This window comes from Canis lupus, chromosome 4 (genome assembly GCF_003254725.2).
Source record: "Canis lupus dingo isolate Sandy chromosome 4, ASM325472v2, whole genome shotgun sequence".
Taxonomy (NCBI): Eukaryota; Metazoa; Chordata; class Mammalia; order Carnivora; family Canidae; genus Canis; species Canis lupus.
The window spans coordinates 60,608,197-61,184,912 of NC_064246.1; the positions used below are offsets into that span (position 1 = coordinate 60,608,197).

At 39.8% G+C, this 576,716-nt stretch overlaps 9 protein-coding genes, 3 long non-coding RNA genes and 1 pseudogene across 25 annotated transcripts; 5 read left to right on the forward strand and 8 right to left on the reverse strand.

Moving 5' to 3' along the window:
- The first annotated feature begins 24,139 nt into the window (after positions 1–24,139).
- Positions 24,140–202,584, forward strand: HTR4 (5-hydroxytryptamine receptor 4). Of its 5 annotated transcripts, none has more exons than XM_035715626.2 (8): positions 24,140–24,205; positions 41,599–41,671; positions 114,518–114,643; positions 115,898–116,098; positions 134,493–134,646; positions 135,536–135,577; positions 138,260–138,828; positions 168,160–171,561. In XM_035715626.2, exons 2-8 carry the CDS (start codon positions 41,646–41,648, stop codon positions 168,248–168,250), a joined length of 1,209 nt encoding a protein of 402 aa, XP_035571519.1. In that variant the 5' UTR covers positions 24,140–24,205; positions 41,599–41,645; the 3' UTR covers positions 168,251–171,561. The 5 variants fall into 5 exon arrangements, with proteins under 5 accessions (XP_035571519.1, XP_048965219.1, XP_035571520.1 ...); XM_049109262.1 differs by lacking the exons at positions 24,140–24,205; positions 168,160–171,561 and adding exons at positions 24,295–24,414; positions 195,769–202,584; XM_035715627.2 differs by lacking the exon at positions 24,140–24,205 and adding an exon at positions 24,295–24,414.
- On the reverse strand, positions 29,926–46,376 carry LOC112651696 (uncharacterized). The gene is made up of 3 exons (XR_003130968.3): positions 46,192–46,376; positions 33,880–33,959; positions 29,926–30,183 (listed from the first exon to the last, which is right to left on the reverse strand). It is a non-coding gene; the product is annotated as an uncharacterized LOC112651696 (long non-coding RNA).
- A 1,808-nt stretch (positions 202,585–204,392) lies between the features above and the next one.
- FBXO38 (F-box protein 38) lies at positions 204,393–260,574 on the reverse strand. 9 transcript variants are annotated; one of them, XM_025434618.3, is made up of 23 exons: positions 260,449–260,554; positions 259,555–259,669; positions 251,390–251,580; positions 247,373–247,506; positions 244,343–244,506; positions 243,974–244,139; positions 241,172–241,309; positions 239,739–239,876; positions 237,591–237,684; positions 235,790–235,920; positions 232,326–232,496; positions 230,530–230,672; positions 229,442–229,652; positions 222,030–222,149; positions 220,556–220,735; positions 218,292–219,029; positions 213,114–213,214; positions 212,795–212,897; positions 209,568–209,734; positions 208,039–208,184; positions 207,292–207,395; positions 206,662–206,775; positions 204,393–204,994 (listed from the first exon to the last, which is right to left on the reverse strand). In XM_025434618.3, exons 3-23 carry the CDS (start codon positions 251,515–251,517, stop codon positions 204,816–204,818), a joined length of 3,570 nt encoding a protein of 1,189 aa, XP_025290403.1. In that variant the 5' UTR covers positions 251,518–251,580; positions 259,555–259,669; positions 260,449–260,554; the 3' UTR covers positions 204,393–204,815. The 9 variants fall into 9 exon arrangements, with proteins under 9 accessions (XP_025290403.1, XP_035571524.1, XP_048965218.1 ...); XM_035715631.2 differs by lacking the exon at positions 260,449–260,554 and adding an exon at positions 260,389–260,409; XM_049109261.1 differs by lacking the exon at positions 259,555–259,669 and having other exon boundaries at positions 218,517–219,026; positions 260,449–260,574.
- A 135-nt stretch (positions 260,575–260,709) lies between these two features.
- LOC112651396 (sperm-associated acrosin inhibitor-like) lies at positions 260,710–385,167 on the forward strand. The gene is made up of 6 exons (XM_049109264.1): positions 260,710–260,793; positions 264,458–264,543; positions 368,456–368,532; positions 369,490–369,527; positions 370,835–370,950; positions 384,970–385,167. The coding sequence occupies exons 3-6, from the start codon at positions 368,466–368,468 to the stop codon at positions 385,022–385,024; spliced, it is 276 nt and encodes a 91-aa protein (XP_048965221.1). The 5' UTR covers positions 260,710–260,793; positions 264,458–264,543; positions 368,456–368,465; the 3' UTR covers positions 385,025–385,167.
- On the reverse strand, positions 298,726–304,024 carry SPINK9 (serine peptidase inhibitor Kazal type 9). The gene is made up of 4 exons (XM_025434963.2): positions 303,891–304,024; positions 302,949–302,977; positions 300,640–300,767; positions 298,726–298,902 (listed from the first exon to the last, which is right to left on the reverse strand). Exons 1-4 carry the CDS (start codon positions 303,943–303,945, stop codon positions 298,857–298,859), a joined length of 258 nt encoding a protein of 85 aa, XP_025290748.1. The 5' UTR covers positions 303,946–304,024; the 3' UTR covers positions 298,726–298,856.
- On the reverse strand, positions 313,479–317,092 carry SPINK7 (serine peptidase inhibitor Kazal type 7). The gene is made up of 4 exons (XM_025434629.3): positions 316,905–317,092; positions 315,966–315,991; positions 315,110–315,234; positions 313,479–313,752 (listed from the first exon to the last, which is right to left on the reverse strand). Exons 1-4 carry the CDS (start codon positions 317,041–317,043, stop codon positions 313,707–313,709), a joined length of 336 nt encoding a protein of 111 aa, XP_025290414.1. The 5' UTR covers positions 317,044–317,092; the 3' UTR covers positions 313,479–313,706.
- On the reverse strand, positions 325,095–336,853 carry SPINK13 (serine peptidase inhibitor Kazal type 13). Its single transcript, XM_025434630.3, has 5 exons — positions 336,711–336,853; positions 335,463–335,565; positions 333,347–333,384; positions 332,529–332,656; positions 325,095–325,331 (listed from the first exon to the last, which is right to left on the reverse strand). The coding sequence occupies exons 2-5, from the start codon at positions 335,530–335,532 to the stop codon at positions 325,283–325,285; spliced, it is 285 nt and encodes a 94-aa protein (XP_025290415.1). The 5' UTR covers positions 335,533–335,565; positions 336,711–336,853; the 3' UTR covers positions 325,095–325,282.
- On the reverse strand, positions 343,821–368,202 carry LOC125754990 (uncharacterized). Its single transcript, XR_007410331.1, has 5 exons — positions 368,049–368,202; positions 363,336–363,447; positions 349,142–349,220; positions 347,194–347,332; positions 343,821–344,749 (listed from the first exon to the last, which is right to left on the reverse strand). It is a non-coding gene; the product is annotated as an uncharacterized LOC125754990 (long non-coding RNA).
- Positions 385,168–403,244: 18,077 nt separating the features above from the next.
- Positions 403,245–413,244, reverse strand: GZMK (granzyme K). The gene is made up of 5 exons (XM_025434625.3): positions 413,029–413,244; positions 412,548–412,695; positions 406,333–406,483; positions 405,302–405,571; positions 403,245–403,632 (listed from the first exon to the last, which is right to left on the reverse strand). The coding sequence occupies exons 1-5, from the start codon at positions 413,090–413,092 to the stop codon at positions 403,459–403,461; spliced, it is 807 nt and encodes a 268-aa protein (XP_025290410.1). The 5' UTR covers positions 413,093–413,244; the 3' UTR covers positions 403,245–403,458.
- A 23,131-nt stretch (positions 413,245–436,375) lies between these two features.
- On the forward strand, positions 436,376–445,899 carry ESM1 (endothelial cell specific molecule 1). The gene is made up of 3 exons (XM_025434626.3): positions 436,376–437,115; positions 440,656–440,808; positions 444,364–445,899. Exons 1-3 carry the CDS (start codon positions 436,812–436,814, stop codon positions 444,459–444,461), a joined length of 555 nt encoding a protein of 184 aa, XP_025290411.1. The 5' UTR covers positions 436,376–436,811; the 3' UTR covers positions 444,462–445,899.
- Positions 445,900–467,358: 21,459 nt separating this feature from the next.
- LOC112651719 (ATP synthase-coupling factor 6, mitochondrial-like) lies at positions 467,359–467,808 on the forward strand (annotated as a pseudogene).
- Positions 467,809–501,665: 33,857 nt separating this feature from the next.
- On the reverse strand, positions 501,666–519,983 carry LOC125754991 (uncharacterized). Its single transcript, XR_007410332.1, has 6 exons — positions 519,844–519,983; positions 518,267–519,304; positions 512,718–513,098; positions 507,501–507,688; positions 504,686–504,925; positions 501,666–503,752 (listed from the first exon to the last, which is right to left on the reverse strand). It is a non-coding gene; the product is annotated as an uncharacterized LOC125754991 (long non-coding RNA).
- LOC112651218 (chondroitin sulfate proteoglycan 4-like) lies at positions 505,639–573,602 on the forward strand. Of its 2 annotated transcripts, XM_025434203.3 has the most exons (10): positions 505,639–505,771; positions 516,790–516,953; positions 517,295–520,864; positions 522,303–522,773; positions 527,085–527,261; positions 534,715–534,913; positions 538,630–538,761; positions 545,655–545,827; positions 559,816–559,999; positions 560,882–573,602. In XM_025434203.3, the coding sequence occupies exons 1-10, from the start codon at positions 505,693–505,695 to the stop codon at positions 562,927–562,929; spliced, it is 7,197 nt and encodes a 2,398-aa protein (XP_025289988.3). In that variant the 5' UTR covers positions 505,639–505,692; the 3' UTR covers positions 562,930–573,602. The 2 variants fall into 2 exon arrangements, with proteins under 2 accessions (XP_025289988.3, XP_025289989.3); XM_025434204.3 differs by lacking the exon at positions 538,630–538,761.
- Positions 573,603–576,716: the final 3,114 nt, after the last annotated feature.

The following is a 576,716-nucleotide window of genomic DNA, read 5'->3' on the forward strand; positions in this document are numbered from 1 at the left end:
GCTCTTGAGTCTACAAATTAGTATTCGGTTGAAGTCAACTCTGGATTAGTGCAAGGTGCCCGTGACCAAAAAGGAAGTTTGCACTGATTTTCGATCAATCCCTGTGGCTGAGATGTTAGCATGAGTGAGGGAGGTGTCAGTGTCTTGGGTTCTCTCACAACCTGAGGCTCCCTTTTCTCTGTCCCCGTGTGGAATGAGATCTGACTGCAGCTGTGTGTGAGGAACCCCCTGCCAGTGATGGAAGGAAATCTGAAGGGCACAGGACTGCAGGTCAGAAACCTTGCTTTCATCTTAGCTGAGCCACAAACCCACTATATAGCCTTAGGCAAATTACTTTTCTCCCTTGGACCTTAATTTCCTATAAGAAAAAGAAAAGATGACAAATTGGGTAATGATACTTTAAGGTCAGCCTTACAATCTCACTTTCTACCCATCACTGTATGTCTATAGTTGAAAAGCCCCCACAATTCTAAGATCCATGGTTTTTAGTTTAATAACCATCCAATTTTGTTAAACTTAATTTTTCAATGTTTCCAAAAAAACCCAAATTCAACCCTTTCTCAGGTGCCTGACTGAAAACAGATGAAGATTAATAGGATTTAAGGTGTGAATTTTTTCAGCAAGGGGAAGGCTTCCCTTGGTTTTGAGGATCTTTTTGGGGGGAATCCTCTTGGAGGAGCCCCAATATGACAACAGGCAGAGGGAAAGGACTTTGATAGTTCAGAAGAGTTAACATTTATTGAGCATCTGTTAGATACCAGGCACTGTCCTAATTGCTTTGCACGGATTACCCCATTTAATCCTCTCTGCAACGGTATGTCATTCAAACAGAAAATTAAAAGAGTTCTCTTCCAACAGGCCAGCAAGGAGCAGGATGTTCAGCATCAGGATGAAAGTGTTAAGGGAGCAATTAAGAATGCATTTTTATGAGTGCATGGCTCTGCAAGGAAATGCTGGTGTTTATTTTATTCACCAAAGGTTTTTCTAAGCAGTCTTCCTGGTCCATAAGAAAGCCACTAGCTATTCCATGTCACTGCAACTTAAATCCCATGGTTAGTTATAAAAGCTAATGAAGAAGAACGAAGTGGACCCTGTGAAAGAGAAGAAAGCTTGAACAAGTAGGTAAAAGGGATGTGTGTTTGGTGTAGATTTATTAGCCCAGGGGATGGTTCATATCGTTATAAATGTGTGAGTCGCTTGGAAGAATGAGTTCAGGAAAATCAATGGAAGGGTTTTAATTCTACGATAAAGTCACTGTTTTTGTTTGCAGGAGACTCAGAAGCCAGATTATGAGCAGCTGAAACTGACAACTCTAAGCAAATGCAGGAAGTGCTGGAGACCACAAAGGGGAAGAGATAAGAGGTAGGGCTGAGGAGGGAGGTGTGCAGGAAGGGAACAGGTGGTAGAGGGAGGAGGGGAGAGAGAGAGGGAGATGGAAGAAACATCCATCTAAGAGCAGCACTCTCTTAGCTGTTCGGCCAGGTCTTTCATAGTTTCCTCAAGATCAATATTTTTCATCCTCTCAAAAAAAAAAAGTTCAATCTCATTTTATTCTAAATGCTGACTTTATCATAGAATAAAATGGACTTGAGAATTTCCATGATAATTCTATCATAGAATTGAAACAATTTCCCTCTCAGTTTTCTTCTACCCTATTAAAAAGCAGAACCCAATTGTTCACAGGTGTCTATCCTTGATTCCCTGCCATTCTAGTGTAGGGAGTCAGATAATGAACAAAATAAAAAACAAAATGACACAAATGCTAGAAGGTGGAAAGTATCAAAAAGAATAAGGCAGGACGGGTTATAAGGATTGTATGAGGTAGTGGGGACATGCCATTTTACAGAATATGGTCCCGGAGGTCTTTGTTGAGATATAATTAAGCAAAGATAGGAAGAGCTGAGGGGGTGAACTGTGAGGATGTCCAAACACCCTGGGAAGAATTGTTTCAGGCAGAAGGAACAGAAGAGCAAGAGCATGGCTTGTATTTTCCAGGAACAGCAAAGAGGTTGGTGTGGTTGGAACAGAGTGGATGAGTAGATGAGAGTAGAACTGTGAGGGAAGGGGCTGATTCTGTAAGATGTTTGGCTGACACTCTGAGTGATGAGAAGAGCCATCAAAAGGTTTTGAGCAGGGCACCTGGGTGGCTCAGTCAGTTAAAAAACTGTCTTGGGCTCAGGTCATGATCTCAGGATCCTGGGATGGAGCTGCCCTGCTCAGCTGGGGGTCTGCTTTTCCCTCTCTCTGCCTCTCCCCTGCTCATGCTCACTCTCATTCTCAAATAAATAGATAAAATATTTTTTTAAAAAGATTTTGAGCAGAGAAATGACACAAGAAGTCCTGACATGCCTATTTGGAAAATATTTGTCAAGCATATCCACATCTCTCTGTCTTACTACCATCATCCTTGTCTAAGGAGCTACCATTTCTTGTTGAACTTCCTGAAAACCTCATACCTGGCTTCCACATTCTGTTACCCTCTCAAAACTGTTCTGAAGGCAGCAACCACAACGATCCCTGAAGTGTATTATCAGCACACCCCTGCTTATAATGCTTCCATGACTTCCCACTGCACTTTGAACAAAACCTAAATTCCTTCCTATCTCAGAGTCAAATTTCCTCTGCTACAGCTACTCGAGCTTTCTCTCCATTTCTCAAACCCCCAACTCTCTCTGCCTTGGGTGCTTTGTCCCTGCCCATCCTAACTATCCCTCCATTACTCTCCATCACAGCACCTTGCTCATTCTGACGTGCCACCTGTGCAGTTACTCTGGTTGTATCTATTCATTTTCTCACTTTTTAAGCCATATGTTTCTCCTGCTAGCCTGTGAACTCCACCGGGGACAGACTCCTCTGGGTCTCTTGCTCATGGCTGTCTGGCACATTGCCATTGATGCTCCAGCAAAAAAATGACTGAATGAATAAAAGAGAGGGTCATGGACAGATATGGATTGTGGAGTGACATGTATACATGTCTGTCTTAGTCAGTCTGAGCCACTGTTACTGAATACTTTAGACCAGAGGAGTTAAACAACAAACACCTTTTTCTCACCATTCTGGAGGCTGGGGAGGCCAAGGTCAAGGTGCTGGCAGACCTGGTATCTGGTGAGAGTCTTTCCTAGTTTGCAGACTACCATCTTCTCATTGATCCTCACGTGGCTGAGAAAACAATCCTTTCTCATGTCTGTTCTTCTAAAGGACACAAATACCCTTATGATAGCTTCACCCTCACCTTTCCCTAACTACATCCCAAAGGTCCCATCTCTTAGTACCATCACATTGGAGCTGAGGATTTCCACATACAAATTTTAGGGGACCATAAACATTCGGCCCGTAATAGTATTCACATGAATGGTATTATTAGGATAGAGGAAGAAAGCTTTGTAAGTAACAAAGAACCATCATTTTATATACAGTCTTAAACATTCCCCTAAAAGAAAGAAAGGGCAACAGGTGCAATGTGAATACTTGAAAAAGTGACATTCTTTTACTTTGGAAAATGATATTTTTAGTGTATTCATTTCGCCTCTAATTGTTGCAGTATTTATTTCAGTTTCCATGGGAACCCAGAGAGGGACTGCCCTACTGTCTCCACCCCTTTGGGCTTCAGCAAAGGAAAATGGACCATAAGGGAGTTTTCAAGAGCTGCTTCAAAATTCACTGTTCATCAGGTGGTTGAGGACAGCAAACACTTGTTGGGACTTGCTCGGTACCAGATGCTATGATAGGCTTTGAGGAAAAGGAGATGAAGGAGATCTAGTGCTTACCAGGGAGGAGAGGGGGCCTTTGAATACAGCGTGACAAGTGATGTGACAGTCTTTGTGCAAGGTATTACATGTTTAAAGAGAAAGAGGCCAAGGAAGCTTCTGGAGAGACAATGCCTAAATTGTGTTTGAAAATTGTCCTGGCTTTAGCCCAAAAAGGGATGAGAGGAAAGAGCAGGAAAAAAATCTCTCATCAATTGCCAATTATTTTCCTATTTCAATTCAAAAGCATTAAAAATGATTAGAATACACAAGAAAGAAATAAGAAAGAAATTAAAACCTTAGAAAAGTAAAAAATACAATCTGCCCATTGCTTATGTCCATGTATAAAGGATGGATGTAAGTCTAAGAAAATTCTGAACTACGTAAAAAGGAAATTCCTAAACATTTGTGATATTAGGTTTTCTTGGATATAAGGGATCAAAACGCCACCTTTGGGATATATTCAATAATCTTGTATGAGAGAGCATCTTGGAGTATGTATGGAGTTGGAGCAAGTGTATCAATCTGAAAAGGAGTAAACCTGAACACATGACAGACCCTCTGTAACCAATAGGAGGAATGCTGAGAATGCTACTGCCCACCTGGTTGGTCTAGGACTGGTGTTTCATCAAAACATGACCAGCTATCTATAATCATTTAAAAATAAACCAAATCCCACATGAAAAAAATGCTCAGGGATGCCTGGGTGGCTCAGCGGTTGAGCATCTGCCTTTGGCTCAGGGTGTGATCTTGGAGTGCCCAGATCAAGTTCTGCATCCAGCTCCCTGCATGGAGCCTGCTCCTCCCTCTGCCTGTGTCTCTGCCTCTCTCTCTGTCTCTCTCATGATAAATAAATAAAATCTTAAAAAAAAAAGGAAAAAATGCTCAACATTACTTGTTATTAGGGAAATACAAATTAAAACCACAATGAGATGCCACCTTATACCAGTGAGAATGGCTAAAATTAATAAGACAGAAAACAACAAATGACAAGGATGTGGAAAAAAGGGAACCCTCTTACACTGTTGGTGGGAATGCAAGCTGGTGCAACTACTCTAGAAAACAGTATGGAGATTCCTCAAGAAGTTAAAAATAGAGCTACCCTACAACCCAACAATTGCATTACTAGATATTTACTCCAAAGATACAAATGTAGTGATCTGAAGGGGTACCTGCACCCCAATGTCCATAGCAGCAATGTCCACAATAGCCAAACCATGGAAGGAGCCAAGATGTCCATCGAGAGATGAATGGATAAAGAAGATGTGGTATAAAGATACAATGGGAGCGGCCCGGGTGGCTCAGGGGTTTAGCGCCACCTTCAGCCCAGGGCCTGATACTGGGGACCCGGGATCCTGTCCCACGTCAGGCTCCCTGCATGGAGCCTGCTTCTCCCTCTGCCTGTGTCTCTGCCTCTCTCTCTTTCTGCGTCTTTCAAGAATAAATAAATAAATAAAATATTTTTTTTAAAGATACAATGGAATATTGCTCAGCCATCAGAAAGGTTGAATACTTACCACTTACATTTACATGGTTGGAACTGGAGGGTATTATGCTAAGTAAAATAAGTCAATCAGAGAAAGATAATTATCATATGGTTTCACTCATATGTGGAATATAAGAAAAAGTGGAGAAGAATCACTTCCCAAAAGTGGAGGGAAAACTGGAATGGGAAGAAATTAGAGAGAGAGACAAACCATAAGAGACTCAACTCTGGGAAACAAATTGAGGGTCGCTGGAGGGGAGGAGGTTAGGGGATGGGGTAACTGGGTGACAGGCATGAAGGAGGGGACTTGATGTGATGAGCACTGGGTATTATATGCTATTGATAAATTATTGAACACAAAACAAAGCAAAACAAAACCCCCAAATCCTTTGTAGATAGTGTCTCAACAACATGAATGAGAGGCTTAGTCCCTAGGGACCTTCAATCCCCTTTTCTTGCTTTCTCCCTGCCACTTTTCAAACTGCAGGTGCTCCCTGCCCTCTCTTTCCCTAAATCCTGTGTCCTTTCTGTTACCCTTATCCATGTTATTTCCTCTTGATCTTGCACATCCCAAGAATGATAGGGCTGATCTCCCTTCCAGGGGGAGGATCCTCAAAAGCTAATTATTTTCATTTTGTCACACGGTTAATAGGATCTGCAAAACTCAATTCTACTACAGACACAGAATCTTAAATGTGAGAAGGAAATTGGGGATCTTAGCACAATGCTCTTGCTCTACAGATAGATGAGAAATCTGAGGTACCTAGAGGAAAGGCTGGAAGAGCTTCTCAGGGCCAGGAACCATCTGACAGTAGAGGCCATATGTTCATATTTTAAAAGCTAAACTCTCTTGAATGAGGCTCAAAACCTAATTTCCTTCCACTGAATTTCTGTCCCCAGAAGATTCTATTGTGTCTCAGTGGCATGACAATGCTGCCTTAAGGATTCTCCTCATGGAGCCAGAATGCATTTTTTCATTTCTATTTTTTATGTTTGAAAATGGTAACAACATTTTTAAGAATTGCCTTCCTTGTTGGCATTTTTATTAATTCTTTCCCCCAACTACCCAAAGTAATTAAATGCATAATAGAGAACAAAATGTATAGAATCATCCAAAAGCCTATTCTTGGTTATGATCTGCCAAATTAAAAACTTGCCTTTAGCAAAGTAACATCTGCAGGGAGAGAGCTTAGAACAAACAATAATAATAACAAGATGCCTGACAGCGAGACTAGAGGTTTGCGTGTCTCTACTCACTCAAGCCTGCAATGCTCCTGTGAATGAAGTACCTCAGTATTTTTATTTCACAGATAAGCAAAGGTTTGGAGGGGTTTGGCTCCAGGTCCGATGGTAGAGCCAGCATCAAAGCTCAGGTATGGTCTAATTAAAGTCTGAGCTCTTTATCTTTCCATTTTGCTCATTGAAAGACTAAATAAATTGATTCGAAGGTGGAATCATTTTATATCCTCATTCTCACTCTCTAGATGTCATAGATGGATGCAACAAGAAAAGGAAGTTTCGACTGTGTGTAGAGCTTGAAAAGGACTTAATTTCAGTGGACTCTTTCCTATGGGCTGTGACAAGGCTCATTAGAGAGGCTGGCTGGGGTAGATCAACCAAAGTGCCACAGGAAACAGTTTCAATATTTTAACAATTCCTGCCCTGCAATTCTATCTGCTGTTTCTCCCTTTCCTCGAGCATGTGTCTGCTCAGAATATTTTTGGATTCTTCAACCAATAGCTAAGTCAATCCTTCCTTAGCATGTCTTGTGGACTCACTGGTCAGACACAAACTGACACACACTCACAGAGGCACATTATGATTTGCTTCTTTTGATTCATAATTCATTGTCAGTGTCTTTCTGGTTCAATTACTAACATAAAACTATCCCTACATACATTTCATTGTTATTACAATTCTGCTTCTCCATTAACTTTTAATTATTGTTATGATAAATAAAACAACAGTCTCTGTGAAGTCATTGGGCTTTAATGAGGATCCTAAGCATAATATAATTTCTCTTATTCTCTCATAAACCCATAGAGAAATCCATATAGTATTAGCAATCACTTATTCAAGGGAATATGTTTTTCTGTAACTTCTTTGTGGACATACTGGCTTACTCCAATGGAGGGTCCTCTAGGAAAGACTGCAGGCTTGGTGGTGGCCATCCATGGTCATGGTGTTAATGATGCAAATAGCTCTTTCATTACCATTTCCAATTTCTCATCCAAGGTCTCAGTAATTTACTTTTAGGTGCCTTGGAGACATTGCTTTTTAGATGGCTTTCAGCTAAAGCAAATTAAGTTTAAAACTAAACTCATTGTTATTCTAGGACTATGTTCAATTTGGCGGTCAACAGCCACACTGAGTACATGAGATACACATAGTCTGAACTGAGATGTACTGTGAGTATAACACTTCAGCTTCAAAGACTGACTATTAAAAGGCAAAAATAGCTCATTGATAATTTTTATATTAATTACATGCTGAAATGATAATATTTTGTAGTCAATAATTAAACACATGATTAAAATGCATTTCACCTGTTTTTAATCTTTAAAATATGGCTATTAGAAAATGTAAAGTTTTGTATGTGATTTGGATATTTCTATTGGACAGTTTTGGGCTAAAAGATCGAATCTAGGGGGTACTATCTAATCCCATTCCTTTTTTTTAATGAGTGAAGAGTGATAATAATAGCTCATTATTGAATCAGTTTTGCACAACTGATATATGGCCTGGCACTTACATGCACAATCTCCTCTAGTCTTTAGTGCAATCCTATGTGGTAGGTACCTTGGTTATGCCCATTTTTGAGCTGAAGTCTATGGAGAGGACACAGCTTGTCTAGTGTCATTTAACTTATGACTTGGATGCTCTGCAGAGCTTTAATTTCTGTGAATGATAGAGTACATAGCACTTCCACGATATTGCCATAAGGATATCTCCATGGCTGTCTCTCACTCAGCCCACCTTTCTCTGATAGCCACTGTACTATGGACTTCTCCCCAACTGACTTTGCCCCCAATTTCTGGTCTCATTTTCACTTTAAAAAGAACATATAGTCAATTTAAAAGAAAAAGTCAGGGCAGCCTGGGTGGCTCAGCGGTTTGGTGCCGCCTTCAGCCCAGGTTGTGATTCTGGAAACCCGGGATCGAGTCCCACGTCAGGCTTACTGCATGGAGCCTGCTTCTCCCTCTGTCTGTGTCTCTGCCTCTCTCTCTCTCTCTCTCATAAATAAATAAAATCTTTAAAAAAGTAAATAAAAATAAAAGAAAATGTCATTCCCTGAGCAGGGACCTCTACAATTACTACATAATCTAACAAAGGGAAATGGCAAAACGGAAAGCTCTGTGATGGAAGGTGAGTTTCCATTGTGCTTAAAGCTACATCCTGTCATGGCAACACATATATGCACACATGGGCACACACATTGCAGATCCTTCTGGATCCTTCTGTGCACAATCTGTTGATATATGTTTTTATTTTATATGTCATTTGCAAATACCTTCTCCCATTCTGTAGGTTGCCTTTTAGTTTTGTTGATTGTTTCCTTTGCTGTACAGAGGCTTTTTATTTTGATGTAGTCTCAATAGTTTACATTTGTCTCCCTTGCCTCAGGTGACCCATCTAGAAAGAATTTGCTATGGCCAGGATCAAAGAAATTACTGTCTTTGTTCTCCTCTAGGATTTTTATTGTTTAGGTCTCACATTTAGCCTTTAATCCATTTTGAATTTATCTTTGTGTGTGGTGTAAGAAAGTGGTCCAGTTTCATTCTTTTGCAGGGTGCTGTCCAGTTTTCCCAGCACCATTTGTTGAAGAGACTGTCTTTAATTCCATTGGATTTTCATTCTTTGCCAAAGATTAATTGACTCTACAACTGTGGATTTATTTCTTGGTTTTCTATTCTGTTTTATTGATCCATGTGTCTATTTTTGTGTCAGCACCATACTATTTTGATCACTACAGCTTTGTGATATAACTTGAAGTCTGGTATTGTGATGCCTCCAGCTTTGGTTTTCTTTTTCAAGATTGCTTTGGCTATTCGGGGTCTTTTGTGGTTCTATGTACAAATGTATTGTTTGGAAATCTGTTGATATTTGCTGTGCAGTTACATCTTAGACTTGGTCTCCAAGTTAGTTTAAAGGAGAAAATAACATATGGGCAAGCATTACAGTGTCAATAAATTTCCTTATAAAGGACAACATTGGAAGGCAGTGTGTCATCTCAGAACAAACCCAACTGAGCTGATTTCTTTTCCAGGTTAGAATGGATTGTTGATTCTGTAGTTGAATGTCAGATGGTGTTGCTTGTTTGTATTTTGACAACGTGTTATACAAAAAGCATGTCACTTTAGACACTAGAACCACACATAGCACAGTGAGATGTTCATTTCAGAAGAGGTCCATGAAAAGTGAGAACAAATGAGAGAAATAAAATTCACGCCACTGTCTCTTGTTACCTCTAGGACATACAGTCATTTTAGGGAATGCAGGGTAGAATTGCTCTTCTGTATTTATTTATTTTTTTAAAGATTTTATTTATTTATTCATGAGAGGCACACAGAGAGAGGGAGGCAGAGACACAGGCAGAGGGAGAAGCAGGCTCCCTGCAGGGAGCCAGACATGGGACTTAATCCCGGGTCTCCAGGATTACGCCCTGGGCCGAAGGCATGCACCAAACCCCTGAGCCACCCAGGAATATCCTCTCTTCTGTATTTAAATCATTGTTTTTCTATTTTTTGACAAGTATATGAAATTGATTTTGCACAAGTTAAGTAAACATGCATATTACCTCTCAGCCTCTCTGGTAAGTAAAATTGGCCTCTTATGGGTCCATCATGAAAGAAGGTCCTCAGTGAGGAGATTTTTGGGATAGCAGGATGTGAAGTGTTTCTCTTTAGTGGGCTAGAAGAATTCACGGGTTCATTCACTATGCTTGGTGGAATGATGGAGCGTCCTCTCTGTGCCAGATGCTGTCCCAGGTGCTGAGGAGTCAGAGATGAATTAAGAGCCCATCCTGCTCTTACCTGCTTAGAAATTTCAAAGGGTTTATTTTTTTTTTAATGCCCAAGAGCATTATGGGTATTGTTGCTAACCTGTCAGATGAATTGTTTATCTTATCGTCATTATCATCATTGCCATTATCATTAGAAAAAGGAGGTAGAGCCAAGGAGAACAAGGAGTGCTGGAAAAAGTTTCTAGCATCCGATGGGTCCTAGTGTAGAGGGCAGAGTGGCAAAGTGGAAAGCTGTTTGAGCTTTGGGGAACGTGTGACACAGATATTGTGAAAACCTGAGTGAAAAAAAAACTTAGACTGCAAATTGCAGCTCTTTACCTTTTAAAGCATTTCTGTTTTAAACTCTGTTGAACAAATGTAGATAGGAGAACTAATCTGTTAATGAGCTAGTGTTGATCTCATACTGGAATCCCACTCTGTTGGTAATTTTACTGTGTAACTTTCCAAAGTTTGAAAACATTGACCTTGTACAGTTATCTCATTTTTTTAGGTTATAAAATAAAGCTTAGAGAAGGTTCATTGAATTTCCAGGTTATTCACTAAGTATTTACCTTTAAAAAAAAAAAAAAAACCCTTTGCTTCATTTTTTTTTCCCCTAAGATCATGATAGTTTTGCTTTGTTTTAAAGAGCTAATCAGCTAAGGCACTTCAAAGGTGCCTCTTTGACTTTGTGCTCTTAATCTAGAGTTTATGATATTTCTTGGTGCCAAGATGAGAGACTACCTATAACAACTTTGTACCTTCTTCTGTTTTCTCTCCTCCAGGTACTTTATGACCCAGACTGCCTTTTGGATCAGAAAGATATTGGAAGCTATAAAACGCACAAAGCCAGGCTGTGTTATCACCTGAGTGTTCAGAAGGACACCAGCCCTGAGTGTGTGCCACCTGGTGCCCATCACATTCTCCTCTGATCTCTGACTCTACTTCCCCAGTCCATCTCTGGGTAGAAGATAGAGGAAGCCAGATTCAAATCTGACTGCTTGGGGCTAGATGTCCATCCTCAGCAGTGAGTTAACTGTGTCCTGCAGGTATATCTGTTAGAAAGTGTGGGGAGCGGCCTCTCTGCTTTAGCAAGCTTGTCTCAGGCCACACCTACCACTCTGAGCGCTGAGAGTGTAACCCTCTCATGACTGTGAGGACAGTCCATTTGGCCTCTGGAGCCAGGCTGCTTCATTTCCCATGGCTCTGAGCCCACTTGTGATCATATCCCTGCTCTAGTCTCCCTCAGCACAGCAGATGCCAGCTGGTGTTCCCAAAGAGCTATGGTATCAGTGCCCAGCGCTCTTTTCAATTAAAAAATATTTTTAAAACATTTGAAAGGAAGTATATTGTTTTTTTCCCCCTGATTATCAAGGAAGCATACTGCATGCAGAAAACTTGGCAAATACTAAAAGGTATAACTCAAAAAAGCAATGAACCATGATTCTGCTATCCAGAAACAACCACTGCTGTTTTATGAAATTCTTCATAGAGGTTTAATCCTGGATCACAGGCCATTCTGCAACCAGAATACCATTAAACATGCTGTTAGGCATTCTGGTTTTCTTTTCTTAACAATATTTTGTGAATATTTCCTCATATCATTTAATGGTCCATGAGATCATGTTCAGATATGTGTGTGTGTACACAAATAAACATAATGCTTTCTAGTAATTTCTTTCATAATTTAAAACATCCCTTAGATAGAGAACCATCCAAGATTCCTGTATAACATCAATCCTCTCTCATTTTGATGTTTTACTCCTTATTCTGGGCTTTTCCGGGCCTAATTGCATTGTCTTCGTGTTTTATTTTTTATGTCAAAGCTTTAAAAAGTGAAATAATGAAGTGTTGATAGGAAAAATGATAGTCATCCTTCTATATCTCTTTACGACCAAAGAATTGGTTGTCTCCAGAGAAGATAATTTTTTTGTTCAAGTTCATTTATCAGGACTGTTTAAATTTGCACATTACAGAAAAACCAGCTGTATTGGTTAGGAATAAGTTTACTAAATATAATGGAAAATACAGCTGTGTGAAAATGTTGATAGTTTTTGATAAGGATTGCATTGAATGTGTAGATTGCTCTGGGTAGCATAGGCATTTTAACAGTATTCATTCTTCCAAGCCATGAGCATGGAATATTTTTTCACTTCTTTGTGTCTTCCTCAATTTCTTTCATAAGTGTTTTACAGTTTTTAGAGTACAGATCCTTTACCTCTTTGGTTAGGTTTATTCCTAGGTATCTATCTTATGGTTTTTGGTGTAGTTGTAAATGGGATCGGTTCCTTAATTTCTCTTTCTTCTCTCTCATTGTATGCATAGAAATACAACTGATTTCTGTTCATTGATCTTATATCCAGCCACATTGCTGAATCCCTGTATGAGTTCTAGTAATTTTGGAGTGTAATTTTTTGGGTGTTCCACAGAAAGTATCATGTCATCTGCAAAGAGTGATAGCCTGACTTCTTTGCTAATTTGAATGCCTTTTATTTCTTTTTGATGTCTGATTGCTGAGGCTACGACTTCTAGTACTATGTTAAACAACAGTGGTGAGGATGGGCATCCCAGTCATGTTCCTGACCTTAAGGGAAAAGCTCTCAGTTATTACTCATCCATCAGAAAGGCTGAATACTTACCATATTACTCCATAAATATTTGCATTGGTGTGGATGGAACTGGAGGGTATCATGCTAAGTGAAATAAGTCAATTGGAGAAAGACAATTATCATATGGCTTCACTTATATGTGGAATATAGGAAACAGCACAAAGGATCGTAGAGGAAGGGAGGGAAAACTGAATGGGAAGTCATCAGAGAAGGAGAAAAACCATGAGAGATTCTCAACTATAGGAAACAAACTGAGGGTTCCTGGAGGAGAGGCAGGTGGGGGGATGGGGTAATTGGGTGATGAACATTAAGGAGGATATGTGATCTGATGAGCACTGGGTATTATATGCAATTGATAAATTGTTGAACACTACATCTGAGACTAATGATGTATACTATATGTTGGTTAATCGAATTTAAATAATAAAAAATATAATGGAAAATACAAATTAATAGTAACTCAGACATGTTATCATTTATTTTCTCAGGTAAAAGAAGCCTGAAGAAACACAGTCTTTGCTATGTAAACTCCACGTTCATTAGGAACCCAGATTTTGTCAGTTTTCTGCTTCCTCTTGGCTTTTATCTTCACAGTTTCAAAATGCCTGCTGCTATTCCTCCTTCCACGGGAAGGAGTAAGGAGCAAAAGAAATATGGAATGGGAATCCCTGGGTGGCTCAGCAGTTTAGTGCCTGCTTCAGCCCAGCGCATGATCCTGGATTCCCAGGATCAAGTCCCATGTCAGGCTCCCTGCATGGAGCCTGGTTCTCCCTCTGCCTGTGTCTCTGCCTCTCTCTCTCATAAATAAATAAATAAATAAATAAATAAATAAATAAATAAATAAAATCTTTAAAATCAAACAGACAAAAAAAGAAATATGGAATGTCTCAGGCATATCGAGAGGCTTGAAGGAGTTTTCCTGAAAGTTCCATATAGCACGTCTCTTTATTTTTTTTCTTTTCTTTTTTTTTTTTTTTTATTGGTGTTCAATTTACTAACATACAGAATAACACCCAGTGCCCGTCACCCATTCACTCCCACCCCCCGCCCTCCTCCCCTTCTACCACCCCTAGTTCGTTTCCCAGAGTTAGCAGTCTTTACGTTCTGTCTCCCTTTGAAAGAATTAATAGCACGTCTCTTTAAATTTCATTGACCAGAGCTCATCTATGTGCTGGGAGGCTGGGAATATAGTCATTCATTTGGAATCAGTGCACCGTTGAATAAGATTAGGGTTTTGCTATTCATAGAAGTAGATGAAGAATATTGGGCAGGCAATAAAAAAATATTGCTTTACATAACTGAAGAGTTCAAAGGTTATCTATGGCTTCAGGTATAGTTAGATGATAATATCATCTGGACTTCAGATTAATTTCTCAGAGATTCTTACTCATCCTTCTCATGCACTGTTTTACCCCCACACTGGGTCTCCCTACAATGGTAAAGATGGCTATAGCTCTTCATGTGATTGTATCCTTATAACTCATTGTTCAGGGAGGGAAGGAAATGTGCCTTTCTGAGACTTCTCAAGGAAAGCAAAAACGGTTACTTCCCAGACTTCTAGCAAAGTCTTTGTATCATTGGCCCAGAGTGGGGCACTTGTTCACACCTGGATCAATCATTACAAAAACAACACTTAAATCATTAGGAGGTTATAAATATGTCCCTGGGCAGCCCTGGTGGCTCAGCGGTTTAGCACCGCCTTCAGCCCAGGGCGTGATCCTAGAGATCTGGGATGGAGTCCCACATCGGGCTCCCTGCATGGAGCCTGCTTCTCCCTCTGCCTGTGTCTCTGCCTTTCTCTCTCTATCTCTGTGTCTCTGAATAAAATAAATAAATAAATAAAATCTTAAAAAAATAAATATTGTCCCTGAAGACCCAAATTATATGCTTTGTTGCACTTCCTTCCCAGGTGGTTAAAGAAACAAGTGCATGTCCCTCTAGTTCAAGTCTTTCTTTTTTAAAACACCATCAAACACCTTTACAATTTCTCTAAATTTCCTAAGATCTTATTTAAACTAATTTGCCTCTTTTTGTTTCTTTGTGTAGAGATGTCTCTTCTATGGTCAGCCAGGCCAAATTAGAACAAGTGCTCCCAAGACCAACCATTTTACCTCCAAAAGGTAGATCTGGAGCTCAGAAAAGAACTCTGGGCTGACGTGCAAAACGTAGGACTTGTTAGCTTACAAATGATACTTAAAGCACGCATTGTGGATGAAATAGATTCAGGGCCTGTAGAGAGTGAAAGAAGAGGAAGGGCTTTGACATTTAAGTGTTAGCCAGAGAAGGAGCTGGGAAAAGAGACTGAGCTTTCAAATCTCAGCATCAGAGAATTGATGAATTGGGAGAATAGCAGAGGTGATGTTGAACTTTGCATCTGGAGCAGGGGCTCTTGCTTTAGCGTTCCTGGCAGATGGCACTCAGCCTGTGTTTTAGTACCTCCAGTGCTAGATGGCACCAAATGTTGAGACAGTCTTACACTAGGCTGGATTGTTTCTCTCTAATATCCTGGCCCCTCTTCTGCTTTCTCGTGCATCGGAAATCTTGCCTGCTTAATTGTTTCCCTCTGCACAATTGCTCTTGATATTTCAAGCTATGAGATAGTGAAGCACCCAATATGTATAATGTCATCAACCATTAAGGTTGTTTATACCTTATTGTTGTTATTGCTATGATTTTTATTTCATGACTGCTCACAGCAAAGCCTTAAAAGTCAAAGAGCTTGAATTCTAATCTTGGCTCTGGCACTTTTTAACCATGTAATTTCATATCAATACCAAGTTCCTGAACTTTTCTTAGCACACAGTGACTAGCAAATAGTATACAATCCATAAATATTTGTTATGTAATAACCAAATCATGACAACAACAATAATAAATGCCATGAGCTCCATTTGCCATGTATGACTGATTAACCTGCACAATATATTGAAATTATCTCTGTGTAGCCCTATTCCCTCTAGCTGGCTCTGAGGGCTTTAAAAAGAGGGATCTATCCTTCTTATTTTTCATAGCCCCCATGGTAGAGCACAGGGCCTGCCACATAGAAAACTAGTAAATCTTTTGCGGGACAGACGTTCATCAACCCCTATCTGCCCAGATGGCCTTTTTTAAACATGAAATGATAGTTCAAATCATCCACTGACTATCCTATTGTAAGTGGCCCCTTTTTCTCTGTAGGAGACCCCAAAGGAATACCACACCTACACCTCCACCTTGAACATGTCAGCCATACTTACCTTGTCCCTGTCTGCTCTGACCTCCTGCATCGCCCACAATGCTGCCACTACCATCATGAGACCATCAGTGCCTATGGGGTGGTAGAGCTCCTGAATGACTGGCCTCTCCAGGTGCAAAGACATAGCCTCCTCCCCTGGTCTGAGCCCTACCTTATTAGTTGGGCCCTTGGCACAGATGTTTCACTTGTGCTCAGCCTGCCATGAATCCTTTCCAAATACCCCTATTGGTTTTGTTTTGTTTTGTTTTGCTTCTGACTCTTTGTCTACAGCTCAAACCAGTCCCAGGAATCTGGTGGGGGTGAGAGGTCATTCCAAATCTGCCCACCTTCCTTCTTGCTGAAGCTTCTACCCTCTTTAGAGCTTCATCTTCTGGTAATAGGACAACGGTGTCCAGGTTTATGCATGGGACAAACTGATAGAGGGCAGGGGAAGATGGGCAGTGGGGAGGAGGACAAGACATATTCATATTAGCATATCTGGTAAAACATGTCCCATTAAATATAATATTTAAAATTTACCCTAAAATACCTCATTTATGTTAAAGCTCAGTTTTGCCATATCCTCAATGTGCTGGTAGTCACATAATTCCATAAATTTGCCCAAATCTGTAGAACTCCACGCCACAACAAAGAAAATAAAAGCCAATTTTACTACATATACATTTAGAAATAATTTGTAAAATTTCGGTCGTGCCAGAGTTTTGCTTGGTAGGTCACACTCACGCTGCCTGTCTCCTGAGCCAGCTGTTCTTGGACACTTTATTTTCTAGTTTTCCTTCCCAATAGACTAAATATTCATTTACTTGATTTTTATTGATAATAAAACATGACTTCATTAGTGGCCTTTTCAAATGTAAATAGATTAAACCCAACAATATCAGGAAGACTAGAGGACAAAGAACAGCTAAACACAAAAAAGGGCCAGAGCCTCTTATCTTGGATGCGATAACTCTGCTCGGTCACTCTATATCAGCTTCTATTCTCTGCTGCTTCAGGCAGTTGGCTTTTCAGTGTTCAAACAGCTGGTTCATAAAGACTTTGCCACATAGCAAGTTACTAAGAACACCCTATCTTGGATTTATGTGGTCTCATATTCTCTTGCCTAATCCTGTTAATTCCCTTTACACTAGACTGACTTCCGGGCACCTCTTTCCTAGTGGGAGGCAGCCTGAGGCTTTCTTCCTCCTCCTGTAGCTCTTCACCCACTGTTTGGTTGCAGACAGATGAAGTCAGTGCATCTGAACCACCTGTTCTGTTTCCCAACGCCTCCTTTCTCCTGAAGCCACATCCTCCCGTAGAAGTAAGGGATCATTCTTTCATGCAGGGGTGGGGAGGATGTAGGTTCCTTGGTTCCCAGGCAGTTCTCACCTCTTGGAAAACATACAAGCCCTGAATGCAAATCCAATTGTCTGGGTCATAGTTCCATCTGTTCAGCTCTTACCAAGGGAGCATCCACGCTAAGTCAGGTACTTTCTCCAGTGCAGAATCTCTTGCAGCTTATGGTTTACAGGGGAGGCAGAAAGTAAGCAGGTAAATAAATACTTCAATGAATTAGTTACAGAGGGAGATAAGGGCTGGCAGCTACATAGACAGTGCTAGGACAGAAAATCATGGGATAAGGATAAGCGGTCAAGAGGAAACCACTCTATAAATGGAATATTTGGGCAGAGCCAGAAGAGAAGCACTTCAGGTCTACGAAACAGTAAGTGCAAGTCCTGGGCCAGACAAGGGATGCCTGTGACTAGAACCCTGAAGCGCAGTGTGGCTGGAGCACAGCAGGAGAGAGCGCTGTGAGCTGGGGCCTGGGGCAGGAGAGGGGGCAGGTCCAGGATGACAGGAGCTGAGCTGCAAGACCCCCTCATAGGTCTGACCTGGATTTGGGGAGTGGGAGATAATCCTGCACTCCAGGATGTGGTAAAAAATAAGAATAAATATAGCCCTCTCAGGGAGATTTGATTCTTACAAACACCAAATCACAGAAGGTTCTCCATTCACAACTTCATTTAAAGGAAGTTTTGTTAGAAGTTGTTTACCGACACAGAATGGGTTGTCTATAAAATAAACTGAGGACTCCTATGAATGACCCATGTGCCTGTGGATGCCACAGTGTCTTGTGCTAAGGTCTCACTTTTTCTGTGCAGTTTGTTAAAATGAAGCCAGTGAGGATGCCTCGGTTGCTCAGTCGGGTAAGTATCTGCCTTCAGCTCAGGTGATGATCTCAGGGTCCTGGGATTGAGCCCCACATTAGGCTCCCTACTCCGTGGGGAGTATGCTTCTCCATCTCCCTCTGCCTGCCACTCCACCTGCTTGTGCTTTCTCTCTCTGTCAAATAAAGTCTTTAAAAAAAAAAAAAACTGAAGCCAGACACCCTGGCTTCATTATAGGAAAGGTATTCACAGTTTGGTTTCCATGTCTTTGCAGCTATGTTAAAACTCTTTGTTCAACTGTTTAAATTTTTAGCAGCAATTAAGTGGATGGAAGGTATGCAGGCTTCAAGTTTGTGAGTGCAAGGGGACTACTGATTTATTTCAGCAATTTGGATTGCAATTTGGATTTGGAATTTAATTTCCATTTTCTCCGAACAAAGAAGATTTTTCTGTCTTCCTCTCTCTCTCTCTCTCTCTCCCCCCCCCCACAGTTTCATTTTGTAACGATGACATCCAAAATGAAACAAGTTTAAAACAAGCTTTGAGACTTTTAAGATAACCCCCATAGTGTGGTGCTGATAAGGTATTCACTCCATGGCAGGCTGTTGGGCAATAAGTACATAATAGGACATTTGTACCACAAAAGTAAGGAGAAAAATAGTATGTTATTTGTTTCTGCAGACTAGCAGAAATATGCAAAAGAAAACCTCAACATGTTTCAAGTTTATAAATGTAATAATGGAACCAAATCGAAGACTTCTTCATCTCCTCTGAGTTGGGCCTGGTAGCTCATCTGAACTATTCATACTGGAGGGTTCCTAGCAGACAAATCAGACCTGGAAACTGGAACAGCCCAATACCTGGCATAGTGCAGGGGTTTGTAGGGGCCATTTATTATTTTCATGCTGTCAGCTTCCATTTTACCTTTCTAACAGCTCCTCAAATTTACTGGGGAAATAAAATTTCCCCCATGGTATGCAGTCTTGATGGAGGAACCAGATGCTTTCCCTCCTTAATTTCTGATTCAGTGAGTGAAAGAGGAGACACAAAGTTAGGCTTGGCCAGTCTGGGGTATATTCCAAGTGACTCTGACCTTGGGTGAGTGGCCCAATGATGGAGAACTGATGGAGGCAGTTCACCGTGTCAGGAGGGATGGTACATCATCCTGATGGAGTTTCTCTGTGAACCAGTTGCTGTACTTTCTGCTTTTTTGGTTTTCTGGAGCTCTCTGGGTAACTGCTTCTCCAAGCCTAGTTCCTAGCATCTCAGGAATTCTGTGAGTCTTTGAATAGTGTTCCAATAATTTCCCTTTTGCTCGGGTTAGCTAGAGTCCTTTTCTGTTGCTTGCTACCAAAGGCCTTAATTGAGATGGTACAATAAACATTTCTAGAGCTAATGAATGAATAGAAGGAAGACAGGCCCAGATTGTATTTCAAGATTTTGTGACTTTTCTTTTGTTGGAATCAGAGAATTGAAGCTCATCTGTGAATAGGTTTTCTTGGAACTTGGGAAGATACTAAAGTTTTATATAACTTTCCTTTTGAAGGCAAAGCAGGTTTTAAAATAATTGAACCTAACTTCTAAATATATGCTTATTGTCTGGTAGTTAGAAAGTACAGATAAGCATAATAAAGAATGTAAAAATATTCATACAAATCTTTCTATATAATAAATATCAATTGACAAAATCATGTTTAATACCCGAATGGTATATCTCATGGTAAAGATGATATATTTAGTGAATCCCCTGTTGTTAGATATTTGGGCTATTTCCAATTATTTACTCTTATAAAAGATCCTGCCGCAGTGAACACCCTTTTAGGTAAGTCATTGTGTACATAGACTTATTACTCTTAGGACACATTTTAAGAATTGGGATTGTTGGGCCAAAGACTTTGCATGTTTATAACGATTTTACTTGAAATAATAGCCCTTTTTAAATAGGGCTGCTTAAAAAAAAAAAAAGGAAGAAGAACTCTTTTATTGTGAGACTCTTCTTCAGCAAAGGCAAAAAGACCGCATAAACAAACATAAAATAAAACAATGAAAAATATATGGTTCAAGCTAGGCATCAGCATCTCCTATTTAAAACTTCATTACATTAACTGAGGTGTGTTTTTTTTTTTGTTTTTAAAGATTTTATTTATTTATTCATGAGAGACATAGAGAGAGAGAGGCAGAGACCCAGGCAGAGGGAGAAGCAGGCTCCATGCAGGGCGCCCGATGTGGGACTGGATCCCAGGTCTCCAGGATCAGGCCCTGGGCTGAAGGTGGTGCTAAACCACTGAGCTACCTAGGCTGCCCAACTGAGGGATTTTTATTGATCACTCCAACTAAATAGAGACCGATGGTACAAGAAATATTTATTAATAGTCTGTCTGCTCAACATAATTGGACACTGCACTTATTTTTTCCACCCATTCATTCAGAAAGCACTTATCAAGTCCCTACTGTGTGCCTGCCATGGTGCTAGGGGCTGGGACACAGAGAGGGAGGGAAGATCTGGTCTCTGCCTTGGAGGCACTCACCATCCAGTGTGCCATGCAGACTCACAAATAAGTTGCAAACAGCACAGTGTGGTGGTAGCTGCTACAGAAGAGAGATGAACACACTGTCGTGGGAGCAGAGAGCCAGGAGCAATTTCAACCTGTGCACTTGGAGTCCTGTCCTCAGTCTGGTTCCCTTCTCTCCCATTAGAAAAAGCACCCTTGGATATACCTAGAAAAAATACGAAGTTCTGGAGAATCAAAGAAGGGAGATATCAGATACGGTGCTATAGAACCCATACACGCTGAAAAGTATTAGGGCTGGCCAGTCTGGCGCACGTGGGTACAGATGACAGAAGAAAAGAAGGTGTACAGGGAACAGACCCCTGGAAATCCAAGGTTTTGGATAGGGCAAGGTGGCTGAAAGTAGGATTGCTGTTAATAGCAAGAGAAGGCACTGGCGTGTACCTTCATGAATAAAAGAGGTGCATTGCAATTAATTAGCTGTTGCGAAGGCAACAAGTTACTTAGTGGATTAAAACAACACAAATTTATTGTCACACTATACCTCTCTAGCTCAGAAGTCTGACACGAATCTCATTGCACTAAAACCAAGGTGTCTGCAGGGCTGCCTTCCTTTCTGGAGACTTTAAGGGAGCATCTGTTTCCTTGCCTTCCCCAGCATCTAGTGGCCATCTGCATTCCTTGTCTTGGGCTGCTTTCTTCCACCTTCAAGGCCGGTAACAGCTGGTCAAGTCCTTTGCACAGCACATCACTCTGACCTCCTCTTGTCCCTTGCTTCTACTTTTGTGGACACTTGAAGGATCTGCCTGTACAATCAGGGATAATCTCTCATCTCAAGTCCGTAACTTAATCCTATCTGCCAAGTCCCTTTTGCCCCGTGAGGTAATCTATGTACAGGTTCTGGGGATTAGGGCACGGTTATCTTTGGGAAGTGGATTTCTGCCTTCCACAGGCATTAGGTTTTAGCGCTCCAGAGTGACAGCACTGGGATCTGCCTGAGGAGAAGCATGCTGGCTGATATCAGGAAGGAGGACAGGCTGGAGGGCAGAGGGCAGGTGGAAGGCCCTTCTTATGATTCCAGAAAAAAGTATGACTCAGTCCAGTGGGAATAGGAAGGAAAGGACAGATGCCCGTGGCAGAATGGGGATAGACTCTCTGGGAACTGGCAAGTGGTTGAGTGGAGAGTGAGGAGAAAAGGAACAGAGGTAGAGTCGTTCAAGATGACTCAGGCTGTACGCTCCCCTGAGTGTGAGGATAATGGTGTCATTTATCAAGAATGTTTGGTTTAGGGATGTGGCATAGTGATAAATTTAAGTTTGGATCTTCTTATCATTAGAGAAATAACTTAACAGCTCTTCCACTATTCGATTGCTAATGGGGGACAGAAGATGAATAAAGATTCAAGAGCTATACATGCAAGGGGGGAGAAGTAATGGGTGGGAAAGGTTGGGAGCGAGAGGTGTCGAGGGGGGGACAGGGCACAAAGAAGGTAAAGAAGAGATGTACAGACCGACATGGAAAAAGGGAGAAAGAAGAGAGAAAAAGTGTACGAGTTAAGATGGGGAAGAAATAGAGACCATGAGGAAGAGAGACAGGGCCTGGCAAAAGAAGGGAGGAATGAGAGGGCTATGGACAGAGAGATAAGCTGAGAAAGGGACCCGTTCCGGATTTCTGGCAATGAATAGGTTGGTAAATTTAAATTTTGAGTTCAATCAGGTTGTGCTCACAATTGTAAGTTAACAATTTTTAAGATAGTCTTGAGAGATTGCTTTGCTTTCAGAAGTTAATTGCTGTCACATCTTCTGTGTTTTGTCAGGTGTCCAGGCAGCCTCAGTAGGCCTTGTGGGGGTGAATTGTGCCCTCTGGAAGACCCCCTCACCTGTCTCACCCAAGGCAGACCCTCATTGCGCCTTCCCAGTGTGGCCTGTTTAACTCTTTTTGTTTGTTTGTTTGTTTGTTTGTTTTCATTTTTTGTATTTTTTGTATATCTTTTGTATTGGAGTTTGATTTGCCAACACATAGCATAACACCCAGAGCTCATCCCGTCAAGTGCCCCCCTCAGTGACCATCACCCAGTCACCCCATCTTCCTCCCACCTCCCCTTCTGCTAACCCTTGTTCGTTTCCCAGAGTTAGGAGTCTCTCATGCTCTATCACCCTCTCTGATTTTTCCCACTCATTTTTCTCCTTTCCCCTTTAAAGCTTCTGCACAGCAAAAGAAGCAGTCAACAAAACTCAAAGACAACCTACAGAATGGGAGAAGATATTTGCAAATGACATCTCAGATAAAGGGCTAGTATCCAAGATCTATAAAGAACTTCTTAAACTCAACACCCGAGAAACAAACAATCCAATCATGAAATGGGCAGAAGACATGAGCAGAAATTTCACTAAGAAGACATGCACGTGGCCAACAAGCACATGAGAAAATGCTCCGCACCACTGGCCATGGGGGAAATACACTTCAAAACCACAATGAGATACCACCTCACACCAGTGAGTATGGGGAAAATGAACAAGATGGGGAAACAACACATGTTGGAGAGGATGTGGAGAAAGGGGAACCCTCCTGCACTGTTGGTGGGAATGCGAACTGGTGCAGCCATTCTGGAAAACTGTGCGGAGGTTCCTCAAATAGATCTGCCCTAGGACCCAGCAATGGCCTGTTCAACTCTTGAATTGTTTTGTCCCTGGGACTTGAGACCTTTGTCAGATACGTTGAGGAAAAAGGTTCTGCTTTCCACCGCGGTTCCTCGCAGCTAACAATGCCCTAAGTGACAGCCAGGAACTCGGGAAGGCTCAACACAGCCTGTGCCTTTCTCGTCCCCATTGTACAGATGGGAGCGCAGAGGCTGGCCCCGGGTCTAACCCGGCGCTCGAGGTCCCCGGTGGGCGGAGCTGGGAGACCAAGGAACCTGCAGCCCAGGAAGCCAGAGCGGGCTAACCGGGACCCGCAGGACCCCAGGATGTCAGGCCCGCCGAGCGCTGCCTCTGGAAACCTTGGGCGCCGCCCGTCCCAGGGAGCAGGGAGCTGGCCCCGAACCCCGCTCCCACGCGGGCCGGCCCCGGGCAGAGCCAGAGGCCCGAGGAGGAAGTGAGCTCTGCAGGGGTGGGACCTCCCGGCTCGGCCACCACCAGAGCCTCCGGCTCCTGGATTTGCGGTCTTCCCGGAGGGGACGCGGGGCGCTCCGAGAGGTTGCCCAACTTGCCCAAGGTCACCCAGGAGCCGGCGCGGGCCGGGGCAGCGCTCGCGCAGGGGAGGCGGCCGCGGCCAGCCCCGAGGGCGAGGGCGAGGGCGAGGGCGAGGGCGAGGGCGAGGGCGAGGGCGAGGGCGAGGTCCCGGCAGCGCCGCCGCCGCGCCCGGGCCGCCCTCCGGGGCACCCTCGGGGGCACCCGCCGGGGCAGGGGGCGTGGAGCGCGCGCAGCCCGGCCCCGCCGGCCCGGGAGGAGGACGATGCGCGGCGCGCGCAGGTGAGCGGGGGCCGGGGTCCCGCCGCCGCAGCCCCGCGCCCGCCGCCCATCCGCCGGCCTCCCGCGCGGGGGCTGGAGCCGGCACCCGAGGGGGCGGCGGGGCGGGCGCAGGCAGCGCTGGGAGCGCGGCGGCGGCACTAGCGCGGCTCCGCGGCTGGGGGTGGCCGCTCCGCCGTGCCGGGCGCCTGGCTCCCTCGCCTCGGGCGGCGGTAGGTGCGGGGGCGCGCGGGGCCGGACCCGGGAGCCCGCGGGCCGGGGGGCGGGGGGCTGCGGCGGCCGCGCGGGGCCGGAGGGGTGCGCGGCGGGGCGGCGGCCCCGGGGGCGGGGGTAGCCCCCGGGGGCGAGGGGGGCGGCCCCGGGGGCCGGGAGGTGACCGCCGGGGGCGGGGGGGGGGGCGGCCCCGGGGGCGGGGAGGTGACCCCCGGGGGCGGGGGGGGCGGCGGTGCAGGACGCGTCTCTGGCGTGGGACCCCCCCTTGGGTCGGGGCTGCTGCCCTGCGCTTGGGTGCGTGGGGACTTGTGAGACTGCCTGTTTGTCCACTGACTGTGTGTGTGTGTGTGTGTGTGTGTGTGTGTGTGTGTTAGGGAGAGAGGGGGCGGGTAACATGGCCAGTGCATCCATAACCGTGTGTGTAACTGGATACATGAGTGTGGAGTCTAAGCCTGGTCCTGGATGTGTGACCGCGAGCGTAACTCCCTCCCACTGTGTGTGGCAGGACGCGGATGCTCCTAGTTGTATACCTGGGCTGTGCCTGTGCGTGCGTGTGAGTGACCGCGGGCGTGTGGGCACGCTGTGCTGCAGGAAGCTTTCACGGTCACTGCCTGCAGTTTGTCTTTCACAGGATCCCCGATACCCATTTCAGGTGCCTTTCCCCTCCGCGGGCTACCCAGTGTGTGGCACTGTGCTGTCAGTTGCTTCTGGGAGAAGTGGCTGTTGAGACAGGAGAGGCGGTGGCCAGCAGAGGTGGAGAGGTCATGGCCACCAGCTTGTCTTCCCAGAGTGCAAGGTTAAGCGAAAATGTTGGCTTGATTTCCCATGAACAAGAAAATGTTTCTTAGGTGGAGTTTGATGGAAGGACACAGAGAGGAGCTTACCCTTCTTGCCTAGATATTGTTGACATGGGCTCCCTGGGTTTATAAGGCTGCAGGTGACCAGGCGTGCGGAAGGAGGGGTGTGTGTGTGTGTGTGTGTGTGTGTGTGTGGTGGGCAATGGGGCCCCCAGTGTTTGCCTGGTGCCTGTGTGGAACTTCGGCATCCCTGGTGAAGGAGGAGGAGCTGCTGTGTGCTGCCGGTGAGCACAGGTGGTGAAGGGAAAGGACACTGTGACAGATGCTGTGCCCTAGAAAGAAGGAAAAAGTCAGGACAAGGGGACGAGACTCGTTCAGTTGTGAGGAGTGGCTTTCACCCAGGAAATGATGAGGTGGAGAAAATTAGTAACAAGTAAAGAGAGCGTTCAGTATTCTCAAGTCATTTTTTAAGTCTATTTTTCCCATCTACTCTTACCCTAAACTCTCTCTTGTGTTTGCATCACTTCCCCCCATGGGAAATTACTATTGCACAATTGAGCATAATTATTATTGCACAGTTGAGCAGGTCGCCATTTAAGCTCCAGGAGAATTGGAGCAATCCTGAGCTAGTGGGAGTGCCAGGGAACGTTCACTTCAGGGCCATGTTGAGTGCGCTGAGGGCCCAGAGGACTGTGGTACTCTTGGTTTCTCTGAGTTATCTGGATTTCATTCCTGAAGCTGGTCCTCCCAGGGGCCACAGTGGCCCCACAACCAACACACTGAATGTGTTTCTTTCTACTCAACTTCTCCTGGGCCTCACTGACACGGTTCATCCCCTCACACCCTTGTCTGAAGTTCGCAGATGAAAGAACTGCATTTGAAACCCAGCAGAAGTGACCTGCTGACCTCCTGACCCTCACCCCCCATCACCCCCCATCTGTTATTGGGCCACCACTGTCCCCCAAGTCATTCTGGCCAGGAACTAAAGTTACCTCGTTAGATTTTGTCCTCATCAGTTGGCAGCCACAGCTTGATCAGAGGGCAGGGCTTATCTCTTTCCCCTTAGGACTTCTTCAGTCTAATTTTCTTTGTTTGTTCTTTATCACCACTGCTACCACCTTATCAGGTGAACCCCGTATTCAGGGATTTCCAGAGATAGGAACAGTTGAAGACTGTCATCGCTGAAAAAACGCAAAACACATATTCTGAGGGGACCCTTGCTATTATCACTATCCGATTAGCAGGTTAAGTAAGTTCTTTGGAAGGATCTGGATCTTCCGAGGATGGTAGCATTCTGTGACCTAGATTGAGTCTCTTGGCCTTTCTAAATTTCAGTTTCTTCACCTGTGAAATGTGATAGAAGATTTCAATTGGAATCTTGTTGCTAAGGTCAATTTCTAAGGCTTTACAATTCTCTGATAGTCATTGGTGTTCTCTCAGTGAGAAACATTGCCCCTGATGACTTAGGGTTGTCTGCCAATACCTAACCATCTTTTAAAGAAGTTCAGTATGTCTTTAGGGAAAGGAACCAGGCAAAGGGAGAAGGGGTGGAAATACATTATTGACTTAAATTTGTGGTTGAGGGTCAACTGTCCACATTAAGCCTTGGGCTTGAAGGAGTCTTACAGGTCATCTGTTCTCACTTCTTCCATACCGTTGCCTTTTTGAAAATTGAAAAAGTGTTAAGTCTTATTAAGATAACTTCACACAATGTTGTAATTCAAGGTTTCTCAAATCTTTGTACTATTGACATCTTGGGCTAGATAATTTTTTTGTTGTGAGGTACTGTCCTATGCATCATTGGCTGGTCAGCAGCATCTCTGGCTCCCATTAAATGCCAGGAGCAACCACCCGTTGTGACGACCAAAGTGTGTCCTTGGGGAAGAAAATCCTTTCCCATCCCCAGTCCTTATTGAGAATCACTGTTGCAGTTCAAACACAAGTCTTGTGGCCTTGTACAGAAATATCTTCTGAGTAAGTAATTTAATAAGTAGTTGAACTTGTGTGTTGCTAGCTGCTTTTCCACCCCCCCTTCCAACTGAACCACCCTCACACATTTACCTTTATCCCTCCTGGTTTCTCACTGTCTTGTTGCTATGCCTGGAAATGCTCAAGATGTTGCTGAAGGCTGAGAAGCATTTTGGAGACATTATCATAATAATCCTAATAGCTCACATTAATCCAGCTCTTATTTTGTGCCAGGCACAGTTCTAAATGCTTTACGTGGATGATCTCATTTAATCTTCATTAAGAATCCCGTGAGAGAGATCCTTTTATTGCTACCCTTTGCAGCGATGAGGTGACTCAAACTCAGGTGGGATAACATGCTCAGGGTTCTCCGATCTGTGAAACGGTGGAGCTGGGTCTGACTCGAGAGTATGTTCTGAGCCCCCACACTACACTCACTGTCTTCCATGAATGGGATCTTGACGTTACAGGTGGAAATGAATTTAAACCACTTCTAGTTCAGTTGTAGAACCAAGTCTGCTTCTAGGAAGGCTAGAAACTGAAGTTGGCAGTTGTGTTCAGTTGAAACGATGTGATTTCTGTCTTTGTCTTCTCCTCTCTCTTTATCATGAAGCTTATTCAGAAATAGCTCCAAGGTGTAAGCAGAGGGAGAGGGATAGGGGCAGAGTACACTGGGGGCAGGATGGGGGGCTCAGAGAAAAGGAAGGATGGAAAAAAGGAGCAAACAGTGGATGAGGCATTTCATTTTCCAGTAAGTCCTCTCATCTTGGAAACTGTAGATATCGCTCTAGTCATTAAAAATGAAGTTGCCATATTTTTATCAACTCCCTCCTTCTGTATTCTTAGCTTGCTCTCACTCTAACATGAATGCTGTTTTCTAACATAAATGCTGTTTTCATGCTACTGAGGCAGTAGAAGGTGGTACACATTGGGACAGAGGGACACGAAGTGTAATGTAAATGGCTGGCAAGTAGGCTTATTGATAGGGTAATGATGACCTTACCCATTACTGTTAAGCTTGACAGTCCAAGGCAAGCCCTAAGAAGGCCGACTGCTTCTTCTAAGACCCTGTATTAACAAAGCCACAGGTCTGGTAGCTGCCAGCGAATAAATCATAGAGCCTTGGTTTTGCAAGCTTCATAGATTGGTTAAGACAGCAGCTCTCAAACTTTGGTGAGCTCCAGAATCATGTATTGGATGTGCTGACACACAGATTGCAGGTCCCCATCTCCAGAGTTTCTGATTCAGTCTTTCTGGTTTGGGATCTGAGGATCGGTACTTTTGACTACGATCCCCCGTGTTGCTGATGATATTGGTCCAGAAACCAGTCTGAGGACCACAGGATTAAGACTGAGATACCTGAATAAAGTTTACAACCCACCTTCCTGAAATGTCTGAACCACAAAAAAAGTTATTTTGAAGGTAGCTAAGCATTTAGATTAATGAGAGCCAATGGTTAGAGCAAAGATTGAAAGAACAGTCACTGCTCAGGACTAGTTCGCATTTCCCTTGAAGCTTCTAAACTTTACCTCTCATTCTGAACTTCAGAAAAGCCTCTGCTTTTTTTCTGAGCTTTGGTACTTCTAGGTTAGATTAATTCTGATCTTAGATCTTTTCCTGCTCCCTACCTCCTCACACCGGCCCATGGCTACTTCATTTGCAATGATAAAAATCCCTCATTACTCACAGGATAATCCAAATGAAAAGTTCTTAAACATCCAATCTGCTGCCAGATACCTTCTGACCAGTTCCTCCGGGATTGAGAATGGTTTGTTATCTGTCCATTCAGCTTTTGTTTCCTTGTAGTTCCTTTGCATTTTTTCTGCATTCAAATCAACATTAGTACCATGAAGAAACCCAACAGAAATCCAAGTCGGAACGTTTCCATATCGCTGATTAAATTTTTAAAATCTCAATCAGAAAAAGTTTCTTTTCAAACCAGATTTCAAGCTCCATCAACCCCTTCCTTCTCAACTCAGCCTCTGCCTCTTTTTGCACAGCCATGCATCCTTCACCTGAACAAGGTGACTCCAAGTACTTGCTCAGAAAGATCTAGCTGTTTGGAAGCTCAGAAACCTGTTATTTAAATAATGTTTCTTGAATATTTACCAGGTGTTGTGGAATTGTAGACACCTGGCCTTCTTTGATTTTTATATCAAAACCCTGACAGAAGATGTGTTTCTCTCATTTACAGATGGAAGAACCAAGGCCTGGAAACTTGAAGCAAACTCTTATCTGTTAGTCTAATTGTATTAGTAAATATATGTTTTTGTTGATACATAATAGGAGTCAATATTGGCTTGCTTAAGCAAAAATTGGAAATTATTGGAAGGATAATGAGGCTTTTCTCATGTATTCATGGAACTAGATCCCAGGAAGAATGAGGACCAGAACATCACCAGAGAACACAGCTCCAGGAATTCCCAGTCCTTTCTCCATTGCTCTGCCAATATTGTGACGCATTCCCAAGAGTGTGTCTCTCAGCAGAGAGAATCTGATTGGCCCAGTCATTTATCACCAAGTGATCAGAGCAGAAGCATGGTTGCCATGGGGCTCACTGTTGGTAATGGTATATATTCCCAGTACAAGTGGTCTGATGGACACATGAATGAATGTCTCCTGTGTCACACAACCAGTGTGGCAGAGACAAGATTTGATCTCAGGTTTGACTTAATATCTAGTGCTTTTCTCCTACCAAAGGGATGTCTGATAGTGAAGCACATTAATTTGTCATGTATTAAAGATGACCTGTTTTTATTTTCAAGGTCCCCTCATATTAGGCCTTCCCAGCATGGGGTTCTGCTGCTTCCATTTGTGCGTACTTTTTGGTTTCTGATATGTCTGTAGCTGAATCTTGGCTCCTCTCTGTCCATCTGGTTTCTATGCCATGTGGCCTGGCTTCTCATTCTGCTCATGCGTGTCATGGTTCTGGCTCACCTAGCACCACTTTGACTCACAGATCGTCAAATCTGAGGGGATCCATCATCTTGTCTTCTCTTTTATCTGTACAGTAAATAATATTGATAATATAGGACAAGCACTTATTGTGACACTGCTGAAAGCTCTGTATCTCATCCAACTCTTCTAACAAACTTGTTGATGTCTTTTTTATTTCCCAACATTGTATTGTAAAAAAAAAAATTAAGAGAAAAATTGAGAGAATTATATGGTGAACCCTCATATACTCACCACATAGCTTCATAGTTAACATTTTACTGACTTGCTTTACTAACTTAACTTTGCTTTAATATGCTTTGTCATATATTTCTATCTATTCATCTCCCTATCCATTCACCAAGTCCATTATTTGGATGATTTTAAAGTAAGTTTCTGTTTCTTGCTCTCATTTTTATGACTGGGAAACTGAGACCAAAACAGTTGACATGACTTGCCCAAGGTCACCACCTCTTGTGGAGGGATGATGCTGAGATTTAACACTGGCAGTCTAACTCCCAGCACTTTCTCTAGCATCAAACAGCATTATATCTCCTGGAAAATGGGAGGGAAACACTCACTCAAGGTCAATTAGTGGCAGGGAAATGACCAGCACCCAGGTCATCTGATTCTTAAGCTTCTGAAATTTCCATTACATTGACCCACAATAAATAGTTCACTTTGGGAGTAAAGGTAGTGATTTCTTTGCTCTGCAAAGATCTGCAGGGTTGGTACTTTATAACCTAACCCACATTTCTGTAAAATTTGATTTTTGCCATTGGTGATTTTACAAAACTAATACACTCCCAACATTTTAGAATAATTTGTAGCAATGACAAGCTAGAGAATTACTTTTTAGATAACTTTTCACCCTGTTCAGAGGACTTTTACATATGTCATCTTATCTGAACTTTATGAGTAGTAGCAGATCTGCAAGACAGGTGGGCTGGATATCTTAACCATACCGAATAGCTGGAAACCTAGGGATTATAGAAGCAAAATGAGGAACTCAGAGTCACAAGGTGCTGAGAACAAATTTGGGCCTTGGTGAAAACAGCCTCTTTACATCTAGATTTTGAGGAGCTACATAAATATCTAGTTAATAAAATTGAACTTGGAAAGTTGAGATGGGGAGTTATGGAGATCCCTTATGGGGTAACTTAGTGGTCGAAGGTCTGTGTTCTAAAGCCACTGCCTGGTGTGGCCCTGGACAATGTCTCCTTTCTATGCCTCGGTTTCTTCATCTGTGAAATGGGTATAATTACAATACTCCTTCAGAGTGTGGTGTGAAGATGCAATGAAAAAACACATGTGAAGGGATTAGTACTTAGTGTGTGCTCAACAAATACCAGTTATAGAAATATAGGATTCTTCTCTTCTGCATTAAATGGGCCCTTCTAAAATCAATGGGTCTAGATAAATCTTTTTCCTGAGGGGTTTGTTTAGGAACTGTTAGAGGGAGAATATGCTTAGCAGCTTTTGGGGAGGTGACTCCTTATTAGTCCAGGAAAGATTCAGATTCTGCTCAAGAATTTCCATCCAAGCTGTAAATAGCCCATGTCCTTTGAGATTGCACTAGGATGCTTAATTTGATATGATAGTCAGCACATGATATCTGAAGTGGAGAGTTCTGTATAAACTATTTGCTAGCCCAGGAGGTTCAGAAGGAATAGAAAAGAGGGAGGAAAGAAGAAGTAAATAGGCTGGCCCAGACCTTTTCTTGGCATGCATGTAGCAAATACTATAATCCCAGTCTTTCTGCCAAGAAGACATTTAAATAGAGAGGGAAAGCTCTTAAAAGGGATTTCAGAGGGATGTGCTCACCTGAGTGGATTGTACTCCATCCTTGCAGAGTTGCCCAAAGTGCTCTCCATGAATCATCTGCACCAAAATCACTGGGACATTTATTAAAATGCAGATTCCTGACCTACTGATTCAGAGATCCTTTGAACCAAGCACCCAAATCTGCAGTTTTGCAAGTGATTTTAGCTACTCTAATGTTAGAGAACCACTGTTGTCAGCAGCGTAATTCTGCAAAGTTCAAAATACTAATTTTGAAAACTTTATTTAGATGGAATGCAAATTTTAACTTGACCTCCTCTCAATTCCAGGCCTCTAAGGGGTGGGTACCAGATGCTCCTGGCATTCTGACACTCAGCTTTTAGGGGCCTATCCTGTGGAGAAGAGGAATAATTTCTATAACCATGTCCCAAAGTAGAGGAGATCAGTCCCCAGGTCCATAGCTGCCTTCATGGAGAAGCAGAGTAGGAAACATCCAGCCTCCGATGACTGGGGCACTGCCAAGCTGGAGACCACCTTGTCACAATAGCTGGCTAAAATTATATTGAGAACTCACTGGGCACTTGCTTTGTAAGTATTCATTTTCATTTATTTTGCAACAATCTTGTGAGGTTGGTATTGTGCTTATCCTTGTTATATACAGATGGGGGCACTGAGGCTAAATTTTCTTTCTTTTTTTAAAAAATATTTTATTTATTTATTCATGAGAGACACACAGAGAGGGGCAGAGACACAGGCAGAGTGAGAACCAGGCTCCTCGCAGGGAGCCCGATGTGGGACTCAAACCCTGGATCCCGGGATCATGACCTGAGCCAAAGGCAGCCACTCAGCTGGTGAGCCTCCCAGGCATCCTGAGGCTAGGTTTTCTAAGTGATTCCTCCAAGAGTATAACTGGTAATCAATAGAACTAGGACAGATTGCAAGGCCATACTTTGAATCGGGTGGCAAACTACCTGACTGGCTGCCTGTTTTTGTATGGCCTGTGAGCAGAGAACGGAATTTACATTTTTTTTTTAATTGTTGAAAACGAAAAGAATACTCTTTTGTGACAAATGAAAATTATATGAAATTCAAATTCGGTGTCCATAAATACTTTTTTTTTATTGGAAAACAGCTGCACATATTCATTTACGTACTGTTTATGGCAGTTTTGTGCTATAGCATGTTAGTTAGGTGGTTGTGATAATGACTCTGTGCTCCAAAAAGCCTAAAATATTTGGTAAATGGCCCTCTACAGAAAAAAAAAAGAAAAAGAAAAAAATGCCAACCTCTGATTTAAACCACTATGCCGGGGTCTCCCAAGCTTCAATCATTTGAGTACTACCTTTGTGATTCTTGCCACCTTCTCATGCCATCTGGAGCATTATCTGTGTAGCACTTTTCTTTAGTTCAATTAGTTTTCCTTAAATAAATTTATTTTATAAAGAAACAAAAATGTAAGTGAAACCAGCGCCAACTGCAAGCAATAGAAGGTAGCTGTCAAAGCAAATGCAACACACACAAAGCAATATATCGGATTTTAGCTAGATAGTTGTAACAGATATCGCTGTCTCTCTTGTTTTCCTGCAGACCCCTCACCATTTCTCTGTACACCATCCTGATTCCCAGTGATGAATCTACATCATCTTTGGAGGGCTGCCCTTGGTCTGCTATAATTGACTGTGCTTACAAGCACAAAGCTCTGAAAGTTCCTGGGATACCATGGCCCCCTGTGGATGGCCGTTAACCATGATAAACCATGGTTGTGGGAATATTAATACCCCAGTGACCTCCCTGAGTGTCCATGATAATTCTGAGGCATGTTTACATCATTTTCCAGAGCTTCCACGTGAGATTAAGCTTCCGTGGCTTCAGAACACATTCCTCCTTGGCTGCCTTTCACCCCCCTCCCTTCTCTGTCTCATTAGTCCTCTGTTACTCTACTTGCACCTGACAAAGAACAATGTGCATTTATTTGATCCTCACCTCAAGATCTGCTTCTCGGAGGACCTCAGGAAGATAATGTGTTTCTAGCAAAAGATAGTGAGCTTGGGACCTCTTCTTTTCTTATAAGAGAGAGATTACCAAATGTCAGGAGGGTTTTGAAGATAAACTAACACTTATTTGAGTTTCTTTCTTCAACGTAAATAACAGTGATTAAAATAGAAAATGAAAGAACACATTTTTAACCATATGATCTAACAGTACTTAATGCTCTATCCACCTACTGCCTAATATCTTGTGCTGTTTCCAGTGGCATGAGAACCATACTTGGGGAATTGATGTTTTACCTTCAAGAGTGGTCCCCAGGCCAACAGTATCTGCAGTACTTGGTAGAGATGCAAATTTTCCACTCTAACCCTACTGAATCAGAAACTTGAAAGTGCCCCCCCCATTGTTTTAACAAGACTGCGGGTGATTCTTATGCATGCTTAAACTTGAGAACCTCTGCTCTCCAGTAAACAGCCTCTTTAGTTCTGCTCTCATTGCATTCCTGGATTTCATCAGAATTCAGAATCATCTCAGACTTGCTTCCTCCCTTCCACCGTGACTGATTGACTGGTTTTCTGGCCTCTGTGGGAGCCTCCCAACGAGATGGATCTTGTTGCTTGCCAAGGCACACGGGTCAGTAACTGGACAGCTCTGAGGTTGGCTGACCTACCTCAGAGTGAGTCTCAAACTTGAGATTCCATCTCTCCTTTGGAGACCCAAAGACAGGACTACTTCCTTCTCTAGTTATCAAGCAGAACTTTCATATCCTGTTATGCCATTCATTTGACAGACAAATGAGGTTGTGTTCAAATTAGGGGTAAGTCATTAATCAAGTGATCAGAAATGTAAATAAATTGTATATATTTAAAGGAAATCCTCTATATAATAACTATTTAGAGGAAATCTCTGCTTTTAAAAATATCTGATTTCTAGAAGTACTCTAGATGTACTCTGTGCAGTTACATCAAATGGAAGTCCGTGTTTCTTCTTTACTTTTCCTATAGTCCATTCTTTCCCCCCAAAGGTGGATTGAGTATGCTTCCTAAGTATTCTTTTATTGTTAAACGCTATTTTCAATATCAGTTTTCTGACAGAGGGGCTACAATTTCCAGCTGAGAAATGTGTATTTATCCAAAAGGAATACTTTCTTAGTCAATTTGAAAAAAAGTTAAAAGCCATTTTGCATCCGAATTGTACATATTTGCCTGGTGGTCCCTTCAGGATAACTGAATTGGCATCTATATGGGTTTCCAGTTATTGGAATGAAACAGCTGGAAGCTTTTTATTTAGGACTAGATCTTCCCAGATGACTTAGTACCAATGGCATTTGACTGCCATCCCTAGAAAGACACTTGCTAATGTATGCTCAACTCCTAGAATATAGGCCCCCTCTCTTTTTTAATGGCTTACACACCACCATTTAGATGTCTAGATAACAAGTAAGATGATGTTTTCAATACTGATTTGTAAAGAGAAATTTTTTTTTAAAGAGTTAGTGTATCAACTGAGGTTTAAAAAAAGTGCTGAAACAGCATTCTACAAATTTCTAATATTTTCCAAAACAAAGTCCCTGTAAATAGCTGTGGAGAAGAATTGTTTTTCTTCTATGGAATGAGAATTTGCACAGTTACAATCTTTTGCACGATCTAAGAATATTTTTCATAGTAATGGTTACTAGGCCATCATGATCACCATGGGATATTTCTATATCCTGTGAGGATGGCTGTGTTTGGAACCTGGTGATATTGTATTTGACACAAATGGCCATTAGTGGGTTAGGGCATGTGCTGGTGAGGCCAAGAAGAAGCTTTTGTCAGCTAACTCTTATCAGATATCTGGCCTTATTTGATTACACTTTACACTGCTTTTCTTTTTGTCCTACCTGCTCAGAGATGTCTGTGCTCATGCTCAATAGTAGGTGAAGCATATTTGAGACAGTATATGTGAATTGAGCATGCATTGTTTTTTAAAATTGGGAAGTGATTCAAAACACTTGATCTTTTTCTGGGGATATGAAAGGCAAAAGTATTATTATAGACTGTCCCAGTCCTATAATTGTACTGGATGAAACCCTATCAGTCACTGAAATTATAGTTCTCATTTATATATCCTTACACACATGTTGCTTGGATGCCTCCAATGACAAGTGACTCACATTTTCAAAATTTCTTTTAGCTTCTGAGAAGCTGTAATTACTTGAAATTTCTCCCTTTGCTCCCCCTGCCTAGGACCCACTGGCCCAGTCCGTTCTACTCTTGGGGGAACTGAGAGTCTGATTGGTGAACAGACTTGCTTAATGATAAAAACAGTGAGTTAATAGCAGGGTCAGGCTGATAACCCAGGCCCAGGGACTCCTGGTCCAGTGCTTGCTGCTTCCATTATGTCAAGCTCCCACCCTCAATTTGGCTATTAAGATAAATAATGTTTTACTTATTGCTGACACTTGTCCAAAATAAAGGTATTGGAATATGCCCTTTGATGTAGGAATTTAACCCGTGTAAGCATACTCTATGAAGAAACGTGGTCAATCCATGCACAGTTATGCATGAATATCCGCCCATGAAATCAAAACCAGAAGGAAAAAAACCAAAGTGCAGGAAAGTAAATTGAGGTTATGACATAGCTCTCCTGGTTGGCAGATGTTGGCATTGTACCAAACTACGTCGATATTTCACTCCAATAGATGGGGACTATTTACAGGTGAGCCTTGTTCTCACACTTCTCATAATAGAGATGCAACTACACACCTTCTGTTAACCATTAACAACTGTTCCACCGCAGTCTTTCAGGATATTCTGAGTAAAAGAACAAGGGTAAAGATGGGGTGTACTTACCTTTTGGATTTGCCCTTTAGTTATTTAAAGTTTGTAACCCAGAAAACCAACGGTTGGAATCAGCAATGGGTGGACTTAAGTAGGAAGACCTCTTCCTCTTCCTTTTTTTTTTTTTTTTTAAGATTTTATTTATTTACTCATGAGAGACACAGAGAAGCAGAGACATAGGCAGAGGGAGAAGCAGGCTCCCTGTGGGGAGCATGATGTGGGACTCGATCCCAGGACCCCGGGATCACAACCACTGAGCCACCCAGATGTCCCATTCCTCTTCCCTTTATTTTTTCCTCTTCCCTTTTAAAGAAAGATCAATCTCAGTGTATCCAACAAGGAAAAGAAGCTCCAAATAATCTAATAGAGTTGCGTGTTGCTGAAGCTTCACTTTTGTGACGGATAAAGCATTTTGAATAATTCTGGTTGCTTGAGCTTATCCTTGCCCTGAGAGAATACTGAGACTTTCCTTCGGACTTCATACGGTAGAAGATTTCGTTTGCCTTTCCCAAGACTTGCCATGCTCTTTATCTGGTTACAAGAATCCAGGACTGTTTCCCTGAAGGAGACCAGCACAAGGGATACTCATTGTCCCTTAGATAAGGATACAGTATGACTGTCATTAAAATGCACACACACATGCAGTCTAATTGAATTTCAGATTGGCAGAACCTGTAAAAGTGACATAGCTTATACCCAGGCACCGGAGATGCTCTCAGTGGATTGTGTCTTTAATTGCTCAGGTAGCTAAGGAGCCAGAAATGTGAGTATGCAAGATAAAAACACTGGTTTCTTGTACACCCCTCTCACTGTATGCAATCTTCCTGATGAGAGGTATCTCTGTAATCACGCTTCTGATTAGTTAGCCCTGGTGAGCTTGGCAGAAAGTAGTGGACTGTGATGGATTAATCAAATCAGGATAGATACGAATCACAAATTTATGTTTTGTTACTGTTCCTCTCTCTCTGACAAAATGCAGGCTATCTCACTGGCTTGTTAAATGGCAATCATTTTAAATTTGCTCATTGGGTTTCTGATGAGCAAGACATAACAATGTATGTTGCTATGAATATAGAAGGTTTTGCCGGTGTTGTAACATTTTCAAATGCAGTTCCAATGAGATGAACTTTAGCTGGCTTTTAACTGGTTTCCTTAGTTCCAGTTTCTCTTCCTTCTAATCTGTATATAAATACAGTTGATTTTTTGATCTATTACTCAGGATTCTTTTGGTTACAAGTAATGGTCAGAACCCAGCTCAAACTGGCTTAAGAAGGAAAAAAAAGGAGTTTGTTGGCTCATATAGTTAGGAATTTCAGGTGTAAACTATCTTAAGACACTGTTGGATCTTAAACCCCAAGCTTTCTATGTTCCAACTCTGCTTTCACAGTGGTCAGCTTCATTCTCAGACAGGCTCTCTCCACAGAGTGGCATCGATGGTCACCAATAGCTTCAAACCGAAAGTCTTAACAGTCTACCAACACTAGGGAAAACAGAGAGACTCTTTCTAGCAAAAATCCCTGGGTTAGCTTGACTAGGCTACCGGTCAGATAATGAATGTGGCCAGGGAGTGAACTGTTCTGATTGGCTAGTGACCACCCATCTTTTGCTCATCACTAGACCTAGGGATGGAGGCAGGGGAGGCGTGGTTCTCTGAAGGAAATTCAAAGCACTACTTTCAGTCAAAGAAGGATTCCTTCTCTTCCAGTGGAAGGAAGAATGATATGATGACAAGAGCTCTACAAAATAAAACTTGAGTTTTGGAATTCACAGACTTGGATTCTGTTCCTGGTTTGGTCAAGTGCCAGCTGTGTGACTTTGGCAAGTCAGTTAACCCCTCTGGCTTATAGTATCTTCATCTAACAGTAGCTTGGAAGAAGAGGAAAAAGACAGTGTTTGGCACTTGCTAATACTTAGTAAAAGATAAATGGGTAAAAATGGTAAAGATGGGATGGTTTTTTGCTGCTCTTAAAAATTACAGTATTGTACCCTGGGTGGTCCATAGATTACCTCTCAGCGAATCACAAACCCTCAAACCTCAGCTTCTTCACTTGCAAAACTAATTAGCTATTTATCTGACTCAACAAATATCTAGGAAGACAATGTAATATACCAGGTATTTTTCTGGGCACTAAGGGTATAATAGTGATCAGATATCTAACTATGCCCTTTTGCAACTATTGTAGTAAGGAAGATCAATAAAGACAATAGAATATATATAATGCATGTGCTAGTACAAGAAAATAGAGTATATAAAGAGGATAGAAACTTCTAGAGAATGAGGTCTGAAATTTTACTCAGGTGATCAGAGAAGATTTCAATGAGAAAGTGACAGTTGAGAGGAGGCAACAGATGAAAAGGGCCTGAGGTGAAAACCTACTTTTATGGCCAAGGAAGGTAGCAAAACCAGTGAGGTCAAGAACACTGAGGGGGTGGAGCATGTTGAGATTGATGGGGAGCTAGGTGAGGCCAGATCTAGTAGAGTATGATTGGCCATGATAAGAAGTTTGGATTTAATTATAAGTGTGACTAGAAGCCACTAGAATTTTATGCAGGCGAGACATGATCTGGCTTATATGTTTAAAATACCATTCTGGCTACTGTGGGGGCAAAAGATGATGATAGTGGAGCAAGCAGAAGAGCAATTATGGAAAGTGTGGTGGTATCTGAAGAAAAGAGATGGTAGTGTGGACCAGAGTGCTGGTTCTGGAGAGATTTGAGAAAAACTCAGATTAATTAATCATTTTCAAAATAGAGAGGATCAATTTGCTGACAGTTTGATTGGAGGGGTGAGAAAAAGAGGTTGTTTGTTTAACTGGGTAAATGATGGTGCCATTTGCTGAAATGGAAAACACTAAGTGAAGATTAAGTTTTTGTGTTGGGAGTGGGAAATGTAGAGTTTGGTTTGAGTTGCTTTTTATTTTATTTTTAATTTTTTTAAAAAAGGTTTTATTTATTTATTCATGAGAGACACACAGAGAGAGAGGCAGAGACATAGGCAGAGGGAGAAGCAGGCTCCCTGCAAGGGGTGATGTGGGACTCCCATTCCGGACCCCCAGGATCATGCCCTGAGCCAAAGGCAGATGCTTAGCCAACTGAGCCACCCAGGATCCCCTATTTTTTAAATTTTTAAAAATGATCTCCACACCCAACGCGGGGCTCGAACTTACAGCCCCAAGATCAAGAGTCGCATGCTCCACCGACTGAGCTAGCTAAGCATCCCTTAAATGTTTTTTATTTTAAGCTATAGGAATGGATGTGTGATCACTTCAAGAAAGATTTTAGATAGAGGAGGAAGGAGGATGGCGCCAGTCACTTCAATAGTTAAAGCTTTGTACTTAAGTATTTCAAACAAAAGATTACTCCAGGTTCAAAAATGTAAAAGAGATTGAAGTGGACAGAGCTACTTTGCTTGAGGTCAGAGTAGGGAGTTCAGAGTCCTGGAGGCTAAGCCTTCATCATACTTGGCCCGAAACTCAGAAATGTCCACAGGAGTCCTTATTAATCTTTGAGGTTCTAAAGAACAAACACTGGAAAACATGGATAAATCTACATCCTTTCCAGCTCTGATGGTCTGCTAGTCTCTTCCTAGCAGCCAGGTGAATGTGATTGGTCCACCCTGACCAAAGCATCCAAGGGTCCAGGCTTTTGCTGATTCTGTTGTCTACATAAACAGATTTAAAGTTTCTTCTTGGTAAGATTTGATTAGAAAACCAGCAGATGGAATTATGGAATGTGAGAGCTGGAAGTGAACCCAGAGGTCATCTCCTCCAATCCCTCTGCTTACTGAGAAGTGGATGGTAAAGCTTAGAAGGAAAAAGGGACTAGCTTAGGGTCACCTCCAAAGAGGCAGACCGAGATCTTCACCCCCCTCCATTCTCCAAGTGGCTATGACGTGCAAAAAATGTGATGCAGAACATAGGAATTCTTCTAAAAAATAAAACCTATAGTCAGTTAAGAGGGCCAGCTTGGAGATCAGTGAATACCTGCCTAGTAAAGTGTGTAAGGTCTTCTAAGGATCCATGCCAGAGGAACTTTTGGTAGTTTGAAAGTCCACTCCCCTTGAATTCGGAGTTCTTAGCCTGGGATTCATGAATGAGCTTTGAGGAATCATGGACCCCTCTGGAAGTATATATGTATGTGCATGACCATCGATTCTTTTGAGCAGAGAGTTCTCAAGAGTGTACTAGATTTTCAAATGGATATGTGATTACCTAGCTTCAAAAAGAGTTTTAAAAAGAAAAACCAACCTTGAAGATCTTCATAGAAAACAAGGTGCCTGACCATTTTAGGCAATATACCATTTTAATCATAACGATGTAGCAACTTATTTTCACAAGCTAGTGTCCTAATGCAGATCATATAAATAAACTATATTTCTGAGAAGAACAAAAAGTATTAAGTAAACTGATTAACATGGAGTAAAAAGCAGTACCAGTGTGTTTTAATTTCCAGGAGACTAGTAAAACGGTAAAGAAACTGCAGTACTCAGCTGTGTCATACTTCAGTACTTCAGTACAGTAATAGCTTTTTGCTATAGTATGGTTTATTAAATACTTTCTGATACTCTACAAAACAAGTCTTTTTTTTTTTTTTTTTTTTTTTAAGATTTAAATAAGCACAAGCAGAGGAGGGGAGGGGCAGAGGGAGAGGAAGAAGCAAAGCAGACTCTGCTGAGCAGGGAGCCCAACATGCAGCTCCATCCCAGGACCCTGGGATCATGACCTGAGCCTAAGGCAGACGCTTAACTGACGGGGCCACCTACGTGCCCCAGAACAAAAGTCTTAATAAATAGGAAGCCGTGATTATCTGGCATTTTTTTCCTTTAGCAAGGACTTGCATTTTCCTAAATCAAATCATTGTCTAACCTTTTTTTTTTTTTTCTCACATATAGGACCCTGTGGGCACTGAAATCCAACTCACCCATGCCTATTTCCTGTAATGGATGAACTTGATGCTAATGTGAGGTATATTATATTTCTGTATATACTGTAATTATGCTACTGTAAGTTATAGCCATTTGAACTATGAAACCTCTGAAAAATCTGTTGTGGTAGAGTTACAAATCCAGCAGATGTGGATTTTCTTCAGTGTTTCACATGTAATCATGAATGTGATGTTTGATTATTAGAGGGTTTTTTTTTTTCATTTCTGCTTAAGTGATAAATATAATATGGCTGGAAATATTTCCAGATGCTTATATTAAAAGTCTGCATTATGAGAGGCGGTATAACATGAAGATAGATATTCATCTGTATAATAGGAAGAAAGAAGATGTATTTAAATGGGGGTAAAAATAGCTTAAGAACATCTCTCTGTACATCTAAACTTTAGATATACATTCAGATAGCTTTGTATAACAGGTTCTAGCCTGCCCACTTCTTTTTTCAACCAGGTTATTAGATTACATGACATGATGGCTGCATGGTATAGTTACATAAAGCTAAATGGTTTGGTTTTGTTTTCCTGTCATTTCCTGCAACCCTTGGAGATCAGATAATAGGATGGCTCCTAAGGAAGATTTTCTCTGAAGGTTTGCTGCATTTTATTTGGCACAATCAAATAGTGTGAAGAAAATTGTATTCAATAAAGCTTAAATGTTATGAGTTGGCATTTGGGGCTGAGCTTCAGTCGTCCATATCAATAAATATCTGGAAGACATTCTGAAAAAAATACATTCCTGACACAATCATGGGAGCAGTACTTTTTGCACTTGAGACCTATCAGAAAGCTTCTTTCTTTCTTTCTTTCTTTCTTTCTTTCTTTCTTTCTTTCTTTCTTTCTTTCTTTCTTCTTTCTTTCTTTCTTTCTTTCTTTCTTTCTTTCTTTCTTTCTTTCTTTCTTTCTTCTTTTCTTTCTTTTTTTAAGATTTTATTTATTTATTCATGAGAGACACAGAGAGAAAGAGGGGGGTGGGGCAGAGACACAGGCAGAGGAAGGAGCAGGCTCCATGCAGGGAGCCCAACGTGGGACTCAGTCTGGGGTCTCCAGGATCAGGCCCTGGGCTGAAGGCAGTGCTAAACCGCTGAGCCACTGGGCTGCCCGGAAAGCACATTTCAGATATAGATCAGGGGCACTGTGTTTCTGTGTTTGATGTCGTAGAATTCTGTGATAAAAGGGAGTTGTCAAATATCTTGACAGAAACTATAATGTAATGTGACTCAAACTGCAGAGATGTACTATCAACCCAGACCCCGGTATTCCTTAAGGGCAGAAGGTGTCTCTTGCCTAATTCTTGACATATGGTGATATTTAATAAAGAATTGCTGATCACCCAGTCATTGTTGATATATTACATACATTTCCAATAGGGCTGTGTTCTAGTATACCTAGATATTCACAGAGGCTCTGTTTTAGCAATAAAACATTTTATACTTGCAATAGCAGCATCCTGGACTTGGTCGCTTACCCAATACTCTAACTTGGTACAAAGTCTTAGAACTTTAAGATAGTTTTTTAGGCTAGTGCCATGTGCTTGATTTTCTTCCAAAAGTTTGTGACATTATTTGTACAGGGAAAGCAGAGTGGAATCTGGAGAATCTCAATTTAATTTTTGTTAGAAGGCCGAAGTGGGCGATATCTATGATGTTATGGCATTGTTTTAAGTTTCAGACACTGTATCAGGTTGAATCTGTTGGTAAAATGAACTTCTTTTTGGATAGTTCAGATTTTATGATTCCCTAACATTTCCAGCTTTTCAACATTTATTTACAGCAGCATTGGATTCTAATAGCAGAATATAGTTCAATTAAATGAACATTAGCCATTCTCCTGGGTGCTATGGAACAGTCCTGTAGTATACAAGATGACATCACTCCCCAGAATCATCTCTGAACCATTCTCTTTGTCAGATTTCTAACCTGATCCCATCAACATATGTTCATCCTCCTTCACTCCCCCTCTCTACCCACACTATTAGTAACATGCAAATGCACAGACTCTCCACTCATACTCTCTTCAGTCCAGCCTTTGGGTGTTCATAAAAAGGGTGGCATTTTGGGCTCACATTTACCTAATTGTGATGCATGGATCACTAGTAATACATAATGATTTTAGGTGGTATGTGAATATCTTTTAAAATTTTTTATGTAATCATTTATTTTAAGGTAATTTTATCATGGTGAATAATACTATTTTGACACTTATAATAGTGAAATACAATTTCCTTTTAAACTATATTCTTTTAAAATGTAAAGATGAGTTTGTTTAAAAAATGAAAATAAGTTTGTATAAAGAAAAATATTATGTTATTTAAAAATATTCATTAGTAAAAGGATGTGAAACAATTTATAAGGGTAATATGCCAATGAGTAGGGGCTAGAAACCAATGTTCTAGGTATAATTAGATAGAATAAATTTTATTATTTTAAGAGCAGGGACCAGAATTTGTGTGTGTGTGTGTGTATGTGTGTGGTAAGGAAATACCTTTAGTTTATGAAAATGAGAGCCAAAGGATTAGGGACCAACCACCAAGCATAGGAGAGGAATTTTTCTGCTTGCTCTGAAGACAGAAAAATGAGTCAACAGAGGAGAGAGAAGGTTGGAGAAGAGAAAAGATTCAGAGAAGAGAAGACTGAACATTGCTTGGAAAACTGTGAACCATCCAGTGGCATAAGGCCTGTAAGGGACTCTGAGAGAAGTTAGGTTGCAGATCTTTATTTGTTGGTTTAACTGTGTATGGTGTGTGTGATGACCTCTCCCAGCCTCTCATCCTTTAGTAAGATTTTCTAGCTTGGCTAGGAATTGAAAGTTGAATGTTGATGACATATAAGCTATGAATTTAATGTGTATCATCCATTTAATTTTTTAAAAGATTTTACTTATTTATTCATGAGGGACACACACAGAGAGAGAGAGAGAGAGAGAGAGAGACAGAGAGAGAGGCAGAGACACAGGCAGAAGGAGAAGCAGGCTCCACGCAGGGAGCCCAATTCAGGACTTGATCCTGGGCCTCCAGGATCAGGCCCTGGGCCGAAGGGGGCGCTAAACCACTGAGCCACCTGGGCTGCCCCATCCATTTAATTTTTAGGCAGTCTTGTGAGGCACAAGCCATTATTATGCCCACTTTACAGTGTGTGGTCACAAAGGCACAGAGGATGAAGTAACCTGCTTGAGGTCACGTAACTGCACTGCCTCTACTAGACTACACATATTTTATGTGGATATGTATGTGTGCATGAGTGTGTGTTAGTAACATGGCTGACATTCCTGTCTGGGTAAGTGTTTGGAAGGGAGAATGCATATATGAGAATGAACACTTAAAAGGCACAGGATGGCAGAAGAGTATACATGCCTGGAAAAACTTCAGAAATCAGAGTGAAAGTTTTGAAAGCTCTATGGGCTGTAAAATTAAGAGACTCTGACTAATTTTCCCCAGATATCAGGGGACAGAGAGGTCCTAGTTGACCTTTAGGGCTAAATAAAATGTCTAACATTTAAGTATTTTTTCAGGCCATGCTGGCCACTTCATTTTTTGTTTCTTTGTTTTCAATTAATTGGATTTGCTAGTTAAGCTTGATCCTGTGTTTTTGGCTGCAAGCATCAGAAACTAACTTGCTAACATTTTTAAAGGTAATCTTGGGGAAGCCACAATGTGCATGGTCAAATAATTAAGGTAAAAATGCTGTGGAGGACCAGACTTGCAAATCAACAAGAATTTTGGGAGTTTTCATAGAGCTAGGAAGTGGAACAATTGCCAACCACAGGAAGAAGTGGTCAGCACATTTCTGCATCATGGATATCATCCAACCGTTTCCTTTTTCCGTATGTTACTCAAGAGTCAGAGTCCTGGGAGATGACATCTGATTGGCCGAGCGAAGTCATGGGATCACTTGTTATCCAGCTTTTATAATAGGTACCCCTCAAGAAGATGACATACAATGGAGAAGAGTTAAGTTCTCCAAAGAAGTTGGTGCACTTTAGGAAGAGGGGATGGAGACCGGGTACCTAAAATATGACCACCATCTAATCCCATTTGTCTTGTACCAGTTGGAATTATATAAAGTATTTAAATAATATTCCTCTGTGTGTAAATACAAGTAAGTGAGGGTTCTTTCATTTGTTTTATGTGCATTGATCAAGCACCTAAACCATGTACTGGGAAGAGTTAACAAAAATGCCTGTTCTGAAGGATCTCGTGACCTCGCTAGAAGACAATCACATAAATAGAATTTCATACAGTGACAAAAGAACCCTAATAGTGAGATATATAATGAACTATATTCACTGTGAACTATAAAGTTGGACTAAAAAAAGAAATACTAGGTGTTGATTTTAGAAATATGAAAAGCACTGCAAATATCTTTCCCTTAAGGGTATCCATTGCAGAGAGCAGTCGATGTAGGATGGATTGACTCATGATGAAAAGCCAGCCGTGAATCAGGCCCTGGATAGAGGCAAGTGCCTGACAGTCCTCTCCTTTGGTAAATAGTGTCTCTCAAACTTAGCAATCAAGCCAGCGGCTCTTTACAGATAATCTGACACCCACCTGATGTTGTTTTTTGCTCTGTTTGCTTCTTGTTGGGGCCCTGGAGGAGACAGCTTTTATTATTCTTGGAGGATTGAAGAACAGAGGATTGGAAACAATGGCTTTGATGATTTTGCAGCAGATACTTTTTGTAGAACATCATTGGCCTGCATTTGGGCGATGAGCCTGGTGGGGCCTGACCCCAGTGCTATCTCAAAACTCATGATATTACTTAATAATGCCCTGAAACACTTACTGAGTGACCTCAGAGATAGCCGGCACTTTTTGCTTTGTTTTGTTTTGCTACCAGATTCTTCTTTTTTTTTTTTAAGATTTTTATTTATTTACTCATGAGAGACACAGAGAGAGAGAGAGAGAGAGAGGGAGAGAGAGAGGCAGACACACAGGCAGAGGGAGAAGGAGGCTCTCTGCCAGGAGCCTGATGTGGGATCCGATCCTGGATCCTGGGATCACGCCCTCAGCGGAAGGCAGTCACTCAAACGCTGAGCCACCCAGGAGTCCCTAACTACCAGATTCTTGACATGCGGTTTTCCTCAGCTCTGGTATGATCCCTAAAGGCCATCCATGTCACCCTCCTTCCTGCTGTTTGTTACAGTTAAAAAGTTTCTGGGGATCCCTGGGTGGCTCAGCGGTCAGCGCCTGCCTTTGGCCCAGGGCGTGATCCTGGAGTCCCGGGATCGAGTCCCACGTCGTGCTCCTGGCATGGGGCCTGCTTCTCCCTCTGCCTGTGTCTCCGCCTCTCTCTCTCTCTCTCTCTCTTTCTATGTCTATCATGAGTGAATAAATAAAATCTTTAAAAAAAATAAATAAAAAGTTTCTGCTTTCTACGAATTTTTCTATCAATTTCTAGGTCCAGAAAGTACAAGGTTCAGACAGGAGACAAGTGGAATAAAGTCCAAATATATACAAATTTGCTTTTTGAAGGTTTCTCAAGATAAAGACCCCAGACTTTCGGTAGTGAAAGAATTTATCTCTTAATTCTTTTTAGCTGTGGCCTCCACCTACCCTTGACTTACCTCCTGGCCCTACGGGCTGTCTATACGTACCTGCTGTTTTAAGATTCTGTTCTCTACAGAATAACCATTGTGCTTTCTTATTAATGTGTTTCATTAGCAAACCAAAAGGCATCTTATAGGCATGCTGAATCTCATAAATGGTAACATTTTCCTCCTTTTGCTAGGGTTTCTAGGAAACTCAGAGCTAAGTTTATAATTACCACTGGCAAGTACAGAAGCTCTCCAGGCACTTACTATGGCTCTAACATGCCTTTATTTTATTTTTCCAGCTTTTACTGGAAAGATGTCACTTCATCTTGTTTCTTTTGCTTCCCGAAAAATATCTTACATTGTTTATTTTGGTAGCCACTTTAGGAAAGGAAGGACAGAAGGGAGAAAGAAAGGGAGAAAGGAATCCGAATAAAAACTGGTTTTCAGGCAGCCTGGGTGGCTCAGTGGTTTAGTGCTGCTTTCGGCCCAGGACCTGATCCTGGAGACCTGGGATTGAGTCCCACGTCAGGCTCATTCCATGGAGCCTGCTTCTCCCTCTGCCTGTGTCTCTGCCTCTGTGTGTGTGTGTGTCATAAATAAATAAATAAATAAATAAATAAATAAATAAATAAATAAAATTAAAACAAAACAAAAACCCCCAAACAAACTGGTTTTTCAGGTGGGAGGGAGAATCTTTCTTTCCTTTGTCTTAGGTAGGGTTTGACATCTGGTGCTGGAGAGCCACTAAACATTTTTGAACAGAAGACCAAAATGGCAGGCTTTTGTACAAAATACAGAAAATGTGAATAAATACCAAAAGCTGAATATTTTAAAATATAAAATACATACTCTTGATGTAAATGCAGTCACCTGCTGTACACATGTGACATTAATTAAAAACCATGACAAAGATGAGTAGCTAGTCTGAATTAATTACCCAGTTGCTCTAATTCATGGCACTAAGTTGCAATTGATTTCTTCCAATGAAGAAATTAAATTAATTGGAAATCAATGTGACTACAAGAATTCATTGAAGTGATCTGATTTTAGCAAAGAGAAAGAGCAATTTTTAAAATATGGGAGTTGATTTTGGGTTTGACTATGAATACTGGTGACAATACATATGTTTCACTGAAGTCTGAGGATGAAGTGGGAATTTCTAATGCTAAATATTCTCAAGCCTTGAAATACTTCACAGCATTTGAAATCCCTGTGTATAAGTTGTCTGCCCTAACGACTTATCAATATGTAATTGATTTGGAACCAGAGTTAATTCATGTTTGTATCCTGGCAATTGGAGCTGTGAATATGTGAAACTTTAAGGCAGTGAAATGTTTTGCAGAAATCTCTCTTCAGGCTTTGAAATTATGGCATGCATTAGCATATAAGGAGAAAGTGAGTGGGTAACCATTTCAAAGGGGTTATTTTTATGTTGCTTTAGAAATGTAAATGGGAATAATACTCAACTTTATTGCCTGACTGATAAAATGGGGATAATTCAGTTGGTCTTTTGATTAGATCAGGAGCACAGCAAATATTAACTGGAACTCACCCTGTGGTGGAAATCCTTGAGCCTCATGAAGTCACAGGGGACATCTCGCTAGAGATTGTGGCAAGTATGTAGGGAGGATGACACATTTACATTTCTAAAGCACTGGTCTCTTGCAGTGTATGAATTTTGCTAATGTGGAGCTCAGCTAGCAAATGTCTTCCTGCATGTTATACTCTACAGCTTCCAAAGTACATCCACTAGGATGATTTTGGGGAGCAGCACTACAGGATGCCAGAAGAGTGGCATTTTGGGAAAGAGAATGATGTGGGTTCAAGTCTAGACTTCCCTAGTTACTGGCTGTATGACCTTGAACTGACTATTTAATATCTCTGAGCCTTTTGTTTGGGTATCTGAAAATGGAGTTTTTGTGAGGATCCGAAGTAGAATTGGTGAGGCTCCCAACATAGTATCTTGTGCATAATCCCCTTTGAGCAATTGCTAAATGTCTTCAGTCCTCAGTGATCATGAGATGTGGGCTTTTATTATCCCTAGGATTGCTAATCAAGTACCACAGTCTAAAAGTTTCTTGATTGCTGAAATTCAATATCCATTTAATTGGCCAACCATTAAGTTTTTGAATTATTTGTCCCTGATTCCGCCCATTCTCTGGTGAGGAAACTGGGCTTTCCAAAGGTGATGGGAGATCCTCAATATTGAGGCTGGTTGCTGGCCTAATTGGGATGAGCACACTGTCCACTATATATACCCTGTCCAGCACTGTCATCCCTTTACTCTGCAGCTTCTGTGAATTAGGCACATTCCTGTCGGAGAATTGGAGGATCTAGGATTTAGTCTTGTATCTTTTTGACAATTAGTCTTGTGCTCTATTCAATATAGTCAGCTTTCCTTTATATGCAATTAATCCTTTGGTTGATGATCTCTGTTTAGAGGAAAACACCCTTGATTTTTTCTTTCTGCTTCTATATCTGTTAATGACCAGTCCAGAGAATGGAGACTGCTGTATCTATTTCAAACAAAGGGAAGTTTAATGGCAGGGGATTGATCATAAAGCTCCCTGGAAGGTTAGGAGGCCAGGGCTGTTCACCAGGGGTCAGGAAGCTCTATGAGCCGCACTACTGCCACGCATCTTCAGGAAGTGCTGTACTATCACATTTGTTGCTTAAGGAACCATGTGCTACGGCTCTCACTGTTGAAGGCACATCCAGATCCTGGATAGAAATGGTTCTTTTTCCCTCTTGCACTCTACTTTCCCATTTTGAGTCTTCCATTTGGAAAACATCCCCTGGCTACACAGAGAGGAAGTATGGCAAATGTAGTTTTCAGACTTCTACCCTCTGGTTGAGATGAGTGCCTGAAAGTGGCCAATAACAGGTATAGATTCTTCCCTGTAACATTAGTTTCTTCTGGAACTTAGAGCTGTGCTACCTGATACACTGGGCTTCACATCCTGTGATCTCACATGTAATGACATGAACATAAACATTTAGAGTTCAGTGTTTCAGAGTCTCCATCTGCTTGACTCCAGGAAGCCGTTTTTTGCCCTGTTCACATTGTCCAAGTGTTTCGGGATATTTGGTAATTACCGAAAGTGAGTGCAGTAAGTGTCCTTGAACTTGTTCTGCTTCTCAAGCTGAGCTTTGGTGGCCTCCAGCTGTAGTGTGTTCCACAAGGCACTAATCTGAATCATATCCTGCCAAGTGACTAGCCCCTTGGACTCAAATTCTACACCTTGACATTGGTAAAACTCAAATTCTACACCTTGAGCCTCTTGAAACTGAAAGTCAACATTATTACACATGTAAAGTGAGAAGAATATGCATTCTATGTATTATTTAATCGAAGTAAGTCCTGTACTAGAATTACTTGAGGCAGAAGTATTTCAGAAAATAGCAGTACAGCATTTCCACTTCTCAGGACTAATCTTCCAGGGGAGCACAGAAAGGTTGGGTCCTGAGGAATGTCTGTATCAACTGTTCCACGTTCTGAGAACTGGCACTCACCTGCATCATTCTGAGTTTCTTGCCCAGGTAACCCTGGTGTATCTGGTTCCTTCTCATGAGACACCTTGGGGATCCTTCACTGTAGCTTGGTTCTTTTGGAGTCCTCCCAGCCATCACCCATCTTTATTTAAACAGAAAATTTCAATAAGATTTTTCTAGATAGTTTTTCAGAACCTGTGTAAATCAGTGGATGCAAATAGCTAGGCAGAGATTGAGGTATTGCATAATTTTTAAAAATATTTATTCATTTATTTGAGAGACAGCAAGAGAGAAAAAAGAGAGTATGCACAAGTGGAGGGAGGGACAGAGGAAGAGAATCCCAAGTAGACTCTGAACTGAGTGTGGAACCCACAGGGCTCAATCCCGTGACCCATGAAATCATGACCTGAGGTTAAAAACAAGAGACAGATGCTTAACCAACTAATTCACCCAGACTTCCAGAGGTATTGTCTAATTTTACAAAAAAAAAAAAAAAAAAAAAAAGTAATATCTATTTGATTCATAGCTCCAGTCCAATCAGAAAATCCTCAGTGTTTAATAGGATTGGAGCATGGTCCATAGTGAAAGGTCACCTGGATCCTGTTTTTGCCAAATGGAACCTTTTTGTCCTTTTTAATGAGAATTAGCCATTAGGAGATTCAAGAAGCATATGACTGACACTGAGAATTATTTGCAATTTCTTCTGAGCTCCTTTCCATTATCTGGAGCCTTGCCTGGGGCTTGTAGCTCTAGAAGTGTCACAAAGCACAGTACACAAAAGAAACACAAAGGGTTTCGGAGAGATTAAGTGATTTTTCCTAAACCCACACAGCTAAAAAGTGGTCAACCTGAGACTAAAACCCAAGTCTTTACAAAATCACTGCTTTTTTCAAATTATTTTTTGACTATCCAAAGACAGAAAACTCTTCTAAAAGGTATATAATTTAGCTTAAAATGTTACTTAAGTAAATATATCTCTAGATCTGAGAAATGGGTTTAGAGGATACTGGGAAAATATTAAAATTGTTATTTGCTGCCTTGATTATTTGACAAGAATGGTTGGCTACGGTTAGGGTGCTTATATATAACTTATATGATCTCATTTAATCCTAATAACTCTGTGAGTACCTTACTGTTATGGACTAAATATTTGTGTCCCCCTGAAATCCATTTAGGGCAGTCCTAACCCCTAATGTGAGGGTGTTAGGAGGTGGGGCCTTTGGGAGACAGTTAGGGCATGAGGGTGGAGACCTTGTGAATGGAATTAGTGCTTTATAAAAGAGTCCCCAGAGAGCTCTCTACTCTCCACCATGTGAGGATCCAGTGAGAAAATGGCCAGCTGCACTCTAGGAAGTGGGTTCTCACCAGACACTGTATTTGCTGACACCTTGATCTTGATCTTCCCAAACTCCAGAACTATGAGACATAAATGTTTGTTGTTCAAGCTACACAGCCTATGCTAATCTATTTCAGCAGTCCAAACTAAGACATTTCCTAATAGTGTCCCTTTTGTTACATGAGGTCACTGAAGCAGAGATGGATCATTATTTTGTCCAAAGTCATGTTTCTAGAAAGAGGTGAAGCCAACATTTTCACCCAAGTTTGCCTAATGTCAGAGATCTTTACAGTTTGCTTGTGCAAAGATTTCTGTGTTGTAGTGGGTCTGTCATTAGACATTTTTAGACTTGGGTTCTCAAGTTGAAGGCCAGGGAGATATATTTGTTTGGCTTTTCCAGGTTTTTAAAAATTGACTTACATGCCTTTCCAAAGGCTGGGTACTCTCCCATTTACTAAAGTAGCCTTGATTCCTGTTGTCTGAAAAGAGGCCATTTTGAGCTGTTATGTCAGCTTCCCAAGTCACAGAGTCCAGTGGTCAGGGAATTCTATCTACCTGCGAGGCCCTTGAAGACTTTTTGTTTTATCATTTTAATTTCAAAAACCCTGGTAAGAATTATCTCCAATTTTAGAGACAGTATTATGACATTTAGGACCTGCTATCTTCTCCCTGGAAATTTGTTTTATTACCATTTAGCAAATAGCGTTGTGTTGAATTTAAGAACTTTTTTCAATTAAGGAATTGGAACAGGTTTCTAAATAAATACCCGTTACGTGATTTAACATTTTATCAGTCAGGTAATGATGTTCAGGCAATGTTCTTATTTGCATTTCTAAAGAACTGTAAGAATAATCTTTTTTCCCCCCTTCTCTTCTGCCCACGCACTTGCTCCTTAACTTATAATGGCTTTATTAATTTCAGTGCTTGCAAAAGGTTTTGTACAAAGTACTCCTCTTGGAATGTCCAATACTATCATGCCTTGATGCATATCGGATATAGATACATATTGGTAATAAGGTCTCACTATCAACACTATAACTGACACTTTTAACCTCTCCTTATCTCAGATGTCACCATTGATCATTATTTATAATTATTGCAGTCTAAACCCTCAAAAACTGAATTCCAAAGAGACTGTATATGTAGATACTTGAAACTAGAAAGTCATTTTTAAAAAAAATATGAAAAAAAGAGAACTTCTCAGCATTTGAAAAGTAATTGATAAGAGTACAGAAAGCTAGCTAGGAACGTGGTCAGCCGGCACAGAAGAGGGAAGGGTCATGGCAGGTATTTTTGGCAGGATGCTTCTGGCCGAGTGCAGCCTGAGTTACAGTGGATGACAGGGTTTAGGGCCTCAGGGACTCAGCAGACTCTTACACTTACTTGTCCAGGGGACAGAGGAAGAAGGGCCAGAACTAACATAGAGGGGACAGTCATAGGGAAAGAGAATACAGATTCTAGAGGAAGGTAGGAAGTTAGGAAGAAGAATTCATCGTAGAAATCTCATCATATTGCACGAGAAGGAAGAAGAAGAGATTTTGAAGGTGATCCGTGAAGAAGGAGTAGGATGCAGGGAGAAATAAGCTTGGTCTCGAGCTGGTTGAGGTGGAGAAAATGGTGAGACATTCTGGTGATAACTATCTAATACATGGTTGGATTAATTTGTGTAGAACTCAGCAGGGAAATGTTTTGGGAAAGATTCTGATCCAAACTGCTGTGTGGTGAGTAGGCTAGAATAGAAATGGATTCCCCAAGGCTCTAATGATCTAGACAAGGGAGAGATAAAGGTAGCTGTCCAAATATTAATATCTGTGAGACTTCCGTATATGAAGCTTCCTCCTTCTTGAGACTTTAGGGATCATCTCATTCTCTAACTCACAAGTATCAGGGACGTTTAGTACAATTAGTGTACAAATTAGAACTATGCCCCTTCTGATCTCCCACATAACAGAAAGCTAATGGGAACAAGCACCTGTTGTGCCTCTTTAGGGTAGTGTGAAGTACTGAATTATTACTTTGGTACTTCCATTTCTAGTTAGTGTGATTGTGAGAGTCAAGTTCAGTCTTTTTCATAGTAAATAAATTCTTTATGACTCACAAGGTTTATCATGTAAGAAATGTACATGTATTTGGAAAATAGTGTATTGACTTAGTGTGAATTTTAGATAAGCTGTGCTAATGAAAGGTTTCAATTAATTTAATACCTTAGCAATGGTTTGATGGCTTGTCCTGGGATTGAACTGAATTTTATCATTGTGCCACTGACGAAGTTTTGAAAAGCAAATTGAGTCACCCCAGAGGATCCTGAGAATCAGGAAAATGGTGGCTGATTGCTGTCTGTAACTTCAAACATATCATTTTTTATGGTTGTGTTATTGATGGGCAAGCATCACCTGGTTTGATACCCCTAATGGGTGAGGAGAAAGGCCAGCCAATCAGTCTCTGTGTTGAGAGATTTTATAGCTTTCTCAGATCAGTTCTCTGGGCAATCAGCCTGAGGTCAGGGTTATGACTTCCTATACAAGCAAAAGAGGAATTGGCTTTCTTGTAATCTAGGAAGCACATTTGTGGGAACAAAATCAGGAGAGAGAAAGGTCTCATCCATTTCAGAAAGAAAATTTTTACTTTTAATAACCTCACTTTAATTGTTTGCAGGAACAGTGATGTTGCTAATTAAGATCAGGGAATTTGAAAGGTATTTAAAATGTCTCATCTAGTCAAAAAAAAAAAAACCTAAGCAGTTAGTCATATTTTAAAAAAAATCTGTAATTCATATTTGATTAATTGTGACATGCTTCTATCCAATTATGTTGAACTGATGGGGTTTTACTCTGTGGAAAAAAGAAAAGTAGTAACCTTTTTACACCAACTTAATTTTAGCACTGTTTTATTTAGAATTATGTAACCTTGACTCTGCAGTGCTCTCCTACCCTCTGTCACTGCTGTCATCAGACTTCACCGTCTCTTTTCTGAGTGATTGGCATCATCACCAAACTCCTTTCTTGACTGGGTTGTCCCGCCTTCGGTTCATTTAGCTGCCAGATGACTGGCCATCATTCTATAGATAAAGCCTGATCATGCCCATCTCCTGTCTTTTCACAACTTCCTACTCATACTTTAAATCCAAACTCAGTTATCTCCCATAGACTCCCAAGCCTTCCCTTCCTACCCTCTACACTCCCAGAGCTCTGTGTACAAATTGCTGTTATCAATTGTTTGTAATTATCAGAGCTATTTGTGATTATTTATCTCATGTGTCTACCTCCTCTGTTGGATGCCTCTATGCCCATTATTTAGCACATTGTCTGGGATATCACAGTGTCAGAGAAATTTAACTAAAATTGAGAAAGCCTTATATTTCAGTTGTAACTCTTTAGGAGATCTCATCATTACTGAGGGCATGTCTTAGACAGGTTTGTGCCCAACAAATATTGACAGGCACCACCCCTGCTTTCTTCTTTTGTTCACACACATGGAATTTCACTTATAATGATGGATTCTAAAACCATGGGATTTAGAGAGGAGATGGGAGGAACACCAGTTCTGTATTTGAAGTTCAAAGGCTACTCCTGTGGGTCTGATGCAAATTTTATGGTATAATTTTACCTTTATTTTTTTATTTTTTATTATTATTATTTTTGGCATGGGACCTTTAGTGACAGGATTGACGCTTCCTGTATTTTATATTCTGTACCTGGGATAGATCCCTCTGCAATCCTGCCACCACCACCACCACAATTCTGGCTATTTCTAGCTAACATATTGGACACCAGTGTAGGAGTTGTGTTAAACCCATTATAAGTATTTTCTCACTCACTCCATATAACAATCCTAGCCAGGGTTTGCTCAATTTATAGGTAGTGACATTGAGACATAGATTAGTTAACTTGATAAAATTCATATAACTCATACATGGTGGGGCCAAGGATCCAAGCGTAGAAGGTCTGTGTCCTGAGCTCCAGTCCCTGGCTGCTGTAGAGCAGTTGTCTCTGTCTCACTCTATTGCTGTGGTATATTACAGACACTGCTATATTACAGCAAGTCCCAAGACCACCATCACTCATCTGCCCTTTCTACTCTTATGCCAACTATTACTATTAACTCTGTTATTTCTACTGTCTCTGCTTTCACAACTATGAGTTCCTGATACTTTCTTCATTTATTCTAAGTACTATACTGAGAGCTTTATAAGCGATGCCTTGTGTCACTGGGGCAGCATTACAGATAGCCCACTCTGTGTCATCCCAGAGACGGGTTCCTGTGTGCTCTGTGATCAGGGCCCCTCAGAGATCAGGTCTCTCTCAATGGACTTTATCTCTCTCTTTGACAGCCTCATTCTCTAGGAATTCACCCTTGTCTCCAATCAGAAATCCATTAGCTGCATTACCTCCATCCTCTTTCCATGTTCAGAGATGACTGGGATCAGCTGGTGATCTCGAATGTTAGCACAGGAATGGTCCTTACGAGGCTATAGGAGAGGTGAAGCCTCTCCCACATACCAGAATTCCCATTGTGGTATCCTAGAAAGTAGCCACCAGCTTCTGCTTGAAAATTCTAGTCTTTTTAAGTATGTCCAGGTAATTGATTAAATTCAATCCAATTCAGTGGAGAAAAGCAACCACGGCATGATTGTGTCAAATTAGGCAACATGTCAATAGTTACCTCTGGCAGATGGTTTTATTTTATGGACTGTTAAGTTCTCCCTCTGCTCCTTTACTCTTTCTCTCATTTTCTATGCTATTGTTCAACATCTGAGTTTTTCTTTTTTCTGATTGCTGTCCCCATCTCCTCCCATGGAGTAGGCACCGTCTGCATCTGCTCCATCACCTGTCCCTGACTCCGTGCTGGGCTGTACTGCTCACCTTCGGATGGCTTCCAATGACCGATTCTCTCCTACCTACCTAGAAGTCCCTGGGCAGCAAGGAGCTCATTTCCCTCTCAATCCCTGGATGTTCCCAGCATATAGTTCTGGTTTAAGAATGACCAATGCCTCTTCTGCTTTATCACTTTTTCCTATTCCCCACTATCTTTCTTTTCCTCTCCTCCTCTTCCTCTCCTCTGCTGTGTTATTGACATGTCTTACATCCCCTGCCCCCTGCTTCCCCTGGTTCTCTTTTCTCTCTTGTCTTTCCACTCGCCAGCACTTCCACTATCATTCACAACCCAAGAGCTTTATTACCTCTTCTTTTTTTCTCCACATCTTTATCTTTCCTAACCTAACCCCTCTCCTGGTTCACTGGAAGACATTTTTCTTTTTTTAGAAATGGCTTTGCTGGAGGGGAGGTAGGTGGGGTGATGGGGTAACTGGGTGATGGGCATTAAGGAGGCACTGGATGTAACAAACACTGGGTGTCATAAGCAACTGATGAATCACTAAATTCTACCCCTGAAACTAATAATGCATTTATAGGTTAACTAAATTGAATTTAAGTAAATAATAATTTTTAAAAAAGAAGTGGAGCTTTAGGAGTATATATTTGTGAATCTACAAGTGTTCACCAATTATTTACAATATGTATGTCTGTTTGTGGTTAAGAAGGTGTATGAGATAACAGTTCTGTCTGATTATAAGGCTTCATATTAATAATAATTCATTTACATGATATTTCAGAGGGTGCAATGTGCTCTCCCTTGCATTGTTATCTAATTCCCATGGCATCCAATGAATTAGGGCAAGTTTTATCAACTTAGCTTACAGATAAAGGAAATGAAACTTTGAAAGATTATAAAAAGGATTTTGTGTGTGTGTGTGTGTGTGTGTGCTGAAAGTCACACTAGTGGTGTACGATGGAGCCAAGATTAGAATCCAGATGTTTGGTGTTCTTTTTTTAAAGAATCCAGATGTTTTGGGTCTAAGTGCAGGCTTTTCCCACTATACACATGGCAGTAAGCCAACCGAGGGGAAGGCAAAGTACGTCAGCATGATAACATCGATGTCATAAGATGCTAAAATGTAAGTAGAGAGGCATGATAGTTTTATAGTATTTGGCCTGGATTGGGATATTTGGAAAGGTTAACTGAAGTTTGATGAGAAATATATGAAGACAAATTTCTCCCTCACAATAAGGTTGATTTTGGGAGAACATAAAAGGTACATAATGGAAAGATTAATGTAGTCCATAAGGTGATGTTATATTAAGCAGCTCACATCAGGCAAATCCAGCAAATGGTAATATTCAGACCACAGCAATGGCAAATTTGGAAGTTGAGTGTTTTAAACCATATAGAGTACTGTTCTTAGAGAAGTTTCTCAAAATATACTATGGACTCATCTACAGTTTCTGAAGTGGGAAGAATGGTGAGATTAGATGCCAAAGTAACTGAGGCTTAAAAAACAAACAAACAAACAAACAAACAAAAAAAAACCAACAAACAAACAAAAAAAAACAAAGTAACTGAGGCTTGGGGCAAATCATCACAAGAGGCAGTCAGAAACATAGGGATGTATTTGGATACCAGTTAAAGCTGGAATGCAAATCAGGATCCATACAAAAACCCAGAGTCCAGAGCTGGGATATAATCCAAATGAGCAGCAAGGATGACTTGATGTTGAATATTGTTAGTAACTCAGCATGAAATAGTAAAGTGACCTTTGAATTCCCTTGAATCTGGGTAGACCAGATCTCCAAGGTGAGCTATAATAATGATAATAAGCCCTACAGCCTATTTGTTGAAAAGGACAAAATAAAAGGAAAATTCAGGAATGCTTACATCAGTGGGGAAGATTTCATAAGAAGCTGCCCCTTGATGTATAGGAAAAATAGAGATAACCACATAGTGGACTAAATATTTGAAGAGTGACATTAGTCAGGATTCTCTCAGTTTAGGCAAATTCAGAGTAGTATAACCAAGAATTTGTTAACTCTCCAAACTGAAAAGTTCAGGAATGCAACTTCCTGGACCAGGGCCTCAAACAATATCCTTGGAATTGGTCTTTCTATTCTGCCATTCTCTTAAATTGGGCCTTTTAAAAAAATATTTTATTTATTCTTGAGAGACAAAGAGAGAGAGAGGCAGAGACACAGGCAGAGGGAGAAGCAGGCTCCATGCAGGGAGCCCAATGTGGGACTCTATCCCGGGACTCCAGGATCACACCCTGGGCTGAAGGCGGCGCTAAACCACTGAGCCACCCGGGCTGCCCTAAATGGGGCCTTTTTGTGTAGTATTTCCTTGAAGTTCCAAGCTTACATTCTATCTGCTTCAAGTGTAGATAAAACAGGGGTCATTCTTCCCATTAATTGCAACAAAGTCTCAGAATTAAAGACCCCTGGACCAGTTTTCATTCACAGACCACCTCTGAATCATTGTGGTTTGCATTACATTTCTTCTTTTTTTTTTTTTTTTGCATTACATTTCCATTGGAATTTCCAGGGAAATTAGATATGTTAATCAGCAGGCCTAGGTTATGTGCTGTCCCTGGAGATGAGCTGTGAAGAATAAGCTCAGTGCCAGCCAAACCACATGGACCAGAGTAGGAATAAGTTGGTTCCCTCAAAGAAAATGGAGCTCTTCTACCAAATGAAGGGAGAACAAATGCTTTATAGCCTAAAAGTGCAGATGTCTGATAAAGGGGCCAAAATTCTTGCATAAAGGAGACTGTCCTCAAAGTTGGAGTTCTTTGAAGTTCAACCATGAAGGAAATTCTTCGTTCCTTTCAGTAAGATCTGAATTGTATCATTATGCAAAATTATTGTGTCACCATAGACTGACCAAACAGAATTTGAACCAGGAGTTTGATGCAATTAGCAGATACTGAGAATAGGTGTGCCGGGTAGTATCTTCCAGTGGAAGTGGCAAGGCTGGAAGGATCCTGTGGTTCCCAGGGTTTGGAGAGAGCACACAGTCCAGAGAACCAATTGTGCTGATTGGTAAATCACTCTAGAAGTTTTCAGACCTAGGCAAGAGCTTGGGTTTTCCTCTGTGTTATGTTGGAGAAGCACTAGAACTCTTGATTACAGGCAGAAGACTAGAAGCACCTCTTACTGAACTAGTTTCTTATTGGGAAGTAGGAGACAAGAAGTTCTAACACTTTCAAATTTCAAAAAGCCTCTTCTTATTTACAAGCACCAATCACTCTCCCTACTTCAAACGAAGATTACAGTTGACAGTAGAAATGTGAATCTCACTGTAACTAATGATTCAGCTAATATTCCTTCCCTATTTATGGATATTATTCTGACATGTACAAATATGGTTGTGTACGTATATGGTAAGTGGGTATACATGTGAGGAGGCGGTGGTGACGGTTCTTCTAAGTAAGTGTATATTCCCTGGTGGGTGTGAATTGTGGGGATACAGCAGCTGTTGGGTGTCAGTGTGATTTTCTTTCACTTAGTCTGAGACTAGACTCTGCTTGAGATGGGAAAGACAGTAAGAACTAAGGTCTTCCCAAATAGCGTAAGATCACAGAAGCCTGGAGACAAGGAAAGGGACTTTACACAATAGCTCTGACCAGTAGAAATATAATGCTAACAACAAATGTGAGCCACACAAGTGATTTTAAATTTACTAGTAACTGTATTAAAAATAAGTAAAAGAGACAAGTGAAATTAATCTTAATTATTTTATTTTATTAAACATATTTAAAATATAATTTCTGTATATAATCAATATAAAATTATTAATGTGATAACTTACATTTTTTTTGTATTTAGTCTTCAAAATCTGGTGTATATTTTCCACTTATAGCACATCTGAATTTGGACTAGCCACATTTCAAATGTTCAGTAACTACACGCATCTAGTGGCTACTACAATGGGAGGTGAAATTCTAGAACACATGTTCCAAGGGCAGCAAATTATTTGAATGGGCCACCACTCCCCATTCCTACCCATCACCCCAACTGCAAACGTTACTGCTCTATCACTCTTTCTTCCCATGTCCTGATTCACCTTCCCTTTTAACAGTTTTTGAGACATCCATTACCAACTGATCGTTTCCTTGGCAGGTGACTTAAAACCATTTGCCAATGCAGATAATACAACCTCTGACTTTTCCTCCATACTCTCTACCTTCTTATTTGAGGCACCTGAGCTCTCACTGGGTCGTGATGCAGATGTTCTGTCCTTGACTTAAGTTGCCCTGAGTAAACCTCAAGCCCTCAGGAACAAAGTCTCTCCCTGTCTTTCCCCTAATACACTAATAAGCTTCATTTCCTATACTTGGTTTGTCTGTTGCTGATTCTTGTACCTGACTATTTATAATGGATACTTTTAGCATGAAATACCTCAAAGCTTAAATTTGTTATCCTTTTTAATATTACCAATTGCCTCATCTCTGAATAAATAGGCTATATTTTCCAAGCTCCTTCTTTGGACCTGATATATCTCATGCCTTTCTGTTTTCTTTTGTGACTCTGTCAAGTTACAGCTCATTTCCCGCTTTGGCCTTTTTTTTGATCTTCCTCCCACAGCTTCTACAATCTTGGTTGGACCAGGGAATTACACAAAATGTGGGGACTCCCCCCTCTGTGGATTTTCTGCCATATTTCTAATCTTGCATTGCATTTATGGCCAGGCTGTGTGGGCTCCTGCTGGCTTCATTAGTGCTTTTCTTGGGCTTCACTGCAGATCCCTATTGATAGGCCCACATTGTACATAAAATTTGGTCTGCACAAACACCATTTTATTTTGAATTGAGGTTGGAGCCTTAGGTTTCTATTCCATTATTAACTTAAATGATTGTTTTGTTTTCAAAAAGAATTTGTTTTCTTGGTCAGGAGAAACATTTATATCCACCTTAGTGAAATAGCTTTATTTTCTTTGAACAGGCAGTGTTTGTAAGTGCATTTGCTTTGCAAGCATCATTAAATGTAGTTTATTAGAACTTAATAGATTATTAAAACTGGAAGAGACCTTAAAAATATTCTGGTCCAATCTCAGTGTTTGACAGGTCAGGATAATGACTGTCAATGTCCCAAGGCCACCTACTATGAGTAGGCAAAGCTAGACTGAGTTTCCAGGTTTCCTAACTCCAAGGTCAGAACTCCTGATCCCTATGATTTTATTTTCCATCCATCCTCTCCCTCCCTTCCTTCCTTCTCCTTTCAATTCCTACCAGGGAAGCTGGCTCAATTGCATTTAAGTATAATCTTCATGGGGTTTATTTCAGATTTGCCCTACCAGACCAACCAAATATGAAAGTAGTTGGAATCACTAGTAGGTGTTACAATCTTCAGTGTACTTCTGTGGTCACCAGAGCCTAGTAATGGTTAACTGGTAATTTAAATTGAATTGACAGTAGCCCTTTGCCTTGAACTTCCAATGTTTACACCTATTTCTTGAATGAGGACTTTAGAGGTTAAACAGGTTTGTGGTTGGTGTGTAGGAGCACTGAAAGGCTGAGCAACCTGTTAACAGGCTGTACCTGTCAAGGGGTACAGATGGGGGTGGGGTAAAGGTGTGTGCAGGATTAAAATAACAACAGATGGTGGGCACCCTGGAGCTCCCAAGTAGTGAGCTGTCACCACCGCTATGCCTAAGAGGAGAGGATGATTACCAGAACCCAAAGAGGTCTGTAGCTGGTTGTAGACATTCACCCAACTGGTCTTCAGTATAGGAACACAGCTAACTTATGACTCAGCAAGGAGGGAGATAGAGAAATTCTCTGACCTCACTCTTCTGCTGATGCTTCCTGTTGACTAAACCTAAATGGGAGCCAGAAGGAAGGACTTGATTGATATGGTGCCTACACAGAGTCCAGGTGGAGAAGGGTGACACGTGGATCTGAAAGAGTAAATGGAGCATAGAGGCAAACGGTAGTGAATGGTTATTGTTTCTGACTGCCTTGTATTTATTCCTCCCCCCGCCCCCACCATCCATAACAGCTCCCTGGTTTTTGCTTTAGTGAATGGCCCTCCCTGATTCTTGGGTTCTTGTGTCTTGGGTAGGATGGAGTGTGTCCCCAGGCTCCAGAATGGGCATGTACTCTAGGCCTTGCTCCACTCAGAATGCTTGACCCCTGACCATAGTGATTGGTTCAGGTGGGTACAGTCAGTGGCTCTCAGGATGAAATCAGAGAATGCTTTTTTCCCCTGGAGTTCCTGAGAACACAGAGGGCTAGAGATGCTGATAGCTGTCTGGTCATCTTTGAGGAGAACCTGCCCAAGAATGAAGCTATTACCAAAGAGGGAATTTCAGGAATGCGGAGGCTGTGAGGCCAAGTCCCACTGACCTTAGTTGAGTTCCTGGATCCCACTATACATTCAGCCAGCCCCAGCACTGAAACTTTCAGCCAGGCAGTGATACTTAGACTTTTGCTTAAATTACTTTGGGTTGGGATTTCTGACATTTAAAACCAAGATTTCTAAGTAATTCATCACTGCAAGTGGCCATCACTGCAAGCAGCCAGGTAAGAGACTTGAAACAGAGTAATATTAGTAGAAATGAAAAGAAAATAGTGGGGGGAATTAATAAAGCTAGCTATGGTTAGGTCAGGGGAGAAGCAGGAAGACACAATAAGATTAGTAAAGTTGTCTTATAATTGGTCATTTATTCTCCTAATTATTCCAAATTTCATGGAAATGTTTAAATGATTATGGAACAGTGTAGAAACCATTAAAAATTATGTTGGCTGTTGTTGAATTTATAGGGCAATTTGTAATTTCATGTATACAGGCAATACAGTTCTGTAAGAAAAAAAATCTGTTTACGTATGCACAGAAAATCATCTAGAATGCTATGCACCAAGATATTTACATTACTTGTCTCTCACGAACAGGATAACGGATGTTAATGTTCATTTGTGTGTCTGTATTCTGTTTTTTTTTTCTTGTTAATGATCATGCATTGCTTTGTAATAAGAACAAAATAAAACAGTCTTAATTATAGTCAATAATTATATTTTTTGCTGCAACTGAAGAGGGTAAATGCTGATTGTAGGGGATGGGAGTTGCTGACTAGGAGATAGAAAATACCCTTGTAATTAATCAGCTAGTTGAGCTGAACTGGAGGAGGAAGGGAGAAAACATGCCCACATCAGGCTGAAGACTGATAGAAATAGCCCAAGCTATAGCCCTGAACTAGGAAAACACAGCTAGAAGCCATTTTTACCTCCTTTCCCCTCTTGAGCTCGTGATCATGTCAATTTTCCAATGGAGAAGAATTTCCAACACATTTTGGACCAGAGCATACCTGAAAGATTTAAAGTAAGGGTGCCTTTTCCCTACTCGGCAAATCCAGGAGCATGTGTGTCAAAAAAAAGTCCTAATCTCTATGGTTATCAAGACAGTTCACTCACTGGCTCCTTCAATTTCTTTTTCATGCAGATGCTCAGAATTCATTTATCGAGCTCATACATGGTCCTTGTTGCCTAGCAACATTAGTGGAATTGCTATGTGTGCTTCTTAATCAGTGTTAAGTCTTGTCCTTTATTTTATACCAAAAAATAGAAAAGGCTGAAGGAGAACAAGACTATGGAAAGTGAGGTGAAAAAGAAAATGTCCAGACTGTACCTTCAAGCTGGAGATTGAATTATAGCATCTGAGTAATTCAGGCAGGGGAACACTTTTCAGAAATATGTTGGGCCCACCTGAGGAATTGATTGACAGATGAAAGTCCTGAGTCAGCATTTGACCTGAGCAGTCTGTATGAAAGGAGGTCCTGGGAATGTAATGGTTCCGTATTTTTCCATCTACAAGGACATGAGGTCTTATGCCATGAGGCCCCCACCTGCTCTTTCTCTTGGGTAGTTGTGGTAAACCATGTTTTATTGGAAGGACAATATCATATTAGGGTTGTTCTGAAATCCCTTTAATTTCCTTTATTGTCTCCCTGGAATTTATAAAATTTGTATTTTTAGGTTTTATGACTTTTGGTATAGTGAATTCCATTAATTTACTTTTCCTGGAGTCAAATCATACTCAACAGTTTCTACACCACTACCTGAGGTATATTTTCATGCAGTAAAAAATCACCCTTAAAAATTCCTTGAACTGAGGGCACCTGGACGGCTCAGTTTGTTAAACATCTGCCTTCAGCTCAGTCATGATCTCAGGATCCTGGGATGGAGCCCCATGTTGGGGGGGGGGTGTCTCTGCTCAGTGGGAAGTCTGCTTCTTCCTCTTCCTCTGCCCCTACCCCCTGTTCATGTTCTGTCTTGCCATCTTTTCTGTCTCTCAAATAAATAAATAAAATGTTTAAAAAAACTTTCTTAAACTGTATACATATAGTACAGTGTACAAAAGTGGGGACTAATATGTGCTCTTTCAATAAACTCACATCACGGGACGCCTGAGTGGCTCAGCAGTTGAGCGTCTGCCTTTGGCTCAGGGTGTGATCCTGGAGTCCTGGGATCGAGTCCCATATCGGGCTTCCTGCATGGAGCCTGCTTCTCCCTCTGCCTGTGTCTCTGCCTCTCTCTCTCCCTCTCTCTCTCTCTCTGTCTCTCATGAATAAATAAATAGAATCTTTAAAAAAATAAACTCAGATCACCATTTTTCTAGTGCTAGAACAGATCACTTTTCTTCTCTTGAGAATTGAATGAAGTGGTTGGCTTATATTTTGGGGAAGCATGATGTCCGAGAATTCAAAAATGCTTATCTTTGATCACCAGAATCACAAGCAGAGTGGCAAGATTTGTACCCGGTGAGAGACAGAGGGAACCGAGCCAACTGAAGGGACAGCAGATAACTAGTTCCCTTCTCATGCTTACTGGGGGCCACATGATCATTCAGGGGAGCAGTGAGCAGAATTTTCTGCAATATTCAATTGGTCCCTCTTTCTTTCTCAGAGCAGGTGAAACTCTATTATAAGTAGTGCCTTATTTTTATGGCCAATATCTTGGCAACAAGGGATCTCTACTTCTATTAGTCAATAAATCAGTAAATAAATATTCAGTCTTACTTTCTGTCTTCAGTACAGAACTAAAGTACTGCAAACTGGAAAGGGATCCTGAGTGATAAAAACCAGTCCCCTACCTGACATAAAAATCCCTTCTGTATTAACATCCTTAATAGAATATATCATCTTGATTAGCCGGCCACCTGGGAGTTGATGTTTGAATCTCAGGCAAGCTCAAGAACCAATAAAGTATTATTAAGGAGGCTTCTGCCTCTTTAATCCCTCTAAAATCCTTTTATATCTTTCTGACAATGTCTTGGTTCAGAACACTGTCATCTGTCACCTGGGTGATTGCAACAGCCTTTTTACTGGTCACACTGAGGGGCAGAGGGAAACATTCTCCCTTCTTGAGTCCCTCAGTCCATTCTGCATGCTACATCTGGAGTGATGTTTCTAAAATGTGAATCCACTTCCTGAAGCCTTTAACAGGTTCCCATTGTTCTTGGATTAAAATCCAAACTTCTTAGCAGGGCCACTAAGGATTTCTTCAGGGCCCCTGGTCTGTCTCTGCCACACCATTCCACTCTGTACTTTGTTGCTTGTACTTCAGTCCTGGTGTGGCTCTTGTCTTTTTCTATTATAAATTGCATTTTCCTTGTTACTGAGAGCATTCGTCTCCATGTTTTCACCTGCTTGGTTATCTCACATCCTCCAAGTGTCTGCTTAGGTATCTTTCTCCAGGAAGCTTTGATGGACCACTGAAGCCTGGATTAGATGCCCCTGTAAAGTGTCCCCATAATATTTCATTATAGCATTTATTATATAGTTGTATAGTTTTGTTTTTTTCTACAAGGCCTCAAGATATATGAAGACAGACGCTGGCTTAATCCAATTTTTAGCACAGCGTATGCTCAATAAATTTGAATGCCAGAGTAAGCCAGGTTTACACTTTGGGCTCGAACACAGCCTTATTTGCCTCTTGATAAGATAGCTCTTCATCCATATAAGACTCTATAGATTACCTTTTTGGATGGACTGCGGATCTCGAGGTATGGTCTAGACTACATAACTTTTTGGTTGCAGTTAGCAGTCCAGAGTAATTGTCTGGGATTCTGGACCATTTCTCATCTCAGCTTTCACCCTCCAGTATTCTGACTGGAATCTACTAAAGATCAAGGACTTCACAAGATAAGACTTTGCCAAGTTAACTTCAAAAGTCTAAATAAAGAATTTCCATGGTGTCATCTCCATTTAACTCTCCTAAAAACTCTAGTCATTGTGTAAAGTGTAGGGCTTAATCCATGGGACTTGAATTATGTTTTCTTTTTTAAAATTTTTATTTAAATTCAGTTAATTAACATATAATGTATTATTGGTTTCAGAGATAGAGGTACATGATTCTAACTTGAAACCCAGCAAGGAAGAGAGAAAACAGAATCTTTTCTTGGTACCTCCTACACAGGTATCCTTACTCTGACTGGACCATCTTGGATGAATCAGTCACTGTATCCAGAGAAATTTGGTTCTGATTGCCAGATCTATGCCACATGCTCACAGAAGCAGAGACCCAAGAGAACACATGGGGAGAGCATCCTAGCTGTATTAGATTCCCTGGGTCCACTTGGCCTTGATACCCAGCTGAACCAGTACCCTTTATTATAATTATGTGAGAAATTTATTTCAGTTTCTATATTGTCTGAGCTATAAAATGGAATCAGTATAGTGAAACTTTATTTTACATATGGTTTAGAGTTTATAAAATGCTTTCTTTCCATGATCTCATTTAATACCTTCGGTAACCAGCCATCTTCTACCCTATGTTCCTACCCAACTGCCCCAGGACAGTGGTGGAAGAAACATTATTTTTGGAACAAGTGTGCCTGTGATACCACTGTTTTTACAATAGTTGCAGCTATATGAGTCATGAAGTACTTTGTATGTGTGGCCTTCTATATTGTGTAAGTGGCCTTATCATCTTGTTAAAATGTCAGCTTTGGTAAAGGTGTTTTGGTAACCCGCTCAAGAGAAAATTGTATTATAAAGTCAGAGAAAACATCAGGAGGACTAAGCAGTGACATATTAGAGAAAAAAAATTGGAGGAAGAGCCTAATGAGAAAAACAAATGTGGTTAATCATTTTTAAGGAAATTTTTTATTGAAGAATAAAATATACTGAGAAATTTGCCCAGATAGAAATAAACCTTGATGAAGTTCCCCAAACTGAGACTTAGGTAACTCATACCCAGATCAAGAAATAAAATGCTACTAACACCCTGAATGCCTAGTCACCATCTCTCTCCAGCAAAGGGAACAATTATCCCAACACCTGACATCATAGATTAGTTTTGAATTTCATATAATTGGCAATTTTGATATTCTTTCCTAAGTATTTTTTTTTAATTTTTATTTATTTATGATAGTCACAGAGAGAGAGAGAGAGGCAGAGACATAGGCAGAGGGAGAAGCAGGCTCCATGCACCGGGAGCCTGACGTGGGATTCAATTCCGAGTCTCCAGGATCGCGCCCTGAGCCAAAGGCAGGCGCTAAACCGCTGCGCCACCCAGGGATCCCTGATATTCTTTCCTAATGAAGTTTTTGTTCAAGTCTTTTGCCCATTTTACTATTTAATTGACTGCCTTTTCTTATTGATTGTTAGAGTCTCTTTCTACATTCTGGATTAAAGTTCTTTTGGGGGGCTCCTGGGTGGCTCAGCAGTTGAATATCTGCGTTCAGCTCAGGGTGTGATCCCGGAATTCTGAGATCAAGTCCTGCATGGAGCCTGCTTATCCCTCTGCCTCTGTCTCTGCCTCTCTCTCTGTGTGTCTCTCATAAATAAATAAATAAATAAATAAATAAATAAATAAATAAATAAATAAATAAAATCTTTAAAATAAACAAATAGTCTTCCCCCCCCCCAATATATTGTTGTGAATATCTTCTGCCCCTCTTTTAAAGGTGACTTTTGAAGAATAGAAGCTCTTCAAAATGTAATAATGTAATCTAATTTATCAGTGGCTTCTTTTATATTTAGTACTTTCTTTATATCCTATTTAAGAAATCTTTGGTTACTTCAAGATCAAAAAGATATACTCCTAAATTTTCTCCTAGAAAATTTATTACTTTATAGTTCATATTTAGACTTATAATCCATTTGGAATTGAGTTTTTATATAGCATGTGGTAAAGGTTAGGATGATTTTTTTTTCCAATATAGATATCTAATAGACCCAACATCATTCATTGAAGAAGCCACTTTCTCCCATTGTATTCAATATCTAAATCAGTGATGATTCTGTGGGGGATCTGTTTCTAGATCCTATTCTGATCCTTTGGTTTGTTAGTCTACTTTTATACTGACACCACAGTATCTTAATGTACTTCAAGGTATATGATGTTATGTAGAAATAGAACTGATTCTTTTGTAAAGATTTAACTTATTTATTCATGAGAGACATAGAGAGAGAGAGGCAGAGACACAGGCAGAGGGAGAAGCAGGCTCCATGCAGGGAGCCTGGTGCGGGACTCGATCCTGGGACTCCAGGACCATGCCCTGAGCCAAAGGCAGGCGCTAAACCGCTGAGCCACCCAGGGATCTCCTAGAACTGATTTTTAAAATGACTTTGTATCCAGCAAATTTGCTAAATTCTTTGTTTAATTCAAGCAATTTGTTTTCAGATTATTTTGTATTTCCTATGTGTACAACCAGGTTTCTTTGCAATTAGTGGCAGATTTGCTTCTTTCATTCTAATTTTTGTGCTTTATCTTCTTGCTTTAGCGTACTGGCTGGGACCTCCAATGCACTGTTGAATAGAACGTGGACATCCTTGCCTTCTTCTTGGTCTTATTGAAAACCTTTCACTGTTTTTCTATTCAGCATAATGGTGTGCAATATCTTTATAAGATGTTCTCTTAGACAAGAAAGTTCCCCCTCTATCCCTGTTTTGCTAAGAGTTGTTATTTTTTAATCCTGAATGGATGTCACATTTTTAAAAATGCTTTTTTTTCTGAGATGATAATATGAGTATTCTCCTTTATATGTGGAGAATTACATTGATTTATGTTTCAGTGTTGAACTAACCATACATTGCTAGAGAAATAGATATGAAGAGCATACATGTGCATGTAGAAGAATCATAACTCATTTATTGTTTTAGATATTGTTACATTTGTTAATATGTTGTTTAGGATTTTCAAATCTATATTTATGAGATAAACTGGTCTATAATCATCCTTCTTGTAATATCCTTTCAGATTTTGCTACCAAGGGCATTCTGGCTTTTGCTCTCTAAAAGCTTTTGTCTATGATTAGTGTTATTCATTTCTTAAATGTTGGGAAAATTCACCAGTGAAGTTATCCAACTGGGCCTGGAGGTTTTGTGGAAAACTTCTTGATTATAGATTATATTTTCTTGGATAGACATGGACTATTTAGATTTATTAAATTTCTTATTGAGTGAATTTGGTAAATTATGATTTTCTAGGCATTTGTCTATTTGATCTAAATTTTAAATGTATTAGAGTTAAGGTATTCATACTATCCTTTTATTACTTTGGTGGTGTTTATATACTTTATGGTATGTTCCTCTGTTGTTCCTGGTGCTAGCCTTATCTCTCTCTTAAAAAATTTTTTAATAGCAAGTCTGAGTGGGGTCAATTTTATTAGTCTTTTCAAGGAAAGAAGTTTTGGTTTGTTAATTATCTGTACTGTTTGTTTTAAATTAATTAACTTTTCCTTTAGCCTTTCCTATTTTCTTCATTCTTTCTTTGTGATTAACTTGCTCTTATTTTTCTAACTTTTTAGATGGATATTTAGATAATTAAAAAAGCTTTTATCTGTTATCAACATACTTTTTTATAATGTATGCATTTAAGGTTATGAACTTCCCTTTTTTTTTTTTTAATTTTTATTTATTTTTGATAGTCACAGAGAGAGAGAGAGAGGCAGAGACACAGGCAGAGGGAGAAGCAGGCTCCATGCACCGGGAGCCTGATGTGGGATTCGATCCCGGGTCTCCAGGATCGCGCCCTGGGCCAAAGGTAGGCGCCAAACCGCTGCGCCACCCAGGGATCCCATGAACTTCCCTTTAAACACTGTTTTGTTTGCATTGCACAAGGATTAATACTTCATATTTTAATTATTATTCAGTTCAGAATACTTTCAATTCTCATGTAGGTTCCTTTTGTGAGTCATGGTTTATTTAGAGGTCTGTAGCTTACTTTCTAAATATTTAAAAATTTCCTAATTATTTTATTATTGATTTCTAGCTTAATTCCACCATGGTCAGTGAATTACTCTGAATGATTTCATTTTTTAAAAATTTTCTTGACATATCCTTTTGGCCACCATATGGCCAAGTGTGGTAAAATTCCATGTGTACTCGGAAAGAAAAATATTCCATGATGTTCTGTGCATCAGTTAGGCCACATCTGTTAATCCAGATTCTCTACCCTTACTGATTTTTTTGTCTGATTTTTCTATCAGTTCCTGAGCATGTGTGTTATTCTTTCCCACTCTGACTGTGGATATTTCTATTTTGTCTTTTAGTTTTGTCATTTTTTCTTTATGTTTTGACGATATGTTATTAAATATATAAAAATTTGTAATGAGTATATCTTCCTGATGAGTTAACACTTTTGCCTTTTTGAAATATCCCTTTTTACTGCCGGCACACTAGTTCTGGTCCTACGTGTACCTGGGTATATGTTACAATGATGACATCAGCTTTCTTTTAGTTAGCATTCATATTATCTATAAATACATTCATATTTTACTTGCATCCTTGTATTTAAAATATCTTTATATAAGCAACTTATATTTTTTTAATCTGGTCTGACAATTTTCCCCTTTTTTATTGGTGTATTTAAACAATATTCTAATTTATTTGGGTTTATGTCTGTTATATACTAATTTTAACTTTCCATTTGTCCCATCTGTTTTATGATTATTTTGTATACTTTCTTGCCTTACTTTGGACTAGTAATTTATTTTTTATTCTTGTATTTTCTCCTTAATTAGCTTGTTAGATATTTATTCTTTCAATGGGTTGCCTTAGAGATTAAAATATGCATCCATGTGTTATTAGAGTTTAATATAAATTTGTACTTTTACCATTTCTGACAACCTAAAATCCCTGAGCACTATCTTTATTTATCTTCTTTTCTTTTGTGTTTTGCTTATTAACCCTACATATAACTTCAACACCACCAGACATTATATACTGTTTATACAGTGTAATTTAGCTTTACTCATGGATTCACCCTTCCCCTTGCCCCTCATTCCTATCTGCATCCTTGTGTTGTACTCTGGGCTCATTTTCCCTCACAAAAAGAACTCTCTTTAACATCACCTTTAGTACAGGATGGGTGATAATAAATTCTCTGGAATTTTTCTGGAAGTATTTTATTTCATTTGAAGGATATTTTTACTGGATGTGAAATTTCTAGGTTGACAGTTTTGTTTCCTCTCAGCACTGCAAAAATATAATTTCATTGTTTTTTGGCTTCCATAAGTACTGTTGGGAAGGCAGGTAGAAGTCTTCTTGCTCCTGTGAAGGAATGTGTCTGTTTTCTCTGGTTGCTTTAAAATTTTTCTGTTTGTATTTGAGTTTTAAGAAGTTTGTATTAATTATTCTGTGTGTAGGTGTGCTTCTACTTTTTATTTATCTTGGTTGGATTAATTGTATTTCTTGAATCTTGGGTTTGATGTATCTCACTAGTTTTAGAAATTTCTTTAAATACCACCTTTGCAGGATGCCTACATGGCTCAGTGGTTGAACATCTACCTTTAGCTCAGGTCATGATCCCGGGGTCCTGGGATCAAGTCCCATATCATGCTCCCCACAGGGAGCCTGCTTCTCCCTCTGCCTATATCTTTGCCTCTCTCTGCATCTCTCATGATAAATAAATAAAATCTTAAAAAAAGACCACCTTTGCCTCTTTCTTCCTTAACCTTTCTCGGATATTGATTGCATTTATGTTAGACCTTTTCAGTGTGTCCTATCTATCTACTACGCTAATTTTGTGTGTATTCCATTCTGGTTTTATCTCTGTGATTGAGTCAATATGCATTAATTCTTCTTACCTATCTCCCTGTTTTTTTTTTAATGTTCTTTGTCCATATTCCACCTGCTATTAAATCCTTTTATTAAATTCATAATTTCAAAAATTATATTTTGATGCTTTAGAATTTTCATTTTAGTTCTTAAAGTATTTTAAAGTTTTCTTGTGAAATTCTGTCCATCTTGTCATCTATTTTCTTGAACATGTTAATTATAGTCATTTTAAAGCCTGGGTCTTATAATAAATGCAGTGTCTGAATCACCCACCAGTGATCCATTCTACCGTTCAACATGGATTTTGTTGCCAGAAGGAAGACTACTAGGCAGGCAATCCTAAAGATGTCTGCCACACTCCTGAAGAGAGGTTTATTTTAAGTAGAAAAAGATGTGGTTAGAATCTGTTTAACAATGTTTCTGTAGTACCTAATGTACCAAGGTACATTTTTAAATGCTAAACTACATGGCCTGATGGTCTTACCAACTACTTGCTTTCACTGATTTCACTTACTTTGATCTCAACTCCTGGCTTTCTGCACATTACTTTCCTGTCTCATTTCTGTACCCCACTCCACCCACCCCAACCTATTTTTCTTTCATTTTTTCTTCATTCTTTCTGACTGATCGATCCCACTTACTCTTTTCTTGGTCCTACTACTTCCTCTTAATCTTAGAATCTTCCTTCCAAGTGCGCTGGACTTGGCCTGATGGATACTCCCATATGAATCTTCCTCTGCCTCCAGTGACATTAGAATGCTTCAGATGCCTGGGTGAGAGCTAGACTTGGAACACTATGCAATGAAAACCAATCAAGGGTTGAAATTGGGAAGGGATTGAATTTGAGGTTTGCTTCAGGAAGATGAGTCAGGATTACTTATTAATGAGTTAAGGTTATTAATGGTTATGGTTATTACCATTTTAATAAAAAAAAAAAAGGGAAGATTTCCTGGGACACATTCGGAGACTAGTAGTCTGTTTTTATCACATTCTAAGGCTTTTCCCACATGTTGTGCTTATCACTTAAAATGGGCATCAGGTAGCTACAATGTATACATTGCATTGTTAGACTGCTGATTAACATTTGCTTCACTACTACATCCTCAGTTGCTGCTCCAGGTTTTAATAGAGGCACAAATACCATATGTTGTGATTGATTTGCAGCCACAGACTTTGATAGGAAGTCTGTGGGCTGCTGATTGGTGTCTGAGGCAACTGATCTTCTGTACTATATTTTTAACTAAAGTGGAGAGATAAAAACACAATGTTGCAATGATTATTAGTCATGGCAGTAAATTAGTGTGTCACTATTCTGACTCCTCATGCAGCCCACAGTTTTATGGATTTTCATCCTTATAAATAGGTTGCGTCATTTTTAGAATTTTTATCATTTAAATTGGAAAATATTTGTAAAACAATTTTTTTGAAGATGCTGGAAGGTGGAGAGGGGTCACGGAAAATCTAGAAATTATCTCTCACATCTCACATAAAGGAACAGGAAAGGACAAATTAAATCATTCATTACATTGAGAATTAATAGTAATTGCTTTCAGCCAGTTAATTCATACAGAATGGTCATGTGTCACTCTTGTCAGACCCATAATTAACATAATGATATCATTACCAATTAAAGCAAAAAAAAAAAAATACAGGTGTGCCTTGCTTTTTTTAAAAAAAAGTGTTATATATCATTATATATCAGTTTGGTGTTATATATCACTTTACTTTTACAAAAGACCTACATTAGTTTTCACTAACCAAAAGAAATTCAAACAGGATTTTGGTTTAAAAAAAAAAAAAAAAAAAAAAAAAGCAAAAACAGTGTTCAGTGTCGGTTTTGCAGCAAGTCCTATAGAGGCAGTAGGAGCGGCACCACCAAAACCATTTGAACTAATGGAAGTTTTCATAAGAGCACTCTACTTTTGGATAGTGAGGAAAACCTGTATATGGAGAGTTAAAAATAAATATATTTATATTACTTGTATTGTAGGATCTTTGAACATCTTTCTTGTGTTTGGGGCATTTTTTGCTGCTTGTGGGTAGCACAAGATTTGTTCTGTGTCCTGGAAGCTATTCAGGTTTGTGTCAGTGAAGTGTTTGAAAGAGAGGAATGTGAGGGTGCAGATGCCATGGGAAATACATTTTCTGGTGTTGGGAGGCAGTAGAATATCTGGATTTGGAGGACAGTAGAGGTGATATTGACTCTGATGCCTATCCCAGAATCCAGTATGGGCTGTGGCATCTGTGCCCAGTGGTGGTGGTGGTGGTGATGGAGTTCTCTCTGGAGCAATCCCCTAATTTTTTAGTGTTTTTCCGGTTGGGTTGACTCCAATCTTGACTCTTTCATCTTTTTAGAGATTTTAGACCTTCCTAATGTCCTTTAATAAATGTCTTTTCCACCCAAAATTAATTAAAGAGGATTTTTGCTATTGCAACTAGAAATATTGATTAATACCCCCTGTATGAGTCCATTGGTTTAAAGAAATTGTTTGCACAGAAGAAAAAAAAAACACATAATGGTTATTTCTACTGGGTGAGATTTCTGGAGATTTCAGTCTTTTTTGTGTTTGCTTTTCTTTAGTTTTGTAATTTCCTACACTGAGCAACTGTTTTTTATATTACAGCTTCTGGGGGAACATCCATGGGAAAAGTTGTTACTTTATGGCATTAGTCCATTTGTGGAACATGAGAAATGAGAGATTCTATTGGTTTTCTGAGATTGGGTTGAAAGTATTTTAGAAAATAAGGTCACTAGCCATAACACTCCATTGAGACTTAGAAGATCAGGGTCCATGCCAGCTTTGCCTACAACTGATTATGTGACCTTGAGTATGTCATTGCCTTTTTCCATTCTTTCATTTGCACAGTGACTCAGTTGGGGTAGATCAATGACTTTTAAGTTTGCCTCTGTGTAGCCTTTTTGTTCCAGGTGAAGGAGAGAAGGATTACATGAACCTAAGGCTGCATGGTCCTACACCTTCAAATAAGCCAAAGGAGATTCACATGTATCTGTCTTCCATATTGGATTTCAAAATTTTCTTTGAAAATGTTTTCTGACTAGTAACAAGTTTGAGAATCTTTGGAGCTGAATTATCTTTAAGGTTCCTTTCAGCTCTAATATTCTATGATTTAATTAGTTTTCCCACTGAATTGCCCCTACTGTTGTACCAGGTAGTTTCTCTCCCTCTCTCTCTCTCTCTCTCTCCCTCCCTCTCTCTCTCTCTCACACACACACACATGTACACCCCATAGAGTTACAGAAATTTGAACTGAAAAAGACATTTTTATTTTTTTAATTTTTTTGAAAAAGACATTTTTAACCTCAGTTTATTACTCATAATTTCCAATTATATTGTCTAAGAAGCTTGCTCTTCTTTAAGAGTTTACTTGCCTTAAAACAAGCATGTATCTGTTTGTGAGGATTCTATTGTTATATTGGTCATTGACAGTATGTTTTAGGATATAAAATATATTATTGTTAGGAGTATACATTATGTTGTGACTGGAATGTAAAGAAATGAAAATAATTTCACTAATACTTAAAAAGTAAACCATTGTTGCTATTACTTAATATGCTTTAACCACCAATCATAATGAAGAAAAACAGTCTCATCATCAGGAAGGGTGTGATAATAATTCATGATGAGAAGTTTGCACCTGAACTTTGTAGCTCAGCTTATTATTTTTCTAGCATATTCAAAATATATTCTGGGGAATTATAGTAGATTGAACATTTAGTTTGACTGAGGCATTGGTCATCTGGAGGTATTGAGGGGAAATTGGTAAGAGATAAAGCCTAAAACAGATCAGATTATCAATGGCTTTGAATTTCATCTTAGACTTTGGGTTTTATTTTGAAAATGCCAGTGGAGGGGGCCTTAAAGGTTTTTAAGCAGAAGAGTGACATGATTAGATTTGAATTTTAGAAAGACCAGATAAGCTGCACTATAGATAATGAATTAGAGGAGGTTAAGCCTTATGACAGAGGGAGTAACTAGAAGGCTTATTTCATGTATGTGATTAAAAAACTAAGTTAGTTTCATTAGAGATGGACAAAAATCTATGTTTTCCAGAAAAAGTAAAGATATATAAGCTTTAGAATTGGACCAATTTCATAGAAACTATGAAATAATTGTTTAAAATCAAGAAGGCTTTAAAATAGGAATCAAAACCATAAGAAAATTGTGAGACAACATAATAAAGAGTAAGCCAAAATAGGTAACAGCCTTCTCTCAAGAAACAAGAAAAATCTCAAACAATCTAATCTCTCACCTAAAGGAACAAGGAAAAGAACAAACAAAGCTCAAAGTTTGTATAAGGAAGGAAATAATAAAGATCAGAGTAGAAATAAATGGAGACTAAAAAAGGTAGAAAAGCTCAATGGAACTAAGAGCTGGTTCTTTGAGAAAGAAACAAAATTGATTAACCTTTAATGAGACTCATCAAGAAAAAAAAGAAAGAGGATTCCAAAATCAGACATGAAAGAGAAGTTACAACTGACATCACAGAAATAGAAATAATTATAAAATATATTAAGAAAAATTATATGCAAACAGATTGAACAATGTAGAAGAAATGAATAAATTCCCAGAAATATATACTCTTCCAAGACTGAATCAGGAGGTAATAGAAAAAAATATGAATAGACCAATTGTCAGTAACAAAATTGAATCAGTAATCAAAAAATCCCAACAAACAGAAATCCAGGGCCAGATGGCTTCACAGGTGAATTCAACCAAAATTTAAGGAAGAGTTAATACCTAGCATTCTCAAATTATTTCAAAAATACAAGAGGAAGGAGTGCTTCTAAATTTATTCTGAGGCCAGAATTACCCTGATATCAAAATGAGGCAAACACACTATAAAAAAAAGAGAGTTACAGACTAATATCTCTGATAAACATAGATATGAAAATCCTCAACAAAATATTAGCCAGCTGAATTCAATAATACATTAAAAAGATCATTGACCACAGTCAAGTGGGATTTATTCTAGGGATGCGAAGATGATTCAATATTTGCAAATCAATCAACATGATACACCATATTAAGGAAAGGAAGGGTGGGGTGCCTGGCTGGCTCAATTGGTTAAGCATCCAACTCTTGATTTCAGCTCAGGTCATAATCTCAGAGTCGTGAGGCATAAACCCTGTGTGGGAGTTCTGCACTTAGCAGGGAGTCTGCTTGGATTCTCTCTCCTTCTCCCTCTATCTCTCTCCTTGTACTCTTTCTTTCTCAATAAATAAATAAATACATACATACATAAATAAATAAATACATAAATAAATAAATTAAATAAATACTTTTAAAAATCCAAAATGATAGAAAGGGTAAAATTATATGATCATCTCAGTAGACGCAGAAAAAGCATTTGACAAAATTGAACCACCATTTATGATAAAATCTCTCAGCAAAGTGGGTGTGAAAGGAACGTATTTCAAAATAATATAGGCCATAAATGAGAAACCCGCAGCTAAGGTCATATTCACTGGGGAAAAGCTGAAAGCTTTCCCTCTAAGATTGGGAGCAAGATAAGGATGCCCACTCTCACCACTTGCATTCAGTATATTATTGAAAATCCTAATTAAAGTAGTCACACAAGAAAAAGAAATAAAGGGCATCCAAACCTATTTATAGATGATGTGATACTCTATATAGAAAACCCTAAAGACTCCACCAAAAAACTATTAGAATAAATGAATTCAGTAAAGTTGCAGAACAAAACATTAATACCCAAAAATCTGTTTTGTATACATTAGTAATGAAATAACAGAAAGAGAAATTAAGAAAATAATCGCATTTATAATTGGACCAAAAAGACTAAAATATCTAGGAATAAATTTAACCAAGAACATGAAAGACTTGTACTCTGAAAACCGTAGGACATTGATGAAAGATATCGAAGAAACTAGAAATAAATGGAAAGACACACTATAACCATGGATTAAAAGAATTAATATTGTTAAAATGTCATATTACCCAAAGCAATTTATAGATTCAACACAATCCCTATCAAAATACAAATAGTATTTTTCACAGAACTAGAACAAATTATCCAAAATTTTGTGTGAAACCACAAAAGACCCCAAATAGCCAAAAGAGTCTTAAGAAAGACGAACAAAGCTAGAAGTATCACAATCCCAGATTTCAAGATGTACTTCAATACTACAGTAGTCAAAATAGGATAGCACTGGCATGAAAATAGATACATAAATCAATGGAACAGAAGAAAGGATCCATAAATAAACCCATCTAATAGGATCAACTAATCTACAACAAAAGATGAAAGACTGTGCAATGGGAAAAGACAGTCTCTTCAGTAAATGGTTTTGGGAAACCTGGACAGGTACATTCAAAGAATGAAACTGAACCATTTTCATATACCATACATAAAAATAAACTTAAAATGAGTTAACAACCTAGATGTACAACCTGAAACTATAAAACTCCTAAAAGAAACCATAGGCAGTAATCTCTGGGACGGACATTGGTCTTAGCAATATTTTTCTGGATTTGCCTCTCTAGGCAATGGAAACAAAAGCAAAAAGAAGCAATCAGGACTACACCAAACTAAAAAGATTTTGCACAATGGAGGAAACCCATCTATAAAATAAAAAGACAATCTACTGAGTGGGAGAAGATACTTGCGAACAGTATATCCAACAAGGGGTTAAATATGCAAAATATATAAAGAATTCATACAACTTAACACACACACACAAAAAAACCCCCGGTTAATCTGATAAAAAAAAAAATGGGCAGAGGACTTGAATAGACATTTTTCCAGAGAAGATATGCAGATAGCAAACAGATGGTTGAAAAGATACTAAACATCACTAATCATCAGGGAAATACAAATCAAATCCGCAGTGAGATATCCCTTCATATCAGTCAGAATGGCTAGTGTCAAAAGACAAGACAGAGCAATTGTTGGTGAGAATGTGGAGAAAAGGGAACCTTTTTGTACTTTTGATAGGAATGTAAATTGGTGCAGCCACTATGGAAAACAGTATGGAGGTTCCTCAAAAAACTAAAAATAGAAATTCCATACAATCCAGTAATTCTACTTCTGGGTGTTTACCCAAAGCAAATGAAAATACTAACTCAAAAAGATATATGCACCCCTATGTTTATTGTAGTGTTATTCCAAGATATGGAAGCAGCCTATGTGTCCACTGATAGATGAATAAAGGGGATGTGGTATATAACCATGATAGAATATTATTCAGCCATGAAAAAGGATGAGATCTTGCCATTTGCAACAACATGGATGGAGCTAGAAAGTATTATGCCAAGTGAAATGTCAGAAAGAGAAAAATAAATACCGTATGTTCACTTACATGTGGAATATAAAAAACAAAACAAAACAATCAGAAATAGACTCATAAATATGGAGAACAAACTGTGATTGCCAGAGAGGAGGGGGGGGATGGGCAAAATAGGTGAAGGGGATTAAGAGATACAAACTTCCAGTTGTAAAATTAATAAGGCATAATGGGATGCCTGGGTGGCTCAGTGGTTGAGTGTCTGCCTTTAGCTCAAGGCATGATCCTGGGGTCTGGGGATTGAGTCCCACATCGGGCTCCTTACTAGGATCCTGGTTCTCCCTCTGTCTATGTCTCTGGCTCTCATGAATAAATAAATAAGATCTTTAAGAAAATAAGTAAGGCACAATGGAAAGTACAGCATAGAAAATATAGTCAATAATATTGCAATAACTTTATATAGTAACAGATGGGAACACACTTACCATGATGAGCATTTCATAATTGTTGAATCATTATGTTGTATACTGGAGACTAATATAATATTGTATATCAGCTATACTTAAATTTTAAAAAATCAAATTGATTTCCAAAGTAGTTGTACTAATTTACATTTGCACTGGAGTTTCTATTTTTAAAAGAGAATATATTTTTTAAAAGTTTTTAATTAAATGCCAGTCAGTTAACATATGGTGTAATTCTAGTTTCAGGTGTACAATTTAGTGATTCAACACTTCCGTACAACATCTGGTGCTCATCGTATCAAGTACACTCCTTAATCCTCATCACCTGTTTACCCATCCCCAACCCGCCTCCCCTCTGGTAACCATCACTTTGTTCTCTATAGTTAATTAAGAGTCTGTTTCTTAGAGTCTGTTTCTTGGTTTGGCCTCATTCTCTTTTTTCCCCCCTTTGCTGATTTGTTTCGTTTTTTATATTCCACATGTAAGTGAAATCATATAGTATGTCTTTCTTTGACTGACTTATTTTGCTTAGCATAATACTCTGTAGCTCCATCCATGTTGTTGCAAATAGCAATATTTCATTCTTTTTTATGGCTAAGTAATATTCCACTATACTTGTGTGTGTGTGTGTGTGTGTGTGTGTGTGTGTATACATATACCCACCACATCTTTTTAACTATTCATTAGTCAATGGACACTTGACACAAAATATGGCCATTGCCATATTTTGGCTATTGTAGATAATGCTGCTATAAACATTGGGGTGCATGTTTCCCTTTGAATTAGTATTTTTGTATTCTTTGAGTAAATACCTAGTAGTATAATTGCTGGATCATAGGGTAGTTTTATTTTAAGCTTTTTGAGGAACCTCTGTACTGTTTTCCAGAGTGGCTGCACCAGGTTGCATTCCCATTAACAGTGCAAGAGAGTTCTTTTTCCACCCACTCCTTTCTCCACATGGTCACCAATACCTGCTGTTTCTTGTATTATTGATTTTAGCATCCTGACAGGTGTGAAATGATAAGTCATTGTAGTTTTGATTTGCAGTTCCCTGATGAGTGAACATCTTTTTATGTCTGTTGGCCATCTCTATATATCTTCTTTGGAAAAATATCTATTCATGTCTTCTGCCCATTTTTTACCTGGATCATTCATTTTTAGGGTGTTGAGTTTTATAAGTTCTTTATATATTTTTTATACTAACCCTTCACTTGATAGGTCATTTGCAAGTATCTTCTCCCTTTCAGTATGTTTCCTTTTAGTTTTGTTGATTGTTTCCTTTGCTGTGCAAGCCAAAATAACAAAAAGAAAAAATACAATAAATCAAATTAAAAATCCTCAAGGGAAGAATAAATGTAAGATAAATTATAGCTGAAGAGAGAATTAATGAACTGAAAGTGAAGAAATTAGCACAGTTGCAGCACAGCAACAGAGAATATCTGAAAATTTAAAAAGCATGGAGAAAAGAAGAAATAATTAATGTACTTTTAGGATGAGACACAAAAACAAATAGGCCGAAAGAGGGAAACACAATATTCAAAGAAATTATGGCTGAAATTTTTCTAGAATTGATGAAAGAGAGATGAATATTAATGTATAGGAATCATAAAATCATAAGTAGAAAAAATTTAAGTAAATCTATCTATAAACATATTTCAGTGAAGCCGTATTATACCAAAGACATATAGAAGAGTAAAAGTTATCAGGAGGAAGACTAAGTATAAGCAGAGCAGCAGCAAATTCTCAGCAAGAAGACACAGGACTATTATCTTCAAAGAGCTGAGAGAAAATAAATATTAATTTGGACATCTGTATCCAGTTAAAAATATCTCAGTATCATTTTTGAAATAAACACTTTCAGATAAGGTTAAAAGCTGTTATAGAGCAGTCCGTTACTTTAGTATTAAAGGTGAAATTTAGGAAGAAGGAAACTGAGCCAGAAAGTACAAATATGAAAAGTAGTATTAAGCAAATAATTTGATGAATATATGGATAATGGTAAATAAATATTTGTTCTGCTCTTCTATAAAAATAAAATAAGAGTAATATTAATGATTTTGAGTAATAAAAACAAGGTAGGACTAAAGTCCTGAGAAAATAGCATTTTAAATTGGAAGGGTATTACAAAGACCTAGTCTGGTATTAGGATAGAAAAAAATATCTTTAATGAAACACAAAAATCATAATTCAAAAATAAAAGATTGTTACATTTGACTACATAAAAATTAAAGCATCTATATGGTAAACATGCCAAAAACAAAGTGAAAAAAAAAAAAAGCCAAACAAGAGAAGTTATGTGTAAACCATATAGCTAACAAAGTATTAGTACCCAGAATATAAACAATCTCTACAAAACAATGAGAGAAAAACAAAAACCTGAGCAGAAAATGAGAAACAAGGCAATTATTTGAAGAAAACTGAATGACCAATGAATAAACAGAAAACTACATGATCTCACAAGAAAGCAGGGAAATGCTATCACACATGGAGATATCATTTGATACCCATCGTATTGGCAAAAAAAAAAAAAAAAAAAAGAATCAAAGGCACTAAGTGTTGGCAGAAATGTAGAGAAATGGGAAGTTTATTTATGGGAAGATGAAGTGGTATAATTATTTTGAAGAGCCATCTGGCAAAATTTTCATCCATGTGCTTTGGAAAACTTCGGTATGACTATTTTGGGAAGCAGGAGAATGAAGGACCACACACCCAATAACTTAGAAACTCTCCTTCTAGATTTCTGTCCTAGAGAAACTTTTGAACTTGTGCACCAGGCAGCTTAGAGCAGCTTGCTTATGAAAGCAACACAGTAGAAACAAATGATCTGCCCAGCACAAGAGAATGGATAAATTGTGACTTATTCATGTTGGAGTACCAGTTAAGATGAATTAACTCAATCTGTGTGAATTATTCAGGTAAACCTCCAAACATGAGGCACTGAATAAAAGAAGGCACGATAAACATGATACCATCACATATATAAACATAAAAAACACATAAAGTGTACAAAAATGTAAAAAATCGTATATTTTGTTTTTGTCTATATATGTATATAATAAAAGGACTAGCACATCCATGTGAATGATGTATACTAACTTTTAGTGTACAGGTAGCTTCTGGGGAGGGAGGGTAAGAAAGAAACTGAACCTGGTTTTTTTCCCATCGTCAAAGTCCAACATTGTTCTAGAGTTTAACCTTTAGGCAGCTTTGCTAGAACCCTGTCCTCAAACTTACTCCTGGAACCGAACCGAGAGCTTTCCCCCCATTAACATTGCTCAGTCCTGGACATCTGTCATTCCACCCTTGTTTGCTCAGGTCAATGTATTATTTTCTCTATTTTTGAGAATGTTTGAAATGTTTCATAATTAGAATTTTTAAAATTTTTTTAAAGATTCATTTATTTATTCATGATAGAGAGAGAGAGAGAGAGAGAGAGAGAGAGAGAGAGGCAGAGACACAGGAGGAGGGAGAAGCAGGCTGCACGCCAGGAGCCCGACATGGGACTTGCTCCCAGGACTCCAGGATCGCGCCCTGGGCCAAAGGCAGGTGCTAAACTGCTGAGCCACCCAGGGATCCCCCTTATTTTTTTTTTTTTTTCAATTTTAAAGAAGAGCTTTCTCAACAATGCTAAGTAGTGCAGCGGTTACATCAGACAAATGCTGAGAAGTCTGTTGGTCTTACAATCCCAGAGCTAATTGATGGTTTAGCAGGGGAGATCCAGAGCTGGTTGGTGGCAGTAGAAGAGCTAGCTCCAAGTCTCAAGAGTTTGGGTTTTTAAATTTCTTCCATCTGATCATACTGCTTCCCCCACGCTGTTGAAATTATTCCAGACATCCTTAAATCTAGTCAGAAAGGTAACAGAGAGAGGCTGATAGTGAAGGCAGTGACGTAGCAAAGCCCAGAGCGGTCATCCCCATGCAGAGGTGGGTGTGATCAGCAGAGGAGGTGTAGGGGTGAGGGGCTGCTTGCCAAGCACAGCTTTGGTATCTGCTGAGAGAGGCTGAGGCTGAGTTACTGACACTCCCTCTTGATAGGACTTTGCTGGAGCCCAGGTAGGAGGCTGGACAAGAAAAGAGAAGACAGCTCTGCAGCCTGAGTCTCCCTCTGTTCCAGACTGTCTTGTTTCTTCAAAGGCTTCATGAAAGGAACATCATTCTCTCCTACAGTTTGGATCCCCACATAACCTGCTTGGGAAGAGTAAACAGTAATTAGTAATATAGTTATATAAAGTATATATATATATATAAAGTATATATATATAATTAGTAATTAGTTATATAAAGTGACAGAAAAGATACAGATACAAATTAGTGAAGGAGGATGAAGGCACAAATGTGTCATTATGCCAGAGGAACGAGCATCCCACCTTTCCAAGCTCTGCTGAGAGGAAAAGCCTAGAAAAGGTGGGCTCAGTCCAGGCAGAATGTTGATGATGTTCTGAGAACCCACACCCACCACCCAACGCTCTCCCACCCCCAGCACCTCAGAGCATCCCGGCCCAGTACTGGGCCTGTTTGGTGTGACACAACCAAGTTCCGTTTCCCATCCCAGATCTACCACTGCCTTGCTCTGTGAACTTACCCCAGTCATTTGTCTTTTCGAACTTTCAGTTTTTCCTCATTCTCAAGTGAAAGTTGAACCAGACCATTTCCAAATTTCTTCTACCTCTGATACCCTACACAACTATTAATGTCTTTAAGATATTGCACTCCATGCCACAAAATTAACTCTGGATTACACAGTCAAGTGTAATCTACTGCTGACAGCTGGGGAAATTATATTTGAGCCATAATACAAAGCTGGCAAACTCAGATATCTCCAGGGACTAGGGAGGTTGCATAAATTTCTGAAGCAGGCAGGTGTAACATAATTGAGAACAGTGTGGGTGTCGGGGAACTGGAGAGTGTCTGCTTACCCAAAGGCATTCACGTGCAAATGTTTCATAAACACTGTGCTGAACAAACAGAAATCTTAGGGGGCTGGACTTGGGCCAGGAGTCACTAGTGTGCAGCCCCTGAGAAAAGAGAGAGAAAATTGGTGATGGAATTTCAAGCATCAATCGCAGGAGGTTTAAGAGGATTGGGGGCAGCAGCCAGTGAAGTGAGAGAGGTAAGAGCATATTACAGTCGATCGTCATTTGCTACCTCATCCCGCATTCATCTAACTTTTTAGAGAGGTGGCCTGTGATAAATATCACCTCCAATTTCACCCCCGGCATATATCGATTGAATTCAGTCAATTGGATATTGAGGCAAATCCTGACTTCATTCTTCCTGTTTCCCGTGAAAGAGCTGGAGTACCTTTGTTCCAAAATCTCATCTGCATTTTATATTCTATGCAGCTAACTATGATATGGCTTCAGGATTCATTCTTTCATTCATTTAACGTAAGTTGCCAAGCATAACTCACAGTTGAAGCTTGTCTCAAGAGGCTACAACTCTAGAGTTTAAGGTGTTATTTAATGTTTGGCAAATATTTCTCGAGTGCCAGTTCTGATTCCAGGCATTGTTCTGGATCTCTGGAATGCAGCAGTGAGCAAAACAGACCAGGTATCTATTCTTATGCAGACCGAGCATGTGAGGGAAAAAAAAAAAAAAAATGTAAGATAATTTCAAAATGGTAGTGTAAGAGGGATATCTTTTAAGGGACGGCCAACAAAGTGGCTTTCAGACTGAGACCTAAATAAGGAAAGCATGCTATCCAAATAAAACTAGGGAGAAAAAGCAGCGAGACAGAGGGGATGGCTAGTATAAAAGTCCAAAAACAGGAACATACTTGGCAAGCTTGAGGAATTCCAACCAAGAGCACAGTTAATAGAACATAGAATGAGAGGGGGTGTAGGAATTGAAAGGAACACAGGGATCAAATTCTGTTTGTCAGTCATCATGATAGGCACCAAGGCATGACTTACAGTGGTATGTAACTGTTTAGATATGGGAGGATCCTGATAAAGACAAAAGATCAGTGTAGGAGTCAGCAGGATGGAGTTCTACTCTGACATCTGCCAATAACCTGTGTGATTAGGTAATTCTGCAAGTCACTTCATCTCTTCTCTGCAAAATGGCCTGGTCATAGCAGGTACACTTGGGAAGGAAAACCCTCACTAGAGTGTAAGCACTCTGAGAACAGGGATTTTACTTCACTTACTTACTGGGATATCTATAGTGACTAGGATGGTGCTGGACATATATTTGGCATTCAATAAATATTTGCTGGATAAACACTGAACAATCTCTGGATTTAGCATTCTAGGGTTTTGAGGCACTCTTTGACAAATATTCATTAGTCTTGTTTTTGGTAATTGAGCCTTCCACAGCAATCTAAGATATAAAGTTGTGGGTGTGATACATACCTTTTGCTGACCAATTAGATTGGTTCTGCATATATGTCCTGGATATAAACTAAATATATACAATACATATACAAATACATATCCTAAATATATATAATACATATACAAATACAATATATACAATAAAAAATAATTTTGGAATAGATTCCTGGATTTAAGGAATCAGGCTACCCTATACTGAAGGCTTGCAATATGCCTGGTACCATTATAAACACTTTATATGCATTATTTTATTTAATCTTAAAACAATCCTGTGAGTTGGAAAGACTGACACTCAGGAAAGTCAGGTAATTTCCTCAATATCAGGACTCAAACCTAGATCTGTCTCAGGCCGTGTCTTTAGGTACAATCACATATTGCTTTCTGAATTGTTTCTTGTCCTGAGTAAAAATACAAGTAGTTCAGGGCAGGTGAAGGAGGTCAGTAATATCAAGTATCTGTGTTCCTTCCAGCTTTCCATTTTGTTTTCCCTTATGTGTGGCTGCTGTTGCTGCAGACATCATATTCAAGGGGAAGAGAGGCAAATGGATGAAGCCAGCAATGTCTATCTTTTTGCTCAGGAAAGCAAAAGCCGTCTTCCCCAACCCTCAGCTGACTTCTGCTTATTGGTCAAAGTAGTATCCTGTCACCCCTGGCAGTAGGGGAGGCTGGAAAAGATAGTACTTCGTGGAACAGGGCATATTGGTGCCCCCAAAGAAAATGTAGCCTTGCCATCCAGGAAGGAGGGGATGGCTACAGGGAAGCTAGTTGTCCAAGTCTGCAGTACCACTGAGTTATGACAGAGGATCTTTGCTTACTCACTAGTACTTGTAAGCTATGATGAGCTATTTTCACTTTGCAATGATTTATTTAGGTTTTCACACACACACACACACACATACACACACACACACACACACAAATGAAGAAGCCAATCACTGAGCAGTGCTTTGGAGACTATAAACCAAATACCCGGTGGAGTCATATCATTAGAAAGGGTGTGGCCCTGGATGAGTGGACTCCTGATGCCCATCCAGTCCTGATTCTGCCACTATTTCATGACCTCAAGAAAGTCTTTGGGGTGCCTGAGTAGCTCAGTTGGTTATGCATCTGACTCCTGATTTTGGTGCAGGTCATGGTCTCAGGGTCATGAGATCGAACCCCACATAGGACTCTGTGCTGGGCATGGGGCCTGCTTGGGATTTTCTCTGTCCCTCTCCCTCTGCTCCCACCTCAAAAAAAAAAAAAAAAAAAAAAGAAAAAGAAAAAGAAAAAAGAAAAAGAAAAGAAAAAAAAGAAAAGAAAAGAAAAGAAAAGAAAAGAAAAGAAAATCTTTTCCTCAGTTTTTTCATTGGTAGAATGAAGAATTTGAACCAGATGAAATCTAAAGCCTCTCTGAGTACTTTACAGTCTGCTGACCTTATTTATGTTGATTATGGATTGACATTTGAAAAGAATGAAGGGTATTTAATAGGCACAAAATGTTTTATATGCTTTTATAAGTTTGAGAGAGCTTTCAAATACTACTTGTCTCCACTGAAAGTTAGGTAAGTTGCAGTGAAAAGCTTTAAAATAAATAACGGGTAAAATTAGATAAAGGGAGTTCTATAACCAGAAAACAAAGATCAAATGCAAATGTTAGAAGGGATGCATTTTATTCCAGGGAATGCAAATTCCACCACCAACCTGGTGTTAAGAGACTGGAAGGTTATTGATTCTGGTGTAGTCAGTCTTAGGACTAGAGCTTCAATAGCAGCTCTCCCTGAGATATCACAGAGGCAGCCAAAAAAAAAAAAAAAAAAAAAAATGGCCAAGCATCTTCCCAGGGAATAGTGGCTCCTCAGACATGCCTTGCAAGGTGTTCAACATCTCCATGGTCTTTGTATGGCTTGCATGAAGAGTGGAGGTGTGACTGGTGCTATGGTAGGCTTCTGGGTTCTCCTTTCTAATATAAAAGCGATGGTGGTGGCATCTAGTATTTATGAGCACTCAGCATGTGCCAGACCTGTGATAACTGCTTTATCGATGTCATCGCTAAGCTTGAGTTTCTTCATCTATCAAATGTGGTAATAGTAGTCTTTGCCTTATTCTTTCATGTAATGAGTAGTTATTGGGAGTCCAAGTAGTAGCAGTCACCCAAAGAGTGTACTAGGCTCACTCATTTCAAAATGCTGCTCCAAAGATGAAGTAGTGAAAACAGGGAGCCAAATCCTCAGCATAGTCAGTACTTGGAAATTTTATCATTGTTTCTTTGTATCCAACTGACCTTTCTTACCTAGTGAGCACCTTATCTAGTGTCCCCTCATATGCCTGAAGCACATGGAGACGACCAGGCCTCCTGTGAGTAGCAGAATTCTAAGATACCTTGCTTTTTGGAGTATTTCCTGCTTTCTGGAATATACACTCCTCCTGTGCATTCAATGGAACACTAATCTAGGTACTTCTGTGAAGGCTTTTGCAGATGTGATTAGAGTTCCCAAACAGCTGAACTTCTGGAAATTATCCAGGGGGGCCAGATCCAATCGCATGAGCCCTTTAAATCTTGGTCTAGTGGTAAAAGGCAGGGAAATTGGGGATTTGAAATGTGAGAGGATTTTGATGTGAGGGAAAAATCACTGCTGGCTTTGAGGATAGGTGTGGCATGGAATGTGGGCAATCTAGGAGCTGGGAGTGGCCCTAGCTGGTAGCTTCAGGGAATGGGGGCCTCAGTCCTTGTATCTACAAGGAAGGATCTTAGTTCTGCCAACAATCACGGGAGCTTGAAAAAGACCCCTGAGTTCCCAAAGAGACAAGCAATAAGTTCTGCCTGCATCTTGTTCTCAGCTTGTGAGATCCTGAGTGGAGAACTCAGGCACACTATGCCTTGATTTTTGACGTAGAAAACTATGAGCTGAAGAGTAAGTGTGGTTTTTAGCCATTAAGTGTGAAGTGGTTTGTTTTGTAGTTATAGAAAACTGACACCCTTCCCTTGGGGTGTGTGACCAGCCTGTGGCAGAGCTAGGATTCAAACTCCAGCCTGGCTGACTTTATAGCTTTTGTTCTGAATCTCCCTTATACTGGGGAATTATGCAAATTCCTATATTTTATATTGGGTAAGAGGTAGATATTTTAAATTGTTAAGTGCAAGTATACAATGCACATAAATGATGTGGTGAATTTGGAGCAAATTGCTAAGAACTACGAGAAAATAAATTGCTTGCAAGTTACATATGCATACTCTGAAGCATAAAGTATTATGAGAATGAATATGAGAAAGAAATGACCATGACCATGACCATGCCTCTAGGTTTAAAGAACGAAAGGTGATATGTAAGTCATTAAGTGTATTTCTCTAATTTCCAGGTTAACTTGGCAGGAAATGAGAACTATGAGTGAGATAAAGAAATTCTTCTATAAGAGGGGCATTTGGGTTGCTTAGTTGTTAAATGTCCAACTCTTGGTTTTGGCTCAGGTTGTATTCTCAGGGTTGGGAGATTGATCACCATGTCCGGCTCTATGCTCAGCATGGAGTCTGCTGAGATTGTCTTTCTCCCTCTGCTCCTCCCACTTGTGCTCTCTCTGTCTGAAATCAATCAATCAATCAATCTTTAAAAAAAAAATTCTTCTATAAGAGATGAGTGCCTGGAATCTGGACAAATAGAAATTGGCGTGCAAGAACCAGAAGACTGGATATTGCCATGGGTCCTACAGTGTTTTGAAGGGCAACTGATTTCCAGAGGTTAACACAAGTAGCAGGGGGAGGTGAGGAACATCATGATTCCTCTAGAGAGGGGCCATGAACTGAACCTGGGGTACAGATGCCATCCTAAAGACCCTTCCTCATAAGGCATAGACAGTAGCTACAAAATAATCGTAATGGTAATAGTATTTATGAAGAGTCAACTGTGTGCCAGAAACTTTTCTAAGTGCTCTGCACAAATTTCTTTTTTTTTAAATTTCTTTATCTAATCCTCGAACAGTCCTAAGAAGCTGATATTTACCATCATCTCTTTTCTAATAATGAGAACCCTGAAACACAGAAAACTGGAATACCCTGGCCTAAGTAAATATTAAGTGTTAACTGGAACTCAGGCATATCTCCAAAGGCTATTTTCTTAATTATTATACCCTTCACCCTGGGAAAATAATGATAGTTTTCTAGGGAAATGTATTTTTGTTAATGAGGGACAAGACATAATGTTAAATAAAAGTATATGTGTTGTATCATCACTTATGTAAAAACGAAAGACCCACTTGTTCAAACAATGCTATATATATTGAGCAGAAAGGAACTAATAATAATAGTAGAGAACCTCTGGAGTGTGTTGGGAATTAGGTGTTGAGTAATAGTCAAAGTGAATTTTAGGTTTATTTGAAATGTTTGATTTTTTTTTTTTTTTTAGAGTACTTAGAATTTATTTTGAAGTAGGTCAAACTAACCAACTAGCATGTAGTATAATGGGACAAATTCCCATGTACCGTCATCCAGCTTAGTAAATAAAGCATGACAAATAAGTTGACTCCTCCACATTTATCCCCACAGAAATAATTGCCTCCCTGGATTTGGAGTCTGTTGTTCCCATGCATTTCTTTATACTTTTCAGTTATATAAGCTTGAATTCCCAAATAATATCAAAACTTATGTTAATAATATAATGTGTTTCATGTTTTTAATTTTACATAAATAACATACTGTGTGTATTATTTTACAACTAGCTTTTAAAAAAATCAGCATTATATGTGCAAAATATATCAATAGTGACATGTTTAGTTTAATTTTTTCATTTCTGCATAGGTGGCTACTCTATGACTATATAAATTTTTTTTATGGTTTTCCTGTTGTTGAACACTTAATTTCTAGTGTTTTGCAGTTACAGAAAACTATCCCATAAATAATGGTGTCACCTTGGATATCTGTGTGAATTTCTTTAGGCTCTGTACCTAGGAGTGATTTGTAGGGTGTAAACACCTTGACTTTACTAGGTTGTGCCAAAATCCTCTTCAATGTGGCTATGCTCCTTCCAGCAGTTCATAAGAAGCCCCATTGTTTCTGATCTCTATCAACACATGACCATGTCAGACATTAATTATTACTAATCCAGTTTTGTTAACTGAAGAATGTATTCATGTTTTCCCCATGTAATTAAAAAGAAAGAGAGGTAAGTGGGAGGAAAGAGACAGAGAGATGGGGAGAAAGAGAGAGGGAGACAGAAGAAAGAAATCAGACATCAGACACAGGAAAAGAAAGGAATGCAGTTGCTGAACTAGTGCAACTTTGGTGTTTGGATAGAGCCAAACTGGAGTTATATGCAGGCTGAATTGAGGTTTAGATCTCTATGTAATTGACCAAGGGTTACTTACCCCTCCTTTCATCAACGGCAATACTAACCCCAGAATTGAAGGTTTAGAGGAACCTATATAGGCTCCCAGGTGGTGAGAAGGGACAGAAGCAGGAAGACAGAGAGGAGATGCACCCAGAAGCCTTTCTCTTGACCAGACCAGTGAGCCACAAATTCATCAGCTTGTCAGCCTTTGTATCTACAGATGATCTGGCTCATTTTCTAAGATGCCTGGTAATTAACTCTCATGTGGGCAAACTCATTTAGTTGTCCTATAATGCCTGCTTTCTCTTGGGATGTTATAATCAGCTCCACCATAGGGTTATTTTCTCTAAAACCCAGAGAAAATAATTTTATATCACTTGGTGATTTATGAAAAATAAAATGAATTCTGTGGTGGGTGGAAATGTGACTTAATGTAGAATGTCAAAGATAAATAATTTCCCTGAGAACACAAGAAGTTACATAAATTGCAGGACTCATGGTCCCTCAAGCCCAACATTCCATCATCAGCTCTGGCAATGGGGAAACGTTGGTGGGGTGTTGAGGTGGTTCCTTCCCCATTATGTCAACTTTGACAGATTAGAAAGTCAGTTTTGGGCACATCCCCATTCAGGTGCCTTCCTGGGTACCACATACAGAGACCTCCTTAGATAAGAGTGAGCGAATGAAATTACTCTTTTTGAATCTGAGTTTCCTTATCTGAAAGTATTGATTATAATAATAATCCTGATCTCTCTGAATTGTATGGATTAAGCAAGAATAATAATCCTGATCTTTTGGAATTATGTGGATGAAACTAGCTTTTGCTAACTGAAGGCTAAATTCAGATGTTAATTTTTAAAATTTATCGTGTGTGTGTGTGTGTGTGAGAGAGATAGAGAGAGCCAGAGAGAGAGAGAGAGAGAGAGAACCAGAGAAGCTTTAATGCATACTTGCCTTTTCTCAGATGTTTTATCTATCACTGATTAGTCTGTTGCTAATAGGCTGGGGTGAATAGCAAATCATTTTCTCTCCTAACCATTTGCTGTTCTGTCTGTAGTGGAACAGGTGCTGCTAGTCAGGTTCTGGTTTTTATAAAGAAATCTTGGTAGCACTATATATCTTGCTATCGGGGTTTCTTCCAGTGGAAATCCTTTGCTTCACTTTCTGTTTGATTGATCTGATCGTTGTCTGTCCTTAGGAAGGGAGATAATGTAATTGACATTTTTTTGTGTGTGTGTGGAAAAAAAAACGCAGTGATGGAACAGTAACAGCCCATATTTTGGTCTGCTTTAGTTGAATAAAATTCAGCTCAGTGCTGAGCCATTTAACTGGTTTGAAAACTAATTCTTTCTCTTTAAAGAACTAGCTGCACTTAGTGAAGGGTTCCACAGTCCCAAATTCTGTGTATTTCAGTGTGATAAGGAATTCATGTAGATACTTAGAATTGTGGCTTTCTTATCATTTCTCTAGTCTATTAGATAAAGGAGTAGCCTCTATGATGTCATTGACCTGTAGTCCTCTAACCTTTTCTATTTTTTTAATGAAAAAATAGGACCTTTATTGAATGTTCTTACATTTAATGCTACCTTTTAGTGGGATTTTTTTTCTGACACACAATGTTACATTAGTTGCAAGTGTAGTGATTTGACAAGCCTTCTAACCTTTCCTTGTACCCCTTGTACATACACACACACACACACACACACACTCCTTGTAGTCAGTTAGGGAACTGACTACATTTTGAGCCTTTGCAGGGCAGCTCTGGAGATTAGGACAGGAATGAAAAGTACCATACTTAAATGTCAAAACGTCTTAGCAGGATCCATGAGGAATGCCACTGATTACTGTTCTGCATGTGGTGCTCATCATGTTGCACACTGTAGGTTTGAATATCCTACCTCCCTTATGGCCAGATGGGGCCATGTGACTAATTCTGGCCAATGAGTTGTTTAATGAAAGTGATGTGAATCACATCCAGGCAGGAGCATTTCATTCCCAGTTTGTGACACACACATGCACCCTCCCACTCTCTGAGTTCTCTTTCCCTCTGGCATGGCAACTGGCAACTTGTAAAATGGTGGCTACTCAATCAGTTGGTTTCATGAGTGAATGTGATGAGCATAGCTTCCCTGACTAGCCACAATGGATTTGTATAGTGAGAATAAACTTTTATTCTTCTAAACTACTGAAGATGGGAAGTTGTTTGTTATCAGAGTATAATCTAGCTCATTCTGACTGACACAAAGATGATTGAAAACCCATTTTCAGAAACCTTCTCAACACAGCATTTCAGCTATACAAGTGGAGTGAATTTAAAAAATGAGAAGAAAAGTATTTGCTATTTTCTCTTTGTTCAAGTTGAACTCTACTTACCAATGTTTCTTCCTCACTGGACCCAGTCACTCTCTTTAGAGCTACCTTCTGGTGTTTCAGAGATTGGAGTGAGCTACCCTGGCACCTTTGGGCCTCTTGGATTCTAGGTTGAAATCTACATTTCCTCAACACCTCTACTTGTGATTCAGGGACTAATTCAAAAGCCTTTTTTATTCTGGTTAACCTTGTCTAGATATTTTTGAGTATCTATTGTTAATCGTTATCTGGGACAATTCTTAGGGTATCCTCAGGCTTCTTGAAACTTTAGTATCCATATCTTTAAGATCCCATAACCTAGTTAGGGTGTGCCATGTTCAAAGGAAGATAGGATGAGGGGTAATGAAAAAGGTTTGGTTTGAATCAATGGATTGAATACCCAGAGGGAGTGAAAACATTACTGGAGTCAGAGTGGGAATGGGATGAGTTCAAAGATAGGAAATCGTTGGAAAGTGAGATATTTGAAAGCACAGTTGTTGGGGGTTATAGTTATTGGTAATGAAAAATTCAAGGTTTAAACATTGGAGAGTAACTGAGGAAGTAAGGAACCAAGCTCACTTGAGGAGAGCAGGTTTAGGAACTTAGAGTTCTCAAAGGAATTATCAGAACATTTTTTTAAAAGGTAAGCATTTACATTCATTTATATTCCAGATTACCTCTTTTAACTTTTAGATTATCTTCAGACGTTATGCCACTGGTTATTAATTTTCTTTAACATTTTAGAACACTCATCTTAGTACATCTTGGGTTCTGGAGTGAGGGATACTTTGGTTTAAATCCTGAACCTACAACTAGTTAGGTGACTTTAGGAACATCAGTTCAAATGTTAGACTTTCAGTTTCTTCATCTGAAAATTGGATGCAGTAGTAACATCTATCTCCATAGGTTTGTTGTGACAATTGAATGAGTTAATGTTTCAAAAACAGCATTCTTCCTGGCACATGGCGGCACTCAGATAATGATAACTATTCTTTACTCCATTATTATTAAAGCAGAGAGGCCAAAGAGGCCTGAAGGATTGGAAAGCTGCCAACGTCAGCCCTAAGGAGTTACCCTAATTACATTATATCACATTACGTTATATTACATTACCTTATATATTGCAGCCTAGCATTTATTTTCAAGCTACCACAAAATTAATTTTTCTTTCTTAGCAGTTTCTGGTGCATAGAAGCATTTCTACCCCATAAATTATTCTGAGAAAGAATAATGCACACACACATACACACACATAAGCAGAATTCTACAAACTTGATTTGCAAATATTGTCAAATTAGATATTCATAAGATAATGAAATACAGCTTTTCAGGGAAGATGTGTATTATAGCTGTTAAAATCCTTCTGGGCTGTGAATGAGAAAAGCTTGAAGCTAGAGCAGATTTTTCTAATTTTCTTGATAGAGTAATAGTATGCTGCCTCTACCTCTGCTCTGTCATTTCCAACCTTTGACATTCACTGATATGTAACTGTGTATGTCTAGGATTGAAAATCAGGAACACTACAGCACATTCATCTGAGACAAGACATCTGAAGTTCAAGAAGAGAAAACAATCAAGCTCGTGAAAGCTACTACACTTTTTTAGACCAGTGGTTCTCAATCATATCATATTAACCACTGCCCTGCCCTTTTAAAATTTTAATTTTATTTATTTTTTAAAATATGTATTTATTTAATTTAGACAGAGAGAGAGAATCTCAAGCAGACTCCCCACTGAGCACAGAGCCCAATGTGGGGCTTGATCCTAGGACCCTGAGATCATTACTGGAGCTGAAGCTGAAATCGCAAGTCAGCAGCCTAACCAACTTGAGCCACCCAGGCACCCTTACCCTGCCCTTTTTTTAAAGAACTATTTTGCAATACCCATTGACTATGCTGAAACAAAATACATGATTAATATAATCTAGACAAGATTTTACAAATATCTACATAATGCATTAATTGGAATACAAAAGAAAAGCAATAAAACAAAAGTGATTTGTGATAAAAGAATGTGTATTTCACTATATAAATGCTCAGGCTTGTTTACAGTAGAAGATGTAATAACGCAGTCAGACACTAGCACTTGTGTGTTAAGTCACCATGAATGCAACAACTACCAACAAAAGTCCAGGACAGGTGTGTTGTGCTGGCAACTCTAGTACCATGAGTGGCATTGCTGTTGGTAACATATAGACAATACTTGTTCTGAACAAAAGAAAAGCATAATCTTCCCTTCATTTAGTGTATATAAATTAATGTGCCAAAAATTATTTGTGTTTATATGTAAAAGGAGCTACCTTCTAGTTTAGGATTTTATTTTTTTTTTTTAGATTAGGTGATTATAAACAAAGTTTTCACTTACTCAAATGGCTGGTAGGACATTCTAAAATCATGGAAAATATGGAAGGACTTTTTTTAATGAGAGACTGTCTCTCATATTGCAGTGTAACCCATCCTTCCCCTATAGTGCTCCTTGATCATAACCACAACCTAATGCCCTGTAAATCTCTCAAGCATCCTCTATGGGGTGGCACCTCTTTTACTAAGAAACACATTCTAGATAAGTTGCCTTATGTACCTGGAAGGAAAAGTCTTTTAAATTACTACAGCCAAAGGCCATCCTCCAAAACAAATAACAAAAAAGCCCCCAAGACTAAAGTTGTCCTTCTATACTTCAGACATGTCAACTCTGATCAGGTCACCCACAGTGTCAACCTTCTAAAAGCAGTTTGTGACTCTCTACTGAAGTCATGATGAAGACCTAAATACTTAGCCCAGTGTCCAGTCTCCTCCCAGCCTGATCCTACCAGGGTCATGTGATGGTGTCTCTCTGGCTCCCTTTATTCCATTTATGTTGGTCCTTCCTTAGCTATTGAGGGAAACCATGTCATTCTCACTGCTACACATCCAACCCAGGGCCCTGACATTCCCTGCCTTTTTTTTCAACTTCTGTTCTTTCTTCAAATTAAGGCTTAAGAAAGTATTTTCTGATCTCTCACCAGGGTCAACACCACCGTGTGTACCTCTTCTCACAGCTTCCACAATAGCTGTAATTTTACATATATACACTTACTGGATTCATGTCTGTCTACTCCAGTAGCTTCTGAGCTCCCTAAGGGAAGGATCCATGCCTCCTTCCTCTTCTTAGTGATTGAAGTAGAGGAGATCCTCAAATATTCTGCTCAGATCAAATACAAGTGCCTGAGTAGATAGAGGTATGGTTGAATGAACAAGTGAACAAACATAAGCCTATAGCTAAGCTGACATTCCTTGGCGAGGCATCGACGAGTCAGTGAGTTTATTTGTTTTCTAGTTAGAACAGAGTTCACACCCAACTACTTAGAGAAATTAACACTCTCATGGATGACCTGTTTGACAGGAACAGTACTTTAACCTTCTAGTGTGAAGTGACAAAGTCGTGAGTTCGCCAGAAGTGTAAGAGAAGATGGGATTCACAGAAGAGGGAGTAGTACTTCTTTATTCTTCAGTTGAACAAGTAATACATAAACGTATGCTTGTAGTTTAAAATTCCAATAAGGCCCCAAAGAGAAAAGTCTCCCAATACCCTCCATTTCCCTGCCCAGAATACTAGAATACTTATTTTTTGTTTTTTTAATTTATTTTATGCAGGAGGGAGAGGGTCAGAGGGATAGAGAGAATCCTAAGCAGGTTCCACCCCCAGTGCAGAGCCCAATGCAGGGCTCAATCCCATAACCCTGAGATCAGGACCCAAGCTGAAATCAAGAGTTGGATGCTTCACCAACTGAGCCACCCACGCCCCCAAAATATTTATGATTAATAATTGGTTGTAGAATCTAATGGCCATAACCTCTGAATTTACATATATGCATGCATATGTCTTCTTCTCTTCCTGTTTTCATTTTCCTTCAGACTTATGGTATCATGTGTATAGGTCTATGATTTTTTCATTTAACCATATGTCTTACAGATATTATTTTATTAATATTTTATTTATGACTTCATTGTTTATATATGAAATATGAGTGTATACATTTTTTCATTTAAAAAATAAAATATCTCAAATATAGCAAAAGCTACTGAAAAAAAATGAAAGAATACCTGTGTGCCTGTGACCCAGCTTAAGGTATAAAATACAATCAAAATCTCCAGATAAAATAGCCACTTCTTCTTGCCCCCACCCCACAGTCACTGCCCTGGTTCCATTGCATGTCTTAATATGTTAAATTACATACATGTGGATTCCTTCACATTCTTTTTAACATCTACATAATATTTAAAGGTATCAAAGTGCTGTGATTGATTTAATCATTCTTGGAATGGTGGACATTTATACTATTTTCAAGTGTTTGGGTTTTTTTAAAGATTGATTTATTTTAAAAAGAGAGAGAGCATGAGTGGGAGGGGGCAGAAGGAGAGAGAATCTTAAGCAGGCTCTGCACTCAGTGCAGAGCTGAGTGCAAGGCTTGATTCCACAACCCTGAAATCACAGCCTGAGTTGAAAACAAGAATCTGACGCTTAACCAGCTGAGCCAACCAGGCACCCCAAGTGTTCATTCTTAACAAATGCAGTGAACATGTCTTTCTACACCTAAGCAAGTGTTCCAGCATTTCCCTAGATATGTGGAAAATGTGCATTCAGAAGTTTCAAAGATTTTGCCAAAGTAACATGTCCAAAACTTTACCAGTGTCTGTTCCTACCACTAGTCCTGTGAGTGCCGTTTCGGCACATCCTTATTAACTCAAATGATTGCAAACTTAGTGTTCTCCCAATGTGATGGGGGAAAATTATCTCTGAAATTTTTAAATGGTATTTTCCTAACAACTCATATTTGTTGAGTATAGTATTCCTCCCTTATCCATGGGGGATGCATTCAAGGACCCCCAGTGGACGTCTGAAATCCCGGATAGTACCAAACCCCATATATGCTACGTTTTCCTTACACATATGTATGCATGATAAAGTTTAATTTTACATTACAGACAGTAAGAGATTAGCAACAATAACTAAAAATCAAATAGAACAATTACAACAATCTTCTGTAATAAAAGTTATGTGAATGTGGTCTCTCTCTCAGAATATCTTACTATACTGCATTCACCCTTCTTGTGATGCTGTGAGATGACAAAATGCCTTCATGATGAGATGAAGTCAGATTAATGATGTAGGCATTGTGGTGTAGCACTAGCTATTATTGACCTATGACCATATGTTGGAAAGAGGATCATCTCTTTCTAGTGCAGTTGCCTGCAGGTATCTAAAACCACAGAAAGTGAAGCCATGAATAAGGGGACTGCTGCACCTACTATGTGCCAAGAAAACAGAAAAAAATCTCTGCTTTCATGGTGCTTACAATTTGTTGATGGGGAAGCAGTCAATAGACACCCCAAAACAAAGAAACATACAATATGTTAGGTAAATGCCATGAAGGAAGATAAGGCAGTGGAAGGAATCTGAGATGCCATTGTGTTCCATCAGTTAGGATGGTCAGGAAAGCCCTCCTTGTTGAAGGTGCTTTGAATAAAGACCTAATTGAAGGCAAGGAGGAAACCCAGTGAATATCTGGGAGTGAGTTTCTGGGAAAAACCACAACTGATGCAAAGGTCAGAGTGCACTTGACATATTGAAAAAATAGTGAGAAGGCTCTTATGAGGTGGTGACGGTAGAAACGTCAGGCATTCTTCATGAGCTGGAAGCCACTGATAAACTTTGGGCAGGGAGCACACAATGTGTGCTTAAGTTTTAGAGCTATAACTCTGGCTTGTATGTTAGAAAATAGGCCATATGGGTTGGAGATCAAAGACAAGAGTTTTTTGCAAGCAACTAAGTGGGAGATGATAATGGCTTAGACTCATATTAGTAGTGCCACTGATGGGAAGTGGTCAGATTCAGGAGGAAGTTGGACATGCCCAAACATCCACAAGGAGTGGAGGAATATTTGTAAAGAAGCATTAAAGTTATTCTTTACAGCAGCTTCAGGTGGATGGGCAAACACTGAGAAAGAATTGATTCCTTTAAGTAAGCTCCACAACTTACAACTACATTTGTAATTAATAATTCTTTTTAAATTCAGCAAAACAATTAGTAAGTTTAATAATTGGCTGGAGAAACAATACTTGCAGAGTCAATATACTAATCAAGGCAATTTTATGAGCAGTGCTAGATATAGGCACTGTGTTTTGAAAAAAATAACTTGTGCATTAGGGACATAATTATACATTTGATATGGAAAACTCAAAGTGACAGAAAAGTATAAAGAAGTAATTCAAGTTTTTCTAGAGTGTCATCGTCTAAAGATAACCACTATATATTTATATAATTTCAATATATGGGATATATGTAATATAATATATGGATTATTATATGTATAAATGTTAGATAGTGTATATGGATCACTTACCTGTACATATGTGTGTATATAAGTGTATATTATGTGTTTGTATTTCACATATACTTACCAGGCTTGCATTTGGATTTTACTCTACAAAATTCGGGTGTAAGAAATGCCATATTTCTTTTAATCTCTAAATTTAATGAGCCCTTCCAGATGGATCTTGAGGGGAAATTCGGTGTCAGTGTGTACCTCTTCTTCTCTCTGGCCCAAGCTGGGCCTTTTGCATTCCACTGTGGTCAACATTACCAGAATAGCTGTCCACTTCCACCAGGTCCCTGCAAGGGACCTGCTGCTTCTATGTCAACCTTGACTGTAGGGTCTCTGATCCTAGTGTTGGTGGCTATGAATCCTAAGAGGGACTTCTGTGTTCCTTCTTGCTGTTTTTGGAATCTGCAAACTTCTGGCTTCTCCATCTCTTAGCTCTTGAAACTTCTGTCCTGTTTCTGACTTTTGGTTGGGTGATTCAGATCCGGTGCCAGAAGCTTCTGCCTTCAGCCCTACAACTTGAAAAACTCATAACCAACATTACTGATAAAACACAAATTTTAGTCATCTTATTGGGATAAAGGAAGTAGATAACCACTCATTCCTTCTAGTCTTTTTTTGTGATTTTAAGAAAAGAGTCACAAGTTAATCTCTCAATAGTTATTTTTCTGGACCCATATGTAAAACATTTTTACAGAAAATTGAACTTGTGCTTTACTGTTTCATACCTGGTTTTAGCACTGAACAATATTTATGACAACTTTTTGTTCTTTTTCTAAGATTATATTTATTTATTCATGAGAGGCACAGAGAAAGAGAGAGAGGCAGAGACACAGGCAGAGGGAGAAGCAGGCTCCAAGCAGGGAGCCCAACATGGGACTCAATCCTGAGGCTCCAGGATCACGCCCTGGGCGGAAGGTGGCGCTAAACTGTTGAGCCATCCGGGCTGCCCAACTTTCTCCTATTGTTAAATATTCTTTTCAAACCCGGATTATATATAATAGCTGTGTAAATATTAAATAAATAAGAAATTGTTTATGCAACTGATACCCAAATTTAGACATGTAGGTTGTTTCCAGTGTTCCTAATTATAAGCAATATGATTGTAAATCGTAATACACCTAAGTCTTTTTTTTATTTCATTTATTTATTTAAGAGAGAGAGAGAGGAGAGAGGAGAGAGATGGGAGGAGGGGCAGAGGGAGAGGGAGACGCAGAGGATCTCCAGCAGACTCCATGCTGAGCATGGAGCCTGACACCTAACTTGATCTCACAACCCTGAGATCATGACCTGAGCCAAAACCAAGAGTCAGATGCTTAACTGACTGAGCCACCCAGGTGCCTCCATAATATATCTACGTCTTTAAGAACAGCTCTAATAATATATTTTTTTTAGAATGAATTTTTACAAGTGGAAATATTGGAGCATGAATTTTTTAAGGCTCTTTCTACATTGATCATAAGCATAGTCTGGACATGCATTTATGAACTGTAGTACAATTCTTAGGTTTGCCAGGTTGGAATGCCAAGTGGTGATCTTTAAGTGAGCTTACTTTATAGGATTCTATTCTAGGGATACCTACAACCATCCAGGTAGAGAATCCAGGTGACCCTGCAGTTACTCTCTGGGTGCCTTCTCCTCTTCCCATCACTCCCAGAGTGCTCTTACGGATTGTGTACATGACAGGGCATGTGGGTGTGCACATGCTGGTAAACTTGAATGCAGAGTCTTTCCCTTAAAAACTCTGTGCTGCATCAGGATATTAGATACCCTTCACTCCTCTTAGGCTTGTTACAGCTTGGTTGATATGCCCCCAAATTTTTACATTTACACACCACCTTCCAAACTCTATCCATACTCCTGTAAACTTTCAGTATGTTTTCTTCATCCTCAGCTCTGTCGCATTTGCTTTTCCCCTAACTATGTCTGGGAAAATTTCAGTCTATTCTTATTCATTATCTCTTTTCTCTGGAATATATTTTTAGTTGTTATTTCAACAGCCTCCAGCCAACTTACAACATGCTGTCATAATGATCAGTCATCGACTAGGTTGCATTGTCTGTCTATGCTATGAGTTAGAGGACTAGGACACATGCGAATGTCATGTGTGTATATTTGAAATAAACAGGAAAGATGAATAATAATAGCATTTATTGAGCATGTAGTATATGCCAGTTACTATCCTGAGTGTTTTACATATATTTCCTTAATTAATCCTCACAGCAACTCCATTGCCCAGGAGATGATAAGAAAATATATTTAAAAGCATTGTCATCCTTCAGAGTATATGGGAAAGGCTTCTAATATCCTCCAGGGAAACTAGCTAACTATTAGTAGTACGCATATGGCATCAACAATTATATAAGTTGTAACTCAAAGAGATGATTGGTGGCCCTAATACACCTGACTCAGAGAGTGGTTTAGATACAGCTTTAGTAGAACTACTGAGTTGAAGAAAGAAAAACAAAATAAAACACACCTTTATATTGATTGCTAGGGCTTCAGCATCTTTCAGGCAAGGGTTAACTTATACATTTTAAAAATTTGTCTAATATATATTTGTTGTGCTAGGCACTATAGAAACCAAAGTGAATTAAGACAGTATAGTTGAGATGACACATATATTTAAGTGAATAATTAAAATATAGTGTGCCAAAAGCTATGATATGTAATTATAGGTGCTGTAAAACATATAGGAAAAGGAAGTTCTTGGAGCTTCCCAGAGACTAAGATGTTTAACTCAGCCCCAAAGGACATGCAAGGGCTTGCCAGGTAAAGAAGAGAGAGAGAGGGGATCCCTGGGTGGCTCAGTGGTTTCGCGCCTGCCTTTGGCCCACGACACGATCCTGGAGTCCCGGGATCAAGTCCTGCATCGGGCTACTGGCATGGAGCCTGCTTCTCCCTCTGCCTGTCTCTCTCTCTCTCTCTCTATCATAAATAAAAATAAATCTTTAAAAAAAAAGAAGACAGAGAGAGAAAAAGGGGCATAGCAAGTGTGTCCTACCTCCTTGAGTGGGGATTACCTCTTCTCTGTGGTAGAGTCGGTTGTGGAATAGTGTCATACATAGAAATGGAGAACTAGGTAGAGCCCAGGTTACATTAGGGCAAATTGGTATTTTTCCAACATTGCATTGGGGGAGGACACTACAGGATTTTGGACAGGTAGGGGGAGATGAGTTAGTTCCTTCTGGAAAAAACAAAGTGACACATTTTAACTTCAGTGCTGCTAATGGTTGGGAAGAGGAAAAGTCAAGGCAGATGTCCAAGTAAAAGGTGACTCATTCATCCATTTATTCATCCAATTTTTCATTTATTCCTTCACCTTTTTGAGTTACTTGTGTATGCCAGGCACTGTTTTAGGTGCTAGAAAATACATCAGTGAACATAACAGACCAAGTTCTTGCTTTCAGTGGGATTACATTCCAGACATTCTGGTGTGTAGGAAGGGATACTAGCAAACAGCTATGAAGATCAATCAGGCAAGAGAAGGGAATGGAGAGTGAGAGAAGAGATTCTATCTTAAACCTGGTGGTCAGGGAATCCATCTCTTCAAAGGTGAATCTGAGCAGATACTTGAATGAAGAAGTGAGTAGTTTTGATTCCTCGGGATAGAGATATCCAGATGGAGGCAGTGCCAAATGAGAGACCCTGAGGTGGGAGCCCACTTGGCTCCTTCTGGGAATAATGAGGAAGCCTTTATAGCTGGAGCAGCATGGGAAAAGGAGAATGTGGTAAAGGTGGAAATGATAGAACATCCAAGAGCTAGTTTTGTGAAGCAACTTAGGCCATGGTAAGGGTCTGGGTATTCCATGAGTGCCATGAAAGCCATCTCAAGGGTGGTGACTAGGAAAGTGACATATTTGAACCTAAACAGTTTACAAAGCTCATTCTATTAGGTGAAGAGTGGATTGTGTATAGAAAACAGTGGAAGCAGGAACACCAGTTGGGAGGACTTTGCCATCACCCAGGTGAGTTTTAAACTAGGGTAGTAATAGTCTAAAGAGCGAAGAAAGTGTCAGAAGCAAAAAACATTTTTGAGGTAGAGCTACCAGGGTTTGCTGATGTGTGTGAGGTATGTGAAAAAGAGACTTACTGAGAATTACTGTAAGCCCCAAGCAATGGGAAAATAGGCTGCTTATTGAAATGGGAGGCAAGGTTGAAGTGAGGAACACAAAAAATTCAATTAGACCTGCCCTACTGGAGACACAGTAGTCAGTGGAACATGAGTGGCTATAGTAATCTCTGCATATATAACAGAAGGACTTCATTAGGGTATTGACGGTGGACTGGAGAGGAGTGAAGAGTTTGGAAAGCTACTCAAAGTAGGTAGTGGCTTAGGTAAAGGGGGAGAATGGAGTCAGATGCCTGGTGTCTGGCGTGGTCAAGTGGAATAATGTTTCTTTCCACTTAGTGAACAGATCCAGAGGAATGAATGACTCCCAGTGAAATAGATTTCTTTTAGTAGGTTCTCATAGATCCTAATATCTCCACAGCATATTCTTCTTTAGACCAAACTCATTTTAGTTTCAGTCATCAAACTCATTTCAGAGAGGATCAGAATAAATAATTTCAGCTTCTATGTATCCACACAGACTCCATCATAATTCCTCAGCTCTGTCTTTGTCATGGAAAGCAGCCATAGAAGATGCATAAGTGATTAAGTGTGACCTTGTTCCAATGAAATTTTGTTTACAAATACAGGCAGTGGGCTGGATTTGGCTCATTGGCCATTGTTTGGCTGTCCCTGTAGTAAAGCAACACCAGGCAGTTTCTTCTTTCATGTGAGTAGAGAAGTTCTACACTCTCAGAGCAGAGGTGAGGTGAGAAATCCTAATACTGAGCAACGGCAAGCCTGGACCCTGGCAAAATATGCAAAGCTGCCTCCATTAGCAACTGGGCCCAATGACAGGGGACCAACTATAGCAGACGGATGGGGAGCAGGTTGTTATCAGAGTATGGGAAATTCCGCTTTTCCTTGAGCCCTTATCCTTGGGGTAAATGATTGACTACAGGGGAGAGGCCTTATATGCCCACATTTTTTTCCCCTGGGCTGGATTTCTTGTAACCACAAGGGTAATTTCGAGGGAATGATCAGCCAAATATTGAAAACATGCCCCTTGTCTTACTCCAAAGGAACACATTTCTGTACCTGATGGGCATTAGGTACCCTCTGTGGGCAAAGACGTGTTTGCAAAACAGACCAGAGACCCTACCCTGAATTTGTGTATAGATAAAAAATATATATATATACTGTATAGAAAAAAATTGTCTCTTAAGGTGTTTGCTCAGTTCCAATCTTGGAAGAATGGACTTTCTTAAAGTGAGACACACCTCTAGGGTATAATTAACTGACACTGTCATTTAGCATTTTATTTCCAAAACGAATGGAAACCCCAGTAGTTAACATGTTGTGCAGCAGCGACAATCTTCCCAACTGTAGGTCTCACCTTGTCACCTCAGTCCTGGCTTGGCTTTGCATTCAGGCATGGCCTCGGAAAACAGTGTCTTTGATCCTGATATACTTTGTGTTCTTGCAGCTTTGAACTCCCATTATAGTCTATACAGACAGAGACTCTAAGGGCTTTGAAGTTTTTCTCATGCCCTGTATGTGTGATCTTTGAGGAACTCGAAGAGCCTATTAAAAGCTTGCCACTAGAATTTTCCTCCACAAGTTTGCATTTGAAAAATACCTGACCTTCATCAGCTGTGCATCAACCACCCACCACTCTCCCACCCTCCTCTGTAGGGTCTTCAAAACAATCAAAAAGAGGTGTTTTTTTTTTCTTTTTTTTTTAGACTTGCATAGAAACTCCATTCTGCATAATCTTCTTCCCATAAAGATTTTTTTTATCTCTACCGTTTTCTATAGCTAGTGTATTTTCACAAGGCATATTAGCGGTCATCATCAACATGTTGTTTATTATGTCTGTAGACAAAAAGTAAAACTTTAGCAGTTTTTTTAAAGGAATTTTATTCAATTTCAAATGAGCTTGTTTAAAATCTGGTGGGAAAAGTACTGGGCTTGCAATCAGAGTACATAGGTTTAAATCCCAGGTACGCCACTTGATAGCTGTAGGGTCTTATTTCCCGACCATGCTGAGCACCAGTGTCTTTGGACAAAGGACATCATGATACTAGATTACACTGTAATTGTGAGGATGAAATGAGGCAGCATCGAAAACTTCCCTAGTGCATTGTTTGCCATGTAGTAAGTGCTTGATAAATCAATGTCGGAATTTCCCCACTTCCAAGCAGGAAGTTCCACAAGTAGGAGCAAAAAAAAAGTTAACTTGCAGTGGAGAAATGAGTGTGGGGTAAAGGGCATTCTGTAACAGTGCTCTAGCTCAGCAGTTTCCAAAGTGTGGCCCCAAGGCCCACTGCCACATCACCCAGGGACTTGTTAGAAATGCAGATTTAGGGCCCCACTCCAGATGTACTGAATTAGAAATTGTGTAGGTGGACTCAGCAATCTGTGTTTTAACCAAACTTTGATACTCCGTGGTGATTTTGGAGCACACTGCTCTGATGCTCTTACAATGGAACAGTTTTATATGAATGATCATATTTAGTCCTTCCTTAAAAAAAAAATCTTTTAAGGAAAAAAAATACTAAAAGAAAAAAAGCTAACTGGAAGATCTGAAAACTTACCATTTAGATCCCAAAGTAACATAAAGCATATATTAATAAATACTCCCCCAGAGTATTTGAAAATAATAGGATTCCAAGTCAGTGGAACATGCCTAGAATATATCCAGAATGTGGGAGTAAGTGAGGACCATGTGAATGAGAACAGGGGCATTCCACAGAGACTATACCAATGGGGTTGGGGGCCAGTCATCATCACTTGCGGTTCGCAAAGACACAGAGTCAGACATGAGACTGCAAATGCTTATAAAGAAAACACCAGGGACAGCCCAGGTGGCTCAGTGGTTTAGCCCTGCCTTCAGCCCAGGGTGTGGTCCTGGAGACCTGGGATCGAGTCCCACGTCAGGCTCCCTGCACGAAATGGAGCCTGCTTCTCCCTCTGCCTGTGTCTCTGCTCCCCCCCCCCCTCTCTCTGTGTGTGTGTGTCTCATGAATAAATAAATTAAATCTTAAAAAAGAAAAGAAAACACCAGGGCTTTAGCTGTTCTCTGATTGGAGGTTGTTGACACAGGAAGGCAAGAGGTAAGCTAACAAGAAGGGGACCCTCTCATGTCATTGGTTTGGGGGGCATATTTGTCTTTCTTTCTGTGGTTGGGCTTGAGTTGGAAGCCGGTAGGAAGGAAAAAATACAGAGGTTGGCAGTCATTGGATAAGTTCTGACCTTTCTGGGCTGATTGTGGCAGGCATTGCCAGTTGGGAGTTTTATTGTTATATAGAGTCTGGCCATTGTTTGTGCATTAGGCTCTCAAGACACCCAGAAAACAAGCGCCTATATTTAAAGGAAATGACATATGCTTTAGAAAGGTTACAGTTACAATATTTCTGAAGTTATTGGTATAGAGGAAAACAGGATACCCATGGACTCTGCTATTTTACTTTACCTAAAAAGGCTTTTAAAAATTAATTTGCATAAGAAATATTACCTACACAAATATTGTCTGAGCTTAAGCCTCCTAGATGTACTGTGACTGTCATGGGTTTTATTCATGGCAACTAATAAAAGTGATGAAGACTGTACACAAATGACATAATTGTTGTGAAAGTGATGTATACTGTCAAAGCAAAAATTGCACTGGACAAAATTAAACAGATAAGGACAACTTTTTCAAGGCTGTTGCTATTGGGGAGAGAAACCAGAATGCAGTCTGAACTCAGTTTCACTGAAACAAAGGACAGGAGAGGTTTTCAGGAATGGAGTGGGGGTGGGCCTCATAGGCCATCTGTGTTTGCTATCTGGCCTTACCCAAAAGAAACAGAAGGTAGTTTTATAATTTGGGGCAATGTGTCCATGGAAATTAGGCTCCTACCCTCCCATAGAAACTGGGAAGCAGGGGCTCTGTCTTCCCTAATGATAACATTTCAAAGGAACGACTGCTAGGTCTGTGAGAAAGACAGTCCTGGCTTGTAAAACTGGAAAGAAGCTTTTAAAAATATTTATATCCCAAAGGGCCATAGAAAGAATTTACAATTACAAGTTTTCTAAAGTAAATGCTCTAAGATCACACCTGTCAGAGTGGCTAGCATCAAAAAGACAAGAAATAACAAGTGCTGGTGAGCATGTAGAGAAAAAGGAGCCCTTGTGCACTGCTGGCAGGAATGTAAATTGGTGCAGCCACCACGCAAAACAGTATGGAAGATCCTCAAGAAATTACAAATAGAAATAACATACAATCCATAATTTCACTTCTGGGTATTTACCCAAAGAAAATGAACACATTATTTTGCAAAGATACATGTACCTCTATGTTTACTGCAACATTATTTACACGAGCCAAGATATGGAAGCAGCCTAAGTGTCCGTGGATAGGGAAGGGACAAAGATGTGACCTTGAAACCAATTGTTCTGGATAATGTAACAAACTTAAAACTTCTTTAGCTGTTGTCACTATATGGGCTTCTGATGTTAATAACAATGATTATTTTATTATATTTTATCATTTATAATTTATTTTTATGTACTAACCTATGTGGAAATTTATCCAGAATTATCTTTATATATTTCCTCCTATTAAGAGCAGAGAAAATGCTACACAGAGCCAACAAGTCTGTGGTGTTTCTTTATTAATAGATCAAGAGATCACTGAAAAAGTAAAGACGAGAAAGGAGGGGCACCTGGGTGGCACGGTTGGTTAAGTGTCTGATTCTTGGTTTCAGCTCAGGTCATGATCTCAGGGTTGTGAAATCGCACCCCACATTGGGCTCCATGCTCAGCACAGTCTACTCTTCCTCTCCTTTCCCCCCTCGAAAATAAAAATACATATATTTTTTTTAAAAAGAAGAGAAAGGAAAATTTTTCATAAGAATAATTGTCAAAGAACCAGTGGAGTGGAGTGGACAGCTCTTTGGCCAGATGAGGACTGCTTAGTAGTGGTTGACAGGGAGTGGTTGGATGATGTCAAAGGTAACCCAAGGATCTAACACAGATTTTGCTGAAATGGTTCCTGATTTATTTTAGTTATCATTACTAGACTTACATTTAGTTCAGTGGGCAGTTCTGTTTAATTAGAAAAGCTTCTGTGACTAAATTTTGCTTGTCACTTACAGTTTAAAGTTTAGCTATTTCTAGCTTCTAATTGGCATGCCACAAATGAACCTTTATACAGAACTTGGGATTCTCTGATCCTACATATCCTTTGGATTTGAAATATAAATTCTCTGGTACCAGAGGTGTTCACTACATACCCTGAATCTGTTTTTTTTTTTTTTCCTCCTACAAAAGGAAAGGCAGTACAGGGGAAATGGTTCTAATGATGAAGATGTGGTTGATGGAGAATCCATGTTCCAAGAATAATATTATTCAGCTTATTGTCCATAGACAAGAAAGCAACCTAAAATCAGCCAGTCCAACCTGCCTCCCACATAGGAGCCCTATACAGTATCCTGATATGTGGTCATCCATGTAACCTTTTTTCATTGTGATAAAATATACATAACATAAAATTTACCATTAATATGTACAATAACCATTTTAAATGTGTAATTCAGTGATAGTAAGTACATTCATGAAAGTCTTCAACCATCATCACTATCTATTTCCAGAATTTTTCCTCTTCCTAACATAAACTCTGTACTCACTAAATAACTTCTCATTCCCTGCTCACCCAAATCCCTGGTCTCCATTATTTTGTTCTCTGTCTCTGTGAATTTGCATATTGTAGTCTCTTCATATAAGCAGAATCATGCATATCTGTCATTTTGTCTGCATTATTTCATTTCACTAAACATAATGTTTTTAAGGTTTATCCAAATTATAGCTTGTATCAGAACTTCATTTCTTTTTTTGGCTGAATAATATTCCATAATATGTATATATCCCATTTTGTTCATCCATTTGTCTGTTGATGGACACTTGGGTTGTTTCCACCTTTTGGCTGTGGTGAATAATGTTACTATAAACACAGGTATACAAATATTCATTTATGCCCCTGCTTTCAATTCTTTAGGGTATATACCTAGGACTGAAATTACTGGATCATCTTGTCATTCCATGATTAGTCTTTTAAGACACTTTTGAGAAAGTATCTTCTGAGAAATGGTTTTCCACAGTGACTGCACCATTTTACATTTCTATCAGAGTGCAAAGGGTTCTACTTTCCCCACATGGTTATCAACACTTGTTATTTTTCAGTTTTATTTTATTTTTATAATAGCCATCTTAAGGGCTGCTAAGTGGTGGCTTATTGACATCTAGGTATTCTTAAACATTTCCTAAGCCTGGGAGTTCAAAACAACTCCAGGAAGCTATTGCAGACCATCGTCAGTTGTTAGAAAGTCCTTATTATCCATTACTAAATCTTACCTTTCTCTAGCAGTGATTCTCTCTCTTTTTTTTAAAGATTTCATTTATTCATTCATTCATGAGAAACACACAGAGAGAGGCAGAGACATAGGCAGAGGGAGAAGCAGACTCCCCATGGAAAGCCCGATGGGACTCAATCCCAGGACCTGGGATCATGCCTTGAGCCAGAGGCAGATGCTCAACTGCTAAGCCACCCAGGCCTCCCTCTAGCAGTGATTCTCAGCCTTGGCTGCACATAAGAATCACTTGAGAGCTTTTAAAAATTCCAACATTTAGGCTGCAAAATCCAGACCAATTAAATCAGTGTTTTTGAGATTGGAGCTCATATACCAGCATTTGTGAAGGCTCCTTAGGTGATTTTTTTTTAAAGTGTTTTAAAAAAAATAAAAAATAAAAAATAAAGTGTTTTTAACATAAATTCAATTTAACTAACATATAGTGTAATATTAGTTTCAGGGGTAGAATTTAGTGATTCATCCTTGCATATAACACCCAGTGCTCATTGCATCATGTACAGTCCTTAGTGCCTGTCACCCAGTTACCCTATCCCTCCACCCATCTCCCCTCCAGCAACCCTCACTTTCCTAGAGTTAAGAATCTGTTATGGATTGCCTCCCTCTCTGTTTTTATCTCATTTTATTTTCCTTTTCCTTTCCCTTCCCCTATGTTTTGTTTCTTAAATTCCATATATGAGTTAAATCATATGGTATTTGTCTTAATATGTAGTAAGTTGAGAAACACTGCTTACAACCTGATCACTGGTTCCACTTAGTTGTGCAGCCTTCAGGGCATCAATTGTGACAATCCTATCACAGTGCCTTCTCTGACAACCATTAAATAGCTAACCCTTCATCCCCCTCTGGCAGTCCCGTCCTCCTGTCCTTCCTAGATTTTTTTACCACAGTGTATATGACTGGCTGATATTTTACATATTTTCTCATTTATCTATTCATTGTCTATTCTCTGTTTCACTTATTTCTGCTTCCATAAGACATGCAACAGTGCCTACTGCAGAGTAGGTGTTCAGAAAATGTTGTTGAATGAACGAATGCATAAATCTACTCTTATTTCAACTGACAGGGCTTCAGGTAGTTAAAAATAGCTTTTGTGTCTTATCTGTGTGTCTTCTCTTCTCTAGGTAAAATCTCCTTTGTACCTTCAAAGACCAGTCTTCAAAGACATTGAAGAATAAACCTCACCATTATGAATACAATATGTCTTTCTTTCACTTTTTTTTTCTTTCTTTCACTTAATTAGAAAATAATTGAGTACTTCCCATGTACTACACATACCTGTACACATACATTGCAGATTAGACACTGTGCTAGGATCTGGGAATTGCTGTGAAAAAGAGAACCGAAGTCATTCTGTGGGGGTGGGACACAGACAATAATCAACAGCAGAAGTCATTTCAGATAACAAGTGCTATAAAGAAAAGCAAAATGTTTGTTGACTGTGGCACATGCAAGGGGGATTAACTTTAATCTGAGACCTGAATGATGAGAAGAAGCCAGCCACTAAAGAAGCAGTCCAAGAGGAAGGCACAGCAAGCATAGAGACTTTGGGAGGACATGTTTCAGAAGGACTCTCAGTCAGAGCCTCTGAGAAGGACAAGGAGAAAAACCACTGTCACCTGCTTTGTTAGACATTATACATGCATTAACATAACCTAAGATCAAATTAATTTGAGATAGCCATATCATCCTACTGAAGCATTTTTCCTCTCGAATTAAATCTTCCTTATCTAATATTTGTAACATGTTGGTAGTTGGAGTTTAGGTGTGAAAGAGTGATTTGGATGAACATATGTTGAATTTCTTTTCATGAAACCTTAACCATAATAACTGCAATCAATTAATCAAAACACTTATTAGCAGAGTGGAGGAACTTGCTGGTTCTCCAACCACTGTAATAACCTTGTCTTCCATGCCAGGCATACTGGAAAAAATTTTGGATGAGGCCAGAGCTAGGACTTGGTGGGCTGCTGCCATTTGGGGCCAACAGCCATCTTGGTTTTCCGTTGAAGTAGCTCAGTAAAGATAGTTGTTTCTTGCTTCTTGGGACCCTATGTTTCCAGGGGTGGGCTCACAGGACAAGCAGCTTCTCCCAGACCAGACACTAATATACTTTGACAATTCAGTTCTCCTCTCTGGACCTGTTTCTCCATATTATAATGTAGGGTTTGTGTCTGAGCATTTTGAGGTTCTTTGAAACTTCATTTAAAAAGAACATTTTATTACTACTCTATTAAAAATAAAACTTTCTCACAGCTTCTTGACAGCCTGCAGATTTTATGCTTTCATTGATGGGGACACTTGCTTCCAAGTCAATAAAACAAAATGCTGAGTTTGCACTAGGAGGGCAGGGTTTAGAGAACCAAATTGGATGCTGAAATTGACAAGAACACAGTCTTGGGCTGGGATGTTGGGCACCAGAAGAAATAGGATTCAGGGCAGTGAAAGGAGCACCTGAACATATTGATTGGCTGCTGTCTTTGCAATGGACTTCACAGAATCTGATCAGTTTATTCAGATCAACTTTGTTAGAACCTTCAAGCCATGATCTCTCCCTTGGACAGCCCACCTGTACATAGCAGCTTCCGCATGGACAGGGATGGGGTTCAGGAGACAAGGTGGCCTTTGTATTCACACAGACCCTGGTTCAAGTTACTGTCATTCATTCATCCAATGCCATCTTTCCTTCATCTGAAAAATGAGTGATGCATTGAAATTGAGTTGATCAGCGGATAAAACAGACAAGGCCTCTGCTTCGTGGAGTTTGCATTTGACTGGGGAAGGCACAAAACAGGAGTCAACCAAACACATTTCTGAATGTGAGCTGAGGTCAGTGCTCTGAAGGAAGGTCACAAGTTCTCTGATTGCAGAATAATTGTGTGATCTTAAGATAGTAAATTCACCTCTCTTAGCCTTCTCCTTGCTATATAGGAGTTAACTAGGACAGCATGTAAAGTGACAGGTATAGACAGCGGCATACACTGGGTGCACAATAAATGTGTATTACAGCTGCTAATGGTAAAGTTACCTTCCTGAAGATAAGTGAGGAAAAAATTAATATTCTTTCCTGTATCTCAGAGTTTCCTTTAATTCTGTCTGTGTGTGTGTGTGTGTGTGTGTGTGTGTGTGTGTGTGTGCATGTGTTTCTTCCAGTTCCAAGGAGGGTTTTGGTTCAGTGGAGAAAGTCGTGCTGCTCACGTTTCTCTCAGCGGTTATCCTGATGGCCATCTTGGGGAACCTGCTGGTGATGGTGGCTGTGTGCAGGGACAGGCAGCTCAGGTGAGTAGCAGGAGGAGACCTCAGGAGGAAACAAGGGTGGAGTTCTAGGCTCTCCCCGGAGAGCTGGGGTCCAAACTATGAGTTCCATTACAATTTATAATTATAAAAGGGAAACGATGTTGTAAAATAGAGCAGGCAAAAGATGACACATAATTCCCCTTTACTGACGTAGCCAATGTAAGCACTTAACATGCATCTCTGTCCCGTCTTTTTTCCTGTGTTCAACTTTGGGGGTTTTGGTAATAGGTGTGATCACTGTATATATACATATAACTGTTAAGGGCATATTTAATCTAACCTCCCCACTTTATCAATGGTTCAGAAAAGGGGTGACTACCCAGTGACTGATCTAGGATTTAAACTCATGTCTTCTGCTCTTTCTACTTCATGAGTCTCAACTTAGCTGCAATTAAAATCACCTGAAGACCTTTTGAAAATTGCTAATGTGTAGTATAAGTATGTCTTATGTAGTGTTTGAAACATACTTATACTAAATGGTTATTCATTGTTTGAAATTGCAACTTAACTAGGAGTCCTATATTTTATCTGAAACCCTGGGAGCCTAGGAGTGGCTAGGCGGGTTAATCACCCAAAGTCTCTGAACTAATTGATCTGGGGAGAGACATGGGCCTCAATATTTATAAAAATTCACCAAGTGATTCTAGTGTTCAGCCTGGATCGAGAGCCACCAGGCCATAAAGGGGCATAAAAAATGCAGTCCTGCCTTGTCTGTAGCCTCCTTCCCCAAGCAAGGCAGGCCCTAATCCAGGGATGATGCAAAGAAAGTGTAAAAGCACAATTCTGACCAGTGTCACAAATGTGAGGCACACAGTAGTCAATCAAAGAGTGGAAAACAGTGGAATTTAACACCATTTGTGAGGAGGGAGCCTAGTGGGGGGGGGTTCCCTGAGAATAACCAAACCACAGCCTGAAGGGAAGGGCAGGTAGGGAGAGAAAGCAGACTGTGTAGAGGCCCTTGGAGGGAGTCCACTCATGGGGCCTCAGGGAAGAGGATGGGAGGGATTTGGGTGGCAAGGGGTCTGGAGAAGGCAGGGGTGGCTGGACCTTGCATACCGTGAGACAGAATGGAAAAGAGAATCTCACAGAACATATTGTGCTTGACTCCTCTTTCCTTTGTCTCTCTCCCTTCTTTCTTTGTTTCCCTCTCCTCCTTTTTCCTCTCTTGCTCCTTTCTCTCTCCCTTTCCTTTCCTCCCTTCCCCCTGCCTTCTCCCTTCTACTTTTTCACTCACAGGAAGATAAAAACCAATTATTTCATTGTATCTCTCGCCTTTGTGGATCTGCTAGTTTCTGTGCTGGTGATGCCCTTTGGTGCCATTGAGCTGGTTCAAGACATCTGGATTTATGGGGAGATGTTTTGCCTTGTCCGGACATCGCTAGATGTCCTGCTCACGACAGCATCGATTTTTCACCTGTGCTGCATTTCCCTGGACAGGTAAGAGCAGAGCATGTGCCCAGCAGAGCTTCATGTTGGGGCAAGGACCTGATGGCTATTGGACCATGCCTTTCTTTCTTCCCTAATTCCTTAGAAGTGATGAATCTCAGAGAGATAGATCTGGTTATTCCCTGATTCCCCTACTTTCCAGTCTGTGCAAAGGGCTCCTTTTTAGTTGAGCCCTCTCCGAGGTCTTGCAGACACAGAGGTTTGTAAGGCTTAGAACCTGCCTGCGGGGAGTTCACAATCTAGATAGTGACAGGTACTGGTAATCAGGTCTACTGTAGAGCTCTACATTTTATACTCATGGTGTGAACAAAACTCGGAGGGAGCAAGAATTAATGCACCTGCCCCTAGTCAGTAGGGCTGGTTCAGAATAAGAGTCTGATGTTTAAACATGACCTCCTCTGGAAAAAGGTGTCTGTATCATAATTTTATGTGTTTATCTAGGTATGCACATGCAACTTGGAGGATCTTTTCCCGAAAGTTAATTATAAAATCCCTATTAATTGCTTGTGTGTGTGTGTGGGGGGGGGATGCGAAGCTAGCATTTAATTTTTTTGTATAGTTTTGTTCTTTTTCTTCACATTTGACTTCAGGAGGCCTAATGATTTCCATCTTTGTCTTATTTGTTTGAGATGTACACTTATCAGCTGTCTTAGGACTTGTTTTCCAATTCCTACACATTTGTATTCCGCAATAAGAGCAGAATATAATTTAAAGATTACAGGATCATAGGCCACCATCTCGGTGTTCGTTTCTTAGGGGTATAGTCCCAAAAGCAAGTGTGGTGTGCAAGTCATATGTTATCAGAATTACCAGTGACAAACTTTTCCTGTCTCTAAAAGAGTCCAACAGGCCCAATTTTTCCTCCGGTCTAGGGTTAGGTTACTGTTTCTTTAATTGTGGGATGGGAAAAGCAGTTGACTAAAATTAGAGATTGTCATGCATCCAAAGTATGTGTCTTTAAACATGAAAATCAGAGTCTGTCCAGAGAATTACTCACACTGGGGAAGGTCCTAAGGGCCTGAACCCAGCTGCAGGAATAGCAGATTCATCTCCTATCCCATGGGACAGGTGCTTATTGATTGGAATGGCAAGTATAATGGCGAGCTCTACTTAAAGTGTGCGACTTCTTTCTCTTGCTCTACAAAGAACATGTAGGTGAATGTGCTGAAGTTAAATGCACATGTAATGAGACTCTATAGCTACAGATAGTGTCATTGGTAAAACTGAACTGTTGGTTGGCAGCCAGACCCATAGCATGTCATAGTTTGAAGTCTGTGTTTATTAACTTGTTTACAACAATCTGATTTCAGTACATGAAAGTCTCTAAGACAGTCACTACACAGCGTATGAAAGTTCACATGAGAAGAAATAAAATGTAAGGCACAAGGAAATCTTACAGGGTTGCCTGTATGTGATCATTGCCAAAATGAGTGCCGAGACTGAAAGTGTTACAGGAACGTGGAGAAGGCAAAGCAGAGGTGATCATGGCAAGTGGAGGTAACCTTCAGTTTTGGGCAAAAGCAAGGGGAAGAGAATGAGCTGAGTAGGGAGTAAAGAATAGGGGGACATGTAGAATCATCTTCCTGATATGGAAATTTTACTCTGAGCAGCCCTAAGGGGACTGAAGTTTCCCTACAGGGAGATTTGGCTTCAGAGTTCCAGATGAACTATCGGGTTCTTTTGAATTCATGAAATTCTCCCCTAGTAGTCGGGAGGGAGTTGTCATGAAGCAGTATGAGTTGATCATTAACAACCATCTGCTTTAGAACTGAAGAGATTTGGGTTCGAATCCCAGCTCTGCCTATGTTTAGCTCTGAGAACGGTGACAAGTTATTAAGCTCTTCTGAGTCTCAGTTTTCTCATCTCTATCCTGGGGGCAATAGCATCTATTTTATAGGATTGCAGTTAGGATTAAGTTAGAGAGTCCACCAGAGGCATAGCCTCGGCCTGGCTAGGCACGGATACAATGCCAGTGGATGTTAATTCAGTTTCCCACAACTATCCACGCGCCTTCTGATCTTTCTTACGGAATGTGGACCTCCTCAGTGAATAGCTGCTCCAGCAGATGCATTATCCAGAAATTGGGTATTATTAATGTGATCTTTCCTTATCCTCTGCATTTAAACAATAAGTCCTACTGATTGTCCTTCCTAAACAGATCCAACTCTATTTCTGTTTCTTTTCATCATTTTCATCCTAGTCCAAACTAATGTCATCTCTTGCATAGGCACTTCAGCAACCTTCTAGTTCTCTCCACATCTCTTTTTTCCTCCTCCAGTCTGCTCCCCTCTTACAAGCTCTCACACTGCGCAACTCTGATCTAGTGCTTCTTTCCCTGAGACCCTTTCATGGCTGTCATCGCACTGGGGCTCAAGACCAGACACCTTGGCCTGTAGGGTTTTGTGCCATCTGTCTTGTCCGTGTCCCCAGCCTTATGTGATGCCCTTTGCCAGCCTCACTCCCTGGGCTGCAAGCTGTCCTGGCCTTCTTTCTCTCCAGCGCTCTGTGCTCAGCCATCCCAGGACCTTAGCTCCCCACTCTGCCTGGAAAACTCCTTTACCCCCCTCCCCTGCCTATCTTTCAGATTTTAGCTCAGTTCTTTCCTTTTTCCAGAAGCTGTCTCTGATCCCATCAAACCAATTCTTCTTTGTAAAATTCAGTGCAATTGTGATTAAAATCAGTTCTCTAACATTTTTTGCATTTATACTTTTTATTGGAGTATTATTAACTTGCCGTGTTATATTACTTTTAAGTGTACACACAATACTTCAATAATTCTATATATTACTTAATGCTCACCACGGTAAGTGTAGCCACCATCTGTCACTGTACAATGTTATTACAATTTTATTGACTATATTCCCTATGCCATACTTTTCATCTCTATGATTTATTCATTTTGTAACTGGAAGTTTGTAGCTCTTAATCTTTTTTACCTATTTCACCCATCCTCTCCTGTTGCCCTTCTGTCAACCGCCATTTGTTCTCTGTATTTAAGAGTCTGGGGAGTTTTTTGCCTCTTTAGTTTGTTTGTTTGTTCATTTGTTTTGTTTCTTATATTCCACTCATATGTGGAATATCTCCCCCAATGGGAGAAAGTGTGACTATATGAATAAGGCAGGGTCCCACCCTCATGGAACCTACCTTTTTAATGGGGAAATTAACAATTAACCAGTAATTACACAAATACTGATTTAGGTATTTGGTAAACACTGTTCAACAAATGGAGTGTTCGGTACACTCTCTTTTTGAGGGAATTCTCTCAAAAAGTCTCTTTTTGTGCCACCATTAGTTCTATTTCCTTCTCTAAAAGTGGACGTCAAAAACTCCGATATCATAAATAAGATGGAGTCAAATGATTTCATTTGGCTTGTTTTCCTCAGGGGGCCTGGGACATTTGCCAATTGTTTCTAGCATCTCCTGTCCCTGCAGTGATATTCTCATTGGGATGGAAGGCCCTCTCTGAACATGACAACATAACATCTTAGCCTGGAAGAGTATGCTTTTATTTATCATCTAGCTTCTGTTGTTGCTGTGAACCTCCCAGCCTGACAGTTGGGCTGGGCTGGAGTGGGCTGGGCCAGAGCACAGAGTGAGCGTGTCAGGGAGCTATGCTGCCATTGTTCATCATATAATTCCTGGCAAGATGTTTTGTCTTCTGTGAAACTACAATGAGTCTGTGGGGATAACTGATCTAGGGTAGTGCTTCCCAAGCAAGAATGCTCACTGTGATTCTTAATTCCACCAGGATGGCAGACCCATGGATCAAAGCAAGATCTAGGACTCCATTAATACTATAAAATGCTTTTTCCCAACTACACTGCTCCATCCACTGTGCTTCCTTAGTGCTTTGAGAATTGAACCCTATTAATGAAAATTTTATTGCCTTGTTAAAAATAATTTCCAAAGCATAATTAAACTACATGCATCACATAGTATGAGTCATGGGAGACTAGAAAACTGCATTAAAAGCATTATAGTACGGTTGATTATTTTGAATCTAAGGTTCTGTAGTGAATGAAAACCAACCAAATATCTGTAATAGAGGACTGTTTTTAATCCAGCCACTAAAAATCATGAGAAATAGTTATGTGTTTGTCCTAGAAAGATACCGCTGGTGTATTATTTTTGGGGAAAAAAGCAAGTGTCAAATTTTAATGTTTAGAATAATTCTGCTTTTATAAAATAAATAAAGAGATGTTTGTATGTGGGTTTACATAAGTGAATGTGACACACACACAGAGAGAGAGAGAGAGAGAGAGAGAGAGAGATTATGAATGAAATTGCACCAAACCATTAACAACAATTATATGGGGGCGCAGCTGGGAGTGGTGCTGGTGAGACTGGGTGATCAGTTGGAGTGGAGTCAGGAGACATCTCTGTTGCTAACTTCTTAAATATATGTCTCAAACTTCAGTTTTCTCTTTGCTGGAAGTTGACACTTCTTGAATGTAGCAGTATCCATGATAGCCTTTGGCTGAAAGTGCTCCTAGACCAGCACATTCTCTAGTCACTGAAAACATTCTTGACTTTAGTGTTAGGAATTCCCTCTGAGGCCTGGGCAAGGCAGAGAGCACAGATCTCTTTCTGGTCAATATGTCCCCTCTGCTTTCTCACAGGATCCCTGGATTCACCCCCTGTGGGAGCCCTCACCATCTCCTAGGATCAGCACACTCTTCCTCCTGCTCAGCCTCACATCCATCTTCCTTGGTCCCACCCTAGTTCATGACCTCCTACCTGATCCACTGAAGTAGCTTCTTTTCTAATCATCATAGTTTTTATCAGGCATGACCATAAGGCCTGAGCATTATATAAAAAAAAATGCCAAAAATGCCATCAGTTTACAAGGAGAACATAAAAAGGTTTCCATTCTCCTTTTGCACCTCCACAGCAGTAAACCCTTGAGGTGACCACCATAAATAGTAGCTCCCTGCAAATTCCACTCATTTTATATGCAAGAAACAGACTTTAGGGAATATATTTTTAGTTTACTCAAATGGATTTATGTTTTAAATAAGCCATTGAAAAGGGCTTTCCCGGGCAGCCCCGGTGGCCCAGTGGTTTAGCGCTGCCTTTAGCCTGGGGCTTCCAGGATGAGTCCCACATTCTGCTCCCTGCGTGAAGCCTGCTTCTCCCTCTGCTGTGTCTGCCTCTCTGTGTGTGTGTCTCTTATAAATAAATAAAAAGAAAAGAAAAAGAAAAAGAAAAAGAAAAAGAAAAAGAAAAAGAAAAAGAAAAAGGCTTTCCTTGTAAATATTCCAAAGAATTTCCTGGCTGTAGTATTTTGACCAACTTGCTTCTCAGATGATATACTAGTAAGATCTTTTTCAGCAGCATGTGACAAAAAAGAAATTGATTGGTTCCATTAGCTAACAAGTCTGGCTTCAGACAAGGCCATCTTCAGGGCTTCAACAATGCCATCTAGGCTCATTCTCTCCCTTCATCTCTGTCTCCTCCTTATCTCTGCCTTTCCTTCTCTGTCTCTTCCTCCTCTTTCTGTCTATCTCCTCTCTGTCTCTGTACATTTCTCTGTGTTCTTCTCTTGATAGCTGTGTTCTTTGTCCCTACGCTGTGTTCTTACTGTATTTATTCTTAGGTTAGGATTAGAAAAATGACTCTTAGACCTTCCTTAACTTGTGAGCAAGAGAAGAAACCCTTTCTCACAGGAGAACTTTGGCTGGCTTTGCTGTGTCACTCTCATCTTGGCCAATCACCGTGCTGGGATGACACATTGTGGTTGCTGGGCAGAGGTGAGGCACCATGACTGCCAGCTTCACCAGAAGCATATGGCGTGGGAGAAAGGCAGTTCCCTCTGGAAGAAGGATGTGGGGTAGACAAGAACAGCAAACATCCGCTTCTTTTAGGCTGGCTGGAGGACGTGCAGATATCTTTATGGAGCCTCCACAAGATAAAAGTTTGCTGCCATTCCCATCTCTTCATACATTAGGCCAAACATCCCTAAATCCTTCCACTGGTTTCATATGCCAAACTTTTTAGACCGTTTTAGACCTTTAACCATCTTGACCCTATTTCCCTAATCAATGCTGTACTTTGTCCTATATTCGGCATCAAAAGCAATCCCCTTTAAAATGTTTCACTTCACTTAGTATACCATTCTCTCTCTCTCTCTTTTTTAGTATACCATTCTCTGTGGCATTGAAAGATTTCCTCGTTGATAGCAAATTGCCACCCTTTCTCTTGATAGCCCAAGAACTTGATGTGTTTTATCAGCAAAACTCTTCCAACAATTTCTCAGTCACAGATTTTCTTTTAAAACAGAATTACTTGTTAAACATATGATTCTGACTCAAAGGTTGCATATTCCATCCTGTGCTAGAGATACGCGTGTCTGCACTTCTTAATGATCTCCCTGCAGCACGACTCAATTTTGTAATGTATACATGAAAAGTATCTGTCATTGTGACCTTGTGGCACACAGTTACATTTGTTTTCCCAATGGGATTTAATTGTGTTTCTTCAAGGAAAGAGTATTACGTTTCCTCTTCTCACATACTCTTCGAGGTTTGGTTCATGCTTTGTATGTAATAATAATATTTGTTGAGTGAATCTCATGCCAGAGGATATGAACTCTTATTTTTATATTCATTGCATCAAGTATGTATTGAGCATTTACTGATTGCTAGGAGCTGAGCAGAGCTGTAGAAGTGCAGTGCCGAACAACTAGAAAAATCTATGAATCATAGAGCTTTTGGTCTAGTGGGGAATACAGGTAGGTAAGTAGGTAATCATGGTGAAACTGGTGTCCATTGAAATCAGGGAACATGTGGCCTCCAAAGCAAAGGAAGCTTTGGGAGGAAGTAATGGTGAGGCTGAAATCTGTGGAACATGCAGATGCCAGTAGGTAAAAGGGGAAGAAAAGGAGGCATGGGGAAGGCGGGTTCCAGAAAACAGCAAGTGCAAAGTCCCCTTATCGACTATAGGCTAAATTCTTACCTTGTCTTTCAGTGCTTTTCCCAATGGGTCCTCAGTCTGTTTTTCCTACATCAGCTCTCACCCATGAGTGATCCGTTATCATATCCTGAGTACGACATGTGTCTTCATAGCCCTGTGTTGCTACCTGTGTTTTGCATTTCTTTTCTTTTCCTGATGTACACTCACCTTTCAATATTCATACAATATGTGTCACCTTCTCCACCAGCTAGCCAGGCTTCATTCCTAAAGCTGAGCACTCATAGAATGTTAAATATTAGTTATCACTCATCTTATTCATTGGTTTCTGTCCCTCTCATCCTAGACTAGAAGCTCCTGGAGAGTCAGCCTTCAACCCACCTGTCCTTGTGCTCTTCTGATCAGTCCACAGTAGCTGCTCCAGGCATAGTTAGCAGATGTTCTGAGATGTGACTTGTGGTTGCCTGGGCAGACTTTGGTGTTCATTTTTCTACTCTTCTAGAATGAGCCATGTAGCAAGTAGTTAAGAATGAGGTCTGGGGTGCTAGACTGCCTGGACTCAATCCTGATTTGACCAGTTATCAATTATGTAATCTTGAGAAGTTACTTAAATTTTGAGTCTTATCAACTCAGCTGTAACATTGTGTTAATAACATTGTGTAACATAACCTTCTCTTTGGAGTCTATGAAGAATAAGTAACTGAGTGCATGCAAATAACTCCAATCAGTGCATGTATATAGTAAGCATTCAATGAATGTTAGTCACGTTATTGTTCCATTTTTTCCTTTCCATTTCTACTGGTTGACATGGGTGCCTTCACAGATACTGGTAGCTGCCTTTTTCTTTCTGTTGAATGAATGAATGTCTTCAAGATTAGATCCACAGCCTGCCAGCACTAGGCGTCTCCCCTCTTTCCTTTGGAGAGCTCACCCATTTAGCGGCTTCACTTGCACCTCTGCTCTCATCTCTCCTGCAGTCTTGTCCCATGCTGGACTCTCCATCCGTCTCCAACTGCCTGTTCAGCTCCTGCCTTAAGCTTCTGTCTGTTTTCTTAAATCCAGTGTGGAATTTCCAAAGTGGAAATTTCCATTATAAACTAATATCCTCTTCTACTTTGTACATCAAAGGTGCATTACTATTAGTCATCTTTTAGTCATTTAAATGCAATTCTTTGGGGTCATCTTGACCTGTCTACCATCACCAGCTGGATGCGAAATCATAGATTGATTGTCATAAATATCTTTCAAATCTGTCTTCCTCCTCTTCACTCCTTTTCCTCACCCCATCTCTTGATTGCTGCAGTAGATGTTTAGTTATTATTCCTGTATATTATTTTATTTATCAGCTGTATATTTAAATGTATTTAAATATATTCAATTTTTTTTCCACATGTCTACAGCTCAGAAAGCTTATGGGGCACTGCATATTCTCCTTCCTCTTCCTAAATAGAGTTGCTTTGGTCTAAACTTATCCATTTATTTACCAGCATTACTAGAGCACGAACTTTGGCAGATATGGGTTTAAGTCCCAGTTTTACTGTATCCAGGCCCTATGATGTTAGATAAGTGGATTAAACTCTCTGGGGTTCAATTTCCTCATATTTAAAATGTGGATAATGAGAGGTGCCTGGTTGGCTCGTGATTTTGGCTCAGGTCATGATCTCAGGGTCATGATATTGAGCCTTGCAGCAGGCTCAGTGCTGAGTATGAAGCCTGCTTAAGATTCTCTCTCTCCCTCTCCCTCTGCCCCTCCCCCACTAAAAAAAGAAAAGGAAAGGAAAAAAATTTGGGTAATGAGAGCTCCCTTGTAGAGTCAACTGTTAGAATTAGATACAATAGAATATACCTCCTGCCACATAGTGTGCCCTCTGTAAATGGATGGCAAGTATAGTAGGAGGAGGAGGAGTTGAAGCAGAGAGAAGAAACATACAATTATGATACAATTGGAGAGATGCCATGTCACAGACATATACAAAGTACTGTGAAAAACCAGGGCAGGGATGGGGAACCAATCCAGATCTCTGACAGAAAAAATTCTCTCCTAGTATTTTTTTGGGGGGCACAAGGAACTTTCAAGGTGATATAACCCTTCAGCTGAGTCTGGAAGGGTAGGTGGGACAGTCATTCAGTCCACTGGCAGATTGGCCAACTCATACATGTAGTAAAGTATACATACCTTGGAAATCTGTGTGTGTGTCCAGTAAGTCCTGGCAGGATGTTTTCAGTTGACATTTTTGGCAGATAACCTGTTTTTCTTTAGTCTATAATAACTCAAGAAGACCCTTTCCTAGATAGCTGATATGCCCTTTCTTTCAAGTTTTTTTTTTATCCTGAAGGTACAGAAGAATATTTAACAGAGAGGAGCACAGTAAGCATTAAATCTGCAGATTGCACATGGGATTATGACTCCTGCAAAGACCTAGTGTAATGTCTTTCAGATCTTTGATGGAGAAGAGTCTCTCCATATCCTCCCACCCCCATATTTTTTTCTTCCTGGAACCTGAAGTTCTCCCTCTTTTCTTGGCTACATTCTCAGCCCCCCTTCATGTCCTTGGCTCCTGATGAATATCCCTGCTGTGGCCTTCTTCACTAATCCTCTAGGTGACTGGCCACTTGCCAAGCCCCTAGGGGAGCAAAGGAAAGCCCTTTAGCTTTTTCTTGAAGCTGCTGCTGCTTCTTCACCTCTTCAAAGGGGAACCAGAGCAACTGAAATACTGTAAAACCAATTACTACAAGCAGAAACATATATCTCTTTATCCAGAGCTCTGCCACAAAATGTGGCTAGATCCCCCTACTGGAGGGAGTACTGCTATCCAGCCAATGAACCTCACAATCACACCAGACTGTATATTACTTGTTTACTTATTGCGCTCATCTAGAACATCTACCCCAAAACTTAATGGCTTAAACAACAATGCATTATTATATAGATCTCACAATTCTGTGCATCGGGAATTTGGGCGTGGCCAAAGTTTAGCTGAAGACTAGACTAGCCTGGAGGGTTCAAGGCAATTTATCACATGCATGGCACCTTGATGGGGTCACTTGTAAAGCTGGGCTAAGCTGGGCTCCTCTCCCTCTTCCCTCTGAGAAACCAAGAGCCCTCTTAAAAATTAGTCTTGGGACTGGCGTACAATACTTCTAATGTATCTCCGTCACAGCAGTCACAAGGCAGCCTACATCCAAGGGAAGGGACAGACTCTCCATCTGTGTATGGGAAGTGTCAAAGAATTTATGGCCGTCTTTATTCCAACACAATTACAACTCTAAAAAAACCAAAACAAAACTGAGATGTAATTAATCCCCTTTTACACATAAGAAAACAGATGCAAAGACACCAAGTGATTTGTCAAATGTTGGAAGGAATACCTATAAGAGAGTTGGGACTAGAACCGATTTTCTTGCTAAAGGCAAAATGCCCCTTGTAACTAATAAACTTACTGATTCAGTGGAGCTCTTTATTCTCTTAGTCCAAAGTCCTGAAGACCATTAGCTTGTGCTTTATGAATTAGGAACTGTAGGGAGAAAAAAAAAATCTGTTGTAAAAGGTTTGTTTTCCTGATCCCGTTTCAATACTTGGTCTTAGCAGCCAGCTGCTACTTCATTTCTTTTTCTCCTGCAGTTGACATTTCTTTCTTTAGTTGATCTTGAGTAGACATTTGATCTCAGTGACCATATAGGATGTTGTCTTCAATCATCTCAGGTAGGAGAGCTGGGCCTGGATTAAGTCCATAAGGGGATACTAGACATAATCAGCTTCATTGTTGGCAACCAGCATGGTCTCAATACTTCCATACACCTTTAGGGTCAAACTCATTCACCATTTTGTTTCTTATAATTGACTACTAGGAGCCATGTTCAACCAGGTGACTTTCATTTTATATGTTAAATAATTTAAAGCCCCTGATTCCAAAATGTATTTGAATCTATTGGAATTTATATATATATATATATATATATATATATATATATATATATGTGTATATATATATACCGTCTCTGATCTTTTACTTATATATATACATATATATATACTTATTTATATATACTTCTATATACTTCTATATATAAGTAAAAGATCAGAAGGAGAAATAATAACTACTATTAAGCCTTATGTGCCAGGGACTTTCTGTTTTAAACATTATTTCATCAGTTCTCATCGTCAATCAGTGAGGTAGACATAATGATTCCCACATTACACACGCGGAAACTGAAAAGTTGAGACGTAACATAACTGATCCTGAGACCACAGAGATAAAAAATGATTAAGGCCGGGAGACATGATACTCAGATAAAGACATAAAGCTGACTGCTAAAATCTCCTCTAATTCTGAGAATCCAAGGTTCCAAGTTATTCTCCTTGCTCCTGCTTTCCCTGTGGTTGGATGGCAGGAAGTGAGGAGGAAAGAATTTTCCTTAATTGCAGGACGAGTGGGGAGGAGATTAGCATGGAGCTTAAAATACATGACTGTCTTCTAAGAGTTGTCAAAGTAAATTGTGTCCCCAGAGGCATTTAAAAGCAATTTGATCCCACGTTTACACACGGCTGCAGTTGGGGAAACTGGTGGCTGGTCTATCAAAGGGGATTTTAATGGAGTTTTATAAGCAATAGTTTGAAATGTTTTTGCATAAAACATTTCTTTGAAAAAAGCCATGCCACATCTTAGTTAATCCTGGCCATCTGGAACCTCACTAGTCACTTGAACATTCTTTTAACCACTTTGTAAAAGTTTTCTGATTAAAGAGGAATGGGACTTGTTCAGTGGAAGTCTAGAGGACAGACCTTGCAGATAAATGTATTCTGGAGATGAGACCAAACTGCTTTCCCTGATGAACACTATCCACCTAGCTTGTGAAAAAACAATCCTTTTTCTTGAATTTGTTGTAATTCAGCTCCTTTAAGTAAGGCATGCAGTGGTGTTGATTGCAATGGACATTTTCCAGTTCAAAAAAGCTTTGGTGACTCATCCTGGCAGAGCATTCGAAAACTTCTGAGACATTGGTTCTGAGTCCCCAAACCACCAGCAGCAGTGTCACCCAAGAACATATCAGAAATCTAAATTCTTGGGCCCCATTCCAGATCTTCCACAACCTGTGTTTCAGCAAACCCTCCAGGTGATTCTGTTGCATGCTATAGTTTGAGAACCACTGCCCTTCAGCCAGCCTTTTTGGATGTATTTTTCTACTTCCTTAAAACACTCTGTGGTCCAGCTAATTTGTACTCTTTTTATGTTTATATGGCTATGTGGATACATGGATATAGATTTATGGATTTATTATATTTATATAGTTTCTGTCTCCTGGCCTTTGTCCATACTGTTTATAGTACATGGATTACACTTTGTCCTCTACCATCCTTACCCAGTCTGTGGTGTCCACCTTAAAAGACACTTGTTGGAGAAAACTCTCTCATCTCTCTACTAAATATTACCATTAGATCTCCAAAACGGTCTCATGTTGTAATGGAATTTACTTTAAATGGTAGTGACTAAGGGTTTATTATTTATTCAACCCATTCTGTGAGCATCTACTCTGCTTAGCATTGTACAAGGCATTGGGGATATATTGGTAAATAAGGCAAACATTTCTGGAACTTATAAATCAGATGAGGCAAACTTTTCTCACATCCTATTGTAAATAACAGTTCTTTGGAGGCAGTGTAATTGTCTTGTACTTCTGGGTGTCCCCCAGGCTGTATTAGTTATGGTGAGCAGGGTGGATGACAATGTACTAGTCTTCTCTGGTCTGTATAGAATGCCCTAGAGTACTGTGCTATCATTGTGACATCCACACTTAAGAGGTAGTTGCACACTACAACATATGCAGAGGACAGGGAGCCCCTACTGTAAGTGCACATCACCTCTCCTAAACCAGGGTTTCTCAACCTTACCACTGGGGATGCTGTAAATTAGAGGATTCTTTGTTAGGGAGTGGGGTCTGTCTTGTCTGTTGTAAAACATTTAGCATCTCTGACCTCAACTCACTGGTTGCCAATAGCATCACTCTTCCCAGCTGTCACAACAACAAATGTCTCCAGATATTGCCAAATACCTCTTGTTGAGCAAAATCAACCGGGGTTGAATACAACTAGGTATATTTTTCCTATAGAAAGTAAGACTTCAGAAAAATGTGAAAGCTCTCTTCAGATGTCTGTAGGACCATTGTGCAGAAAAAGAATTAGAGATAGAAATTTCTAATTGAGCCAGAGGGTAAAACTGGAGGTACAGATAATCAATTGTGGAAGAAACTTTCTTAACTTCAGGATATTCTCAAATTTAGAAAGTAGTGCAGTGGGGTTTGGTGAATATCTAGTCCCTCGTACATTCAGACAGGCTTGGATACATTTTCTTTTAGAAAGGATTTGGGGATTTCGGGATTCTGAGGGTTCTACAAGTTCTGAGATTCAGTGTTTTTGATTACTTCTAATATGGCTTTTAAAGAATTAGACTAACCCTAATCCCTTGCAGACTTAGGGAAGGTAGCAGAGTGAAGTGATAGTGTGAAGTTGATGTTCTGGCCCTTGAGTCAAACTGCCTGGACTAGATCCCAGCTCAGCTCTTACCTTGGGCACATCCTGACACATCTGTGTGTTTGTTTCCTCATCTATGAAACGGGTGCCCTTATAGTTCCTGTCTCAGGAGGAGTTGTGAAGACTAAGTAGATAATACAGGGAGAGCCCTTGGTCAGTATATGTGAAGTAACTATTAACTCAGCCAGTGCACTTTGCCTGATATCCAAAGAGCTTGCAAATTTAGCTTCTTCTGCTTCGTGGTATCATATGTGTTTGGGGGGCAGTTCATTATAGGGTAAATGTTTTTGTTATTTGCAAGGGTATTACAATCCAAATATAGGAATTAAAAAGCAACCATGACAGGTAGCAATCAAGTTATCAGATTTCTGTCTGGTCCCTGATCCATAGACAGAGGTTAGAATTTTAAAGGAAACTCCTTTAGTCAATTAATACATGGACTCAATTTTCATTAATCATTTTATTCAGTGATATTTATTCTCACCTACTTAATTTAGATTCTTGAAAGCAGGCTTCAAAAGGATATTTATTTTGCTCGATTCATTGCTAGAAAGCAAAGATTAAAAGCTAATCAGGAAAGATAGAAGCATATGAGGTGGCTTATTCAGGTCAGCTGCCTCAAGAGTGCCAAAGCCTTGGTAAGAATCTTGAACCCGTCGGTAAAATGGTTGCTATAATCTGATCTCCATATGAAAACCTTATATTTCTACTCCATGGCACTTAAAAATCAAATTATGTCTACATAAGACAGTATCAGGCTGAAAATGATGTATAGAAGATTCAAGTCAAATGGATATCTAGACACAATTTGGTATTTTTCTCATTCATCCATACCTATCATTTGAAACTTAGTCAATCCCATTTAAATAAAATAAAAAAATTTTTTTTTCCTTTTACTGATTGGTGATTTTTAAAGTAGGAGATAAAGGACTTTTCTCAGGCTTACCCAACCACCCCACATCATGTAAGAGCCATTTTCTACAACTGTGTGTGTAAGAAACCATGGATGCATCCCACCTGAGCCCCTGTGGAATGAGTTGTCCAAGCAACTTTCTTTCAGGCATCCATTGTCTTGCATACTGACTGTGTAGGTCAAACAGGGAAAAGATTGGTAAAATGCGTATGACATCCACAGTATCCCCCTTGAAGTTGAACTTTAGAAGGAAATCTGCCACCATTATTTACTTCTCTGTGGCAGGAGCTCCTAGTAACCTAGGAATTATAGGAAGTGAGAACATTGGATAGCAGACCATGAAAAGATCATTTAAAAACAATTAAATTTAATTAACTTTTTTATTCTAGTATAGTTGATATACAGTATTATATTACTCTCAGATGTACAACATAGTGATTTGGCACTTACATACATGATGCAACGATCACCACAGTAAGTCTAGTTGCCATTGGTCGGCATACATGGTTATTGCAATATTATTGACCATATTCCCTATGTTGTACTTTCCTTCCTATGACTCAATTCTTTTATAATTGGAAGTTTGTATTCCTTAATCTTTTTCACCTATTTTGCCCATCTTCCCCCTCACTTTGAACATGAAGAGATCTTATTGTGCACAGAATATTCATCATGCCATGGGAATCAGGCAATCACCCTGGCCTAGCAAGACTTAGAAAGAAAGACTTTCACAAAAAAGTTTTGAGCATCGTATAACCACATATTCTAAAGTCTTCTTCTGTAAATTCTGTTCTCTTCTCAACATAACCTTCTCAATATCTGTATCCATATATGGAAGTTAAAGACTCTTTGCAGCTAAAATGTCCTGCTTCCTTAAACTTACCTTTTGTCCCACAAGATATTTAATTTTGCCTTGAACTTTTAAATTTCTGTGACATTGGAGATCCAACCAAAATTCCTGAAATTGTGTACTTAACATCTGTTCTAAGCCTCAAAAATCATAAATTATACAGCAAAGATGGGGTAACATCTGTTCTTCCCTTAGCCCTCAATTGCTTTCTTTGGGATGGTAGATGAAGGGATGTTATGACTTTGAACTATGATCTGAAAGTATATTGAATCAAATAAAGATATTAGAACAAAGTACCTATGAAGGACATGTCTGACATTCAAAACCATTTCACTGAGGCAGGAAACTTTGCTGGCAAGATATTGACTTTAGCTAACTTTGTTAGTTTGCTGGAGCTGTCATAATGAGTACCACAAACAGGGTACTTAGAACAGGAAATGTATTGTCTCACAGTTCTGAAGGCTAAAAGTCTGAAGTCAAGGTGTCAACAGAGCCACACTCTCTCTGAAACCTGTAGGGAAGGATTTTTCCTTGGCTTTTCTTAGCTCCAAGTGATTTGATGGCAGTCTTTGATCTGATAAGCTTTCCTTGTCCTGTAGAGGCTTTATCCCAATCCTCCATCTCTGAGCATATCTGAATCTGTGTCCAAATTTCCCTTTTTATGAGGACATCAGCCATATTGGATCAAGGCCCACACTAATGGCCTTACTTTTATTTCATTATTTCTGTGAAGACTCTATACCTAAATAAGGCCATCTTCCAAGGTACTGAGGTTTAGGACTTCAACATCTCTTTTAGGAAAGGGAGAGGGGACCCAACTCAATCAGTAACACCAGCTTACATAACAAAAGGAATTTATTGGAAAGAAATGTGGTGGCTTACTTAATTGAAGGAAGAACTAAAGCGAGAAGACCTGAAAAGGCAAGAGCATGGTTGCCCAAAGATCCAAGGAGTAGGACCTACTACCAGCCCCACGAGGAGGCTGCTGCGGTATCAATGGACCTCCACTAACTTCCCCATCTTTCCATCATTCCACATGGCATTCAGAGTCCCAGGAGAAGGTCTGATTGGATGACTACCTGGCCAGGAAAGTTGGGAGCAACATCATTTGCTCCCAACAATCTGAAAGCAACAGAGAAGAGATAATTCCCAAAAGCTTTGGGATGCTATTACCAAAAGAAAGGAGAAAGGATGCTAAATGGATAAAACCAAGGGTCTAATCTAAACCCTCTAGCCGGAAATGAAGAAGGGAGCATAGTTTGGGGAAAATTTTTTCACATACTCCAAATTCAGGGTTAACTCTATGTTCATAATAAATCTCTGATGATTATTAATACAGCCATTCAGAAAAAAAATTGTCATTTTGATATGATTTGCCTTTCTTATAAGTCAAGATCGTGGAGGGAATTCTAGATAATCATGATTCTTTCCCTTACTGCATTATCTTTAGTTATATTCTGCTACCATGTGAGTTTTATAGATAGAGAAAATGAGTTCCCAGGTGAGCCTTTCTCCCATTCTTCGGTCTGTTGTTCCTTGTACTCTGGTCCAGGTCAGGACACTCACCGTGCTGCTGGCCATAGGAAGCCTCCTGGCATGTCGTGGTCAACTGCTCCCTAATGCCTTGGAGGGAAGGGTATAATTCTCCCCTCTCAGCTCCTGAGGCACCCACTTCTTATGTTCCGACACTGAGCAGGCTTTCCTTCTTATTCCACCCTCTTTCTCAACTCATCCTACCACCACCTCACCACCTCTTCAAAGAATATAGCCATTGTTATGTTAGTTATGCTTTGAATTAAGAAAAGAAAAGAAGAGGTGGGAAAAATTAAAGCGAATTGCATAAAATGAGGGACATAAGGGGGTGTCTCATCATTAAATGGTATAAAATCTTAATGAATAGACTTATCCCCCAGGCTTTATGTTTGCACTTATTCTTTGACATTTCCAAAGACAAGTAGCTGATAGACCTATTGGAGTATTTTGCCTCTTGTCAAATTCCCTGAACTGCCTGGGCATAGAAGTGATGATCTCTAAGACTGGAATAACACGTAAGAAGTAGTCTTGGAGTTAGAGGCCAGATCACAGAATGGACCAGGTTGCGTCTCTATCTGGAACAAAGAAGAAAGCTAGCACATTGACAAAACATGGACTCAAAAACTGGTAAGCAGTGAGTCACATGAGGGAGAGTAGACCCCAATAAATGAGGATGAGGTGGTCTCTACCAGAAGGTAGGACATGATGGAGCAGGAAATGTTTGAAATTTTACATTCTGGCATCAGAGAAACAATTAAATGGTCTAGTCCAGAAGTAATGCATGTCAAGTCTGTTCACAACTTCTTGACCAGACCAATCACTAGGCCCCATCCAACCACAAGGAGGCCAGGGAGCACATGTGCCCAGAAGGGGGAGCTGGACATATTTAGCAACAGCAGCAATGACTTCCACTTGTCAAAATGCAAACTCCCTCACCAACAGACTCTGATTCAAGAGATCCTTGGAATCTGCATTTTAACTGGATCTCCTTAGAGGAGTCTGATGCAGGGGAGAAGAGTGGAATCTCTGGAATACTGACTTAGAATCTCACCTCAGGATAGCTAGGTGATTAAGAGGATGGGGGCAAATCTGAGATCTCGTTCTTGGCACCTTGTTATCAAAGGGGGCTATGGGTGCCTGGACTCTGCGGTTGAAAGGGCTGGACAGAAGCTCCTGAAGTGTCCAGGCGTGAAGGTAAGTGTTGGAACCATGCGTGAGACAGAGCAGACTCTCAGGTGTGTATCAAGCTTCTCAGAGACAGTGAGAGGAAGAGGGATGTGGAGCCAGCTCCAGCAGTGACTCTCAGACATGATCTAAGGTTGATATTTATGTCCACAGAAACCCATGGACCAATATCACATCTCATTATGTAATTGCTTGTTTCTTCCCTCTGTCCTTCTCTGGCTTCATCTTCCCCTACTCTACTACGTGGCTCTCCCTGCCTTCCCCCACATTATTTTTTCTTTTCTTCCTTCTTTATGTTTATTCTCTGCTTCCCCTCTCATTTTCCTCTTTCCCAATATTTCCTTTTCTTACATCCTTTCTCCCTTCTACTCCTTCCCCACTCTTCTTTCTCCTCAATCATTCTTCCCTCCTTCTCCCTCTCACTCCTCCTTTCCTGTGGCACCCACACCTTCTGTTCTCTCTCCAGGTATTATGCCATCTGCTGCCAGCCTCTGGTCTATAGGAACAAGATGACCCCTCTGCGCATCGCGTTAATGCTGGGAGGCTGCTGGATCATCCCCATGTTTATCTCTTTTCTCCCTATAATGCAAGGCTGGAATAATATTGGCATAATTGATTTGGTGAGTACCTGTGCAGACCCCACTAGCTTACTCGCTGATGAACTTTATTTGCTTGGGATTCTAAATACAAACCATGTCAGGTTGGGTGGATATTCTAAGACAGATTCTGATAGTGGTCTAAGTGAGAACAATAACAACAACAACAAAAAAGCAAGTTAACATTTTGGAATGTTTGCTGTATTCCAGAAAGTATGCTCAGACTTTACATAGAATCCTGACAACATCCTTCTCTCATCTCATCCAGATGAGAAAAGTCAGGCTCAAAAAGGTGACGTAACATGCCCAGTAAATAGCAGAACAGGTATTCAATGCTTAGCATTCAGACTATAGAGCCTGAAGTATGTGAGGTGCCCCCAAGAGGCCTTCATCCCATTTCCTGGCTTCCCGTGACCAGCAGAAAACACATCATGTGGATGGAGGCTTCCAGAGAATGAAGACAATCCTGGACTGGGGGTCAAGAGACTTGGACCCTGAGTCCAGCTCTGTCCCTGACCTTGAAGGAGTGCAATGAGAAGCTGCATTGGTCTTCAGTAGAGGAGTGTATCCTCCAGGGGTGTAGGAGAGCAGGATGTGGCACATGTGCTGGGCATTTGCCAGCCCCTGTCCAGACGATTTTCAGGAGTCTTCCAGCTCTGACACACTATGTTTATAGTACCAAACTTGCAATGAAGATCAGAAGTTATGGTGGGAGTTAACTGGCAGTGATATATATTCCCGAAGGAAGTTGTAGGCAGTCACTTTGAAATGGGGAATGTGTTGAGGTAGGAAGGGGGCTGGAGATGAGAGATCGAGAGCAGGCTCCAGCCCACCAAGACCGTTAGAGTAGGAGCTGCCTGTTCTTCTCTCCACCACATTCCCAGCCCCTAATCTTGCCTTGTTCTTTGTCCAGGAAAGGATATCCAAGCCAAGGCTGGGCCAGGATTTGCATGTGGTATGTCAGAACAAGAGTTCCTTGGGCTTCTGAAAGAAATGCTGGGGACAAAGGAGTCGAGAAGTAAAAGGGGATTCATACAAGGGGGACTGTATGGATATTTTCTTGAATCCTATCCTTCTTCTTTCAAACTTCCAGTTTTGCCATTCGCAAGGGAAATGAAATTCAAGTTTCCAGTGACCAGTAGAGTAATAATTATGGCCAACAAATGTTGAACATTTACTATTTGATGAGTCCATGTTCACTTAATCATCATTTCTGTGACCTCGCTCAAGCCTTACAACAATGCCATGAGGTTGATCTTACTATTGCCCTCAGGAAACTGAGCAAGAGAGGTTAAGTTATTAGTTATAGTCAGATTAGCAGGGAGTGGTGGTGACTATAGCTATGCCCAGGCTTACTGCAGTCCAGAGTCTATGCTCTTAATTTCTGTACTAAACTTAATCCCTAATGGAGAAGACATTTGGAAACATAAGCTTTTGTGCATTAGAACTTTTAAAAAAAAGAGTGCAGCACTCTTACCTTTGGATATAGAATTTCTAAGGAAAATAATCTAGAGAATTGTCCATTTTGAGAGTGAGAGAGAGGCATCCCCTATTTACTTCATGCAACTGAGGAATGGAGTATCTGCGTGGTGTGAAGATGCCTAATATGTGCTCCATGATGCTGTGATTGCCCTGCATATCCTTCCACTCACCTGCACATTGAATTGACCTAGACAGAAGCTAGCACAACCCACGTGTTCACAATGCATGTACAGTTGATTCTCACTATTTGCAGTAAGTAGGTTCTATAAAGCTACACAAGCGCTGAATTAGCACATACTGAATCTTTGCTCCTAGGAGAAATACAGAGTTAGGTTCCTGCAAGTTCTAGTCACAGTATTTTCATCAACTAATCAATACACAATTATGCTGCTTGTGACAGAGCCCATGAAATATAAGGTGATAGTAAGTTTGATATATAAAATAATGGAAAATATAATATTCAAGCACTAATCAAAAGAAAGCTGGGATAGGTATACTATTATCAGTGATAAAATAAATTTAAGGCAAGTCATACTACTTGAGGTGAAGAGAAATATTTCATTATTATTAGAAAAGTGTGAATTCAATAGGAAGGTATATAATATGCCTTGAGACAAGACACTAAATAAGACACAAATAAAATAACATGTGTGTGTCATATATATTATTCATACATTTGTTTGTATGTCCATTCACACTGGATGCAGGCTGACCTCAGACAGAGAGGTGTCGTTGGATTATACAGCTCTCTTCAGCCACGGGCTGTTCCTAGATAAGGCTGATAACTCAGAGCTGTCAGCAGACAGAGTTTATAGTAGGGAGAAAAGCCCTTCAATCTTTAAAAGAGATCCAGTGTATTACAGTATCTAATACTGGTGAGGCTTATTCCAGGAATGTAACACCATGACTGTAATTCACCATATTAATAAAAGAAAGAGGGAAAACCCACATGATCATTCTTTACTGCCAAAAATTCATTTACAAAATTCAGTATCGATGATTTTTAAAATAAATCTCATCAAAGTAAAAATAGAAGAGAGCATCCATAAAAATCTTCCAGCAAATATCATACTTAATAGTAAAATATTGAAACTCCCCTCCTAAAACTGAGACTGTAAAATGGTATCCACTATTACCACTTCTATTCAGGGTTGCACTGGAGATCTTATCAAGTTCAATAATGCAAGAAAAATGGCTTTAAGATTGGAAAGGAAGAAGTGAAATTTTTATTATTTGCAGATCACATGGGTACTTATGGAGAAAATTTGTAAGAATCTAGAGATGAAATATTAATAACGGATTTAAAGGAGTTGCTGGATACGTCACCATACAGAAAAATTTCACTGAATTCCACATAACGACAGCAAATAACTAGGATTAGTTGGTACCATTTGCAATAGAATAACAAGTCAAATACATAGGAACAAACCTGACAAAAAATATGCGAGACATTTACAGCAAAAAACTGTAAAACATTTTAAAGGATTTAAGTAAAGGAAAGAATTACCATATTTGTGAATTGGATGGCTTACCTTGGGAAAGAAGTCCATTTTCCTCAATCATTCTATTGTAATTCCAATCAAAATCCCCAAAGACCAGTATGGAAATTGATAAGCTAATTCTAAATTTTATATAGGAAATGCTAATGTATAAGAATAGTCTTGAAGAAGACGAGCCACAGTTCCAAGACTTTTACTACCACATATATTGTGTGCAGGCAGACGGGAAGGGAGGAGACACTAACTCTGTGCTCAGTTGGGTAGAGAGAATGAAGGATGATTTTGTTCTTATCCTATTTCTACTCTTTCCTGGGACCTTCAGCCTCTTGTGCAGTGGCAGTCCCTCTGCGTCCCAGTGCAATCATATCCCTTTCTACCTTCGCAGTTCTATGTGCTATAGGCTCATTAGGAAAAGAAAACTTGGCTGATAAACCTTCTTCTCTCTTTCCTCCTCTTTTTCCTCTTATGTTTTCCCCTACCTTCCCTGCTCTTCTTTGTTCCCCTCCTTTTCTATCTCCTTTCCAATCCTTCCTTGGCTTTTTCATCTTTTTTCTTTTCTCACAATTTTCATCACTCCCCTCTTGCTTCTTTCTCTTCACTTTTTCCTTCCTATCCTCCCTTCTTTCCCTCATTTTTTCTCTCCCTCCAACTCTCAGATAGAAAAAAGGAAGTTCAACCAAAACTCCAACTCTACGTACTGTATCTTCATGGTCAACAAGCCCTACGCCATCACCTGCTCTGTGGTGGCCTTCTACATCCCATTTCTCCTCATGGTGCTGGCCTATTATCGCATCTACGTCACAGCAAAAGAGCATGCCCACCAAATCCAGATGTTACAACGGGCAGGAGCCCCCTCTGAAGGCAGGCCCCAGCCAGCTGACCAGCACAGCACTCATCGCATGAGGACCGAGACCAAAGCAGCCAAGACCCTGTGCATCATCATGGGTTGCTTCTGCCTCTGCTGGGCTCCATTCTTCGTCACTAATATTGTGGATCCATTCATAGACTACACTGTTCCTGGGCAGGTGTGGACCGCTTTCCTCTGGCTTGGCTACATCAACTCTGGGTTGAACCCCTTTCTGTACGCCTTCTTGAATAAGTCTTTTAGACGTGCCTTCCTCATCATCCTCTGCTGTGATGATGAGCGCTACCGAAGACCCTCCATTCTGGGCCAGACTGTCCCCTGTTCAACCACAACCATTAATGGATCCACACATGTGCTAAGGTGAGTGCTTAGGGGCTTGATAGATTTTGTGTATTTGCGTGATCGGAACGGGTACCTCTCCAGTTTTGTTTCCAGACGGGTTGTTCTTGAGAACCTGTGCAGTGTTTACAAAAATTAAAGAAAATTCTATTTGGTCATGAAGTAGAGTAGTGGGTAAGGCCTCAGGCCCTGGAGGAGACTGGCTTATATTCAAATCCAGTATCCACAGTTCTGTGACCTTGGGCAAGTCATTTAACCACTCTGGACTTCAATTTCATTTTTTTTTTTTAACTTGAGATCACAGTCACAATATCTACATCACAGAGTTTTTGTGAGGATCAAATTAGCTAATGTGCATAGAGCACATAGTACAGATCCTGACACCTAGTAAGCCTTTAGTAAATATTATCTACTAATACTTATAGGTAGTGTTTTGCAGTAGTGGTTAACAGCATGGGCTTTAAGGTAAAAAGAGACTTTATTTTGACTCTTAGTGCCACTACTAACCATTTATATAATCTCTCCTGGCTTTATTTTACTCAATTGTAAAAAAAAAAAAAAAAAAAAAAAAAAAAAAAAAAAAAAGTAACATCCATCTCATAGGACTTTTGATAACTAGAGATAATGGATTCATTTAGGGCTTGACACATAGTAAGCGCTCATAATACTACTAACAGTATTATTAATATTATTAGTAGGAGCACTAGTAATAACATATGGCCTGATACCTTAGATGGCCACAAAATAATGTGATAAATGAAATAAATAGAAGGGTAAACGTGCAACAGTAATACCACGTGATAAATGATGTAATGGAGGTATGGATCAGGGGAATGGGAATTTGAGGAGGAAAGAAGCTGATCTTGGCTTAAGAAAATAAGGAAAGAATTTGAGACTTGGAGGAGAAATCAAGGAAGCCATTCTAGCAAATAGAACAGCATGAGGAAAGCAATGGAATGGGAAAGAGCATGGAAAGGTCAAGTGGTTTACCCAAGGTCACCTGGGTTGATGGAGATGGGAGTAACTTTGAAGCTGGATGTTCAGTGACCAGTCATGATGCCTTTCTCTAAACCTTGAGAATTTTCTGGCCGCCTGGGCTAGAGTCATTCTCAGCCATGAAAAACCATGTGTTAAATAAGTGCATTCATCCTGTAGCAAAACAAATTGTCAACCGCATTTTTTTCTTTGCCTTGAGATGCACAGGAATTTCTAAAAAGCAGTTCCTTCCCTGACACAAGCATTTAATTTTTCTGATGACTGTAGTCAGCTATCTTGGCAGCTGAAAATTGGGGAGTTTTCATTTGCATGTGTAAGAAAAGAAGAAGAGAAAATAGGGTTTGCGGTGTAATATCAACACTTTGCCTCAGAGACTGCTTGGAAGCCTGAATTCAATTTATGGCTACTAGTGTTAGTTAAAGCCTAGTCGGGCGTTGAGATTATACCTGGTGGAAGAGCCTCCAAGACTACCCCTGGAGGCCGGTGTTCTCTCCCGATTATGAGGCCTTGAGCAAGGGTCTTGGGAAGAATCCAACCCTAAAGTGTGTGTGCAAGAACTTCTGTTCTGGGGGGCGAGGGGGGTTTAAAAGCTATTTCAGTTAGCATTTGCCTGTGTAATAGCTCACAGAGTCTGCTCCAGCAGTGCATTTGCTAAGTCAGTTGTTTAGAACCGGGGAGTGGGGGGTGCTTTTCCCATAGAAACAGCCACAGAAAGTGTTTGGGAGTTTCAAGGGCAGCCCAAGAGACCTATTTTACTGACATGGTATCTTATCCCTGCTGCATTTGGAAATCTCAGTGGGTGGTAAAGCAGAGATGGTAGTTTCGAGGTGGCTTGTGGATGTAGTCTCTATACTCTAGTTTTTGTATTTCTGCACGAGGTAATGGAAAGTATAGGAAGTTGGTCTGAGATACTTTCCTGGGGGAGGTGGGGAATCTTTTAAAAGCAGGGCAGCTGACACAGAGAAGACTGAAGCCTGAATCCACCACACCGTAAGCTTTGCCAGGACAGGAATACTGTCTGTTTTGTTCAGTGCTTCATACCAAATACCTGGTAGGTTGCCCAATGTAAAATAGGAACTTAAACTCTTGATGAATAAATAAATCATATAGTTAATTCTTTAGATCAATTGTATTAGCACAAATTAAGAAAAATGTATGTGTTTCTTAAAAATCCTGTAGGACATCAACAGATTCAGAAGGATTCAAGAAATATAAAACCTAAATAATCAAAAGTAAAAATCCCCTTTTATCCTGCTGATCCTACCCTTCACCTCAGAGACAATTGAAACTAGTCTAGTGATATTTTTTAATTTATTTATGATAGGCACACAGTGAGAGAGAGAGGCAGAGACATAGGCAGAGGGAGAAGCAGGCTCCATGCACCGGGAGCCCGACATGGGATTCGATCCCGGGTCTCCAGGATCGCTCCCTGGGCCAAAGGCAGGCGCTAAACCGCTGCACCACCCAGGGATCCCAGTCTAGTGATTTTTTAAATGCATTTTCAAACATCATAAAAACATACAAATTCATAGATTTTTCTCCCTTTATTTTATTTTATTATTTATTTATTTGCTCATCATAATCACACTCCTTCACCCTCATCCCCTAGATCTCCCATCCCCCACCCCCACCTTCCCTCTGGTGACTATCAGTTTGTTCTCTGGAGTTAAAAGTCTGTTTCTTGGTTTATCTCTCTCTCTCTCTCTCTCTCTCTTTTTCCCCCTTCGCTCATTTGTTTTGTTTCTCGAATTCCAAGACATGGGCTTGGAATTTGTCTTTCTCTGAGTAACTTATTTTGCTTAGCATTATAACTCTCTAGCTCCATCCATGTTGTTATAAATGGCAAGATTTCATCCTTCTTAGTGGCTGAATAATACACTACTTCTTCTTTATCCATTCATCTATCAGTGGATATTTGGACTGCTTCCAGAGTTTGGCTATTGTAAATAATAACGTAGGAATTTCTTTATAGATCTTGGGTTCTAACCCTTTATTGGATATGTCATTTGCAAATATCCTCTCCCATTCAGTAGGTTGCCTTATCGTTCTGTTGATTATTTACTTCACAGTGCAGAAGATTTTATTTTGATGTAGTCCTAATAATTTACTTTTGCTTTTGTTTCCCTTGCCTCCGGAGACATATCTAGAAAAATGTTGCTACAGCCCATGTCAGAGAAATTACTGCTTGTGCTCTCCTGAAGGATTTTTATGGTTTTAGGTCTCACATGTAGATCTTTCCTCCATTTTGAGTTTATTTATCTTTGACAAAGGAAGAATGACTGTACAATGGGAAGAAGACAAGGTCCTCAATAAATGGTGCTAGGAAAATTGGACAGCCGCATGCAAAAGTATTAAACTAGACCACTTTCTTATTCCCTTTATTTTATATAAGTGGTGTCATGTTATTTTTTAAAATATTTTATTTATTTATTCATGAGAGACACAGAGAGAAAGAGAGAGAGAGAGAGAGAGAGAGGCAGAGACACAGGCAGAGGGAGAAGCAGGCTCAATGCAGGGAGCCTGACCTGGGACTTGATCCCTGGTCTCCAGGATCATGCCCTGGGCTGAAGGTGGCGCTAAACCGCTGAGTCACCCGGGCTGCCCTAAATGGTGTCGTTTATATGTACTTTTTTGCACCCTGCTTTTCATTCCTTAAGAATGTATTTTAGACATCATTGCACCTCAGAACATTTAGATCTAACTCATTCTTTTTAACTGTTCCATAATCTTCTGTACTAAAAATGCATGTTAAAATTTATTAATTTCCCATCAGCGGCTATGTAGGTGTTACCGATCTTTTGCTATATCTAACTGTATTCTTTTCAATGCCCTTGAACACATTTCCTTGTGTATGAATATTTCTTTTAGATAGCTACCCAAAGTGAAATTGCTCTATTGATATATATATGTGCTATTAAAAATATTAGGTTTAGCATCAGATCAGAGTACTGTAGCGATTGGCATTCTCATCAGCAAGTGTGAGAGCAGCATCTACTCCTTCCCTTTACCAACGCTATACGTTATTCATCTTTTACCATTTTGCTAATTACAGAAATGCTCTGTCACTTAATTTGCATTTTCCAGATGATTTGGTAGGTTGAGCCTCTTTTAAGTTAGTTATGGACTAGTTTAAAAGTTGTTGACATATATTTAGCCTTGAATGAACTGCATCTTCACATATTTGGTGCTTTGTGTGATAACTTTGTTGCATGTTTGTTATTAATTTCTGAATATTCTTTATTATATTCTATTATTCATTCTTTGTTATGTAATTTGCAAATATATTTCTTTCTCTTCTGCTTGCTTTTGAACTTTGGTTAACTTTTTTCATAAAAAAAGTTTTCAAATTTTGAAAACACTATTGATTTGACCTCTTACAGGTAACCTGTCTTCCTTCTTGAAATATTTTTCACATTAATTTTCCTAAACAGTATACTTTCCTGGTTTGCCTCCTGACTCACCAGAAACTCTTTCTTATCTTTTATAGGCTCTTCCTTCTCTGTCTGGCCTCTAAATGTTAGAGTTCTTCAGAGCTTGGTTCTTCATACTCTTCTCAAATGACATTTTCACTTAATGTGATTTGACCATCGATAGCTTTAAATGCTGTCTTTGTGCCATCAATCTCTTTAATTAATGCCTCTAGATCATAGCTTTTCTTTAAGGTCCAGACCACAAAATCCAATTTGCTTCCTTGACAGTCTCACATAGGTGCCTCTTAGGAATCTCACATTTAATGTATCTTAAACAGAATTCTCTTATAAACCCCTCCCACCCACCTACTCCAAACTTCCAAGTCTTTTCTATCTCCATAAGTGGAACTGTCATCTACCATGTTACTAAATCTGGACACTTTCTGTGATTCTCAGGGAGAACTGCCATATAGGACTGAAAACTTAAAGCTTTAAAAAAGAAGAATCAATCAGCTGATACTGACAATATGGATTCAAGCTAAATAAATGGGAAATCCAACCACAGGCACAAAATGCAAATCACAGAAGTGTCAGATGATGCCTGAACATCCTGCTGCATGTTTAAAATGTGGAATTTGAGGGGTACCTGGCTGGCTCAGTCAGTAGAGTATGTTACACTTGATCTCGAGATTGTGAATTTGAGCCCCATTTTGGAGTTAGAGATTACTTAAAAACTAAATTAAATTAAATTTGGAATTTGATAAGTGAAACTTCATTTTCCTTATGCTAAGCATTCATTGACAAATTTATGTCATTTTATGTTATTATAATAATAATTATGATACCTAGCGTAATTCCAGAAAAATATGTATTTAAGAACTTTGAATGGATTATCGCGTTTAATTTTTACAGCAAAAATAGGTTGCTATTATAATTATCATGATTTTAATGATGACAAAACCAAGGTTTAAAGAGAATATTTAACTGGCCCAAGGTCAACAGTCTTCATGATTGTCTTCAGGTTAAATGAAAGATTAAAACACTCAAAACTGAAAATTATCTTGCCTTTAAAAAAAAAATCTTCCCTGGGAATCTATAATGTATAGACGACTTAGTCTGCTACCCAAGAATCACACTGGGGAGAGTCAGTTCATGACAACACTCTGAAACTACAGGGCCTTTTTCTTTTAAAGTCTTTGTGAGATAATAGAATTTTACTTTTCCAGGTTGAACTAAAAACAAGCCAGTCTGCCTTTGGAATAGTATGCCTTCCAGTCATGGTCCTATTCTTATACTCCTTTGACTTTTGCAACATTTTATTTTGTTTGGGTTTATTTATTTATTTATTTATGAGAGAGAGTGTGTGTAGGTATAGGAGCGGGGGAAGGGCAGAGGCAGGGGGAGAGAGGAATCTACAAGTTGACTCCCCTCTGAGCTTGGAGCCGGACACAGGGCTCGATCCCAAGACCATGAGATCATGACCTGAACCAAAACCGAAAGTTTGCCGCTTAACTGACTGAGCTTCCCAGGTGCCTCCCCCACCCTTTTTATTTTTATTTTTTTAAGATATTATTTATTTATTCATGAGAGACACAGAAAGAGAGAGAGAGGCAGAGACACAGGCAGAGGGAGAAGCAGGCTCCATGCAGGGAGCCTGACCTGGGACTTGATCCCTGGTCTCCAGGATCATGCCCTGGGCTGAAGGTGGCGCTAAACCGCTGAGTCACCCGGGCTGCCCTAAATGGTGTCGTTTATATGTACTTTTTTGCACCCTGCTTTTCATTCCTTAAGAATGTATTTTAGACATCATTGCACCTCAGAACATTTAGATCTAACTCATTCTTTTTAACTGTTCCATAATCTTCTGTACTAAAAATGCATGTTAAAATTTATTAATTTCCCATCAGCGGCTATGTAGGTGTTACCGATCTTTTGCTATATCTAACTGTATTCTTTTCAATGCCCTTGAACACATTTCCTTGTGTATGAATATTTCTTTTAGATAGCTACCCAAAGTGAAATTGCTCTATTGATATATATATGTGCTATTAAAAATATTAGGTTTAGCATCAGATCAGAGTACTGTAGCGATTGGCATTCTCATCAGCAAGTGTGAGAGCAGCATCTACTCCTTCCCTTTACCAACGCTATACGTTATTCATCTTTTACCATTTTGCTAATTACAGAAATGCTCTGTCACTTAATTTGCATTTTCCAGATGATTTGGTAGGTTGAGCCTCTTTTAAGTTAGTTATGGACTAGTTTAAAAGTTGTTGACATATATTTAGCCTTGAATGAACTGCATCTTCACATATTTGGTGCTTTGTGTGATAACTTTGTTGCATGTTTGTTATTAATTTCTGAATATTCTTTATTATATTCTATTATTCATTCTTTGTTATGTAATTTGCAAATATATTTCTTTCTCTTCTGCTTGCTTTTGAACTTTGGTTAACTTTTTTCATAAAAAAAGTTTTCAAATTTTGAAAACACTATTGATTTGACCTCTTACAGGTAACCTGTCTTCCTTCTTGAAATATTTTTCACATTAATTTTCCTAAACAGTATACTTTCCTGGTTTGCCTCCTGACTCACCAGAAACTCTTTCTTATCTTTTATAGGCTCTTCCTTCTCTGTCTGGCCTCTAAATGTTAGAGTTCTTCAGAGCTTGGTTCTTCATACTCTTCTCAAATGACATTTTCACTTAATGTGATTTGACCATCGATAGCTTTAAATGCTGTCTTTGTGCCATCAATCTCTTTAATTAATGCCTCTAGATCATAGCTTTTCTTTAAGGTCCAGACCACAAAATCCAATTTGCTTCCTTGACAGTCTCACATAGGTGCCTCTTAGGAATCTCACATTTAATGTATCTTAAACAGAATTCTCTTATAAACCCCTCCCACCCACCTACTCCAAACTTCCAAGTCTTTTCTATCTCCATAAGTGGAACTGTCATCTACCATGTTACTAAATCTGGACACTTTCTGTGATTCTCAGGGAGAACTGCCATATAGGACTGAAAACTTAAAGCTTTAAAAAAGAAGAATCAATCAGCTGATACTGACAATATGGATTCAAGCTAAATAAATGGGAAATCCAACCACAGGCACAAAATGCAAATCACAGAAGTGTCAGATGATGCCTGAACATCCTGCTGCATGTTTAAAATGTGGAATTTGAGGGGTACCTGGCTGGCTCAGTCAGTAGAGTATGTTACACTTGATCTCGAGATTGTGAATTTGAGCCCCATTTTGGAGTTAGAGATTACTTAAAAACTAAATTAAATTAAATTTGGAATTTGATAAGTGAAACTTCATTTTCCTTATGCTAAGCATTCATTGACAAATTTATGTCATTTTATGTTATTATAATAATAATTATGATACCTAGCGTAATTCCAGAAAAATATGTATTTAAGAACTTTGAATGGATTATCGCGTTTAATTTTTACAGCAAAAATAGGTTGCTATTATAATTATCATGATTTTAATGATGACAAAACCAAGGTTTAAAGAGAATATTTAACTGGCCCAAGGTCAACAGTCTTCATGATTGTCTTCAGGTTAAATGAAAGATTAAAACACTCAAAACTGAAAATTATCTTGCCTTTAAAAAAAAAATCTTCCCTGGGAATCTATAATGTATAGACGACTTAGTCTGCTACCCAAGAATCACACTGGGGAGAGTCAGTTCATGACAACACTCTGAAACTACAGGGCCTTTTTCTTTTAAAGTCTTTGTGAGATAATAGAATTTTACTTTTCCAGGTTGAACTAAAAACAAGCCAGTCTGCCTTTGGAATAGTATGCCTTCCAGTCATGGTCCTATTCTTATACTCCTTTGACTTTTGCAACATTTTATTTTGTTTGGGTTTATTTATTTATTTATTTATGAGAGAGAGTGTGTGTAGGTATAGGAGCGGGGGAAGGGCAGAGGCAGGGGGAGAGAGGAATCTACAAGTTGACTCCCCTCTGAGCTTGGAGCCGGACACAGGGCTCGATCCCAAGACCATGAGATCATGACCTGAACCAAAACCGAAAGTTTGCCGCTTAACTGACTGAGCTTCCCAGGTGCCTCCCCCACCCTTTTTATTTTTATTTTTTTAAGATATTATTTATTTATTCATGAGAGACACAGAAAGAGAGAGAGAGGCAGAGACACAGGCAGAGGGAGAAGCAGGCTCCATGCAGGGAGCCTGACCTGGGACTTGATCCCTGGTCTCCAGGATCATGCCCTGGGCTGAAGGTGGCGCTAAACCGCTGAGTCACCCGGGCTGCCCTAAATGGTGTCGTTTATATGTACTTTTTTGCACCCTGCTTTTCATTCCTTAAGAATGTATTTTAGACATCATTGCACCTCAGAACATTTAGATCTAACTCATTCTTTTTAACTGTTCCATAATCTTCTGTACTAAAAATGCATGTTAAAATTTATTAATTTCCCATCAGCGGCTATGTAGGTGTTACCGATCTTTTGCTATATCTAACTGTATTCTTTTCAATGCCCTTGAACACATTTCCTTGTGTATGAATATTTCTTTTAGATAGCTACCCAAAGTGAAATTGCTCTATTGATATATATATGTGCTATTAAAAATATTAGGTTTAGCATCAGATCAGAGTACTGTAGCGATTGGCATTCTCATCAGCAAGTGTGAGAGCAGCATCTACTCCTTCCCTTTACCAACGCTATACGTTATTCATCTTTTACCATTTTGCTAATTACAGAAATGCTCTGTCACTTAATTTGCATTTTCCAGATGATTTGGTAGGTTGAGCCTCTTTTAAGTTAGTTATGGACTAGTTTAAAAGTTGTTGACATATATTTAGCCTTGAATGAACTGCATCTTCACATATTTGGTGCTTTGTGTGATAACTTTGTTGCATGTTTGTTATTAATTTCTGAATATTCTTTATTATATTCTATTATTCATTCTTTGTTATGTAATTTGCAAATATATTTCTTTCTCTTCTGCTTGCTTTTGAACTTTGGTTAACTTTTTTCATAAAAAAAGTTTTCAAATTTTGAAAACACTATTGATTTGACCTCTTACAGGTAACCTGTCTTCCTTCTTGAAATATTTTTCACATTAATTTTCCTAAACAGTATACTTTCCTGGTTTGCCTCCTGACTCACCAGAAACTCTTTCTTATCTTTTATAGGCTCTTCCTTCTCTGTCTGGCCTCTAAATGTTAGAGTTCTTCAGAGCTTGGTTCTTCATACTCTTCTCAAATGACATTTTCACTTAATGTGATTTGACCATCGATAGCTTTAAATGCTGTCTTTGTGCCATCAATCTCTTTAATTAATGCCTCTAGATCATAGCTTTTCTTTAAGGTCCAGACCACAAAATCCAATTTGCTTCCTTGACAGTCTCACATAGGTGCCTCTTAGGAATCTCACATTTAATGTATCTTAAACAGAATTCTCTTATAAACCCCTCCCACCCACCTACTCCAAACTTCCAAGTCTTTTCTATCTCCATAAGTGGAACTGTCATCTACCATGTTACTAAATCTGGACACTTTCTGTGATTCTCAGGGAGAACTGCCATATAGGACTGAAAACTTAAAGCTTTAAAAAAGAAGAATCAATCAGCTGATACTGACAATATGGATTCAAGCTAAATAAATGGGAAATCCAACCACAGGCACAAAATGCAAATCACAGAAGTGTCAGATGATGCCTGAACATCCTGCTGCATGTTTAAAATGTGGAATTTGAGGGGTACCTGGCTGGCTCAGTCAGTAGAGTATGTTACACTTGATCTCGAGATTGTGAATTTGAGCCCCATTTTGGAGTTAGAGATTACTTAAAAACTAAATTAAATTAAATTTGGAATTTGATAAGTGAAACTTCATTTTCCTTATGCTAAGCATTCATTGACAAATTTATGTCATTTTATGTTATTATAATAATAATTATGATACCTAGCGTAATTCCAGAAAAATATGTATTTAAGAACTTTGAATGGATTATCGCGTTTAATTTTTACAGCAAAAATAGGTTGCTATTATAATTATCATGATTTTAATGATGACAAAACCAAGGTTTAAAGAGAATATTTAACTGGCCCAAGGTCAACAGTCTTCATGATTGTCTTCAGGTTAAATGAAAGATTAAAACACTCAAAACTGAAAATTATCTTGCCTTTAAAAAAAAAATCTTCCCTGGGAATCTATAATGTATAGACGACTTAGTCTGCTACCCAAGAATCACACTGGGGAGAGTCAGTTCATGACAACACTCTGAAACTACAGGGCCTTTTTCTTTTAAAGTCTTTGTGAGATAATAGAATTTTACTTTTCCAGGTTGAACTAAAAACAAGCCAGTCTGCCTTTGGAATAGTATGCCTTCCAGTCATGGTCCTATTCTTATACTCCTTTGACTTTTGCAACATTTTATTTTGTTTGGGTTTATTTATTTATTTATTTATGAGAGAGAGTGTGTGTAGGTATAGGAGCGGGGGAAGGGCAGAGGCAGGGGGAGAGAGGAATCTACAAGTTGACTCCCCTCTGAGCTTGGAGCCGGACACAGGGCTCGATCCCAAGACCATGAGATCATGACCTGAACCAAAACCGAAAGTTTGCCGCTTAACTGACTGAGCTTCCCAGGTGCCTCCCCCACCCTTTTTATTTTTATTTTTTTAAGATATTATTTATTTATTCATGAGAGACACAGAAAGAGAGAGAGAGGCAGAGACACAGGCAGAGGGAGAAGCAGGCTCCATGCAGGGAGCCTGACATGGGACTCAATCCCGGGACTCCAGGATCACACCCTGGGCCGAAGGCAGGTGCTAAACCGCTGAGCCACCCAGGGATCCCCCACCCCCACCCTTTTTAAAGATTTATTTGCAACATCTTATTACTGAACACACATATGGGCAGCCGAAGAAGTAAAATATCCTTTTGCCAGGCAGTCTTAGTAGACTTTGGCCACCCAGATTGAACAAACTATTGTAGATATAGCAGAGATGTCTGCAGTCATGTTTGGTTGTCTGTGAGATAAGCATCTTCTTTGGAATATCCAGCTCTTGATCAAAATAGAAATGAACATACCATTTGGTGGGCTGATGAAGTAGTTTGTCTAGATATATAAGTTACATAGCCTTTTAAAAATAGTTTCCAGGGACGCCTGGATGGCTTACCGGTTGAGCATCTGCCTTCTGCTCAGGGCATGTTCCTAGAATCTGGGATCGAGCCCTGCATCAGGCTCCTTGTGAGGAGCCTGCTTCTCCCTCTGCCTATGTCTCTGCCTCTCTCTCTCTCTCTCTCTCTCATAAATAAATAAAATCTTTAAAAAAAATAAATAATAAAAATAGCTTCCAAATATGGATTATTGTCATATATATGTTTCTTGGGGCAGTTTTAATTTGTATACACACATATATTAGAAGGAGGCATAATGCCAGCATGTGGGCAATGGATTCTAAGAGGTTCGTCCTGGGTGTGAACTGATTCTTAGCGGATTTGGAGCTAGCTTCTCTCTCCTTGTCACATCTTTTACCTGGCTCTGTAGTTATCTTCCCCATCCACTAATCTATTAGTCTTATAGAAGTCACCTTTCCCACTCTAGGAAACTCCCATCAGACATATTGGTGGAGAGGGCAAGAAATAAGCTAGTGAGAAGACAGTGGCTGCATTCCCACTCAAGTCAGGAACAAGATAAGGTTGCCTTGTCACCTGGGCTGTCCCACATTGCATACATAATCCAAATGACAGAGAGGAGAAACATGATGAAGTATAAAAATTAGGGGAAAAAAGAGCAAAACTGAGACTATTTATAAACAATATGATTTTTTAAACCAGGAAAATCCACGATAAACCATGAAAACTAAGACATTTCACAAGGGTGTCCAGATATCTAATAACTAACCCAACATTCAGTGACTCCTACATACTAGAAATTACCAGTTAGAATGTGGATTATGAAAAATACCATTATCCACAGAAGCAGCAACTAAAGTTACTATAAAAAAGTACAAAATGAAAATATAAGACCCATATTGAAGGGAACTTTAAAACTTTCCTGAAGGAGAAATCAGAGATATTGCTAGGGGTTCACTGTGGATAGCAGAAGAGAGGGCTAAAAAAATTCAAATTTTTCTTTGGAAGTTAAAATGAGTGAAAATATCAGTGAGGGTGACAAAACATGAGAGACACCTAACTCTGGGAAATGAACAAGGGGTAGTGGAAAGGGAGGTGGGCGGGGGGTTGGGGTGACTGGGTGATGGGCACTGAGGGGGGCACTTGGTAGGATGACCTGGGTGTTATGCTAAATGTTGGCAAATTGAACTCCAACAAAAAAATTTTTTTAAAGAAATAAAATCTTAATTAAAAAAAAAAAAAGAAGTTCAGGTTTGCAGACTCTGGAACTTGATTTATTAGCTTCTGAGATCTGAGTCACAATAACTGTGTAGCACCTAATGTACCAGGCACTGTGTATGAGGTAGTATGTAGAAAGATAAATGACAGTAGGAATCTCATGGAGCTCACAGCCTGAGGAAAGAGACCCATAAGCAAATAATTACAGCACATTAGACATTGCTGGGGTTATGTACAAGGTTTAATGGGAACTGATGGGATTGCTACCTAACCAACAGTTTCCTGATCATCACTGATGAGGGTCATCCAATCTGCTTGAATTCCTGCAATGAGAGAATCATACTACTTGAGGAGACTGCTCAATGGTTGGGCAATTCTAGAGTTTAGAAGGTCTTCCTCATATTGAGTTGAAACTTTCATCCCTATGACTTCTGCCTTCTGACCCTAGTTCTGCTTTGAGCAGGAGACAACCAAGCTATATCTTTCTGTATGCTTTAATTTTATGTCCCCTTGAGGCTTTTCTTCATTCTTCCATTACTCTCCATGCAATATTGTTAAAGGTTTGGAGAACACGATCATGTCCCCTTATTTATAACCTTTATTATTAGTTTTTTAAATTACTTTTTCTCTAAAATATGGTCAGTAGACCACTCAGTTAAGAGTCCCCTGGGAGCTTATTAAAAACACAGATTTCTGGACCCCATTCATGGAATTGGTGTGAGTTAGAGAAAAATGGCATTTTTGCCAGGATGATTCTTATGTGAGTTACATTTGTGAACCACAGATTCTGAGTCCAGTGGATCAGAATGGTCCAGTGTGTGCTGGCATTGATTGTGCTTCTGAATTACGACACTCTTATCACTCTAAAAAGAGTCTCTTAAAGGGTAATAGTTTTATGTGATTTAACTAGTAAAATTCCTTTGGAAGTTGCCTCAGCTCAGCCATTTTTCAAGCCAAGTGACTCTGGCCACTTGGGAGGTGAAGTGTGATAACAGAGGCTGTGACCACATAGTGTGACAGGAGATAGGGACAAGCTGTACTGATGGGATTTGGATTTCACTGGGGATTTGATTCTGGAGTTCTTTGTCCATTATTCTTGGAGAAATGTCAAAGATCTTGCCAGTGCTCTTCTCTGCTGAGTCTTTAGAGCCTAGGAAAGTGCCTGGCGCATTGTGAGACCTGACAAGTAGTAAAAGAACGCTTCCGTTCCTCTTCCCTTGGTCTGGCTTCTCCTCTGTTTAACTGTCTTTATGAAGATTAGCCCCAATGATCCAAGGCAGAGCAAGGATTTGAGGCACTGACAGTAACCTTAGAACAGATTTTTCTCTACATGAAATCCGCTGAGGATTCCAGTTTTGGCGTCTTGGGTAAATAATCCCTGCCCTGCCTGTCTCACTATCTCATTGTGAAAATCAAACGAAGTAATGGAGGTGAAATTGCTTTGCTAACTGCAAATCTCCATCCTCTGGGGGGAGATAATTACGTTATGAGAAAAGACTATTTATAAGTTAGGTAAATAGCTAAGATTGCATGCTTAGCAATGCAGAGATGGCACGCAGAGTTTAGCTTTGGGGATGGATTTCTCTGCTCTCAGGCCAGGCTTAGGTATAGAAAACCTGGTTCTCCAAGTTTAGACTTTGCCCAAACCTAGGACACTCACCCAGTTCCTCAGAAGGCTGAGAACTTCTGCAACCACTTCCCAAAGAACTTCCTGTCTGTCTAACTTGGCTCTTGGCTATTAGCCTCCATTACCCATCCTCAATCCCCCTGATAAACAGTTTTTTGTTACTTAAGGATCTCTAGAGCTGTGCTGTCCAATAGGGTAACCCTTAACCGTATACCAGGTATTCAGTAGCCACACATTAGAAGTAGAATATTTTCATTATTGTAAAAAGTTTCATTGGACAAAACAGCTCTAGAGCCTTCTCTCTGGAATGAGGTAGTATATGTTTTCTCTCAGACTTACTGTTATCAACCAAAGCTCAATAATACATAAGTCAATTCTAATGGATGTGCTATAGAAGTCTTTGACATTTCCACGCATAAGATTAGTATGTTCTGATTTAAATTTGGAATCAATAGAGAAAGAAAATATGAGGATAGAGAAAAATTGAAAGTGAGAAGGAGGCAAAGAGAAAGAGGGTCCCACAAAAATAGTAGGAGAAAAAATTCTTCTAGGCTATTGCTTTAGAAATAACAATTATAAGAATTTCTCATTGTATTTATTTTTTGTTGACTTGTTTATTGTCTATCTCTTCATGCAGACTGTCAATACACAAAAGCAGGTAACATGTCTATCTTATTCCCAAAAGTTCCTTCAGGGTAGAGAACATGGTTCAATTCATAGAGTTACTAGTTAAGTGGATGGACGGCTTATCAGACTCTATTGCTCACCTGGAATGTGTATACTCAAATAAGTTTTCAGCACTTTAAAAAATATTTATTAATTCCATAAACTGAACCATTTTTTTTTTTCACTGTGACATCACTTGCCAATTTTCAATGTCAACATACCAGAATTTCCCTTTTCAACATAGATTTTTCACACCATGGGTTGGAAGACTACCTGTGGATGAGACAATAATTTAAGTTTGATTTTACTTTGGATGCTTAGAGGTTTCTGCTAATGTTGGAAAGTTGTTTGACATTTGAAAGCTATTTTGTGGCCTTTACCTTGAACTTTGGAGGTTACAATTGGATTCAACATTTACCTCATGGTTTTGAGCCGATGCAAGACTTAATTAATCTGGGTGAATCAAAGATGGATGAGGATGACCTTGCCTTATGTCCCTCAGCCTCCTTCTGGGCTGGTGACATAATTTGCAGGCCCAACACAGAAAGCAAATGCAGGGCCCCTTGGTTAAAGGACAGGTAAAAACTTCCATCAGAAGTGTTAACTTATAAAGCCTTTTTCTTTCATCTGCAGTTTTTCTCTCAACTTGTCGTGGTGTATATTCTTTGCTATCCTCCAGGAGAAAAATAAAACATAATTTTAATTATTAGCAGAAACTTACCATTCATCTTTATATTTTGCAATGCCAGTGTTCAATGCAAATGAGAGCATTCTGCTAATATGGGATTACCGAAGTGACACAAATCACACAAATCGTATTTTGCAATTCAAGCATGCTTTTGTATTTTGTTTTTACCAGTGTACAAAACCAATGCAACTATTTTTACTTCACCTCTTGATAACACACACGTTCTAGTAACACTGCTTCCTTCTGCTTGCTGATTAGTGAGGAAGTGCTGAAAGGGAAAGGAGCCATGGTTGGCCATATCTTATCCTTCTTTCTGTGTTGGTGTTTTCAGCAGAAATGGTTGGCTAATAATCCAGGGGAGCAACCTGAGTGAGAAAAGACATGATAGGGTTGGGTCTTTTTTTTCTTTTTTGAGATTTTATTTATTTATTCATTAAGGACACACAGAGAGAGAAGCAGAGACACAGGCAGAGGGAGAAGCAGGCTCCCTGCAGGGAGCCCAATGCAGGACTCGATCCCAGGATCCTGGGGCCACGACCTGAGTTGAAGGCAGATGCTCAACCACTGAGCCAACCAGGTGTCCAATAATAGGGGTTTTTGGTTGTTCCTTCTTCTTAGCACAGCAGTGTCTTTGTTCTGCTTTTGACAAGTTTGGGTCCAGTAGAAACCATGGCCTCTGAGGGCTGTCTTCATTCCCAATGACTCAGTCATAGATGTGTTGATAAGCATGAGCACAGGATTCTGGTGGACCCACAATCTGTGAGAATTCAATAAGGCTCAGTGGTAAACACATTGTAGAAGTTGCTGAGAGACCATGGAAAAAGGGAAAATGCTTTCTATATATGTGCTCACCTTGTATTTGCTTGGAGTGTTACTAAAGAGATGCCCGGGTGGCTCAGCAGTTGAGCATCTGCCTTCAGCTCAGGGTGTGATCCTCAGGGTCCTGGAATCAAGTCCTGCACTAGGCTCCCAGTGGGGAGCCTCCTTCTCTCTCTGCCTATGTCTCTGCCTTTCTCTGTGTGTCTCTCAGGAATAAATAAATAAAATCTTAAAAACAAAAAAAGAATTTCAAGATGGTGATGAGCATTGAACCAAGATCTGGGTTTCTGTCTGCACTGGTCACAGGACCACGAAGCTGGCCTATCCCCAGTCCTTCCCAGTTACCACCTAAAGCAGCCTCTCAGGAAACATCGTTCTTGCTGAGATCACACCAGCAACTCGGGCAGAATAATAATCTCAGAAGAGCTTCCGTTGCCTTAAGTCTAGTAATCAAGTGGCGTAAGCTGCCCCCGGGATGCCCCCTCCTGGGTCAAAGTGCTGAGACAAAGCATAATTCCCTCCACTGAAACATTTTTCAAGGCAGAGTTCCCACCTGTGACTCAGAGGAAGGTGAACTTTGGTACAGAACCAAAAGCATAAGGGCTGAAGTGCTGCCATTTGACACACCTGGCTTGTAGTCCTGAGACTTGTCGTTTACTGTTGATAGAACCTTTCACATGTAACCCAGATATTTCTGGGTCCTAGTTCCTCGTCTGTAAAGTGGGAATACTATTAGAACCCATACCCTAGGGCTTTTGTTAAGGTGAAATATGATAATATACGTGCAGAGCTCAGTCCAGCTCTTGTTACATAGAAGGCGTTCAATGAACAGAAGCTGGTACGATTGCTGTTATTATAATTGTATATATAACATCATTCATATCTTGGTTAAACAAACTTCTCCAGTTATTTTCTCAGCTTCCTGATAAGCATTTCTTGAGAAATGAGTCAATAGAAATCTCTGTGTTCTAAACACTGCCCTCGAATAAGGAATGCAGAGCTCCCTCTGCGAGAAGAAAAACCAGAGATGAATTAAATTAAATTAATCACGCTGTTTATAAATAATTGTCCAAGCAACATGAGACAAGATTTGTTTCCTGGGTACATTGTGCCCTGTGCTGAACAGTTGGGGCTGTTATTTTGAATATGCCTCCTGGCTTTCGAATTACCTGTAGACATTTCTTTGACCCAAACTAAAACCATGTCCAACAAGTTGGGTACATTCTGTGTGTATTTGTTTTGCCTCCTTTGTTCTGCATGTGCACTTGTTGCTAGGGTGTTAGGGTTCTGTGTACCAGCCCTCTGGTATTGGTGCCCACAACAAAGGGAGCATGCATGCCACTCTGCAGGCCAGACAGACTCCCAAACCACACCCAGCTCCAGAGGTGCCTCAGGTGGTCCGGGGTCGTGATGGGAGGCAGTGTGTGTGCTGTTCTGACCCTTGACCCTGTATCACACTAGAGTCACTTCTGAGCTTTTGCCAGCGGAGCCTAGGTTCCACTTGTAGATTTTTTTTTTTTAAAGATTTTATTTATTTATTCATGAGAGACACACACACAGAGAGAGAGAGAGAGAGAGAGAGAGAGAGGCAGAGACACAGGCAGAGGGAGAAGCAGGCTCCATGCAGGGAGCCGGATGCAGGACAGTCCCGGGACTCCAGAATCATACACTGAGCCAAAGCAGACACTCAACTGCTGAGCCACCCAGGCGTCCCTCACTTGTAGAGATTCTATTTAATGGGGCCAGATGAAGACCAGAAAGGCATGTTTTAGGGGCTTTGATGTACAGCAGTATTGAGAATGGTTAGTATAGTGGAAAGAGCAGGAAGCCTATGTTGATCACTGAGCAGTCAACATTTTTCAGCATCAATAAAACAGGGAAGTTGTGGATAAGTGTGGGTGTGGGTGTAGCCCATTAGTTCTCAACGAGGCACAGTTTTATATACCAGGGGGATATTTGGCAATGTCTGAAAGCATTTTTGGTTCTACAATTGGTGAGTGCTACAGTCATCCAGTAGATATAGGCCAGGGTTGCTTCTAAGCATCCAACAATGCATGGGCAGCCCCCATCCCCCACCCCAACAAAGAATTGTCTGGCCCCAAATTTCAAAATAGTGCTAAGGTAGAGAAACCCTGCTTTAAGCGAATCCTCTGGGCTTTGCAACATAGAATCTCCTTACCACTGTCAGGGGACAGCAAGAGGAGTCTTTTTTCGGTGCCAGGAGGTATGGGTGTGCTTTTACCTGCCCACTTCAGCACAACCCCTGCACCATGTGGGTCCTCTTAATTCACATCCATTACCAAGACAAGACAGGTTAAAAAAAAAAGAAAAAGCCCATTGTTTTGTTTATAGAGGACGATTGATGTTATTTCTGGGAAGAAGGGCCCTGAATTTCTGAGGTTAGCGTGTGGCAGTCACCTTGCAGCTAAGCCCTTTCCAGCAGACAGGCTCTATGAGCTTGTTCTCTTACAACATGTACTTGGCAGGGACACAGCCCTCCCGATTTAGTCAGAGCAGCTGTTCAGGAAGGAATCGCCTCCAGAGCACACGAGATCCACCAGAAAACCATACTCCTTGTCAACGTGTGTTTGGGCCTTAGTGTAAGGCTGCAGGTCCCTGGACCACAGAGGTGATAAAACTCCATCTTATACTAGATGTCGACAAACCAGTGTGTCCAGAAGAGGGCAAAACCCATGACTTTCCTTGCAGAACTAATGACCTGCGAGGGACAATGTCAGGAACAAGGGTTGCTAAGCTAAGAGCATAAAGATTCAGGTCATAAGCGTTGCTTTTATTTATCTAAGGACTGTCCCAGGAAAAAGAGATTTGGCGTGTTCTGCAAGGTCCCAGGGGAAAGCAGTAGGGATGAAAGATTGAAGTTTTAAGAGTATGCATTTAAGCACGAAATGGAATGGACTGCCTTACTAGGATATTCCTAATACAGAGAATAAGTAGAATAAAATAGAAGGAGAAAATTGGATGACCTCCCAGTGACGAAGCGGTGATGGATATTGGTCACTGAAAGCATTGGCTGAATTAGCATGGCTGAGCAAGCCGTGGGATGTCTAAGGAGGCACCCTCAGACCCCTCCTTTGTAGTTGTGTGAGTTACAGAATCACAAGGAGTCCTCCCGCAGTGCAGTTAAACTCAAGAATGAGCAAAACCTACTTCAACCAGCATAATATCTCATTTGGTTGAAGCTGGAGACCTTCTGGAAAGATTGCCAATGGGTAGAAATGTGCCAGAGGTAATATTGTTAATTTCAGGGGCTGTTTTGTTTTGGTTTATGATTCCTCTGGCTGTCTCTGGATGGTAGGAAATTTAGACGTAACTAAGGAAGGAAATTCATCCCCAGGCTCTCTAGATGCTCAGTGCTTACTTACATAGCTGATTTGATGCCTGAGATTCCATTTGAGGAAAATACTGTCGTATCTACCCATCAGGATAATTTTCTATTGTTTGAGCCTTTAATATGAACACAATTACTATTTAAATATGTTCATAGAGAAGGGCCCCGAGGTTGGGTTTCAAGAGACATCCCCCTCAATCTGATCTTTATATTCTTCCTTTTTTACATAGAGATGTCAGGACCAGGACTTTAGGCTCTGGAAATAACAAGGCAGGATCCCAAGCTAGCAGGAACCAGCGTACCAGTAGAGCAGTTTAGTGTTATGGCTAAAAGCATAGGACCTGGTATTTGATGGACCTCAGTTTGACTTCAGGTCCTGCCACCTTGAAGCTGTGTGACCCTGGGCAAGTTGCTTGACCTCTCTATGCTTCAGTTTCTTCCTGTGCAAAATGGTTCTTGCCTCATAAGACTGTTATGAGGTTTGTGTAAGATCCTGTACACATGGATCCTGGAATACATAAATTATTGATAAACTGTGTTCTCAATATCATAATCATCTTTCCAGGCAAAAAGTCAGGAAGACAGGTTCATAGAAGGCTCCTACTGCTGGAAGACTTGTTCACTGTCATAATGGGTGGTGAAGGGAAATGGTTTGGTGCCCAAGTCACCATAATATCCTCCTGATAAGGGGCAGGATAGTTGCTGAGCAATAGGTTCAGAAGTACTTTGCCTGCAAGGACAGGGGAACTGTGGAGAAAGGAGGCATGCAGAAAGTTCTAGCTGCTGCTCTACTAGAAATGTGATGAAATTGTCTTCAAGCCCTGAGTGAGGAAACCCAGCGAAAGGCTTCTGGTTATAGAAACAAACAATTGTGTGCACTCTGGGTTATATTCAAGCAAAGAGCCAGGAACCTACTTTTCTCAAAAAGATTTCTGAATGTCTTTTCTTGTTTCTGTGCATATTTCAGGTTATTTTTAACAAGATTCTTAGAAACATTTCGCAGTTAGAATTGTTCTTGGAGAGCCTTTTATTCTCTAAGAAATTAGTGAATCTATATTTTGATAAACCTGACAAACAAATATATTTGGTGTCTGTTCCTGTTCCTTTACTCTTTCTAGACTTTTATTTCCTTTGCTGGCTGGTGTAGTGTAATTTGTTCCTCTCTTTGTGAATTAGCATTGCCTGCTTTAAGTTTCTGGCTTTGGGGAAAGGAGTATACATGTGTGTGTATCCATGTATATGTGTGCATATGTGGATACATATATATGGTAGCCATGTATAATAATTAGATGCTTCAGGAATAATTTGGTTTCCTGGTCCAGACATTCCCCCCTCCCCCATTCCTCCTCCTTCTTTCCCCTCCCTTCTTCTCCTCCTTCTATATCATCATCATTGTAACACCTACCATTTACTGACCACTGCTTTATATGCAGGGTATTGAACTAAGTGTATTACATGTGCCATCTTATTGAATCTTTAATATACTCTATGGAGCAGGTATTATTATTATTCTCATTTTACTGATGAAGAAACTGAGACTCAGAGAGATTAATTTGGCCAGTTCTTACAGCTGGTGAGGGTTAGGACCAGGGTTCTCACACATGTTCATCTGATTTCAAAGTCTTTGCTGTAAACCACTAAGCTATTAACTGCTAGTTAACTGCAAACTCTGAAAAAATATAGAACTTTTGGGTCTTAGACACGAGGAAGGCTTCAGAAGTGATCTGGTTACATATTCCAGCCAGGGCAGTGATCTCTCCTATAACTTTTCTGATAGCTGTCTATCTCCCCTCCTGAGGAGAGGCAGCTCATTATTATCCAAAGCAAGACATTCTATTGTTTGAACAGTCCTAATTGTTGCAGATTTTGGTCAAATTTTACTTGTCTATATCATAGCATTGTAAAAACTTAGAGTTTTATAGCTGGAAGTGATAACAGAGCTTGAGTATTCCAGCAGTTTTGAAACACATTTTTTTTTCAGGTGTGGAAATCTTTTGTTCAAATGGAATCTTAAAAATCTTAAAAATGAAATTTTATCACTGCTTTGATCAAGACAGATGCTCATATGGGCATGTGCATGTAAATGGCCTACAACCCCCTTCCTCCAGGGTCTCCTATGGCTACTCCATGGGGTTGTATGTTAGTCTTAGGAAGAGAATAACCTGAAGTAGACTGATGAACCCAGTATTTTACAGATAAGAAAATTGAGGTTCAAAGACTTAAGATGTTTGCTTAAGAGAAAGCTGCTATATCTGGAGAACTAAGATCTGAATCTGAGTCTCAGACCTCTTAGCCCATTCTCACTTATTCATACACATAGTGCCTTATTATTTTTTTTTTTTTTACATTTCTAATGTGGACCAGGCACTGTTTTTTCCATATTCTATGGGAGAGGCCTAGACAGGCAAGATCTTTGCCATTAAGGAGCTCACAGTCGAGATTTTGCCATTCCATTTCTTTTTTGATGGCTTGAGCCCTTGGAAACCACACACACGCACATGCACACACACACACATGCACACGCACACACACACACACACAATCTGACCATCCTGGGCAATGTCCCCTGCATTCAGTCCAGTTTGCCAATAACTTTCCAAAAGAATGGGCTCTAGAATTCAACTCAAAGCTATGCACACATTTGATAATTTTAGGGTGACCTTTTCTTGACAGTATTGCATATTATAATTTATTTTTTCTTTCTTTGATTTTCTTTTGAGACTATGTGTAAACTATAAACATGGAGAGATGATCTATTTCATGTGCATCATTCAAGAGAATGGAAAGGCCATTCAGGCAAGTAGGATTTTAAACTATGAATGTCAGCCAGTTTGAGTTGTAATAGAACAACTTTGAGCCACATAGTGGGATTGGCAGTGGACGAGGAGTGACGGGCATATAAAGCTTTTCTTGCCTGATCAAGTCTGTTGTCCAGCTCATTTCCCTCAATTCTTTCCCGACCTAACTCTCTGTGCAATGTGCATGCAGGACTGATCAGTCTTCCCCCAAATAAATAGTGAGTTCTCCTAGTCTGGATTGTTTCTACTGCCCTAAATGCTCTTTCTCGATTTCCTGCCTGGCATAAGTCTACTCATCCTTTAAGGCAGGGTTCCAACATGAGTTCTCTGAACTTCCCTGATCTCTGGGCCCTCAGTCTCTGAGCAATAACCAATCACTTCCCCCTCTGGGCTCCCTTACCACCTGCCTCTCCTTTTCTTGGAAGCTTAGTTCATCACAAAGGATCTTAGGTACTCTAATGCACCTGAGCATCTCTCCTCCCTTGGGCAGCTTGCCAAGAGTGGATCATTTTCTTACCTGCAGTGGCTGGGAGCAAGGGTCCCTGTCCAGTGAATATGCACTGGAGGTGCGTGCTGGTGTAGTGAGACACTCATTGGATTGCCCGATTGGGATCCTGGCTCTACTTGGAACACATGTTTGACTTAGAACAAGTTACTAGGACTTCATGCCACTCAACCAGAACCTGCAAATAATAAGACCTAGGTCAAAGGATTGTTGTGAAAATTATATCAGGTGATTCTATCATTTGTTTAGCACAATAAATGGCACATAATAAGTATTGGCTATTTTTCTTATGGGTCTGTACTTTTAAGGCATTTTCTTCTAGATATTTTTAGATCCAGTCATATTGAAACAGTTGAGCTGAAAAAGCAGGTGATCAGCCTCATTCCCCAAAGACTCAAAGTTCCAATCCTTTTATTTGTCATTGAGAAATGTGGTAGGCAATGGGGAAAAAAAAATCTCACCAGGAGAATGGTTTGACCTTAGTTATATGTGTATATTGAGAAGTAGCGTAAGAAGTGCATTAGGATTGGAACAAGCCATGCCCACTGAGTTGATCTTGAACTTTGGCATATTGAAACATGGACATATCTGAAGTTGGTGACAGAATTAAAACTGCTTTGGGAATACATTTGTCCAGGGGCCAAAAGGTAGGCATTTCAAACTGTGCAAACTCAGCTGGTTGGGTCTTTTCTACAAGTAGCACAAAATAGCAAGAAGAGTGCTGGCCTGTGATTTTAGAGCTTCCACCCTGTGGGTGTATTGCATTATGCCTTTGCTAAGACTCTGTGTTCTCTGCAATTCAGTTTTCTCATCTGTCTGATAGGAACTTTTGTCACTTGCCTACCACGTTCACAACTCCTAACATATCAGCATTCTACCCATACTATTATTTATTTAGTATTTACCTTTATTCATTTTTTTTACTATTTACCTTTAAATCCATTTTAATATTTACTATTTACCTTTAAATACATTTTTTTAAATGCTGCATTTTTTTTTCAGTAGACAGGATAGGGAAAGCAAGGCTTTAATTTTTTTTTTATTTATTTTTTAAGGCAGGAAAGGGCAAGGTGAGGAGGGGAGAGAGAATCTTAAGCAGGCTCCACACCCAGTGTGAAGCCCAATGTGGGGCTTCATCTCACTACCCCAAGACTGGACCTGAACTGAAATCAAGAGTCAGACACTTATTCGACCAAACCACCCAGGTGCCCCTAATACATTTTTAATCTAAATAAGTGTATTTGTAAAAACTAACAAACATATCATAACCTTGAACGCAAAATCATATAGAGTAGATTACTTTAAATATAAATGCAATGAAAACACATTATTATTTGTATATATTATTATTACTAAAATTTAACTTGATCCCATTGCTTGCCAAAGGCTCTGATTCTAAGGCCTGCTCTCCATTTGTTAGGTATTAGAAACTTGCTAATGCCAGGGTGGGGGCAACTAAGTCTTTTCTTTAAAATAAGCAGAATGAAAAAAAATAAGCAGAATGAGTGGAAGAAGTATCAGATACCCTTATTGTGATTCAAATTATTTAATGCTGTGCCCTTTGTTTGACGTATCACCTGTGGAACACATCCTATATTTGGGAAATACTGGATCTTCCAGAGTCCATATTCTATTCTGGTAGATAGTGAATGTAAAAACAAAGGAAGAAATTGACCTAGGGCATTGCCTTTTGAGTGATTGAACTTACTCGTAACTTAATACAAGTCTACATGCTCACTGTTTATAGACAATTCCATTAATTTTTGTCAGCGAATTACAGCCAAGCATTCTATGTTTTCATCACATAAAGAACACCTACAAAAATTGCTTTGTGTATCTCTTTACATTTTTAAATCCTCATATTTATGATTCATCATTACATCTTATTTCATCTTCAGTGTCACAAAAACCTATAACCATTCCCTCGTTCACTCTGCTAAAATACACTGTGTGCATTTCGGTGCTTCTACTCTGATTCCTTGTGGAGCATCATTGAGTGCTTCATCTTGTAGCTCTGGCTCTTCCCACCCACCTGTACTTCCTCTTTGCAGCCCTGTTAAGTCTCTGGCCTAAAGTGCTGCCTCAGGTGTGAGTATAATAACTGGATATACACTTGCTAGAAGAATCTTATACTCCTATAAGCACAGGAGTTACCTGAGAGCATTTTTTAAAAATGCAAGTGTCAAGGCACCTGGGTGGCTCAGTCGGTTGAACGTCTATCTGCCTTTGGTTCAGGTCATGATCCCAGGTCCTGGGATTCAGCCCCACATTGAGGGTGTCTGTTCAGCAGGGAGCCTGCTTGTCCCTCTCCCTCTACCCCTTCCCCCCACTCATGCTATTGCTCTCTCTCAAATACATAAATAAAATATCTTTTAAAAAATGCAGATGTATGCTGCCCCACCTGACCCCTGCCCTCTTACTCCTACTGACAGAGAGGTCAGGTGTGGATCCTGGGAATCTGAATTTATTGTTAAGTTCCCAAGATAATTCTGGCACACATAACCTCTAGACCACTTTGTGAATGATGACTTAGCTAGTGATTTTTCTCCTTTTGCCCTGTTCCTACTCTTTCCCTCTTCCTTCTCCTCACCCTTCTTCTTCTGGAACATAGGTAATTATAAGTCTATTTCATGAAGTGTTAATATTACACTTCACCACAAAACTCTTCCCTGGGACTTCCCTGGGACTCTTCCCTATGTTCCCCAGTGGACAGCATTCCTGGTTTGGGAGGCAGAGTGCCTGATTCATCGCAAAGGCCCCACCATCCGCATCAACCAATCTATGCCCCTACATTGACCTTCTTCCTCTTCTGAAATTGAAATAATATTCTTCCTTATGGAGGAATCTTAATCCTTAAAATCTTAATCTTTAAGATTGAACATGGAAAAAGATACAAAAATGTTTTGTAAATTGTAGAAGATTCTACTAAAACCATTAAAACAAGAAACTGTACTTGAAAAAGTCATGTGTTGAAATGTCGGAGGTTCTTTCTCAATGATGTTTTGCATCAGGGATTTTGAGCGGCTCTGCCAATGTTTCTGCTCAAGCATATGTTTGAGGAGAGACAGTTGTGGTCTCACTGCATTTTAAGTGGTGGCATCTCAGCTACCCTATCCTATCCTACCCAGATCCCTTTAACAGCTTTGCAATGTAATTTCACAGATTCAGAAATTGAGGTCTTTCAGATTCTTTAATACAAATCCAAAAATTACCCTCTCTGTGTTTGCAGCAAAACCTCTTCCCTCCCTACAGAATATAAAGTATCAGATACTAACAATAGAATATTAAAAGCCAAATTCAAGCAATTACCCACAGCTTTGGAGAACAGTCCCACACACAGCTGGTGCCCAATCAGAAGGTCTGTATCTGTCACCCACCATCTCTGCTACTCCTAGAATCAGAATGTCAGGGCTGCAGAGGATCTTCTAGATAATCCTCCTCCTCCCCATTTAGCAAGTGGGGAAAGTGAGGCACAAGGAAGAGAGTGAGTCATCAGAGGTTCCTGTGGATGAAAGCCAATATGGTGTTCTTTGCCGGGTCTCTGTGTTCTGGTTGCTATACCCTGCATGTTCACAGAGCCTGAATAGGAGTGGCGCAGACCTCCAACGGTGATTCTGTGGTCACCTCTATCTTTATTTGACACTCTGGCAGCATTGTATGAGAGAGCCAATGTAGCCTTTGGAAACACTCCTCAAAGAGCCTCCTTCACTCTCCCCACCTGCTCTGGAGCCTTTGCGTACCCCACTCTGTGGCTCTCACCAGCCCTCACCATCCTGCCTTGTTGCCCATCTTCTGTCTTCATTCTTTACTGTGTTTATTCACCCAACCTCTCTCTTTGACTATGTCCTCGGACTTTTCTCCTGCCTCTTTGCGGGGCTTTTTTCCTTTCCATCTTCATCTCCCCAGTTTCACATCACAGAAAATATATGTGCCACTTGGCAAATATTTTCTTTTAGTGAGTTTGGGAGGGAGGAGGGGTTCGCACCTTCATGAATATCCCAGTCACATTGTGCTTCAGTAAAAGGAGGAGCCGCATCACCCTGCAGGCTTCCCACAGGTGGAATAGACGTGAACCTCGGCACATACCTCTTTTACCTTGGAATGTGTCGCAGTGGGACAAGGAAATGCTAGAGACCTAGCCCCACCTGAACACAGGGCTTAGCTGTGGCAGTTCTCAAGACAATGAGTGACGATATATCAGGACAGTTAAAAGCACAGACTTTAGTATCAAAATTGACCTAAATGTAAGATCTGATCCTACTATTTTTCAACTGACTAAATCTGGGTAAATTATTTAACCTTTCTGAAATTCGGTTTCCTTGTCTGTTAAATGGTTGTAAAAGTCACAGTTAAGGCATATAACATAGCTTCATGTGTGGCCTGTTTTTATTATTGCTAATAATGGTAATAATAAGTATAATAATAAAGGGAATTTGGCCAATGGGAAATTAGAACCCCTTCCTTCCTTCCTATTCATTATTTTTTTCTTTTAATAGATATTTTCAATGAATGAGACATAAAAAATGGAGGGACGTATGTAAAGACTTGAGGCTGTGTCTTGAGTTATCTAGAGAGCTTATACTTGAAAATAGCATGGAAGAAGGAATCTATAGCCAAAGATGAATCAAAAGCTATGGTCAGAGCAAGTAGCAAACTCAGAAATAGTTAGATCTCGATATTTAGGTAAGAAATCTTGCATATTCTATTGCAATAAGAATAGTCTTCCAACCGGAAAGATGAGACTATTATAGGGAGAAGGTTGCTGTCCAAGATTCATGAAAAGCATTTAACTGTCTCTGAGCCAAGGTGTATTACCTCTCAGAGGATTAAAGGAACTGGTTGATAAGATCTCTGGCACTCTTTTGAGGGCAGGGGAAGTGAGGGCAGGCTGGAGACCAGTAAATATTACCCCAGTTCTTAAAAAAGACTAAAGCTGGATTCCAGAAACTGTAGACTCCTAGCTTGAAATAGGCCTTACCAAAATTCTAAGACAGCTATTACACAAATGATTTGTGAGCAAGAGTCAATATTGTTTCATTAAAAAACAATTCATGCCAACTAATTTCATTATCAGGATAGATTTATTGCATGGCAGAAACATTTCAGCAAAGCACTGGATAAAGCCTTCCACGGGTGGGTTTATTCTCAGGCACACTGAATGGTAGCTGTTTGCTGGGAAGGCAGTCTGCTTTAGCTCTGTCCTAATCTCTGTTGATTAGGTTTTGTTGTGGTTGTTGTTATTGTTTGTTTTGCTTGTTTTTATCTTGACCAAAAATTGAGAACCTAGCAGGCAGATGACACTAAGTCGAAAGATCTAGGTAGCAGTAAATTATCTGATCTGTGTGCTTATGAAACCCTTGAAGTCTAGTTTGAATGGGTGCTAAATGATCATATCTGGGATGTAGCAGTTGTTACGATTTAGAATGATCTCAATTAACTAAAATGATACCAAACCTATAAAATGAAATTTCTGTGAGACTAATGTAATGGCTTGTATTTTGGCATAAGTAAATAAAATAAAATAGGCTGCACCAATGTAATAAAGAGCCACAGGAATCGACAGCTGTTTGTGTCAAAGATACAAATTGGCAACAAACAAACTCCTGTAAGCCAATATTGCCATTGTCAGGAATGAATTTAGTGTTGACCATATTCATAGAAGTAAACCAAATTGATGATGAAATGTGCATGATACATACAAGTCAGGCTCATCGGGTAGATTTGTGCTCTTTCCAGGCTGTGTTACAAGAGATAATCACAATAAGATTGTTTTCAGAGGACAGTGATCATTATGGGCAATAATCCGGAAACCATGATATATAATGAACTAGTAAAGAAAATGGGAACTTGTAGCCTGGAGAAGAGAAAACTTGGAGGTTATAATTAGCAGAGAGAAGAATTTTGAGTGGGCCCAGAGGGCACAGTCGTTCCACTGGGTTGAAATGATAGGAAGGTGGATTTGGGCTGAACGTTAATAAGTTCTTTTTCTAACTGAAGTTGCTCAAAAATAATAAAGGCCTGGCGGGTCACTGGAGACTCCCAAGTAGGGTCTAAAGGACCACCCGGCTGCATGGCACGAGGGGCTCGTGTGCACTGGGTGGGCCCTTTGCAGAGATCTTCGAGGCCATCCATTCCAATGCTAAGGTGCTATGATCTCCCCTCTCTAGGGATGCGGTGGAGTGTGGTGGCCAATGGGAGAGTCACTGCCACCCTCCAGCAACTTCTTCCTTGGTGGCTGCTCACCCCAGTGACCCTTAGGCCCTGGGGCAGTGACTCCGAAGACAGCCATCCCTCCGAAAGAGGGCAGATTGTAAGCTGCCGCTTGAGTGGGACTGCTCCTGCCCTTCCCTCCATCCCGCCTCGCACCTGGCAGCCCGCGCCCCCCACCCCCGGGGAGTGTCTCGGGCTCCGGCAGGTGGCGCTGGAGGGCATCAGGGGACTGGCCACCTCCTGGTTCCCTGGGGTTCCTCCTGCAATCCCTTCCCCTGCGCAGGGATAGTTTTCCAACCCCACCCCCCACCCCTGCACTCCCCTCCTGGCATCTCGCCCTTGTCTCACACTCTCTGTTGTCCCCAATACGTCCCCTTACTGTTCCTGGTCTGTCTGTCTCATGTTCCAAACACGATCGCTCGCTGTGTCCTATCTCAGTCCTAGATGTCTCCAAATACGCCTCCTTCGCTGTGTCTGCTCACAGACGTTGTCAAATACATCCTCGGGGCGCCTGTCGTGGTCAGAGCCGTGTTCCAGAAGCTCGCATTTCTTGCTTGTTCATGGCTGTCACAGTCCTGTCCAGACCGCTCACTGTCTCGTCTCTGTCCTGTTCTGAGCCAGACGCTAACGCGCTTGCTCCCCGGGGTCTGGGTCCAAACCTGTGTCCCTGTGTCAGGTGCACACCTCCACTCGCTCTTCCTTAAAGGCCGGTGTCAGCCCTCTTCAGGTGTGCCCCATTTCTTTACCTTGGAAGACACGGGAGCAGAGATCCAGCAGAGGGGGACAGTCTCCGCGGCACCCCCGGAGCGCGGCCCAGACAGCTGCTCCCGAGCCTGTGCCCGGGCCCTGCTGCTCTGAGATGCTGGCTTCCCTCTTGGACTAGAACCTGGCGTCTTCCTTTCTAGAGCCTTGGGCAGGGCCAACAGTATCGTCGTGCTTATTAAAGACTCTGCAGTCTTGCCCTGGAGCTGGTGGAGCAGCCCGTGGTAGCAGCTTAAAAGCCTTGAGTCTGACCTTGTTGCTCCCAAAGGAGAGAAGTGCTGGCAGCTCCCGCGGCAGAGACGTGACCCACCTGCAGCCCACCTGCAGCCGGCAGGTGGAGGAGGGCGGAGCTGAGCAGTGCTGGGGCGCTTGACTTGAAGTCAGGGACCCCAACTGCAGCCCCGGCTCTGCTCCTAACATGCCGTGAGGTGTTGGCCCATGCCCTTCCTTTCCTGGACCTCACTTTCTACGTCCATGAACTGACGTTTAGACTCAGGGATCTCCAAGATCCCTCTCCATTTCTAGGACCACAGGATGCTGCTACATCCCTCAGCTACCTCGAAAAGCCGTGGCTTGCCTGCCTTTTGACTTTGTTTCCAAGGAACTACCCTCCTCATTTGGGCCTTCTGGACTCTTGATCTTGCCAACATGGCCCTCCAGATGAACCCGGATGTCTTTTCTTCAAAGCTGAGTCTTTGGCTCTTACCAACTGCCCCAGAGTAAAGGTCGCAGGGAAGTAAACACTGCCGTGTCCCAGAGCCAGGGGAGGTGTTAACAGTGATCTTGGCTGTGATTTGATAGCATCTCAGGACTTTATCATTCTCAGTATTCCTGCTGCTTAAGAGATGTCAGTTATCATTTCCACTGACATTGACTTTAGTTCTGGAAGTGAACCGGACAGGAAAGAGACTGGAATAAAGAAGAAAAGATTGCCCCCAAACCATCTAAATGCCAAAAAAAAAAAAAAATCTCTGCCCTTTGAAGGCTTAATCTCTTATTGGGGAGAAAGTCATGCCTTAGGGAAGGGAAAAAACCTCTAAAGAGAAATGTTACTTAGTACTCCTGAATGCTGTTGAGAAATATTGTACCACACAGAATGTTCCGTGTCTAGGCTGGAACTCTCGGTGATCAGTGGAGATCACGTTGAACTGGGGATTTAGTCTCATCCAGGATGAAGACAGTTTATGTAAGTCCTAACTGGCACCTTGACTCTGGCTGGGACAATCTCCTTTGCTTTTTCAAGTCCCTGTTCTCTGCCCACCACATTCCTGCTTAGGGGGCAACCACCATCTTGAGGATGGTCCTTAATACAAAGGGGGCAGCAGCAAGGTTCTGAGTCCCAAGGCCCTGAACCTGGCGATGACACCCAAAGTCTCTGCTCTGCGTTACATGCTGCCCATTGCCCCTGTGAGCACGAGGGCACGATGGATGTGGTAGAGAAGCACCGTGGGCAGTGATTCATTGCTGACTGACTGTGTGACCCTCAACCTCCCTGGCCTCTGAAAGAATCCCTCTTGCCAACTTCGCAAAGTTGTTGTGGAGATAAAGAAGATAATTTTTGTGAAAACATTCTGTAAATCATAAAATGCCATTTTCTATGCTTATTATTACTTTGGATACTCAGGCTCCCAATGACTGGGAATTTCTTCATCAAGAGCTGAATCAATTTAGAGAATAAGCTTCCCGAGTTGAAAAATGATACCAAGGGAGCATCTTTCGGGGATTCTTTCTTCCAAATCCATCCCTCCTCATTTGGTTACTGCACACACCCATGCTGCAAATTTATGTATCAGAAACATTCTCATTTGAAGGGATATTGTTGTTCTTAAAGGAATCAGTAGAAGAAGATGGTGACCACAGGCTAATTTGGGTAAGAATGAGCCTCACTTTCGTGTAACTTCAAAGTCACATGACATAAATTCAAATGCCTTTTTGCCATGAAAACATTTATTTGGAGAAAAAGACCTGGGTCATCGAAATTATCTCCACTCTGTAAATGTTATATACATATATAAATATGTATATATATATATATATATATAAATTCTGTGAAAATAAAAAATTCAAACATGGACTAATTATGAATGAGCAGCTGACAAGACTGTTACATAAAGAATCTATTGAGCTACTGAAACAGATACTTTTAAGATTTTTGTCTAATATGATAGGCAGTGTACATTTTTGTTAATTATGGTGTAATGCTATTTAGCCACCACCTAAATTTTGTTTACATTTTCAAAAAAGTAGAATCAGAGTGGGACCACTCAATACAGTTTATAAAACACTGAGTGGCCTGTGTAATCAATATGCAATGTACATGTGTGCCTGGTATATAGAACATGGAATTTAATTATATAATTTCAAAGGATTGCAAATTTTAATGATGGTTGTATCTTTGGTTTTATGAAATTATTAGCTATACCTTTGATTTATTTGAAGCTAAAGCTTTGAAGGTACTGAGATCCCTCATTCTAATTTGCCTCTGTGGAAAGCACTCTTGGCTTTATGATGATCTGTTTTTTGATGCAGTTCCCAGGAATGCATTCTGGGAAAAACAGGAACCTACATAGACTTGTTTTTGTAATAGAAAAATTCTAATTATTTTTTTTTTTTTTTTTTTTTTTTTTTTTTTAAATTTTTTATTTATTTATGATAGTCACAGAGAGAGAGAGAGAGAGAGGCAGAGACACAGGCAGAGGGAGAAGCAGGCTCCATGCACCGGGAGCCCGATGTGGGATTCGATCCTGGGTCTCCAGGATCGCGCCCTAGGCCAAAGGCAGGCGCCAAACCGCTGCGCCACCTAGGGATCCCAGAAAAATTCTAATTATTGATAAATATTGATAAATCACACATGTTTATATTTATGCATTCTGTACATGTTTATATAAATTATATATCGAGGAAATCTTAAGTCTCAAAAGGAATAACTGAATTTTGAATCCACAATAAAATGCCAAAGTCAATCCCATGCCTCAGTTTTGTGGAGCTTCTTTGTAACTTTGGTAGCCCAGCCCATCTCTTAGAAGCTTTGGTGTTTGAAGCTGGAGAATTTTCTGTTTCCAAGCATCAGATTCCCCTAAAGGTAAAGCCAGAAGCCCAAGACTCTTAGATAATGTGCTTCTACCTGTCTGCCTGTCTGCCACCTTTGTTAGGGCCTCATGCACTAGGACAGATCCCTCTGCCTCGGTCAACCCTAGAGCAGAGGACGGGGAAGGATCCAGCCCAGCCACTCTCAGGGCACACACCGCAGGAGCCATTCAAGGCAACGTGACAGCTGTATAGCTAGAGGTCTTGGATTGAGATTAGTAAGCATGGGCTTCCTGACTGAGATCTTTTTTGGTGTCATGAATCATCCAAGAGTCTGGAGTCCAGCCCCTTTACCCTGGAGCCCCTGAGATGTTAGGCCTAGAGCAGGTGTTTATGAAATACAGGCTCAATCTCTTCTGAGTATGGGGCAATGGAAAAATGCCGTCAGTATTCAGGACAGGTACTCATCGCAACTGTTCTGTTGAATCCTTGGAGCCTCCATCATCTCACATATAAAATACAGGAGGTAGACAAGAATTAGGTTTTCAAATCAAAATCCTTTCTTCGTACACAAATTTACTGGGAGCCCCATTGCACATAGGTCAGCGTAAGCTAGGGAACAGATAGATTTGGATCCCCCATCTCTGCTCATTACTATTATAATATAATCATTATAGCATATAAAATTATAATGTAATATATTATGCATTCTAATATAATAATTATATCCCTAGAAGGAGCCTTCTTTGTGACCTCAGTAGCTGGGCTGGGCTTTTTCTTTTTTAAAGATTTTATTTGTTTATTTGAGAGAAAGCTCACATGTAAGCACAAGGTGAGAGAGGGGTAGTGGGAAAGGGAGAAGCAGATTCCCTGCAGACCAGAGAGCTGGGTACAGGGCTCCATCCCAGGACCCTAAGATCACAACCTGAACTGAAGGCAGATGCTTAACCAACTGAGCCACCCAGGTGCCCCTGGGCCAGGCTTCTTCTTCTAAAATCTAAGACTTTGCTTGGTTTTACCCCGTCCTTACTTTTTTTTTTTTCCCGTCCTTACTTTTTATAAAGCATTCGTAAGACTCCTGTGAATTGTTTCTCCAGATGATTTGCCTCAGAATCACGCCTGTCTACTTCTTTTCTTTTCTTTTTTTAATTTTCTTTATTTATTCATGAGAGATACAAAGAGGCAGAGACACAGGCAGAGGGAGAAGCAGGCTTCCTGCAGGCAACCCGATGCGGGACTCGATCCCAGGACCCTGGGATCATAGCCTGAGCCAAAGGCAGACGCTCAACTACTGAGCCACCCAGGCGCCCCAAGTCCACTTATTTTCAAAACCTGTTCCCCTGTACAGAAAATGCCCCATTGCCAGAGACTTCTATCCCAAAAAGAAAATTTGAAACGCCGCCCTCTGTGAAGCATCCATTGTGTTCAGGAAAAGAACAAACCTCAGAAACCCGGCTGACTTAGCCTTGGACCCCTGTCCCCTTCCTTGCTTTCCTTCCAGATTGTCTTTCTTCTCTTTGGAGCCAGCCATTCTTTGGACCCATGCAAGGAAGAGGAACTGACTTACTAAGTTCTCACTGTGTTTGACGTGGTTTCTATGTATCCTGCAGGTAAATTCTGCCAACAGTCTTTAGAGAAACATAAAATTCTTAAAAACCTACTATGTGCCACGGGTCCATTGCCAGAAGCCCAATAATAAATGACACTGACAATGTGTCTGCTCTCTCATTGGGATGAGCAAGGGGACCTCAGTACACAAATTAGACAAGTTTAGATACTCACCAGTGCCATAAAGAACATAAAAAACAGAGATGGGACAGGGGTATGTACGTTTTCTAGAGGAGTCAGGGGAAGCCTCACGGAGGTCAGCCCTGGGATGTGGGACGAGAATGCCAGAAAGGAGTCGGTCATGTGTCGATTTGGGGGAATATGATGTCAGGCGAAGGGAAGTGCGCATGCGAAGCGTCAGACAGAAATGAGCTTGATGCGTGTGGCTGGTGCTCAGTGAATGTGGGGAACCTGGTAGGAGGTGGGGGCAGAGGAGAAGGCCAAAGCTGAGAGTAATTCAGCATTTTAGGTACTATTTGTCAGTTACTTACTCTGTACCGGCGTAGTGGGAAGCATTTTATAGGAGACCCTGCAGGGTATCATTTTCCCACTGCACAGATGAGGAAACGGAGCTGAGAAGTTGACCCGAAATTTTCCAAAGGACACAGAGATTACCAGGACGTGGAGCTAGGACCCAGACCTTGCCAAGCCTAGCTTTGCTCCCCCAAATCACTTGCTGAGGGAGCCTGACTCACCCAAGGCCTGGTCTCTTGAGCAGCAAGAACCATCCTGGAAACAGATGAATCCTTCTCTTGTACATCTTTTCCCTTTTGCCTCCCTTCTCTCTCCAAGGAGTGTTTGCTGTCCAAACAAACAAAGGTACATTTATACAGTGGTTCTTCACTGATTTTAAATAAGCTAATTCCAAATACCATCTAATTAGAAGGAAAACCAATTCTTGGCCAGCCAGAAAGTGGTTTCTTAAGAAAACTATTCATTGTATCAGAAATAAGAGGAAATTCGATCTGGTTATATAATCAGATTTTTTCTTCTCATGCATTTCCTTATCTCCATTCTTCCTGACATCATCCTTCTACAATATCCTTCTACAACTGATGTTATCTTCATCTGGACCGGGCGTTCGGCTCTGAAACACAATCTGGAGCATGCTGTTTCCCTGGTTAGAACCCTGCAAGGATACTCCCTCGCCTACCAGATTCTGGGCCCTGCATCGTTTTCCTCAACCTGCTGTTTAGTTTTACCTCCAGTTATCCCTCTGTATTCCTGTGAAGCAGGCAGTATGTTCTGGGTTCCCCTTACTTTCGCTTGCATCTCACTGTCAGGCATCGGTCCTGATGCTCTTTCCTCTGGGCACACATCCCCCAAACTCCTTTACGTGGTCCCTCACAGAGGGCACCTTCAACTTGAAGTCTTTTCCAGCCCCCAGAACAGCATGAGGTTTTTGACCTATTCCAACCCCCAGGGCACTTTATTTGTTTCTTCTTCCATGCTTTTGCTGTCTGGTTCATTAATTATGTGCATTCTGAGCTTCGCTACCAGATTTTGAGTTCCTTAAGGACAGTGGCCAATTCTTATGGGTCATTTTGTTGTTGTTGTTCTTGTGCCCAACACAGGTTTTTATGCCCCGGAGCTGCCCAATAAATTCATGAATTTGCTCATTTGGAAGAATTTGGAGCTTTTCATTGTTTGCAGAGGCCGCACTGCGCCATCCAAATCTTGCTGCTGCTATGTCATGTAATGCTCCACCCACTGTAAGAGCTGCAGCCTTCTGATAAGGGGAAAATGTTTGTGACAGTTTTGAATAAAATCAAGATGTTTATCATATTTCTTGCAAGGAGTAAAAGGATTAGGGTTTAAAAATACCATTATTTCCCTCATTTATGGCAGGGTTTTCTTTTTCTTTATTGGCTCACGGCTGTCTATTGAAAAAGAAGTTAAGCTTAAAGTTTTGTATTTATAGAATGCAGTGGGGAATCAGCTGAAGTTGCTTGAGCTGTTTGACGTCCTAGAGAACACTGGGCACCATTTCACCAGTAGTGACATTAGTTGAGACAGCACAGAGTGAATGATGTGTGGACTGGACTGTGGATGTGCAGTGGGAACAGTGAGCTTGCTCAGGCTAGGGTGTGGTATGGCATGCTCAAATGATGGCAGATAATGTGTCCTCTTTCTTCAGTCTCATAACTAACTTGCTATATGGCTGGCTCAGCACGTGTTCCTGCCCATTTCTGGCTTAAATTTTCCCATCTATAAATTGAGAGGTGTTGCTGTTCTTTGTCATTAGGTAGACATGGGTTTAGATTCAGGCTCTACCAGTTGCTGACTGTGTGTGACTTTGGGAAAGTTCCTGATTATCTGAGCCTCTCTTTCTTCCTCTCACAGAGATAATGATGGCACATCCCCCAGAGTGTTGTCATGAGCCTCGGGTGGGTACAAGCTCATAAATAGTGGAGGATATGCATGCAGGAAGTGCTCACTGAGGTGGAGGTGTTACTAGTATTACTCTGGATCCCATGAAATTTGAAATCCCAAAGCCACATGGAGAGTCCTCTGGAAAGGGTGTTGAGAAACCAGGGGCAGGGCAGTGGTGTGAGTGGTGGGCACTGGTTTTATCTATGTTCGTCATGTGACCCAGAAAGGGGCAGGCTGTGACCACTATGCAGGAGAAGATGTGGATGACGCAGGAGTTGGTTGCAGAGTTGGAGAACACACAATGTGATGATCAGGGACAGGAAGCTGAGTTGCCTTATTACTGAACACCTGAATGTCTCTTTATCTGCTCCAGTTCATGACTTTCCTAAGCAAGAGTCACACTTTACCTGAAAAGAGGTAAAGGGACTCAACTTTGTTGAGCGTCTAAGATAGGGCTATATTTCTTTGGCTCTTTACATTTCTTATTTAACCTTCAAAACATATTGGCTGGGTTGAATCTTCCCAACTTGCCAGCTTGTTTAGGCGAATTAATTAACCTCTTGAAGCTTGAGTTTCTTCATGAGTAAAACAGAGGTGTTGATATTGCCTAACTTATGAGGTTGTATAATTTAAATCAAACTGTGCATATGCTAGCAAATAAAAAACCCCCAAGCAGATAATTGGTAGTTTTTATAATTATGTTCATGGTTATTTTATATGATGACCCCTATTTTATGGATAAGTAAGATGAGGCTCAAGAACACTGAGTTCCTGAACCGAGGAACATAGAAATAATAATGAGCCGAGCCAGGACACAACCGAGATTTGCCTCTCTTAAGGATTGGTTCTCTGTTTTCCTGCCTGTGTAGAAAGTAAGAGACGGAAGCAAGGCCATCAAATTTGAAGAGACATTCCCTTCAAAATTAGAAGATGTTTTATAACATGTGTGAGTAACCTGTAGCCTGGATGGATAGTTGTCTAAATCAGTCTGGAGTCTTGGATGAAAGGTCAGACATTATCTGTGTTTTTAAAAAACTTGGTTGAGACCAGATAATTTAATTTCAATTGAGTCCTTTTCAGTATTGAATGACATTAGAGGGTTACATCATTTCATTCCAGCCTTGGTCCCTTGAATTAGCATGGTAATTATTAGTATACAGTTTTCTCCACAGGGTCCAAATGGGGGTCCATATGCCAGCACTTAATGATGAAGTTCTTGCCCAGAATACAGACTGCCCCCCTCTTCACCTCACTTTCTTCCTCTAAAGCCTATAGCAATGTCTCTTTATCATCCTCAGGAACTTGCCATGGAGGAGCCTGTGAGTCATCCATTACTAAGGCTCTGTGAAAGAGAGGCTGAGCCAGGGCTTTATCATTTCAAGTGAAAAGCCCCTGGCTGGATGAGCCAAGGCAGCATTTCTGGTGGGACCTCTTGTCCCAGCCAGGCACAGAGTGGGCAGTTGGTCAGGGGGATGTGAGTCAATGGAAGGAACTAGGAAAGAGTAGCCTTATCAGGGCACCCTTATTACTGCATCTCCTCTTCTCAACACAGAGCCTTCCGGAAACATTGAGCTTATAAAAGTAAAAGGCCAAAGTCATTCCAAAATTCTGTCTCATCTAATAGTAACCCTCTCAGTGGAGAGCAGTCTCTATTTATTTTCTAATTTCCTGGCATTTATTTGCTATTCAAACCTTCCTATTGCAGCTGAGGTTTTCACTTGTGGTGGAAAGGCTGTGTGATGGAAAAAAAACATGGATTCTGATTCCACCTCGAATTGGGCCACCAGCTGAATGGCTTCTGGCAAGCCACTTACCCCTCTGAGCCTCAGATTTCTTGTGAAACTAGTGCCCCATCCCATTTCACAGATAGCAAATATTTTTATTCATTTGTCAAGGGTTTTTGTGCTTCCAGAGGAGAGAGAAATCAATTTTGTTCACTGGCCTTTGATGGCTTCCATGTTAATAGGTGGGAAAAGCTATGGCCCCCAAAACTTAGAAAGCCAGGTATCTCAGCATAAAACCACCACCAACAACAAATGGTACAAAGTAAAAACACCCTCTAATTGACAAAGACCTACCAGTGCATATAGACAATGTACTTGAGATAGTTACTCAAGAGATATAAAATGAAATAAATAAATAAATAAATAAATAAATAAATAAATAAATAAATAAATAAAAAATAAATAAATAAAATGAAACAACCTTATTAATCATCCTAGGAATGTAAGAAGTAATTACTATAAATTTCGTTACTATCCTGAACTTCATTCAGATAGACTTTTATAAAACACCTGCTGTTTACTAAAATTCTGCTAGGCACTAGTAATGGGGGAAAAAGCCTCGGGACTTATTATGGCAGTCTCTGTGGGCCCCATCTTGGGACTGAATAGAAAGTGGAAGAGACAGGGTCTGCTTTGTCTTGCTGGCTTTCCTGAGTGCTGCTCCCTGTGGCCAGCCTGGACTGGTGATTAACCCGCCAGCTGGATGTGCAGACCCAGACACCAGCACCAGTGGCAAACTGGTGAGTTGCTTAGGGTAGAACCCTAAGTGATTATCTTGAGAGTTTAATGAAGCACCATAGTGACAAGGGCATCTGCAAAACCTAATACTGCTCACTACACACCAGAACGTTTCATCTTTCCCTTCTCATCACATGTAAACCACACTGCAAAAATTGATTGTAGTTCTAACATTAGGGCATAATAAGACTCTTTGAGAGCCCGATAAAAATCTATGGCCTTTCCCCTAAAGATCTGGGTGTATGCACAGATTGTCAGATACAGTTCCAAGAAGCTCATTTGTTCTCTGAGGTCGAAACCCAAGGTCAAAACGAAAATCCCTGCTTAATGTGAGTCTGTAGGTGTGGATACAACAATATTGGCTTGTGGCATCACAGAATCTTTTCTCCTGTCCCACCTCCAATTGGTCAGGTATTTATTTCAAAGCCGTACATACAGCATCCAGTGCGACCGTCGTCTGTAGAGTGATTTGGCATAAAGATCATATTTCTTCTCGTAACATCTTTCTTTTCCCCAAATAGCTCTCTGGCAATTATCTCATAAACTGCTACAGGCTCCCCTTGATCCAGATAAAGGAATGTCGTTGCCTTCATTTACAGACTCCAAGGCAAGGTCCAGAAGAGTCTGAGCAAATGGCTGAGCCCTTGGTGAGTCCCTGAAACCACTTTGAAGTCAGAATTATTTCACTCAGCGGATATTTGTGTGTCAGGCACTGTACTCCGTTCTGGGCCTGCCAAACCTCAGACTGCTAACCGATTCCCAAGTCTATTCCAAGAGGAAAAAGCCTGTTCTCTTTGGAAATTGACTGGGATGAGTATAGCATCCCTAACTCAATGAGAATACCTTATATTTCAGTAGCACCCTTGGAAACTTTTGACAGTCTCCAGAAGCAGACAAATTGGATTAGAATCCTAACTTCACTAACTTAAACACTTGAGCTTTATTTTTTTTATTTGTAGAAGCAAAATTATTTCTAACGCAAGCATCAACAAACTACTATGGGCCACATCTAGCTGTTGGCCTATTTCTTGGGACCCTTGAGTTAAGAATGGTTTTTAGATTTGCCAAGGGTATAAAAGCAAGCAAAAATCAACAACATACAACTAAACAGACAGAAGAGGAACAAAAAAGAAGGAGAAGAAGCATAAGCAACAGAGACTGTATGAGGATGATATGATCTTCCTGCCTGAGGAAGTCAGCCCTGTAATACTAAGAGGACCTAAAATACTTACATCTAGCCCCATACAGGAAGAGTTTACGATTCCTGTCTAGAATTAGGATGCTTGTTGTTCCTTGTGGCCTCTTACCAGCAGCACAATCTTGAGCGGATTAGCTAGCTTCTGTCTCTAGCTTTCCTCACGTGTCAAGAAGGGGTGATAATAGCACTTATTGCCCACGAGGCTAGGATGACAGACGAAACTGGAGACTGGAGACTGGCCTATGGTAACACTGAAGAAATGTCAGCCATTGCTATTAAAATCATTATTACCATCATCACCAATTCTTCAAAAGGTGTTTGCAAGTATTAAAGGAGACAGCATCTCTTGAGCACCCAGCATGGTGCCCTTCTCACGGAAGGCACTCAATACATGTCCACTCCTCTCGTTACTATCATCCCCATCACCATTATAATTTTCAAAGCTCTTTTACATACATCTTCTTACTAGAAGCTCCCAACAACCCAGCGATTGGTGTTACGATCCCCCTCTAATAAATAAGAAACTGAAGCTCAGACAAGTGAAGGGATAGATGCTGAGCCAGAAAGAGGCAGAATAAGGACTAGTGTAGATTTTGCATTCTGGACCAGCCTGTCCTCTCTCCACACCATGTTACCTCTCCCATAAAACATCTGAGGATCTGTTGTTTGTTAGTTTTCTCCAAACGATATACTTTGAGTCCTGGGAGCCTGACAAGACAGGCAAACATTACTGTGTTCTTCCCTGGCAGGGCTTTGCAGACAGGAAGCTGGGATAATTGGATTCCAGCCATTTGATCTTAGGACTGCATATGTAACCAGCCAACTGCTGATGACCAAGCCTAATGGAAAAAGCCCTGACCAAACAAACACAACCCCCGTGCAGGACCTCGTTGTTTATGCTGCCGAGAGTGAAATTCATCAACAGCAGCCAACACCCTCCTAATAGTTCCATTCAGGACAGAGATGGCTTCAGAATGTGCCAGACTTCAGTCTGCCACTAGGGACAAGCCGAGGTACCTGCGGTGGGGAAGCATGGGAAGAGGAGCCAGGACATTTTTGACAACGGAGCTGGTGTGGTCAGATGAATACTGTATTGTCTTTGGTTTTGGCCAAAAGCCAATACACATTTGAGCAAAGTGCGCACTCAGAATGATGTTTAAAGTGGGTTGTTAAGATCGTAATGGTATATAGCATTAGAGTGAGTTCATGACTATAAAAATAAGTAACATTTAAGAGTTAGCTCATGAGAAGAGTCTCTGTCATTTCCAATCAACGTTAGCTGTAAATCAGCTTTAGCTCAAGTTCTTTTTTTTAAGGTAGCAGATTCAAATAAACTCTGTTGTTGGACAGTGTGGAGAGTTGTACTTCCTGATAACTGTTGCTGCAAAAGTCACAAAAATCACCCTTCAGAAGCTTCAGCATTGCCCCTGATGCATAGGGCAGAGTAATTGGAAGAGCACATTGTAGAAAGGGAGTTGCCACTGAGCTAGGGAAAGCTGATGATCTGCCCCAGATTGTGGCAGTCAGCTTGCTGTAGGAACGGCTGGGCGATGTGCTCCCCGCGTGTTGTCCAGAAGACATTGCACCGTCAGTCTGAGGAAGAGGACGAGATGACCTCCCTGCCCTGTGGGTCGCTACGTTGGGCCACATGTAGTCTTCTCCTACGAGCCTATGGCAAGGATGTTAGGGTATCAACTCAGTATTTGTGAATAAGAACCTTGTAAGTAGCAAATTCTTCTAAAAGTAACAGGAGTGGAGCTAATCAGAGAAGCCAGGATCCTTAGAATGTCAGAGCAGGTTGCAGGAGCTCTCCAGCTGTTTTGAAGCACTCTGAGCCATGATTTCAGGATCCCAGCTTCCGGCCAGGCCTCTTCTCTCTGTCTGCCACCAAGCCTTATCTGCTTGGCTTTGAGTTTCTTAACACCTGCTGCAAGGCAGTTGGCTAACCACCAACCAATCCCTGGCCTGTCACATCACCATCCAAACAACAGCCAAGGCAGCTCTCATTGTGCTTCTTCCTGGGTCTGTCCCAGGCTGCCAGGCTAAGGCTCTGTCTGCACTGAACATGTTTGAACTTAAGAGAGATAAGCCTGACCAATTCGCATGGTCTGGTGTGATCACTTAAAGTCTCCTCCACTGTCTGGGCAGAGGACAGAGATGGGACTTATTTTTCATTCAAATCTTCACACTGCCTCATGGGTTTGTGGTGAGTAAAAAAAACAAAATAATGACCAAAAGGCTTTTGTAAGATCACGATCTGCAGTACAAATATAAGGAATAGAAAAACAGAGCTTCAACTGGATGCGGTTTTATGTGATCACTTCAGACAGTGAAAGTGCAAATAGCGAGAGGTCACAGGAAGACTACTGTTAATTCAGCAAGGTTGACATGGACAGGGGACGGTCGATTAGGTCTTTAATACAAATGACAATATTTCTGAAAATCTAAATTTTTATTTCATATTAATATTTTAAATTTCATCTTAACATGTTTTTCAACATGTAAAATAAACTACATCTCCCATTTTTAAATATAAGGCAGCACAAAAAAAGTGTAAGAATTATATTCTATTCTAAGATTTTTCACAAGAAAAGCGGTTTATTTTTTTGTTTGGTTGTTTGGTTTTTGGCCAGCATCTGCTATGTTCAGACATGTCTATAAACTCACCAACACATTGTACTCTCAAAAGTTCACTTATTGGACTCGCTAAGGGTGATATCCAAGAAAAACAGTATTTTTACTTGCATTTAAAAGGAAAAATTATAAATAAGTATGTAAGAGTGGTTAAATTTTTAATTAAATGAGGAGATACACACACACACACACACACACACACACACACACACTCCCCCAACTAAGTATTAGTTATTTGTAATAGTTTACTGTTATATGATCCTGTAAGAAATCTCCACCCTACACCAGTACTTGAAAGCATAAAATTGTGGGTGGAAGACCCAGAATGGAAGAATGGTTTCAGCTCCTCTTGCATAAAATGCACCATGGCTTCTAGTGTTTGAACAACTGGGTTCTGATAATCAGAATTTCCAAGGACCAACAGATACTCGGATGTTTAAGTCTTCAACTGATTATTTATGGCCTAATGAAAGTTTCTGAGTCTCTTCAATTTTCATGCCAGCATTGGATTATTGAAATTGAAGAATTTCACAGAATATTCCAAATGTTCTGATGGTAACCCTTTGAGGGCTTTGTTAGCAAATACAGAGGTGTGTCATTGCTCTAATGAAGGGCTAGTGAGAACCAATTGAAGGAAGAAAAAGTTGGGAGTCCAAGTTACCATTTAATCACGTCATTAACTCAGTTTGCCTAGGATAGCACCCGCTGATATTAGATGAGCGCCGTGGCTTGGTCGGTGTGGTGCTGCAGTTACTTCTGTGTTCTAGATGAGGAACTGAGGCATAGGGCGGTCTATGGTTGAGGGACCACTAGGTAGTGGAGCTAAGATCAGACGTCTGGACTCTCAATCAGCATTGCTGAGCTAATAATGGTCAGTAAAATACCTGACTGTCAGGGCACCTGGGTGGCTCAGTGGTTGAGCATCTGCCTTTGGCTCAGGTTGTGATCCCAGAGTCCTGGGATCGAGTCCCGCATCCGGTTCCCCACAGGGAGCCTGTTTCTCCCTCTGTCTATGTCTCTGCCTCTCTCCCTGTGTCTCTCATGAATAAATAAATAAATCTAAAAAAAAAAAAAACCTGACTGTCCTAGATGAATAGGCTATGGTTCCTCTCCCCAAGAGGCTGGTAATTTATCTGGAAACGCACCATGTAAATACATACACAGGTTGCACCTAATAAGTTACCTCAAGGGCTGTCACAAGGCAGCTTGTATTGTCAAATAAATTGTAGGAGCAGGAAGTGCTATGTTTACTTACCAGAAGGAAAGGGATTATCATACTGAGATGGTCAGAGATAGCTGTAGGAGGAAGTGGCCATATATACCCAGCTGTATTTTCAAAGAGTCTTCGACGTAGATGTATCATAGGAGATGAGCTAAAGAAGAGAGAAGAGAGCTGAAGATGGTATGTTTTGTGTTTTTAAACTTACGGTAAATTATTTTAATCAGATTGCCCTTAAAAATCCTGACTGCAGCTTCCTGGCTTTCTGCTTGGCCTTGTGTCTCATCTGAAGTGGAACTTGATGTTTGCTAAGGGAAGACATGGGCAGAGCTAAGAGAGCCTTTCGGAACCTAGAGCCCTGAAGGGGATAGATATTTGGGTGGGATTTCCTAGTACAGGGGTTTACAGGGGTTTGGGATGTCCCAGAGAAACAGAAGTGTCCTGGGACGGCTCTTCCTTCTTGGAATGGGACCCAGAGCTCAATAAAAAAAAATCAAATAAAAAAATAAATTAAAAAAATAAAAAAGAGAGAGAGCCTGATTGCTCTCTGGGGCCAGGATCTGATGGGGGTGGGGACTCAGAAGTCCAGGATTTTAGAAATGAGGCTGAGAGACTCAGTGAGGCTTGCAACTGAAAGGTATGCTCTTCTGAGTCAGAGGGCCTTGGGATCCAGTCGTGTTTTTCCTCCTGCTGCCCAGATTATCTTGGTCCCATGGCATTCAAGCGTCAGTTCCTCATCAGAAAAAGGGGCAATGCTCCCTGCCTCACGGGTTGTGGGGGGTTATTACGTGGGATCGCTCCTCATTCACGTAAGGGGCGCAGGATGGGACCTGGCCCACCGAAGTCCTCAGTAAACAGCAGCCAGTGACCCAGAGGAGGGCGCGGAGGAGGGAGGGTGACTTTCTTGTGCATCACCGCCGGGTGCCCTTGGACGGGTGCCTTAGCTCTCTGTGCCTGTGTCCTTACCGGTAAGTTCAGGTGGTCCCCTGCACCCTCCCGGCTGCTGCAACACCCGACACCCACGTGAGCTGCCCGCCCTGAAAGTGCTTTGTAGACGGACGTGTGACACAACCACCTGGTGCAATAATGCTGCTCCCCTCTTTGTCCTCCCCTAACGGCAGGTGGAGGCTCCTGGGATACCCCCGTAGGCTGAGATCTCCTGTCCACTAACTTCTGTGTTCTCCTTCTTTTTTCTTTCTCAACTTCTGCTTGGCTCTCCCTCATCTGGGGCTGTTCTCTGTTTCAACTCACAGTGGCTGTTCCTCTGTCTCTGGCTTCCTCCTGCTCTTCTGCAATAGACCAGCTCCTGTCTGACTCTGAACGTGCTCTGTAAGTCTGTCACTGGCTGTCAGCGTCTGTCTGGGTCTGTCTGTTCACCTCCGCCTGCAGGATGTCCTCGGTCTCTGCTTGTTCTCGTGGCCTCGCTGGACCAGCTTGCACAAGGGACGCGTCGCCCGACGCCGGGACATCGCAGCTGCCCCCAGACGTGCCCACGCCCAGGTCCTCCTGGGCCTTGATCGCTGTTGATCTGCACGCCAGAGACACATACAGTTCGGGAGCCTCATTTCATTTTATGTTCTTTAACTTTTAGATTCGGTTTGGGGCTCCTTCCCTGCTCTGGGAGCACAGCCTTCCCAAGGCCTCTGGGAGCTGAGCGCCCGCCCAGCTGGATTCAGCCCATGAAATCACGGTCCTCAGAGGCTCTGTCATCTGGCTCATCCCGGGCGCCATTCATCCTGTCTCTCCTTGCCTACACGTGGCAAACGCCTTCATCATTTTATTTCTCAAAAATTTACCTATTTATTCGAGAGAGAGGGAGAGAGAGAGGGAGAGAGAGAAAGGGTGAGCACAAGGAGGGAGAAGGGCAGAGGGAAGGAGAATCCCAGACTCTGCACTGAGCCGTGAGCCTGACACCGGGCTCGATCCCAAAACCCTGAGATCAAGACTTGCATCGAGGGCACCTGGGTGGCTCAGTGGCTGAGCATCTGCCTTTGGCTCAGGTCGTGGTCCCGGGATGCTGCGATCGAGTCCCTCATCGGGTTCCCCACAGGGAGCCTGCTTCTCCCTCTACCTGTCTATCTCTCTCTCTCTCTCTCTCTCTCTCTCTCTCAGTAAATAAATAAAATCTTAAAAAAAAAAAAAAAACAAACCTACACTGAAATCAAGAGTCAGCAGCTTAGCTGATGATGCCACCCAGGTGCCCCAATCTTCATCTTTCTTAAGCAAGTGGTTGTGATGAAATCAGGATGAGGGGAGTTTTTTTGTCAGTATTTTATTAATGTTGTATTTGGAAACACGCATCTGTAGAAGAACAGTCAGAGAGTACAAAATGTTACCATTTACCTTTCACACAGCTTATTTCCTTAATGCTAACATTTATTTTACACAACCATGGATCATTCATCAAAGCTGGAAAATGAGCATTTTCCCAATACTATCAATGGAACTACAGACTTTATTTGGATTCCCCCAGTATCAAGTCAGATTCTGAGCCACCTGGTTCAGAGTTGTGATTTTGACTTTCCTGTATCAAGCCATCCTAGTACAGTAATGGCCTAGAGAGAGGATTGAAACATTTTCCTCTGTGCTCAGTGACCCCTGTTGGTTTTACTGTGTCAGTATCTGTCAACTTTCTTATGTGTCTTTTCTCTTTGCACACAAAGCTGTTGCTTTGTCCTGCAGCCAGGCTGTCCACCAGCATTATGTATCCACCCCCTCCCAAGCCCTGTGTGGAAGCAGAACCAAGCTTTTTAGAGTTATACACAAACTAAGTTTGAATATTTTCTGCGTGAAAAACCAGGGAAGGCTAAGAAAAGTCGACACGTTTGTGAGATCTACTCTGGTGATTCAGAGTCCTTAAAAAGAACAAACAAAAATCCCTCAATCAGGTGTCTGAATAGTTAAGGTCACTGGATGCCTGAACTCTAGATAAATGGAACGTTGTTAGTAAGAGTCACAGAAGCACTCACTAACTCAAACTCCTCTGGTAATAGTTCATTTTCTCTGGATGCTTCCGGTTTTCCTGAATTAATCCCTTCAAGACAAAAGGTCGTATAACTCTCCAATGTATCCTGTTATTTCCTGCTCCCTCCCATACACAGTCTTTCTTTAGCTCCTTGAGATCTGTATTAGTCGGCTTGGACTGCTGTAACAAAATATCAGATTGGTTGGCTTAAACAACATTTATTCCTCACAGTTTTGGGGGTTGGGAAGTCAGCAGATTCCTTTCCCAGTGAGAATCCTCTTCCTGTTTTGCAGACAGATACTTTCTTACTGAGTCCTCACATGGCAGAGAGAAACAGAGGGAGAAAGAGAGAGAGAGTGCCCTGGTCTCTCTTCCTTTTCTTCTATAAGGGCACTAATCCCATCACAGTGGCCCCACTCTCATGACCTCACCTAATTATCTCCCAAAGGCCCCACCTCCAAATACCATCATAGTGGGGGTTACGGACATATTTGGGGTGGCACACTTTTAATCCATGATACCTTCAATCCTCTACCAGCTGGAAAATATCCCTTTCTTCATCTTCAGACTCCCAACTTGTCTGCCAAGGCGTTACCATGGGAACAACCCCAGTGTCCATGATGTGATTTTTGTGCTAAGGTGGCTTTCTCAGTCTCCTTCCTGTGGAGAGATTGAGAACCAGAAATGCCCACAAGCAACACCCTCCCCGCCCCCAGAAGCTATGGCATTGAACATAAAAGAATGGAAAGCACATCACAGATGCAGAGATTGTCTGAGCAGTGCAACACACAGAGCTGTGTAAGGATCAGGGACAGAAGAATTGCCATCGTCCTTTGTGATCAATACAAATGTCAGGCAATGTCGGGGAGGATTGTCTCATTCTGTAATCCATTCTATTCCATTCCATTTCTATAGATTCCATGATATTTTGCACTCTCTGAAGTGTTGTGAGCTCTATAGCAAGTATTAAAAAGGAATAAGGTTGGAAAGTACTAATAGCAAAATGGCTCTGGATTCTAACACATGTGGATTTGAATCCTGGCTTGGCCCATTGCTGGCTGAGTGACCTCTGGTAAATCTAAAGCTCTTTGAGTTTCCTCGTCTGTGAAATGGAGATATAAAAAATGATAGCACTGACATCATAGAGTCTTTGTAAGCACTAAATGCAATATTTCCAAAGCACTTAGCAAAGGATCCGATATAAGAAGGCTGAAAGATTGTTACCTTTTATCATAAGATATGGACCTTGCCTTTCAAGAGTGTTAGGAGGCCGGAAATATGTCCAGTCAGACACCTGACATTAACAGAAATTTTGTATTTCTACAGACAGTAAATGCTGATAGACAGTGTAGAAGACTTCTGGAAGGCCTCCTGGTGGGCATTGAATTGGTCTCTAACGATGAGTAGGATTTGGGTGCGGCAGTGTGGGAAATGACTGAAGACGTGGAAGACAGGGAGCACGGACATTACATCATTTTGAACACTTTGGCCTACAAGGACATTCTAGAATGCCTAACTAAAATGAACTTAAACAAGGAGATCATTTATACAAGACAGAAAGTCCAGAGTTGGGTAGTTTCAGGGTTGGTTAATCCAACCTGGATGGACGATCCCGATGTTTTTTATCTTTCCACTCTGGCATTCTTAACCTATTAGTTTTCATCCTGGGGTGATGCCCTCATGGTCACAAAATAGCCGCAACAGCTCCAAACACTGCATCCTCCTCACAAAACCATAGCCATAACCAAATGCAAGAAGATAAGGCAGGCTCTGCTTGCACTTGTCTTTTATTCAGGAGGAAAATATTTTTCAGCAGAGTCCCTTAGCAGGCCTTCAGGCCCCACTCACCGGGAGAAGATCACTGGCCAAGCCCTTGGCTGCAATGCATCTAGCATGTTTGCCTCTAAAGAGACATGCTCTGTCAGAAAGAAAGGAGAGAGTATGGGCACAGGCTTTAACGGATGTAATTCATAGTGTCTACCACAGGCTGTAAATCTCTTGCTTCCTGAAGAAAAATAGAAGAGAGCTCTATTGGAAGGATATAGAATATCTCGTGGATCTCCAGAGCAGGAGGTTTACTGGCCTTCACTGGGGCTAAAATAAGGAATGGGATGTTTTCAGGGATTAGCATTCCTCTTTCCATCTCTCTGAGGCCATAATCTCTGGCCTGCTTTGTACTGTACATCAACTTCATTCTTTTCTCTTTCTCAACCACTTTTCCTGCTTCTAGGAGCCCATAGGCCAAACCTGGCTCCTCCAGGCAGCCCCACGCATTCTCAGTTGGAGCAGTAAGAGTCTGATAGTGTCTTGACGTTTTCAGTCACATCTCCTCCAGAGATGGAGCAGGAGTGTTCTAGCTTTGACCTCCACTGTGACCAGGGAGAGAGAGCCTGCTGCAGGGGTGGGATCATTCCCCCGATTGTGCGACACCGGGGCTGGTGCCACAGCTGCATCCTAGGGTGAAGAAGCACATTTAGGAGACTGTGGACCCCTGAAGGTGTGGGGTAGGGTGGGATGTGTGCGTGAGGGGAACACACTTAAAGGAAGCACTCCCTGTTTTGGAATAGTTAGAAATGCCTGTGTAAAAATGAACACCTGGACCATAAATGTGGATTCTGGTCCTGACTCCACTGATAACCAAGGGGAGGGCCTGAGACCAAGGTCCCTTAGGCACCTGCAGTATCTGTTTTCAAGTGACACAGATAAGCCAGTCCAGAGAGGAACTACTGAGGAGCTGAGGAGAGTAGAAACCCTGATCTGTGAGGACTGTTGAGAAACCGGAAGTGGCCCTATGGGAGAAGAGAAGGCTCAGGGTGGTTGGTGCACCCTCTTTAATGGCATCCACTTAGTTGCCCAGTCTAAACTCGGGCTCACTGCGCCACCCTTCTCAGTGGATCTGCACATGCAATCCAGATGGCGTCCTTCCCATCACGCTCTGTGAGGTCCTCTCACTCCCTCCACTGCTACTAGCCTTGCTCATGACCTCATCTTTCCCAGAGGAAGGAGCCTCCATGCTGGTCTCATTCCCCTGATCATCCCTCCCACTTCCCAAGTGCAGACTGTGTTCATCCCAGTCTCCATCACCTAAAGATTCAGCCCAACCTCTTCAGCCCAGCTCTTAAGACCCCCCAACAATGCCACCTCACCCTCCTTTAAGCATCATCACTTCCCTGCACCCCCCACCTCACCATGTAGGGTATATTCTTAGAACATCTTCCCTTCCTCAAACAAAGCATACCACTCTGGGCTCTGTCTGCCTCCACACCTTTGCCTCCCCCATGCCATACCTCAAATGCCCCCATTGCCCTCACGTCTGATGCATCAGCAGATCCTTCAAGATATATCCTGAATCTGGCTTCTTCTCAACACCCCCACTGGTGTCATCCGATGTCTCTGAGTCACCTCTGGACACCTTAGAAATCATCTGTGGTGTATAAAATAATGGCTGTCCCAAGAGGAACACATCCTAACCCCCAAGTCCTCAGAATATTACCTTACATGGCAAAGGGGACCTTGTCGATGTGATTGAGCTGTGTGTCTTGAGATGGGGAGATTATCCTGGGTCATCCTCCAGTGGGCTCACTCGCAAGCACCCTGACACAGAGAGGCAGGAGGGTCAGTCAGGGAAGAGGTGTGATGATGCAAGCAGAGCGCAGAGCAACGAGGCATGCAGGCAGCCTGCGCAAGAGGCAAGGGGTGGGATTCTCCTCTAGAGCCTCCAGAAAGAATGCAGCTCAACTTCATCCTTGGACTTTACCCCAGTAAGACCCATTTTGGACTACTGATCACCAGAACTGTAAGGGAATTAGTTTATGTTCTTTTAAGTCAGGGAGTTTGTGGTAATCTGTACAGAAGGAGGCCAATATGCCTCTTAATTTACTTCAGGATTTCCACTCCAGCCAAATTCCAGTCCATTCTATACACCACAGCTAGAATGTTCTTCCAAACACAAAGTCCTCATGCACCTGCTCTACTTACGGCCGTGGCCAGCTTTCCCGTGTGTTTGGCTGGGCGAGCCATCCGTGGTGTGCTGAGCCTCACTGAGACTTCGTGCTCCTCTTAGACTGTTCTACTCCCGAAGCACCCACCTGCCTCTGTGGCAGTGGTCCTCATGCAGCCTCCGCCTCCCCTTGCCTGCAAAGCCCCTACCCAGCCCTCCGTTCTCACCTCCAGCGCTTCCTGGACCGCAGGGTCCTGACGCACAGGGCAACATGGTCCTGCGTGCTCCTTGACATGCTCTCATGCTAAGGCCAGCTGCCTCCCATCCCAACACCTCTTGTGACTTTGTGTCTGACTGTGGGTCTCCTGCACCACACTGTGGGCTCCGGGGGGACAGAGAATGTGCAGTCTGTCCTCATCACCCTCAGGTGTCCAGGGCTTCGCACAGTGCCTGGTGGACGCTGGAAAAATATATATATTTATTTATTTAAATTATTTATTTATTTATTCATGAGAGACTCAGAAAGAGGCAGAGATACTGGCAGAGGGAGAAGCAGGCTCCATGCAAGGGAGGCGCTCAACCGCTGAGCCACCCGGGCGTCCCTATATTTTTAAAGAACTGGGCAGCCCAGATGGCTCAGTGGTTTAGCGCCGCCTTCAGCCCAGGGCGTGATCCTGGAGTCCTGGGGTCGAGTCCCACATCAGGCTCCCTGCATGGAGCCTGCTTCTCCCTCTGCCTGTGTCTCTGTCTCTGTCTCTGTCTCTGTCTGTCTCTGTCTCTCATGGATAAATAAATAAAATCTAAAAAAAAAAAAAAGAACTAAGTGGCTGGATGAATCAATGCCTTGGGACTCGAAAATCTCATTCCTCCCAACATCAAGGAAATACCCAATATGAGGTCTTTGTTCCCAGGTGACGGGGCTCTAGCTTCGGGAACCTCTGCGTTAGAGTTGAATCCCTTCAAACCCATGTACCTTATATTTTAATAATTAAAGCACCTTGCATGCACCGCATGTGAGCACCGCCACGCAGGGGAAGGCTGGGGTGATGCGTGATAAGCTCTAACCATTTCCTTAGAATGCCGGGCTGGGCAGGCACAAGGGCTGTTATTATGCGACTAATTATTGCATCCAAGCTGCTCTAAGTGCAATGCTAATTGCTCAGTGAATGAATTGTAGACTCAGGTAATTACCAAACCTAATGTGGCTCCCGTCATGTTTGAGTAAATTAATGCTAAGGGGGGAAGCAGCCCAGCTTGAAGGGAGCGGCCTCCTGCCTTGCCGCCGTTGCTTGGGAAACAGCAGCGAAGTTCTGCATCCGGGCTTGAACCGGCCCAGGTCCACCCGCACATCTGGGCCTGCGTTCCACCAGGACAGCTGCAGAATGACAAGTAACCGGGACAACCAGACAACGGGGAGACTTTAGCCACTCTCGCAGATGACAGGCAGTCTCTGGGGCTCGCTCTTTATCCCTAAAGCCTCACGAAGGTTTCTTTCAGCTCTGTGATCGATGCTAAGTGAACAAAGATCTGATCAATTACTAAAGAATGGATTTCTGCACCGAATCAGTGATCGGGTACTGGCTTGATTTTTTTTTCTTTTTTACAAGTTTTTACATCCAATGTCAAGTAGCACAGTACTAATAACATTTATGGAGTGCTTACTACTTGACCGTCACTATCCTTTTTTTTTTTAAGATTTTATTTTTTTTATTCATGAGACACACACAGAGAGAGAGAGAGGGAGAGAGAGAGGGAGATTGAGGCAGAGACACAGGCAGAGGGAGAAGCAGGCTCCCTGCAGGGAGCCTGATACAGGACTTGATCTCAGATCTCCAGGATCAGGACCTGGGCTGAAGGTGGCGCTAAACCGCTGAGCCACCCGGGCCACCCTGACGGCCACTATTCTAATAAGAGTTTTGTGTGCATTATCTCTGTGTCTATTGCTCGAAACAATCCAGAACGTTTGTAGTAATTCACAGTTAGTGACTGTCCGAGCCAGGATTTACCCAGACATTAAGAGTCTGTGTTCTTAACCATTCCCTGTGTAACTACTTCTCGGACCGTGGGAAAGTCACACTTTCTGATCCTTGGTTTCCTTAAGAGCGAAGATACCAGTATCTACTGTGTCCAGCTCTTTGCTAAGCCCTTTATAGATGCTGATTTTATCATCACAAAGAAGCTGTGAAGTAGGTGGAACTGATCTACTTGACCAGGTCCCACCACTTGCTAATGCTGTTGGTAATGCTGTTCTATTTGTCTACAGTATCGCGTGCTTTCTTTTCCCCACTATTCCTCAGATTGAGGATGTGTACATCCCCATGACTATGCCTATAGACGGCTGGAGGTTCATGTATCTTACTTCGAGAAACACTGCATAAAGTTGGCCACTGTCACTGTGACATCATGGTGAACCCGATGCAAATGTGTGACCTGAATTCACAAGGCAATGTGAGTTTATAAGGTGGCCATCCAGATGCCCCTGGATCTGCTTAAATACCTGTTATATACTATGAAAGTGAAAACACCAAGTGAAAGATTTCTCTGTCATGGAGACTTGGGAATGCATACCCAAGCCCAGGGAGTACCTCTGCAGGCCAGACTCCACTGGAGACTCTGCCTCTCCTAGAGTTCTGCCACTGAAATGTCAGACCAGTTCCTCCATCCTGTGTATACCACCCACCAGATCATGGTGAGGACCTCACCACCACCACCACCACCATGTGTTGTAACTAGAAAACGTGCCCTTCTGCCTACACCTATTTCTGAAAAAGCTGCTGCTCTTCAACTGTGCTCTGGGTAAAGGGAACCTCCACTTAGAATGTCCACTCCAGTTCCATACTTCTCTAGTCATTCCTGAACAATTTGCTCCTTGGCCCATGGGAGACAGACACTTAGTAGAGATACATGAAAGGCTGCTGTAGAGGTGTGCCTGCATGCCACGAAAGTGCATTTTCTAACAGGATTGGATGTATCCATTTGGCTTTTCAACCAGGACACTGTCTTCATGTGAACTTGGTGTAGGAGAAGGTGCCATTGATTGCCTGTGAAAGTAACGCATTGGCCATGAACAGGGTAAAGGGTCAGGAGTGTTAAGAGTCGTGAGGTTAAGAGTGTGGGCATCATGGACATTGTGGCCTTTTATCAATTGCTTAACTTCTCTGAGTCTCGGTTTTCTCATCTATAAAATCAGTTGAAGTCTAGTAGGTACTGCTTAGAGTTGTGAAGAGTACATGATATAAACGAAACAATGTATGTGATTATAGAAAACGGTGCTTGCAGCACATCTTACTTCCCCAGCAAGGTGAGCTGTGTCTGAAGCAACTACTCACTACCTCTCGGGCTGAGAGCACAAGGCAAGAAACAATGAAACAAAAAAATAAAAAACCCAGAAACTTAGAGGAGGGACCCTACAGAACAGAGACATAGACCTATAAAGAGGAGGCGCTGGCCAGCTGGAGCTGATGTCTCCGAGGGGCTACTGTGAAGCTGGTTATGCAAGAGTTGGAAAGTGGACTGGGCTGCTGCTGCAGGAAGGCTCTTGCCTCTGTGGGGCTGCAGAAGCCTCACTAAGATGATGCCCGCAGGAGGAGCAAGGCCCTTTCCCTTCTTCTGGGCTCCTGCCCTCCTGCAGTAACCCCTGTTGGAGAAGCCTGACTGCAGCCAGCATCCAAAGCTGATAGTCTACAGCATCCTTCCAAAGCCAAGTATAGAAGAGTAGGTTTGAGGCTGAGCATCAGTGACTCAGTAGCTGGAGCACTAACTTCCCTAAGGTCTTTAGTCATCTCCCCCAGACACCTTCCTTGGTCACTCTCATTAAAAATATATAATCCTCCTTTCTGTAGCCATTTCCACTTTATTCTTCTCAAGGCTTATCTGGCAGGTACTTGTGGTTTTGCAAGTCCTCTCCCCTCCACTGGCCTCGAGCCCAGCAGCAGCTGCAGTGGACAGTTCTCTAAGAGCTCAGACTCATGCCCTTCACCTTGTCTCTGTTCCTCAGCTAACACCTGCTTTTATCCAGCAAAGAAGACTTTTTATTCTAGGTCAGGGTTTCTCAATTTTGGCATTATTGACATTTGGGGCCAGGAACTCTCTGTGTGGGGGACAGTGTACTGTGTATTACACAGTGTTTAGCAACACCCTTGGTCTCTACCCACTGCATGTCCCTGCCATGACAACCAAAAGTGTCTCCAAATTGTCCCTGTTGAGACCCACTATTCTAAGTTCATACCTGGCCCTGGAGTTGTGTGTGACCATGGGTATTGGCAGCAGATAGGTAGAGTTTGATTGACTTCATCTTCACGAATTTCCTTTATTCCCTTGGGCAAGTCCCTGAAGCTCTGGTCATTTTGCTCAATGGCAAAATGAATATAATACTATCTTTTGTTGTGAAGATTAAATAAGGTAACACATGTAAAGGGTTTAGTACGGTACCTGGTAAATACCAATCAATCAATAAAAGTCAGCAATTTATTATAATTCCGGGCAAAGCATTAATGTAATTCATGAGAAACTTGGTCATCAGCATGTGATGCCAAATAACTGGCATGGGTTTATTTGTTCTACTGAATGGGCTTGACATTGGCCCCAGGGAAGCGAGTGGTGGTAGTGCTCCTAAACTCTGTAGAAATTTCATAAGAATAACAGCCAGGTGCTGGAATCCGGGTTACTGATGATAAGATCCACTTGCAATCGAGATTGATTCAAAGGCAATTAACATAGGAGTGCAACCGTGTGATACCGCAAATAATAAACACTTGTCAAGTAGTAAATTTCACAGTGATGCTTAGAATCAACTTGCTGCTTGATTCATCTAATTGATTTACTCTTCCAAATGTCACCAAAAGGAATGAGAGAAACAAATATGGTTATAGTGTCGTTCAGACTCTGAGAGCTTTACTCATCTCAGCACTTTGATATTACTGAATCCAGAACCCTCCCTAGGAGAGGGAATTCACATATTCAGGTACTGCTTGAGGTAGTGGAGTAGAGTACATTCACATTTTGATGAATGTAAGAGCCTTAGGCTTTGCTGGGAGAAAAGAAGAAATCTAGGTTCTAGTCCAAACTCTGCCACTAACTCTTTGTATAATTCTGGGCCTGTCATTTCCTCCAGGTCTTCAGTTTCCCTACTTTTAAAATGAGCAATTTGGATGGAGTTCTTTGGTCTTCCCTCTCAATGTACCCCCACACCCAGCCCCACCTCACCATGCTCTCAGAAGCATGTCATAGGAAGGAAGCCAACAGTGATGGGAATACTCTCTTTGGTACATTCGAAGGATGTCCGTTGAATTCTCATGCTTTCTTTCCTTCCTCCCTAGGTACACAGTTCTGCACAGTGGACATCACCAGGAACTTGAGAAACTGCCCATACACAATGACCCAGAATCCTTGGAATCATGCTTCTGATTGAGAACGTGGCTCATGATTAAGCCATTCATTCCCATTCATGTCTGCATGAACAGGCTACCCTGGCATCTCTCCTGACCCTCATCACCACCAGCGAGTCATGAGGCAGTGGGGACAAGGGCCCAGGTACGGGACATGGGGCACAGTGCTGGACAGGACCCAAGGCCAGAGTGTGGAAGATCTCAGAGTTGAGAAGGGACTTCAGGCGTCCTCAGATCCAGCCTCCCATCGAATGCTGGAGTAGCATCTTCCATAATATCCTTGGACGTTGGGCGTCTCTGCTTGCACACCTCCAGGGATAGGAGCTCACTACCTCCCAATGCAGTTCCTTCTATTGTAGGGAAGCTTTAATTATAAGAAAGTTTTTCCCTTTGTTGGAACGAAGTCGTGTTTCTGCTCCATCTTCCATTGGGAGCCATGCAGTTAGCTCCCTGTTCCCCTTGAGAGCCCTTAGATGTTGGAAGACACTGATCTGCTGTCCACCCACCCTTTTAAGTCTTTGAACAGCTCCAGTTTCCTCTCCACTGTGGCCATCTTCTGGACATACTTTGGTGTGTGAATTAATCAAGGCTCTTGTAATGAAGTCAAGTTGATATCAATGCCAAGATGTCTGTCCAGAAGCATGAAAGAGCTGACAAGTGAAACATCAATATTTTCTGGGTGGTAGTTATGAACATTTCTCTTTTCCTTTTTCTTGCGGATAGATCTGAAAACTGCTCATTTTTTTTTTTTTTTTAAATTTTGGATCCATTACCCAAAGGCATCTTTACTGTTAGTCTAAATTGTGTGTGTGTTTAAGGATGACATTTGTCTCACTGGCATACTCACTTTGAGGTCATGTGGAATGAATCTTGATTCATTTTCCTTCCATGACAATGGAAAAAGGAACTGTACCTTTACTGAGGATGCTGATTAAGGATGATCTTGCAACTCAGATTTGGCGAGGAAATGAAGTTGCTCCAATAAGACACCTTTTAGGGGATTCCAGGGCCCTGTGCTGAGCCAGTGCTTGGTCTTGGGCCGGGCACTTGGCTCGTCGGGGCTAAGACATAATCACAAACCAACTTCCTTCCTTGGGGAAATTCACTGCCCCCCCCTGCCTGTGAAGCTGCTGGGGTTCCATTTTTCTCCATTTTTTTCAGCATCTCACTTCTTCCAAGCTCCTTAGGAGATGCTCCCCTGATGTCAAAGCTACCAGCGAATCATTTTATCTTGGGGTGAATTATCCCCCGTGGTTAAAATTTTTGAGGGCACATTTTTTCCCGGTTATCTTTCTTTTGACTGATGATAAAAATTCTATCCTGAGGATGGATTGCTGGCCTGTAGGGACCCAGCCCAGGGAACAGGCAATGTGGGTGGGCAGGTAGTGCTGGTGGGGGGCAGGGGAGGTTACAAAATAAAGATGTGCCCAAAGTTTCTAGCCTCACCAGGTCCCCCTGCCCTTGTGCTTGGTCTGTTGACCCCAATTTCCTTCCTAAGTGATCCCAGAAGCCACAATTGCCTCCTTATCACCTATTTTAAAGCAGAACCCACAGGATCTCCCCTTTCTCTCCATCCCCAAAAATGGTGGGAAGGACGATCAGACACCTTGATTTTTGCACTGCAAGTCGCACATCCCAGGAAACCCCTCAGTCCCAGGCAAAGTAGGCTGGCTGGTCACCCCACTTATGGGAGCCTCCCAGAGAGGATTAACCAGCCTCCTCATGTTTGCAGTTTCTTCCTACACTTTCTCATGGGAAAGGCAGAGCTGAGTGAATGTGGGGTCTGGAGTTCTTCCCATGCCGTCTGGATGAGGTCTCTGATCTCAAAGCACAAAGAACTTCTTAGGGAAAGACTAAGAGATCATGAGAACCAGATCATCATGAGGAAGCAATAGGTTTAGAGCTTTGAGGCAGCTGGTAAGCTTTGATGTCCCCAAAGTCGACATTATCTCCTGTGGAATGCATATATGCACACACACGTGCATCCATCCAGTAGGATTTGTTCCCTGTGAGATGCTTCTTTTCCCAGGAGCTTAGTAAGCTAGTGTGAAATATTATTTCTCAGTGGCAGGCCTACCATATTCGCCGATACCGTTCAACAGGGATCCACAGATTACAGCATGCGTGGGAAAATGAGACCTTACCATTAGCTGCTGGACTCTCGGGACACACTTCTGTGGGCCTGATTGGTGTCTGCAGAGGTCACGAGCACCCTGGTCCAGTGAAACAACAGCGATTGAGAAAATAGAAGCCCTTACCATTGTCAAAAAGACGGTGTCCTTTGCAGAGAAGGTCTCATAAGCAAACTTTGCTGTCTCTTTGGACCAGGGCTGGGATGATGTGGGTGATGCGCCCAACAGCCACAGGACAGGGTGAGAGGTGCTCTGTCTAGACAGCTGCTGGCCTGGCATTACCAAGAAGCCTGGCTTCCGAGAGTCCAGGTAATAGAGCAGGTGTATGGAAGACTGAGAAGGAGACGTGGAGCTTGTCCAAGGAAGGAGGAGACTTACTGGGCTGTCTTCCCTGAGAAGACCACCCTCTTCCAGGGAGCTTGAAGTGTCAAGAAGAGATGCTTTCTGGGAGGCAGCATATTTCTTCTGGCCACATGTGCCTGGACAGTCGCCGGGGTGACAGGCGCTGCAACCAGACTACCCCATGCCTGGGATCCAGGGGCTTCACCTGTGCTTCTTCTCAATGAGAACCTCCAGCTCACAGGACTGTCCAGGGGGAGGCCCCGAACTCCCCGTCCTGCTCATGGTCCGCAGCTGGCGAGTGAAAGAGATCGAAACGAACTTCTACTGCCCCCCGAGTATGTGTTTGTAGACGAACTCGTTCTTCCTGGATTTCACCTCTCACATCATGCTGCTCACTCGCTCTGCCCTGGGGCAGATTGCTGTCCGCCTGGACGTGGAGGGTGGGCTTGGGGAGGCCGGGGGAGGGGGTCCCGGGAGGGGCTGGGGGCGGCTATAATTGAACTGCCTTCAATATCATCTTCAAGCAAGAACAAAGTACTGTTTCCTTGGTGCTGTGCTGTCTGCCCGTTTTTCTCTTTGGTGGTGTTATTTCCCTCCAGGGAGAGCCCGGCGTGGCTTTTGTCTTGCTGTCATTTCTGCTCTTCTCTGGTCAACGTCCTTCCCTGTAACAGTTGGTCTGGGGGGGGTGGGTGGCGGCGGGGAGACTAATGCATTTACCTTTCCTGGCTAGAATCTGCAGTCTCTTTCCCATTCAGTCTAGAGAACTGAGGCCGAATGTTTGGCTTAAACTTAAACAGATCAGGGATGGCTTCGAAGGCCTGGTGGGGTGACGTGCTGCTTGGGACCTTAACCAGCTCTGGCCTGGCTCATCGCGCCCACAAAATGGAGAAACTCTCTGGGCCAGGAGGATTGTTGGAACACTTCAACAATGTGTTGAACCCCTCACATTCAACAGGGGTTGAATTGCTGTGCAGCCAAGGGCAACTGTGAGGATTTTCCCCATAAAATATGTGCCCTGCCTGTACCGCGATTAATATGTTCATGTAAGTAATTCAGGTTTTCACTTACTTATTTTAGAAAGAAATGTTTTATCAATCCCAGAATAGAAAATCAGTATTACTTGCCATAAATAGAAAGCAGCCATAGAGATAAATGAAAACAAAACAAGGTTTTTAAGTTCTAATGTAAGCCCAGTGCTCGTGTATTTAAAAGGGAGCTGAATGAGGGCTGGAAGCTGGGGGAGCCTGGGCCCTGTCCCATGTGGGGCTCCTGAAGCTAGGTAGGGCTGCAAGAGAGGTCACCAGGGGAGATCTCTCAAACTTTCTGAAGGAATGTGATTAATCCCTAGTGGAATTTGATACCCTTTGGCACCACAGAGAGAAGGAAAGTGTAACAGGTGATAGTTTAATTACTATTATATTTGATTCATATTGTTTCTCCTTTCCCTTCCTTTCCTTTTTTTAGCTCACTCCAGAACATATCTTAATAATAATAATAATAATGATAATAATAATAATAGTAATGTAGCAATAATAAGAGAAGCTACCATTTAAGGAGCTCCTTTCTGCTAGGCACTGTGATGAGTGCTTTACGTAGATTCTCTCATTTAATCCTCATAAAATCCTTACACCGTAAGTACCCAGATTTCTCCCACTCTGTAGCAGAGCAGACCTCAGCCTAGAGGTCTGGCCACTAGCCTAGACACCCAGGCACCCAGGCCGAGGCCCCAGGCCCCAGGAACCCAGGCCCCAGGCCCCGGGCTGGGAAGGGTGCATTTGGAGTGCAGACGGCGCAGGCGGTGTGGTTGTCAAGCCCGCAGTCCTCACCATGGGCACACAGTCCTTAACGGATGAGCTTCCTCCACTTGCACATGTAGGGCACGATGCTGGGAGTGAGGAGTGAGCAAGCGGAGGAGGCCCCTGCCCTCCTGTTGCCTAGGCAGTTCCTCCCGCCTCAGCCTGGGGCCTGGAGAGGAAGACAGGGCCTGCCTATTCCAGTGTGCAGCCCTCCCTGCACTTGCTCTACTGTGTCTTGACCTCCCTTCCACTCTCTGAGCCTGACTTTCGGTCTTTAAACAAAAGAAGAATTCAGTACACGATTGGGTGGGAGGAAAGGCCCTCCCGCACCGACTCTTTCCAGTATTCAGCTGCTGGGCCACCGAGTAACCAGCAGCACAGCCTGAGACAGGTGTGTGAGCCCCAGGGAGCATGGTCTGTATCTCAGGCCCTCCCTGGGGTGTGCGGATGAGGAGTGGCTCCGGCGGAAGGCAACTTGACTTTGCTGCATTTCCTAGTGGGAACATGGAATACTATCTGGATATGCTCCTCTGTCCCAGGAGCTTATCACCTCAGACACTTTACAGTTTGTATTTTCCCAGGGAGGTCCCTGAGCCTCTCACAGCAACCTGCAGGGAGGGATTACGGAGAGCATATTATAGAAAAAGAAACTGACTTTGTCAGGGAAGGTGATTTGCCCAAGGACACAGGAATCAGAGCTGAAACACTTCAGGTCACTCCTTTCTAACAGTCCTTTCCTCTTCCTCTCATTTCTAAATATACAAGTTACGTATTTTTAGACAACTTAAGTGATGGGTTGCACAGATAACGTATTAATGCAGTCCACTCCTATGAAAAAGAGTTCTAACTATAGAGCAAAACCCCCCTTGACTACAGCTTCATCCCACTCCCCTCAAGAAGTATCTGTGCTTTAGCTGGCTTATGTAACCCCAGAATGTGTCCTGTGTTTCTACATATGTATAAATGTACATATAAAACTAGATGATCTTGTTCTGTTCTTATATATAATGCTGTGTATTGTGATTTGCAATTTGCCTTTTCCAACGGTACTCCATACATGTCATTTTGTAAGACGTGATTCTTCGTCATTCTTTTCAGTTGTTGTGTGTCCATGCCCTACAACAGATGCCGTCCAGTGTGCGGTGTTGTCTCTTTTAGGGTCTGGCTGGTATCCTGTGGCTGAGTGGGGCATGTGAAGCCTGCCTCAGAAAATCAGCAGCGTGTTTTCCTGTCCTGTGCTAACCATAGGAAGGTCAGCTGGCAGGGGCTCAAATGTCAGAGGCAGCTTCCCCGTGGACAAGGAAGGCCTGGCCCTTCATGGGCCCCAGCCGGCCTCCCTCCAGGGCCTGAGACCCCCTGCCCGAGTAGCACAGGCTTCAGGGGGGAAGACTGACATCATCGTGCTTTCACTGCTCCTGGAGACGTCCCTTTGACCAGATCCTTAACCTGCTATACCTTAATTTCCCCAATAGTAAAACAGGGGGCAGAACGATCAGACACTTTCTAGTATGAGGGTATGCGCAGAGCACTTGGTAAAACATTTTCAAAAAAGATTTATTTGAGAGTGCACACGTTGGGGGCGGGGCGGGGCGGGGCGAGGCAGAGGGAATTCTAAGAAGGCTCTGCGCTGAGTGTGGAGCCTGACATGGGGCTCGATCTCACAACCCTGAGATCTCAACCTGAGCCAAAATCCAGAACTGGACACTTAACTGTGCCACTCCGGTGCCCTGGGAAACACTTTAAAACCTGCTTACGTGGTATCATTATTTCCTCTTAATGGCCTTACTAGTTCTGCTTCCTACCATCCTGGAATATGGTCAAAGGACAGGAGGTTATGAAAAGATTAGTAAAAACCCCTTCATAATTAAGGGAATAATAGTGGGAGCAGTCCACTTGTGCCCTTTTCCCGTTTATGAAGGCTCTCATGGCACTTTCACAACTGCCCTATGGGGTGGGCCTATTGTTCATTGTTATCATTTATAGATGACGAAATGGAGCCTCCAGGGTAAAGGCTGTGACCACCTCCAGGTCAGCTGGAAGTCATTTGAGGAAGTCAGAATCTGAATCTAGGTCCCGATTCCCATGGTGAGGTGCCTGTAAGAGCTATGTGTCAGCTGTGCTTTACAGATTGGGCTCACGGCTGACAGGACCCCAAGAGACACCATTATCTCTACCACTGAGATAATTTAATCATCTGTCTGTCAAACAGTGAAGGCCTTTTAAAAACGTGCCAGACACTGCACCACAAGTGGATGACATGTAATGGCATGGACTGAACAGGACAACTCGATTCTCTATGACAGGTGAGGGCAAGCAAACTACCTACCATGTGGGGGCCGTGTCCTCCAGTCTGTAAGAACGTTTTTTTACTTTTTAAAGTGGTTGGAAAACAAATTAAAAGATATTCTGTGACATGTGAAAGTTACACCAAATTCAAATTTGTGTCCATAAATAAAGTTTTATAGTCCTGCCCGTTTGTTGATGTATCTTCTGTGGCTGCATTCACACTCCAACAGCTGAGTAATCACCACGGTGGAGCTTCAGCTCATTACTGTCTGGCCCCATACAGGAAGTGTGCCGGCCCCTGCTGTCGGGCAATCACTGCAGCCACCCGTCCCACAGACACTGACCAGATGCCTACTGTAGTAGTCTTCTTCCAAGTTTGCTGTTTTGTTTTTTAGCTGCTCCAGTCTGGAGGTCTTTGCAATGATTCTAGCACTTCCTGCTGTACTTGTCCTAGCAGTGGGTTGGAGGAGCCCGAAAGAAACCAACATGTTAGAAAGCAGCGGCCTCTAGCGGCCCATCTAAGCATTGGTTAGATGATTGGGTTATTCCGGTTACACTGAAAAAACAGGTTTACATGGAGTCTAAGGGTTGGGGGGAGAGGGTTGTATTATTTCGAAAGATCTAGAATGTTTTAGAATTTGTTTCCTGCTTTTACTTAAATATAGTTTGTTTTGAATTTGTTTCCTGCCCTTTTTAAGTTTTTCTTTTTCTTTTTTCTTTTCTTTTTTTTTTTTTGAGATTTTATTTATTTATGATAGACACATAGGCAGAGAGAGGCAGAGACAGAAGCAGGCTCCACGCAGGGAACCTGATGTGGGACTTGATCCTGGGACTCCAGGATCACGCCCTGGGCCCAAGGCAGGTGCTTAACCGCTGAGCCACCCAGGGATCTCATGTTTCCTGCCTTTTCTAACCTGGAGAGTACAACACACTTAGTTAAAAAGGAAGACTGGTGGAATTAAAAATAAGGGAATAAAAAGATGACCGAATGTGGTTCCTGACCTTCTTCCCAATGTGACAGAAATAATTTTGTCTTGAAAAAGAGAGAACTTTGATGGAAGATACGACCATTCACATGATTTTAGTGTTAGGAATACTTGCAGGTACCCTTGCATGTCTGTGGACATGAACAATACGGAGGCAGCCCAGTGGGAGTCAGGCACTTGAAGGCCTGTCCTTCCTGGCCTTGTCTGGTTCTTGACTCTAAGTGAGAAATTTTCCCTTTCTGAGCTTCAGTTAATCCCCTGTAAATGAAAAGGTTGGAGCAGGCAGTCTCTACACCTCAGAGAGACCATTTGGAAAGGGTTGACAAATTTTCCCACAGACCTTCAGTTCAAGCAATTCGTCAAGGTCACTCAACTATCAAGTGGACAAGCTAGCCCTCAAATGCACATGTTGCTCTAAAAGCCTTTTTTGCTCGTGACCCCTGGCCCTATGTGGCACCGATCACTGCCACATTAGGGTGATTTGTCTCTTGAGAAAGGAGAAAGGCCATTCCCTGGTGACCACGTGTTTTGGGAAATTCTGCTCTCCCCCATGATCTGTCACATAAGAGCTCTACGAGTTGAACACCTTGCAGCTACAGGATTTTAGAAAGAAAAAAAAAGAGATGAGAAACTGGATTACACTGGAATCTTACTTAGACACAACTCTATACGTTCCTTTTCTGTGCAGTATTTGTTATTTTTCTTTAAAAACAGGGATTCAGGTCCAAGGCAAGAAAAAAGTTTTTAAATAAACTTTTATTTTTATATTCAAGATAAAGCATATACACAATTGAACGTGGAAATAAATAACTAGAAATGCTTTGGAAACTTCCATTTTCCCCTCTCAAACTCATTTTTTTAAACTCATGAACCTTTTTATTTGATTTTAAGAAATATGGCCACTATAATACCAAGAGAAAAAGAACCATCATTTTGTACACAAACATAAAGCTGCCTCCTATAGGGTTTAGTTGGTTTTAATAAGAACACAAAAAAAGCACACAAGACACAAAGACTCTTCAACAGATTTACTCAAACAGCTTTGCTCGAGAAGAAAAAGGCACAGATTTAAGGGGATGACAATGATTATTAAGAATATAGTAAATGGGGGCTCAGCCAAAAAGTGACACTTTGTGAACTAAGTCAGGAAAAACAAACAAAATGAACTCTTTCCAATTATCTGCCTTCATTAAAATGAATTCTTAAATTAAATTGTATAAACATATGATATAAAGATGGTACTCGGGAATTGTCTCTGTATATTTCCTCTATGTACAAATCTTTGTATACAACTTCAACGTTCCTTATATATTTCCTATATACCAAAATGTGCCCGGGCCTCCAAACTGCATGCCCTGAATCCCTGTGGCACTGGCTGGCAGCTGGGCGACCCCAGGGGCTTTCTGCCAGAATACCTGGGAAGTAGGAGGGATCAGTCAAATGTAGTCATCTTCAACTGGCTCCCCATTGACATCACAGTAGTGGATGAAAATGGCCACTACCCGCTGAAACACACCCTTCTTCATTTGACGCATCTCGGAGATTTCTTCTCCTATTGTTTCCATACAGATGTCTGCAGACAGCTGTCCTTTCCTTCGAGGAGCATAGATGGTACCTTGAAAATGAGAAAGTAAAGGAGAAACATGCAGGATTATCAAAATCATCTGGAGGTCACTGGTTAAGCTGGACCATGAGAAAAGCCTATCTGCTGTAATGCAATGCCACTGAATTAGGTATAGCTCCTGGAATGGGCCCCCAAAGTTCCACATACCACACTATTGCCCATGTTTGGTGCCTTAGACAGCACACAGGAGTAAAGGCCCAACATGGCAACAGACCAGACAGGTAAGTCATATATACATGTAGTTCTCCGAATTGATTTCTTCATAAAGTAGGTTTTAAAAACTTCCTACAAATGGATGTTCAAGCATGCTAACATTTTTTGAAGTGTTTGAATATAGGAAAAACTATATTCAAAAGATCTTCAAGTGTCTCCCCAAAATCTATACCTGAATCATAAGAAGTGGTTCATAAGAAGAATAATCATTAATGTAAATGGAACAATTTTGAAACAATATAGCTAACAAACTCTTAATAAAGGGTAAGAAAATTATAAATATTTAGGTAATAAAAACATCTAGGTAGAAAAATTTGTCTCAAGTACCTCTGCTCACCAACCTTTATATATCCCTAATAAGTTCACTGATTATAGTACAAATTGAGAGCTGCTGTTTGTAGGTGGAGAACCACATAATAAAAAAATAAAAAACAAAAATATTTATATCGGCATCTGGGCTCTTTTCATAATTTGGCTATTGTGGACACTGCTGCTACAAACAGTGGGGTGCAGGTACCCCTTCAGATCACTGTTTGTATCTTTTGGATAAATACCTAGTAGTGCAACTGCTGGGTCATAGGGTAGCTCTAATTTGGGAGAGGTAGATGAATGGATAAAGAAGATATGGTGTGTGTGTGTGTGTACACACACACACACACACACACACACACACACACAAACGGAGTACTACTCAGTCATCAAAAAAATGAAATACTACCATCCGCAACTACATGATGGAACTAGAGGGTATTATGCTAAGTGAATAAGTCAATCAGAGAAAGACAATTACCATATGATTTCAGTCATATGTGAAATTTTTTTTTTAAAGATTTTATTTATTCATGACAGAGAGAGAGAGAGAGAGAGAGAGGGAGGGAGGGAGGGAGGGAGGGAGAGAGAGAGAGGGAGAAGCCGGCTCCATTCAGGGAGCCTGATGCAGGACTCAATCCTGGGACTGCTCCCTGAGTCAAAGGCAGATGCTCAACCACTGAGCCACCCAGGCGACCCTCATATGTGGAATTTAAGAAACAAAGCAGAGGACGATAGGGGAAGGGAAAGAACAATAAAATAAGATGAAATTAGACAGGGAGATAAACTGTAAGACTCTTAACCACAGGAAACAAGCTGAGGGTCGCTAGAGGGAGGGTGGTGGGGGCATGGGGTAACTGTATGATGAGCATTAAGGAGGGCACGTGATGTGATGAGCATTGTGTGTTACATGCAACTGATGAATCACTGAACTCTACCACTGAAACTAATGATATACTATATGTTAACTAACTGAATTTAAATAAAATATGAAAAATTAAAAATATCCCTCCCCACATTTATTTGGGAAGCAATTTAAAGGCTACACTGCCTTTAACCCAAACAAAATATGAAGTATCAAACACAGTAAGATATACTCAAACTAAAGAATATGAATCAAGTCAGGCCATAATTACTTTCTTCATCATCTTCAAAATCATATCTGGCGAAGCTGTTGGGTTCTGCAGCCCGCAATGATCTCAACCAAGGGAAGTCAGAGATCATGGAATATGGCGCTCCATCCACAACCCCTAAAATAAGAAGACACATTAACAGTGCTGCTGGTGTGAAAGTCAAGAACAGGGCCAAACACTAGTATTTTGTAAGCAGGATGTAAAATGTGCTTTTATCCATCACAGGTAGAAAAAAAGCACTGGACCAGGAGAGGTGGACTCTAATTGTAACTCTGCCGCTATTAGGTCATGTGATCTCGGTCACCCTTTGATTTTAGTATGCCTCAGTTTCTCCTTCTCTCTAAATAAAATAAAGAGGCTGAGACAGGTGCCCTAAAGTCATTTCAACTCCTAAACTGTAGCAGGTTTCAATTTTCTTCTACTTTTTGTGTTTCAACACTGCTTCTGATTATTTGGGCATGGTAAAGATTTGAAGAGGGAGAGCAATATTTATGTGGTTGCTGCTACCTGCAGATACTCAAAACAGCCATTACCCCAAGAACTGGAGGCTCCCGTTCCTACCCTCCCTATGGCCTTCTCTCCATCTAGTTAGTGAGCAACTATGTAACTGCCCAAACACTGGTAAATGCTCACCTTCTAAAGTATAGATTTCTCTACCCCAGGGGTACTTGGGGTATTTCTTTAAATCATCTTCACTTCGCGTGGCTTCAGGGAAGAATTCATACTTAATGAGTTCTCTGGAGGCAATAAGAAAAATTAAATAAAAATTACAAAACTGAAAATAATATTGGGGTGTGGGGTAGAAAGGATGCATCGAAGCTGTATCAGGCCCAGAGTCTAGTGAACATTTCAGAATATTAAAGAGCCAACAGAAGTAGAAAAAGCTGGAGGATACATATCTAGTCAGGTTTCAATTACTTTCCTCACTATCTTCAAAATCCTATCGAGGAAAGAAAGAAAGCCACTCTCTAATCAAATGTCTTGTGTTTAAGATGCTAAATAAAACATTTATATAACTGATGTATAAAAAAGCCCAACTTTCTGATGATGTAAAAACATTAACAGTAGTAAGGTCTTTAAATTTCCTATCTTTTCCATGCACTGGGGCAAAAGGAATGGAATGGAGTCAAATGTACATGTACGGTCAGTTCCTGCAGTTTTTCTCGAAGTTTAGTAATAAAGTTACAAATGTATACAATGCTCTTTAGTTTTAAGTACTCATTCCCCTCAGTCTTTACATGTTATATGTCAAATGTTTCAGTGCCTGACAAGCTCAGGCGGAATCATTTCAAATATGGTAAGAATAACTAGGATTTGTTTCTAGGACCCCTTGCTATGGGAAATGATGGAGAAGAGCCTCAGGGGCCATGGATTACTTACTGATTGATGTTTGCTATAGTATCCATCCAACTGCGGATGCGCACCTTGTTCCGGACATTGGGAGGGTTACTGAATTCATGGATAATACAGATGTGATAGGGGTAGGGGCCGCTAAATAGCTTCTGCTCCAGAGTCAGTGTGTCCACCTGGAGAAGACATCATAGACAGGGCTTTGGACCAAGGAAGAGATTATCTTGGAAATTTATATCCTTAGAATATGAACAATCTTTCTTTAGGACCTCAATTTTAAAATCTTTGGGATATCTGAAAATCAAATAGTCACATCCAGTTCCGAACATAGCTTGCCAGGCCAGGATTGGGTCTTGTATAATTCTTCTGTCTAGCAAGCTCACTGATTCACATGTCATTGCTACATAAACACCCACTAAAAAAGCAGGGAATCCTGATGCAGGTAACTGACCCCAGGGATCCACTCCTGAGTATGTCCTTCATAGGTTTAAGTACTGGCTGCATTACAGAGCTGCGAATGTGTAGCATTCTCTATGCTCGATTCAAACTGGCCTACAGCCAATCCTAGAGACAGAACGCATTCTCTTGCTCCCTTGTAGCCTTTGTTCACTTGCCTTCTTCTCATGGTCCCCTCTTCCCCATCTCTACTTAGGCGATCCTGCCTTGCCATCTTAGCGGCATACGTGTCCACCTCCTACTGGAATGGCAAGCTCCTCAAGAGAAGGATGATGCCCTATGTATGTATTCTTCAACTCCAGAAAATTATAGACAACTAATGATTTGTTTGTTGAAATGAATCTTTTGGGGCCAGGCTTACACACTGACTGCAATGATCATTTACTATTTCCTTTAAACTTTATTTTGGCACCAAGCACAGAGTATTACATATTTGCTCCTTCCCCTTCTGCCCCATCTTGCTCCCATTTTACTGAAAAGTAACTGACATACATCACTGTGTAAGTTTAACACATACAACATGAATAATCTGATTTATACAGATTGTGAAATGATAACCGTTAACACCTTTAGCCAATATTCATCTTTTTATGTATGTATGATAAAAAGTTTCTTCTCAGTAATGATAATAATAGCAGCTACCAAAGGACTACTTACTACATACCAGCAATTGTTCTGGTACTTCACATATATTAATTTAACTATCATGATAAATGTAGGTTTTTATTCTAATTTTACATATGATTTTTTATTTCTATAAGACAAAAAAAATCTGCTCTCGGTCAGTGAATGAGAATTTGAAATCAGGCAGCCTGAAACCAGAGTCTGTGCTCTTGACCACAGGCAACTTTTAATAAGTAAAATAACTTGAGTAACAATTACCTGCATCATATAGCTTGCTAAAAACCCACAAAAATCAAGCAGAGAAGCATTAAGGAAGAAGACTGGCAAGATAGTCCAGCTTGGTTAAAAGAACTGTGTAGAATCTAAAGATTACTACAGGTTGAGCAAATGAATAAATTCCAAGTCCAAAAAGAAAAAAGACTTAAAAAAAAAAAATTAACTGCAATATTCCTCAGAAAGGAGCAGAGAGAGCTCGTTACCTGCTGCATTGGGCGTAGATATATGATGCGGTTTCTCTCAGGAGGCATCCTTAGTATCTGATCTAGGACTTGATCCATATTCAGTTTCTTGCACTGTGCGTAGTCAAATCGATTTACAATTGGTGCATTTTCTACTTTTAAATGTTTCAGTACCCTGCACCTGGTAGCTATAAAATTAAAACAATCGTAAGCTCTACAAATATTCTATACAAAATAATACAGCAGTGTATAGACCATCTTGAATCATCTTTGGAGGAGAATACTACAGACATGAACATCTCTTAACATTAAGTATTGTCATAAAGTACAGCTAACAGTTATCAAAATGATTTGAAAATGTCATGGGGCGCCTGCATGGCTCAGGCAGTTAAGTGTCTGATTCTTGGCTTTAGCTCTGGTCATGATCTCAGGGTCAGGAGACTGAGCCCCACATGAGGCTCTCCACCCAGTGTGGAGTCTGCTTGGGATTTTCTCTTTCTCTTCCCCTGTCCCTCCTGCCCATGCTCATGTGCATGCTTTCTAAGAAAATATTTAAAAAAAAAAAAAAAAGTCATTCTGTCCTGTTCAAAAGAAGGTGGTCACTATCATGTTGAAGGGATGTCAAAGAACTTTTTCCTACCTAAGATTTTACTGGAAAGGAGTCCATATTCCAGAGAGTAACTTGCCTAAACATAGCAACCGTTTTAAAAATATTTATTTAAAAGAATGAATGATGGTAACTATCACATTATACAATTTTATGGGTAATGTTCAAATAAACCTAGAATAATTTACATATATTATCATACATTCACCCACAGGAAATGAGCAGAGTTGATTTTAATTTCTATTGTAAGTTTAAAAGCAAAACCTTAAGAGACCCAAAGTATTTGGATACTTTAGTCTAAGGCTGTATAATCCAGTGTGGTAGCCACTAGCCACCTGAGCTTTTTAAATTTCTATTAACTATAATGTATTAATATTAACAATTTAGTTTCTTAGTTATCAGCCACAGTTCAAGTGTTTAATAGTCACAGGTGGTTACTGTATTAAGCAGTGCAGATACAGAGCATTTCCAACACTGTAGAGGAGTTCTATTGAAAATGCTGGCCTGAAACATGATTAAATATGCTCCTGCCAAACATGCAAATATCCAGTTATATATAAAGAAAAATAGTTGCTATATAATAAATGCATTTAACTGTAAGAGTACTCTAACTTCAGAAAAATCTCCCTTTCCTTTTCTATTAACCTCAAAGTTCCCTCTGATCCAATTTTTAACTATAGATTTCAACCTCATCCAACTCAAGAGAGAATAAGATGGAAGATATGATAAAACCACAGAGCTGATATGCTTCATCTCTTTAACATTTCAGAAAGACATCTTCTATAACATCCTTGACACAATGTCATCACCTTCCTGAGCAGTCGAGCCCTGTAACTAACTTGATGTTGGAGGGCTAATCAAGTCTCTGCCTTTCTGACTCATTTTCTTCTTCTGTGACCTGGCAGGAGGAAGGGGAAGCAGGGTAGGTGACAGGAAAGGAGGAAAAGAGAGAGGATCAGATAATGATAGAGGTTCAATGGCTCTGCCCTGTAAAACCAGACAAGGTTAAGGTCAGTTCAGACCTCAACTAGCCATCTCGCCCACCATTAACTCTGTTTGGTGGGTGTCTAGGGACAGAACTGCTTATCTAGGATCCCTGATCCCATGATAAGCTGAGGTAAACAATTTGGTTTAAGAGCAAACAAAAGGCAGGGCCTGAGGCCACGTGATCTATCACTAGGTATAGAGAAGATATGGAGAGAATGAATCCTCTGAGTTAAGTGCAGAAGTGAAAACCAATCAGATTCTCTAAGAGATGAATGAAGAAAAGAATGAGAAGTCAAAGCAGCTCAAAGATTGTGAGGCAGATACTCAAACCTCACAGAGGAGAGTGATGAGAGTGCTGCCTTAAGCCAGGCTGGGCTCCCCTGCTGTTATGACCTCTAAGCTTCTGAAGGGCCCTGATTCTGTTTTAGGAGGAAACACCAAAAGGAGATGTTCATTTAAGTAGGTATTTTAAGACTTCATTGACTGGAATGGAGTAAAGTATCACCTCTTACGGGTGAACATAGGGTCTAGAGTTTTCTAGAATTCTGGAGAGAGGTAGTGTTTATATATTAGTTTAGCTCTTCTTTCTGGGATTCTCCTAATATACGACAAATTGGTAAGGATTTCCTTGTTTTGCTCACTAATAGTAACACAGAAAACAATCAAAAACAACTAGTAAGTAGCACAGAAGTGCAAAGAAAAGAAAGCCCCGAATACTGCAGTACTCATACAATACAAAATATTAGGCAAGCTTTTACTTAGAGGTAAGACCTATGTTTAAGTGTACATATATATACACACACACATACACACATGTATCATTGTATTTAAATCTTCACAGATGTTTATAGGGTAAGCATAATTATGCACACTTTACAAACTGAAAAAAGATGAACCCAGAGAATATGTAACTTGTCCAAAGCAAAAAACATGTCATATCTTCATAATTCTACATGGATAGGTACCAAAATGTGATTTTGACTGAAAATGGAGAAATGGACATATCAAACACCTGAAATTTTAAAAAAGCTCACACAAAATAATACCCTACTCCTATTTGTTCAGAGGTAAATATATATATAAGTAGAAACAGACTGGAAGGACACGCATTAAAGGCATCAGTAGAGATGGCAGGGGCTTATGGGATTGGCAACACAGGACAATGGGACTAAGGGGAAAAGTGGGAGTCTGGACTGAGGATAATGTGCCAGGAACTGAGGTTATGACTGACAATGTCCTTCAAATTTAGAGCCAATAAGCACATAAGGCGCAGTTACCACTCCATGACAACAGGGACACAAAACACTACCAACATCATATAGCTTGGCAAATGGTAGAGACAGAATTCAAGCAGACATTTACTTGGCTCCAAAGCCCATACATGTTGTTTATCTACTCTGTAGATTAAGGAGCAATTACCATTTAGAGGAAAGCAGAAGAGAGGTTGTTTTAAAAGATGAAGTCTCTGCACTTGCTCCTTCACAACAAATAGGGAGCAACTGCCTGACAACTACAGAACGGGGACAGAATTAGAAATAATCCAACATAAGGATTCCTTTGAAAAAATAAAGAAATGTTATTGTAGTATGTATGAGTCCTTAATTCTTTAAGCTCATTCGTGATGCTTTTGTGTGACAGAGGCCTAAATACATACCGTGGATGAACATCATCTTGGGACAGTCCTTTAACACGAGATCTGTGATTCCACAGTTGGTCATAGTGACTCCAACAAGATTTTTGGATTTTAATACAAGGACCTACAAGGAAAAAAATTTTAAAAGATGTATCTTTCGGCAGACTTTTTTTTTTAAACCTTAAATGTTTTCACTGGCACAAGTTAAGAAGCAGCTGTTATCAATTTCTTCTTTTAGGGCAAAAAAAAAAATGTATATATATATAAAAAGATGGAAACTTTAGTCATTATTCAGGAACTTGGCTGAAACTGAAAGCTAACTGGTGGCTTTTTTCTTCACCTGCACATGGTCATCCTCAATCACAGGATCACTGGTACTGGTGGATTTGTCTGCTGTCCTCTTCCGTTTCATGGCATGACGTGGCTTTGTTTTGGCAACCTCTAGAAAAAGGCAAGAGGAAAATCCAAACTTTAGCTTTTAGCTTTTTCCTTCAAGAGAATACAACTGCATATTGTATGAACTCTCTCAAGGCAACTCTCAAATCTATGACTTGGTTCCCAACAGAATATCATTGGATAATAACCCAATAGAACATAACCTCTATTTCCATATGACTATTCCAAAACAAGATCACTCTGCATTATCTCAAACCAATCGACATCAAATAGGATTTCCCTTCTCATACCTTGCCATTATCAACAATCTAACAACTTCTATCTCCAGTTACCAACCCATCCTAAATACTGTTGGTGGATTAAACTCACCATTTTCCTGTTGAACAACTTTAAATTACTAACTACTGCTTAGTAAATATGTTTCAAGGCCTGATACTTATTCTCAATTTTATTCCATACTGTGTCCTAGTCATCTGCCACTGCCAGAGCATTTGAAGTCAAAATCATTCTAGCTCCTTCTGCCCAGAACATCCTTTCCTGACTTCATTCTACCCATTCCTGAGCTCAAATATCCCCTCCTCTAACAAATCACCTCGGCCCCCAAGCCCTCTAAGTGGTTCTGTAAATCCCTGTATACTTGTTTCTCCACTTAAAGGTTTCTTGAAGACAACACTTTCAAACCTTTGTGTCAATGTCAGCCACTAGCATCTAAAATGAACATTTACTGAACAAATTGGCACTCAATATTCACTGAACGAGTGCATTAGATACATAAATGGAATAACAATAGTAGCAAGTATTTACGAGCGCTTACTGTGTGTCAGGCACTTTTCTACGGATTTTACTTGCATTAACTAATTTAATCCTTAAAACAGACCTCTGAGATTACTCTCTGTTTTACAAATAAGGAAACAGTGACATAGGACAGTACAAGGGCTTGCCACAGCCTAAGTGGAGGAATCAGGAGGCAAGACCAGGCAATCTGGCACCAATCACTATGAAAACCTGTAGTCTTTTATCTGTCAGATCCTGGTTAGCAAGACCCTAACACATTTACTAGTGTTGTTCTAAAACATGACAGTGTAATTATAAAAGCAAATATTATGTTGATTTTATTTAAATGCAAGGTCTAAATTCATCTCTAAAACTTTAACAAGCACATATACATTCTAAGACAAAACACTGAGAAATCACTGTCCTCATTTTTTGACAAACATTCTGTAGGAGAGCATTTATTAAATGCAGTAAGGCTGATCTTAATGAATTAAATCTCACCACACTGCTTTTGGATACCACTAGTATATTATAGACATCCTACCTGGTAATTCTGTAACTTCAAAGGTCGAAGATTAGAAAGAAAGATAGGGAAAACAAGGCGCAGATATTGCAAATTCCCAAAGGCTTGGGTTAGATTGGAAATCTAGGGATCTAATTCAAGTGTTTTTTGTTTGTTTGTTTGTTTGTTTTGTTTTGTTTTTAAGACACTGGAACATTCTCTACCACTTGAAACCTTTGTGAAACCTCACTATGCAAACCAACTGAAAGCAGCTGCTCTGGTTGAAAGCTATAAAAGAGAGCCTAATAGTTCTGCCCACCGAACATCCTCTGAGGACCCTGAACTCAAACAAAATCCTGGGGTTCTGGAAAAGATGAGAACTAGTAATCTAGCCAACCCACAGAAGGCCTTCTTCCATAGTATTCCTGAAGGGACTTCATGCAAAATCTATTTATCTTTATTGACAAGGAGTCTGCTAAAGGCAGCACATTTTACATGACAGATAAAATTCACACACCTGTTATGACCAATAATAGGAACTGATTTGTCTCCCAGTACTCGAAAAATGAAAACAAACAAAAACCAGGTCTGTTTCCATTCCTTTATGACAGTGTTGAAATCAGAATCTTCTGTTAGCATTCTCTTTTTATGATCTGATTTCCAAACTTTTCACCTTCCTGGAATGTTCTCTTCCTTAACTAATCAGAACATGGGGTTCAAAAAGTTAAATTTCCTGCTCTCCAGAGTGCCCAGATTGGCAGTTCATATTTTCTATGAGAAGTTATAAATCTGTGTCACACTTTATAAGCATTAAAAACAAAGGCCTCCCAATGTAAAAGAAAAAAAAATTAATCTTATTTTTTTCTCATGCCTCCCTCTTTGTTTAGGGACAATTTTTAGTGATGATTTCATACATCTACCAGCATCAACATACCTCATATGTTGGTTCCTACCACTTATTAAGTTCACAATTATTCACTGAGCCCCACATCATGTAACACATTGTGCTAGAAGCTGGGAATTAAATGGCAAACAACCAGACACTGTCCCTGCCCTCACGGAGCTCAGTCTATTGGAAAGACAGACAGCAAAACACAGAATTACAACACAGTATAGTTAACATTGGCATAGAAGATGCTACAGAAACACAGAAAACAAACCAATTCGGTCTTGGGGTATCAGGGAAAGAGGTTAGTATTTATGAGAACCATATCATATTAATCTTAAATGCTATTCTTTGACAATCCAGTTAGTTGTTTTTGTCATATTTATTTTATAAAGTATACAATGAGGATACAAACAACTTACAAGTATTTATTCCCAAAATAAGAATTCATAAAATAACTATGTCAGCTTCTAACAGGGTTTTAACACTACATAAGGCCATAAACTGAAAACCAAATTAAAAACTCATTTTGTTTGCTGATTTTTTAAAACTCCATTAACACTCAATCAAGTTTCTTCCTTTACTGATTTTTCTCCGTAAAACTTTGAAGAGCAGAATGGCCAATAGATATAAAAAACATGCTAGATCGAAAATAGCAAGTTGAAGGCCACTCAAATAATTTCTTCTTTCCAAAAGAGATCCAGAAACTAAAATCAGCACTTTGACATTTCTCCAGGAAACTTGTTTCTGAAAGTAAAACTTGTACTGTTGAAAAAATATGAGGTAATAATTTATCTACTGTACAATTAGCTACATACACATTAGAAATCTTCTCAACTTGAAAAAAATCACAAGATAACAGATATAATTTACCTAAAAAAGTAGAAATGAGTTATTTTTTATTTCTAGATAATTATTTCACCTAAGCAAGGTTCTAGTCCTGAAACAATTCAGAAAGAAATGGTAAAGACGAGAGCAGAACATGAGACAACAAATATGTCAAAGCCCTGTATGGCTAATACGATATATTTATATAAAAAACAAAACCAAAACAACCTCCACCCCCTGCAAAAACAGTAACAACTGAAACATTTACAAAAGAGAAGAAACAAAAGACAAAATCAGAGACAAAACAATCCCTAAATAGGAAGACTCCATGCTACAAAAATGACAATTATCTTTTTAGTGCGTTAATGTAATGGAAGTCCGAAAAAACACCGAGATTTGTTTTTGGAGCTTGACAAAATTGTTTTAAAAAAAATGACTATAAAAATAAGTAAGAAATGCATGACTAGCTGAGGAAATTTTGAAGAATAAAGAAAGAGGATAGAACACTGGAACAGAACAGAATGCTCAGAGACAAAACTAAGTTTATCTAACATATATGATAAAAAAGCATTTCAAAATAATGACATGAGAATGGAAGCCAATAACTAGCACTGAAACAACTCAGTGACAATGACAATTTGGAATAAAAAAAAAAATGAAGTTCATTCCCACAGATTAAAATAAAGAGCTCAGATAGGCAAATGAATAAAAGAATGGGAAGATGAGAACAATTATCTGAACCATACTTAAGGAAGGTCTTCCACAGCAGAAAACAGAGAAATCATAAAGGTAAACAAGTAGATCCAACTTGACAAACATGAAAAACCATGCAACAAAAGGCATCATCACAAGGAGTTTCTATGTAATGGGCACAGAGATCTTCTGCTTGGGAGGATGAAAATGTTCAGATGGATGGTGGTAATGTTTGCACAATACTTACAAGTATTTATTCTCAAAATAAGAATTCACAAAATAACTATGTTAGCTTCTAACAGGGTTTTAACACTATATAAGGCCATAAATTGAAAACCAAATTAAAAACTCAATGAATGCACTTAATGTCAATGAAATGTACACTTCAAAATGGTTAAAATGGTGAATTCTTTATGCATCTTAAAAAAAGAGATGATAAAACATTTAAAATTCAAGCTGGGAAATGTATTTTTCGTCATATGGCAGCACTAGTGTTTGCAAAGCATAAGGAAATATTTAAATAAAACTCATTTTATTGTTAGTTAATGCTACTATGATTAGCATGTAAATAAGGTCTCAAATTTATCTCCTGAAAGCTTATTTTTGTTAGTTTAGTTCCATGTGATTTGATCAGCTCTATTTAGTATATAAAGAAAACATTAACTCTATATTCTGGAGCTGATTTTAAGATTTTCAAATTAAGGGAGACCTGGAGAAAATGAAAATATATTATTATTCATTGATAGCTATTCATGACTTAATAAAAGGAGGAGATATAACTGAAAAACCAGGTCAGAAATAAAAACAGAACCATGCTTGAGAAATGTGCTTACCCCACCCAATCCAAAGCCTTGACATAAATCATGTTATCAATGAAATTATATACATATCTATGTTTTGGGTGTATCTTCAAAAATAATTCTCAGCTAAACTACCTACTTACCTGCTTTATCTCCTGGCAAACCTATCCGGAAGCAAAACTAGATTTCAGAAAGAATTACTAACTACTGCACAGGCAGACGGAGGGGTATACCCTATACGATATGTTCCCCAGCCCCCAGCAACCTCAGGTCTTTACCTTCTGGCTAAGGTTTAAAGCTTCCCTAAGAGTTACAACCTCCCTAAGTAATGGGATGGGAGCAGAGTTACATTGCGACTTAGACATCAGAATGAGTATTGTATTAGGGTCAACATACACAGTTATATTTCTCGTAGAGGCTTAACGGTTTGACTTTTCCTGGGTTGGATATTTTACAAGATCTTTTACATGTCTTCTCCCCACCCCTGCTGAACATTAGTTCAAACTTTGTATGATCACAGAACCCCAACATAGAATTCAATTTGCCAAACTGGCTTTATATAAGAAAACTCATGGAACGATCTCATGCCCCTGTCAAGGCCTACCCTGCGGTTGCTAAATCCTGGCAGCATTGTCATACCTGACTCAGATACCAGCGGTACATGGGAGAGTCTGCTCCTGGCCCTCGTTAGGGGCCTCCGAGGGTAGTCTTCATTAGACTGCACGTCATAGCTCTCAGGCTGGAAGCTCCCCCTCCTGTCCTCACCTGTAGCCCCAGAGCCACTCCCATTAGTCCTCTCATCATGTGCTGGGCCTGAAGACCCCCCTTGTGGCAGAGTCCTAAAGGAAAAGGCGGATCTCGTACCATCCGGGCCATTCACAACACAGGCTCGGCTGGTTGAAGGACGTTCCTCATCAGAACACCTGCTAGTTCTCCTTTGGGATTCTTGGGGCCTGTGACAGCAGCATCTGGGGCAGACAGAACTCTCTGCATCTCCCTCCTCCATGGCCTCAGAGTCCTCTGACCCACCGGGGGAGCAGACACACTGCCTGGACACATCCACTTCTGAAGGGCTAGGCTCGGAAGAGCCGCCGCTGTTCACCGTCCTTACAAAGTCGGGGCTTTGAGAAGCAGTGCTGTGTGAGCTGGAGGTTCCCACTGTGCTGGCGGTGGCGCTGCTGCAGCTGGGATAAACATCCTTGTTTTTTTTCTTTTCAGGAATATCCCTAGCTGCTTTCATATCGGCTTTGATCTGCTCACTGGTGACCTGACAGCCTTTCTCACAGCTGCTTTCCTCGAGGGGAAACTGCTTCGACTGGCCCATCTGATGGGAGTTGTACCTCTTTCGAAGTGGAGTCTTGCCTTTTCCACTTACTGCTTATAGAAAAAGAAGAATGGCCCGAGGAAAAGAAAAGATTTCAGTACAAATTCTGGACAAAAGGCAAGAGTAAATTTGGAACAGGAAACAATGTACACTAATTTTCCTAACGTATAATGATGACAGTATCACTCAGCTGCTTAACAATTCTCTATGGTCTCTAGTGCCTACCTGGTTTACTCTCCTCAGCTCAGCCTCCATGGCCCACTACGATCTAGTTCCAAACTAGCTTTCTGTTCGTGGCCCATCTGATATACATACTACACGCTAGCCCAAACTTTTCTCTGAACATACCCTTGCCATTCTACTGCTGGGCCTTTGTTCTCACCAATTCTTCGGCCTCGTGCATCTGTTCAATCTCTTCTGCACCCCCCCACCCCAAAGCCCCTGTAGGATATGCCCTGTAGTATCATTATACTAGATTTCTGACCTGACTCTTCAACCAGATTGGAGGTTCCTTAGAGAGAGGGATCATGACTTATTCATGTCTGTACCCCTCACCTCACCTAACACAGTACCTGGGGCACAGTAAGGCTCAATGAATAGATAAAGGAATACTTAAATAAGATTTTGTCTGGCTGACAGAAGATCTAGTTTCTAAATTCAGAATCTGAACTTTCTCGGAAACATTAGGTTATTAGTCAGCTGGTCACATTCCTTTTCCTAAATTTTAGTTTCCATAAAAGCTCCTTTCAACCAGTGTGAAGATACCAGAATTTCTTAAAAGAAATAAAATAAGAATAGAGTAATCAGTCATTGGTTAGTAAGTGATTCCAAGTCTAAAGAACTAAGCTTTCCACACAGAAGTGATTATGTATTTCAGGGCCAGTGTTAAGGGTATACTGAATATTCAGACATATTAAGGAGTAGAGTACCCAAGGGAAATTAGTGGACAATTTTTAAAAACCTCACCCTTTGCCCAAAGTGGTATGCGTGTAGTTCTGAGAAACAGCAGGGAGGGAAAGACAAGGAAGATGAATGACCTGAAGGTTATGAGAATGAAAGCTTCTTGGTGAGGCAAATGGTAGAAGGCTGCTGACTAGATGGAAGAGGAGGCTGGGATTGTAAGAAGACACTGCAGGACCCCCTCAAGCACCAAATCAGCCACCAACATTCACTAAGCACAACTGGACAGATTATCAGCTGGCCGGGTGGTTGTTTTCTCATTGCTCTGGACGCCTTAGGAGTCACCCCCCATGTGAAGCCCAGGCCTCTAGCTAATCCTTCATTCCCTGATGCCACAGGGTCCTAAAGCCTCCACTGTGGAAGTCACAATCCTCACGTCTTCTCTTCCCTGAGCCCCGATTCCATAATATTTCTGTTGTGCTACACTTGCCCTTGAGAGCGCCACCCAAATTCTCCTCTCCCTTGGGCTATGGCCCTTCTCGCCTCCTGTCACATTCCATAAGGATATGTTAACTGCACCACAGATTGTGGTAGGGACACAGTATATAAAGGTCACATGTGTCCATCAGTTCTCACAATGACTCCCACCAACTGGTCCCAGCAAAATATTATCTCTCACCTGACAATTCCCTGGACTGCACTGACTCTCCGGATTTTTCTTCACGCTCAGAGTAACGTCGAGCACCATTCTTAGGAATCCAGACTTCTTGGAGCTCTAGACTGTCTTCCTCATCATCACTCTCTGAATCATGAACAGTAATTGGAGTTGGTTTTACTACACGCTGAAGACCACTGGGTCCTAAAACAGAAAGCACAGGCCTAACAGTTACTTTTTGCCAAGAAAGGCTCTCACTTCAAGTAATATTTCTAGGGATCTGGGCTCACAGAGATGCTTTGGTTCTATGTAGCCTTCTTTATCACTCATGTTAATGGAATATATACGTTTCTAAAAGCAGATCAAAATAGAAGATCATATGGCATCCCCCTTTAGGACTTTCACTATTTGAAAAAGTCACATAAATCATCCTAAAAATAATCAAAGTAAGTCATAATAATCATTTTAAAAATAGCCTACTTTCCCAATTTTGCAAATGTATGAAGACAAAGCAAGTGAAGATGAACTTCAGAAACCTATAGGACTGGTGAGCACTCTTCATTCTTTGAGTGGTCTTTCTCATTAGATGTAGCAAGATACATTCTTGAAATGCTAGATACATGTTACAGTTTGGTTATTTGAGCGTTTATATTTATGTAAAAAATGTTTTCTCTGCTTGGCAGTACACCTCTCTGACAAATGACTGAAGTTCACTCCACCGATAAAATGTAAGCTCCAAAGAACCTTGCCTGTCTTGTTCCTGTCACACTGTACAATGCCTGGCACAGAGTAATACTCAATAAATACTTGTTGAATAAGTGACTGCATCTGTAAGACACTTAAAACAAGGACAGTTAAAGATATTTTCAATTCAAAGACAAGGTAGCATTCCAACAGACCAGGAGTAAGAAAACTTGGGTTCTAATCTCCGTGCTGTCCCTTTAAGACTGGCCAAGTGGTCTTAAGCACATTATTTAAACTTATTCTGAAAGACTACTGGTTTCCCCATCTGTAAAACAAGGTGTTGTATCAGATAATCTTTAAGGGCCTTGTGACTCTACAGCCTGCCTGCCATAAGTCACCCACTGGCAAACAGATGAGATCTTGGTCTGTTAACTAAACCAAATCAACCTCCCATTCCTGTTCCTCCCACCAAAATGAAGGGAGAGGACAAGCAAACTATAATCAGGTCATTTACTTTTTCCATCAAAAATATGAGTGCTTTCTTTCTACACACACACAAACACCCATATGTGAACACCAATACAGGAAGAGGAGTTGTTGCCACAGTTATAAAAAATAACAAACTTTAATAAGATACACACACACACACACACACAGAGCAAGGAGAACATCAATATAATACAGCTGTCAATAAGAAATAGCATATAACACATCTTTATCTGTAATGTTAACAAAATAATCACTCTCAGTGTTTTACTTTCTTCATTTGAGTCAGGCCCGAGTTACAACCACAATGTGGGAGTCACATGATTACCTGCTTGTTCCTCGTCAACATCCACAGGGATAACTGGCTGACTGCGAGCTGCTGTCTCCTGTCCGCTTGCGGCTACCACCTCTCCATCCTCTGGCACCATGTCTTCCATCTCATTTAATGCTTTAAACAAAAATAAACACAAAGTGAAACCCACAGAGGTCTAAAAAAATCACAATGGCAGGCAAATCTGGAGCACCCCTGAGAAACCAAGAGCCCTGTGATAATTAGGCCCATGCTGGAAGGATCACCTAAAACAGTGCTTCATTATACAGACATGAACAAGAAGAGCCCAATTATTCTATGGGAGAGGCAATTATAATGGGAAAGAAGCACTTGGTGGAGCAAGCCCACCACTGTAAGATGAAAGCAGGGAGAGCCACGCACAGCTGGGAGAAGAAAGTACCATGTTCCTTCCTGAAAATGTCACCAGGAATGGCTGTAGGAGGCCACTGTGGGCCTCCCTCTAGGCCATTTACTGGACAGTAGTGAGGGCCAGCTACCAGAAGACCGCATGGTCATTTTAGAAACAATGAGTCTTGGAGTATGTGCCAGCTACACCAGGATGTACTGGGCAGGCAAGCTCTAACCATACATTTCTTCTCCTACCCTCTGGCAGCTATGTTCCAATTTTAGCTAAGACCGGACAAAGATTACGAACAAATATACTAAGTGCATTTTTAACATTTTACTATCATTCAAATGTTCTGCATCAAAGAATTTATGACAGTTATTAGTGCCTATCAGTGAATGGGAATGTGTGATTTTATTTATATTTTTCCAGAAGATGAGCACAGTGAGCAACTTCAGACCAATAAGCTTCAGTTAGCTTACTCTTCTTAAGAAAAAATGGTCACTTTTCCAAGAGGACCTAAATAAAATAATTCCCAGCTTTGCCAGCTTTTCACAAGAATAAACTCAAATCCCCCAAGTCAGTGGCAGATAAACTAGTGCCCTCTTACAACCTAAGCTTGTGCTGGACCTCAGTTTGAGTCAGAGCAATAACCATATTATCTTTCCATTTACAGCTCAGCCACAACCCTGCTTATCACTATATCCTCAATGCTTAGGGATGCTCAAGGACTACTCTGGGAAGTAAACCAACCAACCATTTGGATGAAATGAATAGACCAACAAAAGCGAAAACAAGATTCTGTTCCTGAAAGAACTACAGAATCTACTTAAATAGACAAGACAAATTCAGTTAACAAATAAGGCAAAAGAGGATTACGACAGAAAGATACCATTCAGTGGGGTTTGCTTTGGTCTTTAATATACACCAAAGCACAATCCCCCTTATGTTCAGTCTCCCATCTCAAATTCTTGCCCAGCTCTAGCCCTCAATTTTCTACATTTCATTTAGTACCCAAAGGAGGCCTGACTCTGTCTAGAAATCTTTCATGATAAAAGCCAATCTATTTTCTTCTTTCATTCAATTCTTATCATTATGAACAGCAGTAATTAACATGTATACACTCTATGCCAGGCTCTATGCTAAATGCTTTCCTATTCATTACCTTATTTCTTATGGCAAACTCACAAGGACATTACTACTAGCCTCATTTATGCAGCTGAGGGAAGTAAGGCTTAAAAGAGTTAATAATTTGTGAGGATGTGAACAAAGATCTGTTTCCTGAGCCTGCAACAGTACAGGGACAATGAGCTGATGGGAAATTTATAGTCCCTGCTCTCAAAGAGAATGCACACGTTCTAACAGATGTCAGATACACAGAATTAGGACTTGCTAAATGCCAGAACAGTCCAAGTGCAAAGGGAATATAGACAAAAAAGGAGCAACTAATTTTCCTGTTGGGCAGGAAAGTTTTCACTTATATGAGGTAACATTTCCTATAAACCAGGAAGCATATTAAATTTTCCAGAAAAGTAAGTATTCCAGTGATAAAAAGAACAAGTGTTTGTATTGAGATGATGGCATAAATGAGAACAAGGCTAAAAAGGCAGCTTGGGCCCTAGACTGTGAAAAGCTTATAAAGTCTTGCTAAAAAGCTTAGAATTATTTTTCACAGGCAGAGCTTTTTTACAAATATATTAACTGGTGGTCTCTTTTATACAAAGCCTGATTAGAAATTAATATCCTTTATTAAATGTAAAATAAAAGAAAAATAAATGTAAAATAGAGGAGAACTAATGAGTTTTTTACAAAAATGATTTATATGCAACCATTTCTAGTATCAGAAATATTATTTAGTGGTTGACAATTATCTGCCCAAAATATAAAGTAAAATGCATTTACCATGTTTTTTTTTTTTCACAATGTAGTTCACCCTTGAACTTTACATATAAGGATTTTCCAGAAATCAATGGTTCTCAAACTGTGGTCCCAGATTAGCAGCATTAGCATCACTTGGGAACTTGTTAGAAATGAAAATTATCTGGCCCCACCAAGACCTACTAACTCAGATCCTCTGAGAGCTAAGCCGAGTAACCTGTGTTTTGAGCAACTAATATTCGATAAAGGAGGAAAGACTATCCATTGGAAGAAAGACAGTCTCTTCAATAAATGGTGCTGGGAAAATTGGACATCCACATGCAGAAGAATGAAACTAGACCACTCTCTTTCACCATACACAAAGATAAACTCAAAATGGATGAAAGATCTAAATGTGAGACAAGATTCCATCAAAATCCTAGAGAAGAACACAGGCAACACCCTTTTTGAACTCGGCCATAGTAACTTCTTGCAAGATACATCCACGAAGGCAAAAGAAACAAAAGCAAAAATGAACTATTGGGACTTCATCAAGATAAGAAGCTTTTGCACAGCAAAGGATACAGTCAACAAAACTAAAAGACAACCTACAGAATGGGAGAAGATATTTGCAAATGACGTATCAGATAAAGGGCTAGTTTCCAAGATCTATAAAGAACTTATCAAACTCAACACCAAAGAAACAAACAATCCAATCATGAAATGGGCAAAAGACATGAACAGAAATCTCACAGAGGAAGACATAGACATGGCCAACATGCACATGAGAAAATGCTCTGCATCACTTGCCATCAGGGAAATACAAATCAAAACCACAATGAGATACCACCTCACACCAGTGAGAATGGGGAAAATTAACAAGGCAGGAAACAACAAATGTTGGAGAGGATGCGGAGAAAAGGGAACCCTCATACACTGTTGGGAATGTGAACTGGTGCAGCCACTCTGGAAAACTGTGTGGAGGTTCCTCAAACAGTTAAAAATAGACCTGCCCTACGACCCAGCAATTGCACTGTTGGGGATTTACCCCAAAGATACAAATGCAATGAAACGCCGGGACACCTGCACCCCGATGTTTATAGCAGCAATGGCCACGATAGCCAAACTGTGGAAGGAGCCTCGGTGTCCAACGAAAGATGAATGGATAAAGAAGATGTGGTTTATGTATACAATGGAATATTACTCAGCTATTAGAAATGACAAATACCCACCATTTGCTTCAACGTGGATGGAACTGGAGGGTATTATGCTGAGTGAAGTAAGTCAGTCGGAGAAGGACAAACATTATATGTTCTCATTCATTTGGGGAATATAAATAATAGTGAAAGGGAATATAAGGGAAGGGGGAAGAAATGTGTGGGAAATATCAGAAAGGGAGACAGAACGTAAAGACTGCTAACTCTGGGAAACGAACTAGGGGTGGTGGAAGGGGAGGAGGGCGGGGGGTGGGAGTGAATGGGTGACGGGCACTGGGGGTTATTCTGTATGTTAGTAAATTGAACACCAATAAAAAATAAATTAAAAAAACAAAAACAAAAACAAAAAAAACCCTGTGTTTTGACAAGTCTTTCAGGTAATTCTGATACAGTCAAGTTTGAGAACCACTGCCAAAAATAAAGGCTGCAGAGCACTTTCACTTAGGTCAACTTAGATTAATGGACGGCAGAGGACAGTGGTGAGGGGAGAGGGCCATACCATGTTTAAAAGTAGTAAGCACCTGGGATTTATGTGTTAAATCAAGATAGAACCTCAGTAAAATGATGCAGACACAAAACCATGCTTTGTGATTATAATTACTTCAAAAGTAATTATATTAAAATAATTTGGCAAAAGCTTTAGCAATTACAGAAGCATGATTTTGACACATGGTAATTTTATGTCAGGAAAATGTGAATTGTTGGAAAACATGAACATTTATTCCTGTGTTTAAGAGTGCTGTAAAATGCAGGTAATGAACTTAAATTTTCAATTAACATAACTGGCCCATGATAAAGTACTCTAAATACTGAAAATTTTGGAAATGCAAATCTAAGAATGATAATATCTTTAACAAATTATAATGTTCTGATAAATCAATACTCTGTAGAGCAATAAAATCATATTTATGAAATCACATATTACCTTAATGATAATGTTTGCTGGAAAACACCCACTGATTTTTTTAAGATTTATTTATTTATTCATGAGAGACACAGAGAGAGAGGCAGAGACACAGGCAGAGGGAGAAGCAGGCTCCTCGCAGGGAGCCTGATGCGGGACTCGATCCCGGATCCTGGAATTAGCCCCTGAGTTGAAGGCAAACACTCAATAGCTGAGCCACCCAGGCATCCCCACCCACTGATTTCTTATAGTAGTTGATAAAGCCATTTACCTTATAGAAATTAAATTTTAATTTTAAAATTATACAATGCCCTTCTTTTAAACTCTGCTACTTCATGCAAGATGATGAAGTTAAATACAATATGGCAGTAAAGAGTAGGGGCCTCTGCTTCATTTTGGGTTTGTTCCAAAACCAAGTAGAGGCCCATGCATAAAAAGTTTTAAAATTCTAAATTAAGCAAAGTCAACATGTCAATACCACTTTCAAACTAATTTTTAAATTATTAAGATCACACCTAAAGAGTAGAAGCATCTATGTCAGTCATTCAATAAACACCAAGTCCCACTGATCCCTTTTAGTTTGAAATCTGTCCCACTATTTAAAAAAAATTTTTTTTGCTTCTCCTTTATATTTGAATTCTTTCTACTCCTGTTTTTTTTTTTTTTTTTTTAAGATTTTATTTATGTATTCATGAGAGACACAGAGACAGAGAGAGAGAGATGTAGAAACACAGGCAGAGGGAGAAGCAGGCTTCATGCACAGAGCCCAACGCGGGACTTGATCCGGGGTCTCCAGGATCAGGCCCTGGGCTGAAGGCGGCGCTAAACCGCTGAGCCACCTGGGTTGCCCTCTACTCCTGATTTTGATCAAAAGTCACATAGCCTTTCTCCAGCTCCTTATTTTTTATTTAAAAGAACTGACCTGGTATGGAATATAATAATAAATACAAAAACACTGCCAACTCTGAGAGATCTGTGGAACCAAAGTTTTATGACAATCTGCAGTTCTCTACTTAGCCTTCCTCTGGTTGAAGCTGTTTAATTCTTCAATCTTGGCATTTACGTAGTTCCTTTGTTTCTCAGTCTTTAGCAGCATTTGAAGATAGTGTACTTGACAATAATATTCCTCAAAATGTGGTCTGTATGCAAGTCTCTCATCTCCTAAAACCCTAGTTTCAAACGTTAGTAGATTTAAGTTCCGATGTTCTCTCATAAATCAAATACAGTATTGGGATGCCTGGGTGGCTCAGCGGTTGAACGTCTGTCTTGATCTCAGGGCATGATCCCGGAGTTCCAGGATCGAGTCCCACATCGGTCTCCCTGTGAGGAGCCTGCTTCTCCCTCTGCTTGTGTCTCTGCCTCTTTCTCTGTCTCTCATGAATAAATAAATAAAATCTTAAAAAAAAAAAAAATCAAATACAGTGTTCTTGCACACATTTTGGTCTCTGCTGCACCAATATGCGATTTCACAAAGTAATGCATTCTCCATTCTGTACTGAGAAGCCTATGGTCAACTAACTTCCAGTGGAGACTATCACTTGTCCAGTACATCCACTCCAGCCACAACTGGGTCCCAAGGATTTGGGTAGGTCTGCACTGCAGCTGCTGTAACAATTTCCCATGGGTGGTCTGTGTCCTCTGGAGTCCAGATCCTTATGGCACCAGTGACAAGTATAATGGCACTCAAGGACTAAGGCAAAGAGACAATACTTGACCCTACTCTCTCTCCTTCAGTCCTAGCACATGCTAGCTCTGTACTTCTCTTTTTGTATTTTAGGGGGAAGATGTCAGGGAAGAGATTTAACCATAAGTTTGAAATGCCTAAAAATACTTGTGTGGAAATAAACTATGGAATTGTATATAACCATATTTACTTCAAAAAGTTGGAAGACCAAAGCTACAAACAAAGGTTTGGAATTTATTAGGATATAGCTGGTACTGAAGCCATGAGACTGAAGGAGCTTATGTAGAGAAAAATGTACAGAGAGCAACAGGAAGATCAAGGACCAAGCAGAATAGAGGAGGTGCTGTAAGCAAAGGAAACTGAGCAGGCATGTCCAGTGAGACACAAGGAAAACAGTTTCAGAGAAGAAATTATCGGGAAGCTAGAAGCGGGCAACAATGACAAGTCCTGCTCCGATGCCAAACGAAAGTGGAGACATGTCCACTAACGTTCTTAAAAGAGTCACTGTTGACTTTGCCAAGAGCCAAAATGGAGAGTTTTACAGCAAACATGTGAGGTGAAACAGTGAAGACAATTCTTAGGTCAGGCCCCATATACTCAGTGTAGTCCTAAAGGAAAGTATGCTCTATACACAGTATGCTTTCATGATGAAAGCAGGTATGTAGCGTCAGGGCACTCCATTTCTCAGTAATCACGGTGTTGAAGACAATGAGTGAAGGGGCAACAAAAACAAGGTGGCTTCAAGAGGTTCCTTTCCCAGTTCTTGAGGACCAACTGGGAAACTAGAAAACTTGGTAAGAAAACAACTTTTCTCCATCCTCACTCCCCAAAAGAGGGGCATATGAAGCCTAAGAACACACAGGCTGGATATAGTAGGTATTCAGTCAATACTGAAGAACTGCATGGGTAATTACATAAGCGAAATCGAAATTTGGCGGGTGTCTGTGAAGACTTAATGATGAAAGCTATGTGAAAGGTTCTAGCACATGACTACTATTCATTTTTTTCAGTTCTAGGTCCCCCAATGACGTTCTATCTACCAATCTATTGGTCAGGGAGATATAAAGAGTTGTGCCTGTGCTCAAATCCTAAAAGTTAAAACTCAGGCCAGGCCTCTAAGGCTTACTGTACCCTAATGCCACAGCATCAATGAGTCCTTCCCATGCTGTAAGCACCCTTACAGAGCCTAGGGACAAGAGGCATCATAAAGATAACTTTGAAACAAGCCAGCAGAGAGGCACATTTCATCCCCCACCCCCTACCATTTGCTTTACCAACCAGGTCTCCCATGTGTAAAGTCACAAACTGCAACAGGGGGAGAAGGGAACAGGACAGGGTCAGAGAAATGCAATCCAAAGTAAAAATCACTTCTGTTTGGAGCTCACAAAAGATCTGGGTTACCGTCGGCTGCAAACTGCTGCTCTCCCGGCTGCAGGTCTTGCCGAAAGTCGTTCTCCTCATCTGAATCGTCTGGGTGATGGTGATTGTTATCATGGATGTTGGCATTATTCTGGGCATTGTTATCATTGTCGTTGTTGGAGTTCTGGTTGCTAACAAGGGCTGAGGAAACCCCAATTCCTGTGCCTGCACTCAGACCAACTCGAGCACAGCCCTAAAAGCAAGACAAAAGCACATGCGTATTTACTCAGGTTAGTATGCAACATTTCATTTTTAATATTCCTCCATTTCATCTTGGTCTAAAAACATTTACATGGCACTACTTTCACATACGTATAAAGCACCCTATTAGAGGCTCACAACACCTCCAGCAAGTCGAAGTGCTATGGATCTGGATTTACAGATGATGAAATGCAATGGGAAGAAGTTTGTGTAAGAAACCAGTAGGAGCTACAGCTGGGACTTGAAACCCAATATTCTGACCTCCAATCCCAAGCCTTCCTCCTCTATACTGTGCTACTTGAACAGTGGTATGTAACCATTAAGAACTGAGAGAAAAGATAATTAGCTGAAGCATTAAGTTTTTATTACAGTGACAGTGAAAAATTTTGTCAAGCAATTTTTTTTTTGTCAAGCAATTTTAAAATAACATTTCGTACAACTAGACTATTTCCAGGATTCCAACTGCATAGAAGAGAGAACAGCAAAATAAAACATTTCCAAACTAAATCCCTAATTCTTATTTATATCTGAGGTTCCCAATTAGAGATTTAATCTCCCAACTAACTACTCTGAGTAATAAATATTGACCTAGCTCAAATTTCCACCTTTGCGCTTGCTTACAGAACTGATGTAGACAGCTTTCTATTTACTTTTCCCTTTCCTTTCTCTGGAGACCCCTTACCAGAACAAGAGGCTATGCAAATTATAACCTTTATGCCTTCACTGAAGGCATGTAAAAAGTCCAATTATAACAATGTAAAGGCATATTATTAGAAAGAAAAAAAATCACATAGGTTTCATTTTATTCCTTAAGTAGTAAATTAAGTATTTAATTAAGCAAAGCCTAATTCCCTCAAAATGTGACTTACTTTGGGTGGTTCACGAAACATCTGGTCCAGTGAAATAAACTCCAGACTGGGCAATAATTCAATAAACTGGCCAAAGGAGTCCAGCTTCAAAGCATGGCATCGCACTAAGTTGATATCGACCAATCGCGTCCATCTTGAGTGGTCTGTTCAGAGAAATGACAAGGCCAGAGAGTTGAACTAATACTTTCTCCATCACGGATTCATCTCGTTAAAGGTCACAAAGACTTTCAAATCCTTTTCCTTTAAATAACTTTGATTTTATCTCATGATCTCAGAAACTTGATGACTAAATTATGTCTCCTTACCTAATTTCATTGTGAAAACTATGGGAGTTATACGGGCTTGGGAATTATTAACTTGAAACCAAGTCAGACTTAATCTAAATGTGATCCATTCAACAACCTACATGTCTATTCAACAACAGGACACTAGTTAAATGCTGGTGCATTCATTTAACAAAACATTATGCAGCTGTTAGAAACAATGAAGGAGAATTGAGTATGCTTGCTATTACAAAGCTTTCCCAAATACTCTTAGTGTAAAAACCAAGCTATAGGAGAGGGTATGCTAATGTCCTTTTGTATATATAAATCATTTTTAAATGCTATACATGTATAGGATGCAACATGTACAAAATAATCTGTCCAGAGAATATATAAGAAACTGTTGATGGTGGTTACCTTTGAGAAGAGGAGACTTTTCATTTTGTACCTTTCTGTACTGTTTGGTATTGTTTATCAAGTGCATGTATTACTTTTAGTTTTTAAGTGTTAACAGGAGTTCTGAGTGATGGGATTATAGGCCATTTTTTGTTTTCTTCTTTATACTCTTCTGTATTTAAGAAAACAAACAAACCAAAAATCCAATAAATGTTATTTTTAAAAAAGTGATCCTATGCCTGCTACAACCTAAAGTTTGTATTTCCCAATAACTTCTTGGTGCAACTGGGCCAAAGACAGAATTTCTCACTTTTGGTAGGGGAGACATGGCCATTTTAATGAGTAATCTTAGTAGATGCCCCTGAGCCCTAAAAGATGCCAGAGATGAGTTCTGTAAGGAGCTATAGGGGCCCTGTGAGGCAACTCAGACAGGAGAGGAGGCTGTTCTGCAGGTGTCAGTGAGGGGGCTTGGCTTGGTTAAAGAGGATGTCACGATGAAAATTCTCTAGCTCTGAATTTATTTAAAGGTTATGAATTTTAAGTATTTAAGAAGGGCCTTAAAAGAAACAAACAGTATTATTCTCTCAGGGAGGAAAATGAACTCCTCATATAAGGAAACGCATCAAGTACAGTCACACTTTTAGACACAAGGCATCAGGTAGGAAGGGGAGAGCTGACATAACCTAAGATTTTAAAGCAAATGAAAATTTCATTAAAAGTTAATGCTAAATCTGTCACCTAAGTTTTTTTTAAATACATACCCACTTTGTCCTTTCAGATGTTGTGCAATGTGATGGTAATTCAGAGGTAACAAATGTAGTATCCCAAGCAACAATTCCTAACCTTAATTTCATAATAATAATAATAACTTTATTATTTCTTTGTGCCTAGCAAAGCACAACTGCCTTGGCAGTTGAATCCATAACCTAGTCAAGTGCCAGTTTCTAGGCAGAGAATTTTACAGGTTCAAAGAGGCACTGATACACTTCCAACACAGTTATCAAAAGTTCCCAGCACTTGTATGATCATACAAAGTATTTACATTTTATGTTAGGAATACAATTCATCACATACAGAAACAAAAATATATATTCTTTCCTTATCAGGCAGACATAACTGTTGTGAAACCTACAGTACCTGAGATCCAATTGTATGGGTTATGGAGATGGGGGCAATTATAAATTGCCAGATATTTGATACAGGAAAAAACTTCATTGACTGCCTTCATCCCTATATCGGTGATGATACCAGGATTTTCTACCACATCAGCCAAACCATACTTTACCAGATCTGCATTCGCCATTCTGCCTAGAAAAAGAAACCAATTAAAAAAAAAAAAAAAAAAAAAAAAAAAAGATTCTTAAATTGTCATAGGATGTTGCCGACTCGTTATCTTAACATCCAGCATAACACTCTTCTATGATCGTTCTGTGTCATCAATCCATCATCAGCTTTAGGTTTGAGTACAATGTTAGATTAGGTATTCTCTGCAAATACCATTTACTTTGCAAAATAAAAATTTGTATTAAAAGTCAAGGGTTAGCTAGTAGAAACAAAGTGTTTTCCATTGTTTAGAAAAGGAAAAAAAGAAAGCAAAAATTCTTAAAACTGAGGGATATATTGTATTGGCTCACACTTATGGCAAAGTTTTAGCTTTAGTTTTATAAAGAAAAGTAAGATCTTAAATATGTGACTCTCTCTCACGGTATTAGGATGTTTTTGGAGTTAGGTGTGACCATGTATAAAGAAGAGAGTAAACTGGGAATTCAGACTCATTCTGAGAGCCATAGTATTGGTTAGTAAAGATGTGCCCGTCCCCAGAAAGTGAACTTCTAATTCAAATATACCCACTCCTTCTGCCACTGGGCTTTAGTGCCTCCCGCACGGGGATTGGGGGAAGGGAATGTATCAGTAAAAGACGATCCTCCATTCTAGACTACGGCACTGAAAACATGTCTCATTCCCTATCTCCTGTCCTCATTTCTTCCAGCTGCCTGTCCTTACTCTCCAGGACGGTTCACTTAACTATAAGCAATCTGAAGGAAAAAGGGACCATGCCTAGTTAGTTGACAGTCACATTTTCAATGTCCAGCAGAGTGCTGGTGAGACAGGAACTCAACAAATGTCTCTCAGTTCCTTCCACCACCTACCACCAGGTACACAGAAAACACTATTGCTCTGGTGAAGCTGCCCCACATATTACAGGGATTTACACCTTTAGCTTGGAGCATGTTTAAAACAACTATTTACTCCAAACTCTTCCAATTTTATTCTCACACGGTTCACAGTCTCTCTCCTGTAGTCCCCATTTTTGGTATTTACTGGCATTTCTTGCTGATTTTACCTTAATCTAACTCTTACAATTCGACTGAGCAATTTTCTTTAGCCTGCTGTAAAAATGTTTTTCTTGCCCTTTGGGCTTAAAACTTTTCTAATGAATGGGTAAATTTTGAACTCACCCTGTTCTCTGCCTGCATGAATGCTGCAACCTGACATGACAAATCTACCATACATTCATTCCTTTGAGACCACCACCTTTTTCTGGCTCTTGGGGTCTCCTGATTGTCACACTCTCTCAAGAACTCTGATGACATCACCCAGAACATATTTTTGTTTCTTTTTTCTTTAGCCCATAAGTCAACTAAAAGTAAAAACTACCACTTACTACATGCTTTCTAAGGGTCAGAGATTATAATGATAAAATTGGGTTTATTACTGATTCCTCCAAACTATTCGAGGAAAAAATGGCAAGTGGTCTTATCTCCACTTAACAAAAGGGGAACTACGGACTTAAGAAGTAACTTGCCCTTGCAAGGTTCCATCATCTATAAGAGGTGGGTCTCAATTCCATCTGTCTCCTTCTCTCCAAAGCCCCAGCACTAAAGACTACACTATTCTGGTTTTTAATGAGTTTGACATCCCTATCACCTTCAAGTAAAACTCTGCTATCATAAGTCTATGAAAGCAAAAAAACTCCAAGGTATTCATCTTTGGAACACTTTTCTTTTATTCTTAACGCACAGCATCTGCTTTTCAGCATATCCACCTCTTCAATCTGGCACTATCATATCTACTGTAAATGTACAGGGCACAATGGTGATGTTTCTATTTTGCCAAGTCTTTGTAACAAAATGGTGATACAGGTTTTACTAGAGGTGATGCCACCCCCACCCTCCTGGAGAGGTGCCTCAAAATCTAAATTACTGAGAAGAGTGAGATTAAGTGACAAAATATGAGCAGTGACCACTTATTTCTTCCAAGGCGGGCTATTAGAGGCACCTGGCACCTACTGTGATACAGACATCCTGAGTCATCTTTGGAGGAACGGGGGCAAGTACATATATGGAGAAATGGATAAACTGCAGCAAATATAAAGACAAGAAATGCTTATGAAAAGATCAAGACAGAGATTTCAGTATGAAAGAGACTATGAAACATGTTGAAAAGCATAAAATAATGGTACTCAAAAGGTAAAGTGTTTTTCTATTGAACGTGTGTTATGGGGAAAGAGACACTAGGGAAATAGCTGGTTATAAAGATAACTCTCAAAGACAATCCTTCAGTGGACCTAAATATGGCCATCTTGAAAATACAGAGCTATGTTGGTCAAAAGCCAATCTTTTTCAAAGTTATACAGATTAAAAGTAATTCCCATTAAACTAGCAAGAAGATAATGACTGGATTTCTTAATCAGTCAAATGTAATAATGAACACTACAACAAAGAAAAAGTAAACAATACTGTCACATCTATTAAAAATGAAAAAGGACAACAGTCATATTGTTTGACCTAGACTGTCCTGATCAGGAGTTAAACCTTATGTTCTTCCACAATGTAAACTAGATCCTAAGAAAAAATGCCATTCTCGTATGACAGTGAGTTTAAGAAAGACTTGTTATAAATTACATGGGGAAGAAACAATTCTTGCAAAAATAAAAACATGCTAACGGTGGAAATGCTCTTGCATGTCTGATTAATGTCATGTGGGAAAAAAAGCTTGAATAATGAATTGACATGCATTCAAACCCAAAGGAATGAGTTCCCAATTGTAAATACATTCCAGAAAATGCTGTCAACAAGCCTTCCAACAGCAATCATCATCAAATGAATACTGACCATTATGTGCTCACACTATCTGGGAAATCCAGAACCCCCAGCGGGCTTATTATGGAAATGAAGAGCATGGACAGGGAATGGGACCTCATCTGAGAGGACCATCAAAAGCTTCAAGAAGTGTGGCAGATCAAATTCAACAAATGGAACCAAGGATGACATTCTGTGAAAAAAATGAAGCAGAATGGGAAAGAAACTTGGGCAGTAAAATGGAGACAATATCAAATGAGGTAGGATTTTTTTTCTTTTTTGTATATTATTAATCATTATATTTTCTATAATATGCTAAGTCAGAGGCAATATGGGAAAAAAAAAATCACTGACACTTCAAGTTTAGATTAAAAGTTCCTTTTTCAAGAAGGCAGAGCCCCTGAGATTTTAAGCTGTCTTATATTCAAGAAAATATGGCACATCTCAATTCAAGTTTCAGTCTGTCAAGTAAGTTCCCTACAGTAATTCTAGGGAATAAAATGGTTGATTAAGTCTTACTCTGCAGCAAAAACTCATCTACATAGCCCAGATGAAGTGTTTCAAACTGGGGGAACTCCAGCTCTGCCATCTTTAGGGCAGAAAAGACGCCATCTTTGGTTAGGGAAGGCTGGATCCGAACTTCATGTAACCTATGAAGAAAAAGATAAACATCAGAGTAAAATAAAAGCCATCAGAGACATAGGTTCTTCCTAGCATAAGGCTCTGAAAGAAGTTCATCTTACTGAAGTGTCACAGGCAAACAACTTCCCACTCCCCTAGTAAAAAACATTAGAAATGTTTCCTTTTTAAAGGAGCATTTTGCAAAGTGTGGGCACATCTTAGGTAGTACACTGAAGTTACATTAATTAACAATAAATTATACACTAAGAATCTTATATTCTTGCTGATGCTTGCTTAAATCTGATTAAGTCAAAGTCAGAACCTGCATCTGGTACTGATTGTTCAACATCCTTTTTTATGCTAGCTGTTAAAAGTGCCATTTTATAACATCTTTAAAACAAAGATTATAGTTCTATTCCAGATAATAATACCTAAACAGTTTTATGTATATGTATATATATATATATACACACACACACATTATATATATTTTTGTGTATATTTGTATATATACATATATACACATATATATTTTTTTAAAGTATTTTATTTATTTATTCGTGAGAGTCACACAGAGAGAGAGGCAGAGATATAGGCAGAGAGAGAAGCAGGTTCCATGCAGGGAGCCCGATGCCCACATCGATCTTGGGACTCCAGGATCACACCCTGGGCTGAAGGCAGGTGCTCAACCACTGAGTCATCCAGGGGTCCCTTGTTTTATTTATATTATTAAAATTATTTTAATGGAAAGGGTTTTATTTTTGAATAAATCAAAAAAAAGGTTAATTGAATTTAAATAAAATATAAAAGTAGAGATAGACTTCTGATCTGTAGGATCAAAAGAGTAAATGAGGCATAAACTGATAAAAAGATCTGTTAAAAATATAATGGTGTTACAATGTCAAGACTCAAAAAGCTGATTTATTTATTTTCTATTTTTTTTTATTTTCCATTTATTCTGCAAATATTTATTAAACAAGTTAGTCAGGGTTTGATCATGAAAACAGACACGGCTTAGAATTCCAAGTATGAGGTTTTGTGTGTGTGTGTGTGTGTGTGTGTGTGTTTTTAGTAGGCTCCATGCTTAGTATGGAACCCAACACAGGGTTGTTGTTTTTTTTTAAATAATAAATTAATTTTTTTTGGTGTTCAATTTGCCAACATACAGAATAACACCCAGTGCTCATCCGTCAAGTGCCCCCCTCAGTGCCCGTCATCCATTCACCCCCACCCCCCACCCTCCTCCCCTTCTACCACCCCTAGTTCGTTTCCCAGAGTTGGGAGTCTTTATGTTCTGTCTCCCTTTCTGATATTTCCTACTGATTTCTGAATAGCAAATACCGTCACAAACTAAAATAATTCCAAAAATCAGAGAAAGTTGAAAGAATGGTTCCCAAAAGTGCTGCAGACACTGGGTGCATCAGTGCTGATCTGTTGGACTTCCAGAGCGCTGACTGCTTTTCTCTGATGAGACCATACCCTTTCAGAACTTGCTGGGTCTGGAGTGCAGCTTAGCTGGTTATCAATTATAACATAAGATTACCACTACTAAGTGATGTCCTAATGCTATTTACACAATTCCTTTGTATTTTATATCTGGCAAGGCATAATCAAACTTCATATACACATTCCCCTAATTTTTGTAAAACAGGAAAACATATAACTCTAAGACAAAAGACAACATGAAGAGGAAACATACCTACGAGCAGCAGTGATGATGAGGTAACCAAGATCTACTTCAAGAGCATTTTTGCATGCTCCCAAAACAATAGTGTGCAAATTTCTAAAACCACCTAGTTAAGGGAGAAAAGGAACAAAAACAGTAAGCATTTCTTTTGACCACAACACTTTCAGTCAAGTATTTATATGCATTTTAATGAAAATTATCTGGTTAAAAGTAAATCTAAGTTTGTTTTTCCATTCAAATTAACATTTCAAGATGAATTATAACTATTAGTCATTTCCTAAAAAGACATGAAAGCAGATACTGTCCTTCTGAAAAGACATTCTGATGGTGTCAGAAAATTACTCCAAATTTTTGAGACTTTTAAGAAAGAATTTTCAGAAAGCTAGAAGTTCATAAGGGAACTGTAAAGAGGGATCCTGGCATTTTTAAGCCAAAGTTTGAAGCTACAATCTACCATGGGGAAAAAGACCACAACTCCTTTAACTTCAACTATTTTTGTTTGTGAAACTTGTAAATACACAGCAAAAACAGTATGCAAATTATTAATGTATATAGCTCAAAGAATTTTCACAAGATTGACTTTAAACTTTCATGAATAAAATTACTGTCTTTCTTTTACTAAAAGTTTTGTTTAGGAGATTCATCCAGATTGTTGCATATAATGGTAGTTAATTCATCCTCATTGCTGTGTAATATTCCCTTGCATTTTTGTCACATTTAAATTATCCATGCTGTTGTTGATAGGCATCTGGGTTGTTCCCATTTGGAGGCTATTATGAACAGTGCTACTATGAACAATTTGGGGTATGTCTCCTGCTGAACATACGTATACATTTCTGTTGGGTTTAAAGCCAGGAAGGCAACTAGTGATATGCATAAAGTCAACTTCAGCAGATACTACCAAACAATATTTCAAGTGATTATATCAACTTAGACTTACTCCCAGCAGTGTATGGAAGCCCCATTGCTCTACATCCTGGCCAATACTTTGTCTCTTTCCTATTGGTCATGCTTAGGTATAGTTATCTTAGTGCTTGCGTATCACACTGTGGTTTTTATTTTGCATTCCCCTAAAGACTAATGACATCTATCATTTCTTCATGTTTATTGGCCATTTGGTTATCCCCTTTTGTGAAGTCTTTTCTATTTAGGTTGTATCCTTGTTTTTTCTTTCTATTGGGTTGTCTGCTTTTTCTCATTAATTTTAGAAATATTTCATATACTCTAGATATAAGTTCTTCATCTGATTATCTGTATTGCAAATAGTCTCCCACTCCAAAACCTGGCTTTTCACTTTTAATCATACCTTTTGATGAATGGAAAAATCTTTTAATATAATAGTTTATCAATTTTTTCTTTATAGTAAGTGCTTTTTGGTATCCTGTTTAATAAATCTTTGCCTAACCAAGGTCAGAAAGACGTTCTTCTATGTTTTTTTTTTTTTTACAAACTTTTTGTTTTTCACAAAATTTGGGTCTCTGACTCATCTGGAATTAACTTCTGTGTACAGTATGCTGACTCCTTAAGTAAAATGTAAGGCAGAATCATTCTTAATTAAATGCTTATTTAATCTTGTGGTATTTTTGTTGCAACAAAATGTTTAACATGGAACACATTGTCACATATCATTATTTAAAATATAATTAAAGGACCTAGAGAGTAAAATATATTTTCCTTTCGAAAGCCATCTCTGAGATGGATCTAACTCGAGTGATAAATATGAAAGCACTTGATATACCTTAAAGAATCAGACAAATGTTAGACATTATCATTACTAATGCCCGAGTTCTTTTGTAGGCCCAAGATGTCCAAGTCAAAAAACATCTCTTATCACCAATGGACATTAGAAATCCCTGCTAATATTTCTTAGAAAAATTCCAAGTATAATAGATGCATGATTAACTAAGTAATAAGGATTAACAATCCAGAAAACATGCTTTAACACTCTATTTATTTTGAGAAGGTTTAGCATTGCATAAAAGAAAATGAACACTAGTCCATGCTCATGGTTATTTATTCTCTATCAAAGGCACCAGGGAGAAAGGGCAATTACTAATATGCATTTTCTTTTAAAAAGACTCACAAGAGAAGCTAAATAAAAGTGTAATAACTTTAAAAACTGATTTAAAAAGTATTCAGTAACTAAAGAAAAATGAATACCTGATCTCCAACTGTCTTCAACTACGTGCTGGATAAGACCTCCAAGGAAAGGAACTCGAACCATTTCCAAATGTTCCAAGTTTCGGGCAGAGGCTAATCCTGTTACTAAAGGGACATACTTCAAGGAGTTTGTAGGTCCTGAGGGGGTAAAAATACTTTAATGGAACAATGAAAATTGCTTTAAAGATGAATTTTCAAACCAGCATCTGAAATGAATTAACTTATAAATTCTGTGTAAAATTGACAGCCAAGTAGTTGACTCTCTATAATTTACACTTCTTAGAAATGAAAATATTAGCTTGTTAACCATGTATTTATTCAGCATAAGGATTTTTCAGTTTACACTGGAGAGATACTTAGTATTTTCTGTAAATCCTTTGAAGTCTCAATAGTTTTGAGCTCAAAATAACTAAGGGGAGAAAACTTAGTTAAAACTTTGTCCCTTCAGGACGCCTGGGTGGCTCAGTGGTTGGGCGTCTGCCTTCAGCTCAGGGCGTGATCCCGGACTCTCGGGATCGAATCCCACATTGGGCTCTTTGCATGAAGCCTGCTTCTCCTGCCTGTGTTTCTGCCTCTCTCTCTCTCTCTCTCTCTCTGTCATGAATAAATAAAATCTTTTTTTAAAAAATGTCTCTTCACTTCAATAAATAGCAGGATCATAAATACCTCTCTACAAGCAGTGTTTTATGAGGTATTGTGGAAGATCACAACATAGTAGTCTTATCATAGACCTTGCAAATGACATGGAGATAAAACTGTAATTCTAAGAATACAAAGGCATAACATACCAACTACAAAAACAGGGTCTGTTTGTAACATATAAAAAAGAAAAAAAAGAAGAGGAAGGAAGGAAGTGTGTACCTCAGGACAAGAAAACAATAATATAGTGTAAAGACAAACACTGAGGTGAAGGCTGGTAGAGCTGGAGAGGGGGCCTCACAATATAAGAAGGTACATATTGCTAAAGAGTCAGAAATAAAGACATCGACAGGGGCCCCAGCTATTCAGAACTTTAAACAGAATAGTTCCCATCTGACAATCTAGGGCAACAGACACTGAAAGTTTCTGAACAGAAAAGCAATACCATAAAAGCAGCGCTTTTTGCTTTATGAGATTACGTCTCCCTACTATTTACATGCAGGATTAGAAGACCAGAGACAAAGAAATCAGAGATCTAGTGTAACAATCCTGCAGAAAGTAAAAACTGTCTATAAAATATATGTAGAGATACTGTGATGCTTTTTCCCCCCACTAATCCCATGTCTATGGACTTTAAAACAAAAGTACATTTATTTCCACAAGGTGAATAAATTACCAAACATAAATAATAATAACGTAACATAATTCCATTTATAAGCATAGCTATTAAAGTTTGCTTTTGGATATTTTTAGAACAGCATATGTATAATTCCACCATAACTATGTACCATTACCTGCACAGTTCCTCATGACGAAAGTTCGTAAACTGATGCATAGAAAGTCTTTGAACGGCTGTGGTTTAGTAAGTCTTACCCACTTCATATAAAGATGCCTTAGCATTGGTATACAAGGAATTTCAGGAACATTCACCCCTAAAAACATATACCAAAAAACAAAAATCACGAAAAACTCTGTATTCTGCATAAGTGCAACAGTCTACTTTTCAGGTTGACAATTTACCCTTCATGGATATTTTCACCAGAACAAATTATCTAATTAAGGTCTTTCAAGTTTGGCTTATCTGAAACAGGCTTATAAAGAACAATTTAAGCAAACCATAAACACTCTACTTTGTTGTTTCTTTAGAAAAGGCATATAGAGGTGGGATTTTAAAAGTATTCCTGCATTTTACACACATGAATCTTTCTCATAACTCTACAACTCTTCCAAGATAACATACACCAAGGAGATATAAAATAAAACAGGTTACTGAAAACAAAATTATATGGAAAGAATACACAAAAGTACTATTTAACTACCAATGCCCACTGTCCCATAAGTGAGAAAGCTAAATTTCTCAGGACAAAAGCAAGCTAGCTGGCTTCCAGAGACAGAGATTAAAGTTGTTTCTACAAATGAGTGAACCTTAAGGATTTATAAACATGCGGTAGAAGCCCGTCAGCATGACTCCAAGAAAGTAAGAACCCATCATTTATTTTAGTATTTCAAAGTGATGATAGTATTTTATCCTTCCAATCTGTAAGTGACTTAACTTTAGGAGAGACCCTGTCTGGGAGAAAGGGGATGTATAGTGGAAGGAAAAACCAGGAGACACAGGAGAAAAAATAAGATAGGTAACCTATAAGTTCTAAATGGAAGGAAGCAGATCAGGGAACTTGGCCAACAGTTAAATACCACAGCTTCATGAAAAGCCAAGGAAGTGACACAAATTGAGAGAAATCCCAAGGACCCAGTGTGATGACATTTAACAAGAAGTAGTTGGCAAAATCAGTTTAATATAACTTCAAATTGAAGTTGGTAGAAGCCCTGCCAGCAAGGGCAACTAGAGAGAGCAAAGCTGGAGTACCTTCAAGACTGGTTCTTTATAAGCTGAATTCTGCAGGATGCTCCCACTATAAGGATCACTCCTTAACCCGCTCCTTCCCAAAAAGCAGTTACCATTAGCCTTGAACTACACATACACCCTGTATGGCAGCAGATGGGAAGTAAAATTGGTAAGACCAAAGGAAGAAAAGGCAGAGGCAATGAGTATAGACTAAGATTCAAGATGCAGAATTCACAAAGGTACATTTAGCATCTACCATAATGGTGGTAATTCTGATTAGGAAACTCAGAGTATCAAGAGTGAGACAGATCCACCAGACAACACAGCTCTATCCTATAGCCAATCCACATTTTGCCTCAAATCAATTCTATGAACAAAGGACACAATGATCAGTGTTCCCAGCATGTGCACTAATTTGCTATCCACGTTTATAACACCATCACAGTGTTAAACTATTGAATTAATCAAATGAATTAATGTATTTCCACAAACTTTACCAACTACTTGTATCCGCAATGAACAATGACATGAATCATGGGAAATATAAAGATAGAAAAACACTGACTTTATAGAGCTCGTGTTATAAACATCAGATATTACAGAATTCCTTTATTATCTAAAAACCCATTCTCAAACTAGATATCCAAATGCCTAATCAGAATCAATCCTTGATCTTGTAAATAAAAGGCTACTAGAGAGCGTTCGTCTTCAGCCAGAATTGTGCATATACACCCTATTTCAGACCTACTCCTTACCGTCCCTGCTGTACTCCCCACCACCAGACCTGGTTTCAGAAATTTCTGATTCTTAAGACCATCACCAGTGCCCAGAATAATGCTTACAACAGAGCAGATACTCAACAGGTATACTTTAAGTAAAATATTAATAAATAAATATTAAAAATCAGATGACAGTAAAAGGATTCCTCCTGAAAACCTTTCAATAATGTGAGCCAAAGGTGGCAAATGAAATTTGAGAAAATATCTGCCCTTATTATTTACTTAGGTGGAAATTACTGGGATATAATTTCATAGACTATTTCGATGGAGAATGTACACCGCAATCACTGCAAATAAAGTGCCTCTGCAAAAAGAGCACCCCCATTTCACATTTCTCAGGGAAAAAGAGAAGTAGTAGAAGTTTTTCATTGGCTTTGGGTGGGACATAGAGGAATTTTCTGTTGGAGAAGATACCAAGTAAACTAAGCTATCTGAGTTTTTCTTCCTCGATATTCTAGAGCTGAGCTGTGTAATCAAGTAGCCACTAGCTGCATGTGGCTGCTGGATAAATGAACCTAAGATAAAAATTCAGTTCCTCTATTTCACCAGCTGCTGTGGGAGCCATATGGGATAGTACAAACACATGATGTTTCCATCATCACAGAAAGCTGCATTGGAGAACTCTCTTCTGAAGGGTAGAACCAGGACCAAAAGGGCAGAGAAGGGCAAGAGTCTGGCTCACTGAAACAGAACAAAACAAAACAATCCCAAAACCTAACAACTTTCAAAACTACCCAAACAGTCTTCAAACGGAACAGACTAGTTGTGAGGCAGTATTTCTCTAACCCCCCTATCCCCATCTAGGACTCCTTAATGGGAAATCGAAATTTGTATACATGTCTCACAAGCACTTCTTTGGCCATCATCAATTGCAACAGTCATTTATAAAATTCTCATTATTTCCTTTCAGTGAATATTCAGTCATATGATATTTCAAGGAGTCACAAGTGACCCAAGAAACATGTACTCACCAACTAAATGTAAAGTTTGAATTTTGGCTCCTATAGGAATTTTCAGTTTATTTTCAGGAGGAATTGGAAATGCTCCGTTACGATTACGAAATTTCCCCAAAATATGAACATGTGGCATATATGTCCAAATAGATTCTACTAATTCCAAGTGAGAAGTTTCCACACCCTAGAAAATAATGCCAAGCAAGCATAAGAAAAGCTATTAATTTAGCATCCAAAGCTTCTATTTCTGTATCATAAGATGCTAAATACGCAGTGGAACTTAAAAATTTGTTATGAATGAAACCTGCATGTTAAGTGAGCATGTTCTTTCATTCTTTATTATTTCATCAACCAGTTGATATCAAATGTTCAACCAGGTACACTCACCACTAAGTTTGGGCATGCCTGCAAAGCTTCCAGAACGCCTGGAATGCTAAAAGCCTCATGGCCCCGTACCCTTCGCCTCTCAAGGTATCTAGGGTGAAGGCCATAGAGTTGTTCAACATCTGGCATCTTCTTCAATAGTGTTAGAAAACTGGAATCTGTGAAGCCTGAGAAATTCAGAAGCATTTAGAGGCAAGTTCACCTTTGTGTGCATGAAAATTTACTAGGCACTTGTAATTTTTTAAAAGTTTAACAACAACAAAAGGTTTTCTTTTTCAAGTTTTATAAGACTAACACTATGGCTGAACAAATGGCGAAACAGAAAATATACTCCTTTAGTAAAAGAGGAAACATTTCAGAAACCCCATTTATTCTGAATTAATATTTTATAGAGCTGAGGCTTTTAATTTATGATGGCTTTTTTGTTGCTGCTTTTAAGGTACAGAAATCTTTGACTAAGGGAGCACACGTCTAACCAGGTAACTTGCACCTATTACTGTATTGGTGGGTTAGGAAGGACCACCTACTTGATCAGCACCAGTCTCTTCTGAACCTCTAGGGCTCTGCAGAGCACACAACTAAACAAGGAGGGAGATGTGATCCTCACCTTCAGGAAGCTCACAGTTCTAATATAAACCCCATCGCAAACTAGGTTCTCTTAGTCTGTTTCCTAATAATTACCCTATCCTGTGTTTAACTATCACTCCCTGGACATTTCAGAGAGTTCATTCTTCTGAAAAAGACAGATGCAAGTTAGCGAAGAGAACATAAATGAGCCAAACTGAAAAGATGCTGAGCTGACAGAAAGCTATTTATCTGGGAGGCCAACTGCGTTCCATCCACCAGACAGAAATAGACAGGCAGTTACTTTCATAGCAGGGGATCTGGTGAGGTTAAGCAGGGAGACAAGTTTCATATAGTTGATACTTTATTATCTGGGTATTTTGTCTTTAATGGAGGCTATGAGAAATCCAATTGTCTGCTAACGACAAATAAAAAAATATTAACTCTCAAGAATGTAAATGAAGCCCCACATCACTATCTTACATACTAAAAGTTGTTCTATTTACACAGGGCCAGTCCAGATGATTGTGTTAACTTTAGAATCACAAAACTAAAAAGTAAGAAGAGACCTCAAAAATCACTTGGTCTAAAAAATAAAAATAAAAAAAAAATCACTTGGTCTGATTATATGAAGAGTTCTTATTATCATCTTGTAGAGTAATCTTCACTACTGAGTCATTCAATGGGATAACAATTCTGTTTTCTCATCTATTCTTACAACCCAATGAAAAAGGTAATTACCCCACTTATGAACCTAAAAAATGAACTTGAAAGAATTTAAAAGCTATGGAGTGGGAGAGCCAGAGTTCAAAACCAAGTGTGACCACTGCCAATGTTCACTTCTTTTGTCATATGCTACATGTTGCCTCTCATCAAAAAATGGATAAAGTTCAAAAAATGGATAAAGTTTCACCTTCTCTACTGAGACTGTGTGAGAATCCAAAGAGATCACATATGTAAACCATAAAGTACTACATAAAAACTTTAGTTATCATTATTACATAGAGAATCTGGTTTTAAACTCCAGGTTTAAACTACTGCCAGAGTGGCATTAGTAATCACAGTTAATGAGATCTTATTCTAGGTTAGAGACTATTTGCTTCAATCCTCTTTTATATTCACTGTAGGGATGAGAAGCTTTGGGCTCATAGGTATTTATCACCATCTGAGAGAAGTCAGCAATGTGCAGACAGATTCTTCTCTAATTTGATAAGGGGCAGATGTGTTAAGGCTATGACTGCATCACATGGGAGCTCTGCAATTCTGCCTCTTTATACAGTGCATTAATCCCAACACCAGAATTCCTGCTGGTCTAACCTCTGTTAAGGCAAATCTCAAAAAAAAAAAAAAAAAAAAAAAAAAAAGGCAAATCTCATCTGTGGAATGATGGTCATTTTCACACTGCCCTCATTCTTTTTTCTTTCTTGCTATATATGATCATTCTCTGGAATAAAAGGAGCCCTTTTCCCTTAGGATGTTTTCTTTGAAGTATTTGAAGACAACTGAGTTTGCCTCTCACCAAGCTGAGCTTTAGCCTCAGGTCTCTGCAATGTTCTTCACAAAAAAGTATATATACTGATAACTAATTCTGGCCAACTGGTAAGAGTTACCAGTTGACTGATGACCCTTTCAAAAGGATATAGCACCCCAAACTGTAAAATATTCCCGTATTGCAGACAGACTATCCTGTTCCACTTCACTTCTGTCAAGGCTCCCTCATCCCAACCTCATCACATTTTCAAAATATCAGGATCTGGATAACGCTGATAAAAAGTGGTTAAACAAGACATTCAAAATTGCTACATGACAGTAACTAAAAGGCACTAGTTAATAGACTGGTATTAACTGAAAAGAAGCCTTGATTGGTCCTTAATTCTAATTCTTTTCTTTCAGGTGTGCTCTCCTTAATGAAAGTCACGAACTTTCTTTTCTGGTCTCTTTACCTAAGGTCCATTTGTGTGGTTAGGCCACTAACTCTGAATTCTTCACCTAAGGCCAATGTCTTATTTAAGAATCTCTAAGACCTTGTATCGGCCTTCCAAAAGTGCTAAAGAAACGAAAGCTCAAGAAGTGCAATTTCTGTGGGCTGCTAGAGCAGCTTTACAGAAATTGATTAATATTTGTTTAACCAGAAGATGCCATTAAAGGGTACAGGGAAACTATGAAAACCTGCATCATAGAACAAAGGACACTTTGTCAAATATAATAGATATATATAGAGTTCTCCAATCATACATTTGTGGAACAGGCTGACATATGACATAGTTCCTTAAGGAAATAAGCCAGTAAAGCCTCAGGCAAAACATATTTTATCAACCCAAACCAATCAAGTAATTTAGATAAAATTCTGCCTCCCTACCAACGAAGTGACTTAGATTGCCTATCTTAAGACAAGTGATGTTTGATGGGAATATTAATTATTAGGTTCCAATAGGGCTCCAGGGTACCTTACAGGCTAGATCCACTTACCACTTGGCATGTATTCCCACCACCGCCCTGCACAGAGATCCACAACCCTCACCACTCTCAGATATAGGGTCACTGCTTCTTTTAGCTTCCTGGAAAGACATTCCATACACATGATATCCTGCAGAGGGAGGTACCTTTGTGAGAGAAAGAAACTCATATTTATCAAGTGGGTAAGTACTTCCTCTCACCAACAGGTTTTTTTTTTCTTCTTCCATGCTCCTACCCTGTCAATGAAATAAGACCTTAGCAATATTTGCAGGGTTTTAAGATTAACATACACGTAAAGCTTTCATTAAAAACCGATGAGTCAGCAATACTCAAGCATCCAAATAAACTACTGAGCTCCCTTCATAGAGTGGTTTGCAAAAACCTGCCTACTCCTTTTAAGTTTTTACAAAGAAAATCTCAAAGGGGAAAAAAAAAAAAGAAAAGAAAAAGATCTCAGTGCGTATCATACCCTGATGTTAAGGTAATATGAAAAAGTTCAGAGAGAATTAGTTTGAACACGGCCAATATAATTTTATAGCTTTTACAGAATTCATCTCCTGTAGTAGCTAAAAAAATTCCTCTCTTCACTCAACACCCAGAATCTATTTTCTCCATCAACAAACATCTATACCAAGTTTATAGCATGCATTTTTTTCCTAGATCTTTTTATCTTTCAGATCACATACAAGTATTGTATAAGCATTAAGTGAGAACACCTCGTCCAAGTACAATTTCCTCTTTTCCAACTTCCCTGTTATCTCTTCCTTCCTGAAACTTTTCAACTAACCTCTACTTTTGTTGTTTCCAATAATAGCAATATATATTTTGAAAGATCAGAAAATCTCATCTCTCTTCCTGAACACCCCCTCCATGCATTCTTAGATTATTTTTTTAAAAAGGCAAAAACTGCCCTTTTTTGAGCTCACATTGTGTTACAGACACTGTACTGTAGTCACTGTTTCACAACTATACCAAGTAGGTTGTTCTTTATTTGCCCTCCCCAATCCTTTTTCTTTCTTTCTCTGTGTTCCCTACCCATCTATCAGTTGATTTTGGCCAACACATACCACAAGCTAAGGCTTTCTGTTATTCCTGTTATTCCTAGTCTCAAAGCTGAACTCTTTGGCACTTCTTATTGGCTCCCTTAACCCTATTTAAACCTCTCTAAATAGTCTTTCATTAAATGATCTTCAAATTCCAGCCAAGTATATGTATCTTGTTTCCTACTAGAACCCTCACTGATATAGCAGGTGCTATTTTACAAGTAGTGAAATCAGCTCAAAAAAGTTAACCTGCAAAAAGTCAACAGCTAGGAAAGATGAAGGAAGAGTAGGGAATGTCAACAGTTGGGTCTGACTCTAATTCCTAAAAATTAGGCTAATTCTAAAAGAAAAGTCCAAGTATGCCTGCTGAGCATTTCTCTGCTCCATTTCTGTCAACCTCTGGACCCTGTCTCTTCCCCTTCAAACTATTTAAAGAGATAAAATCAAATATAATTTTCCACAAAAAAAAGCATTATTGCTAACTTAATTTGCACTTTACTTAACTCAGATATAAATAGGATAATTTTCAGAAATTATGACTACACATTTTATAAACAATGGGAAATACTGAATTTGTTTTCTGAATCAAGTTATACACTAAAGTATTTTTTCCATATGCCTGAGTAAATTTTATACCCTTTTAAAGTACAAATAGATCAGTAATCACATGATTATCATACATATTTGCCCTCAGAAAAAGAATTGTATTTTTTCTTCATAGATACATAATTGAAGAGCAGGAGGCATTTCAAGTACATTTTTAAAAAGATGTTAACACTTGATGCCACTCCTTCCATTTGAATATTGAACTGCAAAATGTTATCATATCCACTCTCAACTTAAAATATGGTCCAATTTGTTCATAATATGTCCTCCCATTATTCAACAAATATCTAACACACATCCCTAGAAACAATTTTACCTATGCTTTCTTCCAGGGCTTTTTTTTTAAGATTTTATTTATTTATTCATAAGAGACAGAGAGAGAGGCAGAGACACAGGCAGAGGGAGAAGCAGGCTCCTAATGCAGGACTTGATCCCAGGATTCCAGAATCCTGCCCTGAGCCACAGGCAGATGCTATTCCAGGATTTTTTAACTGCTTTACGGGTTTAACAAAGTGATGCATTTAGGATTTTACCTATGCTTCCAGAATTTTTTTTTTTAAGGATTTTATTTATTTATTCAAGAGAGACAGAGAGAGAGGCAGAGACATAGGCAGAGGGAGAAGCAGGCTCCAATGCAGGACTTGATCCCAGGATTCCAGAATCTTGCCCTGAGCCAAAGGCAGATGCTCAACCACTGAGCCACCCAGGCGTCCCTCTTTCAAGATTTTAACAGCTTTAAGGGTTTAACTCATTGATGCATTTAGAATTTGGTATCAGATAATGACAGATAAGAACATGCTTTTATTCCTTTCTCCAAATGGTTCTTGGGTTATGACATCATCACTGAGTAATTCACTCAGCTTTTCCTCACTGATGTGAATACCAAGTTTATCATAAGCTAGATCCCGACATACATTTGAATCCCCATATAGAGCCGACATATAACAACTGTTTTACCCAACTATCTGCTTAATTTTCCCAGGACCAAATCCTCATTTATTGTGTATTTTAGAATGTATTTGAACATCTGGTAGGATTAAGACTCTTTTTCTGAAAAAACTTTCTGAAAGATTTTGAGACTTTTTTCTGCCAAATGAACTTCAGTACCACTTTATGTTAAAAAAAATTCTGTTATTTTGGGTTTCCTATTGCCAGACAGAACTGAACTGACAAAACTATGCTGTGTCATACAACAACAAACTGTAGAAGGACTACTCCAAACTTATGTTGGAAAAGAAAAATAAAGTGCCCATGGTTCCCTAAAGTAGCTCTGCTATCTCTATTTTAAAACTTCTTTATCTGCAAATATGTAATAATTTAAAAAAATGCAAAACATTTCTAAGAACTTCATATATGGAAATTTCCCCTAGGTAAATAAAATAACAGAAAATCCAAATGCTTGGAAAAGTTCATTGCAATTGTTTAAGACAAAAACTGACGACAATCCCGATGTAAGACAAGGGCAAAGTTAATTATCGTGTCTTGGTCTAGTGGTCTAGTCATTTTAGTGACTAAAATGGTAATTATGAAGATCACGGAGCAATATGAAAAATCCTAACCACTAAGGCTCACCAAGCATTTATGCTATGCAGTGTGTTGAGTGCTTTAAAACCATTATTTCATCGAATCCTTACAATACCATCGTTATCAATCACTGTCCAAGGCAAGTAAATGAGACTCATGATTTCCAAGTCAGGTCTCTAACTCCAGAGACAAAGTGTGTTAGGGCTGTTTATTTGAATGGATAATGACTGAAAGAAGAAAGCAGGGGAAACTGGAAGTGGCAGGGTTTTGTTGTTCTTTGTTTTGGTTTTTCTCTGACTGTTGTTTATAATGTAGTCTGGGCAAAAATATAATTTAAAAAAAGACTCTGAGAGGAGCTTTACCACAGAACAACTTTAATGTGTGTGTTGCATATAGTAACAATGGGTATGGTATTATTTCACGAAACTTTGATTGCAATCACTTACATATATGTGCATATGAAGAAAATGTTTCCCACTGTGGGTTGTAGTCAAAAAAGTCAGAAACACTGCCTTATGTTGTACACACATGGTACTGTAATAACAAAAGTCAACAAATCAGTCAATAAGAGTTCCAAGAAGCCTGGAATGTTAATGCAGTCTAGAGAATGAATATCCAATAGTGCTTACTGCAACGAAAGTAGTATTCTCTATCTTCACTGTTTGTGCTGTCCTACACAGTAGCCACAGGTCATATAAGCTTGTGTAATTGGGGAACTGGATTCTCACTTTCATTTCACTTGAATTTAAATGCCACAGGTAGCTAGTGACTACCATACTAGACAGTGCAGCTCTAGCATTTGCTCCTACTTATTACACATTCTAGGGGGGTAAAAGTCAACCACACAAAATCTTACCTAAAAATATGGCAGAGCACTTCATGTGAAAGTTGATTCATATAGTCCTTTGTTTCATCGGATATTGTTTCCTCAGCAATTTCATTATTCATGAGACACGTTTTAACACTTTTCTTTCGTGGACCCATTGCTGTGTTATCTCCAGTATCAAAGAGCAAATCTTCCCTCTTGATTACTTGAATTCAAAGCCGCTGAAAACAAGCAGAGACTAGAGTAGACTAAAGCACATCAACTTAAGACTCAGAAGTTATTCCCAGAAAACCTAGTTTCGTAAACAATGTTTATTTTATAAGAAAAGTACAAACCACCTTCAAATTAATAAAAACGTTACCAAGAATGCACAGAATATCTTTTTCTGAAGAGCAGTAGAGAATATAAAAATGCATTACTTAGAATGAGAAAAAAAACAAAAACAAAAACAACCCAAGAAATCAGGAGTTTTGTATTCTATTTTATATTCTGTTTCTTCCTAGCTAATTCACCCAATTTCCCCAAGCACCAATCTCTTAACCTGTAAGGTAAGAGATGGTTAAACTAGGTTAACAAAACCCCTTCCAGTTCTGGAACTCTTGATTCTAGGTCTGCCCCTCACACAAAGGCAGAAGAGGAACGTTGAATTCCAGTCCTGTATCTGCCAAACTACTTCTATGAACTTGAGTCACCCTTTAAATTCTTTATTTTCCTACCTTTAAAGTGAGGGGATTAGACCCTACCCAGACCCCTTTATAAATCTGATAAAAATTAGACTTCCCACTCAAAAACTAAATACTATTTATATACAATTTCAGATAGAGAATAAAACCACCCTTTTCCCTCTCCCGTAAACATTAAGTAGCAAAGGTTACTTCACTTTTGTGTCAAATGTATGTTTTGTCTGTTTTTTTTTTGTTTTGTTTTGTTTTTTGTTTTTTGTTTTGTCTGTTTTTAAAATAAGCTTTGGTGATGAAGGAAGAGAGGGGAGGAGGGAGAAAAAGGAAGGGAAGGAGGGCAGAAGGAGAATTAAAAGTCAGATGAGCAAACACCCAGAGGGTTTTGTTTTATTTTGTTGATCAGGTTAAGAGGGAATCCTGTAAAAACACTGTCCGTTAAATAACATTATCAACTATCACTGGTAAAATTCTCAAAAATGAGCTGGACTCAAACGCAGAGAACTCTTGATCAGAGCTTAAATTTCATAATTCTGCAGTGATGCACAGGAGTGCAGTTCCAAATCAGTACATCTCTAGAATAGTATTTGCTCCATTTCATGTACCATCTTTTCCTTTTTCCTAATTACAAGCCTTTACTATAAAAACTTTGTAAAGTGGAGTACATGCTTCTATTTTCCTACAAAGTGGACTCAATAAAAGCTTAACCTTTTCTTCATGACCTCAGGTTATCAGTATGAATATCCATTATATTCTGTGATACCTCTCCTCAGGGACTACGGAAGTCTGTGGAGTTCTTGGGGATCCTCTGCTTTATCCATAAAGGGAAGCAAACTACATGTCTAAGTGAATCGTCAGATTTCCTGTGCCTGTATGTGTTCTGGTCTCTTCTCTCTCTTCCCTCACTTGTAACCTCTCTTAGTAAGTAATTTGCTGAATAACTGTTTACCATACCATACTGCACACTGAAACCAGAAAAATCTTTTTAAACCAGCCCTTTGATTGTATATTAAGTGAAAAAAGCAAGATGTAAATTGTCAAAGGCATTACCTCATTTGCATAAGGGAAAAAGGACAAATATGCAGGTAGCAGGATGCCTGCTTCTCCCTGCATTACCCACACACACATACATACATACATACATACACACACACACACACACACACACACACCCCTCTACACCTACCTCTAATCCCCCATCTAATTTGTTATCTCTTCAGCTATGGCCTAGGAAACCAAAGAAATACCTTTCTACAATTGTATGTTGATTAGTTATCAACAGGCACCTAGTACAGACCTAAGGGATTCAGCAAAGAGTAACTAACTGCATGAGCTACCTTGTACCAAATTTGTGACATCTCTTTTACCTTCTTAAAAGCTTATATGTATGCTGTCCATCCCATTTTGGTTAACAGACCTTGGGAGAAATAAAAATTTGTACTAAGAACTTCCCACAAAAAGTTATAAATATACTCATCTGTTTCTATCACTGCCTACCTTTCCCTATTCACTGCGTTCTCCCAGGAAAATGAATCTTTCCATCTTATAAGCTCCCGCAACTGCTCTATGGTTATTCTAACCTCCTCATCATGAAATCCAGTAGGCTCTCTTCAATGCTTCCCCATTTGACCCATCTGTAGTATGGGTACTGCTAAACCACTCTTTGTTTGAAACCTCACAACATGAGACCCCAAAGTGATATTCTCTTGGTCCTCTTCATTCCTCTAGGACCACTCCTCAGTCTCCTTTGCCAATTCACCCTAGAATCCTCTTCTGCCTGGGGCAACTCAGTCTATGGGCTTCCACTACTGCTACTACAAATACACTTTAAAAAAAGAAATCCACTTCTAGCTCCTATCTCTCCTGAGTTCTGACCTTTGCTTCCTCTGCCTCTCAGAAACCTTCATCAGAGTATCTTGAACTTCCTTCAAAAATATTATGTCCAAAATGAACTCTCTCCACAACCACAACTACCCTCTCCTATTCACACACATGCTTTCTCTACTCTAGTTTACCAGATGCTCAAATTAGAAATCGTGACATAAACCTCAACATGTTGTGATCACTCATTTCCCAGTCATCTGATTGGCTCTTCTTACCAATCTTGCCACAATATTGCTCCTGCATCCACTCCTGCAGGCTTTCAGGCCTCTATCAATCTCAGGGAGGTGACTACAATAGCTTCCCAGGGCCTGGAACAAAGCCTACTACACAATAGGCCCACAATAAGTAATTTGCTGAATAACTGTTTACCATACTGTATTGCACACTAAAACCAGAAAAATCTTTTCAAATCAGTCCTTTGATTGCATATTAAGTGAAAAAAAGCAAGATGTAGATTATGTCAAAGGTATTACCTCATTTGCATAAGGGAAAAAGGAATATGCATGTGTTTGCATGGGACATTTCTAGAAAGGTCCACAACAAAATACTAATAGTGGCTACCTCTGGGGAGAACAGGGGTTTAGGAAAGTAGCCAAGAGACTTTTACTTTTCATACTCTTCCTCATTATTAGAAAATTTATAAAACAAATCTAAACAAACAAACAAACAGCCTACAAGGAATCCTAGTTTCTACAGGATAAAATCTTCCCAATCTCATCTCATCGCACCTTCCCCATCTCATCTTTCAATCCTTAAGACTCCTTCTAGACGCTCACTCCTGCCGCACCAATATCCTCAGTTCCCCCAGGCAAACAGTGATCTTTCATTCATAATAAGCTATTAACTCTGACTAGAATGTTCTTTTCTTCCCTTTTTTGCCTATAACACCACTAATCTGTTTTCAAAATCTAGTTTAAAACTTAAGTCCTTTGTGAAAACAGCTTCTCATCTCTTTTGAACTCCCTGTGAGACTAACATTATGCTTCTCCTATAGAAATTTGTGTAGTTGGGCACCTGGGTGGCTCTCAGTGGTTGAGTGTCTGCCTTTGGCTCACATTGTGATCCTAGGATCCTAGAATTGAGTCCCACATCAGGCTCCTCACAGGGAGCCTGTTTCTCCCTCCGCTTGTGTCTCTGAGTCTCTCATGAATAAATAAATAAAATCTTTATTTTTTTTTAAAGATTGAAGGGGGTGGGGCAGAGACACAGGCAGAGGGAGAAGCAGGCTCCATGCAGGAAGCCTGATGTGGGACTCGATCCTAGGACTCTAGGATCATGCCCTGGGCCCGAGGCAAGTGCTAAACTGCTGAGCCACTCAGGGGTCCCTAAATAAAATCAGAAAGGAAAAGGAAAAGGAAAAGGAAAAGGAAGAGGAAGAGGAAGAGGAAGAGGAAGAGGAAGAGGAAGAGGAAAAAGAACATTTTGGCCACATTTCAGCCAGCGTAAGGGAAAGAATCTCAATCTCCTGCCTCTAGGTAAAAACAAGTCTGCTCATAATAAACCCTCAAATATCTAATGTGTGAACATCCATCAGTCTGTCCATTATTCTAGATGCATCCACTAGCTTCAAAGCTGCTAGGAACCATCTCATTGTCCTCTGAGGACCCTGTTTGCTACTACAGCACTCAAAGATCTCAGCAACAAGCTTATAACCCAGGCAAAAATGCAATCAGATCTTAATCCAATCAAGAAACACAAAACAAACAGCTACCTGTGTCTACAAATGCCTCAACAAGACTGTTCAACCATGAATGAATTCTTCAGCTATCATATTTTAGCACATGCTTTACTTTTAAGAATCTTGACAACTCTAACCTTTCATGAATACCATGTTCTTGACTTTCATCCTGTAAGTAAAAATCTTTCTTAGTCTTTCTCCCTGTCTCCTCAGCAAATCTACACCACTAACAATTTACACTCTCATCTTATGATTCCACCTTTTGGTGTTCCTTATTATTTTGCAAGTCATTTTTGTGGAAATCAGATCTAGTAGCCCCGGTGTACAACTGATACTTGAATTTTTAAACCAAACAGAAAACAGACTATACCTTAAATATTATTGGGTTTATTAAAGTTCACTTGCTTAGAACTCAGAAAAGATATTTACTCACATATATGACTTTATATAACATTATGCAAAGAACATTCTTACCAAGCCCACAAAAACCTATTTAACTTGCAGTATGCATTAACACAAACTACCAAAGGGCCTAACAAAATTTTAGGTGAAATTAGACACACACACACACACAATTTTTCTCCCCATATGATGCCTAGAATTGAAAACTTCTTCATGTAGCTGGCAGCAGGTGGAGTAGTAACTTCTGTGCTTTAAGCCTCTGGTGGGGAATTTGTGGAGATGTACACTAGGGTAAAAGGTAAGATCTTCATCCTATATCTAAGGACTTAAAAGGTCAGGACCCACAGCCAGGGGAAAGACAGTGGTCTTTTCCTCCTCCAGGCAGGTGTCCTAGAAATATCCAGGAGATAAAAAACTTCCTTGTTAAAGGATTTATTTATGTGCCCCTACCATCACTCAAACTCTATAAAGGACAACTAAGGTTGGCTTCATCTTCACTGAAGTGAAATACCTAGCCAGGCTATGCTGAGTATAACAGGGGCCTAGCATTGCTGTATGAGAAGAAAACACCATGCAAGGCAAGCAAAATCCAAGTGATGACAGTGTCTCTCTTGTCTGTGCACTCTCTCTCTTAATTGCTTTTCTTTTAATAGGATGAGGGATAAAAAGCAAGTGAGAATAGAAAAGTACCCTTCCATATCTTGTTTTTTTTTCCTACCCCTATCCCAGCATATCACCATTTGCCCTTGAGAAACTCAACAAGGCAGGGAAGGTGCCACGCACAAGTAGCTTAGAAGAAAAAGAGCAAAGGAGGAAAAATCAACAGTAGGTAAAGATGAAGCACTGAAGTGGGCCTAGCAAAGGAGTCACAGAGGGTAAGGGAGAGGTGAGGATAAATAACAAGTGAGTATAAATACATGAAGAATATATTTTGTAGCACTAGGTATTTCTAGGGTTGGCAAGTTCTGAAGACTCAGACTCTAAACCTCAAAAAAGTCATTCTGACAGAAGCATAGAATCCCAGAATATCAAAAGCTGAAAGGGCCCTTGGAGACTACCTAGTCACACAGCTCTTAATTTTTGTGGGTCACAAACCCATCTGAGGCTATGGTGAAAGCTGCACATCTTCTCCCCAAAAGGAAAATAAAACATACCCAGATTCATGCACAATGAATTTCATACACAATTTCAGGGCCTTCACAGACATCAAAGCTCACTCAGAGGTCCCTACCTAACACCAGCTCCCTCAATTTTCTGATAGACAAACAGAACCAGAGAGGATAAGTCACTTGCCCCAGGGCATGTGTTAAGTGTCATTCAGACTTCTTGGCCTACACTACACACCCTATCATCAAGTCAGGCTCTGCACCTAGGCTGTCTCTCTGCATTCCAGAGCTATGCCCCAGTGCTCTGAGATGGGCTTCTGGATGCTCTGACAGACCTGCTGCTGACCACACCCTCCTTCACAAATTAGGGTTTGTGGTCCATGTCATTTAGAGTCCCACACAACAGCTTTTAGCAGTTTGGGATATCCTGTAGTCTTTTGGTGGCTGTCTGTTTAGCAGGCCTTAGCCACTGGAAGCATCTTTTTTCATCCCAGTTTGCAAGTACATTCTAAGCAGTAAGCCTGAGTTGTCTGTATTAAGCCAGGAGTCCTTCTGTAATACAATTTCTCTTAGGTATGCTCTTCTCCTTCCATCCAGCCAATTCAAATCTCCTCTCTTCTCAAACAGAACTATGCATCCTCTACTAATTCAGTTCATTCTGTTTGCCCCCAAATTCATTCCTATCTTTTAATCCCTAACTCTCAGGCTATCTCTACCTCTTGCAGGGGAGCACTAACATTTCCTTGCTTGCAAAATCAAGTTCTTTTCCTTTTAATCCTCTATTTCCACTGTAGAGATTTTATTACTATTCACAATTCTGACAATTGCTAATATCTATAAAAATCCCATATAAATCCATTCCTCTACTCCCTAAACGTCACAACTAAAAATCTTCCTATACCACTACCATCTTGCCAACATCTTCCACCATCCCTGACTTATTCAACTAATTAATCCTTTCCTCAGATCACACCAGGCCTTCCTGGGTCCATGTTTATCTCTTATTAACACATTTTACAGGGCAGAGATAAACCAACTATCTTACAACTAACCATAAAACTTAAAGATCTCTTCTTCCATAAAATTTTCATAATTCTGAACCAACTCCTCTATTCTGTATCAAATTAATTACAATTCTATGGAGAAACTTCTTTTCTGGATTGCTGTTACCTGTCCATCCATCTATCTTCTCTATCACTGACTGCCTACTAAGTGCTAGGTGGTGACAAATTGTTTCATTCCATGAAACTTACTGTCTCAGATAGCAGATCGATTCTAACACCAGTTTCTTTTAACTCCATCACTTCCATTACTATAATTTAAATTACCTTTTATTACCCTCACCAAAAATACCTTTCTCCCATTTAAAATTCCCCAATGTCCTCAATCATCTATCTGGTCAAGGGTTTCCCTGCCCTTCAGGTTCTGATGCCTTTTTTTAGTTTCTATTGGTTTCAGCTCATTCATATCTAAATAATCTTGTATGTCACTTCATTTGACCCCATTCCTAACATCATAGATCTATTATATCTACTACCTAGGATAGCCCTTCTTGCCTAAAGAAGTGCCATACCACATCTACCAAACTGCTCAAATAGAAAACAAACACACAGAATTCTAGTGCTAAATGGGTCTAGGAACCACCTGGTCCAACCCTTCATCTTCCGGATAAGGAAAAGTGAGGCTCAGAGAGGTATGCCGGCTTGTCCAAAGACACAAGTCAGAAACTATGAGTGCTGAAGCAAGGATACAGGTCTCAAACTCCAAGACAAGACCAATTTTATTTTACTACGTCACTTTACCTTGCTGAAACCTCGTTTTCCCTTTTTCTCTTTTGCTATGTCTTAGTATCTTCTTCACTAAAGTGTGTTACCTGCAGGCACATATTCATTTAAACGAACACAGACACAAGGGGTATCTGGTTGGCTTAGTCAGTAGGGCATGAGACTCTTCATTTCGGGGTTCTAAGTTTGAGCCCCATGTTGGGTATAGATTACCTAAAAATAAAATCTTACAAAAATAAATAAACACACACACACCCACAACCTATATTCCTTACCCTAGGAGAACATAAGAATCACAGCACTGCAATTTTTAAAAAGACAAAAGGAACCTCAGGGGTCACCTAAACCAGTTAACTGTCAGAAGTTAAAAATTACAAGCACATTTTTTTTCAATCTATAGGACTACACAACATGTAGCTTTCCACATCCCACCCCTTCTCTCACCCTGAAAACCAGGGCCTTATAGAGCCATTATTTTATTCTTCAATTGTGCTCAGGGTATGGGAAAGAGGATTAAGAACCAGTGACCTAATCCAACGCTCTCATTTGCTAGCTGAGAAATCCCAAGTCCAGAGAGCCCAAAGGAATTTGCCCAAAGTGCCAGCTAGTTAACAGCAGCTCTAGGACAAAAAAATAAAAGAGAGAGAGGTCTCCCATTACTCACACAGGTGTGTTTTTACACTGCTGGCATGGATTCATAAAACAAAGTCGTCAGGACAGAGTTTCTCCCTGCACAAGAACCTTCCTAAGTACCCAGCTGCCCTTGGCCAGTTTGGGGCCTGGAAAGAAACACGTAGACATCTCTTATCAGTCAATTCCTAGCTATCCAGGAGGCAGAGAAGACAAGCTTTTCAGGTCTGTCTCTAAGGAAAGACTCCTTTAACGGGAGCTGGTAATCTGATTTTCAGAGCTAGGAGAAGCATCAGAGGCAACCAACACTTTCATTTTACAGATACGCAAGGTGTGCTATAGCAGAAGGTAATGGACCTGGGCAAGGTCACACAGGGAGTCGGTGGCAAGGTAAGACTAGAACTTGAGGCTCCTGAACCCAGGCCTGGCCGCCTCTCAAAGCTGTATTCCCTGCGTCTTGCCAAGGGACATCCCCTCAGCACGCTGACTACAGATCTTCCTCAACATATCGGCTTAAACACTGACAGCGTTAACACTGTAGAATTCGTGGCGCCCCGGGTGGGAGGGTGTCCCATGAATTGCCCAGGCCAACCCCCCACCCCGCCCCCATTCTGGGGAAACCTAAACCCAGAGAGGATTCTATATGCTAGAATCTTCGGCCAGGTCTGGACGAGGTAAGCAAACCCCGCAACCAGGGCCTACAAGGCCAACACCCACACACCCAATCTCTGCTCTCCCGGCAGATCGAGGCCCGAAAGGGGCCAGAGACCGAGAGTCCAGGCTGTCGGGAGCCCGGGAGCCCGGGAGCCCGGGAGCCCCCAGACGGCCTCCTCCCCGCCCCCGCCGTCCCCGCCGCCCACACACACACCTACACCCACGGCTCTGCGGCCTGCCGCTGGTCCCCGGGCCCACTCGGCCGCCACCTCACCTAAGCCGGCCCTCTGTCTGTTATTGTGGTTGAGAGGGTGGGAGAAGCGCGACCGACACTTCCCGCGGCCCCCACCGCCGCGGCGCTTCCGCTTCCGCCGCCGCTCGGGCATTTCCGGAGGGTTGCCTTCCGGGGCTGGGCTCGCTCCCGGTGTCCATGTTGGGTGTGGGACGCAGGCTTCGAGTCACGGCAGCCATGTTGAGCGTGGCGGTTTGATGGGGGCGGGGGGAGTGGGGGCGGGTGGGGCCCGTCCCTGTTTCCGGGAGGGCGACGGCGCGCCGGAAGCGCCTGGAGTCTGACGCTGGGGAGGCAGGTGCTCGCTTCGCAGGTGTTGGGCGGCCTTGGGTAAGCTTTTGGAGTCAAAGGACTGCGTTCCAGTAGGGACTTTGCCAGAATTCGTTTCGTTTAGCTAAAAGAAGACTTTTTTTACTTTTTTTTTTTTTTTTGGGGGGGGGGGGCTTCCTATTCCTTCCTCGAGGCCGAAGCTGGTCTTCCCGCTTTCCCCACTATGCTTTGGTCTCATAGGTTTCAGCTTATCTTGGCAGCTTATCAGAGTTCTAGCTGTGCCATTCCACGTCTCACACCACGTGTCTCGAGTTAGGGCTCTGGGAAGAAAAGGCAACAAGACCTCATCATAGTTATATACTGTTCATCTTAACGCCCGCCTTCACGTCACCTTACTCCTCTAAGTGAGAATGACATCCCCTTCCCGTGTCCGTTCCTTTCCTCGATTTCTTCCGTATTTGAACTTAAACAAACAATAAACACCGTGGCTTTTTCTGTTTTCCGGATTGTTTAGAAAAACAAATAGGAATTCTATACGCAAGTGTCTGGCACTGAGCCTGGCATAGATACAAGGGACTTATCTGGGTGCAAATGGGTCAAGTCTTTAAATCAGTATATTACTGAATTTCATTAGCCTTCCTCCTTTGGTAAAAATGTACTATGGTGGGACCAGAAATACAAATGAGATGTGTTTCCTACTTCAAATTTAGAGAGAGAAACAAAGTATGTATCTTTTAAGATTTTGTTTATTTATTCATGAGAGACACACACAGATAGAGGCAGAGACACAGGCAGAGGGAGAAGCAGGCTCCATGCAGGGAGCCCGACGTGGGACTCGATCCCGGGTCTCCAGGGTCACGCCCTGGGCTGAAGGCAGAGGCTTAACCACTGAGCCAGCTGGTGTCCCAACAAAAGGATATCCACAAACATTGTAATAAATGCTGAATCAAGATGGTTTCTGAGTGATATATGCCTGCTGTGTATAAATAGACTTAACTAGTTTTAACAATCTTTTTCTTTTTTTTAGATTTTATTTATTTATTCATGAGAGACAGAGAGAGAGAGAGGCAGAGGGAGAAACAGGCTCCACCCAGGGAGCCTGACGTGGGACTCGAACCCGGGTCTCCAGGATCACACCCTGGGCTGAAGGCGGCACTAATCTGCTAAGCCACCCGGGCTGCCCTAGTTTTAATATTCTTTTACTCAGATTTTATTTATTCATTTGTAAGGGGGAGGGGAGAGGGGAGACAGAGAAGTAGAGGAGGAAGAATAAGCAGACTCCCTGATGAGTGCAGAGCCCTACACAAGACTCACTCTCAGAACCCGAAGATCATGATCTGAGCCGAAATCAAGAGTTGGACGCTTAACTGACTGAACCACCCAGGCGCCCCAGTTTTAACATTTTAAGGTAGAATGTGTGCATCCCTTTACCTCTGAGATTTTTTTGTTCCTTCGTGATGTGGGTTTTTATTAGAGTCCTGAGCTAGTGTTCCCTGCTCTCATACAGTGGCATCATCAGGGAAGCTCTGCCCTCTACAGTGAAATCTGCCCGACGCTAAATGGCCCTGAACCACTGTGGGTTTGTTTGTTTGTTTTTTTAACTCCCTACTTTTTAGCTAAAACTTTTTAAGATTTTATTTTTATTTTATGCATGAGAGACCGAGAGAGGGGCAAAGGCAAAGGGAGAAGCAGACTCCCCACAGAGGAGGGAGCCCGACACAGGATCCAATCCCAGAACCCTGGGATTTTGACCTGAGTTGAAGGCAGACGCTTAACTGACTGAGCCACCCAGGCTCCCCTTAGGTATTTTTAAATACCTCTTACTTCTCATACTGACATAGGTTCTAGCACCAACCTCTCTCCTCCCTTGAAACTTCTTAGGCCTTTAAATGAGGACTGATATTTGTTAGAAGGTCTTAACACTTAAGAGAACAGGCTGTGGTTGAGAATAGAGGACAGGGTTTGTTCAGGTCCACTTAGGGCTATGCGGCCTGTGTAAGGCACAACTGCAGGAGGTACCATGTACGTCAGGGTCAGCCACATTACACTTGGAGTTTAGTAATGTGGTAAAACCAGCTATGAATTTATTATTTTTTAAAGATTTTATTTATTCACCACACACACAGAGAGAAAGAGGCAGAGACACAGGTAGAGGGAGAAGCAGGCTCCATGCAGGGAGTCCAATGTGGGACTCGATCCCTGGTCTCCAGGATCACACCCTGGGCTGAAGGCGGCGCTAAACCACTGGGCCGCCGAGGCTACCCTCAGCTATGAATTTAAATTCGGGATTTTTTGAGAAGTAAATCCTTTTACAGCTGTTTCAGCTGAGAAACTGTATATTCAGTAGTCAGCAATGCAGGCTTTACAATTTTAGAAGTTTAGAAAGCTCTGGTTCAAATGTGAGTTCTCTGCTTACTGGCATGAGACCGTGAGCAAGCATTTCAACTCTTGGCTTCAGGTCTACCAAGTAAAAATGGACATCACTATGGTACCTACATCATAAACCACTGCAGAAGTTAGTGGTTTAACACAATTTGTTATGATCTGTCATGATACTGTGGGTTGACTGGGCTTGGCTGGGTGGTTCTAGTTTGGGCTCTCTTACACATTTGCCATCAGGTGTGAGCTGAAACTATAGTTAACGTCAGGCTCAAATGGATGTTGTTATTGGTGACTCAGGCTGGAAGCCCTACTGGCTCAGCTAGAGCCATCCATCAGAGTGCCTGCGTGTGGCCTCTTTCTCTGGTTTGGGTTTCTCACAACAAAGTGCTTCTCTGGGAGCTCTGAGAGACAGAAAATGCAGAGAGTGAGCTGTTCCAAGCAGTAGAGTAGGACTTCTTTTTTTTTTTTTTTTTTTTTTTTTTTTTTTTTTTTTTTTAAGAGTAGGACTTCTTATGATCTAGCCTAGGATCCCAGAAGTTCCTTCTCTCATAATCTATTGGTCAAGAAGACACTAAGCCGGCCTAGATTCAAGGGGAGAACAAGACTCCACGTCTTAATTGAAGGAGTAGCAAAGAATTTGTGGCCATCTTTAATTTACTACACTTCCTCATCTTTTTGTTTGTTTGTTTGTCTGTTTGTTTGCTATATGTAGCGGTATCCAAAAGAAAGACTGGGAACCCTACCAGTACAGTTTTGAGTCTGCCTGTGAATGATTCTTTATGTGTTTCTTTTTAATTGTGTAAAAACACAGATAAAAAATTTACCGTCTTAACCATTTTTAAGTGTAGACTTCAGTGGCATTAAGTATATTTACATTGTTGTGCAACAGTGACCACCACCCACCTCTTTATCTTCCCAAATTGAAACTCTACCCACTAAACAACTCCCATCCTTGCTCACGCCCAGCCCCTGGCAATCCCCATTCCACTTTTTGTCTCTATTTACCTAACCTAAGTGGAATCATATAATATTTGTCCTTTTATGTTTGGCTGCTTTCACTTAGCATAATGTCTTCAAGTTTCATCCATGTGTGGCATGTGTCAGAATTTCCTTCCTTTTTAAGACTGAATAACATGCCATTGTATCTATACACCACATTTTGTCAGTCCATCCATTGGTGGACATTTGGGTTGTTTTTACCTCTTGGCTATTGTGGATATATGTTTCAGTGACCATGAGTATGTAAATATCTCTTCTAGATCCGCCTTTCTGTTCTCTCACATATATATCTAAAAGTGGATTGCTGGATCATATGGTAATTTTATTTTTAATTTTTCCACAGCAGCTGCACCATCTCATATTTTCACCAACCGTGCACAAAGGGTTCCAATTTCTCCACATCTTTGCTGTCTTCTGTTTTTTTGTGAGGTAATGTTTGTAATCTACTTAGAGCAGTGCCTGGCATGTGTCAAAACCCACAAAGCTTAGCTATTATTATTTGACTGTCCAGAGGCCTTTCTTTCCCTCTTCTCAGCTGTAATTGAAGTTGCAAGGGCTGAATTCTTAGCATGAGATATTTCTGAAGTTCATTTTCAAAGCATTTTACATTTTCGCAAGTTACATAAGGAAATCCTAAGAAGGGATATTGTACCTAGGTATATGCATTGAGAATTGCAGTTTCAAAACCAAACACAGGTTGGTAGGTTAGGGAGAAAAAAAACACCCAAAAATACAACAATAATAACAACAACAACAAAAGAGAGAGAAGAAAGAAAAAAAAAGAAAAGAAAAGAAAAAGGAAGGAAGAGAAAGAGAAACAGAAGGAAAAATCTTCATGGGAGGCTTTTATGAGCATAAGCTCTGAGTAAGCACTAAGCAACATGGCCTTTGCTTTTTATTTTGAATTTGGACCAAACTACACCAGACCAAAGTTATGTCATGGAAAAGGGGAAAAATGAAGGATGAAACTTAAGAAATTAACAAGCTTTCTTTTTAAAATTACTCGTATTGTGTTTTCCCCAATACTACATTCATCTAGTGCAAATCCTTTAGCCTGATCTCTAGAAATATCAGAATAAAGAAATTACTCTTTAGAAAATGGTTTGAAATGTCAAGAACTATTTACAATCAGCTGACATTTGTTAAAATATTTCGTGCAACCTAAGAATATATGAGACACCAGGGCTGCAGAGATGACCAGGGACGAGTCTCTGTTCTTAGGCAGGCTAGAGACATCATTTACAAAAACATTTCAGGGGAATCCCAGGATGCCCGGCAGCACAGCAGGCACTAAGTGAGTCCAAACTGTATGCAGCTATACTTGAAATAACTAAGTACTCTTTAAACTCACTTTCCCTCCCCTATGGGCTTCTGTGTCACTACTTCTTAATTGTAGCTCCATCTCCTAAATCATCCTGGCTCTAGCCTCTCCCTTGCAAAGTCTTACTTTCATTGTGTTTGTTTTGGTTTTGCATTTTTAATGTCACAGTGACACTCTACCAATCATTTAAATACATCATCAATTTAAGCCAATGAATTCTGTGACCTAAGGATCACTTGTCCCATTTTATAAGTAATGCAACTCAGAGAGGTTAAGTATTTTGCTAAAGGTCACATAGCTAGTAAATTGGAGAGAATCATTGTGAAACTAAGCTATCTGACTTCAAAACCCAAATTCCTAATTACTAAATGGTACATTCTTGTAATTTTTCCTCCAAGTGATAATCTGATTAATCTTCCTAAAGCATGCTGTGAATTGTGTCAATGGCTTCTTTGTGATAGTATTTTCAACCTTTATGTATACATTTATAACTTGTTAATAAGAGGCCCAAAGCCCATACACATTGATTGTAGCCTACCATTTCAATCTCATTTTCCTTCACAAACAATAAGTCCTAGCTGTGCACAGGATCACTGTTTCCCTTTGGATACCTTGTGACTCTCCCCTTTATCTTACCCAAATGAACAGGTTACTTCCCTATAGGCAGAAGGTGAATCAATGTCATTCAGCTATTACAAGGAAAGAAATGGAAGATGGGCCCCTAGGTGAACCCAATACTGGGACAGAAAATGATGTTCCAAAGGTAACAGGGAGAGAATAGTTGTAATTTTTAAAAGCTAATTGCATTTTGAGTCTCGCATGGTTCATGAATTTATTCAATATATATTTCTGAGTGCTTGCTCTGAGTCTAGGCATTGGACTAAGTGCAAGGAAACAATTGTGATGATAAACCTTCAGTTTGGAAAGGAAAGACAAATAAATAAGCATAGAGGTGAATTGGTTTCTCAAAATTGAACAAATGGAGAGGGGCACACAGTTAAGTTTTATTGAATGAAGGAATTCATAAATGGATAAATCCATTTATACTCAATTTTTCCTTCTAAGTGCTTCAATTGCATCACAAATGAAACCTTCCCAAATAAATAAACATAATTCTATTCAATTAAGCATATAAATATGGCAAATGACAACTTCTCCTCAAAATGACAATAATATTTAGTTTTAATAAAATTCTTATTCTTTCAACTTAAAATTCTAAGTTTAAATCAATACTCAAAAAACTTTTAATAGAATAAGATTCATGCATTCTTTAATATGCTGTATTTTCTTAAAATATGACAAACATTTTAAATGACACTATAATTTCTGAACACAAAATAGTAATATACATAAAATTCAATCTTAATTTCTATATTTACACTTAATCTTTTGGGTATTATAAGACAATCATGTAAAAAAAGTTCCATTTCCCATATCTGGGATTGTAGTTGCATAATGATTGGAGGGGTGTTGAACTGGGTCCCAGCATTGCCTTCTTCCCACCCTTTTTTCCTTTTGGCTCCTGAGCTATAAGGACACTTGCCTGGGGAGGTAGCAGCCATTGTCTCTTCATGTAGATGGAGTCTGTATGTCTGTAGATTGAGTCATTAGCTCAGCACTTAATGAAAGACTAGCAGAGGGCAGAGATGGACTCCTGGTATTGCTTAAATCTGTGGCTGTGCTTGAGTCAAGACCCATCCTGAATCCTAATTGCATGAACCCACATATTTCTTATTTAGCCTAAGCTAAATTGCAGTTGGATTTTCATCATTCTTTTTTCAAAAATATTTATTTGAGAGAGCGAGAGAGTTGGGGGGGTGGGGAGAGGAGGAGAGAGAACCTCAAGTAGACTCATGCAGAGCACAGAGCCCAACACAGGGCTCGATCTCATGACCCTGAGATCATAACCTTAGCTGAAACCAAGAGTTGAAGCTTAACCAACTGAGCCACCCAGGCACCCTGGATTTTCATCACTCTTAAAAAGAATCCTGATACAGTTCCTATGATTGCTAGCCAGTGTCCTCCCTTATGATTTCAAACCTTCACAAAACATTTCTTACCCCAAATAGCGTTGAAAGTGCTTGAGGAATGAAGGAAGATGGGGAGGGTCTCATTTGCACCAAAGTGGTAAGAAGTGAGGCATCAGTATCAGGTGAAATGAGGAGCTGATGGAGAACTCTGCAAAATTAGAGCTACAGAGCAAGTAATAAGAATATAAATGCCCTGGGATCCTCTTACTAGACTTCTTGGTTTATGGAATGGGAAGTTAAATAGTTTTGTGTGAATGAGTACAGGAGCATGGTTTCCAGAAGGCTTAGATCTCTGGGTGACATTTCCTTGCTTTCTACCAAGATAAGTGTTACTGTGATACAAAAAGGCTAAATAGTTAATTATAGTAAAGGAAAAAAAAATAGCAGGGGATTGAGTTGAGTTTTGCACAGGCCTAAGGGCAACCTCAGAATCAGGGGAGGGAAAAATGGCATCCAGAAAGGATAGTGCCAACACATCTGTTGTTTTGCTTGACTTTCATTCATTTATTCTGGTAATAGTGCCTCAATATTCCTTCAGGGAACAATTCTTTTATCTTCTTCTAGTCCGTATAGAGGGGCTGTGTCAACCCTGGCTCCTGCAGTGCCTTATAACTCAGTCCATTTCAATGAGAGTTAAGCATGCCTATAGCCAAATATTGTAGGCTGATTCAAGAATCTTATTCCAGCTAGTCTAATAAAACTTAAATCTTTTGTTAGACGTTTTAGGAAAGGAAAGCTGTCTCCTACTGAAACTGTAACTCTAGAACTGCTTAGGTCTGCTGCAGGGATGGGAGTGAGGCGAGGTTGTCAGTGTCTTTCTAAGAATGAAGACAACAGCAAGGAAGGCATGGGGGGATCCCAAAAGTGGAGAGGAAAATTTCTGGCAACTTTTTCTGAGACTCTGATCTAGCCATGCCTGAGTTCAGAGATTCCTCTGGACTTCTCAGATGCAGGAGCCCTAGAAATTGCCAGACACACACTTTTTGTTTTTGATTTTTTAACTTCAGTCACTTTGGGTAGGATTTTCTTTTGGATGTTATTCTTCCAAAGAAGTTGGCTATATTACATGTGGTTTCCCCACTAGAGGGTGTAGCTTACTCTCTAGTGAGTAAGACTTTTTTTTTTTTTTTTTTTTTTTGGATTGGTAATGCTAGCAGGCTGGCATATACTGTCAGAGAACCCCTGTTGGGTTGGTGCAGGGTCCCAGCCACAGAGCTTACCTCCCTGACAGGGAGCCCCTTGTCTTAGGAGAACTGAGAAAACAGTCAGATGACCAAGTCATGGCTACCAGCATAGGAGATGGAATAGGACTAAGATAGCAAGTGAAGACTTCATCTTGAGAATCATGAAGCTTTTGTAGTTTTAAAAAGGGAAATAGGTTTTGTATTCCAAGCCAAATCTGATTGGCAAGGCATACCTGGATTGTTATGTTGAGAAAGATTTTGAGACCACATAGAGTTCAGTGGAGTGTACAATCATTGATTCCGGATTACTGGTGCGGGCATGGGGAGAGGTGGGACGTTTCTCAATAGGAATACTATTGGCATTTTGGGTGGGTCATTTCTTCACTGTGTGGGACTCTTCAGAGCATTACAGAGCCTTAGTCCACTGAATGCAAGTAGTACCACTCCAGTCTTTGTGACAAGCAAAAGTCACCCACACATATTTTAATGGCTCTTGTGAGAATAGTACTACTCTACTCAAAAATCATTAGGTTTGACCAAGAGTGACTTAACTTGGATTTACCTGAGGAACTAGAGCTTCTTAAATTCTTTAAGACTAAGGGGGAATAAATGAGTTTGTTTTGTTTTTTGTCTGAGATCAGACTGAGTTTGCCATCAGGAATGGATAGTGATTGAGAATGGGAAATGAAAAGTCTCCAGAAAAGGGAAGAAGTGCCTATTGTGACAGAGAGTCAAGTAGAATGTAACTGGAAGTGATTCACGTGTTATTCCAGGTTGAGGAAAGAGTAGAGGGAGCCTGAGCAGTGGGGAAGGGTGTATTCTGTTAAACGTCAGTGTCATTTAGGGGATCCTCATCCCACCTTCAGGTTCCATTATATTTAGGTGACTCTTTGGTCAGTGTCATCTTTATCTGATGCTCTCAGCTGCCATCCACTCCGTACCTCTGAATCCACCTAATAATATCAGTCACCTTAAATTATTTTTGGAACAAGGTATCATATGAGTCAATGAATGGAAAAATAAATGAGTAAAATATTCCCTATCCCTTAAGAGTTCAAATATCACCTATTTTCATATTCTTTTTCCCCCTATTTTCATATTCTTTTTTTCCCCTATTTTCATATTCTTAATGCCCCTTTCAATGTCTTGAAAGAAGAGTAAGAAAAGAGAGTTTTGAACAACAGGCATGATACTGTTGCCACTTTCCAATTTTGCATTTGTCAATGACCTCCAGCCAAAGAACACTAAAGAACATTAGAGTTGAACAAGTTGGGTTTATGGTATGTTGCAGAGAGAGAGAACACACATGGGAAGCCGTAGGAAAGCTCAGTGAAAGGATATTATAAAGGATTCATTGTAGGTTTTGGGATTGTTAAATTAATTTGGGGAAAATTTAAGGAAGACTGACTTTGCTGTAGATTGCATGCCCTCAATATGTTTGATATCTTAAAAAGTCTATTTAGAAAGAGGGAAGAATAGCCAAAGGCTAAAGTTGTAATTGGCAGAGAAGCAGTAATCACTTACATTAGTTAGGGGATGTTTGGTATTTCGTAGTTTGCATAATGTTCACATTTTGCCTGTGTTCAGGTGTGATTATGGAGTGATACTGTCTTAGTCTAGATTCATCTAGACTTTACTAGATGAATGGCTTTACTGTGTGTTAACGTTCTGTGAAATTGTTTGTGTTAAACAGAACATCAAGGCCTCACTGTGAGTAGGATAACCTACAGCAATGCCAAGGTTGGCTCCTAGAAGTTATGGGGTTGTTTTCTTACCCACGTTGTCATATTTTTAAATAATTATTCATTTTCTTGTTCCCTTGCAGGATTATAAAACTGCATAAGGACCTAGATCTGTTTTGATTACCACTGAGGTCCCAGAATTTAACCAAATCTCTGATTTAATTTAACCAATTCAACCCAATATTGACAGAGTAAATGAATATATTGTCCAATTAGCCTATCAGACTGTGAGTTGCTCAAAGCCAGAGTTCATTTTCTGTTCAGCTCTGTATTTCTAGAAACAAACACAATTCTGACGCGTCTCATTAAATATATCTTTTTTTTTTTTTTAATTTATGATAGTCACACAGAGAGAGAGAGAGAGAGAGAGAGAGGCAGAGACACAGGCAGAGGGAGAAGCAGGCTCCATGCACCGGGAGCCCGACATGGGATTCGATCCCGGGTCTCCAGGATCGCACCCTGGGCCAAAGGCAGGCGCTAAACCGCTGCGCCACCCAGGGATCCCTTATTAAATATATCTTGAGTTAAAGAGAGACTTTCCATTAGGATAAGATTTATTGATTTTTTAAAAATAAACTAATATAATGAATTCCACTTTTTGAAGGAAAGACAATGCTTAATTTAAATGAGTTCACTCCTGACGAGGAAAATCATGTCATATTCCAAACTTTTCTGGTGTTTCTGCATTTTCCACTGTGTTGAATTCTAAGAGTGAGTTTCAAAGCTCTAAGAGAAATTGATATAAATATTTAGAGACCGTTTGTATGCAATATATCCTTCCTTCCTTCTAAGCTAGCTGTACTCCAATAAGGATTTAAAGGAAGGGAGGCCTTGATTTGTAAATGCCTGACTTACAGATAACCCATAGCTACAATGATATGCTCTCCCTTCACTCTACCTTTATATTGGAGACTCCTCTACTTTATAATCATGGTGAAAACTTATTAGAACTTTTAGCAATGTGTGAACCTGTATATCAAGAAGTATTGGGAAGGACAATGATTCACTGAGGTACCCTTGGGAAATTTTTTCACTTTACCTTCTCTGTAAAATGACCACAATTATGAGTGCCAACTGAGAAAGTTCTTCGTGGCTCACTGTGAAAGTGCTCTATGAACTGCAAGCAGGAAGGATTTTTATTGCTGAGGGCAAGGGACATAGTGGTCAAAAGCAAGATAAAGACAACAATGTGGAAAACATGAAGAAATTATACTTTTTCACTGAAATATAATAACAACAGCAAGCCAATCACTCCATTTTGGCTAAATTATAGCTAATGGGCTTTTGCTATTGCATTTTTCATGAAAAAGTGGTCCATTTTTTTTTGTCTTTTTAAAGATTTATTTATTTTAGAGAGAGGAGATGGGTAGAGGGAGAGAAAGAAGGAGAGAATCTCCAGCAGACATCCTGCTGAGTGCAGAGCCCTTGGTAGGTGTCCGTCTGAGGACTCTGAGATCCTGGCCTGAGTCAAAATCAAGAGTTAGATCTTAACCAACTGTCACCTTAGTGCCCTGCAAAAAAGGAGTCCTTTTTTTTTTTTTTTTTTTTAAGTTTAACACTAGCTACATAGGAGCTACTGGAAAATGATAAAAATGTTCATATTCTGCAAATACTTCCTATTTGACATTGGACAACAATTAACTTTGGAGTCTGTTCTTTTTTATGTAAAAAAGGGAATAATTATATTTCTGCCTACAGGTTAGTGGTATTGTGAGTCTCACAGGTGCTCTGTCTGGGAAAGTACTTTCCATGCTGTGGCAGGATTTATAATCATGTATTATTTTTGATAATACTATATTTTCCCCCCTTTTTCTGCACCTAGCACAGTGTCTCAAACTTCTAAGTACTTACTAAATATTCATGAAACAAATATGAGAAATTGTTCTAAAAAATTCTAAAACTCTAGCCAAGTATAAGATTCTAATCATGAGATAAGATAATACAAAGTTTAGCTTGAAGGTTCTGGATTCTCCCCTTGCTAAGCTATGGCATCTTGGATATGTCCCTAAATTATTCTAAGCCTCAGTTTCATCATCTATAAAATGGGAGTTAATACCAATACCTCCTTCATAGAATCATTTTGAATATTGAATGAGATAATTACCATGTACTAGCATGCACAGTGGCTGGCTTATAATACTCACAAAAGTTACATTCATTTATTTAAAGTTTCTGAAAATCCCCATCCTGTATTCTCTTTAATATATTTTGTATTTCTGTGTATATGTAATGAATATATTTTTCAAAATCTGATCATACTATATATATAATTTTATATCCTCATATTTTCTCTTTTTTAACTTAACGTATCCTGCTTATTTTTAGAGAACTATATAACATCTAGTAAAATTTCTTTTCATTATATATAGCTTGAACCTTTAAGCATGGTGTTCAGCCAGAGGTCTTCAGTGTGCCCAAGCAGATCAACCTTTCAAGTCCCCCAGGATGCAGAAATAAAGTACTGGCAGAACCTGAACTAGAGCTAGAAGGATGGAGGGAGGCACATATGCAAAGTATAAAGTTGTGCTTGGTCCCCTCATCTTATCATGAATGCATCCTGGCCCCACATTTGGAATGCCTCGAAAATCTGAGAAGAAAGAAACTTCATGTTAAATGCAACTGATGAATTGTTGAACTCTACCTCTGAAACTAATGATGTACTACATGTTGGCTAATTGAATTTAAATTTAAAAAATTAAAGTATAAAAAAAGAAAAAGTTACAAACCTAAAGAACAAACAAAAAACAGCCACAGGTTAAAAGAGACAACTGTGACAGCTGGTGGCTCAGATAATCTTATGTGTGAACTCTCTAGAAATGTCTAGGCATGAGAAGCAGAATGGACTTCTTAACTGCCTGGGACAAAAAGAAGATTGGCAGTAGGACATAGATGTATTAAACATAGGGGAGATGGATATGAACAAGGATATTTAAGTGGCATTGCCATAATAGGAAAAGGAGCATATTTTATCTAAGAAAATTGTATTTCCTCCAGTGCTACTAATGTCTTTGAACTTATCTAAGAACTATGTGGCAAAATGAAAACCTCAGAAAATACTAAATTTCTTTCTAGCAAAGTCAGAGGGCATTGGAGCCTTGAGATTTATAGAATTACCATAAATGGTGACACAATTGCCTTCCCCATTTCCCAAGAAGTATTGGCTACAGTTGTACTACAAATTATTGAAACCAATCATGTATTATTAGAATATTTAGCTTTTTCCTAGTATGTTACTCTTAAGACTATTACGCTGAACAAACCTATACAATGTTCTTTGACAACACCTTTAACACTTTCTAAGGATAGTACTCAGAATAGCCAAAACAATCAGAAAAAAGAACGAAGTTGAAGAATCTGCCCTTCCTAATTTCAAACCTTACGGTAAACTTCAGTAATCAAGGCAGTGTGGTACTGGCAAAGATGGATATACAGACCAAGGGAATAGAATTTAGAGTCCAAAAATAAACCCTTATAATTATGGTCAATTGATTTTCAACAAGGGCACTGAAACGATTCAGTGGGAAAGAATAGTCTTTCAATGAATGGTGCTGGGACAATTGGCTATCCACATACAAAACAATGAAGTTGGATGTCCTGCCTCGTACCATATACAAAAATTAACTCAAAGTCAATCAAAACCATAAGTATAAGAACTAATAACTATAAACCTCTCAGAAGAAAACAAAGGAGTAAATCTTTGTCTTAGATATGACAATGAAAGCATAAACAACAATGGATAAATTAAACATCACCAAAATTAAAATCTTTCACACTTCATAGGACATCATTAATAAAGTGGAAAGATAATCCACAGAATGGAAGAAAATATTGCAAATATCTGATAAGGAAATTGTAACCATAATATATATGGAATTCTTAGAATTTCACAATAAAAAGGCAAATAATATTATTTGAGCAAAGGTGAGCAAAGGATTTGAATAGACATCTATTCAGAGAAGATATACAAATGACTAATTAGTCCATGAGAAGATATTTTTTTCTTTTAAAGATTTTATTTGAGAGAGAGAGAGCATGAGAGAGAAATCATGAGCAGGGGGAAGGGCCGAGGGAGAAGCAGACTCCCCACTGAGCTGGCAGCCCCATGCATGATTTGATGCCGGGATTGTGACCTGAGCTGAAGGCAGATGCTTAACCGACTGAGCCACACAGATGCCCCCATGAGAGGATGCGAAACATCATTTGTCATAAGAGAAACCCAAATCATAGCACAAGATACCACTTCACACCCATTAGGATGGTTATTATTAAAAAGATGAACAGTATCAACTAGTAAGTGTTTCTGAGGATATGAGAAATTGGATCCCTCATGCATTGCTTGTGGGATTGTAAAATGTCGCAGCTGCTTTGAAAAACAGTTTGGCGACCTCTCAAAGTGTTAAACATAGAGTTATTATATGACCCAGAATTCAACTCCTAGCTATATATCCAAGAGAAATGGAAAGATCCAGCCAAAACCTTATACATGAATGTTCATAGCAACATTATTCCTAATAGCCAAAAAGTGAAAACAACCTAATGGCCATTAATGGACAAACAGATAATAGCACTGTGGTATAGACATACAATGGACTATTACTCCACCATAAAAAAGTATGAAGAACTGATACGTTCTACAACATGGATGCACTTTGATAACCTTATGTGAAATGAAAAAAGTCAGAAACAAAAAGCCATATATCTTATTATTCCATTCATGCTAATTGTTCAGGATAAGCAAATTCACAAAGACAGAAAGTAGACTAGTGGTTGCCAGGTACTGGGGGGATGGTAGAAGAGATACAGTTTATTTTTGATGAAATTTGTTCTGAAATTAGATAGTGGTGATGGTTGTGCCACTCTAAATACACTAATGACCACTGGATTATATACTCTAAAAGAGTGAATTTATTATTTACTCTGTTTTTAAATTAAGACTCTAAGAATAAATTCTTTACGATGAGAGGTTATTTTTCATTTCCCTGAAGCCTTGGGATCCCAGGGAAGAAGGCAAACAGCAAGTTTGAAGGAAGGAAGAAAGGAAGAGCTAATAATAAATTTGGGAGAAAGGGTAGTCTCTACAGTTTTCTCTTTCCTCTAAGGAATCTCAGTGTGTTCCTTGGGATTATCATGACCACTACATTGGAAGCCTATGAGATGAGGTTTTGACATTGGCTGGAAGGTACTGTTGCACTGGTTGAGGATGACTATGGTATAGGTCATATGTCTGAGTGAAAGAAAGAGTTGGTAAATATGGAAGGAGAACAAGGGGCTAGAGAGGAAAGCTGATTGATGGTAAGGTGACCAGTTACTTTGTTTTGTCTGAGACCGTCCTGTTTTAGCACTCAAAGCTGCACACTCCAGGGAAACCCTCAGCCTCAGGCAAACCAGGATGGTAGGTTATCTAGTTGGAACCAACATGACAAGGACACTGATGGGCTATTATTTACTGAAGGCCTACCATGACACAGGCATTATGCTAAGATCCCTTTATGCATTATCTTTTTCAATTCTCACAGTCAGCTTCTCAGGTAATTACTGAGGTTAAGTTATCTATCCTAGGTCAAATAGAAGAGCCAAGGGGCACCTGGGTGGCTCAGTGGTTGAGCATCTGCCTTTGGCTCAGGGCATGATCCTGGGGTCCTGGGATCCAGTGCTGCATCAGGCTCCCTGCAGGTAGCCTGCTTCTCCCTCTACCTATGTCTCTGCCTCTCTCTGTGTATCTCTCATGAATAAATAAAATCCTTTTTAAAAAAAATGGAAGAGCTAAAATTTCAATCCCAGTCCATAGAGTCAGAGTCTTTAGTCTTAACCACCCACTCAACTGAAAGATTGAGCCAATACAATAAATGATAAAATTGAAAAACAAATTATCTATAAAGAGTGCTTTAAGTTTAAAAATGCTTTTTATACCCATGGTCACATTCCTCCCCTCTAGGAACTCATTCGTTCATCTGTGCATTCATTCAACAAGTCCTTATGGCACTTACTTGGCACCAAACTCTGTGTTAAGTGCTGAGAATAAGTCACAAACCTGTCTGTGGAGCTTATGTTTGGTGATAGGCCAAAAATTAAGAAACAAAAATATCTGGGAATTATGGCAAGAATTATGAAGGAAACAGAAGCACACAGAAACTATCAGAGGTAAATTGGTTTTAGGCAGGATGGCCAGGGAAAAGAATCTGTAAGGGAGAAGGATTTAGGCTGAAGCCCAAATAATGAGGAAGAACTAGTCCCATGAAAATCCAGGGAAAACACTCTCGTACGAGAGGACGATTTGCCCAAAGGTCCTGAAACAGCAATGAGCTTCTTATGTTTGAAGATACCAGGAAAGAAGAGTCAGTGTTGTCATAGCATATGTAGCAAGTAAAGCAGGAAATCTTATCTCAGACTTGTAGATGAGAACTTGAGGTAGGGTTATGAGACTTCCCAGTATCACTTAACTACGGGTCAGGCCTCAACCCAAGGTCTTCTGAGTGCTGAGACTTGTTGCTTTCATCTTATCTTGAAAAAGGGGATTTTCTTATGGCTATGATTTTCAAACATTTTAGGAACAGAAACCTTTTTTACATATAATCTCATATTAAAGCCTAATGTTTGAAACAGATAAAACCTGACTCCTCTCCTGGGGCTGGAGGTAGGGCTCAGGATCCCGGCTGTTCAAGTCTTTGGTACCCCCAACCCCTTTAGGTTCAGCTGCTGAACTGAAACCCTAGCGAGTTTTTAGTTCACAGAATCACATCTTGAATCACATCTTCACATACATTTGCCAAAATGTATAGAAGGGTTTTGTTTTTGTATCTTTAATTTTCATTCCAGTGTAGTTATATTAGTTTCAGGTATACAATCTAGTGATTCAACACTCCCATGGATTTTAATTTAGCTGCATATTAGCTTCTAAAAAGAAGTTTCTGTTTGGGGTTTGGTTTTTTTCACTTACATGTTAGCGAAGCAGTACACGCAGGAATTAGAATATGTAACATTATTAGAAGCGCATAATGGGCTGACTCTTATGGAGCATGTCTGTTTCCGTTGTATAAACGTCTTTTGATAATAACTGCATTGAATGTCCTAAAACGAAACTCACAGGTAAAACTCTCAATCTTGTAATGATTGGCTTAATGGCTTCTAATATAAGTTCCTGGGAGTTTTATTTTATGCAGACGAAAATAATGATAAAATATGTCTTCCTTCACACTTTAAACATCAAACTTCCTTATCTTAAATTCAGCAGCCAAAGCCTTTGGGATTTCCACTTTGAAAGGCAGCTGAAGCTATATAGTCCTATACTTTGGCTCTATGATATGATATGTATCTGTAACTTGTTAGAAAGGAAAGAGAACATTCAGGGAAGTTACAAAAATGCCTACAACTATTGTCCAAGTGCTTCTGGAATCATTTTAGTTCATCAAAACCCCCTTTCACTGTGGCGCTCAGATTAGAATACCCTGCATGGTCCCACTCTGCTATTGGCTATATTCCAGTCCTGAGGATTAGGAGGCTGGAGTAATGAGAAAAGATTATTTTCTCATTTTGTTTTTCTTCCTTCATAGTCCCAGAGTTGGAGTAAGCTGGATTTAGAGGACTTGACTGACAGAGTAGAAGAAGGGCTAGTCTATAGGTAGAAGGAGGGCTTGGAAAGTTCATGAGCACTATGTGATGAACAAATAAGTCAGCTGCCACAAATTTCTCCTTCATTGGCTCAAATCACAGTATATTCAGATATCCATAGATCAGGGTACTTCCCTGTCTATGAAACTTAAAAGGCTCTCATTACTGAAAGCAATGTTGGCCAACTTCTGTCATTGGTTCATTATTCCTTCCAAGTTCATATGCCATTTTTCTTTAAAAATATTTTTGGTTGATTGGGCTTCTTTTTTAAACTTGACTATTCACCCTAGAAATGTCCTGAATATGAATATCCATGATATCTTGGGTTTGAAGTTGTAATTATATTTTTTTCTAACACACGTTAAAAACTAACTATTACGATAAAAATATGCATTGTCAAATTAGCTAAAATCATCACTAATATTATTAGAAAGTTCTCAAATCACTTTTTTGGGAAATACCATTTATGTCTCTCATCTCCTCCTTTAGTGAGGAAGGCTACAAGGTTTGTTCAGGGAGGCTTTACCAAAAAATTGATTCTTTAGTGGATTCCTATAAGATGAAGATGCTTTCTAAAATTGTATAGGAGTATGAAAATGATTTAATTAGAGATGACTGTATACACAGAGGCAAAATTGAGATAGCATGGACCCCAAAATAGCTTAAGTTATTTATAAGGTGTGAAAGGAAATTCTCCTTTTAGTGAGAAAGAAGCTAGGTTGAAGAAGATATTGTAAAGGCATGCAAAAAGGTTTATCCCCACCAGTACTGGAAGTTATTATTCTAAAGAGATGTCTCAATCAGATTTGTATTGTAGAAGGCCCACACCTGTAGTGTGGAGAAGATGAGTACACACTTTTCCTATGAAGAGCATGGTATCAAATATTTTATAATTTTTAAGCCATATGATCTCTTTTGCAACTAGTCAATTCTGTTTTTGCAGCCTAAAAACAGCCAAAGACAATACATAATGATCATGGCTGTATTCCAGTAAAACTCTGTTTCCAAAAATATATGGCCAAAGTTTGCCAACCCCTGGATCCCACTCAGTGCAAGAAGACCCTTGGGTAGCCATTGCAATACTACAGCCAAGAAGTAAGGAGAACCTAATATGCAGGCAAAGCAATTAATTTAGAGGGAAGAAAAAAATAAAAATCAGAAATTAGGAGCTTTAATTGCTAGTGGTATATAGGATATGGAGGAGCTGTAGAGATAGGGATGGATCTTGGTTTACCCCAGGATCTATTTTGACAGAGATGGGTAGATTGAACTATATGTATTGCCATTATGCATATCAGAAATGCTCAAATAGTAACAATTACAAGTGGTTTAATACGGTGCAAACTAATAGAAATACTAGAAGCCTAATATTATAAAAAAATCACCCTCATGTAGGAAGTAGAAAACTTACCTTGAATAAATGGTCACCAAAAATATCTGAAACAAAAATGTTTAGGAAAAAGGATCAAGTAAAAAATGTAGTATTGAGTTAATTAATCCCTTAAGGAATCCCATATAAATTAATAACCATGAAAATTGTAGAAAAATATGTGGCTCTTTCACTCAAGATTTGCCCTGCCATGCCTCATTCCCAAAAACACTTCCCCAAACACACTTCGTGTCCTCCTTGAGAATTCAACCATAACCCTTTCCTAGGTTTAATGCTGAAGTTAGGAGAGATTTAAACCCAGGCTTCATCCTCTGGGACTCAGCATATCATCCACCACAGGATTGCTCAGATATTGTGCAGACCCCTTTCAGAAAAAGTCTGGTTCTTAATAGTCGGCCTGGCTACCTGCTCACAGAAATCTTAGACGACTGCTTTCTTTTTTGATTATTGCCTGTCTTACATATCCTCTTTCCAAACTCCATCTGCTTATAAAGAAGCTTCTTCCTCTGTCTGGGATTGCATTCATACCTGCTTACCTAAACTATTAACAGTTCTTATTACCTTCAAATTTCATATGTTACTTAACAGCCTTGAATTCTTTTAGCAGCTGCAGCTGAGTATCCTCCCTGCCTCCCCTTCCACTTTACTGCTCCACTGGCAGAGTTAGTTTCACCTCATGGGTTTCCCTTCCCATTTTGCTGGAGTTAATTAGAAAAGCTGAGCCCTCTCTTGAGATTTGATAACATCAGGTTGTGCTCTAATAGTAAGCCATGTTAGAAACTGATACTGCAGGGATCCCTGGGTGGCATAGCGGTTTTGCGCCTGCCTTTGGCCCAGGGCGCGATCCTGGAGACCCAGGATCGAGTCCCACGTCGGGCTCCCGGTGCATGGAGCCTGCTTCTCCCTCTGCCTGTGTTTCTGCCTCTCTCTCTCTCTCTGACTATCATAAATAAATAAAAATTAAAAAAAAAAACTGATACTGCTTTGTGTAGAAGGTATTTGAATACACACACACAAAATACCAGTGTGTGGAAGTATGATGGGAAACTATTAGGAAGAGACAGGAAGATAGATGAAACTTCTCATTAACTCAAGACCAAATTATTTGTCAAATAGTGATTATACCTCTCATCGATCATCCTTTAAACTATCTCAAATCTGAACCTGTCTATGGTAGAGTTTTGGGAATACAGAAAAATGGATTCACCACTGATATTCATTCTGGTTGAGGTAGTAAATTTGTCTCAGAGAAATTTCAAAGGTTCAAAAATACATACATCTAGAAAACAGTTATTGTTAGCTTGTTTCTTCCCTTAGAAGATCAAATGTTAACTTTCTCCCCAAAGTTCTTTGACAGATTCTTACATGAGAAATAGCCAGTAGCCAAAATAGCCACAAAGAAAGTTTTCATCTTTTCCCAAAAGGAACAATGTGATTCATCCACCAGAGTTCCCTCCGTCAAGAGCTTCGTAGTGGATCCTCGAAGGCTCAATTCTCTTGAACTGAGGGCTCTACCCACCCATAAGAACTTGAGACCCTATTATGAAGTCACTCTGTAAATGATCTGTTTACATGTGACACCATGGGCAAAGTCACCGGGTCATCAAAGACTGTGAACACTTCCCAGGCCAAAATATTTCATTTGTAATAGCTGTAGAGCTGTGGCATGATATCATTATTTAACATCGATTTGTTTGATTGTTAGATTATCATTCACTTCCACAGAAGTGCATTCCATTTTTTGACTAGTAAGAAGAAACAAATGTGAAAAAGATGAACTTAGAGTGAAATTTACGTGTCTGTCTTCAAAACACATGCTCACCGTCCCCCTTCCCCCCACCCCCCCACCTCCTCACCCCGCAAAGATTCAGATTCAGTAGGTCCAAAGTGTGACTCAGACACATCAAGCACATACATACACACACACACACAAATTGCATAAGAGTGTCTGATTTACCTCTTGAGAACCGATTGATTAGGATACCACAATTTTACACTAAAGGACTAATTTTCTTGGCCCTTTCTTTGTTTACTACCTAATGGCAATTTTTCTTAGTAGAACAATCTCTTTATCCTTTTTATTGCCATGGCCTTGCCTACTTTCCTAGTTCTAGCATCTACTGTTTTATTTATTTATTTATTTATTTAATTTATTTAATAATAAATTTATTTTTTATTGATGTTCAATTTGCCAACATACGGAACAACACCCAGTGCTCATCCCGTCAATTGCCCCCTTCAGTGCCCGCCACCCAGTCACCCCCACCCCCCGCCCTCCTCCTCTTCCACCACCCCTAGTTCGTTTCCCAGAGTTAGGAGTCTTCCATGTTCTGTCTCCTTTTCTGATATTTCCTACCCATTTCTTCTCCCTTCCCCTGTATTCCCTTTCACTATTATTTATATTCCCCAAATGAATGAGACCATATAATGTTTGTCCTTCTCCGATTGACTTATTTCACTCAGCATAATACCCTTCATTTCCATACATGTCGAAGCAAATGGTGGGTATTTGCAATTTCTTTTTTTTTTTCCATAGCCTTCACTTCTTTATTCCTCTGTTGATGGCGCTGACATTTTTAAAACTGGTTTTCCAGCCCATAAGTATTTTTTATTTATTTTTAATTTTTTTATAATAAATTTATTTTTTATTGGTGTTCAATTTGCCAACATACAGAATAACACCCAGTGCTCATCCCGTCAAGTGCCCCCCTCAGTGCCCGTCACCCATTCACTCCCACCCCCCACACTCCTCCCCTTCCACCACCCCTAGTTCGTTTCTCAGAGTTAGGCGTCTTTATGTTCTGTCTCCCTTTCTGATATTTCCCACACATTTCTTCTCCCTTCCCTTATATTCCCTTTCACTATTATTTATATTCCCCAAATGAATGAGAACATATAATGTTTGTCCTTCTCCAATTGACTTACTTCACTCAGCATAATATCCTCCAGTTCCATCCACGTTGAAGCAAATGGTGGGTATTTGTCGTTTCTAATGGCTGAGTAATATTCCATTGTATACATAAACCACATCTTCTTTATCCATTCATCTTTCGATGGACAGCAAGGCTCCTTCCACAGTTTGACTATTGTGAACATTGCTGCTAGAAACATCGGGGTGCAGGTGTCCCGGTGTTTCATTGCATCTGTATCTTTGGGGTAAATCCCCAACAGTGCAATTGCTGGGTCGTAGGGCAGGTCTATTTTTAACTCTTTGAGGAACCTCCACAGTTTTCCAGAGTGGCTGCACCATTTCACATTCCCACCAACAGTTTAAGATTTGTGTGGAATCAGAAAAGACCCCGAATAGCCAGGGGAATTTTAAAAAAGAAAACCATAGCTGGGGGCATCACAATGCCAGATTTCAGGTTGTATTACAAAGCTGTGGTCATCAAGACAGTGTGGTACTGGCACAAAAACAGACACATAGATCAATGGAACAGAATAGAGAATCCAGAAGTGAACCCTCAACTTTATGGTCAACTAATATTTGACAAAGGAGGAAAGACTATCCACTGGAAAAAAGACAGTCTCTTCAATAAATGGTACTGGGAAAATTGGACATCCACATGCAGAAGAATGAGACTAGACCACTCTCTTTCACCATACACAAAGATAAACTCAAAATGGATGAAAGATCTAAATGTGAGACAAGATTCCATCAAAATCCTAGAGAAGAACACAGGCAACACCCTTTTTGAACTCGGCCATAGTAACTTCTTGCAAGATACATCCACGAAGGCAAAAGAAACAAAAGCAAAAATGAACTATTGGGACTTCATCAAGATAAGAAGCTTTTGCACAGCAAAGGATACAGTCAACAAAACTAAAAGACAACCTACAGAATGGGAGAAGATATTTGCAAATGACGTATCAGATAAAGGGCTAGTTTCCAAGATCTATAAAGAACTTATCAAACTCAACACCAAAGAAACAAACAATCCAATCATGAAATGGGCAAAAGACATGAACAGAAATCTCACAGAGGAAGACATAGACATGGCCAACATGCACATGAGAAAATGCTCTGCATCACTTGCCATCAGGGAAATACAAATCAAAACCACAATGAGATACCACCTCACACCAGTGAGAATGGGGAAAATTAACAAGGCAGGAAACCACAAATGTTGGAGAGGATGCAGAGAAAAGGGAACCCTCTACTGTTTTATTTAACATAAAGTGTGTTAAATAACCAGGATGTATATATACATGGAAACTCAAGTTTATTATATGTGATTTCTATTATAGTACTTGGATTGCATAACAAGGGAGGGCACAGAGATCATGAAAGATCAATAATTCTGTATTAAAGATTCTGTTATAACTGGGTAAAATAGGGCTTAGTTCATATTGTTACTAAAACAAAGACATGAGGTTTAACTCTTAAGGAAGAATGTGTTATCCTACAAATATGATCAGTTCTCAGATTTCCCAGGAACACCAAGTTCTTCTAAGCACTAGGGGTTTGAAAAATAAAGATGGACTATCTTAGAACAGATCATTCTTACCACAGTGTGACCAATATTCTTTGCTTCACTAAACTTTAAGCAGGCTCCTGAACTTTCTCCTAGTGTCATGTGTACAATCCCTTCTAAAACTTAGTTTTTGTAAAAACCCTGCTAAGTCAGTTTAACCACAATTGTATTATGCAAATATAATTATTTGTACATGGATTGAGTAACAAAATTGTAAGATGCCTACCAGTCCTTTTTTAAAGATTTTATTTTAAAATCGTAAACTATTTAAAATATACACTGTGATGATTTGATGCACATTTACATTATGAAAGGGTTTTCCCCATCCAGTTAATTAACACATCCATCACATTGTTACCCTTCGTGTGTGTGTGTTTGTGTGTGTGTGAATATTTAAGTTCTAGTCTCTTAGCGGATGTCAATTATATAGTACAGTGTTTTCCACCATAGTCACCATATTTTACATTAGAACCTCAGCACGTTAGAACCTCAGCACGTAGCATCCTAGAGCTGAAATTTTGTTAGTATTATTGGCTGAATGTAAACCTGGGAAAACTGATTTCCAGAGTTCACCAACTTAACCACTGTATTATGTGGCTTTTTGGCTCAACATAAAGAGTTCACTGAGGACAAAGATGATCTTACTCATCATTGCATTTTGAGCCCTCAACCCAGCGCCCAGCTCATGATGCATGAATAAGTGCTGATTAAGAGATTGTGAGCAGACAATTTTCCAAACATTCAGCATGTCAAATAATGGACAGTACTGCCTTATGGAGACCTGGCCATATCATTTTCAGGGCTACCCAAATGGAAACAAGAGTCGAATGACTATCTCTCAGGGATATGGAATGAGATTCCTCTCCGAACTGAAAGTTGAAAGATAAGACCTTTCATATTTTTCAAGATCTGAGAGTCTGTGACTCTATAATTTCCCAATAGTCATAAAAATGTGTTGCCACAACGTCTTTCAGGAGAAAAATATAGTTATCCTTCTGTGAGGTGACATTATCTCAGAATCCTCTGGGCAGAAGACCGTGCCGGGGCTACTGTTGCCGTGGGCAAGGGCAAGAACACCAGAGCAAGGAAGATCCAGAGGCTGAGGCAAGGACTTAGAACAAGAGGGAAGTGCTGTGCTTATGGGGCTGAAATGACCAGAGTTAGTGGGATGGAACCAAGACAGCCGATCTGGCAGTGCCAGCCAGGCCTCTTATACTTGCACTGTATTCGAGCAAGAGAATTCATCTTGATTACTAAATTGCCTCTTAATGATTTAAGATAGCTAAAGAATGCTAGACCTATTTGCTGAGTTGTGAAAAGTCTTAATTTAGGAAAATTAAGTTTAGAACCAGAAAGTGGAAACAGATTCCTCAAACCCCTCAGGAATACCCTCTGGGCTGCTGGTATGGATTTTAAAATACTGAAGCCCAGAAGAGTTGATTTAAACTCATAGCCTGACAAATGTTGTTTCTCCTTGATATTGGTATTGAGTACTGAATTGATGACAAGGCCTTTCAATGTTTTATAGGGACAAAAGGTGTGAGGATTACCAAAATACTACCTATGTTCCTATAGAGTAAGGGACAGGCAGGGCTAGGTGGGGAGAGATAGGTAAAGGGCTACAGAATCAGGCTCACAGAAATCCCCAAAATGCTGAGGTGTAAGGAAACCAGAAACAAGGGAACAAACCAGACCATCCTGCCCTAGGTGTGGGTAGGAGAGAGTGTCTTTTTTATGACAGTCACCTGTGACCAACAAAGAAAAACCAGACCCTAAAAAGAAATGAGCATTAAAGATATTATCATCAGTTCTTACTCAAAGACATCACAAGAATGACAAAGCCCCAAGCTCCCTCCTCAGTCCTAAATTAAAGACTGTCAGTAGAGGCCCATGTTGGCAACCCTGTTAGGACCCCCTCACTCCTGACAGCTCTCTCTGCACTCTTGTTTAATAAAACTATATCACTTTACTCACTCTCCTTTCTTGATGAGATTCATTTTCCAACTCCATAAGACAAGAACCTCAATCTCCTGCTTCCCTAGAGCTACTAGTGGTTTTCCAAGCACATTCTAATGATGATGATGATGATGATAACAGCAGCAGCAGCTACAATAGCATTTATATAACTTAACATTGTTAACATTGTGACATGTTTTGGGTATTTCCACATGCTATTAACCTTTATAACAGGTTTTTAAAGTTTTAACTGAAATTTCCAGTTAACTGGGGCAGCCCGGGTGGCTCAGCGGTTTAACGCCGCCTTCAGCCCAGGACCTGATCCTGGAGACCCAGGGGCGAGTCCCACGTCAGGCTTCCTGCATGGAGCCTGCTTCTCCCTCTGCCTGTGTCTCTGCCTCTCTTCTCTCTCTCTCTCTCTCTCTCTCTCTCTCTCTCTCTCTCTCTCTCTCTCTCTGTGTCTCTCATGAATAAATAAATAAAATCTTTAAAAAAAATTCCAGTTAACATATAGTATTACTTTCAGGTGTACAATATAGTGATTCAACCCTTCCATATACCACCCAGTGCTCACCACAAGTGCCCCCCTTAATCCTCCTCATCTATTTCACCCATCCCCCCACCTACCTCCCCTCTGGTAACATCAGGTTGTTCTCTATAATTAGCCATCTGTTTCTTGGTTTGTCTCTCTCTCTCTCTCTCTCATTTTCCCTTTGTTCATTTGTTTTGTTTCTTAAATTCCACATATAGATGAAATCATATGGTATTTGTCTTTCACTGACTTATCTCACTTAGCATAATACTCTCTAGTTCCATTCATATTGTTGCAAATGACAAGATTTTATTCTTTTTAAAGGCTGAATAATAATTCATTACATATATACACATCTATACACACATAAATATGTATATATATGTATATGTATATACGTGTATATATATACATATATATGTGCATGTGTGTATATAGATATATATATATACACATACATATATACCATATCTTCTTTATCCATTCATCAGTCAATGGACACTTGGGCTGTTTCCATAGTTTGGCTATTTAGGTAATGCTGTTTTAACACTGGGGTACATGTATCCCTTCAAATCTGTATTATTGTATCCTTTGGTTAAATACCTGCTAGTGGGCAGCCCAGGTGGTTCAGAGGTTTAGCGCTGCCTTCAGTCCAGGGCCTGATCCTGGAGACCCAGGGGCGAGTCCCACGTCAGGCTTCCTGCATGGAGCCTGCTTCTCCCTCTGCCTGTGTCTCTGCCTCTCTTCTCTCTCTGTGCCTCTTATAAATAAATAAATAAATAAATAAATAAATAAATAAATAAATAAATACCTACTAGTGCAATTGCTAGATAGTAGGATAGTTCTATTTTGAACTTTTTGAGGAAACTCCAGAGTCGCTGGAGGTTTATTAACCCACTAGTAAAAAGCAGTAACAGGCCCACCTATAAACACTTCTGGTTAGTCTTCTAACGAGCCCAAAAGTGGCTTAAAACAGAACCATTATTAGTGAGATTAAGACTGTAACTTCAGGGATCCCTGGGTGGCGCAGCGGTTTAGCGCCTGCCTTTGGCCCAGGGCGCGATCCTGGAGACCCGGGATCGAATCCCACGTCAGGCTCCCGGTGCATGGAGCCTGCTTCTCCCTCTGCCTGTGTCTCTGCCTCTCTCTCTCTCTCACTGTGTGCCTATCATAAATAAATAAAAATTAAAAAAAAAAAAAAAAAAAAAAAAAAAGACTGTAACTTCATCAGGATGTCAACATTAAATGAACAGTTCATTAAAAGTTTTTGTTAAAAAAACAAACAAACAAAACCCTTCCCGAATAGCAACGCCAAGGAAGACATGCCTGAAAGGCATTAAAAACACCCTTGTGAAAAAGAAAAAAAAAAACACACACCCTTGTGTGCTCACTGCCGGCCGCTAAAGAAAGACACCAAGGAGAAGAGGGTGGAGGCCCCCCCTCTGAGGGCTTGTTGGAGCAGGCGTACTGGATCACGTACTCCCGGTAGATCCGGTGCCTCTCAAAGATCACAAAGATGGAGGGGTCAGACATGCTGTTCACGCAGCTGTCATAGAAGTTGCCAGAAGTTGTTGCTTTCCAGAGTGGCTGCCCCAGTTTGCATTCCCACCAACAGTGTAAGAGGGTTCCTGTTTCTTCACATCCTGACCAACAGCTTTAGTTTCTTGTGTTGTTGATTTTAGCCATTCTGACAGATGTTGGGTGATATCTAATTGTATTAATTTTGAAAAGTAGGTATTACTGGTACCATCTTTAATCTTTGCAAAAGGAGATCCTTTACCCTAGACCCCCAAGTTTTAGGGGGCTTCTCACTGGCTCTTCTCCAGCCATGTCTCTCCTCACAAGAATAAGAGCTTGTATGTAAGTCAAAGACCTTCTAGACTATACCTTGGAGCCCTGAACTGAACTTTCTTTCCAAACAGACTTGATCCTGCTTACAGGGCTTATGTGAATTTCTTCCTCAGGTCCATTCTCCCCAGAATGCACAGCTATCACCCCAATATGTGACCTAGGAGTAACTGACAAGGTTTGGGTGAAGATTGAACATGTCAGTGCTTTAGTGTGCTGGTCCAAGTGCACAAGGCTCTTCTTGAGGCATGAAAATACCAGGGAGGAGAAGAGAAAACCAACTACAGTCCAAAAGAAAGACCAATGCCTTAGTGCCACCTTCTTTTGTGCATCTACATTCTGGCAAGAAACTGAGAATTTTAAATTCAACCTGGACTTTCACATTGCAATGATGCTATATTTGCCAAGGATAGAATTTTATTTAAATTTATTTAAATATTTGAGCTAAGTGCATTGTAGACATGTAGTACATTGGCTTCCATTTTAATTCTAGCCCTGAGGCCCCAAGTATTATGAATGGGCCTGGCTATTATTCCTATTTTTAAAATGTGGCAGCCATTCTGAGATGACAAGTGACTGGTTTATGGTAATAAGCTGAGGTGGATTTGAGGCCAACACTCTTTTACATGAGCACTGGTGCCCTTCCCACCACACTCTTTCTATCACATACGTTCTGACAGGACCCTCTTTTCAACTCAATGAAGTGCGGTTACTTCTATTTGCATTTTTGCCAATTGATGACTTCTGACTCAGAAAGCTAAATTAACTGGCCCAGAGTCCACGACACAGACAGTCCTTAATCCATGTTTTGGCTCTAATTCCAATGCCATTTCCATCTGCAAAATGGGGGTGGAAGTACCTATTTCATATAGTTCTTAATAATATTAAGTGAGTTTGCATAAACAAAGGACTTAGAATAGTAGATGGCAGATAAAATGGTCTTTAAATATTTGCTGTAATTACTCCTTCTGACATTCTTGTTGGAAAGTGATGTTTTGAGGCACAGATATGTTTAGACGCTGCCTGCTTATGATGCTAGGTGTTGCAAGATGGAGGCTGAGTGGCTCAACACTGTACATTTTGGTCTTCACTACCCTGGGGGACCTTCATAGTCTAAGGAATGACCCAAACTCTATCCTCTCTTCTCAACCAAATACTGCTTGCTTCATGTTCAGTGAACTCTTCACCTAAGTCAGGGTAATGTATTTTGATGCCTACATCATGTACTCTACTGCCTCTCACGGTTTACTCAGAAAATCTTATTTATTTCACAACACAGGCTTACCTATTCATCTCACACTCTTTTGTCACCCCTTTTGCATCATATCAGCCTACATGCTTCGTAGGAAGGCATAGATCAACAATAGTTGAGATCTATGGAACTCCTGGATAATTGCCAGAAACCCCCTGAGTACCCTGAATGTGGTTTACCTTTTAACTCTTGCAATCTTTTGAGGTAGACACTATTAACATTTCCTTTAAAAAAGGAAACCTAAACAGAAAAAAAGTGCGTTTTCTAAAATCATATAGCTAGTAATTGATAAGCATATTACTGGAACCCAAGTCTGTGACTTCAAAGTACATATTCTTCATTTCTATGCTAATTTATTATTCTCTTTCACTTATGAGGCACAGCCTCAAAGGGAATTTAAAGTGTCACTTACATTGCCTGCCCATTAGTTGAAAGTTTTTATTACTGTGTATGAGAAGTCTCTAAAGAATATTAATAATTTTCATACTGAATCAAAATAAAAAGATCAGATCACATTCTTTATCCACTGATGAATAAATAAAGAAACATGGCATTTTATAATTATACTTTCTAAATGTTCTAGAATTTTTACTATGTACAAAGGGCTATAGCCTATTGCAAAAATTATAGCATTTATGTTCATAGCAATTCAATGAGGTAAATATAATTATTCTCATTGTGTAAATAAATAAACAGGTCCAGAAAATTAAAATAATGTGTCCTTGTCACACATCAACAAAGCTGGGAACTAACAATTCTTTCTGACTCTAAAGCCAGTGCACTTGGACGCTATACTACATTGACTGCATTTAATAATGGTTTGAATCTAGAATTCTTTCAATAAAATCAACTTTGACACTTAATAGGGTAAATACTCAGGTACATAACAAAATTATGTGGCATATAAGATTTATCTCTGATAATTCTAGATAAATGATCTAAATCATATCTTTTACATATTAAAAGATGTATGGCAGAGCTTTTAATTTTGAGATAGAAAAATTCATCCCAATTATGAGATTATATAAGAGTAGTAATTCTATACCATATGTTGTGAAATGACCATTTTCTTTAATCAAAACTAATGTTAGGGAGGTATATTGGACTTTTGCTTTGCTTCCTCATCTGTGCCAGCTGACATGGGGTTCCCATCAAGGCTTCAAATCAAATTAATCAGTTTAGACTCACTCAGAGAGAGTGGTGATGCTATGATTGCTCTTCTAAAGTGAGAATGTAGTGCAAGAAAAAGGACCCAAGACTAAAAAGGGGATTATAATGAGAATTTGTTTATTAAATGATGCCAGGCCATAGCCAGTACTCTATAAATATGGAATGGACAGATAAATGATATAATTTCACAATTCTTAAATCTTGTGTCAGTCATAAATGGCAAGTTGGTCAATGTTGATTTCTACTCAAAGTAAGAATATTCTATTGATTCAAATAGATCAAGAATGAACTGTCTTTTTGACAAGGGAGTTTTTGTATCAAAGTAGAAGCTGGATGGTGATTGCTTCTCAGAGATCTCACAGGAAGCTTTCTGACAGTTGGGTTAGATGAGCTTATAGCCACTCTAATTCTGAGATTATGTGATTCAATGATTTCTCCCTGGATCGAGAAAAATGCATTAAAACAAAAACAGACTTGCTTTATCTTTAAGATGAGTAAGTCTCAGAATTTCCTGGGCACAGTTTCTAGGATAATAAGGAGCTATTTGCTCCCATGCTGCTGAAAGCAGCCAAGGGCTGTAAGGTGGAGACAATAGAAGTGACCTACTATTATCAGCCTAGCCCATTGAGGCTTGCATTATATCCTGGCCAGATGTGTCATCCTATTAAGAAATGGCTACTTTCCAGAGCCCTAGAACAGGTTTAAAAAATTCAATGAATCATGGGAAAAGTTTCCTTGTGAAAGGATTACATAATGTAACCTAAATTAATGCTAATTTACGTTTGGATGGTGCATAAACTATTTTAGTGCTTTTGCATATACTGTTTGATTCACGTATTTGTCTAAGATGGGTATCATCATCTTTATGAAGAAAAAAACTGGGTCTTAATGAAATTAGTAACTGGTTCAAGATCTCAGAACCAGTAAATGTTTAAAATAAGTTTTAAAGATAGGTTCCTTGGTTTAGTACTCATTTTTTTGCAATAGAGCCATTTTCATGTGAGTCTGATGCAGCGATAAGTAAGGCTATCGGCACTAGGTGTCTTAGCCCTTTACCCAGGGTTCACATCAACTGAAAGTCTCCCAGACCTGGTTCCAGACTGGACGTAGAGCAGAGGAATCCATTCACTGATCTCAGTTGGCAAGACTTATGCAATAATCCATGCTCTATGGCTTTCTTGGGAACCCCAGATTTTATGGTACAAGTAGAGCTAATGGGAAAGTTAGCTGACTGTCTATTGGAAATATACCTGTTCTCTGTTGAGAGCTACTTATTCAGGTTTCCTAAGGGGAAGATCACCAGCATCCTCAAACCAAGAATGGGGGTCCATGTGGATATCTTAAGAATCCAATGGTGCAGAAGCTGGGCTGTTCCTATGCTTTGTCCATGATTGCTTTGTCTCCAAGTAGGACTAAACTTTAGAAGCCAAGTAGAGTTTGATGGACCAAGAGCTAAAGACCTCCATTGCATTCAGTATTGGGGGTATACTTAGCTAGTGATACCATCAACTGCACTGCCATTGTCCAAAGGGAAGGATAGCATTTGCACTTCTTATAGTGCCAAATATTAGGAAGTAACTTAACAAAGTGAAACATTCTTTATGTGTACTATTTGCTAAGTACTACAAGGACTCAACTATGCAAAATGAAGATTTTGAAGAGCCATTCTATGGCTCTATGAAAAGGTCGTTGGCAGCTCTTCTTGACTTTAGAGCTCACAGGCTAGCAAGCATTCTCTACAACACCAGTGGACATAGGGCCCTTGGCCTTGAAATGCTGTGCAGTGGAGAACTCACATTTATCTCCTTGTGAGAGAGTAAAAACAGCCAGAATCTGTCTGGATGGGCTGTTCTGGGGATAGGGATTATGATACTGCCTAAGGAGCATAGTTTAAGTGTTAAGGGAGCATAGTGTTTAAGGACTTGAGCTATAGGGTCAAACAGAGCTCTTATCAATCATAACTCTACCATTTCTTACTCGTATTGAACTGCATATCTGTCTTCACTGAACTTTGTTTTTCTTAAGTGGGAAAAATGCAGATTCATTCCTTAACTTACTATTTTTTTTTTTATTTTTCTGAGCTCCAGTCATGCTCTAGAAATAAATTAGGTGCCAGATTTACCATGGTAAATACTATAAATACCCTAATTTGTATTCACATACATTTATTACTAGGGTTATTTTATGAATTAAATGAGATCATGATATAAAGCATTTAGTATAGGACATGGCCCAAGGTTTTCTTCAACTAATATTAGTAAACTCAGAAAGTATAAAGAACTATCTTAAAAATATTGAAAGAGTTCACAGTTATAGTTTTTCTCTGTGGCTCTAAGCTCATACTATTTACTCTCCTAATTTTTCCTAAGTAAATCTAAGCTTGATAAAAATACAAAACCTTAATAGAGGTCCCCATTAATAATGGCATTCTCACCCAATAGATCCAACAAGAAGCTGCATGAATACCTGTTAGGGGATCCCTGGGTGGCGCAGCGGTTTAGCGCCTGCCTTTGGCCCAGGGCGCGATCCTGGAGACCCGGGATCGAATCCCACATCGGGCTCCCGGTGCATGGAGCCTGCTTCTCCCTCTGCCTGTGTCTCTGCCTCTCTCTCTCTCTCTCTCTCTCTCTCTCTGTGACTATCATAAATAAATAAAAATTAAAAAAAAAGAAAAAAAATACCTGTTAGGAGGCCTATAAAGGCAATTTTTGCATTGCATAAGGATTGTAGCCACCAGTGTTTTATATTTTTAAACTGTGATAATAATTCTTATTGAGTTTATTATGTTAATATTATGTACCATACCATGAATATTCTGTATTTTGTGCTTTTTTCTTCATGGGAAGTTTCAATGCAAAAGTGGAAATATTCATGCCAATTGAGTAACATAGGGCCCTACTCCAGCCTGTATCCCTCTCTCTATTATTTGGGCCCCACGATGGGCTAGTCTTGGTCACTTCAGCACTATTTTAGGAGAAGAGAAAGTAAGACTCTGTCCTTGAGGAAAACATGTCAAAGAAGCCTGTAGATACTGGGGAAGGAAGAGAATGCCATAAAGGCAAACCTCTTGATACTTTTCACTTAGCAAATCTCAAATTCACAGCCAATTTATACCGGAGAACATCGACTTCCCTCCTTACCCATCTTTTCTTTATTTTGTCATATGTCAAATATACAAAAGAGTGTGTATAATATACAAGTATAGTTTAAAACTAACAGCAACACAAATGCTCATACGTCTATCAGACAGTTTGAGAAATAGCCACAAGTTCTGTCATTAAAACTTTTTATGTGCCCCTTCCCTAACTCCCATTTTTTGCTGCAACTCAGGCTGCCAGCTCTACTGCACCCTCATCTTCCTCTCCTCTGGCAAAGACCCTCATGCAACCACAGTCTAGAAACATTTCTCCAGCTGTGAGGAATTAAGTTTATTTTCCTGTTCTCTGCCCTTTGCTATTTTCTCTTGTCATTTGCAGGCAATGTAGAATTTAGTTTGGAGCTCTTCATGCCATTAGGATGTTGAATACGTGGCTTTGAGTATAATTGACCTAAGTTGGTTTTCATTTTTTCCCCCTGATAATTTAAAAATTACATATGTATGTCAGGCATGACATGGAGAAACAAATAAATATCCATTTTAGACATAACGATAAAGAGGACACAATCTCCTGTTCTCAGGAGACTCCAAACTAGAAGATGCATATTTTTTCTTTTTCTTTCCTCTGTCCTTTTTTCTTAAACCAAAAATGAGGATAATTAAAAAAAAAAAAAAACCTCTTACCAAGGTCCCAGATGGGAGAATATTTTCATTGCAGTCAAACCACTCTGCTGCCTTCTGTGGCTCTAACAGTGATGATCTACTCTAACAGGAGGTACGTAGTGTTCTTTCAGGCCGAGTTAGGCAGGAGTGGGTTTATGCTAAGGTGGAATTAGGCAGAAGACAATGAAAAGCCAGAACCTACCCATTGTGTTTAGGGGACAAAATTAGGATGACCACAGATTTTTGTTGTTTCTGTTTTGGAAATCAATCACTTACTGTTTGCTAATTATGTGCCCACAACAGTATTATGTATTGTGTGTAGATGTTGATTCATGCCAGTCCATAAGGAACTCTTGCTGCCTCTACTTTGAAATGCAGGAACTAAAACTCAGGTTCAACCAGTAATTCAAGGTTACTCAGAAGTGGCAAATCTAGATTTAATCCTAGGGCTCTCTGTCCCCAAAGCCTCATATCCCTTTTTTTTTTTTTTTAATTCCTTTAGGTTTTTTTTTTCCTCTTTTTTGTTTTGGAATTTTTAAAAATTTGAGATATAATTGACATATAACATATGAGTTTTAGATATGCAACATAAAGATTCAATAATCATATAGATTGCCAAATGATCACCTTCTTGACCATTATATTATAGAGGTTTCACAAATAATTTCATCTGACATGGAAGACACGTCAATATCTCAAGGGGTTGGTGGTTCTGCCAATCATGGGCTTCATAGATAAATGAGAAGGAACTGACCAGAGCCCAGATAGGCAGCCCAAACAGAGACAGGGCAACCAGGGATGTGACTGGCATAATAGATGTCAGCCAATATTTTAGGGTGTCTGACACTGGGCTCCATTTCTGGAACAGGTAGAAGGGAGAGAAGGAGAGCTGCAAAGAGCACAGACTAGAAGTGCAAGACCAGATGGATGGGATGCTGGACACGTTGCGGAGTAGGGCTACAGGCTGGGGAAGCTGCCTTGGTCAGAACGGGGATCTTGGGCTTATGGACTGAGATTCTGGAACAATGGGGAATAAAAAGAATGAAACCCAGAAGCCAGGCTTCCTCTTGATGAGTCAGTTACAGAGGGCTAAGCTGCTCCTGGACTTCGCTGTTTAAACCACAGAGCCTATTTTTGAGCATTAAATGACTCATATCCCAGGGAATCAGCGCCTAGGAGTCTGGCAAGTGGAACTATCGATCAGATAGTTTCCTGAGCTCCCCAGAGGCATCTTTCACAACTTCAGTAGTTCTCTTCCAGCGTTTCAGCAGGAACTCATAAAAAAAGCTTAATTTCAATTGACTCAGAGTTCCTTTTCTTAAGAAATTCTGAAAGGTTTTCTGGATGTGTCCCTGGATATAGGTTTTGTTAAGGAATGTTTTTGTAGATCTGGCTTCCACTTCCTTGATCTGTACTATTATCATTAATTAAAATTCCAAAGTCAATGTTTCAGCTTCCCTTTGTTCTCTGAGAGAGACAGGAATTACCTGTTCCAGAAAGACTGGTTTATTGGCTGAGTAGTGCCTGCTTTGCTGAACTGTAAGGAAGAACTAATTAAAAATGACACAGAGTGAGATTTCTTAGAATGTGAGTAGGTTTCTGTCCTAGCAACCAGTTTTAACAAATGGCTTTAATTGTTTTCCTTTTCTTTTATTTATGTATCTTTAAAATGTTATGGCAGTTTTCTTTTCATGTTACAAATGACAAGGATTTACGAAGTGGTGTTGCAAAAGATGACTGTTGAGGACAGGAATGTAATGGGGAGTTTTAGGCTGTCGGTGGTGAGCAAGGTGACTGCCATATAAATTACTCTTCCACAATTTCTGGAAAAGCAATCATCCCTCTTTCTTATTTGTATGTCTGTGGATTCTTTTTATGGGAACTTGAAGAAGCATTCAGAATTTGGGTTGATACAGAATGTAAACAGATGCCATATAGTCTAGTGACAGAGTTGGATCAGAAGGTGACATCTGATTTTGGGATTATCTGGGATAAGACACTGTGGTTTCCTTGCTTACATGTTGTTAGAAGTCAAATTCAATTCATCTTAATTTAATTCAGTTAATTTATTAAGCATTCACCAAACGCCTGCAGCATGCCAGCTGTGATCTCACAATATAGCAGAAAAGACAGATGCTTACAAATTAATGAGAATATACTATGATGCTTGATAACCTGGGAGGATTACATGAATGAATGAATGCATAGGAGACACTCATTAGAGAATACATAGGAGCTTTTTAGGGAAGATAGCATTAGGGATGAATCTTTTTAATGAGAGGAAATCAGTGAAAGGAGAAATGGGAAATAGAATTGCAGGAAGAGGGACCAGCATATGCACAATTGCCAAGTGCATGGAAGGTTCTGAGAATGGTCCATTTCATAATGTGGAATGGAGAGAGATGAGGCTGGAGAGCGAGGCTAGCACTGATGGACTTGTAGGGAGAGAGACTCACCAAAGTGATTTTAGCAGGGACAAGATAAGATCTGTGTTTGAGAAATATCACTCTGGAGACGGTTGGAAATAGATGGTGGGCAGTGAATAGTAAGGAGGCTTGGGAGGCAGAGTGGCTGGAAAACATGAACTGGCCAATAACTTTGCTAGTTTGTTATGTCGCAGTCTCCTGCTATTCCCTTTACTTGGAATGACACTTCTCACTTCTCAACCCATGGCTACTGCCTCCTCATTCCACCCATCTCAACTCCTGCCCTTGTGTTCCTTGCCTAACTTCTACCCATAATTTAGGCTTCTGCTTATAAATCACCTCAGGAATTGGGGAGGCCTTTCCTGATTGCCCTAGTTAGTCTAACTTATACATATGTTATATACATGTATATATATATATATGATTGATATTTTATTAATATAATTCTTCCTATGCAATTTTAATTTTTTTTTAATTTTTATTTATTTATGATAGTCACAGAGAGAGAGAGAGGCAGATTCACAGGCAGAGGGAGAAGCAGGCTCCATGCACCGGGAGCCCGATGTGGGATTCGATCCCGGGTCTCCAGGATCGCGCCCTGGGCCAAAGGCAGGCGCTAAACCGCTGCGCCACCCAGGGATCCCTTCCTATGCAATTTTAAAGCTTCATAAAGGAAGGATGAATTTTTATATTTGTATGCTCATTGATGCATTTCTAGCATCTAACAAAGAGTGGATATTTAATATTCGGTGAAAAGACAAATGAAGTTTAAGTCAATATTTTCTGTTTCTTTGAATAATGCTTTTAAGTAATCCTAGTGATGGTCTTAGATCATTCAGGAAACAACAGCAACAACAAAAAGTGAAAGAGAAGACAAAAGAAAATAAATCACCACAAAGAATATCATTGTACTTGAATTCTTTGGAAATTAGCAAAGGTTATTTTGATGGTCAGTCTTGGTGTCTGAATCTCTAATGGATTTGTGAGATAAGAACACAGCTCAAAAGGACTTGACTCAATTTTCTCTTTCTTCCTCTTTGCAGAGAATCTCTCTTAGATTTTCATGTTAGATGCATGCATAATTTGTTTCTATAATTGAAATGTTGCTTAATTTTGATTCAATGTTAATAAACATATTTGCATAACATCAGTTCTATGCAAGGTACTATACTAAGTATGGCAATTTCTTCCACAGAATATAAGCTCCAAGAGGGCAAGGTCAAGTCTATTCTATTTATCATTGTATCCTCCAAAGCCTATCACAGATACTGACACAAAGTAGGCATTAATAAGTGTGTGTTAATTGCAGAGATGCACAAATGGATTACAAAGATGTGCAAGGCTTACTCTCTGTTCTTTGGAATAGACAGTGCGATCTTTGGAACATATAATAATATGTTTTTTGGGACCATGTAATAAATAGTGAGATTAGATAAGTTTCAGATTCTAGATCTGATATCAAACTTTAGGGAAAAAAAAGTCCCATGGAAGACATCAACTACTTCATGGGAATTTATACAGGTTTACTGGGCACTTTTGACTAGCCACATTTTACAAACATGTATTCTGGTAGAAAATAAAGAACTATCTCAATCTAGGATAACTTTCAGTGTCTTAAACACAAGAAACATCTAGCAAAATAGTATTTCCTGATTCTTGTACTTGAAGATTTTTTTTTTTTTTTTCTGTTTATGTTTCAGGAATACTCAAGAACTAAGTTATGCACATGTGGTGTTTTCCTAGCCTGGGCAAGAAGAAGGCATCAGATTCAAATCCTTTGATTTTCTGGTTCCCACTACTGGTCTTAGTTAACCCCTTTTCCCCCCAGGATATGGCCCTAAGGTAGTCCATTAAACATCACCCAAAAGTGAAACAAATCTGGAAGATTCAACTCCTAAACAAAGAGTCAGACATGTATTTATTTCACATAGGTCTACTTTATTCTACAAAGAAATCAGGACATACTAGTGACAAGATTAGGCAACACAGCATAGGTTATATGGGAGAAGTAAGTGTGTTTTTGTGTGAACTGGAATCACAAGATAGATTCAACACTTTCCAAAATGTACAAATTTAAGTTTGTTGTCAGTTTTTCTGTGAAGAGAAAAAAGGAAAAAAATGAAAATGCTAAAGCCATAAACATTTTATTAGCATCCGGGACTAATTACCATTCACTAATGAACTCCTCCCCTCACCCCACCCAGGTACTCAGGTCAGTTCACTTATTGATGTTTTTAGGAGGAAGTGACTGGGGCACCTGGGTGACTCAGTTGGCTAAGCCTCTGCCTTTGGCTCAGTTCATGATCCCAGGGTCTTGCAATTGAACCCTAAGTCAGGCTCCCTGCTTCTCCTTCTCTCTCTCCCTCTGCCCTTCCTTCCCACTCATGCTCTCTCTCTCTCTCTCTCTCGTTCTCTCTCTCACTCAAATAAAGAAATAAAATCTTTAAAAAAAAAAAAAAAAAGGAGGGAGTGATTGCAATTTAGAAATATTTTAGCAACTAGTGTTGGTTATGTAAGGATAATGCTCGCAATATATACCAATCAGTATATGTCCCTGAAAACATCTTTTTTTTTAAAAAAAAGATTTTATTTATTTGTTCAGGAAAGACACAGAGAGAGAGAGAGAGAGGCAGAGACACAGGCAGAGGGAGCATCAGGCTCCATGCAGGGACTCGATCCCAAGTCTCCAGGATCACACACTGGGCTGAAGGTTGTGCTAAACTGCTAAGCCACCTCGGCTGCCCTCTGAAAACATATCTAATGAATTTCTTATTTAAAGGAGACACATTTAGAAACCTTTTTACATAAATGATTTCATTGTAAAAGTCACGTTTTACATTTATCACAAAATATTTATTTCTCATAAAAGTAATGAGAGGCACCTTTTTTCTGAGGTGCCTGGGTGGCTCAGTCAGTTAAGCATCTGACTTCTGCTCATGTCATGATTTCAAGGTCCTTGGATGAAGGCCTGTGTCTGGCTCCATGCTCAGCAGGGAGGCTACTTCTCCCTCTCCCTCTCCCTCTGCCCCTCCCTCCTGTTCCTGCTTTCTCTCTCTAATAAATAAAATATTTTTTTTTAAAAAAGTAATTTGTTTTTTGATTTAAAAAAAAGGAAAAATATGCCATCTGTATGAAGTGTTTGTTTTCATTCATGTATGTTTTGAAAATACTTAGGAGGATCTATGTGTTTCTATACATTCTAGTATTTCATGCACCATCTTATATATTTCAAGCTGATACTAACATATCTTTCTGATGATTACTTTGTAACTTTTAAGCTATTTTTGGCTATTTGATTTTCAAATTTAATTTTTATTATAGCTTCAATATATATTTTGTTGAGAAATGATACTCTGAAACAGAACAATTTCTTTAGGATTTTTAGATATGGTCCCTTTTGTGCCAATAATTAGGGGGCTTTAACATATCTAAACTTAATTGTTAAAACTGAACAATAGATATAGATCATTCTGACAGATGAATAGACTGGCATGCCTAGGAGGAGGAATGTTCCTTGTCCCTGGAAATAATCAAGCACACACTGTAGGATGACTTGAGATTTTTGTAGAAGGAATTCAAGCAATAGTTTAGTAGATGGATGTTGAACTAGATGACCGTCAAATTTCCTTCCAACTTAGAGATTCTAGATTATTTGATTTACTCTTTCTACCAGAATATGGATGGATCCAAAGACACTAGAGACTCCAAAGCCTACATACTCATCATATTCACATATCCATTATGCCCTAAACCACTTCTTCTAACTGAGGTATACTTGTCATAACACATAATCACACCTTAAATATAGAAAAAAAATATTGCAACACTTACTGAACTTGAGAACAAAAGAAGCAATCATTTTCATAAGTTTTGCCATCAGATCCACAAATTGGTGCATATATTTCATAACAAATTCTCTCTTCTCCTGGTGGTAACTTTTTAAATTTACTGCAATCAACCTGGAAATACATATAAAAAGCCTTCCATCAAATCTTTATTCCCAGGATTTAGGATTTCCCAAGCAAGTTTAGAGGGCTCTCAAATCATTGGTTTCTTATTCTAATTGTCCTCATCCAACCTCCTTGAAATATATCAATTATAGAGATTTCTTAGATATAAAATTACATGTGATAAACCTCTTTATGGTAGCTTGTAACCAAATAATTTGCCTAAAAATTAAAAATTTATTTAAAACACACATGGTAGATTCACAGATGTAACCATTCCCATGGGGTTAGTTTTCTGCACATCCTGCTATTTCTCTCTTTCACTTAAAAAGTTCTATCTGGGGGATCCCTGGGTGGCTCAGCAGTTTAGCGCCTGCCTTTGACCCAGGGCGTGATCCTGGAGTCCTAGGATCGAGTCCCGCATCGGGATCTCTGTGTGGAGTCTGCTTCTCTCTCTCTCTCTCTCTCTCTCTCTCTCATAAATAAATAAAATCTTAAAAAAAAGTTCTATCTGAATATAAGTGTGAGATTTATTATAGAGATACCTACTATAGTTTTCAAGAACTAGCACATCATTAGCAATTAATGATTAGTGATTTTAATTAATCATTAAGTTATTAGTAACAAATAAATAACTTGTTATACACTTCACCAGCACATAGACAGAGACATGTATTTTACTATTGTATTTGAGAATCACTGTTGTAAAAGCCAGGAGCAAAGCCAAAGTGTAAAGCCCCCTGTAGGAGCAAGTATGCAATCACCAAGATAGAGTTTTCTGGGGTTTTCATCTATAAGCAAATTGAAGAGTGTGGACAGTCAAAATCAAACACATCAGAATTCAAATTCTGACTATATGACTCTGGCACAATCATTTTAATTTTCTAAGCCTCGGTTTCTTTACCTGCAAAGGCAGGGTGATAATAACTATATTGTAAGATTAAAAAATATATAATCGAGAAGATATGTGTAAAATGCTTAGCACTTTCATGAAAAAATCCTAGCTATTATTTTTACCCCTTGGCTCTATTTTCAGGACTACACAAACTCTAGCTCTACACAGAAGACTCTACATTTACAGGTTTTCCAACTCAGAGTTCCACATATGATACTGTACTAATTGTTGAATATCTCCACCTGGATAGCTTGAAATATTCTCAAACTTCAAGTTAAATTAATCTTCCCCTTTAGCTATGTTTCATTAATTAATCCATTCATTCTTTTGGGTATCCTATGCCATGTACCTTCCAAGTTTTAGGGCTGAGGTGATGGCTGGCAATACAAAGATTGGTAACCATGATAAAATGGCAGAAGTATCTCAGAGGCTAGTGGAATCTAGTGAAGAATGGGAATGATGATGAGTATACACCAGCATGATTTCACTTCTCCATGCCTGCTCAAACCCCAACACCAGGACTTATGTCCTGGTCACCAGGTGACCAGGAAACTACCAAAGCTTCATATTCATTAACCTTTTAAATTCTCAAGCAGCTGCTAAATCATGAAGGATGGCTTGGACTTAAGACTGTCTGACTCCAAAATTTACACACTCTTACCCTATTATTCTCTTTAATAGGTAAAACAAAAGTTCCAAAGAAGTGAAAGGAGCTGCCTAGGCCCGAGTCACACAGCTGTAAAGCCTTTGAGCTTTAACTAGAGTCCCAATTGCTTTGATTTCTGGTTTAAAGTTTTTACTACCACACCTAGATTTTCTCAACAATAGTTATTACTTAATATGAATCATAAAGGAAAGGTTAAATTAAAATCTTCATTCTCTAAGATAAAGAACAAAGATGTATGTGTCCCATTTAACAATTTTAAGAATCATGACTTGTCCTTATTGGGCTTTACTAGGTACCAGGTACTGTGCTCATCTCTCTTCAAACACTGTGGTTTTAATCCTCACAATAAGCTTATGAAACAAGTATTGTTGCCCATGGCCACATGATCCAGGAGCTGGAATTCAAACCCAGGACTTTATAACTCAGATACTAGGTATCTAACCAACTTTGTTCTACTATGTCCATTTCAGAAAGATCTCTTAATAGATTTTTTAAAATAAAATCAGTTTTGATACTTAAAAAATCTTCAAACATGTAGCAATTTATTGTATAGTAGCAAATATTTCCTTGTTGATACTAGCTTTAAAATTACATAGGAGTAGGACTTTCATATCAAGATGAATGTACTGACCTGTTTAGGGCGTGAGGTACAGTCTACATCTGTAAGAAAAAGATGAGAAACCAAATTAAACTCTAGAAGAACTTAATCTTGTTTAAAAAAAGATCTTTTATTTATGTTTCAGCTCTCAGCCTGTCAAAAATATAAGACTCTCTTCAGAACTGTGTATCAATATAATATCAAAGGTTGAAGCTCAACATAGGTTTTTTTCCCCCTTTTTTGAATGGGATTAGAACATAGCCAAAAGTATAAAGAAGCTACTATAATAATGAGGAGTTTTGTTCTTTCCTACCTCGTAACAGAACTTAGGAAATATTGAAAAAAAAGTGGTTTTATATTTAGAGAATGTCTGCTATTATGTTGAAAACTGAAAGTTGAAAATTCTAGGGCATTGAAAATTTCTAGAAGGCAGATTTCAACTCAATGGAAAAATAATAAGAGTTCATGCTGCCAAACAATAGATGGTACTGTTTTATAAAGAAATGAGGTCCCCAGAAATGGTGATATAAAATCAAAGCAGAGTCTGGATGTATGCTTACCAAAGAAGTTATACAAAGTGTTTATATGGATAAAAATTTGGCCTTGAGCACCTGGGTTGCTCAGTTAAGCCTTTGCCTTTGGCTCAGATCGTGGTTCTAGGGTCCTGGGATTGAGTCCCATATCAGGCATCCCTTAGGAAGCCTGCTTCTCCCTCTGCCTATGTCTCTACCTCTCTCCATGTGTCTCTTATGAATAAATAAATAAAATCTTTAAAAAAAAAAAAGAATTTGGACTTAGCTTATCATTTAGGTCTACTCAGGCCCAAAGATTATATCAGTTAGTGATATATTAGTAGGGACAAAAAAATGCATTTGCCAAAGTTTTCCCTATTATCTATGTGCTGTGTATATCCCAGGATTCTGTGAGCAGAAGGTGACATGAGCTTTTGGTATCAGGGCAGAGGGAGATACTCACTGAAGATGGTTGTAAGTGCCAGAGTCAAGAGCAGGGCAAAGGCTGTCACTTTCATGCTGCTGAAGTGGTCAAGGGCAGTCAGATGGTGGCAAAGCAAATGACTTTCTGGTGTCTGCTCTGCCCACTTGGGTCCTGTTTTATATATTGTCAAGAGCTCCTATCTTGATTGTGAAATAGCTATTTCCAGTAACAGAATCATGGGAAGAGGTTAGAAACAATTGCTAGTACGGGAATTCTTTTATTGTGAAATCAGATAGTTGCTGATTTTAATAGATGATAGAACCCAATAAAGGTGTTATTTCCTTATTTCTTTACATACTTGAGAGTTTGAGTGCTTTCACATCTGCTCCAGCATTGGATCTTCATAACAAATCTGTTGGAGAATTATTACCGTTTTCCTTGTTATAAAGATGAGAAAGTGAATAGGCAAAGAATTTAAGTAATTTTACTGAGTTTACTACATATTCTTTGTTGTACTACTTTTGGGAACATTCATCAGCATGGCAGCTTTCTAAGTTTGGATATTTTCCCAGTTTCTCCTCTTTTGTCTGGCACCAAATAGGAAATGTTACCAGATAAGACCTCAGACTGGGCACAGAGAAATGTATCAGTACTCAAGTCTTTTGGGGGAGGGGAGGGGCAGAGGGAGAGGGAGAGAGAGAGTCTCAAGCAGGCTCCACAGCTAGCATAGAATCCATCACAGGGCTCAATCCCGCAACCCCAACCTCATTACCTGAGCCAAAATCTAGAGTCGATACTTAACCAGCTGAGCCACCCAGGTGCCCCAACACCCAACTCTTGATTCAGCAGAAACAAGCAATGGTTGGTGCTCTTTAGCTGGGGGATAATTTTCCAAAGAATCTAAATTTGAGGAGATGCTACAGTAGGTAGAACTGCTGAGCAGTCACACCTCATTTACCCACTAGATCTCTCGTGGAAGCTTGTTTATCAAAGGCCCTTGGGCAAAGGGACTCCTCAAGGGCAATAATGAAATGCTATATGACCATCTTAACCAGCAATGGATTTAGTGACTGCAGTGACTGGACTGTCCCTAAAGTTTTGGCCATGATTCTCTAGTACCACAAATGATGATTCAAGAATGAAATGACATTGCCCTGGTTAGTTACATAGTTACATACAGAGACCAGTGATATCTTACACTAATACAATTAGTGTTACATAGTTACATAAGAGACCAGTGATATCTTATGCTAATAGACTTATCCTTAAAGGACAAGCTTACCAACCATTTGGCCATGGTTTAAAGAAGTTTAATTGCGCTTTATCCAAACATTTTTAATTTGAAATCCTTGATAAAGGCTACAAGGATACTTATTTTGGAATGTGCCAATTTTCAAATACAGTGACTCTATGAGAAGACCTTGTAAGTACCTCTTGCAGTTTTGATAAATGGAGGTGGAAGACACTATAAACCACTAGTGGAAGTAGTGCCAGAGTGTGAGAGGCTGAAACTCACAATTGTTTCCCTTCAAAAAGATAAAGACATCTGAAACCTGTGCTGTCTGGTGGGCAGGCATCATCTCTTGAAGGAGAGCTTGTACCTGAAGAGTCTGGATCAGAGCCTCAGCTTGGTTTGTTATGAGAGTGTGAACGCAGAAGAGAGAAGAGAAGCAAAAGAGGATAATCTGGAAGGACTAAATTCACATAGAGTTCCAGAGCCGTGACAGGAGATTCTCTAGTTCAGGGAATAAAGTATTCTGAATTAAAGCCCAAGAAGAACCAAATCTCAAGATTTTGGTTACAAGATTAGAGGAGGACTAATATAAAGGTGACTCTCTGGAGGGTGTCAAAGGGCTGGGCTGGGGGAGGCTATGATTGCTAAGACCTCTTCTGCTTCTAAGGAAGACTGGGTAGAGTTTAGGAGCCATTGATGTGCATGCATGGGTTAAGTGATCACCTGTGGAGAGGAAATGTTGCAAGATCTAGGAATCAGGAAAACTTTGACACGAAGTCACTTGAGCTCTTCAGAAATGTCTTTCCATACAATGGCAGTCCTTTCTTCCTAATAAGCAAGACCTTTTAAGCAGCCCTGAGTTATACTGATAAAAAGAAGAAGGAGGAGGAGGAGGGGGAGGAGGTGGAGAGGAGGGGAAGGAAAGGAGAATGCAGCAGCTTAAAATGTCACCATGAATTGAGGGTGTTTTTTTTTCCTAAGGAATTCTGAACTATTTTCAGTGTGTATTGGGAGGTAGGAGAAGTGAGGAGAACTTTATGGTTTATTGGAGAATTTACCTAAGAACTCCCTCTGTGTAGCATATCCTTATCATATTGTCTTGCTATTAACCATTCTTAAGTCACTTCAGCGCTTTTACTTTGCTTCCTTGGAGGAGCAGTTCTATCAACTTACTAGCACCTGCTTTGCATAACAATTAGGAATGAATTTGTTCATTTTAATTTTATATTTTGAAATAATTGTTGCAAGGCTAGAGTTTCTTGGGATACCTGGGTGGCTCAGTGGTTGAGCATCTGCCTTAGGCTCAGGGCATGATTCCAGTCCCAGGATTGAGTCTCACATTGGGCTCCCTGCAGGAACCTGTTTCTCCCTCTGCCTGTGTCTCTGCCTCTCTCTGTGTGTCTCATGAATAAATAAATCTTTTTTTAAAAAAGAACTTCTCGAGTACTCTTCACCTCAAGACTCCATTCAAATTTTGCCATTTGTGTCAATAATGCCTTTATAACAAAATCCAATCCAATGAGATTTAATATTATTATGACAGCAGTAGTCCCTATGAAAGTCTTAGCTGCTGTTTTTGGAAAGATGGATAAATCCATCCTAAAATTCATGTGGAAAAACAAGTTACTCAGAACAGCCAAAACAATCTTGAAAGTGAAGAAAGCTAGAGAACTCACTCTTTTCAAATTTCAAATTTACCACAAAATTATAGTAGTCAAGATAGTGTGTAACAGAATTGAAAATACAAAAAAAAATTTACATTTATGGCACTTGATTTTTGACAAAGGCAAATTGCCAGAACAATTTATTGGTGAAAGAATAGTCTTCAAGAATTGGTGCTGGGACAATTGAGGTTGGACCTTCACCTCATTTTGTGTAAAAAATTGTAGCAGAAATTAGCTCAAAAAAAAAAAAAAAAAGAAATTAGCTCAAAATGAATCAAAGACTTAAATGTAAGAGTTATAACTATAGAAGTCTTAGAAGAAAACATAGGCATAAATCTTTGTGACCTTTGAATGGGCAGTGGCCTCTTAGATATGACACTAAGAATATAATAAGCAAAAGGGAAAATAGATAAATTGAATTTTATCAAAATCCAAATTTTGCATTTAATAGGACAGCCAACAGGATGAGAGAAAATATTTGTAAATCATAGATCTGGTAAAGGACTAGTATATTCAGAATATATAAAGCTAAACAGAATAAATGCAGCTCAACAATAATAAGATAAATAATCTAGTTAAAAAATGAGCAATGGATTTGAATAAACATTTTTCCAAAGAAGATATACAAATGGCCAATAAAGACACTAAAATATGCTCATCATCATTAGTTATCAGTTATTAGAGTTATTTTGGCAAATCAAAGCCAAAATGAGTACCATTTCATATCCATTAGGATTACTAAAAAAGAAAAAAAAAAAAGACAAGATGTTGTCAAGGATGTGGAGAAATTGGAATCCTCATACATTGCTCATGGGAATAGAAAAATGTCACAGTAGCTGCTTTGAGAACAGTTTAGTAGGTCCTCAAAAAGTTAAATGTAGAGTTACCCTATGGCCTAGCAATTCTATTTCTAGGTAATTTACCCAAGAGCATTGAAGACAAAAAAAAAAACAAAACAAAACAAAAAAATGAACAAACAAAAAACTTGTATGTGAATGTTTATGGCAGTTTTATTTATAATGGTCCAAAATTGGAAACAATCCAAGTATCTATTAGTTCATAAATGACTGAACATAGTATAGCCATAGAATGGAATATTATTCAGCTACAAAAAAAGAATGAACTGCTGACACATGCTACAGCATGGATTAACCTTGAAAACATTATGCTAATGGAGGAAGTCAAACACAAAAGGCTTATATTGTATGATTCTATTGTGGGACCCAAGGAATTTAACAAAAATTCCCTACCCTTGGACAAGCAGAGCAGGACTAACTCCATTTTGTCCTACACCCGCAATCTCATGTATAACCCTCCACATGACCTGCTTATTGCTTAAGGCACTCCCCCACCCAAGTCAAGCCGCTGAGCACACCCCTACTGGAAACCAGCTCATAAGAATGTAAACCTCGCCTTTTGCCCGCCAAACCTGCACGCCAATTCTGACCAGAGTGTGATAGGCTAGTTCACACGGTCACTCTAGGGTAAATTGTAATTCAATTGGCCACCTGTGTGTGGACCGACATTACTATGCAACTTTCTGTTTGTGTTACAATCTCATTGGCCACTGGCCCCTATAAAACTGCTATGCAGGGATCTCTGGGTGGCGCAGTGGTTTAGCGCCTGCCTTTGGCCCAGGGCGCGATCCTGGACACCCGGGATCGAATCCCACGTCGGGCTCCCTGCATGGAGCCTGCTTCTCCCTCTTCCTGTGTCTCTGCCTCTCTCTCTCTCTCTCTCTCTCTCTCTCTCTCTCTCTCTCTGTGTGACTATCATTAAAAAAAAAAAATTAAAACTGCTATGCCTCTTAACCTCGGGGTCCAAGTCCCTGCTCCGCTGTGTCGGGTATACTTGGACCCAAGCTTGAGCTTGCTAATAAACCGTCATGTACTTGCATTGGTGCCGGTGCCTTGGTGGTTTCTCGGATTCGCAATCTTGGGCGCAACACTATTTATGTATGATGTCCAGAATATCAAGTTCATAGACAAAAATTAGATTCATGGTTGCCGGGGCTGGAAAGACTAGAATTATACATTTTAAAAACAAGAATTTTTGTAACTAATATAATGCTGCATGTGAATTATACTTCAATTTCAAAAATAAAAAAATAAAAACATTAATTTTATGGTATGTGAACTATTTCTCAACAAACAACAACAACAACAACAATAATTAAAGATCCATTTGGGATCATGCATCATCATGTTCTTTAATCTCTTCCAGTGTAGAATATTTAAAAGATTTGTTCTTGGTTTTGACAAGTTATTTTAGAGAATGTTTCTAAATTTGAGTTTGATGTTTCCTAGTGTCTATATTCAGGTTGTGCTTTTTGCGCAGGGAAATACAGAAGTTACTCTACATTCTTCGCATTGTATACTTTGAGATAGTACCCATGATGTTGATTTGCCCCATCACTAACGATGCTAACTTTGATCACTTGTGCAGGTTAGTATCTGCAAAGTTTCTCCACTCTACAGTTACTCTTTCTCCTTCCAAAATTAGTAAATATTTTGTGATGACATCCCTTGAGATTATTTGAATATCTCATTTTTCATCACAGTTTTACTCACAGTATTGAGGCCGTGTTCAAATGGGGCGAACTGTATACGTAAATTCATGTAACCTTAATGTGTTCATATTGTACATTTGTCTTTTCACTTTTTAGTATCAGTTTCTAAGAAACTGAAATGTTCCCATTCCTCAAACCAAGACCAAACCCCACAACATTTACTAATCATGGGCCTTTACTTCAGCATGCCAAACATATTTCCAAGGATGTGATATATGTGTTCAGACCTGGGTAAATGTTGGAAAAGGATGCACATACAGATCATAATCAACCATTTCATTTCCATAGGATTTTACAGTTTACAAAGCATGTTCGCATGCATGTCATCTGACTCTCATAATATACAGGTTAAATTAGAGTTTATTATTCTCTTAATTTTGTTGGTAAGGAAAGAGATACTGCACACATAAATGACTAATCCACTGCCACACACCTGGTGATATTGGAATTGGCATAAGCATACAAGTCTCCTGTTCCAAGTTTTATTGTATTCTCCTGAGCTACTTGGTGGAGATTTATAATAATGATGATTATGTCAAAGATATCAGTGATTTAAGTGCTGATGAGTACATAGAGACGTGAATAAAACTGAATAATTTTTTTTTCTCCAGGGCCTAAACTTAGAGAGGTAAAAATTTAAAAATAAATCTACTTTACATTTATATTTATGGGGATTTAACAGCTTCTCTGTGGCAAAGATTTACTTTTCCTGGCAGGGAAAAAGGAAAAGAAAAGAAATTAATGCATATGCCATAGTAAGAAATATATATATATAAATCCCATTGACGTTAAAAGCTTATGATGAAAACCAAAAGTCTTTATTGCCAATATCACTTCAGTGGGAGCTAATTTTAACCATTTTTAAAAAAATTTTAACCATTTCTATTCTAAGGTTGTTACCAGTACAATCCTTAATAGTATACTTATACCTCTGTTTCTTGATATCTTAATACATTTCTTATTTATTGACTGCCATCTATGAAGGAAAATTGTTAATTTACATTACCTTCTCATTTTTAGTTCTTCCCAATTTTTAATGAATATATTGTGACTTTTAAAAATTATGCATATTATCTTTACATAATAATATATACTTTAAATAATATATCTTAGTCATTTTCTATTATTCTTTTCCTTAGGCAGCATCTCACAATCCTACAAGAAACTTACCTGCCTCCATATCCTTCCCTCAGTCAGTTTTTCTCTCTAAAGATTTGTCACTTCTATTTTTATTTTCATGTTTCAGACATTTAAAATATGCACATTCTTCTCTGTATGCCATAATTCACTCTTTTACAGTTCAACCATGGGTTGATTCCAAAATTTGAAGAGCAATAACTATTTTTAAACATCACTTGTAAACATTAAGAGGATTCTGAGATGTATCAGTTGTAGGCCAACTCTTGACTTCCATTTCAGAAATACTGGAAATCTTCTTTTAGGTAGTGAGTTTTGGTAAATATTGGAAGAAAAGGGGCAGTGTCATCAACAGCTAGCATCCGCTTGGATACAATATAGACTGAAGACATAAGACCAGATGTTTCCTCAATGTCTATGCAGTGTAGTATATAGAACTAACACTAGCTAGACCTGGAGCCAGTAGAACCATGCACCATTTATGGTTCTGCAGTTCTGCCCATTGTTTCTTTCTTTTATCTCACCCAAGAAGCTAGGCTGATTATGTCTATGTTATGATGGGTACTGTGCGAGGATGAAATGAGTTAGGGAATATGACAGTCTTTTGTGAACTATAAGTTTTTTACAGATGTTTTATACTGGGTAATTTCAGAGTAGAAGGAGTTTGATTCCCGGGGGTATTGAGATATGATGGATAAGATTCTGTAAATACTGTTTGGACCCTGGATTGAGAGTAGCAGGTCTGAGTTCTTGTCCTCATCTTCTGTATAAGCAGGGAGGCATTTCTAATTTTTGGAGTTCAGAGTCTCCATCCATAAAATGAGGCTGTTGATTGGCTCTCTTTCATCCATGAAGATCAGGAATTCTTATATAGATTTGTATTTTGCCCACATTTTATATAATGTTTCCGTTGGTATCTCTCCCTGACCTTCATGCACAGCTGGCAGAGATTGTTGGAGATATTTCATCTTTACTATATACTAGGGTGAAGATAAGCTCACAGTGTAGGGGTATGCCCATGATATGGTCTTTATCACAATCCAACTACTAGAAGAAAGGGACTTTTGTGTACAAAGGAATGAGCTTCTGAGGATTCAGTTCAGCTGAGATGTGAGTGAGGTCAGAGGAAGAATGAGGAAAACTGAGGTCGCCAAAGGTTTGAAAGCAGCAGAGGAGAAAGGTGTTAGGTAAGTGGAGCAATATGAAAATCAGGCTCATAAGAAGGTATAAACAACTGAAGACATGTAAGAAAGATTAGTGAGGAGCACTGGGAAAATGCAGATGTTTAAGACAGGGCAAACAGTGTCAGGCGCAGGGACAGATCAAGACCAAGAAAAGAGAAGCTGAAGATCTAAGAAGGTAGGAGAAATTGGCATGATGAGAAGAGCACAGCAGACAGAGAAACCTGTGGAGTTGTGTACAACTCAGGCAACGGGATGCTTCACACATATGAGCAGGTACGAGCAGCTCAGGAGAGGATCACATTGGTAGGGGTGGGAGCTTGGAACTGGAAAGTAAGAGCCACTGAAGGTGGCAAGCAACTGAAGAGGGCTAAGCCAGCAAAACCATTTGACCACCTATTCCAGGCCCTTCACTGTCCAGATTACAACTTCTCCCTATCTGCTACTTTTATTTCAGCAGCTCTGTTTGTCTAACATAGTTTTCTATCCTTGTCTTCTGTATAGTTTCCATAGTTGACTTGGCCATGATCTGGTGTGACCTTGACTTTGAACTTGACTTTGAATTTAACTCTGATTCAGACCCATATTTTATCCCAATCATCCTGACCATGTTAGGTGTGTCATGATCATGGGGACAGAGTCTGTATTTATGTGATTATATAACACTATAACAGAAGAATCTAAATGCAGGCATGAACCAACTGTTTATAAGCCTTTTTAGTATTTATTTATTTATTTTTAAAGATTTCATTTATTTATTCATGAGGGACAGAGAGAGAGAGAGAGAGAGAGGCAGAGACACAGGCAGAGGGAGAAGCAGGCTCCACGCAGAGAGCCTGATGTGGGACCTGATCCCGGGACTCCAGGATCACGCCCCAAGCCAAAGGCAGGTGCTCAACCGCTGAGCCACCCAGGGATCCCCTATAAGCCTTTTTATACCACTTTTATGGAGTTACCAAAACTATGGATTGCATCTCTCTTCTTTTTTTTTTAAGATTTATTTATTTATTTGATATAAAGAAAAGATGAGAGAGGCCAAGAATAGTTCTGGGGCAAGTGAGGGAAGAAATGAACCTGGGGAGGAGAAAATGAGGACCATGAAAGTACACCAAGGCCCAATCTGAGTCACTAATTTCTTGTGAGCTATGCCTATCACTAAAGACTTCCTCAAAGTGTTGTGGTCACATATGTACCCTCTACAGAAGGAACTCCAAATTCATCAATAAGAATGAGTTATAGATCTCTGTATTTAAAACAAAAAATGTACAATTTGCCAATACTGTCAATGTTGTCTTCATACATAGTGGTGTCTACATTTTATATGTATGGAAGGCAAGCGTTAGAGAAGAAGTCAAGCAATGTAGTAGTCAGTGCCAGAGATGTTCTGTTAAGGTTACAGCAGGTTAGCAAGGTGAGAGACAAGAAAAGTAAATTATGGAATGCTCATGGAATGGGGAGGAGAATCTATTCTCCAGGGCTGACTTATAATGAAGGTGGTGCCCCTCTAAGGAACTTTGGAAAAGAAACTAATATAAAGACCAGCATGGTCCATAGACTAGTTCCCAGTGGCAGGTACTAATTAAGGAAAGTAAAGACTCCAGGAGAGGGTAAGGCATTCACTGGTGTGTGTGTGTGTGCGCACACACATGTGTGTGTGTGTGTTTACATATGTGTGTTTGTGTGTGTGTGTCCCTGTGTCTCTTGGAAGTCACTTGGCAGTCTTCATACAAAATTTTCTCCTAAAGAAGATTTATATGGTCCTCAGTTTTATTTTTAAACTGAGATATTACATCCTAATCTAAGAAACAAATACAAGTAGAAGTAAAGATAAATTCTCCAGGGAGGTTTTTTTTTTTTTTTATTGAAGTACAAAAAGAACCCAGGAAGTCAATAAGGCATGAGTTTGAGGAAGACCATGTCAACTTTCTTGACTCAACAAAGATGCCTCTGGATCTGTCTCCACTCCTACCCCAGAGCACTGGCCAGGATGAGGGAAAAGGCAATCAGAGCCCAGGGATGATGAAGATGACAGTGAAGATTATCACTGCAGTACCCATGTCTGTGGAGAAGTTAACAGCTTCCTTCATGAAGAAACTGGACTTTTCCATTACTTTTCCTATAAGAAAACACATACCAAGATTCATTAAACAAGAGGAAATGTTATATAATCTCAAAGCCAAAAGGAACTACCATGAAACAGAACTTAATGTTATAGATAAAGAAACTGAATCCCTGGAAAGGAATATCCCTGCTACAGGCAGTTTCTGACAGAGATAGAAGCAGAGTGTCCCTAGTCCAGTGATACTTCCACCCTACCTACTGCCTCCACTGATGTCAGAACCTGGGACCATCAACCAATATCTTATAGTAACAAAGGAGGAAGACTTCTGACAAGGGAAGCTAACGTGGCCTTTCCTGGCCAGCAAGGCCTGTGATGAAGCTGGATCTTGCATTAGTGAGAACTGCCACCACATGTCCCCTGCAGTGTCCTTGAACACAAGCTAGCTTCTAGGCTGAGGACCAATGTGTGTGCCTGTTAGAGAATCTTCCCTTCTGTGAATTTTTCCTATTCCTGAATAGAAATAAAGATGCAGACATATCCTCCTGAGCTTAGGGCGTAAACTGATATTCTAACTTGTTTAGATAATCACAGAGATGAAAAATACAGGATTGGAGATGGGTAGCCAAAATCCAGTGGTCTAAAGGAGACTTAACAAAGAACAAAGTGGACTTGGTGTAGGGTAATAAATGCTAAGGTACTTGTTCTTCATTAAAGAAGTGACAGCTACCTAGTTATAGTGCCTTCAAAAATACTGCACAGGCCAAACAAAAATACCTAAGCAAAACATGCTCACGGGACCCAGGTCCAAGCACTAACAGCTGCAAACCCCTTTTTTATATAAGAGAAAATTTTTTTGTAGTAGTCTTCTTCCCTCCTTCTGCCATTAGGCTACAGTTATTTAGAGCCAGTAGGAATGTGAGAAGGATAAAGTCTCTATAGCCACAGTTTGTCTAAAAATCAAGCAGTATGTCTGCAAGTCTCTTAGAAATCATCTAGGACAGTGGTTTGCAGTGATTATTTAGTATGGGGTTCAAGATCTTTTCTTCTAACAAGATACTGTTCCACTACCTAAAATAGCCAAAAGCTGAAGGGGGTTGGAGATCACCCTCAAATGATCTCCTTCACCCCTTTGGTGACTCCTGACCTGCCTCTCTTGAACTTCTGGGCTCCTGGTCTTACTGAATTCCCTCAATTGAGATAGAAATTGGCAGTTGGGTGATGGATGGAACTAGTTAAAGCTGGTAGAGCAGGAAAACCTAGCCTGACTGTGAGACAGTTTTCTCTCTCTACCAGCTGCTTCTGGGTGGGAATAAGCACAGCTCATGGAAAGTGAAATGGGCTCATAGAAAGAAGAGAGTTTTGCAGTGGAGGACACTGGCCGCAACTTATTTATTTTCTATGAGGTACTCACAAGTTCTCAATGCACAGGTGACATTCATTCCCATAGGTAATGTAGTCAGAACCACAAACAGGCAGGTATGTGATGGGGCAGGGGATGGCCACCACTGGGTACTTCTTGTAAATACTGCAGTCCACCTGCAACAGGCACAAGAGAATGTCCTAGGGTCTCCTGGCCCCCAAGATAGGCTACACTGGTCTCTGTTGGGCAGGAAGCAAAATACCATCCTAGGAGTCCCAGATCAGATATTCTGAGGCTGCTGTGCCTATTTCTACTACTACTAATATTATTGCCATGCTAAATACTAGTACTGCTGTCCACACTTCTGTTACTACTAGCACATTCTATTAATTCCTGAGCGTTTCCATGCTAGGCATTAAGCTTAAATTATATGTGAATTTTCTTTGTTTAACCTTCATAACAATGGAATAGGATAGGTCCTACTATTACGCCTACTTATAGATGGTGGGAATTAAGGCTTTAAAACAGAGAACATGCATAATGTAAAAGCTAGTCAGTGATGGGTCTGGGATTGGAATCTAGAGCCTGTGCAATTAACCAAGGTAACTCTGTTCTGCCTCTCATGTTGTCCTTTCCATGAAGACTTTGCCAACCTCTCAGCTGGAAGTCATCTCTCTCTCCTTTAACTTGGGATTTTTTTTTTTAACTCTATGATTACTTATATGTATGTCATGTTCCTTCAGCTGCCTTCTGGAAAGCAGAGGAGAATTTTTAATCTGTGTCTGTCTCCCTCTTAACCCCCTCCCCAAACACACTGAATTAATTCTGCATGTAAATTTCAAAAGCATTTGTTGACTAAATGCCAGTCAATAGGAATTGAAATTAAAATGTAATTCAATATACTCACTGTGGTTAAAGGCAGACTAGCAGCTTCTGAAAGAGAGTTATGGATAGAAATATTAAAAATAAAGCAAGGTCTCAAAGTCTCATTGGTTAAATAAATTTGGGCCTATAGATTAAGACTCTGTATTTGCTCTGGTGATGAATCTTAGCACACACTCTGTTCTTATATAAAACTCTGTTTGATGAAGAAGCCAAATGGCCAGTAATGTAAGCCTTTTATTTAGGCAGGAGAATTAACTACAGTTTCCTCCCTTTATTGACTATGGGACATTTTCTGGAGCTTGTGTCTTTGATAATGATTCAGAGTCAGATAGCAATAAAAAGTATTGCAGTCACCCCTCCTAAGAGCCTGAAGTGCCGCCATCTTTGATATTTCCCCCTCTGAATTGATGTAAAAAATGTAACGCAATGTTAAGGTGTTACAATATTAATTTATTGAAACCATTTTCACCATATAAAGACTTATAAAAGTCTAATTGTTGACTCCTGGGCTTTGGAGATTTGTGTTTCATTTTGATTCTCCTGAATTGATTTGGAGAGACATCCACGGTTTTCTGTGTCATTGCACTGAGGGATAGTATCTAATAACACCAGCTGCTTCCAGTGTCCTTATGAAATGGTAGACTTATGAAGACATCAGTTCTTTTATTTTCCTATGGCTCCATGGATGAAAATAAAAATCCTTGAAAGGGAAGACACTGGATCCAAACTCCCAAACACCTGTTGGCACATAAGAATCTCCCTTCCCTTTCAGAAAAAAAAAAAAAAAAAAAAAAAAAAAAAAAAAAAAAAAGAATTTCCCATCCCAGGCCAGGACTGTTTGTATTATAAGCCAGTACACTTTAAATCCACATGATCAGACATTTCCCTCCAATGCTTAGAAAGGGTTATTTGGGAAGACAAGTTCAATGGCCACACAGGGCACTCTCTGCCTTTAACTCACCTGAGCTGCTGAAGAAATGAGTTGCTGCGCAGAGCAGAAGAAGCCCCCCAGTGACCTTCATGGTGGAGATGGCTATGATACAGAGGCTCTCAGGGCTGTCACACCAGCTTTGTGAACCATATCCTAGGAAAGGGGTCATGTTTATATGCCACTGCTTGGTTTCTCCACCTTTCCTGTGAGGTCACCCAGAGTCAGTGTTGGCTCTGAAAAGCTCTCAAAACACAATGTCACACCCTGGGTGGTGTTGAGGTTCTTGTCACTTAATTGCTACTTATTATCTGAACGACAAATTGATTATTTGAGGTGAGAAGTATTTTTCTGCCTGCACCAGAGGGGGGGACTGTTATTTAGAATTCTCAACTTCATATAGTGGAAGAAATTAAGTATAGGCTGCTTGGTCTAGTTATGAAATAAGTAAAAACATCAAACATTTTTCACCAAATAAAGAATATTAGACTCAGATTAGACAGATCACACTTAGGTTTATATTCTGCCTCCAGGGGAAATACTGTTTATTTTTGAAGCAATGAACTATGAAGCAAGCTGAGACCTGGTAGGAGGAACAGTGACCTCAGCGCTGATGAGGCTTAGAGGAGGACATTGACATTTTGTGGCCGTGTGACCTTGGGTAAGTCAACTATGTGCCATGAGCCTGTATCAGTCAGAAAGACCTGATTATTCTCTGCTAACATACAACCTCAGAATTTCTGTATCTTAATATATGTTTACCTTGTACTCAAGCTATCCACAGACAGTTGTCAGCAGATGGTGTCATATTGCCTTCAATGGATCCCAAGTGAGTCGAGTAGTTTTGTATGTCATTCATTGTCAAGGTGAAGTGAAGATGTGTTCTTGAGGATTTCCATTTTCAGCAATTATTTATTCCCCTCAGAAGTGACACTACAGGGGCACCTGGGTAGCTCAGTGGTTGAGCATCTGCCTTTGGCTCAGGTCATGATCCCAGGGTCCTGGGATCGAGTCCTGCATCAGGCTTCTCACGGGGAGCCTGCTTCTCCCTCTGCCTATGTCTCTGCTTCTCTCTGTGTATCTCTCATGAATACATAAATAAAATCTTTAGAAAAAAAAAGAAGTGACACTGCTGTCACTTTCCCTCACCAGCAAGTGACCTGGCTCAATCATCGAGGTTACAGTGTGATCTTATTTTATCCCTTGAAGATGAGAAGGGAGAGAACTGGAAAACAGTTGGCAAACAATACAAAGACCACCCTAGAGCCTTGGTTTCATGCCCTATCAAGTGAGGCCTGCTGATAACCCCAATAGAATTTACTGAACTGGAGTCATGTACATGAAAATCTGTTCTAAAAAATGCGGTGCATGTAATTGTTATTATAATTATTATTAATGATCAGTCATAGGTCTCTGCTATGGGTTGCTGACATGAGATTGTAAATTGGATTGTCCAAATACAATTGTCTAAATAGCTGTGTTTTCCCTGTTGGGCTTGAGAGCATATGTATAAAAACCTGTAGGAGGGTGGTAGACTCTGTTCGACCAGTCTTTTGCTTGATGGGTTTATTTCAGTGCATTCTGAAACACAACATCTGCAAAGATAATAAGCTAGTAATAAATGACATTGCATGGCTCCCTAAAATTTTGACTTTTACATCTGTTTGGAAAGGAATATAATGTAGTAGTTAATATGGGTAATTAGTCCAGAAGGTCTTTTTAGGAGTCTTGCTTTTACTAATTGTTAACTGTGAGACTTTAAATATACAGATTAAGCTCTGGATGTTTTAATTTCCTCATCTGTAAAATAGAAATAATATTCACCTCCCAGAATGACTTTGAGTATTGAATGAGGTTATATATATTTTTTCTTGTGTGTGTATGTGTGTGTGTATCAGAGTGCCAAGATCATAATTAGAGTTTCATGTATGGTAGCTAGAATATGGAATGTGATCTTCAGGACAACTCATTGAGGAAGGAATTTTATTACCCTAATTTTACCAGTGAGTAAGTTGAGACTCAGAGGATTTAAGTAATCTTCACAAGATCATGATACTAATTAATAGGGGAGACTATGTGGAGTTTGGTTGTGGAAAAGAAGAGAAGTGAATGCCATAATAAAGACACTTCATTATAAGTTTTATTGTTTGCTATGATAGTTTGAAGACAATTAATTCTGAGAAAAAGCCATTATGTTTCAAGAAGAGGTGTCTTTGTTGCAGTTAGAAAATGTATTTAGCAAAGAGGAATGGGAATGGGTTCAAAGGGAGATTAGGATGAGGTAGAGAATAGCATTATAATTTTTTCAGACATTTGACAGTCAAAGAGAGGAGGGAAATGAAAGAAGCTAAGGCTTTAGCAAGGTCTAGGATAGGCTGAAACTGTCTTACAACAAAACAGAACTAGAAAGAATTTGACATACATGGTGGAGGATGGCTAATTACAGTCAGTATAGAAAACTGTAACTGGAAAAAAACTGTAAATTGTTCTGAAGATCACATTCCATATTCTAGCTACCATGTATGAAGCTCTAATTATGATCTTGGCACTCTGATACACACACACACACACACACACACACATGAGATTATATATACATATATATATATACATATATACTCTCATTCAATACCCAAAGCCACTCCGGCAGGTAAATATTATTTCTGTTACAGATGAGGAAATTAAAACATCCAGAGCTTAACATGTATACTTAAAGTTGCACAATCACCATTGTAAGGTTGGACCTGGCTGTTAAGTTTTCGGGTTGCCTTTTACAGTAGAAAGATTGGGTTGGTCTGGAAGCTGGAGAAGAATAGAGAGGTTTGGTATAGATATCAATGGGAGAATGTCAAATAGTTAACAATGGATATAAAAATTAATGGCCACTAGCCCAAATTAGTATTAGATTTTTGCAGGCTCAATCAGTACCATGCTGAATATTTCTCCTAAAATATATTATGACATTGAGTAAGAAATGAAAAAAAAGAGTGACTTTCTGGATAGGAAGTGTGTTCATCAGAGACTGGAGGCGAACCATAAAGATGGCTGTAGGCTCAGAAAAGAGTCAAGTGTTCAAGAACATACTTGTAGTCTACTCAAGGTGTGAGTAGTTAAAGGTTTAGAGGTCAAAGTTCAGGATACGTGTGAACTTGGTAGTAGTATTAGGTGTGGGGAATATGAACAATTGTTTATGAAGGCTATGGCTAGTAAGCAAAATGTCAGATTAATTTCTCAGGGGTGGGGCTGAGATAATAATCTCAGGGTGTATCTAAATATAAAGCAGATAAAAGATTGGTGGAAATAAAGTTCTTTGGATTTAAAAAGGTGAGGAAAATTGAGGTCAAATGATCAGGTGTGGGTTGCTTTGTTGGGGAGAAGAAATGTTTACGTGGAGAAGAAATGTTTAGGTTGCACAATGATCCATGAATTATAGAGGGAGGATCCTTTGGAGTTGAAAGGTGAAGCTAGAGAAGACAAAAAGACATCCGTTTCAGGCGGGGGATGTGTCTTTATTCTTCCTAACCTTCTTGCAAGGGAGGAGGGGATGCTTGAGGCCTTGTCAAACTATGACCATGGCTCCATTCTAGGGAAGGCAGAAGAGAACTAACTTGGGAAAACATAAAAATCAAAGGAGAGAAAAATTTGAGAGTATTAAGGATTCAAGGTGCCACAGGGAAGAGCATCAGCCCATCCCCAAGCCTCTGGATTCCTTCACTTTGGGCACCCATCACACTCTCTCTATTCAACATCCTCAAGGTCTTCTCGTGATAATATAAAAATCGATGGTCTGGATTTGGGTGGACTAGCTCTTGCCTTTTGTTTGTCCTCCTCTCCCTTCCCTGTCTGACTCTTTCACATCCTCTTTTTCTTTTTCTTTTTCTTTTTCTTTTTCTTTTTCTTTTTCTTTTCTTTCTTCTTTCTTCTTCTTCTTCTTCTTTTCCTTCTCCCTCACCTCTTCCTCCTCCTTCTTTTCCTCCTCTTCCTTCATCCTTCTCTTTCTCCTCTTCCTCCTCCTCCTTCTTGTTCAATGTAGACCTCACTGATGTTCATGCCCTTATGTGCACTGGGGCACAATGGCCTAGAGATCTGGATATTTGCATCTTGATTTTGTGTCTGGCAGAACCTTGTTCCTTGCTTTTTGTGGGAACAAGGAGTTAGCACATCCAGGAATCTGATGCTTTCGTTTTATTTAATTTTCTTTGAATTATTGGGGCGAAATAGTTTCAATTGTGGGACAAAATGACGTAAATTAATGGTAACTCTTTTTCCTGTTGGTTCATTTTTCTATGTGATCTCACACAACAGCCTCCAGCTCCTATTGGTAAAATCATGTCTATTGCGCTCTGCGCTGAGGGGAACACTATTTCTTTTGGGAGGATCTACAATGCACTTTATTTTATTAAAGGCTCTATTAAATTTTCTGCAGTACTTTAACTCAATTTTCTCCAAACTTAATTTGCCATAGTTTACTTATTATTTTACAAACATTAAACAACATCTAAAGATTTGTTAGTGTTTTCTTCCACACTGAGAACTAAGGATTTACTCCAATTTTCTGTAAGGTTATGATGTCCAATATAAAGATTTGTTACCAAGAAAGATCACTGAAGTTTGGTCCGTTTGGCTTTCTCAGCAGTTCTTCATCATATATTGAACAGAACACCATTTCTGTATGGCTCTTTATGGCTTTCTAGTTATCCAGAGCAGAGCCCAATAAAATGAGACTGCTCTCTTTCCAAGTCTATACCTTCAGATATGTAAAGGCAGCTCTGGAAGGTCTTGTCAAAGTCCTTTTTCTCCAGATGTTACAGACCAGCTTCTTTAATATTTCCTTTACAGTATATATAATCCCTTAGGCTCTCTAGATCCTGACATATTAACACAACATTACTTAATAACAGTGAGACACAAGTCATAATCAACTTCACCATTTCCCTTTGCTATTCTGGTCAGTGTCATCCTCACTGGAGTTACAGAGAGAAATAAGGTAGACAAAATCTCTACTCAGAACTTCCTTTCTAGTAGAGTAAAAAAAAAAAGGAAAAATAACAAAAAATATAGTAAGATGATTTCATATTTTGATAAATATTTAAAAGAAAATGTATCATAGTATTAGAATAGATAATAATATGGAAATAAGGAAAAATTACATTGCATGATTAGAGAAGGCTTCTCAGAGCCTGAATGATGAGGACAGACAGCTGAATGATGACAAGGAGCCATTCTAGAAGAGCCAGGGAATCAATGGTGCAGAGAGAAGAGCTAATGTGATGGCTGGCCAAAGGCATATCCAGCCTATTGAGGGATTCCACTTTTTCCAATTCCGGGATTATATAAAATGGCTGCTTTTTCCTTAAAGGAGTCAACTTGTAAATCAGTCAGGCTCCAGCACATGTCCTCTCTGATTAGACTACATGTTTTGCAATGAATTCTATGTAAGATTGGATTACAAAATTATTTCATCTATTTTTTTTCTTAGTTGGATGGTCTTTATTCCATGTGTCTCTCTTTTCTTATTATTTCCTATTATAAACTTTCCTTCTGGTGACTTCAAGTAGAGTATGTGTCTAGGAGTTTATGGTCTCAAACATCGATTTAGTGTCTACTTACTAAACTTCTATGTGCCTCATTTGTTATTATATGACCTTGTTTTACTCATTTTCATCACAGCATTTATTGTTACCTCTTATTGCCTGTTCTTTTATTTGCACATTATTCATCTCTTACCACTGGGATGCAGGTTCCATAAGAACAGGATCTTGCCTGCCTTGTTTGTTTGCTTCTACTAGCACCTCAGTACATTGCAGAGTAAGAACTACTCCACAAATAATTGCCAAATGAATGAATAGTTTTAAGATTCCACATTGTTAGTCACAAGGTAGAGTTACAACAGAATTCATCCAGCATTGAGAAGAAATCATCTGGTTTATATCAGGGAATTTAAAAAGAAAGTGTACCTCATTGGAATTTAAACATCATAATTTTAGATTGAATTTAACTTCAATTAGAAGAGGAAACTGTGAAATATTGAGCACAATCTTATCCACTTTATTTCCCACATGACTCAATGTCCTTTAGTTGAAATCACTGTTGTCTGAGTGAACGAGGGCCCCTTTGCAGAGCCCCCTTCAGTGGAGAAGGCCATAGATTTCGTCTACCTGTTAGAGCTGAAAGAGAGCCTCTGCCTACTTCCTGGCTGCTACCACCACTGCATCGATGCAAGGAATCTACCAGTCCTAGTAGTGCCCATATATTTATTAAAAAGATTCATCAGGGGATCCCTGCGTGGCTCAGTGGTTCAGCGCCTGCTTCGGCCCAGGGCGTGATCCTGGAGCCCCAGGATCGAGTCCCACGTCAGACTCCCTGCATGGAGCCTGCTTCTCCCTCTGCCTGTGTCTCTACCTCTCTCTTTCTCTCTGTGTCTCTCATGAATAAATAAATAAAATATTAAAAAAAAGATTAATCAGCTAAGCAAATATTTCTATGAATTAAGGTTATATCTACACACTTTACAATGCATACTACCTAAATGTAGCTTGTCCAGGTCAGATGGGCAGGCTAGAAAGAAATACATAACTATGTCCACATCTTGCTTCTCTTATCAAATTTATCTCACGTTGACTCCCCTGCCTAGAGGGTAATTCATTTCCATTCCTTAATTTTTATTTTGGTGGAGTTACTGTTCTACTGTTCCATTTCTTTGTTCTGCCTTCTATTATTTTTGAAAATAGAGATGGGAAGATGAAATAAAATAATGTTGGGAAGCCTGGGTGGCTCAGCGGTTGAGCATCTGCCTTTGGCTTAGGATGTGATCTCGGAGTCCAGGGATCAAGTCCCGCATGGGGCTCCCTACATGGAGCCTGCTTCTCCTCTGCCTCTCTCTGTTTTCTCTCATGAATAAATAAATAAAACATTTGAAAAAATAAAATAATGTTAAATTACACAAGATGTTCAAAATTAGCAAGCAGATCTATATTTTAGGAGACTCTTTGAGATAATGGTCAGACCTGAAACTATTTCCCCAGCTCCAAAGAGATCCACTCTGATGGATCTTACTGACCAAGGGCCTTGGGGAAGGAAGGAGGATGATGTATGAGGACAAAGGCCCCATTGCCTGCAGAACTGAGCTGTGTGTTAGCTGGAAAGGAGATGGAGAAAGCAGAGCTGTGGGAATCCTTCCGGTTAAAGAACTGGTCAGATTAAGATAGAAGAGTGCGGCTGACATCTAGTGGCAACAATGGTACAGAGCCCACCGAAGCCTTTCATTTCCCCAGCCTCAGATATATAATAGCTTCATCTCCCTGAATTAGCCAAGATCTTTCAGTTAAAAGTGACAGCTTATAAGACAAATTAAACAAAAAAGAAAAGCAGATTTATTGACTGATATAGTAGAAACAATGGAATGGAATATGGATTAAAAATGCTAAAATTAGGGTGTCAAATAGTATCTACTCTTCCTCTCAAAAACATACTCCCCACCCCCCCCGAAGTTCTTGGTGCCCTTTCTCCCTCCTTCTATTAGCATATGAACATTTTCCATTTCTTTTATTTATTTTTTTATTATTTATGATAGTCACAGAGAGAGAGAGAGAGAGAGAGAGAGAGAGAGAGGCAGAGACACAGGCAGAGGGAGAAGCAGGCTCCATGCACCGGGAGTCCGACGTGGGATTCGATCCCGGGTCTCCAGGATCGCGCCCTGGGCCAAAGGCAGGCGCCAAACCGCTGCGCCACCCAAGGATCCCTCCTTTTCTTTTAAAAGATTTTATTTATTTATTCATGAGACACACACACACACACACACACACACACACACACACAGAGGCAGACACACAAGCAGAGGGAGAAGCAGGCTCCATGCAGGGACCCCCAACGTGGGACTCCATCCCGGGTCTCCAGGATCACGTCCTGGGCAGAAGGCAGGTGCTCAACCACTGAGCCACCAGGCGTCCCCATTTGTTTTCCTTTAATGAAGGTGAACTTCATTTATGAGTATGAGGCAAAAATTCTCAAAAAGCTCTTTGTATGTGCCTGTGAGATGTTTTCTCTTATGCTCATGTCTTCGGGTGAGACTAGTGGGGCAGGGTCGGATCTCACAGTGCAGGGAGCCTGCACTTTGGGGTAAGTTTAATTTGGGGAGTGTAATACCATTTGATGACAGATGTTAGACGCAAACAAAATGAAAGCTTAACTTAAACACCACTACACAGGAGTAAATACCACTTCTTTCATTATTATGTTTATTTGTAATAAATATGTCAGTTGATTCTCCATTTGTTTTCAGGTTTTTTTTTTTTCCAAATTTGGGTGTAACATAGATGTGTTATTTATCATACGCCCTCAAATTCCAAAGAAATAATTTTCAGCATTATGTAGTGAAAATGAATAAACAAGTGTAGTACTCTGTTAACTCATTATCCACATTTTCCATATTTATAAAATTTAATATGAAGACCAAATTCCCTAAAGAGAAGAGATTTTTAAAAAAAAGGAGATTAGTATCAGAAGGAAAGTGGGTACTGCTTCACATTCTCTCATCTTCCAAATGTAGTCCCGAGAAAGGGAGCTGCTTTACGATTCCCTTTATACCCATGTCTTTTCCTGCCTATCATCCCACATTTCTCCTCTATATCTTAATTATTCAAAAAGGTGTTCTGTGAAGTCTTTCAAAAGAGACTCTTCCATTCCCTAACTCATTCCCATTTTGATACCTTTCAATTCAAAGTAGCAATGCCAGGTTGTTTTTTTTTTTTTTGCCAGGTTGTTTTTTGGTTTTTGTTTTTTGTTTTTACCAAGAAGTGAAAGACAACCATAACAAGACTGCAAAGCATAATTATTCACAGTCTGTCCACATTTTCACCAGGTTTGCACTGCTCATAGACTACAGTCTATTCTCCTTATCCTGGTTTGTATCTTTCCCAGAAGGCTAGCCTCTGTCTAACTCTCCACCCTATGTATTACTGTGCCCTAAATACATAACATTCATTTCAAACAGTTTTTTCTTTATTATTTCCTTAAAGATACTGCATATTTTCTCAATTGTAAATGTTTTCCCAGCAGAAAGCCCTGTATAAATTGCCCATTCTATTTTTTCTTGCATTTTTTTAAAAAGAATCCTTTAAACTTAGTTTCTTTCAAAAGACTCCCCACCCTGACCCCCATCTCAGGCTGACCTTTATTATTTTTTTTAAAGATTTTATTTATTTGCTCATGAGAAACAGAGAAACAGAGAGGCAGAGACACAAGCCAAGGGAGAAGCAGGCTCCATGCAAGGAGCCTGACATGGGACTCGATCCTGGGTCTCCAGGATCAGGCCCTGGGCTGAAGGCAGGGCTAAACCGCCAAGCCACTCGGGCTGCCTGTCAGGCTGACCTTTAATGTATATCTGATTTACTCACTTGGGTGAGGGATTGCAAACATTTTAATTTGTAGGAGCCAAGCTGGTGATATACATAAGTGGAGGGGGCCTCACTCACCACAACAGAGAAGTGGGACTGTTTGAAGTACCTGAACTCCATTTGGATGAGCAGCTTCTACTATGCAGATGTTGTTGTTGTTTGTTTTTTTTCATGTGAAATCCTAGTTTACTAGTAGCACAACTTTGATTTTTTAGAATAAGTTGGAAATCTGTATTTCCAGATAAAATCTGACTTTCGAAAGACTCTCAACCATTTCAAGATTTTTACTAAAATGTCGTTTGGTTGAATAAAATCAATGCTGTTTTCTATTATTATGAATTTTCTTAGGCATATATTCGTTTTGCCAGATTAGATCACAAACTTCTAAAGAGCCTGAGATCTTTTTCATTCTATTTTCTTTATAGTTATTATGAGGATCCTACACTGATTAGCTTGAGGGATTCTTTTAAGGATAGGAACTATGATTCTGTATCAATTCTGGCCAACACTTGCACTCTTCTGTTCTCTTTTGCCTTTTTTTAAAGTTTCTTGTTTTTATTTAAATTCCAGCTAGTTATTTCTTACACCATACACAAAAATAAATTCAAAATGGTTGAAAGACTTAAATGTGAGTCAGTGATCCACCAAAATCATAGCAGAAACCTCTTTGACCTTGGCTGTAGCAACTTCTTACTAGACATGTCACCACAGACAACATTGTTGCAAATGGCAAGGTTTCATTCTTTTTGATGGCTGAGTAATATTCATAAATATAAATATAAATATAAATATATATATCACAATTTATTTATCCCTTCATCAGTCAATGGACATTTGGGTTCTCTCCAAGTTTGGCTATTGTAGATAATGCTGCTATAAACATCTATAAACATCAGAATGCATGTATTGCTTTGAATCTGTTGTTATCTATCCTTTGGTAAATGACTGATAGTGCAATTGCTGGATAGTAGGGTGGTTCTATTTTTAACTTTTTGAGGAACCTCCATACTGTTCTCCAGAGTGGCTGCAAGTTTACAATCCCACCAACAGTGCAAGAGGGTTCCCCTTTCTCTGTACCAATACCTGCTGTTTTTTGTATTGTTAATTTTAGCCATTCTGACAAGTGTGAGATGGTATCTCATCATGGTTTTGATTTGTATTTTCCTCCTGATGAGTGATATTGAGCATTTTGTCATGTGTCAGTCCTCTGAATGTCTTATTTGGAGAAATGTCCATTCATGTCTTCTGCCCATTTCTTAACTGGGTTATTTGTTTTTTTGGGTGCTGAGTTTGATAACTTCCTTATAGATTTTGGATACTAACCCTTTATCAGCTATGACATTTACCAATATCTTCTTCCATTTCCAGGGTCGCCTTTTAGCTTTGTTGATTGTTTCCTTTGCTGTGCAGAAGCTATTTATCTTGATAAATTTTTTTTAAATTTTTATTTATTTATGATAGTCACAGAGAGAGAGAGAGAGAGGCAGAGACACAGGCAAAGGGAGAAGCAGGCTCCATGCACCGGGAGCCCGATGTGGGATTCGATCCCGGGTCTCCAGGATCGCGCCCTAGGCCGAAGGCAGGCGCCAAACCACTGCACCACCTAGGGATCCCTATCTTGATAAAATTTAATAAAGTCCCAGTAGTTCATTTTTGCCTTTGTTTCCCTTGTTTGTGGTGACATCGAGAAGTGGCTATAGGCTGATGTCAAAGGGATTGCTGCCTGTGTTCTCCTTTAGGATTTTGATGGATCACTGTCTCGCATTCAGGTCTTTCATCTATTTTGAATTTGTTTTCTTATGATGTAAGAAAGTGGTGCAGTTTAATTCTTTCGCATGTGGCTGTCCAGTTTTCCCAACAACATTTGTTGAAGAGACTTTTTTCCAATGGATATTCTTTCCTGCTTTGTTGAAGATTAGATGACTATATTGCTGTGGGTCCCTTTCTGGGTTTTCCATTCTGTTGCATTGATCTATGTGTCTGTTTTTGTGCCAATACCACATTGCCTTGACTACTATAGCTTTGGAATATAACTTGAAGTCTGGAATCATGATGCCTCCAGCTTTGCTTTTCATTTTCAAGATTACTTTGGCTACTTGGAGCCTTTTGTGGTTCTATACAAATTTTAGGAATGTTTGTTCTAGCTCTGTGAAAAATGCTGGTGGTATTTTGATAGGGATTGCATTAAATGTATAGACTGCTTTGGGGGAGTATAGACATTTTAACAACATTTGTTCTTCCAATCCATGAGCATGGAATGTTTTCCCATTTCTTGGTGTCTTTTTCAATTTCTTTTATAAGTGTTGTAGTTTACAGAGTGAAGCTCTTTTACCTCTTTGGTTAGGTTTATTCCTAGGTATCTATCTTACGGTTTTTGGTACAACTATAAATGAGATTGATTCCTTGATTTCCTTTCTACTGCTTCATTATTGGTGTATAGAAATGCAACAGGTTTCTGTACATTGATTTTGTATTCTGGGACTTTGCGAATTTGTGTATCAGTTCCAACAATTTTTGGTGGAGTCTGTTGGTTCTTCAACATAGAGTATAATGATATCTGTGAATAGTGAGAGTTTGACTTCTTTCTTGCTGATTTGGATGTCTTTTATTTCTTGTTGTCTGATTACTGAGGCTAGGACTTCCAAGTACTATATTAAATGACAATGGCAAGAGTAGACATCTCTGTCTTGTTCCTGATGGTAGAGGAAAAGCTCAGTTTTTCCCCATTGAGGATGATATTAGCTGACAGTCTTTCACATATGGCCTTTATGATATTGAGGTATGTTTCCTCTATCCCTACTTTGTTGAGAGTTTTTTGTCAAGAATGGAGCTGTAGTTTGTCAAATGCTTTTCTTCTGCATCCATTAAGAGAATCACATGATTCTTATCCTTTCTCTTATTAGTGTGGTATATCATGTTGATTGACTTAGAAATACTGAACCACTCTTGTAGGCCAGGAATAAATCCCACTTGATTGAGGTGAATGATTGTTTTAATGTATTATTGGATTCTGTTTCCTATTATTTTGTTGAGAATTTTTGCATCCATATTTGTCAGGGATGTTGGCCTGTAATTCCTTTTTAGTGGGGTCTTTGGTTTTGGCATCAAGGTAATGCTGGCCTCAGAGAATGAATTTGGAAGTATTCCTTCCATTTCTATTTTTTGAAACAGTTTGAGAAGAATAGGTATTACCTCTTCTTTAAATGTTTGGTATAATTTGTCTGTGAAGCCATCTGGTCCTGGACTTTTGTTTGTTAGAAGATTTTTGATTTGTTTCAATTTCTTTGCTAGTTATGGTCTGTTCAAGTTTTCTATTTCTTTCTGTTTCAGTTTTGGTAGTTTATATGTTTCTGGGAATTTACCCATTTCTTCCAGATTGTTGGTATATAATTTTTCATAATATTCTCTTATAATTGTTTGTATTTCTGTGCCATTCATTGTGACTTCTCCTCTAACATCCTTGATTTTATTTATTTGAGTCCTTTCTCTTTTTTTGATAAATCTGGCTAGGATTTTATCAATTTATTAATTTTTTCAAGGAACCAGCTCCTAATTTCATTGATCTCTACAAATATTATTTTTGTTTGTTTGTTTCTATATCATTTATTTCTGTTCTAATCTCATTATTTCCCTTCTTCTGCTGGCTTTAGGCTTCATTTGTTGTTCTTTTTCTAGCTCCTTCAGGTGTAAGGTTAGGTCATATAATTGAGACTTTCCTTACTTCTTGAGGTAGGCCCATATTGCTACATACTTCCTTCCTCAGATTGCTTTTGCTGCATATCAAAAGTTTTGGATCATTGTGTTTTCATTTTCATTTATTTCCATGTATTTCTTAATTTCTTCTTTAATTTCCTGGTTGACCCATTCATTCCTTAATAGGATGTTCTTTACCTCCATGTTTTTGTGGTCTTTCCAAATTTTTTCTTATGGTTGACTTCAAGTTTCATAGTGTTGTGGTCTGAAAATATGCATCGTACGATCTCAATCTTTTTGTACCAGTTGAGTCCTGATTTGTGATCCAGTATATGGTCTCTTCTGAAGAATGTTCCATGTGCATTTGAAAAGAATATGTATTCTGCTGCTTTCAGAGGAAATGTTCTGAATATATATATATATATATATATATATATATATATATATATAGTCCATCTGGTCCAGCGTGTCATTCAAAGCCATTGTTTTCTTGTTGATTTTCTGCTTAGATTATCTGTCCTTTCATGTAAGTGGGGTGTTAAAGTCCCTTACTATTGTTGTAGTATTATCAATGAATTCCTTTATGTTTGTTATTGTTTTATATATTTGGGTGCTCCCATGATGGAGGCATAAATATTTATAATTGTTTGATCTTTTTGTTGGATAGACTCCTTTATTATGATATGGTGCCCTTCTTCATCTCTTGTTACAGCTTTTGGTTTAAATATAAAATCTAGTTTGTCTAATAAAGTATGGCTACTCTAGCTTTCTTTTGAAAGCTAAGAAGGCACTTCCAAGTGTCTTGCCTAATTAGCCATGCCTGAGAAAGTGACAGCAGCTATTAGGAAGAAATGCTAATATAATTTAATTATTCTATGTAGTCTGATGACATTCATGAATTCCTATTCATCTTGCTTTGAAACTGATGGTAGATGCTTGGTTAATTCCCATTTTTTCAGTTTCCGTTCTTTTCCTTTAAATGACATTTCAGGGGCAGCCCGGGTGGCTCAGCGGTTTAGTGCCACTTTCAGCCCAAGGCATGATCCTGGAGACCCAGGAGTAAGTCCCACGTCGGGTTCCCTGCATGGAGCCTGTTTCTCCCTCTGCCTGTGTCTCTGCCTCTCTCTGTGTGTGTGTGTGTCTCTCATAAATAAGTAAGTAAGTAAATAAATAAATAAATAAATATATTTAAATGACATTTCAACCATCCTCTGAAGATGAGCATATATTTCCTTTTTTGGACTAGCTTCTACCTCACATTTCCTTCAGTGCTCAACAATAACATCCTTGTGGGTTGGAAATGTGGCACTGGAAGTGCATGAAGATTCTTTTTAAGGGAAGATATGCATTAAAGAGGTAGTTCAACAGACTTGAGATGCTTAAATTAGCTGCTGGGAAGTAACCATAAGCCCTTGGAATATCCCTTCTGATAAGAGTGACTTTATAACCTGAGGTCATAGATCATGCCTTATAGTTTATGCTCAAGTGAATGCCTATTGTTGTTTATTGTGGTCCTGAGCCACTCTATATCAATTTGGGCTCTGGGAATGTGGGATGGCTGGAGACTAAGTAGTTATCAATCATGCATGTGCCACATGCTTAGGGGACCAGCTTCTAATGAAAGGCCTGGGCACCAAGGCTTTGGTGAGCTTCCCAGGTTGGCAATACTTCATATGTACTGTCACACATCATAGCTGGGAGAATTAAACATTGCCTGTGTAAGTACATTGGGAAAGGTCAAGTGGAACCTGTGATTGCTCTCTCCTGGGCACCACTCTATGAGCTTTCTGCCTTTGCTGTTTTTTTACTAATATCCTTTCATTGTAATAAACTGCTACCATGTGTATAACAGCTTTTCTAAAGTCTTTGAGTCCTTCTAACAAATCATCAAACCTGAGGATAGTCTTGAGGGTTCCCAACACAGAAAATCCGACAGATCATGGAAGTAGTTACTAACAAGACATAAGTCTGTTTGCAAAAACAACTTCAAATGGAGTTAAAATATATCACAAGGATTATTATTAATTTTTATTCTAAATTTACTATTGAACTTATTTGAAGGGCAAAGAAATATAGAAGTCAACTGTCAATTCTATCTATGTAAGACCACATAACCACTTTGTTATTCATGTCTATATCTACACCTATATCTATACCTGTATCTGTATATGATATTTATTTATGTCTACCAAGCAATATTTATGGGCAGTATTCATAGACATGTCAATGTAATTTGTTAAAAATTTTGAGTGATTTGAAAAAATGGATTTATATTTATTGTTTGAATATAATCTATAGATACCAACTGATATGATCATTGTACAATTCTGCCAAAACATCACATAAGCTTTTCTTTCTTTTTTTTTTAACAAGTCAACTTTGAATGTTAACTAAAGTTTTTCAGAGAGACTTTTCTCTTTATATATAGTCTGTCCCGAATATTTTATGAACAGTAGAGATTATTTTAAATAAAAATCCCATCCATCAGTAAATCCAGCTCCTTGGCCAAGATTTTTGATATTTCTGTGAGGAAATACAGCAAAAAAAAGGTATTTTATTTTGAACTTACCACTGATCAACACAAAAAAAACACTCATTCTGGTAAGTGTGACCATTTGTAGCACAAACATATGATATCACATCTGGACATTGTGATGTATAAGAAGGATCCACTGAGTAGTACATTTTACATGGAGGCTGCAAATATCAAAAAAATAACATGTGAATAACAATTGGTAGATTTTCCCTCATCTATTTCTGGCTTGTCACTTCTGCTTTCCCCCATGGAAATAATTTCCCCCATTCCCCCCATGGAAATAATATCAAATATTTCTATTCAATTGATCTTTTTCAAGAATTTCTTCTGGGTTTTGGTCAGGCAGGTTTTTTTTGCTGACTGCAGTGTCAGAAAATGCACTGACTCATCCATCCTCTCTTAAAGTCATAAGCATTATATCATCCCCACTTAAATCTGAAATGTAAATTTTTCAGTTAAACTTGGAGTCCCAATCCCATGAACTCATTCTAAGAAGTTTATGAGTAGAGATATTTATATATTTGTAGACTCCTAGGGGAAGGGGCTCAAAAGTAATTGTTAAGAGTGAAGATTCTATATTGAGACAAGGGAATAAATCCTGTATTTACCACTGTTGGACTTCATGACCTTGAGCAAGTAAGAGGTCTTATTTCGTTTAATGCTCAGATATGTATTTTACTGTTATAGTGTTTGTGCTACATGAGATTAAATCTAAGTCTGGAAAGGTTATACATGCTCAAGGTCACATGGAAAACTTTGGTTCTACTTACTCCTATGAAATTTTAGGTCTCTCATGTGAAGAGAGTGATCAGATTAGTATCAGAGTTCAGAACTGAGAAATTTAAATTTACCTTAGGCCATTTATTTATAGCATGTGGCTTGAAGATTTCTGCAGGCAGATAAAGTACATACACAATAGATTAGAAGAAATAATTCTTCATGGAGTATGATTTCACCCACTGAAGTTACTAACTAAATAAAGAAATGTAATTTAATTACTCATTTGCACATCAGTATACAAAATGACTTATAACAACAGAATTTGTGAGTGATGTTCTTTTGTTAACTACTCTATTCATTTATTCATTCTTTCCTTCATTTTCACAGTTCTGATTTTATTTGTAAATTTTCTATGTCACTGAGAAAAGAGTAAAAACCAATTGAGGTTGTATGCATAGTTTGCAAACTATGTTATTTTCATTAAGCCACTTGACTTTTGTTGGCTTTAGTTTCCTCTTCACTACAATAGGGATGAGTATATGTACTTTAAAGTTTTTTTTATTAAATATGATATAGTAAAAAAAATATTAGGCTAGTTCCTAACAAGATGCTGAACTAAAGAGGACACTATGAATGATGATCAGAAACTTTAAGGGCTTGAATGATGATCAGAAACTTTAAGGGCTCCTTGGCTCTGGAGAGACTGACTGGCTCTGAAAAACTAGTTTGTGTTAAGATGCTGGTGGTTCCTGGGGATAGAGGGTGGCCAGCTGGCTGTGGGAGAAGGAAATAGGAAAAGACTTATCATAGTTCTGCTTTTTCTTATCTCTTACTGCACTATGATCTTTTAAATAGTCTAGAAAATTTAAGCTTTCCAAAAGTTAGAATTTCCAAAGTTCAAACAGAAAACTTGAATTATATTTTAAAATTTTTCCCAAAGGAAACAAGAAGTCTACCAACCTTTCCAGGAATAGACTATGCCAATTGAACATATAATCTTTTAAAGAATAAAAAAAAAAATGGAATGCTTTTTCTAATTCTAAAAAAATAGGATCTTTTAATGACAGGAGCAGCTGGCAATAGTGATGAAAAAAGAAAAATAAAGACCTTAATCTAGTAGACATAAATAAAGTAAAAATATATATTGTATGCCATATATAGTAATAAACTTCAAATGCATCTGAACATAGGAAATGAAACCATGCAAGGATCAACTGAATTTCTCTTTAATTTTAATGTAGGAAATGCTTTCTGGTAGGTGAGAAATGGTACTTTAGCATAGTTTTGATTAGCATTTTTTTTCATAGTGAAGTTAAATATCTTTTACAGATTAAAGAGCCAGTTTTGTATTTTGGGGGTATGAGTATGTGTGTGTGAATTGTATATGTATGCATATTACTCATTTGGCGATTGGTTTTTATTTTCTCCCTCAATTTTAAGTATTCTTATATATTATATATATTAGTCCTTTACCTGTGGTTTGTGTTGCAGATATTTTCTTCCAGTTTATCAGGTATCTTTTAGTTTAAGAATTTACCTTAAAGATACACCTCCAACAATACAAAATACATATGCATAAGATTATTGCAGTATTGTTTGTAATCGTAAAATGTTGGAAACAAACTAAATGCCCATCCATAGAAGACTGGTTGAATAAACTTTGTGATACCTACCAAAGGAAATTCTATGTTATTGTGTAAAAGAATAAGGGAGATCTCTGTGAATCGATATATACTGATTTTCAGGATATTTGTAAATTGAGAAAAGCAAGTTGCATTCAGGTATCTCTAGCATGTTTTATTTAAGATAGTAGGAGAATGACACAATGTGCACACATATATTTCCATGTAACAAAGGAAAGATAGCAAAAAGTAACACAGAAAAGATAGAAACCAATGAGTTTGGTTCCATTAAGATAGCTATGGGGTTGGAATAAAGGGGAATGGAGGTAGTGACACTTCTCTAAACCTAAACTTTTGCTCATTTTATTTCCCTTGTGTTCAAAATAAGTTTGAATTGCCCTTTGGAGTTTCTTGACCCAAGCATTATGTAGAAACATGTTATTTCATTTTCAAATATTGGAGTATTTTCCAGAGTAGCTCCCTTTTCTAATGGTGATATCCAATTGATACCCACTTTGCATTGTCAAGCCGAACATTCTCCATTCAGTCACACATGACTATTTTTCTTTTCTACAACTCAAAGAACATCATAGGTTTCTCTCCCAAGACTTGTAAGTCTGCTTACCTGAAGAAACAGTATGTGCCAAAGTGGAGGAAACCAGGAAAAATATGATCATGTAGGAAAAGGAAGCCATTTGATCTCATCCAATGTCCTGCTCAGGTGAGGCCTGGGAAAAGGCTTGAGATAGTTTATTCCTAATATCTTGCACAGCTGACTTTCCAAACATGAGAGAACCCACTACCTTGAGGTGCTGCATTCCTATAAACTTGATCATGATGGTCTCATACTGGCCTGATCCCATGGGCTCAGTCCTGAGAGGGCCCTTCTGCTCCAAAGAGGGAAAGTAAACCATTAAAATAACTTTTTTTTTTCCTGCCAGCAGCTATTTATAATCCCAGTCCTGGTTGGAAGAGGAACTAGTCTTGGGGTTCTCATTAGAGCTGGCCCTAGGCATGTTCCTTTTACATAGATTCACCGTATAATATAGCATCTACACTGGAACAGTCATGTTATTAAATATAGACAGTCTAAGAATTTGTTAAAAATTCTGATAAAACAAGTGTGAACTGATGACTGTCCTATATTATCAGGGACATGTCACTTTATAATGTGAGTCATTTGATTTCCTGGGATAGACCATTTTATTCAGTCCTTCATTTTCTGGCTCAGTGTCTTCTTCCAGACTACTGACACATGCTCAAATACAAAGAATGAATTGAAAATAGAGCTGTTGGTCTTGGGTCATAAAAATTATATATACCTTCCCTGATGCAAAGATCAGGATATATATCTAGATATAATTTTTATGATTTTTTGATAGATATACATAATTTTTTATTATATATCAATATCTATTTCTGTATGTATCTATTAGAGAGATCTGAGTTCAAATCCTAGCTCCAACATCTCCTAGAAGTGTGAGCCTCAGAAAAAGTATGAACTTCAAAGCATTTGGGATGATCAACTGATACTGTTATAAGTAAAGAATTTATCTATATTAAATTAGCAATTTCTTTTGTGGAGATGGAAATATTTAGGCCCAGAGAGGAGACATTTTCCAAGTAATTTCCTCAACTTCCTCCTGTCCTACTCTGTCCATCTATCTCTACTCCAAATTGTAGCTGGTGGGCATGCAAAGAAATGAGGGAGAACCCTATTAACAGTGAATTTGTCTCAACTTTCATGTGCAGAAGAAACTAACGGAGGATACTGGAGAAAGACAAACATATGGGAAAATCTACTGACAGAGGAGAAATGCAGGGACCCCATCACTGATTTGAGCTAAGGATACAGGAAGTGAAGAAATATTACCTGAATGAGGTTGCTGCAGAATATGAGCTTGCTCTAGTCACCCTGAGGTCACAGCTAGCCTTGAGTAAAGTTGCTATTCTATAAACCTGTGGCCAAGATCATGATGAGCACAGGGAGCAACTTCCTTGCTCAGTTGAGTGACCACTTACTTGGCATGAAATTACTCTAATGGCTGTTTCCTACTTTGATCCTTCTCTTGAACCACCTCCTCTGGTGTTACAGGCTCCAGCAGGCAGGAACAGAGCTGGAGATTCCATACCTGTGGTTACTGGTTGTAGATCACAAGAACAAGAAGGACCAGCATCCTAAATATTTGACCACATTTGCAAAGGTTAATTGTCTCCCACATTCCAGATGGCCTGGTGGACTTTCCTGCCTAATTCAAGGCTGATTCATCATTCTGCTCTCTTCTGCCTCCTGAGGTACTTAGCCCATTCTGCTTCTCAGAAAGTTTACATGTTTTATCTTTCTAGGACATGATTTCTGACATCAGCCCAGGAAACTCGAGTAGTGCAACTAATAATCTTTGCAATAATTAAGCTTCCCAGTTTCTCCACTTGTTTCCCTCTGCTTCAACATATGAAAGCCTAAAAGTGTGGCCATTAACTGGAAAAGTTTTATCGAGAGTTTTAAACTCTCTCGAGTAGTTAGCACTCATTTTGCTGTTTTGTCTTTTCTTCTAAACCTGAGTCCCATAGTCTGATATTTATAATTAGCTTCTTGACATGGCCATACTCTCTTGACATCCTACCCTTTATTCCTCCCTCTTCCAAGCCAGGATAAACTCAACTTCCAATTTTCCTACTTCAGACCTTGGTTAATCTTGGTTTGTCAACCTAAACCTGCTAGACTCTTAAGAAAGCCACTTATTTAATATCAGTTGCTAACTATGCCACCCATATCCATATAATTTCTTTTTTAAGCTGTTTTTTTTCAGTCATCTGACCATACTTCCCCTATATTACTTTTAGTAGAAAAGTTTACCTCTTTTTATTAAATAAAGAAGCTTTAGGGTGAACCAACTCTACTTTTTTCCCCTTTTTTGCCTTGTAATTCTGGAAATATTATCATCTACCTTTCTTTCTATTTGTATGCTTCTCTCCATGTCAACTTACTTGGGATATACACATTTGTCCATCCCTTCTTTCTGCCAGTACCTGGTTATGTGGTCTACTCTCCTCATCACCTTTATTCCTTACAATAATCCCATGAGGCTTATGTCATTGTGAGACGTGTATAAGAGAAAAAGAGATTGAAGCTTAGAAGAGTAAATTCATTCGCTGAAATTAACTAGCTACTAATGAGTAGTAATGAAGTAACTAGTGAGTAATGGTCAGAGATGGTATTCAAATACAGGTATGTTTAACCCCAAAGCCCATGTCTACTTACTTTCTCCACATCTTCTCTCATCTTAGAGAATGAATGTTCCCTTTTACTTATCCATCAATCTTTTTAGACAAATACCATGAATATCTTGTGTCATACCATATGCTTCTTTTGGCAGTATCTTTGATTTTCCCATCTTTGTCCCTCCTTCCAAAACCAATACTCTTGATCTCTCCATGATACTGTCTCCTAGGTAATTAGCTTATATGCTCCATGAAGGAAAAGGTCTTACCTGTATAGGTAAGATATAACCTTATAAACTTATAACTGCAGTGCATTGGAAGGTTTTTTTGTTTTGTTTTGTTTATTTGTTTTTTGCCACTTAATAGGTATTCAGTAATACATATGCAAGGAAAAAAGGAAAGGATCTATTCATTATTTTTGTGTTTTACTTTGTTCTTGGATGTTCTTGAAAATGCGTTTTCCCAAATGTATTTTAGATATATTGTGTCTAGACTAAGATATAACCTTACTGAAATTTTGATTGGAGTCACATAAATTTGATAAAAGTAGCATCTTTATAATGTGGTCTTTTTTCTTTTTTTAAAATTTAAATTCAATTTGCCAACATATAGTACACCATTATTTTCCAGTGCAGTTTTCAATGACTCATCGGCTGTGTATAACACCCATGGTCATTACATTACATGCTCTTCTCAGTGCCCATCACCCAGTTACCTCATCCTCCCACCCACCTCCCTTTCAGCAATCCTCAGTTTGTTTCCCAGAGTTAAGAGTCTCTTATGGTTTGTCTCCTCCTTAATGTCCCCCATTCAGTTTCCTCTCCTTCCCTTATGGTCCTTTGCACCCTTTTTTATATTCTGCATGAGTAAAACCTTATGATAATGTCTTTCTCTGATTGATTTGTTTCACTTAGCATAATACTCCCCATTTCCATCCATGTCGATGCAAATGATAGGTATTCATCCTTTCTGATGACTGAGTAATGTTCCATTGTGTGTGTGTGTGTGTGTGTGTGTGTGTGTATCTCACATCTTCTTTATCCATTCATCTGTAGAAGGACATCTCTTTTCCTTCCACAAGTGGGCTATTGTGGACACTGCTGCTGTGAACATTGAGGTGTAGGTGCCCCTTCATTTCACTACATCTGTATATTTGGGGTAAATACCCAGTAGTACATTTGCAAGATTGTAGAGTAGCTCTATTTTTAACTTCTTGAGGAACCTCCACACTGTTTTCCAGAGTGGCTATACTAGCTTGCATTCCCACCAACACTGTAAGAGGGTTCCCCTTTCCCCACATCCTCAACAACATCTGTTGTTTCCTGACTTGTTAATTTTAGCCATTCTCACTGGTGTGAGTTGGTATCTCACTTTGATTTTGCTTTGTATTTCCCTGATGGCAAGTGATGTGGAGCATTTTCCCATGTGTCTTTTGGCCATTTGTATGTTTTCTTTGGAGATATGTTTGTTCATGTCTTTTGCCCATTTCTTGACTAGATTGTTTGTTTTCTGGATGTTGAGTTTGATAAGTTCTTTATAGATCTTGGATACTAGCCCTTTATCTGATATGTTATTTGCAAATATCTTCTCCCATTCTGTAGGTTGCCTTTTGGTTTTGTTGACTGTTTCCTTTGCTGTGCATAAGCCTTTTATCTTGATGAAATCTCAGTAATTAATTTTTTGCTTTTGTTTTCCTTGCCTTTAGTGATGTGTCTTGTAAGAAGTTGCTGCAGCTGTGGTCAAAAAGGTTGCTGCCTGTCTTCTCCTCTAGGATTTTGATAGATTCCTGTCTCACATTTAAGTCTTTCATCCATTTTGAGTTTATCTTTGTGTATGGTATAAGAGAATGGTCTAGTTTCATTCTTCTGCATGTGGCGTCCCATTTTCCCAACACCATTTATTAAAGAGACCGTCTTTTTTCCATTGGATATTCTTTCCTGCTTTGTTGAATATGAGTTGACCGTAGAGTTCAGGGTCCATTTCTGAGTTCTCTATTCTGTTCCACCGATCTATGTGTCTTTTTTTGTGCCAGTTTCATATATGAATGTGACATGCCTTCTTTTCAACTTGCAGGGGAATTTATCTATTTGCTTAATGTATAGGAATTTCAAGAATGCTATTTTTAAAAACACAATCTGATCTTGTTGCCCTATTCAAATCTTACATTAGCTCTTCCTTGGTTATATTATGGGGTTATTATTTATAGTAAAACTTGAATGTGAAGAAATTTAACATCTTATTTTGTACAACTGAAATCAACTTGTTCATGAATATCCAAATTCTATTGACAACAGACAAAAAGTGTCTTAGAGACCTTTGGGGGCAGGACATGGAGGTTGAATGAGGCATGGATCATAAGAAGGGTGAAGACAAGGGAAGAAGATAACTAGAAGCTTTTTGGATCAGCTTAGTACTAGTGTCAACCTTTCTAGTGTCTGTAGAGCAGTTACTTTAGAAATTAAATTCAAGTGAGAGAATAAAATTCCTGCAGCTTCCAACTAAAGACAGTTCAATCTGTTGAAGATTCAAAGGTCTTTGGCTATTAATTACCTATTGCTTCTGTGAAGCCCCATTTCCCTCATTTTCAAAGGCGTAAGAGATCCTTTATGTACCAGCATAATTTTAGTTTTGCAAGATAGAAAAGACACTAACATTAGGAAGAAGATCTCTTGATCTTTGTAGGAAAACAGTGGCTGAAGAAGTCAGATCTCTTCACACATCTTCCAAAAGAAAAAAAGGAAAAAAAAATAGAGCGTAATCTGGAGAGTACATAAAATTCCCTAATGTCCATATCTGCAGTATAACTGGAAAAAAGACAGTATTATCTACTTTGCATTCCATGTAATTGGTGAAGTACATTTCAAATGCCAGCAACATTAGCACAGAAGATAGAAAGAAAAGTTACAGATGACTTGAATAACAATCACGATATACCAAATCGACATAACTGAAATTTATAAAACACTACAGATGCTTCTGGACTATGTAGTAGGTAGACTTTCCCTATTTTTACCACTAATACAAATGAAAATACATGTAAATAAACATAAGAAGACAGTAAGGAGGAGAAAAAGTGGATTAGTTGGGGACATGGAGCATTGGAAAATAATACGATGGTGAATTTCCTGGGTTTTCTTTGTGCTTCATGTATCCCAGACTTGGAGCTGAGGAAGATAGCAGCCTGGAAACACCAGGAGGCACAGGCCAAAGAACAACCCTGACAAAAATCTGTTCTCCCTAGCCAAAGGACCATGAAAGGAGCACAGATGACTTTTGCCTCAAAACATTGTATCCAAGAACTATCATTTTTACCTGCTTGGATTTGCAGCTGAGTTTCTTATAGGCTCTGTTTCATAAATGGTAAAAAGTATAGGCAAACCATGGGTAGCTGGACCATCTATGAGGCACTTAATGTCTTGTCAGCATATTTCTTCCTTTTTGTTTAACTTATAAGGTCTTTTTCCTGATGGAACTAAATAATGCATTCATTATTACTATTTCTGTTTTGTACTGTAATATTACATAATATTACATAATATTGTCCTATAGATCCAGTCATGTCATTGACATTGACCAGACAAACACCAACAGATAGGAAAAAGGAGGACCAGAATTTGATTTGACTCTACCACTCCTTATTGATTATCCATTAAGTGCTGGATTTATGCTAGGTTATAGAGATGGCCTGGAATCCATTAATTACTGCTCTTATAAATCTTAGAGTTTTATTAAAAGCAGGTAACAAGGAGGAATACAAAAAAGTCGAAAGGCAGTCAGCTAGGGCATGTGGCAGTTGGTGAGGAAAACCTGAGTCATGGGTGGAACTAATATCAGAAGAAGAGAGAGAACCTTCCCAACGTAAGATAATTAAAAGAACAGAACATTTTCTTTTCTTTGATGGAATAAAACCTGAGGAAATCAAAGGCTCATGCCTAAGAACATAATTGAATTATTACTAAAATTGTATTTTTATTAAAAGATATTTGGCTTTTTTCTTTTGGCTGGATTGAAGTAGCATGCATGTTCTTGAAGCTTGAAATAAAATAAACAATACTCTGCTTTAATAATGTTATCTACCTTAGTAGAAGATGAGAATCTTGCAATTAGAAGTTTTTAAAACTTCTTTATATGTTTATATGTTTTTTCATATCTTTGCATTATCTAATGCAACCCATAGTAAGAAATGTTTTATATTACAACCAAAACACAAATACATACACACTCACATATATGAAACATACATTTCACAAAACCAGTTACCCTGTGTGCAATGCACTATGGTATTTTCTATTGCATTCTGTTTTCTTCTAGTTTATTCCATTAAGATTCAGGTTGCAATCCACTTTGATTTCACAATATATTTATGAATCAGAGCCGTTAGTGTAAAAGACACTGGTTTAAAGTGAGAATTAATATAAGAATTACTACTTGATGTTGGCAGATGTGTGTGTGTGTATGTGCGTGCGTATGTGTGTGTGCACTTTTTCCTGGCAAATAGGCAACTCACACTGATTAGAATATTGAAAAGGAGGAATCCCCCAGTAAGACCACATCAGCTCTGAATCTCTTCCAATCTGTGGGATGTTGATGGTGGGTGGAGATTCCAATGGACAAAACACTGAAACCTTGAAAGATAAACCATAAGTCAGAGGGAAGAGGAGCCAGGTTAAACAGTGTGCATAAATCCATGCAATGTGATTCCCTGATGTAGGATCTTCTGACTTTCTCTCTGAACAAATTCATGTATAGCCTATAATTGTAACTTTATGCTGTATTCCTTTTGAATAGTAAAGCACTCTTTTATAAAGAAAGACATTTATCCATGTGCCTCCAGGTGTGATGGGTAGCACGCAACAAAGTCAAAGGATGGCCTCATCTGATTCAACTTGAGTGGATAGTGGGGCAGCAGGGAAGTTGGAAAGGAGTGCTCTATGCCAGATTTCTGGGCAGAGATAATTGGTGAAGTGGGTGGGTATGGCAGCATAGGGATGGAAATGACAGGAAAGGACAAACAATAATTTAGGAAAGCATTGAGGCAAAAATATGTTTTCCTTTTCATTTTATGCTGGAAAAAAAAAATGGCCTTTGGAAATTAAAGCAGTAAACACCTAGGTTATCCAAGGCTGAACTTGAGTCTCATGGAAAAGGGGTTCCTAGTAATGTCAGCAAGGCATGGATGGAGTCTACCCAAGGGAAATGTAGTAAGGAAGTAGCTATTAGGGCAGCCCGGGTGGCAGTGGTTTAGCACCGCCTGCAGCCCAGAGCGTGATCCTGGAGACCCTGGATCGAGTCCCATATCAGGCTCTCTGTACTCTCTGTATGATGCCTGCTTCTCCCTCTGCCTGTGTCTCTGCCTCTCTCTGTCTCTATGAATAAATAAAAAATAAAATCTTTTTTAAAAAAGTAGCTATTACATGGTATATAAGACCGTGAACCTAAAGCAAATTGGAAGCACAGCTATCATAATCAGGACCCATAACCAGAGTGGGAGGATGTGCAAATCTATTTAATCTGGGATCATCTAAGCTGCACATGGTGCTTTTTAAAAATCCATAACTAGGATTGGTCAGAGCTTCATAATCTGGAGTGAAGCTAAACCTAATTAAGGGGGTCTAACATTTTAGCTAAGGAAAGAGAGCAGTTATTTGCATGAGAAGTGGGCAGTCAGGACTGTTATGGTCAACAGAGTAGGGTCAGACCTTGAAAAGCTTTGACATTCAGCTGGGAGTCAAGAGAACTGTAGGCCTAGCTTGTGATATAGAAGTTACCAGCAACCCTGATGATAGATGGTGAGATGCTTTGGAGAATAAGTTTTTGTGAAGATGTTTGAGATAACACGGGAACATCCAAATGGATGAAGCTAATAATGCTAATGGGACTTGAGGGGCTTCTGGAGTGCTGATAGTGTCTGGTTACTCGGTCCAGGTGATGCTTAAATGAGTGTGTTGATATTGTGAAATTCTTCAATCTGTTATCTTCCAATCTGTGCAAGTTGCTTTGTGTATGGGAGGCATCAATGCTATTTTATATTAAAAGTCTTAGAAATACATTAAGGTTATAAAGATTAGTCAATAAAACTTGAGTATGTAAAAAAAAAAAAAAAGCCTTGAGTATGCCAAAGAATAGTTTACAATGAAGAAGTAGGATTTATTTCAAGAATGAAAGGACAGTTGCATATTAGAAAGGATGTTAGGGCAGCCCCCGTGGCGCAGTGGTTTAGCACCGCCTGCAGCCCAGGGCGTGATCCTGGAGACCCTGGATTGAGTCCCACCTCAGGCTCTCTGTATGATGCCTGCTTCTCCCTCTGCCTGTGTCTCTGCCTCTCTCTCTCTCTCTCTGTCTCTATGAATAAATAAAAAAAAACCTAGAAAGGCTATTAGTATAATTTATTGTATCAGTAAGTGAAAGGACAGTTACTATATAAATAATTGATAAATATTGAAAGTGAATTGAATAAAATCTCTATATCTGAATATTCTTTGTAATAGGAAAACTGTCAAAGATAAAAAAGAGACTGTAAACGTTTGAAGTTGGTGAAAATGCTGATGAGAACATAAACTTGTAGAACTTATAAACTCTCTCATGTGAGAGTTCATCATAAAGTTGTTTCCAGAAATATTCATGACAGGACTTTTTGTGATATTGCAAAATGGAAGTCATCTTACAGAGAGTGGTCATATTTTGGTTTATCTGTGAATGAAAAAAATAAGTAACTATTAAAAATAAGATTGTAAAAATATTTATTGACATGGAAATATATCATCTTATACTCCATGAAATATAAGTTTACACATTGTAGAATAATGTAAATTTTAGTATAACATATAATGAAAATCATGTGTAATGTGGGTAAAAACAACTTCCAATAAAATTGTATGTAAGGGATCCCTGGGTGGCTCAGCTGTTTAGTGCCTGCCTTCAGCCCAGGCGTGATCCTGGAGTACCGGGATTGAGTCCCGCGTTGGGCTTCTGCATGGACTCTGCTTCTCTCTCTGCCTGTGTCTCTGTCTCTCTCTGTGTTTCTCATGAATAAATAAAAAAAATCTTAAAAAAAATTGTATGTAAAAAAAATTGTATGTAAAAATATAATGACAAATTCTGAACTGTTAAAAATGGCCATTTCTAGTTCTTAAGATTATGTATATATTTGTATGTATTTTGAATTTGTGCCTTTTTATGTCTGTTTTCTACATTGAAGAAGTATTATTGTGTAATATTAAAAGTATGACAATGGCTACCCAGTGTTTTTTCTTATTAGGGAAGTAGGGAGGGTGTTGGATCAAAGAAAACTTTCATGAACAGAAGCAAAGGCCACAATTTAAAATTTTTTTACTTGAATATAACTGACACAAAATCTTACATTACATAGTGATTTAGCATCTTTATATGTTATGCTGTGCTACTACAATTGTAGTTTCCATTTGTCACCGTACAACACTGTTACAATATCATTGACTCTATTCCCTATGCTTTACCTTTTATTCCCACGACTTATTCACTCCATAACTGGAAATCTGTACCTTAGCACTTCCCTACCCCCATTTTATCTATCCCTCTTGCAACCATTAGTTTGTTCTCTGTATTTATAAGTGAATTCTTCTTGTTGTTTGTTTATTCATTTGTTTTGTTTTTTTTTAGATTCCATATATGAGTGAAATCATATGGTATTTGTCTTTCTCAGTCTGACTTATTTCTCTTAGCATAATACCCTCTAGGTCCATCCATGGCAAGATCTCACAAATGACATTGGCAAATGGCAAGATCTCATCCTTCTTATGGCTGTATAATACTCCATTTTATTATATTTAGATATATGATATATATATATTATATGTATATATCACATCTTCTTTTTCCATTCATCTATCACCTCTCACTTCGGTTACTTCCATATCTTGGTCATTGTACATAGTGCTGCAATAAACACTGAGGTGCATATATCTTTTTGTTTTTTTTTTTAAATTTAAATTTAATTAATTAACATATAGTGTATTATTAGTTTCAGAGGTAGAGTTTAGTGATTCATCAGTTGCATATGTTACCCAGTGCTCATTACGTCAAATGCCCTGCTTAAGGCCCATCACCCAATTACCCCTCCCCTCCTGTCCACCTCCCCTCTAACAACCCTCAGTTTGTTTCCTATAGTTGAGAGTCTCCTATGGTTTGTTTCTCACTCTGATTTCGTATGATTGTTTTGAATTAGTGTTTTCATTTTCTTTGGGTAAATATCCAGTTTAATATCTTAACCAAGGAGTTGCATAACCTTTGACTGTAGTCAAAAGGAATGTGGCTATCTCCTTGTGGGTGGATGTTAGTGAAAGATCAGTCCTGCTCCAGTCTTAATAAAACAACTTCAAAAATTATCAACACTTCCCTTTTATTATCCTCCTGGGAGTACTAAGAGTCACCAGGAAGAACTCAGATGAGGGCCTGACTTTAGTTTCCTTAGTACATGTTATCATACAGAATTCATGGAAACACAGGTTCCCACATAAAATCACTTAGGCTCCTAAGAAGCATAGTCAGTATAAAAAACCAGAATACTATAAACCAATAGAAACACTTATTCCAAAATAAGTATAACTTAAATAAGTATAATTCACTGTATTTTTAAATATATGTAGAACTTTAGATCAAATAAACAAAATAAACTCTTTTTAAGCACACAGGGAACATTTAGAAAACTAGACTATCTTTTAGGTAATACAGGAAGCCTCAATAAATTCCAAGGCACACAGACTGTGTATTCTGAAATACATATGGTAACATGTACTATCTATATGCTTGCAAATTAACACAGATTCTCTGAGTTAATAAGAGAATCCTGATGGGGATTGCACTATATTTAATACTTAAGAAAAAGAAAATATTCATATTAATGTAAGAAAACCATTGTAGCAAATAATCCTAAAATGCACAATGGGGGATCCCTGGGTGGCACAGAGGTTTGGCGCCTGCCTTTGGCCCAGGGCGTGATCCTGGAGACCGGGGATCGAATCCCACGTCAGGCTCCCGGTGCATGGGGCCTGCTTCTCCCTCTGCTTGTGTCTCTACCTCTCTCTCTCTCTCTCTCTGTGTGTGTGACTATCATAAAAAAAAAAAAAAAAACTAAAATGCACAATGGCTCAACATACACAGTAGATATATATTCTTTTCCATATAAACAATTAAAAGTGGTTACAGATGTTGGGGAAGTAGTATTCTCGTCCATACAATTATTCAGAGAGATGAAGCGGAGGCCCTTCAATCTTCAAACAGGTGACTTTCACGGTACTGCATCATGAGAAAGAATATTACTCATTATCAGAGATACAAAAATTATTTTTTAAAAGACTTTATTTATTCAAGAGAGACACAGAAAGAGAGGCAGAGACATAAGTAGATGGAGAAGCAGGTGCTTTGAGGAAAGCCTGGTGTGGGACTCGATCCTGGGATTCTGGGACCATGCCCTGAGTCAAAGGCAGACACTCAACCACTGAGCCATCCAGGCATCCCAAAGATACAAAAATTAAACCACAATGATATATCACTAAACCTCACTAAGTGGCTAAAAGCAAAGATTGGTAAAGCCAAAGCTTGGTGAGGAGATGTGGAAAATGGAAAACCTGTACATTACAGTTGTGAGTGTAAATGGATTCAATTCAATTGGGAAGATGTGTTAACTATTAATGCTGAAAAATACACCAGGATGTAATAATTGCACAGCAAACATGACAGCATTTGTGCACTAAAACTCATAGACAGAAATGTAGGACACAAATTTATTCACAATGGCCAAAACCTACAAATCATCTAAGTGTTCTTCACTGTAAAACATAAAAACATTAATTATACTCATATAGTAAATACAAAATAGCAGTAAAAGATGAGCTATCGATACATGCAACAGCATGATGAATCTTACAAATACAATGATGAGTAAGTGAAACCAAAAATAAAAGAGGACATGCTGTACAATTCCTGTTACAGAAAGTGCAAAATGGGCAGAACCAAACTATGGTATTTGATGCCAGGATAATTGTTATCCTAGGAGTTAGTAGTAGAGAATAAAAGTGGGGAGGGCTTTAGGGATTCTGGTAACATTTTGGTTCTTGAACAGGGTGCTGAATACATGGATACTGTAGAGGCCACTGGTGTGTGCTTCACCCAGATTCCATTTACCAATTAAATCTTTACTCCTATTTCCCAGATTTCGTATACTTTGCTCATTATGACTTGCATCACTACCTTCTTTAGAGTACTACCTGTACTAGATACTAGTGCTATTTTGTCTGGATGTTCCAAAAACCAAGTGCTAGGAATTTACATTTCCTTGTAGCAATCTCTATGTAATGAGTGAGTAATGCAGGAGAATGGCAGCACAGATTTCTTGCCTTGCTGCAGAACAAACTTTGCTGTAATTTACACTCCTCAGGGAATGAAGCTACCTCTGGAAATTCACATAAAATTGCATCTTTGGTCTACTTGTTTCTCCTCCTTATTCAACAACTCCACTCCTTAACTCATATCTTCCAGGGGCATTTCTTCAATAAACACTAGTACATGAATCAACATATTAAGATCTTCCTGAAAGGCAAGCCTATGACAGTAGGTGACATCATGATTATAGGGAGTAGATTATAAGGATGCGATTCTAGAGTTGGATATCTGGCCCACCAAATGGCACTGAATATCTTGTGCCTGGTAGCAAATAGTGTTGGTGTCCCATGGCATGCTCTAACAATGTAATTTTAAAGTTTTCCTCTGTGTTGAGTGTGGCAAGATAGAGATGGAAGGATGTGCCCTGGCTTATGTGATACCTTTGATGTTTGGGAGGTAAAGGAAAATCATAGTTATGACTCTGATATTGGATGTTGGTATTAAGTCTCATCAATATATGAAGGGAGAAAACATTAGGTTCAGGTTGGTCAGTAACTAATTTAAAGAAAAGTTTAGGGCCAGAGATCATCCGCTGTCATTTAAAAAAAAAAAACTGTCTCCTGCAACTGAAAGATCAAGATAATAACCCAGCATAGAGCTTAATTGTGACAGAGAAGGCAATGTGGCATTGTAGGGCCACAAGCACTTATTCATGCAACTTACTTGTGCCTTCAGGACTTGCTCAAGTTGGATCTTGTATATGCAGTTTCCATGTCTTGATGATGGAGAGACTTCCACTCCGCTTTAAGGACATTAATATCATTCCATGGGATGATAATTTGAAAACATATATATGTATTTATATATAATAATATTTATATATATTTATATATAATAATATTTATAAATACATATATGTTTTTAGTTTTTGTTTTGCTTCTGCCCCACCTCCATCTCCTACACTCATGTCTCCCTATATATACAACTAGGTAGTGTATTACCATACTTTATTATTAAAAACGATGAGAAATTAAATTTTTATGTGAACATTTATTCTACAATAGACTGGGAAAAATAAATGGCAAGCTGGACCCCTCAATAACTACAGATTATAAAGATCAAGTATTGTCTTAGGATAACTACATACTGGTGAAGTACGTTAAATGCTTCAGTGGATCTGAAACATTTTGCAGTAGATCAGATCCAGTGAACTCATTTAAAGTATTTTGCCATTTTTTCTCTATTTTTTAGAATACAATTTATGTGGCATTTAAATGGAACTGTTATGTGCTTTCCATACTCTTAGATTTGGAGAAATGTTCTGACTCTAATCTGTGAGGTTATGTATTTTCCTGGTCAAGAGCCCTATTGCTCAGAATGAAGTCATCATGTCAGTGATAAAGCACCCTGAGGTGAATTACTGCTTTCAGAAAATCAACGTTCATAAGGAACAAAGATTTATGATTATATTTGTTAATTACAATGTTTTATGGATTGAGAGGAGAGAAATTCCAAGGAAGAAATGTCTTTGATACTGGTGATAGTTCAAAAGAGTGACTATGGATCTTATCCTGCCATCCCATCAACCATGGGAAGGGGTCAATATCAAGAGGGTTTGCTGAATTCAGACATGATTGAGTATCTAAGAGTATTAAAAATCTGTGTCTCAATTTCTGTTCAGGGTCCTGGAAGCCAGAAAGTCCTCACAAAATTCCTGAGCCCACTATAGCATAGAAGTGATGGGTAGACCCTCCCCTGTATGGAGTGTCTAGATTGATGGACCTGAAGGTAGGCTTAAAGTATCACTGTACACATAAGTGGGCATTAGAAGCACCCAAACATTATCTCCACTTGGTAAAGAGTGGTGAGGATCAGAATAGAGAGCCAGTGGATATGGTCTCGGCCAGGACAAAGGTATAACTTCCATTTACATAATATACATTTTTTAAGAATACTTTTAGGTTCACAGCAATATTCAGCAAAAGGTAGAAACATTTCCCATATATATACTCCCTGCCTTCACACCTGCCTAGCCACTTTCATTCTCAATGTCCCCAACCAGAGCAGTATCTTTGTTATGAAAACAAATACACTACACTGGTACATCATTATCCCATAAAGTCTGTAGTTTACTTTGTGGGTTCATTCTTGGTGTTGTACATTGCATGTGTTCAGACATCCAAATGAGTGTGAAGTGGTATCTCATTGTGATTTTATATTTTTCTGATTATTACTAATGATGTTTATTATGTTTTCATGTGCTTATTGGCCATTTCCAGATCTAATTGACAAAATATCTGTTCAGGTCATTTGCCCATTTTTAAAATGGGTTTCTTTGTCTTTTTTTTTTTAAATAAGACTTTTTTTTTTACAGAGCAATTTTAGGTTCAGAGCAAAATTGAGAGGAAGGTGCAGAGATTTCCTATATATCCCCTGCCGCCACACACGCATAGCCTCTCTCATTATCAATGTCCCTTACTAAAGTTGTGCCTTTGATATAGTTGATGAAACTTACACTGATACATCATAATCACTTAAAGTCCATAATTTATGTGAATGTTTATTCTTGGTGTTGTACATTCTATGGATTTGGACAAATGTATAATGACTTGTATCCATCATTATGAGACACAGAATATTTTCACCATTCTAAAAAACCTCTATCCTCTACCTATTCATCCCTTCCTTCCTTCCCCAGTTCCTGGCAACCACTGATCTTTTTACTGTCTATATAGTTTTGCCTTTTCCAAAATGACATAGGATTAGCATTATACAGGATATATCCTTTTCAGATTGGCTTCTTTCTTTTAGTAACAGGCATTTAAGTTCCTCCATGTTTTTTCATGACTGAATAGCTCATTTATTTTTGGATCTGAATAATATGCCATTGTCTGGATGTACTAGTTTATCCATTTATCACTGATGGACATTTTGGTTGCTTCCAAGTTTTGGCAATTATGAATAAGTCTTCTATAACTATCGGGTGCAGGTTTTTGTTTTTGTGTTGACGTAAGTTTTCAATTCCTTTGGGTAAACACCAAGAAGCATGGTTACTGGATCATGTAGATGACAGTTCTTTATCAGATGTGTCTTTTGGCAATATTTTCTCCTAGTCTGAGAACTGTCTTCTCATTTTTTAGATATTGTCATTTGCAGAACAGCAGTTTTTAATTTTTATGAAGTCCAGATTATCAATTATTGCTTTCACAAATCAAGCCTTTTGGTTGTGTCTGATTTTTTCCTCAGCCACGTCCAATCTACTAATAAGCTCACCATCTTCATTCAACAGAGAATTGGGAGTTTTATCCAGAACAAATAGATAAGAAAAAGAAATAAATATAAATATCCAAATTGGAAAGGAAGAAGAAAACTGCCACTATTTGCAGATGAAATGATATTATATATAGAAAACACTGAAAATTCAATTTAAAAAACTATTAGGATTAATAAACAAATTTAGTGACATTTCAGTATACAAAATCAATACACACAAAATTTTACATTTTTATACACTAATAATGAACTATCACCAGAAAGAGAAAATAAGAAAAAAAAATCCTATTTACAATGAGATCATAAAGAATAAAATACCTAGAAATAAGTTTAAGGAAGTGAAAGATGTGTATATTGAAAACTAGAAGACATTAAGGAAAGAAAATAAAGAAGATACAAATAAATGGAAATATATTCCATGCTCACAGATTAGAAGAATTAATATTGTTAAAATGTCCATACTGCTCAAAACAATACAGTGCAATCTCTACTAAAATCCCAAAGACAGGGGCACCTGGGTGGCTTAGTCAATTAAGTGTCTGACTCTTGATTTTGGTCCAGGTCATGATCTTGGGATTGTGGGATCAAGCTTGACAACAGGTTCTGTGCTCAAATGGGGAGTCTGCTGGAGATTCTGTCTCTCTCCCACTTCTCCCCCTGCTCACTCCTATCTCTCTCAAATAAGTAAATAAATCTAAAAAAATTCCAATGACATTTTTCACAAAAATAGAACAAACATTCGTGTGGAGCCATAAGTGATTCCAAAAAAACCAAGAAATCTTGAATAAGAAGAACAAAACTGTATGTATCATTCACTCTGATTTCAAATGCTATTGCAAAACTATAGTAATTAAAACATATAGTAATTTATAGTATTGGCATGAAAACACACATATATCAATAGAACAAAATAGGAGGCCCAGAATAAACCCATGCATGTATGGTCAATTCATTTATGACAAAAATATACAATAGGGGAAAGAAAATACAAGAAATAAAGAACAGTTTCTTCAAGAAAAGGCATTGGAAAAATTGGACAGCCACATGGAAAAGAGTGAAACTGGATTGGTATACCACACACAAAAATTAACTCAAACTTCAATAAAGACTTGAATGTAAGACCTGAAACCATAAAAGTCCTAGAAGACAATGTGGGTGGTAAGCTCTTTAGCATGGGATTGATGATGATTTTTTAATCTGACACCAAAAGCAGATTCAATAAAAACAAGAATAAACAAGTGGGACTACATCAAACTAAATAGCTTCTTTACAGCAAAGGGAACAATCAATAAAATGAAAAGGAAATCTACTAAATGAAGAACATCTTTTAGCATTTCCTGAATGCAGATCTGCTGAAAACAAAATTCTTAAAATTTTTGTTTGGGTCTGTTTAATTTCAGCTTCATTTTTGAATAACAATAGGTTTTACTTGAAATTCTTGATTAATAATTTTTCCCTTGAGCACTTTGCATATGTTATCCCACTATCTTCTAGCCCCATTGTTTCTGCTGCAAAGTTAGCCATTAATCTTATTGAATGTTGCTTCTAAGTGTCATTTTTCTTGTCTTTTATTTTTTCCTTGTCTTTGACTTTCAGCATTTTTACCATGATGTGTATATTTGTGGTCTCTTTGTATTTTATCCTACTTGGTATTTGTTGAGCTTCCTTGATGTTTAGGTTGTTTTCTTAACCAACTTGGGCAGTTTTCAGACTCTATTTCATCAGTTTTTGTCTCCCTCCCTCTCTCCTCTCCTCTAATATTGCCATTATACAACTGTTAGTGTGCTACATTGCGTCCCACATTTCCCCATTTTTTAAATTTCCTCTTTTCTCTGGCTTGCATAATGTGTATTGATATATCTTCAAATTCACTAATTATTTCTTTTACCAGTTCAAATCGACTATTGTTCCCTTCTATTGAGAGTTTTTTTTTAATTTTTTGCTTCAAGAGCCTTTTAATTTCCAGAATTTCCATTTGCCTCTTTTCATTGATATTCTTTATTTGAAGTGGCATTGTTTTCATACCTTCTATTACTTCTTTAATCAAAGTTTTCCTTAGTTCTGAAATATTAATAATGATGCTTTAAATTTTTCTGGTTAAATCCAACATCTGGTCTCTCTCATAGGCAATTCTGTTGCCTGCTTTTCTTCATTGTGATGGCTTGTGCCTCCCTGTTTCTTTGCATATCTCCTAATTTTTTGTTAGAAACTGAACATATAATGACTTTAGTGTTTCTGGGTACTGCTTCCCCCCACGAGGACTGTTTCTTCTTATTTGCTTGTTTATTTTTTTAGTGATAGGCTGAGTAGTTGTAGTGCCATTTACTCCCCTGTTTCTTCCTAAATATTGTCTTTGATGCTGCTTTTTAAAGAGGCACAACTTTGGGAATGCCTACAGTTGCCTTGAAAGACAGTGGTACAGATTGGGCCTCTCCCACTCTGTCTCTGAATAGACCATCTGTTACACTCCACTAATTGCCAGCAGATCACTCTACTGTTTACAACAATGTCTCAGGACATAAATACCTCTACAAACTAATCTAATTGTATTTCCTTGGGTGGAATAGTCTTGAGGCCAGTGTTTTATATTTTTTCTTACCACAGGAAGGCTCCTCCAAGCTATCTTATTCCTGATTTGCCTCCTGCAAACTAGCTAACCTGTAGTCTATGCAGTATCTTCGTTAAGTCCATAAATCTTTTCCTAATTCCCTTCACAATAACCTTTGTGCTTTTTGAAAGAGCTCTGGGGTTTAAATTTCTTCATACTCTATTGTAAATGAAGTCAGTTCCTTTGGGAAGAGATCTGGAGCTATCTGTTTTATGGTCTTCTTCTCCTCCAAGGCAAAACCTCTGATCCAAGGCTTCAGAACTAAGTGTGAAGACAATGACAAGCTTTTCTCTAAGTGACACCCATTCTGTAGCACCTGACCACTCAGTGGTCACTCAATCACTCAGCAGTAGCCTCAGGTTCACTTTGTTTGCCTCTCCTGGTGTAGGACTATTACTTCATGAACTGGGAGAAGGACCATAGGTGTGCAGTATCCACCATAAGCCACACCTAAGGCATAGCCTTGATCCTATGATATATGTATATATAGTGGAAGGTGGAAGAGGAAGCCCCCAATTCAGGGTTTACTCACTCAGGAATTAAACCCAGCAACAGACAGATGGAAGTAAGAAGAGAAATTCTAAAGGCCTGCTCTTCCTTGGAAGAAAACCCTCCAGCTTGGAGCTGGGTAAAGAGATATTCTTGTGTTCTTGGATAAAGCAGTCTGGAGTGGAGTCTCCATCTTATTGACTCAGGAAAGGGAAAGGGAGAAGCACTTTGCTTTAAATACTGCAGACTTTTGCCCTTTCCTATGAATTTTTATAGATGTTTTTAGTAGATATATCTTCATTTGCTCTTTGCCCTTAAGACCATTTTCATAGACTTGATTTAAAAAAATTTTTACCACTTTCACTGGAGAATGGGTCAGCAGAATTTCTCATGCTATCATTCCAGAAGTTTAATGCACTTTATTTTTTCATGTGGATGCAAAGTACTGTCTGATATCACTTTCTTTCATCTAAAAATACTTCCATTAATGTTTCTTGTAAGTCAAGACCAAGGTCTTATAGTAACAAATTATATTAGTATTTTTCTCTCTGAAAATGTCTTTAGTTTTGCCTTCATTTTGTTAAGATTATTATTCGGGGTATAAGCTTCTTGAGTGAAGTTTTTGTTTGTTTGTTTTTTTTTCCTTTTAGTAACTGCAATATGTTAAGCCAACACCTTTGGCCTCCATATTTTCTTTTCTTTTCTTTTCTTTTCTTTTCTTTTCCTTTCTTTTCTTTTCTTTTCTTTTCTTTCTTTTTCTTCTCTTCTCTTTCTTTCTTTCTTTCTTTCTTTCTTTCTTTCTTTCTTTCTTTCTTTCTCTTTCTTCTTTTTTAAAAGATGTTATTTATTTATTCATGAGAGACACACACAAAGAGGCAGAGACACAGGCAGAGGGAGAAGTGGCTCCCTGCAGGGGATGTGGAACTTGATCCCATGACCCCAGGATCATGCCCTGAGTTGAAGGCAAATGCTTAATCACTGAGCCACTCAGGTGTCCTTGGCCTCCATATTTTCTGATGGGAAGTTAGCTGTTAATTATATTTTTGTCCTTCTATATATGATGAGTCATTATTTCTTTTGCTGCTTTCAACATGCTTTCTTTATCTTTGGCTTTCAGTATTTTGATTGCCATGTGTCTGGATTTGGATTTTTTTTTTGTATTTACTCTAATTGTAGTACACTGTCTTAGATATGTAGAATAGTGTTTTTAAAATAAAATCTGAGAATTTTTCAGCTTTTATTCTAATAATGTTTTTCTGCTCTTTTCTCTCTCTTGTATTATTCTGCTACTCCTATTATGCATATGTTGGTGCATTTAATGGTGTTCAAGATTTCTTTAACATTGTGTTCAATTTATCTTGTTTTATTTTCTGTTCTTCAGATTTCTTACTGCCTATTGATCTAACCTCTGTTCACTGATACTTTCTTCTGCTAGCTCAAGCCTACTGTGAACTTTTAAGTTTTGGTTATTGTACTTTCAATTACAGAAATTCCATTTATTTATTTCAAATAAGTTTATATCTTCATGATATTCTCTATTTGATGAAATATTGTCATGCCATTCTTTAATTCTATAAATACAGTTTTTTTTGTTAGATCCTTCATTATATTATAAAAGCTACTTTGAATTTTTTTCTTAGGTCCAACATCTTAGCCCCTCAAAGAGAATTGCTATACTTGCATTTTTTTCAATCACTATGTATGGGACATACTTTCCTATTTCTTGAATTTCTCATATATTTTGTTGAAAAATGAGCATTTTAGTAGTATTTTGTAGTGACTCTTTATGATGACTTTCCCCAACTAAATTCCTGGTGTCTGTGCTATTGTTTTTGGTTTTTGTTCTCTTTATGTGTCAGTAAATACGCTTTCCCTTGAAGTATGGAGTCTGATATTTCTAAATTCTGAGCTTCTTCCATGCTAAAAGTTACTGGTTGGCTTAGGGTGACAAATGCAATCCTCACACACAAGTATGGACAGCTCTAATATTTTAACTCCAATATTTATGACAAACGTGTAAAGTAGGAGTTATGATTCTCATATTTAAAATAAGGAAAATGGGGATCCCTGGGTGGTGCAGCGGTTTGGCGCCTGCCTTTGGCCCAGGGCGTGATCCTGGGGATCCGGGATCGAGTCCCACGTCGGGGTCCCGGTGCATGGAGCCTGCTTCTCCCTCTGCCTGTGTCTCTGCCTCTCTCTCTCTCTCTCTCTCTGTGACTATCATAAATAAATAAAAAATAAAAAATAAAATAAGGAAAATGTGCATTATAAAGTCTGGGTGTTGAGTTCAGGTTATTCATTGTTGAGATTTGAATTGATCTCCCAAAGCTCTTTAAACTGAATCAGTTTGTAAAGCTGATTGGTTAGTTAGGAAGAAAATAAGTGAAAAATTTCTCCCTTATATGAATAGCCTTTAGTGTCTGTCACTTACCTCTGGATAAGATCAAATTATTTATCACATAATTTAGGATAATGCCTCATCTGGTTTCAACTTTAATCTCCAGATTTTTTTCTCCTATTCTAGCAATTTATATGTTGTGCTTTCTCCTAGGTTGTGCCTGAGTCTCATCTTGGAACTTTTAAAACATAGTAATGCCTAGGATTCACTATTAATAATTGTTCATAATCTAGATAGTAGAATGGTGCATCTTCATGCTTTAGAATTTCTCCAGGTGATTCTAATATTCAGCTAGCTTTTCTTAAGTTTCAAAGTTTAGAGTCTTGTTGAATTTGCATTTCCAAATTTTTTTTTCTTTTTCTTGCTTGATTCTCCTGTTCTTTTTCAACTCACTTACTTATTTTCATGTTATCTTCCCTATCTTAAAATCTATATTTATACACATTTCTTTCTTTTCTCCTCATACTTTGAGTATATTAGATTACATTGTCCCAAACCTCCTGCTGAGGGAAGATCTATTGAGAAGTATTTGTGAAGCATCTCTCCTGATGTACGGTACAGCTCCCAGGGAGGACACAGAATGCCTCTTTCTCTTATCTGCTCTGAGCTATCTGTATTACTCCATCAATCTCATCACTCACATCTCAATAAAAGACACTTAGTTAGATGGAGATGGATGGTTGGAGGAAAAAGGTGAACACAATAGCCACTGTTGCTTTACTCATTATCTCTGCGTGAAGTATGGCAAACAGAGAACTTAGGGAGGTAGCCCCAGGGTATAGCATTGCTGTGAGTCTTGCTCCGGATTGCTCCTTTCAGAAATAACTACCATTTTTCTGAAGAAAATACTGATATTGAAATATGCACGTTTATGTGAAATGCAGCCAGGCTCCTTGTATGTTCTCTCAAAGATTTGGGAAAGTAATCAACTTCTTCTCTCGTGTTCACAGAGCACTTTCTATGGTCTTTTCTCTCAGATCTTTAGAACAGCTTTCTCTTGACATATTTCATGTTGAATTTTAGAGTTGGGAGAAAAATAGAGCTAATAATCCACTTAGGAATCTAGGGAGTTGGAGTAGTTACTTCATTATAAGGTAAGACACCATAAAATGTATCCTAAATTCTGTTAGCCTGTCCTTAGGAGATGGGCTATGTGTCTTGTCCCATTGTTGCAAACATCCAGAAGGGTTTCTTTTATAGAATCAATCAAATGACTCTGTTCTCCTTATGAATCAAAGTTATTTTCATCATCTTGGCCTTTACTCTTTTTTTTCTGGTGCATATTTTTTCCAGTCCTGGGTAAAATACTTTGCATATCCTAGAAAAACAGGAAGCGTTCTCCTGTAGCTTAGGAATGAAATGATTGTTTTACTGGGCTTTTAATTCTTAGTAAAATGACAGCATATATTCTAAAGTTATTTTAAACATCTCATCATTGAACTGCTTTTTTTCATTTCCCATGTTAGAGAAGTTGAACAGAGTGGTGGGTTAGAATGGCTGTAGTTCTTTATTCACCTGTAACTCAAGAACTTTAACCAAATTCTTTTCTCCTTTTGGGGCCCAGATTCCACTGTTCTGTGCAAAATATAGCGAAGGAGTGATCTCTTCTAGATCTGGTATTCCTTGAAAATCTAATTTTTTATTTATCAGCTATGAGTCCCTGAAATCAAGGTCTTGTATAGGGAAAGAACTCATTTATAGCTGAGGTGACCAGTTACTTTCCTTAAAGTTCAAGGTGTCTCCATAAAGTTTGGAAAAATGTAGCTGTTAGGTATTGAATAGAACCCTGATATTAGAGCAGAATTTCTTCATATTTCAGTGACTTCACACAAGGCATTGTCTTATGTCACAATGAAACATCTATTTTATAGAGCTTTCTAAATTTTTTATCCTCAGACTCTTAACTGTAGAGAACAATCTGATGGTTACCAGAGGGTGCGTGGGGGATGGGTGATATAGGTGTTGGGGATTAAGGAGGCACTTGTGATGAAAACTGGGTGATGTATGCAAGTGTTGAGTCACTATACTGTATGCCTGAAACTAATACTATGCTGTTTGCTAAATAACTGCAATTTAAATAAAATAAATCTTCAAGTAGGAGTTATTAAAAATAATATACGACACTTTTTTCACAGATATAGATTAACTTGGGGATTAATATTTTCCTAAAATTTGGATACATTTGAAATTTTGTATTTTTATTACTACCACAAAATTCTGACCTCATTAGTTGCAGTTGATATATGTGTAGCCTTTTTATTTTTTTAAACTGTTCTTTGGTTGCAGAAACTCCTTTTTAAAAATCATCACATTTCAGACATCTGGTAAGTTATTATTGGTTCATTTGGAAGTTGAAGCATGTAAATTTTTAACCACTTTCAATTTTTCAAATCATAACAAAGTTGACCAAGCGAGATGTACAAAAAAGAATTCTCCAAAAAGTAAAATTATGTGTATTATTATTATACCAAGGTTAAGAAATAGAATCTAACAAGAAATACAAGACCATTTAGCATCATCTATACAAGGTGATGGTCTATTTAGTCATCTCCAAATTCCAAATTATTCCATAGGTAGTTATTTGTTGTGCACAAAACTGAGAGATGTAAAAGTGTATTGACAGTAGATTTATTCACCCAACAACACAATGGGAAACAAATAGCACGTCAAGTATCAGTTTGTAGAAGGATAAATGGTAATGATTTCTATGCATCTACATAGTGGAATATTAGGTAGGGAAATAAATAAACTACAGCTCTAAATATCAGTATATATATTAAGATCACAGAAAATGTAAAAAGACAGATATGTAAGAAATGTATAGTTTGTTTTCTTTGCATATATTATCAAAATATCCAAAATTTTCATGAGCATATGCATTGTTTTGCTGTGGAATTCTCAAGGAAGATAGGGCATAGTAAATAGAAAATTCAATTAGGTGTCTTCCTCTGGTGTATGTAGGAGGAAGGAATGAGAAAGAGGTGACCTGGGAGGGGTGAGAATAGGGAGTTGGTTACATGATAAAAACAGTCAGCCAGTTGCATGGCCTTTCTTGGATTTTTATAACAATATTTTGGTAATGTTTTATTATTTATTGGAATGTGACTACATAAGTTTGTCTTTAAATCTAAATACAGATTATATTGATCCTTTTTTTGGATGTATGGCATTTCATAGCTATCTTACACCATTCACAAAATAATCAACTCAAAATGGATTAAAAACTTAAAATGTAACACTTGAAACTGTATAACTCCCAGAAGAAAATATAAAGGATAAAATCTTCATGACATTGGTCTCACTAATGATTTCATTGATACGATACCAAAAGTACAGGCAATGAAAGCAAAAGTAGATGAGTGGGACTATATCAATGAAACAGCTTCTGTACAACAAAGGAAACTATCAATAGAGTAAAAGACAACCTATAGATGGGAGAAAATATTTGTCAACCATATATCTGGTAAGGTGTTAGTTTCCAAAATAGAAAAGGAACTCCTTCAACTCAATGGCAAAAACCAAATAACCATATTTAAAAATGGCCAAAGCACTGGAAATAACAAATGTTTGTGAAGATGTGCAGACACTGGAACTCTTATACACTATTAGTGCTAGCATCTGAATGTGTCCTTCCCAAAATCTTGTATTGAAATCCTAACACCCAAAGATGATGATATTCAGAGATGAGACCTTTGGTAGTTGCTTCAATAGTGCAGGTGGAACCCTCGTGAATGGAATTAATAACTTAAAAGAGAGGCTCTAGAGAGAACCCAAGCCCCTTTCCCCAGGTGAGAAGGCACAGTGAGAAGACACTAGCTAAGAAATAGGAAGAGAACATTCATGAGAATGCAATCATACAGGTGCCTTGACCTCAAACTTCTCTGCCTCCAGAACTGTTCATTTTTTGTTATAAGCCACCCAGTTTGTGGCATTTTGTTATAGTAGCCCAACTGGACTAAGAAAGTCAGTGAGAATGTAAAATGGTGTAACTATTATAGAAAACAGAATGAAGGTTCTTCAAAAAATTGAAGATAGAACTGCCATATGATCTAGCAATTCTACTAAGTAAATATCCTCAAGATTGAAGAAGGATCCTAAAGAGACACCTGCACTCTTGTGTTCATTGTAGCATTATTTACAATAACCAAAATACGGAAACAACCAAGTGTCCATCACAGACAAAAGGATGAAGAAAATATGGTATGCACATATAATGGATTCTATTCAACCTTAAAATTATTTTTTAAAACTATTTTATTTATTTATTCATGAGAGACACAGAGAGAGAGAGAGGCAGAGACACAGGCAGAGGGAGAAGCAGGCTCCATGCAAGGAGCTCGATGTGGCACTCGATCCCTGGTCTCCAGGATCACGCCCTGGGCCGAAGGCAGGTGCTAAACCGCGGAGCCATCCAGCGTTCCCCTCAACCTTAAAACTAAAGGGAATGCTACCATTTGCCATATCATGGATGGACCTGGAAGATGTTAAATGAAATAAGTTAGTCAAAGAAGAACAAATACTGGCATGATTTCTCCTCTATGAATTATCTAAAGTAGTCAAACTTATAGTAACAAAATAAAATGGTGGTTGTCAGGGGATTGAAGGAGGAAGAAGAGGGGAAACTGTTGCCCAATGGGTATAAAGTTAGAATTACACAAGATGGAAAAATTCTAGATATCTACTGTGGAACTTAGTGTTTACGGTAACAATATGGAATTGTGCACTTAATTTGTCAAGAAGAGTACATACCGAGAAGTGGGATTGCTCCAATTATGATCATTCTATTTTTAATTTTTTGAGGAATCCCCATACTATTTTTCCATTATTGGCTGTACCAATTTGCATTCTTGCCAACAGTGGACAAGTGTTCCATTTTACTCCACAGTATTGCCAACCCTTACTGTTACTCTCATGTTTTGAAGACAGCCCTTCTAACAGGCATGAAGTAAAACCTCATTGTGTGTGTGTGGTTTTTTTTTTAAACAACAGTTTTTTTAAAAAAATTTAATAATGAAAAAAAAATTATTTATGATAGTCATACAGAATGAGAGAGAGAGAGGCAGAGACATAGGCAGAGGGAGAAGCAGGCTCCATGCACCGGGAGCCTGACGTGGGATTCGATCCCGGGTCTCCAGGATCGCGCCCTGGGCCAAAGGCAGGCACCAAACCACTGCGCCACCCAGGGATCCCTCATTGTGGTTTTGATCTGCGTTACCCTGATGATGAGTGATGTTGAGCAGCTTTTTGTGTATCTATTGGCTACTTGTCTGTTTTCTTTGGGAAAATGTCTATTTAGTTCCTCTGCCCATTTTTTAATCAGATGCCTGTGGGATTTTGTTTTGTTTTGTTTTGTTTTGTTTTTGGGTTGTTTTTTTCTTGTTGTTTTGTTTTCGGTTTTTTTGCTATTGAGTTGCATGAGTTCTTGTTGTATTTTAGACATTAACCCCTTATCAGATATATGCTTTCTAAATATTTTCTCCAATTCTATAGCATTATTCATGATAGCCAAGATACAAAAACAACTGTAGTGTCTCTCAATGGATGAATAGATAAAGATGTGCTGTGTATATGTGCAATGGAACATAATTCAGCCATGAGGAAGAAGGAAATTCTGTCAAATGTGAGAATATAGATGGGCCATGAAGGCATTGCGCTAAGTATAAGCCAGACAAAGACAAACACTGTATATCACTTAGATGTGGAAACTTAAAAAAAAAAATCCATACTCATAGAAATAGAGAGTAAAAAAAAAAAGAAAAGAAAAGAAATAGAGAGTAGAATGGTAGTCATCAGAGCCTGGAGAGTGGGAAAAATGGAGAGAGGTTAGTCAAAGGGCACAAACTTTCTGCTATGACTAAGTTCCAGAAATCTAATGTACAACATGGTGACTATAATTAATGCTACTTATTATGCAATTGAAGGTTGCTAAGTGAGTAGATCTTAAATGTTCCCACCACAAAAAAGAAAAGGAAATTATGTGATGGGATGAAGGTTAGATAAGACTATGGTGCTAATCATTTTACAATATAAAAGTGTGTTAAATCAACACATTGCACAACTTAAAGTTAACAATGATATATATTAATTATGCTTCAAGAAATGTAAATACACAGACACAGACACAGACACACAAATACATATATATGTACCTTGTGCCAGTGTAAAATAAATTATGTGATCTTGTCCTCAGAGATCATCCAATTTGGGACTTCGTTGTCAGCTATGTCAAGGACACTCTGCTAACACCCTGGATTCACTCTGCTGTGGAGGCAGGAGCTCAAAGTTGTCATTTATTTCCTATACTTTTCTAGACATCAATGTTTTTTTAAAGATTTTATTTATTCATGAGAATACACAGAGAGAGAGAGAGAGAGGCAGAGACACAGGCAGAGGGAGAAGCAGGCTCCATGCAGCGAGCCCAATGTGGGACTCGATCCCGAGTCTCCAGGATCATGCCCTGGGCCGAAGGCAGCGCTAAACCGCTGAGCCACCCAGGATGCCCACATTAATTTTTTTAAACAGACACTTTGAGAAAGCTATTTTAAATTAAATGGTCTATATTAAATAGCTACAGATTTTAAAATGTTGGTTACTTCCAGCAAATGCATCAACTGTGTTTTTAAATGGAAATTTCTAATTTAGTTTTTAAGTATATATGGTAAATTCATTGTTTCTGGTATACTATCCTGAGATTTGACAAATAGTGGTCATGTAACCACTATCAAAATCAAGATGCAAAATCATTCTGTGACCATTCCCACATTCCTTTGTGCTGCCCTGAGAAATTCTATGGCCCTTAAGATACTGCCTGTTTTCTGACAAGGCAATATGCTTTATTATTTTTTTAATATTTTATTTATTTATTCAGAGAGACACAGAGAGAGAGAGGCAGAGACACTGGCAGAGGGAGAAGTAGGCTCCCTGCGGGGAGCCCGATGTAGGACTTGATCCCAGGACCCTTGGATCATGATTTGAGCCAAAGGCAGATGCTCAACCACTGAGCCACCCAGGTACCCAAGGCAATTTGTTTTATTTATTTATTTATTTGGCAATTTGCTTTAAAGACAAACCTGGACTTATGTGCATTTGGAAAGTGAGGCAAAATATTCCATAGAAAGCATCAATGAATCTGATTTTTTGGAATAAAAGAAATTTTTTGACTTTATTAGTTTGGATAATGACATATATCTTCCCATAAGAGGTACTCTAAGCATGTCTACCTTTGAATTCTTCAGTGATTAAGTTCATTGGCTGCTCATGGTTTTCTTTTCTTTCTTCTTTTTTAAAATTTTTATTTTTTTGAGAGACAGAGAGAGCACAAATGAGTGGAGGGGCAGAGGAAGAGGGAGAAGCAGACTCCCCGCTGAGCAGGGAGCTGGATGCAAGGCTGGATCCCAGAACCCTGAGATCATGACCTGAGATGAAGACAGATCTTAACTGACTCAGCCACGAAGTACCCCTGACCATGGTTTTCAACTGTACCCAACAACATGTGATTACTACACCTGCCTCTGATTATTGGGCTTACAGTTTCTTTTGCTTCCTGGATATTAGGAATTACCTGCTTCTACAGAATCCCATGGTCAATTCTCCTGCCTATATTGATCTCCCTATATTTGATATTTTGCCTCCAGTATCTCACAGGATCTCCTAATATGGAATATTGGAGAGGAAACATAAATAAACATGTGGTCAGTGTTTTCCAGCAAGAGTTAATATTCATACCTAATATTGGACCTAATAGACACAATAGGCAGCATGTCAAAAATTCACATATTGCCAGTTTAAATAAGTTGTCTCACTTGTACATGCCGTGTATGACAAGAGGTTCCACCAAGGAGTCTTCAAATTTCTCATTTTGCAGAAGAGAAAATCACAATGAGTTTTATTAATTAGAAAAGAATAGTTTCTTCACACATTCAGGACTCACATAGGGAATAAACCATGTTTATAGACAAAAATTCATAAGAGTAAAAAAAATAGAAATTGTGGTCTTGTTAACTTACAATTTTCACGTGATTCCCAAATGAAGAAATTCTGTAACTGAAAGAAATCATCCAAATATATGTATTTTATATGTGTGTATGTATATATATTTATTTTTAAATATCTTATTTATTTATTCAGGAGAGGCACAGAGAGAGAGGTAGAGACATAGGCAGAGGGAGAAGCAGGCTCCCAGTGGGGAGCCCAAGGCGGAACTCGATCCCAGGACCCTGGGATCATGCCCTGAGCGGAAGGCAGATGTTCAACCACTGAGCCACCCACACATCCCTATGTGTAGTGTATATTTAAATGTGTTTGTGGAAACAGGAATATTTCAGAAGACATTTGGAGAGGTGAGGAGAAACAGTCATGACTGTAATCTATCTTTTTCATAGTAAAAGACTACAAGTGTGCTGGAGAGTAATTTGCTCTTATCTATAAATTCTAAGCTGCATTTATTATTTTACTCAAATGCAACTTCTAAAAGTCTAGAAAAAAATTGAATGAGCATAAAATGACCTGTATAATCATATTCAGTACAACACCTAGCAAAAGGATTTAGCAATACCTTAAAAGGAATTGTGTATACTTGTATATATATTTATATGAAGATATATCATTGTTAAATGAAAAAAGAGAGAAATATCTTTATTCTCCTGTTTCTATTTTTATCTATCCATCTATCATATATTTATCTGTATCCATCTATTATCTATCATCTTTAAGGCCAATATCTTCAAATCTTTCTCAGCTCTGTCTTCATAAAACCTTCTTTCTGTGTCTGCATCAAATTTCTTTCTGTCTCTCTTTTATAAAAATCCTTGTGATGACATTTAGGGCTCACCAAGATAATTATATGTATTTAGATATGTATACATAGATATACACATATGTATATGGACTATGTGTAGTATACGTATGTATGCATAGTACATAGTATGTATACATATGCTATGTATGTGTATATGTACATAAGTATATATGCATCTATATATGTGTAGATGTAACATTAACACATGTTATTATATATATTATATATATATACCCTCTGCTTCTCTTCCTCTTTCTCTGTATCTATCATGAATAAAATATTTTAAAAATATAGATATATACATGCATATAGATACACACATACATACGAGAGCATATATTTATATATACACATATGCATATATTTGTGTGAGATTTTAGTATAGTTGTATACTAAATATCTGTACATATATGCATATATTCAAACATTTGTGCATATTAAACATTTTCTAGAAAGATAGATATCCATTAAATAATCCATACATTTAACATTCTCTTTCGTGATTAATTTAAAAAACTCATAGCCTGTTGTGCACCATAGACAGTGTCTCCTGCTCTTATTTTTTTTTTCCCTGCTCTTAACCTCAATATGTGTAAGAGAACTTCAGTTTAATTTCTCCACAAATGTGCCAAAAGGATTTGCCTGCATAAATATCTCTGGTGGTGTCTATGTAAATATTTCAAGGAACTAATGTAAACACAATAGTCACTTTATTATGATAAAGGTACATTTTTTGCACTTATCAGATTTTGTAGTCTCCCATTAAGTTGGCATGGGGCAATGCTAGATTCAATGATTCTTTTCTAAATCTTGGCTTTCTTCACTGATTAAAAAAAAAAAGGCAGGTTAGATTAGGGTGACAAATATAAGTCTGACACATAGCCTATGCACAGACTTTTAATATTTTATCCTTAATATTTATGACAAACTCATGAGACAGAAATTATTCTCACATTTAAAATCAGGAAGTTGTGGATTAGAAAGGGTCTGAATATTGTGTCAAGTTTACTCAATGGTAGTTGAGATTTGAATCAGAACTTTCATCTGCCAAAGCTCTTACCGCTGAGCCATATGGTGAAGCAGATTAGTTAAATAGGTCTGATTAAATCTCTTCCTACTTCAAATCCTATAGGGTCTTCCACTAAACTTTGAGGTAAAGATCAAAGTATTCATCATGTAATTCAGGGCACATGCTTTCCTCTAGCCCAGGTCCCCAAAGTGGGTCATTCCAATGCTTATCTAGGAGCTTTTTGAACATTTCAGGTTGCGAATTTTTACTATAGTTTTACGAGATGTTCCCATTAGGGGAAATTGGTTGAAAAGAACATGAGAACTCCCTGCATTAGTACTTAAGATAAGGTTTTAGGAGAATCTCCATTGATCTCAAAATAAAAAGGTTAATACAAATCAAACCTCCAGTTAAGTCTGATGTGCTTTTGGTACCGCAAAATACTAAGAGTCTAGGTTATGTGTCCAATTACAGTTCCCAAAACTCTTTCTTCTCTTCTTGTTTTTCTTTTTAAATATTATTTATTTATTTATTCATGAGAGACACAGAGAGAGAGGCAGAGACATAGACAGAGGGAGAAGCAGGCTCCATTCAGGGAGCCCAATATGGGACTCGATCCCAGGACTCCGGGATCATGCCCTGAGCCAAAGGCAAACACTCAACTGCTGAGCCATTCAAGCGTCCCTTTCTCTTCTTGTTTTGATTCTCCTTTTCTTCCCAACTCAATAGCTTGGAAAGCTTTCATATCTCTTCTCTACCTTGTTTTCGAAGCACTATTTCCATCTCTCCTCCCCATACTTCTGTATACATCTGATCAAACTGTCCCAAATCTGCTGCTTAGAGAAGATCTATTGATAATCCATTTGTCAATCTCACAAGGAATCTTTCATGGCTATTTTAGAGCCTCTAGGCAGAACACAGAGTACCTCAGCATCTTTCCTGCCACAAGCCATCTCACCTCCATTAAGCTCCTCACTACCAAATCAATAAAGGAGATTCCTCAGCTGGATGGAGATAGTTGAGAAGTAAAGGGAACCAAATAGGTACAGTCCTTACCCCACTTTCCATTGTGTCAGATGGATCAGACAGGGACTCTGTGAAGGTAGCTATGATGGGAGGCCTGCTATAGGTCAGTCCTTCCTGAAATAACGGTTTCTATTTTCTGATGAAAAACTTAAAATTCTGAAGTACATATTTCTGTAAATGCAGCATGCCTCCTTGTGGGCTGAGCCAAGTTGGAAGAATAATAAGCTCCTACTTAAATATGCACAGAGGATTTGCCTGGTGTTCAAGTCCACACAAGGTCTTCTTTGTATGTCTTGATACTGTGGGTTGGGGAAAGTCTGTTCTAAGTAGAAATATAGGAAAGTGGAAAAACTTCACCTATAAGAAAGTTTCATTTGGAAATGGGCAGTTTGTCTCTGTGCCATATGTAATAACGTCTCTGTGGGTTTCTTCCATAGACTTGGTAAAATGTCTTTCTTCTTGACATGGATCAAAGCTATTTTTATCACTGTCTTGGCATTTCCTCATTATTCTGGTGAGTACATTTTCAGTCCTGGATGAAGCATTTCATGTATCTTAGAAATGCAGCAAACAATCGCTATTATCTAGAAATGGAGGAGTTTGATTTTTCAGATTTATAAATCTTAAACTGGCAAAATGAAACAGAGTATGTTAGAAATACCTTTTAAAATTGTGTCAGTTTCCCACCTTAGAGAGGTGGAGACAAAGAGGTAGGTTAGAATGAGCTGTACTCATAGAATGAACATGTCTTTTTGTTCATCTGTGACTAAAGATATTTACCTATTTTTTCCCCTTTTTTGAAGGTCAGATTCCATGGTTGTTAAATGCAAAGTGTGTAAAGTAATGATGTCTTCTAAGTCCGATCTTCCTTGAGAATCTAATTTGTTATTTGCCACCTCTGAGTCAAGGCTCTGTATAAGGGAAAACCTCCTTGATTCCTCTGCTGACAACTTATGGTCCTGAAAGCCCAACATGGCCCATGAATTTCAGAATAAAGTAGCTGTGTGGTAGTGGATAGATCCCTGATATTAGACCTCAATACTAATTAATTAAGTAATAATTAATTTCTTCGTATTAAGTGACTTTTTGCAAGGCATATAAGTGGCATTAAGCAAGCCATTTTCTTCTTCAACTAGGATGTCTCATCTAAAAAAATGGAAAAAAAATCATGACTATAATGTCTTACAGAAGGGTTTGGTGATTATTAAATAATATATAAGATAATTTTCATGGAGTGAGATTAATTTGGAATTATCTTTCTGCATCTGAATTTACTTTGTAAACTTACTGTTTTGATACCACTATAAGAGGCTCATCTCATTATTTGCAGGGTTCTGATTAGGCAATTTGCATAGTATTTTGTTGCTAAAAGATGTAGATACTTCTCAAGAGACTCTGATGGTTTTCTCCTTTTCCTCTTCTTATTTTTAATTTGTGTGTGTGCGTGTGTGTGTGTGTTGGTTGGTCACAGAAACTTCTTTGTATCCTTCACCAGAAGACCGTAAAATGGTAAGTTAATACTGATTACTTAGGGAATTGAAATGTAAGACTTTAATTTTTTTATACCGTAAGTTTTAACAGCAAATTTCACTGTGTACAACAGAATGATCCTTCAAAAGTAACAAAAAGACCAACAAACTGTGTTTTTATTATACTAATTTCAAGAAACAGAATCTTGCCAGCCATATAAAATCATTTGGTATTAAAGACAAAGTAAAGATATCCCATTACTAAAAAATTCCATCACTGGCCATAGCCTTGCTATAGACAAGTAACTGTTATGGGTTAAGGAATGTTTAAAGTAGAATTGTTTATCCTAGCGAAACATGAGGATTAAAAAAGCAACAATTCAATTTATCAACAGTAGATAAAACAATTATCATATGTTCACAGAGTGAACTATTACAGAGAGGTGAAGAAAATGAGCTACAGTTCTAAACATGTGAATAGATAAAACTTAGAAAGATATTTGAAAAGCAGACCATGTAAGAATACACACATTATTGTTTATTTATATAAATAACCAACATGGCCATCCTTAAGCAAATACATATCTACTTGGTTATATACATATATGCAACTACTCATATATATGAATTCAGAAAAGTGTGATAATCTGAAACTATCAGATTACCTAGTAGTGAAACTATTGAGAAAGACAAGGGAATTATAAAAAATTGTTTATGATTTCTTGTGGTATGAAATATAGTTGGCTTTTAAACAGCATGAGTTTAAACTGCATGGGTCCACATATATAGATTTTTTTACAGGAGTGCAATCTTCCTTACGATTTTCTTAATATTTTCTTTTCTCTAGCTTAATTTAGTGTAAGAACACCATGTATAATACATACACAAAATATGTGTTAATTGACTGCTAATGTTATCATAAGGCTTCTGGTCAACAGTAGAGTGTTGGTATTTAAATTTTGGGGAGTCAAAAGTTATATATGGATTTTCAACTATGTGGGGTTGGAGAGTCCATACCTCCAAGACCCTCACTGATCAAGGGCCATCTGGGGGAAAATATGACCCAATATGAGGAGAAGTGAAGGCAGAGTGTCTAAATTATAAAAATACATTCAACCATTTATATGTTTTGAAAAAAATAATGTTGGGTTTGTAAAGATATACTATAAATATTTTATGTATAAGTGGACTATGAGTACCTGGATGTTTATTTTTAAACTTCAATGTAGAATATATTTATTCCATTTTGATGCATGGCATTTCGTATTAAGATTAAAGGACATTTTATTTTAAATATTCATTATTTGATACCTTTTATGTTTTATGTTGTCTTTTTATGTTTAACAGCCAAACTGTGATGTGTATATACATCAGTTACATTTTTGCACAAGAGAAATGGATCCAATCTGTGCAACCAATGGCCAAACTTATTCCAATACATGCGTTTTCTGCAGTGAACAATTGTAAGAACAGAAGACTAAATATGGCTCTTCCAAAATAATGAAGAAACCATCATAAAATGATAGAAAAACCCATGTTTTTGATAGCCTGGGTGCAGTACATACAGAAAATAACTAGTCTCTGTAAAAGCCACAGAAACACACTTGTACCTTTCTCTGAAGTTGTCATTTCTAGAAGCAGTTTTATATTTGACCTCTCAAATATAATTCTGTGGATATTCTGCAAGTGCATAAATCAATTAGCTGAACTTAATTTAGTTATTATGACTTACTGACAGTCTAGTGACTGATATAGTTCCAAAGTCCAGATGATAAATGATAGTCTCCATGGTGTAGCTGCAAACTAACTTGAGCATAAATTGAGCAAGAAACCCTACTAGCTACAGAACTCTGAAATCCATCACAGTGGACCCATTCATGCTAAGAAGGGCTCCTCTGATGCTCTGTCTCTTGAACTCCGTGACATACTCCAAACCTTCCTTAGTAGTAGAACATTCTCGAACCTTCCATGAAAACTCCCTTCCTGTATCCTTTACTCAAAAGGAGTTTGCAGTCCTTAAGTTTGGTCAACTTTTCTGCAGCACCTTTTTCTATCACGGATATTTCTTCTCTTTTAATCAGAAAAACCTCTAATCCTATCCTCTCTCAGATCTGTGCAGGCTCCACGATTGAGTCAGGACTGAGCATGTAGGAAGAGTTAAACTCAGGTGTGAGGGGAGCATGTGCAGTGCTCCAGAGCAGGCAAAGCCCACATACTTGTAGCATAGCCTCTACAAACTACCCCATTTTTAAATTCTCATTGAGAAACATTTATTGCAATATCTAGGTAGTTTCAAATGCTCTTTTAATACTTTCTTTTTCTTTCCGTTTTTCTTTCTTTACAGCGAGAGTGGTGGAGCGTTTAAGTTTGGTTATTACGGTAGATGCTGATTTTGCCTGAGCTACACAATCCTCTGGCTTTTATTGTAATCCAGTTTTGTGGTAGATTCTACAACCAACCTCCTCAGTCAGAGTTTTAAATTCCTAAATAACCAGACAAAGACTTCTGTGGTATTCAAGATGGGAAACAAGATGTTGAAGAATTTTCCTAAGACCCTATGACTGAAAGATTTTTCTTCTTAAGTTTAATTATTCAAAAACATTTGAAAACTCTTAATTATGTGTTTCTAAATATAAAACCTAGTGCAATTTAAAATCATAATATTTCAATCAATATAATGTTCAATAATATTATCCTCTTAAAATTCTTTGGTTGGTTGAGTAGGTGGGTTAAAAGATATGAATGCTTTTGGTAACTATAATTAAAAAATATTTTCAAAGATGAACATATAATACATTACTTGTGCATTTATTAAAAATATAGATACTTAGGCTCCTTTTTATCTTAAAGAATCAAAATCTCTAGGAGAGAGATATGGGAACTTGAATTCTAATATGTACTCCATTGATTTTATGATTATCAATGTCAGGCGATATGGACTTAAGTTCTGAAACATAGGTCTATTATTGAAAGACTTGGAGAGTCTGTTAAAAGGTATTGTAAGCTTTCTGAGGTTTGGGAGAAAAATTGTATTATTTTCTTTCTGTCTCATAAACCAGTCAAGAGATAGGTTGATGATCCTGGGGTTCCAGGCAACTCAGTGATGTAGTTTAATCCATCTGTGGTCAAGTCTGATACTTCTCCATTTCTTTCATCTCTCAGCTAACAAGAAACACATTTATTTAGGTGGCCATATGCTCATTTAAAGCTTGATTTTAATGGAAGAAATGTATATTGATTAATAGAATACAAGTATCAATCTGCTACACTATCAGGCCTGCTCTCCTTTTCACTAAACATTTCCACCTTTAAAGTAATGATCTATGTGGGAGTTATATATTCATTTACATTTTTAGTATTGATTCTTAATGAAAGTATCCATTAGAATGCAGACATGCAGAATTAGAATGCACATTATAAAAATGCATTCAGCCACTTTCATAACCTTTTTAATTATAGAGGACATGTATAAAAATATTCAGTGAATGCTGGTAATTTTATAAATGAATTTTTTCCTTTTATTTAACATATTATTTTCTTTAAAAATCACAACTATATGTTAAGCCTTGTATCAATGGGAGGAAAAAGTTGGTAAAGAAAGCAGATACTACTGCTGTCTTCCATGAACTTTGGGTATACTGGTGAAAGTTAGTTTCCATCAGCAATGGGAATTCCACTTTCCCACATGACTATTTTCTACACAAGCTTTGTGAGTCAGCTTCTACATCCCCCACATCACGTAATTTAATTCTTAAGGAAATCTTGTTAGATGGGCATCAGTTCTGCGTTTTACCCCTAATGAAAGTGAGGCACAGAAAATGTAGCAACATTTAAAACTGACACTTGATAAGGAAAAATATAGTGTTTTCTTGCCTTGGGATAAAATACACAAAACTTAAAGTTTGCCATTTTGAAGAATAAGTTTTTTAGTATACATTCATTGACAGTGTTGTACAATCATCACTATAATTCCAACATATTTCCATCATTTATCCCCCCTTCCAAGAAACAAAGAACAACCACACACTTCCCAATTTCCTGTATATCAATTCCTGAGAACCATGAAACTATTTCTTATCTCTATGAATTTGCCTATTTGGATATTCCATATACATGGAATCCTGTAGTATGTGTATGATTTTCACATGGAAGTGAATATACTCATCTATTTATTGTGTGTGGTCTTTCTTTGAGTGATTTCCTGCACTTAGCACAGTGTTTGCAAAGTTTAACCACATTGTAGTATGTATTAGTACTTCTTTCCTTTTTATGACTAATATTCCACCTGTGGGTGTATCACATTTTATTATTTATCCATTGTCAATTCACAGACATTTGGATTATATCTACTTATTGTATTTAATGAATAATATAGCTCTTGAAGTGTGTTGTAGTTGAATTATTCATCCTCATAAAACAAGCAAAAAAATAAATCAATAAATGATCAATTTAATGTTAAAAAATAATGACTTCCATATAGTCACATAGTAGAATGTTACATAGAGATGAAAATAAATGAATTATAGCTCTGATATCAATATATATAAAGATCACAAAGGAGTCTAAAAAGCAAGCCATATAAGAATATATATAGTATTGTTTTCTTTGTAAAAATTACTATGATACCCTAAACTATGCATATATATGAATACATGTATAAATTTGAAATGTATAAATATTTACATTTTGTGAATATATTTTTTGATATGCATTGAAATTACAGAGGAATGCAGGAAATAATGAACAGAAAATTCAGTTTGGTGATTTCCTCTGGTAAGAGGGGCAAGGGAGATGTGATCTGCCGGGGAAGATCATGAGTATGGGTATGGATTTGCTACACTATAAAAATACTCATGCTAATTACTTGGCCTTTTTCTTAGTAGAGGGCTTATATATGTTAAAAAATTAGTAACTTTAAAAACTTTCTACTGAGTTGCAGGTACACAGGTATTTGTCTTTGTACCTATATACTGATTATATTTACCTTATTTCATATGTAAGACATTTCATATAAAGATGAATTTTTTCAAATGTTCATTATCCAATAAACATATGTTGTCTTTCTGTTTTACAGTCAATATGTGAAGTGTATGATAGTCCTGCACAAAGTTGCATTAGAAGATATTATCCAGTCTGTGCAACCAATGGCAGCACTTACTGTAATAAATGTGTTTCCTGCCTTGCCATGAAATAAGACCACAGCAGTAAATATGTGCTTCTAAGTAATGAAACACCAATTACAAAATCTTAGTACCCAAGATCTTAGCATCCATGTTGCTGGTACTCTGAACACAGATACACAGAAAATAACTAATATATCTGTAAAAATCAAAAACACACTTGTATCTTTCCTTGAAATTCTTGTTTGTAAAAGTCGTTTTGTGTTTGAGCTCTCTGAACCCTAATCATGCTGGGTGTTCTGGAAACATATAAATCAATTAATTTGACTATGAATTACTAATGACAGATTCTCAACCAATATGACATAATTCCAAAGCTCTGATGCTAATCGGTAGACCTTTGCTATACTCTAAAATCCATTAAATGTGTGACACCTGGGTGGCTCAGCAGTTGAGCGTCTGCCTTTGGCTCAGGGCGTGATTCCGGAGTCCCACATCAGGCTCCCTGAGAGGAGCCTGCTCTCTCTCTGCCTGTCTGTCTGCCTCTCTTTCTGTATCTCTCATGAATAAAATAAATAAAATCTTTTTTAAAAAATCCATCAAATTGGCCCAATCATGCTGAAAAGAAACTCCTCTGATGGTCAGGTTTGTCCCCTGAGCTTCATGAGAACCTTTCAAACCTTCTTAAGACTGCAGGGCATTCTAGTACACTTACACCCAAACGTCCTTCCCTTTCTCCTTTAAACTGAAGGAATTTGTGGTCTAATGCCTCTGCCAGGCTTTCCTGCCTTGTCCACATCTTTTTCTCATAGATGTTTCCTCTCCTAAAATCTTTGCTTTACAATTCCAATGGTCATCTGTTTCTCAGGAACCACTCTCACAATCACTAATCCTTTCCTTTCTCAGGCAAGAGCAGGCTCCAAGGCTGAGGGCAGGGCTGAGCAAGTAGGAAGGGTCAGTATCCTCAGAGCAGGGGTGCCTGGGTGGCTCAGTCAGTGAAGCCTCTGACTCTTGATTTCGGCTCAGATCATGATCCCAGGGTCATGAGATCAATCCTGACATTGGGCTCAGCATGGAGCCTGCTTGGGATTCTCTCTTGTCTCCCTCTCCCTCTGCACTACCCACCCCACCCACCCCCCGGGCACCTGTGCATGCTCTCTCTCTTAAAAAAAAAATTACTCAAAGCAAAGACCTACAGGCTTGGGAGAAGGCAAGGTCCAGAGGTTTCTAGATTGGAGCACAGTGTCTCCCTGGAGTCCACGTTCTAGACTTCATGAAGAAGCACTTTGTGCATTTCTCAGGAGTTTAATGTATTCTTTTAATAACTTCTTTTTTAAAAAAATTCTCTTTTTTTCTACAGAGAAGGTTCTAACAAATTTAAATTGTCTCATTTTGGAAAATGCTAACTTTTGATGGAGTTATATATCCGTAGGGATTTTACTGTAATCATATTTGCAGTGGATTCTACAGCCAATTAGAGTTTTTGCAATCAGGGTCTTAAATTCCTAGAAAACCCCAGGTGAGTCCTCCTATTGGACACAAAATGGAAAACTGGACATTCAAGCTTCTTTCTAATTCTAAGATCCTGGGATGTCAGGGTTTTTATTCTCTATGTTCAATTATTCAATGATACCTTGAAAAAGTAATATATTAATTGCATGCCTGATAACATATAACCTAATGTAATAAAAATTCTAGATATTTTGCTTAATAAAATGCTAAGTGGTATTATTTTTATTAAAATGCCCTTTATATCTTTGGCTGAATAGTAAGTTAACACAAATGCATATTTTTGGTAATTATAAGGAAAAAATTTTAGAACTCAAAAAGTTAATTTCCAAATATTATATTACTTGAGTGTTTATAAAAAGTAGATATCTGAGATCTTCTCTTTCTCAAAGAATCAAAAACTCTTTTTTTAATAAATTTATTTTTTATTGGTGTTCAATTTGTCAACATACAGAATAACACCCAGTGCTCATCCTGTCAAGTGCCCCCCTCAGTGCCCGCCACCCAGTCACCCCCACCCCCTGCCCACCTCCCCTTCCACCACCCCTAGTTCGTTTCCCAGAGTTAGGAGTTTTTCATTTTCTGTCTCCCTTTCTGATATTTCCCACTTATTTTTTCCTCCTTTTCCCTTTATTCTCTTTCACTATTTTTTATATTCCCCAAATGAATGAGACCATATAATTTTTGTCCTTCTCCGAGAATCAAAAATTCTTGAGATTTTCAATCATAGCCGTTATAATGAGTGCATTTATTCTTTTTGTAATAGTTAAAAACACTTTTTTCAAGATATTAAATTTATACATATATGTATGTATACTGTGGCCTTAAATAAGAAAATATAAACAAAGATTAATAGAAGACAGCATACCAAATATTAAATTTGTTGCTTCTCGGTAACGGAGTTATATATGTTCACTTTTCCAATTTTCTAAGTCTTTCATCTTAATAAGAAACATGTAGTGGGCTCAGTGGTTCAGCATCTGCCTTTGGCTCAGAGCGTGATCCCGGAGTCTCGAGATCAAGTCCCACATTGGGCTCTCTGCATGGAGCCTGCTTCTCCCTCTGCCTGTGTCTCTGCCCCCCCACTCTCTCTGTGTCTCTCATGAATAAATAAATAAAATCTTTTTTTAATAAATAAAATCTTAAAAAAAGAAACATATTTACTATCATAAGGTAAAAAATAATTTTTAATAAAGCAACAAAATATCTAAAGACTTTCAATGCTAAATAGTTGAATTTTACCTGTCCTAACATTCCCAATGATAGATACCAAAATGTTTCCTCCATTTCCCAGGCTGACATTCTGAGTCAGGCTGGGCTTTATAAAGATCCAGAGAAGAATGGAAAGCTTTCTGGGTACTCTCTCATTCAAGCTGAATATCTTCAGCTTGCACAGGAGTGTGATTCCTATACACCCCACAATGCTTTCTGAGCTTCTAACTGAGCATGTCTGTCTTGCCTGTTCTGAACCCGCTTATCTTTACAAACATCCTAATGCTGCTTAGTTCCTCTGACACCAGTGTAGATCTATTAAACAAACTCCACAGGGCACAGTTGGTGATGATTACCAAAGTACCCCCATCACTCAAAACTGTAAATGCACATAATGGGTTACCACATAACTAACTGGAATTCCAACCCAGATTAGTAGTTGCCATTTATTCAAGGACTAATGAATTAACTGTGCATATGGTACCATTCTGGGTACCATCAAAGAATCTAAACTCTTAAATGAACTATGTACCCCAAAAATAGGAAGCTAAGTGTCTTAATAGAGCCATTCATGGAAGGGTCTGAAGAAGTTTAGAAATGAATATTTTTTCCATCTCTGTGATAAAAGCTGTTTTATAGAGATGGCCATTAGTGACTACAGGCTATCAGTTGATTATGATACCCATGTTAATGGAAGCACAGTCTGCCTTAAGAACTGTGCTTAAAGGGATCCCTGGGTGGCGCAGCGGTTTGGCACCTGCCTTTGGCCCAGGGCGCGATCCTGGAGACCCGGGATTGAATCCCACGTCCGGCTCCCGGTGCATGGAGCCTGCTTCTCCCTCTGCCTATGTCTCTGCCTCTCTCTCTCTGTGACTATCATAAATAAATAAAAATTAAAAAAAAAAAAAGAACTGTGCTTAAGGCATCTAGTGCTAAAAATCAAGGAAAGAGCCTTTCTATCTGGCTCTTTGTTCACTTCCCAACTTCCTCTCATCTTTAGTTCTTTCAGGACTCCTATAACAAAACCATATACCATGTTTTGAAAGATGCCTCAGGCAACCACCAATATAAATGTTTCCAGGCAAGGGCACTATTATTCAACTTGACACTTTTCAGGTCCAGAAATATCTAGATGTCACAAAAATGTTGTTTGTTCTACACCGTGGCATTGTACTTATAAGCTCTACAAGAAAACTTAAGTAGAGAAACATGGCACTTCCAATTAGTTTGATTGGAAGGCTCAAACTAATAAAAGACGGCAATTTTTCTTGAAGTGACTCAGAATCAAGAAAGAAATCTGTCAAAATCCCAACAAGATTTTCTGTAGATAAAACCAAGTTTACCTTAAAAATTTATATGAAATTATGAAGAAATAGAATTGCTAAAATAATTTGAAGAAACAATTTGGAAAAGTCAAAATACCTGATTTTGAGTCTTAGTATGTATTTATTATATGGACATAATAATCAAAACAGTGTGGTAGTGGTGGATATGTATCTTCGATATATTCAATATGTATACATGTTTCATGTGTATATTCTATTCCACTGACGTGTATGTACATGTATATTGTAGAGTGCAAAATGGAGTCTCTCATGTCAAGCAGAGACCTGTGTCAAGCAATGACACAAGTAGTTAAAGGTCATATAACTCAGAGATATCAAGACATTGGCCAGGACCAGCATCTGCTGACACTTCCAGAACCAGAGGAGGTCTGCAGGATCCTAAAACTGATTAAATCTCTTTAAAAAGGGAAGGATTTTGACAGCAAACTGTCAGACTCTTCAGACATGATCTCTTTATGTCTGAGCATTGAAAAAGGCAGCTGCCTCTGGAGGCTCCACCCTATTGATGTCCCTGCAGAACAGAAGTGCTCCAAGGCTTGAATGTAAAAAGCTGTAAGTGCCGACATCTGATCCAGATCAGACTGAAGCCTTATCTCAATTGCATGCCCACAAACTTACTTTGCATTTGGTTCATTAACTTCCTACACCCTTCTGTTATCTTGTTTGTTATGTGGTTTGTCTTCTGTCCTGCTCTGTGTGCTGTGTAAGAAGCCAAGTTTCATCACATGGTGAAATGTCATTGACTTTGGAATTCTGAACCTACTTTGTAATTGTGATTTCACTTTGCTTTATGACTGAATAAAGCTGACATGGAAGGATACAACTCATGTATGCGCCTTCATAGCATGCTCATGAGTTGTGTCCCACATGTTCTCTTAGTTCTTATAAAAACCTCATGAGACATTGGCTCCATTCTTTAGCAACATGAAAGTGAGATGGGGAGTTTCACAATATTTAAAAGCTGCCATTTGGTAATGAAAAGACAATTTTAATAGAGAATCTGCTATCCTTTTACTTTTAAAATAGATTCATTGAAATATTTACTTAGCAAAAAAAAAAATCATTCTTAGGTATCCAGATTTTTGTAAATATACAGATACATAACCATCAATACAACCCAATTTTAGGTTATTTACATTATCCCAGAAAAGCTTCTTTTAACCTGATTGCAGGTAATCTATCTTCCCACTTCCATCTCCAGACAACCTCTAATCTGCATTCTTTCCCTATTGCTTTGTCTTTTCCAGACGTTTCACATAGATAGAGTGAAGCAATACATAGTTGTTCATAGTTGCTTCTTTCACTAGGCATAGTGATTTAGCAGTTCATATACTTCAAATTATCTATCGGGAGTTCATTATTTTTACATGATGAATGGGGTATTCCATTTTGCATTGATGAACCATATTGTGTTTATTTATTTACCAGTTGATGGGCACTTGGATTGTTTCTACTTTTTGGTTATTATGAATAATGATATTAAGAATATTATGGTTCAGCTGGGTGGCTCATTGAGTGTCTGCCTTTGGCTCAGGTCATGACTTCAGAGTCCTGGGATCTAGCACCAAGTGGGCCTCCCTGGTCAGTGGGGAGTTTGCTTGTCTCCCCTGCCTGTGCTCTCTTTCTCTCTCTCTCTCTCTCAAGTATATAAATAAAATCTAAAAAAAAAAAAAAAAAAAAATATTAGGTATACAAGTATTTGTATGAACATATGGTTTTTGTTTCTTTTTCTCTTGGGTGAATAGCAGGAATGGAATAGATGGTTCATATGGTGGATGTTTGTTGAACTTCTTAAGAACCTGTTATCCAAAGTGGCTTCTTATGTTCTCACTAGCAATACATGAGGTTAAACTTTGTCTACATCCTCATGAACACACTTTTTAATTCCCTTTTTTGATTATAGCCATTGTGGCATTTATTATTTTCATAATACCATTTAAATCTTTAAATGAATTCTGTGTATATACCTTATGGTCATAATTTTTGAAATGTCAAATCATAATAAAATATAATATACCAAATATTAAAATTGGTTGCATCTGCATAATAGAGTTAAGGTTTTATTTTTTATTTTTTTGCATTTTTACATCTCTTTTGTTTCTCTTTGTAATGAAGATATATTTACTATCATAATGGAAAAATTAATTTCAATAAATAAAAAGGTGTCAATGTATTTTATTGATAATCTGACCTAATTTTACCCAACTTTACATTCCTCAGTAGTGATACTAGGTACCATAGTTTCTCCTACTGTCCCCAGATCGACAGGCAGAGTAACCATTGCTTTTATTAAGCTCCAGGCAAGAAATGAAAAAAAATTCTGGGCACTCTCTCAAACAAGCAGAATGTCAGGATATAGTCATTATTGCCATCTGCTATGGACTGAATGTTCATGTCCTGCAAAATTCATATATTGAAATCTTAATCCCCAAGGTGGTGGTGGAGAGAGATAGGCCTTTGGGGAAATAGAGCATGAGGGCAGATCCTCATGATTAGGATTTGTGCTCTTTAAAAGAGACCGCAGAAGGCAGCCCGGGTGGCTCAGTGGCTTAGCGCTGCCTTCGGCCCAGGGTGTGATCCTGGAGACCCGGGATTGAGTACCAGTCGTCAGGGTCCCTGCATGGAGCTTGCTTCTCCCTCTGCCTGTGTCTTTGCCTCTCTCTCTCTCTCTCTGTGTATCTCATGGATAAATAAATAAAATCTTAAAAAATAAATAAATAAATAAAAGAGACCGCAGAGTACTAACTAGCTTGCCCTTCTGCCATGTGAAGTTACAGGGAAATGTGGCCATCTAGGAAGCTGGATCTCACCAGACATTAAGTCTGCTGAGACCATGATCTTGAACTTCCCAGTCTCTGGAACTGTGAGAAATAAATGTTTGGTGTTTATGAAGTACCTTCTTTATGGTATTTTTGTTATAGCAGCTAAAACCCCATCCATTCATAGTGCTTTTAAACCAGTAAGTGGGCACTCAGAAATTAGCTTTTCTGAACCATCATGTTCTTTTACAAGAGCCCTTTTGGTGTTGTGGTCCTCCAATTCCTCTATGGTAGGGCTATTACACTGTATAAGGCACATGGTTGCAAGTAGTGTTGTGTTTTGCTGATGATTGCAAAAGCCACTTCACTAAACATAATTGTAAATGGCAATTACTACCTAAAGTGGGAAGCTTGTCCAAAATAATATTTTCAATTCATACAACAAATATTGATTGTGCAACCTGAAATTATACAGTAAGGGATGGATATAGAACCCAAAGGTCCAGGAGGAACAGAATGGCTTAAGAAAATGTATTGTAGCCATGACCAAGGAAAGATCCCTGGGTTTCCCTTAACCTGGCACCCAACTCAAATGCATCTGTCCTGCTTTTTCCTCAGAGTCACCACAAAGAGTCCTCTAGCCTCTAGTGACTCTCCAGATATATATACAAAGTCTAGATATCCTGAACTGAATAAATGCTTCAGACAACCATCAGTCCAAATGCAGGTAGAGAGTAAACTTTAACAAACTGTCCAGTATGAAAAATCCAAAGTATGTTAACCAGAGTTTCATTTGTTTTATACCATGACATGGCACTTAAAATTCATACACTTTGAGGAAATAACATTTAATAAAAGATTCATAAAGTAACATGTAATAAAACACTATATGTTGAATGCCATTGTTCTATGTTACAGATTATAACAGCTGAATTATTTGAAATGACTCTAATATCAGGAGCCATGGCAAAACTTGCAAATACAGGTACTTGTGGTATTTGTTTGATAAATAATTTACACACAATAGTAAATCATTCAATTCACCAAGGGTAGATTAATTAATATCAAAGGACCAAAATAATAAAGAACAAATTCATTTTTTTTTTTTTCAAATTCACTTTTAAAAATGTGACATAGGGATGCCTGGGTGGCTCAGTGGTTGAGCATCTGCCTTTGGCTCATGGTGTGATCCCAGGGTCCTGGGATGGAGTCCGGCATTGGGTTCCCTGCATGGATCCTGCTTCTCCCTCTGCCTATGCCTCTCTCTCTCTCTCTCTCTCCCCTCTCATGAATAGATAAAGATCTTTAAAAAATTAAAAAAATAAAAATGTGACATACTTTCCATCTGAGGTTTCAGAAATGCTTGGGATACTTAATATTGTGAAGGATCATAAGTCTGGATTAATACATTCATATAACACTATTCAATAAAACCCAGCAAGGCCTAGCGTTTACCAATTTTAATGTTCTAAACTAAAAAAATTTGCTCTTCTTATAGTAGTAAATGTAGATTAACCCTACCAGATTTAGATATAGGAGATATGCCTAGTACAAGGTTTGACTGATTTTCATGGTTTTAGGTTTATTGAAATAAATTCACACACAGTAAAAGGAAACATCTATAGCTATAAAGTAGACAAACACAATTATGTAAGCCACTACCCAATTATGTTACAGAATTTTTTCATCAGCTAAAAAACTACCTTGCACCATCTTGTCAATTCCTTCTACCAACCCCAACCTCTGAAAACTACTTACCTAATCTCTGTATTTGTTAACTATACTTAAGTTGAATTCCATTTAGTCACAAGATTGCATAAATAAGAGTGAATTCCTGCATAGTCTTTAACTAGCGTCATGCAGTGCCTACCCTTTACATAACCACAACACGGTGACAAAACCAGCAAACTGACCGGGTATGCTAGTATTGATCAAACTAAAGACTATGCAAAGGTTCACCATTTTTAAAATGAATTCTACTTCTGCTTTTCCTCTTGGTGCCTCAATCTATGAAACTTTCCACTTAACGGGAGCAGTGCCATTGGGAAGACTGGAGCCTGCTCTTGATTCCCATTTGCCCTATTTTTATTATCTCAGTCTCAAAGTCATAGTATTCTCTACCTTTTCCACAACTTTGGTGGCTAATGCATTATGTTCTTCATGAAACTATATTATATAATCCATGTGTCTAACATTAACTTCACTGGTTAATTTCAATATCTTTTAGCCTTCCGTGCTAATAGGCAGCTTTTCTTGCTTGCTCTTGGCCGATAAATCCATAGAAAAGAAGTCCAGTGCCCACCATTTTCAATTCTAGACTTGCATTTACTTCTCCCACAAACATCTTATGTCAGAACAATTGGTCTGCTGCACATTTCTCTGCTGGTGTTCTACATAAAAAAATTAATATGCAAAAAAAATTAATATGCATACTTTCACTTTAGAATATTAAAGGAACACTTTCTAGACTTGAAAGAATTTAGGTTCTTGCATTGAATTGGCTTTGAATATTATCAGCTTCAAAGTAATGAAGCTTTCTAAATCCTAGATTTCTTCAGTGTTAAAAAATCACTGGAAGGTTTCAGGTGACAAATAGGGTCCACATATACAACTGAAGTGTGGATAGTTTTAATATTTTATCTCTAGTATTTGTGACAAATCTATGGGGCAGAAATTATTGCTCTCAAATTTAAAATACATTATTTTAACTGACTCAGTCAGTTAAAGGTACAACCTGGTTTCGGCTCAGGTTGTGATCTCAGGGTCCTGGGATCAAGCTACATGTGGGGCTCTGTACTCAGCAGGCAGTCTGCTTGAGGACTCTCTCCTTCTGCCCCTCCCTCCTGCACTCACACACTTTCTCTCTCTCAAATAAATAATTTTTTTAAAACACTAAAATACATAAATGTGCATTAGAAAGTTTAGACATGGAGTTCACAGTATTTATATGTAGATGGGATTTGAAGTGAACTCCCAAAGCTCTTTCCATTGAGTCAGTCTATATAGCTGATTTATTAGTTAGGAAGAAAATAACTGAAAAATCTCTCCTTTACTTTAAAAGTTTTCAGTAGTTCCCATGTACCTCTGAAATAAAGATAAATGTACTTAATATATAATATAGGCCAGTATCCACCTAATCTCAACTTCCATCCCCAGCTTTCTTTTCTTCTATCCCAGAATTCAGATTCTGCATTCTAGTCCAGAGGTTCTCACACCTGACTACACTTGAATCTCACCTAGGGGCTTTTAAAACACAGCAATGACAAGGGTTCATGTACTAATCATTGACTCATGGTCTTGATGGTGAATTGGTGCATCGTCGGCCTGCAAAATGTTTCCAGGTGATTCTAACATTCTTCAAGTTTTGAAAACCACTTAGGACTTAAAACACTTGTTAAATTAACACTTGCAAACTCCTTTTGCCTAGTGTGATGCCCTTGTTCCTTTCCTTGTTCACCTGCCTGGAGTTTTCACATAGCTGATCTATCTTACAATCTATAACCACACTAACTACCTTCTTCGTTCTCATATTTCAGGGTTCATCAGACGAAATTATCTCCAAGGCTCCTGCTGAGAAAAGATGCAGTGTGAAATATTTGTGAGGCATCTCTCATGACCTGCTTTACAACCTCAAGGGAGGACACGGAATACCTGTGTTTTGTCTGCCCTAGGCCATCTATCTTACCCCATAAAACTCCTCACTCATGTATCAATAAAAGATTCAGCTTGTTGAATACGGATGGTTGCATACTTGGTATGATCTCAATACCTTAAGTTATAATGTGTTTTGTGTGACCTACCTTACAGAATGTTCCATGTGTGCTTGAATAGAATGTGTATTCTGATTCTGTTGAGTGGAATGTTGTGATGTATCTGTTAGGTTCCTTCAGTCTGCAGTGTTGTTCAAATCTGTTGTTTTGTTATTGATACGTCTGGATGTTCTGTTATTGAAAATGGGATATTAAAATCCCCTGCTATTATTTGTTGCTGTGATATGCTCTGATTTCATTCTCTTTTTCTTTTGTGTATCTTCAAGAAGTATCATTTTTTTGATTACTGTGGGGCTTACATAAAACATCTTATGGTTATAGCAATCTATTTTACGCTGATAATAATTTAACTCCAATCACACACAAAAACTCTACACTTTTGCTTTTCCCACACTTTATGTTATTGATGTCATACTTTATCCATTTTTAAATGTAACTTTTTACTGTTGAGAAAATACTATGTTTTTATCATTGAGTTGTAAGAAACCTTATATTTTCTGGATACAAGTCTCTAATTACCTATATGGCTCGTAAAGACTTTGCCATTATGTGGATTGCTTTTTCCCCTTATGGTATTTTTCAAAGCATAAAACTTTTAGTTCTGGTGAAGTCCAATTTATCTGTTTTTTGCTTTGTTGCCTGTGCTCTTGATGTCAAATAAAAGAAATGATTGCCTTATGCAAGATTGGGAAGATTTTTCTCTTACATTTTCTTCTAGTCTTATCGTTTTAACTCTTGTTTACATGAGTTAATATTTGCATATGGTGTAAGATGGTGTCTAATTTCATTATTTTGCATACAGACATTCAATTGTAGCAGCACTTTAAAATTATAATTTGCTTAGGAACAAATTAAACAAAAAATGTAGAATAAAAATACAAAATACTGTTGAGAAAATTAAAACCTATATAACTAGAAATATATCCCAGACACATGTTTTAGACTTGACATTGTTAATATGACCATACTTCCCAAAATGATCTACAGATCCAACACGTTCAAAATTTCAGATGCCTTTTTGAACAGAAATTCAGAAGGCCATTTAACATACTTTCTGTAATTTCAATCCTCTGAAATGTATTCAAGTTTATTTCATAATCTAACATTTGTGATATCCTGTAGTATGTTCATATGTACTAGAGGTGAAATAGTATTCTGCTCTTTGGGGGTGAAATTTTCTCTGGGTATCTGTTAGATCTGTTGGTTTCTAGTGATCTTCAAGTCTTTAATTTCCTTGTAAGTCTTCTGCCTATTTGTTATTCATTGAACATGGAATATTGAAGTCTCTAAGTACTACTCTCAAATTGTCTATTTCTCTTCTCCATTCTGTCAGGTTTTCCTTCATGCGTTTAAAGTTCAATTATTAAGTGTATATATGTTTTAATGTTATGTCTTTCTGATGGATTGACACTTTTCTCGTACAATTTTCTTCTTTTATTCAATAAAAAATTTTTGTTCCATATTTCATCTGATATGTAGCTTCTTCAGCTCTCCCTCTCTCTCTTTAAATATTTATTTATTTGTTAGAGAGAGAGGGCAGGAGAGCAGTGGGGAGAGGTAGAAGGAGAGACAGTCTTAAGCACACTCTGAGCTTAGCATCAAGGCTGACATGGGGCTCCATCTCATGACTCTGAGATAACCACCTAAGCTGAAACCAAGAGTTGGATGCTTAACCATCTTTGCCACCCAGGTGCACCCTGAGTTCTTTTTTCTTGTTATTATTTGCATGGCATAACTCTTTTCATTATTTTAATTTCATATTATTTGTGTCTTTTTTTTTTAATTTTTATTTATTTATGATAGGCACACAGTGAGAGAGAGAGGCAGAGACACAGGCAGAGGGAGAAGCAGGCTCCATGCACCGGAAGCCTGACGTGGGATTTGATCCTGGGTCTCCAGGATCGCGCCCTGGGCCAAAGGCAGGCGCTAAACCGCTGCGCCACCCAGGGATCCCTATTTGTGTCTTTAAACCTAAAGTGTGTCTGTTGCAGACAGCATTTAGCTGGTTCACTTTTAAAAAATCTATTCTTCAAATCTTTGCCTTCTGATCGGAGTGTTTTTTGTTCCATTTACATTTCATGCAATTAATGGTAAGTTAAGGCTTATTTCTGTTCAGTTGCCTTACTATTTATTTTTCAAATGTCTAATATCCCCTCTATTTCCCTACTACTTCCTTATTTTATTAAACATTTGTTTTCTAGAGTAGCATTTTCATTCCTTTGTAATTTCTTTACTTTGAAATTATGTATCTTCCAACATAAGATGTACTGAGAATGTTTGCTTTGGACTTCTTTAGGGATAGGATCCATTTCTTGGCCACATTCTTCCACCTATATACAGGTAGAAGAGGATTACAAGCCTGCCTCCAGTTTCAAAGTTTAGCTTATTTGATTTTCTGGATGATTGAAGTCATCTGCCTACATGGAATTCCATGGTCAGTTTTTCTGTTTTTATAATTCTTCATAAATTTGACTCTTTGTTTTCAATTTCTAAAACACTCTCCTAAGCATCATAGGTTTCAAGATATTAGAAAGGGGACTATAATGATCATCTAGTTCACCATCGTCAAGCCAGCAGTATTTTGGGAACTTCTAAACTTATGTTACAGGCTAGATGTGAAAGATTCACTCATCTCCACTTCAAACAAGCTCTTTTATTTTTATTTTCCTCTAAATAGATATATATTCCACACAATATCAAATTTCAAAGATAGATTTAATGTTAGGACATTTTGTAAGTCATCTTTGTACTCCAAAGTTGTCATTTTACAGAAGACAAAATACCTATGAATCAAGTTAGCCAGAGAGTAATAATTTTTTCACACATAGAAGACTTTAAAAATTAGGAAGGTATATCATGGTTTTAGATAGAAATACTTGAAAGCATAGAAGAGAAAAATCGTGATTCTATTAAACTGTTTGGACAATTTTGACTCCTAATGAATAAATCTTGTAATTGAACAAAATAGGTTTAACATAAAAAAATACAACAATTTCCTAGACAACTTTGATAATAGAAATATCATAATTCTATATAGGCATTACAACATTTATTATAGAGTATAGATCTATAAATACTTATAGATCTTATTTATTTATTTCTTTATTTATAATAATAAATTTATTTTTTATTGATGTTCAATTTGCCAACATACAGAATAACACCCAGTGCTCATCCTGTCAAGTGCCCCCCTCAGTGCCCGTCACCCATTCACCCCCACCCCCCGCCCTCCTCCCCTTCCACCACCCCTAGTTCGTTTCCCAGAGTTAGGAGTCTTTATGTTCTGTCTCCCTTTCTGATATTTCCTACCCATTTCTTCTCCCTTCCCTTCTATTCCCTTTCACTATTATTTATATTCCCCAAATGAATGAGAACATATAATGTTTGTCCTTCTCCGATTGACTCATTTAAATCTATAATTATCTCATAATAAAAGGTTAAAATAGAAAATTAAATAGCTCTACTGAGTCTAATGTGCTTGTAGTGCAGAAAACTTTTAAGAGGTCATGCCTATGTCTAATTTTAGTTCCCTGAACTCTTTTTCTTGCTTGGATTCCCTTTCCCCTTTCTAGGCCACTTGCTTGGAGAAGTTACTCATCTCTTCTCTATCTTAGAATCCGTAATCGCTCTTGTTACTTTTTTCCTTCCCCAGATTTCTGTTTATCACATCAAATTGTCTTCAAATTGTCTCCAACTTCACATGAGCTACTATAAAGCCTTTATGCAGAACATAGACTATATTTTATTCATCCCCTTGGGCCATTTGTTTTACCCATCTAGCTCCTCACACACAGATTAAAGAGCTCTTCATTCCCACCAACAGTGCAAGAGGGTTCCCCTTTCTCCACATCCTCTCCAACATTTGTTGTTTCCTGCCTTGTTAATTTTCCCCATTCTCACTGGTGTGAGGTGGTGTCTCATTGTGGTGTTGATTTGTATTTCCCTGATGGCAAATGATGTGGAGTATTTTCTCGTGTGCTTGAAGGCCATGTCTATGTCTTCCTCTGTGAGATTTCTGTTCATGTCTTTTGCCCATTTCATGATAGGATTGTTTGTTCTTTTGCTGTTGAGTTTAATAAGTTCTTTATAGATCTTGGATACTAGTCCTGTATCTGATACATCATTTGCAAATATCTTCTCCCATTCTGAAGGGAAAGGAGAAAAAATGAGTGGGAAATATCAGAAAGGGAGACAGAACATGAGAGTCTCCTAACTCTGGGAAACTAACAAGGGGTGGTAGAAAGGGAGATGGACAGGGGGTGGGGATGACTGGGTGGACTGGCACTGAGAGGGACACTTGATGGGATGAGCACTGGGTTGAACTCCAATAAAAAAATTTTAAAAAAAGAAAAAAAAAGAAAAGCTAAAAAAAAAAAAAAAAAAAAAAAAAAAAAAAGAACTCTTCAGCTGGATCTGTGTAAATGAGGGGAAAAGTCAAACAAGATAGCTAATCTCCAGAGCTGTTAACCTCCATCTTCATTTACCTTTTCTGTGTGAGATAGGTCACGTGGGGGATCCTGAAACATAGCCTTAATGTATGACATCCCTTCCAGAAACAATATAGTTCTTATTTTCCTGAGGAAACATTCAAAAGTAAATGTTTTCTTTAAATGCACCAAACAATCTTTTAGGCTTACCAAAAGACTGAGAGAGTAAGTAACTCCTTATGTATGACAAGAAGACTTTATTCCTACACTTTTTCTCACATAGTTAGGAGGTCTTCTGTTCACATGTGTTTTGTTGATCTTTGGGTTGGGATAAGAAAAAGGGACTAGTTGCTTTAATTTGGATTCTAGATATTAGAGAAGTCCCTTTGCAAGTAGCAAACTTTTGGAAAAGTGGACCCAGATTCTGGTGGTTTATCCATTGGAAATGTATAGGTCATACACATATATCTCTTTGCTCTGTCAGCTAAGAGGCCCTGAGAGTGCCTGAGAGCATACCTATCACCTAGATTGTGATTTCTAATCCTAGTTTTCAATGAAAGGAAATCAGGGTCTTTGGAGAAATGGCTGACTTTAGGACTGAGGCACCAGATAGAGAAGTTGAGCCTGAGGCAACTTGCAGTGCCAAAAAATAGGGAAGTAAACTAATAGAACAATGGTGGTATGCCAAAGAGACACAGATTCCAATCTCCAAAACTGTAAAGAAGCATGCTTTGGTAAAAAGTGTGATTATGACGATAAGTATATATTCCAGGGTAGAGACTACTCAAATGAACAACATAAGTTCAAATTGACTTTTTAGAATATTATTAACTAATTGAATCTAAGTTGTTTGAGGTAAATGATCTTATCTGTTTTGCTTACCATTCTATCCCAGCTGCTTCTCACTATGGCTAGCTTAGACATTTAATAACATGTTGAATTTTTAAAGAGCTTTAATATAGATATTGCCAAATATTAGTTCTTGTGCATTTATTACCTAAAGCAAAGGATATTGCATAGCCTATTGGAAAAATTTGTACAAGATCTTGAAACAATTTGGTTCTCTAGCTGCCTACACTAACTTAAGGACGGGATGAATGAATAAAAGCCTACTATTTACTTATTTTTTAAAATTTTTATTTAGGGGGACACCTGGGTGGCTTAGCGGTTGAGCGTCTGCCTTTGGCCCAGGGCATGATCCCAGGGCTCTGGAATCAAGTTCTCCATCAGACTGACTGTTCAGGGGGGTCTGCTTCCCCCTCTGCCCTCTACCTCTCCACTCTGCTCATTCTCTCTCTCATGCACACATACTCTCTCTCAAATAAATAAATAAATAAATAAATAAATAAATAAATAAATTTTTAATTAAATAAAATTTTTATTTAAATTCAATTTAGGTAATAGATAGTGTATTCTTAGTTTCAGGGGTAGAATTTGGTGATTCACCAGTTGCATATAACACCCAGTGCTCATTACATCAAGTACCCTCCTTAATGTCCATCTCCTCACCTACTTCCCCTCCAGCAACCTTCAGTGTATCCTATAGTTAAGTCTCTTATGGCTTGCCTCCCTCTCAATTTTTATCTTATTTTATTTTTCCTTCCCTTACCCTGTGTTCATCTCTTATTTCTTAAATTCTACATACAAATGAAATCATATGGTATTTGTCTTTCTCTGACTAGCTTATTTCACTTAGTATACTATCCTTTAGTTCCATCCACATCATTGCAGATGACAAGAATTCATTCTTTTTGATGGCTTAGTAATATTCCAGTGTGTGTGTGTGTGTGTGTGACATCTTCTTTATCCAATAATCTGTCAGTGGATATCTGGTCTCTTTCCATAGCTTGGATATTGTGGATATTGCTGCTATAAACATTGGGGTGTATATGCCCCTTTGAATCACTATGTTGTATCCTTTAGATAAGTACCTAGAAATGAAATTACTGAGTCCAAGGGTAGCTCTATTTTTAACTTTTTGAGGAATCTCCATACTGTTTTCCAGAGTGGCTGCACTAGTTTGCATTTCCACCACAGTGTAGGAAGGTTCCCTTTTCTCCACATCCTAGCCAATATCTGTTCTGGTTTTGACTGGCGTGAGGTGCTATCTCATTGTGATTATTTTTCTTTTTTCATTGTGATTTTGATTTGTATTTCCCTGATGGCAAGTGATGTGGAGCATTTCTTCATGTGTCTTTTGGCCATTTGTATGTCTTCTTTTTATTATTTATTTATTTATTTATTTATTTATTTATTTATTTATTTATGATAGTCACACACAGAGAGAGAGAGAGAGAGAGGCAGAGACATAGGCAGAGGGAGAAGCAGGCTCCATGCACCGGGAGCCCGACGTGGGATTCGATCCTGGGTCTCCAGGATCGCGCCCTGGGCCAAAGGCAGGTGCCAAACCACTGGCCACCCAGGGATCCCCATTTATATGTCTTCTTTGAAGATATGTCTGTTCATGTCTTCTGCCCATTTCTTGACTAGATTGTTTTCTGGATATTGAGTTTGATAAGTTCTTTGTAGATTTTAGATACTAGCCCTTTATCTGATAGGTCATTTGCAAATATCTTCTCCCATTCTGTAGATTGTCTTTTGGTCTTGTTGACTGTTTTCTTTGCTATGCAGAAGAGAGTGGACATCCCTGTCATGTTCTTGACCTTAGGGGAAAAGCTCTCAGTTTTTCCTTGTTTGAGGATGGTATTTGCTGTGGGTCTTTTGTATATGGCTTTTGTGATCTTGAGGTATGTTCCCTCTACTCCTACATTGTGGAGCGTTTTTATCAAGAAAGGATGCTGCATTTTGTCATGCCTTTTCTGCATCTATTGAGAGGATCATATGAGGTGTGATTTTAAAAGTTTCCTTCAATCCATAGATGATGCATGCTTGAAAATCTCAGCCCTAGATAATGACATTAAAGACTATGTTGCAATCAAGCGTGTCATGTAGAAGTAGTAAGTGTAATCGTATAAGTCATTATGACCTCATTGCCAATTCACTTATCATCTGAGAAAGCTAGACATTTTAGCCAAGACTTTGTGGTAGGAAACACAGTCAAGAGTGATATCAAGGTCATATGGTGAGCACCTTCAAAGCAGTCAAAGCAGACACTGTTGGTATCCATATCCCCTTGGTATTCACCTCTACATACAAAAGGCTGCTTACCCAAAAACCTATAACTCTATCTGAGGGTGCAAGTGTAGAAAAGTTAATGACCATGGAATGACCCTTCAACAATGATGGTAGGGATATCAGTGGTTAATAACCTAGCTTTCCAGACCCTTAGTTGGAACAACTTGGAGGTGTGTTCTGTACTGTCACCCAGAGTTCCCTATAGGATTGAACTCCCATTGCCTATATTGGTAACCAGCATGAAAGTGTGCACTCTTTGTTGGATTTTTATTCTTTCCCTTCTTAGTCCACTACTCTCTTGTTTCCTGGTGTTCCTCATAGCTAGATTCACACACGAAAGTTCCACTATCAATTCCAATGTGTGTAGAAGGGGCAGTGTTTCTCCCATACCACCAAGCAATTCTCTGACACCAGCTGGTTGTCTTACAACTTGACTCAATTCTGACACTATCTACCTGGAGATAGCATCAGCTTGTGCAGGTTAACAGCTCAGTCCCAGAAGACTGCTCCTACTTCAAATGCCAATCAAAAATACAGGTTGCTTTATATGCTTCTAACCATTTGGCCATAAATCCGAAATTTCCATGATCCACTCAGTCAGTTAGTTAGCTAGAGTGGCTCGCAGAACTCAGGAAACCTGTTTACTCACTAGGTTACTGATTCACTACAAAAGATATTAAAGGATATGAGTCAACAGCCAAGTAAAGAGATATGTATGCTGAGGTCCCAAACAAAGGAGCCTCTGTCTTTGTGGAGTTTGGGGCCTGGCATAATGGCATGTGGAAGTGTTCTGATTCACCAGCTTGGAGACTCTGTATACTCATTCCTTTTTGTTTTCTATGGAGGCTTCATTACATAGGCATGATTGATTAAATCATTGGCCATTTGTAACTGATTCAACTTCCAGCCCCTCTTACTTTCCTGGACATCAGGGGATGGGACAGAAAGTTCTAGGCCTTTATTCCTGCCCTGACAACCAGCCTCCATCCTTAGGTGCCTACTAAAAGTCTTCAGATTAACAATCCCAATTGTGGTGGGAAGGGGCTTGTTATGAAAAGATACCCATTTTACCTTTATTGGCTCTGAAGCATTTTCAGGAACTGAGGACAAGAGACCAAATATGAGGACAAAAAAGGGTCCCATTGCTCTTATTGGTCAGCAAATTCCAAGGGTTTGGGGAACTGTGAGCCAGGAACTATGGAAAATGTCCAAACTATATGACATTTGGTCATCATCACTCACATGACCAAAATATATTCCTAAATCACAGTATCTCACACTCAAACCTGTGACTCAGGATTTTTCTTTGGGGAAGCCCAAATCAAGATGGCAGCCTGCAAGTTTTTGTTTGGGTTCCCCCATATCTCTTGTTCTTTCTGTCATTCTCTATACCTCATATTTCCAACTGCAATTCCAACTCCAACATTTAGAGGCTCTTTTTCTGCTATAGCTATTACTGCAGGGTGGGAGTAATACTTATATAGTAATCTTCCTGGGGTAAGGATTAGATATGCAGTATTGATAGTACCACAGAAGCTTCCTGAGACAAGCAAGCCACATAGAATAACATTTAGGAAAAGGAAAAACATAAAAAAAAAGTTTTCTCTGCAGAGCTCAAGACCTCAACCCCTTTGACAAACAATTCCTAAATGAAATCAGGAAAGTCAAGTTTGGGCTAGCTGCAGGTTATCTGACATCTCCTGCATCAATGCCTCCATCAACAAGATTTGGAGATTATATTCATCCTCAGACTTGTTGACCCAGATGGTATTACAGTGACCACATCAAGTTCATCAGACTCCTTGGAAAGTGTAGTTTTTATGCTGTAGGGACCAAGGCCAGGCCACCCCAAGATGAGTACTTTAACATGAAGATTATTTTGAGTTAAAAAGCAATTGAAGCCCCATAGGTTTAAGAAAAAGTCTTTACATCTCCCCCCACCCTGTCAGCTACCTAAAAAGTGTTTGGATAGAGAAACTGTTCCAAGAAGAGAGCTCCCACCATAACTACATTCTGATATGAACTAGGTATGATAAGGAAGAGCCTGGAAAGATCTACCTGATCCAAATTTTCTATGTCTTATTGTTGCTCATGGATCAGCAAATATTTACTTACTAAACATGCACTCTTTCATCTTCCTGTGAATTGCATTGATTCCCTTTGAAGTCCCAGGCCCCTACTCCCTTCTCCTTAATTTAGAATGATATATATACCTTATTTCGCCTGGACGTTTTTGGAATTTCCATGTCTGTGTGGATTCCCTGCACTTACACTATTAAATTTGATTTTCTTTCCTGTTAATCTAGTTCCTATCAACTTGACTCTTTGGCTGGAAGAACCTGGGAGGGGACAGAAAGTTCTTGCTCCCTGACAATATAGAACTGGAAAATATTAATATTTCTAAATCTTTTAAGGCATGCAGTGTACTGAAGGGAGTAAGTACTTTATGAAAATAAAAACAATAATTAACCACTTAAATTTGATATTGCTAAAATCTGACCAAACTACTGTAGTATTTAGACAATGATGACAAGGCAAAAACAAGTAACTTTCAAAACAATCTCTTTCAGATCTGGCATACTAATTATTTTTTAACCTTTCTTCCCCTTTCTTACAAAGCAATGAACAATGCTGACCAAGTCTTAAATAAAGGGTGACTCACTGAAACCTTCAAATAAATAATAGTACTCAAAGTTTATATCGTGTTTTTTTTTTATTTTTTTTAATTTTTTTTTTATTTTACTGCAGAGCTCTAAAGACTATCAAATAATCATGGGACTTGCTAGGTCACCTATTTTATACCCAATGCCATCTTATCCTTTGCCTTTTTGAAGAATTTTAAAAAGTAATTTCATGAATATAATCACTATATTCTTTTTTCAAATTTTTAAATTTAAATTCAATTTAATTAACATTTAGTGTATTATTAGTTTCAGAGGTAGAATTTAGTGATTGGTTGCATATAACACCCAGTGCTCATTACATCAAGTGCCCTCCTTAATGCCCATCACCCAGTTACCCCATCCCTCTACCCACCTCCCCTCCAGCAACCCTCAATTTATTTCCTATAGTTAAGAGTTCTCTTATGGTTTGTCTCCCTCTCTGGTTTTGTCTTATCTTCACTACATTTTAAAAGGTCCTAGAAATAGAGATTTATTAATTCATCATTTATTTTTTCAGTTATTCATCAATATAATAAATTTTCCATTCATCCATCCATTCATCCACCCACTCATCCATCTACTTCCAAATGTTTATTAAGAAGCCACCACATGTGAGGTCTTACGCTATATAGTAGTGATCAACACAGATATGGGACTGAGTTCTCATGGAACCAATGGTATGGTGAATTCTACAGCATAAATTCTTTTTGTAAAGCTTTTATTTATTTATTTATTTTTTATAATTTTTTAAAAGATTTTTTATTTATTTATTCATAGAAACACACGGGGGGGGGGGGGGAGAGACACAGACAGAGGGAGAAGCAGGCACCATGCAGAGAGCCTGACGCGGGACTCGATCCAGGGTCTCCAGGATCACACCCCAGGCTGCAGGCAGTGCTAAACCGCTGCGCCACCAGGGCTGCCCTTTGTAAAGCTTTTAAAAAAAGATTTATTTATTTATTTGAGAGAGAGAGAGAGAACAAGGGGGAAGGGAGAGGGAGAGGGAGAGAAAGAATCCCAAGCAGACTCCCTACTGAGTGGGGAACCCAACACAGGGTTTAATTTCACAACGCTGAGATCATGATCTGGGCTGAATTCAAGAGTCGGACATTTAACTGACTGAGCCACCCAGGCACCCCTATGGCATAAATTCTAATAAGATTTCTGTGATTATACTATTTCCATCTAAAATACTTTTTGAAATAGGTTTTTCCTAATTAAGACTCAGGTAGCTAATTTGCGATATAATATAATACATTTAAACTACACAGATAAAAAGGTAGGAACACTTAGAAAGAGAACGAAGGCCTTGTGTAAATAGAGCTGAGTTCAATACACCCAGGCCTATGGAGGCTGAACTGACTAGATCACACTGTGAGGTGTGCCCATCCTTCACTTGGCAAAGAAGGGTGGGGCCCATGGAAAGCAATATTCTAGTCAACCTGTCTTAATGTTCTGTTGAGTTGCTTTTTTTTCTTTTTAGTAAGTGAACAGAGCCTGCAATCAAGGCAAAGTCTGGGATAAGTATATCTAAGATTCTCATGTCACAAATTCTTCTGTTCCCTGGTTCCTAAAGCTCCTAAAAGGGCAGATTAATAATTATTCCTGATTTAGGGAACAAACTGAATCATCATGCTGAAAGAAATAGAACATTTCCTCTTGAGAAATAGATATTCTGGCACATCTTGCTTAGCCTTGGATGTCTTTAAGGTGGGGTTAGCTCACCCACAGAGCCAACTTCTTAAGAAGAGTAAATGTACTCACCTTTATTGTCGTGGTTTCACTACAGCAATTGTTGTAGCTATATTTTCTTTTTTTAAAGAGTTTGTTTATCCATTCATGAGAGACACAGAGAGAGAGGCAGAGACAGAAGCAGGATCTCTGCGGGAAACCGGGACTTGATCCCGGGACTCCGGGACTATGCCCTGAGTCAAAGGCAGACACTCAGCCACTGAGTTACCAGGCAACCCTCTTGTTTTTTTGTTTGTTTGTTTGTTTTTTATCTGAGACAGAGGTGGGTTGAACAAACCTGGTGATCTAGATCTTTCCCTCCCCCTACCTGGGGAAACTGTTGATAAACTACAAGAGAATTAGGCCTTAAATGTATAGACCCAGAATGGCAGAGCAATTGTTTGTCCTGCAGGAATTCTGAATGACTCACATTTGACTGAAGATTCTGTTCTCATGTTCATATCTTCATTATAATAATTGTTGTATCATAATATAGTTGTTTTGTACATATCTCCATTATTACTATTCTCTACGTGTCACCTTTATATCAGTTTTTGGAGCATGGTATATTTGCTTATTTGTGTGTCCATGTTTGCTCACTGGACTATGAGTTTCCGCAGGGCAGAAGTTGTATCTTTTCCCATTGATATATCCAGCAACTAGCAACTAGCACTGTGCCCTGAACATAGAGGAGCTCAGTAAGTGTTTGTTGAGTGAATGAATGAAGGAATCTCTCTGAATGCTCCATAGTGAGGGTTTAGGAGTCTATCTGAATTGGTTGTTAACACAGTCAGTCTGCACAGTTGGCTGTTCTGTTCATATGCGGGCCTGTTTTGTTTTTCTACAACATTACTAATATTCAGGGTATTATTATATCCCGCTATCTTCCAATGGAGTTGCTTTTATAGTCTGGATGAAAAAACTTCTGCATTATTTCAAATGATTGTGAAATAATAAAGCAAATAAAACCTCAAATGCCAGAAAACATTATTTCCAGGGAACTTTACAAAAAATAGCTCTACAAGATCCTCTTACAAAATATACACAAAAGGAGAAAATAGTGTTACAGATTACTGAGTGCCACGCATTATTTTTACAATAGGAATAAGAATGTTTGCTATGCAGCAATGTGTGGTTAAGACAAAAATATCTTCTCAAGTAAGCCAGGGTATTTTCTCCATGTTAAGCCACAGCATGGAACAGTGAGGGAGAAATGATTTATTGATGATAACATTTAAAAACTACTTTTCTGAATCAATTCTTGTTTAAATAGGACAAGGTATGGGCAGCCCGGGTGGCTCAGCAGTTTAGTGCTGCCTTCAGCCCAGGGCCTGATCCTGGAGACCTGGGATTGAGTCTCACGTAGGGCTCCTTGCATGGAGCCTCCTTCTCCCTCTGCCTGTGTCTCTGCCTCTCTCTCTATCTCTGTGTCTCTCTCTCTCTCTATGTCTCTCATGAATAAATAAATAAAATCTTAAAAAAATAGGACAAGGTGGAAAGCTAAAGTTATTTGGGATTTTGGAGGATCTGGACATAAGGGCATAAAGACATATGCTCGTCATTGTTTAGAGCATACATCAGGTATAGAAATATTAAGTTTCTGATTTCATCTGGTAGGATTGAGTGGAGATATATTTAACAGAAAACTTTACATAATAGTGGATTAAGCAAAAGTGTTTCTTTTATTTCATGTAAGAGAATTCCTTAGGTAAAGAGTACAGGATTGCCATAAAGACTCCTTCTTTTTGCTTCACTGCCATAAACATTCAGCTTCCATTCAAATTTGCCTCATGGTTCCAACATTGTTGCTGATGTTCTAGCCACCACATCTGCAACCAAGGTAGTAGGAGGAAGGAAGGGGGAAAGGGCACTCCTTCCTACTAAATCAGCTCTCTTTAAAGGAACTTCCTGGGAATTCTCAGCCGGTAATTTTCACTTACATCTCCTTGACCACTTCTAGCGGTGAAAGAAGCTGGAAAACAGCATTTTTAAGCTGTGTACATTTGTGGCCCCAAAGAAAATTTGAGTTTTGTTACCAGGGAAGAGAGGAGATAGCTGATGAGTAGCAAACCAGCAAGTCTCTGCTACTGGACGAGCCAGACAGAACACAGCTAAAAAACCATAATTTTTCTTGGAGTTATTGAATAATCAGGGACTAATGGGCTAATGTACGTATAGATACTCCAAGTGTGAGCACATTTCATGCCTGTGGCCAGAGCAGGGAGGCCAAGAGTACTCTCTAGGGGAAAAGCAGGCTGTTGATCTGTTGAAAAGTCTCATGGGGTAGTTAATATTCATTATGCTGGTGAATTTACCAAAGTTCAGGGTTTGACCTTCATTACTTCAGGGATTGAACCTTGATTCTTACCAGCACAGAGAGTGAATTTGACCCTGGAAGAGAAATTCAAATAACCCTAATTTGGTTAAAAAAATTATCACAGATGTGGAAATCACAATATTTATTAATTTGCAATAAGAAATAACTGTCACAGGGAGCAGAGTGCTCACAAAAGTTTGGTTGATGAGCATGGGATTAGAAAAAGACCAAGTTAGTCAGCTGAATGCTTAGTGAAATCAGGCTAACATGAGCATGGGCTTGGAAGTCTAAGAGCTCGCCTTCCTCCCTTCCTCATCAATTCTGGTTGGTCCACTGCCTGTGTTGCCTGCTTTTCCCTGTATCCATGGCTATCCTCCTTTCCTTCAGACTGGGATGCTCATCTGGAGAATTGTTAATCTTCAAACAGATTGCAGGCAGTCTTGCAGGCTTGTGAACTTCAACAACTCTTCAGAGTGATCTTGTGGATCTCTGCCCTGAGACAATATATATGAAGTTTAAATTTTAACTTTCAAAGGACAATTTCATTCTACTTACTCCTGAGTTTTCAAGAGAAGCCTCAGTGTAGACCCTTCTTGAACACAATCTTTGCATGCCAATCTGGAGTTGACTGATGTAATTCAGCAAAAGGACTGAGCAAGTTAAGGTTAGTAAACAGGAAGTCAAAGTGTGAAACCTTAAAAGCTGGGCTTAGTCATTCAAGATACAAGGAACCCACCTGTTCAGCCAGCATGCACTTGATACTCAAATGTCTCCTAAGACAACGTATGAGTAGCTGTGTGTTGTGCCTCAGTAATCTCATGAAATCGTAAGCTTCAGAGAGATCTGAGTGCATTGGCCTTAGACAAGTTGAACAGTCTCTTTTCTCCATCATGTGTGTGCCCCGTCATAAACCGAGAGCTTAGTCAAAGAGGAAGAGGGTCTCTGACAGAATGAGAGCAGTTCTTTCCTTTAATGAGATACCTTTCTGAAGCAATCAAGTGTGAAGCACTGCTTTTCCTAACATTTCAGGGTAAATGGAGATTTATTATGTGCAAAAAAAGGATAGGACTAAATCTGCTACCTGGTTCTAGACTGGTTAGGCACTCACCTGAATTCATCTTGATTTATTTTATGCATGATATTGTCTTGATTGTTTTTAGGGCTGTCGCTTTCTATTAAAACTAGTTGGACATAAAATAAAGCATGAAGCTTTTTTTTCAGTGTCTGAGGAGAAGGCAAATGTGCTCTGTCCACAGTCACGAAGAAGGGGAAAAGTGGGATAATTTAGAATGACAACAGCCAATTATGTTCCCCTAAATTCTCTGAGCAATTTTCAAAATCTAGATATTTACCTCATTTTGACACTCAGCTTTTCTTTGAGGTCATAGATGGAATCAAATAATGTCCCCAAAGACAGACTTTCCCAAACCAAAACACCATATTCTTTTAGGCTAGGTTGGGAAGACTTTGGTATCTTTAATAAAATATTGCTTCCCTGAGAAGATGAGCAATATTTTTCAATTGTGGGCTCCATCATCAGCTACTTGTCAAAATAAACTGTTTATCTTCCAATTTAAGAGTCACCAGATCTGCTATAGCTGTTGACAGAAGCTTCCTCTCTGGCAGTCTTATCTGGTTTGACTCTTGGATACGAACAGCATGGAGTCTAAAATCAAAACAAGTCTCAGATTTTAGTGAAACTTTTCAGGATACTTACAAACTGCAACTAGAGGGAAACTCACCCTTCCTTTTGCTAGATTAAAGAGACTTGCAACTATATATTCCATGGATTTGTAATTTAGATGAAAAATATGATACTTTTTTTTATGGTGAGTCCAGAGTCTCTCTAACTTCCCCTTTCTTTTCTTAGGAAAGATAGCCTGGGATTTCTGGGTCAAAATCAGTTTATTTTTAATGAGTCAGAATGATACAAAATGAAATACTGAAAGAACCTTTTTTTTTTTTTAACTACTTACTTTCATAGTAGTTTTAATTTTATTTAGGTTCTCTTTTAACCCAGTGCTTCCACTTGTCAAGTATTTCTAGTGGAGTAATCCTGGTGAATGGTTTCTGAGAACCATAACAAAAACAGATAAAAGCATCCATTTTTATATGAATGTAAGAAAACCCAATGGTGGCACCTAGAAAGCCCAAATGAAATATAGAGGCTGAGAATAACCCTTTGGTTTCTAGCTGTTGAAGAAAAAGCTTTAATGTTCACCACGATCAGATTAGAAATTGTGAGGACTCTAATCGCCGGGCGGCGACGATGAGACGATGAGACTCTCCAGTGCATTTACTGAATGGCACCCCGGTCTGCAGGCCTCAGTTCACGCTGAAGGGCTTATAAAGGAACAATCCCATGATACATATTGTTCTTTCTCGTAGACATTTTTAAGGATGTTCATTATCAATGGCTTTCAGATTTGGCCATTTATCAGAATCATTTGAATTGCTTTTAAACAGTGCAGATTTCCAAGCCCACCTCAAGCCCATTCAATCTGAACTTCTGAGCAAGGGGTAGGGGCAACATGTGTTACAAAAGTATCTTCTCAAGTGATCTGATGCAGTGGGTAGGGACGTGGGAGCCCTGGCACAGCATCTTTCAACATAGATAACCAAAAAAGTTATCTCCAGGCCCCGTGCTAGCACCAGTGATCCTATGTCTGAGCAAATACATTTATTTTTATTTCCTGGATACTGTGATTCATATAACCGATTGTGTTGCTCTTTTTGCATTGATTCAAGTGAAGCCTAAGAGGCAAATATGGCTCCTTCTAGCAACAATATGGGAAGAAAATAGTGGCCCTTTGACTATTAACAGTTCTGTCTTCATCTTCTCCTTCTTCAAAGGTCTCATTTCTCCCTGGCTTCTGTTTCTTCACCAAATTATTTCTTATATATATATATTTTTTTCTACCTTTTTACCCCCTTCACCCATTTCTCCCATCTCCCAGCTCCCCACCTCTGGCAGCCACTGATCTGTTCTCTATCTCTGAGCTTGAAGCTGATGTTTATAAGGGAGATCATAGGATATTTGTCTTTGTCTGACTTATTTCACTCAGCATGATGCCCTCGAGGTGCATCCATGTTGTCACAAATGGCAAGATTTCATCTTTTTTTATGGCTAAATATATAATATGTAATATATAATACATAATTATATATACATTATACATATATGTATAACATACTATACATTACTGAATATTATATATATATATATCTCACAGTGTCTTTATCTATTCTTCCATCAATGAATACTTAACTTGCTTCCATATCTTGGCCATTGTAAATGATGCTGCAGTGTGCATGGGGGTGCAGATAATTTCTCAAATTAGTGTGCTCATTGTCTTCTGATAAATACCTGGCAGTGGAATTTCTGGATCATATAACATTTTCTGTTTTTAATTTTTTGGGGAAAATATTTTTAATTTCATATTTGGTTTTATGGCAGGTATTTTTGTACTTTGCCTCAAATCCTGTGTGGAACAAAGTGTGACAGAAATAAATAATAAGTACTATCCTAAATATTTGTATAAGCCTTGATGATTTTTTTCTTCACTTGAATTGGGGTGTTTGAATTTACTGTTTCTTAATTTAAAAACGCAGTTTAGGGTAAATCACAGCAGAAATCACAACATAAACCTGGTTGCAGGTGGTGCCTGGCTGAAGGTTTGTTTAATCACCTTTTGCCCTCTGGGGGAGTGTGAGTGGAGTGGGGAGCATATCATTTGCTGTATCTCGTTTCCATAAAAGACAAGGACATGTAGTCTAACTTTATTCAGAATGAAATCAGCAGAGTAAAAACACAGCAGTTACAGATATGAAAAAGAACTTGATTCCTTGACAAAATCAGTCCTAAAGGAGTAGGAGTGGACCGTAGCTGTGCTCCACTTTACATACAGCTACATAGGAAGACAAAGGTGATCTCTAGAACATCTTATGAAAACAAAACAAGCAACTGGTGGATCCAAGAAAATCATTTGTGGTCATAGTCTGCATGAGGTGGCTCAAGTTTGCTTTTAATCCAAGCCTGGTATTTCTGGGTTATTAGGGTGTAGATTCCAGGCTTTTTGGCATCACCACATTCACGACCTGCAGAGACTAAGGCATAAAAGGCACCTTTGCAAACCAAAGGGCCACCCGAGTCACCCTAGAAAAGAAGAAAATAGATATTTGGTGAGAAGCTGTTGAACTTTTTCTGCCATCAATGACTCATTACTCAAAAGATTGTTATGTGGGTCCTTGGTTTCCCTGTGTCCTGAAAAGTGTCCGATACAGCCCCTTACTCAGTGTGGGTTGTCTCTGTCTCTGGCCAGGGCAATGATTCTGTTCATCTGTCTGTCTGTCTCTACGTCCCTGTGTCTGTCTAGGACCATATTTCCATCCATCTGTCTGTGTGTTTGTCTATCTCTCTGTCCATGTCCCTGTCTCTGTAGGATTACATATGTATACAAAGATCGGTAATCAATGATATAGAACTTTATTCATTAAGGAATGAGTAGATATAAAGTTTAAAGTAATTCACTGAAATGAAAGAAATGTTTAAGTTGTGAACTTCATTTTGGTGCTCACAGAGCTGACACCAAGTTGCTACTGAGATGGGCAGAAAAGAGAAATGTATCGTAGTAAATACATTGGTGGCAGGGACTCTATCTTATTTTTTTTTTTTTTTTTTTTTTTTTTCTATCTTATTTTTTATCCTGTTTTTGCATTCACCTATAATTGAACATAATGTTCTGCATATACACAGCACCTCGTAAATCCATCCTCAGTGAACTGATTCTTGAGGACTCAGAACTAAACATGTAACTAAAATTCTGTCAAGGAAAATCACAGGGTGATAGGAGGGGGCTTTCAAATCTGAAGAGCAGCCTTTGCCTCTGCTGTCACTCACATTGTGAACTGCAGCACTTTATGCTCTGGTTGCCATGGAAATAGAGGCTTAGGGGTATGACAATCTTGGGGCACAGCAAATACACGTGATCTTTAAAATCACCATGCTCTCCGCTCGACAATGCTTCATACAGTATGCTGTGAACAGTGCATTGTAATTCCTCAAAAATTAGTAATCAATCCATCTGTGTGATTTGTCACCTGTAATCACGAACACCTGTTTTTTTACTGCCTCAGGAAACAAAAGATTCTGAAAAGTATGACTCCTGTTCCTTTTAGTCAATGTGTCAACGTTATTTAAGAAACAGACACTAGGGGATCCCTGGGTGGCTACACGGTTTAGCGCTTGCCTTCAGCCCAGAGTGTGATCCTGGAGTCCCAGGATCGAGTCCTACGTGGGGAGCCTGCTTCTCCCTCTGCCTGTGTCTCTGCCTCTTTCTCTCTCTCTGTGTGTTTCTCATGAATAAATAAATAAAATCTTAAAAAAAAAAGAAACACACACTATATATTTGAGCTTCTTGCATTTGAGCCTTCTAACACCTCTCTATTGATTACCTTGAATGGTGGGTTTGGGGGGGGGGCAGAGAGGGAGTTATCTTTCAGTCACCACTAGTGACCTCAGCCAAAGTTAGGCTTTCTAAGGACTGTGACATCCCCCAGAAGAAGCCTGTAAACATTATCAGATATAGTCTGTCATCTTGATTAACAGACATTGAATGAGTACTTATGTGTTGGGGACGTTCTTATGAGTTGTTCACGCTGGTAGATGAGAAAGAACAGAGAACTCAGTGCAGGACTGGAGAGGAACTCTCTGGAGTTGTGATTTTGTGTTCTCTGTCCCTCTCCTCTGTGCTAGGGAGCAAATGGAGCCTTGACTGCATATAGTACAGCGCTCTGAGATGCCTATTTGACTGACAGACTCTTACCTGGCAGGAATCCTTCTGGCCTCTGGTGTCTCCTGCACATACCATGTCTGCAGTTATAATAGGGTTGTGGTTGTAATAACTTGGGCTGTTGCAAAGTTTTCGATTTATGATAGTAACAGTGACTTCACGAAGGGTATCAGAGATCCTTAAATATTGTGGGTCAGTGGCTCCCCAGCCAGTAACCTGGCATTTTGTTCCAGCTCTGATATCATTTTTGGAGCTTGGGTGGAGCAGCTGGACATATTTGTCAAGCGTTGCAGCCGTGTGAAGCTGACAGATTGAAAAGAGAATAAATGATCATTCATTCCCAGTAGTATTCTGCTATTAGTCTGAGCAATATATGTGTGGTCCCTCTGGTCTAGGAAGGCATCCCTCTTCTTGAATCTACTTTGGTGGTAGCCTGCAGCTGTATTTGTGGTTGTTGCTTTTCTGAAATGCTCTCCAACCCCTGTAGAGCTCAATGATGCTTGGGGAGGGAGCTTAGACAGAGCAGGAATTTTGCCCAGTCTTAAGCAAACTGGCCTTTGCTCTGCATTGGATGGTTTTCTGTGGAATAACATCCATAGGTCATGACTTTGAGGGCTGGGCTGTTTCCTGCAGGATAAGACCCTTGAGTATGGTCTAGACTAAGTTTGAACTAAACTAAGTATGGTCTAGACTAAGTTATAACTCACTTACGTGTCCCTGAATTCACTTGTCTCTGTTGCATATAGGACTTGTATTTTTTATTTGTTAATGATAAAAGCACTTGGGAAAAAGGCTTTCAAAGGGGGATCCTTGGATTTGTTGGGATGTTCCCTCCCACATATATGAGCATCAGGGCTGCTTTTCCTTGTTTAAACACAGATCTGATGCATTGGTGATAAATTCTTGTTTCTTTCAAAGCAGTATGTGGAGTAAAATGGGCCCTTCCAGGATATATCACAATTACCTCAAACATGTGGCTGGTGCTAACAAAATGTTTTTATGTAACAACTGAACTATGGTGTATAAGAATGCTGGAGAAATGGAAGGAAGGCAACACTACATACCTTAATCAGCATAATGTCATTTGACTTATGATGTGATATAAATCTTGAGAATGGTATAAATTTTTCAACCTCAAATGTTTGTTTGGAGGCTTCATTCTTTGAGAGAGAGTGTGCTCCTAAAATCACTTTGAACAACTGGACTTTTTCATGCCTAAAAAAAGAAAGAATAGAAGTAACAGATCAAATCCCAAATAGCCTAGTGAGGAAGAGAAATGGTGGAAGACATACAGGAACAAGGACCATCTCCAAGGTAACCTATTTGGATTAGGTGGAGTGACAGAGGTCTTAGTGGACCCAAGCATGAATGAATGATATCAAAGGCCAAAAGACTTTCTCTCAGACCCACCCCACTTCCCTAGTATCGCAAAAGAATATCAGGACTTATATCCTACTTATATCCTACTGTGAAGAAAAGAAGTAAAATTCTAATTGACTGATATCAAGTTTACAACAAAATTATATTAATATATGTAAAATGAAATTATGCTTCTCAAGTTGTGGGTTGAGATTTCTACCCACCATTGTTAATTTTTAATTAAGGTAAAATATACAGAACATAAAATTTATAACTTAAACCATTTTTAAATGCACAGTTCCATGGCATTAAATATATTTACATTGTTGGTCATTTATAACTACCATCAATCTCCAGAACTTTTTCATCTTCTCAACATTGTTTTAGTAACTAAAAGGTAAAGACTCAACTGGGCATTTGCTAATCTGGTATATCCAGACCTCAACCCAGGCCAACATGGGGAATAAGATCCATTATGTGGCTGTCAGATAAGCTATGTTCTGTCCTGTTAATTAGAAAGATAATTCAGACAAGGATAGAAAGCTTTCCTCAAGGTGAAAAATCACTCCTGATTTGAAATATAGATACCGTAGGGTTAGTAGCCATTGATAACTCCACTGTGGAGATTTAGAGGATATAAAAAGATGAGTAAGATAAAGAAACAACAGTTGTTTTTTTGTTTTGTTTTGTTTTGTTTTGTCTTACCCCAGTAATATACAGCTCCAGTACCAATGTTTTGATAGTGCCACAATTGATTTGATTCACTGCATGTTGAACAAAATTATATTTACCTCTAGTTATGAAAATAGAAATATGTTTTTTTGAGATCTTGACAACACCTTGGGGCATTCAGCATACTATAAAAAAAATCCCATTTTGATGTGTGCCATTAGGAATCAGCTACAAATCCGTTAGAAAGCAGGGAAGATTCTAAAAAGACTTACACTCGTTTACATTTAACTACTTCATTGTCACTTGGAAAAGGGATCAAGATAGATTACATTAAAAACATCCATACCCACATAAGTCAGACGGAGAAAGACAAAAACCATAGGATTTTGCTTATATGTGGAATCTAAAAAAAATACAAAGCAAATGAACAAACAGAAACAGATTCACAGACACATAGAACAAACTGGTGGTCACAGAGGGGAAGGGTGGGCGGATAGGCAAAATAGGTGAAGGGAATTAAGAGGTACAGACTTTCAGTTATAAAATAACTCAAGGCGTTGAAAAGTACAGCAGAGGGAATATAGTAAATAGTATTGCAATAACTTTAATGACAGTATGTGAGTATACTCATAGTGAGTATTTCATGATGTGCGTAATTGTCAAATCACTATGTTATACATCTGAAACTCATAATATTGTATGTCAACCATACTTCAATTAAAAATAAAAACAGAAGCACCTGGGTGGCTCAATGGTTGAGCATCTGCCTTTGGCTCAGAGGGGCAATCCCGGGGTCCCATGGTGGAGTCCCACATCTGGCTCCCCTTGAGGAGCCTGCTTTTCCCCCTGCCTATGTCACTGTGTCTCTCATATGTAAATAAATAAAATCTTAAAAAAAATTTTTTTTTAAATTAAAATAAATAAACACACACATTCATTCATACTCTCAGATTAAAGATTAATAGGAATTAAAAGCCACAGAAACATACAGAAAAAAGAAGAAAGTGTTGTATCAGGTTTGAAAAATAAGCTCAGGACTACGATGGCATAGGTTTGCATATGGTAGGGCTCTGACTGCCGGGAATGACCACTCTTCAGTTTCTACCAAAAGAGTTTATTTTGGTCTATTTTGGGAATTTCAGCTCTATTTGTTGAAAAGTTTGCCTATTGCAAAATCAGGATGGGGATGAAATTTCTCAAAGGATGTGGATCAGATTTCCTAGGATTGATTTAAACTCAAATTCAACATACTCATGAAACCCAAACTTTGGGGGGAGGGGACAGTGGAGAATGATAACAAATCCCCAGGACTGCTGCTTTAACAGAAAAGATGGATACATGCATAAATAATGAACACAAGGATGGCTGTGGGGTATAAATGCAGGTGTAGAAGATGAATTTTGATTAGAGGATGGATGCTGAGAAAATTTTTGGTTTTCCTCATCTTTTGTCAATTTCCTTGATTAGTTAATGCCTTTGAAATATTTTGGTTATTTTTCTCTCCACTGGGACATGTTAATACTCAAAATAATGCAAACAGACCATGAATGGTTTCAGACTTTCCATTTCCTGATACACTTCAGCTGTAATCTATACTACAAAGTTCATTTTTTCTCCCCACAGGATACCTGGAATTACCTGAGTTCTAGGATGCCACCTCCTTAGCTAAACACAGGTCTGAATTCACACAGAAAAGTAATAAAGCAGTGTTTTCATTTGTTTATTGTAGGGTTTCTCCACGGGTGGTCTTTGCTTCAGAATTATCTGGAGATGCATGTTTAAAATGCAGCTTTCTGAGTTCCACCCTGGACTTACCTAGAACAAAACTACATGTAGAGCAGGAACCAAGGTGTTGCTTAAATAATCTTTTTCTGTCTACTGAAACATCATTTCTTTTTTTTTTTTTTAAGATTTTATTTATTTGAGAGAGAGAGAGAGAGCACAAATGAGGAGGGTGGAACAGAGGGAGAAGGAGAAGGAGACTCCACACTGATCAGGAAACCCAATACCGGGCTTGATCCCAAGACCCAGAGATCATGACCTGAACAGAAGGCAGACAATCAGCCCACTGAGCCATCCAGGCTCCCCAAAACATCATTTCTACTGGGCCTAAAAAGAACCCTTCCACAGTGTTGTTCAAGCTGATATATTGTATAGCCCTAATTGATGGAAGAGTTCTTTGGCCAAAGATGACACACATGATAAGTAGGGAAACCGAGCTTTTGTGATTCCAAGTCCAGTGTTCTTTTCCATGAAACTTCTGGAAGCCCCATGCCAAGCCCCATCAGGCTTCTTATTTCCTCTGCCAGTTTACCTTGACACTGAGCTGTGTTTCTGCTTTGGCCCACTCCTCCAGGGCTGACAAAGACAGAGTCCTTACTCCCTGGAGGTCTCTTTAGTCTAAGAGAGGAAGGAATTACCTGGCTGTCAGAGAGGGATTGTTACAGTCCCATCCTCAACATGCCTTGGTCATCAGACTTATGCCTCAGTGACTACCATGGAAGGTACAGATAATAACATGATGACATGATATAAAAGTTATTATGTTACTGTGCTGTGCCATGTTTTGTGCTAACAGTTTACATATTGTCCCTCAGTATTAGGATTATCCGCACTTTGCAGATGAGAAGACAGGCTCAGGTAACTTCACAAACTTGAGAAAGCCCCATCGATATTAAGGGGAGGCTCCAGGATGCAAATGCAAGTGGGATTGCAGCTCATCTGGTTTGAGCCCAGGCCTGAACCTTCACCATTCCACTCTGGATGCCCTGAGAGGTCTGAGATGGGGTGAGGCCACGTGGAAGGGGCTGTGCCAGTTCATCTAATTTATAGCCCAGGCAGGTGAGAGAAGTGGGGCTCAGTGTGTGTGGGGGATTCAAGAAGACAGTGGAAAACAACTGGTGAGAGTTTTGCTTCTGATAAATTGAAATGTTGAAAAGATTAGACAAGAAGCTTTTTAATGGGTTTCCTTTTACAGTTGGCAAGGCAACTAATAGAAGGGCCAAGAGATGCAGTAAGGACTGTGTGGATGGGTAGAGAGAAGGGGGCACCTCAGATTTGGCTTCCTTCACCATGAGAGCTGAGCCTGGAGTTAGTAAGCTATTCCCCTAGGATACTTGGGAGTACATTTGTGGGAAGCCACCATTAAACTATTTCATAAATATTTTGGATTTCATAAAGCTTAATATTTTTCCAAGCACCAAACCGCCTACATTTTTACACCCAAGTGTCCTGGAGAGGAAATTTGATCCACATATTCTGGAGTTCTTTAAACTCTGGCCATTTAAAATGGTATTTAGCAAGAGTTGGTTTTTCTTTTCTTTTCTTTTTTTTTTTTTTTTTAATTCCAAGATCTCTTTTCCCCAATTTGTCAGTTTGAGGACCCACTCCTATCAAGTCAAGTTCACTTGACAAAATTTTAAATTCAAATTAATAATATTATATACTTTTGGATAGCACTTTATTGGCTTGTGAAGGACTTCACACACTGTTTATGGCTTAGAAAAAAAAGAAAGTCCTCCAATTTATTTCCTTCTTTCTATCCAGCCTTTGTTGAACATTTATAATAAGTCAAGGTCTGTGTCTGGGGAAGTTAGAATCCATCTGAATGTGTGCTGTAAGGATATTTGAAGATGTACGTATTTTGAATTGAATGAACATTTTTTGATAGTCACCCTCTGCCTGGCTGGTCCCCAGGAGACAAGTGCTCTAAAAGGGACAGAAATGATAGGGACACAAGAGTGATTTCTATGACAGCTAAAACTCCATTTGAATGAAGTAGCCATATTAAACTGGAGATTAGTAGCTTGCTATTTAGAAATAAAGCAGAAATTCTCACTTTCTGCAGGCTTCAAAATTTCTAAATTTGTGACTAGTCTTATTAAAATGGGGGCAATCGACATGGAGAAACAAATCAATTCAGTTGTTCCATGGCCTGGCAAGCAAACCATTATGGCTTTTCCTTTTGCAAAGGTTGCAGTATCCTAAGAAGAATTTGGGACTTTTTTAGCTGGGGTAAGAGAATCGCAGACTGAAATGTACTTTGAGAAAGTTTCTGTTCTAAGCATCTCAGGGAAATAGATCTTTCTTTCCTTGTAGAAATCTTCTATAACTTTTTTTTTTTTTTCCCTGCTGGGAAGCTTGTTGCCCTCTTACAGCTGTGATTCCCAAACTGTGGGCCTCAGGCCTCTGGGGTTGGAGGTGGGGCATAGGAGTTAACATAAGAGCTCTAAAAATCTATTAACAAAGCAGGCTTCTCCTACATATAGCAATAACAGCTGCAACTTATTTGTGCTTACTGTATGCTAAGCATATTAAAATATTCAAATAGGTACTATTTAATTCTCCAAACCCCATGAAGCAGGAACTACTATTATCATTCTCCTTTTGTAAAATGGGAAAGTAGAGGTGCGAATCCAGGCTGCCTTATGAGGTCAGGAACACCGCTGCTCCAATTCCTACCATCGCTGCCTTCCCTGGCCCTCCACAGAGGACTTGGATCTGTCCAATGGCCTGCCTGGGAGAAGTGCCCAGATCTCCTTGAAAATGAAAACTCAGGGCAGAAAACTCGGATGTGCAAGAGAGAAAGTAAACCCCATCTGTTGATCAGTAATTAGAGAAGCTGACAGTAGATCAAAATCTTGCCATTCACCACAGCATGGATGGACTTAGAGGACATTATGCTTGAAGAAAAAAGCCAGAGAAAAACAAATACCATATGATTTCACTTATATGTGGAACCTAAAAACAAAACAAAACAAAACAAAAAAAAACAGTAACAACAAAAAAGAGAGAAACAGACTCACAAATACGGAGAACAAAGTGGTGGTTGCCAGCGGGCAGGAGTGGGGGGATGAACAAAATGGGCAAACAATTAAGAGCTACAAACTTCCAGTTAAAAATAAGTAAGTCACGGAGATGAAAAATATAGCACAGAGAATTGAGTCAATAATATTGTAATACACTTAATCATGGTGAGCCTATCATAATGAACGTAATTATTGAATCACTATGTTTTATACCTGAAATTAATTTTAATATGATATGACAACTATATTTCAATGAAAGAAATACACACATATATATGATGGAACTGTTATTCATACCCCTTGACATTACATCGCTGTTCATCAAACATTACTGTGCTCATTAAACTTAGAATGTTAGAAACATAATTCTCTTCTGGGAGAGGTGAGCTTCGCTTCTAGCTGGTGGAGGTAAAACACACAAGCCCAGAGTAGGTACTCACCGAGGGCGGCAGTGGGCTGCTGATAGCACCCATTGTGGGTGAATCAGCACTCCTCCACAGAGATGTTGGCCACGGTACTGAATGGAGGCCATGAATGGCCTGGAATGTGCCGGCACTTCTCTCCCTCCAATAATCTCCATGCTGAAACCTGCAGAAGAAGACCCAAAGATTTAATATGAAAGATCCAAGAAGATTATTTCATGTAATTCTTTTAACAGTCATTATATCATTTCAAAGATTTAAAAAACACTACAATCACCTAATAGCTATTATAATTTTACTGATAAGCAATTGTATAATACACTTAATAATATATAACATATAATTGTATATAACTTAATGATTTAATGATAAATATAACTCATAATAAAGTTTAGAGGGATAGACATGGTTGTGAAAAATCATTTTAATCTATCAGTAACAACACAATCACTAGAAATTCATTTAATGCACAGATGTGGTAGGTATAGGAGATACTTACACTGTGCAGTCATGTAAGCTCCAGCAATTAGGAAAAATAGAGAAAAAGAAGAAAACTTCATCATTTTAATAGCTGTAAGAAGCTTAGATGAAATATTCTGACTGGTGAAGGGAGAAGGTTCTAAAGACTGAGCTTTGACTTTGAAAGTTTAATCTTTCTCACCACAAGTGTTCCAGACAGTAGTGTTGGAACGTGAATGTTGGTTTTTCACACCTATGTTTAAAAGTGCCTATCAATTTGAGGAGACCAGATCTATGGTTTTAGCACTTTTTATATGCATATGTAATAAAGAACTCATTACAGGAGGTAACTATCTTCAATATTTGTATGAGTACTCATGTTATAAATGGTGAAAAAATAAAAAATATCCAAGTGATAAGAACTTAATAAAGTTGCAGACAGAATCCAAAGATGTTCATTGCTCTATGGCAATACATATTATTTTTTCCTGGTGGAAAAAGGTGCCTATCATATTTGGTTTCTCTCTATTTTCAATTTGGACATAGATTTATTATGTGGAGAGACATGGAACCTTGCATAAATTGTGATTACATTGCAATAGGGCTTAGGTAAAGTCCGAACATCATCCAGAAAAACCCATATATTTTGTAGCAAACTTATTCCTACTCATACTATTTACTCTAAATTTGACTAAATTTTTATTAATTTTAGTTACATTTTTGAGAGGTTTCATAATATATTAGAGAGGAACAAGAGTAACATATTTTTAATTCCAAGTCTCTCCTTTATACTCATTTTTAATTGAAAATAATCATGTGATTATCCAGGGCATTGATAATATCTTTTAAAAATCAGAGACCAAAAAAAAAAATAAATAAAAATAAAAATCAGAGACCACATTCCATAATTCTCCCCAAGAACAGATGATCTTTTGCCAGGCTTTCTATGGAACTTTCTCCTTCACTACCAAAGCTATTAGACTTAAGACTCTACAAGATTCTATTTGTGCTTCATACTGATCATCAGCACAAATTTTATAAAATGAGTACAAATAGATAAATCTGGCACTGAAACCCCAATCCAGAAATACTGACCAAGATTTACCTTGAATTAATAGAACTTATTTTCTTTTTTCTAAAATGTATGCATCCTATCCTCTTTATATATATATATATATATATATATATATATATATATATATATATATATAAGAATTGAAGTCCAGAGCTGTTATACTTGGCAGATTCCAAGAAAGTCCTACCAAATTGTTGCTTTTTTAGCATAAGACAATAGGAATAATAATAAACAATATTATAAAGGTATATGCTATATAATTTAATTATATAAGTGCAGTGTCTTAAATTATTTTCAAAATTCTCTTTACATGATTATTTATATATTTTCATGTCTTATGTTTGCGAGGCAGGCAAGTCAACTATTATATTACAACTGAAGAAACAGGCTCAGGGAGGCTAAGTAGTTTATCTAAGGTAACACAGCATATGGAACTAGAACCAAATTATTTGCTTGACCTGAAATAATTTGTATGTTAATAAATACACTGTCAGAGCACAGAATTTGAAAAATATCCTGTTTTCACCTTACAAGGATACAGCAATAGGAAAGCTCTTCTGCATGTTAAATAAGTGGAATTAACAACAAAACAAATGTAGAATAGTGACTTCCTGTTGCAGAGTCCTGTGGGTGAGACAAGGAGGAGCTGGGTTAAGAAAAGCCTGTGCTGCTGAAGCGAGCACAAGAAAAGCCACAAATGTAAACCAATTTGTTAGTGCCAGCCAAATGTCCTTACGAATTTTCAAGTCATCCTTGTCACTGCTAATGTACCTTAAGGAAATCCCACATAAGCCACTTTTCCAAGCTGTAAAGTGGACCTGATGATTCCAATTATCTGCTATATCCCAGTGATGTTGGGCACATAAGGAAATTAACGTGTGACCTGCGGAAGTGGTTTGAACTCTGAGGAGGAAATGAACTGTGTAAGAGGCAAAGTTTCATTTCTGGAGGAGTTGGGAAGCATGGTTAAAAACATCTCTCAGCTGCTTATTTCTGTGTAGAGAGGACTAATATGCACCTAGCTTTTTCCAAATTGCTAAGCATTTTCAACTGAATTTCCAGGGAGGTGGCCGTCAGTCTTGTTTTGTGGATGGAGACTTGCTGGAGATTACAGAGCTAGCAGGTGGCGGAGTCAGTTCTTAAACACTTATGTGCTGGCCCTGGGCTCGGGCTCCATCGTTGCTTTCAACCTGACCACATCCCTCCACTGCCTTGAGAAGTCCCTGGGGTTTAGATGTGCTGAAAGATAAGCTGGCTCTGCAGAGGGGGAAAGGGATTTAGCCATATACACTGCAATTAGACATGGGTGAGATTTAGTTCAATTGGGAGGACAGTCTCATAACTCTTTCTTGTAGCTGACCTGGAAAATTCTGAGAATCAATTTGGTTTATAGTAATGAGTTATTTGCTTTTGGCTTCAGACCGATGGACCAGTTAATAGTATCATTTGTTATTATATTCAGGATCCTGGATTTGAGAACAGTGAGCTGTGTAACATGATGAGCTCGGCGATCCAATTTATTTCTGGGTGTTGGTTTTGTTCTGTTGAGTCTGCTGTGGAGAGAGCTGTGTTTGCTTTGGATGGGGCTTTGCAGCAGCTGTGCTGGGCTGAGCGAGTGTGAGGTGGTGCTCAGAGCCAGGTTGGCTTCTCGAACCAGGGACCTTGCGTCTGCCTTTGCTGCATGATGTTCAGCAGTCCTCATTTGCTGCTCTGAGAGATGCTGTTTTTGAGCACAGAGTTTTTGTTTTCCTTCATCCCTCCTCTCTCTTTTGGTCCTCCAATGTTTTAGGAGACCCTCATAGAACAGCTGTCTGCCCAAAGACCACGTGTGGTTCTCTCCATTAGGCTGCTTTCTTTACCAGACTAGACACCTGCTTCATCACGTTCATTAGCCACGCCCTCTAAAGCCATGTTGCTCAGAACAGGGTCCCAACTGTCTCCGTCCGTGACCTGTTCATCACCCACCAGGGGCAAACTGAGGACAGAAACCAAGTCAGTTTAGAAGAAATTATAGCCATTTACCAGGGCTCCACACTAATTTATTTTAGTTAATGAAATTCTACTTATTATCTGTTCAGTCTAACCATAAAACAGGGCATATATTCTTTATGCCTTTTATAAAACTTAATTTTTCTATTCACTTATGTTGCATCGTATAAAGTATCAGTCCACAGTGGACTGACTGAAACCAAACAAAATAACAACAAAAACCCAAAACACCTGGTCTTCTCCGCAGGTAGTTTGACCACTGCTCTGTAGGCACAGCTGCAAAGCAGATCTGTTTCAAGCCCTTCCCTTCTCTTCCTTTTTAGCCTCCTTTGAAAAAATTTCCCAACACTGAGATTTCCAAGACTCCCCTGGCTGCCCAATCCTCAAAAGTCCTAGAATTTGGCAGAGTTCCCCTGGGTCCTTCCTTTATGGCCCACCACCCAAAAGCCTTGATTTCTGTCCAATAATGGCTTAACTCATTTGGTAAATGAATCTGCTAGCAATTATAATAAAGTATGGCAGTTTTGAAAATTGGCTGGAATGGTTACTGGGATGCCATATGATGACATTGTGTCCAAAGGTCCTAAGAAAATATACATCCACTTTCACATTCCACCCATGCCTCTCTTGAGATTTCTTAAAACGGATGAGCTTGAGAACAATCATTAAGGAAAGCAAAGTTCCCCTTGACTGGGACCTGGGCTGGGGCTTTGGCCTGAACCTCAAGGGTAGAAGGTTTCTCAGTGGTCTTGGTAGTCAATGGTTTCTCTTTGGCAGAGACATTGGGTGAACTGGGTTGCAGCTGATGCAGTTCTGCTTTTTCCTGAGCTATTTAAATGCTCCTGAAAATCGCTCCAAGGCCTCCTCTTGGTGGAATGGTAGTGGGGATGAGAGTGGGTTGGAAGGAAATTTGTTGTATCTTCCTCCTTCTTAACTTTCTTCGTCAGAACATATTTTGCATATGAATCACCTTCCTTTCTTAAATATGAATGTTTCCTACCCACCACTGCTGAGTTAAGTAACACAATAGTCCTTTCACCTCCTCCTTCCTTAACTCCAAGTCAGTTAAGGGATAGTAGCAGCGGACAAGAAGAGCAATGGCTAAATACAGGATGTAGGCAGAAGGATCAACCATGGGAAAACACTTCTAGTGTTGGCTCCAGGCAACTGCCAAGCTGGGTGCCTGGTCAGACACTGTCTTTCTCTCAGCTGTTTTTCCAGGTACAAGCTGACATCTCTTTCTTTTCTTCTACAGGGTGGCTTTTGAGTTCATTTTCACTGAGCTGAAATGTTATGGGAGAGATGAGGGAAGTCCCACTTGGGGTGGTCCCTGAGATGTCCTGAACCTGAGGCAGATCCAGAAAATTTTGCACTCATGCTGTCTGCAGTCTTTGTCCTCAAAGATTTACACATGTGAAAATCCTTTCACCAGGAATGACTGCCAAAGGAAGGTTTGCAGCCCTGACCTCTCTTCCCAGCTCCAGGCCAATGGGGACATTGGCCTTGCACAGAGGAATTGAGGACTTTTGAGCCTGGTGGGGTTTTAGTGAGAAAACTGGGGTCAGCATGTAGGTAAAGTCAAGGAAAGAGCCAAAAGAAAGGTGGAAGAGCAGGAAAAGAAGGGAAGGAAATAAATATCGTAGAGAAAGAAGGAAACAATCAATCAAGGATGAGAGAACACATTCACTTATATTTAAACATCTCAGATATGTACCAAGCCAGATATATCAGCTTTCTACAATAGAAACAGATCTTTAAAAAGGAATCGTCTTATTATATTGAAAGCAAGTCAGCTGTTTGAACTAATCAGAAGGGTTTCATAAAGTCACAGTAGGCAAAGTAGTAGGTATTTCAAAGAGGATGATAAGATTTTTTGATGAGGCTATGGCCTAGCTGGAACTCAAAAACTCAGTTGTTTCATTTAGATGAGATCAAGTAGAAATTATCATGTAGTTCTAAGTATGATAGAAATACTCTTACCAAAGACTGATGCTTGACCAAACAATACACACACACACATGCGCACACACTCTAGCACATCTCCATCTGTACCCTCACTATCCCTGAAACCCTATCTACTCTTTATCATAAATTTCAAGTGGATCAAAGATTGTCTATGAAAAAATGAAATAATTATAAATCTAAGTGAAATGGTAATTTTTTAAAAAGATTGATTTATTTCAGAGAGAGTGAGTGCACAAGCATGCATGAGCAGGGAGAGGGACAGAGAGAGACAATCTCAAGCAGACTTCCTGCTGAGCTCAGAGTGGTCTCTTGATTTCATAAACTCTGAGATCATGACCTGAGCCTAAATCAAGATTTGGACTCTTAACCGACAGAGCCACCCAGGTGCCCCTGAAATAGCAAATTTAAAATACTATTTGACAGGGGAAGGCAGAAGGGAAACCATCAGTGTTAGAGCACGTAAGATTTTATGACTTAATGTAAGGCAAACAATACGGTAGGTAATGTCCAAAGACTTATGACAAAATGTCATTTGTATTGGAAAACATTCCCTTCTGAAAGGTAGTATCTTTAATATGTGAAGTGGTCTTACAGAATTGATCAAAAAAGATAAGAATAGTAAGTGGGTTCAAATGGTGAGCAAATAAATATAAATACAAATAATATCTTAGTTGAGCTTCCTCACATAAATAATATTTTAAATCTTAGTGATTATAAAATAAAAAATAAAGCACAGTGCACATTTTTTGGAAAGCTTAGGAAGTATAGGTTTGATACACAAAGAGCCTAACAACAATAGTACACTGATAAAAAGATCACTAGACTAAGAAAAGAGAATTGAATAAAGGCATCATCTACTACATTTTCATGGTTGGTGGGTCAGTTGATGGATTTTTAGCAACAATGTTATTGTGATATTTCTCTCAGATCTTGACCGTATAAATTGTCTTTCCGGTTCCTTAATTCACTCTTTCTTCTTCCGAAAGTCAAAATACACACTTCTATTCTCGCCAGAATTTCAAGTCACCGGCCTTCTTGTAATGTAGTCATGTCCATTAGTTCTTCTGCAACTGCCTGACCTCTTTTTAGTCTGAACAAGACAGTCAAAGTAACAAGGTCCACCTATTAACTCCAGGTTTGTCTACCCTGTTAATCTTCTACTATGGAATTGTCCAACTACACTGCACCCTTAAAATTTGCTTTCTCAGATTCTGGCTTAAAGAGTACTGCTGCAGAAATCACAGATCTGAGTTGGCTACCCCAGGGTAGGGTGTTCACTGTGCTCTAGAAATTCTTTTACTCATCTCTTGTTCATTCTCTAGATCATGGGCCAAAATACCCTTTCCAGACTTTCTTCATCTTCTCCAGGACCCTTTTCCCCACTTTACTAGATACTGTCCTGTCACATTCTACTTCAGAAGTTGAAAGAGAATCTGTCTCTTTATCTAACTGCTTATCTTTTCTTCCTGCTTATCTTTTCTTCCCTCTATACTTCTGTAGAGGGACACCTTTATTCTTCTCATCTCCTGAGGACTTCATGTTTTAATTATTTCTTTAAATTGCAACTTGAATTTCTACACGCTCTCTAGTTCATTCCTTCAATATTCATTCATCATCCATCTATCTAACTAACCCTACATTAATTTTGTATGCAAGCAACCAGACCTATCTATTCATGAAAGGTATTCACTTGAATATATTTGCTCCTCAGTTTATCATTCCTTTTCTTTCTTTCATAATCAATTTTTCACTGTCTCTTGTCATTTTGACAGATTGTTTTCATTTCTCACTTTGCTAGTGAAACACAATTTCAGTGACTCTTGTGGGCTTCTCTCAGTCCTCATTCTTTTTTATTTCTTTGAATCCTTTTGCTCTGCTTACCAACTTTTCCTGGAAGCATCTTCTGTCCCTAACTCCTGATACCTTGTCCTTATGTTCTTCACCCCTTTGATCACTATTTGTCTCTTTACTGCCCTCCCTCTTCCTGTTCTCCAAATTCCCTCTAGAAGTCTCTCTATTCTCTACAGCCCAGCCTTTTTCAAAGTGGGTGCTACATTGCACTAGCCACATGTGTGATGATAGCAGTTGTCCTGAAGCAAAAAGCATTCTGTTGTCCAAGAAGTTTCAGAAACAAATAGGCAATTCAACAAAATTAAGTGTAGTTCTGGTCTTTAGGACTTCTTTGAGCTTTTAAACGCTTATATGCATTGTCAATATCTAGGGGGCTATATGGAGTTAGACTATGCTCAGTTTCTCAAATTTATTTTACCACAGAACATTTATTTTTACAGAACGTCTCAATATACCTGAATTCCGTACAACTCATGATGGAAAACTGCGTATATCTTCAGCTTTCCATTGTGACCTTTCTTCATAATCTTGCTCCACCAACTTTTTCTTCTACTACTCTCCTGTAGCCTCTCCTGCTAGCTTTCATATGTTATGCTTCCTAAATGTTCCAGGTGGAAGTTCCTTTTCCCCTCTTTCAAGTGCAAGAGGAAGCTGTAGAAGTAATGTTAACATCTTGCTCAATATTATTATGATATACTTATATTTAGCCTATTCATCTAAGATTGTTACCTTCTTGAGAACTATGTCTGTGTACTTTGTACCAGCAAGGAATCATTTCAGCTGCAAGTAGCAAAAAACCCAACCCAGAGGGACTTAAACAAGGAAATACACTTTCTCTTGTACAAAGAAGCTCAGGGGCAGGATAGCACCAGGGTTGATTAATTCAGGGGATCAGTGTTATTGTCAAGACTCAGGTGTTCATCCTCAGTCCTTGTGTTCACTAACCTCATGACTCCAGGTGTCACATTTGGGTACAAGTTTAGAGGAAACATAAAAGTCCACAGCAACTCCTTCAGGTGCATTTTAGGATGCCACACCTTTCTCAGAGGCACACTGGCACCTCTCCATCCACATTTTGTTGAACAGAACAAGATTACATGCCTCTCTAAAAGCAGTTACTAGCAAGCAGAATATGGTTCCCTATTTCCCACTGGACTGGCTTAGATGTATCTGTGGAGCTGAGGTTTGGATCATCTTTGAGAAGGAATAGACCTGAACAAAATAGGGGTTCTGTTAGCAAAGTGTGAATGGACAGAAGTATATTTATATCTTACTATCTTGCCCTGCTCCTCACAGAGTACAATGAACGTTCTATGGACTTGCTAATGAGCAAAGAACAGATAGAAGGTTGTGCAAAATTATGTGCTTAGACAAGATTTTATAACTTGTTACTTGTCTACTACATTTCCTGATTTTCAGGAGGAAGACTCAAAATTTACCTGAAAAGGAACATTCATAGGTGAATATTTATGGTTACTAACTCTATACTTCAAGTATTAAAGACTTTGTCCTCCCTATACCCTTTACACCAGTAATATCACAAACCAGGAATATAATAGAGCCTTTTTGAGTAAAGTCTACAAGGGAGTTCACAGTAATAAAATCAAAATAACATAAAATAGATTCTAAATTAAGATTTTCATTGCTTTCATCAAAAAAATTATAACTTTGGGAAGTTTCTTTTTATTTTCTCTCATATTCAAGATAGCAACCATATCACATTGTAAGTGATTTGATGCCAATAGTTGAATCCGTCTGTATTTTAATTTAGTATTTCCTCCAGACATTCTTTGAACATGTGTCAACAGGAAAGAACATGTTTCAAAATCCACTTCTAATCATTTCTCTCTTAATAAACAAAGTTTGAATGTGTCTTTTAGTTCTCTCTATGCTTTATGAAATTTGCCAAAAAAAGCAAATAAACAAATAAAAAAATAAAACAAAACAAAATCTAGAATTATCAGAACTTGTCAAGACCAAATTCTAAAGAAGGTAAAATTGACCATGGGGACACTTTCATCTCTATTCTCAGTATCTTGATTTCTCTTAACAATCCTCATCTGCAAGGATTTATTGTCAGCACATACCTGCTGATGTCTCATACCTCAAAAATATTTTAAGGTGTTGCCTCTCTATAGCATATTCTCATTTTATTCAATGTTTCTTAAATAATAATAATAATAATAATAATAACTCTACAGATTCAGAGGAAACACCTATAATGATGGACTATCAGGTATGGTGTCAAGGATGAAGATAGTTCGGGTAGAGAATATTTTTTGTTTTGATCAAGTCACATCACATCAGTATCATTTACTCTGGCTGAGTAAAAGGCTGGCTCTGGACATATAGTTTGTTTTTGCATGTTATTGGGTGATTGATAAGTCAGAAGCTCCCAAGCTGCCGATGCTGGGATGTTTAAAATTGTTACACTAGAAGTGTTAAGGCATATGTATTTCTATCTAATGTGTGTGTAGATTGTGTGGGAGGTGGGCAGAGAAATACTTTAAAGTTTGGATTTCAACCAGAGTACTCTTCTCACTAGAATCAGTTTTAAAAACTTCTTTGAAAAAACAAAGATGAAGAGTGAAGATCCCAGGAGCTATGGGCTTCTGGTTCACAAACTGCATCCACACACACAGAGAAGCCATTTCCTCATAACTTCTAACAAGAACATAGGAAGCTGGACAATGGGATAGCATGATGGTAAGAAAGATGGCCCTTCTCTGAGTGGCAATGGTCTTGTGATAATAACTACCAGACACCTGCTGTAAGAATAAAGACTCATGTAGTCAGAAGTCAGAAAAGTGTCCTTGTAACTCACTTGATAGGCTCAAAGCCAGTAGGTTGCAGCACCAGCTGTCAGTATTCAAAGACATCAATTCTACCAAAGCCAAAGATGCTTGGTGTGAGATTATGGTGCTCAGTATTCTATAAGATGAAGAAGCTTTTAATAATTCATAGTTCAGGGAAAAAGAAAAACTCTCCTAACACACCCATCCATCACCCTTCCATCCCAGACATCTAGAATAGTCTTGTTTGTTCTTTAGGCTTTTATTTTGTAAAGGGGTCAGAAGAGATCCATATAGAGAAAAGACTGGTGATGAGAAAGATCATGTGCATCCAAATGACCAATCCTCTTGGAGAAAAGGGTTGAAAAAATTGACATGAAATCTCTTGGTCAAAACCAACATGTGGTAAATCTATTATTTTGTCTAAAAAATAATTTTCTGGGGGAAAATCTCTTCCTTCTCAAGTTTTAAAGTACTAATAATTACCAGTGGCAACAACTGGCATCCTGAACTATATTTTAAACTTATTAAATAAAAGATTACTGTTCCAGTGGGAAAACAAGGAATAAAAGCAGTAGGCAGCCAGCATTTTGCCAAGTGCATCAGAATTAAGCCAAGAGTCCATGATAATTTAGCAGTGAAGGTTTAGTCCCTGCTGGCATTCATTTTCTAGATAGAGAATCAAGTCCTGGACACAGAACAAGATCAACATGGAACGTCCATAGAAGGATCATCCAAATATGGACAATGCAAGTAGGAGACAAGGGACAATCCAGACAAGTCTATAATAGGGATTAGTGTTTTCTCCAGTTCGTTAGTAAATGCAAAGTTTATACCTGAAGTCAACTATTTAGTTGAGATATATGTCTGTATTTATATATGTGATTTTTCAAGGTAACTGTTTAGTAAACTTGACATAATTGGACTTAATCATTATCAATAGATCCTTTTATAGTGTAAAGTCCTGAGTTAAAGAAATAACCCATGTACAGTCATTTTCCTCCCCGAATCAGAAGTCATTCTGGTGACAGTAATGTACCTCTTTCAGGATGTTGTTTCAACAAAGCATACATATGTCTATTTGGACCACAAGTGTGAAAATCACAGGATATTATTGCTGAAAGTTACTGTTTTGATCAGATCTTGACGGGAAATAGAATCTGACTCAGGAGGTTCAAATGAAGAGATGTACTCACAGAGGTGTGGGCAAGGCAAAGAGACATGAACACAGGGACATGAAACAGCAGGGAGCCATTGCTACTCCTGCTCCTCTCAAGAGAGCTCAGCTGTGGAGGAGGGCATCCAGCAGGAACCATGAGCATGGAAGGACATAGCCCCTGCCATAATCTCAGGCTAAAGCAGGGAGTGAGTAAGGAAGAAATGCCAGACCTGTCCCTCTTCCCCTGATCCCCATCAGCCCAAAGATAAGTTGGAAGGCAAGGGAGCCTAGGTGATGTGGTCCATGGAAGGCGTGGAGCATGGCAGGAAAGAGCAGAGACTGGATTTGGGGTGGGTGGAAAAGGACCTCAGAAATCCATCCTTTACATTCAGACAGTCCATAGATAAATCCATGGTGGGCAGAGTGGGTAGCAGGTATGTGACTACATGAAACAGCTTATACCTGGTAGAGGTAAGAGTTCACTTGTTAAAGATGAGGCTGGCCCCTCCGTGGATACTGGATGCCCCAGCGCCTAGAGCAATTCATCCTGGTCAGCCTGTGATCATGCCAGGAGATGGGCTGATACTCCCCTAACCACTGATGTCCATAGGGAAATTCTGCAGCTGGCCTGTGGCATCTCGGCCCTCAGCCAGTAAAGACCAGTGTCTCCCTAAGCATGAATGCTGAGCTGGTGGGATAGGCCTAGAGTTGAGGTACTGACATGCCGTGTTGGTATTGTGTACAGTCTCTGATGATACCAGTTAAGAAGCTGGTGTTCCGGGCAGCCCGGGTGGCTCAGCGGTTTAGCACTGCCTTCAGCCCAGGGCCTGATCCTGGAGACCCGGGATCAAGTCCCACATCAGGTTCCCCCCATGGAGCCTGCTTCTCCCTCTCCCTCTGCCGTTGTCTCTGCCTCTCTCTCCTTTCTGTGTATTCTCATGAATAAATAAATAAAATCTTAAAAAAAAAAAAAAAGAAGAAGAAGAAGCTGGCGTTCCCTCACCATGCAGCCCAAAGTATAGCTCTGTTGGGCTTTCGGTGCACTGTTCTAGGATGGACCACAGGGAAGTTGGTCTCATCTCCCCAGTGAACTCTGCTTTGTAAGATCATGTACTGCTTCGCCAGTTGCTTTGTTTATAAGAAACCCAGGCAGGAACCAACAGGGTAGTGTGGATGGCAGCAGGGCTCCCACAGCAGACATGGAGAGTCCCTTGTTCCCTGGCTCTTTAGCCAAAATCTTTTTTAATCAACTGCACGGCCATTCATGAGGCCAATTTATTGTATAAATTAAGCTGCAAAACTCATCTACAATTGCTTTGCAAAGTGAGGTGGTTAGTGGGTAAAATACTGAATGCTGTGATCCAGCCTGTGTGACATTACTCTGCCATCTGACCTGTGGCTGGTGGGCAGACATCATAATGGAACAAATAATTAAACAGGAAAAGCAAAATACATGTGCCCTTTGAAAACAGTTACATAAGCGTCCTTGAATAAATAAGTAACATTTATTTGTGGTGCATTGCAGGTTGCTCAATGTCATCCACGTTTATTTTTGATTGCTTGACACACTACTAAGTTATGTCTTTAATCTCTTCAGCCCAAGTAAGATTTTGACTTCCATACATTTTGCTGTGAGGAAAAGATCGCTTTTTATTATTCCACTGAAGCCCACTTTGTCAGGGCTATAGCAACTAAATCTCCTGTTGACTCTTCCTCTCAACTCAATCCCTGAAAATTAGTTGGAACAGATTAGAGTGAGCCCTCCGAAATCGTCTTTTTGTTTGAGAGGGGCAGGGAGCTGGAAGGCTCATCTGTTCTTTGATCCTCTATGACTTCTCTGATCCTGGGAGTCGGTATGACTCATCTCACGCAAGGTCTTGTTGTTCTGCTCACTTGGAAACTTCAGGCTGTTATAAATAAGGCCCACTCCTGGCCGCCTTGACCTTCAGCCTTGCAGCTGGATTCTGCAGACCCCAGAGCCCCCAAAACCCTGGACCAATGCTGAGTGCTCTTTCCACATGTGCAAGGCCATGTCTACAAAAATAAACTACTTTAACAGTTTGGGGCTAAATTGACTTTTTATTGTATAAATTAAGCTTCATCCACACCTGCCCCCTGCATAAGTAAATGGCATCAGAGGGGTTAGTGGGTGGTGACACAGTCAGAGCTTCTGTGCTTCCTGGGGACTTTCTCCCTCCCTTCTTTTTCCATCATGTGCATCCACTTGGGTGCTGTGAGACCAGGAATCATGGGGTCGTGGAGAGCCACGGCAGGAGGAGGCATCTGGTGGAGGCCCAGCCCAAGGCCATGCTGTTATTAACACATTTTGAGTGCTCATCACTTGCCAGGAGCTGGGTCCCACGGATCAGTTCAACCCAATAAAGTCAGCATTCTCGTGTGTTTCTGCACCTGGGGAATTCAAGGCTTATCGATGTAAATGTCATGCTCAGTTTGTGGTATTAATAAGTTGTATACTCAGAATTGGAAGACAAGTGATCTGACCCTCGAATCGGGCATTCTTAGCCACTGCTTTATATGGTGAAATAGATTTATTGCTTCCTCCCTCCTTCACTCTCTGACAGAGGAGTTAAGGGTCACAGGAAGTAGTGGGCTTGGTGCCGGAGGGGGTGGTGAGGCAGCAGGCACAGGGCAGAAAGGAAAGTGATCTGATCAACATATCCAATCATGTGATGTAATGCTGGTGCTGCTTCTGCCATTTTAATTTTAGAAGAGAATGAAGTAAGAACACAGTCCTTAAAATATGGCTCCTTGAGACTATAGGCAGCATGGGAGGTCACTGGGGGTGGAGGTCCATCCCCTTCACTATCACTTGGGGAGCTGGGGTTCATGAGGCTGTCTCTGAAGTTTGCTTATTTCTTCTCAGAGCTATACCATTTCTTAACCCCCTTGTATGTGCAGGACCTGAGCCAAGCACTGTGAAGACCATGACGATAATCATAAAATGATTTCTGCTCACAGGAACTGGATGGCTCCCCAGCTATAAAGGACAGTGCTAGAAGTGCAGACATACCTAGTTGGATGAGGGATCAGCAAAGAGATCAGTTAGAGTGTCACATAGCCCCTGGCATCTCAGCCTCAAGAGGCATTTTGATGGATGGAGAAAAAGAAGTTAAGCAGGTGGATTGAGGAGCAGACCCAGACCACATTGGCCATTGACTGTATCACACATTTGCCCACAATCTGGTCTTTTTTGTTTTCTATGAAGAGAACATTTAGTCACTTACTAAACTTATCAGTACTTACAGTGCATAACTACTATAGGTCAAGATTTTTTAAAAAACTGAAAAGTTTAAAAAATATATTGTTAAAAAGTAAATTACAAAATTCCAAGGTATTGTTTCTTAACTTTGGTTTCTTTAGCAGTTGAGTAAGCAACTTACCCTGAACCACTTTTTTAGTCAGACTTTTTCTGGGTATAAGCTCAGAGCTCTGGTGTATTTAGGGCTTGAGAGACTCCCAGGGATTAAGTACCTGCTTCTCTTCTTTTGAAGTGTTAAAGGTTTCTGATTACCTGTTCATGCTAACTGGCCTAGCAGTGGGACAATATGTGGAGGAAATCATTACTTTGCATTTTGAAGACTGGACCCTCCTAATTGAATGTCAAGTGCTCTGATGAGGCATCCTGCCCCTCAGAGAAGAAGCATGTCTTCCTACAGCAGATTTGTGTAGTCTTCCAAATGCAAGTGCATAATTTTGAAGGATCACCATGTAGGATTGTTCAATAGACTAGGTGTTTCACTGTTTTTGGCTTGTATGGTGTGTGTGTGTGTGTGTGTGTGTGTTTCAGCCAGTGAGGAAGAGGTTATCATGGCAAATGTGCCATACTTGTTATTTCCTTTTCAAACAGCTTTACTAAATGGCTTCCTTGCAAGTCCCTTCAAAAGCACTTGCCAGCTATTCTCTGGGAGCATCAGATACATTACAAGTTTTCAATATAGACTGTTGTTTGGATATGGCGTGCTTAGAAGGTGATCATTCATGGCCTTATTTGAGGTTGCATTATTTTAAAGTGAAGGCATTAATAATAGAAAATTAGCATGAGTCAGTGCTCATCAAATTGTCTATTATAGTAAGTGCTGATCCTTTATAAACCAGCTTTGTGGACTAGACCACATAAAGATTAAAATGTTGATTTGCCATCTTGAGAACACTTTGAATACAGAAAGCCAAAAGTATTTTGGATTCCATTCATTCTTGGAGACATTGTTTGGTGTTTTATTCAGCGAATACTTCCTAGATATATTTACAAAGGAGCCATGCTCAGCATGTTGTCTGGAAGTGTGGTGTGTACATAGGCCCATGATGCACTGTTAGAAGTGTAAGCCTGATGTGTGTGCACGTGGGTGTGTGGGTGTGTACTTTGGAACTGAAAGTGGGATATCGAACTTGGGTGCATGATATATGGGCACATAGATATACAAATACATAGATATATACATATATGTACACACATATACATATATGTACAACATGTATATCTCACCCTAAAATACCTCTAGTCTGATCAAGTTAGGATGATGTTTATCAAGGCAGCCTGCACAAGTAAGGTTGATTCCATCATGTAAAGTTGTAGTGGATTAAAGGTTGGTAAAAACATTTGCTAAGCAAACTGTTGATAGTTTGTCAACAAAAATAGAAGGTCTATTTATTTGGACAACATCTGTATTTCGCTGAATCTAAGATGTTATCAGTATAATATATGACATTAAAGGAAAAAATTCTTCCAATTAAATTCTGACATATGCTTCTATAGCTTTTGAATTTTTATTTATGCTTTAAGAATTTATTATTGAAATACAGTGTTTGTACTTATTGAAATCCTCTTTTTGGGTTTATTTGGACAAAGATTTCTATCATTTAGAGCTTTTGAACATTCATGGGGAGAAAAATATAAATTCAATAAATTGGTTAAAATATTTCTAAATGACTCCAAAGTCACATCTGGTCTTTCTGAATCACATGTCAGTATCATGTCTTTTTCACAGAGTATAGACGCTGGGCGATTAAGATCATCAGTAATGCAGCATGTCTTAAAAGCTAGCCCCACTACTGGATTCTCTTTCAAGTAACTGATACTCATCCTGCGAGTTTTGATGTGTACATGTAGCAATGACTTCCATCATAATGGCCAAATTTCAACTTCAGTGATGTTAACATGTGAAGATGTGTGTTTTAGAATCAGGAAAGTATGCTAAAAAAATGTTAAGTATATGATGTAGTTAAAAATTCTAGGTCAACCCTTCAAAGAGAAGTTTTGTTTATCAGAAATCTCTAGAGTAAAGATAAGTACTAATCCTGCTAACATGTGACAGGGAGAAACCAGTAGTGTAAAGTTTTATCAAATTTTTGAGTTTGTCATAATCAAGTATCTTGTTAAAAATGTTGATTCTTAAGTCTGCCACTGACCCACAAAGCTGGAATTCCCGGCTGTGGCATTTTGATATCAGGACAGTGACACAAGTGGTCTGGGCAACAGTGCTTTTTTTTTTTTTTTTTTTTTTTTTTAAGAGAAAGAGCATGATGGTAAAGAGGGGTGATGGGGAGGGGCAGAGGAAGAGGGAGAGAGACAATCTTAAGCAGGCTCACACCCAGCAGAGAGGCTGATGCAGGGCTTGATCTCATGACCCTGAGATCATGACCTGAGTGGAAATCAAGAGTTAGACGCTTAACCAACTGAGCAACCCAGGCAGCCCAGAGCAATTGTACTTTGATGTGCACTGCCCCAAACCCTGTCCGAGGCACCTTCCGTGTGTATTAAACTCTCAGACTATAGACTTGGAGACTTCATAAAGTCCATGACAGTCAAAAGAAAGTAAAACACTTTTTAAAAAGGAAGAAGAGAAAGAAGGTCACAATGTGGCCCTTCACTGGGAGGATCCCAGGAAGAAAAGAGCCAAGATCTTTTGATGCCAGATTAGGAAGTGAGTCAGTAACTGCCAATTCCTTAAACATTATAAATAAGGGGTTTGGAAGTTATACTTCTTGTTTCATCTTCTAGTGCTTACCTTGAACTTTTTTTTTAAAACATTCATTTATTTATTCAGCCCACATAACATATGAAGACTAAGGCTCTTCATCACTAGACAAACTCCAATGATGAGTCTGGTGAGGGTGGTCCTGACTAATATTATATTACATTATAAAAGGGGTCAGCTTAAGGTTAGGCCAGGGAAATGCCATGTTATTAGAGAAGCAAAGTAGCAGAATCATTTCCTATGATTTGTGTGTTAATCAGAAATCCCAGTCTTTCCAAAATTCCTAATGAAAATTCCATATGTTTTAGCAATCACTTCTAATGTGACTTTTTAAACCTATGTTCTCTTATGTCAATAGTTCTAACTAATGTCTAAATGACTTCCAATGCCTAAGCTAATTCTTCAGTCATTTAGGAAACTGATGATTAAAAAAAAAATAACAACAACAGAACAAAACAAAACAAGAGGCCCTTTGGCCCACAAGAGCAATCTCTGAGCTGTCTAGTCATCCCATACCAGGATGGGGCAAGGAAGGCTGCAAGGGAGAGGAAGTGGAGTCTTCCTAAGGGGAATGTGGATGCTTGGCCATCATTCTATGAATGAAATGAATGAAATGAATGACAAATCACGCCATCTTGCAGAAGGTGGGAGGAATGGGGGAACAGGTGAGGTCTGAGATAGATCACCACAAGCTCATGTCCTTTCATGGTATGTAAGTTGTCTTCTAAAATAAGTTATACCGTTTTACACTTGCATGGTAGTTTATAGTGGACAGCCTGTTTTCGCACCTACATTACCCTCTGATCTTGCCAAAGTCTCTGAGAGAGGGACAGGGTTTCAATCCTTTAGATTTTACTGAAACAAATGGTTTCACATTACTCAGGAAGGCTAGTTGGTGTTTCACCCAGGACCAATGGTGGAATTGAGACTCAAATTCAGGTCTTCCAGTTCCAAGTTTGGAGCTACTTTTGCCACTCATACTGCCTTTGGTTTTGTATCAGGGTGGCACCAGTTCTTGTGGATGTGGCTTTATATTTAGAGGTGGAAAGACACTATATTACTGGAATCTCTTGCAGATGAATTCTCAGATTCAGAGCCCTGATTTGAGAAAGAGCTAGCTGTTAGAAAAACATTCCTGACTCTTCACATTAGGACCTTCCAGAATCCAGGGTGGAGAGAAGTGGGCAGACAGTAAGAGCTCCTCACATGTTCCCATGTCTAAACTGTCTCAATTTCAAAAAAAAATTCCTGGAAGTGTGAATGCAAAGGAGAACTTTCTAGATTTGGTCAAGGTTAAAAAACAGCTGGATCCTGCTTGCTTTCTCAGGGGACATCTCTGGATCCAGGTCCCTGGATATGATAGCAAAGCTCTAGGAAGGGTGCCCAGATATCCAAGTTTGCAGCAGACAATGTGGGTGTCCTGTTTTTATCTTCTCAAACTGTACCACACTCACTATTCTTGCAGAGCTATTTGCTCCCAGCTGCCCGGAGGCTCTATCTGCTTACTAAGATACACCAGAGGGCTTCATGCGGACAATAACACGTGCACTTCACTTTACTTTTCTGGGCAGGTGTAATTTTATTTCGTTTTGTTTTTAAGTAGGCTCCATGCCCAACATGGGGCTTGAACTCATGATCCTGAGACCAAAGAGTTGCATGCTCTACCAACTGAGCCAGCCAGGCACCCCTGAGCAGGTATAGTCTTTAAAAATTGCCTGTAACATCCAATCCCCATTTACTATTAAGGTTACCTTTGTTAGAAATGAAAATTTAGAGAACTGGAGAGATGCTATTTCTTTGGGGAAAGTATTTGCTCTAAGATGTAAGATCATTTTTAAAGAATGAAGGAAATCTTTAGAAATTTAGATTTTGATAAAAATAGTGAAGATGACCCTTTTGGTCTTCTTAACTCATTACTGAAGTAGAAAGGAGAGATGAGGGGTCTAATGTGTGTGTCATGTGACTTGCCTAAGATCACATAACTTGGTAGCGGCAGAACTGTTTCTCGAATTCCTGCAAGTTGTTCCCAGGGGAAAAGGCTCTGGGAGGAGTCCCCAAAGCCTGTGTGACAGCCAACCTGTCACTGCTGTAAAAGTCAGTTTGGCAGATGTGTTTCATCAGGGTCTATCAAAAATGAGGAGCTCCCATGAACTTCTTCTCAGGGTGAGTGTGGTGGTGCCAGACCCCCGGCTGGAAGGTCTGGAGGACAAAGTTGGTCAATTGTGCAAGAGCGGACCTGATAGGACTCTACTTGGACCTCATTCCATCCCCAGACACTTCTGCTGTCTCTGGAAACCTCTATCTCATTCTCCAAAAGAAGCACTCAGTTCTGCAGCTCAGTTCAGCCTGTTCAAGAACCGAGGCCCCACTTTGCTTCCCCTGGGGAACACATTGGTACACATTTTAACTTACTACTCTCTGAAAATGATTCTGGGAAAGAACCAGTCATGTTTACATGTTTACTAAGTATTGAGCTCTTGTACGTGCTAGACCATGCCCTAGGCACATGCAAAATTGCCATCAGCTGGTATCAAAGCAGAAAGACTTTCAGATGGTAGCAAAAACAAAAACTAAACAAAAACAAAGACTCATACACCTAAATTTCTCCATTTGCCCCTTGGAGATGTTTGCCTTCAAGGCTGCCTTCATAATTCAATTTAAATTAAACCTGTCATGGGGCACCTGGGTGGCTCAGTCAGTTAAGCATCTGCCTTTGGCTCAGGTTATGATTCCAGAGTCCTGGGATTGAGCCCCACATCAGGCATCACACTCAGTATGAGTCTGCTTCTCCTTCTTCTTCTCCCTCTATGATCTCTCTCATTCTCACTCTCTCTCAAATAAATAAAATCTTTATAAATAAATAAATAAATAAATAAATAAATAAATAAAACCTATCTGGGGGTACCTGTCTGGCTCAGTCGGTAGAGCATGCGATGCTTAAACTCAGGGTTATGAGTTCAAGCTTCATGTTGGATATAGAGATTACCTTTAAAAAATTAAAATTTAAAAAATAAACCTATCTGGTAAGATGTTTGTGAGAAAGGCACAGTAAATATGAGACAATTTGACTTGACCATGATGGTTTGGAATCCTTACAGAGCCTTTCCCACTTTGCCAATCCAGAAGTAAATGCTGGGTATTTGGTTACAAGCAATCAGAATGGGCAAAATTAAACACAAATTGCCAGAGCACATTACCTAGGCTTATTTTCCTTCTTGACATAATACCAAGTTTGAGGGAAAAAGTTCATTTTAAATGAACAAGGTGTAAGGGGTTGAATAGTCTATTCAGTTCTATTGTTTCTTCGGTTCCTGTTGCAGAAGGCCACATGAGTTGGACCCCAAGATGATATGGTTTGACCCCTTACAACTTGAACTTATGTTTTCCAAGTTGTGAAAACCTTATGTGATTCCCTTTGGCCTTTCTCACTCTTTGGTCTGGCACCTGATGCACAGGTAGAGCAAGATTAGAGATTTGCCAGCTGTAGCACAAAGCAAGCAAACCAAAATGGGCCTCATGCCCTCATCAACAGCTTTACCTTAATTTGTTTTGCTGCAGATTCAAGTTGCAGATCTTTTGTTTACTTATGTTCCAATTTCCTAACCCTTTGTGGCCATTGCTAATTTCCCTCCAAAGAATGGTTGAGCTGGGTTCCTGGTTGGGAAACAAGGCAATACAGCTAGATATAAATCCCATAGGGATCATGCTGGGACAAACAGTTTTTGTCGGGTCTTGGAAGGAATGGAACGTTCCCCAAGAATGAGTTGTTAGGAAGTACATGTTGAGATAGTTCCACCACTTATGAACTCTGCAGAGAGCACGTCTCCTCCACTCTTCTGGGCACGTGTTTATGCCTACTATTATTGTGGATCTGATACCCTCAGCTTCCATTTTCTCTCTGTTTCCTTGTCCTTTACCAAAGTATTATCCGTTTTTGGAAATGCAGAAGATGGTTGTCCATGAGCTCCTCTTCTTCTTCCTCCACTACTTGTGATGTTGACATCTGCAAGGCCTTTATTGTTTCTTCCTTAAATTCCTATAAAAGATGAGAATGTTCTTATGCTTTGTCTTTCTTTATTCACTGCCAACTCTATGATGACAACGTTTTAAAAATGAAGAATAGCCATCATTTAGTGAATGCATATTATATTAGACACTGTCCATCCCTTTTTATCAATCTTCACAATGGCCCTATAAAAAGGGTATTTGTCCAACCATACACAATGACAAAAATGGAGGTTGAGAAATGTTAAACTAAGTTTCTGAGTCTCTTAGATAGTAAGTGGCAGAGCAGAGATTCAAATCCAGCAATGTCAGAATCCAAAATTTATAGCAAGACTAAAATAATTCACAGACTGGATCCTGCATATGAGAAATAAGGGTGCACGTAACATTTTATAATTTGAATGAAATAATGGCCAACATTTAAAAATTAGAGTATTACACTTAAAAGTCCGGATTTTACCTTCTCTTAAAAAAAAAATAGAAGACTCGACCCAGTGGGCTCATATTCCTTCATGGCAGCAGCCAGCCACTTCTAAGGAGTAGCCTCTTCCCTTCGTGGAGGCATGTGCTCTAAGGCGAACAACTCTGCTCATTCCCATTTATATCGGATGTATCTTATCACTTTACCTACTTGGGCCACTGGATTGGTACCTATATATGTTTGATCCTTACTCCAGTCTCTAGAAGCAATCTGTTTCAGGGTTTGTGTCCTTGCTTCGCCATCTGCTAATTTTGTTTCCTTGGACAAGTTACTTAACCCTTCAAGACCTCTGATTTCTCACCTCTAAAGTGGGGATAAGAATAGTACCTACCTTTTGAAGTTGTTTAAAAAATAAAAAAATAAAAATAAAAAAAATAAAAATTAAATATAGTAATACATATAAAGTGCTCTGCACACAGTAAAATTTCTATAATAGATATTATTTCTATAATAGATATTATAATTAGCCATTATTCCAATTAGCCACTCTTTTCTCAGAATGTGGTGTGCAGTAAACTTTTCCAGCCTAAATTGTAAAGTAGGCCATCAGAATCATTAGCCAGGGGAGCACCACTGTGTTATAATAAGCAATGGAACATGTGGCTTTGACTTTAGAGTTACTTGGTTCAAGTTTCAGCCCTGACCTTATGGGGACCTGAGTTCATTCTGACTCAGTTTCCTCATTCATAGGATGAGCAGGATGATAGTCCCCACTTAATGAGGTTGTGGTAAGGAGCAAGTGAATCAGTACATGTAAAATGCTTCCAAACGGTGATCTGCACATACTGTGCACCCAGCGGATGTTACCCACTATTGAACACAATAAAATGAGTGTGCATTTGCTAAGTGTGTGTTTGCTTCTGGGAAGGTGCAGATAGACTATTTCATATTGGATTGCATGGAAAATTTTGGAAAGTGGAAGATTCATGCCTTGATTTCCACCCCCTCAATTCCCTGCATTCCAGATTCTGTTCCTTCCATTTTCTACAATTGCACTTTTGAAGGCTGATCATCAAGTCCTACCCAATGGCCTCAGCCTCATCTTCAGGTGGGGGTAAGAATTTCAGAGATCAACCAGCCTAACACTGTCAATTCTCAAAAGCAGACGGTGAGGCTGAATGAAGTCCTATGGCTTGCCCAAAGCTCATTTGTGACAGACCAAGAGTCAGCCATCAGCTTCATTGGTTGAGTAGTTGCTAGATCACAGTGGGTTTATGTCAATTTTGACAAGCTGGAGGTGCATCACGCAGCTGATGTAAGAGCTCTGCTCTCTCCTCTTTCACCTTGCCCTTTCTGCCCGCCCCCCCTCTCATCCTTGCTTCATGAGGCGCTGTTCCAGCTGATATTGCAAGAGGACTGCTCTGTCTTTCCCAGTGGGACCTAGGCCCTGTGACCCTCCATAGCTTGAAGACCCCGTTTCCTGATGGGTAATGTTTTCCCTTCCCAGTGACTTGCCTCTCTGGGCCACGTTCCGATTTCCCTGCTGGCTCACTTGTTTCCTTGGGCTGGCTGCCTTGTTTGGCGGTTTCTAGTGAGGGCTCTGATAGATGCCAGGAGCGAGGGGAAGAGCTCCGAAGGGGCTCAGTCATTGGACAGGCACACTCGGTGATGGATGAGCCCTCTCCCCAGGGAGTTTTGGGTCAGAAGAAGTCTGATAAGTTTTTCCAGAACCCAGTAACGCAGAAACGGTGCCAGCAGCATCTTACCTCTTCTGTGGGTTTTGTTATTGAGTTTAAAGAAAATTCTCAGGGGCCGTTCCACATCTTATTAGAAATACAGCTCCATCCACGATAAACTTAGCTATATGTGCTATGAATTGTTTTAGAGATAACGTTTGAGGGGAGGGGTGGGAGGAAGGAAGAGAGGGGCCTTTAAAAAAAAAATCTCTTTCAAAATATTTTCCTTCTTCTAAGTATTGAAAAGGCACAATATAACCCTTTCTTCTTGCAAATGATCTCATAGCTATTTATTGAGGGGGAAATACCAAATGTTTATTTATTTTGTTTAAAGGAGCTTCTTTCGGCCTGATGATTCACGTCGATATCATTTTCCTCCTCACTACAGAGGCTCCGAGACAAAGCCACAGCCCAAGTGATATGCCGGTGTCAGAACAATTCCTGTCCTGAGGACGGTATGCAACCTTCTTTATTCCCCCTTCGCAGACGTCCTTGAGCCCTTGAGACGGATGTGAGCGAGTTTTTCAGTGCTCATGCAAAACAACCATCTAAACATAACAGATGACATCAGCTTGGGCTTTTCAATTCCTGGATGGCAGCGGCGTGTTAATCCAGCCTTCATCCTGGATTTCATAAACTAAAACAAGAGCGCCTGGCAAGAGGACAGCATTGCTGCTGGGTTGAGGAAATTGATGACGGGGAAACATGCGGGCAACCCAGTGTATAAAACTCATAAACGTGTAGGCAGAGGCTCAGCTACCACTTTGGACAGCTGCTTCCCGCCTGCAAGGACCACGCCGCCCGCGGGAAGCCGAGCCCGAGCCCCGGGGAGACATGAAGAGCCTCTTGCTGCTGCTGGCCACGCTCCTGGTCCCTGCGCACCTGGCGGCGGCCTGGAGCGCCAGGTATGCGGTGGACTGTCCCGAGCGCTGCGACAGCGCCGGGTGCAAGAGCAGCCTGCGCTGCAAGAGGACGGTGCTGGACGACTGCGGCTGCTGCCGCGTGTGCGCCGCGGGGCCCGGCGAGACCTGCTACCGCACCGTGTCGGCCATGGACGGCGTCAAGTGCGGCCCGGGGCTCAGGTGTCAGTTCTACAGTGAGGAGGATGACTTTGGCGACGAGTTCGGAATCTGCAAAGGTAAAGGGTCACCCCTTGCCTCTACCCCGGCCCCGGGATTGGGGGGTGGGGGGGCACACCTGAGGGCTGTCAGCCAGCGTGGGAGGTGCGGAGGCTTCGCTGGCAAGGACAAGAGGGAAGATGCAGGTGGCTTTAGGGACAAGGCCCAGCACAGGCGGTGTCACCGGGAGAGAAAGGAGGAGCACTCTGCAAGCAGCACTGAACCCCTGGTGCAGGAAAGCATAGAAAGCAGGAGGGCGTTTCCCTCCATGAGGGTAGGAGATTCTAAGAAAAGCATCGCAGGGGATCCCCGGGTGGCTCAGCGGTTTAGCGCCTGCCTTCGGCCCAGGGCGCCATCCTGGAGTCCTGAGATCGAGTCCTGCGTCGGGCTCCCTGCATGGAGCCTGCTTCTCCCTCTGCCTGTGTCTCTGCCTCTCTCTCTCTCTATGTCTATCATGAATAAATAAATAAAATCTTTAAAAAAAAAAGCATTTAAATGAAAAATTGTGTTACCTCCCTTTCTGGAAAACTTTAGGAACTTGACAAGTAATTGGTTTGCATGGTTTAGGTGCTCTCTCTCCTGCAAGCAGTGATTACAGAGATCTGCGCTAGATAACCTCTAGCGGCCTCTAGCCAGAGGCTTAGTGATTCTTTGATCCTGAAAGGGTCCCGGCGTTGGAGGGCATCTCTCAAAATCAACTATTTCTGATGAACACTAATGCGCTTTGTGCAGTAGGATGGGCTTAAGCCATCTATCAGAATGATTCACCTTCTTGAAAGAAGGTACCCCAAAGTATAAAACAAACCCCATGCCACTTTATAAAGGTGTTCAGTCATCTAGAAGAATAGCAGATGGTTTAAGACAAGTAAAAATAACAGCAAAGAAAGATTTAAAAATTGGAAGTCTGTGAAGAATGAGAGTTTCCAGACTTGAAGAAAAACGTCATTAGGCTGAAATCATAGCTAAACCATGTATAGTTAAAACATTTGTAGAATTTATTTCAAACTTAGTGACTGTAGTTTAAAAGGTTTAGAATCCAAAGGATGGTGATTTTGAGATATTCTCTATGGGGATACTTCCTGGTGTCATCATTAAAAGCCATTATCAAGATGAAACACTTAGGCTATTTGGCCCCATTCATCAGTTTCTTAATACAAAGAAGTTTTTAAGATGGGACTGGGAAATTTATTTCTTGTATTTTCTGTCTTATTTAATTCTTAGATTTTCTGTATTTAATTTGTACTGTATGCTTTTATGAGTGATGATCATCCACCACGGAGCCAGTCTCATGAATTCGCCTACCTTTTAGACAAATATTTTACAAGCTAATTTACCTTTTAATCCACAACATATGCTAAGGATTAGGAAATACATGCTGGGACTACTAGGAGAATCTTATTTTTTGCTCAGTTTATTTTTGTTTGTAACCAACGAAAGGCAGAATAGCGAGGAACCTTTTTATTTTTGGTGAACACTCACAAACATTTAAGCTGGATAGGAGCTGTATTTTCTGCAAAATCACAGGATTTCACACAAGGAAATTAGAGAGGAAGTGGTTAATAGAACCATACTTATGATATAGCAAGGATATGCAGTGCATCGCTTTTTCTCTTGGCATAAGAATCGCCTCTGTAAGTGTGATTGTAAAAAAAATAAAATAAAATAAATGTGATTGTAAATGCACTGTCACATTTGGGTAAAGAAATGTTGCAAGGCATCTGGGATCTTTTGCAGTCTAACATTCTACTGAATGACTGAGGTAGCTGTTAATGGGATAGATTTTTTAAAATGTATTTAAGATTGTTCTTTTTGGCATGATTCACATTGCAAACGAGTCTCGTTTCAAACATTTTTCTCTCTGCTGGAAATAGTGGCCTTGTGTGAACCTCAGTAACTCCACACAGAGACATAGAATTTTGCTGTAGGCAAACTCCCTCCTCCTGCTTTTTCACTGAACACGCCTAGGAAAACTGTATACTTTAGCGGCACATCCAGATGTTTTCTAAATATTCAGACATTTGGCATTATGCTGCCAAGCTAACAATCAGCCAGCCAACACATATTTACTGAACACCTGCTATCTGGCCAACACTATTCAATACGCAGTGGGGGGGGGGGTGTGTGTGTGTGGGCAACAGAAGTATAACTAGAATTTGGCTAAAGTTTTAGTCTTTGATATCACTAGAGACACAGTCAAACCCCAATCCTGTGTGCGTTTCTGCAAGGGGCTTTTTAAGGTTTTTTAAAAAGAACTGTTCTTCCCGGCAGAGAGGCCAGTGTTTAAACCCAGGCTCCTCGGCAATCTGAAGAATGCCAGGAAGCATCATCCTAAATATCCTCCAAAAATAAATTTCATTAATGTCTACATTGATCATTCCATGGAATATTAGATTACTAAAGGCTCAGCTGCTTCACCACTTGTTTCTTCCCCTAGGTATGATTGTACACTTACGAGAATATTCTCATGCCAAGAGAATAAATGTTCCACATCCATTCCACTTGATTGTTAAAAGCTGGGTGGTCAAAAAAAAAAAAAAAAAAAAGACTGGGTCACCTATTGAGATGCTGTCTATGTCATAAAGACCCTGCAGGGCAGCCCCGGTGGTGCAGCGGTTTAGCACCGCCTGCAGCCTGGGGTATGATCCTGGAGGCCTGGGGTCGAGTCCCACATTGGGCTCCCTGAATGGAGTCTGCTTCTCCCTCTGCCTGTGTCTCTTTCTCTCTCTCTCTCTCTGAATAAATAAAATCTTTAAATAAAATAAAATAAAATAAAGACCCTGCATTTGTAATAAATGGGTTTGTCCACTTGAACATACTGAAGCTCAGATTTGGGGGAGGTATACAGGTAAATTCTGTGCTCTTGTTCTTAGAATGTTGCATCTTAGATTTGCAGAAGGTTTTACTAATAAACCCTCTTAAAATCCAGGGGAGTTAGGTAAATTGTGTGGCCATTTCAACAGAGAAGGTAGTTGATAAGAGCTGGAGCAGAGTGAGGACTGGTCACTTCCAGGAGAGCTGGCATAACAGCCCACCCAGCCCCTTGCCTGCATATCTAAAATGTTCACATCGTTTCTGAAGGCAGTGGATCCAAAGATCGCATCACATTCTTTAAACTCTTGGAGGAGCTGATGCATGTATGTGTCTGTTCCACTGCCCACCTCACCGGGCTGTCATAGGAACAGTGTGAAGGAAATTACGAGAACCTGTGTGTTGGTAAGCAGAAAGTGAACAGAAGTAAGGCTGGTTCAAGGATATTGGTTATGTGTAGCTGTCTTCCACTAAGCTTCACAGCAGGACACGACAGTGGAGGTGTCCATTGTCTAGTCTCAGTGTGTGATTTCACATTTGTGGCTGGAAATTCCAACTTTCAAAGCTCAGGGTTTTTTTGTTTTGTTTTGGTTTTGTTTTTTTGCTCATTTGTTTAAGAATTGGATTTTATCTGACAGTCAGGATTCGTGAGATTTGTGGAGATCTGGAGGCTGTGTGCACAGGGTCTGTGTGGCAGGGGGCTGGGGCCCAGGGAGCAGGTCCCCCTCTAACCCCCCCCCCTTTGTCCTCAGACTGCCCTTACGGCACCTTCGGGATGGACTGCAAGGAGACCTGTAACTGTCAGTCGGGCATATGTGACAGAGTGACCGGCAAGTGTCTGAAATTTCCCTTCTTCCAATATTCAGTAGCCAAGGCTTCCAACAGGAGATTTGTTTCTCACACAGGTAAGAATTGATTTCAGAGGGTGCCTGGGTGGCTGAGTCAGTTAAGCATCTGCCTGTGGCTCAGATCATGACTGAGCTCCCATCAGACTCCCTGCTCTACGGGGAGCCTGCTTCTCCCTCTCCCTCTCCCTCGAACCCTCCCCCTGTTCATGCTTGCATTCTGTCTTTCTCAAATAAATAAAACCTTTTAGCAAAAAAAAAAATTTGATTTCTGTATAAACACTGGAAAAATAATCTCATTTTCAGTTTGAGTAATTTAAGAAACACAGATGATGAGAAGAAAGCACTCGTTTGATTTTGTTCTTTATTTCAGGAGAAAAGGGTGGTGGTTGAGTTTGGTTCTGTTACTATTTTGTTTTATCTTTAAGATTTCATTAATGATTTACATTTTTCCATAAAGTTTATCCAGTTATATGGAGAATAAATATGACTGATTACCAAAAAATATAATAAAATAACCAATATATACAAAGTCCTTCAAATTCTTCAGTGATCTGTTTTATATACATTCTAGACAAAGCTACTTCTTTCTCAGCTTCATACAGAAAAAACACACTCAGGAATTTATCAGATGAGGGTTAAGAGCCAAGAGAGAAAATATAGAACATTTCTTCTTCTTCTTTTTTTTTTTTTTTAACAAAATGGAAGTATTTAAATGGAATATTTCCAAGCATGTATTTTTATGGGTTTTGGAGAGGATAAGAGACAGTATCTGTGATTAAATTTGGGAATTATCTCTAAGCCTTTGAATGAAGTTGTAGTAATAGTCACATGATGCTTGTTCATGCATGTGTATTTCTTACCCAGGTTGTTAAAATGTGAGAAATACGGCATATAAGATGGTGCTGTGGACATATTTGGTTATCTTGTAGAATGAATAACCAGTACAGTAAAGCTTCACTAAATTGAAAGTAACTCATTTAAAACAAAATGTAGCCATAGTAACTGCTAGCTAGCATCAACAAACTATGCAATCCCCGCCCCCCCACCCCGCCCAGATATAAATAGTTGACAATCCAAGTTCATTTTATTTAGTTTTTGTTTCTGGTTCTTTGCACTTCAAGTTAACTAAGATTTGAAATATTTGGCAAATGTATTTATTACTCAGCTTTACCTCCTTCTTACACATGGTTATAATTAAGTACATTAAAAGAAAGAGGAAATACTATACTTTTAAGTGAATTATTATATTGAAGTGTGTCTATGCCCTTAAACATTAATTTAAAATAAACTCCCCCCTTTAAAACTATTAGGTATATATCTTTCTGAATATTTGATCTGGAAAATGAGATCATCATTAATACTTTAAATACTTATGACTTGTCCTACAGTCCTTGAAAAGCAAAATAGAGGGGGCACCTGGGTGGCTCAGTCAGTCAAGTGTCTGCCTTCAGCTCAGGTCATGATCTCAGGGTCCTGAGATCCAGCCTCGTGTCAGGCTCCCTGCTCAGCGAGGAATCTGCTTCTCCCTCTTCCTCTATAAGATCTCTCTCTCTCTCTCTCGTGCATGCTCTCTCTTAAGTAAATATATAAATAAATAAATCTTTAAAAGAAAGGAAAGCAAAATGGAAAAAGATTTTTAAGTCCTAAAAAATATTTTGTATTGAGGTGCAATTTACATAACATAAAATTGACCATTTTGAAGTGAATTCAGTGACAGTACATTAACAATGCTGCATAGCTGCCACTTTGGTCCAGTTCTAAAACATTCTCATGAGCTCAAAATAAAACCCCAATTAAGCAATTGCCCCCATTCCTCATATCTCTCTCCTCCCAACTCCTGGTAACCATCAATCTACTTTCCAAGACCTGCACATTTTTTGAATGATTTGATTACTTCAGTACAGGTTTGAAACCTATTGTCTTAGTACAGCTAGCTGTCTCAAACACTTGCATCTTCCTATGTCTTATTTTGTTTTCTTAAAACTACGGGCTACAAAGTACTTTTTTTTTTCTACAAAGCACTTTGAAGAACAACTTTTGCATTCCTCTCCATTCATTTATGGTTGCATCTAAACCTTTCCCACTGAGAGAGAATTGAATCTCTTGTGAATTTTTTTGGTGTTTGGGATGAACGTTTGGTGGCTGTGAGAGCTCCTTTGGAATAATCCTCAAGAAGGGAACCCCCATCCCTTCGACTGCACACCCAGCCCCACACCCTCTTTTCTACTAAACTTGATTGCAGTCCCCTTCTCTTGAGCCTGCCACCCTGTGTTATTGCATGCAGATTTTGCAGATATCTTGACTACTGTATAGATGCCTTGGACACAGTTATTTCGCTGGGCGGAAGTTACATTAGGGGTTACACAAAAGATATTTCTATACCCAAATTAGGTATCAAGATTCTTGGTATAAATTTATGGGGAAAGCATTTTCTGACCTAAGATATTAGCTTCATTAGCTAAAGGAGCAGCTAAAGAGAATTACTAGTGCAGTCTTGGTAAACCTTAGTCAGGAGGTAAACCTTAGGCTGGAGAGCAGACTGTCCTAAAGGCCTCATGGAGAGGTTGCCCAGGAGCTCCTCTGCTCGTGGTCCATTGCCTCCTTTGGACTGGCCAGGGTGCATGTGGCACCACTTAGAGGAGAGGCCTTGGAGGCTCAGTCCTTCCATGGGCCTCACATCTCCTCTCTGAAGATCTGTTTACAAATCCTTTGTAAGTGGTTCCAAGGTTTGTCCACACAGGGACCTCTGGAGGTACCTTCCATACCCTGATTGCAAGAGCTTATCTTCTCTAGCTTTCTACCTATTGGCTACTGCATTCTTGGCAAGTGGGCTTCCTGCCTTCCTATTTCCACTTGTTATTGTTGTTATTGCTGTGAGATTTCCAATTTTCTAAGACTGGGAATTTACAAGTGACGTTTTTTTTTAGGGGAGTGGGGATTACTATCAAGTATCTGGAATATTTGATTTCTTTGCACACTTTCATTTGCCAGGTTGCACTAATCATACAGCATTCCATTTTAGGAAGTGCACTTTTGAAGTAAACATACCTCGCTACTCTTAGAAGCAGACAAATCTCACTTTGGAAACTTCTAAATATTACAAACTTTTATGTAGAACGAGAGCTATCCATATAAAAGTGCTGTCCTTTGATCTGCTATCTGCCTTCTGAAGCCACACAATAAGCTAATCCCTCTTCCATAACAGACTGTATGAAATTCTTACTTAGAGAGATACTCTTACATTTGCTAATTACATAAGTATTTATTAGGTGCCTGCTATGTTCCAGGCACTGTAGTAGCCGTGAACAAAATAAAGCCCCTGTCTTCTTGGAGCTGATATTCTAGTGGTGGTATGAGACATTACATGAAAAAAAAGACAAATGCATGTATAAGCTAATGGCTGGTGATGATAGATATATGAAAATAAATCATTCAGGGGGTGCTGACTTAGACGGGAGGTGCCAACTGACAGAGTAGGTGAATGCAATGAGCACAGACTCTTTGAGCCTATTAAAGATTTTATTGTAAATCCCTTGCAATACAAAAATAAAACTGTACTTCATCTTAGAGTTATAAACATCTGGACATGATGTACATTCCTTCTAATTTCAGAGCATGACATGGCATCTGGAGATGGCAATGCTGTGAGAGAAGAACTCGTAAAAGAAAATGCCCGTTCTCCTGTAATGAAATGGTTAAATCCTCGCTGATCCTGGGGGGTGGATTTCTGAGAGAAGACTCTTATTTTAATGATCATTCAACACACAGCCAACATTTTAGGAACTGTCTAGATTATAGCATATGGACATGTGATTTTGGAAGGCCAAGTGTGTGGGTCCAGGAAAAAAAAAAGTAGGCTACTAACAATCCATAAAATGCATATGACTGAACACTTTTAGATACTTGTTAAATATTTGAATGCATATAGATTTGTTAAATATGTGTTTATAGTAATACTGAAGAACTGAAAATGCAATTTAGATCATCTTAACATGGATGCAGATCAACCAAAGAGAGAGCTAGCCAAAGCTGAAGACCAGAGTGGGTTCACGCGTCCGTGACTCAGATGTACATTGATGTTGGGATACAGGATGGAGGGAGAGTGAGGAGTGAGAGAAGGTGGGGGCAGGGTGGGGGAGTATGATACTTAGGTCTTCCTTGTGGTAGCATCAATAGAATTTAGTTTTGCTTTTTATTTACTTTGGGAAAAGGCAAAACAAAACAACCCCTGAAGGAAGTGGGATGTTTGAAGCTTGTGGGAGGTTGAGTAGCAGCCTTGAACTGAGGCAGGTTTCAAAGAGCTGCTACTGGTCATGCCTAGGTTACCGTACCTGAAGGATGATTCTGGAGCAGAGGGCAAACGTACATGCCCATAAATGGTTTTAAAGAATGCCACTTCAGACTGAGAGAGCTAGGAATTATTTTGCCCCCTTGGAAGACTTGTGAAGGTAAATATTTATATAATTTTGTAACAATTATGTTAGTACGAATCATCCTCCATACCCATACTTATTACTTTCTTGAGAAGATGAACGAAATACTGTTTGTTTAAAATAGGTAGAATAAAGGTGTAACACTTCAAGGTTTCCAAACAGCCAAGGTATGGTAAATTTGTTATTAATAATTATAGTAATATTACTAGTAACGAGCATAAGAAAAATCTAGAAAAAATAGTCATTATGGATTTATAAAATGTCAGAAAATGAGCAACAGAAGGAATTTATTTAATAGTAAGTGCAGTGACTTAGATGAGTTTCAGATTTAAAGTAGAAAACACGTTTTTAGGAGGTTTGGAAGAAAGTCAATTTTCAGTAGGAAACATCAACTTTAAAGTATTGTTATTTTCTTATTTTTCTTTCCTTTAAGGTTGGTTGATAAGTGGAATTATGAGTACACTTGGGAGGATCTTAGCACAAACAGGACTGTTGTATTAGATTTTGTTAGGAAATATTTGCAGAAGTATTTTATTTGGAGTGAAGATTATTTAAGAATTATTTCACTATTTACCTATATTTTATTCTCAAAGTTTGCCAACAGACTTATGAATGTGTGTGTGTGGGAGGGTCTTTGAATGTAAGCTGAATAAGCTGTTAGGATTTGTTTTAAAAGGCAAAGTTTATGATTGTTCAATAAAAAAATAAGACAGCTGTTTTGGGTCCATTCATGACTTTGTTAAATCATTGTTATTTAAAAGATTCATCCAATGAACAGGAATTCTCATATGCATATTGAAGTTAATCTTCTCAATCGAATTTGCTGCCACAGATAAGCATTTTCTGTCAAAACATGAAGCTAGGATATTTATTTCTTTGCCCCACATTTTTGGTCTTCTCATGCCTTACAGCTTGCTGAAAAGCAGGTCCCTATATATCAACCCATTCTATAGAGGCAAAGACAAAAGAATCCTTCTGTTAGTGTTTGAAGATGCTTACACCTTAGAGGAAATAGGCAAAGATAAAAGTTTCAGTGCCTATAAAAGAATAGAGCAGCATTCCGTTCAGCTTTGCAGTTTGGAGTGTTGTGTCCAAGAAGAGGGTAGGTTCACTCAGCCTTATGATGGGCAAATTAGGAAAACATTTAAGTGATTTGACACATGCTAAAAAAATGGTCTGTATTAGCAAAAACATCAATTTGCCTGAGTTAATCTTTTTCCTTTTTTTAAAGTGGGAGAAACTGGATGTAAATGAGATTAAAAAGTTATACTAATGTAAGATACTCACATTATTATTATTATTATTAAATAAAAACAATGCACTGAAAATCTTTACTTTCACCAGTGTGCAGTGAAGTTCAAGACATGCTGTCGGGGAGTAAGGTTACTTAAAGGTCCCCCTACTTGGCCTGAAGCCCAGATCACAGTCCAAATGTCCCTTTGGAGAAGGGTGTACAGTGGAATAAGAGCTAGGCCAGGGCAGGACTTGCCTCTGCTCTTGCTCTGCAGCATTGCAGACCACGGGCAATACAGTCATACAAAAGTGGGCTCATCTGTTCTTACACATGTTTTCTAGCTGACCAGTTTCCTGGTACCGGGACCTTTTTGTGCCTTTCACCTCAAATGCTAGTCCCTGTCCATCCCATATTGCTCTGTAGCCTTCTGACTCTATTCTTCATAGCAGTAGAATCCAAAATTTTTGGACTTTGCACTTTTTGATTACAATATTTTTGAGCATGCAATTTTAAACTATATACATAACACAGTATTAAGCACTATGTTCTTATAAAACATACTCAAAGTAGAAATTTTTAGGAGTTAAAAATAAATGTAAATAGAAGTTCTGAGATTTTTTTTTCCCCTGCATCCATATGGATTGTCCTGGGAAACACTGGAGAAGTAAAAGGAAATGCCATAGGTCAGTGGTCTCCAGTGAGGCTCAATTTCATTTGATATTGAAGAGAAACCAAGCTGGCACTATTCCAAACAACAAATATTTCTGGAATCAATGGATTAATGAATGGGTGGATAGATGGGTGGATGAGTGGATGAGTGAAAGAGTGAATGGGTAGATAAATGGATAAAAGGATGTTTGGGAAGAAAGATGGGTGAGTGGATGGGTAAGTGGATGTCTGGAGGAATGAAGGAAGGAAGGAAGAAAGAAATGAACAAAGGAAGCGGGTGACAGGCCTGTCTCCAGCAGAGCAGATGGAGCAGATGGCCTCCCATCCCTTTCACCTGCCAGCTCTCATCTCCCCGATGGCTACTTATCTTGCCTGTGGGGACTCAAGAAGATCAAAAAAAATGGAAGCATACATGAGAGTCAGTGAATCTGAAAAATAGGGTTGTCCAGGGCAACAGAAACAGGGAGTGCTTCTCCATCAGGCAGTGGGGACATCCCCCGTGGTAACGAAAACTGTAAGGTATTATTAGCGGCAGCCAGACTGAGTTGTCATTTTCTGTGGAAGGCAACTGGGGAAGCCTGTTGTTTCCATCCTGTATTTCATTATTTTCCTTTACCCTGAGGTCCCTAGGAATAAAGGATCTATAGATATAATTCAATATTGCACAGATATTTGGAGGGAGAATTGATTACTTCTGATCACCCATAGTTAGCATTAATCATTGAATCAAGGCCTGGCTTTAAAAGGGTGCATGTTATAGACCAGTGATTCGCTAAATTTATTACGCATTAGAATTACCTGGAGGCCTTGTTAAAATACAAATTGCTGATTTAGTATGTCTGAGATGAGGCCCAAGGATTTTCCATTTTAACAAGTTCCCAGGCGATGCAGGTGCTGCTGGTCCAGGCACCACACTTGGAGAATCACTAGTATAGCAAGATCTAGACTTGCCTAGAAAGGAGATAAATTTAAGAGTGATCAAAACCAATCATTCCTGGCCTTACGAAAGCATGCACTGCAATACTTCTTAACCAGTTGATTCATTCAACTTGCTTTTGTTGTTTAAAGATACTTAACTATTTAAGCAATTGAGAGACTTGGAAAAAAATATCAGAGAAACTTTAAATCATGGAGACTTATAAGGGACAAATAGAAAACCATCAAAGGGAATGGAAGTGGAAGAACCAGAGAATTAGGAAATGGCCAAGGAGTCTGTGGTCTCGTAGGAAGAAAAGCATTCAAGAGGAGTAACTGGTGGTGCCATGTGTCATGAAGAGCTTAAGCAGACCTAGAGTCCCCAGGAGGCCCCTGGGGACCACAGAAGAGCAGTGTCCCTGGAGAGGTCAGGGTGGAAGCCTGAATGAAGGGTGCTGATAACTACATGGCAGGTCTTCTGGGAAGGACAGAAGGGCAGTTAGTCTGCAACTACAGAGGAGAACACCTGGATATGAGGGGACTATTTGTTTCTTCCTGTCCCCCCAAGATTAGGGAGAAATCATTCTGAAGCAATGATAGTGTCTGGTGTGTTTACATTAATCCAAATTATACACTTCCATTTATATAGATCCTTGTGACAGCATTCTCTCAAGTAGATGTGTTTATACATTTTCCAGCTCTCTGGAAAATATTAGAGTACATAGAAATCTGAAATATTGGAGTTGAAAATGGGCCCAAAGAATTCTAGTCTAAACCTTTTATTTTACAGATGAAAACACCTAGACCCAAATAAATCTGGCGATAAAATCTTGTGTAGTGTGGTGAAAACCACTTGTCCAATTTAGCCATTCAATTTTTTTTAATGAAAACATTCAAATCTGCAGTTTATCTACCACATAGTTAAAAAAACATATATCTATATGAAGACTTAAAATATATACATCTTTTCAAACAAAAATTATATTATGAATTTATTCTAAGGAAATAATTTTTTGAGTGTACAAAAATATATACAAAAAACAGCGGCAATGTTTTTACAGTATTAAAAAATCGTAAGTAACCTGAAAAGGCCATTGGTAGAGTATCCGTTAAGGGAATGACAGCGTAGCCAAGAACTGACTGTGCTTTAGCCATTGCAAGTGATGAAGTGCGCTTGACGTGACTGACATAGTTGGCATTCACTCCAAAGTGGAAAGGGACAATGTAATCTGGCCAGGAGTTGGTCAGGGAGTGTGGCTGCCTAAAGGGTGCTGACTACTAGATTTTCATTAGTCCTTCTCCCCTGGCTTGAAAGCAGCTATTTTTTGATAACTTTATCAGGTTTCTCTGAAACATTTGCTTTAGTTTCCACAGTAACAATCCTCTTGTTGTGTTTGTTGCTAGCTTATTGATCTACATTGAGTATTTAATTCAGTTTTGCGACAGTGATAACTGGCACAAACAAGTTTTGGAAGAAATGCAACAGACTCTAGGTAAGCTTTTATTTCAGCTGGTAGAGAAATGAAAGTGTGCAAGTGCATCCCCAAGAGAGGCCTGTGGGCCTGCATCCTTCTTCATTGTACACCGTGGACCTCAACAGTTGCATGTCATCCAGAGAGAAGGGGGACACATGGTGATGGTAGTGAGATGAGTAAGTGGAGGTTGGTTGAGAGCACTTCTACTGTATGTTAGGTGAAAAAAGAAAACATGCTACGATGCCATAAGAATAATCTCGTTTTTCTGAAAAAAATTGTAAGTGGGTATAAATACAGACATTAACAGGGATGCTTACCTTATTCTTTATTTTTTAGCTCTATGCTGAAATCTTTTGCCATTAGTTTGATAATTGGGAAAAAGAATAACGCTCTTTCCATTTTTGGAGATGTAAATTGCAAATGCAAGCAAATGAAAATGAATTCGTGGTTTATTGCATACATGACTAAAAAACATAATCCTAAATTTCAGTAGTTTTGAGATGTACTTTTTCATCTTGGTACTTGGTTAGATATAGAAATGGGATTTCAAACCAAGTAAAGGTAGATTAAAAAAAAAGCACATTAGCACAATATACTCCTCTTCTGGGAAAATAAAATCTCTGGTCCAACAGAAGCAAAGCCAGTGAATCCTTAGTAAGTATAGGTGAAGGTCTCTGGATCGTAAGTACACGTTTCAAATTACAATATACCTTCTGTACCTATACACAAGAATGCTATCTGCTTAAGCTGGTGGTTAGGCCACCAGGGTTTTTAAAGTATTTCCTGACACCTGTGAAGTTGGTAAATATTTCCTGTTTTTGTTGTGTCTAGAGAAAACAGGAATTTACAACTTGGAAGTGATTATTAAACAAACGTTGTAAACGACATCTACATAGGCACTTCCCTGGTATGAGGCTTCATTTTCTTCAAATCTATCATAACATATTTCTCTTAAGGGAAAAATGTAATTGTCTTACTAATCTGACAACCAATTGAATGGTGGAAGACAAACGTTATAACCAGGAGGAATGGCACCCATCTCAGTCATGGGGTGTGTACCAAACATTTTCAGAATTTACATATAAATTCAAGTATAGGTCTTTAAAAGTAAGCAAAAATGAGAAAGTGAGCAATGAATTCCTGCTGATGGCTCTGTGCTAACTATGCATAGTTAGCCTATTTGAAAAATATTTTTGATTATTTTAAGTATTGTGGAAGGACCCTAAGTCTTTGAATCAAAGGGAGCCAGGATTAACTCTTTGCGATATTCACTGATTATTGACTTGGGTTTGTTATCTACCCATGCTGCCCCTTAGTGTCCTCTGTGAAGAGCGTGGGTAATGGCTCATGGGCAAAGTTGTAAGGACCTTTGCACATGTTGGCACATGTATGCCATTTTCATCCTATCGTTGTGCCTGGCATGCACTAAGCTTTCCAATAAACAGCAGATATTTAAAGTATTGTCATATAAGCCAACTTTATTTTTTTTTTCATTTCAAATGTCCATTAAGTGCAACAAGACTGAAATATCTCCAATATTTCAAATGCTCCATTAAAGATGGATAAAGAGGTCGAAGAAAATTGACAGTCTCTTTAACACCCTTGAAGATGTCCGTAAAAGGTAAATAACAAATGAGTGAAATTCAATTAATGTAATTTGAAACTCTCTCACAATTCTACAAAAGAAGTGACTATTTTTAAAGAACAAATAATAGTGTTCTATTTAAATCTCCAAACAATTATTAGCATGCTCCTGGAAAAAAAAAAAAAAGGTACAATGCTCCAGGAGAATGCAAGGGAGCCCCACAGATGTGGCACACATCCCTGTTGCTATTTTTAGTTTTCTATTCCTGCCTTTTATTTTGGGACTTGGCCCGCTTCCTTTGTAGTTTCCCCTTAACTTGTTCATACCTTTCTTTCTTATATAATGCATTTTAAGCTGCCTTTTTTTTTTTTCACCTCTCAAAGGAAACTCAAGGAATGTTGGCCAGCTCAGAAACCCCTGCTAGTCTTGGCAGCAGTCGAGTTCTTGGTTTGAAAACAACTTTGGAAACCCAGGATCATGGTTGACTCTCTAGTTATTTAATGAATCAGAGCTATGGAGGCATCTGAGAGCAGAGATCAATGGATTTGAAATACTGTTTTCCTGAAATTGTTTCATGGCCTCTAGAAACCAGAAGAACTGGTAAATGGACCGATTTTTGTTAGATTTATACAAAAGCAAAATCCAGTTTCCAAGAGAATGAGGTCTAATAAGTGTACTAGGTGTTTCACCCTTTACCTATGAGCAGTCAGGCAGTCTGCTTGGGGGAGCATTTGCTCTGCAGAGGGTTAACAGAAGCAGGGTGAGCAGCTGAGAAACTGTGATCCTGTCTTCAAAGAGCCCTTCGGAGATGGCACAGACAGAAGGGAAACACACAGGTGCCCCACTCAATCATTTGGGGTAGCTTGTGGCTGTTGGGTTGAAGGCAAAACAAAACCAAACAGTGGAAAAACTGACTTCAGCCAACTTCAGCATAAATGTAATGTATTTGTAGGATGGGGTATCTCACAAAGTGGGACAATAACACACCTGCTGAATCCATTGGTTTGGAGGATGCAGGGCAGCTGGGGAGGTGCAAGTGCCAGGAGCAAATAGACATTACACTGGGGTGCTGCTGGGACAAAGAGCCATAGTCATTTTGTTCATATCCTAGTGCTTCTTGATGGTTCCAAAACTCTCTCAAACTCCTCTTTTTGGGATTTTATCCTCTGACCTTATGGCCCATTTTAATAAATAGCTAAGTCGTGACAAACATTTTTCCTTTGTAGTTGGATTTCAGTTTTGGATGTAGCCAAAATTCTTCAGAGCCCAGTCTGGCCAATAAGATGTTGATCAATTTCGGCAGTACTGTTTTGGTGAAAAACAAGTTGCATAAGATAACAAGAAACAAGTAGAATTGTAAAATTTGGGTGGGAAGGAGTGCCTTAGAGAACCAAGAACCTCACTCCTTGGTCTTGGAGATTTAAGAAGTGGAGGCCCACTGGAGGTCATTTGTGTGCTTTTGGGAGAAGGACTGAATGTGTTAATCAAGTGTTTCTGCAGATTGATTGAATCTTCTTGATGGATGGAGCAGAGGCATGACTAGGTTCAGATGAGTCCAGGATGGGGATTGTGGCTACAATGTCACTGGCAGGAAGCAGTTTGACTGCTCTCTTTATCTATGTCATAGTCTGACCAATGATTTTTTTTTTCTTAAATGACTTTGTTTGATACCAAGGACAAAAATGTTATTATTGTCTTTAAGGCAAGATTGTCTTTTAAAAAATCTAATTATTTAACATCAATGATTTTTGTTCTTCATCTTGAAGTATTATTTTTGAAAACCTTCTTCCTTTCAATCCTACCCAAATGGCTGCAATTTATGCTCAAAGAGGAAAAACATACATGTACACATATTAAGAGAAAGAATGTGAATATTTGGGGAATCTGGATGAAAGTTACGTGGGAATTTTTTCTCTTCTCCAATTTTTCCATAAATCTGAAATTAAGACAAAGTTAATGTTAAAAACACAATCGCTGATAGTTTGATCAGCATTTTCATGCTTCTTCCTTGACTGTCTTTTCTCAGTGTCTTTACAATTAGATCAACATAACACTATTTAAAACCTTGAAAAGCTCAGGGTGGTGACCATCCTCTTGCTTCTGAGGCCCTGGAAACCACTACGTCTCCATCTCTAAGTCTGCATGGGGGACTTACCCTGAAGTAACAGAAAACGGCAAGAGTGTATCATTGGGGATGATAGACTGGAACACCTACTTTTTGCAAGCAGAGGGCCGCCAGGCTGATGAGGGCCAAGTCAATACAGCTCTGACACCTGCAGCAAGGCAGTAATTGGAGGAGGTGTCCACACCCTAGTGAGATGATCATTGGAGACTGACAGCTGCAAGGCTCCTCTTGATCCTATGATCATTGTCACCCATTGTAAAATACCACTTCTAATCAACGTTGCCTTCTTTTATTTGTACAATTATTTGCCATGCAATAAAGGACATATGGATCCAGTAATTCCACTTCTGGGCATTTATCCAAAGAAAATGAAAACACTAACTCAAAAAGATATATGGACTCCTATATACACTGCAGTGTTATTTACAGTGGACAAGACATGGAAACAACCTAAGGGTTCTGGATGAATAAATAGATAAAGAAATTATGATACACACACAATGGAATATTATTCAGTCATTTAAAAAGAAGCTTTTACCATTTATAGCAACATGGATGGATCTTGAAGACATTTTACTAAGTGAAATAAGTCAGAAAAACAAATACTAAATAATCTCACTGATATGTGGGATTTAAAAGAACAAAACAAAAAACTAAGCTCGTAGATACAGAGAACAGATGGGTGTCAGTGGTGTAAGTGGCAAAAGGGCAAAATGAGTCAAGGTATCAAAAGATCCAAATTTCCAGTTCTAAATAAATAAGTCATGAGGACAACCACAGCATGGCAACTTTGGTTGGTAACACTGTATTGCATCTTTGAAAATTGCTTAGAGTAGATTTTTAAAGTTTTCTTCACAAGAAAAATAAGCTTGTAACTAGGTATGGGGATGAATGTTAACTAGTTACTATGGTGATCATATCACCATGTATGCAAATACTAAAGCATTAAGTTGTGCACCTGACACTAATAGAATACTATTTATATAGTCAATTATGCCTCAATAAAAAAAGAATTCATGAACTATGTTTATTTGTTCTTATTCAAACAAGATTAATACTCCATTTTCAGAGATGAAGAGGTTTTAATAGATGGGGAGATTATTACTATATTTATATACTTCCATCTTTACAGGTGTGACTGTGCTGGAGCCTGCTCTGGCATGTCAGGTCTGTAAATCTGAAATTGTGAGATTTAAGATAAACATGAATTTTGACTGCTCAGTGGGTGAACACTCAGATGGGAAAGCTGGATCAGATGTTTTCACCTGGTAAAAATTACTTGTGGAATTTTTTATATGTTCTGAAGTAAGGACAAAAGGGAGAAAGGGAGCCAGTGATCAGGGGAAGAGAGCATCCAAGCACAGTGGGGGATATCTCAGGCTCTTTATGACCAGCAAGGGGGCTGGAATGTGAATGGCTTTGGGATTTCTTCTTTGGGGACATTTCATACGTCTTTTGGAATGACACACCTTGGCTGTGATGAAGTGAACTGCATTCATCACACTGTGGGAAAAGTTTTTCCTGTAATGACTCAAAAACATGGGCTTGTTATTCTGAAAAAGCAGAGCACATCCTCATTCCACACAAACAATGTGACACAGACCTGGAGCCAGGCCAAGGTTTTCTATGAATAGAACTCAGCAAAGAGAGTGCTAGAAACACTTTGGATTCACATGGCAATCCTGGCTGCTTGATCCCAGCAAAGGAAATGATATACCTGCTCTTCAAAGGTGGAAATAAGAGGATTCCCTCTTGAACTCCCACACATTCCTGGACCAGGGCTTCCTGGTTAGTTCCTGTAGTTGTCTGGGACAGTGCTGGTGCCTGCCATGAGAGGTATTTGCTTTTGAGTGGCATTTCAAGAAGTAAGATGGTTTTCAACAGAGCGAGTACACACAATTGAGATACCCCGGGGGCAGTTGATGGTGTTGAACAGGGAAATGCCATCTGGTCTGGCCTGCACTGCACTCTGCAAAGTCTATGTTTTTGTCTAGGCTTGTTTGATTATAAGAAATAGAAATCCAATTAAAAGGGCTCACGTTAAGAAAAGGGGGGGGGAGCTTTATTTTAAGGATAGAGAAGTCTTACGAAGTAGATTGGCCCTATGGGATTTGAGAAGGCATCTGGAATAAAGACAACTCCTCTCTCTCCTTCTGTGGTCAATATTCTTGTGATTTTGTCCCTAATCTTATTTGACTCTCTGTCTCGTTCATTCTCCTTACTGTCAATTGGTTTCTTTTGGTTAACCATAATATTAATAGTTGTAGCATAATACCAGTAGTGGCTAACACTTATGGTGTGTTTATTCTGCACAAGCCATGTTCTAAGAGTCTTTTATGTATTAATTTGTTTAATCTTCACAACAACCCATGAGGCAGATACTACCTTGTTTTCCAGTTGAGTACACTGAGACATAGCAATCCAGGTAGCTTGCCCAGGATTACACAGTTGGTATGGGCAGAGCTAGGTCTCAGATTGGGCAGTTTGGCTCTGTTTTGAGTCCTCCATTACTTTGGCTTGCACAAGGAATTGATATGTTTGGGCAGTAACTCCTACTCTAGCCCTACACATTTTTTTTTTAATTTCTAGAGCTACCACACACTGGCTGACTCCAGAACAATCTCTAAGCGTATTATTACAAATTTGTGAGAGGCAAACTGAGGTATTGGCTCTTGTAACTGGGAGGCCCAGAAAAGTGAGTCTTACTAGTTTCAGGCTTGGCTTAATCCAGAATCATCAGGATTCTGTCTCCAACTCCATCTTTCAGGAGCAGGGGATCTGGGATTACCTATTTAATGCAGTCCCAGAAATAACTCCCAGAAATTCCCCCAATTAACTATAGCAGAAAGTCCCAGGAGGTGCCTTGGTGGAGTCTAAGTGACCAGACCAGGGCTGGGAGTGTATATGGAAGAATCTTCTACATTCATAGTCAGTTATACCTGCAGGTGAGATGGGGCATATTTCACATGCTACCAAGTGAATTTAGGACCTGAGGGCTGGAGCCAGGAGGAAGTCTCTAATAAGAGGGTACGGGCAGAGCAATGCAGTGATACATGCCTCACACAGTTGGCATTGAAACATCCAAATAGATAAGTTCTGGGAAGCATATCAAAGCACCTGGCCTTAAGAGAAAGAAACACTTAGGTGCCAAGGATGTGAACCTGGACTGTGTTGCTCAACTAACTAGGGGTATGACATCCAGCAGATAACTCGATCACTCTAGATCACAGTCTCCTCATCTGGAAAATTAGGGGCTTCATTGATTGACCTCTGAGACCTCTTTTCTATTATCCTGTCTTAAAAGTATTGAATTAGACTTTGATCCCTGAAGCTGTAGTGATTAAACTAATTGCTCACGATGATTGAGAAGAAAAAGACTGGGTCAGGGGAGGATGTGTGTATGCAGGTAGATCTGTAAGCATATCGCATAGTTGGCTTCCCATATAACACAATATGAAGACAAGAGAATTGTTACCTGCCCTCAGATTTCTCCCAGTCTAGCAAAGTGCCTAAAACTCCAGTAATGAGGTGTTTTCAGGTTTGGGGTCAGAGACTTATTTACCACTATGCTTGTCTAGCTGTCTCTAATCACACTGGCTTTAATGCATCTTATTCTCTTACCTGTAATGTCCCAAACTCCTATCCTCTGCTGAGCTAACTCTTAGTCACTCTTCAAGTTTCAGTGCAACCATCCACTTTTTAGGGAATCATTCCCTGGATTCCCAGACTTGGCTAAATTCCTGGCTGATATAAACCAGTGTCTCTGCAGGCATCTGTAGCAGCTGCAATTAGCTATCAATTAGGCACACATCAGGTCCTTTCATGAGACTCTAAGCTCCATGAAGATATGTATCGCATCTCACTGTTTTTGCAGTGAGATATAATATGTTTATATTATCTCTAGGAAGTCCATAGTAGGGACTCAATAAGTGTTTGCTAAATGTTTAATTTCAAAGTGGCTTACTTCATCAGGGAAAATTGTATATAGCAAAGTTTCCCTTCTCGTGCATTTTTCTTCAACTTATGTTTTACAAATATGGTCTGTGATTGGTTAAGAACAGTGACAGGTGAGGAAAGAAAGTCCCAGAGCTCCCACTCTTTCATTTAGTCAGAAGATAGCAGATGTTATCCTAACAAATCTTCAGAGATAGTCATAGCTCTGGGAAGCAAAAAGAGTGACAAAGTGGAAAGCATTGAGAGGCAGCATAGAGGGCCATCTACAGCTAGAAAGGATGTTGTGCACATCTGCAGTGGGAATATTAGCACTGTCTAATCCTGAAGGATTAGAAACTCCTTCAGGAATGGAGGACCTACTGGCCATTTGCTGGGAATGCTGCCAGTAGGCAGGTGCCCTCAGCTGTCAGTTTCCAACATTGCCCCTGCTGAAGAGAGTCTTTCTGAGGGGCTGTCTGCATCCACAGACTAACCAAAATGGGGATCTAAAGTCCCTGTCCCCTTGCCCCACTTGTTATAGCTCATAGGGCATACCAGCTTCAAAACTTTTAGCAGGCTTCCCTAAAGTTTCCATGGAGACTCCATGACAGCTCAGCTTTCCATTTATCCATCTGTCCAATCCTGTTCCCTTCCCTTCCCTCCCGTCCTCTCCCCTCCCCTCCCCTCCTTTTCCCTTCCCTTCCACTGGTGTTGCTTCAAGAGTACTCCCACCTGCACATTTATCTCCATCTCAGTGTTGGCTTTACAGGGACTTCAACCTGGGACAAGGACCCAACCTAGAGGGGTAGTGGGGGTTACTACACTCACCAAGGGGCATCTGCCTTTTTGTGAATCATTTGCGCCTTGGAACCTTCTTTGAAACTCTTCTGTCTAGAGGGAGCACCTTTGTGTAATTCATCAAATGGGAGGAGCCACCTTTAAAACTCATCTATCTAGTTGGTGTTCTTTTGCAATTTTCATTAAACCACCAGAAAAATGTCTTTTGCCAACCCAAGCTCTATATCACCAGGGTGCAGGCCTATCACTTAAGTTTGGATAAACTATAAAAAACATAAAAATATTTCTGGGAAAAAAATCAAGGAGGAAGTGAAATATAGTGTCTTGAATTTGAGGAAAAAAACTAAAAGGAAATTCCATAGGTAGTTCTTCAGGGTTCAGGTCCTTGGGATTTTATGAATCTGAAGGAGAAAAATGCAAAACGGAAATCACCCTTCAGATTTAAAGGCAACTCCTCAGGTGGCAGGAAAATGGCTAAGGAATCATTACTGCTTGCTATTTAGGCACAATCAAAAAATATATTTTTGTGTTTTGTGGTATCTCCTGGGTATTGCGATAGCTCACCACTATACCCAGGGGCTCTTGGCAAACAATAGACAGGAACCAGAGAAAAGGCACAATTCCATCAGGACTACTTAAATTTAATTTTAGGCCAAGTAAAAGAAACTCTAGATGGAACATCCAAAGTGACCACAGAGTAAAAATAGAAAAAATTCCTTTGTAAATAGGACTTAGGACAATGAGTTAGGTTTGAAGATTTGCCTTGAATTGTTTTTTGTATGTATTACTATGCTGAACAGAATGTAAGCTCCTTAAAGACAGGGAAGGTCATTTTGCAGCCTTGATAATCCTGGTCCAACATATCACATATATTAGAGGAAAATAAGTGCTTAGTTATGAATGAAGAGTGAATGAATGAATGAATCAGCCCCTACTTATCAAACTTAGTCTTCCACAAGAAGTGTTTTCATTAATTTATTCATTCAATAAATTTACTAGCTGCTTTCTATAAATCGGGTCCTGGATCTACAAAAGGAGCTCACAGTTCAGAAGAAGGACAGACTATTCTACAGAGGATAATACACTGAGCTAAGCTCCGAAGTAAGGTATGTCCTGGTCTACCAGGACCTCAGAGAAACATCTCAGGAAAGAGAAACAGATTTGTAGGGATCTGATCAAGAACAATGTAGGTAAAGGAAGTTTGAGGCAGAGGGAACAGGATATGCAAAGGCCTGGAGATTTTGTGAGATTATGGCATTTATGAGGATTTTAAGTAATCCTATGTGAATAACATACGTCTAGGGGATGGGGAAATTTAAAATGAAGCTGTCAGGGTAGGCTCAAGACAGATAGTGCCAGGTCGTTAGTGCTATGTATAGGGAGTTGATTTTCTCCTGCAAAGAAACAAGTAGAAGCAGTGCACAATTCTGTGCACCATCATATATAATGATGAATTCAATTCTATATGTATAGACCAGTGTAACAGACATAGAATGGCAGGTGGGAAAGTGTTCTTAGCCTTTTAAAAGTAGCTGTAGTCCAGTAATGAAACGATGAGGATGGTAAGTACCACAAGCAGGAAATTTGACCTGTCAGGCTGTTTGTTTTGTTGTGGGATGACCTCACATCCAGACTTGGGTAAACACAAATAGTATCCTTAATGGGTAGAGAATTTCTAGTCCTCAAAGCCCTTCTATATGTAATACCATTTGGATCCCTATGCTAGACTAGGAGATGGGCAGAGATAGCGGTATTTCAGACTCCCCAGTAGGAAGTAAAATGGAAAATCATGCAGTGATTCATGGAAGATACCTTCTCTCTGTAGAAGTTTATGGTTGCCAGAAGTCATCCTTTTACTGGAAAGGCCTTTCCACACCATTAGTTAATCATCTCTGGGGAAATGTGGCCCTGGGCCAGTGGGCCCACTGAGGAACAAACCTAAATAGGAGGCATAGCAGACTAAGGTTACCTGACATTCAGAGTATTTTTTTTTAATTTTTTTAATTTTTATTTATTCATGATAGTCACACACACAGAGAGAGAGAGGCAGAGACACAGGCAGAGGGAGAAGCAGGCTCCATGCACCGGGAGCCCGACGTGAGATTCGATCCCGGGTCTCCAGGATGGTGCCCTGGGCCAAAGGCAGGCGCTAAACTGCTGCGCCACCCAGGGTTCCCACATTCAGAGTATTGAAGAGGTATGGTTGAGGGTGTTTTGTGATCACAGACTTACCTGTTACTGATACTCTAGTTAACCATCTGCAGCCTGTGTTAAATTTTACTGGATCTGGGCAAACTAGTACAGTCTTCCTCAGCAAGATTCCAAAATGGAGATGGAGAGCCAACAATAGTGAAGAAAGCAATAATCCAGGGGAAGAATAGAATTCATAAAAAGGAAACAAGTGCTATTGGCTCCAAATTCTGCTGTTAGAGTTAGAGTTTGTTTGTTTTAACATTTTGTATGAATGTGAAGGTTAGCAAAGTAAAAACAAAAACAAAATAAAATAAAATAAAAGTAAATATTTTAAATATGTTTGGGATCAAATATTAGGATAAATAAAGACTCACACTGCTTTTGAGTACTTTTTATTTTTATTTTTCAAATGGAATGATTGCCAAAGGAACGATTGCATTTTTAAAAGTTTGGCCAAAATATCCATAGATAGATGTATTTTGAATTTCTTATCCTACTGTTTAAATGGAAAATCTTGCCATATATTTTTGTGGCTCTCCAAAGCAATAATTAGCTTTATACTTACTATGATCAGCCTGGAATTTAGTTCATACAGAGTGTGTTGCCAGGACAGTCTTTTATTTTATGTTGGATGTTTGTTTTTTTTGAAAATGGAATATATTTATGACTTAATAGTCAAGAACCAAAATTACTGTAAAACCACATTGCCACCAACATTTTAAAAATGTCTCCAGAAATAACAAATACTTAACTTCTCTTCTTAACAGAAGAAAAAAAACCATATTGAAATTTTTAAATTATGAAGTTATCTTTTACAATTTAAAATGAGTTTCCATTTCATATTTTTTACCAGTAGAGCTAAGATTTAAAAGGAAAGTGTTACTTTAAAAAAAAAAAGTAAATTCATTTTTCTTTTTGTCCTTGAACATAAAAATATTGAACGATTTCTCTCAAAAAGTCTCAATAGGTTCTTGTTTGAGTAATGAAACACAGATACTGAGAAAATAAAAAAGACTTAGTGAGATTAAAAACAAGATAAATACCCTCATGAAAAATCCTCACAAAACGGAAAATGCTTGAATGTGGTGAGCATGGCTAAAGCCATGAGCCTGCTGAGCCATATCTTGGTTGGAACTGAAGGTTTCTTTTTTGCAAGGATAGTGGGGACAAGGAAGCATTTTAAAAGGCAAGTGAGGAGGACTCAGATTCACTTGAAATGATGGGACCAGGTGGGCTTTCGCAGATGTTGAGGGAGGTTGAAACCTCTGCAGAAGCTAAGATTTAAGAAAGCTTCTGAACTGGGGAAAACCCACCAATGTAGTTCTATGAACCAAGATGTCCTTTGACTGGGTGGATGAATCTGTAGTCTCTCCAAAAACAGTCACTTCAGAAACTCCCCAGACCCTTAGGTTATACGCAGGGCCAGTGGCATTTGATAGAGCCAACTATGAAACTACTAAAATGGGATGGGAGCATGGAGGAGGAAGAGAGAGAGAGAAAAAAAAAATCCCACAAAGACAAAATCCTAAAACTTTCCACTCAAAAATATGCCTCCACACTAGAATTCCAAAATACATGCTAAGAAAGACATCCAATAAAATCAACAATTGGAACATGAGTTCTCTAAAAAGGAAATTAATTCTATAAGACCTAAGTATACATTTAAGTTTTTACATAGAAATATATACACACATGCAAATAGAACAGAAGGAAATGTGTTAAGAATAGATGGTTTTAAAAAAATCAGTTAGAAATCTCAAAAATATAAAATACATTTTATATCCCTGAACTACATCTTAGTAAAACTGCAGAATATTAGGAATAAAGACCAATAAAATCTGAAGTTACTAGAGTGAAAAGAGATTACTTTAAAAAGAATAACAATTGATCTGGAACAGTTGTTGGTCTGGCAGGGATTTCCTACTGGCAACAATAGATGCCACTAGAAACTGGAATAATATGTTCAGTGTTTTATGGAAAATGGGTATTAACAAGACTTTTTATATCCAGATAAATTGTCACTCAAGGCTAACAGCAAAGTAATGGCATTTTCTGACATACAAGACTAAAGGACTTTACCATCCATAGGTCTTTAGTGAAAGAATTGCTCCTGTATCTACTTCAACAAAAGGAAAATTGCCAAAGAATATGCATGGAATCAAAGACATAACCATTAACACAGAAATAAATTTTTTGAGTTGGCAAATTGAATTTAAAACTGACAGGAAAATAATCATTATGTGTATGTACATGTGTTCAAGATAGGTAAAACTAAATTTTGACAAATTACAATAACAGATAACGTTGAAAGAGTAGCTAAAGCATGTTCAGATCTTTCATTTGTCCGGGATAAAATAACTTCAAACTGAGCAAGAAAAATTTAAGTCATCCAAAGAACATACATATGAAGAGCAACCACAAAAAATAAAAATATGACCAATAACTTCAAAACTCATTGAGGAAAAAGGGAAACAAATAAAGAAACTTTACAATCCTTTTCTTACTGTTTCTCCCTTCTGTTGAATTTATGAGTAGAAAAAATTTAAAAGATAGAGGAAGAAATAAATTCAAATATATGAGTAAGTTTAATAAATGGAAGTGGATTCCCTCCCCCTCCATTAAGAAAATAGGAGTTATTAGATTAGATAACAAAAAGAATCTATTTGCTTTCAAAAGTACTCTGACACAAAGTAATATGAAAAGATTAAAAATAAAGAAGTGGGAAAAATATATTTTAGGCAAATCTGGAAAGTAATGCTTGCATATGCATATACTTTAGGATTATTTTAAAACTTCAATATGAAAATGAAGTAGCCCCTGGCCCATATCTCCAATGATAGTTTCGCAAATAAAAGAATTTGTTCTTGGATTCACCAAAAAGCCTTACATGCCATACCATACATCATACCGAGCAATAGTGAAGATGCAATTTGTTCATATTGTCTCTGAATCATTCAGCTTCTAATAGGCTGTTGCCTAATGACAGATTTTGAGAGCTGAGTTGGCAGGGGCAGTGCTGGGTTCTGAGGACCTGTCAGTGTACCGCCCACTCATTGAGGAGAACAATCTACATGTGAAATCTTAATATTAGGAAGACGAAATTTTTATCCTGAAAACAAGAGTTACTGGGCGGTGTTTTGCCTTCTAATAGATGTCTTTCCCCAAAAGCAGACCTTGTGATAAAGTCTTACATGTAGGTAGTTTTAAGCTCTCACAGAGAATAAGAGAGAAGCGCAGAGAAGAAAACAGGGAAGCAGAAAAAGGCATTTATTAGAATATGCTATCAAGCTGGTCAGTTTGGGGCAATTGGTCCTCCATCTCTGGGTCTCGTTAGAAACTTTAGGAAATCTATCTCAGAGCAGTACTCCTGTGAGGTGACAGGTGAAGCATTTATGCCTGAGCATCTATCTCCCATTAGTAAAGGGAAACCCCAAGGGGTAAAGCACCCTACATTTCTTGGTTGTGCAGAGCCCCATTTACAACCACTTCAAAGTGATGGAAAGCCAGAAGCCACAACGTGAGGGATCCTTAGCCTGGATCTAACACAGAAAGTTATATCTCATGAAGCTTGCCAAAACCCCAGTAAGAACTGGTATTTGGCTATTTGCAAAGAACACTTTGAGTTTTCAGACAAGATATCCTCAAACTGGGTACCTGGGTGGCTCAGTGGTTGAGCCTCTGCCTTTGGCTCCGGTTGTGATCCTAGGGTCCTGAGATAGAGTCCCGCATCAGGCTCCCCTTGGGGGAGCCTGCTTCTCCCTCTGCCTGTGTCTCTGCCTCTCTCTGTGTGTCTCTCGTGAATAAATAAAACCTTTAAAATATATTATATATATATGTACATATATATACATATATATATACAAATATCCTCAAACTGTCTATGCAGAAGATGCAGATTATTAGAGTAAAAAAAATAGAGGATCACTCTGATGGATTAGATCATTAGATTATCTCCCCAATTTATTTTTCTTAAAGATTTTATTTATTTATTCCTGAGAGACAGAGAGAGAGAGAGAGGCAAAGACACAGGCAGAGGGAGAAGCAGGCTCCATGCAGGGAGCCTGACGTGGGACTCGATTCTGGGTTTACAGGATCAGGTCCTGGAATCAAGGCAGCACTAAACCACTGAGCTACCCGGGCTGCCCTTATCTACTCAATTTATATACCTAGACTTGGTCACCCTCCATTTGAATAATGAGAGCCCCCAGTGGTGCACACCCTTTCAGTAAACAGAAAAATACAATTTAGGAGGTGGAGGGGAAAGATTCAGGTCAGCCGTAGAAAAGGAAAGCAGTCAGTATGGATAGATTTTGCCAAAATTAGATTTAAACCATTTCAGAACATTCACTTTCCCATAGTTGATTCTAGCATTTGACTGTCCCCAAAAAAGACTTAATGGGGATAATGTGCCACCATTCAACATGGAAGGCCCTCATTATGCAAAATTAGTGCACATCATCCCTAGGAGACTGGCTTTCCCGGGATGGCCCCATTCATCCTTGCCCTTCATTTAACTCAGGCGCTGAGCTCTGTTCAAATCAGCTGTGGCAACATTACATTAGATGGCTTGGTTTCACTCAGGGGCAGTGGTAAAAATTAAAGATACTTGGGCAGAAACGTGCTGTTTAGAGCCTTTTCCCTAAAAGAGATGAGGTAAGTGATAGGCATGCAAAGACTTTGGTGACCCGTCCAGTATACTTTGGCTTCTCTCTCTGGTTCCTGACTTGGCCAGAGCACACGGACTGCCTGCCCTGGCAGACTGCCCCCCACCAACCCTGAAGGAAGCCTGGCTAGGATAAAAGTGTGGATAAGTAGTAAATAGGACTGATGATGGAGAAAATATTACTATTATAACATCTGACACCATAATTTCCCTTAGGGAAGAATCAGTCGGTGAGAAAAAGCAGGATCCCCATAGCCTAGAAGTGTTGTGAGGGCTTTAGGCAAGTGCTAATTTCTCCCCACGGTGCTATCTGGGTCTTACAGATTCAGTAAGTGCTTGTTAGGTGGAATTGACTATGAAAATTCAAGAGGGAAGAGGAGATCAGCTTATATTGGCACATATCTTCTGTGTGCCAAGATCTGGGCTAGCATGTTAAGTGGGATAATGTGTCTTCACAACATCCCTTGGAAGGCAGGCAATTTGCGGATGAAGAAACAGGGGAACAGCAAGGCTAATTGCCTGTGAATGACAAATTTTACACCAGGAAAGAGAAACAATTGAAACTGCAGGGCAATACCCTGTGTTGTCCAACAGAGAATTTGGCTCTGTAATGACATTTAACATCACCTTGTCTGTGTATATCCCCGGGCAGTGGGGAGGACCAGCAGGATTGTGCTGGAAGCCTGGTCAGAGATTTGTTGCATAAACTCCCTTGAATGGTATCGTCCTGGCAAGAATTCCATTTCATGAACTTAAAAATCAATCATTCTTTCATCAACAATGAAATCCTTCTCCTTAGGATCAAATCTGAGATGACTAGGTACAAAAGGGATAGAACAAAAGTTATTTTTCTCTTTGCTTTGAAAAGAATCTTCTAGTGAAGGTTAAGTGGAAAAATAGAACCAACTGTGTATAAATTATAAGTACTCTATTTGGATAGATGTTTCCCCTCCATTCTTTCTCATTACACTGTGATTTTGTTTACTCTGTGATGCTTATGATTATGTTACTTCTTATTGAATAGTTTTGGAAACAATACCCAGATTAAGTGAGCTAAATAAGGTCGTATAAATTAGATTGCATTAGTGTCTAATAAGAAACTTCAGTGTACAATGTTGGCAGCCCTGAGTGCCCAAGAACTGTAGGGTCTTGGATAAGCACTTTAATGCTGAGCATTGATTTTACTCATCTCTAAAGCAAGGTGAAAAATATTGAGATAGCATTTTAGAGTTGACAATGAGTTGACAGGTCTAGGTAATCTGGGGTTTTCTATACATTGAGAAATTCAATGGTTCCATTTTCTTTGCATGTGACTCCCAGGTACTGTGGTCTTCAGAACCTCACTGCGGGCCCATAATGCAAAATAACTAGTAACTACAGCCCTAGCCTAAGGGGTGTGCTCTACTACTCACATGTTGTCATCACATCTGTCATCTCATGCAGCCTTCACTACAAGCTGGTGGAGCAGTCCTCATTTTGTAGGAGTGGGAAGTTACCTCTCTGAAAGGAGAAATCGCCTGCCCAAGGTCACAAAGCTCAAGGCCAGTGGTAGATCCAGGACTCAAAATCTGAACTAGAGGCTTTTCCTGAGTACTCCTCTTTACCATATTTAAGGGATCCACAGGCTGGAGGTGGGTCTGGGGTTGGGGAGATGGGCGATAAAATTTGAGAGACCCTAGAAGGAAAGGGCTCTATGCAAAGGGCAAACAGATCATAAAGGTGATTTTCAAACAACTGACTTCTATATTTACAGGCTTTGCTGTTCACCTAAGTGTTGCACTTAAGTTTGATGCTCAAGAGGAGGGGGAAAGAAAAATGTATAAGTGTCAGGCAGATTGTCAGTTGGCCATGGTAGGCGCTCTTGCCCCAGGATGCAATATTGCTTCGCGATCCTTTTTTTTATGTTCCTCATTCATTTTTCAGGTTTACCAGATCTACATCGTTTATTAACTTGCTTCCAAGATGAAGGAAAACTGACAGGGCCCAAGAAATGAACAGAGGCCACTTAGATTGCAAGAAATTTAAAACCAGAAAAGCTTCAAAACCAAGTTTGAAGTTTAGCTGCAATTTCCACTAGTAAATGTTCATCTCAAAAGGTATTGGATTTTAATGCAAGTTGAATCCCATTTTAGAACCTTGCCCAAGGAGAGAAATGTTCAATAATGTATGCTTTCTAGAAGATAGCCTCTAGCTTCATGTGGCTATTTGAGTAGCTGAAATGTAGCTGGTGTGACAAAGAAACTCAATTTTTACTGTTATTTAATTTTAATTACCTTAAATTTAAGTAGCCATGTGTGGCTAGTGGCCACGGTATTGGACAGTACAGTTCCAGATAGTATTTGCTGATGTCAAGCTTCGGCTCATGTTTCATAAGCATATTAATATAGGAAAGAGGATTTATAAAAACAGCTATGTTTTCCAGAATGTTTTGATGATAAGGATTCTTATTTTTCCATTAAAGTGGGCACTGAAGATCTGATAAATATGTATTTAAGTGAGGATAAGAGAACTTGTATACATATCATACTGTTCCAAGTTTTGTACAGTCTCAGTTCAGTAGTTAAGTAGTATGAGGGGAGACTCTGGCAACTCGGGACTGAGTGCAAGTAACAGAATCACCATGATTCTTCAGAGGCTCTTCAGGTTCTCCTCGCTCATTCGATCTGCAGTCTCAGTCCATTTGAAGAGAAACATTGGTGTTACAGCAGTGGCATTTAACAAGGAACTTGATCCTGTACAGAAACTCTTCGTGGACAAGATTAGAGAATATAGAACTAAGCGCCAGACATCTGGAGGACCTGTTGATACTGGCCCAGAGTAGCCAGAGAGACCTGGAGAGGGAGCTTTTTAAGCTTAAGCAAATGTATGGTAAGGCAGACATGAATACGTTCCCTAATTTCAAATTTGAAGATCCCAAATTTGAAGTCTTGGACAAACCCCAGTTCTGAAGAAATAATGTAAAATTTATGTGGCAATTTGTCCTAGATTAGTTGTACAACTGGATCAGAATAAATTTCTCAACTGTCAAATGTTCTTTTAATTCTGGTACCAAATAAATTATTTGGAGATGTTGGGTGTAAAAAAATATAAGTAATATGAGTGTTCTACTTTAGTTGACACAAAAACTTTGGCTCATGAGAGCTCTAAGCTATATTGATTAGACTATATTGTTACTGGGCAGGTGAAAAAAATCAAACTTTGGATTCCTGTGTTTTAAAGCTCAGAAAAATCAATTCTTTCTCTTTGACACATCTTTAGAATTGTTTTCTATTTTAGTACAGACTCTTTCTGGACTGTGGAAATTCTCCTACATAATGTAGTGCACATTCACTAAGATAGCTATCTGCAGCACGTGGGAAAACTGAAAGAACAAATGAATGATAACCAATTGTCTGCCTATACAATTCCACAGCGTTTGGCCCTGCCAGAGTGGCCAGCCTCTGATGAAAACAAATTTGTGAGGTTCCCAGATGATCTCCCATGACTGTGATAATTGTCACGTGCCTATTTATTTTTCCCTTGAGAAACTGAATGAGTAAAAAAAAAAAAAAAAGATCACAACTAAACAAAAGCATATCAATAACAGGAAACTGTTGGTGAGAAATACCCTGATGTTCCTGTAAATTCACGTCACCAGATTCCCCAGGGACAAAGGTGCATGAACTGCATGGGTAAATAATTATGATTTAATACAGAGACCTTGCAATGCTGTTTACAGTAAAACAACAAAAAAGAATTGTTTCTGGAGGCGCAAATAAGCAAATAATAGAAACACATATCAATATAATCAGGAAGTGGTGATGTTATGTCTAGGTCAGCTACTGAAAACAATCTGTAATCTATCAAAGTATCTCCTCTGCAATTGCAAGCAGTAGAAGGTGGGACCTTAAGAGGAAGAATCATCCCCAGGGTGATTAGAAATCAAGGACAAAAATGGAATATCCATCCTGGAGAATTTCTGAAAAGGTTTCTGCTTTGTGATACCTGTCTGTTTGCAGGGTTTTATTCTCATAGATGATAAGAGAGAGAATGACTCCATATTCTCCTTCCTTAAAAGGATTTCCAACTCGAGAGCTATGTGCATGCCCACAGGTGCATGTGTATCCCAACTATGAAAAGAAGGGAGTGGTGGTACTTCAACTGCTCGATTATGTTCACCTATTTGGGGCCCTGTAACATCTCTTTTTATTATAAATGATGTTTTACTCGACAAAGATGGGAAACCCACAATATTCTACTTTTCCTCACAATCTACGTATTATAAAAAGCATGAAGGCATTTGTCTAGTCGCCTGAAGAGAAACCTAACATTTTGCTGGGGAGTTTGGTCTTAGGCAAGAAGGGAAAAAGCCAGCAAGGAGTGAAAGTCCGTATAGAATCCACACCTAAAATCTCTCTGCTTTGCTTGGGTAATAGGATAAAACTCTGCAAGTCTCATTCTCAGGGTCTAAGCAATTTTTAAAATTTGCCCAGCTATTCAGCCAAGGGTAATTTCACTGTGATGTACTCTGCTACCATTTCTCCATTCTTAAAAGATTCTGTGGTAGGCAGAATAATGAACCCCCAAGGATATCCACATGCTAATCTCTGGAAAGTGTGACTACATTACACAACAAGACTATCTTACACAAAAAGATAGACTTTGATGATGAGATTAAATTCAAAACCTTGAGGAGGAAAGATTATTCTGGATTATCAGGATGGGTCCAATATAATTACAAGGGTCTCGGATGCTTATAAACATCTGAGAAGAAAATGTGACAGTGGAAGCAAGAGAGAAAGATTTTGCAGATGCTGGTTTTGAAGATGGAGGAAGGGACCACAAGCCAAGGAATTTAGGTGGTTTCCAGATGCTAGAAAAGACAGACAGATTCTCCCTTAGGGTCTCCAGAAGAAATGCAGCCCTGCCAATACCTTGATTTTAGTTCAGTAAGGCTCATTTTGGACCTTTCATCTCCAAAACTGTAAAATAATAAGTTTGTGTTGTTTTAAGCCAACAGCTAAATTTGTGATATAGCAGCAATAAGAAATTAACATAATTTCTCAATTTTATAGTTTTAATACTAGATTATAGGCTGCATGTTGGAATCATTTTGGATACGTAAAAAAAAAACAAAGGCCAGGGTTCCATCCCCAGTAACATAGATTTAGTAAATCTGGAATGGAGGTGATACACTGGTATTTTATGGTGCTGGCAGATGATTCTAATAGTCAGCTAAGAATGAGAACACCATTGTTAGAGGGCTACCTCCTTTATATGATCTCTCGGCTCCTTAAACTCAGGGAGGAGGCTTTCACAATACAAATGACAGGATCATTTTACTATTACCAGCGCAGTAAAAAACAAAAACAAAAGCATAGTCAAATTTCTTTGGTCTTTAATGTTACATTGATTTTCGTCTCCATCTGAACAGAGTAGATGACTGGGAAGCAAAGCCCCCTCTGTCTCCACTTCTTCCAATTCCTCTGGGTCTCATTTTCTATTCAGAGGCAGTCAAGGATGACTCCCCCAGCCAGAAGCCCTCACAGCAGTAGTCGTGACACTTACGTAAAAGAGGCATTGAGTGGCATGGGGTATATGGCAGGGATGGTGTCTTGGGATCAAGAGAGTGATACACAGAGAAGAGCCCACTCTCCCCTGAGCTTGTGTATTCCATAAGGGAAAGATGGAACTATGGCTTGGATATTCCTATTGGCCCTGTTTCCAATGAACATAATAATGGAAAGGAACATGAACTGGTGCCAGGCAAACTGTGCTCTAATCCTGGCCTTGACACTTATATTAATAATACCAGCTCCTCCTCATTGGCTACAGGCACTGGACTGAGTATTTCACACAGTGATGATCTTGCTCAATCATCAGACATTTACACCTTCATTTTCTTGGTTCAGTTTTCAAAGAATGGACACTAGTGGTTTCTGGGGGATCCCTGGATGTTTTGGTCATAAGTAAGAGTCATAATTTGAGATAATTGAAAATGTACATTATGAACTCTCCCAGACGGTAGAATTTTGTATACTCTACCATTCTCTGATTCTATATACAAGTCACCTTCTGCCATCTTGTAACAGTAACTGATTTCTGTTGGGTCTTGTAGTTGTTTGGGTTGAAGAAGGAGAGGAAGGAGTTGAAGCAGCTGGCCCATGATCCATTTTCTCCCCATTACCGGAGGTAGAGTGGAATGAATAGGGGGATGGCCCCAAGGGAAAGAAAAATAAAGCAGGTGACCTCATTGAATCTCTTTGTCAGCACAGTAACTGGACCTCTGGGAAATAACTAATGGCATTTTCTAGGAGGAGAGTCTTTTTCTGTGGATTGGTCTTAACTGGATGTCTTTGGTTTGTTTAGGGAAACATACCTGGGATCTATGGATTATGAAGCACTGTTCCCTGGAGAATGTCTTATAAGCAACACAATTTTCTTGATTATGAAATGGAGGTACATCATAAATTCTTTGCTCCCTGTTATGTAAGGTGACCCATTACTGCACTTAGAGACTTTATCTACCCTGGCCAGAAAGTACACTTCTAGTGTGTGAGAAAGGACCTGGGGAGCCACATGAGATAATCCAACCTCCCTCTGCTTTGTCTGTTCTTCCTGAATGCTCATATCCTTGAAATATTAATAAAGTTTGATATTGAGTAAGATGTCTGATTCATGTGAATTTGATTTGAAAATCTAATCCTTTGCATTACCTCAGTCCCTATTAGACCGTAAGCTCATGGAAGGCCAGAACTATACACAACTGAATGGGCATGGCATTGTGTCTTTAGTACGGTAGCTGCTCAATACATAAATAGTGAAGGGCCAATAAAAATATAGGAATATAAATTTGTACAGAGAAATGATGCACTTGCCAATACTCTATTATCATACCATTCTTTCTCCTCTGGGTATAATGTCTTTTAAATGTAAATGTAGTTCATTTCCACATAAAACTCAACATTTCTTTATATGAGTGCAATGAAAACTGTAAGATGGTCTGGGCTTTTAAAAATTTTTCCACTTAAATTGAATTATGGGGCTCGTAGACATATTTTGAATGCTGCTTGACCATTTTGGTTCATAGCAGGTCATCAATCAATGGTTGTATCTGGTAGTGCCAATTTTGACTTCTCTCAGCTTTAACCACATTCACCATTTGCAGTTCAAATTGATTTCCACAGAGAAAAAGTAGTTTATATCTTTCCCTACTGAACAAAGCAGATTGTTCAGGCATGGGACCTCCGTGTGTTCCATTGTGGTTATAAGTGTAAATAGGAGGGCATATTCCCCTCTTCACATGGGGCAAAAGCCTGTACATATGAGTTTACATGGGTGTTTGGAGTATTTATAGATGCTATGTGCCTGAAAGTGTCTCCACTATGGATGATAACTGTACTCCAAATAATCAACTCTCCTGTCACTCCTTTATACCAAGGACTTCTTTCTTATTTCTCTAGAAGGAGTATCTGTAATCACTCAAGTATAATCTAAAAATGGCAACTTAAAAATACAATGGCTTGTTGACAAAAGAATAGGTAATATCTCTTTGGACCTTTCCCTAAAGGCTGACATTTACACAGACTCTGATGCAGGCATTTTTTCTCGGCAGTGATTCCAGGAATATGGGAGGAGGAAGAGGAGAAGGCCAGACAATGAAGAGAGAAAAGTCATTAAGAATTGTATTAAAGAGAATCACTACTGTTGGCAACTCCAGTTGAAGTTGAAAATCCTGTAAGAAAATTCAAGAAATGCACATTAGGACTATTCCTTTGGGACCAGGTGCTTATGCCCTGAGACCCACCCCTTTGCGGCTGAGGATTTCCCCTGAGGGAGTTTAATCCCTGGACCACCCAGGACACCTGTGCATGAATTAAGTAAGCTCCTAAGGCACAGGAGAAAGCCCCAAGCAGAGGATAGCAGGATAGAAGGGCCAGATATGGACATAATGCACAAGACTGCCCACTGCAACTGCAGGGAAACTCAAGGTGGGGTCTGTCTCATTTGGTTCATCCTGTGATCTAGAACAAAATGTGAAAGAACAGAGCAGAGATCAGGTATGAGTTGTTTTGGGGAGAGGAGATGGAATGAGGGAGGGAAATGTGAACAAAGTTGGAATAATAGTCCTCGAAGACAGTTGAAGTGAGTTTTCAAAGTCCACAGCTCTAGCTTAAGAACGCCGGGGAGACAGAAGGAAACTGGAGGACATGCTTCGAAACTGGTGTAGAACCTGTCCTGATCCTCTCAGTCCTTCTGCACTTTGGGGATCCTGTCAACATAATGAGAGAGTAGGGCTGCTCTCCCTGGTCTCATCACTCATCATTAGCCTGCAAGTTCCTCAGTGCTCTCTTCCTTGGACTGTTGGATATATCTGTGTGGGTGTGAGGCCAAGTGTACAAAACCCACCTTTCCATAGTGTGCTGAGCATGGGCACAGCTGCCAAACTGGCTGCCATTCACAACCCCCTTGCTCTCTGTCACCTAGCTCTTAAACTTTCAGGATGATCTGAGCACCATAGATGTTTTCTCCCAGCAAGCCTATAGTGTTTTATTTGTACTAATATAGTTAAATTTCATTGTGACTTGTATCTCCTTTCTGTTGGATGCCTGGTTTAGGCTTCTACCCAAATTCTACCCAGGCCTTCACATTCTCCTGCTTAAAATGTAGCTGTGGCCTCGTAATCTGTCTACCTGCCTTCCACTTCCCCTCCTCCAACTTTTCTTACCTACTCTCTACTCCATCAACAGATTAACCTTTTCCTAGCAGATCTCAAATCACTCTACTTTCCTGCTCAAAAGTATTTGGTGGCTTTTTTAGTGAAAACCAATCTCACCACAATTTTCAAGCCTAGAAATCAAGTTTTTTTTTCATAAAATGGCCCCAGCCCAACCATATTATGTTTCCCATTATGTCCTACTGTTAACACCACATTAGAAGTTGTAATAGGCCTCCAGGCTACTTACTCACAGTCTGCAGACTTTGTTCAGTTTGTCTTAAATTACTAATTTAAATTGCTGATTAAGATTGTTAATTATTACTCATTTAAATTATTGATTAAATTACTGCTTGTCTTAAATTACTAATTAATTGTTCACATTTAGACACTGAGGCATTTCGGGGTACCTGAGTGGCACACTTGATTAGGTGACTGACTCTTGGTTTCAGCTCAGGACCTGATCTCAATGTCTTGAGATCAAGCCCTGCATCAGGCTCCTGCTTAGCATGGAATCTTAAAAGACTCTCTCTCCCTTTTCCCCTCTCCTTTTCTCACTCTCTCTCCCAAACAAATAAATCTTAAAAAAAAAAAAAAAAAAAAAGAACACATTGAGGTTTCTCTCTCTCTCTCTCTCTCTCTCTCTCTCTCTCTTTCTCACATACACACACACACGCACACACACACACAGATGTAGGTTTCTAGCTTCTGAAACATTGAAAGATCTGGCAATACTAGGTCCATACCTCCGCAAAGTCATCATCAGCTGGATCTTAGTAGTGGCTATCACTTTTAGATCATCAAGAGAACCCCAGCGTCTCCCAGGCCCCTACCCACACATGTCACTTGTTTACATAACCTACTAAGCCTCTAAAGGCACTTGTGTCCCCAACTCTAAACATGCCCCAATTCCATGCTCAACTGCTTAATTCCTTGTTCTCCATGTAAGCCCTCACTTTTTGAGCAAATGCTGTCAGTGCTCAGCCCATAACTCCTTGACACTCATCATTGCCTTAGATATCAGTGACTCTCTACAGAACTCATTGACTCTGCTGGAGGGATTCTCTGACTAGGAGCACCATCAGCCTACACAGAGAGCAGGCCTAAAGCCAAAGAGTTGATGCCACTAAGAGCAGCCCACAAGCAATGGCAATGAAAGTGAATGGAAGTGAAAGCCCACTTTTTCACCCTTCAGCAGGTGAGCCTGTGTGGTATGTTCTATGCAGTATGCAGTCTCCCAAGGTTTCCAGGGAGATCAGTGGCCACAGAGGTAACCTGCTCATGGGACTCATTTGAATTGGCTTCTTTCCCTTTCCTCTCTGACTTCCTCTCTTTTCTACTGAGCTTCTTGTGATCACCTCCCAAATTAACAATTGTATTCAAATCCTTGTCTAAAGATTTGTTTCTGGGGGAACCCGGCTAAGGTGCTTTTCTGCACTAACTCCCTGTCACCCTAGTCCTTGCTAGAATGAACCTCTGTTTTCCCTTATTCCACAAACTCCACTCCTTTTCCACACCCCACCATCACTCTGAGTTGGACTCAAATGTTTCCTCAGCCATGAACATTTCCCTGACCCCTTTATTCCCAATTTGCTTTCCCACTTCTTTCTCTGAATCCCACAAAGCACTAGGCTTAATGTTTTTCTAATGGCCCTTTTTTATCTATATCTTCATAACTTGTATCACTATCCGATTTATTCATTTTGTCAATCACTCCTTATACACTGCTTCACGTCCCCTCTTCCTTAACTGTCTCTTGTTCCAGAGAGTAGTCAGCTCTGTGAGGGCTGGGAGCAGCTCTGTGAGGGCCGGGAGTGCCTTTCATACTGGTATGCCAACTGGATCTTTCCTCATGCTCATTCCAATCTGCCTAGTCTTCAGCTGTGGGATTTCCCTGTGGGCTCCTAAGCATGGAAGGCTCATGAACTTTGCTTCATAATGATGCAATCACAACCTAGAAGTAAGGAAAGTGAATCTTTGGCAAATGGAATACAAGAGCCAGTGAATCAACTACCTATCTTTCCTCCCTTGAATCAACTGTCTGTGCTGTTATAAGGCTTCTCAGAGGATGATCCAGTGGTATTGCTTATCAGTCTCATTTAATAGCCACTAAATTGGTGACACAGATTGTGCATTGCCTCTTCTTTCTTCCCTGTGAGTCTCCCTTGTCTCTTACTACTGCTCTCCAGGCTTATGCTCCCTAATATTGTAGTAACATAAAGCCTTTTCCTCAAGACTCTGATTTCTGAGTCCTCAGGCTAAGACATCTATCATCTTGTTGACAAATACAGACAGTTCTTTGAGAGAAGGAAAAATGACTAAAGCTCAGTAAGAAAACTGAAACTCGTGGTGTTTTTACATGCCTTATTCTCACACTCTGTTCCTTAGCTCAGTTGTAGCCTTGGGAGCCACAGCCTGCACACCTGGTACCGGATGGAACAGAATAAAGCCTGAGCTCTTTCAAAGCCTCGTTCCCAAAGAACTGCTACTGTTTGATTTGTCTGGTGGTGCCCCCGGATACCCCAACCACAATACTTCCTTTATTTGACCTGACTTGAGAGCCCCCCCTAAGACTAAAAACTTTTCCCCGGGATCATTTTTTGACAACATTTGAGGCTAAGTACAGCTATTTCACAGCTGCCCTGAGATGATGGGTGACAGTTGAGACAAATCATAAACAAAAGCTTAAAAGGACATGTTGAAGAACAAAGTATCCATAGGTGCACTGAAATGCCCCAATGTATTCCTGGGAACCTAGATGACCATGTGCATATGTGGGGCTGTGTGCATGTTCATGAGTGACACTTGGAGGCCCCAAGTTCTCACCTCTGGTTGACTCTGAGGCTCTTCCTACATAGGAAGTGAAGTAACCTTCAAGGCAGGGTTGTAAACTCTATGTCCATTGCATGGCCCAACATGCACACAGGGCTCCAAGGCAAAGACTGCAAGATTTTATTAGTTCCCTGCATTTAAGAAAATCTCTGTCCGATCATTAGCCAAGTATAAAGCTGAGTAGAGACTTCAGTGATAACACATAACAAAGAACATATATTTTACAGAATTAGGAAGAGTCATTGAATAAACAAGAACTATAATAGGCAGCAACAGAAGGGGGGGGGGAGTGGATCTGATGTCCAGAGTTGTCACATTACATTATTTGAAACATCCAGGTTTCGACAAAATTTCTAAGACATGCAGAGACAAGAAAGCCTGACCCATACACAGAAAAAGAGAAAGAAAAGAAAGAAAGAAAGAAAGAAAGAAAGAAAGAAAGAAAGAAAGAAAGAAAGAGCAATCAATTGCAACTCTCCTTTTGAAAGAGGAAGAAAAGCTTGTTGCTCCCCAATTTCAATCTTTTGAGTGTCAACCAATTATCTCAGGAAGAGAAAGGGGAAGGTCTCTTCCCTGGAATGCAAGCAAGTGTTTGGCTCCTGGGGAGGTAAGTTTTATTACCCTATGAGTGAGAGCCTATGCCTTTAGATCTAATACCCTTTAATTTCCAAAATGTGTCTTTTAACTCAGGTTTTAGTTTCTTTTGCTTGGAAAGTCCTAAGACCGCAGAAAAGGAAAATATTTCCTCTACCATATCACACTCAGGCCAAGATGAGGGTCACCAAAAGAATGCCTTAGGGGACATAATAATTGGATGATCTTACTTCTTGGCTTGCCTCAACAATAACCGGTTATGCCCCTTTTAGCTCAATTAATGCTTGTCAATGATTTGTTAGTGCCTACTTTCACCAGCAAAATCGTCCCAGGGTGATGATTAGTTATGCCATCACCTGACCTAAAACCCCACTGGCGCCCTTTACACATGGAAGGATGAAGGAAAGCCAGAGGGAAGGGGATGGAGCCTGTGGGTCCTGACTAATTCGTCAGCTGAGTGAGTCACACATTCACAGACCCTGATGTTTCACTTTACACAGCCAGTATTTCAAACTTGACCCTGTACTTCCATGTCAATTAATAAAATGAGCTGCTCGTGAAATAACTGTGCCATTTTGAATGGAATAAGTCACAAAGTAAGGGAAGTCTAAAGTTCAGGAAATTATAGAAGGTAGATAAGCTTCAGCCAAAGACAATAACAAAGGAAATAGCACAAAATAGCATAGAAATGAACCCGCCCTGAATCACAGGTAAGAAGAAAAAAATAGCCCTTGGTCCATTTCAGAGATGTGAGACAGAAGGGAAAAAATGGTCCCAGAAGAGTTTGGCTTTTAGGGAAGCCCAAGAGTCAGTGAGTTTTGACTCTGACCTGTATTTTTCCTCAGGAAACACTTTGATATTAATGATGCAGTGGAGGGATATTAGATTCTTTGTATTATCTGAGCTAAGCTCCAGTGTTGTTGAATCCTGAGGGGCAAGCCTTCTGTTCGTCAGGAGTGGAATGACCTAAAGTTGAGGAGCTTATCCCAAAGCTTTCTTGTTCATGGATTTCCTTCATAGATGCCTAAAGGCTTATTGGTGCAACATCTCTGTGAGGCTCTTACTAATCTTCTTTGCCTCCTGGTTTCTCAGGCATTTTACCCAGACATCTACTGTAGATCGGTCATATTTAATTGTTTATATATAGCATCTACCTCATGCACTTACAGGAACAGGGGCTGGATATTATTCACCATGGTAATATCTCAACATTTGGCCTCAAAATATGTCAAATACAGCTTGTTAAAATGAAACAAAAGTAGTAAAATGATCCTATGCCTCTGTTTCCAGACATTTGTGTGCCTTTGTGCCAGAATGGTGCATCTAAGCCTTTAATGTAGCAATGCCTGCCTCACACCTGCTTCCACTAGCAGTCCACCGCTAGGAGATAGTGGCTTAAACTTGCAAGCAAAGAAAGCCTGGAGACGAGACATAAAGAAAAGGAAGACCCAGCTGTTAACTTCTCTCTGTTTGACCTTAGACATTTCTTTAGACATCTGTTTTGGGATAACAAGATAGTGGAGAACTCTGAATCCAGCTATTAGATTCTTTACCCATACATACTCCTTTATCTTTTTATTCAATCACGCATGTGAAATAAGTCCAGAAGTACTAGATGACATGCTGCCACAGAAAGCCATCCAATTTTGTCAATACCAAAAAGATGGAAAATGAGTCACAGAGTTGTTGCTTGGAGGTGAGCCACTCACTCAAGATGACTGGTGTTGGACTGTTGGGATAGCCCAAAATAAATTTACTTGGATTGTTTGTCACAATGAGGAGCCTTCCTGGCCAGTGTATCCTGCATGAGATCTCCATTCTGTAGATAGCTTTTTCTGTATGTCAGTGAAAATAGTTGTCACTGCCTCTGGGATGACCTGATTCCAGCAGAAAGAGAGTTTCCTACTCTGTGTCCACATATCAATGTCAAAACAGCTCTAATTATCTCTGATCAATGGCCCTATTCCTTGACCAATTATGGTTTCTAAGGTGATGAAATGGTGTGGTTTAATGGTTACAAGTATGGATTCTCAAGCCAGACTGTCTGGATTCAAATTTAGGCTGTATCATTTTCTACCTGGAATACTTTAGACTGGTTACTTAACCTCCTTATGTCTCCATTTATTCGTAAGTAAAATGGGAATAATCAACAATACATTCTGCATTACTACGAGGAGCAAATGAGTTAATATGTAGAGTTAGAACAGTCCCTAGGAGAGCAAGCACTTACACATTAGTCCAACTGGGTCATCTATTACTGTGGCTAAGAATGTGTCTATGCTAAGAGATGTTGTAATTGAAAGAAACACCAAAAGCAGAAATGTATTTGCAGTTTTCAAATTACTTTTTATATCTATTTTCTCATCTGATTCTTGCCTCAGTCTTGCAAAGAGGTCATAGAGGACACAGAACACACAATTAGTAAACAGCAGTGATGAATCATGAACCCAGAACTTAGGAGCTTTCTAAGATACCTTAAGTGATATGGATACCACCAGAGAGGTGGTGAGTACAGGCGCAGGCTGGCCTGAGCAGCTTGATAATGCACTGGATAATACAACACTTTGCAATCTGTGATTTGAAGTAGTTCTCAGGAAATTATTTACTGGATGCTGCAACGCAAGTAGCATTCTCTCTACTTCAGGGAGCTGACACGTAGAGGCACTCAGCACCATACTTCCTATCTGCTATGGTGCTCATTGGTTTGATGTTTGGGTGGCTATGGTGTTTGATCTTTGGGGATATTACTCAGTGTTTGTAAGTTTACATAAAGAGTCTCATTAACTCAGTAGCACAAACAGGTTGCAAATACAAAATTATCTGGGCTTACAATATAATCCCTAATTCAAATGAAACTTTGCCATCTCTTTTTTTATGAATCTGAATGTGCTGATTAATATCATTTCATTTACACATAGTATCAGGAGTCTTTTAGCAAGCCAATATAACTACAAGTTAGAGTCAAGAAGTTGGGCACCTGACACAGATTTGATTCTTTGTTTTTGAGTATCAGATTGATTGTCCTTTAGGATACATGAAAACTAATAAACTTAAAATACCAAAAAAGGTTAATATGCTCAGAGTGGGCATTAATTTTGGCCATGAGGAATGGGGAAAGTTGCTTGTAGACAAGGTCTTAAAGCTGTATGACAACAGGAAGTGTGGCAGAGAGTCCCTACATAAAGAAGCTGTCACTTCCTTCCCTGCTCACACATGCTGCTCCATCCACCAAGAGATGGGGTCCATTTCCCCTCCATTTGAGTATGAGCCAATCTTGTGACTTATGTTGACCAGTAGAATGGGCTAAAGAATACTTAGTTGATTCTAGGCCTACCTTTAAAGATCTCAGCAACTTTCCTTTCCCTCAGGAAGCCAGAAACCATGCTGTAAAGAAGTGGACTAGATTACCAAAGGAGGAGTGCTTGTGGGGAAAGAAGCCACATGAAGGATCACGAAGGTATCATACATGGTCACATGTCTTGTATGTGTAAGTGAAGTCTTGTTGGGCTGTGTAGCCCAGTCTGGCTGCCACCTAGAGGCAGCTGAGTCAGTGACACCAGCCAATGCCTGTGGAGCAGCCAAGCAAGTCCTAACTCAATATCTGACTCACAGGATTGTGAGAAAGAATAAATAATTGTTTTAGCCAGTGTGTACTGAGATGGTTTGTTACAAGTCATGAGATCTTTCAGAAACGTGGAGTATCCCTCAGTAGCCCCTGAAAGGAACTTAACCTGGTCTATACTCTTGACATGAATTCCAGAATGATGATGAAAGGAAAGTTAATCAACACACAAAAATGTTTCAGAAGGATAGTAGTACTTTCAAAGATGAAGCTTTAGGAGTTACAGCCTCTGCCCATGTTTCTCTTCTGAAACAGTATCTTCTGATCACTGGATAATGGCATTTGCTGAGTCCACTGAAGTGAATCCAAGAAATCTTCATTCAATTCTATTTAAAAAGTACAGACTAGGTCTCTTCTTTGTACCAAATTCTCTCCTAGGAACTGGAGGCACAGTCCTGGACATAGGGACAAGGCCTCTGCTCCAATGGAGCACAGATTCCAATAGAGGAGCCTGAGAAGAAATTACAAATATGGTGTTCTAGAAGGCACAAGGAGCAAAAAGTGGGAAGGTTTCTGTGAGGAAGTCCATTATAGGTTGGTACTGGATGAGGAGTAGAATCTGGCAAGGTGCAGGGGTGAAGGGAGGGAGGCGAAGGGGCAGGCGAGGGCCAGGCAGGGGCAGCAAGAGCAACAGAGACTGTCACCCAGCTGAGGAAGAGTGAGACCCAGCTCTCCAGAGCAGAGGCTGTTGTCACACAGTCTTGCACAGGTTTGCCGCACCATGTGGCCATTCCATGTCCTCCATGTTCTCATTCTCCTTCCAGAATCAAAGCCTATTCAGGAGCTGGAAATGATTGTGTGGGGATATCCTTTCTTTCTAGTTCAGTCCTTTTTCCCTTCCAGATGTAGGTCCTGTCCCAATTCTCTCAGCACCTCAGGTGACTTGGTTTGCCCATTTAGGCGGATCCGTGGGCTCTGTCCACAGCGACCCTATGAGCAGCTGGCTGTTTGGCCTGGTACTTACACTCCCATAGTTTCCCTCAGCTCAGTCTCCTCCTTGAATCAGCACAAGTGGATTCATTCTCATTCTCTCTCTTTCTCTCTGTCTCTCTCATTCCCTTTACACACACACACACACAAACACACACACACTGGCGACAGCAATATCTTTTCAAGAGAAGAGTTTGTGCTCTTCTTTTTCTTCATAAACCATTAAGGTTCTCCTCTGGAAAGGTCATAGCTCTCTGGAATTTCTTTTCTCCCAGAGTCATCAAACATGAACTCGACCACTTACCCAAGATTATGAATCAATAGGTCACCTTTCTTATCTGAGATTCAGTTTCATCACTTATAAACCGGTAAAGAAAAAAAAAAACCTGCCCCTCAGAGTTATGATGAGGAATAAATGGATTCATACTCATGAAAATACTATTCAGATGTTATCTCATCACTCTTTCTGGGCAGGGAATCCAAAGTAGCCTGTGTCTGATGACAGCATGAATCATGTTGGAAAGGTTAAAATAACAACTATGAGGTAACACATCAGGCAGATGGAAGCTGATCTCTGTGAAAAGCAGCTTCAGCCTTAGGCAACAATTCTAGATTAGTTAGTGAACATCTAAATGCTAGGGGCACTGGACAGTATGCTTGCTGGGTGGTCAGAATAGCACTGTACAGACAGTGGGAATTTAATGAATATATTCTGCTTCTGTGGCTGTTGATGATGGTGGCAATGATGATGATCCTATCACAGATCATCACATGTATGGAGACTGCTGCACAGAATTGCTGCTGACAATTGCAAAGATTTCGCCATTTTCATAACGATGCTCCCTGAGGTCTTCTCATGTCTAGATTCAATGATGAGTAGGCAATTATTTTTCACTGGTCTGGCTCTACTCTTTGGCTTTCCAATTTATTGCCTGGCTGCAGAGCTAATCAGCAGATATTTGTAGTGGAGTCTTGCTGCTTGGCTGAACACTCGGCCTGACAGCTGGGTCTGGAGGACCACGGGCAATTAGTCACACAGCTTTCTTTCAATGAACCAATTTTCCAGGGACTCATGATGGGCTGATGTCTTCTGAAATAACCTTGTGGGTTTGGACAGAGGACAATGGGCCCACATTTCATGATTCAAGACACACGACCACCTTGACGGTAAAAAGTTCCAGGCAAATAACCAGAAGATTTTTAGGAGAAAGCTAGAGGAAACAGGATATCACTGCATCATCAAGTGATACAAACCTGTTGTCTTTTAAGTATCTCTGGTGACATTTAAAGCTCCTGGAGAAAGTACATTGAGTTTTCTCTGCTGCCAGGGCACAAGTTAGTAAGCTACTGCTATATTTCAATAAAGTAACTCATGCTCTGGTGACAGTTCACATCTAGAGGTCAGTTTGATTCCTGCCTAATTTTAAAGTAACTCTTGTTTCTCTAGGGGGTACAGTAGGGCAGCAGTGATAATAAAATAATAATCCCTGGATCAGCCTCCACAAGCAAAGTCACCAGATCCTTAGTTGTGTCTGCTGCCACAGACCGAAAAATAATTATCTTTTTTTTCCCCTGGGCATTGGTGATCTGACACGTCATCAGTAATGGTTAATACCTCTCCCTCCTAACTCTTTCACCCTTATTGGGCTTTCCAGTCTCTGGGAGATGAAGCTGCTTTGTACCTTGACCAACAGGTGGTCTAGGAGTCAGTGAATAGGCTTATGTTCCAGCTCAGTGACGTGGCCTTGGGTGTGACCAGACACCCAGCGCCCTGTGCCAAGGTTGGTTCAAAGTCCCCTTCTTCTCTGTTTACATTCTTGCCCTTGGCTGTCTCACAGCTAAAACTATTAGTCTGCATCAATAATTCAATAGGCATTCAACTAATATTTAGTTACTGCTCACCACATGCCAAGCATCATTCTTAGTGTTTGCTGAAACACACACACACACACACACACACACACACACACACAGCTTCTAGTGTCAGGAGAGGGATAATAAACAATTAACAGTAATTTAGTAAGCAAAGAAAATATGCAGGATGTCAGAGGGTGATAAGACCTGGGGAGAAAACAAAACAGGGCAAGGAGAGTCAGTTTGGGGTAGGGTTACTGTCACTTGGAAGTGAAGGGTTGCAGGAGGCCTTACCCAGAAAATGACATTTGAGCAAAGTCCTCCAGCAGGCAGGGGAGTGAACCATCGGGATGAGCGGGATGAGCGGAAGGAGAGGCTCTCAGCAGGAGAAGCAGCCCGGACAGAGGCCCAGGCTGTGGGTGGCCCTGGCTGACTTACAGTGTAGGCCGGAGGCTGGTGCTGCTGGAGCTGGGTCAGAGGGAACGGGGTGCTGGAGGGCGAGGTCTGAGGGTGATGGCAGGGCTTCTGCCCATCAGGTGGGGTCAAGCAGGCTTCTATGAGGACTCGGACTTTTACTCGGAGTGTGGAGGGAGGCCATGGCCAGGCTCTAGCAGAGGCACAAACTGAATGACATTTTAGAAGGATGACGTTGCCTACGGGTCGGGGGTGAGCCGGGGGTGCAAAACCTGAAACAGCCAAACCAGTTCAGAAGCATCTCTCATAATCAGGACCAAAAGCGCTGGTGGCCCAGACCAGTTAGTGTGGTATGAGAGGAAATGAAACGAAGTGAAATTCAGGATAGTTTTTAAGTCCCAGCCAGCAGGATGGGCAAACACACATCTCCAGTTGGTTTGTCTCACCACCATCAGCCCCATGATTTTAACTCCATCTGGAATGTCATTGTAATGCTCCAAGTATGTCAGGCCCCAACCCCCTCCCACTCTAACCACCTCTCCTCTGAATATTTTTTTTTCCTGGACCTATATAGAATCACATGTAAGTCTTTCTCGCTTTCACATATACTAGTCGATAATTCTAGATTTTTTTCGGCATCACCATTTGAATCCATACTTCCTTTCCAGCCCTACTGCCATAATTGTAGTTAGACTTCTCTATCTCCCTCTAGAAGATTCAATTCCACATGTACGGAGTACCAGTGATGGGCAAGGCCCTGCTGGAAATGCAAGGAGGAGTTGGCTGCAATCCCAGCTCTCCAGGTGGCTGGCTAATAATGAGACGAGACCACAGTGAGATGAGAAGCCTCCAACTGGTCCCACAGCAGCACCCACAGGGCTTAGAGCCCAGCCCCCTGATCGGACCAGGGAGGGGCGGGCACTTGCACCACCCACGAAGGCTGAGCTCGGGAGGAGGGCTGGAGCCACATCTCATCACTATTCCTCCCCAGCTCTGGCTCAGTGCTTGCTTGGGCTGCAGCTTCAAATCCCACAGCCATTTTCCCAGAAAGACAAGTCTCAGTGTAGTGAAAGGATCATAATCTTTGAATCATATACTCAGAACTTGCATCTTGGTTCTACCACCCTTTCACTCTAGGCCTAAAGGAGTTGCTTAATTCGCTCCAAGCAAGACTCCTGGAGTTTAAAGATAATAAATATATGGGGCAGCCCGGGTGGCTCAGCGGTTTAGCACCACCTTCGGCCCAGGGTGTGATCCTGGAGACCCGGGATCAAGTCCCACGTCGGGCTCCCTGCATGGAGCCTGCTTCTCCCTCTGCCTGTGTCTCTGCCTCATTCTCTTTCTGTGTCTCTCATGAATGAATAAATAAAAATCTTTAAAAATAAATAAATAAATAAATAAATAAATAAATAAATAAATAAATAATAAAGATAATAAATATGAAGTGGCCATGTTCATGGAGTCAGCATTTGATAAACAATAATGAATATTGGACGCCAGGTTTTCCCTTCTCCTGATTAACATTTACAATACTATTAGATTCATTTTCCTAAAATACAACTCTTGGATTGTTATATTACTTGCAGGATAATTTACCTTCAAAGAAAAAGCCTCGAGGGTAGAGAATTTAATATGTGTGTGTTTTAATACTCATTATTGAGGTATAGTTGGTACACAAGGTTCTATTAGTCTCAGGTGTACAACATGGTGATTTGACAATTCTATTCAGTACCCAGTGTTCCCCAGGATAAGTACAGTCATCATCCATTACCATAGAATATTATTACAATATTATTGACTATATTCCCTACGCTTTGTGACTTATTTATGGTATATGTGTGTGTGTGTGTGTGTGTGTGTGTGTGTGTATGACAGTGGAATTTTACTTAGCCATAAAAAAGGATGAGATTTTGCCATTTACAACAACACAGAGGCACCTAAAGGGCATCAGCTAAAGGAAATAAGTCGGCTGGAGAAAGACAAACACCACACAATTCACTTATATATGGAATCTAAGAAACGAAAATAGACTCATAAATACTGAGTGCGGGGGACTGGGCGAACTAGGTGGAGGAGATAAAGAAGAACTATGGTCCAGTATGTGTGTGTTTTTAAACTTGAATCCATATCTCTTTTCAAGTCTTTAACACCCTCAAGCCTTTTCACTAATAGAGATCAACTTCTTTTCCTTTAAAGACAAGCAAATGGAAGGAAACCTTTTTTTATCTTCTTATTTCTCTTTAGATAACTCAGTAAATTTGAAAACATTAATTATGTGTCTGATATGTTCCTGGGCTGGGCAATAGGAATTATAAAGATGGGGTATTTGTTCCTTGTTTTGGGGGGGTCTTATAGTCCAGCAGGGAAAGCTGGATTCACATATGAAATGATTAGAGCAACATAATGGCAGAAGAAAATTTAAGAAATGAAATGATCATTTGGAAAAACAAAGAAAGCACCATGGAAGGCACGGACGTTGCACTGAGCACCAAGGATTGACTAGATTGGGTAAGGTGGGAAGGCAGGGAAAGGAAATTCAAATTGGGATCGATGCTGCCCTATTCCGTTCTCTTTAACAGATATCTCTGTTCTGGTCTACTTCCCTATGGAGTGTCTCATTCTGAAGATTCTGCATGAACACTGATACACTTTCTTGAATTTGAAAATGCACTCTAGAGGCTTCGTACATTCTCTCCCGCGGGAGCCCTCTACAGCAGCTAGTCTGGGAATCTTGGCCTTCTATCTAATTTTCCACTAGTCCCTGCTGAAATAGGACCTGCGACAGGCAGACAGTACCTGATAAGGAAGCCGAGGTCACATAGCAGCTTTTCTTCTCTCTGGGAGTCTTCAAACCCCCGAGTAAAGCAGTTTTCCCCCATGGAACCCAAACGGTTTCAGTTTCCACTTTAAAATCAGAAGGCCCCTATTATGCAATTTGTTCCCACTATTTTTCTCACTTGCCATTGGAATGTTGATCTTAGGCAACTGTCTCTTCTACAAAAATACACAGGGCATCTTTTAACACAGTATCCCTTTTTATTTCATTTGGCTGGATAAAGGCAGCTTTGTTAAAGGGAATTTAGAACTTGTCAACTGGATCTTGGTTAATCCCACTTGAGTCTAAAGAGACTAGATTACTGTTTCCCTTCCGTTTCCTAGAAGTGAGACCTAAATTCAGTCTTATTTCATAGAACTCTTTGGATATAGATTGCATCCAAAGACAGCACTTTAAAGTAGCAGAAAGTTCTTTTCTTAAAACCTGATGGCGCCCTCAAGTGGCACATCCCATTTCAAGATCCCAAATCTAATGACAGCCCTTTCAGAAGCTTTGTTCCTTAGAAATTGGAGAGATTATTTTTCTAACAATCAAAATTACCAGATAGGGTTATTAACTTTTAAGATGACTACCCAAATTCTCCCTTATTAGTCGTTGATCCCTGGAGCACTTGAGATATTCCTTGCTACCTGCTGCCTCGAGGACAAAACTTTCAGAGGCATACGCAGATGCTGCAGAGCATGGTGAACAGTCTCCTGGGAAGGATGAATTTGCTCTTATAACCAAGAGATTCATGCTCAGCTGATGTTTGAATAACATATTTTACCTAGAAAAAAATAAGTAAGTGCTTTGAAGCTAAGCATAGTGCAGACCTCTTCCTCCTACACATACAATCTCAAGAAGCCACAGTGATTTATACTTTACAGGGTGGCAAATCATGCTTCATTCTTTGGTTTCCGCTGAAGTGTCAGTGGTCAAGTTACTGGTAGGATGAAAGAACCACTCTAGTCATTATTTTTGACGGCTGACTTTGAACATAAAATCTTTGAAGCATTCTAAGTAGACGCTTTCAGAGCTTCCCACAGGTTGGCCAATCATCCACCAGACCTCTTCACAACCCCCAGCACAGTAGGAATGAGGCAGCTGATATGAGAGACAGGAAGCCAGGGGCCATGGCTGGACAGTTCAATTTCTGTTGCATGGGTGTTTGATCAGTCACTTGAATAAAAAAATTAGCCCTCTAGAGGCTGGGAAGTACTGCACTACACCCCCTTCCATCCAACAGGCTGGGTGGTTTGATCAGAAGTCAGCAGAAACCTAGCTTGGCAAATGTGGACATGATCTATGGACTGGGAGAACAAACAGCTCCACTCAACATCAGCCAGAGAAGAACCTAGAATGAGTCTCAGGCTTACACTTGCCCAATAATTTTGGTGTTTTATACACTTCACGTAAGGACCAAAGCAATTATCCAGGGGCTTAAAAACTACAGAAATAAGAAAGAAAAGCTCTAATAAAGCCCCTTCATTGTTTTGAGAATGGATGATCAACTTCAATAGGGTGTCATAGAGATTTATGCTCAAGTAAGGATGTTGTCCGTTGGTTTCATAGACACCAGAAGGAGATTGCTATTGTTGCAAAGCTCATTAATATTCCTAGGAGAGTAATGAAGATATCACTCTGCTGGTTTGGAGAGTACAAGCCCCCACACTGATTTGGTGTGTTTAGTTGAGTTGGCACAAAAGAGAAAGAGGTCCCTGGTTTTCATGCTCCTTTTTTTTTTTTTTTTTGTAAAGATTTTATTTATTTATTCATGAGAGACACAGAAAGAAGCAAATACATAGGCAGAGAGAGAAGCAGGCTCACTGCAAGGAGCCCGGGATCACACCTTGAGCCAAAGGCAGATGCTCAACCACTGAGCCACCCAGGTATCCCTTCATGCTCCCTCTTCAGGAAAAGGAACTTTGTACCTTTCTCTTGCCCCACAAAACTATTTCCATAAAGTTAACAGACTGGGGAATTGGAGGAGTTTCATCATGAGGAGAGAAGCCTCACGCTCCATGCTTTTACATAAATTCATGTGCATGGAGGGGACGACAGTACCTGTCAAGGATAGGACTCCCTTCCAGCTCTTCCACTGGCATTGAGCAGACAGTGGGGGAAAGATTGAGACCTGGAGACACCCATTGGATTTAGGCTCCTGAAATTCACAATAGCCACTGGAGGGTGCTCATGGGACTTAGACTCACCATTAATCACTTCCCTGCAGCACCAGGACTGCAGGACTTCTAGCCATACAGGTGCAGCTCCAGATAAAACAGGGTTTCTCAACATCTGCAGGCATTACCCAGTTAAACCCTAGATCCAGGGCTTCCAGACTATGATACAGGTGTTTATCCCACTTTCTGCCTCTGCACCTGCCTATGCTCTCTCTTCAGAGCCTTCTCCTCCAGCTCTGCCAAAAAGTAGAGACTTTTAGGAGGTGAGGCATTTTGTCCATTAATTTACACTAAGATTTGTCCTTCATCTTGGAATGCTTCATCACATTGTCATACTGAGGAGTATGTGCATTTGAATTGAGAGAATTGCCTGAAAGAGGGAGTGGTTTAAATGAATCTCTAACAGTAGAATTCTAGGTACCATGGAATCTATAAAACGGGGATATTAATAGTACTTACCTTATAAAGTTATGGTGTGGATTAAATGAGTAAAGCACTTATAACAGCATCTGGCAAAAAGCAAACACTCTCAAAAAAACTAATTTTTGTTGTTATTATTACTAATTTTTTTTTTTATCAGTCCAAGAGACATGTTAGAAAGAGGCAGGCTAGCTTACAGCCTGAACCAACTTCCCATTAAACTATTTTTGTCTCCACAATCTGACCTGCATGCCTTTTCTAGATACCTGGAATAGACTCACCCAGGAGCAGATCTCCATGTGAAAAATTAAGCCACCTTGAAATTGTCCCTCTGGAGTCACTTTTGAATATTCTACCTGGGAATCCAAAAATCATTGAATAAGTGAATAAATAAACTATAGAGAAAAGGGAAACAAAAATTTGAGAAGCACCTACCCTCTGCAAGGTGCCATGAGGCTATCTAAAATATTAGACCTATCTGTGTGCTTTATAGTAAAGATGTGGGCACTCAAATCATCAGGAAGCAGCAGAGCGAATGACAGTGGAGGAGCGGTTAAGGCGGACTGTGTGGCATGACAGGAGGAGGAGGTGACCCCCACACAGCAGTTTGCTGCAGAAGGCATGTGACTGGTTGGGGAAAGAATGCAATGAGCCTTTATTTTCGGGCCCTGGGGTGTGATTGTGTAACTAGGAAGCCGCGGCCCCTCAATCACAGAATCCCATACCCACCGCAGTGGGAGTTATTCATGTACCATTTGCGCAGGAGCATTTTTAGGATGTGAAACCCCAAACTCACACAAAGACCAAACAGCCTTTTCTGAACCTTCCAGTCATGCATACAGCATTCATGTTGTCTATGGTTTCTGAGAACTGCTCCATGGAGGGTAAATGAACTAAATCACAAGTTTTGCTGAGCCAGAGAAATAGGAGCCTCGTGAAAGTGCACACTGTTGCCTAATGTTCTCTGTTCCTTCCTATTCAAGCAGAGAAGTGTGTTGAAGATCTGTGTGCCTGTGTGCATGTGAGAGAGAGAGAGAGAGAGAGAGAGAGAAAGAGACAGACAAAGAGAGGAGGGGGAAAGGAGGGAGTTACAAGAGAGAGAAATAGAGAAACAGAAATTGACAGCTAGTTGCTGTCAAGGAAGGTGAGAGCTACCCATGAGTGAGGGCCTTAAGTGGCAGCACTAGAGTCAATGTCATATTGTCCTTAGATTAATTTACTTTAGAATAATTTGAACTATAACTTTTTTGTACAAGTTCACCGTGAGCTTCATACGAGAGGTGATTAGTAGTTTTTGAAAATCACAGGGTTATTAGTTATGCAGAATACTAAACAGAAATCTAAACCCCAGAAGTCGATTTCAGGGCACTTAAAGTATTCTTATTGAAATAAAACCTTTTTAAAAGAGCATGCTAATTAGCATAAGGGATGTCAGATAATTATGTGTTAAGTTTCATGGTGTGAGATAGAGTTTGATTTGGATTCTCTATAAGACTCGCTGTCCTTGAGGGCAACTGGGGAGCTCAGTGGTTGAGTGTCTGCCTTTGGCTCAGATCATGATCCCGGGGTCCTGGGATTGAGGACCCTGGGCTCCCTGCAGGGAGCCTGCTTCTCCCTCTGTCTGTGTCTCTGCCTCTCTCTCTCTCTCTCTCTCTCTCTCTGTGTGTTTCATGAATAAATAAACTAAATCTTTAAAAAAATTTTTTAAAAAGATTCACTGTCCTTGAATGAACAGTGTTTAAAATTCTGCAAAGCCCAGGATTTTAATAATTGGTTTCCAGATCTAAAATCCCTTTGGACCTCCTTCCGAGGACTATAAGGAGAGCTTTATCACTGGACTTAACTGTAAAGATGGGCACCCACTCACCTTGGAACAGGCTTTCATGTGAGGGCGGCTGTGTGACCTGGGCAGACATGGGGCCTCTTCTCCCCTACACAGGCTATGGGACTGAATTGTGACTTTGGGTGGAATTTGTCCCTTTCATTATCCCACCACCTGGTATTGGGTTATGATGAAGGTGGTGTCTATCCACCCTGTACCCCTACTTAGAACCACCGAAATATCAGCTTCCAATATTTACCAAAAGAAAACCAGACATTTGCTGATGGTCAAATAAATTTAGACCCATTTTCACAGTGTAAGCAGCCCTTCGATGGCGGTTCAGGGGACAGGGTGCTGCTCAAGAGTGCTCATTTGAAAGTCTCTTAAGAAACCAGGCTTCATGAGGAGGGGGATCCCGCATGTTCTGTGAAGTGAATAATGGAGTCAGTCACCACCAGGAGGATCTCTCCAATCCTAAAACTTTCAATGAGGAGGCACAGGGCAGCTTTCCCCCAGAACACACACTGTGTGTAGGTCCCAGCTGGCTCCTGGATACTGTTTCATTAGGTGACATTTTCCAAGCACCTGTGGATGCTCTTAGCAGAGTGCGTGGCCCAGTACAGCAGGTACGGGAGCCAGTGCAGCATGATACCTCAGGGCTTTGGTTTTAGAGAGACTTGGCTTTTAGTCCCAACTCTTACTAGTAGACAGAGGGAGATTCATCGCTCATCTCATAAGTTCTTTAGTCGCATTTCCCCCTAGATACGTGTCTTTCCCTCTCGTGATGTTAAAAACAGAAGCATCGCCCAATTCCTAATAGGAAGGAGAGATGGTAGGGCTAGAAGCTAGAGGAAGGCAGAGAAATCCAGATACATCATGAAGGTGTCACTTGGATTACCTCCTCTCAGTTTCAGCAACTGTTCTGGCACCCATGTGGCCACAAGGGTCTTCGGTGCTGCTGGTATTTTTGGGCTCACCGGGAATCTAATTTGGGCTAAAGGAAGCACCTCCTACTTCCCTGAGTCTCTGGAGCTCTTAGAGGAAATAGAAGAAAATTTTCCACTGACTCCTATCTGTTTAACTTTCCTCCATCATTTTAAGGTCTTGCTCACCAACGCTCTGAGAGAACAGTCCTTGAAGTGGCCAAGGCTGATCTCTATTTCCCAATGGGAAATCTCAGCTCCTATCTTCAGCATAGGTTTTCATTATGAGAAGTCATGAAGACAGCAGAGGAACAGAAAGGTCCCATGGGAGCAGGGGCAGGGCTGGCATTTTGGGGTAAGAGGAGGCATACCTCACTAATGTCTAAATTTTTCCTGGGGTCTCTGAGTTCTGCTGCAGAAGGAATTCCTGGCTCTCAAGTACTCTCCCATGAAATCAATAAACTGGCAACTCCAAATTGAAGAAAAGACTTCAAATTCATCCCTTCATCAAATAGGTATTGAGTACCTGCTATGTGTCAGCCACTGTTTCAGATCCTCGGGATAGCCCACAGAGATGATGGTGACAAGCGTTGGGGAGCAGTAGCTATGCAGTGAAGCAGGCTGATTCAGGTCAGGTTTATTTATTTTTTTAAGACTATTTATTTATTCATAAAAGATGCAGAGAGAGAGAGGTAGAGATATAGGCAGAGAGAGGAGCAGCTCCAGCAGGGCGCCTGATGTGGGACTCAATCCCAGGACCCCAAGATCATGCTCTGAGCCAAAGGCAGACGCTCAACCACTGAGCCACCCAGGTGTCCTGGGTCATGTTAGAAGGAGAGAATCTGGGATATGAGGAACAGAGACTAATGATGAAGGCTGATTCCTAAGGTTGGTCTTGAACCACTGGGTGCATGTGGCTTTAGTTACAGAGATGAGGGAGGACCAGGTTTGGGGGCACAAGTGAAGGCTCCTATATTCATCATATTAATTTTGAGATGCCTATTTGATCTCTGAGAGAGGAGGCAAGTAAACTTTCCTTATGCAGCCCCAGGCTGCTATTGCAAAATACAATTGACTGGGTGTCTTACAAGATACACAAGTATTTCTCACATTTCTGGAGGCTGGGAAAGCCTAAGATCAAGGTGCCAGTAGATCTGGAGCCTGATCAGGACTTGCTTTCTGGTTTGCAGACAGCCCTCTTCTATCCACACATGGCTGAGAGCAGAGATAGGAGGACAAGCTTTCAGGTTTCCTTCATAAGTGCACTAATCCTATCACGAGGGCTCTACCTTCATGTCCTAAGCAACTCCTCAAGTCCCCTCCTCCTAATACCATCACACTGGGGAGTAGGATTTCAACACAGGAATGGGGCCAGGGGTGGGCACAAGCATTCAGCTCACAACAAGGCTTTAGGCAACAAGAATAAGGCTGAAACCCAGGGGGAGTTTCAGAACTAGAGATAGGAATTTGGGAGTTATTTCCATGTAATGCTTCAAACCAGGATGGAAAAGAGTTTGCAGAGGGAGAAGAAAAGGGGAGGCAGGGCTGACCTCTGGGGCTTATATTCCTCCTCTCTCAGACCAAGGAACCAGCAAAGGAAGCCATGAAGATGTATCTACGGAAGCAGCAGCCCAACCAGGAACCTGTGCTGTACAGAAGCCAAGAAAGGTCAATGATTCAAGGAGGGAATCATCAACTTGAATGCCCCCAGAGGTAGGATATTATGAGAACAGAGACATGCTGTTGTGTAATCACTGGTGAGCATAATGCAAATAGATGTTGGGGAGCAGGGATGAGAAGGCCAGGAAAGAGTTGGCCAAAGAGTTTCCTTTTACTGTTATAGGAAGGGAGGCGTGTTCAGCTATAGAAACAGGATGGAATTTGGAGTCAGAAGACCAAATCCTAGGGTCAAGGATCAAGACTCATCGGCTGGATGATTTTGAGCAAATACTGTTCCACATCTTAGCATTAATCTGCAACAATGATGCCTGCTCCACAGGGTTCTGGTTTTTGTTTTTAAATATTAATATCCTTTTTTTACAGCCTTGATCTCAGAAACTGAGCATAGCTTTCCTGCCCAACAAGGATTTTCCCATGTGGGAAAGAGGCAACTCCTCTACTCATAACAAGATTTAGTTACTCTCTTAGAATATCTCCCCAATTTGATCATGAGGACTTATCAAAATTCTGTGAAGACAGACATTGTGTTAATACTCTTAGTAACCTACTCATTCATTTATTTATTCACTCATTCAACACATAGTCATTAAAAACTCATTATGGCCCAAGAATGGTTATAGACACTGGAGTTGTTGCAATGCCCAAACCAAGTCCCTGCCGCATGGAGTTCACATTATAGCGTGGGAAGACAGACAATAAACAAAGACACATGTATATCAGGTGCAGAGATAGGTGTTATGGAGAAAAATAAAGCAGGTTACGTGGGATGAGGAGTTATTTTCCAAAGGTGACCAATTAAAGGATGTTTCAGCAGAGACCTGCAGGCAGTGAGGGACTAGCCATGAAGACACAGGAGTATCACAAGCAGAGGAAACGTGGAGTGTCTAGCCCCTGAGGAGGAGATGTACTTAGGGTAATTGTCTAGTGCAGAGTTGACTTTTCCTTATCACTCCACTCCAGACGTATCTGGTGTCTTGTTCTTTAGAGCTTCAGGTTTCACAAACTGCTACTTAGGGAAAAGAAACAGCTTAGTAAAATGATAGGTTGCTGGAGTTTGACTAGGAAGCATTGTAATCTCTTTAAAAAGCCCACAATTGCCACTCCTTCCATGTGGCCTTTTGATGTTTGCTAATTTAGGGCTACCATATTTCCCATCCTCTGGCGATCCCTAGATTTCCCCTCCCTTGCCAATCTCAAGGTCCCTCTACCTCTGTCCGTGTTTCACAGAAATCCCACATCCCTCCTTTGGCATAAGGGCCACTCTCAGGTAGTGGTAGTTGGGGTCCGTCTTAGTTGTAAAACAAAGTTTTAACTTTGATGTGTTAAGGATCTGGGCTGCTGTATTTGCTGAACTTCTAGGCACTTCCCTCCTTCCTCCTTTCAGCAGTGAAATCTTCATGTAAATTCTAAGGCCATCTTCTTTTCCATAGAGGAGTAAACAAGAGGGAAGGGTGGAAGGTTGGAGGTGAACACAGGTTATATGGGCCCTGCAGGCCTTTGTAAATCCCTAAAATCATAAACTTTTCTGGTCTCCTTACTTGTATGTAGGTCACAGAAGCAGCATTGATGGATGTCATTGTCCTCATGCTACTCACTTGTTAGAACTTTAAGATCTAATGAACACCTAGCCTTCTACTTCAACTTTTCTACCTAGGAAAGTGCCAACATTGGGTCAATATTATACTTCACCTCCTCTGTATCTGATGCAGGAGCTTGCACTAAGGAGAAAAGAATACAGGCTGATGAAAGATCAGTCTTTCACTCTCTCTCTCTTAAATATATAGGCACCATATAGTTTACTGATCCAACTGGGACGCTATATTGATAGAATGGTTACTATAAATAATTAAACCTTGAAAATAGACATATACCAGGACTGTCTTGGACATACCAGGAGTAACATCAATGTACAGACAAGCAATTTTATATTACCAAAGTGATATAGGAAAGTCGAAGGGCATCCATTGTAGAAAGGCTCCACCTTTGCTGTTTTCCTGTTGGGCCCTGTTTACTCATTTTCTATATTTTACCTTGAATCTAGGCAAAAACCACTATGTTTCCACTCAAGGAAGGAAGCAAGAAAGTTAATCATTCTCTGAGTTTCTCCTAAACCCCAAACATCTGATAACATCCAAGAAGAGTTAAGTCCCAAATATATCTCAGGACATTAGCTTCAAATAAACTCCAGTTAACATTGGCATCAGTGATCCCCACCTTCGAAGATTTATAAAATAACACCTATTGTTCACCTGTCACTCTGATCAGAGTTCACCTATCTCTGATCAGACCCGACCCTCGATTCCTGAAGGAACATGTACCCTGGACCCCCTTCCAGTATAAACCTCTAGCCCCAAGTGACGAAGAGACTCATTCTGCTCTCCTTTCTCAGTCTCCCAGGTACTCCATCTGCTATTCTCTGTCACTCAAGTGATGCAGTATACTCTGTTTTCACTTTTTCTGGCTCGAGTTTGATTTCTATCCCGCATGAACCCAGGGAGCTTCTTAGCTGGTCCTGTGGGAGCCCTCTCTGGGTCCTTAGCCCCAGCCTGCCTGCATTGAAAGGAAAGGGAATGAGGATCAAACCAAGGATAATTCTAAGCCCTTCCAGCCCATACTTAGCAAACACCTTTCATCCCATCTCATAGAAAAAATTGAGGCTACCAAAAAGATTGAGGCTGCTCTGACCTAGACACTTGCAATATGCCTAAATTCATCTTCCCTTCCTCTCTTTTTGTTCAGGACCAATCTGTACTTGTGTCTGGATCCCATTTCCTCCTGCCTCTTCCAGGGCTCACCTCTAGCGTCCTCTCTCCTGGGATCTTCCATCTCTTCTTTTTTATTTCTCCCCACCTAAGAGCAAGCTCAAGTTCTAAAAAGGCCTTTCCTGATATTATGTTCCCCTCATTCCTACTCTTCGGTCGGAACACTTAGAGCGTGATCCATATATGATGTCCCTTCTTTGTGTCCCATCCACTCAGGGCACTATAATTTCTGTCTCCCACTGAGTTATTAGAACTACGCTCATCAAAATTAGCTTTATCCAAGTGGCCAAAACCACTGAATGGTTTTCATCTTTATCTTACTTGAATTTTTTAATTTTTTGATGTCTTTAGCACAGTTGACCATTTGTAATAAACATTCTTTGCTTCTTCAATCCCCTATGCAACTAGAACCTCCTCCCACCCCCTTGGCATCTTTCTCAAACTATTCCTATGTGGTGTCCTCCAGTCACTGTCACCAGTACTTATGAACTAATACCAGAGAAAGATATAAAATACTTGGCCATTTCTACTTCCTGCAGGTGGCACCAGAGACAGAGGATCACAGGCAGGTGGGAGGAGAAGGGGCTGTGCAAAAGTTTAGGTATCACTCTTCATTGCTGCCTTGAAAATAGTGCTCTGGATCTGGAGTGGAGGAGCCAGGTGGCCGAGGGTTCTCCTTAGGGCAAGTTTATCTTTCAAGGCTCACCAGTTGTGGGTGGAGGTAGGATTGAATCACATGTATAGCTTGCATAAGGGGGAGGCCAAATGTAGCAGTAAATAGCCTTTGGAAAGCAGAGTTCAACAATTTAAAAATCAATTTTCTTCTTCTAAGATAGCCAAAATGGTTACTCGTGGTTTCTTATGTTTCTTTAACTAGGGTTACCAGAACACAGCTTTGCATTAGAAATGCAAGTTCGGCAGAAATGTGTCTTCCCTAATGAGGCCTGGTGCCTATTGGTATTGTGTCTGGGTCCCTGGGGCTGTTCAGTGGAGGGGGGTGGCACTCTCTGATTTTCCAGTTGCTGAGAAGTCCACAGGCCTCCTGTGGACATATAAAGTGGCCATAAACTACCCTGGAGCTTTGGGACTCAGCACAGGGCTTCCACATGGGGCCTGACTCTACACAGGCCCTGTGGGTGGGTTTGTGGGGAGAGCTTCCCACTTAGAGCTGGCTGTGTGGACCCATTGTCACTTGGTGGGTAACTTTACATCAAAGCCTGTGGCCTGATGGAGCCTTGATTCTGAATGAAGCTAAGCAGAAAATGGTGTAGCTGGAAGCAGAGGATTTACCACTTGTGGGAAGGTTACAAGAATTCCATTGTGGCTACAGACAAGAGTCAGCTTTGTGTGTTCTGAAAGGCCTCTGTAAAGTCCATTTGTTCAAGGCAACATGGAATGTCAGAGCTGGCAGGGACCTCAGAGACCAGCTAACCCAACCTTCTTGTTCTTTTTAATATAGGTTTCAAAATGCAGACTGTGGCTGGACCCTCATAATTGCATCCAGTCGCGTGACTTCAAAAATTTTTTACATCCCTTCGATGTTAAGCTATTTGTTACTGACAGTCAAACAAACAATGCCAGCCAGGTAAAACATGGAGATTTCTGAAGCTAAATTCTTTATACTGACTGCTTCCAGGACATCTCTCATTTCTTTATTAACCCGTGGCCAGCTGACTTCTGTCCTCACTCTCTATAAAAACAGTTTCAAGGCCTTTGGGTGCCCCTTCCTCTTGGGTTCTTATGCCATCTCCACTGACCCATGCTTCAGAGTCTACCTCAATAACTAAAAAGGGCCTCTGCTCACCTCATGTTCATCATCTATGGCCTTCTGTTTTAGTTAAAATCCCTTTAGTGGGGTTCTGTTCCTTGCAAGCAAACTAATATGGGGGAGTATTATTTTTTTAATGAAACAAATCCCTGCATCCCTCCATACCCATCTATTTCTTTTTTTCCCTTGGTCTCTGTATGTCTTTGAACTGAATCGTTCAAGGAGAGGATAGCTCACTTTGCTTAAAGGTAGGAATAGTTAGCAATCCAAAATGCTGCCTCCCATCATATACAAAGCACATTATGTAGATGGTCTCATTTAACCTAGAAATATCCATATGGAAGTAGATACTACACCATGTTCATATTTTTCAAATGATAAAACAGAGGCATATAGGTTAAATAGCTTGCCTTGCTGAGCGCTGGAGCTGGGATTTGAACCTCTCACTACTCACCAGCAGAGGTTATAGAACCTACATGAAAAGCTGCCTTCACATGTTATCAAATTGCTGCTCAGATGTGTTATCCTTCTTCTCCCCTCCTTACAGTTACTATTTAAACTTGGGCTGGGGATTCTTTGACCTCCTGGGCTAAAAAGGGCTGAATGAGCATAGGTCCTGATAGTCAGACTGGCCCAATTCCAGTCTCAAGGTTTCCAAGCCTCCCCTGCCAACTACCGGCAAACATGCCTCAGCTTCCACATTATGAACTGTGGGTTCACTTCTGATGTAGAATCTCCCATAAAGTGTTTATCTTCCTAAACCAAGGAAGAGCAAAAAACATTTGCCCTTTCCCACTTGGAGGAATGTCCCTTCTACTCAGAACAGCTATCCTGAAACAGTCACCTTGGGCTCGGCAGAGCTGTCCTCTGGCCTGGAAGGGAGACTCTGAGTGCACCCCAGGCTACTATGGTATGTGAGTGTGGCATTAGTTTTGTGGGTTTTGCAAGGTAGGAAGGGACCTCTTGGTTGCTGGAGGTCTTTGGTTTGGCTGGAATCTCTCTGTCCCCCTTATGCAGTTCTGCTCTTTGAGAAATTCAGAATCCTTGACAGAGGTCCTTACTTTCCTTGGGCAGCTTTCTAGAACTCGGAGAATTTAATCTCTGCAGCAAACTAACAAGGTTGTATTTGCCCTTTCTTTCTGTTGACTTCCCAGGAGATTTCAAGCATCCTGGGATGTTCTTTTAAAGACTGGTGTTCCTGAAGTTAGCAGTGACTTCTCAGAGTCTGCCTCATTTCCGAATATCAACACTGCTGGGGTCACAGTCATTGCCTCAAAGAAATTGGTGCAAATTAGTCACCTGTAAACTAATCTGGGAGTAGGTTCCATGAGAGTTATTAGGCCTCCTGCATAGGCTCCTTAATATGGCAAATACAAATTCCAGTCTACATCTCAGATTTGCAAGAATGATAACTTTATTTTTCAATAATCAAACTCATACTTTTATATCCTATTCTGCTGAGTGACTAGCCTCCATCTTGATCTATGCAGTGTTTCTTCTCAACACCCAGCAGGCTGAGAGGAATAGAGTTTCCTCCCCTGGGAGAGCAGGATAATCAGAGAGAAGCAGTCAGAATGGTGACGTTGATGGATCTAAAGAAAGACAGGGCCCCATGGAAGTAGTACAATCCCTATATGTAGATTTATGAGCCTCAGGAAGATAGTAAAACAAACACCAGGAGAGAAAATGTCTGTGGTGAGTCTTGGCAGCCAAGGCCTTACTCAGCCTTACAATGAGTTCTACACCAGACTGGCTGAGAACATTCAGAATGGCTGGGGAGAAACAGAAATTTCTGACAGAACCATTCATGTGGGAGTGAGACTCTTTCTATGGAGCCTCTATGGACTCACATCCAAAGACCACACGGGGTGATGAATGTCTCAGAAGTCACACCCACAAGGGCACTGAACTGCAGATAACCCCCACACCTCTTCCTTCAGCTCTCCCTGATGCCTTGGCATAAGTCCCACAAGACTTCAGTACAACTTGGGGAGGGAGATGCAGGAACAAAAATCTCAATTGACTGAGGTACAATTTTGCATCCACCACAAATTGGGAGGTCAAAAGGAAAAGCTAGTTGAGTTTGGGAAAAATATAGAAATATGGTCATTCATGCACACCTGAATTTGTGAAGCTAGAGTTGTATACAAGCTCTAGTAGAGTGTGGATTTATCAAAAGAATTCAAAAGAATCTCATGGAAACAAAATTCTGGAGGTATATCTGGGCTTCACGGGAATGAGAAAGCCACTAGCAGCTACTGCGGGCGGCTCTGACTGTCCCTCATAATCAGCTTTACTCTGGGACATGGTACCAATGTCCCCTCTGCAAAGGCTGAGACAAAGGCAGGTGGCTTTCTCTCTGGACTCCTAATCCCTATTTTTCCATAACATTGGTGGACATGGGGCAGACCCGGTGGCGAAGCGCCGCCTGCAGCCCGGGGTGATACTGGGGACCCGGGATCAAGTCCCACGTCAGGCTCCCTGCATGGAGCCTGCTTCTCCCTTTGCCTCTCACTCTCTCTCTCTCTCTCTCTGAATAAATAAATAAATAAATACATAAATAAATAAATAAATAAATAAATAAATAAGTAAATCTTAAAAACAAAACAAAACATTGGTGGACATGGGTCTTTGGTTGGTGCTCACTAAGGAGCCATCTCCAAGCCACGTATTGGCTCTGTGGCTGCCATGAAAATCCTTAGTGCCTCCCGGTTGAAAGTTTTGAGAGGGTATCACCTTTGACATTCTTGCCAGTTTGCCAGTGTAATGCCCTTTAGGTCAGGAACCCACCCTGCTTCAAGTCCGTGGGGTCGGAAGGTGAGGAATCAGTAAATCAGACATCAAACCAGTCATCAGAAGTAGATGGGTTAGAAAGTTTCAGAGAAGAGGGTCTTAGGCCCAGAGGCCTGGCCCAATCTCTAATTTCCCTTTTGTTAAAATTATTGCTGCACGTGTCTTATATCCCTCTCTACCTTATAACATCTTTGAAAGTAGAAGTTCTGATTCATTTGTGTATGCACCATGACATCTTTGTGTGACTTTGGCATTTGGGAGAATTCAATGAATATTTGGTGAATGAGTATACATCTCTCTCCTCTTAGCCCTCCATTTCTCTATATTCATTCTCTATTCTTTATACCTTTTTTTTCCTAGTGGACAGTGTCCAGGATAAAACCCAAATAGAATAATTCTCATTGCTGAGGAGTAATAGGTGAGTGCCAGCCAAAATGACTAAGATTTGAGTGTGACCCTTATGCAGATGGATTTCCTGACCAGACACTATAAAGAAACATCCTTTGCATCACCATATCTGTAATTGGGCTTTCCCTGACAACTGAACATCTTAATTTCTCATTATTTTAGAGCTGTCTTAACTGCTATGGAAATTGGCTGGAGACCACTTTCAATGTTTGAAGCATTTAAGTGATAGATTACAGCTAATTTAAAGAAGAGGAAGAAGTGGCACTCTGCAGAAGATTACTCCTAGTCTCCTTCTGACACTTGAAATGATTTTTCTAAATTAAAAGCTTCAAGTTTATTAACAATCATTGCCTTTGGTTTGAGTAAAGAAATTCAAATATTTCAAGTTTCTCTGTGAGCTAAGTAAAAGAGCTCTATTTAAATGGCAGGGCTGTCCTGATGCCAATGATGACAAATGAGAATCATAAAATTTTGGGCCTGGAGTTTACATTTAATCCAATCCTTCCATTTTATAGGGGAGGACACTGAAATTGTTAATAAGGTTTGTGATTGTCACCCTGCTAGAATCAGAGCTAGAATTCCCACCCACCGGGTCCAGGGTTCTTCAACCTCAAAAAAATCAGAACTGCTATGGGCAGTGGGATAATGCTAGAAATTAGTAACATGTTGTGATTTGTGATTTATAGTAAGAAATAAATATATTGTCTTAATTTTTTACTTGTCCTAAAAGCCTTGAAAGTTACTAGGTGATGAGAATTATAAAATGTATCCCTTTTGTTATGTTAATGAGGTGACTTTTGGAAAGCCCCAGATAACCCTAAAGCTAGTGGCTGGTTGCCAGGGGAACTGATCATGTGATTAGATGGTAGGACCTTTCAATCTCAGCCCCAGACCTCCAAGGAGGGGAGGGGAGGCCAGAAATTGAGTTCAATCACTAATGGCCAATGATTTCAGCAATCATGCTTATGTAATGAAGCCTCCACCGAAAACCAAAAGGAAGGGTTTGGAGAGTTTCCAGGTTGGTGAACTGGAACGTTTCCATGTGCCACTGGGCAGGGCCCCAAACTCCACCAGGACAGAAACTCCTTTGTGACCTTGCCTTATATATCTCTTCACCTGCATCTTCATTTCTATAACAAGTTGCAAGTTCAAGTTGATTCCTACAAGTTGATTCTTCCAAGTTCTCTCTGTGTAGCTGGGGTACCGGAGTACAAGAGTCCGTGGCCCCAGGGGTCCCAGAAAGACCAGGTTCAGCCACTCACCACTGACAAAATCTGAAGGCAGAGAAATGAGTGGTGGTGAAAGCAGAAAGGAATTTATTTCAGTGAGGCCAATTCCGAGAAGACAGTGGATTAGTGTTCCAAAGACAATCTCCAAGGGCTGAAAATACTTTCCAGTGTATTTAAGGAAAAATGTGGGACAAAGATCAGGTGGGTTTGCACAGGTGGGCAGTAAAAGTCTGGTTAATCATTGTCTTGGAGTCCATCATAAGGAGTCTTGCTGGCTCAGGGCAGTCCTCACTGTTTGAGGGGGTAGTGTCAGTTGCCATCAGGGAATACTTTGCCCACAGGGTCTTTGGAAGGAGACTCAAATCAATTAGAAAGTTTGAGGTCAAAATGGAGGTAGTTGGAGTCCTCTTTCATGTGCACTAATTAAAACAGTTCCTTCATATCCTTTAACATCTTTTGTAATTGAACAGGTTCAGGATAGGCCCTCCTCCCCAACCCTCCCCAACCCACCCTCCACCTCATGTGCCATTTTGATGTGTAGATTATTTTGAGCTGAAGGCATTCGAGATCCTGCAGGTTCAAGAGATACTTCTGCTTCTCCCTTAACCGCATAGAAGAACCTAAATTGGGCTTTTTTTTTTTCCCCCAGACTAAGAGTTACAAACAGAGGTAAATTTTATCTGAGTCACCCATCTGTACAGTAGGGCAAACATGTAATTACCAAATATCTGCTTTTCTTATCAGGAATCATGAAATGCATTCCTTTCCTCCGAAATCCCAGACCCCCTAACCCTTTCTCCTTAGTTCAGAATGACATACACTTCATTTTGCCGGTCTTTGGAATTTCCATCTCTATGTGGACTCCCCATATGTAAGCCTATTACTTTGAATCTCTCCTGTTAATCTGTCTCATGTCAATTTGATTCTTAGTCCAGTTAGAAGGGCCTTTGAGGGAGCAGGGATTCTTGCTTCCCAACATAATAAACCAGAATTTAGTGAGTAAACCCATTTCCTGAGTCCTGTGAGCCACTCTAGCAAATTAATTGATCCCGAGTAGGGGGTTATGGGAGTCTCTGATTTATAACCAGTCAGTCAGAAGGTCACGTAGCAATCTGGACCTGTGATTGGCATCTTTAGTGGATGGCAGTCTTGTGTGACTGAGCCTTTAACCTGTGGAATCTCATGTAGCTAGTGCCAGAATTGAGTCCAGCTGAACCCAGCTGGTGTCAGAGTATGCCTGGTGGTGGGGAAAAAAAAACACACGTTGACATCGGTATCAGAATTGTTACGTGGATAGCATGAACAGTCTTATCAGTATATATTGCTAAGCTCATGGAAGGAAAATAAGACAGTCCTCCATCCTGAAGGAAAGATAAAAATGACTCATTTTCAGGACTGTGTATCTCTCCAGGGATGCTCAGAAATTAGCCAGAGAAGCCCAATGGACCTGCCTGGACCCCAAGGTGGAATGAACCAGTCCCCACGCTCAACAATCAATCCTCACGAGTTAGGTAAACCACACAACCACTAACTAGTACCCAAGCTGAGATCTTCACTCAGATCTCTTAAAGTACCAAGCCTGGGCTCTTAAGCAGAGGTGACATTTGAGTATAGCCTCCTTGGTGCACACCAGGGCCTCTCTGGGGAATCTTGCTCTGCACCACCCATATTTTAAATGTCTGTGAATACCTGAGCCAGCCAGGAGAAATTCTGCATGCCTGGACCAGTCTGAGCTGAACTGGCCTTTCAGCCCCAGGCCGACTTATATGATCAACTTCATCTCCAGCTCTTTGGCAGGATAGTGCCAGCCAGGTGGGGGGTGGGGGGGGCAGGGCAGGAGAGGGGCAAAAAGTAGGGTGCAGTTCCCCTAGAGAAGTAGGATAAAGCTGCTAGGAGAATGGAGGGGGGGACTGTTGAGCAGGTGAAATGTGTCTGCTCAAGATTAAACAAATTGCAGATTGCTGACAAAAAAAGTCAAAGTTGGATTCTACGCTTAAAAAAAAAAAAAACTATTACAGAACTAAAAAAGGGAAAGGAAGGGGATATGAAGTCATCCTTAATTTTATTAGGAACAAAGTATCACTAGCATTGATTGCCCATGTAGCACATTCCTTGGCATTTTATTTTGTCGAACACCAGTGTTGCAGAGAACACAGCCAGGGAAACTCACCCGGCAGGGAAGTCGATCTAGAAGGCCCTTGGCTCTTATTGATCAAACCCTGTTGTTGCCGGATCCTGCTCAAGTCCATGTTACCAGAAACCTCATTCTGGTATGAGGAGGCTTTTCCTGTCTAGGAGCATGCGTGCGCCCCAAATCAGAAGGTGCGAATCTGCACACGACTCCTGGGCCTCGATTCATTCCTCTGATAGAGCCTCCAAAAAATTCAATGAAGAAACTTGAGGGATCGTCCTTTAAATACAAATGAGGTTCACATTTGATAAGGAATGATGGTGCCATCTTATCACCTCCCACTCTTGGTCATTCATCCATCCCGCATTTGCTGGTGCCAACGCGCCAGGTGTACATTGAAGATACAGCAATAAACCCAACAACCTCCCCCCCCGCCCCCCGCCCTCCTGGATGGAGCTCAGTCGGGGCCGAGGAACCGGCTGCCTCAAGGCCCAGTTAGGGTCCCACCCCCTCCAGCAACCCTTCCCCGGCCTTCCTGGGTCACCGTCTCCGGCAGCACATCTCACCCTACCGGCTGGGCAGGGACCACCCACCCCCCGCCTGGGCCCCGCGCCCCGCGCCCCGCTCCCTTCCGGTTTGGTAGGCGGCCCCGGAGGAAGCCCGGCCCCGGCGGGCGCTGGAGGCGCTGGCGGCCGCGGGGCGCAGACGGCTCTCCCCGCCCCGGCCCAGCCCCCGCGCGGACCTCGGGCTGTGGGCGTGGCCTCGGGCTGTGGGCGTGGCCTCGGGCTGTGGGCGGGCAGTGGGCGGGGCCGCGGGCTCAGACGGCTCTCCCGGCCCAGCCCCCGCGCAGGCGTCGGGGCCGTGGGCGGGGCCTCGGGGGTCGGGGCTGTGGGCGGAGCCTCGGGGGCGGTGGGCGGGGCCTCGGGGGCGGTGGGCGGGGCCTCGGGACGGTGGGCGGGGCCTCGGGGTCGGGGCGGAGGCGGGCCGGCGCAGGTGGCTGGGCGGCCGCCGGGGAGTGAGCGCGGGCGCCGGGCTCCCGCGGCGGGATGGGGCGGCTCGGGGCCCGCCGCCTCGTCCTGCTCGCCGCCTGCCTGGGGCTCTGCGGGGCGCGCGGGGCGCTCGGAGGTACGCGCCTGCCTTCCCCGTCCCGGGCCCCTCCCCGCCGCGCGGCGCCCGCTAGCGGAGGGTGGGCGAGCCGGGACCCGGGGGCTCGGGGAGGGACCCCAGGCCGGGCGTTCCTGGGCTGGGCGGCGGGAGGAGACGGCTCTGCCCTGCGCGGGGGGGTCGGCGCCGCCTCGGGCAGCTTCCAGCTCCCGGCCCCCCCCCCGCGCGGCGCGGCCCGCCAGGTCCGGGAGCCCGGGGGAGCCCCGGGGCGCCCCGGGGTGGGGACTGCTCCCGAAGGCCGCGCGGGCCTCGCCGCCCATCGGGGTTTCAGAGTTGGGCTCTTGGTCGCGCTCCGGCGAGCGGAGGAACGCGAGCTGCCGGCCTCCCCGCCGAGCCTGTGCAGCCCTGCGCCTCCCCTGGGCCCGACCCGCCGGCCTTCGGGGCCTTAAACTCGTCCCGGGACTTCTGGGGTCCCAGGCCTGGCCTGTGTCCTCTAAGTACCTCCACAAGCCCACCCACATTTTCTGATTTACTGGGAATGCTTTGCATTTCCATGGCGCTTTCCAAAAGTCGAGGATTACTAATAAAAGCATACTTAATTGTGTACGACTCTTTAGAGTCCTGCACGTGGGCCTTCTAGTCCAATGTGGCTCCTTGAAATTTAATTTAGTTCAATTAAAGACTTCCTTTGATGCTTTTTTTTTTTTAAGATAAAACATTCCTAATCAACGGCCTTATATCTCTTTGTAGGATTCGGATTAAATTCTGAACACTTATTTACTTCATTTTAGGCATAGAGTAGACAGTGCCATTGCGGCCTACAGCGCCTGATTCACCAGGAGCCTGAGTAATGTTGCAGCCACAATGGCATCTGTAGTATGGACACTTTACTCTTAGCCCAGCTGCTCAGGGTCTTACTGCAGTTCCCCCAGCTCTGCTGCCACCCTGCTGTATGTGGGCCCTTCCTAGCTCTTTCTCCTGATTCCTTCCTGGCCGGAAGGGTCGATTAGGCCGGGAACTGCAGGTCTGGGGCTTTGATGTGGCTTTGAGAGAGAAGATTTCAGTTGCAGAACAGGGAGATATAGGAGCACAGTGAATTGTGCTGATTGGGTGGTGATCCATGATGGACCAGCGATCTAGTAGTGCTCAGTATAGGGTGATGGCAAGTCCATAACCTTGGAGTCAGAAGGACTAGGGCTTCGACCTGGGTGCCGTCATATGTTCTCAGAGTGGCTTTGGGAAAGTGACTTTCCCTATCTAGTCTTAAATTTGCATCTGTAGAATTGAAATAATAACTTCTGCAGAGAGGCTTGAATACAATACTGTGTAAGACTTCCTTACAGCCAGACAACTACGCAGTAGTGCTCATTTCCCTCCTTTTCTACTCATTAGCCTCTCTCCTCGTCATCTGTGCAATTACCTTGGGTATGAGGCTAAGAAGCCAATGGATTAGATACTTCTCATTGAGGGGCCCAGGATGTGGATATGGAAGGTTTCTTGAATAAAGAATTCCATGGCATAGACAGCAGTTCCCCCTGATCCATAAGAGATACGCTCCAAGACCCCCAGTGGATGCCTGAAATCACAGATAGTACCAAACCCTATATGTACTATGTTTTTTCCTATACTACGTACTATAATAAAGTCTATTTTGTAAATTAGGCATAATAAGAGATCAACAACAATAACTAATAAAATAGGACAATTATAAAAATATACTATATTAAAAGTTATATGAATGTGGTCTCACCCTCTCAAGATACCTCATACTGCATTCATCCTTTTCATTGTGCTGTGAGATGGGAAAGGGTCTATGTGATGAGATGAACCAGGCGAATGGCATAGGCATTGTGACGTAGCTTTGGGCTGCTATTACTCTTCTGAAGATAGGTCAGAAGGAGGATCATCTGTTTCTGGACAATGATTGACCATAGGTAACTGAAATCATAGATAAGGAAAAACTACAGTACTTTTAACATATATACTGTTCCTCACCCATGGCTTTTTTTTTTTTTAAGATTTATTCATTTATTCATGACAGACACACAGAGAGAGAGAGAGAGAGAGAGAGGCAAAGACAAAGGCAGAGGGAGAAAGCAGGCTTCCCTCAGGGAGCCCAATGCGGGACTCAATCCCGGATCCTGGGATCACGACCTGAGCCAAAGGCAGGCTCCCAACCGCTGAGCCACCTAGGTGTCCCACCCATGGCTTTAATTGCAACACAAATATTGGATGCTGAGGTCTTATCAAAAGCTACTTTAGGACGCTTTGAAGAATATCTTCTTGACTAGCTAAATGTGTGATCTGATTTTACTTTTCTTTCTTACTTCCTTGGATGATTCAGGCTGTTGCTTTGAATAAATCTAATTGTCAAACATAGGTGAACTCTGTTCTCGGTCTTTGAGGAACATCGGCTGATGTGTCCTCAGCTTGGAGAGTCTCACCAAACAGGGAGCCACTTTGCCTGGTAAACAGATCCTGTCTCAGTAAGAATATCCTTAGCATACACCCTCCGCACATTGCTATTTGCAAATCAAATATCAATACTACTATCACTAACCACTTTCTCAGGGTACAACATGTACTTAGCACTAGACCCATGTTGTCCATAGTTCAATGTCTCATTTTTGGCTCCCTTCTTATCAGATCCCATTAGAATATTATTGCTTTGACCTTGTACCAGCGCTGATGAAAAGCCTGAACAGGAAGAGAAGTGCCAGCACTTCCAGTTCCTTTTGCATTTACTGGTCCTCGTATTATTTCATGTATTTTTAAGCTATGATTGATTTGCAGGAATTTGAAAAAGCAATGGATCCTGTAAGAGAGGATTTGTTTAGTTAAGGTGAGATAACACAAGTGTAAACCCCGTTGGCCAGGCAGATCCATGTGTGGTGTGTCACTGAATGGAAAAGAGAGTTCTACAACCTTCTGGGTTGTAGAATTCCCACTGCTCCCTCAGGGAGACTTGTGTACCTAGCAGGTGAGACACATGGCTGGGCTCACATGGGCAACTGAGGCAGGATGCCCATCAATCTGTAAATTAGAGAAGAATAAAGAATTCTTATTTTTTTAGATGAAGGTAACCTGTGAATTCGTAATATTTTCTCCTGACTCCACAGTGAATGTCTTGGCACCTCTCTTTGCCATTTGTTTTTTTTTTGTTGTTGTTTTTTTTCCACTTTGCCATTTCTACCTGAAACTGAGATGCCCAAACCCAAATGCTCACCATGGCCAGTGTGTCATGGTGAGCCAAGCAACAGCTGGTATGGCAGGAGCTGCCACTGAGTGGTGGACTCCAGAGCTGGGACATCCAGCCCCACTCATGGCTGCTGTGCTGTGGGGATCAATAGGTCCCAGGATGGCCCGATCAGCTGATTCATGTGGGGAAGCCCAGAAGTTCAGGTGTTTGATTAAATTCTCCTTTCTTTAAAATATCTTAATTTAATATTTTTATTAAATTAGAAATAGAGCTGCACCTGCCTTACAAACTCAACCAAACTCATAACCTCTGCTTCTGGGGACTTTCCCAGTGCTATGGCTTTATTCGGCTCCATCTTCCCAGCACTTAGTACAATACCTACAAATGACAGGTGCTCAATCAATCCGAGCACCTGAAGGACAGGACACAGTTGGGGACCAGAGAAGACAGAAAGACAGCTCCCCGGGGAAGTTCACATCGTGATTCCCAGAATAGAGATTATGTTGCTTTACATGGCAAAAGGGACTTTGCAGCTGTGATCCAATTAAGGATTTTGAGATGAGGGATTACATGGGATCATCCGTGTGGGCCCTAAGCAAACACAAAGTGTTAAAAAAGGGAGAAAATCTGCTGGAAGCAGAGGTTGGAGTGACATGATTGCTGGCGGGGGCCACAAGCCAAGAAATGTGGCAGTCTCTTACAAGTTACAAAAGGCCAGGAAACCGATTCTCCCCTCCAGCTGCCAGGAAAAAAACACAGCCCTGCTGACACCTTGATTTTAGCTCAGCAAGACCTATTTTTGGGCTACTAGCCTCCAGAATTGTAAAGCAGTAAATCTGTGTCATATGAAGCCATTACATTTGCAGTAATTTGGTGCAGCAGCAATAGGGGTTAAGAGTGGGAGAGTAAACATAGATTTGCACAAGGGCCACATGTGTCCAAGATAGGACATAGGTACTATGTCATGAAGAGGGAGTTTTCAGCTCAGTCAGTACCCAGCTAGGGACTAGGGCTGATTCCCCGCTTCATTCCAGGGGTGCTATGGGAAGCTACAGAGTCCACAGGAATAGCTCCCCCTGGAGTGATGCGGGACACAGTCTACTTGACCCCATGCAGCAGGCATGAGGTAGAGGTAGAGAATGCCCCACCAGGAGAAGCTTGGTAAGTGCTGCTTTGCCCTTTGCCACCTGAGCATTTGGCATGGCATGTTTGGAGGATGAATGAATGAAAAGTGAGAAGGTGTTGGGTCCTGTTCTACAAGAAGAGTAGAAGAGTTGCAGGGCCACAGATCACTTGGGCCCCACCTAGAAACCCAAGACGGGCATCTTCATGTGGCCCTGGGCCCACTACCAGTCCTTTCCCGCCCTCCTACAGTGCCAGCAACATGTTTAACAGAGATGTGTTGCCAGAGGCCCCTGTAGTCCCCCAGCCCACTAAACAACAGCCCATCCCTGCAGCCATGGAGCAGACACCTCCTCACTCATTGACTTTCTGTCCCAACTTCTATGTTAGTGGACCTGAGTTTTGTGGGAGAGACTCTTAGAGTTTCCCTCCTTGGGGTTTGCTTCTAATGGACAAAGGAGGTTGGGCCTCTCGGGCAGGTTAGGTGTTTGTGCTGAATTACTCCATACCTGGAAGTTTTCTTTCTCAGAGTGTTCTGGATGGTTAGCTATCTCTTGAATAAATATTTGATTTGGTTTGGTTTGATAAAGCATGCAACGTCAGTGCCACAGTTAAATACTATAGGTATTCCTCAGAGCAGATTTGTGAAGTAAAAATGTGGCTTTCCTTTCCAAGTGCTGTGACTCCCCTCACATGGTCAGCATGAGGGAGAGCTGCTTTATAATGCTGGCCCTCCTCCTAGCACCTCGTCTTAGACCTTTATGTGATGCCAGTGCGGTAGCAGAGAAGTTCGTTTTTGTGGTTTTATATTTTAACTTTTAAAATAAGCTTCTACGCTTATGATATATCATCTGTAGAATACATTTCAAAGAAATGCAATGCATAAAAGGCACAGTGTAAAATTGTTGATAATGGGGCAGCCCGGGTGGCTCAGCGGTAGCACCGCCTTCGGCCCAGGGGCTGATTCTGGAGACCCAGGATCGAGTCCCATGTCAGGCTCCCTGCATGGAGCCTGCTTCTCTCTCTGCCTCTCTCTCTCTCTCTCTCTCTCTCTCTGTCTCTTATGAATAAATGAATAAAATCTTTAAAAAAAACTTGCCGACAATGTTATATTATGAAAAGGCAGCTATAGTTTCCCAGGAAAGCAAACACTTCCAAAATCTCTTTCTTGGGAATACTTTCCTAATTACTTTCTATCTCACTCTTGCTTTGCCCTCACACAGTCACCAGGCCAATCTTTCTAAAATCCAGAACTGATGTGTCTTCTCCCAACTAAAAACCGTATCTTCCCCATTGTGTGAAGAAGGAGGTGCAACCTTTTTGAAGTGGTTTGTAAGACTCCCCTGCCCCTGTCAGTGGGTCCCTGACCATGAGGATCCAGTTGGCCAGTCAGCCATTTTCTCCCTAAACGTTCATTGAAAATCTCGTCAATATGTGCCAACAGAACAAAGCAAAACAAAACCAAGCTTCCCTCCTAGGAACCCTCTCTCCATAAGTGGATACCTAGCCAGAAACCTGGAAATTCATCTAGATTGCCCCCGTGTCCTCCCCTTCTCCCTCCTAGACAGTCCAGCTTTTAAAATCTGTTGAACCCACCCACCTACTTCTTCCCCTGACTGCCTCCCTCATTGGGTGCCTCCTATGTGCCAGACACTCTTGTAGGTGCCAAGGATTGAGCAGAGGCCAAGACTAGTAAAGCCTCCTGCCCTCAAAACCTCACATTCTCTTTGGGATGGAATGGGAGTGGAGCTGGATAATAATCCAGGAAACAAAGAAGGAAGGTAACTGGAGCTGACAATAAGGGCCTTGAAAGTTTAAACTGAAAGTTCAGGGAAGGCCTTTCAGCCCTCTGACCATTTGTCCCCTGCCCCCTTATACCTCTGCAGCTGCCACCCTGGCTGCTCCCCCCTCACACTGTGCTTGGCCAGACTGGACCTTTGGTTTCCTTGCCTCCTATCTCCCCTCGTTTTTCTCCTCTTGCTCTTTCCTGTTCCTCACTAGGTCTTTCTGGAAGCCCCTCAGGCCATCCCCCTTGACCTGGCTGAGTCCCTCTGTAGTGCTGTTTCCCAGGTACTAAGCCACTGTAAGTGCTTGATTGGCTGTCTATGTCGTTCACCTTTGAATCCCTATATCTGTGGTATATTTGGTATATTTGTGGACAGCATAAGTACATGTAGGGTGGGCCACTGAAATCTGCTAGAGAGAGACACTTGATAGGCACAGTGCTCCTTCTTTCATACCCTGGCAGGGCCCCAAACAAGCTAGTGTTGTAACAACTTTCTAACAGTGCCTGGATCAGATATACTCTTCTTTTTGAAGAGTATATATATATTTTTGAAGAGTATATATATTTGAGCAGCTTTCTCTTCTGATAGACTGGAAGGCCCCTTAGTCTCAGTAATTTCTTACCTCCAACTCCTGATAGTACCTGGCACATAGTAGGTGCTCAGTAAGTCATAAACCAAAATACCCCCAAACAAGGAAAACCAAAATCAAACAAAATAAAATCCAAGAAGATGTAGTTTGGAAAAAGAAATGGGAACCATTTCTAAGGTAGATAAAATGAGTCCACTAATCAATCACCCCCGTGGGAGAAATTATAGAGGAATAGAAATGCTTACTTTCCCTGAAAAGTCTTTTACCTACCTTATTGCCAAACTTGGCTTCCATTCAATCATTTCACCTTTTTACATGAGCACATAAAACCAGGACGTTGCTCTGATTTCTGTTCACCTTGGCTTGCCCTACCCATGTAATACTGAAATCACACCTTTTCCTTTGCTGCAGGTGGAGATCACCTTTCTTTTTCTAGGACCCAGTTTTTCTTGTGCTTCGATTTGCTTCTTACTGTTATTTTGAGGTGCTTCACTAGGAGCCATAAAAGTTGAGGTCAGTTTGGAGATGTGTGAGGACATAACTGGTTGTAGGCTGTCACACCGGAACCTGCTTCCTTGTTTGTTCCCTGAGGCAATGGAAATTTCTAGCCACCAGCTGATCCTGGAATTGATTTAGTGCCAGGGAGGTGAACTGTGGGAAAATATAATATTACTTAGTCATTCTCAGCAGTAGATTTAATGATTTAGAAAACATTTCCTGGTTTTGAGAGCTTAACAATACAGCCTCTACGTCTGTCAAAAATCAGAGTGGGGGGTATTCAGTAACCGGAAGGCCAGGGGAATACATACACTACATAGGATTTGTAAAGACTTGTTTCATCCTTCTGACCTTATGGCTACATTCTCGTTTTACCGAATTATTAATGGTAGTTTTTAAGTAGAGAAGCATGCTTATACCTACGTGAGAAAGTTTGTAGAGATCATATTCATCTCTGTATCAGCTTCTTGTCTTGGTGAAAACACAGGATCGGAGGTGGGGAATGCTTGGTTTTTGTCTTAGCTCTGTTTTGAACTAACTGTTGATGGTACATGAGTCCCTAAGCCTCTCTAGGCCTGAGTTTACTCAACTATAAAGTGAGGGCCTCCTAGGTTCATATAGTTTGGTTCAAAAAATGCTTGCTTGCTACTCATCTTAGATTGGGTTCCCTAAGGAGAGTGGCATAGGCAAGGATTCTTGTGCAAATAAATTGCTGAGTGAGGTGACCAGGAGAGAGCTGGAAGGAAGGAGAGAAGCATGATAGGGGAGGAGAAGATACCAAGCAAAGATCTAGTTTTAGCTGATCTATTCTCAGTCTGATCCCAGAGAAAACTCTAGAATATGAATGGCAACACAGAGCTCTACACATTTTAAATGTCTGTCTCAATCAGTCATTGGCTATAGGTTCCCCTCTAGGGCAGGGGGTGTAACTTCACTGAAATTCCTGGATAACACAGTGAAACAGCTGAAGGATGGGTATACCAGCTTGTTAAAAGGGATCTCAGTGGGCTACCAACAGAACCTATTAGGCACCTGTGGCCAGGTACTGTGCTAGGTATTGGAGAGGGAAAGATTAAAAAAAGAGAGAGGGATGGTTCCTTATCATAGGAAACTCATGGAATAGTCCAGGAGATAGATGAATAAGCAAGTAAGTTCAGTACAACATGGTGAATGCTGGAATAAAAGAATATTCAGAGTGTTGTACGAATTCAGGAAGGATTCAGGAAGCAGAATCTAAGATGGAGATAATCATGCTGGAGCCTTATTGAGGACTGTTCTTAGGATCAACATTTGCTCTCAGACGCAGATATTATATCTCCTGGAGACCCAGCAGGAGGTGTTTAAAGATCTATAATTTAAAGACCTTTAGAAGTAAAAATCTTTCTTTTGAAGTCTTGGAGGATAGAACCTCACTCCAGAAAAGTATTGCTTCTGAGCTAGTGATTCAATGGTACCTCCGTAAGGTTGTCCCAACACTCTGTCAGGTCCTATCATATATAATAGATGTAATATATGTTAGGACATTGGATCCTATGATCTTAGGTCCATTACTACACCTTCCTTGGAGTAAAGGGCATGTCTTTGGTTGGTGTGATGTTATTTGGCCTCCTTTATTAGTGGATTAAACACTCCATGAGCTCTTCATATAGGGGTGCTATCTGAGGCAACAAAGTCAAATATATACCCAGAATATGTGTTTATTTTATTTTTTGAAATGAACACTGGCCATTCTGAGGAAGGGTTTCACTGAAGTCAGCTCAACATGAAGTGGACAGTTGGCCTCTCTTCAAGGGATAGTAACATCTTGGGAATTGGTATTGGACTCTGTTGGAGGCATGTTGGGCATTCAGCAGTAGCAGTAGCTAGGAAAGCCTTGGCAAGAGGGAGCCCAGACTATTGGTTGCATACATAGTTTCAACACTGCCATCAAGCTACCTCTTTGTACCAACATATGGGGCATAGATGACAGAGGCTGGCTGATGTAAACAGACCAAGTCACTCTGTCTGCCTGGTTGTTTGACGCATATTCTGTGGTAGATGTTTTCTGGTGGGCATTAACATGCAGTATAAAGATCTTCCCACTTCCTGTGTCAATCCCAGACCTCCATATTCCTACTCTTTCAATCTTTTGCCTCCTAGGTTCTTGACCATCTGGCCAGGCCATTTTCTGCTCTCTATCAGCCTTCATTTATTTGAACCTCAGTCCACTTCTCTCTGTGCGCAAAGTGGATGGTTAGGTGTTCTACCCAAAGTTCTATCTGCTGGGAGGACTTTTTCTTACTAGTGTTTTCCATGACCACCACTAAGAGGAGCTATGGTGCAGCTGGAGTCTATTTTCATCATGAAGCCATATGATGAAGCTGACTCATCTATGAGCCATGCTCAGGTGTTTTGTTTCTCCATCAGCTGGTACCACAGGATTCGCTCATGCAGCCATATGCATGAGCTGAGGAAAGGTGCTGGCATAAAAATGGTAATGACATGGGGCTCAGGGCTACCATCTTGCGCACTTGCTTGTGCCTTCTGGTCCTATTTATGTTCAATCCTGAAGTACCACTTTCATCTTTTTCATCCATCTGTCATGGTAATCTGTTGTGTCTGTCTCACAGTGGGTTGTTGCAATTTCTGTGCATCCAGGAGCCACTTTAGCAGAGAGTTCACACCATTTCTGGTAGTCTTTGCCAGAGTGTTATATCCTATATCCTTGGAGAGTGATCCCAAACCTATAGACTCTTTCTTATCCAACGTCATGCTTTGCCCCTTGATCAGCTATCCTGAGTCATATGTGTACTCTGGCAGCTACAGGTAGTAGAATACACATGGAGAGGTCCTGTGGCTACAGTAGGCTCTAGTCCTTTACCACCCATATCAAGCCCCACATGTCCCCACACAGGTTGTGACTTACTTTTGGTTTTGGTCTAGCGGCCAGGAGGCCAGGTGAAGAGATGGGGATGTATCTTCAGAGGTCAAATGCTGCTTGTGGGGAGAATCCTCTGCCACCTCTTAAGCAAGGGGCATGCCAGCCTTTGTAGGGGAATAGGCCACTTCTGTAGGCTAAGAGGGTTCAGAGGGATCTAGGGACCCAAGGTATTTGAACGCATCAACCTAGATGTCTCTAATTCCTTATATCAAGGATCCATTCTTTCCCAACCAGGGCCTTAGCTTTGTCAGAGCAAGCCTAACAAAGATGGGACTTTAACTCTATTTGTAGTTGACTAGTCTAATGATTAATTCCTGGGTAGGAGTCTTATCTTCCACTGGCTTCCGGCTGTAAGAAAGGAAGACTATATGCTACCAGGCAAGCCCTCTTGCTTTTATACTTAGCTTGTAATTGTCAACTAATCTCGCCTAGCTTTTCCTTATCTTTTTTCAAAGCTTCATTCAAATTTAGCAATACACACTCAATTCCATAGTCCTCATAGCTGCTATTTGCCCTGTATTTTTCATAGCTTGATCTTTGTTGGCTGGCTAATGTGTTCCCTTCTGCTTTTATACCAGTTCACCACCAGTGGTTTGGGATTATCCCTGTGACAGGGCAAGAAGCAGGATAGGGTACATGGAAAAGTAGACTTCCAATTCAGTTTCAACAGAAGCCTCGACCACTTTTTGAGAGTTCTGAGGAGAAACTGGCCCATCAAAGCTGTTTTGAGTTGGGGTAAGAGAACACTGAGCTTTTGTTCCCTGACATTGAATCTGTGGGCTACCCCAGGAACTATTTGTGGCCTTGGGCAAGGCAGTTTTCCTCAGCAGGATCAATCCCTGAAGGGAGATGACACTCTAAAGTGGGATTATCATTGTGTCATAAATTTACTAATTTATACTCCTTTTGAAAATTTTTCCCTAGCATCTTTTTATGGTGAAAGCTACGTGGAGCTCAACATCATAGAAGTTTCATCTGAGTTCTCTCTTCAATTAAAATTTCAAACCAGCAAACCACAGGGATTACTTTTTCTTGCAGCTGGAAAGAATGACTACTGTATAATAGAACTGCTATCAGGAAACTTACGGGTAAGATTTTCTTAAATCTTTAAAAATGTGTAAGTATTCAATTACTAGAGGAAAAGCCATGAGAGAAAGAGAACAAAATCGCTATCCATTTGATTAGTGTTATTTTATTAGAATAAAATCACATGCCATGTGAAAAGTTGGGATCTCCTCCGATTTTACCAGCATGCCTGAAATATTCTGACTCCGAAATTTTTAAACCTCATTGATGTAGTCCATACATTATGTGGAAAGTGGTTTCAAGTCCAAGTCTCTCTCTCTCTCTCTCTCTCTGTGGGTGGCCCTGTTTTCGCAATAAGATGCTATGAGATGAGATTGATTAATTGTGATTCTTTCTCTTTCAGGTGAGGGTGAATTTGGGTGCAGGCAAACAAGTACTCCTTTCTGAGCAAAGACTTCGTATGGATGACCTGGTTTGGCACTTAGTGGAACTGTACTGTTTTAAAAACAGTATCTCTCTGGTTATCGACAAACATTATGAGACAACTGGCCAGATCGCTGGTGGGATGCACAATTTGCACTTTCAACATGGAATCTATATAGCAGGCCATGGTGGACTTGATGTCGCTTACCTAGATGAAGAGCTCCCCAATTTCCGCGGGTGTATGGAGGATGTGGTATTTAACCAGAGGGAGATCCTTGCATCCCTTAGATCTTACCCTAGTTTTAAGAAGGTTTATGAGGTGTCACTAGGATGCAGTGATGAATTTTTTGCCGGGGAGGATGAAGCCATCAATTTCTTTAGCTCCAGATCCTATGTCACCTTCCCAGAATGGAGGGTGCAAGGGGAAGGGCTGTTGGAATTTGCTTTGCAGACTGCAACTCAACAAGCTTTGCTTTTATTTCAGTCAGGAAGAGAAGGAAATTTTGTTGCTTTGGAAATAGTTAATGGTCTGTTGAAGGCTCACGTAGGAAGGAGCAAAAGTAATACCCAGCTCTCTTCTTTTAGCTTAGTTAGTGACAACAAGTGGCATGTTATTCAACTCAAATTCACTGGAGGGTATCTGGACCTGATGGTGGATGAGCAAGCGGTAAGAACACTACTGCCTTTGCAAAGCAAGTCATTTGTCTCAGAAGGCCCCCTCTTTGTGGGAGGTCTTGATAACCATAAGGGAGAAGAAGTTAAGAAGTTGGAACTGGCCTCCGTGCCCAGGAAATCTGCTCGAGGAATCTCTTTCAAAGGGTGCTTAAGAGGCTTGGAGGTCAACTCAGAAAAGAAAGCATTGAAGAGTGCCCTTGTGTCCAAAGATATAGCTGTTGGGTGTAAAGTGCAGAGTAGTGATAATGAAAACCCTTTCATTACGACAACAGAATACCTGCATCCATCAGAAGTTCCCCTTTCCACTGTAGTCCCTGAGGCAGGCAAGCCTTTTATTCACCATGCGAGTAGCTATTTCTTGAGTCTGAATAACTTGGAGGTCCAAGAAGGTGGGCGAGCCTTTCTGGAACAAAGGCATATGAAAGTGGATGTGGCATCCGAAGATTTGGGTATCCATCATTCTCAAATACTATTTAAAATAGAGGAAATGCCCCTGCATGGGTTCCTTCAAATCGATGTTTCCCCTGCGCTGGGAATGGAGAAGGCTTTTACTATGTTAGATTTGGGGCAAGGAAAAGTTTGGTATGTCCATGATGGTTCAGAAGAACCTAGGGATTTTTTCACATTTTCAGTCTCTTCCAACAGCAAGAAGGAAATGGCATTACGTCTGCAAGGACATGTGCCATATGTGTTTAACATTACTGTCCTTCCAGTGAATGATCCCCCATACCTGAAGCTCCCTGAAGGAAACATGCTTCTCCTGTTTGAGAATTCTAAGAAACGACTGACTCCGAATATCATACATGTGTCAGACCCTGACACAGATCCTTTGAGTCTTAGTTTCTCTGTTCTTGGCAACTTCAATTTAGATGCTGGGTTTTTAGAAAACACCAATCATCCTGGGAAAGCCATCAATAGTTTTACGCATGGGGATTTAAGAGATGGCAACATTTTCTATGTGCACAGAGGTCATCGGAACTCCCGGATCCTTCTGCGAGCAAGCGATGGAGAGCTGGTTAGCAATACGGTAGTGTTACGGGTCATGGCTGTTCCTTGGGACTTTGAAGTGGTCATTAGAACCGGTGCAGTCGTCCAGCAGGGTGGCGCGGTTCTGATTACACAGAGTGACTTGTCGGTGGAGGTTAATGGTGAACCCCACGAGATGGAGACCCGCTATGCTATCACTCATCCACCCCAATTTGGCCAGATTCAGCGGCAGGGATCAAGTGGTGAATGGAAACAAGTTAGTACCTTTTCTCAGCGTTCCATTGATCGGGGTCGGGTCCGGTACCATAGTACATTTCGAGGATTACAGCTAGAAAATATTACAGATCACTTTAAATTTAAAGTTAACATAGAAGGAAAAATCAGTGAAGAGCTGATGTTTCCTATTACCGTCCACTGGCTTAAGGTTATACTTCTGAAAAATGTTCCTCTCAAGGTCAATAAAATAAGCAGACAAATACTGAACTCTGATCATTTGCAGGCTGTGACGGAGGGTGTGGACGTAACTCAGAGAGAACTGCATTTTAAGTTACTGACCCCACCTAAGAAAGGAAAATTGCTAGTTGGCAATAAAATTCTAAAAACAAACTCCATCTTCAGCCAACAAAACATTTCAGACTCTAAGATAAGTTATGAGCCACAGGAGAGGCTCAGGGAAGACACACAAGATACCTTTAGGTTCTTGATTGTTGCAAAGCACATAGAATCAAAAGATTATACTTTCAGAATAAACTTTGAAGCAGATAAGACACGCATTATTGTAACTAACAAAGGATTATTTGTAAAAGAAGGAGAAGAGAAATTAATTACAAAATCGGAATTATTTGCTCAAACACTGGACAATCGGACCTTCCAATATAAAATCACCAGGAGTCCTCAACATGGAAAACTGAAACTGGTTAACTTCTCAGATCCTCTGGGAAGTCATGACAGTATCACTGAGTTCACTGATCAAGACTTAGAGGGTGAGCGGCTGATGTATGTCCATGATGACTCCGAGACTCAGTGTGATGAATTCCTCCTTGTGGCCTCCACTGCAGGACCAGGCCAGGAAGGAGTGGTCAGGCATCTTGACACAGAACATTTATCTATAGAAATCAAAGTTGCCATTTCTGTAGAGTTAAGGAATGATGAGAAACCAGTGCGTGTGGTAGATAAGGTCTTTCATGTCGTGAGGAATGGCCAGCGCCTACTGACCCTGGCAGATCTCTGTTACCATGACCCAGACTCAGATTTTGATGATGGGCAGTTGCTCTACACCCGGCGGGGCATCCCAAATGGGGACTTGGTGAGAGCCAGTGATCCCACTCAGAAACTCTACCAGTTCAGGCAAGATGACCTGCGCGAAGGGCGAGTGCTCTTCAGGCATAAGGGAGCCGACTCCGCCCGCTTTGTGCTGTTTGTGACAGATGGTGTCCATTACACATCATCCCTTCTTGAGGTCACTGTGTCAGACCCTTACATCCAGATAGCCAACAACACGGGCCTGGTTGTACAAAGAGGAGAGGGCAGCAGCCTCACAGCATCTAACCTCAGTGTTACCACAAACCAAGATGTTAGAACAGACCATGAGATTGAATTCCACATGCTGCAGCCCCCAAAGCATGGCAGAGTGCTGGTCAACCACTCAGTGTCCCACACATTTTCCCAGCATGACCTGAAGCAAGGACATGTGATTTATAGGCATGATGGCAGTGGCAAGTCCGATATGTTCAACCTGAGAGTGAAAGTTAAAGAGATCTATGTAGAAGTGAGCGTCTACGTACAAGTGTACTCAGAAAGTCACCAACGTCACGCTCAAATTCTGCTCATCAAGACCCTTGTAGTTGAAGAAGGAAAACCAGTAAAACTGAGTCGAGGAAGACTCCAGGTAGGTAGTTGTCCAAGTATTCTTTCCCTCCCGGAGTAATCTGCATCTAAGAGCTATTTTTGTGTTGATTTTACTTTGGTATTGAGAATTACTTTTTTCTAAATGTAAAATGCCATTGAAAAGAAAAGCTGGAAGGTTTCATGATTTCGACACTGCTAATTTCCCTATAGTTGGTAATGGAATATAAGTAATACTAAGCCTTATGTTAAAGCCGAGTACACCCCAGCACACAAGTATGTATGTTTGTTTAGTGGAGGATGAACTGGGAATGAGGAGATGATGCACATATTATAGCAAATTAAGAGATCTTTACTTTTTTATCATTTTTATAGAAATACTGTCAATATTTCATTTGATCTAAGTTACATTTGTTGTGATAAAGCAGGGTATAAAAATTTAAAGCAACTTAATCATAATCATAAAAAGGATCCCTAAAACAGCAGAGAATGCTGTCTTACACATTTAATTTCCTTAGCTCTGAATATGGCATCATTTTGTTTCCTAAATTTAATGGATAAAATTGGCCCAGACAAGTGGAATGCCAGGGGGGAGACCTTACACCAGAAGCTACCTGGTTTCCTGAGGCTCCTACTTAGAAACTTCCAGCAGGCAAACCTTTGCTGATCACAGTTAGAAGAGAGTGTTCATTTTAGGGTAATCCTGTACAGGGTATGTAAACTGTGATTTATGACAACTGGCCACAAATATGGGCTATGCTGAATCTACCCTCAGGACTACAAAGGAGTTTACTTGTTTGCTGAATGCAGCCAATAACACTGAGAAGAAATTAACTCAAATCAGGAGCAGTTTACTAAGTGAGTTTGTCTAAGGAAATGCGGGGCTTACCAATATTTCTCAATTCTTTTTTAGGATCTTGGAGAGTTTATGTTTCACCACAAGGGGGCATGTGTAGGTCAGTGACTATAAATCAGTTACAATGACAGTTTTGACATGGATTTTGCTGAATCAATAAATTAAATATATTATTGAAATACTGAGCTAGTTAAAATGGAAGAGGAAAAACTTTCCTCTAAAGTCTTGCAATTTTAGTGATTCAGCTTCTGCTTCTTCAACCATCTTTTATTCTTTCTTCTTATACCATTTTGTTTCTTTCACTTCATCTTGCTGAGTCCTGGGTGTCTTGCTGCTGTGAATAATGCCTTGTTAACGCATTAGTAGCTATTCAAGTGTTGTTGACCCTTACTTTTCTTTGCAACCGCGGCTAAATGCAAATATTGACATGGTCACCAGGCTAAATGCAAATATTGACATGGTCACCAGAACAGACCCTGGCTGAAACTCTGAATCAACCCTGATTGTAGCTTAAGCCATTTGTAGACATTAATAGAGAACAATTTGGTTCATCAAGGGTCTTGACTCTTACAAGTGTTGACATGTTCTTCTTTTTGTGTCTGTGTGCTGTGTGTATGAACTCAAGGCTGTCCACGAAGATAATATTCCTTCAGAGGCAATGTTCACCATCAGAATTCCGCCAATGCATGGATACCTCCGGAAATCTTTACCAGAAGAAGGCAGCTTGGGTGGAGATGCAAAGTCCCCTCTGACTTTTACACAACAGGATATTGATGATGGGGATATCTTTTATGTTCAGACAGTTCCTGGCCAACAACAGGACCGTTTTTTACTGGATGTGGTGAATGGTTTCCAAGCTGTGAATGGAATTGAAATCTTAGTGGATATTGTCCCTAAGCAGATTCCTCTGGAGGTACAAAATTTCACAGTCCAAGAAGGTGGTTCCAAAACACTTCTGGAGGACTATCTCAAAATTCCAAACAAATATTTTGAGGGAGTTGACTGTGAATTTGTTCTCCTCAAACCACCAAAACATGGTTATGTTGAAAATTCTAATTTTCCAAGAGTAAAGCTAATGAAGTTTACCAGGAAACAGGTACTAATTCTCAGTTAATACTTTTGGGTATGTGGGATAAGAGAAGAAAAGTGCAATTTATTATTTACATTAATGGACTGAGGAGTGATGAGACTTGAAAGGGTATCTAGTTTAACCTTTTAATAGATGCTAGAAGCCCCTTTTATGGTAATTCCATAAAGAGATCACCTAGCCATTGCTTAAATATATTCAGTGATAGAGAATTCACTACTTCATGCAATGGGTACTTCCAGTTCTAAAATACTTCAACTGCTAGAAAGTTCTTTCTGTTGACCTGAAGTCTGCCACTTAGACACTTCTCCAAAGTCCTGGTTCACAGAACAAGTCATACCTCCTTTTCTAAAAGCTCTTTAAATATTTGAAAGAAAAAGTTATCAAGTTCCCTTGGATTGTAACTTCTTTAGGTTAAACATCTCTAGGTTCTCCCACTTTTGCTCACGTCATGGATATCTAGCCTCTGCATCATCCTAGCTGCCCATTGCTAGAGGAGCTCCACACTTCACTGTCCCACTCAGAATGTTACACCTAATATTTAACACAGACACGCTTTAGTCATTAGTGGATTTACTCATCTATTCATTCCATTAGTCAATCAACAGATGCCATTCTCCTTGTAAACATAGTGATATCAATGGCTAAATGGCCCAGGCCCTACAATCAAGCACTGGATACAACTTCCAATCTAATGTTCAGTGTAAGATAACCAATCAGCTCTAGGCTGCTATCATATTTCTTTGCTTTGGGCTAGGTTGGAAATATTTTGAGACTTAGCTTTCTTATCATGAATACAAGAATGATTTCCATTACTTTCTAGGTATTGAAAGTAACTTGCTACCATTTCCTTTATAAGCTCCTAGGAATATGCGCTCTTCAGATTGGAAGCCATTACCAACCACCTGTCATCTCTGGGTATCTTTGTTCAGTTAGCTGTAAACCTATGTGGGCTGCTTTATTTTGCTTGTAAGGATTTCATCTTATCAATGGACTTGAATCGATTTGCTAAGCCCTTCTTCTGTTCAAGTTGCTGTGCAAGGTTGCCATGATAAGGAGCCATATTCCTTGCCCTCAGGAGATCTTGGCCTAGGGCAAGGGCCAAGAGAGAAGAGCAAGTGAACAGGGCCGGGGGTGGGGGTGGGGGTGGGGGGGGATTAGGCACACAAGCTTTAATATTAGTTCACCTTTCTGTTGCTTCACAGAGCATTCTCACAGTGGTGCTAAGAAGTGCAGAGTTGGCACATCTGACTCTAATTAAAGAGAATAGGGAAGACCTCACAGAGGGAATAACGTGTAAGCAAGATTTGAGGAAAGAAAGAGCAGAGAGGTAACAGAGGAGAAACATAAAAGAAAAAAGCAACACAAGCAAAGGAACAGCATGACCAAGGATATAAAGGCATTAAAGTGAATGGGTTTGGGGCCTGGGAAATAGCCCACAAGACTTGCAGGTGGGCTCAGGAGCCATAGTAAGAACTAGGGCCAGACTGTGGAGAGTCTTGAATTATATGTGAGAGGGTTAGACTGAACCAGGGGGCATTAGGGAGCTGTTGGGAGAAGCAGAGTATCCTGAGGGCAGGAAACAACCTTGGAAATCAGTGCTTTTCTACTGGGGACTCAGGGAAGGTGATCCTTTAGTGACTTCCTATAGGCATCTCTTCATCATGGCTTCCATCTGAAAGGTGGGACAAACCATCCAAGGTGACTACTTGCTCCGGGGCAAGTTGAATTCAATACTGTTTACCTCAGATACGCTAGGTAAGAGACTGAGCACTAAATTTTAGTCCTGTCTTGCTCAATTTATTATTGATTGTGCTTTATGAGAAGTGTGCATTTAGAATGGTTGCTTGAAATCTGTATGTCAAGTATATGTATTCCCTCAAGGATCCATGTTATTGTGTAGCCTTATTCACAGTTAAGGTCATGTGTCCCTGCTCTTCCAGATGACCCCTTCACACTTTCTCTTCCTATATGACTCTAAGGTCTCCAGGTTTTGAGACATCATTGTTTACATGTAAAGTGGCACTAACCCCTAACAACTAGTGACCTTAGTGTTTAGTGGCTTGAGGAGCCCTTGGCCATGTTTGCCATTCATTCATTCAGCAAATAATTTTTGAGTATCTATTATGTGCCAGGCATGCCAGCTTTAGGTACTGGAGATACAGTGGTGAACAAACCCAGTAATAATCCGTGCCCTGATACCCAGGTAGGAGAAAGAAGGAGGCAGAGAGAGGCAACAGATAAAATAAGTGAAATAAATGGCATGTTGAGTGAATATTTAGTGCCATGGAGAAAAAATAAGGCAAGAAAGGGAGCTGGGAAGGCTGGGGCCTTCAGTGATGTGTATGTGTGTGTTCAGTTTCAAATCAAGTGGTTGGGGGAGGTCCCATGGAGAAGGCAGCTTCTGAGCAGACACCTGGAGGAAGCAATGAATGGGTGAGCCACGTAGACCTGGAGGGAGAGCATTTAGGCAGAGAGAAGAGCAAGTGAACAGCTGTGTGGGGAGCAACAAGGGGTTTAGTGTGACTGGACTGCATGCTATGGGAGGAGAGCTGTACATGAGGTTTGGGACGTCCAGCACAGGAGGGACTTCAACTTCACCTTTGACCCTGAGTGAGATGGGGAGCAAGGAAGGAGGGAGAAGGTGGGTAGAGGGATGACACAGTGTGCCTCGAACATGATTGGTGATAGGGGACTGAGTACTTTTCAATCTTTCAAGATTTTCTACAAATCTGTTACATCTTTTCATTTTAAGTCAGCAGACATTTTTCTAGTGTTAGAAGTCTAGGAACAGGCAAATTCCCACCGAATCTTCTCTTTGCCTTGATATTAATGCATATTAAAAGGCATGTAATTTGGGGGAGTGCCACTCCTTTGAAGAAATTATGTATTTCTCCAGGAAAGATATTGAGGAGGCAATTTGTATTAAATACTATGTTCCTAAGGCATTTTAGGCACAAATTCCCTCATTTTTTTTTATCAATACCATCTTCTGCATTTATTTTCAAGTAGCTTAAAACAGCATGTTTCAGAACTTGTGGTTAGGCCTATGGTCTGAAATTCCTCTGCTCACAGAACTCCAAAGAAATTCTCAGCACCTGTGTACAAATGGCCACAATTTTCCCTTGAGACTCTTCGTGAACTTTTCAACTCTTGTCAGAAACACCTCTGAGAGATCAAAAGTATTTGCTCAAAGGAAGTGCACCATAGGAACCGGCAAAGTTGAACTGTTAAAATTTTTGGCAGTATTTTATCAAAACAAACACAACCCCAGAGGCTTTTTCAGAAGTTCAGCTACTCCTGTTGGGCTTTGGAAGTTCTCTGCCATTTTATGTTTGGGTCACAGACTCACTGAAGCCAAGTTCCCTTCTAGCTTTAAAATTCTCTTGGTCTCTAATTATGATCCTGTGCTCTTCAGTATTTTCTATCACAGCCTTAAAGACATGAAAGGCATTCTGATAAAATTTGTGGCTATTACAAATCCAAGAGGAGTAATTAATTCACTTGATGACCGTTTCAGAACAAAAATTAGAAAATGAAATCTAACAGGGATAAAAGTAAATGTTTGCATTTGGGTTATTACAGTAAGGGAAATCTCCCTTGATAGAAAATTTGGTTTTGACATATATCATTATGTCTACAGGAGATGTATGGTAGTTATGGATAGCATCTGTCATGAGGTGCACCAAAAAATTATTCCATTCTGAAGGAGGAGGAATAGGATTAGGACATAGCATATAGTCTCTCATACAAAGAACAATTAGGGAATAATGCATGCTTAGTTCAGAAAAGATAAGTCTGGAGAAACTTCATAGTTCCTCTGGTCCAGATGTCTCCAAACAACAGAAATTGAGCAAGTGGGTAGAAGCTTCAGAGCTAAACCTAACATTCTGAATTGTCTAACAAAGTAATCCACAGCTTCAAAAATTAGTCACTGTAAATAAACAAGTAGAGTCTAACTTTTAGTGGATAATCTTCCATTGGAAGAACAGCTGGGTTGTATCACTTACCTACAGCACATTTTAGTATTAGAGTTAGTCTTTGACTCAGGTCTCCTGATTACCAGTGCAGTGGTTTCTTTCCTGCCCTATGTGCTGTGTCACTCCATTTCTCCTTAAACTTATTCCTAGGATGGGCATCACTTCATAAAAACTATCCCGTCCATCAGAATTTCCACTCTGATTGTCAGAATCAAACCTTACAGGATAAATACATGCTTCTGTGTTTTAGAGAGATATTAAAATTAGGATTATAACAATTTATTCATGTTTTAAAATCACATTTCAGTAAATTGGTGATTTTTGTTGCTGGTGGTTATAGGTGGAAAATGAATTGATTTATTATGTGCATGATGATAGTGAGGAGCTTCTCGACAATTTCACCGTCTTTGCAAATAGCTCAGAGCTTGGAAAACAGAGCTTGCCCCAAACTCTTTTTGTAACTGTGGAATCGGTAAATGATGAGGCTCCAGTAATAACAGTGAACAAAATCCTTCAGGTAAGTGCTCTGTGCTTTTGGATTTATCATAATAACATTAGGGCTACCAATTTGATTTTCTTTTATATTATTTCTAATGTTAAATAATAAGACATATGATTATGTATGTATGGTTAACATATTCCTACTGGTTTTAAATAAATGTTAGTTGTTACCAGGGCATTCTGTTGGATAACTGTTGGGAGATGATGAATCCCAATGAGTTACTGTTGGGTTATATTTCGTGAGTGGGTGTCATTCACACTATATTCCCGGAGGCATGGCCTTTTCTAGTTAGGGTGGGAAGGGAGAATCAGCTTCCCAGTATTGAATGTGTGACCTTGGGCAAGTTATTTAATCCTTCAGTGTGCTCTCATCGAGAGGATGGAAAATAGAGACAGAGTTGTGAGTAGTAAGAGATAAAATGATGTAAAACTCTCCCACAGTTCCTGAAATGTGGTTGGGATTCAATAAATGGTAGCATGATTACCGAAAAACTCTAAGGCTATGCTAGTAATAGTGTTTTTTTTTTTTTTTCTTTTAAACCTCACTATACAATCATGTGACAGTATTTTTGCTGTATCTGGGAACTTCCATCACCCTTCACTCTTTCTGAAAATCCCCTGGGGGTGCGTCTTAGGAACTCATAGATAAATATGTTTTGGCTGTCACATGGTGTCCACCATTTGGCTTCTGTCCTGATCTGGCGCCCTAAAGCAATGTTTGCTGCTTGATGCACAGAAGTTCTTCTGCTTCTGGCTCTTATGGCACCATTTCCTCCTACACCAGCACTACCAATGTCAATGCTAGTGAACTCATTTGTGCCAGTTTACGCTGAAGTATCCCAAAGTTTTCATTCAGCAGGCTTTCTTGGTCTTAAATCACTCCTTACTGTCCCTTCTCCTAAAGAGTTGGGCATGAATTTGTTGTTCTGGCCCAGAGAATAAAATTATGGCTATTAAAATAGTAAGTGCTCAAAAAATAATTGTTAGCTATCGTTGTGTGCCAGTAACACTCTAAGGGCTTATAATTCACTGAGATATGTGCTACCATTTCCCTCATTGGACAGATGAGGAGATTGCATGAAAGCTGAATGACAGGCTGAGGACAGACAGAGTGACAGCACAGGAACCTGATGGCTTGTTCATGCCTCTTTTCATACTATCCAGCAATGACGGACACATAGTAAACAAGAAATATTTGTTGAAGGGATGAGCAAATGAAAAGATAAACTGTCAAGACCCCCAATAGTGGCTCATCTTTCAGAGACCAGGTGTGTGCCTTGGCTCTTTCTTCTTTTAGTGCAGCTGCATTTCCAAAAGGATCCTTGGCCCCTTGCACATTTAAGCCCCTAGGGAACTCATTCATTAGGTATGCCCAGACATGGGCATCTGAAGATGTTCACTTTGAAATTTGGCAGAGACAGATCTTCCCACATATGTATTTGACAACTTCTGCCTTCTTTATGCCACTTGTGAGAGTAAATAGTTAATAATAGATTCTTTAGAAGTCCAGAGGAAATTAGGTAATCAGAAGTGATGTGGAAGAGGTGAACATGAATAGAGCTCATCAGGGGCTAATCTAACTAGACAATTTTATGTTGTTAAACATGTAAACATGCTGGGTTTTAAAAAATCTGTTCTTATTTGCTCAAAATAATTGGATTTAGGAATAGCCTTTTTAGTGCTTTGTGTCATTTCACAGCTTGGTTCATTATTCAGCCTCTATATTTTAGGTGAAAAACCAGTGGTGTTTATACCTTCAGAACTCATCGCTTTATCTTTAGTTTACTCTACAGTCACTCTCTGGGAATGGGATGTTCTAAGTGGTCACATTTGTAGGCCTACAGGTTCTTGTTGTGTTCATATCTACTGAGCTCATTCTCAGCAAAGTGATCAGAGAACTAGGTTGCTGGCTAGAGTGAGGGATCAGAGGCGTCAATGATTATTCAGCATAGTTATAAATGTTTATGTTTATTATGTGCTTATGGAGTACTATCCTGAGCATCTTCCAGAAGTGGTATCATTTTCACAACCCTACAAAGCAACTGCTGTTATTAATATGCTCATTAAATGGGAGCACTGAGGCCCAGAGCAGCACCAAGGGAAGGTGTAGAAAGTCTGTCTCACCACCCACCACACGACATAGAGTGTGGTGGGTGGTGAGACAGCATCCATCCATGTGACCACTCTGCATCCATGTGATCAGAGGCTGTCTTTATTAGGAAGAAAAAAAACCCAAAGCTGTTGTGCCTCTTGCTCTTGCTAAAGTGGATTTCATGGAATAGGTCCACAGCAGTTGTATTGACACATATGTATTCACCCAACAACCTCAGCAGAGGATTTCGGCATTTTGCTGCATGGTGCAAAACTGCACGATGAGAAAGATTCAGGGGAGGGTCCCAAATTCCAGACAGATACAGGAGAAGATCTGGAGCTGGCTGAGGAAGCGGAAGACCAGAGAATAAAGTAGGAAACTCTTAGGCTTCCTTCTGCAAAGGAATCGAAGCCCTATTGTGGGTTTGGCTTTCATTTCTGAGGTGCCATTAATTATAAGATGCATCATCAGCTTAATAATAGCTTTATTATATTGAAATATTCCTGTCAACTTAAGATATTCAGAACATTGAGTTGTGAGAGGAAAAACGTGTATACTGGCCTTTATCTCTGTCTTCCCTTTAAATTAGTGAAATACAGTCTCTGCCAAGAACCTTGAGCTTGCTCAGGTAGTTGATCCACATACTCTCCCCACTATCCTTGATTCCAGAGGGCTTCTCTCAAGAAAAAAAGGAAGATTTGCTGGGGGGGGGAAGGGCCATTTCCTTTATGCTTGCCTTCTTTCCTGGGGAGCCTGGGTCCAGGCCAGGAGGGTGCATCTTCCCAGTTTCAGTGGATGTGGCCATTTGACTCTGGCTCTTTCTGAGTTTATTCATTTATTTATCTTGTAAGTCTCTCATTCTTTGCCTTAAAAGTTTTAAATTAAAGGTAGAAGACCGGAGTTCAAGGTTTGTAAATTGCCCAACTTAAGCAAAATTTCTCTGAACATTGTCTTCAACGCAAAACCATGCTTGAGTTGTGGATTGGTGTGTGTGTGTGTGTGTGTGTGTGTGTGTAAAGAGATAGATAGATAGATAGATAGATAGATAGATAGATAGATGTATTTATTATGAGGAATTGGCTCATGTGATTATGGAGGTGTGCAAGTTCCAAGATCTATAGGGTTAGTCAGCAGGCTGGAGACCCACGAGAGCCAATGGTTTAGTTCCCATATGAAGATCAATAAGAAGAGCTGATGTCCCAGTTCAAAGGCAGTCAGACAGAAGAGAATTCTCTTTATTTGCAGGAGGAACAGGGTTTTTTTGTTGTTGTTGTTCTACTTAGGCCTTCAACTAATGTATGGGGCTCACCTACGTGAGAGAGAGTAATCTCCTTTACTCAGTTAACTGATTTAAATATTAAATTTATTAAAATTAAATATTAATCTTATCCAAAAACATTCTCATAAGAATACCCAGGATAATGTTTAACCAAATATCTGGGTACCCATGGCCTAGTCAACTTGACACATAAAATTAACCACCGTAGTCTTGAGATTCTATGCTGTCTTTGACTTTTCAAACAGAATTTTCTCAAGACCTTCAGATTATCCTATATGACCACCCACTCTCTTTCCTTGTCATCAGAGCTTCAAGCAAGTGGCAAGAAAGATTATCTCAGTCTACTTGGGAAAAAGCAATTGGGAACATAGACGGTAGACCAGCTGATAGCATCTCAGACTCTGGATAGGAGTTCAAAGGCAGATACCTGAATGCTAACCATTCTATGCTAGCATTTCAAATATATTTCTTTCTGCTGAAGTACTTTGAACAACATTTCATTAAGCCAGAGAACTTGTGGCTGGCTGGTCTCCAAAGTCATTCAGTGGCACAGGAAACCATTTCTGTCATGACAAACTGGGGTTAGATCAACTCTGGTGAATCCTTTGCATTTTACTCTAAAATATATCCTACTGAGTACTTTTGTATTCAAGCATCACCAGAAATTTTCGTGCATACCAGATCAAATGTATTTGTGTCCACAAGGGGGCTTCATTTTCCTGTTTTTTGACTTTGGCTTCCAACACTGTGCATTTTGTTTTGTTGTTGTCTTTTATACCAAAAATAGAATCATTTGTTTATTTCTGATAACCACTTGTCATCACTAAAAAGAGCTTCAAGAGCTAGGGACAGTGGAAGAATTAAAGCAGCAGAGCCTGAGTCTTTGACAGAAGGCCCAGAAGGGACAGATAGTGGGATAGTAACTATAAACATTTCACATCCCTCATATGAGACTCAAAACAAAGGTCTGGGTTTTTAAACATTAGAAGCATAGTTAGGATTCTATTGGATTATAATTAGGTTTCTAAATCCCATTGACCTTCTGTTTAAGTTAAAGGCAAATTTGTAAAAATGTGTTCCAATTAATGGGCTATTTTTTTTTTTTTTCAGATATCTAATCCTTAAACCCTTATTTCTTGGGCTTTGGATTACTTTTAATTCTGCACTCAAGTTTGGGACCTTTGTTTTTCTTTTCCCCATCTATCCGAAGTTGCTGTTACCAATGACTGGGCGCTAAATCAATTCTCCCCCAAAGCAGCAGGGCTGTTCATTGAACTAAATTTGGTTTGAGTGGAAATAAAGACCTGAAGTTACAAGGTCTTGTTTTGAGTGGCAGGTTTTCCACTTGGTTTGAAAGATGGTATATTCCAGAGGCAAGAGGGGGCAAAAGCAGAGTTGCATGGAAGAGTAGCTGCAGTGGAAAACATGCTTCATCCAGCTTTTGTGTGCACGGTACTGGAAAAAATGAGTATCTACGAGTCACGAGAAGAGAATGGCAGTACATTTCCAAATCAGCTTGAGTTCTTAAAGAAAGGAAAATGAGATACATGGATAGATTTTAAAATGTAAAAAGTGAAAAAGTAGAATCAAAGCCTTGGAATTGTGTTAAATAGTCCAATTGTATATTTTAGAAACACTGTAACCTTGCCATGGATTAACTGAAAACCAAAACCTTATAATTTGAACATTAGGTTGATTAGCATTTCTGGTACCTATTAAAAAACCGATGTCCTTAGAGTTTAGGGCTGAAAAATCATTAATGGCCATATTCCAAAAGCCAAAATATAGGAGCATTCACCAAGAATACAATCATGAAATTCACTCCAAATTATGGAGAGATGCTGTGAGATGAACATGTTAATTAACAGTACATGTTACAGAATGGCTCCAATAATGGTAATCATGATACTCTAAATGACTTTTAAGTAATATTTAAAAAATCATATTTATCTTCAGAACCAAATCTGATGAAGAAGATGGATAACATAGAGCTATTATTTATTGAATTCCTACTAATGCCAGGTGAAGCTTGTTCTAAGTACTTTACATATGTTAAATCACTCATTATACATAATAATTCTATCATTCCTAGTTTACTAATGAGGAAATTAAGGCTCAGGGAAATTAAGAAATGTGTCCAAGGTTTCATTGCTAATGTGGTGTATCATGCCTCATATGAAAATGTAGGAATCTTAATGTATTTTCCGATATTCCTTTCTCAAATTCTGTTTAGTTATTAGATAATGGGTGAGCATGAATTAAGATATTTCATAAACTCCCTATGTTTCTAAGAAAACAGTCTCTTAGACCGGAGAGATATCTATTAAATCACTGAGGACTGAATTTCTAAACAAGTTGGTAACAAGCATAGATGTTAAGGCTCTAGTCAGAGAGCAAAGAATGACATAAGCTTAAAAATATGTGTGGTGTTTCTATAGGGAAGACATTTATAAATACAGATAGAAATGTGAAAATTTAGGTAGTGATAATGCCACCCATTTTTAGTTAGTGAAATACCATGTGACTGCATGACTATAGAAACTGAAAACAGCCTTATTCCATCAAATGTGATTTGATGTCTAAATAAGCATTTTCAGCTCAACACATTCACAACTGAACTCCTGATCTTCTCAGATCCACCCTCTCTGCAGCTCTCCTCATTTCAGTCGATGGTAACTCTGTCTTTTTAGGTGTTGAGGTCCCAACCATGGAGTCATCTTTTTCCTTTCCTTCTTCCACACCTCACCCAGAATTTGACCACTTCTTACCACCTCAACAGTTTCCAGCCACTCTCTTCTTTCATCTCTCTCCAGGATTATTGTAGTCACTTCCTAACTGGTCTTCCTGCTTCTACCTCTGCCTTCCCATGGTTTATTCTTGATACAGAAGCCACAGGGCTTTGTTAAGACCAAGCCTCCTCACCTAAAGCTTTATGATGATTCCCCATTGCACTTAAGTAAAAGCCAAAGTTCTTACATTGGCCATGAAGATGCTGCAGAATTTGACTTTTCATTACGTTTTTGACTCATCTTCTTGTCCTTCTTATCTTACTTGCTCTGCTCCTGCCATACTGACTTCTTGCTGCTCTTCTTGCTGTTCCCTCTCCCTGGATGTTCTTTCCACAGATATCCACGTGGCTCCTCCTTCACCACCTCCTGATTTTTCTCCAGATGAGCCTCTGATTTACATTCTTCCACTCCTGAGCCCCTTATTTAGCTTTATTCTTTTAGTGCCCATAACCTTCTAACAGACTACATAGTTCATTTCTTTATTATGCCTTTGTTTCTTCCCTGTACTCCTTCATCCTCTCCTGCTGGAATGCAGGCTCCATGAGAATAGGACTCTGTTTTGTTCACTGATGGATTGCAAACACATAGAACATTGCCTGGAACATAGTAGATGCTCAATAAATGATGAATTGTGGAACTAGGATATTTAGGCAAGGTAAATAGATCTTTAAATGTAATTGGAAAATAGAGACTATTACTCAGAAATAATTGCAGATGAGCTATCAGCACAGCAGACCTTGCAAGGCCATAGACACCAGATATGTATTTTCCTGCAAGATTGGTAAAATAAAGGAAAATTTTTAAAATGTGCAATGTGTGTTTTCCCTCAAATACTTAAAAGGTGATGAAATCATTCACTTCTTAAAACAGTGAATAGAAATCCTTAAATCAACCCCCTGAGGTAGTTTCTACAATGATCTGATATGCCATGTAGAGTCTATTCTTATGCTTCCATGCTTAGCATGGGCCAGGCATACAGAAGGTGGTTAGTTACCATCAGCTTTTATTGTTATTACACTTTATTAAAAATGCACTTTAAATAATTACTTTTGAATAAATAATTATGAGCATTATTTCTTATTGGGACCTCATAAATTAAACAAACACTACAGCATGCCCTGAATTTCATTTGGTATTTAATTTTATGCCTGTTTTGAATTAAGAATCCTCATGTTTTAAACACTCTGGTGAATTGCTTTAGGTTCTAAATCTCTGTGCAAGAGGCCAGAGTAGCATAGCTCTCGGGTTTGCTGATGTGATATGATTGGAATTGGTCTTTGCAAAATCTGTGCTTCTCTCCTTTTTTAAGGTGTGGGCTAATTCTGTCACTGAGATTACCAGAGGTGACCTCTGTGCAGAAGATAAGGACTCCTCCCCCCAGGACCTCACCTACTGGGTCACTCCACCCAGCAACGGGCATTTGGCTCTCCAGTCCTTTCCTGGCCAAAGCATCCAGAACTTCACCCAGGCTCAAATCAACAAGGGCCAGCTCATATTTGTACACACTGGTATGTCATGGAGAAAAGTAACAAGAAACTAAAATGTGTTTCAGAGGTTAACATGATCATCAAAACTAGTAGTTGCTGACTTGAAAACCACAAGCCATCAAAAAGCTTTCTGGGGTCTGTAATTTTTTTTTAAGTGGCATGTTGTAGTCAGGCTAATGATAGCAAACATCTGAGAGTACCTATAACTTGCACATGGCTTACTCACATGGCCATGTAAGTCTATGCTCAAGTGTAACGTTTCCAGAGAGCCTTTTCCTGACCACTCATTAAAACAGCATCTCTTCACTCTCCCTCTGCATCCCTTATGGACTTCCCACCACTGTAGTATGGATTGCTTTGTTTATTTGTTGTCTGTCTTCCATACTAGACTGTACAAGAGCAGGATCTTTGTTTTGTTTGCTCTGGTATCCTCAGCACCTCAAAGAGTGACGAGAACAAGTAGGTGCTTAATAAAAATGTGTTGAAAGAAGGAAATAATTCTGAGTACCTTTTATGTGCCAGGTCATGTTCCAGATGCTAGGGGTACTTGAGTGAACAAAACAAGCATATTTATTAAACACATGAATGCATGAATAAACAAATGAATGAATATAGCTGTGATTCTAAGAGACTCTGTCATTAGAAGGCTTTTTTTTTCCCTTCTGTTAATCAGTAAGCCAAAGAGCTACTGTAAACCTGAGGAAGGGGTGATCTAGTCTGGCTTTGTTTCTGGGCTGCCCCTGTCTCTGGACAGAGAAGGGAAGGAACCCATTCCCAGGCTGCAGGGGCGGATGGGAGGGTGTGTGTGCCAGGGGGCATGAGGGGAAAGCAAGCAGGCATAGCTGGTCAGCCATTTGTATTAACTTCTTTGAAAATATAGTAAAGAAAATGAAGATTAAAAAATCTTCTCAATTCAAATCTAGTAATTTCCTGATATCTTTGCAGTTGATGTGAAGAATCCCCAAATAATTTGAAAATAATTCACCATGTGAATGCTCTCAGCTAGTGATTCCAAACCTGTGGCCTGGGGACTTGCAGGGTTAATTTTATGGCAATGAGATACTAAATCTACCCACATATCTACCGAAGCCTTGTTTCTAGACTAGATGATCTTTTCCACGGATGTATGTCCTCATTTTCTAAATGTGTACACATGTGCTGATTAATAAAACACAATTCATTTAAAGAGGATTTAAAGAGGTACTGAAGTAATAGGAAGTTTCCTCCAATTATGTGTGGTTTTGATTATTAGATATCAACAATCCAAGTATTATTAGATGAGGGCCTAGAAGGGTTTTTATTTTTTGAAGGATTATCCTATTTTCAAAATGGAGAGAACTGCTCTGAAGACTCCCCCCAAGGAGAGTTTCAGATTTCTACAGTGATGCAGTTTGCAAGAAAAAGGAATCCTAGCTCAGGCACATGCTGGCACGAGGGGAGGTGCAGTCACATGACTCAATTTCTGTTACACACATTTACTCTGCAGAAGTCCTCTGAGCCACGTGAAGCAGTGATTCCATTTTAGAGATGAAGAAACTGAGGCTCAAAACGATGTAAGCTGTGCTGACCCTAAAGCTGGGCTTTCTCCATGGGCTGCCCCTGCCCCCCCCCCCCCCCCCACTGAAGGATAAAGCAGGTTACAGAAGCACACTTATTATTTGTGGGACTAAAATGAAAATTAGCTCTCTGGATTTATTTGTCAACTACCAGGTCCATGTTCAGTTTTGGCTGGTAGAGAAAATAATTTCACCTAAAAAAGGCAGGAAAGAGAGTTAAAGACAAGCTCTTTGAGAGTCAATCGATTACATTTTCTAAATGGCTGTGGAGGCAGTAATGGCTCTTAGAGTGTCTGGAGCCCCACCGCAGATGAGGCTGTTGCTGAGACCAGCTGGTTCTCCTTGCTGCATCTGTCCATCATCAGCCCCAAACAAAGGCCTACATTTAATTAGTCTCCCTGACCATTTATATTTGCAAAGTGCTCTACCGTTAATCTAATTCATTTTTCACCTAACAACCTAAGTAGGTTGATAAGGCCAAGATGTGGGAGTCTGTGTGATTGAAGGCTGCCCTTTGCAAAGTATTGTCAGAAAGATCTGAGGTTGTGCAACAGAAAATCTACAGGTCTCCCCTACTTTCATGTTTCCCTCCTTTCTTCTCTTTGGTCATAGTGTGACGGTGTGGGCATTTCCAGGCTTTTATTCTAGGATGTATTTTGATAGGATTCCTTTTGATTCAGTTTCCCCACTGTTTCTGGATTCATGAAATGTTGAAAGTGGCTAGTGGCAGAAAGCATTCTCTCCCTAATTTCATGTTTCATTCAATACAACTTTCAAAGTGCTATTTCTAGTAAAAACAAGCAAGCAGACAAAATTCGATTGTGGGACCCTGTTCGAAATTAGGCAGACTCAGAATTTACTTTCTCTCTTTTTTAAAAAAACGATGACTTTTGAGTGCATCGGGAAAATTTTTTAAAGTCTGTAATCTTTTTTTGTGAGGACTCGGAACTCTGGGCGTGTGTAGATAACAGAAACTGGAGAGGCTGTGAAGCCATCGACCAGTCTTTTATTAAATTGTGTTATTAAGGGAGTACTTGTACGTAATTGCAAAGTCTGACCCTGCCTTCTTTGTTTCTTGCCACATGTCCCTGAGGGCAACAAAGAGGACATTTCTACCCATTACATGATGCAAAGACCTGTGGGCCTCCAGATTTACTGCTGGCTGAACATTTTCAAAGGGCGATGGGAATGCGAACATCAGGCTCTCTACATTGTGAGCTTGCCTGGTGCTTTGTGAGTCAGACTGGTTAAGTACTCCTGGGAACAGGATCGATAGGGGGCCTGTCTCAATTTCTGTTACACACATAAGTTAATTTATAACTTTATTGATATCACGAATCCTATGACAGAAGTGTGAAAGTACAATTCTCTTCTAGCAGGAATTTAACAAAAGCCGGCCTGGATTTTTCCCTACTCTTTATCACCTCAGCAGAAAACAGCTAGTTCGAGTTCAGTGAATAATTAGAAATTATTTGGAGGCAGGGGCTAAGTGTTATTTACTTCCCTCCTGTTTTTGTTTTTGTTTTTGTTTTTTAAGATTTCATTTATTTATTTGAGAGAGAAAAAGAGAACATGAATTGGGGGGTTTGGGGAGAGGGAGAAGCAGACTCCCCATTGAGCAGGGAGCCCAATAGGATGTGGGGCTCAATCCCAGGATTCTGAGATCATGACCTGAGCAGAAGGCAGATGCTTAACTGACTGAGCCACAAGACACCCCAACTTCCCCCTAGTTTTGGTTTTTGGTATTATTAAGTAAGCACGATGAATATTTCAGAAATGGTATATGTGTGCGTGTTTGTGTTTGTGTGTGTGTACACACACAACATGCATGTGTTACATTTGCTGGTGTAAATTGATTCCAAAATAATAAAATGCAGGTGATGTATATGTTTAAAAAGATTTTAAAAAAAAATTTGCAGGTAATGTCTTTGCTTTCTTTTATTAGGTCACGAGGAGGGGGAAAGGGTGGGGGGAAGAGCATGCATTTTAGACCTTTATTAATGTTCTTTTAACTTCACATGCTGGTGGTGCTTGGTTTGGTGAGCTCAGTGACTCTATTAACACATTCTCCAGTTGATAGGTGTTGCTCTGCAGGGGGATCAGGTAGGTGGGAGAGAGGGCAAAAGTGGGTGGTTTCTGCAGAACACCCCAAGTGACCAGAGTGTAATTCTTCTTTTGAAGGAGCCATGTCAGGAGGCTTTAATTTTCAGGTTACTGATGGTTTGAACTTTGCACCACGACAAATTTTTAGCATCACTGCTCAAGCCCTGACTCTTAGCTTAGAAGTAAACCGAGGATTGAGCATCTTTCCAGGTAAGATTTTAACTTGACTGCATTTGGGGAGAAGTGGTTTTCAATTTATTTAGAAAGTTCTACCTGCATGGTAAAAAGTATCATCGTTTCCTATAGAGTGATCCCAACAACAGTTACAAAGTCCCAGAAAGAGTCCTCTCTGCAGGAATTCAGCAAAAGCAAGGCTGGCTCTGTCCACCCGCCTCTTTTCCCTCCCTTGTTCGTCCAGAGAGGGTGTGCTGGTAAAGAGCCATGGGACAGGAGTCCCCAAAGCAGCCATGATCCATGTGCACTTTTCCCCTACTCTCTCCAAGGGTCCTTGATGAAGCAAGGAGAGCCAGGTTCTGCAATGATCGTCTAGATCTTGGAATTTCTTTTTCTGAATATAAAAACCCTGTGCATCAGGGGCTGTGAGGGATTTCACTGAGTGCTGGCCCTTAGAACCTTGAAGCCTCTGGACTGTTGGTTACCAAGAATCTCAGCTTGGCTGAGATGGAAAAATCAAAGTGAGCATTGCTGGCTCAATACCCTCCTTGCAGGGATAGGGAAAAATTTACCCAATGGCAGAGGTAATAAAAAAGAATGACAAACATTTAAGCTTGTTATTTAGAAAAAAAAAAATGTACTGAGGTAGACCAAACAGAAAATAATAAAATTTATGTTACAGTTTAGAAAAAAAAAAAGGGTCTTTACACAGTGACTTGTTTACTTGATATGCATTACCAGTAAAACATAGATGGAGAGAGATAGTAATAATTTAATGAGTTATGGTTATTCTGTGGTCACTCAGGCCAGTTACTCGCAACCAGGAAGCTTCTAAAAATAGCCATGTCTGAGCCTCACCTTACCGCAGTTGAACGCGAGCCTCTGCAATAGGGGCTGGCCATCATTATATTTTTTTTAAGTTCCAGGTGGTTCTGAAATACAGCCAGGATTGAGATCCATGGGACTGGGCATGGTACTAGTCTTTTATTAGTTATACGTATGTGAGGGAGGTGATATATTTACAGGAAGCTGGCAGGATTTGTGGTTTAGAGAGATGATGTCATTTGGCTGTATGATCGGTAAATGGTGGATAAAGCTCACATACTTCTAAGGTAGACCTAGAGAAAAGTCACTGTAACTTTAACAGAAACATAGTTTTTTTGTTGTTGTTGTTTTCTGGTTTTTGTTTTTTTAGGAGAAATGTTGCCATTCTTAGTTGCCTTAAGCACTTGAGTTCAAGAAAAGAAATCTTATTAAAATCCAATTAAAGATACATTAACCCAGATTCTTCTACTCCAAAATCTTTTTATATTCCATAATTTGTCTCTGGGAATAACTGTGATGTTTCTATCGATTTCTTTAAGGCAACGAGGGTGCCATTTAGTGTTTAAAAATAAGCAAACTGCTACACCCTAGTAATCTGAAAAATGTAGTAATCTACTGGAAAAAAATGTTCTTAAAATCAGAGTAAATCTGGTTGCTGCAAAAGATAAAATACTTTCCATCTATTCTGGCTAAACTTTGGTTTAGTAATTCTTGACAGTTGTGTTAGATTGAAGGGGAGTTATAGCCACTACAGCTTAGAAGTTTTGTGTTTCTGGCATCTCTTTTACTGAATATTAGTTTAGCAAGAAAAATATATGAAAATGGCCCAAATTCTCTTGTCACCTTTGTGGAACTATGCAAAATATATAGTTTTCATAGCCCTCTGTTTAGTATTTGGACCCAGTCCCAAGTGTGCGGTTCCTTTTCCCTACCAAAATGCACTCCACCCATCCTGACCTGGCCCCACTGGCTCTGAGAATCCTGCACCAGAACTTGCGTGTTATCCTCACACAAAGCGAGGGCTCCTTTTTCCAAGCTTCCCCCTAACTAGCACCTGAGGTCTGTTATTCTTGGTTTCCATGTTGGCCTCCATCCCCAGGCTGTGACTTATTTCCAGCTCCAGTTTCTGGCCAGTAGGAAGGAAGATGGATTTTCTTTTCTTTTCTTTTCTTTTCTTTTCTTTTCTTTTCTTTTCTTTTCTTTTCTTTTCTTTTCTTTACTTTTCTTTTCTTTTCTTTACTTTTCTTTTCTTTTCTTTTCTTTTTTTAAGATTTTATTTATTTGACAGAGAGAGAGAGAGCATGAGCAGGAGGAGGGGCAGAGGCAGAGGCAGAGAGAGAATGGGACGCAGAGGCTCCCAATGGGTAGGGAGCCTGATGTGGGGCTCGATCCCAGGACCCTAAGATTATGACCTGAGCTGAAGGCAGACACTGAACTGACTGAGCAACCCAGGTGCCCCGGAAGATAAATTTTCATGTACATTTCCATTATGTGGCTGTTAGGGTTGATAAAATATCCCTTGGGTGGGTATAGAAATGACTACTGCAGAATCACAGATTTTAGAGTTGGAATGGACCTTATGGGTCGTTCGGTCCAGTTGTCCTTGATGTTTTTCTTATCCTAATGTCCCAAGTGGTGGGGGCCCCACTCTGTTCTGCATCAGAAGTCCCCGATGTGGGTGTGATTCTGATGACCACATCTCCTCCTCTCTCCAAGGACACAAGTGAGCCTTGCTCAGCTGGCTTCTACAGTAGCCACTGGAGGATGTTGGTCCCTGCTGCTGTGTGAAGTTGTGGGGGGATGATAACAGATGCCCCACTCTCCATTTTCCCTCAGGACCGTCCCCTCCCCATCATGACAGGTCCTGCGGGGAGTAGGCTCTGAGTGACCTCTGCCTCCCTCATCTATTAGGCGGTACTTTGGCTGAGAGGGAAGGGGGGCACAGAGTCTGACTCCAGGTGTCAGCTGTCAGCTACTGTGGCTCTTGCACACTCCAGTGATCTATTTGTTCTGAAATATCAGGGAAACCGTATTGCTTTTTATAGAACAATAGATTTTATAGAACCATAATAGCAGGAAATCTATTCCTGTTATAGAATGGACATCCAGATACTATTAATAACTGTGTTTTTATTGTGTTTTACATTTTCATTTACTGCATTGGATTGTTTTAAGGATTTAAATGAAATAATGTATATTAAAGTAAACTGCATCATCCCTATTTGGCATGATGCAACGTTGATAGAAAACACGGGCTCAGACAGTTTCAGAGTCATATAACTAACAGGAATCATAAGCCCCAAGACCAAGTGCCAACTCCAACTCCGACCTCAAATCTTGTGCTGGAATCACAGCAGTTCTCTCCTTTATGGACATGCCTGTGTTCCAGGGCTGTCTCAATTCTAGAATACCAGTTCTCTGACAATGCAGCCATCATCTTTATTTTGTCTCCTTGATATTATTGATGGATTGATATATACAACCAGGAAAATATGCATAGCAGTTTAATAAACAGCAATGATGGTGTAGAAATTTTGTGTGTTTTTCACTCTCTTGGAGTAGGAGAATATTGCAACCCGGCATCAGTCAACTTTTGTTTTTACTCACACTGATCCCATACCAGTTGGACTTTTTCCACCAGCCTGGCAGACTTTGGCCGGGCTGTTTTGCCTTCCTCGTGGACTTAGTCTTAAAAAGTGGCCCTGACTTGAGACCTGGAAGAATTTGTAGGGTGAGCCAAAATACTTAGAAGAATACTTAACGGGTGGATATTTTAAGGTTAACCAGAGCTTCTGTGCCCTGCCAAACCTGAAAGTCATTTTTTAACTCAAGTTATTTTAAAGTAGGAAGGACTGCAGTTCTAAATGAACTCTTTTTGTGTGTGAACTAGGAAAATAATGTCTACTCAATGTATATTTTCATTTTGTTATTGTGTGTGTATATATGTATCCATAAATGCACATACACACATATGTGCACACAGATACACACACATTCATTCTACTTCTTCCTGCAAAATTTATTCCCCAGGAAATTTTATAACCAGTTTTTCACCTTGAATGCTACCATCAGATGGGTTTATTTATCTTTAGTTGTGACAAGTTAGAACATATTGTGGCCTTAGGACCTAGTTCTCCTGCATATCCAAATGGTACTTGGCTCTTTTACAAAAAATGTTGAGGAGGGGTTGACCTTGAGAGACAAGCTAGTCTAGAATATAAGCTTACACAGTAGCTGATCAGTGAAGGGTATTCAGAGCCGACTGTGTCACTTCAATCCCCTTGGGGTTTGGGCATGCTATAGAGGGAATCACATCTCACTGATGGGCCATCTGTCCTTTGCGGTGGGAATTGAGGGAGACAAGAAAGCAGAAGGAAATCACAGTGTGTTGTTAGAGTTTAGAGCAGAGATTTATAAAACCTTTTAGTTGGCTAGTCTTGCAACACTGATTTGAATACTGTTAAGACTTAGTGGGAGATAAGACCTGTGAGTAAAGATTGTCGATGCTTAAGGAAAAACTTAAAGGCTTACTAATTGGGGAAACAAGAGACTTATCCTCAAGAGTACACTAACCATGCAAAACATATGCTAAGGATCCAGTGAGTGGTATAGACTGGGTGAGCCACACAAGTTCGGGGGAGGGGGGGCATAGTTTCCCATAGACTGCAACAGTCAACAAGAGCTTGTTGGCCAGGCAGGTCCTGAGCTGTCCTTGCAGAACCAATAGCAATTCAATAATGGTGACAAAGAGGGGTGAGCATACCAGATAGTACAGTATGGCTACAGTGGTAAAGACCAGGGAAGAGGTTTGGCAGCATGTTCAGCAGGTGGAGAGGAAAATCTATTAGATTGGTTGAATGATTCATCACGTTTCCTAGCTCAGTTATCCTTCTAGCCCTGAGCTTAAAGTAGTATGGTATAGACAATGTAGTGTCAACTTTAAAAATACAATTTAGGAGTCAGGAAGACCTACATTTGACCATTAGGCAAATTGTTTAACATCTCTGAGACTTGCCTATCCCTTCTTAGTGAGGAAACAAATCTGCATTTGTTAGGATTATCATGATATCCAAAAGGAATGGCAAGACTGTGCTGTTTCCTAGTGTATCTCTACTCCTCATTAGGACTTGTCACCGACCAACACTTGATAATGTCCATTGAAGAAATGAGCAAGGCCTCCTATGCTAGTGACCCTGAAACTCTTGCTGTCATGGAGGTGGTTGTTTTTCATGAAACAAACATAATAGGATATAAGTATGTTTGAGAAATGCTGTATTTAAAAGAAGAATGAAGTAGATTTCTTTACTCCAGGACTTAGAGTCTTTAACATGCTGATTTGCTTTTCAAATCTCTAAGAGGTGCATATGGAGTGAGGGCTTGCCAAACAGATATGGTTATGAGCCCTTTTATTACCACACTCCTTGTAGGATGGTTATTTTATGGATATACAGTTAGGTGGCACCTTAGAGAAACCCTTCCTAAATTAAGTGCCTGGAGCTTAGTGATGAAACTATAAATGCTTGGATAAAATGAAGTGGGTTGGGGGGGAAATGATGTTTGGCTTTCTGTGAATTGGCCTAAACGATAAAAGATACTCATCAGGCAGCTACAGCTTGGAACCAGCTAGTCTTGTTGACTGAGCATGCCCAGATGACTGATGAATAGGAATTAAACCCTAGAAACCCTCCTAGGTTAGATAGCTGGACAAGGGAATGAGGGGTTGATGTACCCTGACTGAGAAAAAAAAGCACCTTTGGCCTGGAACATCTCTGGTCAGTCCTCTCCCCCAAAAGGCTAGGACAAATTAAATGATATTATTCTATTTTTTAAAAAAGATTTTATTTATTTATTCATGAAAGACACACAGAGAGAGAGGGAAGCAGAGACACAGTCAGAGGGAGCAGGCTCTATGCAGGGAGCCCAATGTAGGACTCGATCCCGGGACCCCAGGATCACACCCCGGGCCAAAGGCAGGAGCTAAACTGCTGAGCCACTCAGGGTTCCCTAAATTATATTATTCTAAAGAAAGAGTCCCTCCCATCCCCTACCTGCCAAAGGTAGCCCTGGACAGGGAGGAATAAGTGAGAAGTTAGAGTCCTTTATAAGAAGGAAATAAGAAGGCATAGTGGGGACAAGGTCTAAAAAAAGCTGAAGATAAAGAAGTTTGGATGTCCAAAGAGTGCATACATAAAAACACGATTCACCTGACAGGATGAGGGAGCCCTACGTTGGCAGGTAACAAAGAATGGGTGTTAGTTTTGACTTTATGTAACACTGGCTGAGGGTACAGAATAATTCCCCTTTGCCTCCCCAGGTGACCTTGGATCCTGGGCCCCCAGCTCCAGAAGCTGAAAGAGGGCTGTGACATGTTATTGTATTTTATAATATTCGCAATCTGCAGGGGATTGGGGGAGGGGAAAACACTGATCTTTCACCACAGAGCAGTTGAGAACCACTGCTCTAACCCATATGTCCCCAACCCTCTCTAGCTTTTCGTTGCCACATTTGGTGGCATTAGCACACAGACTCATGTGTTCCTGGTTCTTCCTTCCTTGGCATTTGCGCAACCCCTTCCCTCCCCACAATGTCCTTGTGACCTGCCTATCTGGGGTCCCCTGGAGATGTTTCATGCTTGCTCAAGAGCCACAGTCTCCCCCAGATGCCCACAGATGGGCACTCCATGGAGCACCTGCAGCTACATCAGGTCAGGGTGCGTCCGTCCTCCCAGGGTGGGGCACTGTCCCCTGCTCTTTCAGGGCACACAGCCAGTTCCCCTTCCTGCACTCTGAGCCAAGTCCAGTGCCACACACGCTGGCGTTGCCTCTTTTCTCTGGGGATCAGTGGGCCATCCAGGACTGGGCAGGGACTGAGGAACCCATCTTATCTGATTTTCCTCCTTCATCTCCAGCTCCAGGAGCAAATCACATCCTTAAATAGATGCCTTGGGGATCACCAGCCCCTCCCAGCACAATTTCGAGTTAGAGCTAGCCAGTCCCCAAATGTAATCATGTGTCTTCCAGAATTTTCAAGGGTCTATAAGAACATTTTGTTAACTGGCAGCCTTCATATGCTTCATACTTAAGTGCATTTTAATCTTCATTTAGGTTCCACGAAACCCCTTTCATCTGGTGACCTGAGAGCTGTGACCAATGACGCAGACAGCAAAGGAAACAGAACTGTAACTTTTACGGTTATAAGTGCCCCTAGACTGGGGAGGTTGGTGCGAGTAAATTCTGATAACAGCACAGAGGATGTTTCCGTGTTCACACAGAATCTGGTGAGTCCTGACATCCGTGGGCAGGGCTGGGTGGCCCTGCAGGGCGGCCCCTCACTTGTCCTCATCCTGCTAAGCCCAGCTGACGTGCCCCTTTGCCCAGGCAATGACTCATTTCAGCTGTGCTGGTTTTCAAACCAGACACTTTGCAGTGAGCACAGGATGACACAATTGTCAGAAAACTCTAAGCAAATTCGAACTCTGGGTCTAATAAGTGAAAAGGAATCCTTTTATCATGAAGACAGATTTAAAAGGAAACCCACATTATAAGGAAAGAAGGGAAACTGAGTGGGGAAAAATTAAAGAGGGAGACAAACCATGAGAGACTCCTAACTCTGGGAAACAAAGGGTTGCAGAAGAGGAGGAGGGTAAGGGATGGGGTAACTGGGTGAACACTTGATGGGATGAGCACTGAGTGTTATACTATATGTTGGCAAGTTGAATTTAAATAAAAATATTAAAAACAAAAAATTTAAAAAAATAAAAGGAAACCCGAAGCCAAGGTGCAGGAGTAAATCCTGCAGGATATGTCTGGGTACATTTAGATTTAATATGTAAAGTTATATACATTATTTAGCATAGTATAGTTATGTATATATATACATAACTCTGTATGTGTGTGTATTTAATGTGTATCCAGAACCATCTGTTTTAGACTTCACCAACGTTTTACCACCACCACCACCATCCACATATCTTTTTATTTAAATGGATAAGCCTTCAAGGCTTTTGATTTATTTTTTTTTCTTTTGCATCCTAGGAATGTGACTGGCTGGGTTTGTTTGCTTACATGTGATTTCATTTTTCTAAAAAGTCTGTGTTCCCAAATGATCTTTTTGGGATCATATTCAAAAATTCTTAGTTCTAATTCTAATTAATTCTAATTCTTGCTTGCCATTCAGCCTTCTCTTTCCATTCTTAAACAGTGTGTACATGGATTTGATTGATGATTTGGCTGCGGCTTTACATTTTAAGGAATAAAAAACATTCCAAAGTCAAGTTTAGAAGAAATAGCAAGAGTGAACCACATGTCTGCCTTTAACCTTTGAGCCATTTCTCTCCTATGTGATGTAGCAAAGCTGAATTTGGCTTTTGCCTTGCAATTAATTGCCTTTGTCTGTGATGCCTTTAAGGGACCGGATCATGAGGCTAGCAAAAGCTCTGAATGTAGCACTGAAAAGAGGAAGTATGAATTCTCTAGTTTACAGATGCACTCTGGAAGGAAGAAAAAATAAATTAGGATGAAAACTGTTTTCTGTGAGAAGTTTAGTGCGCCCAAGGGCATCAAAACCTGTCCAGAGTCAGTGTGCATTTTGAATAATGACAAGAATATCAGCTCTATAAAGATGCCTTGGCTCTGACCCTAGTTCTTTAAAAAACAAAACAAAACAAACAAAACCCCACTTTTTTTTTAGATGGTGATCATTTCAAGGATTAGTTTCCACTGCAAACATATAATATTTTAGATGAATATGATCTAACTAAGCTTTAGTGAATATGGTAGCCAAGATCTACTAGTTTATGCTGCAGTTACCAACAACTCCCAAACTTCAATGGCTTAAGATAACAAAAGTTGATTTTTCACTTATACTGTATATGGGCTGTGGAGAGGCTATGGGTCTGCTCTATATCTTGCCTTCATTCCAGGACCCAAGGTCAAAGGGCAGCCCCTCTCTTGGGTACTGGCTGTTTTTGCAGCAGAGGAAAAAGAATTGAGGTTAGAACCACATGATGACTCTTAGAGTTTGTGCTCAGATGTGCCATGTATCATTTATGCTCACATCTCATTGACTAAAGAAAGTCACGTGAGCAAGTCTGCTGTCAGTGGAGTGGGGAAGGACACTCATCTCACAGACAGGAGGCCCTGAATAATTGGAACCATGGAACAATCTACCACAGTGAGCTAGCCTGGTAATCTGAACACTCTTTGTAATACATTTTCCTCTGAAAACAAACCACTTCTATAATACCACACAATTATAAACAGGAATTAAGACCCCAAACTAGGGTGCTTGGGTGGCTCAGTTGGTGAAGCATCTGCCTTCAGCTCAGGTCACAATCCCAGAGTCCTGGGATTGAGTCCTGCATCAGGTTCCCTGCTCAGTGGGGAATCTACTCCCCTCCCCTCTCTAATCCTTCCAGTGTTCATACTTGCTTTTTTTTTCCCCCTCTCTCTCTGTCTCAAATAAATAAATAAAATCTTTAAAACCTCAATCTAGTTATAAGGCTCTAGGGCAGGCAATAAAAGTCTTGAGTGATTAAAATCCAATTATCTTAAGATTTTATTTTTCTTCTCATTATTCCTTCCACCTTAAGAACCAGGAGGCAAGTGTCAAGAAAATGTATTAGCAATGGCAGGTATTGGCTGGGCCAAGTGAGGTGTTAGGTTGGAGCTCAGCCTGGAAGAGACCTGCAAAGGGGTGTCTGGGATCAGGATCCTTGGGCCCAACTGTTGTTCTTTCCTGTGGAGATAGTGGGGGAGGCTAGTTTAAAAGCGCAGGCTGGGCAGTGCCACAAATCAGGTGTGGTGTGGAAGGAGGTCCATCCTTCTCGAATGGACCAGGTTTATGGCTCTTCTCAACACACAAGACCTTTCTCTTCCAAGGCCAACAGCCACCATACCAGCAGCCCAGCCTAGTGCTTTTGTCTCAGAGGACAAAGGCAAGCTTCTTTTATTATCACAAGGCATCAGACTGTATATCAGGCCTTTTATGAAATTACACTCCTGGACGTGACAAGTCCTGTATCTTAAAGCATCATCTAAGATATAGTTAGAGTCTGTAGATATTCAGCTCAGTAGCCCACACTCTCCTCTATGCCTATGGTGTGAGTGTGAAGCCAACACCTCACTTAGGAATCAGGAGCCCTGTTGCTGCTCCTTGATCTCCTGCTGACTGCTGGTGGCTCAGGACAAGTCCCTTGGCCTCTAAAATCAGACCTGGATTAGCTCTGTGAGTTAGAGCAAGTTACATGTCTTTTAAGCCCCAGTTTTCTCATCTGTAAAATGAGGAAAACAGTAGTAATGATAATTGAAGCCATTTTGAACATTCACCATGTCCCAAGTGCTGTCCTAAACTTTCTTCTTTGCTACTCATCATCTCACAGGCTGGGAACCTAAAGCACAGGGAAGTTAAGCAACCTGCCCACAGCTACACAGTTCAGGGGCAGCAGAATCTGGATTTGAACCCAGGACCTCCCCTGCCAAGTCATGCTCCTATCTACCAGGCTTTCCTTTCTCCTAGGAGCTTGTGTATGGATTAACATGGATAATGGATGCAAAATACCTAGCACATTGCTCCCCATGCAGCATGAACTAAATGCTAGCTAAGGCTGCTGGTACTATCTTTTTGTTCTTAGAAATGTGAGAGGTTCCTTTCCTCTCCCAGTAGCCAAAAGACTGGTTTCACAGGAGAAAGCAATTTTTCTGGGACACCAGAATTGGCTGCCATATTTATCCTAATGTGCTACAGTGATTTAATGAATGGAAATGAGGTCATTAGAAGAGAATGACATTTGCCTGCCACCCCATAACCCAATTACTGTTTCCCTTTGGGGAAAAGCCCCTGGTGTTCTGGAACATACTTCCCTTAGTGATGATGAGAGCAGGGGGCTGATGAAACGTGGGGTCCTCATGCCCCGGGTGAAGCATTTCGACCTTGAGCAGAACATAGGCTGGGAGGCAGAATGAGGCCCCAGGGCTAGGGGCGAGGAGGCTCCAAAGATCCCATCCCAGCGGCCAGAGCAAGGAGGACCCACTGAAAAGACTCTTCCCTAGAGCAGCTGCTGTGGTGACCTTTTGCAGGATATATTTTGCAATATGTGTTTGACTAAATGCCTCTGAATAAATGTCATTGAAATACCCTAACTACTCCTCCACTTTAGTAGTCATAAAACACATCAATAATGTGGGGAGAGGAAAGAGTATGCTGAGAAAACTCTGTAAAGCTAGAAACCAAGTGCTAACTCTGACTGTTTCCGTGTGTGTGTGTGTCTCTGAGTATGAAAATAACATGTGCTTCTTGTCAAAATAAAATTAGAAAAGATTAAAGCAGTGCATTTATTTTTTTTTTGTTTTTTTTAGGCAGTGCATTTATATTGGAAAAAAAAACAGGGTATCATCAATAAATTCAGTACAACCGACATTAATCTGAAGACATTCCGATTGTGGTTAGCTTGTGTGTTCAAAAATGCAGTTTTACTTGTGACTTGGGAAGAGAAAGAAACTTATTATTTATTTTCCTAGCTTCCCCATTTCCAGATCCTCTCTCCTTTTTCATATGCAAATGGAATGTAAATCTTTTCCTAAAATCTGCAATTTTATGGCCTCTTGTCTGAATAGAACCCTGGTTGACATTTCATTAGGGCTTGGATTTACTACCCAGCAGCTCCAGAACAATTTGGGACATAAAAGAAGTGGTGGAGGCAGACTTTGGAGGTGATGAAGATAATCAAAACCTTTTCTCCAAAATTACTTAACGAAGACATTTCTTGAGCATGTACTACGTGCTCTGATCAGCCCTCTTCAGTCTGGTTGGTGAAAAGAGATATGACTCAGGCAGGAATCAAGTTCAATTTTAGAAGGAGTTGGAACTATTCAGCCATGTTCATGTAATCAAATGGCTTTGAATGCTTTTTGGCATTCTACACCAGTTTTCCTAAATTCAGATTTTTCTAATTTCAGTTAGACAATGACCTAAGTGTCCAACTGGGAGAATGTTTTAGGCAGTTGATGGTTGAGTTTGCTTTCACACCTTTACCTTAAAAGATGAAATTGTTTCCAGCCCTCTACCACCCTCAGTGGGGAGGCAAAGCCATTGTATCATTTTGCACATAACCCATACCTTTTCTTACTTTTTTTGATGGATAAAGAAAAATGACCATTTAAATCATTGACTCTAGATGGTTATAGCTTGTGAGAGAAACCTAGATACTCCATCATGCTTAATATCATACACTGGCAAAATAATTGTAGGAATGCATTTGTTATGTTATAGCTCAAAATATTTTCTTATCTCAGAATAAATTCACTATTTTTTAAACCATCCCACATCAACCTACCAAGATCGTGAAGTAACGTTCTTGTTTCTCACCATCATATCCCATCTCCCTAAATGGGAAAAGCTAAATCATGAAATTTGTGCTGAAAATCTTATACCCTAAATAAATAAACACATGCAGACACAGAGAAGGTGAATCATCAAATTTTATGAAATGAGAACTTTTTACAATTTTGAGACTTCTCATTCATTTCAAAAGAATGTGTGAACAAAGTATGATTTGAATTCCATAAAGCACTCCAAGTAGAGCACAGGGCTAATTGAGTGATTTCCATTCCAGTGAATGTTTAGATCATTTGGAATCATTAAAAAGCAAAGTGTTCTGGTTTTGAGGTTTCGGATGTCTGGCCTTTTTGCTTTTCCATAAAGCCAGTAACTGCATTTAAGCCACTGTGCCATTGTGGAGGGAAGACCATCCATCTTCGTTAATGTTACTGCAACACAACAAACCCAGCTTTCCAGGACCACACTTAGAAAAGAATACAATGCATTCTACGCTGTGAATTTTGTCCAGTTACCTCTTCTCCTGGAGTCTAAGTTTATTGCTCAAGGTAACCCTGACATTTTAAGAAATTGCAAGCACATTTCCCATAGGATAGAAATTAATTTATTACAACTTAATGGAGAGCAAATGGGATCATTAAACTTGGGCCCTTTCATTTTCTAAGCAGAGAAGGATCAGTGTTTTTGTGAATGATCACATTTGCCCTCCTTGTCCCCCCACTCAATTTCTTAGGGTGTCTTCAGTAGCAAGCTCCGTGGCAACTAGACTCAGTAGTCATTTTGGACATTTCTTACCAGTGTTTCATTTTGGCAATTTTGGTTTTGCAATTGCAGCTCACTGAATTATGTGCATATTTTCCATGTGTAGAAATATTCAGTTGTCACTTACTCACCTAGTCATTGTTCAGACTGGAATTTGGCTCATGGGTCCTGGCCCAAAGGGTTTGAATAACCAGAATGTTTCTTTTTTCTTAGAACTTTTGGCTTTCTTTGAAAAAGCAGGTACAACTAATTCCCATTTCCATGAGAGCGGTTTATCTTTTCTCTTTGTATTAGTATCCTATGGCTGCTGTAATAAATTGCCACAAACTGGTGGCTTAATGCAACAGAAAGTTGGGACTCCATTTTCACTAGGCTGAAGTCTAGGTGTCAGCAGGGTTGTTCTCCCTCTGGAGGCTCTAAGGGGGGATTCCTTCCTTGCCTTTTGAAGCTTCTGGTAGCTGCCAGCATTTCTTAGTATGTGCCTTTATCATTCCAATCTCTGCCTCTATAGTTACTTTCCTTTATCCTCTTTCATTTGTGTCGAATATCCCTCTGCCTCCCTCTGGTAGGGATGTCTGTGATCACACTTAGAGCCCCCTGGATAGCCCAGGGTAATTTCCAATATCAGGATCCTTAATCAGATCTGCCAAGGCTTTGATAAAGAAGGTAATATTCACAGGTTCAAGGGATTTGGATCTGATATTGGGGAAGGGGGCATTTTAGCCGTCTACAAAACAGCAAGATGCCCCGTACTACCTCCTGCTGTTTCCTAATAAATCACCTTTTCTATGATCTCATTTGGTAGTTTTATTAAAGGTTTCCCTGCTTGTAATGGCATAAAGCCCATGAGAATCAATGTTTACTTCTATATAAATGTGAACTTGGACTTTTCTGTCGAGTAGGGCTATAGATGGCTATATTGCTAGGCCCTTTAAAAGCTTTTTGATCTAGCATTTTTATGTGGAGATTGACTCCATCATGGAGGGGCATGGGTAGTATTTGGACCTGGTTTTCAGTTGCCCATTTCTAGGAAGAGATTTCCAAGAAGCACCATTTAGAAACTTAGGCCTTCTAAAATACCTTTTCTATCCATTTCCATTAAGGAGAATCTTTTCTAAGACTTAACCCAGTTTCACTTTATTTAGCATTATACCTGGGTACCCTTTAAGCTATCACTCCCTGGGCTGGCTGGCCCAGACTTCTGACCTCTTCAGGGAACCTTGAACCCTCCAGACCCGGCTGCTTTCTGTACTGATGGTACCAGTCCTGGTAAAAGTAAGAAAGGTCATGTAAAAAGGAGTCATTTATCTGAACTTATCTTTCAGGAGCACAGGACCTTATTGTCTTCCAAATCTTAGTTTATAGGACTTTTTGGTTAACCCATATGGAGCCTTTACCTTTCTGAATTTTTTTGCTTTCTTCAGTCTCCTTTCTCCATGAATAATATCTGCCTAAGATAGAGTTTCTGGCCAGCTCTGGTTCCCTTGCTTCTTCTGGACAATAATTGTCCTGTGTAGAGACTGGGACCTTTAACAAAGTCATCATGTTGTGGAGAATCAAGTGACTGGACTGCTTATCTCCCTGTCTCTCTCTCCCTTTTTCACCCGACTCCAAGATAATTTGATTACTCTCTTCTCCAGTGGGAATTTCAAAGCTGTGATTGACTTTTAAGCCCCACCATGGGAAAGATCAGTGTAAAAAAGACTTATGCTCTGATTTTCTTAGCTGAATTTGACAATTTTATTCTCTTAATGCTCAGTCTTGTCCACGTGTACTTTTGTGGATCTATAGTATCTACACGGTTTTAGGGAAAAAAGTATCAGATTCCATGTCATGGCTGACTCCACCAAGCATGGTGTATCAGAGCTCCCACTTCACCCCTGGGTTCATCCAAGGCACTCATAATGACTCTTTGTAAATTTCAATGTTTAAGAATTTTATCTTGACAAAAAGAGAGAGAGAGAGAAAGAGAGAACTATATCATGCCCACCCCCACAAAAATATCTGAAGAACACTGAGATTTGTGTAAAATCATGCAGTCAAACAATGAGAAACTTTAAAAATGCCTTCAGGGGACACCTGGATGGCTCAGCGGTTGAGCGGTTGAGCGGTTGGCTCAGAGCGTGATCCTGGAGTCCTGGGATCCAGTCTCACATCGGGCTTCCTTCATGGAGCCTGCTTCTCCCTCTGCCTATGTCTCTGCCTCTCTCTGTGTGTCTCTCATGAATAAATAAATAAAATATTTTTTTAAATGCCTTCAGGTTTAAAAAGCTTAGCTTGAAGAAAATGGACATCTGCCAGTCACCTTGGGGCCAGAAAGGAATTACCTTCAGCCTTGATCCAGGTGGAAGCTCCTTTCCCCCTCAATCTACCTTCTTTTTCCTAAGGTCCTATGAGACATTTGTACCTGATATACAATGACAATAGTATAAAAGAAAATATACAATACATTTTCTCTTTAACTTTCCTTTTGTAATAAATACAGCATATAAAATGACCGGGATCCCTGGGTGGCGCAGCGGTTTGGCGCCTGCCTTTGGCCCAGGGTGCGATCCTGGAGACCCAGGATCGAATCCCACGTCGGGCTCCCGGTGCATGGAGTCTGCTTCTCCCTCTGCCTATGTCTCTGCCTCTCTCTCTCTCTCTCTCTCTCTCTCTCTCTCTCTGTGACTATAATAAATAATAAAAAAAAAATAAAAAAAAAATAAAAAAAAAAAATAAAATGACCTCTTTCTTTGAATCCTTACAAGCTCTGGCCAATACTGATTGTGTCCTAGCCAGGCCAGACCACAAAATGGCATTTGTCTTCCCTAGCTATACCTACCAACTGACTTTTTGCATTACTAAACTCCTTGAAGTTGGAGCACATAATCACGTGAAGTTCTTAGTTGCCTAGAATCTCATTGAGCTTTCCATAGTGAAGGAGCAGTGCAGTAGGAAAAACATGAATTCTGGAGTTACATGGGACTAGATTAAAAACTGAGCTCTCCCATTCATTGGCTATGAGTGAATTATTTACATTTTGTGAACCTCAGGTTTGTTTTTTGTTTTTTTTAATCTGTCAAGTGTATATAATAAGGCCCCTAAAGTAAAATGAGTTACATAAAATGCCTTGCAGAGTGTCTGGCACATATTTAGGGCTCAGCAAAAGGTATTGGTTGTGTTTTTGTTAAATCAATGGGTAAGAAATGTCTTGGATTGCCTTATTCCTACAGCTTCATGATATAAACATACTTTATAATTAAATTTTGTAAAGCACTTTTTAAGTAGCTTATTCATTAAACAAATATTTATTGAAATGTCAAGTATAGGATGGTGAACTAATACTTATTTACAAAGCAACTGGAAGTAAGCTTCTAGAGTATGTGCCAAAATTCCAGCCTAACTACTTCTTGGTTTTATAAGAAAAGATTTATTTTATTAGGCATATTCTGGAAATTTCTAATTGCTTAATATTTTCATGCCATGATCCTTTTAAAAAATAAGTATAGCCTTCCATCTTAACTGGAATCCTCTGATGTCCTAATAAGGAATTGATTAGTGAGGACTTAGATGCTTTCCTAAAAGACTTAGAAATGCCCAGGGTATGCTGTTTTGAACATTAATATGGCAAAAGACTAATTAGGTTAAATGCGTATTTACAAGTGAGATGTTATTCTATATTTTAGTGCAGAAATGGAGGGTCAGGGAGATTAAATGACTGGCATAAAAGCCACAGAACTGGCTTTTTATAAAACACCTTTTCTCAAATTTCACAAGTTGTTTCAATGAATATCCCCTAGAAGAATATCCTAAAGAAAAAAATCCACAGCATAAAACAGCATTTAGTTTTCAGGTGTCATTGGTCTGCTTTAACCTGAAAGCATCCTGCAGTCACACTGACTTTTGTGACATGGCCATTTTTTGAGGAGAACAGGCCAGTCATTTATAGAATGTTCCTCAGCTTGGTTTTATTGGACATTTCATCACAGTCTTATTCAGGTTGTGCATTTTGGCAGGTCTGACATGAGAGATGCTGAGTTCTCCTCCAGCCTCACGTCAGGAAGCACTGATGCTCACTCCACTCTGTCACTGATGATGTTCTCCATTTAGTCAGGTGCTATCTTTCAGGTTTCTCCTTGGCAAACTTACTATTTTCCTTTTCGCAATTAAGTATTTTGTGAGGGAATACTTTGAAACTATTTAACTACTCTGTTTTTCATCACAACTAAAGTAAGCAATCATTTTAGGATTCTTACCTGTGAAATATTTATTACCGGTGTGATGACAAATGGTGATTTTTCTCATTCTGTTTTTCCTTCCACATTTACTAGTTGGAATTCTGCAAAATTTAATTTTCTTTTTAAAAAGATTTTATTTATTTATTTAAGAGAGTGATCGAGAGAGAGCACAAAGCAGGGGAGGGGCAGAGTGAGAGGGAGAAGCAGACTCCCTGCTAAGCAGGAAGCCTAATGTGGCGCTTGATTGATCCCAGGACTCTGAGATCATGACCTGAGCCAAAGGCAGCCGCTTAACTGACTGAGCCACCCAGGCGGCCCCAAATTTTAATATCTAATGACATTCAAAAAGACTCCATCTGTAAAAGAGAAAATATCTGGGCTAATCTAAATCCATGGGAAATAATAACCTCTCCTCTTCTCTCTCCATAATCTCTGAGCCCAGGTATCCAGTAAGTGGCTTATCTATCTATATTTAATACAGTAGAAATATGCAGAGCTGTTGGAAATTGTTCCTAGGGCCACTTTCTATTTGAGGTAACAAAATTCCTAATCCTGTCTGAGATCCTTTTCTTCTGAGGTTTACCTTACACATTTTCCCTTAAAGTCTTGGTCTTGTTCTCCCTTTATCAGCCCTCTCTCACCACGCACACAAACACACACACACACACACACACACACACACACACACACACCTTAGAACCTGGTCTTATTTTATTATTTTTTTCAAGTAGGCTCCATGCCCAGTATGGAGCCCCACTTGGGGCTAAAACTCATGACTCTAAGACCTGAGCTGAAATGTAAAAAAAAAAAAAAAAAAAAAAAAAAGATGCTCAACTGATGGAGCCACCCAAGTGCCCCTAGAACCTGATTCTTAAAGCTCTCTTTCTTTAAACATTAAAGACTCTATTCACCTCAAAGCTCCTTCAGGGCATGGCTGCCAAGTTGACATTCCACAGACACACTCATTCCCTTTTGCTTCTAGCTCAGCACTTTCAATTATGTACTGTTTAGTCTTGAAGCTCAGACACTCAAGATGATTCTAATTTGATTCTCTCACTCTCCAGCATAAAATGAGTCAATAAGGTATTCACAATTTCTCACTTTTGTAATGACTTCAAAAACAGAACTTATAGCAGACCTCTCTTTCAGAAGTCTTCCAAAGTACACAGCTATGATCAGGGCTCCTTTCCAATTAATTTCCTTCAGATTTCTGACTTTCATCTCAACTGTTCTCATCTTTGAGAAGCATTCTTTCCCTGAGACAATTACTATTCATCCTGTAGACATCAGAAGATCCTTAGATTATTCCAATAACTTATATTTTTCAGAGAAGTTAATTTTTACTTAACCCAAAGAAGCAAAGGACAAGAATGGCTGCTTTCAAGAAAATTTTTCCTTTTAATCAGTAGACTATGTTATTTTAATATTAAGAAGCTGGATGTCTCTTGTCTTATAATATTATGCCTCTCTCAAGCAGAATGGGAACCTTTGGAAACCATTCTCCAATCCAAAATCCATGGCACAGTTATTTATTTCTAGGAAGAGGAATACATTTATGATGAATATTTTATTGTAAATCTTCAGCTGAGAATAGAAATAGTATAACTGCTAAATAAAACTGACTTATTTCCCAGAAACTTCTAGAGCATAAAGTTACTAGTCAGTACCAGAAATTATCTTTGGGGAAACCAATTTTTTATGAATGACCTTGCTTCTTTATGAAGAAATGTTGAGAAACGATATTTTCTTCTTCCCATTTAAAATCCCCAAATGACAGCATTTCCTTGCCTTACGCTCGAATAGGAAAGGAACAAAAAACTTGCCAACAGCTTTTGGACACTGTGGAAATAGGAAGCTCATATTTTGTAAAGCTCACTAGACCAGAAGCTTTTCTAGAACTCTGATTCTAGGCTTATCCATTGTACCAGTATTGAGCCAGAGTGATACATCACCAAACTTTTGTTAGTTAATACAATATTTCCAAATACTGACTGATGAAATAGACTCAACTGCTCTGTAAATTATATGATAATTTATTCTAGGCATTTTTGACATGGACACAGATACCTTGAAGAAACCTACCTGTAAGTTCAGATACTATAATAGAAGGCAGGTCAGAAAAAGATGTGACCTACAGGAATGAAAAGATTAGATATTTTTTTCTCTAGCCTTCCCTTCTGTGGTTCGAGATTGAGAACTTTCAATCACAGTTGTTAGAGAAAGGACTACTCATATGGTATCTGGACAAAAAAATACTGGGTGAAGCCCATCTCCATCAGTTGAGCTAGAAAAGACATTCATTGGCAAGAGACATCAGGGACTTAGATTAAATCTTGAAAAATGCCCTAAGCAAGATGGGGAAATTTGAACATCAGTGAGAATAACAACTGCAATGGAATGAAATACATCATATGCTAAAACTCATAAGATTATAATGATCCCAAAACAAACAAAACAAAAACCAATGGGTATATTTTGATCATGGAACCAGGGGACTCATTTTTCCAAAAATTAGTATAAAGAGAAAGAATCAAGTACTTATCCTGTCTTTTCTGCATACACTGTACTTCAGTTTAGCCAAATAGCTGATGAGGGAAAATTCTTCTTTGTAGAAGGATTCCAGAAAAGAATGAAGAAGGAATGATTAAAAATATCAATGCCTTGCCACTGCAAAAAATAAGGAACTTAAGCAGTCATCTCAATGACTCTGTAAAACTATCAGATGATAAGGGTGATGGGGAACTTAAAAATAGATGGATCAATGTGGCAGAATTCGAATTCACCTATTAATCCTAACATTTTCAAAAAAGGAGCAGCCTTGCAATGAGATGCAGAGGAAATATATAATATAACCTGAAAAACATTTTTAACAAAAACCTAAATCTGATTCTTATTACATTTCTAAATTTAACTCCTGGTGTATTGGAAATATAGAGGACAGAGGAACATGTTAAACAATACCATTGGGATTGAAGCAGCAAAATCTAGAATATAGGAAGCTCTATAAGACAAATGACCCAATATCTTCAATAAATAAATCACAAGAAAAAAATCAGAGAAAGGGAACCTACAGACTAAGAGACACCTATGAGAAGCATCAAACAAATGTGACATGGGGACTTCTAAAGATCCTGACTCAAACAAAGCAACTATGTCAAAAACAAACAAACAAACAAACAAAAAACCCTCACATATACTAGGTCATCAGAGATACTTAAACACTAATTGGATATTTGATGATATTAAGTAATTATTGATAATATTTATATGTGATAATGATATTGTGATTATATTTTTAAAAGAGCCATCTTTGGAGCATCTAGGTGGCTCAGTGGTTGAGCATCAGTTTAGGTCATAATCCCAGGGTCCTGGTATAGAGTCCCACATCAGGCTCCCCACAGGGGACCTGCTCCTCCTTCTATTTATTTATTTATTTTGTCTCCCTCTGTTTATGTCTCCACCTCTCTCTCTGTGTCTCTCATAAATAAATAAAGTCTTTTTTTAAAAAGAGCCATCTTTGTCAGTATTTACTATAACATTTACAGATAAAATGGTGTTTGGTTGGCTTTAAAATAAGCTGTTGAGCAGAATGTGGGTAGGAGTATTATATGAAATAGGATTGGTTATAAGTTGATAGTTTTTAAAATTATCAGACAGGCAAATGAAGGTTCATTATATACTTTCTAAAATATACGTACCATAGCCTTCATCATCTCAAAATCAATGTGCTTTTCTTTCTCTGATAAATAAACTATTTTTGCAATAGAACACTGAAGTTTGACAAACTTAAGTTACCACATTGTTAGTGTTCTTGTGTTTGCATAGATATGTGCACAATTTGGGCATGAGAATAAACCCTGAAAAGACTTGTATCTTCTTCAGTTAGGATACATGTTGTCCTCATATTATCCCTGAAGCCAGGGGCTGATTTTTCTTCCTGTCTATACAGGTCAGTGAACAGGTCATATTATACCAACATGTGGACCGTGAAAACACTGGCTGGACTGCAGAAGACTCTTTCACGTTTACGACATCCTCTCCACCAGCAGCTCTAAGTCCTGAGGAGTTTCATATTACTATTTCATATGAAGTTACAGAACCAGGTCGGCAGAGTCGTCTGCTTGCAAATACAGGTAAAGCCACCAAAAGACATGGGTCAGTGGCTTATCTATAATTATTAAAGTAGGGACAATTTGGAAGTAAGTATTCCTTGATTAATTGGAAATGCCACGATATCATAACAATGCCACGATATCAACCTTTGAAATAAAACTTATTTGGTTATAAAATTTATTTCTTTACATGTGCTCTTTCTCTGGGCCTCTTCGCTTTCCTCTCATAAGCTTTAATAGTAGTAATTGGGGGAAAGATGAAAAATTAGCTCTAAAGAATTTCACTTGGAGACTTTACCATGCCTATGACTGAAAACCACCTATAGAAAATGAAAATAACAAATAAGTCAAGTTCCTTCATGAAAAGGGATATTGAAAGCTGCACCTGTTTCCATGGCAAGAGAAAGTCCAGTAGTAGATAAGTTAAGAAATTAACATTCTATGGATGAATCTCAGGATTTTGAAATGCTCTTGCCTGAAATATTGATTTAATAGTTAGGATATGTATACTTAAAATATAATTTGTTATATGCTGTGGGTGTGTAACAGTGCTAATTCAGGTCCTTGAACAACCAAGACGTTTATTTTTTTTTTATTTTTTTTTTAATTTTTATTTATTTATGATAGTCACAGAATGAGAGAGAGAGAGAGGCAGAGACACAGGCAGAGGGAGAAGCAGGCTCCATGCACCGGAAGCCCGATGTGGGATTCGATCCCGGGTCTCCAGGATCGCGCCCTGGGCCAAAGGCAGGCGCCAAACCGCTGCGCCACCCAGGGATCCCAACCAAGACGTTTATAGTAATTCATTGGGATATGGAAATTTGAGAGAGAAAGAGCTTTATAGGTGTCATCCCAAAGTTCTAATGAAATGCCACTTTGTTCTTTGTATTTACACTTTTACAGGAGCTTTTGTCAAGGAGGGAGGCAAAGTTCTCATTGACCAATCTAATTTAGATGCTTCCAACCTCTTACTGAAGTTGCCCAAATCTCAGCGATCTTCCTATGAAATCTGGTTCCAGGTTATATCTCTTCCTCATCATGGAACCATTATCGTTGGAGAGAGGAATATTACCAAAGGAAAACCCAATTTCTCCCAGTATATAGTTAATAAATTTGGAATCATATACCTTCATGATGACTCTGAATCACTGGCTGATAATTTTACTTTTGCCGTTTGGCCAAAACAAAAGAGCAAGTCCATCACCAAGCCGGAGACTGACTTCCTTGAAGAGATGTTTAACATCACTATCTCTCCTGTTAATGACCAGGCACCAGAAATAAAGACAAAAGGGCTTCGGTTGAAAGTTCTGCAGGGAAATAGGTTGGTTGTAGGACCTGAAAACCTAAGAGTGGAAGATCTAGACAGCCCTCCAGAGGAGATCAGATATATGATCATCCGTAGTCCTAATAATGGCTTTTTGGCAATGGCTCACCATCCAGACATACCTATTCACCATTTCACGCAAGCCGACATTGATAACTCTCAGGTATGGTTTGTACAAGATGGAAGCCCATCCTCGGGTGTGTTTTACTTTAGTGTGACCGATGGCCAACACCGCCCACTCTATAAGCTCTTCCACCTGGATGTCATTCCCATCTCCATCACCCTTGTGAACCTCACTGACCTACTTCTCCCACAAGGCCAGACAACTGTCCCCATCACCAATATTCACTTGTCAGCAACGACCAATGGGAGAAGCCCCCAAATCACTTACAAGATGACATGGCCCCTCCAACATGGGCATCTGCTCGTTGAAAACCAGAAGGTCATCAGCTTTGGGCAGGAAGATCTGTATTCAGGGAGACTCTTTTACCATATGACAAATCTCACTGCCTCAGAGGACCAGCTATATTTCTCACTATTTACATCAGAAAGCAACTTGACTGGACAAATGCTGAACATCAGAGTGCAGCCTTTACTGTGCGTTATGTCAAACTTGACAGTTACCAACAGAGAGGTTTATCATCTGAAAAGAAAGGACCTTGATGCTACTGAGCTTGCTAATAGGACTAACAGTGATCCCAAATTTGAAGTGATAGCATCCCCTGCTCATGGAAGACTTGTACGAAGAGTAGGCCAAGGCATGGCAATAGAAAACACTACTCTATTCACTCAGAGCGACATTAACCAAGGGTTGTTGATGCTTCATCCATATGCCAACCTAACAGGCATCAATATGCTAAATGACTCCTTCACCTTCTTGCTCAAGGCAGACCATGTACAGCCAGCAATAGGTTATCTTCCCTTCACCATAGTGCCACCTGACCCCCTCTGTCTGCAAACCTTTACCCCTGATGTTTCTTTATTGGCTACTGCAGATAATCTTGTGACTTCAGATCATTCTCAAGAGAAGCCCGTGGTTTCCTCAGGACCCACAGCAAAGACAGAAACTCTGGGGAAGCTGACCCAGACCATGCAGCAGGAAGCAGATCCATGGGGACAACACCATGGTGAAGAGCCTACTCTGGATGGCAAGACTTCTCTAACCAGGGTCATTTGGCCACCAGACACCACCAGTGCCAGTCCTGGGGCACCCACCGAGCCCAGGGAGAATAGTTATCCTCTAATGGTCATTGTACCCTTGGCTATGGTGGTCTTCCTGCTGATAGTAACTGCAGTGGCCTTGTGTGTCTGGCTGCTGGGCCAGAAGGTAGAAAAGACAAAACCTCTTATCAAGCCCCAGACCAGTCTGGAACCTACAACCCCAAGTCCTAGGCCAGAAAGGAGCATAACTGTACCCACTGTCACAGTGACACCCCTTCTAAAAAGCTCCAGCAGTCCCCCAGTCAGTCTTTTCAGGGACCCACAAAGTGAGCAAATGGCTTCTCCAGCTACTGAGCCAGTGGAGAAATGTGCTCCTTGGGAGACATGGATGAATCTGGATCCTGATATGGTCAACCTCTGCCGACAAACCAACCCAACACTGAAGCACAACCAGTATTGGGTGTAGACTAAGTGCTCTTGTCCTTGATTGACCACTTACTGTACTGGGATAGGCACAGAAATGTTGGGATGTGATACAAAGGCAAAGATGTTGGTTGGATCAACTGAGAAAAGTCTTGCCCTGCCAGTCACTCAGTGCTCAGTTATGGCCCCATGGCTAGAGGTGGACGAGTGTTTATTGTAACTCATACAACACTCATCTTATGGGCTCTCCACAATGAACTTTGCCTCCTTCTGGACCTGACTCTGAGTATAAGATTTTGTGAATTTTTGAACCCTTTATCAAGGTGCTACCAAACATGATGGTCCAACTAGGAGCAGCAGTATTAACTTGGGTGCTAGAATTAATGGTGGAAGGCTTTGAATATTTTTCAGTAAGGATTCACTCTCTCTAAGTGAGTCAGCAAGAAAATATAGGAATTGTATCAGCAAGCAGAAAAGGTAACTTATCAAATCAGCAACTTTGCTTCTTGTGTATTTCTGTAATGTCTTTTCCTCCGTGGAGTCTCTAGACTTGACTTCCCATGGCAGGAAATGCCTTGGTGCTCTAGATAGTAGGACAATCTGACTCCCTTTGAAAGCATTCACTGAACATATTGTGTTTCCTCAAGAGGCTTTGTCTATTCTGATTTGCAAAAACACATGTGTAGTACAAATATGATTCATGATTTGAAACCTTAATGAATAGAAAAGCCTGTTAAATGTTTTGTGATGCCTCAATTTGGCTTAACTTTACAATGAATTGAAAAAAATGGCAAATTTGTATTTGACTTCTCTGGTTGAGCCTACTATTGGCAGATTCAAGCTTCAGTTTCTATAGTTGTAAAATGAAGATACCAGAACTAATATTAGTTAAGAGTGCTTTGGGTTGCAAATCACAAGACATTATGAATGGTTTAGATTGGGGATTGGCAAACTTTATCCATGCAGGGCCACGTAGTAAATATTTTAGACTTTGAGGGTCCCATTTGTTTATTTTTAACAACCTTTATTTCTTAACAACCTTTTAAAAATATAAAAAACAATTCCTAGTTCCTGCATTTGACCCATAAATCACAGTTTGCAACTATTGATTTGGCTAAGCAATAAAAGTGTTGAATTATTTCAGCTAATAAGCAGCCTGAGGTGGGCATTCCAAGGCTGATTCAGTGGTTCAAAGATGTCATCAAGGACTGAAGCCCTTTTGTTCCTTCTGCCCTACCTTCCTCAAGCTGTTGTGCATTTCTTTTTTTTTTTTTGCTTAGTTCCTTGGGATTATGAGGGACTGCTAATGTTCCTAGCAGTACCATCACATTCAAGACAGACACTCTAGTGGGGAAAAAAAAAAAACAGATATGAAAGACTTTTTTTTTTAGAGAGGATCTTATTTATTATTATTATTATTTAATCTTATAAGGGGAGGCCTTCTCAAACATTTCCCCCTTTTATGTCTCAATCTAGAATGGGGAAATGGGCAAAAGGGAATGGAATTCTCATGACTAATGATCTCTCCTGGGGCTGGGAGAAGATTCTGCTATGTCAGAGATCAGTGGATGAGCCCACCATATAGTTACAATAGGATTTGCTAAAATAGTCTTCAAATATGAAATACTTGGGAAATAAGAATTTTGATCTTTCAAATGGATGTCTACTTTAATGTCTCCTTTTCATATTTTAATGATTTTCTAAAAACCAGTGGCTAGTGTTTCTAGGGTGGAAGGAAGAATTGCCCCTGGAAGGGGGCCATTTGGCAGGGTCTGAAGACATTTTTGGTTTTCACAACAGGTGTAGTTGGCATCCAACAAACAAAACTGGAGGGAAGACTCATTTCTTTATATTCCTTGATAAAGGAAAAGGTTTTACCTTGTACTAACAGGTGGAATACATCAGGAGACAATAAAAGAAGGGAGGTAGGATATTTACAAAGGTAAAGATGAGGTTGAGGTCAAAGGGTCCCCAGAAGTCGAATGCCTCTGATATGTTCCATGTGGACAAGAATTTTTTCTCATCCTTTCCCTTTTCTGCTCCTCTAGGTTGCTTTTCTGTCCCAACCCAGTTTTAACTGCTCTTTGTGGAAACAGACTTCATAATCTACAGAATATATGAAAGCATAGCATACTTGGGCCTAGAAATAACTACCCATGTATTAGATCCCTGGCTCTAACGCTATGGACAGCTGGTACTAAAGAAAACTTCTCTTCTCCCTAAAGTGATTTTCTCCTGTCTTTCTGTATTCCTGAGTTATATGTAGCCCCTTTTAAGTGTTTTCATACTTGACCCTTTTAGAAAGGAGGAGGACTGAGAATCTTAACCCAAGGTTGATTTGATCACTATGCAACTCAAAATTATTCTTAAGCTTGTTCTAAGCAGCAGAGTATTCTGAAGGAACAGAATAGCAGTGTGTACTTGAGTCTGCACGCAGAAAGGTAAGGTTAAGGAACATCTTTGCATCCAGTAAGCGGATTTTGTTTTTTCTTAGCTGGGCAAGGAGAATGCCTGTTCTTTGTGGAAGAGCCAGATATAGTTGGCTCTATGACCATGTTGGCCTCTTCCTTGCTTTGACTATAAGATCTGTGAAGTTAAGATTACCAGCCTGGCCAAACAAAAAAGTCCAATTTCCCCTTCTCTTTTCCTTTTAATTCTGCAACTTTATACAAATAAAATTAGTGTCCGTGTTGGAATGAAACAGACACTGATGCTTTGAAATGATAATGCACATTGTGAGTGTGTGTGCTAGAGCGGGAACATCAGCATGAGATCCAGATGTCAAAACTCAGTAATTAGTTGAGTAATTAATATAGAACTTGGAAAGTTTTCTTCCAGAACATCTAGAATATTCTTCTGATTTACAGATGGATTCAATTAAAAAAAATGCCTACCTTTTGGTGCTGGCTCAAATATAAAACTAAACAAAAAGCTTTGGCAAATCCTTGTTTAGTGTTGAAAATTAAAGTTTTGGGAATTGAAAATCAGTTTGAAATGGTTTCTCCCATACACAGAGCTACAACTGCATAGTCTCTGTCATAATGAATTCAGTACCACTTAACAGGTGGCCAGACCATTAATAAGTGGATACCAAAGGTTAATGTCAGAAGAATGGCTGATTTTTGCTTAAAAGAAGGTATACCTTGGGATGGGCTGGGAGTGAAGGGTCTAACACTTTTCCATATCTGTAGGCATTGACAAATTCTAATCTTTCAGGGACCCTGGTCAAACACCTGGTGCGCTTCCTTAGAGTCCTTCATTAATTAGGTGGTGTGGGACAGGTGCTATCCCTACTCTCTGGTTTTTCAGATTTCCAGGATTGTAGTAGACACATTTGGAGGGTGGGTGTAGGTAATGGAAGGTGATGGAAAAAATCAGATGATATTCCCCAAGTTTGACAATGGGACTGTGCTATGCACCTCTTGTATCTTTCAGTAGCATTGTTATCAATAATGAGTTTGATGTTGGCCATGTATAGGGACAGATGTCGGGTTGAAAGTGGGCATGGGGTCTACTGTGAGGCATACTCAATGATGGAACCTTTGGCTTGGAAGCTGAAGAACACCACTGGCTGCTTGACAGAGGCCTGGAAGAGGCTACATTCTCATAACGATTGGCCAACATTTATTAGGCACCTACTGTATGTGAGCAGTACTAGATACTGTTCCTAGATACTGAAGATGCAAGATGTGGTCCTGAAAGAATCTTTCTGGTCTGTTTCCTCTAGTAGGTTCTTCCAGAATCACATAAGGAGTGCCAGTAGAGAGGATGGTATAGGAAAAGATGTACAAAAAGAACTAGAGGTCAAGAAAGGGCTTTGTGTTTTCACTTGAAGCGCTTTTAAGCCAGTACTGCCCATCCAGCAGTATAGTGAGAAATGAGGGAGCTTTCTGACCCACTAAGCACCACTTGGTACCATCTGTCTCTCTAGGTGCCCCACCAGGCCCAGTGACACTGCATCTGCTTTGGACCCTGGCTCTCGGCTTCTAAGCGGTGTGGCTTTGAGTAACATATTCAGCATCTCTGAATTTCAGTTTCCTTGGCCAAAAATTGAGGATAATATTAGCACCTACCTACCTGTTTGGGTTTTGTTAGGATTTAGTGATGTTAATATCATCATCTTCATCATCATCATCATCACCATTGTCATCATTCATCTTCATCTTTGTACAATATTCTCAGTGCATCAGGCACTATACTAACTGCCACAAAAAATTGTCTTACCTACAGTTTTAATGCATTTTAAAAGAATTAATGGGTTCTTTAAAGGGTGCCTCAGTGGCAAGTTGAGGCCTCAAACTCTTGGCTTCAGCTTCACGTCATGATCCTAAGGGTTGTGAGATTGAGCTCTACATCAGGCTCCAAACTCAGAATGGAGTCTGCTTGTCCCTCTCTCTCTGCCTCTCCCACTCATGCTTTTTCTCTCTCTAAAATAAGTAAATCTAAAAAAAAATTTTTTAAAAATAAGTAAATCTTTTAATTAATTAATTAATTAATTAAAGAACTAGTGCATTAAATCACTTAAGTAAACCAGAGGCTATTCATATTCTACCCAAAGCAGCAGGTTACTGGTAGTAGAATTTCAGTGGATGATTTAAGGATAGATGACATATTCTTTAGAGGAGCTTCCCAAATGCTCATGTTCCACTGGGCAGGGAATCTTTCCCCTTCATCCTTGAATGGAGCTTTGGCAAGAAAATGGATGAAAGAAAGAGCATGTCAGGAACACTTGCAAGGGCAGCCCGGATCTCAGAGGTTTTGATGGTTCTCTATCTTATATGGGGTTCTGAACTTATGATGAAAAACCCTGCTTTGTTCCCTTCCTGTCCCAACAGGTTCAAAACCCTACATCAATTAGGCCTTTGATTTTAAACCTATATCCCTTCTCCCACCTCCCATCACATTATTCTCAGTCATTCATAGACCAGTGATTTTCTTTTTAAGTCCAAGACAAGGATTGCCACTTAAAAATATTAATATCATATCTTACCAAAATAAAAAGTCCTATTTACCATCACTATAATTTCATTTCTTAAGGACAAAGTCTTATAATAAAGAACTTTATGGGAAAAAAATAAACAGCTTTATGAAAAATTTTCTCCTTTGCCCAGATTTGACCATGGCTTGGAAAAACTCAGCACACACCAGCAGAGTCACGAACCCCCATTGAGGCTTCACTTATAGTTACGTGGCCAGAGCTGACGGAGAGACAGGGAAGAGAGCTCCTCGATGTTGGTGTTTCTTCGGAAGATGTGGTCAGGTGTCCCTGGGATGTGTGTGTGTCTGTGTGTCTGTGTGTCTGTGTGTGTGAGGTGAGGTGAGGTGAGGCATGGGGATGAGGAGTAACTTGCTATTTAAGAGTCCAGACAAGGCCAGCTCCTGGGCATATGCAACCAGTGCAGCCACACAGGGCTCAGGAGCACTCTGGGCTTGGCTTAAGGCTCTGCTGTAACCATCTTGAAATTCCAATAATTTTTTAACAAAGCGCCCACATTTTTATGCCTCACTGGGCCCTGCTAATTCTGTAGCTGATCCTGAGATGTCACAGAACCTAGTGGATGATTGCATCAGACATCTCTTAAGCATTGCTTCAAATTCTCTCAATTTGGCTTCTTCCTCCAGCTACGACTGTGGCTACCAGTTCTGAGCATATGTACAGCTGCCAATGAATGTACAGTGTTCCCCAAGTCCCTCTGTCCCCATGCCTGTGGGAACCTGTGCTTGCACAACCCAGAAGTGGGAGAGTTACTTCCCCACTTACTGCCCTTACCCAGCAGCAAAGAGAAGCTGAGGAATAAATACTTCTTTTTTTCAACCCAGGGGTAAACAGTTCTAAGATGCATTCTGTGAGGCTTCTCAGAATGTCCTAAAGATTAAAGACAAATCAAGACAAATCACATGGGTGTGTGAACATTCTTCCTCCCTATGTATTAACCCTTGCTCCTGTTCCCACTCACAGATGAGCCTTTGCAGTAAAGGAAACCCAGGCTAGGACAATAGGCTAAAATCTAATTCTCCTTGTATCATGTGCCCTGGGACTATGAGCCCTACTGCTAGGGGTCCACTGCCTCATGGTTCAGTTAATTCTGGGTTACTTACCTTGAGGCCTGCACCCAGTGGGATCCCTTTGGTCACACAGCCCAGGTCTACTGGGACACTGCTGTCTGCTGGGAGCCAGGAGGCCTTGTAGTAGTGGCAGACCCTAACCAGAGGCTGTTTTGGGATCAACCAAAGAGGAGCCAGGGCTTTACCAAACCACCATCTAGTTAAAAATCTCACGCTTCATTGTAGGTTCTCTGCTGGTTGTGTTGGGTTTAAAAAACAATAACTCATTAACCACAACTTTTAGCAAGACCAAATTTACTGCATTTTGTAATATTTGAGAAATGGTCTTCTGCATTTCATTTCAGCACTGCTCATGGCTCCTCAAAGTAAAGACTACCTCAGCGTTTGTTTTGGTAAGGCTTTATTGAAATATTATTTACATACCAAATAATCTACTCAGAATATACAATTCAATAGTTTTTAGTATTTTCATGGAGCTGTGCAATCATGTACATGGCCATTTGTACATCTTCTTTAAAGAAATGTCTATTTTTTACATTTAAATTCAATTTGCCAACATGTAGTATAACATTCATTTATACTGAATGTCATCTGAAGATCATCACATCACCTCCTCTCCTTAATGCCTGTCACCCAGTTACCCCATCCCCCCACCCACCTCCGTTTCTACAACCCTTTGTTTGTTTCCCAGAGTCAGGAGTCTCTCATGGTTTGTCTTGCTCTCTAATTTTTCCTCACTCAGTTCCCTCCTTCCTTTATGGTCCCTTTCACTATTTCTATTTCTTACATTATTCATATGAGTGAAAGGAAACATCTATTGAGATCCTTTGTCCATCTTAAAAATTGAGTTATTTGCTGTAAGAGTTATTTACATATCATGGAAAGTAATCCTTGTCAGATATGATACTCAAAATTTTTCTCCCATTTTGTGGGTTGTCCTTTCACTTTTTTGTTGATGTCCTATAAAACACAGATCATTTTAATTGTGATGTCTATCTATTTTTTTCTCTTGTTGCTTGTATTTTTGGTCTTGTATCTAAGAAACCAACTCCTAATCCAAAGTCATAAAAATGTAGGTCTCCACTTTCTTTTAAGACTTTATAGCTTTAGGTCTTAAAATTCTCTCTTTGATTCATTTTAAGTTAATTTTAATATATGGTGTCTATGGTATGAAGTAGGAGCCTAAGATCGTTCTATTGTGTGTGGCTAATTAGTTGTCCCAAGACTGTTTGTTGAAAAGACTGTTCTTTCTCCCATTTAATTGTCTTTACTCTTGTATCAAAAATGAGTTGACCATAAATGTGAGAAATTATTTCTGTGCTGTCAATTCTATTCCATTGATTATCTATATATGTATTATATATCACATATATGTCATATATATTACATGTAATATGTGTGTGTGTGTATACACACACACACACACACACACAGTCATACCAGTACCACTTTATTTTGATTACTGTAACTTTGCAGTAACTTTTGAAATTGGGAAGTGAGTTCTCCAGCCTTGTTCTTCTTTCTCAAGATAGCTTTGGCTGTTCTGGGCTCCTTTAATTTCCATACAAACTTTAAAATCAGCTTGTCAATTTCTGCAAAGAAGGCAGCAAAGATTTTGAAAGAGATTGCATTGAATCTGTAGATAAATTTGAGGACTACTGTATCTTTTTTAAAAAATTATTCATTCATTTATTTATTTTCAGTATAGTTAACATACAGTGTTGTATTAGTTGCAGGTGTACAATACTGTGATTCAACAATTCTATACATTACTCAGTGCTCATCATGATATGCATATTCTTTAATTCCCATCAGCTATTTCACCTACCTTCCATCTGGCAACCATCAGTTTGTTCTCTGTATTTTAGAGTCTATTTTTTGGTTTGTCTCTTTTTTCCTTTCTTCATTTGTTTTGTTTCTTAAATTCCACATATGAGTGAAATTACATGGCATTTGTCTTTCTCTGACTGACTTATTTTATTTAGCATTATACCCCCTAGGTCCATCTATGTCATTGCAAATGATGAGATTTTGTTAATTTTATGGTTGAGCAATGGTGAGTCTTCTGGTCCATGAATATGGGATGTCTTTTCATTTATTTAGGTCTTTTAAAAAATTTTCCCCTAATAATGTTTTGTTGTTTTCAGTGTACAAGTCGTGCACTTCTTTTGTTAAATTTATTTCTAAATATTTTGTTCTTGGTGATGCTATTGTAAACTGAATTATTTTCTTAATTTTTGTTTTGTTTACTGCTAGTGTGCAGAAATACGACTGATCTTTGTATATTGATTTTGTAACCTGCAAGTTTGTAGCAGCATTTTTATTTTGTTTCTTAGTGGATTCTTCAGGATTTTCTATATACAAGATTATTTCAGTTGCAAATACAGATAGTTTTATTTCCTCCTTTCTAAACTAGATCCTTTTTATTTCATTTTCTTTCCTAATTACCCCTGCTAGAATCTCCAGTACAATGTTGAATAGGAGTGGTGTGAGTGGACTTCCTTGTCTTGTTCTTGATCTTAGGGAGAAAGCTTCACTGTCTTGTCATTAGGTTATTGCTAATTGTAGGTTTTTTTGTTGATGCCTTTTATCAGGTTAAGGACATCTCCTTCTGTTCTTAGTTTGTTGAGTGTTTTCATCAGGAAGGGAATTGAGTTTTGTCAAATTTTTTTCCTGAATCTATTGAGATGATCATGTGGTTCTGTATTTTATTCTACTGGTATGATATATTACATTAATTGATTTTTTTTTTTTTAGATATTTAACCAACCAATCTTGCTTGGTCATAGTATATAATCTTTTATATATATTGCTGGATTCAGTTTGCTAATGTTTTTTGAAGATTTTGCATCCTGTTAGCACTCTTGTTATAAGCTTCTCATTTCAGGGGAATGAGCTCAAACAGAAGAATGTATATTGAATGGAAATCAAACAAGTTTAATCTGGGAAGTTTTTTTTTTTTTTTTTAAGATTTTATTTATTTATTTGAAAAAGAGGGGAGTGAGAGAGAGCACAAGCTGGAGGAGGGGCAAGGGAAGAGGGAAAAGCAGATTCCCCACTGAATAAGGAGCCTGGTGCAGGACTCAATCCCAGGACCTTGGGATCATGACGTGACCTGAAGGCAGATGCTTAACCGATTGAGCCAACCAGGTACCCTAGGTTGGCTTTATTGTGGAATAGAAATAGAATGAGTTGGGGCATTTGAAATGTTTGAACCTGTGAAGAGAAGCAGAAATATTTCATCTTGGTTTTGTGCACAGATCATATTTGGAAAGATAACTGGCATTTGAGTAGGCCTCTGGGACAGGAAAATCCACTAGAACTATACTGGAGAAGTTGACCATGCATTGTTCCACCTTAGGAGGCTATGTCTGCTGCTGGCCCTATCCCAGCTCACCCGAGATGATTGTTGAGGTTTAGGTCGTTCCAGCAAGCGGGAAGAGCCGGAGGGATCATACAAGCTTTGTTTGCTTTGAAGATGGATATCCTAGCATCACAGGATGTTAAAAGGGAAGATTTGACAAAAGCATCAAGTCAAGAGATGCCACAGCTGGATGTAAAAGGCTTTGCTATGCTAAAATATTTTCAAAAGAAATGACAGAAAACAGGCCAGATGACTCTTAAACTCCTCCTCCACATTCTGGGTGGAAGAGTCAGGAATTGGAAACAGGTAAAGAAGAATTTTAGAGCTGTTGTTTTGTTTGTTTGTTTGTTTTTGTGTGTTGTTTTGTTTTGTTTTTGTCATGAGTCCTACCCTTTTTCTTCCTTTAAGAAAAGAGATGGAAGTGTCTGAACTTTTAACTTAAGCTTAGGGAAAGGGGCTTCAAGAGATCTACATTGAGCTTAATATATGTTCCCTGCACCTGAGGAGCACAGAATAGTCTAAAGTGTGAGTTGTTCCTGGAGATTCAATGAAACAGTTGTTTTGATGATACAATGAAGAGGTACCCATGACAGGAGGGAGGTGAGCCCTTCCAGAGTCTGTCAGGTCAATAATGAGTGACTAGAAGTGGATCCAGAGAGCAAGCTGGCATAAGGTCATCTTAGGGCCAATTAAGAGGGTGGCGTAGAGACTTAAGACTTAAGCAGAGAGAGAAGCTGAGGAACTCCTAGATTTCTAGAAAATGAGGGGGGAAAGGAAGTGACCAGCCAGAGAACACTTGCATTTTGCCCTGCCAAGGAATTGCAGTTAAGAGATCTTCAAAAATCTTTGAAGAGCCATGTCAAAGCTCATGAGAAAAGTCACTTTAAGCTTGTGCAAAAACAGAGATTACAAATTCTAACTTTACAGGTAAGTAGGAATGTTTCCTGGAGAGGCTGAAACCTGATTAGCCAGAAGAAGAAATGTGAGAGAAGAGCTACCCTTTTCTTCCTTGACTTGAGGCCCAAATCAGAGGAGGGGAAGAAGGCTCAACTTAGAAGCAAATTTGAAATTTTGACTAATATATAAGGCTGACATTTTAATGCTAATCTGAAATTGTAATTTGTGACTTGAAATGACCCTAGAATTGTGTGTATGACCCAAGAGTGACTAGAAAATTCCTGAGAACTTCCCCTACCTGACTGAAAACATAGTAGACATGGACCCGCATAGTTGATTGAAAGGGTCAGTGAAAGACAAAAATAAAGTTGTTTTCTTCTTATACTTTATGTACTGTTTGTTCAACATAACCTTTTTGTGAGAATGATGAATTTCTGTTTATCAGAATCTCACCTCCACTACAGGGCTGAGTGCTGAATGCTGTTTAATTTTATTCCAAATCTGATTTCACTACAATACTGCCTGTCTACCTTCTTCTTCCTCCAAAAAGCCTTGTCTGATCACTCCAGTTAGAAGATCTCAGTCCCTTAATGGACATTTATCCTTCTTTCTGGCTGCTAAGCATACTTATGACTGGGAAATCTCCTATTTTTTGAGGTAGAGCTCTCTCTTCCAGATACAGAAGCTGAAATGTCAGATACTCAAGTCCCAACCTTCCTGCAGCTAGCATGCAAACATAGCCACCACTGGGAGGAAGCAGGGGCTGTCCCAAGTCCACCAGCTTTCCTGCTTAACACACTGTGACACATGATGGTAGCAGAAGTGACATCTAGTTTCGAAGGCAGTGATGACAGATAAGGGCCCAGTTTGTGGTGTTGGTGGTGAAGCCTGTAGTGTCTGCGCCCAGCATGGGTTACATAGTCTTTGTTGGTCCAGTTCTTTGGGCCAAACACTGTGGGTCTGGCAACAGTTCCTGGCTCTGTAGCCACCATAACTGGTCCTCTGGTGCTCCTGGAGATTCAGTGAACTTCTCTTCTCTTTTTTTTTTAACTTAAATAATTATAAATTTTCAAAAAAAGTTACAGAGAATCCTCATGTACCCTCGTCCAGCTTCTCCTTATGTTAATATTTTATATAACCGTGATACATTTATCAAAATTAAGAAACTACCATTGGGTATGGCATTATTATCTAAGCTACATACTTCATTTGGATTTCACCAGCTTTTCCACTAATGTCTCCTTTTCAATTTTTCCAGTATACAAATCAGGATATCACTTTGCCATTGGTTGTCATGTCTTTTCTGTCTCCTATCTTCCATCTGTGACAATGGCTTATAGTCTTTCTTTGTTTTCTAAGAGGACTGATCAGTTATTTATAGAATGTCCCTCTAGTTGGACTTATTGGGTATTTTTTTTTCATTTTTTTGACAGGAGTTAGGAATTTCAAAGCAAAAATACCACAGAAGTGAAGTGCCTTTTCCCTTCAAGGGGTCACTATCAGAGGGTACATGAAATCTATGTGACTTGTCACTGGCGATGTTCACCTTGATCAGTGGTTATAGTGTCATCTGCCAGGTTTCTCCACTCTAGAGTCATTATTTTTCCTCTTTTTTTTAAAGATTTTATTTATTTATTTATTTATTTATTTATTTATTTATTTATTTATGAGAGACACAGAGAGAGAGGCAGAGACACAGGCAGAGGGAGAAGCAGGCTCCATGCAGGGAGCCCGACGTGGGACTCAATCCCGGGACTGTGGGATCACGCCCTGGGCCGAAGGCAGATGCTCAACCACTGAGCCACCCAGGCATCCCTATTTTTCCTCTTTTTATTCTGTTTGTTAGAAGGGAGTCACCAAGTGCAGCCCACACTTAAGAGGAGGGAAGTTAAGTTCTATTGACTGAAGGAGGAAGATCTTCATATATTATGTGGAATTCTTCTGTAAGGAAGATTCATCCTTTCTGCTCCATCCATGTATTTATTCGTTTCTCAATCAAGCACAACAATAGAGCATTTGCTAGTAAATTTTGGGGAAAATTTCTTAGAGTCCAATGGCAGGAAAGAATAGCCAGCATGACAGAGTTTGCACAGATATTAGAAGCCGAGACAAGAGACCACATGGAGAAAACAAGAAAGATGTTCTCTGTGGTCTGCTCTGTTATATCAGCAATGAACTGGCTTCTGCCGCAAAGCACTTAGTTTTACTTTCCTCATGGCTTCAAATAGCCGAAGCCTCTAGAAGGCCTAAGTCTCTCCCTGCTGCCCGTGCCGCGTGACTGTTGCTGTATGGCATAACATTATTTGATGACAACTGGGGGTTACCTGGCTCCAATTCTCAAGAGGAAGAAACTTGTTTTCTCAGACTAGCCTATGGATGCATTGCTCCTGGGCCGGGTGTCTGCTGGAATGCAGTTAGCTGTGGCTGTGATGGGGTGGGGTTGCCATCAGCAGCCCCCTCTGCATCAGCGCTCCAAGAACTAGTCCATTCTAAAAGGAGGAATGTGGCAGGCAGGCGATGCAAAATGCTCCCACTGCACTTGCCTTCAGCTCTTCCCAGAACATGGGTTCTTCAGCTAAAATGGCTGCATTCATTTCCAGTCTACACACGAGCTTTTCTGCTTAACACACCGTACTCTCTGGCAATCATCTCCATTCTCTAATACTTTGGAGTTTCTGCTGAAATTTTTTTTTTTAAGATTTTATTTATTTATTTGAGAGAAAGAACACAAGCAGGGGGTGGGATGGGTAAGGCAAAGGGAGGGAGAGAAGCAAACTCCCTGCTGAGCCGAGACCTCCCCTCCTCTCCCTTGCAGGGCTTGATCTCAGGACCCCGAGATCATGACCCAAGCTGAAGGCAGACGCTTAATCAACTGAGCCATGTCGGTACCTCCGTAAATTTTGTTAAGTAGATAAAACAGAGCTACTGTCTTGAAGCATGAGGGGTTATCCTGTCACTCTCCCCTTCCTCACCCTCCTTCTGGTGGCTTCCAGAACACAGTTTAAGGCAGGCAGAACCCATAAATGATTTACTTCTCTTGATCTCAGTTTTCAAGTTGAAGAATGAAAAGTCACGGCTTTCATACAACCTTTTCTTCCCTGAGAGAATATGGAGGGACCCTGGGAGATGCAGAGTCCCTATGCCCAAAAGCATGATAAAGCTGAATTGGGTGATAGAGCTTTCAGGGTCCCAGGAGGGACACCAAACTACCATCTATCTCATCATGGACTCTACAGAGACTTGGGCAGGATTCAGAAAAAATAACAAGTATGGCTCCATATCCCCAGAGCTTGCAGCCTTAGGGAGCCATCTCTACCCCACAGACAGAAAGGACAAAAGAAAAGAGTGGTTCCAGGAGTTGGAGAACACATGGCAGTCTGGCTGTGGCCTCCAGGGGATAGAAGTGGACAACCTTCTAGAGTAGGGGGAGGAAGCTGGAGAATCAATGCCCAGTCCACCTCCTCCCTCTGATCTCCTTCCAGGGGCTTCCATCCACTGACCCC

What these genes read in the sequence shown, in the direction of transcription:
- HTR4 (XM_035715626.2), top strand. Translation starts at nt 41,646, where the DNA reads ATGGATGAACTTGATGCTAATGTGAG. An exon ending in ATATTGGCATAATTGATTTG is followed by an intron (nt 134,647 to 135,535) that starts GTGAGTACCTGT and finishes TTCTTTGTCCAG; the next exon opens with GAAAGGATATCCAAGCCAAG. An exon ending in GGATCCACACATGTGCTAAG is followed by an intron (nt 138,829 to 168,159) that starts GTGAGTGCTTAG and finishes TCCCCTCTCTAG; the next exon opens with GGATGCGGTGGAGTGTGGTG.
- FBXO38 (XM_025434616.1), bottom strand. Translation starts at nt 251,517, where the DNA reads ATGGGTCCACGAAAGAAAAGTGTTAAAACGTGTCTCATGAATAATGAA. An exon ending in AGGCATGCCCAAACTTAGTG is followed by an intron (nt 244,140 to 244,342) that starts GTGAGTGTACCT and finishes ATTATTTTCTAG; the next exon opens with GGTGTGGAAACTTCTCACTT. An exon ending in TGAAGACAGTTGGAGATCAG is followed by an intron (nt 237,685 to 239,738) that starts GTATTCATTTTT and finishes TCCCTTAACTAG; the next exon opens with GTGGTTTTAGAAATTTGCAC.
- SPINK9 (XM_025434963.2), bottom strand. Translation starts at nt 303,945, where the DNA reads ATGAAAGTGACAGCCTTTGCCCTGCTCTTGACTCTGGCACTTACAACC. An exon ending in GGCACTTACAACCATCTTCA is followed by an intron (nt 302,978 to 303,890) that starts GTGAGTATCTCC and finishes TTTTTCTTACAG; the next exon opens with ATGTAGACTGTACCTCACGC. An exon ending in GTACCTCACGCCCTAAACAG is followed by an intron (nt 300,768 to 302,948) that starts GTCAGTACATTC and finishes ATGTATTTCCAG; the next exon opens with GTTGATTGCAGTAAATTTAA.
- SPINK7 (XM_025434629.3), bottom strand. Translation starts at nt 317,043, where the DNA reads ATGACCCCTTTCCTAGGATATGGTTCACAAAGCTGGTGTGACAGCCCT. An exon ending in TCATTTCTTCAGCAGCTCAG is followed by an intron (nt 315,992 to 316,904) that starts GTGAGTTAAAGG and finishes ACTCTCTTTCAG; the next exon opens with AAGCTGCTAGTCTGCCTTTA. An exon ending in CACCTGTGCATTGAGAACTT is followed by an intron (nt 313,753 to 315,109) that starts GTGAGTACCTCA and finishes GTTTTCTTATAG; the next exon opens with GAAAAGTAATGGAAAAGTCC.
- SPINK13 (XM_025434630.3), bottom strand. Translation starts at nt 335,532, where the DNA reads ATGGCTTCCTTTTCCTACATGATCATATTTTTCCTGGTTTCCTCCACT. An exon ending in GGCACATACTGTTTCTTCAG is followed by an intron (nt 333,385 to 335,462) that starts GTAAGCAGACTT and finishes ATCTGCCTGCAG; the next exon opens with AAATCTTCAAGCCACATGCT. An exon ending in TTTTTTTGTGTTGATCAGTG is followed by an intron (nt 325,332 to 332,528) that starts GTAAGTTCAAAA and finishes TCTTCTCTTTAG; the next exon opens with GGAATTTGGTCTTCATATTA.
- LOC112651396 (XM_049109264.1), top strand. Translation starts at nt 368,466, where the DNA reads ATGTCTTTCTTCTTGACATGGATCAAAGCTATTTTTATCACTGTCTTG. An exon ending in CACCAGAAGACCGTAAAATG is followed by an intron (nt 369,528 to 370,834) that starts GTAAGTTAATAC and finishes TATGTTTAACAG; the next exon opens with CCAAACTGTGATGTGTATAT. An exon ending in GTTTTCTGCAGTGAACAATT is followed by an intron (nt 370,951 to 384,969) that starts GTAAGAACAGAA and finishes CTCATATTTCAG; the next exon opens with GGTTCATCAGACGAAATTAT.
- GZMK (XM_025434625.3), bottom strand. Translation starts at nt 413,092, where the DNA reads ATGATGAAGTTTTCTTCTTTTTCTCTATTTTTCCTAATTGCTGGAGCT. An exon ending in AGCTTACATGACTGCACAGT is followed by an intron (nt 412,696 to 413,028) that starts GTAAGTATCTCC and finishes CTTCTTCTGCAG; the next exon opens with GTTTCAGCATGGAGATTATT. An exon ending in ATGACATTATGCTGATTAAG is followed by an intron (nt 405,572 to 406,332) that starts GTATGTAGTGTT and finishes TCAATCTGTCAG; the next exon opens with CTTCACACGGCTGCAACGCT.
- ESM1 (XM_025434626.3), top strand. Translation starts at nt 436,812, where the DNA reads ATGAAGAGCCTCTTGCTGCTGCTGGCCACGCTCCTGGTCCCTGCGCAC. An exon ending in CGAGTTCGGAATCTGCAAAG is followed by an intron (nt 437,116 to 440,655) that starts GTAAAGGGTCAC and finishes CTTTGTCCTCAG; the next exon opens with ACTGCCCTTACGGCACCTTC. An exon ending in GAGATTTGTTTCTCACACAG is followed by an intron (nt 440,809 to 444,363) that starts GTAAGAATTGAT and finishes TTCTAATTTCAG; the next exon opens with AGCATGACATGGCATCTGGA.
- LOC112651218 (XM_025434203.3), top strand. Translation starts at nt 505,693, where the DNA reads ATGGGGCGGCTCGGGGCCCGCCGCCTCGTCCTGCTCGCCGCCTGCCTG. An exon ending in GGCGCGCGGGGCGCTCGGAG is followed by an intron (nt 505,772 to 516,789) that starts GTACGCGCCTGC and finishes ATTTTTCCCTAG; the next exon opens with CATCTTTTTATGGTGAAAGC. An exon ending in TCGTCTGCTTGCAAATACAG is followed by an intron (nt 560,000 to 560,881) that starts GTAAAGCCACCA and finishes ACACTTTTACAG; the next exon opens with GAGCTTTTGTCAAGGAGGGA.